The sequence below is a fragment of the Ascidiella aspersa genome, chromosome 8 (genome assembly GCF_963924565.1).
Source record: "Ascidiella aspersa chromosome 8, kaAscAspe10.2, whole genome shotgun sequence".
Classification (NCBI taxonomy): Eukaryota; Metazoa; Chordata; class Ascidiacea; order Phlebobranchia; family Ascidiidae; genus Ascidiella; species Ascidiella aspersa.
In genome coordinates, this window is record NC_139454.1 from 20,589,972 (window position 1) to 21,116,786 (window position 526,815).

At 37.6% G+C, this 526,815-nt stretch overlaps 24 protein-coding genes and 2 non-coding genes across 28 annotated transcripts; 10 read left to right on the forward strand and 16 right to left on the reverse strand.

The window, feature by feature from the left end:
* The first annotated feature begins 5,081 nt into the window (after window positions 1-5,081).
* Window positions 5,082-54,912, forward strand: LOC146136795 (F-BAR and double SH3 domains protein 2-like). Of its 2 annotated transcripts, none has more exons than XM_083396023.1 (17): window positions 5,082-5,340; window positions 31,054-31,151; window positions 31,625-31,670; window positions 31,799-31,875; window positions 32,658-32,802; window positions 32,984-33,120; window positions 33,499-33,562; window positions 36,405-36,533; window positions 40,578-40,700; window positions 42,235-42,395; window positions 43,630-43,723; window positions 45,804-45,977; window positions 47,482-47,802; window positions 49,096-49,429; window positions 51,218-51,453; window positions 52,291-52,494; window positions 53,605-54,912. In XM_083396023.1, the coding sequence occupies exons 1-17, from the start codon at window positions 5,233-5,235 to the stop codon at window positions 53,671-53,673; spliced, it is 2,520 nt and encodes an 839-aa protein (XP_083252149.1). In that variant the 5' UTR covers window positions 5,082-5,232; the 3' UTR covers window positions 53,674-54,912. The 2 variants fall into 2 exon arrangements, with proteins under 2 accessions (XP_083252149.1, XP_083252148.1); XM_083396022.1 differs by lacking the exon at window positions 5,082-5,340 and adding an exon at window positions 26,309-26,999.
* On the reverse strand, window positions 54,836-72,246 carry LOC146136796 (uncharacterized). 2 transcript variants are annotated; one of them, XM_083396024.1, is made up of 15 exons: window positions 72,146-72,246; window positions 71,526-71,562; window positions 71,041-71,123; window positions 70,525-70,652; window positions 68,798-68,904; window positions 67,872-67,937; window positions 66,943-67,017; window positions 66,338-66,450; window positions 65,819-65,917; window positions 64,822-64,933; window positions 64,370-64,471; window positions 62,198-62,360; window positions 60,935-61,125; window positions 58,087-58,200; window positions 54,836-55,597 (listed from the first exon to the last, which is right to left on the reverse strand). In XM_083396024.1, exons 1-15 carry the CDS (start codon window positions 72,175-72,177, stop codon window positions 55,523-55,525), a joined length of 1,497 nt encoding a protein of 498 aa, XP_083252150.1. In that variant the 5' UTR covers window positions 72,178-72,246; the 3' UTR covers window positions 54,836-55,522. The 2 variants fall into 2 exon arrangements, with proteins under 2 accessions (XP_083252150.1, XP_083252151.1); XM_083396025.1 differs by lacking the exon at window positions 66,943-67,017 and having other exon boundaries at window positions 54,838-55,597; window positions 72,146-72,245.
* Window positions 72,247-75,534: 3,288 nt separating this feature from the next.
* On the forward strand, window positions 75,535-95,245 carry LOC146136797 (uncharacterized). The gene is made up of 17 exons (XM_083395000.1): window positions 75,535-75,811; window positions 76,115-76,350; window positions 77,400-77,516; window positions 77,628-77,704; window positions 78,751-78,899; window positions 80,690-80,748; window positions 81,175-81,264; window positions 81,535-81,618; window positions 81,973-82,167; window positions 83,964-84,151; window positions 85,501-85,639; window positions 86,519-86,703; window positions 87,746-87,848; window positions 88,846-89,818; window positions 90,635-93,271; window positions 93,637-93,778; window positions 94,470-95,245. Exons 1-17 carry the CDS (start codon window positions 75,661-75,663, stop codon window positions 94,654-94,656), a joined length of 5,712 nt encoding a protein of 1,903 aa, XP_083251126.1. The 5' UTR covers window positions 75,535-75,660; the 3' UTR covers window positions 94,657-95,245.
* A 1,324-nt stretch (window positions 95,246-96,569) lies between these two features.
* LOC146136798 (zinc finger C3HC-type protein 1-like) lies at window positions 96,570-102,266 on the reverse strand. The gene is made up of 7 exons (XM_083394943.1): window positions 102,024-102,266; window positions 100,877-101,024; window positions 100,165-100,394; window positions 99,830-99,960; window positions 98,960-99,131; window positions 98,597-98,692; window positions 96,570-97,603 (listed from the first exon to the last, which is right to left on the reverse strand). Exons 1-7 carry the CDS (start codon window positions 102,264-102,266, stop codon window positions 97,367-97,369), a joined length of 1,257 nt encoding a protein of 418 aa, XP_083251069.1. The 3' UTR covers window positions 96,570-97,366.
* LOC146136799 (ragulator complex protein LAMTOR3-like) lies at window positions 102,256-103,445 on the reverse strand. The gene is made up of 3 exons (XM_083394945.1): window positions 103,248-103,445; window positions 102,855-103,006; window positions 102,256-102,393 (listed from the first exon to the last, which is right to left on the reverse strand). Exons 1-3 carry the CDS (start codon window positions 103,440-103,442, stop codon window positions 102,276-102,278), a joined length of 465 nt encoding a protein of 154 aa, XP_083251071.1. The 5' UTR covers window positions 103,443-103,445; the 3' UTR covers window positions 102,256-102,275.
* Window positions 103,396-105,312, reverse strand: LOC146136800 (osteopetrosis-associated transmembrane protein 1-like). The gene has a single exon (XM_083394944.1). It carries the CDS (start codon window positions 105,274-105,276, stop codon window positions 104,368-104,370), a length of 909 nt encoding a protein of 302 aa, XP_083251070.1. The 5' UTR covers window positions 105,277-105,312; the 3' UTR covers window positions 103,396-104,367.
* A 35,470-nt stretch (window positions 105,313-140,782) lies between these two features.
* LOC146136801 (b(0,+)-type amino acid transporter 1-like) lies at window positions 140,783-145,697 on the reverse strand. The gene is made up of 7 exons (XM_083396253.1): window positions 145,487-145,697; window positions 144,695-144,924; window positions 143,836-144,078; window positions 142,551-142,698; window positions 141,766-141,953; window positions 141,209-141,415; window positions 140,783-141,019 (listed from the first exon to the last, which is right to left on the reverse strand). Exons 1-7 carry the CDS (start codon window positions 145,671-145,673, stop codon window positions 140,783-140,785), a joined length of 1,440 nt encoding a protein of 479 aa, XP_083252379.1. The 5' UTR covers window positions 145,674-145,697.
* Window positions 145,698-151,496: 5,799 nt separating this feature from the next.
* LOC146136802 (b(0,+)-type amino acid transporter 1-like) lies at window positions 151,497-156,867 on the forward strand. The gene is made up of 6 exons (XM_083396254.1): window positions 151,497-151,854; window positions 152,314-152,609; window positions 153,374-153,557; window positions 154,302-154,489; window positions 155,573-155,779; window positions 156,607-156,867. Exons 1-6 carry the CDS (start codon window positions 151,497-151,499, stop codon window positions 156,865-156,867), a joined length of 1,494 nt encoding a protein of 497 aa, XP_083252380.1.
* A 1,233-nt stretch (window positions 156,868-158,100) lies between these two features.
* Window positions 158,101-253,002, forward strand: LOC146136803 (protocadherin-16-like). Its single transcript, XM_083396255.1, has 54 exons — window positions 158,101-158,517; window positions 158,782-159,513; window positions 160,015-160,124; window positions 160,707-160,820; window positions 161,271-161,386; window positions 162,268-162,400; window positions 167,494-167,692; window positions 201,929-202,123; window positions 202,812-203,055; window positions 204,156-204,392; window positions 205,216-205,349; window positions 205,877-206,065; window positions 208,576-208,673; window positions 209,220-209,372; window positions 209,986-210,145; window positions 211,369-211,525; window positions 211,998-212,108; window positions 213,941-214,132; window positions 214,993-215,135; window positions 215,539-215,619; window positions 215,740-215,846; window positions 216,743-216,914; window positions 217,320-217,463; window positions 218,940-219,122; window positions 219,828-220,110; window positions 220,529-220,635; window positions 221,025-221,160; window positions 222,666-222,800; window positions 223,300-223,536; window positions 224,153-224,393; window positions 225,070-225,320; window positions 226,448-226,592; window positions 228,492-228,667; window positions 229,169-229,263; window positions 229,731-229,876; window positions 231,057-231,216; window positions 232,100-232,228; window positions 233,523-233,791; window positions 234,164-234,332; window positions 234,808-234,955; window positions 235,964-236,085; window positions 237,153-237,301; window positions 239,054-239,221; window positions 239,701-239,833; window positions 241,307-241,435; window positions 243,572-243,727; window positions 244,293-244,489; window positions 245,649-245,853; window positions 246,619-246,826; window positions 247,715-247,835; window positions 248,571-248,730; window positions 249,554-249,659; window positions 250,362-250,573; window positions 251,280-253,002. The coding sequence occupies exons 1-54, from the start codon at window positions 158,167-158,169 to the stop codon at window positions 252,312-252,314; spliced, it is 10,383 nt and encodes a 3,460-aa protein (XP_083252381.1). The 5' UTR covers window positions 158,101-158,166; the 3' UTR covers window positions 252,315-253,002.
* Trnaa-ggc (transfer RNA alanine (anticodon GGC)) lies at window positions 240,062-240,136 on the forward strand. Its single transcript has one exon. It is a non-coding gene; the product is annotated as a tRNA-Ala (tRNA).
* Window positions 253,003-259,072: 6,070 nt separating the features above from the next.
* Window positions 259,073-272,973, forward strand: LOC146136805 (START domain-containing protein 10-like). Its single transcript, XM_083395308.1, has 7 exons — window positions 259,073-259,294; window positions 259,717-259,864; window positions 261,525-261,643; window positions 262,170-262,287; window positions 263,783-263,835; window positions 271,464-271,597; window positions 272,616-272,973. The coding sequence occupies exons 1-7, from the start codon at window positions 259,136-259,138 to the stop codon at window positions 272,713-272,715; spliced, it is 831 nt and encodes a 276-aa protein (XP_083251434.1). The 5' UTR covers window positions 259,073-259,135; the 3' UTR covers window positions 272,716-272,973.
* Window positions 272,974-275,037: 2,064 nt separating this feature from the next.
* On the reverse strand, window positions 275,038-283,224 carry LOC146136806 (regucalcin-like). The gene is made up of 6 exons (XM_083395307.1): window positions 283,059-283,224; window positions 281,146-281,328; window positions 279,797-279,966; window positions 276,577-276,757; window positions 275,998-276,155; window positions 275,038-275,358 (listed from the first exon to the last, which is right to left on the reverse strand). The coding sequence occupies exons 1-6, from the start codon at window positions 283,222-283,224 to the stop codon at window positions 275,308-275,310; spliced, it is 909 nt and encodes a 302-aa protein (XP_083251433.1). The 3' UTR covers window positions 275,038-275,307.
* Window positions 283,225-286,937: 3,713 nt separating this feature from the next.
* Window positions 286,938-292,249, reverse strand: LOC146136807 (regucalcin-like). Its single transcript, XM_083395880.1, has 6 exons — window positions 292,084-292,249; window positions 290,308-290,490; window positions 289,136-289,305; window positions 288,448-288,637; window positions 287,708-287,865; window positions 286,938-286,988 (listed from the first exon to the last, which is right to left on the reverse strand). Exons 1-6 carry the CDS (start codon window positions 292,247-292,249, stop codon window positions 286,938-286,940), a joined length of 918 nt encoding a protein of 305 aa, XP_083252006.1.
* A 2,990-nt stretch (window positions 292,250-295,239) lies between these two features.
* LOC146136808 (cation channel sperm-associated protein 4-like) lies at window positions 295,240-300,705 on the reverse strand. Its single transcript, XM_083396256.1, has 5 exons — window positions 300,565-300,705; window positions 299,967-300,143; window positions 298,716-298,905; window positions 297,589-297,690; window positions 295,240-295,493 (listed from the first exon to the last, which is right to left on the reverse strand). The coding sequence occupies exons 1-5, from the start codon at window positions 300,703-300,705 to the stop codon at window positions 295,240-295,242; spliced, it is 864 nt and encodes a 287-aa protein (XP_083252382.1).
* Window positions 300,666-353,498, forward strand: LOC146136809 (short transient receptor potential channel 7-like). The gene is made up of 22 exons (XM_083395874.1): window positions 300,666-300,764; window positions 308,122-308,282; window positions 315,280-315,321; window positions 322,454-322,671; window positions 330,561-330,737; window positions 333,055-333,230; window positions 335,199-335,361; window positions 335,873-336,006; window positions 337,030-337,105; window positions 338,577-338,741; window positions 339,674-339,771; window positions 340,433-340,548; window positions 341,337-341,476; window positions 342,625-342,778; window positions 344,202-344,343; window positions 345,076-345,204; window positions 346,633-346,828; window positions 349,063-349,211; window positions 349,744-349,867; window positions 351,041-351,112; window positions 351,194-351,272; window positions 352,669-353,498. Exons 2-22 carry the CDS (start codon window positions 308,144-308,146, stop codon window positions 352,884-352,886), a joined length of 2,907 nt encoding a protein of 968 aa, XP_083252000.1. The 5' UTR covers window positions 300,666-300,764; window positions 308,122-308,143; the 3' UTR covers window positions 352,887-353,498.
* A 3,135-nt stretch (window positions 353,499-356,633) lies between these two features.
* On the forward strand, window positions 356,634-356,705 carry Trnad-guc (transfer RNA aspartic acid (anticodon GUC)). Its single transcript has one exon. It is a non-coding gene; the product is annotated as a tRNA-Asp (tRNA).
* Window positions 356,706-371,196: 14,491 nt separating this feature from the next.
* On the reverse strand, window positions 371,197-383,192 carry LOC146136811 (ras-like protein family member 11B). Its single transcript, XM_083395517.1, has 6 exons — window positions 383,014-383,192; window positions 379,258-379,314; window positions 374,685-374,761; window positions 374,078-374,215; window positions 373,350-373,476; window positions 371,197-372,308 (listed from the first exon to the last, which is right to left on the reverse strand). Exons 1-6 carry the CDS (start codon window positions 383,117-383,119, stop codon window positions 371,776-371,778), a joined length of 1,038 nt encoding a protein of 345 aa, XP_083251643.1. The 5' UTR covers window positions 383,120-383,192; the 3' UTR covers window positions 371,197-371,775.
* Window positions 383,193-404,441: 21,249 nt separating this feature from the next.
* LOC146136812 (uncharacterized) lies at window positions 404,442-411,588 on the reverse strand. Its single transcript, XM_083396257.1, has 9 exons — window positions 411,335-411,588; window positions 409,000-409,076; window positions 408,371-408,464; window positions 407,719-407,920; window positions 407,440-407,509; window positions 406,287-406,441; window positions 405,359-405,500; window positions 404,945-405,067; window positions 404,442-404,631 (listed from the first exon to the last, which is right to left on the reverse strand). The coding sequence occupies exons 1-9, from the start codon at window positions 411,473-411,475 to the stop codon at window positions 404,442-404,444; spliced, it is 1,194 nt and encodes a 397-aa protein (XP_083252383.1). The 5' UTR covers window positions 411,476-411,588.
* A 17,384-nt stretch (window positions 411,589-428,972) lies between these two features.
* On the forward strand, window positions 428,973-447,935 carry LOC146136813 (potassium voltage-gated channel subfamily KQT member 1-like). Its single transcript, XM_083395448.1, has 16 exons — window positions 428,973-429,171; window positions 429,852-429,979; window positions 433,423-433,590; window positions 435,524-435,614; window positions 436,461-436,587; window positions 436,997-437,075; window positions 437,985-438,055; window positions 441,292-441,402; window positions 441,612-441,673; window positions 442,546-442,656; window positions 443,883-443,983; window positions 444,860-445,123; window positions 445,618-445,693; window positions 446,165-446,300; window positions 446,706-446,785; window positions 447,482-447,935. Exons 3-16 carry the CDS (start codon window positions 433,454-433,456, stop codon window positions 447,644-447,646), a joined length of 1,611 nt encoding a protein of 536 aa, XP_083251574.1. The 5' UTR covers window positions 428,973-429,171; window positions 429,852-429,979; window positions 433,423-433,453; the 3' UTR covers window positions 447,647-447,935.
* A 296-nt stretch (window positions 447,936-448,231) lies between these two features.
* Window positions 448,232-455,839, reverse strand: LOC146136814 (lactosylceramide 1,3-N-acetyl-beta-D-glucosaminyltransferase A-like). Its single transcript, XM_083396258.1, has 7 exons — window positions 455,829-455,839; window positions 454,237-454,368; window positions 453,783-453,914; window positions 451,292-451,618; window positions 451,232-451,234; window positions 449,403-449,846; window positions 448,232-448,280 (listed from the first exon to the last, which is right to left on the reverse strand). Exons 1-7 carry the CDS (start codon window positions 455,837-455,839, stop codon window positions 448,232-448,234), a joined length of 1,098 nt encoding a protein of 365 aa, XP_083252384.1.
* Window positions 455,840-465,814: 9,975 nt separating this feature from the next.
* Window positions 465,815-467,872, reverse strand: LOC146136815 (beta-1,3-galactosyltransferase 1-like). The gene is made up of 3 exons (XM_083396259.1): window positions 467,865-467,872; window positions 466,859-467,185; window positions 465,815-466,253 (listed from the first exon to the last, which is right to left on the reverse strand). The coding sequence occupies exons 1-3, from the start codon at window positions 467,870-467,872 to the stop codon at window positions 465,815-465,817; spliced, it is 774 nt and encodes a 257-aa protein (XP_083252385.1).
* Window positions 467,873-490,451: 22,579 nt separating this feature from the next.
* On the reverse strand, window positions 490,452-491,670 carry LOC146136816 (uncharacterized). Its single transcript, XM_083396260.1, has one exon. It carries the CDS (start codon window positions 491,668-491,670, stop codon window positions 491,137-491,139), a length of 534 nt encoding a protein of 177 aa, XP_083252386.1. The 3' UTR covers window positions 490,452-491,136.
* Window positions 491,671-492,979: 1,309 nt separating this feature from the next.
* On the reverse strand, window positions 492,980-496,437 carry LOC146136817 (acetylgalactosaminyl-O-glycosyl-glycoprotein beta-1,3-N-acetylglucosaminyltransferase-like). The gene is made up of 5 exons (XM_083396261.1): window positions 496,434-496,437; window positions 496,220-496,358; window positions 495,090-495,191; window positions 494,160-494,303; window positions 492,980-493,307 (listed from the first exon to the last, which is right to left on the reverse strand). Exons 1-5 carry the CDS (start codon window positions 496,435-496,437, stop codon window positions 492,980-492,982), a joined length of 717 nt encoding a protein of 238 aa, XP_083252387.1.
* Window positions 496,438-503,019: 6,582 nt separating this feature from the next.
* LOC146136818 (beta-1,3-galactosyltransferase 1-like) lies at window positions 503,020-510,855 on the forward strand. Its single transcript, XM_083395612.1, has 6 exons — window positions 503,020-503,343; window positions 504,520-504,615; window positions 505,793-505,933; window positions 506,384-506,516; window positions 508,245-508,429; window positions 509,095-510,855. The coding sequence occupies exons 1-6, from the start codon at window positions 503,117-503,119 to the stop codon at window positions 509,759-509,761; spliced, it is 1,449 nt and encodes a 482-aa protein (XP_083251738.1). The 5' UTR covers window positions 503,020-503,116; the 3' UTR covers window positions 509,762-510,855.
* A 161-nt stretch (window positions 510,856-511,016) lies between these two features.
* LOC146136819 (lysoplasmalogenase TMEM86B-like) lies at window positions 511,017-515,422 on the reverse strand. Its single transcript, XM_083396262.1, has 5 exons — window positions 515,285-515,422; window positions 513,995-514,148; window positions 512,980-513,091; window positions 512,771-512,901; window positions 511,017-511,180 (listed from the first exon to the last, which is right to left on the reverse strand). The coding sequence occupies exons 1-5, from the start codon at window positions 515,420-515,422 to the stop codon at window positions 511,017-511,019; spliced, it is 699 nt and encodes a 232-aa protein (XP_083252388.1).
* A 757-nt stretch (window positions 515,423-516,179) lies between these two features.
* LOC146136820 (lysoplasmalogenase TMEM86A-like) lies at window positions 516,180-519,610 on the reverse strand. Its single transcript, XM_083395955.1, has 5 exons — window positions 519,430-519,610; window positions 518,780-518,933; window positions 517,357-517,468; window positions 517,060-517,190; window positions 516,180-516,551 (listed from the first exon to the last, which is right to left on the reverse strand). Exons 1-5 carry the CDS (start codon window positions 519,568-519,570, stop codon window positions 516,370-516,372), a joined length of 720 nt encoding a protein of 239 aa, XP_083252081.1. The 5' UTR covers window positions 519,571-519,610; the 3' UTR covers window positions 516,180-516,369.
* Between the last annotated feature and the right edge of the window lie 7,205 nt (window positions 519,611-526,815).

The following is a 526,815-nucleotide window of genomic DNA, read 5'->3' on the forward strand; positions in this document are numbered from 1 at the left end:
CAAAATGCCCTATGCCCCAATCAAAATCAATCGTCGCCAATTGTTTAAGCTCAAATGATTTAAACTGGGAAATGTATTTGTTCGTTGGTCAAAGATACCTCATAAATTATATAATTGTTTTGCGTCTCAAACATTTGGAGATGCGCAATGTGCATATTTATCTGACTGGGCAAAAAGCGGGTAAAATGATACGAGAGTTTCGCGTTGGTAACTTGATCCAGCTTTTAGACAATTCCATTCCTATTGAATCGGACAAAGGTGGCAAATATAAAGCGATGCGCCGCTCTGAAAGGGAATCCTATCCAGAGAGTGTTCTAAGAGGAAATTGTTACATGGTCAAAATTAGCTATGTTCACTTCCCTGGTAGCCTATATGTTTTCTATGAAGTGTGAAGTATAGGTGAAAACAATTCTTGGTATAACATGATGAAGCCGAAACAAACCTAACCCTATATCGTTTTACAGCAGGGGTGGGCAACGTTTTTCTAGTCGCGGGCCAAAACCACATCCGGAAAAGTTGCTGTGGGCCTTAAATTTTAACTGTGTCGATTTTAAGCATCTCATTAAAACAACAGCAACGATTGTTAATCAGGGACAATCTAGGATATTTTGCAATTAAAAAGGGGCCTGTTACACTAATAGAGAAAACGTTGTTTTTATGTAGTTAAAATGGCCAGGAAATGGTCTCGTGCCGGAATGGGCTCGTGCCCAGTTTGTGGAATATGTCGCAGGCTGAATGATTTGCGCTGGTCGGTCAGATCTGGCCTGCTGGCCGTAGGTTGCCCACCCCTGTTTTACAGCCATCAATGCAAACAAAAGAGTTAGGTGAGTGAAAGTCACGCGAAATGCACCCATGGCTCGTTAAGATTGAAAAACTTGATAGAATTTACCATGTTCCTATAGCGTCTAGCATTTAAGTGTGTTATTTTAACCGTACCAATAACGAGCTTTGCCTTTTAACCGTGCTGTATGCTCTAAGCTCGCCTATGGCGGCTCGATTTTACGCGAATTTACCGCTGCCAAGTCAGCTTAGCGAGCAGGTTAGCGTCCAGAAATTTGTTTTCTGACAAAAGGCAAACATCTCAGTTGGGAATTGGACTGGCGGGCGTTCCAATGCGCAAACAATTCCCATTCCGTTCGAGCTCTAGTTAAACAACGACGCCGCTGAGACGTGTAGACGGTTTATCGAGTTCACCTTTGCAGAGCAGCTGAATATATCGTCAAAACATCCACAAAACCTACTTTTTTCAGCGTGTTTTTATTTTCCGAAAAAAAGTCACATTTAAAGCACAGTTTCGGACTGTGGGCCCGCTGCGTTAAGCCAAAGGTAACTTTTTGTGTCAACAAATATAAGTTTACTAATTGTTACTTTAGTCGCCGAGCCATTTGCGTGACATTTGCGACATCCTTGGTAACCACAAACGTAAAAAAACACCAACTTTTCGGTAATCAGAATAAAGTTTATGTTGTTTATGGAACTCGGAACAACAGTTACGATCACTTTACTTCTGGCAAATAATGTATTTGTTAGTTAGAAACACTTTTTCTTATCTCAGTTATAGATTTATCTCTAATTTTTTTTCTAAATGTAACTTTAACTTTTTTGTTCGAGATATATGTCCCTAAAATGTTTTACTTCAGCGTATACATGCTGGGGCTGAGTAATCTCAATATAGCATTGTGGTCTACCGACAAATTAAGTTAACAGAAGCTTGGTCAGTTTTTGAAGGTCGAAAAGCATTTTGCACTTTTTCCTCCCATTAAACTAAAGAAACAAAGGGCCATCGTTGATTGTCAGCGAAAGTATTGCGTTAGAATAGAATTAGAATTGTCAAAATGCGTTAATTTAACCTAACCGCATTTGCAATACAGCACTATATGGCAAAATGCACAAACGTCAACAATGTTGTTTTTTTCGGGCCCATGACTGCGCCAGATTGTTTTTCGCTGTCTGGGGGTGATGTGGGGTTAAAACGCTTGGCTGGCTAAACCCATAAGATTCCATGACCGGTGGTGTTTGGGTTTTTGCATGTGCTTACTTGCTACAGCAGTTACTATAAGTAAAGTTTAGCCGGAAGGGCGTTGTGTTAGTTTGTATTAAAGAACTGTAATAACCAGAAGGTCTATTGGATTTCGATACAGGCCAATTCGAACAGCTACTGTCAAATCAGTGTAATAGTTTTACTTCGGTGCGGTCGCATGTAGCCTAAAACGCATTAAGGTCGACTTACCTGTTAGAAGCGTTATTTTCATCTTGATCACCAATACAAATATATGGTGTGCAATTTCAAAATTCAGGAAGAAATGAATTAGCTGTAGAGTGCCAATTGCAATTCGGGGACGTTGTTTCAGGGGACCTAAATTATTTTTCTTGTCCTTTCTATCTATAGGACGAATTACTTGTTCTCTTTGAACCCCGCTTTGATTTTTTCACATCGTGATTTCGCTACAGTTTCCCACTTGGACCTTGTAAAATTTATTTGTAAAAAAGCAACGAAGGCCTTTAAATATATAAATATACGCTCACATTCAACCTGGATTTGAGGGCAATGGACAGGTCTGTTCCCTGAAACAGCTAAAATTGTGTCCTCGCATTTTATATTGTTTCACCCAAGAGATTACATGTAACCCCATAGGCTACAGGTTACAAACCTAATATAGATAGAGATGTTAAACAGTTCAGATGGTTGTCAATTTGTATCAAAATTATTTGCACCTTGCAAGCCACAATGAAAAAGTAAACCTTCTCTAAGACTGAGTAAAAAGTATATTTGGCCGTTAACAGTTCTTATCAATCCCGGAAAAACGATGGTGCGCCATAAGTCGCTCATCAGCGATAACAACAGATATCCTTATACGATGTAGTATGGGGTATTAGGTTTTAGGCGCTCGTAAAGACCTGAAGCGCCGGTATCCGATCACGTTCAATCTGCTGCAAGGTTTTAGCGAGCAATTACGATCAGCGACCCGAGTCTATCCAAGCGGAAAGCATTACTCGTTGTTATTTTTCCAGCACCTCCAAATCCGACAGGTTTAGTGATGTCAAGGTGGCGAGCTGTTCTAGCAGTTGACTTAGCAGCGGTTATAAGCAGGGTTACCATACCGTGCTTATTTCTGAGATTTGTACTGATTTTTGGGCGCAGTGTCTTTGAAAACGCAAATGTGCTTATTTTAAGAAACGTGCTTATTTTAGAGTTGTGTGCTTAGTTTGTCTTATTTTAGTTTCTAAAAGTGTTCTTTATCAATTTTTTATTTATATTTACCGAGTTATTTAACCCAAATTATAACAGTAATGCATTAAATAACATAATAACAATGGGTTGTGATTGTTTATTCTAAATCTAAAAAGTACATTGTAGTCTATAGAAGTGTGGTAAGTTGCTTTAGCAATCAAGTAAACTTTCGTCTTGGCGTGAGGACTGGCTTTTTTGTATCAGTACAGACAAAATGCTAAATCAGCCCAGAGGCTATGGAAAACACAATGTTACTACAAAAAAATTGCTAGATGCATTACAGTAAATCATTCAATGAATAATTTTATTACAAGCATAACTCCGCCAAGTGAACCAAACTTAACTACCAGGCAGGGTCAGAATTAGGCGTTTCATGCTGCCTTGCACCACGGTTTAAAAGGTGTATAACTGGTGCGCTCTGACGAGAAAAAATCGACAAAGCTTGCATTAAATAAGGGTGGTTAACTTGCCAATTTCAACCTAATAAACGCATTTTTTTGCGCTTCGCGCGATTAAGCTACGTTTTGCGCATGCAAAAATAGCTGTTTTTCAAGTTTTTATTTTATTTTATAACGTTATTTCTGAAACCTTGGATTTCACCCCCGAATCTGTCCCTGATCTTTAGTAGCGTGCTTATTTTTTTGGAGTAGCGTGCTTATTTTTTGGTCTGAGCAGATGGTAACCCTGGTTATAAGGTACAGATTGATTGTGCTTCGTGGAATTGTGAGAAGGGCGTAAGGACTAAAGAGATATTTTTCTTTAGTGCGCTTGATAGGATCGCTGTTGTCTTACACAAATCGAGTGGGAACAAGAGGTCAAACTGGTTTTGGTTGTTTTTAGGTAAACCTTTAGATACGTTGTGTACCAGCCGCAGTTTATGTGTAGAAGCTGAGACGAGGAGCGAATACATTTCAAGAGATAGGTTATTACCACAAAGAATTGCGAAAAAGTGCAGGGCACCCAGGTGCTAATTTAAAATCAAAGCCGTGTGCAAGAAACTTGGGCTTTTAATTCAAGTTAGGTGCTTTGTAATAAGGGCTCTCATGACTAACCTGTGTTGGAATCAGCAAAGTTGCCCAATTACCATCAGGAAACTTTTTAAGGTGACATACAACCGCCCCTATAAGAATAACGCAGTAATATGTAAGCACAATTAATAAAATTGACGTTACATATTTAGTCTCCAATGCTGCATTTTATGATTAGTTAGCTCACCATTGCTTACTTATTTATACCTGGACCTATACACTTGAACCAACCTAATAGACCGCACGTTTAAGAAAATTTTATTTGGTTTAAAAAAGTTGTGACAACAAAAAATGTGAGGACTAAGCGTTTTTTATCAGTTAACCACTATTTGGTTTATAACAGAGGTTCCAAGCCTGGGGGTCGCAAGAGGTTGTCTGGGGGGTCGCCGTGTACTATTTATTAAACGAAAAATTGACAAGAACAAAAAAACAAACACTGTAACTAAAAACCTACCGGTATACAAGTAGCAAGCAACATTTCCTTCAGGGAATCAGTCGTGTTTGTAACTATTGTTACCTCACAAAAGCAGAACACATGTTATTCTTTGGAATAAAGGTGGTTGTGACGTAATTAAACCTTCAACCGTAACTCCTTAGTTACAGTTGCAGGCTTCTGGGGTAAATCCTGACATTATTGCCAATTTGTGATACAGTTTTCATAGAAATGTGAGCATTTTGCCAAATTGTATATGATTTTAATCTGATTTTATGTGTTATTTACAAAGATTGAGTGCCGCGTTGGTTTACGAAAAATTGAATATGCGTTTTAAAGGTAAACTATCGATCGCTGACAACAAGTTTATCTCATAGGAGATCCACCGTTTAGAAAAGCCATCAATGTGTATCTGTTAACACCCCAGTAGGCCATATGTAACCTTTGCCGAGCTGCAAAGACTGTAAAGCGACGGAAAGGACTTTATAATCGAACCTCACGGATTTACTGCTCAAGTAAAGCAAGTAAAACCGGCGACCATGTCTCTGCGGAGGTCTACCTTGTCGTTTAGCGGAACAGGCAAGTCGAAGAGCATGTGGAATTTAGCATTCGAAGACCGAAGACTGAGTTCGTCAGGATTCGATCGGGTGAGTCACGATTTTCTTGTTTACTTTTGATTGCAAACGGTGAAAACGTCCCACTGTATACGGAATATGACCACTATTATTTTGTGTTTGGTTGACGCTTAAATACCGTAGCCAATTTGGCTACACACTGTCGTTTTTTTATTATTATTACAAAGTGAAAGGTAAATATTATTTGGCTTTGGTACGTTTTAGCAAATGCTTTTCAGGCTGTACCACTCACTTACGATTCATTCCGAGTTCCGACCACAGAGTATTAATTCAAATTTATTTGCCATGACTATAATACGACTGTAAAAATGCTGCTGGGTAAAGTAGCATTTTTTTGTTAAAACCCGAATAAGATTCATGTAGACAAGCAATTTTTGCCCGATTTTGCTCTATATGTTTAATTGTAAAATAGAGTTTTCTAGTTGTCCCAGTATGTACTAGGCTGCTAAAAGTAGCAGCGGGTAAAAAAATACAGCTTAAAACCTCGGTATGGCTGAGAAAACAGGAAATGCCATCGATTTATACATCCTTAAAAAGCAATCAAGACCGAAGGATTTTAACGGAGAAAGATTTATCTTGCGACGATCTGAGGCCTGAAAATTATCGAATTTTTATTCACAACAGCAGCTGAAAAAATTGCATTGGTTACCTTTAGCCTTTTCATCCGAGACTGCTCGAAAAAAATCTCTCACCAAACATCTACAATCTACATCAGGGGTCGGCAACCCCTGGCACGCGTGTCACTTTTGGCACGCGAGATGATTTTGCATGGCACGCCAATCGATTTAACGCGGCCGTTGTATCACCTTAAGAAAGCGCAACCATTACATCACTACCACATCATTAACATTACTATTACTAACACTAGCGCTAACTAAATGGTTGCACACATTTCCAGTTCGTGTCACAAAATCACAAATAAGTGTCTTTAATTAACTATTGTATGTAACATTTTTTTGTGAGCGCTACACTTGTTGTTAACGACTAACCGCTCGTATTACGTCACAATGCCCCAAAAGTGGCGTGAAGTTTACTGCGTTAAACTAAAGCAGGGCATGCAGGGCATTCTTCATCAGTGGTTCACAACTGCCGGTCCGCGTCAAATTTCCTGCCAGTACGCAATATATGTTCCAATCTTATATCTCAATTGCAAAATGCAAGATGTTGAAGGCTGCTTGTACATCAAATTTACAACTTCAGTTCCGTAATTTGCAGCATTGTTATGTAACATAGAGGTAATGGACTACTTTGGACTTTGTCGTACGCCACAATCCTGCAAGTGTTGTGCCCAACTGTTTAAAATTAGGCTACAACTCGTTAAGTCTTAAACTTTTAAGTCCAGACTTAAAAAACTTCAATAGAACCACGTATGATATCAAAAAGATACTTTTGTCGTAATTACATTTTGGGTTGATTTTAATTTTGGAAGGTCAACTGGTCCGCAAAATTTAATTTAAAGTTTTACCTATATTAAACGTAAGCACTGTTCTACATTAAAATTAAGCACGTGTGTTTTTGTGCGACTGAGAAACCAACTATAAAAGCGAAACTAATAGTTAACACTTCTAGCTATCGGCTGAAAACCATCGAAGTATATTCCAAAAAATATAGGTAAATTACTATAGAGGTCAGATCACAGTAGGGCTGTGGAGTCCGACTCCGGACTCGAGGCGGACGTGTGCGCCTACGCAGTACCAAAACTTTCAAGAAGGATATGTGTTTACTGTTCATTGCAGCCCTTTTGTGGAAAGCTTGACTTGGTTGTTTCTAGGGCTAGGCCAAGGGTCTCAAACACGCGGCCATTTTGTGCGGCCCGTGTCGAAATTTTGGATTTCCAAGTATTTAACGATATTTAAGAGCCACATATTTTTTTTTATCAGATTTGAAAGTTAAAATTCACTCTAAAATTGCTTCAAAAAAATGAAACTATATACTCACCAATTTCACTGTCATATCACTTTCAAACGCTACAATTTATGCGGTAAAAGATGTACTAGTACGTCAAATTGCCTATTCAACTCTGTACAGTTGTCACAATAACGCTGGAAAGTGCGTCAGTCAGGTGTTAGTGTAATTGGTCATCTCATAATGTATAAATTGATTGTCGAGTTGTAGGCTTTGATTGTTCTATCCTAGTATTGAAATAAATTTATATAGCTTAAAAAGCTAAATTACACTTGTCTTTTGCTTCATAAATGAGAAAAATCACAGACAAAAGAAAAGTTTTTCAAGATAAGTGGGAGGAGTTATATTTTGTCACCGCGGCCAAGGGTACTAGTTATTGCCTTATTTGCCGGCAGAAGGTCGCTGTTATGAAGAAGTATAACAAGGGTTTGCACTTCGAAACAATGCACCGCGATAAATAATATGCTTACCAGGGCAAAGTAAAAAAATAAAAAGTTAAACCAGCATTTTGCAAAAAAAGAAGTTTCTTTGCCAATATTAGGCAGTCCACATCTGCAAGCAGCTCTAAGATTTGTTTCTGCTGACAATTTGAAGCCCAATATCGAGATCCTTGTCCTTGAAAAACGCTGCCAGTAAAGTAGCCAGAACAAATAACTGTAGCCTAAATCAGCCTACATGTGTTTATATTTTATTGTGTTCTTATTTATTGTGAATTGCGGCCCTTGGGCATTTTAGACGTCCTCATTTGGCCCTCAGAGCAATTTGAGTTTGAGACCCTTGGGCTAGGCCCTGTGCTACCCAGAAAGTCTGTGTACAGTGTATATGGCTGCCCGCAATACGAGAAGGGTCACGTTAGCGGTGTTTTCCGAAAATTAGAAAAAGACACGGCACTGTTTGTCGCAGATCTGTTTAACATTACTTTCCGAAAATCAGACAATGTAAGTGTAGTACCATTTTCCATTAGATTTGAGAGTCCTTTACACAGTTTTATAAGAAAGCCAAAAGTTGAGTCTCTTCGTAATATCAAATTGAAAACTTTGATTGCCGTTATCGTTTGATCATAAAGACTTCAGAAGGTCAAGATCACGGTTGTTGTTGTTGTACACGTATGTCTATGTATCTTCCATTTATTCCAATGGTGTTGAATTGGCCAACTAAGCTACAACTGGGATATTTACATCATTAAAAAGTAAGCATGTTTCGGACACTTTGTCTTATATTTAAGTTGTTTGCGCAGAACAGGGCCTCTTGAATAGAGATCCGTGGCTATGTTTCGGACCTTTGAATTGGGTTGAGATAAAAGCAGTTAGTTGCGCTAAAAACAGTGTATGTAGTTTCCCTGAAAATTGTAAATTTTAAACTTTACTAAACATAGGTAGGCAGCCCTAACGGACGTTTTTAAAACGCTTGCCAGGTTGACTAAATTGTGGAATTTGATAACATATTGTGGAAAATACCCGCGCCTTACAAGTTATTTATTGGTCATTAATGTGGTAACTGATGCTATAAAGATCAAACAAAAAAATACGAATAAGTGCGTCATTGTTAAAACATTGGAAAAATTTTATTGAACATTAAACGTAACACAGCCTACGAATAGTGTAAGATACAAATTAACCTCCAAGTTACAAAATGCCGATTGCTTTCCATGCTAAACGTCACACGACCGTTTTTTACAAAGGGCGCAAGGTTTGTCAACAAGTGACCAACACTCCATTGAATATTATTTTTTTGTCGCTTTTCAATTACTGCTATTGAGCCCCAGTCGTGCACGGAGCGAGCAAGGGTGTGACCCAGTCGCAAGCAGCCTATCGCAGTCACTTTTCAGGCGCGGTGTATTGTAGACTCTTTGAACCTTTACGCGGCAGCGGTTTTCTCCCAAGGACAAAAGGTGCCGGATTAGCTGAATCGAGCAAAGGCGGTTTGACCTGACAAAAAATGTCAATGTCAATATTTTGCTGCTACCGTGCTTTCTGTTTATTAACTCAAAATACGTATTTGTTAGCCATTGATATCAGTTGACACCGGCCTAATGATGGGTAAAACATTTTATAATAATGCTTTATTAAAAAACTAACCATTTCAAAAAACTTAATTTTTAAGGAGTAATCGGAGTATGAAAATCTATACCTACTACTTTGTAACATTGCTGTTACTGTTCTTTCTGTTTATTAACTAAAAGTTTTTAGTTGTTGGCCATTGTGATAATTGATCACACTGATGGGTAAAACATTTTATAATAATGCTTTTTTTAAGTTAACCTCTTAAAAAAAAGATAATTTTTTAGGAGTAATCGGAGTATGAAAATGTATAGCTACTACTACTTTGTAACATTACATTAGGGTGCTATCGCGTAATTGCTAACTGAGAAAATACCTTATGTTTTGGCTGTTATTTAATTCGGGGATGTGTTGCTACTTTATCGAAATGCAGTTCCGGTAGATGTCGCTAGAGTGTCGATTAGCTAGTGAAAATCGCCGCTCGGTGTCGCTGTCCCTCAATATCTTGCCAGCTTGACGTAGCGCCCCTGATCTCAGCCTAGAGAACCCCGTTAGTCGATGTTTGCTTGCGGCATGGCTGAAACCTTTTACTACTCATCTAAGTGAGATTGGTTAATAGCTGCCAACGTGACCAAGTACAATAGCCTAAGTTTCCAGCCGGGACATTGCGCTTACAACATTTCTTTACGTTAAATTCACATTGTACTGTAACCTTTGCTCGCATTCATTTCCAGAAAATTACCAAAATGCCTCTACAGTGGCCATGTAAACAGATCTTGTGTCTACACTACAAGACAGGTCATTACTATGCGAAGTGTTTGCGGTAAATATGTACATCGACTTTGTCGTAAGGCATCTTTGCGGGCCGCATACATCATAAAAACGACAACCAAGCAACACGAAACCCACTGCACAAAAAATCCACTTTTATTGGATCCTGCTTAACATGTTAATCAACCCATTAATTTCAAAGAGCCTAATGTCAAACTACTCTCATCAATCACGATCAAACGTTGTTTTTTGGTAATTTTGACAATCGCGCTAGGTAAAAGATACCTCTTTATTCAACGCGAAACCCAACTGTCTCCTAATTGTTGGAGAAAAGCACTCGAAGGTGCAATTTGTCTAGATTTCGATTGCCCCGGTCAGGTATGAAACTGATCATGTCAGTTCACTTGATTAACCACTTGAAACCCTATAACTGCTTTGGTCAATCTCTTACTAGTTGTTGGGAGGGAAAAAGAAAATAACTTGGAAAAACGAAATTGGCTGCTAAAGCAGCTCGATTGTGGCCAATCCAGACAATCGAAACCGAAACTATACGGCCAAGTGCCGGTGCTCCCTCCTCTCTCCAATACGTCATTACGCGGTCTAGCGTGGCTCCGGCTTGAACATTTCATTGCTTCTGTTTTGCGAAAACATCCCTTGAGGCCACTTAGATACCCTCTATCTCATCTGGTTCTTAAACTTTTTTTAACGCGAATCCCTAGTTTTTTTGGTTCTAGGCATCAAATACCAGGGTTTGCATAAATAATATTTTAGAAATGATGTCATTGAACAATTAGACTAAAATAAACCTGCTGTATATGGCTACAAAGCATTTGTTTCAAATTAAACTATTTTCTTAAAATTTTCGAAAAATCACTTGTCATTTTTTAATATTACAATACGATTACAATTGTTTGTTCATGAACCCCCTAAAACTAGTCCACGAACCCCTTGGGGGTCCATGGACCCCAGTTTAAGAACCCCAGCTCTACCTAGTCAAATGTAACTAAAAAATGTACGGGGGCTTCGAAAACAACATGCCCGTTGCGTTTTTCCGCTTATAAAATTAATCGAAAGAGGCAACACTACAGTTTCTACAACCGGTTTCCTTAGGAGATAGAATTTCAAGAAAAGGTACGCACCAGCGAGAGCCAGTTAAAGTCCCAAAACTTTTATTTTACCCCTCCCGACGTGCACTGGGAATGTAAATACCCGTCCATCATCGCCTATGACGCGAACAAGGCATTCTGCAAACCTTCAAAGCATTCCAGACAACTAGAAAACATTTTGGTTTCGGTTTGTTTAAACTTTAATCACATCCGGAAAAATATCGCTTGTTGGTAGCTTTGGGGACTGAAACTGTATAATTATCTAAATTTGAAAGTAATAAATTATATTTATAAATGACTGACTATGGTTGAGACAAAAAAGTCTAAACACTATAAACAATATATTTTAACTTGTACGCACTGCCGTCATTTACCTTGTGAGGGCGAGGAAATTTCATCTCTTTTTACACATTCAGTTTGCAACTAAATTTAATAACATATAACAGGCATGATTGTTTGTTTGTTCTTTTAGATCAGGGGTTCTTAAACTGGGGTCCATGGACCCCTTGGGGGTACGTGCACTAGTTTTACGAGGTCCAAGAAGACCTAATTAAATAACTAGTGTATACTTAAGAAGTTTTTAATTTTTCAAAGAAAACACTTTAATTAAAAATTAAACGGTTTTGCACTGAATGTATAGTTAGACTCCATTTAACTTTCACATTTTTCGGACCGAAATAAACATAGTTATAAATCTATTTGTATTGTGACATCATTTTGGAGCATTTCTTGCCTGCCGGGTTCCATGCAAAGCAAAAAACAATTTTAGGGGTCCGCAGTAAAAAGGTTCAAGAACCCTTGTTTTAGATGGAGCTCCTGACTTATCTGTTTGTGTAGTGCCAGTTTTAAATAATATACCTGAAGCTTTATGAATCAAAACACATGAAATTGCTAAAAATAACTCTTTCCAGTAAAAGGTTCTTTCAACGCGGCAACTTCAGAAGGCTTTGTCCTTTCGAGTGTCTTTTGTCCCGGGATAAAAACACATTCCATTCAGTGTACGCCGCGCAATAATTAGGGAAAAAATGTCGCGACAATGTTGCACTAAAAGCCTCCGGGTGAGTATTTACAAATTGAAGGTGCGATGTCAAGTCCAAGTGGATTGTTTTTCAATTTTCGTTTTCATGCATACCAACTTATATATTTATATTTGGGATAGCGTTTGGCAAAATATATACATGTGTTTATAGAGTGTTTACACGCAAAGCAGTAAACTGAAAGTATTGGCATCAATACATCTCAATCAAAATTAAAAAAAAATTGGTGTTACACGAAACGCTTTACAAAAAAAGCACTTCACTTGAGACTTTTTCAACAATTGGTTAGTTATAAAAATAGAAAATTAAAATCTTCGCTATCAATATATGCATAATAGCTCTTAAACATCAAATGTTTTAAGTCTCCCAGACTATCAAGTTTGTATACACGACAAAATCACCCAACCGAAATATTTTTTTATGGCGGTGGCAGTTTCACAATCCTTAAATAAAAATTGTTATGCCACCCTCTGGTTTTTTCTAAATTTAGATCCTTGTGCGAATTGTTTTGTTCCCCTGTTAATTAAACAAATGTAAAGAATGCAAACAACGTTACTGCAGTTTCGTCCATAAAACAAGTTACTGTTAGAAACCTTACAATACCTATAGATTATTTTCTTCCATCAAACACACAATTTTTATTGCGGTCGTCCAACCCTTCTAGCAGCATTCCGAATATAATTGTCTGTCTGTCACGATTAGCAGCGTGTACTAGGGCATTGCTGGTGGGCTCCAAAGTTGCGGTGAAGAAAGTTAAACAACTTAAAGTGGATTGCCGTCTTCGAATCACAAAGAAGGGATTGAGCACCAGGTCTAAACCCTATTGAATTTTTGAGGTTAACAGCTTTGAACCGGTACATTAACTAGACTTACACGTGAACACGAGTGTTCAGCAGTGCGGAGACTACGTCAATTCACTTCGTATTTGCGCTACACAAATAAGAACGCTGTATTTATTGTGATAGTCTATTTTCTGAAGCTTGGAAAGTTAAACGTAATGCATTGCGACCGCTGTTCCTTTGACTGGGGTTTTCATATTGTGCCTAATCTTCTTTAAAACAACATTCGGAGTTGTTTTCTGGCGAGCACTATATGCCAGTGGGCGTGTTTATATAGTGAGAAATGGAAAATATTTCATTTAGCCCGTGAATCTGAATAAACGCCAAAGCACTGAACGCCAGAAGAAATACATCAAACCCGTCCGGCGAACCCACCAAAGTGGGATCGATTATATCCATTGTTGTTGCCTGAACGTCTTGTATGTCAACGTACGTATGAGGTCGGACAACCAGGGTGCATAGCGCGCTAACCCCCCACAGGTATTGAGTGGCGCTGATCATACAGGTCTGCGGCGAAACCGCGCCGTCAATTCGAATTACGATAGCACTGCCTTTTGTTTTCATTCGCCGAGGGTCACCAGCGAATCGATTTGAGCCGTGAGAATTTATAATCGCGCGGACTTCGCACTGAAGAGTGTGTGTGTTTATGTGTGAGTTGATTCCGGTTTAAAAAGCATTTTAATATATTTTCGGTTTGAAGTTGCTTATATCATCGGATTTGGGGATACAGTGGGGAAAGGTTTTAAGTAGCTTTAAAACACAATACACATAATTTAATTTTTTTATCAGCCTTTATTTTTGCAGCGTAAATGAAAGACAGTAGAGGCAGGCTACAAAGAAAAGTGTGTATAATGTTCCATGTTTTTACTGTGGCAGACATTAATATTTTTAGACAAAAAACTAAAAGGACGACAAGTGCGGTAGAATAAAGATACTCAATTTGTTCAAGCAGTTATATTTAAGCTTTAAGCTAGATTCGCTTTTGCTTCAGAATGGTCGAAACAAGTGTTAAAGGGATTCCAGTTGAGGCACCTTTCAACACTGAACTTTATATTGACGCAATAGAGTATCAAGCCGGGTTTTTTTTTTACTACTTTCTCGTTAAAACCGGTGGCATTTGCCAAAAAACATATGAAACAGATTGGCGTGAGAAGATGCCTTTACGTTTCAGAATATTGCCGATTTAATTTATGATTTTTAATGAAGTTCGTGCAAATATCTTAAAAGTTTCATGAGCATCAAACTCTCAACTTTGACTCTGCTATTTGGATAATTTTAGTGCGATATTTGTTGTTTAGGGCAGCGTTTACTTCCCAACTGTGGTATTGCACGAGTAGTATCTTCTCTAGGTTGTTTACAAGAAATTGTTTTACGCTTTAGCTTTTACTTATCGAAGTACACCTATATTGCGCGTGATTTTGCTATGATCAATATTAATTTAATTTACAGCAGAAAAACTGTTTCGGGAGATTGTTGTTTTTAAAGGTTAGAAACCAATGTATAATGGTTGAGTTTGGATACTAATAAGATCTTATTTGCATTGTCAGACAATGAATTCTGGATGTAAGATACTCACTTTAAAAAAAAAGTAATTTGTAACCGGGACGATGCTAGTACACGGGTCGGACTTACATGGCACACAAGTTAAACGTTTCGAAAAGCTTTAATAAAATTATTGCTTCATTTTATCCACATAGAAAGTCGCACGTTTCCTTTTGCCTGGCTACAACCTGTTTGCCCTTGAGCTCACCACGACCACGCTGGAGCCTTCTAACCCAGTCTGTGGTTTACGTTAAGTGCCTTACATCGACTGACTATTTGTTTGCAACCACGGCTGTTCACTGGTAGCGTTGTTTTACTTTTGGGCGAGTGCTTTGCGGCATAATTGAGTCTATAATCAAGTTCAGCAGTCCTAATTTTAATTGACTGTTTTGACTCTGTTTGATTGGCTTAAAGAAAATTGAATATTTTAAAGAAACATTTGAATAATTATTAATCGAATAATATTAATAAGCGGCAAGAATGTTGTCGGTTAAGTATGAAAACTTGCTTTGTATCCATTTTCCTTAGGGAGTTGATAGAAAAAGGTCTGTTGAGGTTCTTTAGGAGAAAAGCGGTCTTTCAAGTTTATTTACACAAGGTATTGATAAGAACTGGAATAACTGCACGTTTTAAATAGGTCTTTACCTTGTTTGATCTCGTTTGTGTCACGGCTGTACTTTATTACAAAATAAACAGCTTACAAAGATGCAATCAGTTTCTTAAAGGTATAAAGAAAAAAATCAGATTCTTATAGGCCTAGTTATAAATACTATACTTTGCTGGGCCATTTTTTGATGCGAACGCAAAAATTAGCGTAAAACGTGGAACAATAAGAATAACAATTCATGTAGATGTTTTTAGCAATAAGTTCAAATAGAAATGTCCGATTTTATTCGGATACAATGCCAAAAGTTTTGGAGAAAAAATTTCGCAACGAGATCTGATACCAAATGCAAAAGATGATTTAAACTTTAGAAGTAATTTTTTCAGGTTTTTCTTACTATAGGCTGAAATTATTTTTGGTGTCAGTCAATTTAAGTAACTACGCAGTTGGTTAACCTTGCCTTTTTCATTGCTGGGTCATTTTTTGATGCGAACGCAAAAATTAGCGTAAAACGTTGATCAAAAATTACAACTTGTAAAATGTTTTCAGCAATGAGTTAAAGTGGGGATGTCAAAAACTTTCAATTGTACTCGGATACCGATACCAAAAGTTTTGCAGAAAAAGTTCCGCAATTAGATTTGATATCAAATGACGTCATTACTATGCTTGACCGCGCAAAGAGATCATTAAAACTTTAAAAGGCGTTTATATAAGGTCATTCTTACTACGCTGAAATTATTTTTGGTGTTCGTCAATTTAATTAAATACAGTTGTTAACTTTGCCTTTCAGGATGGAATTGCTGTGTGTGATCGCAATTTATGGCTGGAATTTTATATTTATATGGTATAGGATCGGCAGCGATGCCACTCTAGTATCGGACAAGTACCGATACTCTCACTTGGCTTCGTGTATCGGCTGCGATCCGATATTATCGGACATCCCTTTTTAGAAGTGTTGGCCGCTTTTACACGATTTTGCCATCTGCGTTTGCGTTTACCATTTGCGGCTACCGTAATAATGATGACGTCTAAACTCTACTTACGCGGTTACAGAAACGCCAACGCGCAAAATCAATGGATTACAGCGCCGGGTTTCTAGTTACAAACCACTTTCCGTTGATTGCCGCCATAGCAGCGACATAATTGCCAACCCACGCCCGCGCGTCATTCAGGTTCAGCGTATCGACGTTTTTTGCGTGGCCGTATGTTTGTTCGCGATCGCTGTAACGGTAACAGTGCGCTGTTTGAAGAAATCGCTGCGACAGGTTTTTTTTGAGCAGATTGCGAAAGGACAGTGCCTTGCGCGTTCGTGTTCCTTTTAGACGTAGCCGATAACTATAGGCGGTTTGGGCTTTTGATATCCTCTCCTTGTAACAGCAGGGATGCCTTTAGAGTACACATTTATTTTAGTTAAAGGTATTCTTAAGTAATTATCATCTTAAGTAATTGTCAGTGGCATCACAGTTGAGGTTTGATGATAAATTATAGCTCCTGAATTTTAGAGTTGGTTTTTCGAAAAGGTTTTGCGGCATGCTTTCGTGGTTGAACTTAGGCAGATTATGAAAGGGCTTCATCCATTGTTGAAAGTTTAGAACGAAGCTCGTTTTCAAATATAATTTTATTTGGGACGAGATATTTTTTTTTTTCGGATTCTTCACTAGAACATAAGGATAATATTTCAGCCTATTTGTCAATTGAGTGGCAATTTAAAGGTGTGTGATACGTGGTAAATTAGAAATGCGTTGCTTTATCCCGGAAAGATATAATCGAATTAAAAATCGGCGTAAATTATTGTTAAACGGAGTTCGTGAGCGTCTGGTGTGCTTAGCAGAGACTTTGTTGTAATGCGCTATTGTTACTTGACAACATCGGCAAGATTGCCAGTTGTCAAACAAAGCGAACTACACACACAGCTATACAGGGTGTCCATAAAGTCTCTTTACAATTTAAAAAATATTATTAAAAAATGAGATGATGAGATATCACAATAAGGTTTGTTTTATGTTAATCAGTATTTCATAAAGTTTTTATTGACACTAAAATTTATTGTTTCAGACAAAATTTCCAAATTAACCGTTTAGTTGTGCTTCGTGCAACTAATGGTGCCCATATAGAAGTGTATTAAATGAAGTAATGATATTTTTAATTGAAAGTTGATTAAATGTTTAGAAGTGTATTTAATGTGTCAATAAAAACTTTATGAAATACTGATTAACATAAAACAAACCACATTGCGATATATAATCATTTCACTTTCTAATATTTTTTTAAATTGTAAAGAGATTTTATGGACACCCTGTATATCGCTACCAGTTGCAACAGTTCTATCCACGTGGCACTTTGTTCAGTTTGCAAATGAAGCACGAGCGCTTGCAAATTTGTTTCGGCCGCAAACAAAAAAGCCGAGCTCCACCACACTGCCGAAAATTTTGCTTCGCCTCACTTATTTTCGAAAGACGTGCCCGATTTGACTTTAGTTAAAAGGGTTCGGCGAGGTCAAGTTATGCCTGTACACTCAGGGGTCGGCTCGAATGTCGCACTGCCTTCTTGCCCGCGCTTTTAAAAGAACCCGGCTGACAAGCAAACGTAAACACGGCCAACAATGGCGCCCGATTTGACGGCCACCTGCCATCTTTTGTCAGCGCCGTACTTCTTGCCGCTTTATCCCGCACGCGCGTTATTGCCCGTGCGCCCTTTGTATTATTTGTCGCTAGGGCCGTCTCCTCACTGGTTGGCAAACGGGTCGGCCGCTTCAAACTGGACCTGGCCCACTTTTTCTGCCACGTTGGTTCATTTGTTTAACCCATGGCGGTAACGCAAAGCAGATGGTTCAACTTTGCAGTTTCCTGAAACGTTCAGGTGGAAAACGGCCTTTGAGGAGGGCGAAAAAACGAGCCGGCTACGTTTTAAAGCGGTCCACTAGGCCGGCCCGAATTTGAAACCGGCATTATTTGTTTCGGGTGCGGTGTTTACTCTGCTGGGTATGTCGGCTTAGGAAATGGCGGTTTTCAGCACGCGAGATCTATTGTTGCGGCAGCGATAATGGATAGGTATTCAGGATCGCGAAAATCCGCTATGTTTGTGAATATACGGCCGCCAATTGCTACATAGAGAAATGTGCCAGTGTATTATTTGGCCTTGCCCCGTGTGTGCCTTTATCGGTTGTCTTTAGTGGTTAGGCTTTCTACACGAAAACGTTTATGTTCGCAGCAACTGGTGATTTGTCAAGAATTATTTGGTTGAACTGTTTATTTCAGCTGTTGGATGACAGTGAGCACGAGCGATTATCACTTTAAAAAGGTAAATGCCACATTTTTGCCGGTTATTTAGAATTAAATAGCAATGTTTGACTTGGGCAATTTAAATACGCGTGTTTGATATGCCATCATTTCTAATCGACAGCCTTTGCGCAATTAATAATTACCATTTCGTCGGAAATCAAGAGTTGGATTGAATTATGCGGATTCGTTGAGTTACGTTTTGTTGAAATCAGATAACGGAGCCATGTTTTAAAAATATAACATTTTCTTTTATTCTTGACTTCAAAGAATAAAATCTATACCCTACATCGTAAGCAGATCAATATTGTTTGGTGGCACTTGGTCGGTATTTATCGCTATAACACCGAAAATGCAAAAAAAAAAACATTTTCTAAAAGCTTCAGCCTACGACCGACAAGTGACCCTAATAAATAGATCCAGACTGGCAAAGAATACTTTCTATACGATCGATTCACTTGCGTCATGTCGTTTGGTGCGCATGTCCTCAAGTGCGTCATCCAGAAAAGTGGGACACATTTTGAACAGGCTTTGTAGATTAACTCGCCTTGGTCGCTTGATTTTCGATAATCTCTAGAGCGGAATCCGCTATGTCTTGCAGGACCAGCTCCTATCGCCAGAGGTACAGGGGATTTTATCGAAGTGGGGCACTTCCGGACAGATTTGTGGGGTTCTGAAGAAAAGCAGAAAACGTTCAGTTGACAGTCGACAGTGCGCGCAAATTCAAATCAGAAATTTAGATATGTTTCAACCTTTATGTTAATATTGCGATAGAGGTGCGATACAACCTACTTCAGACAGGACGAGGGAAATTAAAATTGTTTGGAGTTTTGAAAAACGTTTTATTTGTTTTTTTAAAACGAATACCGTGTCCAAATAATAAGAATATCAAAGCCTATACGGAAGTAGGTATTACTTTGAACGTTTCGGATAGCGCTTTGTTCGTTTTCAACATAATCGTTTTGAGTTATTTGAAACGTTCGACGTGATACCTACTTCTATCTGCGCTTTAATATTCTTATTACGTTTTACTACAACCTCAAACCATTATGTTCTTAAGTGTACAACGTCTGTCATGTCAGCATTTGCCAAATCGCAGGTGGCAAATTCCAGTTTCGAAGTTAACTATGTGGCGGAAGGCATGTTTATCATTAATACTAGTCGCTAAACAAGTCAATACGCATTAAAATAAATGGTTTTATTGGTATCTTAATCTATTGGCATTGTAGCACATAGTTTCGCAACGCATCAGACGCTACACTTAACGCGTTATTTAGGCCTACAAACCCTAAAAGCACCTGCCGAGTCTTTCTAGCCAGAAAATTTGCGTTTTCCAACACTTGGTGGATTCAAGGATCTTTGACTTCATCAAAATTAGAAAAAAAATGACACGAGAAGGGCTAAAAGTAACAACTATCCCATCTAGAACATCGTTGACCGAGCAGTGACCTTGCGTTTGGTGACATCGTTTAAATTGTAAAACGAGACTTATATGAGCAAGGTAACGCCTATCGAGGCCTGCGCAGAAGGTGACGGCTTACTTAGGCGACGCGGCCGAAAACCCAGCTGCCGTCCAAACGCCAGACATCAAAGCCAGAAAAAAACGCGCACGCGCTAACTCGGCAAGAACGCAGTCCACCGCAAAGTAGGGTAATGCACGCCCCGGTGCCAAATGCTGTCGTCTGATGCGCGTATACAGCGCCGCTGAAACGAATGAAAGCGCTCGGGCGAATTAGGGCCGTAATGGGGCGGATGTAATAAGGGGACTCGAATCGGCGTTCTGTCTGCTGCGATTTTCGACGTGGCTGTTTCGGCGCCCCCTTTGCATTAGAGATTAGAGCCTTCGATACACGTTCGAGGTCGTGCCATCTGCGCTTTTGCCTCGGTATTATCTCGTCGTTGCCGCTTTAATTGTTTGCCTAATTGGTGTAGGGACAGTCAAAGGCTGTACGTTGACGAAATGTCATAGGCTACTGCACATGTGCAACGTTTGCCTGCATCGAAACTTGGAAAAACCCGACACTAAAGCATATATTACTGGTTGTGGAGGACTTTTAGGCTTTTAGGCTGGCTTTGACGATAGGCAAGGTTATTTGCTAGGATTGTGCGTCTCTTCGATATTTAACGTGTTTTAACGCCCATGAATACGTGTACCGAACAATTATAAATATTCTTTAGACTTTCCTGTCTGGGTCGAAGTCAGTCATTAACAAGTTTTAGTCATTTAAAAACAAATAAGGCATCATCAGTCTCTCAGTTCGAATGATTCAATATATTTCTATTTTAAATAACTAGAACTTAGAAATGACTGGCTTTGACCAAGACAGGACAGTCTGAAGAATATTTTCTCCCATTTAAAGTCATTGTCGCCATTTACGTCAAAGGGCGAGGAGATATCGTCATATTTCACTCATTCAGTGTGCCAACGAACAATTATATTATAGTTATAGTATTTTTGGCAAAAAACATGGTTTCAAATCCGGTTGCGCGTTCTGTTATAGCGCTGTGCGATTTACCACCGCGCAATTTGAGCTTTTAAAAATACTCGTTGTAAATTTGCAAGCAGAAGGGCCCACCCGCTGTCAAATTATGTCGCGGTCGCCCTAGAGTCAAGCCGCGCGAAAACACATTCCCGGGCCAAATGAGATGCGCCGCGCCTTGCGCTGTTTTTGTCGTGACCCCAAAGGGCGGGGTCAAAGGGCTATCGGGGTTCATTCGATTTTCAGATGCCATTCCTCAGGCGCCGGGGCTCGTCGCCTTCAGAGATCATTCTAATGCGTTTGCTGCTGACCAGAAAGATATGCTCCCCGCTAGGAAATTCGATTGCCCGAGATGCTTATTGACTCTGAGTGAGACAGATTATGCTGCAGCGATATTGACTTCTTGTTTGGTGGAATTTGGCGACCGTTGAATTTATGAGTAGTGCGAGCTTTGAGTAGATATGCGCACCTTTTTTTAATATCCCAGTATAGTTAATGATCAGCTTAGGATATGTGAAGTAAGTTGTTAACGTTACAAGATCAGTTGACAAAGAGAAGTGATTTTCAAATTATTGGCCGCGTTACACCCTAGTGTGTCTTGAGAGATTATAGTTTGCCACGACAAACATTTGTAATTTTTGGAAAAAAAGTTTGTAATTTTGGAATGAAACTAAATTGTGGTACTATTACGCAATCAGCCAAGCATGCGCGAATATATACAGTCGACAAGGCAAATTTTAAAGCGGTCGTGAAAGCATTTTTAGAGGGTGGATAAAACCAATAAGCACGTTTAAACAACGGGGCCAGCATTTTCGGGTCGGTGGTGCAAAAAGCCCATTGTAAGCCAACTGTCTCCGCCAATAGGCTATACAGCACGACGAAACTAACTTGCAAATTCTACATCGGCCGCGCCGACAAGTCTGATAACCCATCACAACGATCACTTACATTGGCAAGGCTTGTGGCCGCCCTTTGCTTGGAATTGTAAGCCTCGTTGGTTGACTGCTGACCCTACTGTTCTGCTGTTCTGACACAGGACGTAGTTGGGTATTGATAGTGGTAGATTGACAAAGCTGATACAGTATTGGTAGCGCTCCCACGACCATCAAAGGGACGATCAAATGGGGTAGAGGTAGAGCATCTTAATGTCGTTTTTTGGCCATTGGTATTCGGTTAAAAGTTTGCATATATAAAAAAAAACAGGCAATTAAAAAAAGTTTGTCTATATAAAAAACAGACGAAAACCCATGAGTGCAAACTGGTTGGTTTTCTAATCGGAATTGTTGATAGGCTAAGGCGCTATAGGTTTACAATATCAATAAACGTCTGCCTAAAAATCTAAACAAAAACTGCTCTAACTTAAAGTTAAAATTGAAAACCGAATTCGCGTTGAAAACCGAAAACGGGAAAAGGGAAAAACTTTATGAATCGGGTTTGGGTCAATTTTTTCCGAACCGTAACCGAACCTGAACCGATTTTTATAAGATTTTAAGGAGCCGAACCGGAACTGAACCGAATAATTTGAAAGTACCAAGTTACGCCATGTTCGAAATTTTATGAAAAAAATATGAATATTGAATAAAAAAAACGTTCATTTTTTATTTTTTAGATATTTCAATATTGAGTTGCTGTTTTTTTAATAATTCACGGAACTTGAATTAAATGACTTACAATTCAAAGATTATTCTCTACATTTATCGACCCACATTTAGAGATTTAACGCAAATTATATTGTATCTGAACCGGAACTTTATGAACCGGTTTGGAATAACGATGTTCGAACAAGAGCCGAACCGGAACTTTTAAATTACTCCGAACCGAAACCGAACCGGATTCCGAAAAAATCCTTGAACCCTAACCGAACCTGAACCGGAAAAGTCAAACGGTTCGACTCCCTGCTTTCTACAAACCAACTATTTTATAACTTGACAATTGCGCTTTATATATCGCAAATGGATAGGTTAACATCCCTGTAATATTAGTTTTGTTCTTCACAGTTTGACGTATTTGTAACACAAGTAGGTTATTTTCCAAAAAAAGTTGCGCGGCACATAGTTTGAGAATCACTGCTCTTACGCATTCAGATCAAACAGTCGTGGCTCTGTTTGTCAAAGCTTTTAATTGCAGGCAAACATCCGTGTATGCATTGCACTAAACCCGCAAAATAAAACTTCGCACCTAACTGCAAATTGCGTTTGTCTGTGGACACGGCCCCAGCAATAGAGCATTCGATATCGAGACTGACTGAAGTGTGTTATCGACGAAACAGATTGAAGACGTAATACGAATATACGTACGACAATTAGTGCGTTTTTTGTTATTTATGACGGACGGTCTTTAACATTAGCCTATACATTTTATTTGGGTTTTAGTCAGAAGGCTCGCGCCACTTTGACAGAGTTAAGTATCAAATATCATTTTTTTTTAAGATTTAAACTCTGATTAGACCACAGTATTGCTTATCATTTGCGATGCTTTTAATACATCCACTATTTAGTTTATAACGCACCTTTTTTGGAAGCATAAAAAGTCAATGAGTTTGTATTTCCGTCAAGTTTCGTTGTTGTAGATGAGCAATGTATGCCGGGCCTATAAGTCAAAGTAAAAGTGTTTTTAACCTTAATACCGACACCGGTACATCAAGTTTGCAACACCGGAATAGTAAGTTGATTTTTGTCCGTTATTGGCTAAACGTCGGCCCTAAATAAATCCCCTTTGGAAAACATCAAAAAATGTACCGCTGAAAATTTTTATCTTTTTATTAGACGCCTGTTATTTTAATTATATCTAAATTATTCAGTGCTTTCTTAAGCATTAGTTGAAATCTATAAAAATGCACAGAATAACTGCAAGTCGTTTAAGGTAATTTTTTGTCGGTTTGAAAGTGATAAGGTGCGAAAATAGAGCTGAAAAAATGGGCAATGGAGGCGCCGCCGTACAAGCTAGCAAGCAAGGTATAAAAAGGCGAAAAACGCGTGGTGGCAAAGAAAAGACTGGCGTTTATTAAACCGGCCTCTGGCCTCAGCGGCAATCAGTCAAGACAGAAAAAGAGAGGTTAGCAGGAGACAAGTAGCCATGGCCGCAAGGTCGAACGCCCTGACCGCACAAAACAAGTGGCCACGCTGGGTGCGTTGTTGTTCGCGTGAGACGAACCCACGCATCCGAGTCTCTCCATTTCGCCCTGGCCAGGATGCCACAATTGACGCGCGGCAATTTCGCCCTTCGAGCTGGTTCGGCCAAATAAGCGGCCGCGCAACAAAGTTGCAATTTCCGTAGCGAAGCAGCTCGTGCTGCGCTTGTTGGTTGACGTATACGGTTACTGTGTATTACGTGTGTTGTGCTGTTGGAAAGGATTGTAGTTCGCCAGGGCCACCGAGTGGAGATCGGTCGTTTAGATCAGTGTTTCTTAATCAGGTTAATGGTTCGCCCTAGGGTGAATAAAATTTTCGCAGGGTTGAACCAACCAAAAGGGGTGAATAAGGGTGAACCGTCAGAAATGGATGGTAGCTTGCGAAACAACCTAAGTCATTTTGTGCTGTTATATATAGACGAGATAGTTTCATCATATCATGAGACAATAAAGGGTGAATGAAATCTGGAGATAGATGCTAGGGGTGAACCAAACTAAAAAAAAATTAAGAAGCACTGGTTTAGATGCAGTGGGAAAGCCACCGTTCGAAACAGCTAAATATTAGCGGTCCTAATAATTTTTGAGTGTTTGGTAGCGTTTGACAGTCATTACCTCGTTGCAGATTTTTAGTGCAAGTTTAAGTATACGCTTTCTAGCAAAACTTGGCTTTTAGTAAAAAATATAACATAAACCGTTAAACGCCAATTTTTTTTTAAAATGCCCTTAAACCTTAGGATTATCAACATAGGCACCCTTTTGTGCAATGCACGCATTTGTGCCTGTATAAGTTATTTATGCGTCATATAAAGGAGAATTATATTTGACAAACCATGATAATAATCAGAAGAGAAAAATTTCCGCTTTGTACGTCAGGAATTTGCCGAATTTTAGAGAGGCGTACAAACGAGAAATGCTGCCTAAGTTTCTGTGTTACCGGCAAAATTATCCCTTTCTAAATCGTAAAACATGTGTTAAATTAAAAAATGTTATGCAAAAGTAATTGCGAAATGCGTCAGAAAAAAGTTTTACAAAGTCTAACAAACAATTAAGATTTTTGAACATATATATCTTTACAATATCTGGAAATCCTAATTGATTTTGAGTAATGGTATTTTGCAGTTTAACGCACTTTCATCGTGTCCATGTTAGGTTTTCAGTACATTACAGTACATAAAGACAATTGATCACGAACAGGGCTGTTATTGACGTTGTTAAAAGCGACACAGCCGAATTTTTTTTATTTGGTGTTATATAAGGGTCAGTTTTTGCACGTTTTTGATAAGACCGTGCTGTCGGCGAAATCAACGTATCTAAATCGCAATCTGATTTTTCTTTCTCCCTATGTCGGACCTATCTTCTGGTTTTTACAACATTTGCAAAAATATTTTTGCATATTTGACAACGTTCGATCGAAACAGTTAAACTAGAGCCTTCTTGGTGCAGCAGTTTAACTGTAGGGTCTATTTATAAATGGTACGTGACATGTTGCAAGTTTAACTTTTAGGGTCTGATGCGGACCAGATTTTCATTACGTAATTTCCTTTGATTTATTCTTATGCGACCACAATTCTTAGAGAAAGTTCAACGGGTTGTAGTTTGTGGGGAAAAGGGCGCACTTTGATTGAACCGAATCTTCTGCTTAGCTTAAAAAAAGGAATGTTGTACTGGTTAACCCGAGTATGATATTGGTACAGTGGAGAAAAAATCGTGCTATGTATTCAGGTGCGGCAAAAAAATAATATGTATTCAATTAATGCGTAATCCATTTCAAACAGGATCGGAATATAGTTATGTACAGTTAAGTATTTAAATAAGCAAATACTGTAGTTGTTTATGTAGTGTAACTTTATGCGACATTTGGATTAAACACACGAGCATTATTTCTACGTAGTCAATAGACTATCGATTATGGATTGGTTTGCCGTATTTATTGTAGGCTGAATGAAATCTGTTGGCGAAATTCGATTTAAAGTCGCCTAGATTTGAATTTAATGTGGGTGTCACGCATGCATCTGTAGAAGCTAAATCTTGCATATTATTGCACATAGTACATCGGTATGATAGGGAGAAACTGTCTTTGAAGGTTCACCTATACTCCAGAGTTTGGGTTATTTCTTTAAAAATTTTGCTGAGCGATCAGACATTTGCACTTGACTGCAATTACGTTCTCGCGTCTAAAGTCTTAATCGATCGTGGGGCAAATGTGTATTGACGTTTTCTCTCCAGGGACCCGGCAGATAAAAGGCTGTATAGGCTCTGTAAACTTTTGAAAAGTCGCTGGTCCGCGCAAATGCAACTTCGCGGTTAAAGTTCTAGGCCCGAGGCGGATCAGCAAAGCATTGGTCTTCCCGAAAAACAACTGGCTTGCCGGGGAAGCGAGCGAACGTGTGCGACGGCGCACCTACCTATACAACCAAAGCCATGGTCTACGACAGGGAAAGCATCGAGCTACCAAAAAAGGAGACGAAACGCCGGCAGCGCGTGCTGAGGAAACAATCCACTTTCAGTGCGCTGCCGAGCGCTTTCGTACAACGCAAGGCAGACAGGACAGCGTCAGCACCTTCCGCCAGCGGTTGCGCCCTTAGAACCAAGTCGTCGCCGGCCAACCTGGACAGCTGCCGAGTGGACTCAATCAGATCGGCGCCGCCCGCTACCTGCTTTGAATCGAGGGTGGAACAACAGCGCGTCCGCGATTCCCACCCCGACCTGTTACCGTTCTCCATCCTCGACGAAGACTTGGCCGACTTGCGGCAACACGACATGAACCATAACGAGCTGACACGACGCAAAATGGAGGGAAGGACTACTTACGGAAGAAAGAAGGAGCCAAATACAGGCTCTGAAAGACGAAAGAGCGCCGCGGTCGAGCGGAGACCGTCCACCACTCAGGACACGTCGACTGTCCGCGTGTTGCGCAGTGCGCGAACGCGCAGCGTTGCCAGGCGACGCTCGAGCCGTGACGTGCTAAACGCCAGTAAGGTAACGTTCAAAGTTGTTTGTTGTGGTTGTGGTTGGGGCAAGTGTTTCTATTCCGGTAGGGCCCCTGGTGAAGCATTAACGCCGTAAGAAATCTGAGCCGCTTTGACCGGAATACTTGAAGCTTAGCGTAAGGCGATATTTTGTTCGATCGAAGGTAGGAATATATATGCCTTTTACCCCATAAATGCCAGATTACCGAGCGTCAAATTTTGTCAAGTGTTTTGTTCCACAGGAAGCTATTGTATTAGTATTCAAAGCCAGGGAAAAATGTTGTTTATGCTGCTTATTTATGACTCGTCGTAATTCTGAGGGTCATTATCCATGTGGTTGAAAAACAAACGACATTTTTTCCCTGATTTTTTGTAATTATAAATGACGTACTTTTCCATAAACATTCCTAAAAAAACCTTCTCCTTTTACAGCGCTAAGAAAGTTTTGACATCATTGATTTGTAATCATGCTTCATGTGAGCATGACGACACCCTTTGTCTCTATGTGAAGTGGTTGGGTGTGCTATGGGTGTGATTGATGGTTAAATCTAATCCATTATTGTCATCATTGCGAACTAAAAATAGGCTTCGTCATTAACTGTAATGCAGTCTATGCGATAGCCACAGAGTTAATTTCTCTGTTGCTCATTTTAAAATCGGTTTTACAGAATTGAAATGAGAACTATTTTGATTTTGTATGAAACAGTTTACTTCTCTACCAGTTAAATATTAAACAAGTGTAATGTTAACAAGTCACTCAAATAAGTGTTGTTGACTTGTTGGTTATTAGGATTTGAGGCTTTGGTGATAAAAACCAGAACTATACTCATCTGCAGTTCAGCTACAGTAGATTTCAACATATATAACTCGGAAAACGTGTTTTTGTTCAAGCGTAAACCTTGACTATATTGATGATAAAAATCCCGCCAAACTTCTATATTTACCTTTTATTGTCGCCTAATCTTTTAAATCACATTTGATTTATGTCTGACACTAGAAAAGACATCACAATCGCATGTTTTACATTGCATGTTTGTTTGTGATCTGGAAGCCAATGAAAATAGCAACGTAACGGTTTGCCTTAGCATGCAGCCAGCGTAAATAGCCTATAGTCGTGCTGAATGCTGGGCAATATGCAGGACTATGCCCGATTGCGTCGTGTCAAATTAGGCCTGGCAAATTTCCGCGGTTTTCTCAAAGTGTGCAGCCGTTATTTTTGACTCGCGTGTTTTGAATGTTTTTTGTCGAGGAGATGCGCTTCAGCGGTAGTGCAGTGTTATTTGAAGATGTTACGGAATTATACAATCCCCATTTTGGTGTATTTGCTTAAAAAAGGTGTATTTCGCTTAAAAATGACAAGTGGAAAATCCTATTCAGTGTAATGCTGCTATGCTTCGCATTCTCTCCCATAGTGAAAGTACTGTATATGTGTTGTCAAGTACTTACTGGCCAATCACAGCATTGAACAAATTTGCTGTTATCGCTATGTATAATTTGGCTTGTGGCAGCTATAGTTAAGTAAGTACAACCTTGTCTGTAACAGCAACGAACTAACTCCGCTTTCACCTCGTTATTTTCGGTCTACGCGTGTGAAGATATACCCGGGAAAATCTAAATATATGTGATCAGCCTTATAGGAAATGACGTGGCGAAGATACAGCGGCAGTGAATAAACACTTGGCCGCCTTGCTGATGCCTCAAATCAAACAAATAACTGAGTCGCGCAGTTAATGGTTACCGCAGCAGACTTAAGCAGTGTTGTAATGACTAGTGTACTCAAATCACTGTTTTTAAATGACTTGATTTTTCTTTTACCCAACATGACTTGACTTGACTTAAGTCTTTGGGACAAATAACTTGAGTTGGACTTAAGTCATTGTGTCAAATATCTTGGGATTACATTAAATGTTTTTTATGAAAATTTGTTCCAAGTTTTGCAGTTTAAACAATTTGATTGCTCTATATTGCGTTTGTGTTATTTTTTAGTTGAATTGTTGCTTATAATCGGACGAGTTTATCAATTTTAATAGTTTAAAGTTTTATTTTATGTCAATGAGGTGACTTGAAGTTGACTTGCTCTCATAATGACTTGACGGGTGGACTTGACTTTGGCAACCGATGACTAGGGCTTGACTTGTTATATTTGCAAAACACTAGACTGGGACTAAAGCCATCTAGTCTTAGTGCAAGTAGAGGGCCCTAAAATAATACATACTTGGCCTGGAATCCTGGTATGCTGGTCGATATAAATGTGTATATTTAAAAAATGCTTTGTTACAACTAACTGCAATTTTGAGCTCTGGTGTGGAATCCTAACACGCGTTTAAAAAATTATTAGAGCAACGCGCATTATTTAGGTCATAGGGTGCTGGTTGGCGTTTGGGTTTGGGTTTGGGTGGGTTTTAGATGACTGGTTTCGGTAATGTACCTAAAACAAGTGGTAGGATCCGCACTATAAAACCAATTTTCAGTGCAAGTTAGTTAAGTTAAGTCTGGGAAAAATGCATTGGGCTTTAAGTAGTTGAATGCAACCAAGGCAGCGTGCTCTCTTATTTGCTGCATAACCAATAAATTGCATTTTAATTGCGCCTGAACTGCTCCTTTGAAACCCTTGCTACCAATATGCGCCTCGCCAAGGGGTTACCTCATCGCGGCAAAACGCAATTTTCAGCTTACCTATGCCGGCCTCCTAATAAGTGCGTCCGAATTACGTCAAACCCTTTGAAAGGAACAACAATCGCCCAGCGGCGGCGAATTGTTCGAAGCTGGGACCGCGAACGCGCGACCCCGCGACGGCGCATACCGCTCGCGAATACGTCATAATGAGAGCATCGATCGAGCGAGAGAGAGAGAGAGAAAAAATAAAAAGAGAAACAGAGAAAAACTGCCAAGGCTCAGCGTAGTTACTTGGTACCTAGCCTCCGTTACAGATGTTATGGAGCTAATTGAGATTTACGTACCTTCTGTTAAGAGCCGCGTTCGTAAGAAGTTTCAGAGCATGTGCTCGCTTGTTTACGCCGTTGTTTTTGCGAAGTATTGTCTGCTGTGAGTTAGGAATTCGCAGTCACGTGAAAAGAGGCGAACTTAGTTATGCGCTGTAGCACATTTTGCTGTTTTTTAGTACGAAAACTTTGTTGGGTAGTTATGTCGCACCATAGGCAAGAGTGTAGGTGCGGAATTTTTGTGATTATTTAAAGTAAAGAAAGTAGATAAATGTACACGGACACTCTTGCACATTTTTTTTACATTTCAAGTGAGCGATCCACGCTTGGGAGAACACACAGCACTTCACATTCCACCTGACATACAGAATTACACATGTATGCTGTTGAAGTTACGTCGTTAGATAGCATCAGCAGTGCTTTCTTCCAACGTTGATGTCAGTTCTATTTGTTATACCTGCTTACCTTAATAGTCATCGCCGTTGTAGATGTACCTGCTACGTAATGATCAGCGGTAGCACCAGTCATTTCCACTATCTATTCAATGTCGTTTTAGAGCACTGCTGTTTTTCTTACGTTCGTTCAATGCGCTCTTAACTGATCTGTTTGTTTGTTTAGATTTTTATAGCGCCCGCTTTTCTCGCAGTGCAGTATTATTTGTGTGGGAGATAGTATTTTTGAATTCTTACTTTGTGCGTGTGTTGTTCTTTGATTTAACATGAGGGAGCCGCCACCAAGAAAGGTATAATTTAATTGGTAAAGTTAGTAGTTGTGATATTTTGTTTTTTGTTAGTCGTTTTTTTTTGTTTTGGAGAAACACATAAGGTTGTTAAATTGTTTGAACATGAATCTATGCCTAAACCCAATATTAATAATGTCGACTAACACAGTATGTGCCATAAAATATGTGGTATTATTTGAAGAAATGTTAGGTAATAAACAGTTTTTGAAACAGTTTTTGAAACAGTGTTTGAAACAGAGTATTGGTGCGGTACACTGCTAAATATACATGAGTTTAACACATTATGATTCATACATTTATATAAGAAATGCAGAGATTATTGTTGCTTTAAATTTCCAGCAAAATTCCTTTGAATATTATATTCCAAATTTTTTTCTCAGACCAAGCTAACCCAACTTCTCAAGACAACTCAGCTGGAACAGCTTTCGAAGCTCCAAAGCAAGCATCAGCAAGAATGTGAATTGCTGGATGATATAAGGTCAGCCGGGCTTTACACATGCATGGGAAGATTTGAATAGCAAGTGTCTTGCGTAGGCCTACTCATACTGCCATATGATTGTAAACAAATTCGGAAGTTGATGTAACTTCCTGCTAAGTCAAGGCATGCTTTCTCTTTAAAGACCTTTTATGTGGTTGAAATGTTGTTGTAAAGTCATTCATGACAATTTCCCTTGGATCACTTAATGAAGTTTTAAATGTATCATAATCCATCTGCATAATGCAACACCTGATGTTTGGGCTGTACAGTACAGAGGCTGGTCTAAACATTACATTTCACTGTCAGCACATACTAATGCAACAGTAAGCATGCCTAAAATGATTTCTATAAAACACAATGTTACATATATTCCCTACTTAGCATACAAAACAAATTCCAAGGTCAATGCATTATGTAGGACCATTTGTTAAAATTCACAATAAACACCATAAAAATTTATTATCTTCATTTAGAAACTTTGGAAAACAGCGATCAAGTTTGGATAAAGAATATGGACAGGTAATAAATAAAATGTATTTAACATACCAGTACAGTGCCCATTTAGTAAAAGCCAAACATTTCTACATTGTTATTGCATGCCTCTGTAGACATTTATTCATAAAATATACATTTTCGACAACATACAGGCCTTACAAAGATTGGCTCAGCAATTTCAGCGAAAGGAGTTAACCAACACACAGGATGCAGATGATACAGACCAAAAGTAGGTTCATAAATATTGCATGTCCTGTTCGTGTCATAAATTGAAGTGTAGTGTGTTTTATAAGGTTTTCAAAAGTGCTAAAATGTTGAGTACTTGCTTATTGTTGATGGTTTGTAGGGCTTTGCTATGGTAAATTTGTTTGAATTAGTGCTGTAAAAATAATGAAGTATTTATTATTGAACGTTAGTTCTTTAATTTTAGTTAATAATGATTTGTTCAATGATTTATCGATGCAAAGTACAACTTTTAGTCTGAAAGAAGGTCATGTCACCTGCTTAAAGGATACATATTTAGATGTAATGTTGCCTGATATTTTTTTGGTAAAACCAAAGTAAACAATTTTGACTTTCAGCTGTTCTAAGCCTATTTTATCAGCTTTACCGTAAGTTTTGTGTGAAAACTAGTGCTCATAACACCAATATATATATTAAATATTAATTATTATCCACCAGTAGCACTGCACTCTAGCATCATTTATAATTTGTGCTCATTTGCTTTAAACTAATTTACCATGGCTAATAAGCTAGAGGTGATATTTTATCTTGGAATAAAAAAGTTTACTATTTTCTGTGTTCTGTAGCACTTTGTTGTAAGCAATGAACATGTTAATTAATCATATCATGTCCACTGCGCAGTATGGTTTCACAAAGCATGTTAGGCAAATGGTGTTATTAAAAAAAAATTGTAACCATTATTGGATTTAAGCAGTAAAGCTGTATATTTTGTGACAAATTTTCATTGTTTTTATGTGTTGTTGTTTTTAACTTACATCTGTCAAACAGAACCGTCATGTCCGTGTGGAAATCATTACTAGATGCTACAGAAAAAGCTGCCCAAGCCAGAATTGTAGCTTCTGAAAACTACAAAAACAACATTTGCGAAGTGGCAAAAAACTGCCGCAACCAAAAGGATATTCAATTGAAAAAGGTTCACAAAAATGTTTATGTTCAATATAATCAAATATGTGTTATTACCTTTCATATACTGAAGTTTTTTGGTAGATAAATAATTAAAGCTCCAACCAGTAGAATGTAATACTTGTAATCTTGGTAAAGCTTGATTTTTAAGCCAACTGGCAATAGATTAATATTCTTTAATGATTTCACAGTGTCAAGATCTTCTGAACACCCTCCAAAACGAAATTACAGAGACAGTAAAAGACTTGACAAAGGCCAAGAAGAAGTATTATGAGCTCGAGCAGCTTTCTGGTGGTGCTCGAGAAAAGTTTCAAGATGTTACTGAGAGGTCAGTTGTAGTTATATTTTATTGGCTTTTCGATCTTTATTTTAATTTCTAGCAGCTCAAAGTTGGCCTTGTAGAAGAAATTTAACAATTAAAAGAATGATTACCCTTGTAATAAGAATATCAAAGCCCATACAGAAGTAGGTATCATTTTGAACGTTTCGAATAACTCTTTATTCATTTTCAACAAAGAGTTATTCGAAACGTTCAAAATGATACCTACTTCTGTATGGGCTTTGATATTCTTATTACGTCTTACTACAATTACCCTTGTAGTTTGTTCTTTTAATCTTTTTAAATTCTGTTTATAATTTTTATTTTTTAAATTAAACACATAACGGCCGCTGTGCTTTTTAGTTCACATAAATCCTTTTTGTACAGGCTAAAGAAAAACAGAACTGGCATTTTCAAGAACAAATCAGGTCTGGAAAAGACAGTGCAAAAGGTGAGCGACAAGTGTAAATTTTTCATAATTAAAATTTCACCAAACGATCAAATGGTTTCCTGTGTGCCTTTCCCTGTCTTATCAACAACTACTTGTGAGTGCATTGCTATGGCGTAAATCTTCCACATGAATATTTAAAACACCGCATTCCGTTTAATATTCGTTTACGAGATCCGGGCTCCGCGTTAAACTTTAAGAATTGAACGAACTCGTTTAAGGTCCAAGGGCGCTTTCTAAATGTGGTGCATCAAATTTATAGTGTGTTGTAAAAGTGTGGCTTGATGTAGCAAGGTCACTGGTGTCGTTTATCGGTTAATAGCTTTGGCATTTAACTGGCATATGGCCGTGGCTTGGTTGGCATTTTCTTGCCGAAAGGGCTCAAAGGATTAATGTTCTTTTCGGAAAACTCCAGTCAAAATATAAAATGCGTTTGGCTTTCTGTTAATGATATATGCGAACCTATTTAAGCTAGATTTCTGACACGAATTGGCGTCGGAATTCAACTTTCCGCTTAATCATAGTCGTTCTATGAAAAAGACACTTTACACATAGATGGGGTGAGGCTTGCACTACGATCGAAGTATTGTGGGTAATCGTAAATTTTAGAATCAGTTTTAGGATTTGTTGAGCAATTTTATGCCGATTTCAAAGCCAAACCTTGTTAATATAAAACAACAGCACAGGCGTTGTACCTACGGTGGCTTTTCTTGTGAGCTACAACGCTTTATACCCAGGTTTAAATTGCATCTACAATAGTAAAACCTAAAAAAACTGATAATAAATTCATTCACTTTTGTATTCTTTTATTTGACCAAACTATATCCCAAATTAGCCAAAGTAGGTTATGACCTATATCTAAAAGTGCCGTCTAAATGTTTTCTGCTGTGTGCAAAAACTAAAAATATTGAAATTAAATTGGTTGATTTTTTTTAATAATCAAATCACATTCACGCCTAAAGTTCTAGCCTTTCCATATTAGCGCCAGGGCAAAAAAAAACTTTTCAGCGACGGGTTATGTTATCGCAATTTGTACGCTACCCAGCAAGATATAGACATGGAGTCGACCGCTTGTTATGACAAGAAAACTCTTGACGTATCCGTCCTTGAGCTGACAACTATAGATTAAGTGCACGTGCTACTGCTCTGGGCTCTGTTGTGTGTTTTGCGGCGAGAGCCCAAACGCCTAAGGCGAATTCCGTTTACCGCAGTAGCGCCGCTGGTATGTAACGAAGGGGCATTTGTTGCGATGAGGGTCTTTCCAAACGTTTTATATGGGCACCTAGTTATCCCGTTTTACGAGATACGCGATATTCGATTTGTAACAAAGCATTGGGCTTGTGAATAGTGCTTTTTACATTGTAGCAAGGTTTCTGTATATTATGCAGTTTCACTAGGCAAAGATTTTTAAGATTGAACGCCCTTTTTCTGCCAATATTCCGACTTGAACAATCCATTCCTGTCTGAATCCATATATTTTTTAATGAAAACCACAAGTAAAGCCACCTTGGCTACGTATGATTTTCGGCTCCTAATTTTCGTCCCGAATTTTTCATAAAACATTCCACTCAGACTTACGTAACAGTTTGTATCGATCTACCAGGGTTAATATATTGTGAGAAATTTTTAAAAGGATTCCGTATTCTAAACTGTATTTTCCCCAAAATTTTCTGTTTGAAATCCCCCGCATTTAGTTTTGTCACGAGACAAGCTTTAAAGAAATTCCTCTCGTAAAAAGGCACGCCGCTCAAGTTTCGATTAGATCGCTCGTTTCATGACGTCATTCTCAGCGCGATGATTTCACCCGCCTTTTAAAATATTTTCTGTCGTAATGCAACGAACACCATTATCAGCTGATTTCACGCTTTGCCCTTATTTCAATCGCGCACGAGTGTTCTCGTTAGATAGCTTATTTACCCGCGTTCAACAGATCGATAAAAATGTCAATCCCATTAGTGTAATTGATCACCAGTATAGTCGCCAGTGTAAAAGCGGTGCAATAAATGCTAAATACAACTACCAGAATACACACAACTGCTCATTATATGTGCAACATCCAGTTCGGTAGGATTTGTTTATTGTTCATATAATTCCTGCACAGTTCAAGCCCGTTTCACTATGATGATATAGCTAACGTGCGGTAATGTCAGTTTACATTGTCGCGCTGTTCAACCCGAATTTCTTGAGGAAGGCTGTCAAGGCCCCATTAGCCGTGCCACCATTATACTCATTTTTTGTTGTACAATTTGGGAACACAGCTCTACAGAATTTGACTGATGTTTTCAAACAAATTAGAATGTATTCAACGCCAAGGCGTAACAATTTTTCGACTTTTACAACAATAAAGGTAACAAATCGGGACATACAAGTAAAAAAAAAAATTCTCATCAATACAAAAACTGCCCATAATAGCTGCGTTAACAGACTCCAGCCAAAAGACCGAGAAAAGAACAACATCAACGTTGGAATAAATCACTATTTAGAATAAGACCAGATTTGGACTAATACCCAACAGTCGTAGAACCGTCTAAATCGGTCCTAAACAAAGTCGGAATAAGACCTAAATGTTCAAAATCAGGCTAAACAACACTTCACCTAACCCCAAACTCCGCACCTGGATATTGCTGCATATTTTACTTTATTACGTCGTTGGTCTTAGTCTAATATTTTGGTTTTATCGATTTTTCCGCTTAAGGTATTGTTGCTTTTTAGGTCTTATTTTGTGTTCCCGCGGTTACCTTACATTGAAAGCCCGCTTTTTTACTTTTTTTACGCCACAAAATTGTACACGAAAGCACGCACGCCAATTCTCTCTTATACGTAATGCACTTTTTCTTCCTCGCAGTTGGAGCAACGGTGCGAAGAGACCGGCCTCAACTCGACAGTAGCCAGAAACGAGTACATTCTGACCCTGAAATCGGCCAACGCTCACCAGCGGCGATATTACGAGGTCGACATGCCGGAAGCTATGAGGGTAAGAAAGATTCTTTTTTCAACCCGCGCGGATCCTTCTTTTCTTTTTGAATTACGACTGCCTTATTGTGACATCTTGCTGTTGGAAACGACTGCAAATGTGTTTAGAATATTCTAAGAAAATATAAAACGTTTGGTTGGTTATATATCAGGACTATAGGTTCTTTGTAGTCGTTATAACGCCTTCTTAAGCCAACAAACTGTGCTCTTGTTTAAACGTTGTTTTTGATGAAACGTTTGTTCGGCTCTTTAATTAAGCAAGCTTTAAAAGCAGCATTGTGTCAGTAAGTCCAAAAAAGGAACACAGTTTTCTTTTCGTTTTCCAAAATAAACGTTAATCAAGTGTGCATTACCAGACATAAGCAACAGATGACATTTGGTGGTCGTGGTGGCATTAGGACCAAACTATTAACCCACCCAGTTTCGTATCCCCAGATCCTTACACTTACACACACTAAATAGCCTTTAAGTCATTCCAGAACATGGGTAATAAAAATAAGGACAAAAATATTGCAGTGTTACAAAAAACGGCAAGTGGCAGCACAAAATATTTCTTTTCTTTTGCGCATTTCTCTTAACTGATTAGTAGTAAATGGTGTGGAAAATGAATGAAGAGATTCCAAACGTTCAAAATGATACCTACTTCTGTATGGGATTTGATATTCTTATTACGTCAACTAAAATCCCCAACCATGATGCCCCTAAAGATTATTGTCCGTTCTATCAAAATGTTCAGTACAATTATTCGCAATAGAATAGAGCAGGGGTGTCCAACTCAAACATGCCGACGTGCCAATTTTTTATCTTATAACTTCTTCCCGTGCCAAAGTTTAGCAAATATTTTTTTTCGTATATTAAAAGCGTTTTATACAAAAAATAAAAACAGTATAGTGTTATAATATCAGAAGTAATCGCTTGTTTTCGTTTTTGCTGGGATTGTTTTGTATTGTAAATAAACAATGACAATTGGCTGTATAACAAATTTAGCTTTTTTGACAATTGGCTGTATTTCTTGGGGGCTTGCGTGCCATTTTTTATTAGGTCGCGTGCCACATTTGGCAATTGTGCCTCATGTTGGACACCCCTTGAATAAAGCGTTTATGAAATTGCAGTTTAGTACAACAATCTCTATATGCAGTTCATCGCTTTTGTTGGCAAATGAGGCGCAATACAAAAAGCGTATAAATAGAGAATTGTTAAGAGCGTCCCTTTGAAACCACTTTCAATTCATTAAAGATGAATTGTGACCTTTTGGTGGTTTGCTGCTCTATACAAAACATCACTGTGCTTGAAACAAAACTGGTCACAGAGTCAGATATAGAACTACTATATTTGCAGAAGGAATTACCCGAAATAAAGAGACGGCTTTTATATTTCGAATTAGCCATGACACGCTTACTCTTGTGCTATTACTGCGCGCCACTTTGCGTTGGAAATGTCGATTTTAATGATTCGTCATCACATAGATGTGCCCGCCTGACTTTTGAACATATGTTTTGACAGGCAATAATCGCAATGACATTACGGCTAAAAAAGTCTGCCAGCACTGTGTCGAGCCTGCCAGTTACACTTTTTATTTTAGTTATAATTGTTAGTATATAAATGTCAGAATTTAGCGTGCGATTATCACAAAGTTTTTTAATATATGTAAAGCCTGTTTAAAGTAAAATAAAATATGATTTAAACGTCAGAATTTAGCGTGGGATTATCACAAAGTTTTTTAATATATGTAAAGCCTGTTTAAAGTAAAATAAAATATGATTTAAACGTCAGCATTTAGCATGCGATTATCACAAAGCTTTTAATCCTTTAATATTTGGTTGGCTAAATTACGGTTGGCCAGTAACGACATAAAACAGTGATTCATTCTCTCGAAAGACTTTCTGTTCTAAATTCGCCGCATTACCGTTTACCTAGCGGCAAGGGGTTACTCGATGTCGAAGCGGTTATCACGCACGTGAAACATTTATGACGTAACTATAGGTGCGATTAATGACGTATAAATGATGGTGTGTAATGTGGCTACTATGAATTGTAGGTTTGCCTGTCGAAACAAGTTGGTCCATATAACTGCGTTGGGTCGATGTGTCATCAAGCTTTCAAACGTATAACTGACATAGGGAAGAAAAATCAAAGTATATAATGAATAGGCGTTTAATTAAAATGTTGACACACACCTTATTCTATTTTTTATTTGACAACGTAGTACGAAACCAAAGTGCTCCTCAAATCTTTGATCTTGAACAGAGTTTATTGCGAAATTACATTGGTCAAATAATAACCGCTTATACGGTATAAAATTTTCGATTCGTTGGCCATGTTTAAGGTCTGCAGGGAGATTTAATTACTGGCGTCGTCTTGTACTTTTCCGCTGTTTAAAGAGAAACCAATTGGGAATTTTGACATTCAAATGCTGGGGAATTGCCAGATTCTGTTGCATAAGGTCGTTACTGAATAGTTTTCCCCCATATTTGTCATTTTTTTCAACAGTTTCCACTAATTTTTAACTGCCCGTTTTTTTCCAAATAGAAATGGGCTTGTCAATGTCTGAGGTTAAAAATAAAATTGACGTATTTCGATTTTTTTTTCTTCTAAATGGCGCCGTACCAATTCGTTCTTATCTTAGTGCATTTTGAAATACAATGTTTCAATGTAAACAGAAAACTTATCCTTTGTCGTTAAGGAAACTTGATTTTCACATTTATCTGTAATGTGTGTGAAATAAACAAAAACATGTCGGTCATACTTGTCTGTCAACGTGACTAGATATATTTGTACATTAAGTGAGTAACGAGCTTTAGCGCAAATGCTAGTCAAGTGCATTCGCGCTTTGATTTGTAAACAAAACCATCTTTCAACCAAACACATGAAAGTCGATTACAAGAGCCTACGCAAAATGTAAACATTTTACCAAAAGCTAAAAAAATGTAAAGTTTCGCGTTGACTGGTAAAAATTTAGGCCACAACTTTGTTTAATCATTAAGATTTGTTGCTTTATTTTGTTGTTCTCCTAACATACTACCGAAAGTAATACCCACGACTATTGTAGTTTACTTTCTTTGATTATAATTATTTTTTAATTGTAAAAAAAATTACTGCGTACATGTACTTTTGCGTTTGTGTACCATGTGTTTTGTGTGAAACTGCCTATTATCTATTAAATTTTACTAGAATATGTGATGTAATAAGAAGAGACTCGCAGTAAACAACCCTAAGCAAGAAGATACACTTTTTACCGTCGCCATAAACTTTGCATTTGAGCTGTAACTAGCTACGCAAAAGTACTTCCACTACGTAGGCAGATTCACAATATTAGCCGACAGGTGTTCCTCACTAAATGAGCGCTACAGTTACTGACACAAGCCAGACAGAATGACGTCATTGCAATTACAGAGAAAATGAGCGTCTGCCTTCCTATCTACCATATTCAAAGCTGTGCTGTTTGTCTTGTCCTTATTTGGCGGCGGCCCACGATTGATGTGCTATTGTCGTTTGTTTACAAATAAGCGCCCATTCTATGACAATGCGAGATTCAAATTAGGCCTCAGTGGATTACGTCGTATATTATGCTTTTGTTAAGGCTATGCTAAGCTGTCTTTCACATGGTGGCTCTTTAAATTTCCCAACCAATTGGAAATGATTGCTTTTTGAGTTGGGTGATTGGAGGAATAGTTGACTGAATTCAAAACAAACAATTGTTTCATAGACTTCAAAAGATGCACATATATTTCGTATAACTTTAGTTTCTGTTGCTCTACCGAGTACTATTTACCGGTAAATATATCTATTTAAGGTTTTTAACTTTTTTCATTTTAATTCAATTTTTAATATGCTAAAAATTGTAAAATCCCTTAAAAACGGACATCTTTTTTTATTCTAAATTTTTTTCTTCTTCTTTCACTTATGTTTTCTCGAGATATAAAAAAAACACACTTGGCATTTGGTGTGTAACTCCTGAATAGTTCATGGTAGACGGCTATCTAATTTCCAAACTCGTTCGTTCACTATAAGGCAGGCGACTTTAACTGGTTGTTTTTTCTTTCAGTTGCTCGACGGCGACCTGTACACCAAGTTTCAAGAGTATTTGGCGGCGCTCAGTCGAATAGAGTTAAATGCGGCCAATTCGTGCCAGGAGGCCTATGGACTCTCAGCGCACCACGCCACAAAGGTAAAAGCGACTTTCTCGAATATTTTCGTGTCCAACCCTAAACGTATGGCAAAACTTCGGCCCCAATATTACATTTTTGAAATAAGCTATTGCTGCCAGGCATAATGTATAACCGAGTGTTGCTTATCCAGCAGTTTTGTTATAAACAATCGACGTTTCGACGTCCTATACAAGACGCCTTCATCAGGATAGTGGCATATCACGCAAGACAGATTTCAAAAGAAATCGTCGAAACGTCGATTGTTTATAATAAAACTGCTGGATGAGCAACCCTCGGTTATTAAATCTTGGGTTTTAAACAGGTTCCAGATGGACCAATTAGCTATGTTTACTACCAACAACTTTAGGTACAGACCAAGTACAATTCAAGGTCAGTTTTTCATGTTGATACCCAGTGGTGGAAAGTTTATTTTTTACTTACAAGCTGATTCGTCACAGTTTTGATAAGCATTGATTATAAAGTCTGCCTGGCAGCCAATTGTCTCTTGTGCGCGTGCTAGTTTTGTATATGGTACCCCAATCGGGTTGCTACTATTGTATTTTGAGCTTTCTAAATCAATACAGAAAACTTTCAGTAGTATTTTTACGGACTTGTTCCATTTTTAGCGGCGTTTAACCATTTAAAGCCAACTTTAGTATAGCGTACGGTGTGACACAGCACGCAACCTATACTTACTACTCTACGTCGGATATGCCTCTTGGTACATTTTTGTAGTCGTAACGTTATTCACAACTCGCAGCTTCAATAATTTATATATGGCTTTAGTCTGACATTTTCTAACGTGGGGCTGTGGTGGCTCAGGCAAGCGATGCCATTGTTATTTCGAACAATACGGCGCGATGAAGCGGTTTTAGCTGGAGTCTGGCTGGAGTCTGTTACAGGTTTTACAATCGAATATGTAAATGGCTTAAACTTTAAGGTCTATTCCCCCTCACAGTAACTGATCTCCCTCCGCCTTGTATCACGTAGTATTGCGAATTCTCCATAGTTAAATAACGGATAGTGTAATTACAACGAACACTTCGCTAACTGAACAACACTATCAATAAGAGTCTATGGAAGGTATGCTGACTTGGGCGATGTTTGTTTTGGTACCCTCTCTATTCATTTAGGTCTATTTCTAGACACTAGACCGAAATTTCATAAAGTTTTTACAGAATTATGGTACTCACAGACAACTAAATATGTTTTTTTAGTTGTCCGTTGTCCCTAACATAGACTAACTGGTAGAATAATGCTGTGTCGCTCAAATTGATGTCAATACAAGCACTCAAAATAACGACACTGAAACTGGTAGCAATGGAATTTATATAAAATTCAGATTTACCTTTTTTATTCAAAAAATAAAATACATTTTACATGTTTTTTTTTTGTTTTTTTTCACGTAATACTAACGCGTTGATTGTATGTTAAACACGCAAGTAACAACACAAGTTTTCACGCGTCAATGCCAAATTTTGACAAGACTAAATCGGTCCCAGCCTTTAAATCGGCCAATAGCTGTTTTTTTCTAACGATCTTCCCAACTTTTAGATCACCCGCGAGTACAACATCCGATGTTTCCTGCGCGAGAACCAGGTTTTCGAGTGGGGACCCTGCTACGACTTCGAGCCTTGTGGCGACGACCCCAATGCTGGCAAACTGGAGTTCGAACGCCCCGAAGAGGATAATTCTCTCAACAGAGAGGCGCGAAAGTAAGTTGCCTAGATCAGTGGTTTTCAATCTTTTTAGCTTACGTACCGGTAAAATTTCAAAACAAGTTTAAAGGACCGGTGGACCTTGAAAAAATTAACCCAAAATGTAATTCCGACACAAGTGTGCAACTAAAAGTCCTATTAGCTTTCACATATAACTTGTCTTAAATTTTAAGACTTGGCTGTAGCCCGCTTTTGAACAGTTGGGCACAACACTTGCAGCATTGTGACGTATGATAAAGCCTAAATTAGACCATTGACCTTATGTTACGTCACAATACCGCAAATTACGGAACTGGCGAAGTTCTAAATTTGATAGCCACGCCTTCAAGATCTTGCATTTTGTTATTGAGATATAAATTTGTAATACATTTGGCGGACCGACAGGAAAGTTGACGCGGACCGGCCGTTTAGAACTACTGGCCTAGAGTCTCTTTGCGTTTCCATATTTCTGGCCGAAATTATACCTGAGTTTTTGTAATCACCCCTTTTACGCTAGATTTAAAAAAACGTAAAACGTTTTAAAATAATCCAAAACATCTTCATTTATAACTGTGTTTCTCAACTATTTTACGCGTCAATCCATTACTAAACGAAAGTAACAGCCAGCAAGCTTTGAAAACCAAATTCTATTCAAGGAACTTTTTATACATAAACAAAATATAAGACGAATGGCGTAAATAAATTTAAATTTAATAATATAAGTCTGGTATTCGTATTTTTCTGACAATTTGCTTGAATTAAAAAAAATCTTGCTCTGGAATCCAGAATATCCTAGTATATTTTTATTAAATCATTTAACCTCAATTTTTAAGGGTGATTGATTAATCCTTATATAAACCCTACAGGGCCCACAGTCACAGCAATAATTCGCAAAACAATTTGCTTTCATGTGTATATTGTGATAAAAATATAATCTCCCAAGTTTAACATTCCTAACAACTGTCATTGTAGAAGTTTGTAAACTGTAATACATGCCCAGGCTGTTGCCAAAACTCCATATTTTGCCAATATAGTGAGTAGCCTACAATGTAACACTACACAATGGCTCTTTTCAGCTCTTCAGCAATCTGCTCCTGTTTTTTTAAACATTGTAAACAAGTGCTATAAATGTAGCCCCTCGCGAATGTACAATTAGAATTAACCAATACGGTTCAAGTCCACTTTCCGGTCTCCAGTAAATCAAGCTTTAGCTGTAGTTGTAGATATTACCGATTTTTTTCTCGTTTTGAAGGTGGGCCAACTTCTCGGTGCGAGACAACATGAAACTGCAGCGAAATAGCAAGTTAAAACACGAGCTGGAAAAGTTGACGCAGAAATATGCCGAGGTACGTGTATCCAATCCTTTAAACACAATGAATTGTTACCATTTGTTGCTTTACGATTTAATGCGGTGTTGTAAAACGAAATTGATTTTGTCTAGGACCTTGGGGGCGTTTTTTCACACCTGGACAATTTCGCTCATCGCCTGGGCTAATTTCGATAGGCTTTGTTTGTTTGCGTATGTTAAACTTAGTAAAGCAGGGGTTCTTGAAACTTTTTTACCGCGGACCCCTAATTTTTTTTTGCCTTGCGTGGACCACGGTAGGCAAAACAAATCCCAAATGATATCATAAATTGTCGTCACAGTACAAATAAACTTCATAAATCTGCTGAGTTTGGTCCAAAAATGTGAAAGTGAAATGAAGTCTAAATAGGATTCGGTGCAAAACCGTTTTATTTTTAATCAAGCTGTTTTCTTTAAAAAAAAGATTACCTCTTTTATATACATTAATATTTCAAGTAGGCCTTCATGGACCCACTAAAACTAGTTCGCGGACCCCCAAGGGGTCCATGGGCCCCAGTTTAAGAACCCCGGTTGTAAAGCAATAATTTTGCAGTTACATCCCAGTGACTATAATTTGTTCTTTTTTTATTTCGCAATATTTTAACCTTTATTAGCAGTTTGCTAAAAATGCATAACATTACAAGAATCCTCAAAACGCTTTACAGACTTCCTTTATCTAAGTGCGTGCTTTGTTATGTTTGAAAAAATACCAGATTAAACTTTTGTTTGTCGAAGCGTTTAGCAAAGTGCCCATTCAAATCGGTTCACACGGGTTAAGACGCACTCAAGCACTTTAGTTCGCCTTTCTAAGTTCTCTTCGATTTTTGAAAGTAAGCATTTCACGCAAACGTACGGGGAAATATATCCTGGTAAGAACCTGATGAGTGTAACTTTCTAAACACAGCTCTTTGAACTTTTTGCAGTTTGGTAAATGACATATTCGCATAAGAAATTATAGCAAAACGTGGTGCTATTATAAACCTTTAAGCGATATAACAAATCTGTTTATTTTTGTGTTCACTTCGTAACACAAACTATATCGTGCTTTACCCTAACAAGAGAACCTAAAGATTTTACCGTATATTTTAGTATAGCTTCAGAAGCGCACTATAAAATATGCATTTCGTCAAGTAAATGGCATTGTTAATTTTACAACTTTTATAGTCCGCATTACGTTTTCTATTGGAAAACATACTAAGCTTATATTATAGTGATTTGCCATTTTTGACACTAATATAAACGTCCGCAGTTCTACCCTGAATAAAAGCTCACAATCTTAGTATAAAGTCTAATTAGGCAGTAATGACTTGTCAATAGTAACAAATCATGGCCAATATAACCATAAGTGGCCATAATGAAGCCTCCCCCGCTAACTTTAGCCCCGCTTTGTAGAATTTATCCATCGCAGTTTATTGTGTAGAGTGATTATAGCCGACTTCTACAAATCTTGAAGGATGATTTAATTTAGTTTATTTCGCCTTAGTAGCTGGCCAAAAATAACTACAGAAAGGTCACTGCGGGCCGCATTGAATTTGAACTGAGCATTATGTTATTAAAACGTGTAACTTTAGTACATCTTATTACTAGTAAAACTATATGAATCAGGCGGTCCTCTGATTGTTTTGTTTGTCCCAGTCAAGTCATAATTACAGCAAGTCAATTCTAAGTCAAGTGTTTGTCATAAAATCTAAATGTTAAACTATTCAATTGGTGAAGAACTCTTTCGATTATAAGCAATAACTCAACTAAAAAATAGCATAAAACGCAACGTATTGTAAGCAAATAGCTTTACTTGCAAAACTTAAGATAAACAATCCAATTAAAAAAGCGAAAACACTTCATTTTAACCAAAGTCATTTGTCCAAAAGACTTGAGTAAAGTAAAGTCATTTCAAAAAAACAAACTTGAGTGCACTTAAGTCAAGTCCCTTACTTAAGTCATTACAACACTAAATGCTACCATCTGGCATCACCTCTTCCGACCCTTTAATATCACACACAACTCCAGCTCTCGCCGCTGCAAAGTTCGCTCACAACCAACTCGCCTGTTTTTGAAAAATGCATTCTTGTGTGACGTCACAGAACCCCGACCTGGCGACGGAGGCGGCGGCGCAGGAGGCCGAGGTGCGACTGGAGAAGTGCAGGGAAGACGTGCGCAAGTACGAGACCTCACACTTGCAAGCCGAAGCTAGGCTCGAGGTCCTTCGAGAAGCGTCGGTGGACGTGGACACTTGGTTGGCAAGCGCCAAAGCCCAGGTTAGTTGCAGCGTTGCCGTGTTTTGGCTTTGTTGTAATGCGCGGACAATCCGGACATATTGGGTTTAAGGTTTTTTTTTATTGAATCAGGCGACCATTTTTTGTGATGTCGAGCATGGTGGTAAAAAAGGCTGGCTTGTTTTTTTCTTGACCAATGAATTTGTTCGCGTCAATAGTTATGTTCAACGTCTGGCTATATGTACGAATTTTCATACGGTTTGTAAAACGAGAAAGTTATTGTAGCAGGTCTATCAGGGCTTAATTCGTATTGTCGGTTTATTTTTATTTTTTTCGTAAATTTTGCGTAGTTTATCTTGAAACATAATTTAGATTTGTTCACGACCCCTACTGTAGATAATTTCGAATTTTGGAAAGGTTTTTGAAAATATATATTTATTGTAAAAAGTTTTCATTTTTTAATCTGCGAAACAAACCAACGCAATCCTAATAATTTTAATTGAAATGTTTCACTATGCCTTTTGCCTTTTTAGTTTTTATCTTTTTTCATTTTTTTAATCACGTAATTCGTCGCGGGAACTTATTTGTCTGACTCAACAATATAACCGAAATTGCATTACCATCAACGTCAGAATAAGACCTTAACCAAGTGGTTCTTGAACTGTGCGTGCGTCGCGACGCCCTGGCGCTATTTTCAAAGGCGTCGCCATAATTCCGTTTTGTATCTAAACTCAATTAGTGCCTACAGGTATTATTATCTCATGACAAAAGCATTTGGATCGACTGTTACGAGAAAAAGGCACAAATTGATTTATGCTTTTCTGGTATAACATATGAATACACAAATAAAATTAAATATAAATTCCTATCGCTGGGTGTGGCTTGAGTCCAACGAACTTTATCAAAGGCTTAACAAGAAAATATATAAGACCCCTTCGCAAGATGACGAAATCCACGGAATAATTTAATTAGCCTCGCCCCAATTTTACCGGAATTTTTTTAACAGTAAATAAGGGGCGCCCAAACGTGCAATATCCTGACGCTCCGGTTTTATATGTTATGTACGGTATTTCGAATTTAGTTTGGTGGATTTAAGACCCTTTTCGCTTATTTTGTCGTAGATTTTATTGCGCATTTTGTTTTACTATGACGTTAAAGTGTTAATACTATGATATTGGTTGTTTCTCGACTAGCTTCTTTTTTAAATGGTGTAGGTCAGTTGGTAGAGCGACGGTCCCGGCCTGACCGGAAGTCGTGAGTTCGAACCTCACTGCAGGCTAGTTGTTTTTCTAACCTGCTCTGCTTGCATAATTGATCGACAGATTTGGCGAGTCTGCGATTGCTTTTCGGTGTACTAATAATACGGAAACCGTATACGTTGGTCAAAAAGCAGTTTCATATGGGCTAGATCGCAGTTGTTAACTCACATATGTGTGTGCATGTTTCTTTACTATAATATCATCGAGAATCCGATGTGGCGTAGGCCTTGCTGTGTGCTCCCAATATAGTTTTTTGTTCAGCATTCGACTTATTTATTCCCTGTCAGGCCGCCAAGGACGCGTCGGTGTCGCACGCCAACATGGTCCGACGCCAGTCGATGCACAATCGCTCGCACAACAAGCAGCAGCAGCGACAGAACAGTCGCCCGAATAACTCGCCCAAAGCCAACGGCGACCACTCTATGTCCGCCCAACTAAACAACGACGACGAAGAAAATGAAGAGCACGATTTCTTCGACGACGAATTCTACGAGGACGAGACTTTCGACGAAGACGCTGGAGCCTTTGACCGTGACAACCTCTCCTTACCTTCCAGCGATCACAGTCGCGTCTATCCCCTCACCTGTACAGTTAGATACGCCTATGGGGTGAGTCGAACTCGTTTCGTTTCTTGAATCGGGTAGTTTTACGTAATCTTACTCGAATCCCGAGTCCGACTCCGCAGCCCTGGTGTTGACTACTATGGCATTTGTACTGTTTGGTTATCGAGTTATATTCAAATCACCGCCCTGTGATGAAATTTTAGGCTTATAAAAACCTGTGAAGTTTGTGCGTAAACTTGTTGGGAAAACTCGACAACTTTATATATTGGCCTTTTTCATTGCCGTGCTGTCGGTTTGTTCATAACTTTTCAAGTAAAACGTCACCAAATAATCTTTAACAATAACATTACACTGGTTTTGCAAATTTATGTCGAAGTTTCCACTGTAAAAATACTAATCTATTTCAATTTTTTTTGGTCACTATTACGGCTTTACTCCGCCTTTCAAATTTTGGGTCAAGTTTAAAGTAGGACTGTGGAGTCCGTTAGAAATAACCTACGGTCAAATGTGCGATTTTATCCAGCCCAAAGTCCGGCTCCAAATCTGCAGCCATTATTTCACCCATTTACGTAACTAAAACAGCGTTGATATTCAGCAATCCACTCAACCGGGTGTCATATAATTCATTCACCCACAGTACATGGTAGAAAATATTCCACCATATGCTATTCCTTTACCATTTACAGTTTGTGGCAATAGGAGTTTTGAAAGTTGGTACTGTGCGTTCCAAGTCCGACTCAGGCTCGGGTAGTCTTACTAAAAAATATTTTTATATTTGATATCCGGCAATAGAAGGTTATAGGTTTTAAAAAAGTTTAAAATATTATGGAAAAACATATGGATTATGGCATAAGGTCAAAAAACATGCCATGATGAGATTAAATTAGACTGAATATTAAAAAGTACCCTTAAAAACGCAAGTAGCACACCTCCGAGACTCTCGAGTCCGACTCCAGCAGATCCCAAAATCTGACTCGGCCTGTGCAGCCGTGGTTATGAACTTAAATTTGGAACGGAAACAGAGTAAAAAGAGATGAAAAACTTGATGGAATGAAATGTTGGCAGTGGTCCAGAATCGTACCACATTTTGGCCCGGACGTTCATATTGCTAACATTATTTGGGTTAGGGTACGCGTTAGCGTTTGGTTTTGGGTGGTGAAGTGTTAATGTTTATATTTATTTCCCCATATATATACTTTTTTTCAATTTTCAAAACTCGTTTGGTTACTGTAAAAAAGTGGTAGGCCTTCTAGACCAACGCCAAATTGCAGCCGTGCTTTAAAGTGGCCCCACAAAGCACCAACGCCACATAGTAAAACTTTTTCTCATGGTTGCCAGGCAACGCGCGAAGACGAGCTGACAATCGAGGTCGGTGACGTCATAGAGGCGGTGGAGGACGGCGATCTCGATCAGTGGGTAAAAGCCCGGAACAAGCGAGGCCATGTTGGATACGTGCCCGAAAACTACATCGAGTTCCCTGCCTCCGTGAGCACGACTCCTTCCCACCAATACGCTCTTCCTCCTACTGAAGAAGAGGTTTCCGCTCTCGAGTCCGTTTCCTCCAGTTCCTCGACCTCCGGAACGTCCTCCATGACTTCCGGGTCTTCCGGAAACGACCGCGAAGTCGTCCAGATTAACTCGGGACACCACGCAGCCGTCGCTAGGAGCGGAAGTAAGTAGACTCCTGTTTTTTTGCTTTGGTTCTTAAACTTTTTATGACACGTCCCCATATGTCAAATACGGTGTCAAGGGTATTTCATTGGGCTCATATATGAAAATACAAAGTAGCCCAAATCATTTTTTCGTGAACATTTGTTTCATTCTTAGATGTTTTTCTATAGTCGAACACTGTTTTTTTTTGTTCTTGGAACATTAGACTTTAATACCTGGTATGTGTTAGGCGTAAGTTTGATTAACTAGTTTGACGCCTGATATGTGTTAGTGTCAGATGCTAAGGTGGTATTCGTGCCATTCTGCCAATTGAAGGCAAAAAATTAGCGGTTAGAAAGCGATTTAAAGAATTTTGAAGACCTATGAACTGTGTTCACTAAGAATATGATTTCAACATTTTTCAAACTCAAAAATTTGTGCATTATTTTGTTTTTAATAATCATTGTTTATCAATCTGTTTTGACTGCAATGTTTATCGGAAATCTTTAACTTGGTAACTGATAAAATAATATAATTATTGATTTCGATTTAAAACATAATTGAAATTAGGACTTTTAAATCAGGATTGTGCTTTTTTGTAACATATAAATCGGTATTTTTACTGGATAGCGCTCGCCGATTTGAAGTTTAACTTTCTGTATGGTCATTTTAATGGTCCTGTGCTTTACCTAAAAAATATACCCATGTGCAGTTAGGTAACTAAACATGGCTCATTATTTTGCCATTAGCGAATTTTGAGGCTGCTAATGTTTGAAATTTTTTGGTGTATGGAGGGTAATTTTGACTAACTTTGTTTTTCTATTATTTACGACCAATATTGTTAGTTCAGAACAATCTGACACAGTTGATGGAGACCCACGTCGAATTATGGAGTTTGCGCGATTCGATAATGTTTTTGCAATATTGCTTTTGTGTTGTGGGTAACAATATTTTAAGCAGGATTAAATGTATACTTTTTCGATTCGTGTAAACATTTTACGTGGCTTCTATGCAGCTTTACGACTGAAAATTAAAATGCCCCCCAAAATAAATAAATCTCATTTTTTTGCGCGATTAAGACTCCGCTATGTTGCAAGGTAACCTTGTGACGTCATCTTTAAACTTTTCAATTGTCCGCCGAACGAAAATATCAGTACGACCCTGGTTGTGCACTCTAATAGTTAAAAAAATCTATTTGCTTTAAGAAGCATTGTCTCACTGATGAGTCGTCCAGAAAAACAGAATTAAATTGGATGAGATACTTGATAAATATTTGAGAGGGGGCGTGTTTTGAAAAAAGGTAAAACTCACTGAAATCCGTATTAATAGTTTGTGACTTTTTCAGTATTAAAAAACAATTTTTCTGATGAAACTTTTGGTGGAATAATTGTTATTTTTACAAAAATAATTTATTTGCTAACCTTTGAATGTAGTCTCGGTCAGCAAATTTCAATGCGCACAGAACGCAAAAAAAACAAGTTGCCTAGAAATCCTTTGGAACTAAACTGCTTGTTTAAAACGGCAACAAGTGTGCATTTTTGTTCTGCCATTCGGTTTATGTAAACATGAGAGCAACCAACAGTTTTTTATTAGTTTTTTTTTTCATTTTTTTGCTAAAAAACATTTTTTTTGCTGAAAAGATTACTTTTATTTGCCGCGTTTTAAAACGTCGCACCCGCTTGCGTTTAAACAAAAAATAACTTTTCAGCTTCTCGGCTCTATTAGGCAAAAAAAAACAAAAAAAAACAGCAGGTTGTTTTTCATAATACCAAAGTGCCTCCTCTTTCTATTAAAATCTACTTTCTTTCAGTTTGCCTTGCCAAGGCGATTTACGACTACGAGGGCTGCTCCAGTGACGAGTTATCCTTCCCTGAAAACGCAATCATCAACATCCTTTCCAAGGACCTACACGGCGTCGATGATGGGTTTTGGAAAGGCGAGCTAAACGGCCGGATCGGGGTTTTCCCCGGTATTGTGGTAGAAGAGATCACGGGTCCGACAACTGTCAATCAAAACTTGAAAGTCGAGTCGGGCCACAGTCCTTCGGTAAGTTGCAGAAGTTAATGAAAGTATTCCATGACAGTGTTGTAAACAAGTCAATTTGAAATGACTTAAGTCCAAGTCAAGTCATTTGAAAACTAACTTAAGTTCAAGTCAAGTCTTTTGTAAAAATAACAAGTTAGGGTCCCAGTCTGTCATCGATTGCCCAAGTCAAGTCATTATGAGAGCAAGTCAATTTTAAGTCACGTCCTTGACATAAAAGTAAACTGTTAAACTATTAAAATTAGTAAACTCGCTGGAATATGAGCAACAATTTAACTCAAAAAATAACACAAACGCAATATACAGCAATAAAAGTGTTTAATGGCAAAACTTGAGATAAATTATTTTAATCAAAAACACTTAATTTAATTCCAAGTTATTTGACAAAACGACTTAAGTTAAGTCAAGTAATTTGAAAACAGTGACTTTAAGTCAAGTCAATGACGTAAGTCATTTCAACACTGATTCCAAGACAGTTCTCTGTGAACTATAACCCTGAGACACAGTGCTACTACGTTGTTATCATCTACATTAGCTAGGGGTCATCGAACGTTCTTACGGCCTGTAACATATAACCCCAAAACGGTTAGTATAATAGTTCATCAACGGAGAATTTAAATTGTGATAATTTACAAAAAATTGTTAGGGGTCCGCGGCAAACAAGGAGTTCCCCTTGAACGAATATTTCAAACATAACTGCTTTTTAGCACAGGTATACATAATTTGTCAAAATTTACACATTAGGTCAAAATTTAAAAAAAAAAAATTTTTGGTCAAAATTTCCAATTTTTTAGGTAAAAAAATAACCGCCCTTCTAGCAAGCCTTTATGTGCTTTTCAGATCTCTCCCCTATTCGACCGACCCCCCAGCTTCCAGCCTCCCCCACCAAACGAATGCCCCCCTCCCCCGCCCGTAGGGGGCGACCGCAACCCCTCGCCCGATTCGGGGGTCATCCAAAACGAGCTGATGGTTCCTGAGGTCGGACACCCTCGTACCTGCTCGGCTCCACCGTCGCCAATCTACTCGCAAGTGCAACCAAAGCCGGTAGGTTGCTAAAACCAAAAAATTTTTACTAAAAATATCGAAGCCATAATATTCGATAAAATCAAATATTTCGCAATTTACAGACGTTTTAATCTTCACTTGATTTTTACACTGATGATAGCATGGCTCATTGCTGAAACGTCTGTAAATTGCGAAATGTCGATTTTTTCGAATATTATGGCTTCAATATTTTGATTGAAATTACTAAAAAAACGTGTAATGTGTTCCCAAATAATTTTAAATATATATTATGAATCAGATTGGGCTTCGCGCTGCAAATTTTTGTTCTGCTTTTAAAGGTCCTTAAAAATCGGTTTTAAAAGCTCTGGAAGGAAAATTATTTTTCTTTGTCATTTTCTTAAATCGGGAGGTATGGAAGTAATTTGTGTATTTAATAAATTGCCAACACTTTAGTTGTATAAACTGTGTTATGTTTTTGTGTGATCTATTCAAGTCGCCTTCAGGATTAATAACGTCGAACATTCCTCGTGGTACAATGTATTAAAGACTAAAGGATTTATTTTAAAAAATTGGTATTTTGGCCACAACCCAGTTAATGTCAAAGTTACGTGGATAGAAAATACATTACTTTTTCAGTACCAAAAGTTATGGTTAAAGTCGAACTTGTGGCGCATTAACCAGGGTAAGCGTACCCCAAAGGGGTACAATGAAAAGGGTCTCATACTGGTATTTTACTGTTTTAAGTTATTAATTTATTGTGTTTGAAAGATGAAGCCTTATCTAATGGAAGACAACTTCGGTGATTGGTATATAAAGTGGTGGGCCGCATGAAGTAGTTCACATGGTTAGATTAGTTCTAAAGTGGTCGTGAGGAATTTTTGTCAAAAAAATAGCAAATCTTGTTAGCAAGACGAAGACATGCTCATATTAACTTTACTAAAATCGTTTTTTTGGGTTTTGTTTACTTCGAAGCCTACAAAATTACAGGGAAATGAATTCGTCCCACAAATCATCGCTCTTATACTTACGTTTAGTATTTAGGTGGCCGCGAAAACAGTCGAGAAACACGGTTATAAAGGTCTAAAAGGCGCTGCCTTTGGTATTCTAAAAAGCATTTTTTCAATCCTTTATTGTTTTATCATTCCACAGAATCGTTCGGCACCGCCGCCCCCAAAGCGGCCTGCCTCTTTCCTTCGTGCCAACCGGGGAACTACGTGATGTTTGGCTTATCCACTGTACCCCCCTTATGCCTGATCCAAGTCAGAGCACAGAATAGGACTGTGCATGGACTTTTTGCGTCGAATCGGAGAATGAAAAGATCGACCTGGGAGAACAAAAAGAACCAGTTTTTTTGCAAAAATGTGTTACCGGTTGGCGGTTTTCTACTGAATTATATTCAACTGGTAGTCAAGGAAAAATGTCTTCTTTCCAGTTTTGTCTCAATACTTTTTTCAATGGATTTCATTTGCACCAAACCATTCAGCTGCATAGTACATTTTTGGTATTCCTGTTTCAGGAAATCAGTTGCGAGATTTATAGGAATTTCACTTTTGCACCGTTCTTCAACACCTTTTGACCAGCGTAGAACAAAACACTTTACAGATACACGAAAATTGTTATTCAAATATGTAATGATGAATGTTTTAATTTATTGTAAACGTTGTAGAATTTTAATCAGCCAGCCACTGACAAGAATTACATAAATTGTGAACTTGAAAAAGGTCTGTGATAGTTCTATTCATACCTCATGTTTGTCATTTAGAACACAGAAGAGAGATTAAGAAACAAGTTAGTTGAACTTGTTGTCTTAGGGTTTCAGGGTGAAGTGCTTTTGTACACAATATTTACCAAAACCAAAACAATTTTAAATATGTAGTGTGAATCATCTTTGTTCTGCAGTGCACACATTTTTGCTGTTTTTTATGCTTAGCATTTCTTTTCAGACTTTGTCATGCAGTAAATACACTGTTTATGTGTGTTGTTCATGTCAAAGTTTCTGCACACAAGTACACACTACCAGTAAAATTAAAACATTTTGTAATTAATTTTAAAAGTTAAGTTTGAATTGTTTATTTATGAGAGGTTTTTGCCATTGTCATACATTTTCAAAAGCTTTTTACTAATCTGATGTTAGTTTACCAAAATCATTTTAGTTCTTTATCTGACAAAATGCTTTTATTTAGACAAACTGCAAATTAGATTGAGCTGTTGTTGATAAGTCTTCTTGACTATTTTTACGTGGTGCCTATTTGCTTTAGAAAAACAACTCCTTCACAAAATGAATTGTTATAAATATTTAAACTGCACTTAATACAATGTTGGTTTTGCAGAATTAATTTCATTGTTACTACTAAATTATTTCTTTACGCAATTGATGAAATTATTTTAGTGCATTTTCTGTTTTCTAATTGTTGTGTACAAATCTTGCGAGAAATTATACCCTAAACATTGTCATGAGATGGCTTGTTATTTTTTAAGCTACAGCACAATTTTGACATAAGACAGCTACTGACAGACCAGTTTTCTAAAAGTTATTTATTCTTGTGTATTGGATCCATCACAATAAACCCAATTTGTTGATACATAGCACAACAATGATACAGCAAAATGCTTAAAATAACAACTTGGGTCAAGGTTTAGTGAAAAACAAACATTTATTAAAAAAACTACACATTGTTCAGGCATTTTTTGTTATATCTGCAAAATGTAAGGGACTACGCTTTTTATCTTGTTTTCAACGGAAAAACATAGTATGACTGCAGAAATTGCTACAAAAACTTCCATACCTAAAAATATATCCACGTTAAACTCAAGTTAAGCAAAACAGTATTATTTTTAATCAGTATTGAATGTACAAAATTAAAGCTCACATGATTATAAAAACACAATAAAAAAGATCTACAAATAGCTTTTTGGCCATCGTGCTTTGCTGCAGTACAGCTGAAAGCAAAAGCTTTATTGGCACACTTGCTTAACACGTTTCGAACAGACCTCCAGAATCTTCAATATGTGAAAAGGTCATTTGAGGTTGAGTACTATAGTTGAGTGCATTATTCCTCTTTTTTGGTTATACGTTTACAGCCCTGTATACACATGACATGTCACGATCCCCGAATCCAATTGCCTTTGTACGTTTGAACAGCTGAAAAAATGAAATTGAGGTCAAAAAAACTTGCAAATTGTTTGTAACTTGGTTTAGAAGATATTTTTGCACCAAAATTACTTCGGGATTAGCACAGTATTTATTTTATCACAAAGCACAAAGCACATACATCAGCGAACTACGGCACTATTTAGCAAAGGTTTAAATTTGACCTGGACTGTTTTTTTTAATAGGCTTGAACACATTGAAAATCAACATTTTTGTTGAATGTATCAACGTGCCCTAATGGCAAAGGAAGACCAGCATTAAAAAATAATAATGCGAAAAAAAGTAAAAAAGACACAAAAATGGTGTGCTACTATGCCTTCACAAACTCGCTATGTTTTACATTCACAACATACTACTATGCGTTCTCTGGCGTGGCAAAATTTGTTCACATGTCAATTTACTCTATGCGTCTTTTATTAACTAACTATTCAGTTTGTGCGACTGGACAGCTGAAAAGTTGGCCTACCATTGAATTGGTGCATCACAAATTAATATCTGCTTAAAGGCACCGAAATATCTCGGTATACCTATAAAATGATTTTCTCGATTTTTTATTATTTTCACCCAGAGTTACTTAATGCTCCCGACCCGACTTGGACAACTAGATAACTCTAGTTTTCTAACTCAATGAGCAAAATATGGCTAATTCTAATTTATGATTTGCTTAAAGTGTACTCTAATTGTAGTTTTAATCTAATTCAAATTTTACTAAAAATAGTACTTTGTCCAACAGCATTTTTCTTTTTTCAGTCATGACAAAGAATTTGAAATTAATGAAATAATACTCTTGAGTTGGAACGACTTGTTGGTGTATTTTACAGTCTGAAAAGCATATGCTATGATAAAACATATAAAATTAGCACATGATTAATTCACATTCTAATGAGAATAAATTGCGAAGTAAAGGAAATTGATTGTGAATCATTCAATGTAATTCTAGTTACAATTCTACTTTATCAGAATTCGGTAATTTTAAATATAATCTAATTTTAAAAACCTAAAATAAATCTAGTTGTGCAAGTCTGTCCACGACTCCCCACTATTTTGAGGGTTAACGGTTCATTAGATATTTCCAAAATGCTTATTTTTTAAGTTTAAACAGGCATATAGGTATTGTTTTTGATTGTTTTTGTACTATAAACATGTTTACCCGCCTTTTAAGGATTTGACCATGTTTAAAAATTTCCGTTTTTTTTTCAGGCACTTATTTTTGAGGACTTTTTGCTAAATATTTGTTGGTTGTTAACGTTCTGATGAAGAGACCGGCTTTCCATTAAGTCAGTACTATTAACCAGAAGAATTAAATGCAAATAAATCTATGACTTTAATTTAGATAGAGAATAAATAATGTGAAATTCTTGTTCCATAGTGGGCATTTAAAATAATTAGTGTATACAAAAATCTACTTTTATGGGCCCTGTGACTTCATTCATTTAATTGATTTTTTGTCATTTTCGGGAAATTGCTTACAATATATTGTCAATAATAAAGTATAACATGAGGGTTCATAAAAGTAGATTTTTCTTTTAAGAATTTTACGATATTTTTTTCATAATTATAAAACTTGACTTAAATCAGTTTTCTAAACAAATATGAAAATTATGCTGTATTTGGGAATCACACAAGGCAAACTAGGGTGCCCTGACAACATAGTTTGAATAGGACACAATTTTCTTTCCGAAACACAAAATCACACTGCGTAAATTTGAGGAAAGAAAAGTCAATTTTTTTTTATTAATAAAACCAATCACACACATTTTTTGCTTTCTTTCCTTGGTAACCACCTAAATAAAACACAGCACAAGAGCATGACAGTAAAATGAATTTTGGTTGGCCAGCCTTTTATCTAAGTATGCTTAGTAAAGAGATGTTTGATAAATTCGATAATATAGGGTGGTATTGGTGCAGACCCAATACAAAATTAACATAAAAATATCAGCCTATTCAGCATTTTTTATCCTGAAACCAAAATTTATGAAATAATATTAGGTTAGTAACTAGATGTAACCAACCTAATAACACAAAAGAAAATTTTTACATAAACAATTTAATTTCATCTTTTTTGCTTGTTTAATGTTTGAGCACATTAATGGATACTTTTTGTCCAAAATATTGGGTCTCGGTATTAGATTAAAATGTAAAGTTACAGACATCCCTACTTAATATTATAAAAAAACCTTACTTTTTTGGTAAACCCAAGTTTGCCATAATTAACTTGACAATTCATTTTTTTAATTTTGGAAAATTGTCTAAGATTGTTCAGTCTAAGCCATTTTTATGTAGTTTACTAATTACTTCTAGTTATTTTGCTAAAATAATGACAAACAAGTCCCTTATTCGATAAATGTGCTTGGTTTGGGAATAACACACAAAACATTTAAGGCAACTGAATACAATGTCAACTGGCAAAAAAGAGAACACCAGGTAGAGCACAAAGTTCTGGCTTATGGAACATATAATATATATATATATATATATACCTCATTGGCAGCCCCAGCAACATGTAATGGTTGTTCTAATTCCTCGCCCATCTGAAGAGCAAGTCGAAGATCCTTTTGCTGATGTTTCAAGGGAAAGTTTGCTGGAAAGTGACCCTTGAGAAAAAAATAGTGATTAAAACTGTGAAATACATTTCCGGTTCCCGTTTCTGAACATATTCTGGGTTTCATTGCACATTTCATTGTACTTGTACATGGTTTTATTAAATCTAGGTAAGAAATAACACTAGTGCAGTGTTTTGGCTTATACCAGTGGGTCCGTATTGTTTTCAGTGCAGCCAAAATTTGGGTTTTGTAAACATCTCATGACCAAAGACACCAACAACAAAAAATATAAAAGTTAGTTTTTAGCAAACAGTTCCAATTGGTTGAATGGTGTGCTACACATAGGAATGTTCCAGTAATGTGGCACCAAAATTTGACACATACAGTTTGTTTGTTGTGTGGTATATTTTCAACAATTTTTAGTTTTCAAGCCTGTTCTTTGCATTAAGGCAGTCCGGTTTTTGGAAAGCTTGGATAACATTTGGAGTCTTTTACAATTCACGCTTCCAAGATTTTTAGAAAATATGTTAGCTGCTTTCATATTTGTTAACATGTTTTATTTACGGTTCGCCTATATTAATACAGTTAAGTGCTTCCCAACCAGTGGGTTGCAGTAACAATTGGATGTGTTTTGTCGCATTACCAATTTCAGTACAAACGCCAGTAGTAAAAATGCAGGTTTCATGTAACTTTTAATCTTACTTCCACTAAAAATTAGATGTTAAAATTATTGCTAAACAATTTGGTCCTATCTCATTGTGGGTAGCGAACTGAAAAAGGTTGGGTAGCACTGGTTTAAAGACACCTCGTGTAGGGCTTGGCATCCAACATGGTCATTCAGTAGGGATCCCTAAAATTTTCGTGTTACATAACATCACCGAATATTTTCCCTAATGTTGACCTTGAGTAACACCTATTGAGATTATTGGCGGACCAGGACAACCGCTGACGCTGCAACACACAGCACATTTAAAGCAAGCACAGTAACAGGCCCTAATCCAAACTTGCCACTTGTTTGTAAAATTTAACGCAATCTTCGACGCTAAAATGATTAAATTACAATGGTTCCGTTCACCTGATATAAACAGCAAAATATAATCATTTCTAGTTATTGAAGTGAGTTTGAGTCAACTCATACACAAACAATGTGTATGAAAAGCAGTCTATTTGAGCAAAATGCAAAATAAATTTCGTTTATTGGGTTAAAATTTGCAAAACTTTCAATGTAAAAGAATACAGGATGTATTAAGCACATAAAAGAGATTCGGATATTGCCTAAAACAGAGGTGGTTAAACAACCAGTTTATGTACCTTTTATGTTTAGGTTGTACCAGTATTTAAGTTTTTAAAGATGCCAAATTGTCAATTGTGCGTAAAAGGGATCCATCCCTACTTAACAGACTTATAACTAGATAATTTTATGTGGCTTATTAAAAAAATGAAAGCAAAATTTGGTTAATTTTAAATCTAATTTAATTTGTTAATGGCCTGTGCGAGTGTGCGTTCTAATTCTATCTCTTATCTCATTTCAGTTGTACCATAAATGCTACTGTTGTGTTTAGTCTCTTAATTGTAACAAAAAATTGAATTATCACTCTTTGGTCGGCATGACTTGTAGATAATATTTAAGTCTGTGAAGCATAGGCTAGATCAGTGATTTCCAACCTTTTTGTTGGAGTGGAACCCTATGGAAACATTTCACTGGCTCGAGAAACCCCAGTGCAATATTTCCACTGGTTTGAGGAACCCCAGTGTAATAAACACACCTCAATTAGCTAAACAATTTAAAAATTGCAGAAACCCTAGTCTGTACTAGCGGAACCCTGGTTGAAAACCACTGGGCTAGATGCTAAAAATACAAACATTATCACAGACATAGTTGCCATCCACTTATTGAGAATAAATTGCGATTTAAACAAAATTGATTATGGATTAGTTAAATAAAATCCTCGATAATCTATACAGGAAATTTTCATCATGGCATTTAATTCTAATCTAATTTTGAATTTAAATGTCCTACTTTAATTCTACCCTAAATTGCAAAAAGTCAAATGATCTAATTTTAATTATAAACTTATTATAAAAAGCTAAAACAAATGGTCCAAGTCTGCTGCTCAGACCTCATATTCGTGAAAAAAAAATGGCACTGGAGTGGACATCCTTTTGTGGAATCAAGTCAACCGATTTTAGAAGCTTTTACAGCACAATGGCATTTAAGGTCTGCACTGGGAATAAAAATTCGCTAAACATAGTGTACGCGGTAATATAAATGTGAACCATTTATTTTAAATCTAGCTCAGGAAATCTATATTTGAGGAAGAAGTTAAGCGATATTCATTTTTCCCACGAGTATTGAGTAAGTTGTGGCTCTTTGCAATTACACAAGTAAGAAATGTGGCTCTTGGTCTTTCACTGATTGGCTACCTTGGCTTAAAACAACGGATTTTTGTCTAGTTTAACATAATTTACACTTTGCAAAGTTAATGCCCTTTAGGTTGAATAAATTCGCAAAAAAAATGTGTTTACAAGGTGAAAGCTGTAAAAAAATACTTTTGAGCGACTGTCCTGGTTCCTCTATGGAAAGATGGAACATGACTTTTGAAGGAATCAAACTGTCAAAATTTGGCAAATTAAATCGACCCAGTGAGTTCTTTTTTACCCTTAGCGACCCATCCTTAGGGAACTCTTGGCTGACATCCAAATCACAAAACAGTCTTATGGCAAAATTTTAGGGATTACTGTATTTATTTTTAAACAGGTATTATATAGTGATAAAAAATCTTACCTCTAAAATAGCAGACCCTTTCATCTGTACCAACGGACAAGAAATCATGCTGAGGTTGAGAACCTCAAGCAGTGTGTACTGGTCCAGACCAGCCTTTTCGGCTAGGGAAAGTCCCTCGGCTAATGAGGCCATGAAAGTTCCAGTTAACATGTTGACAATCAACTTAGTGTTGGCACCGCAGCCGAGTTCACCTAAAAAGAATATAACATTACTTAATAAGTTTTTACCCACCTTAAAAAATTATGATTCAACAGAAGGCAATTTGTTTTTTGGTCAATTACACATCAGTAAGAATATTGAAAAGCTTCTTATATAATTTGTTAAAGCAACAGGTTTAATCTTTTAGATGCACAACCAAGTGCAAACCTGGAGTTTTGGTTTGGAAATAATATAAATAGCTTCAAAGTATATTATCATGTTCAAACTTAAGTCTTCATTAACTGTACCAGATAGTTTTTGCATTTTCCTGGACGAAACATATTGGCCGTAAATGGTAAACAAAGTACTGGCAGCCTAAACACCTAAAAAACGACTGAACAGCAAGTTACAGTATAGGACCATTAAGATTACCATACAAAAAGTTGAATATTGTAGTTCAGCTTGTACCCCTCCTAAAAACTGATTGGCACCCAGATTAAGAACCTGCAAATTGCAGCAACAAATGTAACTATTGCAGCTCCGCAGATGTCAAGCAGACATTTTTGGCAACTGTTATTTTGCCGGGCAAGTTCTGATTGATAGAGACTTGCTAGAACTGACAAGTGCAAATTTTAATGCAATACCAAAGTTTAGTTAAGAAAAATTTAGCCACCAAGGCTTTTCTGTTATGCTTACGTTTTTTGGGCGGAAAACAAAAAAGTTTGAGAAACACTTACCTAGTCCTAGATGTTTAACTCTTACTTAATTTTTTACTTTAATTAACTTATCCTAGATACCAGTCCAGTGTTACTCAACATTTTCTTGGGGCCACCCAAAGAACAAAGCATTAGTACAACAGCACAGCTTTGGTGACGAAATTACTGATTTTTTTGTAAGCAAACAAAGATAAAGAAATTGGCAAACATGAGTGAAAATTTATGTGAGACATGCCTTTATATTACTTCCGAAATATTCTTGAAATTAAGAAACCTTTTTCAAAATCAATCTCAATAAACCATGTGAACCATTGCAATTGGTGACCCAGCGAAATCAAATGGCAAAATTGGGTCGCGGCCCATAGGTTTGGAAACACTGCAATAAGCAGTTCAGTGTTTATAAGCTTACCAAGGAAGAATGTCTTTTTGCCCATGGCTTCAAAACAAGAGTAGCCGTCCATGTAGAGAGACCGGTCACCTGCTGCCAGTAAAACCAACTTCCCAGATTCTGCGGACTTCTTGCTGCCCGAAACTGGTGCCTCAAGAAAACGGCCACCTCTCATAGTGATTGCCTGCCAAACATGGTATTAGCATAAAATAATCGACAACATCCAAAAATGCAGTATTATCTAATATGAGGACTTCTGACTCTTTTTTAGATTTATTTAGATTACCTTGTTTCTGTTATTTTTTTCAGTTAAGTTGTGATGAAACCATTTATATATACAAGTTTTTATATCCAATGCACAAAACAACTTTTATTTTTTTGGTATTAAACATAACATTTTACAATAGACTTAAACTTGTAAACCTTTTTTGTGAGTTTAACAGAAAACTTAAATTTTGTATAAATAATATAATCAGTTACATTACACTTCTAAGTTTTAAATGTCCATAAACATGGAGCCTAGATAAATTGTTAAGAGAAAATATGGTGCTTTGTCACAAAAGCTATTGGTTGGGATTTCAAGTGCCAATAGCTAATAAATTTTGAAGAACTTTTTAAATTTATAAAAGTTAAAAATAGCTCAAAATCATTAAAATGTGATGATAAATATAAATGATATAACATTTAGCTTGGGTAAGCTTTTCTGTTAACTTGTGTTATTTAAGAAATTATTCAAATAAGCGGTTCATTAAAAAAAGACTGCAAAACAATGACATTTTTAGATAAACAGTTAATTTACGAGATGTGTATGATTTACGATGTGTGTGAACAGCCCGCGTATGCTTATGTAGAATGAAGTTTCAGATTGCTTTACAAACTTTTGCCCAAGGTCAGAAGATTTAATGAAAAAAGTGTGAAACATTACATAATTTTGTCATTTGTGAAGGTGGTGTTTCTCGGAGAGTTAGTTTCAAGCTGTTATAATATAGCTTTCAGACGATTTAACTTGGTCCAAATGGTGTTTAAATGTTTTTTTTGTTGGTTTAATTTATTTTATTTTATCAATACAGCCTTTTTTGCCATCAGAAACAGTAGTTAACTCAGCCAAATTTTTGTTAGGTTAATAAAGTCAAATATTATAATTTTAAGCTTAATTTTTTTTTGGACTTGTGGGTCAATAAAAGCTTGTCCCATAAATTTGTGACTTAGCACTTAGTACCAGCATCTCTCATGTCGCATCTAGGCTAAGCGCCCCCAGTATGACATAACGTTGGCAACTTGGCGAATTTATAGGCTGATAATCAGCCACAAAATCAAAGAAATTGTAGCAAAATATGTATTTAAAAAAAAGTTGCTCCTAATTTTTTGTGCCATTTAGAAATACATAAGGGGCATGCTAAAGTACAATCTGGGTGTGCACATGTCTGCCTATCTTACTGTACCACTGTTACATAGATAGATGGGTAAACCTATGTGCAAACATGTAGTTCAAAACCAGAGTAGGGCCTAAAACGCATGAAAACATAATAAATTTGTTGAAAACATAATAAATTTGTTGAAGATTTTTTTAATAGCCTTGTTTTTCGCCTAAACATGGCAAGTTTGATACATTCATTAGGCGAACATAGCATTTCACTTTAAGGGTGCAACTAAAAAATAGAAGACTTTAGGGAAAATGCTTGTCACAAGAAGGCTGGTAAGATTCTGGCAGCCGATGCTTCCATTTTGTTTGTTGCCCCACCTTAAAATATTGCTGGCTGTGGCTTTTACATAAGGTAAAAACTTTGCAAATACTTTAAAAGTGTCAATTCGTTTAAAATTTATTTTATTTGCACTTAGAAAATCCAAACATCAGGAATTTTTTTTAGTGAAACACTAACCAACAGCAACTTATTGATAAAACTTATTTATTACCAAAATCAATAAATATTCCAAGGACTCATTTTTTTCGATTTGGTAAAACGTAATTCTAATCAAGTTGGAAAAACTCAAATGCTCTAATATTGATTCTAATCTAATTTTTTTTTTAATTTCACTACATACCCAAAAAATGAATATTAGGGAGTACTTGAAAAAGTGGCACACTAAAATAGAGTGGCCGGAATTTTATTGCTAAACATTAAACACCTGACTGGTTATGTCACAGGCCATTTTATTTATTTTTATTAGTTTATAAATAAAAATGATGAAGACCTCTGAAATTTCTTTTATCGTTGCTGTATCAACAGTTGACATTTCAACATATCCCTTGCCTGAGGTAATTCCTTGCAGAACTCCACTGTTACCGATCACAAGCTAAAAACACATTATTATAAACAAATAAAATGACTAAAAACTTAAATGTATCAAAAATGAGCAAAACTTACATAAACTGTTGTTCTAAGTTGGTTTTATAGAGTTTTATTTGCAGCATTTGGCATCATGCAAAGTACATATGCGAAATAAGAGCTTTTCGATTAAATAAGTACATAAGCCAATTATGTTACTGGGTTTTATTTTCAATAATTTAAAATATTACCATATCCATAGTAAATTAGAGATCAACATTCATTTAAAAAAATATATAAAAACGCAGGTATCTGTATCTAAAAAAGAAGAAAATATATATCGGTTGGACTCTACAGTAGACTGCTTTTGTTTCTTACATCTCGCACTGCATTGGAGTCCGACACACAACTAAATGTGATGTCACAATTCTGAACCACTTCAGATGGGGTTGCACCTTCTTTTGCACCAGCGCCAATAAGCTGCTTACATCTAACAAAAACAGATCACACGTCAAAAATAGTTTAGCGCTATCCTTTTGTCACCTGGGCATGACATACAGCTTTAAATTATTGAAATAAAAGTTATTGATATAAAAATACAAGTCATAACTTTAGAACTGTCAATGGAATAAAATGTCCTAAAGACAGTACAGTTTATTTTTGAAAGGGATGTTCCATTAAAATCAACTTTTCTGGAAAAAATTAACAGGAAAATAATATAGCTTCTTTAAGTGGACCCAGAGCAAATATAGTTTTTCAGTTTAGAAATCATTTTATTTGTTTGGTAAAAGTCTATTGCCGAGGATGCATTTACTACAAAAGTAAAAACATTTATTTCACATAATTTTGACCACACAATCAATCGTATTTACTTGCACATAACAACAATTCAATTTAATTTTTCTAATTTCTACAAAAATAATGTTGACAACTATAAACAAACACTTATTTGTTAAGGCAATCAAAAAACTAACATGGTTTATTTGAGCACAGCAGTCCAACCTGGTCCTTAAAAATTGTTAAAGCAATACCAATCAATCTTTAGTTATTTTAACTCAATTAATCATAAATTTAGGATTTTTTTGGTAAAATTATAAAAAAATAAAAATTCAAACACCCAGCTACCACATATGTACATTTACAAGTTTGACTGGAGCCGTTGTTCAAACAACTAGTTAAAAAATTCTTAAAGAAATCGGCTGTTTAAGTAAAATGTTTGCCTGCAAACAATTGGTTAAATTCAATACATATATGTTTGAACGACTGACAACGCAAGTAAAGCGTAAGTGTGAAACATTTAGGATTGCAACCTGCCAATAAAAAAAATTGATCAACCTGCAGAAAAAGAAGAAGTTTTTTTTAGATAAAAAGGTACCTGCTTGTGTTCCTGTTCCACACAGTAACATCATGTCCTGTTCTGACAAGATTCAGTGCCATTGGAATTCCCATTATGCCCAGGCCCAAAAATCCAATTCTAAAACATATTAGAATGAGCGTAACATTTTGTTTGAAACTGTACACTGATTCATAAAAAATAAGAACTTTTTATACACATGCGAATAAATGCGAACTAGCGCCACTGAAGTTTACTAAATAAGTCTGCAGTGAGGTTTGCACTAAAAACTTTGACCACAAGTGGACCATGGTTCTGCAGAAAGCTGTTTGGTTGAGATAGTCCATTACCAACCTAAACAACATAGCTTGCCAAGTTTGTTAGCGTGACCCATGATCAAGAGGTTTTTTTTCATCACAGCTAGATATTTTAAACATTGTCTTTGTATAGTATACCTTTGGTTAAATTATTTTTGTTATTTAATATAGCAGCATCTACATTCATTCAAATTATGAGAATACATAGTTTAGGCAAATATATTAAGAAAGGCTCTGTGGTTACTTTTTGTCTGTGGGAATGATATCCTTGGGCACCAAACTTGTTGTGCTATCCGCATCTGCAGTAGAATCTGGTGACACACATTCGGAAATCGGGAGGCGTTCAATATCTTTTGACTAAACAAATAAAAAAATAAAATTGGTTAGATTTAGTGTTTTTAAGCGAAAACAGAGCATTTGCGAAAAGTATGATAAAGTATTTCTTAGAGTGGTCCGGTTTCAACCTTATTTTTATTATTTACATTTGGTTGGGGAAAGCCCTTTTAAAATACTAAAACATGAAGACAATAGTATATATGATAAATATGGAGGCAGATTGATTAGTCATCATGCAATAAATACAAAACATAGATTGCAAAGTTAGCATCGATAATACATCAATTAAATTTAAACAGTATGTAATTATCGTAACATGTAAAATTTTTAGAGAACTACTTCCTTAAAGAAAGAATAATATAACTATAAAAGTGGCATCAGAGGACCACAAACCTCAAAATATTCCTCTACTCATTTTCAACATAACTAATTTGGAATCCGCAACATTCTAAAAACATTGCAGCATTCTAATAAAATAACCCACCCATGGTGAATGTGCAAGCTTCTACTTACAAGGGTGGTGGGTGAGGACAAAGTTGTGGTTTGGGTAAGAAGGAAGTGGGACATGTTCTGGTGCTTGAGCGTTAACTGCACATGACAGTATGCAAGTGTCAGTCCGGTGAGGTGGCACATTGGACTTTTAACTTTCAGTACATCATACCATTACTTATAGTCACAGGCGCCAAACGTGGGGGTTTTTAGACGCCCTGGATTTCTCATAGGGCATCAAAACGCCCTGCAATTCGACTAAGTTTTAAATAAATGTCCAAAATAATTCTTGTAGCACAGTCTTAATTTAGCAAAACTAAAACTGTTTAAAACTTTCCTGAATGACCATAAGCACAAGGCCATATTTTTTTTTCAAACTTTTTTAGCATAACTGTGTAAAAAAAAGGTTGGCTCAGTGATAACAGGCAATGGCTGTTATCTAAGAGTTCACTTTTTTATCTAATTAGGAAGAAATATGCACTGTCCAGAAATTAACGTCCTGGAACTTAAGTTCGGTGCCAATGCTTATAGTCATAAGGATCATTGTCCTAATGTCCTTAAGCAAAAACTATTTCCGGTTAAATTGTGCAGTTTAGAGCTAGAGCTTCATTTTATGATTTAAACTTGTAATGTGGTACACAAATTAAACTAATTAAACTTATGCTAAAAAAGTGACTTTACACTACTTATTTTAAAACTTGTCTACATTTTAAGCTAATAATGTGGCTGTTTTGCCTACATAGATAATGTTGATATTACATATTATGTACTGCAAATAAATTCAACTAGAATATGCCAATCTTATACATAGATTTAACTCCTATTTCACATGATTCAAAAATGCAGTTAACTAAAAAAATTGTAACTAAACGGAAGGTTCAGTTTTAAAACAAACATAAGATATATTTAATACTCTTATCACAAATTCATAAACAAGCACAAAATTTTTTTACCTCTTCTCTGGTTGGTAAGGCCTTTTTTTGTGATTTTCTGCGTTTCTTTGGTTGGTTTGATTGGGCCTAAAAATAAATGGGATTTGCATAATATTTAATGTAGTATTCCATTACTATGTTCGATAATATTGAGTCATAGCAAAGGGCCTATGCCATGTGGTAGTATTTAGGGTATTGGTGCTGATGTGATACCAAATTATTATATAAAAGTGTTTTTGGAGTGATTTGCTATCGCAGCGATTCTACCTTGGGATGTAAATATAAAAAAAATAGTAGGTAAACAACTGGAGGTACCAAAGCTTTTTAACACGAAAGCATATTTTCAGCCTAATAACACAATAAAAAATTACATAAATTTTTGTTTAATTTATTTTGCTTGTTTAGGCAGTAAATGACATTATTTCATATATGATCTGATCGTGATTTTTTGTCCAAAATATTTTATATTGGTATCAAATAAAATGTCAAGTATTGGACATCCCTGCCCATTACTTTGCCTAATGTTTAGCATCTTGACAAACTCTGCCTATGTGGTTCTTAACCTTTGGTAACCTGTCGAACCCCTGTGTTATTCTGCAAGCTTTCGTCGAACCCCAAATTTTCGTTCAGTATTCGTTTCTTCCTCCTAGCAACTGAAACTGGGCATATTCAAATTATCAACTTGACTTTATATAGGTTAAATTGGCCAAACTTTTAACTTATAATGTTCTGTGACACCTTGGCACATAAAAGAGATTCGAATTTAGCTCAAAATAACAACATTAAATATGTTTCAGAGGACGTTCTCGCCGAACCCTTGTAACGACTGCGTTGAACCCCAAGGGTTCGATCGAACACTGGTTAAGAACCACTGACCTATATGAAGGACAAAATTTATTGAGTCATAAATGGGCAGATGCTGTGGCACAAAATTGAACTCTACTCACAAGTGGTGATGCCTTCTCAATCTTTGCTTTTTTGACAAGAGGGGCATCATCATCGTCACTATCTTCTGAAACTTCTTCTTCTGATTCATCGCTTGTGTCCGCGAGGCCTTGAAAGAAATAAAGCACCCGATGGATTGTTCAATACTCAGCAGGAAACTTTGCACCCAGGCATAAATATCAAAAACGGAGAAAAAATAATGCATGTTAAAAATAAAATCGAGCAGCTGGTGTTTACTAGGTGTTTATCATAAGAAAAAAAAACAAAGCCGCTTCAAAACCATTCCATAACAAACCTCAGACGATGTGAGTTTATGTAGACACAATAAGAAATAAACATTACACAATTTGTAAACTAAATTAAGCTTTCTGTTTTGATTAATTCCAGTATTAGTTCACCAAAAGTGTTCAAAACTTTCCGGAATTGCCATGCATGCACGCGTCCGTAAAGCCCTCAAACTATGTTTTTAATTTTATGTAAATACCTTTTTTTGTTGAATGATAAATTTTGCCTATTTCAATATAATGTTTTTAGCCTAAAGGCGCTAAAAGAAAGTAACACTATGCTAAATGGTTTGTTTCAGTCATAATGTTGTTGAGTGTAACAACGAGCCTCATCAAGCAGATTCTCTTAAAAAAAGTGGTTGAACTTTGAATGAAGTGCATGTTACAGGGTCTTAACTATATGAAAGGAGAGTTACTGCAGATATTCTTCTCTACAAGCATATGTAATACCCGATATTAGTGTACAATTGACACATTTCTTTTTTTTAGCCTAAGCTCAGTTTTTAGCTGACTTGCCGCCCACCTGTGGTTGATATGTCGCTACAAACATGGCATAATAAAATCCAGGAAAAAATGTTTATTTTGTATTGCAGGTGGTGAATGGTGTGCTCATAATTTGACATGTAAAGGTTTCAAACTGAAGTGAATGACTGGGCGACTATGTTGGCCGAGAATCAGCCAGGAATTATTTTTTGTTGAAAGACCGATTTTAAAAAACAACAAGGTTGTTTTCCGATACATATCAAATCTAAAATATTATTTATTTTATGCACTCAATTTTGATCATGGAATTGTGGTGTTTGTAGGTTTAATTTGACTAGCAAATAGTCCACTCTCAGCTGGTGCCTGTGTTCGCATTGCGTCTATAGCAGGGGTTCTTAAACTTCTTTTACCGCGGACCCCTAAAAAATTTTTTTGGCCTCGCGTGGACCACAATAGGCAAAAATTTAAAAAAATGACGTCATGAATTTACAGCACAATACAAAAAGCATTCATAAGTCTGCTGATTTCGGTACAAAAATGTGAAAGTATAACGGAGTTTGATGCATTCGGTGCAATAGCGTTTTATTTTTAATTAAACTGTTGTGTTTGGTAAATTGATTACTTCTTAAATATACCCACTAATATTTCAATTAGGCCTTCATGGACCCCCTAAAACTAGGTGACGGACCCCTAAGGGGTCCATGGACCCCAGTTTAAGAACCCCTGGTCTATAGGCTTACTTTTGTTGGAAGTTAATCGGCTGTTTGTCATTACAGTATCTTCCTAGTTTATGACGTCATTAACGTCACTTGTTTATGCTGTCATAAAAGTCAATTGTAAAATGGGGTAATTTTGTAAGTTAGAAGCCTTTTTTTATTTTTCTGGATCTGCTCCTGGCTGGTTGGCTGGACCTTAAGTAAAAGTTCATGTATATATTGGTAAACACAATATGGATTACCAACCTTTTCTTCTCCTTTCAATTGCATGATCAGTTTGGCGCACAGCCTCTTGAAAACTCTTTTTAGAACCAACGTTATACTTGTCTTTATTTTCTTTGTATGAGTGGACAAGCTCTGTTTTAGTCCAAGCACTAAAAATAAAAAAATGTAGTTTGGGTCATGTAAATAGTACACATGTCAAATTACAAAAGATATGCAATATATGACATATGTATATTTTTAACTGAGGTTCAAAGATAAAATGGACTTAACATGCAAGCAAAAACATTGTAAATTTAACTGGTGTTCATCATATAAGTAAACATTCAAATGGTTTTGGTAAATTAAGCATAAAAAACAACTGAGATTAGTAAAGAATGCCAGATTATACCTTGAGTTGCATTATAAATTTGATTAGCAAATCTAACAAGATGCATGTAAAAGTGTGACTTTGGCACACTCCAAAACAAACTAGACTTCTTTTTTGCACCTTTTGACCTGAACATTGGCTATAATGAGGTATGAAAAACAATTACATACTAGTCTCCTGTTCCATAAAATCTGATGAAGAGCATTTCAATTTTTTTGCTTGGCTTCTTAATTCCCTTATCAGGTTCAGCTATCTACAAAAAAGTAACTTGTATTATCCAATCAAATTTTTTGAACTTTTTATATAGTCATTTGACAGTTTATGTCTTGGGCCAGGTTGGAAATTTAGATAAAATCGCAACAAAAATGCACACAGTCACAAAAAGTTGCTCAAACCGTTTTAGGTATAGTACTTTATTTCAGCCGCACAAATTTAAAAAATACCTTTATTAAAATTTAAATACCTTTAAACACAATTTTCAAAAAACGTTTTATAAAAGCCGCGCAGCTTTAACATGCAAACAAACCCAAATACTGTGTGTTGTAATAGGTTTCTAGACCAGTGCCAAAATTGCCTCTATAAATACTTTGCATCACTTCTTTCAATTTAAAAAAAAATCGTGAAAACAACTAAGCTATACAGAAGCATTACATACCTTTCCAGGCCAATAAGGGTAGCCAGTCATTTTGGCCCTGTAAAATATGTTAAAAAAATATGGATAAAACTGTCTTAGCGATGGAGGTAAAACTGCCTTAGCGACATCTTAGCGATGGAGGGTGTAGTTTCAAGCCGCTGATTTATAAGCTGTTTATAGTGAGACAGCATGTGGCTGATTTATAAATGCAAATTTAACTGTAAGCGCTTATTAGTATTCCAGTCTGGAAAGTATGGCAGATCTCAGCGAGATCTCGCGGGTGCACACCTGCAAAAAATTCGGGTGACCGGGTGCAACAAAGATAAAAAAGTGCACCTCGTTTCGAATTTTTTTCTTTCGAATTTCTGGGTTCACTTAATTACTTTGTTATGTATTCTACATTTTTGGGGTGCAGTTCAGGTTTTTATTGGGGTGCACTTTTAAATGGCTGAAAAAAAAAACTCGCAGGTGCACCTGCCATACTTTCCACAGCGGTTAGTATTGTTTCAAGATTATGTAAAGTTTAACTTGGGCTTAATTTTTCAAACACAAATTCAAGGTGAACTTTTTTTTTTTTGAACAATGCCAATCTGGGCGCAACACAACGCAAAATAGTTAAAAAAGTAAAGAAGAAATCTTACCAAACGAAATCGCCAACTTTTAATTCAGTCATTGTGCAAAAGAATCACTGTAAATAATCTAAACCAACAACCTAGTAAACCTATCAATACAATTTCATTAACAAGACAATTTGTGTGCCAAACAGCTAAAAAATATCACAAAATTCGCAGAAAACACGAGACTTTTCTGAAAAGCAACGTTCTGCACTTTCACCAAAGAAACTCTGAATCTCGCGCCACAACAAGAGAGAACCACAGCGACCTATAGCGGTTAAATAATTTTAAGCTTTCCTCCGTTAGAAAATGTCACAAGTTTTATACACCTACCGGTATTTACTTTAAAACTTAGAAATATTTAAAAAAATCAACTATAGGTAGATGTAATGCTAGGTCGGTCTAAAAAATATTGTACTTATCTAATTTTTTTTCAAACTCCACAATGACCTAAAAGATGCAAAAACTACGTTTTGCGAATATTAATGCACCTGCAAAATATTTCGCACTTTACTTTCAAGCAAGTTTTTTTCATTTCAAAACGATGTTTTGAGCAAAAAAGCGTTGTTCAGTGGACTTTCTAAGATAAACAATTTGCTTATTTGGGCTGACTGAGTTTTTTTTGCATCTCATCAAGTAAATAAGGTCAATATTTGAAAAACAAGCGAACTTAAAATAAACGAACTATAAATTACTGTTGGCTAATATCGCATTAATAAACGCCATAAGATCGTCCAATTTGCGCGGCCTTTTAGTGCGCGTTACGTCTCGCTTCTTTTTTAACTAAAAATTTTTCCAATGAAAACTAATAGCCTAAACCAGGGGTCGGCAACCTTTTTCTAGTCGCCGGCCAAAACCAAACTCAGAAAGGTCTTTGCGGGCCGCACAAAATGTTAACTAAGAATTGTGTTATTAAATATTAGAACAACTTTTAATCAGGCGAGCCTCGTATCTTTTTTTGCACTTAAAAACGTTTAAATTACATTTAAGAAGGCAGTAAAGTGTTAAAATTCGAGTTCACACGTCGCCATCCATACTACTAAAGAAAAGTGTAATAAAATTACTTTGTAAAAACGCGATAACTGTCATAGTTAATGTACGGTGTTTATTAACCTTTTTGTGTCCGGGCGCATCGGGCGAGCGAAGGGAGCGCGATTTTTTACGTTGCCGAAAATGGAAATAAAAAAATGTTGAAAAATATATGCCCAATATTTTTGAAAACATTTTCCGTTTATCCGCGACGTAATTGGCAGCCTTCCCCAGCGCAACGTTATAGAAGTGCTGATCTAGTTTTAAAGACAGCGCCAAAACGTAAACGACCCGGACGTCGAAAATTATACGCACAAAGCGCGAAAATTTTTCTCACCTATACGTAGTTAAAATAGTCAAAAAGTAGACCTATCTGTATAGTTTGTCAAAGAGGCGGCGGGCGGATGAATTACATTGGCGTGCCGGATCCGGCCCGCGGGCCTTAGGTTGCCGACCCCTGGCCTAAACCCTAAATGCGTTTTTTACTGAACGCTTTTAGCCGCTGTCTTTCCTATCTACATATACATACAATCTTGATTTTAGGTGAGCAATTTCGCCAAAGTTTAACAAAAAACAATAGTTTTTGTAATTTAGTTGTTTTATGGCGACGTTTATTAAGCTATAGGTCGAGAACGTAAATTGGGTCACCGACTGCAGCAGTTTACATCAGTGCTTCGGAACCTTTTTTGGTTTGCGGCACCCTACAGAAATTATAAATCGTTCGCGGCACCCTTGCTCGTATTTTTGCTGAGTGGTTAACTGTAACGATACAATAAACGAGATCGAAACAGCACATTAACTGTGCAACAAGGTTGATAAAACCGTTTTAATTATTACTTATTAGCACTTTGATCGTACACAAAAAAATTGTATCAGAAGCATAGAGCAAAAATTAAAATCCTTAATAATTTGAAATATCTCTCGGCACCCTGAGCGTTAAAAATGGCATCCTAGAGTGCCGCGGCACCCCGGTTAAGAACCACAGGTTTACATGGTTAAATTTATTGAAATTGGTTTCGAGCAAGTTTTTTTCGATAGTATCGAGAATTGCGAAAGCAATACTGAGACATAACTTATACTAATCAAATTTGAATTCGTGCTTATGTCGTAGGCCCTATATTTTGTTCGCTCACAAAAGATTCAGTGAAATGAATTGGTACGCCGAAGACTCGCTGTTTTTCTCATTTGGGTCGCCGCAACAAAAACATCTAAAAGAACTGTTAACGACATCTCGACTGACTCTTTGTTTGCATTTAACTTTCCATTATTATATTTTCCAAACCTGGCAGCAAATTAGGATTGCCATACGATCGGAATTTTCCGGACGTCTCCGAGATTTTTGTGATAAGCCTAAAGTCCCTACACTTTGCGTCAATGAGGGAATTTTCACCTTCACAGTTTAGCTGTAAAATGGAATGGAGCGCTTGGTGTTCCATAAATAATACCAATTGTCAGGAATGTGTCCGGGATTTAGCATTTCAAAAATGATAACCTTAAGCCGTAAAATAAAAACTTGCTTGTAAGCCAATGCAACCGAAAAATTCCTAAGCTATTAATTTTTCAACTTGAGTTCTTTAAATATTTGTTTGAAGATAATTCTAAAGTATCATATTCCTATAAACTTTCAATTTAATTTTTTACAAAACATTGTGAATATTATAAATAAAGGCCGTGATAGAAAAAGAAACAGACCTAATTTCCTTATAGTGGCAAACAAGTCGTTTAATTAATTCACCGGTATTTTTCACTTGTATTTATAATCTTTTATCCAATTGCGGGCTTAAAATGAACTTATATTGGTTTTAAATCTAGTTTTGCAACACTTTTCATTCAAAATTACCAAACTTTTCCGCTTGGCGCAAATTAGCGCGGGAGCGTCGGGTTAAAGGTCACCAAGTCACGTGCCAAAAAATATTACTCAGCCAAAACAAATAAGACTGGATGTTATGAGTTGGAGACTAATTTCTAGTAGAAGATCAATGAATATCTACTTATGGTTGCGGTAAAACCTATTTTTATATTATTTAAGAACCGAAAACTTTCACACAAACATACATAATCTACAGTTAAACATTTGTTTACCCAAAAATGTATAATATCATCATTTTCTTTAAACAGTTTATGACAAAAATAATTTTCAAACGTACAAGCTGTATTGCTGTATGACTATTTTATTTTTTGTAATCCTATTTAAAACTAAACGCGTGCAATAACTATTAAAAACCTATTAAAGAAGTCTATTATGACTTTGAGTACTGTTTTTTAGAATACTTGTGTTGATGCCCCTGTTTAAACCATTTTACACATATACGTTTTACAAGATTAGGTAATGGTTTCAATTAAGTGTAAATTGCTAATTGCTTCAAAATTGAACAAGTGAATGATTATGTGACAGTCAATACTGGGACATATTTTTCATTTTCAAATCGACTTTTATCCAAGTGTGAAGTTTTACGAAGCGTTTTTCGCTTTTGCAACTGGCCGACTCATTTGCGGACTAGGTAACATGGAATATGACTAGCACTTTGACAATGGCTTCTGGACGTCGACAGTCCAAGCTTCGTCTTCCGAGCATGACTGGTTGTGAAAACGATGTCTTTCAATTCTCTTCAGGCTGTTCCGGATCGCCATTAATTCAACCAAATGATGTAATCGATTTTAATGGTCAGTGGCAAAGTTTTACTATTTGTATTACGCTGTGCTAAGTATGGCAAGTGCACCCATTTTTTTAACGAACCCAAACTGAACCGAAAATTTCAAATATGCACGAATTTCCTAATCTCTACACTAGCGGGGTGAACTTTTTACCTTTGGTTCACGCTGTCACCCAAATTTTTAGCCGTGTATCCGCAAGTTTAGGTCGAGAGCTGCCATACTTTACATACTTTTCTATATTATGTGTTCAACATTTGTTTTTGTGAATGTTTATTAGTATTGTGCTCTTCAAGTTTTGAAATTAATTCACAGACTCAACTCTTATTGGAGATGACAACAACAACAGTCGCAATGCTTCAACGTTTTTATCAAAACTGATGGACAGCAAGGACCATTTCAATGACATTGACGGGTCACCCTCACCCACCTGCCCCGACTCAGACCCTTTCCTTCCATCCAAATCAGGCAGCCGACTTAACCTGCAAAAACTATCATCTTCACAAAGAAAACTTAACCGCCCTATCATTGCTAGGCACAAACCAGCAGAGGTATGTTTGATCTTTTTATAATATTTTTAATATGTTTATCATATATAGAAATGTAGCTGTCATACTCTGGAAAACTTTCTTAGCGTTCGCCACTAAGATAAGGAAAATTAATGATTTGTATTTCGTGTAACATCAATGTTCAAAGCACATATAGATTCAAATATAGGTTTATTCCAATGCTACTGATATATTGGTATCAGTAAATTTTAGCAGATACTTTTACCAATATTTTACCAGGAAATTATTAGGTAGCTTCTCTAAAATCAAACAAAAGTTTTTGTACTTCAGCTTTTGACAGGTGCTTTCATTTAGATGCCTGACTGATATTTTAACAAGTTTTTCAGTTACTGTGTTCAGCATAATGCAAAGTTAATATAAAAATAGGTGTGAGTGTAATTTGAATGATATGTTCCATTCACTTAATTTTACAATGCATATACAAATGCAAATCATAGTTTAACGTTATTGTATATAGGCTAGTTAAATAAAAAAATTATTATCCATATTATATTGGTCTGAAAAAATCTTTGGAATAGAATTCTTGCCCAAAACCATGCCTTTGGCATTGTTTGGCAAGAAATATCGCCGACCTAGTGAATTTTCCAAAAAAGACGTTTTGGACATATATATAAATTGTCTAAATTGACTGTAGCTTTTTAGCAGAAAACAATTTAAGCGTAAATCTTTGGCTGCCACAAATTATGGAATGTACTGAGGGCCCATGTAATGCATTTCATTTGTTGTTGACCCATGCTTTAGCAGCTGAAAATCCATGTTGACGGTATTCAACTGTATATATATATATATATATATATATAATGAAAATCCAACAACACAAAAGTCGAGAAATACTTTGTTTATCAGGTTTATAGAAAATAAAACTTTTTTGCAGCTGCATGCATTTGTGAGACTAGATGCAACCATAAAGGTTTAGCCAAAAATAGCTGAATTAAAAAAAACGCTACCAGGCCTGTGCTGCGACAATGGATGAACGGAAGTAGCTTATTCTTGCACTCTTTACTTCTTTGTTAATTATTCAATCAATTTAGGTGTTTCGCAAGGATTTGATAAGTGCAATGAAGATCCCTGATACCTCACAGCTTTTGAGCGAGGAGTATTGGGTTATGCAAGATTCTTGGCGGATAGAATGGGAAAAAGGAGTTCAGGTGCTCATTTTTGTAATAATAAAAATATATATCCAGTTATATATGTTATCATATTGCAGTTGGATGAATTTTCACATTTAAAAATCCATTATCATGCAACTTCTATTCCAGGTTCCGGTTAATCAGAAAAGCCTTCCTGTAACCAGCGTAAGAACTCTTCCAAAGGATATCCAAGGAGGATTTAGAATGTAAGTAGCTACCTGTACAGTTAGTGAAAGTGATAATAAAATATTTCAAATATATATATATTGTTTTTTTATGTTAAACCTTAATGTCCAGGAGACCTACAACCAATATTGCCAATCAGGGTCTAAAGTTACCCTGTCTGATTTATAAAACAAATCTTCATGTTGTGTACTTAATATCATCCATCCCAAAATTTAATATGTCAAACTGGCAAATTAGGCAAAAATACCAAGGCTTTATTTTATTTTGCTCCCATAAAAGAAACTAAATTTAGGAGCAACACTGCCAAATGTTCACTACAAACAAAATTCAAAACGACAGGCAGGTGATATGATTTAGTAGCCATACTGACCTTAAGGTAGAAGAATCATGCTGTTTTTTGGATTAGGTGCCTGTTTTATAATGTGCGGTGTGGTCGGGTGATGGTAGGGCATGCAGTAAACTGCAAACGACCATTTCACCTTCAAATTAAGTTTGACCTTAAATTGTTTCCTCCACCAGAGTTCTCACTATCACATTCTTTGCACTAAATTTAGTCGATTCACATACTACAGAGTACTGAGCGAACTGTTTATTTATTGTATGTTTTCTTGCTATCCAGGGTTTTTCATTTTTTTAACGCAAACCCCGGGGATTTTTTTGATTGGCATTCAAGAGTTTATTTGTGATAGTTTTAAAGGCATTTCTGACCAAATAATTTGCTCTTCAAAACCTTATCTCACATGGGTCTCTGAAGATTGATGACGATAAAGCTTTTTTTTATCTAAATCTTCAGTCGCTATTTAACTATGGATATTTTACGAACTATAAAAGTGAAAGGTTAAAACAATAACTGCTTTACAAATATTGGAACACACTTGCTGATTGCCGATAGATGCCCCAAAATATATGCAAACACGAAATATAGCCCAGATCAATATAGGCGTTGAAGGTTTATGAAGAGAGCATAGTGTACTTTTTACTGTTTAGCATAACATGAATGTCAATCAAGTTACATTTTGGGTTGTTTAACTGTTGCTATAGCGTCTCACACTAAAAATTGTTTAAGGCCTAGAAAAATGTTGAAGTCAAGTCCTGAGCCTGGCGACAAGGACATGGTGGATTTAAACGTTCTGGCAGATTCTGCTTGCCGCTACGACTTAGATGAAATGGATGTTGCCTGGCTGAATGAGGTTAACGAAGAAAGAAAGATGATGGGTAAGTTGGTTGGTTTTACATTTTTTGTCAAAATCAGTTTTCTAAGGGTAGTGTGAAATCTTTTTTAGAACTGTATTGCTTAAGTTTGTACTATATACTCCATGAGAAGAAAATGCACTTTATTTAAACTGTTTTTAAGTAGAATATATATCAGGGATGGCAAACCTATGTTATTGCGCTGGTCACAAACAAGACCTTTATTCTTAAAAATGCGAAAGTTTGTAACCTAATTTTTTTTAGTATCTGAAGAAAAAACGAAGTTTGAGCTGAACGTGAAGCTATAAGCCAGGCCTGTGTGGTGGTTAATTCTGCCGGCCCACATATGCTGTATATTACTTGAATGGAGATAAATACAATTAATATGTTGTTAGTTGTATTTCAAAGCTAAATTTTGGTAAAATTTCAAACTAAACGACAATTTCAAATAGCTCACTACAGTTTGTGTTAATTTGTAACAATCTTTGTGCATTTTGTAAATGATTTTACTTGAAATAATGTTGACCTAACGTGTAAATTTTGACAAAGTCGAAAACTAATCGCCCCACTAATAACAAAGATTTGTTAAAACATTTATTCAATACACAAAATTTTGATTATAATTTGCAATTGCTAAAGACCGAAGTGGGAAAAATTTGTGGTGGGCCACTTTGTGATCTGTTGGTCGTTGCTTCTTCACCCTGACATATACTAATAATAAGTTCTTCTGGCAAATATATACCAGAAGATCCTGTTTTTAGTATACCAGGCTCGCAGAATCTTGCCAGCCTTCTGGTGACAAGCATTTTTGGCGTAAATTCTTTGTTTTTTTGGTCGTGCCCCAAAACTTAAATGATGTGTTCGTCAAAAGATTGAATCAACGTTGCCATGTTTAGGCGATAAACAAGATTATTAAGAAGTAAATGAATCATCAAACAAAGGCGCAAAATTGTTTATGACACAAAGAAATACATATGGGGTATGCTGAATTACAGCCTGGGGGACTGGGGGTGCACATGTCTGTTTTTCAGACTAAAAAAGCGAGAATTTTTTTTTTGAACTGGGAGAAATTTTTCATAAAAACATAACGGTGTGTTATAATCCAAGTTAATAGAAATTGTTTGCCGAAATTATAGTCGAAAGTGGAACATGCCATAGTATGCATAATATCTGTTAGCTGTAGATCTGCTTCAGAGACACAATCATAGCCAAACGAGGCTGAACGCGCGAAAAATGGAATGTCATACCAGTCTATTTAACTGGAATGGCAACTATCATGATTGCTTTTTTAACTTAATAAAGAACTATAGTTTGCCAAATCAAGTAAAACTGCAAATACACAACAGCTCTATCAAAATTTAGTGCTTTTAAACTAATAAACAATCTATATGCCAAACACTGGCTTTTCCCTGCTAAACAACATGCTTTGTACTTTTTTCAGAATGGCCCCAAAAAAGTATTTTCTGCCAATTTTAGTGCAAAATGTTCCTACATATTCAGCATTTAAAAAAATATTGATTGAATATGTGTAGAACAAGCACACGTTTGTTTGGAAAGTCGATCTTTCAAAAAAAAAAATTAAAATTAACATTTTTTTTTTTGGGCCAATTTCTTCGGTTTTCTGTCTGATTCTTCGGCCGACATAGTCGCCAAGTCGCCAGCTTTCTGCCATACTGTAGTTTACTGTGCCTGTTAGCAACGACATATATATTCACCCTGATATATGTAAAATTGTGTAAATTGATAATTTGTTGATTGGGATTATTATTTAAGTCAGAAGCCATTGTACAGACAACAAGTAGTGTGTTTTGCAGGTTTGCCAGCGTTGGATGAATTTTCTATGGAACAGATAATGGAAGAGTTGGAAACGCAGGTGAGATATTCCAGATAGAAATATATAATGATATTGTTTATGTTAAAGTTCTACCGTATTTTATCTATTCACCTTGCAAAAGCCATGCCTGCATAAGTATCCTGGGCATGATTAGTGTCTGGCGGATGAACCTTACTGTCTTTCGTTGCACGCTGAAATTTCAAAACACATCAACTAATTTTGTTATGAACTTTCTATCATATTTGTTGTTCTTTAGAAGAGTTCCAATATAACCAAATCTATCCATTGAAATAAGCCTTATCCTGGTGTAGAAGTTATGTAACTTATCCTTGATAATGCTTTTGTCTCAATTTTGTTATTACTGTGTTATTATTTTGGAAGAAGCAGTAGTACTAACTTGTTCTTTATCCACAGTGGAAGACGTAGTTGTTATTTTTTAACTGTTTATATAAATCTTTTGTCTAGTGTCATGACAATATGCAAGTCGCAATACAAACTAAAGAAGGTCTGGGAATTGAATATGATGAAGATGTGGTGTGCGATGTTTGCAGAATGGTAAGTTTGGTGTAAACCTTTATCTGTATTTGCAATTGTATGTTGGTGTTAAAGTTTGCAAAACCGTTTTACTACAGGCATTATCACAATTTAAGTTTGTATAATACTTATAAAGTAGCGGCATGCGTCAGGTGATCACAATCAATTTTTACATCCTTGATTTTACCGATTTTTTAACCAGAAATTAAAACACTGTTTCTGTTTTTAGGATTACTTAAAACCATGACCATGTGTTTAAAATTACTCCATTATATTTGCTGCATATTTTAGCCGGACTGCGAAGAAGGAAACGAGATGGTGTTCTGTGACGGTTGTAATCTCTGCGTTCATCAAGCGTGTTATGGAATTCTCAAGGTATACCTTTAATTTTGTCTTAAGGGTCGTAAAATTGATAGGACACGGTTCCTCATCAATCCTGCGATAAAAATTATAAAATAGTGTAGATAGATGATAGGATTTTATTTGGAACATCAAAAAAATCGATAAAATCAAAATGCTTTGCAATATTTGACATGTCAGAAGACAGCAAAATACCTAATTTATAAAAGAAGAGTAAATAATAAAGGTGTTAGACTCCATAAAGCAATTTTGACAAAATTAAACTTGTTTAAAGCTGATCTGGTCTAACTGAACCTACTTTTTGTTGTAGCTTCCTTTTGCAATAGTATTCCTATTGTTAGTCAACTGCTATTGCTGTACACTGTACAGGTTCCGGAGGGCAACTGGTTGTGCCGACCCTGTTCGCTTGGAATCCGTGGTTCCGCTGTTTGCATCCTCTGCGATCGCAAAGGGGGTGCGTTGAAAAGCACCCGGTCGGGGAACAAGTGGGCCCATGTCAGCTGTGCCTTATGGATTCCTGAAATCTCCATTGCCGACCCACAAAGGATGGAGCCAATTACTAAGGTACGTTTTTAGAACTGTTTAACCCTAAAGTTTGTGCCTTGATTTATAAGAGTTATGAAGTAACTGCATGAATATTAATTCTAACTAGGGTTGTCTTAATATTGGAACCGAGCCCATACCAGATTCCAAGTCATAGTATCTGCTAGAGATCAACCGATATCCATTTTTTGGACCGATACCGATACCCGATTTTTTACAATTTTTCAACCGATATTCGATACCGATACCGATTTTTTTATATACCTGGGAAATGTTCAAAACTTGAATAAATTGAAAATTAAATCCTAATAATGTTTTAGTTTATACACCTTTATTAATTATTAAACTATTATTTTGCATTTCAATTTGGCATGATGCTAAAACCAAATTTTTTTTCATAAATAAATTTATAAGTTGTTTGTTGTACAGGAAAAACGATATCATATTTTGGTACTAAAATATTGGCAAAAGTATCGGCCCACATTTACCGATACCGATATAAGCCAAATATCGGCCGATATTATCGGTAAACCGATATATCGGTCTATCTCCAGTATCTGCACTCTTCTGCTACTATGCGGCTATTGGTACCGATCGGATACCAAATTAGTATAGATCAGCGGTTCCCAAACTGGGGTTCGCGGACCAATTGGGGTCCGTGCAGCTGTTCAGAGGGTCCGCAATGAGAATTGAATTAGTCTTTAAGTTTTTCAACATTAGTCTTCAGCGAATGTTTTTAAACATTAGTATTAGTCTATGTTTTAAACATTGTCTTTCACCAATCTTAGTCTTCGTTTATGCTTTATTATTCGATAATAAAGTGTGTTTTATTGTCTCTTGTGACATCATAAAGCATCTATTATGCTGTACTATATGCTATCAGCGAATCGTTCGCATTAGTTAGAAAATTGTGACTGCACTAGTGTACTACAAGAAACATGGCTCAACTGACCCTTGATTTTTGTAGGGCCGCGAAATATCAATATAATCGCAAAGGGTTCACGAGGCATTTTTTTTAGAAAAGTTTGGGAAACGCTGGTATAGAATCTGCAATCAAGTGCAGCGATTTTTACTTTAAAAGGTTATTTATTATTTAATTCTGAAGATATAGCCAAACTTCTGAATGCTTAAAAAACATTGGCCTAATAACCTGTAAAAAAATTATATGCAACACTTTAATTTTAATCTATTTTGCTTGTTTGAGTGTAGGAATGATGTCATTTGGTATCAGACTTTTTATTATAATGTCTATATATATATATATTATTGGGTATTGTAGGAATATAAGTCTAGTATCAGACATCCGTAGTTCTAACTAAAAATAAAGACAAGTACTCCTGTAATAACATTACAATATTTGTTAAATGGTATTTATATCAAAACCTTGCCACTCTATGATTTGTCCAATTTTGTTATTGTACCTTTAGTTGTTGGCAAATTTCTGGCATATTTTCTTAATGAAGATAAAGTAAAGTTGAAATTTTGTCTGATGTAATTCAAAACCAAATTTTGATGGAATTTTAAACTGTACCACAATTTTTAAAGCCTCACTACAGTTTTTATTGCCTAGGTTTTTCCATTTCCTTCTTTTTCGGATCAAGTTAGCAATAAAGTGTATATCTGGGCTGCAATTGTGATACCTAACTTATCCGGCCTGCGATGGTCAACCTTACAGTTATCCGGCCCGTGATTGTACATCCCAACAGTTATCCGGCCCAGAGTGGTCAGACCTCACAGTTCTCTGGCCCTGTATGAAAAAAGGTTTAGAATGAAACAATACATACAGTATTCTCCAAACCAACAACTCTTTGTCCCAGGTTTCACATGTACCGGCTTCTCGATGGGCTCTGTTGTGCAGCATTTGCAAGGAGCGAGTTGGGGCTTGCATTCAATGCAGTGTGAAGCATTGCGTAACAGCGTACCATGTCACCTGTGCTGTCGAAGAGAAACTCGACATGATTGCCGACTGCACCGACGACACTACTGAAGATGCTGTCATTTTTCGGTATGATTTGCTGAAAAAAAAAATTAGGCCAGGTCTTCACTGCTGAAGTCGGTGATTCTCAACCTTTTATGGCTTACAAAAATAATAAATAGATTTTCGGCACCCGACTGGAATTTTCGTTTTTTTTCGTTATTATTGTCACGTGTATAGAAAAATGTCATATTATATAATGGTCTCTAATCGTACACAAATAGTTGTATCAAAGCTTCCAATTGGGCAAAAATCTGATTCCTAAATAATCTCAAACACCTATCGGCACCCTTAAGCATTGGAAATGACACTAAGCATTGGAAATGGCACACCAGAGCACCACGGCAACCCTGTTAAGAACCAGTTGGCTTAAGTTGTGGTCATTCCTGAATTAAGGTATGACCACTTCTAAATAGCGCTCTCTCCAGAATATATTGTATTTTTTTATGTTTGCGGAAAATAACACAGCTTTGATCGTTCAACATAGAAAATATTCAGCGAATGAAAAAAAAATATCTTAAGCAGTTTATATTTAGACTAAGTTAGCACAAAAGTCTGTATTTTTTCTCATTGCGTTTTACACTCATAGGCCATGTAAAGACCGAAATAAAAGGAAGTGAATGTCATTTAAGTTGAGCGCCTGATTGTTCTAGGAGTGTGTGCTTAGGCCAACGAATTACATTGCTGCCCTTTTTCTCACTATTTATTGCGTGGACTTGTAGGGTCGTTAAAGGAAGTAGCATTATTCAAACATTTTTGAGCAATTTTGTTGATAATGACGCTTAATGCCACGTTACAGTACTAAAGTATTGGTTTGTTTATTTTTTTTAAGGTTTTATTACTACTCATGTATCAGCATGTATCAGGAGGTTGTATTAAATTCTTAAAATTATAAAACATCTTTAACCATTTTTAAATAATAGGCATACTTAAATGTTAAAGTGATTTTGTAGTCTTATTGGGATTTGGTTCCTAATTATTTTAGTGCCTGAGGCTTGTGGCAACAAGTTTTTATAGTCAACCATCCAGACTTGGACAACTAAATAATCCTACTTTTCTGATTCAATGAATTAGAGCAAAATTCGGGTAATTCTGATCTAATTTGTAAATTGCCCGTGTGCTCTAATTCCAGTTCTAATCTAATTCGAGTTTACCCAAAATTCTACTTTGTCCAACGGTATTTTTAGTTTCTCAGTCAATGCAAAGATTTTAATTTAAAACTCTTGGGTTGGAACGACTTGTATGTAATTTTTACAGTCTAAAAGCCTGAAGTGCTATAATTCTAATATAATTGAAAAAAGCCAAAATAAATCTAGTTCTCCACGTCTGATTACCTATCATAACATTTTGATTTTAACATTGTTTTTTGTGATTATCAGCTCGTATTGCAAGAAACACAGCAAGAATCGGAAGGAAAGCGTCGGAAGTCGCGAAAAAGACGAAGAGGTTCGCCGCAATCTTCGTCAGAAAAGGATAATGGAGCTGGAGGAAGAATTCTCATTCCTAGTCAAGGACGAAGTAAGTCTCGTTTAGATACGTGGAAAATAACGCAAAAAAAATACTAAATAAAATAGTACGGTCCGCAAAATCCCGCAACGCAGATCATTCGCGTTAGAGTGCGGGTTATAATATAATGCTTGGCCCAACCAAACGCTAACCGTAACCCAAATATTATGCGTAAAGTATAATTAGTAGACGGTACCTTTCTATTTTGTATTTTTTGCATTTTTTACTTACCAAATTGAAAGACCCCGTTTTTTTGTTCACTTTTGGGACTTTGCGCCTGACAGAAGTAGCGATGTCCGATCCTTGACATATTATTCCTAAACCGGTACCAGATATTTCAAACATAAAGTAGCGCGATCTGATCCGATACTAAATGACGTCATCACCATGCTCAAACAAGCAAACCAGGTAAAACTGAAACGTCCATTGTTTTTAGGCCAAAAATTGCCTTTGCGTTAGGAAGTTGAGTTGTTAACAGTTGTTAACCCACTGTTTTTGATAGATTCGACTTTTAGTAGAAATCGTTGCGTTTGAGCAAATCATGGCTGAAATTCCCATATTGATTTGGACTTGGGTATCGGATCGGCACCGACACCGCCCTAGTATCAAAAGAGATCACTTGACATCGAGTATCGACTCCGCTGATCCAATATATGCGATTTACATACATAAATGTTTTCGTTTTAAATCGCCGTCTTTGTTATTTAGAAAATAAAGGCCGGTTTGCGTATTGTTTCTAAACAAACTATAACTTTTTCAAGTTTAGTCTTTAAATCTGGAAAAAAACTCGCCGAGCTAGCTAGCAAATTAATAAAAATTGTAAAAACAATAACAACTAACCCATTTCCGGTATTCCAACATCTCAGTACAAGAATTTCCAACCTTTTTCAGGCGGTGGCAAATGCGCTGAGCATTGCCGTGCAAACGGTCCAGGAGATCATGCCCTACTGGAAACTAAAGCGTCGAGCCAACTTCGACCGTCCGCTCATCACGCCAAAACACGAGGAGGACACGGCGCTCGCTGAAGCCGCCGAAACCAACTTGCAACGGCGACTTCGCATGTTCACCCATCTGAGGTACTACATTGAAACTATCGCATTCGCTAACCCAGTGGTTCGCAACCTTGTATGGCTTGCGGCACCCTTCAGAAATATTACATAGATTGCGGCACCCTTAACAAGATATTTCCGTAACAACTATCGCATTCGCTAACCATTTTAAGCGGCGACTTCAAACTTTTCTGGCTTGCGGCAAACTAATAAATTTGACAAATAATACCTAAAACACAGCTAAGCGATAGTTAAATAGGACATTACACCGAAAAGCCATCGCAGACTCGCCGAATCTGTCGATCTATCTGACGCAAGCAGAGCAGAAAAACAACTAGCCTGCAGTGACCTCCGGTCATACCGGGAGTCGCTCTACCCACTGAGCTACACAGTCTCAGAGAGGAACGAGTCGATAAACAACCATACGCCAATGCTTGCTACATTTTGTTAGTACAAGCAACTTCACAATGAAGGGGATCAACAGTATTGTACCATTCAATGAAAGACACACACACACGCATATATGTGTTTTAATAACAACTGTGATCTAGCCCCTCGGAAGCTGTTTTTTGACAAACGATTACGGCTTCCGTATCAATAGTACACCGTAAAGCCATCGCAGACTCGCCGAATCTACCAATGAATTTACCGATGGTCATACCGATGACCGGAGGTCGTCATCACATAAATCGACAGATTCGGCGAGTCTGAATTCGCGCCATCCATTACAAAATTTCTACTATTTAAAACTTTCGCGTCGAGTGTAAAGTTACACTCTATTTTTGTTGTGTAAGAAGTGTGACGCGGATTATTTAGGATTTTTTTAGTGTGCCGCAAGCTAAAAAGGTTTTGAGAACCACTGGTTTAGAAGGTCGCACCCACCTGGTTTAAACAAGCGCATCCAAAACTTTTCAATGTGCGAACCATTTACCTTCTAAACGCATTTGTGATGTTCAATTTGACATTTCAAATGGAAAAAAAAAGTATGTAACTCTAAAGAAAAGCTGTGACTGGTAAGCCCTATCAACGCTCCGTTAAAACCTTTATACATCTTGCATTTGTTAAACAGGCAAGACTTGGAGCGTGTTCGCAACCTGTGCTACATGATCGGACGCCGCGAGAAAACCAAACGAGTGTCGGTCAAAAACATGGAGAGCGTGTTCTTGACGCAGGTGAGTAGTAGTTAAAATACCTTCAGGTGTTGCATTGCTATTGCCCTTTATTTAGATTTAGACCCTATCAGGCGCGATTGGATAATGATCAGCTTAATTTGTTTTCCATCATGGCCCTTTTATATGTAGTGTTACGTATTGAGTTCTTGATGTGCAGCGTTGGCACGATTTCATGGTGTCTTGTCTTTCACATTTTGTCACCCGATATTTGGGGTAAAAAATATCGCCTCCAGGTCCGATAATATCGGATTGGCACTGATATCAATCTTGTATCGAAAGTACTGATCCCACCACGTGGTATTTTTGTTATTATCGGACATCCTTAGTTTCTTTTTTGTTTTTGGTCTCTTCGGAGAAAAGCTTTCTTGTTCCCTTTGGTGAACCAACCCAGACTGTTTGGGTTATTGATGGTGCTCATAAAAAATATTTATACATGAAGTGGTTTGCCCAATTTTAAGTAAAATCTGTTTTGTAAACCTCATTTTTGTTGTCCCTCGCTTAAATCTACTCGAAAACTTAAAAAACGTTCTTATAAATAATTAGAGATAGACCGATATATCAGTTTACCGATAAAATTGGCCGATATTTGGCTTTTACCGATACAGCGGTATCGGTAAATGTAGGCCGATATTTTAGTACGAAAACATGATACAATTTTTCTTCTACAACGAACAACTTCCCATTTTTTGATAAAAAAAAATTGGATTTTAGCATCCAACCAAGGTATCATGCAAAATAATGCTTTAATAAATTAATAAAGAAACTAAAACGTTATTTGGATTTTATATTCAATTAATTCAAGTTTTAAAGATTTCCAAGGCATGCCAAAAAAAATCGGGTATCGGGTAACGGTTGACAAAATTGTAAAATATCGGGTATCGGTTGACAAAATTGTAAAAAATCGGGTATCGGGTATCGGTTGACAAAATTGTAAAAATCGGTATAGGTCAAAAAAGAGTGATATCGGTCGATCTCTATAAAACAATATATCTTCCAGATGAAGCTGCTTGAGCGTCGCATGTGCAACGATTCGAGCTTTAAGACGCACAAGCTGAGCGCCAACATGGGCAAGTTCGGTCAACCCGAGGTTTGCGCGCTTGCCAGGCGCGAGTCACTGGTCCTGGCCAAAAGCCCTGAGTGGATTCCGGCAGAGGACGCCGCCGCCAAGAAACAGCGCAAGAACGCCAAGCTGGACGACGGCGAGAAACCGACAAAATCCAAACCCGACCCTATCACTGTTCCTTCGCCTATCGCAGCTGCTGTTGACGAAAAAAGGCCCGCCGAAAGCAAAGTGCTCAACCCCAATCAAGTTTCACGGCATAAGAACGGACTTCACCGGAAGGCGTTCTTGTCGGCTTGTCAGCGTCATGAAGCGCTCAGTATCAAGCGAACACAACCTCCTCCGAAAACAGAAGCGCTTCCCCTGCCATCCACCCCCTCACCACCACCGCCGCCTCATCAGGTGGACGGCAAGATTTCGAAAAACACAATCGCAGGCGCTAGACGAAAACGCAGCATGCGGTCAAACTCGGGCTCGGAACGCGAAAACGAGGCCAAGGACTCGCTGCTGACGAAGCGAACCAAAATCTGGCCGTCGTGGCGAACCAAAGGCGCCGGAATATCGCCTTCTGCCTTCAACGTGAAAACCAGAGCTGCCGACGAAAGTCCGAACACAGAATCGGACACCAACAGGACGCCCCGGCTCAGGTCCACTCGGCAGGGTTCCAAGGGGGCCGACGACACCCTGGCCGCCCCCAAAGCGGAACCGGCCAGCCGGCAAACCCTGATAGCCGATACCGACGAATATACGGTTACTAAGAGCTCGCCGCGAAAGCCGGCCAAAGAACCGGAAAATCACCTCGTCATAAAGTGGGATTCGGACAAGGCTGACGAACCTGAGATAAGGACTAGGTCCAACAAGGAACTGAAACCGATCAATCCGGCACTCAGAAATGGAAAGACAAAAACCGGTATGTATTGGTTTTCTTATACTACACTGCATAAATTAAGCTACGTTTATCGCGTCACATAATCAAGCTAGTTTAGATCAGACCTGGGCAAACTACGACCCACGAAGCAATTTAAAGACGAAGCTCGGGTAATTTTCTATGAAACGTTTATAAGTAAAAATAGGCCTTTACGTTTATTTATTAAGTTTAGAAAATTTTATTGAATAAATCACTCTTGTAAGGCATACTCATTACTCACCTTATTCCTACTACTAAAGGCTTACCAAAACAAGGATATTCATAGCTTTCTTTTAAAAGGAATCACTTTATAAAAGTATATTTTAGATTTCTATTTTAAATCCGGTCCTACAATACATTTTCTATTTTTCATGTGTTTTCCCCCTATCAAAAAAATAATTGCCCACCCTGCTTTAGATCGTGTACTCTAAGTAGGTTTAACTTAATACCTGAACTAAACAAATTGTTAGTGATTTTTATCTCAGTGACGGATTTTTGTCTGAATTGGAGATTAATATAAACCTGTTAGACTACTAGAGAATGCAAAAGTTACTCTCTTTTGGTTAAGATATTTTATTGCATGAAACTACTCTATGGCAATGTCTTTTGTGGTGACTAAGGAATCTTATTTTTTGCAGAATATGGCAAGTTTATAAATAGTTGTGGTACGTTCTTTTTGTGTTACGTTCGTGCGATTACAGAAACTAAAAGTACCGATTAGAGCGAAACTTGTATATTTCGTAAGCACAATCATTGAGAAAAATCAAAACTGGCGTTGTAGTATAAATTACTTATCCTTAATCCCGAACTTTTACGCAGAACTTGACAACGGCAAAGACACAACCCCTCCACCCGCACCTGCCTCGCCCAAAAAGATTCAGCGTCTGAGTTCGTCCGAACAACATCAACAGCAACAATCTCCACCGCAGTCCAGGCTGGAACAGCTGCGAAAGAGCTACCGCAGTCTGCGGAAGCAGCCCCGGAGAGAAGCGGCGGTCCAGGCAAAAAACGTGCCCGGAGCTCTTGCGCGCTCATGTGACAGCGAAAACGCTCTGCAGGACGAGGACCGGGATTCGTCGCAGAGGCAAGAGCTCCGTAGTCAACCGCAACGCTTGTCCCGCGACCGTGAAGCCAAGTCCGACGCCGAAAACCTGTCGACCAAAACGCGTCGAAAGTTGGCGAAAAAGCCGGCGAAAAAAGGCGGCGAGAAAGTTGACGAAGAGGACGGCGGCTATAAAGGCGATATGGACGAGTCCGACGCCGAAGAGACGCTTTCCAAGCGCTACAAGCATGCGCACCCGCTTGGCAAGAGGACGCTTCACTTGCTGCAGCAGAAGCGCTCGTCGCTCGAATTCTCGGACACGGCCGACTCGAGCGACGGCTCGCTAAGGGATCAGGAGAAGAGCTCGCTGGCCAAACGCAGGCGCCTTCGCCCGCTGCACAACCGTCCAGAGACGGGAGAGGTGCGCTTCCGTGGCTACAAGGACGTGCTAGACGAGCGAAAGTCTCCGCCGCTTGATCCCAAAGCCGCCAACGACGAACAACCTGAAAAGACGACCGCAATAACAGAAGAAGAAGCGTTGCCAAAAAACGCCGAAGCCGCCGACGATGCCTCCGATAACTCGAGACTGGAGGGTGAGCGACCCCAGGTCGTCGGCGGCTCCGAAATCCCCGACCTTACCCCCGCTCACCCCACAGCCAGCTCCGAACAACGAGCCCCTGCCCCATTCGACCCCATGCCCGCCTACGATCACGGCCCGAAGGTGGACTTGGAAAATCCCTATTACCCCGGTATCTACCCCACTTACCCGTTCATGCAGCCGCCCCACCCCAACTTCTACTACTCGAGCGTATACTCGCGCCCCGGTTGGACACTCACCCCTAAGCAGGAGTCGATATACGCCCAGCAGTTTGCAGCCCCTTTACAGCGGCCCCAGTTCGCCATGACCCAAATGGTACCTTCAATAGCGGAGGTCGCGTCCCCACCGCCGCTTCCCGACTCAACGGTTTCGCCGGAAAGCAAAGTCGTTTTTCCCGCGGACGTTGCGGCGCCGCTTGATGTTACGCAGAAAGACGACAGCGCCGACGACGACGCATCACAGTCCTCCAAGAAGAAGAAAAAAAAGAAAAAGAAGCGCAAGAAGCACAAGAAGAAGAAGAAACGCCGACGGAGGAGCTCGGCCAGCTCGAGCGAGTCCCACAGCGCCACTTCCGACGAGTACTGCGTCGAATATTGCTCTACGCTCGATCCGCCTTTCATCGAATCAACGCCCAACGAACACGTTTCAACAAAGCGCGACAACAACGACCCCACAACGCCGGAGTTTAGCGTCGACAACGCGGTGCCCTCGCGCTTGGTGGAGCTATCACAGAGTGGCAACGACAACCTTGACACCAGCAGCACTTCGGCCAACGTGAGTGCAATGTCGCCCGCGCAGCAGCCAACTACGCCCGTAAACAAGTCGCCCGGCCTGCTGCTAAAAATCGACCGCAAGCGCCTGATGATGAGTCCCAGCTTCGCCACAAACGATTCCACGTCGTCTAACTCAGAGCCCGATGACGTTGGAAAAGCGTCTGCGCCGTTCGTGTCGCCGCTCAAACTCAAGCTGAGCTTCCAAAAAAGCGACCGCGCGTTAAGGAGCGGCCTCATGCCTTGCGTTTACACTATCCTGGACGGCGAACAGGACCCGGCTTCATCACAGGAGCCGTCGGAGGAAAGCACGCCTGCCGAGGACCTGGAGGCGAAACCGAACAGGGGCCAAGCAGCGCTGCGACGCTTGGGCCTTTTGTCGAGCGGGAAAGAGGAAAATATACGACCCGACGTTCCTGAGACGCGAAACGCGCCCGAACCCGTCTTACCGTCGCCGCCTCCGGTCAACAGCGAGACGGTTCCTCCAAAGCGAAAACGCGGTCGTCCTCGCAAGAAACCCATCGCGGTGCTACACACCTTCGACACGCCCCCTCCGGACGACAACCAACACCAACCCGCTGTTACTACGTCACACAGCGCCGCAGTAGCCATCCCCCCCACAACTGTTTCCCCGCCGCCAGGTAGAATACGTACTCTGAGTGACGTCACTAGCGCCGACCCTTCGTCACCGCCCGTGACGTCACCGCCGCCTGGCAGTTCGGCGATGCCACGTCACTGGAAGAAGCGAAAGGTCAAGGAGCACGAGACCTCGGTGACCTCTGACCTTAAGTCGGGCTCGGAGCAGATTCAACAACTCGAAGGCGCATCACTGGCCGGTTCCTTGTTGACGCAAGGCAAAATAGTCAGCCACGATTTGTCGAAATTGCCGCCAACCACTTCCCTACCCAGCAGTTCCATTCAGGTTCCGACGCAAGACAATCAACAAGTCCAAGCCGATTCTGTTGCTGGCAGCGAAGTTGATAAGCCCTCCTCTGTGCAAATTACTGCTGCGCGCCCAAAGAAGGAATCGCCCGCCCCAGCCATAGGTAAAAACCTAGTTCCGAAATTTAGTTTGTATTGCCGTTTTAGCTTAATAAGTGACCCTTACTTTGCAAGATATCAACCACATATGACTGTGTTTGCTACGAAAGCTTTAGCGATGCAATTTTTTTTAAGAATGTGCCGAGTAATGTTTGCCTTTCGAGTCAGTTAAGTTCGCTTAAGTCGATGGCAAAGCATTGATTTCAATAACTGTAAGTGAACTTAGACGTGGACCCCGTATGTTTAAGTGGCAAGTAAACAGTATTAACGTGAACGGGATTTTTAAGCGTGCGTTAATTAATCACCCAATTACGAAAATGCCCGCCAACAGCAGTTTGTATCGGTCGCTGACATCACTTTTTACTTACAGACGCCAGCAAGTCAACCGTTTCGCCCGCGCCAGCCAAACCTAAACGCAAGCCGCCCAACGACCAAACAGCGCCACGGAAAATCTCAGGGAAGAGCAACTCGAAGAAGATCGAAGACGGCCTGCCTCCTGTTGCGCCTTACAAGTGAGACTTGCGTTGTTTAATTCACGACAAGCGTCGTAAGATTTGTGTTTATGTCACTTAAAGTCAAGCTATTTGCCTAAATTACGTTTGTCCAAGGCAATTCAAGTCATCTGACTGAATAATTTGTGTTTAAGTCCAGTCATCTAAACATTTCAGTATGCGACCCCTTTAAATGTATTACAATTTTTCGCAACCCTCCAGGTTAAACATTTATTTTTAAACATAACATTTTTCTGTCTGCTTTCTTCTGCATTTCATGAAGGAATGTCTTTTTAAGAGTTTAGTTTTGCGTAAAGTTTTCCATTAGCGATCAAACGAAAAAATGCCATTTTATCGAACACTTTGTATAAAACTTATACGGACTTGCTCGCAACCCCTTAAACTCGGGGGGCGCGACAGCCAGTTTGGGAAGCCCTGACTTAAATGAACTTTAGTCATTGACCGAAATTCAATACAACATTGATTAAATACTGTTGTACGGAATTGGACGAATCCGTTGAAAATCCTGACCGCTGTGCGCGACCCAGATAGGCTGCGATGCGCATTTTAAAGAATTTGGCCGGCGTCAAGCCACACGGTGATTTTCATCTATAATAACAGTCCTGTAACAGCCGTTTTTTAATTCAGTCGCGTAACCGCGGACCTTCTTCGCTTATTTATATTTCACCTCGTGGTTTCGTGTCGGTTCCAGGTTTACAGTGAGTAACACCCACCAGCAAAACATGTGCAAGACCAACTCGGCCTCGACCGGCGCCAGGGACAAAACGTCCGCCATCAACAAGTTGCTGGCCCGCAAAAAGGCCACCAGGCCGCCCCAGCTCAAGGCTAAGGCCACTTCCAGAGATGACCCTTACGAGTTTGCCGACTTCGGCAGCTGATTGGGAGATTTTTGGATTGAAAATGGTTCCTTTTAAATTACATAGTTGCCGCTGCAGATAAACCCAACGCTTCGTATGTTCGACATTCGATTGTAATAATAATAGCTTTATATTAGTTCTATTTTAATAGCCAAAGATACCCTTTGTGCAGAGATTTTACAATGGTTAAACTATCAACGGTATAAAGACTATCACACATTTTAGTGCGAAATGCCTTTAACCTGAAGAAGAAACTGTGCGGCTTGTGCCTTTTCAAATGTACACTTATACTGTACTTAACGGTTAAAACTCCATCGACTTTGCTGTCTCATGGTCGGCTGGTGTGTCGCAGATTTTACACATTACACTTTCAGGGAAGGGAGGCGCTGCAAAGGGCCTTAGGGCGCGCATGTTTCTGCCACTCTGGTGCCTCTTTTTGTGTGTTTAAAAGCGGCAACTGTGATTCTGCCATTTTTCCAACATCACGCGAAAAAGTTTTTTGTGTGGTATACTGCCCCGCGTTTTTAGGCGATTTCTTTCGTAACTTCATTTCTTTTTTACGCCCAACGTTTTATCGAGAACAGGACTACTATTTTGCTTCTTTTTTCTTTCTTTCGGTCACCGCTTCAATTTTCTTTCACGGGCGTTTTACGCATGATGATTAGTATATCTTCGTCACGCGTCGCTATTAAATTTCTCTTTTTACTGAACGAATGCAGCAAACATTGTCCTCAATTTGTCTAGAATACATGACAAGGCAGAACAGTGTAGCTTCACAACTTAGTGCAATCACCCTTTTTTATACTTTTTATTTGAACTTTTCAAGTTATACTTGCAAGATTAGGCTGCTTATCTCGAAAAAGCGACGTTTATTTTTCTGCGAGATATTGATCTTGTCTTATCGTATAGAATAGCCTCTTAAAACCTACAAAGAAAGTGTAAGACTCTTTATCACCACCTCAGATTTAGTGAGTTGGCCTGTGTCGTTTTTAGTTTATGAAGTTAAGATTTATGCTACTAATTTTTTTGACGTGTGGGTTAAAAAGCCTGTTTATAATATCTAAAACATTGCACAAGATGAGTATATTCTGTGATCGAGCCTTACTGGAGTCGTACTGGCCAACCCATAACGGTACGTAAGTACAAACAGGATGCAGCAGGCAGCGGTGTTATGGTCGTTTCCCGGCCTGCGGTACTCGGTCGGTAGAGCGACAGTCCAGGTTTGTTCAAAGGTCGCTAGTTCGAACCTCACTGCAGGCTAGTTGTTTTTCTAGCCTGACCTTTCTTGCACGATAATCCTGATAAGGTCGACTGGATTCGGTGCGTCTTGCTGAGGTACATTTAAAGTATGTCGTAGTTGTTGTGGATCAAGTTCCGAACATAAGCCGTATCGCCGCACAAACTTACAAATAATAGCGTTTCTTGTGTCCAATGCACAATTCAAATGCAGAACCCATGATAAGCTGTGGATATCATTAAGCAGGGTGGTAAATAAGACACTTAAAACTAACTCAAGTCGAAATCAAGTTTAATTAATAAGTCTGAGACAAGCGTCATTTGCACACACATGATGTAAGTCCTGTGTAATGTCAAAGCTATTTGTCCATATGACTTTTATTATTCGAAACCCGATTTCATCGCGAAAATATCGTCCGTGTTGTCCGATAAGTTATTTGTTTTCAACTCCATAAACTAAAATTTGCTTTAGTTGTTAACAAACCTATATCTAGAAATACCAGTAATTGAAATGCCTGTTCATTTTAGCGTAGGATTTTTCCCATCACCAAATCCGAAGACCTCACGCCGGCACAACTGTTTTTCAATAGCGGACATTTTCAAAATTCTGCATCTGTCATGCAACCCTCAACGAATAATTGGGACTCGTTTTCGCTGCCCAAATTAATTTCTAGCAATAACTGTTTTGTACAAGAATATAGGTGCACAATTTTACCATTTTTATTACATTGTTTAAAGTGCGCGCTTACCTTTGCTATAAACCGAGTCGCCGAATTCAGCGTATAATTTAATATTTACAACGATACTTAAATGTATAACAATACAGTTTGCCAAATTTGCGCGAAATGTGGGCATGTCACAAACACAAGGGTTGACAGATTTCGTCACACGGGTTCCATACAAATAAAACATTGCAAAAACCAAACAGGAGATAGAATTAACCTCTTACGGCTTTTAAAACAAAAAAATCAAAAACATTAGGCTATTTATTCAGTGATGGAATGACAGAAAAATCAACGTTACGAAGGCCCGTCCCTTGCGAGCGGTAGGCCTATATATCAACAGGATCAGGGCCGGATAGCGACTGTTAGAACGGCGACGGTCAGTAGAGCAACCTCACGATAACGATTCATTTAAAAGAGCGACTGTTACGATAGCGACTTTACTGGCCGGTCAGAAAAAGATATGCTCAATTTTGGGTTAATCTTAGAGTTAAGTTAGTTAAGAGTTTCTTTTATTGGAAAATGTGCACACAATCTGAAACAAAAGTTGTGCACATGTTTGAAATGGATTTCAAAATGTCCGCACATTTTCGCGTACACATTTGTGCGCAAATTGTGCAAACTGTATAGTTTGCATTCGCATCTTTGCAAAAAATCCAACACATAGAAAAAGTATACTGATGTCCCTGTTTCAAAGGACTCTTAATAATAAGGTCGCTCTACTTAAATTCGCCTTTCTAACATAACAGTCGCTATTAGTATCCAGAGCCATATCAACGGGGCGACGACCATTCCTGCAACATCATTCTGGCCGCCTTTAGGGCAACTCTGGGCGGCGTTTTAACGCTCGTTTTGGTAGGAGAAGATTTCGAAACGTCCTTGGAAGCGACGCTTGCATCCAGGGACTCTCCGTCTTCGTTGGATCCCCGATCCAGGAGAACGGAGAGGACAGTTTTCCATCCTGGGTCCTCATCTGTGTCAATTGGATGACCAGCGCTCACGTCTTCCTGCTTTATAGAACGAATAACAGGATGTGCAAAACTCATTACATGGCGTAATTAGAATATCAAAGCCTATACAGAAGTAGGAGCATTTTGAACGTTTCGAATAACATTGAAACTGGATAAGGAGTTATTCGAAACGTTTAAAATGATACCTACTTCTGTATTCGCTTTGATATTCTTATTACGTCTTACTACAACCTCCAGCCATTATGCTCCAAAATTTATTGTCAGTCATTACATGGCGTTATTCATCGGCGAAGATTGCGGCCTACACGTCATGGCCTTATTTCGCACAAAAAGTGATTTTTTGTTAAAACGTCTGCTGAGGGCTGTAAAATTAAAGTGATGTGTATATTTTAAGCCTTTACCAACCATCAAGCCGAATAACGGTTCCGTGAAAACGAAGAATAGTCTGTCGAAGATTAGTGTCCACTTTTGCGGCAACAAACACATTAAAGAGATTTGAATATTGCTTGATATGATAGCCCTTTTTCAGATTTTGTGTTGAAATGGGCAAAAATATACGAACAAAAGAAAAAAATGCGCGCAAAGCCCAAATTGTACAATTAGCGTTCTTCACATTCAGATGTTCATAAATGTAATCTTCTGCTTGACCTTTCAAGAGAATTGTATCCGACCCAGTTTTGAAAAAATAAACACTTAGTGACGAAACGTAAATGAATCGAACAACAGGAATTGTTGCAACAACGACCATTATTTTTTTTTAAACATTATTCGATTTATACCAAAGGCATTTGTGCTACAACTTTATTACTCGGGCATACTTCATGACATTTAAAAATATAAAAAAAAGGCAAATATATAGTTCAATTACTTTATTGTTGATGATTGTGGCGTTAAACACACAAATCATAAGGCTGGCGTGTTCGCACATTATTGTTTCACGCTAAAAATGCGCTTTTGTTCCGCTTTGTTTGTATGTCGGCAACAAATAATCTATCTAAAGAAAAAACAATCGAGGAATATAAGGGAACTTACTTGTGACGTTTCGACGCTTAGAGGGCGGAGAGAGACGGTCCAGGGCGACCACACGTGGTGTTGGTTTGTGGGATGAAAAAAGCTCTTTGCAATCACCTGGTAAGTAAGACGAGACGCGTAAGGGTACTTGCGACTTTAACAAGAAAAACGTACTTGTCATAAGAGAAAAGTTTTAGAAAAACAGAGGAACTTTCTAAAACTAAAATCTCGAGTCTGTATTTTTCCTGCAAAAACAAACTCTGATGGTCAAGTGGCTAACCTAACAAGGCAATTAAAATAACTAAAATGCCTCATATGTGACTGGTGGCTGCAAAAGCCTTTGATTACGCGTTATTGTTAGCAATCTCAAAGATAATAACTCACAGTTGTGTGATCTGTCATTTTGCTCTTTTTGGCCGGCGCCTCATCACTTGCTCCGCTTTGATTTTCTCCTTCGATGCAATCGCGGTCAGCGACTGAATAGAAGTTCCACAAGCCCACTTTGCGCGAGGTTTCCTCACAGTAAATACTCGGGTTCAGAGTGCTTTCCTTACAACTAAAAAAAATAAAGCACATAGAACAGTGATCAGAATAAGACATTATGAAAGCTAGTGCAGCACTATTTTATCATATACTATGAAACTAAGTATAACATTTATAAATGTAATGCTCAAATGCTACAATGGAGAATAGGATTGCTAGGGTTGTTTCAGCAAAAATAAAACAGTTGTTTTTAAGCATTTAGAACAGGTAAGGACCATACCGAGAACCACAAGCCACAAATAATGTTCAAACTAGTTGATTTACTACCACCCGCTAGTTCACACAGTGTTCTTATATCAACTCTATTGCTGAAGAATCTTAAAAATATACATTAAAATTTAAGAATTCCACAACGTATAAAATTGCACAAATATAAAAAAGACTATTTTGTTTGGAACACTATATACGGATCTGTTCATAAGTTTAATGGTGAAAATAACGGCCCAAATAGACATAAAAAGCGACATGCTTTATTATTCAAACGTTTCGGCAAATGCTTATGCTATCATCAGTGATATGAAGGCCACATCAGTTACATCCGTTTATATTATACACTTTTTATGTCTATTTGGGCCATTATTTTCACCATTAAACTATTTTGTTTATTACGTAAAAATTGCACAAATACTATTCAGTCCCTAAAGCTGGGAATTTTTGCCCCTTGTCATACAAAATCAACACGCATATTTAAGTATTTAAAAAAGTACTCACTTGGTAGTCCAGCCACACAAAGCCAAAACCACACAAGACACTTGCATGGAATCCTTCTCATTATCTTCGACTTGGTCAATTGGTAGATTTGCTTTGATAGATAAGTCAGTGATCAATTCAGAAGACAAGTTCTGATGTGAAAAAAACATAAATTTATATTTGATTTTTGTTAATATCAAATGGCAATGATTAATAAAATAATGACAATTTAACCTTATTTTTCAAACAGTGGGTCTTCATAATGAAGGCATTTCCAATTAATTGAAACTCTACAGAAAATACCAAAACTACATCGCTGAAAAAATATCCTATGTATTCTTGTATACAAATATTACCATTTCTGACAAGATTTTGTCATTGATGAGTGGCAGTTTATTGTTGAGCAGCAAAAGAGAGTTCACTCTCAGGACAAAATCATCAACTAATTCCTTCCTTGATTGTTTGGTAAGGTATTTGGACTGAAAAGGATTGAGATATGAATCGCTGCATCCATTACTCGGCCAAGAACAAATCTTCATATGGCCTGAGATTATTTTCTGCGATGCCTTCTGGCATTGTTCATGATCTGGAAGTAACATATTTTGATCAACTGAAACAACACAAAAATAAATTACACAATGTTACAAATAAATTCTTAACCGAAGGCTTGGTTTAATACTGTTTAGACCAGTGGTTCCCAACCTTTTTGTTGTGCCACCCACTTGTCAGTTTGCAAAAACCTGCGTGACCCCTTTTGCTTTTTCATTGGTTGAAAATAAGGGTAGAGTTGACTCAAAAACAAGACTCATTCACTTAAGCAAATGTTGTTCATATAATTATTAGACTAGCACGTTCTTTTACTCTTTAAAATGCTAATTTGTTTGTATTGTTTCGTTTTTTGCCAATTTTATGTTCGTCAAATAGTGCACGGCGACCCCCCTGACAACCCCTTGCACCCCCAGGTTGGAAACCACTAAAAAATGTATTAAACAAACAAAAAAAATCACATTCTTAGTCATAACAAACTGCTACACGTTTTAGGACAAATAGCTTACACGTTTCACTTACAGTTTGAAGAGTTTGACCATGGCAACCTGACAGTAACTATAGCAGCGCATGTGCAACATTTTATTATGTCTTCACCGATACATTCCCAGCCATATTGAGCCAACAAGGGAGGGCACAAAGTTAGAGGCTTGCCACACCAGTACGACAGCTGAAAGGTTGAAAAGTTAAGGAAAACTTGAAACAAAAATGCTATGACTTGTAAATAAAAATAAGAGAAATTAGATGCAAATAACAAACAGTAATGGCAGAAAAAAAAGGTACAAACAGTATGGCAAAAAGCCGGTGACCATGTTGGCAGAAGAATCAGCCATAAAACTGAAAAACTTTGTGTGAAAAAAAGGATTTTATTTTTAAAAAAACTTTTACTTTTTTTAAGTGGTGTAGTACTAGGCCATGTTCCCATTTGATACAAATTTTAACTCTATTTTATCCGTTTTTTATTCTGTGTTAGCCAAATCTATTCAGCATAAAGGCACTATGCATACAATGGCATGTTGCGCTGTGTGACCTTGGCGAAGTTTAATTTCTAAAAAATAATGCCATAAATCCTGTGATTTCAAGCAATATGGGAATATGCCTAGCGCATTAGTTTTCTTTTTAATTGAAAATTTTACTAATGTAAGTAAATAAATGCATTTTTTGCAGTGCTTTGCACAGTTAATTTGGATTTTAGCTGCAATTAACGTAGGAGTTTACCTAGTGCAACTCTTAGACTATTTTCCCGGTAATTATTCAAACATCTTAGACGACTATTGCTTAAAGATTTCCTTAATCACCTAAACAAAGATTAAACTAAACTAAGTACAGAACATAGTAAACCGAAAATCAGTTTGTTTGGATGTTATAAAATGATTTTTCGGTTTACTAAGTTTACTGAGTTCTTTACTTAGTTTAATCTTTATCATTGATATGCAACCAGAATTGTTTGTTTTCACCATTCGGATTCAGGAAGATTTTGGTATTCAAAAGAAAACTTTGATCACCTAAACAAAGCAAGTTTTATATTTGTGCTAGGTGAACACTGCATTAACCTTTAGGGGTGCGAAAAAAAAAAAACTTTGGCCAATCATGCATGTCAACCAAAGTCTGGCAAGGTTCTGCCAGCCTGGCTACACAATTATCACAAATTTCAGTAGTTAAAGGATACAGTAAAAGTAGATAATCTTCTTTTGTATTCCTCTTTCGAGCGGTTGTTGCCCAAATTCGATCCAACAATTTCAGATGATACACCGTCACCTTCACCACTGTCACACTCGCCATTGCCATTTGCTATTTTCCTCAAAGTGCCACTGATTAAATCCAGCAGAGTGTTTTTAACCTGAACCACGATGGACATCGGTGTTCGATCTGCACTAGGTATAGTCGGAGAAGCAGCTGCTGCTTCACACATTGTGTATATTTAGTCTTTCACGATTTGCTTCAAACCGTCGAGGGACTTTTTCAGTTCAGTTCCGAGGTTAAGTATCTGTCCGGTGTTTGAGGTTGCACAAGCAATAAAACTGATGGTGAGGGGTTGTCTAAAAACAATAGAATAAAATGTTTAAGGTATCAATGTAGTTCCGCCTATCAAACCAAAATAGCTCTATGGGCGTAATGCAAAAGCATTACTCACAAAGGGCGACATGTGTACAACATCAAAACAACAAAGACAAAAAATAATTACCAGCTGTTTTGATTGGGTATATAATGATTTAAATATAAATTAGTGGAAAATTTAAAGCAGACAAAGGGTAAATAATGTTTTGTCTTTTTTATTACCTTACATTGTTTTGTTATTTAAGATAAAATTGCGCTGTACATTTATGAAGTAACAATGAGTGGATAAACCTAGCACAGCTAACAAACCAACAATAGGATTAGTTTACTAAGTCTGGTAACTTGTATCAAATGTCAAGCTTTCCCTGCGAATTGCTAGGTTTTTACAGAGGGGAAAACTAAATATTCTAAAAAAGATAAACACAACGGTTAAGTGTCTTACCTGTTAAAATGCACGATTGTATGATTGCTGTACGAACAAATAAAAAAGTCGTTCTTTCCGAAGCCAAGTTTTCCAGCCAAATCTGCCGCCAATGGAAAAGTACTTAAAAAGCCAGACCTCAATGCAAATTCTGGAGCCTTTTCGTTTGCAACCTGAATAAAACAAGGTTTAACCGGTTGCACATTGTTTTCAGTACATTGCAAATAAATTGTTTATGAATATTCTTTTTAATCGTTTCCAAAATCCATATATCTATATATTTTTCAAAATTGTTTTGGATTTGTTATTTAAGGAGGCAAACCAATTTCCTGTAAACCTTTTTCCAAGCATTTACAAAACCAGCCTGATCAAATTTTTTTTTAAATATAGTTTTTTTTTGAGTATATATTTTACCTTTAACACTGGTACTCCATCCCGATCGGAAACCACAATGGCATACAATCCTTTAATGCTACTCAGCTGGCGGTAGAGGTACTTTTTCAGGTCCTCAGACATTATAACATGGCCCCCTCTAGGAAGTTTATCATAGCCTGTGCTTAACCTAGCGAAAGCAAAACATAATGGAGCACATAACACAGTGAAAATCATAGAACGCAAAATGCGGCACAACTGTATAAACTAAATTGTTTTTTTAATATACACAACGATAATAACAATACAAATTTTACAGTTCGCTATTTATTAAGGTTTTACATTGTTTGTTTTAAAAAAAAACTAAGCAATATTTATTTTAACACATGAGAAACAGGTTTCTGGGTGGATTTGCAAATAAAGTACAAATTATTTGAGTCAGGTATGTTGAACCTGCTTTTTAATGACAGTTTCAATCATTAATAACATATCTGTAAAATCAGCATTTTAAACCCTAATAAAGTATATATAAGCAGAAACTAACAAAAAGCTTGTATCTATATATCCTGATTGTGTATTGATAAAGGACGGCTAATTTAGCAAAGCAAAAGAATGAAACAAAATTAACCTGACATTATGGACATGAATAGCAACAAACTAATGAAGAGTCTCAAAAATAAGGTCATACACACCTTATCTTGTTCAAAGGCATCCACGATCACACATATTCGCAAAAATTACAAAAAATGCTGGAGACTAGTCTGGAAAGTATGACAAATTTGTTTGAATATTTGGGTGTTCGGTCTGTTAAAAAATAACTACAGGGTACACAAGTTTACCATACTTTCCACAGTGGCTCGAATGCCAGTGCATTATTAGGTGGGTGCACACTCAAGATTAATTTGTTTTGTGTACACACATAATTTAGCAAATTGCATTTTTGTTTTGTGTGTCCTCGCAATTAACTAATTGCACAGTTAAATTTCTGGTATAAGGCTGGGTTTTGGTAGAATTGCAAACCTCAGGTATGGCATACAATTGCACACAAAATTTAGAGCCACACACCCAAGTGCCAGAAAATGCAGACTGGCTGACTCCTGTGAGACAGGAGGGTATACTTAACATAGCAACAGGTAATACAATACACACACTAACTAGCAGTCTACTCAGTGTTTGTGAGCCTCCTATGACCAAATGGATATCTGCACCCAAATATCAATTCCTGTTCGGCATGTACCCATAAACCAAGGTAGAAGAGGAGCGGCATGGCAAACATGAATGCCGCAATTTCCCAAATTTCGCCAGGGTCGCTCATTGCAAGGCTGCACTTGTAATGGTGGCCCCATTCCAGTCTAGTATAGTTCATGGAGTCAATTAGATCACTGCATAACTTTTTGTCACCTTCAACCTGCTCGTAATAGTCATTTGCATGACAATAAAGGTTATTGCAGGCTGTGCAGACACTTTGATTGGATGGCGATACGTCACCATCCAAATCTCGAAAGCAATCAAGAGTGTTTTCGATAAGCTTCAGCAGTTTTTTGGTACTCTCCGTTGGACGATAAACTTTCGCTTCACCGGTATCATTAACATCGAAGCAACGATCACACATCGACTTGTCCCAGATAGTTTGTATAAAGTTAAAGGTCACCAATACGACCTGAACATTATCGGCTCTCAGTATTTCTTTCTTGCAGTCAACCGAACTGTTCTTATTGTCCTCATCCAGCATTATTTTGTAGAGGTTGTTGACAGTCATGAATTCTCCAACACAGTTTTCACAGTAATGCAGGGGTCTCGCATTGGCAACCGTGCAGTTGATGAACTGAGAAGTTGCATTGCTAAACTGCTGCAGGTATTTCATGCATTCTTTGGAAACAGCCCCAGCTGGCGTTTGATCGTTTTTACCATTGTGCTGTGACCAACTTTCTTGCAGTAATGTGGTTGTTCTTCCATTACTGCCAACAAACAAGCTTTGTGTCCATCTTTCGGCAGAACTGAAGTTTCTGTCAAGAGACTGTGCTGTGCATCCCAATAGAAGAATTAAGTAAATGTATTTGGAACTATCCATAGAGATATTCCGAAACCTATGAAACCAAACACACCACAACAGTGTAAAAATATATGTATTTACAGAACCTTACATGCAATATCGGTGACATAGAATTTCATTAACCTAAAAATGCGAATGCAGTTTGCCTCAGCCTCTGGGCTTGTCTTGTAAGGACTACAGATCTCGAAGCAACACGGCCAAAAAAATGCGATGAGCGGGTGCACCCTTGCCTATTTAACATATGGAAAATTGTAGAGTGCATGTTCAATTTTTTTGGGGGCAGGTTTGATTTAAAAAAAAATGTGGGTGCACTTGTTATACTTTCCAAAGTGGCCTCTGGGCAACCAAAGGGAAAACGCTGTTCAAAAGAATAAAACAATCAACATTTTTTACACACTACTTATAGCAATCTAACTTAGCCAGGAATTTTATGAAAAAATGTTATTAAAATAATTATATTCATATTAAGGCAAGTACTGATTGATTACTGATTTAATGATGACCCACTTGCCCAACTGCAATTGCGCATAGCAAAAAGGCTGATGTCATAAGATATATTGCTGGACTCATTTTGTTGATCAGTGACAAATTATGTTAAGTTAAACGCTAAATAAAACTTCTGATTAGTGGACAACCGTCGGCCAAGCGAGTGTCAATTTTGGCGTTGTTCTAGAATCCTACCAGAGAGTTGAAACAATTATTAAAGCAACGCACGATATTACATGGTGTCGGATTGTCGGTTAGTGTTTGGATACACGAACCAAGTATTTTTTTATTATTTAACAATATTTCTAAATCTACCCAAACCCAAATAATGTTCATTGTGGGATGATTCTAGACCAGCGACCAAATTTTATTTATTATTAACCCTGTTATTTTTCTTGATACTGAATAATTTTGACAACCACTGCTTGTATTGCATGGTTATTGGGAGATTTGGCTAGACTGCAGTCACATGACAAACCATAGAATACTAATTACATGTAAGGCTCACCGCCTTATTTGCATACTGTTCCGCATGATTGACACTTACTTCGGTCGTGAATGTAAACAAGCTTTGGCATCAAAAATCGTTGTATTGTGTATTGGATTTTCATCACTGACGTTCAGAACTAATTTTATCTACTAATTAAGATCAAATTAGGCTTTTACCATCGTAAAGGCCTCTCCATACAACTACGATCGTATAAAATGTATACGTATAGTCGCGGTCACCTACACCTGTGCGGTAACGAAGCTGGGAACACACAATAAGACCTAAAAAGCAACAATACCTAAAGCAGACAAATCTATAAAAGCAAAGTATTAAGACCAACGACATAATAAAGCCAAATACGCAGTAATATCCAGTACAGCATAATATCAAAATCGTCTGAATAAGACCTAAATCTGTCGGAATAAGGCCTAAATTTATCAAAAGAATGTCTGAATTCATCGGAATAAGGAAAAATTCATCGAAAGAAGGCCTAATGGCCAAAATAACGCCCGAACCTGTGGGTAGAGGGCGTTTTGGTGACTACGTTTGGACGACCTAGTCTGACCGGCTCAGTCAGGGGGCCGGCGTTCTTAATGGGTGGAGTTAGAAAATGGGTTAGTGTTGAAATTATTAGGGGAGTTAGTGATGTACTTTGGGGGTTGGTTAAAGTGTTGTTTAAGCCTGATTATGAGCATTTAGGTCTTATTCCGACGGATGTCGGACTTATTCCGATTTAGACGGTACTAATAACATTAGGTATTAGTCCTATTTTGGCCTTATTTCGAATTGTGTTTTATTCTGACGTTGGTGTTGTTCTTATCTCGGTCTTATGGCTGGAGTCCAACGAATCTAATTTTGGTTTTGCGCAGTTATTTTTCTACAATTTAAAAATAATTTAAATAATAATATATATAATTTTTAAACAAAATTTTAATATACCAACTTTTTATATGGAATAATATTTACACATGGTTTGATATTGTAAATTGTGGAGTAAAGTGTCCAATAAAAGATGGGGCAGATGAAAAATTGGAATGGTTAGAAAATATTTTTATTTAAGAACTACCTTCTTGGAAGGTTGTTTATATTAATTTGCTTAAATCTATTGCAGGCACTAACAGCTATTTTTATTTAAAGGAAAATATAGAAAAACACTACAAAGGTGAAAACAAAAGACTTATGGCAAAGCCCGCATTGGAGGGATTAGTGTTCACCACTAATCAGAATAAAATAAATTTTATTCTGCTTAATAATCGTCTTTTAAAACAGCTGGATTATGTGTGCTTACACATAGAAGTATATCCACCACAAAGCAAATATCAAATTGTGTTTTATTTAGAGGCAACTTGGCTACCGGGCAAGAAATCCGGATATTCACCAGGTGTCATATGGTGTAAAGCATGTAATAGAAAGAAAAATAATAAAAAAAGCAAAGGCGGTAATACAACATATGAGATCAGAAATGTTTGGATAATACTCTGTGAAGATCCCTTCCCCCCCCAAAAAAAAATAGGCAAATTGAATAATAATTTGGTGTTCTGTTATTACTTGATGTACCGGTAACAAATAAAAAATGAATTGCTGTTAATGGACTGAAATTAAATAATTTAACTTTTATAATGATCCCTAATGGCCAACTAACAAATGCTAATAATACATCAACGATACTACAATCAAGACATATGTCATAAATAAATAAAATACAGGGGTTCAACTTTAAGTTGAGATAACATTTATGTGCAAATAAACTGTTATAATAAAGATTTAAATATATTGTTTTTTATTTATATTATTTTACATGCCTCTTTCTTATTTTGTTGGCATATCTCTTGCAAACTTGTAAAATTCTTATTAACCTAAATTTTAAAAACATTTTCAAAAAGCTTTTTACTAAAATTGTGTCCCAAAACCCTTGTAAACAGCATAACCATAAAAAAAGTCACCGTTTCGCTCTGTTCATAATCACATTTAGCCATTTTACTCAGAGTTTTATTGAACTTACTAAAACGAATGCTAGAAAGTATGTCAATTATTACCAGAGAGTCGAACCAGAACCGAACCGGTTTTGGGTCATTTTTTTCAAAACCGTAACCGAACCTGGACCGGGTTTTGAACGATTTTAAGGAGCCGAACCGGAACTGAACCGAATAATTTGAAAGAACATGAACCTTAACCGAACCCGAACCTGTTAACAAAGCGGTTCACTCCAGCATGACGTTACAAATTGTATTTTAAAAAGTCAAGTTATTCCATGTTGTATGAACAAATTTGAATATTGAATAAAAAAACATTGATTTTTTTATATATTTCAATAAAATTTGCCGTTTTTTTCAATATGTCACCTAACTTTGATTGAATGACTTACTATTCAAAGATTATTCTCTACATTTATTGATCTACATTTTTAGATTTAACGCAACTTATATTATATCCGAACCGGAACTTTATGAACCGGCTTTGAAATAACGATGGTCGAACCGAAGCTGAACCGGAACTTTTAAATTGCTCCGAACCGAAACTGAACCGGATTGCGAAAAAATCCTTGAACCCGAACCGAACCTGAACCGGAATGGAAAAGTCAAACGGTTCGACTCCCTGATTATTACTTCATTGAAATTAATTTGATCAGCTTTTTTGTTGCGTTCTTTGCTAAAAGTAAAATACATATAATCAAAAAATATGAGCACCACTCAGCAGGCATCTTTAGATGGCAATTTTCTTTTTCCAACCTGAAAAGAAAGGCAGAATTCGAGGTTCTTTCATTTTCAGGTGCACATAAAACTTATAATGCAAGTCTTTGTACTTTTTGGACACCTTGTGAATACAGTATCCAGCAACATATATATACTAACATTTTACTTTCAGCTTTATTTATAAAATAGGATTGTAAAGCTGTATCTTTTTCTTTGTTTTAGACAATTTCATTGAATAAATGTAAAAGTTGGTTTGCAGCTTCCAATTATGGTAAATTAAAAAATAACTTATCAGCATTACAGCAAAATTTCGGATATTGTGATATTATACAACCCGGTTGATATTATATATATATTTTTTTTTAAATAACTGCAACCAATCCGTAATTACTTCATAGGCTAGAAGGGAAGCTGAATCTCTCCCGGCAGGGACACTAAACTGATGGTTGCTTCTGCTGTTGGCTTGATTAGTGGTTGTAATTCCACTTCTTGGGGAACGTTAAGCAGTTCGGCTATTACCTCCCTTGTCAGACCAATACTTGACATGTTAAATTATATTAAAGTGACAAAATAAACATGGATATAATTAGAAAAGTTCGTGCATTAACTGAAACGCTGAATAAAATACGCGAAAACGCGAAAATAATACGCAGGTCAACAAACGACATGAATACTCTACCTATAATTGCCGCCGAAACCCGTGTTATTAACAAATCGTGTCAGTGTTACTCATGGGTGACGAGACTTCTATGTAATTAGTATTCTATGGTTAAACAACAAACAGCTGTGGTTTCAATAAAAACAAATTCTGTAAATCAGGTCGTACTAATATGCAATGATTTTTAAATTAATTAAATGGGTCTGTTTTAGCACATATCTTACTATAGGTTAAATGTTACCACTTGATTTTATTTAGTTTGCGCTGAATTTATTTTAAATGAAAAAACAAGATAAAATATGTTATTTCTATGAACTACATTGTAAATTTGTCGTCAAGTTACGATTGTTATCTAATAATGGACTGTTTTAGGATTGGGCAGAAACTGGGAAAAATTAAATCACATTTGCAACTGTTAACTAACAATTTATTGTTAGTTATTTATAGCAAATTTGGATGAATTTAAAAGTTATCTGATTTAACAAATAACCTTTGAGAATGTATCGATTCAAGGTGGGTTTAATATGAGATAATCCTTGTGATATATTGCACAATTTTAGCTTACTTTTCATAAAAATAAATTGACCTAAAGGCCCGTTTACACTACAGCAGCACTGAGCTGAGCAAAGCGTAATTTGCATTTAAATTCTATTGTGGCGAGCGTTTCACGCTTTGCTAAACTCAAGCCCAGTGCAGCTATAGAAACACGTTACGTTTGGGGCGATTTTTACGCCCAGCGCAGCTCAGTGCAGCTGTAGTGAAAACAATTTCACGCCCAGTGCAGCTCAGCTCCGCTCAGTGCAGCTGTAGTGTAAACGGGCCTTTAGGCTACAAAAGTTGCCTAATCGTTAAAAAACTGTAAATAAATATTTAGCAAAGATTGTAGAGATAGATAGACTTGGTTAGACAATACTAAACGTTGATATCTTAGATTGCGTCGAATGAGACCAGCATCGCAATAAGAAATCTGCCGGGAATGATTCCCCAGATTCAAGCCATTGCTATGCGAAATGCTCCCTGCAATTACCGGAAGGACATTGCAGGGGCTGGAATGTTTCCGTTACAAATTACTGACTTCACGAAGTTGCTGGTAAGTAGACTTGGTTTTAAATCACCAGCTTTTATAATGTGATAAGGTTAGATGTGAAATTTTATGAAGATATGTAAATTTTTATTTGAGTTTTGGAGTTTGGTGTTAAACATATGTCTGTAGTTAAACGTTTATTGCCGGTAGAAAGGAGAATAGTATCCTGTGAACAACGTCCACCAATGCAAACGCATTTATATAATAAGTTTTTATTCCGTTTAATAGAAACATCTGCCTTCTGAATATGTCAGCACCCTTTTCCCAATTGCGGTTCAAAAAGAAGAGGTAACTAATAAATGCCTAAAACGTTGGTTTCTGCGTTTACTAAAGACTTTTTGTGCAGAATGAGACTTCAGGACAACCAGAGTCCTTTACTGAGAGAGTTCAGATAAATGATCAAAGTGGCAATTCTAACAAGAACGCAACATCGCAAAAAAATGCAATAACTGTAAGTTTATTATTTGTTTTTTATTAAAAAACTATCAGAGTACATATTTTCTCTAAAATTTAACAATTAAATTCGATAGAATAAAAAATTAAATTACACTATGGTAAAGACTGGCCCATCAACTTAGTAGGATTTCAGACTGTCAGTGAAAACCAACGTAGACTATCGCTTTACAGATGGAAAAATTTCAAACAACCGCGGTTCAAAATGCAAATGGAGAATTTTCTTTAAATGTTACGCAACCGGAAATGGACAAAATGGGCAGCACTATAGCAATGTGGATAAAAGCCATATTTACTTTGGTAGGTCGGCATTTTGTTCCTGCTTCATTCAGTATTATTTATGTTAAGCATTTATCTTTCATATTTGATTTGCTACTTCTTAGGTGTCTTCAGAAGTGGTCTATGCGACAATAGTTGATTTAAGCTGGCTTCAAATACACTTTGGTGTAAGTGTTTTGCATCCGTATCGTGTTATTAAACAATTATACATGAACTTAGAAAGTATTCTTAAGGATAAATGTTTAAAAAATAAAAATAAGCTGGTTGAGTCTTGCTTTCCCAATTAGTAAGGATATCTCAATATATGATCACGGGGGTCCTTGTATTCACATAACTTTAAAAAATATTTTCCGTTTGTTTAAAAGTACTACAGAAGAAGTAATCAGCTAAAACGTTAACAACGATTTTTTTAGATTGGAAATCACCGTGGAATTAAGGTAAATAATAGTTTTATCAGTATCATTAAAATAAGTATTCAACTTATCGTAGTTTTTGTAATATTAATTCAGTTAGTTCATTTGTAGAAAAAGTGTCGAACCAGAGAAATAACCCGTCAGTTGGCTGTCACTCTACCACCTACCTTGGCTGGAAATCAAATTTTGCTTTACCAGCTATCGAAGAAAATTTTACGAACCAAGGTAAAACGATGTTCAAGTAGCAATAAAGCGTAAAAAAACCTGTTGGTTTGTTGTCCAATGTAAAATTTAATAAAGTAATTGTTGAATTTACAGTTTGAACCTTCCAGTTTAGTGCAATGCATCGTTTCTCATAAAAGGCTGAGGAAAAATTATAGACAGGTAAAAGGCAATAGTAAAAAAATGTAAAACGCTAAATTCAAGTTTTATATAAAAACATTTTGGTTAATATTTGTTTTTAAGCTATCTCAAAAACCGAAAAGTTGTAGCAACAATCCATATATGAATCACAAACAGGTTTGCCATTTTTATGTTTATCGGTAAAACTTTTTGTGTTTTTACATTAGTCATATATTTATTAAGGAAAAATCCGCAGCGAATATTGCCTCAGTTCAACATTTGCAAGGTTGTGTGGAGGATTCTAACAAGCGCAATGAGAAGGTTTGTAGTCGTTAAGGCTGCGAGTAAATACAATTTAGCAGGACATACTTATTTCTAAGTGTTATTTAGAAACAAGAAGGAGTGAACAACGACAACATTGACAAACTTCAACAACCGAAACGTCATGTCGATAGACCCGATGTAAATAAAAAGCAGGTTTGCAGTAACTTGTAACAAGATTAATAAAAATTATTAAAGAAACAAACACCCAGGCCATATGTACAACTTGATTGAAACATGCTGATTTGCTAGCATTTGCGGTCGATCCACCAAAAAATAAGGATATTTAACAAAAGTTACTCATTTTTCGGAAAATATGGACGAAATTCCACCTGTTAGAGTGATGGCAACTATATTATTAAAACAACTTTTCAAAGTATAATTGTAGTTTATTTTTTGTGTATGTTACAGAAAGGCACAATAAGACGTTTCGGAAGGTTCCTACGTAATACGATTTTCTGCTGTTTTCCACGAAGGCGATTGTAATGAAGGTAAATTTACTGTTAAAAGTATAATTTTATTTGCAAAATAAATCCGTTCTATATTTAAGTCTACAATCTTGTTTTGCAGAAAAATGAAGTCGACAAGTGATAATATTGTCACGTCACACATGAATAACGTGCAGATAAGTATCAGTAAAATTAGTATTCATCTCATGGTAGTTTTGTTAATATTAATTAAGTTATTTCATTTGTAGAAAAAGTGCCGCACCAGAAAAATATCCCGTCAATTGGCTGTCACTTTACCACCTACCTTGGCTTGAAAAAGGATTTGCTTTACCAGATATCGAAGAAAATTTTACGAACTAAGGTAAAACGATGGTAAAATAACAATAAAGAATGAAAAATATATATATATATAAGAATTGTTGAATTTACAGTTTGAACCTTCCAGTTTGGTACAATGCATCGTTTCGCACAAAAAGCTGAGGGAAAATTATAGACAGGTAATGAGCAATAGTAACAAAATGTAACATTCTAAATTCAGGTTTTATATAAAAAACAAAAGTTTTTGTAATTATTTTTTTAAGGTATCTCAAAAGCCAAAAAGTTGTACCAACAATCCATATATGAATCAAAATCAGGTTTGACATTTTTATGTTTATCGGGTAAACGTTTGTGTTTTAATATTATTTATCTATTTGTTATTAAGGAAAAATCCACAGCGAATGTTGCTTCAGTTCAACAGTTGCAAGGTTGTTTGGAGGGTTCTAACGACCGCAATAAGAAGGTTTGTAGTCATTAAGACTGAGAGTAAATACAATTTAGCAGGACATACTTATACGTATGTGTTATTTAGAAACAAGAATCAGTGAACAACGACAACATTGACAAACTTCAACAACCGAAACGTCATGTCGATAGACCCGATGTAAATAAAAAGCAGGTTTGCAGTAACTTGTAACAAGATTAATAAAAATTATTTAAGAAACAAACACCCAGGCCATATGTACAACGTGATTTAAACATGCTGATTTGCTAACATTTGCAGACGATCCACCAAAAAATAAGGATATTTAACAAAAGTTACTCATTTTTTGCAAAAATATGGACGAAATTCCACCTGTTAAAGTAAAGGCAACTGTTATTTTTACCAACTTTTCAAGGTATGGTAATGGTTTAATTTTTGTGTATGTTACAGAAAGGCGCAATAAGTCGTTTCAGAAGTTTCCTACGTAACACGATTTTCAGCTGGTTTCCTCGAAAGCGGTTTTAATGAAGGTAAGTTTACGTTTAAAACTATAATTTTATTTCCAAAAAACATCCCGTTGTATATATAATTCTACAATCTTTAACTATATTTTGCAGGAAAATGAAGTGGACAAGTGATGATATTGTCACGTCACACATGGATGTGCCACGTGCGGATCTGGAATTTATTTTAGTGTAATGCAGGGGTCGGGAACCTATATGGCTCTTTTGATGAACGAACCTTGCTTACAGAAAAATCTAAGCTAATGTTTCTGAGCATGATCTCAAATAAAACTTCACGCTGCACGACCGCTTTTTTCTTTAGTTTTCCTTTTTCAACTCACATAATGGCAAATTTTCTGCGATTTGTTTCGAGCCTGTTATACCCTTCAAAGAAGTCTCTTATTATCCAAAAGGCCCTATTCTTTCAACGGACCTCCGTAATGAAAGTTGCGCAAACTTAATTAATTTTTAGTGCATATTATGTTCTGTTCTTTAAACGAATAGACGCGTCCGTGTTTAATTTTGTATTTTGTTTCAACCTATACCTACGTTTGAAAGTGTTATATGGCTCTCATTGAAATACAACAAAGAATATTTGGCTTATATTGCTCCTTTAACTAAAAAGGTTCACCAACCCTGGTCTAATGTGTTTATATTTTTTTATATTTATATGACTTATTTATATTTTTGTAAAATAAAAACTTATTAGGAATATGAATACATGAAGGGTAGGTATATCATTGATAGATCAGTAGTAACAAAAAAACAAAATCATTCGTGCAAAATTGGGAATCAATAAGTGGTAAATTTTAAACTTTTAAACCGATTTTTGATATCCGTATTACTCTGAAGCCCATTACAATTTATTTCGCTTAAAATAAAACTAAAACAATGTGCTATGTTCGTTAAAAGTACGACATATTAAGCACAGAATACATACATTACATCGAATCTAAACTTTTCCAAAGAGATAGCGGAAAACTAAAACAGTGCGTATTATACCATTAAGTTAAAACCTCGGGTAAAATTAGAATAATTTTCTACTTTTACCCTAGAAATAATTGAACGCAAACAAAACTTTCACAGATGATGTCACCAATTCTTGTCCTAACGAGTCGTTTAAAATAGGCAAAACTTAGGAAACCTATGGTTATCGTTCCACATGGTACGCAAGTTTATGGTACACAAGGACACCGTCATTTTCAAGCTTAGTTTAACTATTTATAATATAATTTATAATCAGCTGCAACCGATGATACTGATTGTACTGACTGGCCCCATTTGATAGTTTTTACCGGAGCTGGAGCCGGAGCAGTGGTATCATTGAGCTCCGGAGCTGGAGCCAGTACAATTTAACATTTACGCCTGCTTCAATTAGCCCTGCTTTCAATATTATGTTTCAGCACAAGCTTTTTAACACAGACAATTGTCACACTGTTGAACCATAGAATACTAATTACATAGAAGGCTCACTGCCTTATTTGCATACTGTTCCGCATGAATGACACTTACTTCGGTCGCGAATGTAAACAAGCTTTGGCATCAAAAATCGTTGTATTGTGTATTGGATTTTCACCACTGACGTCCAGAACTAATTTTATCTACTAATTAAGATCAAATTAGGCTTTTACCATCGTAAAGGCCTCTCCATACAACTACGATCGTATAAAATGTATACGTATAGTCGCGGTCACCTACACCTGTGCGGTAACGAATCTGGGAACACACAATAAGACCTAAAAAGCAACAATACCTAAGCAGAAAAATCTATAAAACCATAGTATTAAGACCAATGACATAATAGGAGTTAGTGATGTACTTTGGGGGTTGGTTAAAGTGTTGTTTATGCCTGATTATGAGCATTTAGGTCTTATCCCGACGGATGTCGGACTTATTCCGATTTAGACGGTTCTAATAACATTAGGTATTAGTCCTATTTTGGCCTTATTCCGAATTGTGTTTTATTCTGACGTTGGTGTTGTTCTTATCTCGGTTTTATGGCTGGAGTCCAACGAATCTAATTTTGGTTTTGCGCAGTTATTTTTCTACAATAATAATTTAAATAATAATATATATATATATAACAATAATTTTTAAACAAAATTTTAATATACCAACTTTTTATATGGAATAATATTTACACATGGTTTGATATTGTAAATTGTGGAGTAAAGTGTCCAATAAAAGATGGGGCAGATGAAAAATTGGAATGGTTAGAAAATATTTTTATTCAAGAACTAGCTTCTTGGAAGGTTGTTTATATTAATTTGCTTAAATCTATTGCAGGCACTGACAGCTATTTTTATTTAAAGGAAAATATAGAAAAACACTACAAAGGTGAAAACAAAAGACTTATGGCAAAGCCCGCATTGGAAGGATTAGTGTTCACCACTAATCAGAATAAAATAAATTTTATTCTGCTTAATAATCGTCTTTTAAAACAGCTGGATTATGTGTGCTTACATATAGAAGTATATCCACCACAAAGCAAATATCAAATTGTGTTTTATTTAGAGGCAACTTGGCTACCGGGCAAGAAATCCTGATATACACCAGGTGTCATATGGTGTGAAGCATGTAATAGAAAGAAAAATAATAAAAAAGCAAAGGCGGTAATACAACATATGAGATCAGAAATGTTTGGATAATACTCTGTGAAGATCCCCCCCCCCCCCCCAAAAAAAATAGGCAAATTGAATAATAATTTGGTGTTCTGTTATTACTTGATGTACCGGTAACAAATAAAAAATGAATTGCTGTTAATGGACTGAAGTTAAATAATTTAACTTTTATAATGATCCCTAATGGCCAACTAACAAATGCTAGTAATGCATCAACGATACTACAATCAACACATATGTCATAAATAAATAAAATACAGGGGTTCAACTTCAAGTTGAGATAACATTTATGTGCAAATAAACTGTTATAATAAAGATTTAAATATATTGTTTTTTTATTTATATTATTTTACATGCCTCTTTCTTATTATGTTGGCATATCTCTTGTAAACCTGTAGAATTCTTATTAACCTAAATTTTCAAAACATTTTCAAAAAGCTTTTTACTAAAATTGTGTCCCAAAACCCTTGTAAACAGCATAACCATAAAAAAACAGTCAACGTTTCGCTCTGTTCATAATCACATTTAGCCATTTCACTCAGAGTTTCATTGAACTTACTAAAACGACTGCTAGAAAGTATGTCAATTATTATCAGGGAGTCGAACCAGAACCGAACCGGTTTTGGGTCATTTTTTTCAACACCGTAACCGAACCTGGACCGGGTTTTGAAAGATTTTAAGGAGCCGAACCGGAACTGAACCGAATAATTTGAAAGAACATGAACCTTAACCGAACCCAAACCTGTTAACAAAAGCGGTTCACTCCAGCATGACGTTACAAATTGTATTTTAAAAAGTCTAGTTATTCCATGTTGTATGAACAAATTTGAATATTGAATAAAAAAACATTGATTTTTTTAGATATTTCAATAAGATTTGCCGTTTTTTTAATACGTCACGTAACTTTGATTGAATGACTTACTATTCAAAGATTATTCTCTACATTTATTGATCTACATTTTTTGATTTAACACAACTTATATTATATCCGAACCGGAACTTTATGAACCGGTTTTGAAATAACGATGGTTGAACCGAAGCTGAACCGGAACTTTTAAATTGCTCCGAACCGAAACTGAACCAGATTACGAAAAAATCCTTGAACCCGAACCGAACCTGAACCGGAAAAGTCAAACGGTTCGACTCCCTGATTATTACTTCATTGAAATTAATTTTATCAGCTTTTTTGTTGCATTCTATGCTAAAAGTAAAATACATATAATCAAAAAATATGAGCACCACTCAGCAGGCATCTTTAGATGGCAATTTTCTTTTTCCAACCTGAAAAGAAAGGCAGAATTCGAGGTTCTTTCATTTTCAGGTGCACATAAAACTTATAATGCAAGTCTTTGTACTTTTTGGAGACCTTGTGAATACAGTATCCAGCAACATATATATACTAACATTTCACTTTCAGCTTTATTTATAAAATAAGATTGTAAAGCTGTATCTTTTTCTTTGTTTTAGACAATTTCATTGAATAAATGTAAAAGTTGCTTTGCAGCTTCCAATTATGGTAAATTAAAAAATAACTTATCAGCATTACAGCAAAATTTCGGATATTGTGATATTATACAACCCGGTTGATATTTTCCTAAAAATAACTGCAACCAATCCGTAATTACTTCATAGGCTAGAAGGGAAGCTGAATCTCTCCCGGCAGTGACACTAAACTGATGGTTGCTTCTGCTGTTGGCTTGATTAGTGGTTGTAATTCCACTTCTTGGGGAACGTTAAGCAGTTCGGCTATTACCTCACTTGTCAGACCAATACTTGACATGTTAAAATATATTAAAGTGACAAAATAAACATGGATATAATTAGAAAAGTTCGTGCATTAACTAAAACGCTGAATAAAATACGCGAAAACGCGAATATAATACGCAGGTCAACAAACGACATGAATACTATACCTATAATTGCCGCCGAAACCCGTGTTTTTAACAAATCGTGTCAGTGTTACTCATGCGTGACGAGACCCAGTACGCCTTCTATGTAATTAGTATTCTATGGTTTAACCATAGAGCACTAATACTAGAGAGGTAACTGATTGTTCACTCAAGCGTGAAATCAATCATAACTTTTCTTGTTTGGCAAAAAATATATATTTTTTAAAACAATAAGGTAATAAATAACTTTATTCTTTGGAATAAAGTTTTAGTTTTGCAAAAATTATACAAATAAAGAATCGCGACACCTTTTTATTCGACCAGCCTCTGCAGATTGGTCACGCTTGGATGAAGCGTTGCCACGTGACCATTTTTATTTGATTTTGCTGGTAATTGCATAGGACGTTTTAAAATTTTCTCAAAGTTTGCTCTAATAAATAAAAAGCAAAAAATGGCTAAAATGTAATGTAGATGTACCAGACGTATGTACTGATATCTGCAGATTGTATATCCAATCAACTATAGGGGAATTTGTACTTAACCCCAAACCAGAATTGCTGTACAAAAAATATGCGCATGTTTGCAAAAATGCATGCGACTTTCTAGGAATGCAACAAGTTGTTGCAGCTCAGTTCTTGATCAAAATCTTCGATGCCATTATTGTAAATCAAGAAGAAAAGGCAAAGCACGCGGTGGCAGGTGTTACTACATGTGAAACAGGTAAAGTTGTATGGTTTTTGCACATGTGTTATTATCTGTAGATGCTAAAATTGTACAAATTTATTTCAGAAATTTTGGAGTATGTTGGTGGATTCTTAATGCGAAAAGCTTTTGTTAAATATGGAAAAGCAGTCCCTGATCTTCTGAATGGATTTTGCCAAGATGCACCTCAGGGAGTGTTTTCCATGTCAATGCAAAAACCTGGATATATGTTACTCTACCCTTCTACCAGAATGTTAGGACCACTTTTGAGAGTCTACTACTTGCACAATTGAGAAATAGCTAATAAAGTGAAAGATATTAATTTTTTTAACATTTATAAACAACTGAACAGAGACCCATTTTGCAATCGATTTGTTGAAACACAAAGTACCAAATTCGACACTTGTCAAACATAAACAGAGGAAGTAGTAAGATATATAATGCATCTTTTTATTAAAGTCCTTGGACATAATTTTGCTAAACACTTACTTCAAAAGTACGTTTCCCCGAATTTTACTACATAAATACATGCTAAAAATATTTACAGAGTAAGAAGAACACAACAAATACTTTACCGTAAACATCACAGTTTGGAGATCTAATATCTGATGCCAAGTGGTTTTCTTCCCACCATTGAAGTACTTGTATAGATGTATTTTTTGTTGCCTGATTTACACCTTTGCATATGCTCATTTCTTCAAGCTTAACTGTACAAGTTGTAGCATTGTTGTTTGCAAATAAGTGTCATTTAAAACTTTAGTTAATTTAAGATCATACGCTGTTAAATGTTATGTATACCTACCCAGGAAAGAATTTAGGGTGGAATATTTAATGTCCAGCTTGGGAGAAACCAATCTCCACCCATGATATGCAATCCAATTTACTTCAATTGATGGTGATATACAGACACTGAACAAAATCATTAAAATAAATTAAGTATGCGGTGAAGTAATGCCCAGTTACAAATTCAGTGAACCTCACAAACCTAACACTGGGATGAATGTAAGTTTTTTCATGAAGTTCAATAAAAAAACATTCCTGTTGTGTTGTAAAAGACCATTTACCTAAAATAATACTGCAAATAAACTTATATATTGGGAGGTTTAAATTTACCTACCTCTAAATGCTTTTCCAATTTTTTTGCTTGCTAATTTTAAGTCATTTAAATTGGAGTGCCTAATCTTAGCTGAAGGAGCCTGTCTGTCTGTTGGTGGTTTTCTGGCTGACTAAGATTAATAAAAAAATAAAAGTTATAGACTACAATATTCAGATGCACTTACAAAGTATGTTTCCCCAGCTAACAATTTGACGTCGCAGCGACGTAGATTTTTGGTTTAAGTTTGGTCGATAAGACGTTGCAACCAACGTTATTTCTACGTAAAAGCGTCGACACTTTACGACCTAGATGCGACGTTGTGCAACTACGTTATTTATGCGTTTATCATAAACGTTATTTTTACGTAGAAGTGTCTACTCCAGATGACGTAGATTAGACGTTGCAAATTACGATGTTCAGCGACGTTATTTATACGTTTATCCTGAACGATATTTTCACGTAAAAGCGTCGACACCAAACGATGTAGATGCGACGTTGTGCAACTACGTTATTTAGACGTTCATCATGAACGTTATTTTCACGTAAAAGCGTCGACACTTTACGACCTAGATGCGACGTTGTGCAACTACGTTATTTATACGTTTATCATGAACGGTGTTTTTACGTAGAAGTGTCCATTCCAGACGACGTAGATTAGACGTTGCAAATTACGATGTTCAGCGACGTTATTTATAAGTTTATCACAGACGTTATTTTTACGTAAAAATGTGTGATTCCGGACAAAGTTCACGACGTTGGAAACTACGTTGTAAAACAAGGTTATTGAAAGCGTTCACATTGTTATGTTTGCGTAATAGTTTGGACTCCATGCCCTACAAATTACGTTGGAAATGAAGTTACAAATTACGTTCGCAACTACGGTATAATGCGCAAAAAAGAAACATAATAACGATGTTTTTGAATTTTTAAAACACTTATACTTGTTGTGACATATCTGACTGTAATTATTTACACTTGCAAATTCTTACTAAATCTTCTAAACAATTACCATCCAGGAAAATATAGAAATAATATAGTATTGAAGTAAAACAAACACGGCAGTATAAAAATGTTGACAATAAAGAACTGTAAAAAAGACAAGAAAACTGAGAAAATTGGTCTGTGGACCTGCAAAACACACAAATTTTATAGTGTTACTTAAATTGCTCTATTACACTAACACAGTCTAAAAGACAAAATTGAAAAAGTTTTGCATTTCACAGACTATGTGTAAAACAATGCACATTAAAACAGGAAAGTAACGTTAACAACAACAACAACGTATTGAAAAAATAAGAACAATAAAAATCCAGCGGTGTAAAACGAAAATCCAGCAGTTTAATCCGAATCTGAATGCATGTGTGATACATCGAGAGAGCTGTGGGCAAATAATATAAAAATTAGGGAATAGGGAAGTGACTGCTAGGGCTATAGGGTCGAACAGGGGAATATATACCTTATAAAAATGGCTCATGTGTTTGTCAAGCTAAGGAAAACCTCATCCAACTTTCATCTGTTTAAGCTGCATTAACTGGGAAATGTGATTAATAACTACAAACATAACTTTTAACTTCATTTACCTTATGTAACCAATTCGAAATGAGAAAAGCCAAAAAACTAATTGCAATGATGCACGTGCTTCTACATGGTTCAATAAATGCCCAATTGGTTGCCTTAAACAAAAAATTTAAAACAACCTGACAGTTATTTCATATTTTTGATTTTTTTAGTATGTCAGCAAAGTGTTTTATGAATGTGATTAATTGTTCTCACTATTGGTAATATTATGATCCAGACGTTTGGAATCCTAACACAATTCAACCATAGTTTCAAAATTTAGATGTGCCATTTACCAATTTAGCCAAGCACAGAAATTTTATATCACTGTTAATGTATTTTCTTGTGCAACCTGAATTTGTTCGGTAAAATGTAGTATCAAGAATTTTTATCTCTATTTTTGCCAATAATAACATTTAATAATGAATATTAGTATTTTTTACATTTTTTAAACTTTGTTTTTATATTAAAAAAATATAGACCATTCTTAGTACTAGTCTATGGTATAATTTTTTCCCAATAATTCTGTCATATTATGTTTATTTTGCCTTTACTTATTGTGTGATAGCGTTTTGTGCTGTGTAGCTTCTGGTCCACAGAATGCAGACTGGTCAGAAATATATAAAATTAAAATTCTGGTGACATTGTATAACTATCACTGGTAGGTTTTGAAAAAAATTGCTGCCCAAATAAAGAAATTTAAACGCAGCCAGGATACATTTTAAAGTCTTTGTTGTTAGCATCTAGGGCAATTGCAAGCATAAAACAAAACAGTATGAGTCAAATAAATATAATAATTAACAAAAATCTTGAAAATATTAATCACTAATTTACCTGTAAATATTGATGAGCAGCCAAGTTCATGAGGAATATCTTTAACGTGTACCCTTCTTTAAATCCCACCTTGAACTTTTAATCAAGCCTTTAGTCGAGATCTTCAGTAATCAATTTTCAAGTGTTCATTTGGGGTTTTATGCACACCCAAGGTATTTACGCTGGCATGATACAAAGATCAAGATTTGCATTAAAATTGTCTAAAAAGTTTGGGTGTTCACTCGCCGTAGAATGCAATTGGGCGCTGGTTTAGAATCCTACCACAATGATTAAATCAACGCAGAATATTTGGGTTAGGGTGCGAGTTAGCGTTTGGGTGAGGGTGGGCCAAGTATTATTATATCTATTATTTAATACTTGACCCACCCTAATCCAAAATGCTAACCCGCACCCTAACCCAAATATTGTGCACTGTGGTAGGATTCTAGACCAGCGCCTGCAATTGCCCACAGAGGTAATAGAGCTTGTTTTTCTATGTTAGATGAAAATTAGTGGAGGCTTTAAAGTCATTTATTCAGTAAATCAATTTTTTTCCTACTTAAAATAAAAGTTATAAATAAAACTACAAATACAGCTTAGACTATTTAACCTGAAAATATATTTGATAACAAAGCCTAATCGGCGCTGGTCTAGAATCCTACCACAATGAAACACCATTTGGGTTAGGGTACAGGTTAGCGTTTGGGTTAAGGTAAGTCAAGTATTATTATTAAACAAAGAATATAATAATACTTGACCCACCCACACCCAAACGCTAACCCGCACCCTAACTCAAATTTTGTGCGTTGATTTTAGAACTGTGGTAGGATTCTAGACCAGCGCCGCCTAATCTTTTTATGTAACCCTAATCTTCATGGTTTAAGGAAAACAACCTAAATATCTAACAAGCACTCTAGCGCTGAGCTGCCAAAACTTATTTTGAATTCCAATGTCCTGACAGCAAATGTTCAAACTGGACTGTGATGTCATCCGCATATTGGCCAATCACGAGTTTACGCGCCGTTCGAAAACCGCGAAAAAAAGCAGCAGGGAGCGACATTCTTGTCTATCCAGGAAACTGCGTCTATAGCGGTCGCTGCGCTAAGTACTTTTTTATGCGATTTGTTTCATGTAAAGACAATGTTACCCTTACTAAAATGCTATCTTAAGTTAAGTCACATCTCTATTTTATGTAAGCATAACTAAGTATACTTCTTTACATTTTCTAAAATAGTTAATCAAAACACATTACAGAAAAAAACAAATATTTTGTAAATAGGCTACATAATCCCGACGCATTCCTTAAAAGAAAGCATTTCTATTTAACGAAAATTAAAACTTGGAAAGTTAGTTTTGACGTCGGTAAACAACGTTTTTTATACGACACGTATGACATTTTGATTCGATTGTACTTCAGCTCAGTCGAAAAAACTGTGTATGACACGCAAATTCGTCTAAAATCAGTTACCTTCAACGTAAGTAGGCTAATTGATGTTGTTTCTACCTCACGTTTAACGTTTTAATAGGGTTCCTTTGACGTTTGTATCAACGCTAAACAATATTAATGAAATGTTTTAATTTATGTATAAAATAGTCTAAAACAAGTTGACCTCGATGACCTTGTTGTATACGTCACGTTTAACGTTTTAATCCGGTTGCATTGTGGTTTGCCGTAACCTTCGAAATGACTACGATCATTTAAGATGATGCAAATTTGGTCGCGTTTTAGTTTTTCGTAATGTCAAGAAATAAAGTTATTGGAACTTTTGAAAATAGCATTTAAAATGGTTTCAAATAAGTTATCTTCAGCGACAGTTATCATTGCTTTTTGCATATACGCCACGTATGATGTTTTGAATTGGTTATATTGAAGATTGTAATAAAGTTGAAAAATAACGTTATATTAACGTTAAAAATGACGTATAAAATAGTCTAATTCTAAACACAACTAAGCTTCGATGTCAGTATTTACCGTAGTTTTTACGTCACGTGAAGTTCTAATTAGATTGCTTTGTTGTTAGTTACAAACCAAAAAATAACGTTGTTAAAAAGCTTAAAATCATGTCCAAAATGCTGTCAAAGAAGTTAGCTTTGACCTTAGAATTCAACATCATTTATACCTCACGCGTGACGTTGTCAGTTAGTTGAATCTTAGTTTGTCGCAACGTTAAGAAATAACGTTATTAAAACGTTTAAAATTACATCCAAAACGGTCTTAAATAAGTTAGCTTTGACGTCAGAAATCACCGTTGATTGTACGTCACGTATGATTTCCTAAATTGGGTCCATTGTGGTTTCTCACGACAACGTATGAAATGAAATCAAGCTTACTTTGACGTGAGTAATTAACGTTGCATGTACGTCACCTGTGACGTTCTAAATTGGTTACATTAAGGTTTGTAATAAGGTTAAGAAATGACGTTATTAAAACGTTAGAAATGATGTATAAAATAGTCATAAAAAAATTATCCTTGTTACAAAAGGTAATGTTGTTGTTACGTCACGTTTCACGTTTTAATTATATAACATTGTAGTTAGTCAAAACGGTAAAATGACGTTATTATAACGCTTAAAATGGCGTCCTGGTCTCCAAGAAATTAGCTTTGATGTCAAAATTTAATGTTGATTGTACGTCACGTATCACGTTGTAAATTAGTAACATCAATGGTGGTCACAAAGTTTAAAAATAATGTTAGCAAAATGTTCGCTCTGACGTACAAAATAGCCTAAAACAAGTTATTAGCCTCGAAGTAATTAATTAACCTTGTTCGTACGTCACATTTGACGTTATAATCAGGTTACTTTGTGGTGCGCCACAATTTTTTTAGAAATACCATTAAATTGTAAAAACGTTTAAACGACGTCAAAAGTGGCTGAAAAGACGTTAGTTTTGACGTCAGTAAACAACGTTTTTTGTACGTGATTTATGACGTTTTAAAATAAGTTGCATTTGGTTTGTTTCAACGTTACGAAAGAACGTTAAACAAACGTTTGAAGTTACGTTAAAATTTGTCCATAACAAGTTAATTGTGACGTCAGAAATGAACGTGAATTCTACGTCACGTATGACGTTCTAAGCTGGTTGCGTTATAGTTTTACGGAACGTTAAATATACAGCGTTAATTAAACGTGTAAAAGACGTCTAAACCGGTCTAAAAATGTTAGATTTTACGTCAGTAATAAACGTTATTTGCATGTCACCTATGACGTTGTAAATTTGTTTCATTGTGGTTCGTCTCAACGTTAAAAAATAACGTTCAACAAACGTTCGAAGTGACGTCCAAAATGATGTAAAACATGTTAAGATCGACGTCTGTAATCAACGTTGTTTGTACGTTACAAATGACGTTGAAATTTGGTCGCATTGCGGTTTTTCTTAACGTTAATTTTGACGTTAATGCTACGTTTTACATTACGTTTTGATAACACGGCCTCGACGTATTTTCTTAACGTTCGTTTGGACACATTCCCACAACGTTTACTTAGTTTAAAAAAAAAATCCGAACGTCGAAAATACGTTGTGTGTTAGCTGGGTCGTTATAAAACTTACCTTTTCTTTATTGCAATGAGATTTTGTAGGCAGGAGCAATGTTGGAAGTGCCCCAGTCGCTAATCGTTTTCTTGTTGCATGTGCAATAATATTCTCTTTTTCAAAATGGGCTTCTAAAATCGCTGCCCTGAATATATTATCATTTTCTGAAAACGAGCACTTATATACAGAAAAACAGCAACCTATGTTTCCTTATGTAACATGTGTTTAATTTTGTCATTTTGGCAAGGATCTCTAAACTGCAAAATAAAATGACGCAAGCTTGTCCTGTGCGCTTTTTCCTCTTCATTTTTGGCCAAATCTGGTCTTTCTATGGCAAACAAAGACCTAACAAACTTTGATCGGTTTGTATAATTATACCCCGGAATGCAACAGTGTGTCATGTTCCCTTTTTTATCCACTGCTGTATCAAGCGACATTGGAAAACGTCGAATCTTACCCGGTTCATCCAAGCGTGACTGATCTGCCGATATTTACGAGTGTCGCCTCTAGTATTAGTGCTCTATGGTTTAACAACAAACAGCTGTGGTTTCAATAAAAACAAATTCAGTAAATCATGTCGTACTAATATGCAATGATTTTTAAATTATTTAAATGAGTCTGTTTTAGCACATATCTTACTATAGGTTAAATGTCACCACTTGATTTTATTTAGTTTGCGCTGAATTTATTTTAAATAAAAAAACAAGATAAAATATGTTATTTCTATGAACTACATTGTAAATTTGTCGTCAAGTTACGATTGTTATCTAATAATGGACTGTTTTAGGATTTGGCAGAAACTGGGAAAAATGAAATCACATTTGCAACGGTTAACTAACAATTCATTGTTAGTTATTTATAGCAAATTTGACTGAATTTGAAAGTTATCTGATTTATCAAATAACCTTTGAGAATGTATCGATTCAAGGTGGGTTTAATATGAGATAATCCTTGTGATATATTGCACAATTTTAGCTTACTTTTTATAAAAATAAATTAACCTTAGGCTACAAAAGTTGGCGCTGGTCTACAATCCTACCACAATGCAAATTATTTGGGTTACGGTGCGGGGTTAGCGTTTGTGTTAGGGTGAGTCAAGTATTATCATTAAATAATGAATATATTAATACTTGACCCACCCTCACCCAAACACTAACCGACACCCTAACTCAAATATTGTGCGTTGTTTTAATAATGTGGTAGGATTCTAGACCAGCGCCCAAAAGTTGCCTAATCGTTAAAAAACTGTAAATAAATATTTAGCAAAAATTGTAGAGATAGATAGACTTGGTTAGACAATACTAAACGTTTATATCTTAGATTGCGTCGAATGAGACCAGCATCGCAATAAGAAATCTGCCGGGAATGATTCCCCAGATTCAAGCCATTGCTATGCGAAATGCTCCCTGCAATCACCGGAAGGACATTGCAGGGGCTGGAATGTTTCCGTTTCAAATTACTGACTTCACGAAGTTGCTGGTAAGTAAATCACCAGCTTTTATAATGTGATAAGGTTAGATGTGAAATTTTATGAAGATATGTAAATTTTTATTTGAGTTTTGGAGTTTGGTGTTAAACATATGTCTATGTTAAACGTTTATTGCCGGTAGAAAGGAGAATAGTATCCTGTGAACAACGTCCACCAATGCAAACGCATTTATATAATAAGTTTTTATTCCGTTTAATAGAAACATCTGCCTTCTGAATATGTCAGCACCCTTTTCCCAATTGCGGTTCAAAAAGAAGAGGTAACTAATAAATGCCTAAAACGTTGGTTTCTGCGTTTACTAAAGACTTTTTGTGCAGAATGAGACTTCAGGACAACCAGAGTCCTTTACTGAGAGAGTTCAGATAAATGATCAAAGTGGCAATTCTAACAAGAACGCAACATCGCAAAAAAATTCAATAACTGTAAGTTTATTATTTGTTTTTTATTAAAAAACTATCAGAGTACATATTTTCTATAAAATTTAACAATTAAATTCGATAGAATAAAAAATTAAATTACACTATGTTAAAGACTGGCCCATCAACTTAGTAGGATTCCAGATTGTCAGTGAAAACCAACGTAGACTATCGCTTTACAGATGCAAAACTTTCAAACAACCGCGGTTCAAAATGCAAATGGAGAATTTTCGCTAAATGTTACGCAACCGGAAATGGACAAAATGGGCAGCACTATAGCAATGTGGATAAAAGCCATATTTACTTTGGTAGGTCGGCATTTTGTTCCTGCTTCATTCAGTATTATTTATGTTAAGCATTTATCTTTCATATTTGATTTGCTACTTCTTAGGTGTCTTCAGAAGTGGTCTATGCGACAATAGTTGATTTGAGCTGGCTTCAAATACACTTTGGTGTAAGTGTTTTGCATCCGTATCGTGTTGTTAAACAATTATACATGAACTTAGAAAGTATTCTTAAGGATAAATGTTTAAAAAATAAAAATAAGCTGGTTGAGTCTTGCTTTCCCAATTAGTAAGGATATCTCAATATATGATCACGGGGGTCCTTGTATTCACATAACTTTAAAAAACATTTTTCGTTTCTTTAAAAGTACTACAGAAGAAGTAATCAGCTAAAACGTTAACAACGATTTTTTTAGATTGGAAATCACCGTGGAATTAAGGTAAATAATAGTTTTATCAGTATCATTAAAATAAGTATTCAACTTATCGTAGTTTTTGTAATATTTATTCAGTTAGTTCATTTTTAGAAAAAGTGTCGAACCAGAGAAATAACCCGTCAGTTGGCTGTCACTCTACCACCTTCCTTGGCTGGAAATCAAATTTTGCTTTACCAGCTATCGAAGAAAATTTTACGAACCAAGGTAAAACGATGTTCAAATAGCAATAAAGCGTAAAAAACCTGTTGGTTTGTTGTCCAAAGTAAAATTTAATAAAAGAATTGTTGAATTTACAGTTTGAACCTTCCAGTTTGGTGCAATGCATCGTTTCTCATAAAAGGCTGAGGAAAAATTATAGACAGGTAAAAGGCAATAGTAAAAAAATGTAAAACGCTAAATTCAAGTTTTATATAAAAACATTTTGGTTATTATTTGTTTTTAAGGTATCTCAAAAGCCGAAAAGTTGTAGCAACAATCCATTTATGAATCACAAACAGGTTTGCCATTTTTATGTTTATCGGTAAAACTTTTTGTGTTTTTACATTAGTTATATATTTATTAAGGAAAAATCCGCAGCGAATATTGCTCCAGTTCAACATTTGCAAGGTTGTGTGGAGGATTCTAACAAGCGCAATGAGAAGGTTTGTAGTCGTTAAGGCTGCGAGTAAATACAATTTAGCAGGACATACTTATACTTGTGTGGTATTTAGAAACAAGAAGGAGTGAACGACGACAACATTGACAAACTTCAACAACCGAAACGTCATGTCGATAGACCCGATGTAAATAAAAAGCAGGTTTGCAGTAACTTGTAACAAGATTAGTAAAAATTATTAAAGAAACAAACACCCAGGCCATATGTACAACTTGATTGAAACATGCTGATTTGCTAGCATTTGCGGTCGATCCACCAAAAAATAAGGATATTTAACAAAAATACTCATTTTTTGGAAAATATGGACGAAATTCCACCTGTTAAAGTGATGGCAACTATATTATTAAAACAACTTTTCAAAGTATAATTGTAGTTTATTTTTTGTGTGTGTTACAGAAAGGCACAATAAGACGTTTCGGAAGGTTCCTACGTAATACGATATTCTGCTGTTTTCCACGAAGGCAATTGTAATGAAGGTAAATTTACTGTTAAAAGTATAGTTTTATTTGCAAAATAAATCCGTTCTATATTTAAGTCTACAATCTTGTTTTGCAGAAAAATGAAGTCGACAAGTGATAATATTGTCACATAACAAAAAAATAACGTGCATATAAGTATCTGTGAAATTAGTATTCACCTCATGGTAGTTTTGTTAATATTAATTAAGTTATTTTATTTGTAGAAAAAGTGCCGCACCAGAAAAATATCCCGTCAATTGGCTGTCACTTTACCACCTATATACCTTGGCTTGAAAAAGGATTTTGCTTTGCCAGATATCGAAGAAAATTTTACGAACTAAGGTAAAACGATGGTAAAATAACAATAAAGAATGAAAAATATATATATATAAAAATTGTTGAATTTACAGTTTGAACCTTCCAGTTTGGTACAATGCATCGTTTCGCATAAAAAGCTGAGGGAAAATTATAGACAGGTAATGAGCAATAGTAACAAAATGTAACATTCTAAATTCAGGTTTTATATAAAAAACAAAAATTTTGTAATTATTTGTTTAAGGTATCTCAAAAGCCGAAAAGTTGTACCAACAATCCATATATGAATCAAAATCAGGTTTGACATTTTTATGTTTATCGGGTAAACGTTTGTGTTTTAATATTATTTTTCTGTTTGTTATTAAGGAAAAATCCGCAGCAAATGTTGCTTCAGTTCAACAGTTGCAAGGTTATTTGGAGGGTTCTAACGACCGCAATAAGAAGGTTTTTAGTCATTAAGACTGCGAGTAAATACAATTTAGCAGGACATACTTATTTTTATGTGTTATTTAGAAACAAGAAGCAGTGAACGACGACAACATTGACAAACTTCAACAACCGAAACGTCATGTCGATAGACCCGATGTCAACAAAAAGCAGGTTTGCAGTAACTTGTAACAAGATTAATCAAACTTATTTAAGAAACAAACACCCAGGCCATATGTACAACGTGATTTAAACATGCTGATTTGCTAACATTTGCGGACGATCCACCAAAAAATAAGGATATTTAACAAAAGTTACTCATTTTTCCGAAAATATGGACGAAATTCCACCTGTTAAAGTAAAGGCAACTGTTATTTTTACCAACTTTTCAAGGTGTGATAATGGTTTAATTTTTGTGTATGTTACAGAAAGGCGCAATAAGACGTTTCAGAAGTTTCCTACGTAACACGATTTTCTGCTGGTTTCCTCGAAAGCGGTTTTAATGAAGGTAAGTTTACGTTTAAAACTATAATTTTATTTCCAAAAAACATCCCGTTGTATATATAATTCCACAATCTTTAACTATATTTTGCAGGAAAATGAAGTCGACAAGTGATGATATTGTCACGTCACACATGGATGTGCCACGTGCGGTTCTGGAATTTATTTTAGTGTAATGCAGGGGTCGGGAACCTATATGGCTCTTTTGATGAACGAATCTTGCTTACAAAAAAATCTAAGCTAATGTTTCTGAGCATGATCTCAAATAAAACTTCACGCTGCATGACCGCCTTTTTCTTTAGTTTTCCTTTTTCAACTCACATAATGGCAAATTTTCTGCGATTTGTTTCGAGCCTGTTATACCCTTCAAAGAAGTCTTCTCATATTTATATGACTGATTTATATTTTTGTAAAATAAAAACTTATTTGGAATATGAATACATGAAGCGTAGGTATATCATTGATAGCTCAGTAGTAACAAAATCATTCGTGCAAAATTGGAAATCAATTAGTGGTAAATTTTAAGCCTTTTAAACCGATTTTTGATATCCGTATTACTGTGAAGCCCATTACAATTTATTTCGCTTAAAATAAAACTAAAACAATGTGCTATGTTCGTTAAAAGTACGACATACTAAGCACAGAATACATACATTATATCGAATCTAAACTTTTCCAAAGAGATAGCGGAAAACTAAAACAGTGCGTATTATACCATTAAGTTAAAACCTAGGGTAAATTTAGAATAATTTTTTAGTTTTACCCTAGAAATAATTGAACGCAAAAAAAACTTTCACAGATGATGTCACCAATCCTTGTCCTAACGAGTCGTTTAAAATAGGCAAAACTTAGGAAACCTATGGTTATCGTTCCACGTGGTACACAAGGACACCGTCATTTTCAAGCTTAGTTTAACTGTTTATAATAGGCTTTTTTTCTAACTAACCACGTTGCTGGGGGATTTGTCAGCAGACTGAGCATAACAGTCAGCTGCAACCGATGATACTGATTGTACTGACTGGCCCCATTTGATAGTTTTTACCGGAGCTGGAGCCGGAGCAGTGGTATCATTAAGCTCCGGAGCTGGAGCCAGTACAATTTAACATTTACGCCTGCTTCAATTAGCCCTGCTTTCAATATTATGTTTCAGCACAAGCTTTTTAACACAGACAATTGTCACACTGTTGAACCATAGAATACTAATTACATAGAAGGCTCACTGCCTTATTTGCATACTGCTCCGCATGAATGACACTTACTTCGGTCGTGAATGTAAACAAGCTTTGGCATCAAAAATCGTTGTATCGTGTATTGGATTTTCATCACTGACGTTCAGAACTAATTTTATCTACTAATTAAGATCAAATTAGGCTTTTACCATCGTAAAGGCCTCTCCATACAACTACGATCGTATAAAATGTATACGTATAGTCGCGGTCACCTACACCTGTGCGGTAACGAATCTGGGAACACAAAATAAGACCTAAAAAGCAACAATACCTAAAGCAGAAAAATCTATAAAACCATAGTATTAAGACCAACGACATACTAAAGCCAAATACGCAGTAATATCCAGTACAGCATAATATCAAAATCGTCTGAATAAGACCTAAATCTGTCGGAATAAGGCCTAAATTTATCAAAAGAAGGTCTGAATTCATCGGAATAAGGGAAAATTCATCAAAAGAAGGCCTAATGGCCAAAATAACGCCCGAACCTGTGGGTAGAGGGCGTTTTGGTGATTACGTTTGGACGACCTAGTCTGACCGGCTCAGTCAGGGGGCCGGTGTTCTTAATGGGTGGAGTTAGGAAATGGGTTAGTGTTGAAATTATTAGGGGAGTTAGTGATGTACTTTGGGGGTTGGTTAAAGTGTTATTTAAGCCTGATTATGAGCATTTAGGTCTTATTCCGACGGATGTCGGGCTTATTCCGATTTAGACGGTACTAATAACATTAGGTATTAGTCCTATTTTGGCCTTATTCCGAATTGTGTTTTATTCTGACGTTGGTGTTGTTCTTATCTCGGTCTTATGGCTGGAGTCCAACGAATCTAATTTTGGTTTTGCGCAGTTATTTTTCTACAATTTAAAAATAATTTAAATAATAATATATAACAATAATTTTTATACAAAATTTTAATATACCAACTTTTTATATGGAATAATATTTACACATGGTTGGATATTGTAAATTGTGGAGTAAAGTGTCCAATAAAAGATGGGGCAGATTAAAAATTGGAATGGTTAGAAAATATTTTTATTCAAGAACTAGATTCTTGGAAGGTTGTTTATATTAATTTGCTTAAATCTATAGCAGGCACTAACAGCTATTTTTAATTAAAGGAAAATATAGAAAAACACTACAAAGATGAAAACAAAAGACTTTATGGCAAAGCCCGCATTGGAAGGATTAGTGTTCACAACTAATCAGAACAAAATAAATTTTATTCTGCTTAATAATCTTCTTTTAAAACAGCTGGATTATGTGTGCTTACACATAGAAGTATATCCACCACAAAGCAAATATCAAATTGTGTTTTATTTAGAGGCAACTTGGCTACCGGGCAAGAAATCCGGATATTCACCAGGTGTCATATGGTGTGAAGCATGTAATAGAAAGAAAAATAATAAAAATAGCAAAGGCGGTAATACAACATATGAGATCAGAAATGTTTGGATAATACTCTGTGAAGATCTCTTCTCCCCCCAAAAAATAGGCAAATTGAATAACAATTTGGTGTTCTGTTATTACTTGATGTACCGGTAACAAATAAAAAATGAATTGCTGTTAATGGACTGAAATTAAATAATTTAACTTTTATAATGATCCCTAATGGCCAACTAACAAATGCTAATAATGCATCAACGATAAAACTACAATCAAGACATATGTCATAAATAAATAAAATACAGGGGTTCAACTTCAAGTTGTGATAATATTTATGTACAAATAAACTGTTTTAATAAAGATTTAAATATATTGTTTTTTTATTTATATTATTTTACATGCCTCTTTCTTATTTTGTTGGCATATCTCTTGTAAACCTGTAGAATTTTTATTAACCTAAATTTTAAAAACATTTCAAAAAGCTTTTTACCAAAATTGTGTCCCACAACCCTTGTAAACAGCATAACCATAAAAAAACAGTCACCGTTTCGCTCTGTTCATAATCACATTTAGCCATTTCACTCAGAGTTTCTTACTAAAACGACTGCTAGAGAGTATGTCAATTATTACCAGGGAGTCGAACCAGAACCGAACCGGTTTTGGGTCATTTTTTTCAAAACCGTAACCGAACCTGGACCGGGTTTTGAACGATTTTAAGGAGCCGAACCGGAACTGAACCGAATAATTTGAAAGAACATGAACCTTAACCGAACCCAAACCTGTTAACAAAAGCGGTTCACTCCAGCATGACGTTACAAATTGTATTTTAAAAAGTCAAGTTATTCCATGTTGTATGAACAAATTTGAATATTGAATAAAAAAATATTGATTTTTTTAGATATTTCAATAAGATTTGCCGTTTTTTTAATATGTCACGTAACTTTGATTGAATGACTTACTATTCAAAGATTATTCTCTACATTTATTGATCTACATTTTTAGAATTAACGCAACTTATATTATATCCGAACCGGAACTTTATGAACCGGTTTTGAAATAACGATGGTCGAACCGAAGCTGAACCGGATTACGAAAAAATCCTTGAACCCGAACCGAACCTGAAAAGTCAAACGGTTCGACTCCCTGATTATTACTTCATTGAAATTAATTTTATCAGCTTTTTTGTTGCATTCTATGCTAAAAGTAAAATACATATAATCAAAAAATATGAGCACCACTCAGCAGGCATCTTTAGATGGCAATTTTATTTTTCCAACCTGAAAAGAAAGGCAGAATTCGAGGTTCTTTCATTTTCAGGTGCACATAAAACTTATAATGCAAGTCTTTGTACTTTTTGGAGACCTTGTGAATACAGTATCCAGCAACATATAAATACTAACATTTCACTTTCAGCTTTATTTATAAAATAGGATTGTAAAGCTGTATCTTTTTCTTTGTTTTAGACAATTTCATTGAATAAATGTAAAAGTTCCTTTGCATCTTCCAATTATGGTAAATTAAAAAAGAACTTATCAGCATTACAGCAAAATTTCGGATTTGTGATATTATACAACCCGGTTAATATTTTCCTAAAAATAACTGCAACCAATCCGTAATTACTTCATAGGCTAGAAGGGAAGCTGAATCTCTCCCGGCAGGGACACTAAACTGATGGTTGCTTCTGCTGTTGGCTTGATTAGTGGTTGTAATTCCACTTCTTGGGGAACGTTAAGCAGTTCGGATATTACCTCACTTGTCAGACCAATACTTGACATGTTAAATTATATTAAAGTGACAAAATAAACATGGATATAATTAGAAAAGTTCGTGCATTTACTGAAACGCTGAATAAAATACGCGAAAACGCGAAAATAATACGCAGGTCAACAAACGACATGAATACTCTACCTATAATTGCCGCCGAAACCCGTGTTTTTAACAAATCGTGTCAGTGTTACTCTTGCGTGACGAGACCCAGTGAACCTTCTATGTAATTAGTATTCTATGGTTGAACAACAAACCATTGTCGTTTTGGGGAAATACTTTTTTTTAAGATTTTGGAATCGGTTTACCACAAGTGTTATTTAAATCCAAGAATTTTCCTAAAGTTAGTATGGTTTAATGACTTAAGAATAACGTGCAGTTAAATTACTGCTTTCAATTTAATGAGCTTGGCTCTTTAAAGAAATAGGTTCACTTATACCTAATTTGTTCTTTAAACAGCTGATATTAAGTGTTTTCGTTTAATTTTTTTTTCATAAAATTGGATTTATATTAAGTTTTGCACATAAAATAATTTTCTTGTTATATGTTGCGTTTTGTGCTCTTTTTTAACTGAGCTATTGCTCATTGTCAGACCATACTCTATGCATGGTCAGAAAAAAGTTTGCCATTTTGAATAATTTAATTTTTATAAAAATTAAAAAAAATTTACTTTGAATTGACTTGTTCTAATTATTACCTGACTTCGACTTGTTGTTTATTAAAAAATACATGGATTTGATTGTTGTTTGACAATTGAGTCAAATTAAATTTTAAAATAACTGTTTTACAACACTGATATTTATAAGACTTGTTATTTTAAAGATCGATTAAAATAAATAAACATAGATATTTGTGGCAAACAGTTTTAAAACAATTTCACACAGCGCACTTCAATTTCAATACATGTATTAAAAGCTACATAGGAAACAAAAAACAAAGTAATAATTAAGCGTCCAATCTGCACCGAGCCGTTGTAATCCGTTTGACCATATATTGTCTTTATAGAGAGATAGCTCAAGATTACTCAAAACAAGAGTGGATTGACTTCCAACTGGTTGGGGATCTCGCAAGTGTGCAGCCAAGCTTCCACCTCCTGTTCCTCTGGGTCAGTCATTCTGTATAGTTTCGGGGCGATGCTCAGGGTCATCCTGGATCCTGAACAACTTGTCCCTTGTATAAGCTTCAAGCATGTTTGTCATCCAATATTCCCCTTTCATCTTCCTTCGTCGGGGATTGGCGTACCCTCTCTTTCTTTGGCAGTTGGTTGATAGATTTCATAATGTCGTCAACATCAGGAAATGTCATTTTGTTCGATGTGGCCCCTAGATGTGAAGGGAAGGAAGATTTGTCGCGTGTTAAATTTTGTCAACCTGCCTTCTGCGACAGTCGTTGTGCTTTCTCTTTTGCCTGCTCGGCCAGCTCCTCTTTGTAGTAGCGATCCAAATCTTCTTCAATAGGGTGTATCTTTATAGAATCCCAAACCATCGGCGGCAGGGGTTAGCCAGTCGATCACTGCTCCTCTGACACGTATATTATGCAACTTGGCGAAATATATTTTCCTTTTAAACAAAACATCTGATCCTGTTTTTACTCATGTTTTTAACTGTGAGCTTTACTTCTTCAACAGGAGTTTGTCTGACGAATTTTTACTTCGGTAGTTTGTTAATTGCTTTTAGGATATCATCATTGCTAAATTTTGGAATTTTGGCAAAAGGATGCTTCCTTTCAGGCCATTTCTGAAGCCAGTATTCATGTTCAGGGACAAGTGTTCCTCCTAGTTCATCCGATCCTGAATAGCTAGCGATGACAACATGGGACTTGTTTAGTCCTCGGCGCACTCTTTTTGCCACTTTGGAAGATTCGTCAGCTTGCTTGACCTTCTCTAAAGTGCTTCGACCAGACCTTACTGGAAGAGTAGTGGTTTGTGTGCCTTTGTTAAACTTCGACCTTGGTTTTAGCGCTGGCAACATTCGAACCATGCCAAAAATGGCTTGGTTAAACATTTAAGAAACTAGAGTACCGGTAATCCACGTCTTCAAGCCTTCGTTGGGTAGAACATTCGTTGCTAGAAAGTAGAACGTTCATTGCTAGAAAGGATACAAAGTTACAAACCTAAATAAAAATAAAACTTTAACACGCAGTGTTCGAAATCTAGGTTATTTACATCGAAACAAAAACATACGAAGATCTATCTATACCATTCTTTAATTCGGAATATATTTAGCCTACCTTTGTACGAGAACACATTCAGCCTCGAAGAATGCGATGAATATCATCACACTGACCAACCGCATAACGATGTTAAAAGCAACGTTGATCTTCAGTTCTTTCATTCAATCAGGGTTTTTTGATAGAAACATTTCAGCAAAGCCCTGAAATCATTCGCAGGCTGCTTTGCAGTGGCGTAGCCAGCCGAAAATTTTGGAGGGGGCCAAAAAGTTGGAATGTTTTGTTTAGCTCTTAGCATTGTATCAACTGCCGTAACGAACACAAGTAACAATGCCAGCAAACCGTTTCGAGCAGCAACTGACTGAGTGTTAACGCAATACTCAAAAAACAGTCAATGAGCAAAAACTGTCTAAAGGAAGTAAAAGTACATTAATGTATAGTAAATGTTATAATAACTACATCGTTTGTGACGTAACAATGTATGACAATTGAAGGTGTGGCATGCCTGTGATCAAATGTTGTGGTACTGCTTATAAATGCTACAAAACAAATTATTAAGGGTAAAATATTATAAATTTTGCCTCAGCCCCCCCCCCCCCCCTGGCTACGCCTATGCTGCTTTGGTACGAAAGTAATGCCGAAAAACCCATTGAAGGACGCAAACAGTTTCTAGGCGATTCGAAAAAAAACATAGTTATCGCTAATCCCACAAACTTCTGTCGTTCCCGACAAAAGACATTGAACGAATGTGTAAAAAACGCCAAAAAACCTTGCCCTGGCAAAATGCCATTGTTTTAAGTCACTTAATTTTGTCACATAACAGAATCTGTGAGAAAAGACTAAATTTAGCAAACGTTTAGAAAACTAGAAAATTTTTCAACCGATAACCGTATAATAACTAATAAGTTCTATTCACACAACCATTAACTTAAATAAATTACATCGTATATTTACCGTTTTTTTGTGTTTTTTTTTTTGGTAATTGTGCATTAAAAACTGAAAATTAAGCGCACATTAAAAGCGTTGTATTTAAATACTGACACAATGTATTTACAGTATACTGGCATACTTGTTTGCTGACAGATTGCAGGATTTCCATTTATCAATTCGCTGTAAGGAGAGAATTTGGAAATTATTTCATAGCGTAGCCTATGTAGTTTTGGTTCTTTTTCTTGTCCTTGCTGACTTTTTGGTGTGTTATTTTTAGTTTAGTATTTACATATCAATGGTTGGTAACAAAACAATCACCACCCCACCCTGGATATCACCCTGACCCTAATTGACGTACACGTATAGACGAGTGTGAGTTTAAAAAGACGAATTTTCTCTATTTTCAAGGCTTTTGAGTAACGCTAATAAGCTTTTTAAGTACAATATTTTGAGAATATTAAACTATAATTAGTAAGTTTATTAAAAGCACGTCGTCACATGTGTATAGTTTTCGGCAAAGCAAAACCACTTGTTACATATATACAAGATAAAGACCAAAAGTTAGCCAACACAAATTTAGGCATCTAACCCAGTGGTCGGCAAACGTTTTTCGTCGCGGCCCAAAATACCCTTTTCGGAGCTATTCAAGGCTCACTATGTAAAACCACTATGAAAGCAGTGTCAGGATATTTGTTTTGAAGTGAAGGCCTTAGTAGAATGACTTTACAAACTTAGAAATACTTGTTTTACTCGAACGAACTCTTTAAATCCAGTTTAATTGCAAGTATAAAATGGGTTGATTCGTTTCAAATTGGAAAAACGTCAATTGAAAGGATACGTGACGCATAATATGGCCCATAAAGGACCAAAAAAGGTCTATTTTGGTTTACGCACCTATTAGACGTGTACTGAATGCATAAAAGATTAACACTTTGGTTTTTAGCCACAATGAAAGTATATTTATTGCATATAAACAAACTGGAAACGGTTAAACAGTACTTCGCAGGTACTTACGATATACGCACAATAAATTACCTCCGTAACGTATGCAATCTGACTCCACGATGAACAGTATTTGAGCAACTGCTGTTTTGGCATAAATGCAAATCATTTAAATAACATATTTCAGCTGGCGGTAACTAAATTTCGTGACAACCTGATACAAAAATACAGTAAATTCTAAACAATTAACGAAGCACGAGTATAGCAATATGTTGACAGTTTGAAGAATACGCACAGCAGGCTGGCGTGGCGACGACAAATCCACCAGACTGTTTCGATTGAATGGCTGGGAATTCAACCCAGTAACAATCTGGAGCAAGATGCTACAACATTATATCATCTCCACAGCTGAATGGCGGCACCCCTAATCACTTAAAACCTTCGCACGAAAAAAAAGGAATCCATTACGTTAATCCTGTTTTAAAATGGTGGATCAATGTCAACAATGATACAATGGCCATATTGCAAAGTTATTTTGTTAGAAAATTGCATTTTGCAGGAAGTTTAAGTTCAAACAGCTTTGGGCTGTTGACACCAAGAAAAGATAAATTTTACACGGCGCCCTTGCTATAATGTAAAGCATACCATAAAATGAAAAATATACGCGCGAAGCGCAAAAAAATTGTGATTTTGGTATAGTTAAAATTGGCAAAATGTAGTTTGACAGGCACTCTCAAGCGGGCCTGAACCACGCTGAGACAACATAAACATTCTTAGCAATACCAAATTTTTAAATACATTGAAATCAATGTATACGGCTAACACGCGGCCAACAACTACGTGACAACACTTAAGCTATTCAAAAGTAACTCGCGGCCCACTAAAAATGGCTATGCGGCCCACAGTTTGCCGACCACTGATCTAACCATCAAAATATGTGAAACTTATTGAAATATGTACGCTTGTTGCTAGTGTAACTCAATTCAAACAGATAAAGCAGTCAATGCTCAAATAAGGTCTTTCCAATCTGTCGGTGCCACATCAAAAAGTTTTTGCAGAAACAAGGTCATCCTGTCCAAACCAGGAATTGTAAATTTCTTGTAGACGAAAATGAAGTAGACTCCCGGTGCAACGACAATAAAAATCGCTGCATACAGGAATATGATGTCTGGACTGTCCACCAGTGGAGCTATTACGAGGTACGTTGCTATAATCACCATAATAATAGGAAATATGATCGGGACCTATGGAAGATAAATGTATTTTTGTGTTAAACAAGTTTTACAAAATGAGGTTTAGAAAACTAACTCAGTTTGCCATTTACGATTTAAATTGTTAGGCTTACTAAATCAACCCTAGCTCCGATGGCACGAAACAGACAGTTAGTTATTTTTATTGATAATAAATAGACTATTTTAAAATAAACCGCCTACCTTAAATGGCCTTGGCAGTTCTGGCCGTGTTATCCTCAGGACAATAACACTTGCAAAAACTGACCCGTAAAAGAGCCAGGCCGTGAAACTGAAGGCGTTAATAAGACTGTCGAAGTCGTTGGGAATGAGGAAGGCCAATGTTAATACAGCAGTAAAAATAAGAGCTGGACCAGGTGTGTAGTACTCCACGTGTGCCATGGCAAGAATCTGTTGTAAAGGCAAAACGTGGTTGATATTTTCATTATGGTCTAAAAAATATGGCTGTTAATCTGTGTTGTTGTCTAAACATCAAAGTATGTTAACCATTTAAGTACGCCAAACATGTAAAAATGTAAAAAAATGCCGATTAAGTTTTCTCTATATATAGAAGTAACTGTAATGCTAAACATAACTAAATAATCATGTTATATTTGTAACCTCAGTTAAAATTTTTTTGACAAAAACGGACACACATCATTTAAGAATCCCTTGTTTCTAGTTTATCTCCGATTGGGGCTTTTTAGCGTAATTGGGTTACCATATACTTTTATATACTCAAACTACGCTATCCAGCTCACATCAGGTAAATGTCCCCTTCTCGCAGCAACATAGGGAAGTCTTCCACCAGTCAAATACGATCCGTTTGAAGAGCCGATAGTTGAGAGACAAACCGACAGGGGCATAATCCACCCAGCCGCCCCAAGCACCCGGTAACCCCAAGTAACCGCCACCGCGTTCGAAGTTAGCATTTCTGCAGGCGTCAGTACTACAAATGTACAATCTCAAGTTTACATTTTGTTTATTGTCAGTATCAGGCAATAGCGCAAATGTAAAGTGTTATAATGCGTTAAGTTAATGACTTGACTTAAGTGCACGTAAGACACTGTTTTTAAATGACTTGACTTCACTGAATAATTTTGGTTAAAATGATTTGCCTTAGACTTAAGTCATCTACTAAACAAAAACAAATTCTAAGGTGCTTAACTAAACACATAAAACCCTTTTGATAAAATTGGGTTTTTACCATATTTGTTAAATCTAATGGATGTTAACTTGATATTTGTTTCGTCTTTCGTGTTTGCTTAGCAAAATATTTGGTCAGGTCAGAAAGTTTGCTTAGCAAAAAATATTGGTTTAGAAGTTTAACATTAGTTTTTAATGTCAATGCTGTGACTTGAAATAATGAGGGATTTACGTGAAATCATACATGAAATTAGCGCTATGTTTAATTTAAATGCCGCTAACCTGCTTTTGTTGTTTCATTGCAAGCATTTTAAAACTTGATTTCCATATACACGAGTTGAAAAACGTGTTAACAACTTTTCAAAAGAACTTTTTTGTTACTGTATAGTGTATATATTACCTGCAAAGTATGAAATATTGACCAGCAGGTAAAATATGGTGACGACGGGAACGGCGATCAGAATGGCACGGGGTAGTGTCTTTTGTGAGTTTTTGACTTCCTCCGTAATGTAGTTCAAATTATTCCAACCGTCAAACGACCAAAGGCCCTGTAATATTCAATTCATCTTGGTCAGTCTAAGACAGTGGTTCTCAACCTTTTGTCTTTCGTGGCCCATTTACGTTGCAAAAAAATTCTGTGGCCCGAAAGTTTCATGAAAGAAAAAAACGTTAAATAGGTTTAAAACAAAACACAGCAGAATATATTTCAAAACAGATTATTTATGCAACTGTGCATTAGTGAGATGCTTGCGGCTGAACAATAAATTTACATTCCTTTTTAATTCCTAAACCAAGCAATTATTCATGTAAAATTAAATATAGTTACACAATTTAAACTAAATCTAGCTAAAATTGGTCTGTGGCCCACCTCAAATGTTCTTATGGCCCGCCAGTGAGCCATGACCCACTGGTTCAGAACCTCTGGTCTAAGACGATATATTAGGTCAAATAATCTGAAGAAAATCTTTACAGCTCTCGTGTTGATATAACACCAATTATAACTTCAAACTTAAATTACGATCGTCGAAAAATCATGGTTCTAAACAAGTCATTTTAAAATGACAATTCCAAGTGAAGTCATTTGCAAAATGACTTAAGTCCAGGTCAACTCATGTTCAACAAATAGTAAGTCCAGGTCAACTCATTTTCAACAAATAGTAAGTCCCAGTTCAAGTCATTAGTTACGAAATCAATTTCAAGTCATATTATTGGCATCAAAATTAAAATTAAGCATTGAAAAATGGTAAACACGTTACATTCTGGCCGATATTTCCCAAAACAAACGAACACACACAAAAAAAAAATAAGAAGTTAACATTTATACCGATTTATAATATACTTGAATAACCCAATTTCGTTCAAAAGTATTCAATTAAATCACCTTAACATACATCAATTTATTTGTTTAAGTGACTTTAGGTTCAAGACGAGTTATTTGCCTGGATGACTTAAGTTAAGAATGGCCATTTAGTTAAGGTTAAGGCATTTTAAATTATCTTACGTCAAGTCGTTACAACTTTGCGAAAATACATTAGGAAAGTAACATTACCTATAAATGAACATTATAATAGGCTACTGAACATATATTATCTTATATCCAAACAAAAGTGAAAATCCCAAAGCAAAAGTTAAATGTTTAAAAACTGGCCTTTTATGGCAAAAGTAAGGTATAGTTGTCACGTCACCTGATAAAAGGCAAGACCAATTTGCGAAAAACCAAGGCCTGCCAGATCTTCAGGTTTAAATGCGTTTGAAAGGTTTTCCAAACCGATCGGGTCACCCTGAGCAAGACGGACCATTCCACCAACTATTATAATAGCCATGGCAATAAACTTGGCTACTGCGAGGAAGCCTTGAAGCTTGGTTGAAGCCTTCACGCTGAGGTAGTTAACGCTTGTGAGGGTTATGACCATAGCTGCTGCTGCACACTGTAACACAAATGCGGGAAAATGTTTTATTTTGTCAACAGGGTAAGTGCGGGTCAACCGGGTCGTTCATTGCCGACGTTTACCTGCAAACATTTTAAAGAGTTAGATAACGCATTAGGGTTGAAATTGTATCCTATACCAAAGCATATCAGACAAATTTAGTGCTTTAAATTTACTTTTCGACCCCCTTTCTAACATGTAAAAAAAACGGTCGCAAAGTTATAAGGCTTTACAACAATCATAAAACAACAGAAAAGAGCCATCTGTCTAGATCAGTGGTTCTTAAACTTGTTTAGCTTGCGGCACAACAAAGAAATCAATCGAGTAAATTTACAATCGCCCTTTACACACGACAAAATATATTTAAATGTCTCAATATGATTAAATTGGAATGGGTAGTGCGTATTTAAGTCTAAAATGCTTGCGTGTATATGCCTATTGGTAATACAAATAGCTTATTATCAAAAATTACAAAAAAGTTTCCTGGCACACTTAACAATCTCTCAGTCTCGAGGCACACTATAAGTGTTCCGCGGCACATAGGTTGGGAATCACTGATCTAGATACAGCAGGCGTAAATAAAAAATCCGGACCATTGAAAAGCGAAGAGCTGTACCTTTACGACGATGTCGGGCGGCTGACAACCTCCGGGGTAGAAGGGCTCGATTGCGTAACTTCCAAACGTGACGGCGGTGGCGGCGTTGCCCGACGTCCTTGCAACAAGGCACGAGCACCAGGCGAACGTGAAGGCAGCTATGGGCCCGTAACCCTTCCGCATGTAAGCGTACTCACCGCCCGACTCACCGATGCACGCACCGAGCTCACAGTAGCAGATAGCGCCCATTCCTGCGATCGTTTATGTATGTGTTCGACTGCGTGTGTGTGGTTAGTAATAAAGTACGGTTTGGTGCAAATCAGTTGACTGTGGTAAAACAGTAGTAGTGTACAGAGAGGTTCGCGCAAAGTCCTTCTTTAAATTGGACTAAAATTGTACATTTTCGTACAACTTCAAACGTAATAGGTTAGCAGTTTCCGTTTTTCCCCAATAAAACCCCTTGCTTCACGACACCTTCATATAACACAATTTCAGCAAAAATGTCTATCGTTCGGTCATTTCTTTTTATTACAGCATTTTTACGCATGTTTGCACATCTGTGCATTTCAAGTCAATATTGCTTTACCCATTGTCGCCAAAATTAGATTTTTAGTGACAGCTATAGACTATTACCGAAATTTTATTTCGCAGTCGCTCTGCTATAGCAATTTTTAATATATACTCTCTCTTGAACTGTTTTCACGCTGGACAAAAATAAAAGCAATCAGAATCTGGTCATATTTTGTTCGACAACAAACATTTGAACTGTGGCATTCCCTCGTCAATTTATGCCCCCCAAAACATGCTTTTCACCTGCGATTATGCCGCATCCAGCCCACATCAACAGACTAACTCCAACGCTGCCGTTGGTGCCGGCCAAAACTCCGACCGGCGACGCGAAAATGCCCGAGCCCACCATGGTACCGGCCACCACAGAAACACTTCCCAACAGGCCGATTTTTCGCTTCAGGTTGAACTTTTCCTCTTCTGCATTCGTCATTTGTGGCCTTGAAACATCTTTGACTTTGTTATTTTGCTCATCGTTGCCGCGATTGTTCTCGGTTTCTGACGAAGCTCTGCTCGCCGCAGCAAAACTGGCCATGTCCAACTTCAAATGGATGTCGCACTTTCTTTGGAATACAACGATGAGCGACGGTTCTTTGTTAGCTGGTGAGTTCTTTAACCGCTTGCTGTGCACCGTTTTACTAACTTATCGTTGTGTCAATGATCTTTCCCAAAACTCATTTTATCATAATCCTTGAAAACGATTGATTCTATCGATTCAAAAGTAATTGATTCCTAGTAAAATTTCAGGATGTAAACCCTAAAGGCCTAAACTGACCAAACCCAAACTTGTTTACTGTAAAAAGCTAAAACATTTTTCCTTATTAAAAATACACAATTCTATTCTATTTGCCGACAGGATTATTTAGGCTGAGCCTATTGAAAAGAGCGACTTGGCCATTCGACATTTAACATTACAACTTTTGTATATTGCACAGTCAAAAACTCTTTTGCCTGCCAGAGTCAAGCGTCACCGTTCAGTGCCGCATTCGCTAAACAAAAGCACGTATGCAGTATTGCCTGCACCAAGGTTCCAGTATGCCAATATTTAACAGGTTTGCGTTTGCCCAGCAAATACGCCTTTATTACGACGAGAAAGCTGTGGTACAGCTTTTAACCTTGCAAAACCTACAGTTAAAAAAATATCGCGTTTGTTCCTTCTTTGCCAATGTATACCATTAACTTGCAAAAAAGTCGCATCGTTTGTTACGCCGTTTTAGTAAAATCCATGTAGAAATGTCACTGAACTGTGGTTACCTGATTGGCCAGACATGATAGACGTCACAAAGTTACATATAACCAAACCGTGACGTTGCAAAAAATTTTGTTCGTAGTTTTTTCGTAGTTGTGTTTTTTTTGCATTTACTTAGTTAAAAAAGCCAAAATACAGTTTGGGGGCATTGACCATATAGATCTCTATCAAGTACACCAGATTGTTCTGACTAAACGTAGACCAAATCGCTCATAAAAGTTACAAATATAAAGAAATTGAGCTAAAATACCGAAACACTAACCAAAAAAGTAGATTAAAATCTTACAAATCGCAAAATCACTAACCATGTTTTGCAGTTATTTTACTACACCTGATTAATTTTTATACGGAGTGTAATTGTCGCGTAGTCATATATGCACAATCACTTAATTAGGCGCGGTAGTTCGCGCCTTCCTCGTAAAAAATGCAATTAGCTTCTAGCCTTTGGAGCAATTAGTTGCTATATAAGTATGTAAAGTTCTTGTTTTTCGGTGAATGGTACAGTGGCAGTCAGCGTCAGCACCAATACGAAGACACTATACACGCCAGACATCAAACTTTATGGTATGTTTTTATTTTTCGCAACCGTTCATTGTTAAATGACGTATTATTCGCTAAATCTCAATTTTCGTCTTCAGAAAACCTGCACCGTTTCTACACTGTTTTTGCTTCTTAGCGCGAAAACTGTGCGATCTCTATCGTCATTGAACGTGTAAGCAATACAATAGAAACCAGTGAAGTATTGCAAAGCTTGATATATACACAATACGTATTTTGCTAATTTTATCACTAAACCATGCAATTAAAAGGGCATTTACATTTCATGTGCAGGTCTTCGGCTGTTTGCTTTTATATCTGCCAATATACTTTGTCCTATAACAATTTGGGATATTTTGTTTCTCGTGTTTGGTTTTCCAGTAGAAAAACCAAACATTTTTCAAAACTAAGCAAGTCCTTGAACCAAAACTGATGTCCATTTTATCATTAATTTAAAACCACATAACATGGCGTTTCTGTATTTTCATGACGTCACTTAAACAGCAGATCTTTCCAATTAAACGATAAAGAAATTTTTTTTTGTTTATTGTTGAAAAACACTAGCGTTTCAATGCGACCGACGGTTTGCCTTCGCAAACGACGCTGCTTCGCAATATTCTATGTTTCTTATTACGCTTAACTTTCTGCTATTCATTTGGTCGTTGCTTATAAGCTATTAATATATGTAAAAAGTTACAAAAACGGCTAATGCCAGGAACCAACAACCTGAATTCAATCTACAGAAACGTGTTTCTTGTTTGCTTTTTACTGGCTTCTGTTGCTGGAACCCAATGTGTGTTCTTTGTTGCTTTGCTTTTTCTGTTTTTCCACTTAAATGCAGTTTACATTAAGTGCTAGAATTTTGCTTCCCATTAACAGTGCTTTGCAACCATTGCTTTACTCGAATATATATATAGACGTTGTATTTAATTGAGCAGTTTTGTATCAATTATCCTCCGACATAATAACGTTGTTAACATTGCCGCGCAGTAAGAAAATTACCGAATTGTAAAATGCCAGTGATTTATGGTAATGAACAATGGTTTTTCGAGTTAAATTTTTTTTTAATATTGGATAATTAAGCTGACAAAAAAGATGTAGAATTCCTTTATAGTGACACGGAAAAAAGTGACCCCTTAAACTCAAAGGTATAGGACACATGTGATACACGAATGATTTTCAAACAATAAACGTCCATTAAAATAAACGTAATATAGCAGTGGCAATTTGTGAATAGCGAGTGTGTTTAATAAAGCGAATACCCAATTACAAAAACAATTAAATTTTTAAAATTTCTATTAGAATAAATGGGCTATATGATTTTTACATTCATTATATTGTGGCTCGATAAAGACAATGCGGCAAGAAAACCATTCTCAAGAAGAGAATCGGAATTTCGGATTTCTGATTGCTTGTCAATCTTGAGAATACCGCTTCACAAACATATAGTGTGCAAAAGGGGGAAGAGTTATGAACAGCTACAGCTAATTTAGAAATGGTTAGGTATTTATTTCTTGACATTACCCTCGAAACGATTAAACTATAAGCGCTACTAAGAGGCTGCGTTTTATGTGCGCCAACAGTTTCTTCATCTTTAGTGTGAATTAAGGGTTTTATAAGCATATACCGCACGTACAGTAGCAGCTCTGCCACGTTGATACAACTGTTGTTTTGTCGAGCTGGGATTTTTAATACATCTGTTGTTTTGTCGAGCTGCGAATTTGCTAACTTTTTTTCTTATCCGTCATATTTTTTGCCATACGAGCTATACATCGAGTGGGATTCAGCCGGTTCGTACCGGTTAAATAGAATCGTCTCATGAAATTTTATGAGATCAGTGAGCCGGTTAGAATTACTAGTTATTTTCAAAGTATTTTTGCATCTTATCTGCTATACACCGATTTTTAAGATCCAAATATAGCTTACGTTTTTTTTTAAATGTGCAATGGCCAAGTACGCACGTACCAGCAGTTATACATTGTGTTAATTTTTACAATTGTACCGGTAGTAATTTTTTTGTGATTGTTTGTCTGAAAGTTGAATTGTTGCGTCATAAGGACAAATCATGAGACGTTTTAGTACAGAACCGGCTGAAAAATATCACTTTTCTTCGTGATAGAACCGGCTGACAAAAATTTCAATCCCATTATCCCACCACTGCATATATAATTATATACTATGCTAGGCCTATTCTTCAGGTTCTAAGATCTTGGTGGGCGTTTTAACATGCCAATTGGCGTGTAGTACGACATGGTTTTCGTGGGGTTATATTGATTCCAAGGAGATTTAACATTGCTTGGGCATGTATTGCGGCATGTTAAATTTTTCCTGGAGAATTATTAATAGGCAAATCGGCGCCTCGTCCAATGCTTTGGAATTTTAGTGCAGTCCAACTTGGCCTTGCAACAGACTGCGCACCGTATCTTGATACGTTAAAAAGGTATAGGCTTATATACAAGATCAGAAAGAAAACAGTCGCTGAATTGGTCAAGTTTTACGTTTTACGGTAGTCGATATGTTGCAGTAAAACATTGAACCTTAAAATGCTTCAGAATTTTTTTGAGTTTAAATTAAAACTATTTGCTTATACTATTATTTCAATGATTTTTGAATGTTTCGACAAACAAAAAATTATAAGAAGAAACTTAAAAATAATAAACGCATTTTTATGCGCCTTGCGTGGCTTCTTGTGTAATAATGAGACTGATTATTTGTCTTTACCAGGTTAAGTGGGACACCAGCAATAAACCTAAATTTTAAAAACAATCAGGGTCGGAATAAAACACGGATCGAAATAAGACCAAAAAAAGACGAATCTAAACATATATAAATAAGCCGCATTTACATATATTTAGATTCGACTTTTTTAGTTGTCCGCCGTATTGTTGCTTGCTGAAGTGCTGACAATAACGATATTATTCGCAGTAGGCTAGAACCAACTGGGTTTTCCGTTAGCCGGCAAAGAGACTGACCCCAAAATCGCTTGGTAATGTCATATTCTATATTGTTACTTACTCAAGATAAAACGAGAGAAGTTTTACAGCTAAATGTTACGCCAGTCGATTGAGGATTAATTCTAAAGTTCGGTCAAACCCTTTTTTATCATTAACTAATAATAAGTCGAACTCATTCTTTTACCCGTTTTCAGTTTTACTGTTATAATTGTATTTCGCAACGACCAAAGGCTATTGTTATAATACCAAAAAAGATGTTATATTTAAAACAACCCGGCTTAACGGTTTTTTATACTTCATAGTCGAGTTTTTCGTAGCTGCAATGTAAGGCCGATCGCTGTTTTTATCAAGTACTGTGAAACTTGACAGTTCTGTTTGTCATCAATTTAGATAGCGGAAGCTATCTTTTTATAATTGCAGTATTTGTTAAATGTGGCAAAATTAGGAATACTAAGCTCACTGTGCAGCTTTCTGTTAATTTGCGAGACAGTTTAGTAGGCGTGCTTGATTTGTTATAACTAAGGTATCTCTTGTAGGTCTTTAACTGAAGACAGTTTTGTTTGTCAATTCTGCATCAGTTTTATGCAGTGGTGGCTAAACTAGGGGTTTTAGATTGTTGTACAGTTTAAACACTGCGAAAGAACAGACATGAATGTGTGTCAATTTGTTGATCAATAAAGTTAGTAGAGGTTAATTGTAGAAAATGTTTAAATCAAAGGACAAGGTCATTGAGCACAAACAAAGTAGGTTTCGACGAAATAATTTATTATTGGGCTTCAAAACGGGTGAAAGCTACTGTTTGTAATAACGAGAAATCCATTATTAGTACAACGACCCGTGTTTATAACAGGAATTACGGCTGATCGCTGTTTCGTTGAGTACTGTGAACTTACAGACAAAACAATTGTATATTAATTCCACGTTTACACTGCTTTAACAAAACGCAAAATTTTATGAGAATTTTAGGTTGCGACAATTCTATTTTTTACTGATATTTGCGAAATTTTATACCACACCAGCGTCGATTCAATGCCGCTTCCACACAGGCCATATCCAATACGAGGTATCCAAATTTAAAGCGTTCTTATTCTAAACTAAGAAACGCATTTTTTCTCGCTTTGCACGACTTCCTGTGTAACAATGACACTGTTTTCCAACTATATTAAAATCCTAGGTACGACCCTGATTTAAATTTATAATAAAAAAAGCTCACAAGCCACATGTAACAAATTTGCTTTTGGAAATTTATTACGTCCCGGCAAAAAAATTCTTTGGTTTACCTCCCCTTTTATCATACCAATGAAAACAAACCAATCTTTATTTCATTTGGATTCTCGACAGGTTTCTTACAACCGTCCTTGATCAGGAACCAGCACGGTTGTGCGATATCTTGTCGGGAGTTCAATACAATTTGTCTTTATACAGTGCCACCTGATTCCACTATAGTCTTTTTAGAATTCGACAAATACGGACATATACAAAGATTTATTGCTCTTGCCTCTGTCAACACTAAACCATGAGAAAATCGTCCGAAGCCGCCGACGCTACGGGCGACTCTGACTCGACGTCCGAAGCTTTCGAGATGCGCAAACGAATCGGACTCTGGGGCGGTGTTGCCTTGACGACGGGCGCCATCGTTGGAACCGGTATCTTCGTGTCACCAGTGGGCGTGCTTAGGGCAGTGGACGGCAGCGTTGGCCTGAGCCTCTTAATCTGGGTGGCTTGCGGCCTGATTGCAATGATGTCGGCCCTCTGTTACTGCGAGTTGGCTACAGCGTTCGGCGCCTCAGGCAGCGATTACAACAATTTCAAGCTCGCCTATGGACCTGTCGTGTCGTTCGTGTACGCCTGGACCAACTTCATGGAACTGCTTGGTAATTTATAACGAAGCGGCTGATTACACGTGAAGTGTGTATATAAGCAGTTCGACTTAATTCACTGCATAAAGTTTTAAAATGGTGCATAAAAATAGTTCGTGTAAAACTCTACCGTACAATGTTAAATAGGTTTCATATAAATAAAACACTTGAATTTTAAATAAACCTCCGGCCATTTCCGTTGGCGAAACTTGTAAAGGAAAATTTAATTACAAGTTTGCCGCTTTTTATGTTCAAACTTTTAGTTTACGCTTCATTGCATAAATAAACATGGCTTAATAATTAATTGTATAGCGTCATGGTCGGCATTCAGGCCATCGGCGTTTCTTTAGCACAAAAACATTTCCGAATGCTTTTTCAGCACAAGTGCTAAATGCAAGCAGCGACTTGCAACTGTGGGTTATTCATTTAAACTTCACTCGCAATCTGCACACATTTAAACATAGCATCGTTTAGGTAACGCGGCCAGTTGTCAGATCTTCTCAAGGTATCTCCTGGTACCGTTCTTCGCACTCAACTGCCATCCTCCCGAAAGCGCCATCAAGATTTTCGCCATTCTGCTCCTTTCCGTACTTACCTACCTCAACTGCAAGAGCGTCGACGTTTCGGTCGGGGCCGAGATCGTTTTCGCGGTTGCAAAGTTCCTGGCAATGCTCCTGATCGGATTCGGGGGTGTCGTCATGCTGGCCCGCGGCTGCCAAGTCGGATTGTACAACTTTAATCACGCCTTTGCGCCCGACGACCTATCACAGGTAAATGCCAGCGCACAGCACATGTTTTTTTGTCAAATATAGGTGCCTTTTTACTATTTACTTGATGGTTGCTAAAGATGAAAGAGTGCTCGAGTTGAGGATTTATTTAGAAAATCATTACTTACATTTAACAGCTGTAATACCCAGTGTTGTGATGATTTAAGTTAACGAAGTGCACCAAGATAACTGGTTTTTAATTATTTGACTTGACGTAAGTCGTTTTGGGGAAAATGACTTGATTTGACTTCATTTGGACTAACGACTTGACTTGGACTTCTGTCAATAAATCAAAATACTTGGATGAAAACTAAGGGTTTTTTCATTTAACATTTTATCATAGAATTGAGCTCTTAATTTCAAGTTTTGCACGTGACAAACAATTAAATTGCTACATGCTGTTTTTAAATTGACCTTTGGCTCATATCGGATGAGATTACCAGTTTTAATAGCTTGTAGTTTTCGTTTGATATGGGCGATTCGATTTTAGATGACTTGCTCTGATTAAGACTTGACTGAGGCTCGACTTGTGCAACTGATGACTGCATGTCCAATTTTGTCATATTGTCTGTTTTAGTTTGGTTATTTTAGGGAATATCGTCCATTTCTTCCATTTCTTACGTCACCCAGGCAGTACAAATGTTTAAAATCATTCAACGTGAAATGTTCGAAATTTGTTCTGAAAACAGCCATCCTTTAAGGTAACTCTTTTCGGTTGATGAAAAATCTGCAGTTCATGTGATTTCTAAACAGTGCGTTAAATTCAGATTGGTGTGCCCAACATAGCCCAGGCCTTCTATCAGGGCTTGTTCCCCTACAACGGCTGGGCGATCCTCACTATCGTTACAGAGGAGATCAGGGACATGAAGAGAAACCTGCCGCGAGCTTGCGTTTTGTCGGTTTTCTCTGTCATCTGCATTTACATGTTCGTCAACGTCGGATACTTTTCCGGTAAATGTTTGTCAGACTGGTTGCGTTGTATTGGGGTTTGTAAACCGGGGTCCTCGAGCCCTTTTGGGGGCTTGTAAACTAGTTTTAAGGCTTCGTGAAAGCCTATTTAAAATATTAGTAAATTATTTGAAAAGTGAGGTTGTGTAAAATTCTTAAGCGACCAAGCATTGTTCGACTCAATATAACGCAGGTGTTTTAAAACTGTTTTAACCGCGAACCTAAAAAAAAAAAATAAAAAAATTGTGATCGATTGGACCAAGTTCGACATGATTTTTTTAACAAATCATTTGAAAACGTTTTTTGCATTTTTCTATATTAGTTGAAGCATTTGGTTGACAGGGTATAATATGCCACGTATATTCATAATAAAACTCACTGATTTAAATACTTTTTTAAACAGCCAAACATTGGGGAGTTTTATTTACGACTTGAATATTAATATTGTTCGTTTGCATATTAAAAATTATACGTGTATATATTTTATAAGTTCAACATTATTTTTTTTGTTTACATAAACTTGAACAAAACGTATTTAAACGATAATTATTGCAAACTAATATGTGTTTCTAATAATATAATTTAACGAAAGAATGTTACTAATTAAATATGGGGTGAATATTTGTGCTAATTTGACAGAAATGCACTTGAAAATCCTACACCTTCTTATATTATTATTATCTTCTTGTCTCATGCAACAATTTTTTACTTATCTTTTTCGTGTTGCCGTTCGGTCTCTTCTGGCAGTTTTATCGGTGGACGAAATCCTGTCAACCAAAGCGGTAGGCGTTGTGTTCGCAAACAAGGTTATGGGCCCGTTCGCTTGGTTCATTCCGTTGGCTGTGTGCTTGTCCTCGATTGGGAATCAAAACGGCTCGATATTCACCAAGGGCAGATATCCGTTCGTTGCGGCAAGGGCTGGGCATATGCCGAAGGTAAGTAATCCAAAAGTGCTAATTATTTTGGAAACAAAAAAACAAAGTGACCTACAAAGCAACAATATCTAAAGCAGAATAATCTATAATAGGCTACCATAGAATTAAGACCAACGTGATTATAAAGCCAAATATACAGTAATATCCACTACAGAATAATATCTAAATCCTTTTCGGAATATGTCCTAAATTCACCGGAATAAATGGACAAAACATCCCCTGCCTGGCCCAAACAACGCCTGAATCAGGCCTATACAACATTTTACCTAATCCCAAACCCCCAACCCCCAAACCAGCGAGTGAGTGTTTCAATAACTCTCCTTTTTAACCCTAACTCAATTTCTAACCTTTCTAATTACCCTCCACTAACCCTAAACAGGGGAAACCGAAAACAGCGGCGCCCTAACGGCAATTCTGTCGTGAATATCATTGCGAATTTGGTGTTGGTTTTAATAGAATGGTATAGCCAACACGTCGATCGCGATCATTAAAATGACCAATTGTTGTCTGGAAAATCCTAATAAAGCGTTCTTCGACGTAACAAATTAACCTTCATAGCTGGCTTGGAATGCAATAAAGTGTTCCTGTTACTTTTTTACCGAACCAGTCGATCGAGAGTCTCTAAATAAAATATTCCAGTCGATCGTAATCAAACATAAGTAGGCTAAACCTGGATAATAGATTGCTCAGATTTAGATAGTGTTTAATAATAAATTTCAAAGCCAAAAAGGTCGAGTAGATCGACAGCATCTTGATTAAGACGTTTCGATACGTTTTCCGCTCTATTCAACATCTCAAGGCTCCAACTGTAAAAACTCTGATGATAACAATTGCGTCCTGCCTTTTATAAGTGAAGCTTTGATTTGCTTTTCAGTCACACTAACTGAAGATGATACAAGTTCGTATCGAAACGTCTTAATCAAGATGCTGTCGATCTACTCGACCTTTTTGGCTTTGAAACTTATTATTAAGCTACATTACAGATCCGTGCATAGTGTACCCTAGATAGTGTTGTTTGTGGGTCTTATGGTGTGCTCCCTTTAAAACTAACTTTACATAACGGCAAACGAAATACCCAAACAGATTCTAGCGATGATTCACGTGCATCACTACACACCGGTACCAGGTCTTCTGGCCAACTGTCTAGTAGCGATCGTGTACGTGCTTATCGGGGACTTTGACACCCTTATATACGCCTTCGGCTTCACGTCGTGGGTATTCTACGGGCTGAGCGCCGCCAGTGTGCTCGTACTGCGTCGCACCATGCCGCGGATAGCGCGACCTTACAAGGTACGTAAAGCTATTTTTGGCTGAGCAGTGGTTGGCTTCAATATCTATCGTCCAATGGTCGTTGGCGTTGTTCCCTTGAAGACATATTTTTAATAATGAGCAAAAGTTCGTTTTACCGAAGTTAATTACAAAACTTTTGAATAAGCATAATTAGTTTGAAAAAATAACAAAAGTAGGCTTTTAATTTATATAACTTGTTCCTGTTTTTCCAGAGTTCAAACAATTCGTCTAGGTTTTGCTCCAATTTGATTAACATTTTCGGTATGAGCAGAGTATAGCACCAAAAACAATCCATTGAAATACAATAAAACGGGCTACCATCTCAAGATGCCTTGTTCGTTTTTTTTGTGTGTTTCCTGATGTCTGTGAACTTTTATCTTATCAAATGCAAAAACAAAAGATTGGCAATATTAATACTTTTTTTGTGTGTTTCCTGATGTCTGTGAACTTTTATCTTATCAAATGCAAAAACAAAAGATTGGCAATATTAATACTTGATTCCAAACACAACTTTAATATTTTAGTAAATATTTACGCCAGGAAGCTAAACTGTTGCGAAAAATGTGACTAGTTGATAATATTTTTTTCTAACTATGAAACGACACTTGAAATGTTCAGTTTTATCGGTGTCCTTACTTTTTATTATAATTATTAAACGACAGACATAGTGTTTTATCTTGCAACAGCAAATTAATAAACAATTAGGCATAACCAATAGGCTACGGTTGATAGATTTTGTATTTATGTCATTTTTTAACTCGGAAACAAAAAAAGTTTATTTTTGTTATTGCAAAGGTCTCATTGATAAAGCGACTACGATTTTTCAGGTTCCCTGGCCAATTCCAGTAGCGGTGTCGGTCATATCGACGGGCTTCGTCGCTGCGCCTTTCATCCAAAGGCCAGATGCTGTATTCGCCTGGCCGCTGGCATACTACGCAATCGTTCTGTTGGGGTACTTCGCCTTCATCCGCAATAAGTGGACGGTGCCAGGCTTTGGCGCCGCCACCAGGTTCTTGCAGAAAATCTTGAAGGTCGCCGAAACCGACTGGCAAGGCTTCGCCTACAAAACCAGCCGAGCAAAAGAGTGAAGCACATGTTTCGGCATGTTCAAATTCTGGCCAATTGTCTTTCTTTGTTAAGATGAATAAAGTTCCCACGTTGGTATTATTAATTGCGCGTTACCTGAACGCGTTAAGGTTGGTTCACGCTAGACGCGTCTGGCGTTAATGCCTAGATGGTAAAAAAAACGCTTTCGGTTGCGGAAAGTTGAAATATTTCAACTTTAACGCTTTCGGTTAGAAGCGACGAAATTGGCCGTTAACGCTGACAACGCTTCAAGTGTGGACTAGACGACGCTAGCGTTTATTGCCAGACGCTAACGCCATAAGCAAAACGAGTCTAGTGTGAACCAACCTTTACACTTAAAAAAATAATTTTCTTGGACTTTTTTAAATCTACGGTATTAACAAATATATTTTCTATAGTGTGTAATCTAATTTTTCTACTTATCGTTCTTGAATTTTATTAAACAGTTTACCGTTTTATCAACCGTAGTGCCAATTTTACCTGTCACCAGCAGTGCTTTCTTTGGAACACTCACGCGTCAGTGTTTATTTAAAACAGAATCCGCGAGACGACGCTCCAGAGAAACCTTGCGCGGTCGTCAGAGACGCCAAGCGACTTGCCTTCTTCGCGAAAGCACGTTTGAATGCGTGCCTCGAAAGTTTTGTTTGTAGTAGCGGCCAAGAGGCAAGGCGAGCGAAAGCTGTAGGCGTCAAGTCAGCTGATTAAAACAATAAAGTGACTTGCTAGCAAAATATTGATCTAATTTTGGCGCTTGCAAGTTTATCTCATTCAGTTTTATGTGCTAACGACTGCTGGACTAAAGCTGAGGTATAATCTCAGGTTTGTTTAGTAAGGAATAGTTTGAACTGTTGGTATTTAACAGCTTAAAGTAGTTTGAAGTAGGTGAACCAGCAAAATAAAAAAAATAGCTGGCTTTGCTTAAATTTTGCAATTGTAATAGTTGTTCTTCTTGGGTTATATTAGCTAGATAATTACATTCAATGCAGATTAGCTCTGAGGTAACTTTGTGTGACAACGTTCATGATTTTTGTTATTTTGTTGACCAATTTTGGTGAAGATTTACATTTAATTGGTTATGATTGCTTTGCATTTTTTATACAACTTTCCAATTTTGTTTATTGCAATTGTTCATATCAAGTGTTAAATTGTTTTTTTTGCTATTTACATGTGTTCCAATACAAATTTGTCAGTGCAACGTTAGTGTATTTTCTTTGTCTCCAGATCACTAATACACAATGACTTTATAAAACCACCAAAATTTATCTTCAAATATCAGGGAATTATCCAACAACGATGAAAGAATGCTGTTTCACAACTACCTCATTGCTCCCACCAAGTGGACAGGAATAACTCGTAGGAAAATCTGCTTAATCTTTATAGCGACACTTTTGCAAAATTTTGACCCGGCTAAAGGGGAATTAACATTTCGTGTCAGCGAAAACGCAACAATAGGTACAGAAGTTGCATCTTTGACAAACTCTTCGGAAAGCTTTTTTCTTTTAAGTCCTGAGGACTCACCATTTCGAGACTTTTTTGATGTTAGCCTTCTTGAAGCTAGCGGTGTTATAGTGACAACAGATAAATTGGACCATGAAGTCAATCCAACTTATTTTGCATCACTCCTTAATGCAGTGACCAGCGCTCATATACAGGTAAATCATTTATAATATGCCATGTAGCCCTGTTTTTTTTTAATGCTTTTATATTTATCATGCACCCGATTTAAAATTAAACTAATACTAAGTGTTTATATTTTTGCAATGCAATTAAATAAAATGAATATTTTCACTGTAAGGTTTTTTTATGTTTTTTAAACTTATTGTTAAACAAAATATTTCAGTTTTGTTTTTTATAGAAATATGTGCTATTTATATATGGTTATGAAATGCTAAAAGAAGAATGTTCTTGTTTTTAAGGTGGAGGTTGTTGTTACTGACATTAATGACAACACACCAACATTCACTGCTGATATAATTCCTCTCAACATTACCGAGGCTACTGCTATTGGATCAAAATATCACTTGGGGTCGGCAACAGACGCCGATTCCAAGCCTTTTAATGTCCAGGGATACCGAATTATTAGTGGAAACATCAATGATGCTTTTTTCGTCAAGAACCGAACAGTCAATGAGCAAGTCTTTGCCGATTTGGTTGTGAATCGCAATTTAAACCGGGAAGTTACTCCATCCTATTCGCTCACAGTGGAAGCATACGACGGCGATACTCCACCCAAGAGTGGAACTGTGCTCGTTCGTATTCTAATTCTCGACGCCAATGATAACCCTCCAACATTTAACCTCACCCGCTACTCAGTAGAGCTTCCTGAAGATTACACTGTGGGAGAAGATGTCATCACTATTACAGCTTCAGATAAAGACTCTGGTCAAAACAGTAATATTACCTATAGGATTGACCGATCGCAAAGTGATCCTGACTCAGTTTTTATGGTCGATGCCCTGACAGGCAGGATATATTTGAACAAGGGACTGGATTACGAAGATAATATGCAGCACAAAATTGTGCTTCAGGCAATAGATGGGGGTGCAGAACCCCAGATAGGCTCCACAGTCGTTATTGTGGATGTGCGGGATATAAATGACAATAAACCAACGATTGAAGTCATATTTTTGGATTCTGATGGAGCAAAGGTAATTTTTTGAGTGTGATTTATTTCTATTTGTTTTTATTTTTCAAAATATTTATCCCTTTTTTTAAGCTGGTGTTAATTGTATGTAAAAAACAATTTGTTGGTCAAAAATATTCCATCCAAGAACGCAGAATGTCAGACGAAAATTTGGTAGGATTCTAGACCAGCGCCGAAATGAAAATATATATGGGGAATAAATATAATAATAATAATTGAACTACCCCAACCGAAACTTTAGCAATATAAACGCCCGTGGTAGGATTTTCGATCAGCGCCAGTCAGAAGTCATTTGATAAAATGGGCGGCTTGGTTTACAGTTAACATAACAAGTTGTCAAAATTGAAACTTTAGGAAGAAATAAATATAAATACTTGACCTACCCAAAACCCCAACTCAAATATTGTTAGCAATATAAACGCCCCAACGAAAACGTGGCAGGATTCTCGATCAGCGCCAGTCAGAAGACGTCTGATTAAATGCCCGGCTTGGTTTTTGCACGCAGGTGTCTGAAGCGGCGGAAATCGGCGATTACATTGCCCGCGTATCCGTGTCTGATCCTGATCTTGGGGAACTACCGCACTTTAACGTGACGTTGCAAGGCGGAGACGGAAAGTATGGGTCATATTTGTACGATGTGTAATACGAAAAAAAATTATTTTTTAACAAAAATAAAGTTTTGAAGCACAATGGTTGGAGATTGTAGTAAGACGTATAAAGAATATCAAAGCCCATACAGAAGTAAATATCATTTTGAACGTTTTCAATAACTCTTTATGTATTTTCAACATAGTCATATAGTAACATTAAAATTCAAATAAAAATTTACGATACAGATAGCTGTTGCTCGATTTTATGTGTCCTTTTTTTTTTTCTTTTTAGGACAAAAACAGTTTTCCGCACCAAAGTTCTAAATATCGTTTTGCCTGTAGTTTGTGCCAGTTTATTTTATACGTTTCCAGGGTAGTCTGTAAACTCCAGGCCGTTGACCAGAGGCGCCTAAACGCATTTTTTGAACTGAAATAGAAAAGTTAAACACCATTTTGAAAAATAATGCTTTCATTTAGTAAATTTTTTTGATATGCGACACATGTAGCCTATACAAAAAAACAGGCTAAAATCATGTTTTTTAAGATTCTTGTAATACATTCTTTAAGTGTCGTTGGTGTTTACTAATGGACACTTTTTCACTTTCAGGTTCGACGTCCAGACGGAAAACGACGTTGTGTATCTTGTATGTGCAAGCAACGATTTGGACCGTGAGACCCAATCCTCCTATCACATCACACTAAACGCCACCGACTTTGGCAGGTATAAGACAGAGAAGCCTATTCACGATATTTTTTTTTAAGTCAGATATAATATTTTTTGTCGAATTTTATTAACTTGATTCTTTAAAAGAAGGAAATATAAGAAATCATGCAATAAAAACTGTCTTGAAGAATAATAATTTCTAAAATAGCCAAACTAAGCACACAACTCAAAAATAAGCACGTTTATTACAAATAAGCACATCACTATTGTCCAAGACACTGCAACCGAAATAAAGACAAATCTTACAAAAAAAAACGGTATACGGTAACCGTGTTTATACCACAAGTTAAAAGTTCGTTGTCGTTTTCTATGAACAGCCAGAAATAAAAAAAAATGACAAAATAAGTGCACAACCCAAAAATAAGTACAAATCTAAATAAACACGGTACATATGGTAACCCTGTTTATACCACAACTTAACAGTTCGTTGTCGTTTTCAATGAACAGCCCACCGCAAACCGCTTCCAAATCCCTGACTCTCACCATCACCGACGTCAACGACAATCCTCCGGAGTTTGAAGACGACAGATACGAAGTGGAGTTGCCTGAGGACACTTTTCCGGGTTAGTCGTTATCTTGACTCGGCACACTCGTTCTAATTAATCAATTACCCGTTTCAGGCAACATTTGTGTCATGCGCTTTTATAGGCGAGCTAATTTGCGGTGGTCCTACTATTAAAGATGTGCATTATCCTAAGCAAACCCGGGCAAAAAATGTCCCGCTGTTCATCTTTAGATTTATTTTCAAGCACAAATAGCTCTTTACGTTTTTTATCTTGATTTTAGTGTGCATTTATTTAATAAACTTATTACATGGCGTACTAACTTAATACTATTCTAACCTGCTTGCAAATAATAATGCTATTTGCAACTTTCTCGGAAATTTAAACCGCTTTATAATACGTGTATTTTGGATTCCTTTTCAACCAGGCCCACCAAAAATAGTCTTATTCTTATGCGGCCCCTTTTAAAATAATTGCCAATCCCTGATCAAAGGCATAAAACCTAAATAGAATGCAGGATCACTCAAAGGTAAAATACACACCCCTTTGATCACTTGTTTATTTGTAATTAACGTCAGATTTTAACGCATAGCGCGCCATAGCCGCTTGTGTGGTTTCGGTGAGATTCGCACTCACGCCCGCGGGTGTAAGCGGACACAACGAAGAGTAATTAGCCCTACAATCATCTCCCAACAGAGCATCTGCGACATCATTAAAAAAATATTAAAGTAAAATTTGTCGTCTTTGGTCGCTTGTTTTTTTAATCGACGCCTTTTAGGAATAACGCGGGATAGCCGCTTGGCTGGTTTTAGTAAGATTCGAACTTACGCCCTTGGGTTTCGCAGCTTGGTAGAATAATAATTAATCCGACTATCATCTCCCAGCCGAGCATCCTGCCATATCACTCAACGAATGTTAAAATAAAGCGCTTTTGGTGGCAGGTACCTTTGTGATGCAATTGGAAGCGAAAGACCCTGACGAAGGTTTGAACTCCGAGGTGACTTATCGTTTGCAAGTCGGACCACAAAGCTCCTGGTTTGATGTGAATGAGGATTCGGGAGTCATCACAACCGAGTAAGTTTCCGTATTTGTTGAAATGGTCAAGTTTAGAGATTTAATCCCGCTTCCTCAAATAAAATCTTTTTAGCGCTTAGACTGTGTTTCATGGGTTAAAAACGCCATACAAATCGTGATGAACAACTTAGTATTACCTTTTAATTGATTGTTCCTTGTCAAAAAATGAATTATCAACCAACGCTTGTAAAACTGATTAAGCCATTTTATTGCCAACTGGACTAAAAGCTAATATATATACATATATATATATATGTATACTGCATATATATGACTTTTACTTTACTTTAAGTTGTACTACACAACCCGCTTAAGCCGGGTGATTTTAATTGCGCACTTCTGCTAATTAAACGATTGATTTATTTCTTGTGAGTGGAAAACAATAGGGCAGCAGTTCAGTTGGACGGTTCATTTTACGCAGGCTTACTTTCGTGCTGACAGTATTTACAATAGGCGGTTGCTTTCCAGTCAATCGTTTGACAATTTCGAATTGAATTGCAAGTGTGCGCCGGGGAGTTCTCGGTAAAAGGAGTTCTTGTAAAATCGATTGGTTCTTCGTATGGGAGTGTAGTTTCAGATCAACAAAGCCATACATCAACGTTAGTAGCGCTTGTAATTGCGAATACAAAACTGTGTGTCTGCCCTCCATCCGTATTCATTAGTTGCCGTTCAAATCGGGGCAAGGCGCTGTTTTGTATTTAGTCGTACAATGGCCAATGCCTTGAAATCAATCGACTTTCGATCTTTCAATGCGCATTCAAAGCCTGATTATTATTTGTAAATCTATATTGTCAAAACACGCCATATTTACGACTTCGAATCAGAACGCGAAGGAAATACATCCATTTGTAAAGCGTATTCATTTAATTTCAATTTTCTGCCAATTAGACGACGAAACGCTACCAAGAAGGCCAATAAATCCGCCCTTCGCGTAATATCATCCATCAGACCTAAATGGCGATTCGCTTTAAACGGATTAAGTTAGGGTTACACCTGTGTGATGCGCGGAAGTCTCAGCAATTGCTCAATAAAGTTGGGCGCTGTTTCAGATCATGACGTAACGGCAGCTTTTGTGAAAATCGTCGTGCGCGATTTTTTGACGTTAGATGAATGTAGGTTTGAACGCCCATTTTAACTTTCTCTAAATTAACTTTTATTAGTAGTTTAAATTAAAACGGTGGGTATACTTTATACTGAACGATCCACATTTAGAAAATTGCGAAATTTATTTGTCACATTGGCGAACTTGCAAGATTTTTTCTATGCAGTTTCAAAATAATTTTTTACGCTATCTAATGCAACAGATTTTAAAAACATATCGGTTTGATTTTTGTGGAAAAAATTAATTAGGAGCTATCCAAGGCGTACACGAAAATGTTGCCCCATCTAAGCGGACTCTGATATTCCTACTACGTCAACAGATTTCGTTTGGTAAAATTCACCCGAATTCGTTTTTCTTTCATAAGCGAATTAGAACGATTATCCTGAGCGTAAAGTTGCCGGTGCAGCTTTCTGCGAACTTTGTTGTCACGCTACACTCCCGCGCAGATGCTTAGAAGCGCTTTATGCACTGTACCCCAGCGCCTGATACTTTGCCTGTCAACGCTCGCATTCTCGGTTGAACTCGTGGGGTTAATTAGTTCCGGTACCCCGCGGGTAAGGCGACTCCCCAACTCAGTGCTTCGCAACCTTTTTGGGCTTGCTGCACCCTACAGAAATTATAAATAGTTCGCGGCACCCTTGCTTACGTTTTTGGATTGGATTAACTGGAACGTTACAATAATCGAGATTAAAAAAAAGAAGCTTACCAATAGAGCAAAAAATGGAATCCTAAATAATTTAAAGTATCTCTCGGCACCGTTCAACGTCAATAATGGCACTTAGAGTGTACACGGGCTGCTGTGTTGTTTTCACCTCAAAACTGTTTTTTTTATGTAGTATTTATCACTTCGATAGTTATACATATACGAAATTAAAAATAAACGTTGTTTTAGTTTTTCATTCACACTGGAGATTAAATAGAAAATCACTTTGAATCGCACGACTCCTTATAGGGTACAATATATCCGCAAAGAACAAGATAAAATGTTAAAAACGCCTGAAAGGCCGGTTTAGAGCCGATAAACCAGTACACTTTGAAAAACAAAGCACAAACGATCCCCCCAACAATTTCCCCACAAAACAGTCGCTTAAATACCGTGGTTTTGTGCGCAATTTCGACCAAGCCAGAATATAAGCAGTGGCAGCGCTATGCGACTCGAAAGGTAACACGTTTTGGGCGCCCGTTCGAAAAGCGATACCAGGCCGGGGCTACGGCGTTCCGACCGCGATTTGTGCTGTCAGGCCGGTTAAAGTTTTTTTTTGTCAATGGGCCGAGCTTTGAAAAGCGACACCCCTGCCTTGTTTTGACACTTGCGCTTTGGTATGCGCGAAATGTGTGGAGTCTGTAAACACGCCTATCAACGTTTGTGGCTCTAACCCACGGCTGATCAATAGGGGAGATTTTCATTTTTTCCAAGGGAAATATATTGCGATGTACAGTATAATAGCAACAGCACATCTCTATTGACATGTTGCGCAGTTGTCATTAAGTTATATTATACATTTTTAATAATTTTGCCTAATTTGCGTTTATTATCGTGTGTCTGTTATTTGAAATTTCTGAGAAAAAACATACTTTATGAGTGACACAACAAAGTAAAGGGAAAACCTTAACCAAGTTTTTTTTTTACTCCAAAAGCGGTAGAGCGCAAAACTGCCTTGGGTATTTTTCCTTAATCTGCACAACAGCGCTGCTAACCTTCATAAAAAAAAACATTTCATCCAGCAAAACCGAAAACTGCCGACGAATTAGCTTCGGCTAATGTTCGCGCGTGGACGTTTCAAGATCCCGGCCTTTGTCGGTTCGCAACGCGACAAAAGACTTATCATTCAATTACCCGCCTTTGTAGGACTTTACGTGCTAAGGGGCTCGCCCTTTGCGTTCTAATAACTGCCTGAAGCAACTACGCGACTCAAAACGCCGCTAATTCGATTACCCACCCGTGTGAGAGGAGTGGTCGATTGAAGTCGACTGATTGTACAGTTAATACGCGCGTTTCAGTTTCGCTGTTATGCTGTTAACTAAATTTCATGATATTAAAGTAAGGGAACATACCAGTTTTTAATAAAAAGGCAATAATATGGATGTAAATTGTATAGGTATACTGTCAGCTGTAGTTCTGACATGTATGACGGCACCTGTAAGCTTTATTATTGCGTAGCATTACCTTGTGCCCCATAATGTTTTTATATTTGTAACCCAATTTTAAAATAATGAATACTCTTATCAAATACAGCGGAAGTACTCGTCATAAAGACTTCAGACTTTTCTTGGGAGAATTTTCGTATAACCCTGCGAAATAAAGGTTACGACGCTCAATTGACTGGGGTTAGGAGTTCCGTTAAGCAAATTATATCGCTTTGTATCACAGCCACGAATTTGCCTTTGTTTTTCATGCCAAGGCCAATACACAAAGACTTTTTTGTTTGTCAAAAGATCGGCGATGGTCGTTCTAAAGCGCGGACAATGTCACGTGCAGTTTAAGACAAGTCTGGTTTTCGACGTTCCAAAACATAAATTGTGTGCCTTTAACACAGGGGTTCTTAAACTGGGGTCCATGGACCCCTTGCGGGTCCGTGAACTGATATTAGGGGGTCCATGAAGGCCTAATTAAAGAACTAGTTTATACTTAAAGTAATTAACTTTTAAAAGAAAACACTTTAATTCAAAATTAAACGGTTTTGCACTGAATGTATAGTTAGACTTCATTTAACTTTCACATTTTTTGGACCGAAATAATAGAGTCATGAAGTCTATTTGTATTGTGACGTCAATTTATGACGTCATTTTGGAGCATTTCTTGTCTACCGGGGTCCATGCAAAGCAAAAAAAAATTTTAGGGGTCCGCGGTAAAAAAAGTTTAAGAACCCCCGCTTTAACATATTGTTTTTTTTAAAACAATATCGAATCAATATTTTTCGAATGGTTACTATTTGCGTGTAAGTTATAGTAACTGAAGCAAACTTATAAAACATCGCAAATATGTATTGGAATAAAAGTTATACCTAACGAGGAACTGCAGATACATTATTTACCAATACGAGTTGTTTGAAGTAAACCCTACATCGGTTCTGGTGATCAAAGGCGTTTGGTATTTGCCTACACTGATTGCCATTTCAATCGCTTTTTTAATGTTGGTACAAAAAATAATATTTGCCAAACGTTTTACCTAAAATCTATACATAAACCGTCCCTGGGGTGTTATACTTCAGTAGCGTAGCTTATTGCGCTCACACCTTTCAGCAGAATAACTAATTCTCCTTAACATGCGGATTAAGCCGCGCGAGGGGGAAAGCGAAATGTCGAACGGGCGAAGGTGGCAATATTGTTGCGCTTCGCTTATAAATATTTTAAAGCATAAAAAGTTAATATGACGCGAGCTGTCGAAAGCCGATTGTTTTCGAACGGGTTCGCACCATACGAAATATCGAATTTGTGACGGGCGGCTGTAAATTGCTTAACGTCTTTATTTGGGTTTTGCTTTTAACCCCCTGTATACTTGTTTCCTGTGCTGGACGAATTGTTCAATTCAGGGCTGCGGAGTCGGAGTCGGACTCGGGACTTAAGTAAGACTACTTATAAAACTACCCGAGTCCGATGTGCGCATGCGCAGTACCAAATTTCGACACTGATAAGGCCGCAAACTGAAAATTGTATAGGTGGAATAGCATATGGTTGGATATTTTCCATCCACGTAAACTCGGGACTCGACGAAATATACGGGAGTCGGACTAAGCTTTTTTAAGCGACTCTACAGCCCTGGTTTAATCACATTTGGAACTTTAAACGAGATTACACTTTTGAAATTCAGCTAGCAATGTTAAAGTATTGTTTGGGCGAGTTTTAAGTGGTTTTCTCAAGCTTGCTTTTTTCTTTTTTTTTTTAAATCCAACATTTTGTCTCGACTTTTGTATGTGGCTCGAACACTTTTCCGCTAAAATAAATTTGATAAGAACGCATTTAAAACGCCAACCTCGTTTTGTTCCAACAGCGACGAACTGGATTACGACCAAGCCACCGAAGTCCGGCTGACCTTGATCGCTACGGATAAGGGAAATCCCCCGAAATCGTCCAACACTACCCTAGTGGTGAGCATCGTGGAATCGTCCGCCTCGGCTCCGCACTTTGAGAAGTCCGCCTACTCGACTACAGTTGCTGAGGACGCACGCAACGGAACTTGCTTTCTTCAGGTTGGTGGGAATATAATTTGCCTTATTGCTTATTGAGGTCATAACTGTAGTTGTTGAATTCAAGTTACCTCCTAAAAGATGTTATGGTTCATTGGTACATTAGTTTCTTATTTGAAGTTAGGTTGGTTGGGAATATAATTTACCTTATTGCTTATTGGGATTGTAACTGTGGTTGATCAATTCAAGTTGCCTCCTTCAAGTTGTTAATGCGCAAAGGGTTATTGGAACAGTGGTCTCTTATTTGAAGTTAGCCGAAAAACAATTGCTTTTTATAAGTTTAAATTGTTTCCAGGACACAGGTTGTAGGAAATGAAGGAAATCAACTTGCTTCCTAAACAGGTTGTATAGGCGATAAGTTGTTTCCCACAGGTTATTACGAATCATGTTGCTTCCTACAAGTTGTTCTAGCGATAAGTTACTTCTCACAGACATGAAGTACTTTATTTACGTTAGTTGGCGGCGCAATAGTTTATTTATTTAGGTCGGTGGGCCAAATCTTGCGTTCTGTGGATTAACTTGAGTTTAAGTCATACAAGTTTATAGAAGAATTGACACGTTAGTTACTTCAATAAGATATAGGTGGTTCTATCAGTGGCTTTTGCCACGTTCGTTGGCGTTGTGTTATTTCCTTAAGGTTATCGGTGGCATAATCCATTGACTTGGCATAGTATCGGCACCGATACCACCCTAGTATCGGACGAGTTCCGATAGTACATTCGGCATCGGGTATCGGATCCGGTCCGATAATGTCGGAAACACATACCTGGTATATAGGGTACATTTAAGAGTGACAAAATAGCCTTAACTTGTGCACACTCAAAGCCAATACTTTTCGGCTGACGTCATCGCTCGAGTTGAACGCTGATTGGTTGTTGTGCGTGACGCAATGCTCGGGGTCCCATGGGTTGTGGCATGTATCCCTTGGTAGATACAGGTTGATAGGCGATAAGTTATTTCCCATAGATTTTTAAAACATAAATTGTTTTATATAAAAGGGCGTAGCTTTATGGAATTCAAAACCATTGGCAGCAGGTTTCTGCTTGTTGATCACTGTTTTTTTGCTGACGCGTATATAAACAAATAAAACTCAAAGTTTAAAAACCTGAGTAAAACCAGGATCAGACATTTTGTAAAACGAATATAATACATTTCGCCTATACTGGCATCGTCACTTCCTTAATTCGTATGAATTCATAGGCGAAAATTTATATTCCTTTAACAAAGTGTGTGATCTTGGTTTTATTTGTTTCATATAGGTTGGTGAGGAAATACAGCGTTTCCTTAAGTTAGTAAAGTGCTTATCCAATTAGTTCAGGTTGAACCGACAATATGTGGCTTCAAAAAGGCTGGAGTGCGATTTTTTCCAAGACAACCTCGACCTGCGCTTTGGGGTGTAGAATTCCGAGTTGTCGATAGCTTTTTGATCTGTGTCTCGTAACGCGTCACATTGCAATCGGCTCTTCTAATGTCGCGCTAAATCCAAACAAATCCCTCCAGTTTACCAAAGGCTGTCGCAGCCCAATTGTTTTGTCACCGGATCGTTCTCTCGGTCCAGCAGTGATGTCGAGGATTAATTGACCCTCGGGTGCCGCGACTTAACTTAATCTCGATATGGGGGAGATCGATTTTTCCCGAATCGCTTCAAGCCACCGCTAATCGTGATTGGATTGCGTCCGAATCCAATATGGCGCCGTTATTGATCTGTTTGCGTTTTGGTCACGAGCGCTCGCTATAAAGTGCACTTCAATTGGCTTGAGCATCCCAAAGCTCTTCTACAGCATTGGCGGACCCAGGGGTACACCGGGCCATGACTTGTTTCGGGCCAAATTTTACTTTAATTTTTTCTCGATTTATGCGAACTTCTATCCGCTTTTGCTAGGGTGTTTGCCAGTTTAAAGTAATCCTTTAGTCCCAAAACGCTATGCCTATGGCATGTTGGGCCTTAACACCTCTATATAGTGCAATTATTGTCAAATTAGACTATAAATGCCGTTATTTCGAGCAATATGCGAATCTCCTTTACGTGTTAAGACTTCAAATGCCCTTTTTATTGAATGTTTTTGAAATATAAACCAAACGCAATACCTCGCGCGATTAAAAATGCTTTTATTGCTACGAACTTCCCCAAGTTCGCTTGAAAAATCAGGTGTTTTTTAAATGAATTGTGTGGTGAAGTAGCCTTGTAACATTATCCCTCAAAATTTGTCAATCCTGTATCCGACTCTGCTAAACAACACTTGTTATTCTTTTAAAGCCGATTGTTAGGTTAACTTAATAAAATGCATTCAAGGTCAAACGTGCACTCTATTTTTGGAAAGGAAATATGCCGCGGTAATCTGTCTCCTTCGAGTAACGGGTTGAACCCTCAAGTACACTCACCTTTAACCCCGACGTCACCGGGTTGTTTCTTGGAAATGACAACTTACACCGTTAACTGGGTTTGTGTGAGATTTACCTGCAAGGAATTTCACCATTCGCTTGATGTCTTACGTAATTTTGTTTTTTTGGGGGCGACGGAATATAGTGAAGTGAACTGGAGTGCAGGTTAAAAGAGACAGGTTTAAACGTAGTGTAATATCAGTGTTTCTCAACCAATAGGTCGCGACCCCAAATTGAAGTCTGTTAAACTTGGTAGTGTCGTCAACTGCATTGGTAGACATTTGAATTTTTATTGAGATTCGTTCTGGGCTGTTATTTACTTACGCTTAGTATTTGTGTGTTAAGAAGTACTGTGCTCTTTAATTGCTTTGTTTGAACGGTCAAATGGCCATATGTGAAACACGAAAAACTGTGCTGATCAAATCAATATATCACATGGCCTTCAGCGAGTGCGCTGAAAACCTGAATGGCCCTTATTTCTAAAAAGCTGTTCACTTTGCTGGTCGCAAACGCAAACGGGAAGTGGCTTGTTTAAGGTAAACCGTCGCCTGTCAAAATTCTCACCCCGGGGTCGCCAGCGAAATTTTCCTTTTTTCGCCGCTCTTCGTTTTCTTTCTCGTTTTCGTTTACGCAAAGCGACTGAAGGGTCGCGCTTATATAGCCTAAAGTGAACGCCACGGTAAGACATAGCATTTAATGCTGCGGGTACATACGGTAATCTACGGAGCACTGGACCCAATAAGGGTTCAGTTGCATATCTGAGTATAATATTTAAAAGGTTCTCTTTCAAAATAAAAATAAAAAAATACGGTTTTTGGATTTTTTTTACGACCAGTGGCGGAACTTATAGGTTGCTTGCATCTACCCAGAGAAATCTTTAGTTTAAAGAGCAACCGGTTTTGTTTATATATATTTCGGACATGAGTGGTAAAAATAAGTTTGAATTGTCAATTCTGGCGCATCGTTAAGAAATGTTTTCGCATTGACACGTACTCTAAAACCAAGCTTTTTAAATATGCTTTACAACCACTTGGGCTAGATAAATTGCGACGTGAGTTGCCACCTATTTCCACAAATGTTTGCTTGTTAAAAACATGCCTCGACTCTTTTCGAAGCATCCAAGAACAAGCAAAACGAATGGCCAAAAAAGAGAGCCCGGGGCATTTTAATGCGCACTGTGACTTTCTGAAGTCGCCTCTTGACCAACGATAACAGCTTACGTAAATCACACACTCTGAAATCAGGCCTTTTAAATATGCTTGACAGCCCCGTGGCTAGATAACTTGTATAGATGAAGTTGCACCCTATTTTCACGACTGTTTCTTTTGCGTCACTTAAAAAAGAGCCCCGATTATTATTATTATTGGTACGGGAAAAAACGGTCTAAGATGCATGGGTATAAAGAGAACCCAGAGCATTTCATAGCGGGCTATTATTTCCGGTCGTGAAATAAATACCGAACAACTTACACACGAAGCAATAAGGTTAAAGTCGGTGTTGGCCGTAAAGCTTGGCTCAAACAGGACGAAAAAGCCTCGTGCAAAGAAAAATATGTCTCCGCGCGCAGCGAGAGCGTTTCCTATATACCCTGACTAAAAGTCAACCGCATTCGAGCACCTTGCTGCATCCAGTTTCAAACGAAAATGTCACGTCGCGGAATCCGATCTGCGTTACGCGGCATTGTGTGCAGCCCGCACTAAACTGCCGCCCGCATCGCAACCCAACGTACGTCCGGGCCTGGTTGTGCCAACGGCGCTGTACAGTTTAGGATAATGGCAGACATCAATTTTCCTGAAAAATTAGTTCTTCAGTCTATTGTCGGAATGTTTTAATAGTTAATTTTCGGAATGTTTAGTAAGTATGTAATTTTCATTTCCCCGTCGGCGCTGGAAATAAAATACACAAAGTATAGGCTATGAAAAAACACACTTATTAGTGTTTGCTTCTTTTAAAACTGCAGCTTTTTTTTTCATTTATTTTTATGTAAATAATAATGTACTCTCTCAGGTAACGTAGGATGTAGATCATTTTGATGTACGCGATTTAGCTTTTTTGTTTTTTTTCTGTTATTTGTCTTCGTTTCCATAAAAAAGAAGTATGTTAAAAGCAAAACTGCAACCCAAAGAGGTCCCTGCCATTTATATTGACTATACAGTCACTTATTCGTTTATTCCTTTTCATAAGTGAAACCATTCTTAACGAACCCAAACGGCCAATTATTTTGTTGTTCCGTCTTTCGAGGTGGCGGAAACTTGATTCGTCGGCGACGTTCCACTGATTTATGGACGTGGCCCAATTGAACCTGTCGAGCGTGTCCATCTGACAACGGTTAGTCGTCAGGTGGATTACTTTGAACTTTGAAAGCGTTTTAAGTTCGCAAATCGACTCACTTCGACTGGGTCGACCTAGTTAGCGAAAGGGCACCTCTCCGTTTGCAAACGACTTCGATTTAAGTGTCCGAATTGCTGTGCGGATTAGCTGCGTTGTGGGCTGTTGCTTGATTGTGTGCGAAGTTGCGTCAATACCCGATATGCCGTTTTTCTGTAATTTGCTAAAGGCTGTTACTACCCACACCAGGGGTTCTCATCCGGGGTGCCGCGGTACCTTAGGGTGCCATTTCTAATGTCCAAGGGTGCCTAGAGATGATTAATAATCTTTAAGAATATGTTTTTTCTTTAACTCTTACAACTTTTTGTGTAAGATTAGAGTGGAATAAATCCAATTAAAACTTTCTACGTTGTGCAGAATTGATGTGTGTTGTTCCAGTTCCGTTTATTGTGACATTTTAGTGATTTACCTACGGAAAAATCTTGTGGGGGCCGCAATTTATTTAATAATTCTGATGGTTGTCGCAAGCCGCAAAAGGTTGAAAACCACTGACCTACACTTTCAATTCCACGAAAAACGCTCAACAATTATAAGGCCAAATCCGATGGTCGCATGCGCGCTACGATGCTATTTGCTCACGCTGTGTGCCGTAAGCAGAGCTGGGTACATAGGCCTAACTGGCTTGTGGGTAAACAACCCAGGGCGCACGGGGCAGTTAAGAGTGTATAGTACCCTCCAGCCTTGCTAAAGCCCGGTGCTGTCAAGATGCTTTTAGTGTTCTTTCGGGTGGACGATACATGGCACCGACATCATGATTCCCATGCTTTGCTTGTGTGCGTTTCCCAACACTTACATAGTTACCGAGGTCTGTTGACTGTTTCGCGAAAGGGGTTGTAAAATCGAACAAGGGTTTCCTCGGTTTAGAGATCATTACGTCACGTCTCGTCTGACGTATTTGTCCCAAGATGCCTGGCGTCCAGCTATTAGATGTTACAATGGCTACTTTGCAGTTGGTGTAAATACACTGATGAACTCGACTAATAGCAACAAATCACCCAAAGGTTTACCACGAAAGGATTTTACCCTATCACCGAGCAGTATAGAAATTGTAAGAGCCTCAATAGGCCAACCTACAATGTTCGAACCTTGTTAGGTCAGTGGTTCTTAAATAGGAGTCCTCGGGGAGTAGTAAATAAGTCCAGGAAGGCTAAAGATCGAGCAGCACTGGCTAAGGCACACTCAATCTGTGATTTGACCACTTAGGCTCCGTGGTCTCTTGGAAATCTTTCGCGTTATTACCGGGCAATGCGAGCCCGGCCTGTAATTTTTATTACAGGAAACCAACCAAGAACGTATATATATCACTGAATGGTAAAATAGATTAAGAAGCGCGCTTCGACGCATTGGAGTTCGCTGTGTGCTCTGCGTTAGCACGCTTACAGGCCGAAGCCCGTGTAAATAGGCGATTAGCGCTTGGTAGAAGTGGGCAAGCGAAGCGCCTTGGGTGAATACCACGTCCGCGAGGCCACATTCCGAAGTGAGGCCTTCTCTCTGCAGACGGTGTATCTCTGCGCTGGCAAAGGACAAGCGCGTCAAGGCGATTTATCTTGCCGGCAAACGAAATCGAACGCCTTTCACCGGCGAAGCGTCATATTTTTTTCATATTTTTTCAGGTTTTTGTATTAAAAGACGCCCTTCGAGATGGCTGATGTTTTTAAAGGCATATATATACAGATATAGTCGCATGTTGTTGTTTTCGCCAATTGAAAGTGTTCGAAATACGGTGAATTACATATTTGATGTAGCATTGGGCAAGATGTGGCGTTTATAGCTTAAGTTACGATGGTGAGTTCTGTTGGCAATCACTACAACTAAAGCGTATTTTCCACGTTAGTTGGACTTGGCACTTTTCCTTCGTTTTTCTCGCGCAATTGGACATCTGCATGCTTTAATGACTTTTCGCTTGCTTTAATGACTTTTCCCCTCATTTTTCTGTTTAGCAAAAAGTAAACGCAACGTCTTACATGTCAAAATATGTGTTAACTTTTATTTTTATACATATTTTTTTATTCCTTATCTAGGCAATAAACTCAGACTAAAAACTAGTATTGACCATAAGAGCCATTAAAAAAACACCCATAATTTTGTATCCCTTTTATTATGTTTTTGCGAACTCCAACCACAGACAACCTGTGTCCAACTGTGAGAGCAGGTGCTATAATATGGGTATTTGAGGCGTCTCAAACTGGGTGTTTCAGGGTAACTGGATATTTTGGGGAAAACTTGGTCTTTGGGGTTTCTCCAATGTGTGTTATTTTCGTGTCAACTTCTCAAAACGAACTTGCCTCCAAGTGTTTAATGTGGCGAGCCGTACACCTCTCGTTCCCATAAAACACGTGTTTCGCCAAAGCCTCCCTCTTCGGTCGTTTATTTTCTTTGTCGCCGTGACAATAAGATGTTTATTTATTTTTCTTGGACCGCTCTGTCGCGGTATTGTGTAAGCGCGTGTGAAAGAACGCCTCATTTGGGAAACGAGGCGAACGTGCTCGTATTAGAGGCATTGGGAGTTATAGCGCCGGCGCCGCACCAACGTATCGAATGGCAGACAATACATCACGCCCGATATCGTAAACGTTCTACGAGTTTGCGTAACTCAGGGGTTCTTAAACTTTTTTTACCGCGGACCCTAACAATTTTTTGGACGTCGCGTGGACCACCATAGGCAATTTAAAAAAAAATGACGTCATAAATTGACGTCACAATACAAATAAACTTCATAAATCTGTTGATTTTGGTCTAAAAAATGTAAAAGTGAATTGAAGACTAAATGCAGTCAGTGCACAACCGTTTTGCTTTTAATTAAACTGCTTTCTTTGAAAAAATGATTACTTTTTAAATATACACTAATATTTCGATTAGGCCTTTATGGACCCCTAAATCTAACTCACGGACCCCAAAGGGGTCCATGGACCCCAGTTTAAGAACCCCTGCCGTAACTAAAATATGCTTGCCATTCATCTTTAATTGTTTATTAAAAAAAGTAAACCAAGTAAGTTAAATCCCATACAAACTACTAGCTTATTGTTGAAATATTCGTACGGTAGCCTGTGTTTGTCTTTGCTCTCACTGAATATGAAATAACTATCGATTTTTTGAAGAATTAGTAAAGTAAATTGACTGACTAAGTGACAATGATAACTTCGCAACAAACGTTTTTATGAATTGTTTGGCTTTAATGAGCTTTAAAACAATTGGATATCTTTCGCTTAAAATAAGTGAAGATTGTCGCTCCGTCGCTGCCTTTAACACTTATTTCCATTTGTGATCGTTTCTAGTCGTGAATTTCAAATCAGCAGTTTTGGCATGAAATCAAAAAAAGTTCTTTAAAACCTTTAAAAGAAAATTATTCACTTTAAAATTAAGCGTCATTTGCGATAAATAGTGCTGGTTTATGATGTTCTCACCCTGAATGTTGAAAACTTGACGTATTTCGCCTTTCGCAGGCGTTACTTGCGCACTTCATATGGCGTTAAAAACCTATATTTGCACAATTACAAGATGGTCCCGTTGATCGATCGTCGAACGGTGTTTGCCAGCGATAGTAAAATCCATTCAGTGATCACGTTTCTACGGGCGCGAAGCCACTTTTCCTGCCTCGCTATGTTTGATAATTGCTCTCCCAGTGTTGGTTTAGGTCAGAAACCCAACAGAAAATTGACAACTCAGAATGTGCAGATGTGCTTGCTGGCGAAAGAATGGGAAACCGATCTTAGGAAAAAAACACTTTTTTTTGGCCTTGAAACACTATTTGAAAAGAACAATTTAAAAGCGCTTTTAAGAGCTTATGCGGCCTGCAATTGAAAGCTACATAAAGGCCTGTGAATTGGTTGAATTTTTGGAGCGGAATAACATTTTTACCATAAATCGCTTCTTGGAAATCGCTAAGTCGGCCGCTTTTACCTGCCATACAACAACCTGTGTTTAAGGGCGTTCTAGAATCTAGACATCCGTTTGAAAGCCGCGAGACCCTTTGAAATCGTTGAACTTTGGGAGCCTAATTACCTTCTTACCATCCTTCGTTCGGTGCCAACTTACGCCGTTTCGCTCGCAACGTTAAAAGCTTAACCTTGTCGGAAATCAGCAAAATACACGGTCGCGCCAGAAATCGCTTAACCACATCAGAAGCCGTTTTTTAGCACGCCTGTCTGTCGGGCTTTCGTAATTCGTGCCTTGCGAGCGGATAATATCGGGGCGCCACGTAAACCATAACCAGGCTTTTTCTCCAACGTTTGGGTATGCAACTTGTGTTGTTTAAGAATACTGCTGGACTTGCAATAATAGCTTTGTGCAAAGATCAGCCAGCTTGGCCGTACGTTCACTAAATGGCGAGATGCTATCGCAAACTTACGCAACAGACTTTCGTTTGCTGATTTTTCCAGTGTACCGGAGCGCATATTAGATATATCCAGTGACGTCACTTTTTACTGTTGTCTGATCGTAAATTTACTATAAAATTGTAAACCGGTAAATTTAAAAAGAAACTTGGAAAAAAACAATACGATACACGGTATCAACGTAAGTTAATCTCTTGTCACTTAAAACGTTTAAAGTAAGTTAATTTCTAACATAACAGAATATGCACATCCGACTTTTCGACTGCAATATCCACTTATTGCTAGCGAAGCTGGCGTATTGTGGGATTTCTCTGTCCTCCTTATTGTGTCTTCAAAATGACGCCCTAACCCGTTTAGTAGTGCGTACCAATATCGAGCCACATCGTTTAGAACGGATTTCGCTGCATTGTCGATAAAAGTTCGACTTTGAAGTCCACAAAGGCGCTTTGCTGTCTGTCAATTCTACAAGAATATTCGATATTTTCGATCGAAACCTCAAGGAACTGGCATTAGAAAGATATTTGTTTATTCCACTTGGAGAGTGTTTCGATTTTTTGTTTAACTTCGTTTTTAAACTTAGTGGGCGCCGTTCTATGTTCTTTAAATATAATCGCTGTGTTTTTGTGTTTCGTTTTGGTCTTCGGAAAGATAATATAAATTATTCGTAAAACACAGACTCTAACTAAGTCAATTACCATCACGGCCGCGGCACCATCTATAAAAATGCATAAAGCGAGAGATTTCCGATCGTTTCAAATGCAGTTAGAGCTGAGCGCGATCTATATATCGGCGCCTCCTGGTCAGCCGATTTCCACTTAAAACCCCTTGGACATCTCTATCTCGGTTTGAAGAGTCGACGCCATTGCTTTGGGAGGTTTAGTTGCGACCGTTGTCCGAACCTTTAACGAACAAACACGGGCGTGGCAACTAAAATTTAGTCCATTCGTATAGCATAGGGTTTTTAAAACTTTTTTTGCCGCGGACCCTTAAATTTTATTTTAGCCTCCCGTCGAACACGGTAGACAAAAAAAAATCTTCAATGATGTCATAAATTGACGTCACAATCAAATAGACGGTCCGAAAATGTGAAAGTAAAATCGAGTTGAAAAATACATTCAGTGCAAAACCGTTTTACTTTAAATTAAACTATTTTTCTTTGACAAATTGATTACTTCTTAAATACACACTAACATTTCAATAAGGCCTTCATGAACCCCCTGAAACTAGTTCACGGCCTCCAAATGGGTCCATGGACCCCATTTTAAGAACCCCTGGTAAGCAGTATAGGCGCCCGGCGCATCTTCAAACGATAAAAGCTCGGCGAATGTAATTGAGCGCTAAACGAATTGCGGGCCCCAACCACACGACATGGAGCCGATGCCCAGTCGCCACTCCGTCCCTTGGGACGAATTGGATTGTTCTTTCATCTCTGTAGTTCTAAAGCCTTTCGCCAAATCACACTGCTGCTGCTTGTAGTCCGTTTATGGTGTCGTCACTTTGTTGAAAATGAAAATAACAGCCACGTTTAAGGCAATCTTCAGCTTGCACAAAAAACACGAAAATACATTTGAAATTGTAGTATTGCACAGTCCTGTATTGTCAACCCGCAGCAAAATGTCTGAAAGAGCAAGTGAAAAACGTTTTGCTATTTGACAGGAACTACATCGTTCAAGCCACTCCTGGAAAAAAAGATTGTCAAAAAGTGCTTTTGCGACATTAGTTGTAGTGTTGGGTAAACAAAACAGTTTTTTTATGACATTCGATTAGAGCAGGGGTTCTTAAACTTTTTTTACCGCGGACCCCTAATATGATTTTTTTGCTTCGCGTGGACCCCCGTTGGCATGACATTTTCAGAGATGACGTCATAAATATACAATCACAAAACAAATAGACTACAGAAACCCGCTGATTCGATCGAAAAAAGTGAAAGTGAAATGGAGTATAAATACAATCAGTGAAAAACCGTTTTATTTTTAATTACACTCTTTTCTTTGAAAAATTGATTACTTCTCAAATATACGCAGTTTCAATGAAGTCCTCATGGAGCCCCCAAAACTTGTTCACGGACCCCCAAGGGGAGTCTCGGACAGGGGTTCTTATTTTTTTTAAGTCGAAACCCCTCAAAAAGTTTTTGGTTTGCACAGGCCAGGGTCGGCATTGAGATTTTCGGGATGACGTCATAGTCCGTTGTCCAAAACGAGTAGCCTTAGGAAACCTGCTATTTTTTGTCCATCAAGTGCGAAAGTCTAAATACATTTAAGGAGGCCCCAAAGCGTTTATATCCAATAAACCTTTCTTTAAAAAAAAAAAAAAAAAATGAATCCACTTTTAAACATTCTCTACCTAAATTTTGATTCGGCCTTTATTTCGCCTTCGATTGCAAATTATGCGATGGAATGTGCGTTCAACCTGCGATGAAATCCAAACTGGATGTTGCATCAAATGGAACTGAATAAACCTTATCGCAAGTTCAATCCGATTAATCTGCATAAGCCTTTAATTTTATTGGTGCACTGAAAAAAGAAATTGATTTAGTTTTTATTGAATTTGCTTATTAAGGTGAGTTATAATGGCTGCACTTCACCCTAATAAATTAATTATTGGTCGGTCTTTGCACGAGGCATCGTTTTCCCTTATTTTATATTGGCAGTACCGGATGTTGGGTTAGAAATGAAATGAAGAAATACCTATACGTTAGTTATCATTTAGTCAGACAGCTGTAATTAACTAATTGCCCAAGTCGGACCGACACATCGTTTTTTTAAATCGTCTTATTTATGGTTGGCCGGTATGACGTAAATATATCGGATGCCAGTTACAAAGATATCCTTCTTTACAGTTGTAACTATAGTTTAAGATTTTTTGCAGTATCTACCCATAAAAGAACTGTAAAATATGGGATCCCAGCTACAAAGATATACTTTACAATTGTAACTATAGTTTAAGATTTTTTGCAGTATCTACCCATAAAAGAACTGTAAAATATGGGATCCCAGTTACAAAGATATACTTTACAATTGTAACTACAGTTCAACATTTTTTTGCTGTATCTACCCATAAAAGAACTGTAAAATATGGGATCCCAGCTACAAAGATATACTTCTTTGCAATTGTAAGTACAGTTCGAGAATTTTTTTGCGGTATACCGGTAGATGTATCTACCCATGAAAAAAATATTAAAATTACACGCAGCGGGTTTGATTTTCCAAAATTGTAAACCCTTGCTTTTTTTTCTAACTGTTCATCACATGAAACATTCAAGCCCCGATATTCGGGCGCCTCATTTTGAGAGAACGCGCCATCTCGGCGACAGAGCCGATTACGACTCTTCGTTGGCAACACACGTGCAGAATTGTCGCGCATTTACCGGCAAAGTTTACTCTCGAGATTTTAATCACCTATATAATTGAAGTCGTTAATGCGGTTTATCGTCTGTGCTGTTTTCCCCACAAACACATAAAACTTGTGCGAAAAATTCGGTTTGCCCAACACTTGTTCGCCCGTCTCTCCACTGCAAAGCCGCTAGTACAGTAGTCGTAACCAAAACTGTATGAATAGATGTATTGTATATCGACCAGAGAACATAACAAAACAAGGATCCTTTCAACATACAAAACAATTTTACCAATATCGTTTTATGAAGAGGATAACTAGGATAATGCATAAAATGTTTTAAAAACCTGCACTTGTAGATTCCTATACTGTGCCTTTGCTGACGAAATATATATGTCTTTTAAGATCTTTTTAATAGTGTCTAACCTGAATTGCTAGTTTTGCTAGATTATTGTGCTATGGACCTGCGCTTGGACATGAATTGTTGTGATGCATGTGGCTACACCGCGGCACACGATTCGTTATGCTGCTCGTGCTTTAAATCAGTGCGAATTTCTCAGATGTATGTCTGTAACCAGTCTTAGCAAACACTTCTGTATAGAAAAATAAACTGATACAGAAAGGTAAATCTTCCTGGGAGGATTTAAATCAGTGTTTTTTTAATTTATGGATTGCGAAGCAAAATTGGTTCTGTTGGGGTCGCTGACTGCAGTGTTTCACATGGTTCGATCTATTGAGATTAAATTTTTGAACGATTTTTTCCTCCATCATTTTAGAAAACTGTAGGACAAATACGAAGACATGTGCCTCATGATAATTAAATTCGAATTTATATTTATGCTAACGGCTCATTGTTCACTTATAAAAGGTTCAGTGAATAAATTGTGTCGTCGAAACCTCGCTGTCATACCTACGCTTAACACTTGGGTCGCCACGAATAAAATAAACGTTGACAAACACTGATTTAAATGAATTAAATTGTTTTCTGACAAACTGAACCTTAACGTTTTCCACCCCCTAAAAAGCCGAAACGATAACCAAAAAAGATCGGCCCTAATTGTGTTGAGTTTCCTAGCGGGCAAGTAACTGAGTGTCATCTCGAAAGAGTTAAACGCCGTCGGCATTCCGCAAAAATCCTTTTGGCCGCGCAAAAGCTTAAATCTGTCGTCGGCCTGTATCGGATGCTCCTGGCCTTATGCAAACAAGCCTGGTTAGCGCTATAGTGTAAGCCATCTCGTGGGAATGCATCCCACCGTCTGTTTTAACCGCTAACAGAAAAATTGAAAGCGTTTTGTTAGGGTCGCCTACAATGACGGTATATATTGTTCGAGGCTGGTTTATGCGATTACTACAACAGTCATTTTAATACTGTGTCTTTTTAACGTAAAAAATATCAAACCCCATGCAGAGTTAGGTAGACGTTTCGAATATCTGTTTATTCATTTACAAAGTGTTTTTTGTGCTTTTTCAAAAATTGGCTGTTTTTTACGACCGCGTTAGAATCTTTTAGTTCCTCATATTTTTGGCGATTTTAAAGTGCCTTTTTTGCACTGCTGATCGGAGAAAAAAGGTCGCCTATAAACTGGCCCAGTATTTCGGCCTATTGTGTCCGGAGATTCAGCTCAAGCACGGCAAGTTTAACATTTTTAAGAAGAAAAAGTCCGCCATTTTAACATTCTCTGGTAAATGCCGTGTTGACATTACGCTAAATGGCCGCCGTTCACAATTAGCGTTGGTCGCATTCCTCTGCCGGTATATAGGTTGACCATTTGTGTCCGCACTTGGCTTGTCCGTCGCCGCGCGGCATCTCGGCAAAACGCATTTCGATCATTCGCAAATGAGTTCTTGAATTTGCCAGCCTCGCCGCATTAATCCTATCCACCAGCGCCGAATTAATCCCGCCTGACAGACACTCGTCTTTTGCAAATGGCCTAAAAGTAAGGTTGACCGTTGAGCGACTGATTAGTTCTGTTATTCGGATACCCGGCTGCCCCCTTCGACATTTTTTGCTTGTTGCCTTTGGCTTTTCCTTCAGTTGACATAGAGCTGTCATCGACTTATCTTCAGCGGGGTATACAGCGGCTTTTTGTGCCATTGACTCGAAACCGTCTGTTTTTGTAGTTATCCAAACAAGGGCGACCTTTTGAGATATTCTTCCTGGAAACGAAAACGGAAATAAATTGACTTTTTACCGTGAAGTAATATAAAGCAAGAAAACTAGAAATGTTAAAAAAATGAAAAACCAAGCTTACTGAGTTGGTTTCAACGTTCTGAAGGTTGTTTTGCGCATTTATATCCTTTTTTGTGTCATTTTACGCGTCTTGTTGGCCGTGTGTGTCATTCCCTGATAAAGGCTTTCTGAATAGTTAGCCGAAACGTTGGACGAACCAATATATACCACAAGAACCTATTTTTAGTAGTTTTAGGTAGACCTTTTAAACCCAACTTTCTTAACGTAAACATAATGCGGCGCCCAATAGCGATCGAAAATTTGCTGCTCGCCCCGAACACCGAAGCTGTTGTTTTAAGGGGGAGACCTTTTCCGCATCAAAATCAACAGCGTCGCCGTTTCGCGAGACGATTCGTCAAAAAAAGGAGCCCAAATTCCGACGCAACTGTTGCCACAACTGGCATCACGCCGCTCGAGTTTGTTGCCTTTGTGCGATTTCAGGGTTTATTCTGCGCGCCGCTTTACTAAACAACGCGAGTCGCCATTGTTTAGCAGTTGGCGCGCGCATCTCTCGACTTGACCTTGGCCGAATTTTCAAGGTCGAATAGTGGCCGAGGTGTTCCACTTGTATTTAAACTGAAATATGGCTTGCATAACGAAATGCTGGTGTAAAATCGCTAAACCAAACCAGCAGAGTTTTGTTGTGACTTCGATAAAAAAGCTTTGTTCACATGAAGCGTTAAAACATTATATCATCGAAATATTTAAGTCGCATATGCTACATTCAAAAGGCATCTGCAAACTATAATATAAAAGTAAACAAACAGGTGTTTATCTCCAAGCGTTCTAATCCGCCCCTAAAAATACATTTTAATGTTTTGGCACCGGATTGTTTGCCCTTGTTTGGGGCTAGGGGCGAGTTATGGGTGGGTTAGCAATTAGGTTAGGGTAGAAATTGTTAGGGGAGTTGGTGATAAAGTTAGGATTTAGGTTCGGGATTAGGTAAAAGGTTAATAGGCCTTATTCTGGCCATTTAGGTTTTATTCCGACGGGTTTAGGTCTTATTCTGATCTAGACGTTATTAACTATTGGGTATTAGGCCTTATTCCGAATAACTGTTATTTATTCCGACATTGATGTTGTTCATACTTAGGGCTGGGGCCTGTCGTAAGGCATGCGTGTAGCAACTTGCAACAGTTAACGCAGCATCGGCAACCGTCGTGAGTTTGTGGAGGCAGCCTACGCGCCCGTCACGGCCAATTGACGTAATGGAAAGCAGAACCTTTTCCATGTTTCCACCCCAAACACTGCGACGGGCGCGTTTTTTCCACACTGCAGGCCCTGATTTTGCCGTAGATTCCATTTTCGCTTTTCCAAAGAAAGTGACTGAACGAACACAAGTAACACTTTATAAACAAATGACGTCTTGATAATGAATGGCGAAGCCAAAAGGGTCGAGTAGATCGACATCTTTTCGATACGAGCTTGTATCATATTCAGTTAATGTCTTCAGTTAATGTTGGTGTATCTATTTTCTAAATTGCCGCAAAAAAGAACGTATAGATCAGCAAACTTCAAGTTAAACCATTTTCAAGGCAACATGTACTTTTGACCTATATACGAAACAATTTAAATTGCGCCTAAAGGTGCCGAAGTTGGCTTTTTTTTATGAAATGTTGGTCGAAGCGGCAGCCGCCCTTTCTGCTACTACACAGTCATGCGCCGCTAATGGGATGATTGTGTTTCACAGCCCAACCAATGCCAAACCGCCATATGCACGACGCGAGGTTTTTCAGCTCAAGTCGAATCTATCAAACCCCATTTGACTTCTGCCGGTAAAGTGGCCCTTGACACCTCTAATGGAAATATTAGATTTCAACCTCCAAACTTTTTGTGATTTTAGACGCGAAAACCGTGCAAAAATGCGGGGCAAACTGCTGACTTTCACACTGCAGTTTTTCGGCATTTCTTGGCACGGCTTTGTTTTGTGCTTTGCCAATTTCGCTCCATCCATCCAAATTTAAGTTCGAGCTGGCGAACTTGACGTCACGACCGACTGTAAATGAGCTAATTGCCGCCGATCGCTTGAGCAGATGCCGTCTAACCACACAATAGCGTCAGTTACCCAAGGAACCTGACCCCAAGGCTCTATGACGTCATTTGGTCTTTTGACTGTCTCCCCTCCCCCACACCAGATAGACTCGTCATCATGGCATTTTTCAGTTTTCAACATGTTGATATAACTGTTCATATCTATTGGTTTTATATCAAAGGCAGATTTACAGATAGACTGGTCATTTTCCGTTTTTAGGCATTATTATATCACGGCGTATTTCAGTATCCAGAATTTTGAGAATTTAATATAATTGTTCATTTCTATATGCTTTATAAGCAGATTTACAGATTTACATTACATTTATTACTAAAATTAATATCCCCGCTGCTTACAATTGGTTAAAATGTCTGGCAATGCTCTTGTTACGAAATACGTTTTTGTTTATTGAAAGTGGTAATCCAAGAAAACGACCGAAACAGCGCTGACGTATACTTTAAAGCCTTTCAATCGCAATCACTCATTTTTTTCAGCTTCAAGGACGATTTTCGGTAACCCTGGCTTGTACCGATGCCACTTTGTTCGCCGACCATCAATCGTTCGCTCGTTTTTGACAACGAGCTTTGTTTACGAAATCGACTCTCTGTTCGTTCACTGCAACAAGAAAAATCCGCAAAAAACGCAGAGTTAGAGGGCGCTAGTTTAGGTGTGTTGTGGGCTCAGGTTGCCCTTGTATCGCGTTTTAGAAGTCGTGTTTTAACGCTTTTCGGTAAACGTCAAACTGCTTGACAAGTCGTCACTCTGAAATGGTCCTCACAAAAATGGCGAATTTGAAGCATTTCTGCGCCAAAGTGGTTTCTATTTAATATACAAAGTTCACGCGATGCCTTTTTTCTTTTTAAATCGAAAAATCCGACAAAACTTGCTTCGAGCATTTTCCGATTTCGCTATTAGCTTTTTTAAACATATTGTAGTTGCTTGCGATTTAGCTTTATGTTCACTTGAAATGATTTGCCATAATCTGTTTGCTCTTGACCAATATAGCAAAGGAAAATTTTCTCTTCTTGCGACCCGCATTGCCTCTTTCCGGACGTGTAATCTGCGGCGGCGAAAAGCAAAATCCCGCCACAGCGCAAGGAGCATTTGGCGCAGCTAAACTCCTCGTACTAACAATTACGCCTATAGAAACGGTGCAATTAGCACTCATACATACCGCAGTCGACTCTATAGCTCACGACGACGACTTGACTTGTGCCAATTAATTGCCCAACGTGGGCCCAATTGGCATTGTGAGTTCAGGATGTGGCGTTTAAAGGCTTAATTTTGTCCGCATGTAGTACGTATAGTTTTACCTATGGTGTAAATGGGCTGATTAACGCTTGAATTGACGTGGTCACAACTTTGTTTCTCCACCCATTTAAGCCTGAAAGTCCCAGAATTCGTGTTCTCCACAAGGTTGCGACCAAATTTTATCATGACGTCACATGTTTTGCTTGTATTTGGAAACTATCACAAAGTAAATGTAAAAATTGCAATTCAAACACTCCATGATGAAAATCGACAAAACGACTGTAATGTCAAAAAATGCTATGTGATTGCCGTTGTGTGCTGTTTTAATACTTTTTTGAGGGTTAAAGTTTTCTGACCCTCGCACCCTTGCAACTGACCGAGTTCCCACGTAATTTGTAAGCCGTCCGTTTCAGATCTTATCTGTGGTGTGGATCGCAATTTAGACCACTTGAAAACTAATTGTACTTCGTTTTGTAAACCAAAACTTGAAGATTTAAGTTAGGAGTAACTCTACTTTTAAAAACCCCACACGATACAATTCAACGGGTTGAGAACAAGAACCTATTAAATCAGGGACAAACGTGCTTTCAAAATACGCCAAAGGCTCAAGTAATTTTCTTGTTTACACAGTGGCTCTGATTTAATAAATACAAAAGATAGTTTTGGAGCATAATGGTTGGAGGACCTTGCGGTTGTAGTAAGACTTATCAGAATATCAAAGCCCATACAGAAGTAGGTATCATTTTGGACGTTTCGAATAAATCTTTATTCATTTTCAACATATGAATAAAGAAAATGAATAAAGGTATGTTGAAAATGAATAAAGAGTTATTCGAAACTTTCAAAATAATACCTACTTCTGTATGGGCTTTGATATTCTTATTACGTCTTACTACAACCTCCAACCATTATGCTCCAAAAGTTAGTTTGTTTAAAAAAAATTTCTACTTCTAACAACAGTTTTAGTAATTCCATGGCGCCACAAACAAATCTGTGCGCATGTCTTCCAAGGCCCGCGGTTTTTTGCGCCGTTTGTAGCCCACCGCCCCGTGCCAATTTGTTTTCGGGGCGCTTTTAAATTGCAGAGCAACTTGTTTTGGCGTAAATATTGCGCCGATGTTCAAGAGATGTAGCGTTTCGTTTCACCTTCACGAAAATACCTCAAGAGTGTGATGGGTTGCGTTGTGAGCAATCGTGGGCTTTGTTCTTGCCCAATGCACTTATCTAAAGGATCTCGCTCACACTTGGTTGGCTGTCTACTTCTTTTGAACAATCTCCTGTGTTTATGTGGAAGGAACGTTTGTCATTGGCTTTAAGTCGTTAAGGCGGTCATACATTTCGCGGAATAATGCTCGATTGATAGTGAATATACAATATCGATTATAATTGCCATTTATCCTTTAATAAGTGTATGTAACGTTGTTCTTTAACTTATTATTAGAAGTGCCCCGAAAGCATTTATAATTCCCCAGTGTTTAAAACAATTCACGTTGAAATGAATGAAGTCCCTTTCAAGTCATTTGCGAAATCAATGAAGTCCAAGACAAGTCATTTGCAAAATATACCAAGTCCAGTCCCAGTTAAGTCATTGTTAGAGCAAGTAAATCCAAAGTCAAGTTATTGACATAAAACTAAAACAATCGATTAAAACTGGTAACCTCGTCCAATAATGAGAAGTACACCAATTAACAAATAACAAAAGATAACATATATATAGCAAACAAATTGTTTTACGTGCAAACATTTAGATATATGAATCAATTTTATTAAAAAATATTACGTAAAACACTTAGTTTTAACCCAAATCGTTTGATGCTATGACTCGAGTCCAAATCAAGTCATTTGTCCAAAAGACTTAAGTCAAGTCAAGTAATTTTGGCCAAAATACTTAACCCAAATCATTTGATACTTGGACTCGAATACTAGTCAAGACATTTATCCAAAATACTTGAGTAAAGTCAATTAATGTTTGTCAAAGAACTTAAGTCAAGTCATTTAATACCATGTATCGAATCCAGGTCAAGTCATTTATCCAAAATACTTAAGTAAAGTCAAGCAATTTTTGAGTGCACTGGTGTCAAGTCACAACACCGGAATGCCCCCCCAAAAAAAACGCCCTAAACAAACCAGCGTGTCGTCTTACATGACAGGCGAACATGACGATTATTGCGGATTGCATTGGCCGCCTTGTAATCGTGACCTCGCCAGCTATTACCGCCCTTAGTCACAAAGGACGGTCGGCGCTCCGACTAAGTACCTTGGGGACACAAAAGTTGTTACTCAATACACTAAGGACGGGATCAGGCGCCGTCAGCGCTGGGATTTAAGTCCACTTGTGCCACACAAAGGCATGTGTCACTATTATCCGGAACTGTTTCCTGACAAATAACCTGGCTTTTCACACAAGGGCACTTCGGAGTTTAATAAAGTCGGGAAGTTTTTTTTTCAATTAAATGATTGTCTGATAAATATTGGAGCGTAATTGTTGAAGGATGTAGTAACACCCAGTAAGAATATCAAAGCCTATACAGATTTAGGTATTATTTTGAATTTTTGATTTTTTTTCGAATAACTCTTTATTCATTTTCAACCTGAAAAAAATGAATAAAGAGTTATTCGAAACATTCAATATGATACCTACTTCTGTATGGAATTTAAAATTCAAACTTGAAATTCTGTCTAATAATTGCAAGTTACATTACGATACCTCAGCAGAAAATTTGCGTTAAAGTTGTAGCAGACTTATAAAGCGAATTCACTTTAGATTTTCAGCATTTTTGTTAATAATATTTATCTTTTCCCGTTCATGTTTCCAATCGCGTTTCATTTTTTTTTTAAATTTTTTTCGAAAAACGAATTTTGTGTAAGTTTACCTGATGAAATGTCGCTACAAAAGTTTGCCATAGTTCCTGCCCGTGCTTATTTGTTCTACACTTTGGGTCAATTTAAGAAATCCAAAGCCCAAACACTCTTGCGCGTACTTTCAACGGCTTAATCCGACACTCCACCGGCGACCGCAGAAAGTTTCAATACATTGTAGCAAAGTCAACGAGTTGTAGACATTTAAGGCGTCGGGCCCATTTTTACGGGGTTTGTAGTCGTGTTATTTGTTTTTTTGAAAGGTGAACAAACGTATTTGACTTGCCCAATTAAAAACATTTTTTTAACTTATTATCTTTCTTTTGTACTTTTTTTTGAAATTTTTCTAAAATTATAAAATCGACTGTATTTTCCATGTAACAAATACATTTTGTCCTAGAGTTTTTCTCTTTTCAGGAAAAAAAATAACTATATATGTTTTTCTATGGAGGAAGTACAAAAAATAATGTTTTTAAATTTTACGTATGTTCAAAGAATCCTCAAAACTTATTGATTTGTTAATAAATTGCTAATCCGAAAAGGCCAAGTAAATCGACATCGTCTTGATTAAGACGTTTCGATACAAGCTTGTATCTTTGTATTTTTAGTCATTTATTTGTCATTCACCCCAAAAGCAGTTAACGTTATTTTTTCGACAAACCTAGCGCTTTAAATCGAACGAAGAAAAAGACGCACTGCGTGACAAAGCTACGGGAACTTGCCTGTAGGGGTTTATGGGCACTCGGAGCAAAGCTGCCACTTCAATGTAGCAAGTGAGACGACGATTGCGTCAGGGTCACACACGAGTTTTGTGACCGGGGCCCGCTTAAACGGTTTGTTTTGGTCTGTTGCGCCATTTGCTAATTGATTGCCCTTGGTTCCAACGACCCCGTTTCGTTTCCCTGTGAATTTACACATGCACGTGCTTTTTACACCATATGTTATGTTCTACTCCAGAGTAATGGTAAATCGGCGTGAACAAAACGCGCTATATGTGTTCAGGTAAGCAAATTTTTTTTGTTTGTGGCGCGTGTGCCCGATTTTTTGACAGCCTGTCGTTCACAAGGTGAAGTGTAAGATTTTGTTTAACGTGCATAGGGCTTTTCATCAACACCTCTGGCGATCAGTTAAACTCGAAGTTACATTTCGTTCGCTTAAATCGCTTTATAGCTTCGATTATCAAAACACTTTCACCATTCGAAGTATCACTAGCATTATAGTGGTCTTTAAAGGGTCCAAATCTAATACAGTGGTTCCCCAACCTTTTTTGCCTTGCGGCACCCTACAGAAATTATAAATAGTTCGCAGCACCCTTGCTCGTATTTTTGCTGGGTATAGTTTACTATATGGTTATATTAAACGAGATTGATTTAGCACATTAACTGTGCAACAAGATTGAAAAAAAATTGGCACGTTTATCGTACGCAAAACTTTGTAACAAGAAGCTTATCAATAAAGCAAAAAATGGAATCCTAAATATTTCGAAATATCTCTCGGCACCCTTGAGCGTTAAAAATGGCACCCCAGAGCGCAGCAGCACCTCGCTTGAGAACCACTGGTCTCATTGTATCACAGTGGTCCAGCAACACCCAGTAAAGCATCACAATGTTTGAGCGGTCCCCACATGTGTACGGGCGCCGCGTGTTGTGCTTGCTAGCATGCCTTTAACTGTATTTACCACAAGCCGCCACATTTTGCTCATATCTGTGCCACCCTCTAACCCCATGGGCAGTTTATCACCAAGACGTTCTCCGACCTATTTAGCAGATGCTATAGAAGGGGCGCTTTTATCAGCGGCGTTATATACTTGTGGTCACCAATAACAGTCGGTGTCGCGTTTCTTGCCGCGCGGCGATACAACGCGAGTGAAACCGCGCCCCCCCCCCCGTCAAAAGTGAACGCCGGTAACTTTACCACGCCGCTGTGTGTTATGTGTTTGTATGTGTGTTGAGACGAGCTCGCTGGCATCTGGCGTTGTAGTAGTCGATTGTGTTGCGATGACTAACGTACAGTCTTTCGGTTTTTCGCCATGTTTGATGTCGCCCCTTGTCGCCATTGTCCGGCTCCAGTTTGGCGTGTGTTCCGGCGATACATCGCATAGGCGCCGCGCCGGAGGAATTCAGGCTTCCCGTGTTTATGTCCAGCACACACCGGGCTTGTGTTTCGAAAATGTCTATCGGACTTGCGCAACTGTGACGCCGTTTGGGGTTTGTGGTGGGTATTGGGTGGGGATAGAAATTCGGTTAGGGCTGAAACTGTAACGGGTGTTAGTGATGTACTTAGGGGTGGGGTTAGGTAAAAGGTTGTATAGGCCCGATCCTAGCCATTTAGGTCTTATTCCGACAGATTTAGGACATCCTCCGATTTATACGTTATTACAACTATTACGTATTAATCCTACTTTGGTCTTATTCTGAACTGTATTTTATTCCGACGTTGATATTATTTTCTTATGGCTGGAGTCCGATCGCAAATCTATTTCCACATTGTCAAATCCTACACAGTGTAGTTCTTATTAATGGTGAAAACATATAGATTTGATTGTTAAAAAAATCTTTCCCAAAAAGTAATGCTTTTGACAGTAGCTATGTTTCAATAATGCTTATATGATGAATACATCAAGCAAGGCATTGGATAGCACAGAAGTTCGGTGTAGAAAACAATTAAAAACAATAAAACTACAGTAGAATTATTCTTTGTGGGATATGCAATATTGTTGTCCGATTTTTGTTATAGTTTAAATCGCAACTGTCAGCAACCAACTCAAAAAAGGCGCGCCTATTTTAGAAAACAGTCCGTATAGTAGCTGTTGAGGGCTCCAGGGGCTAAGTGTGGAAGCAATAGGCCACGCAAGGCTAGTAATATGCGACTGAAGTGCACTTGGGCAACGACTCTTCAAGCTTCGACTTGAGGGCCATACAGCTCGACTGTGAACGCTCCAACATTATTTTGTTCGATTCTGTCTCGATTCCTCGTCGCCGCACAGCCGGGCGACGCGGGCGATTGAAGCGATGGGGGCGTCGGCGCCGATAAGGGGGCATGAACCTGTGGGATTGAAGAATTTCGGTCGTGGCAGCATACAATTGTATGTTAGGCTTTTTTGGAAAATTTGTTTTTTTTATACAGTGAAAAATGTTGGTAAAGAATTTGTTATAGATAAAAAATAAATAATAATAGCGTGTTTTGAAATGGAATTACACATGTTGGTACTTTTTTTGCTTTCAATGTTTTTGCCTCAAATCAGATAAACTTTTTTGATTCATGATGGTTATTCTATATTAAATTTATGCTTGCGAAAAACAATAATCTTTTAATAATGAAATTAAAAATCAGCCTAAAATACTTCCCAATAGTATTTTTCGCGCATTCACTTCGAGTACTTTAGTATTGAACTTTTCGCTTGTGTGGAAAATCTTAGCCACTCAAACGGGCGCTCACAGCCGAAGTGGATAACAAACACCTGGAATCCAGAGCCCAACTTTCGTGTCGAAGGCGCTCTTTTCATAACGAGACATTTATGATATTCTCAAGTGGAATTTCAAGCACTCTAAACTTTTTGTGCCGCGACTGAAACGCACTCTTTCCTGCACACTTGGGAAATCTGCCGACCTAGGTTAATGGCGACTTCAAAGGCCTTGCTTGGCCGATATCTCTTAGCCTTCCAAAACTCGCTTCGAATTGACCTGAGAATGGCTTTTAGTGTTCGCATTAATTCACTTTCCTGGGTCTTCAAAAGGTTGAAATACGACATCGCAACGTTCGGTTAATAGCACGAGGTTATACTTGGTACAATTTGTGAGAACAAAATGTTAATTTGCGCTTCGCGTTATGCGACAACTACACTTTGATTCGTTATAGGTTTAAAGTGATTTTGTGAAACACTCAAGATGTACTGCTTTGACTAAAACATATATTTATATCGTTTTCCTTTTGATTGAATTTATATTATTGAAATAGATTGTTTGTCAGAATTTTAATCACTCAAATCGATTTCCCATTTTTACCTTGTCGAAAAAGTTTTCTATTATTGAAATATAGAAAGTCCAAACAGCAATGAGGTGCCAAAACTATAAGGTAAATCAAATTTTCGACGATTGCATCAAGCTGTTTGTTAAACATTTACAAATAAACAAAGCTTGAGTTTTAATCGGCTAATTTTGAATAACAACTTTTATAAACTCCCCATTGTGTCGTCACAGCGGCTTGGGTGCTTGTTTTTCTTAACTATGCACTATCCAGCTGTTATGTTCGGTGCAGAACTTAAAGATTGCCGTGACATGCCCTTGGGCGCGGAAAGTTGGGAAAATGAGAGCGCCATGGTGGCCAGTCTACAAGGCCGCTTTAAAAGATCTAAACATGCTTTTGTATTTTGTTTAATGTCATTTTACCTACCACAAACAGCTTATATGGACTCCATGTAGTAGATTTCTAGATTTTGCACCTTGTTCGAAGCAATGTCCCATTTGGCTGTTTACGTATTGGCTTTATAAATCGGTAAATGGTTTTGGCCTTTTTGGCGCTAAACGTTTGCCCTCTCATCTTTAAGGTAATTGCCTTACTGAACATAGGCCTAGTGAAAGTGCTGGGCAAAGTGTATTTATATATCACTGGGAATTTCCGCGTTTGAGTTTGCACTTTGAATGAAATTATAATGCGATTTTTATTGGGGTGCCTTTTACCTTACAAAGGTGCATCACTGGGAATTTTCGCGTTTGAGTTTGCACTTTGAATGAAATGGTAATGCGAATCGTTTTGGGATATCTTTTACCTTACAAAGGTGTGTATATTTATTGCAATTTTAAAGCTGCAATTTTCCCTTATATCTTACTTCCTGGAACGGTAATATAAGCCAATTGTATAAAACGATATATTGAATATGGTAATATAATGAAATGCCTAACTTTATTAGAACTCTTGGTACTGGTTTGTGTATTTTACTGCACATGAATTCAGTGATGTAAACAAGTCATTTTTAAATGAAGTGTTTTAAAACAGTGACTTTGGTGTATTTTGGTTAAATCATGGATTAAAGTATTTACAACACTTCATTTATTAGACTAAAATCTTCAATCAAGGTAGGCTTCTTTTAAAATCAAAAAAGTTGTTCTGAGCTATATCTATTCGTATCGTTTAAATTGCGTCGTAAACCTGCCATAAAAGTGTCGCACGATCTGTCAGCATTTGTTGTCTAAATAACAACATTGACGTCACAATACCTCAACAATAGGGACGCCGTCGTATTCTATGAGGACATGACTACGGTAGACAACAATTTGGCAAAATAAACATTATGAGGATTTGCCTAAAATTTATGGCAACAAATCTATTTGAACTGAGACGTTTTAACATCCACCATATAAGGAACCTTTTGTTCTTTGACTGAAATTGAAACGACCGCCTTAGGATGTTAGTCATTATAAAGGTACTCGTCTAAGTTTAAAATTATTCCAAATCACTTTTAACCCATTTTGTAGAGGTATTTTTTGCTTAGGAAAAGTATTCACAGGCCAGTTGAAAAATTCAAATGCTGGTTACAAAACGAGAATTGATAATAATCAAGTGGCAAAAATGAAAAATGTCCGACATGTTAGATAAAGTCGGCATCAGCCAGGCCTGTCTCATTTCTGTATATTTTATTTTTTCCGTTGTGGCAATGATTTCTTAGAAAAAACAATTAGGCGTCAGCAGGATTTTTTTGTTGACCACTTCAAACGCAGCCGACTCTCAATTTCGCCATCTTCTTTCTTATTGTGCCACGTGCACTGTCCCACTGGACAATGGAGATTAAGATATAATCCAAATAGCGACATCGCCGTCTCGCCTTTGTTTGCTCTTCTCTCCTCATTGATTTGTTTTCGCACTCCAAAAATGCAAAAGACCGCGTTTTTGACATCACTGTGGTGTTTCGAAGTGCTTTGTCGTAAAAACCAATAAAATTCGAAATCAAATTTTCGAAATAACATATTTTAGCGTTAATTAAGGATTGTACCAGTATTGCAATCACTTAAGTCATTGACTTGACTTGAGTTAAGTCGTTTTAGTAAAATGACTTGACTTGGCTTTAGTCTTTTTGTCTGGGTCAACAAGTGACTTCGAGTAATTTCATTTGAAATTTTATTATAAAATTAAGCTAATTATCTCAATTTTTACTTGTAAAACTATTCGATTGTTATATGTTTTGGGTTTTGTTATTTGTAAGTTGGCATATTTTTCTTAATCGGGTGAGTTTACCGTTTTTAATTAGTCATTGTTTTATTTTTATATCAGTCATTTGACTTTGAGTTAACTTCCCCTAATAATGACTTCAATGGAACTTGACCTCGGCAACTGATGACTTGTACTGGGACTTAACTTTGACTTGTTTCACAAAATGAATTGACTGGAACTTTTTTAATGACTTGTTTGCAACACTGGATTGCACCATGATTATTTGTTTCAAAACAATTCAAGATTATTTGTTTGTCAAACAAAACCTTGGGGTTGTTTTGGAAATGCTACCGACTGTTGGGTTTCGAAAAAACTCATTGCAGGGATTTCTTTGACGAAACTGCATTGCCAAACTTATCGGCGTTATTGCACTTTGCAGCAAACCCAGGAAAGATATAATACATGGTTCAGAAGTCAGAACTAGCTCACCTGTCAAACTACGGTCTTAAAATTGATCCGATAGCTTTCTTTTAAACCACCTCAAGCTTACGATGGGGATATGGCTCTTTAAAAATCGAATTTAGACCTGAATTGCCGTAAAGAGACTTGCAGTCGAACGTTTAGCATTTTGAGCGGCCGTAGGGGCGTCTTGCTTATTGTTAACGCGGTTTTAGGATACGCTTATTACGCGGTCAGGCCTAGTTTTAACGTTTTCTTTAGTTAGGCGTGTAGTGAAATTTAAAGTAGGAAGTTTGTATGTCATCGAAGCATGCTAACAAATACAGTTGCTTTGTAGGGATTAACGACCACTTTCCCATGACGTTGATGTCGACATACTGTTCAGTTCGAAGTTTTTTCTTTGCCATATTTTGTTGGAGATAATAGAAATGTATAATACATATGAGAATTATCCTCAGTACTCCGAGTGCCGATACAGTTATAACTGGTCTCTATGTGATTAGGAGTTTGATTATTGTTTCATGTGTTCTTGTGGTTAATTCGTCGGGCGCTATTCATCAACAGTTTGGAGACTTTACCATGGTTATTACGGCTTTTTTAAGCGCCTGTTCTCGTATGACAATTGACCGTTTCGTACGCCGTAAAACGCCCAGAATTGTAAAGTTAAAACGTATTTCGCCACAAAAATCTGAAATTGTACCTAAATTTCACCTAAAGAAAAGTTTTTCTGGGGATGATAATCTTGTTTGAATATATGCATCGTCAAATAACAAAGCACAGTGGTGTTCGAAAAAACAAATGAAACCAGATGAACTTTTTTACAGTATTTATTAATGGTAAACATGTGATAATTGCTAAACTCCACCTTGGAAAGAAATACGCACAGCGATAACACGGGTGTCCTTTTCTTACGGTTTCAATAACACGCCCCGCTTATTTATTAGTCAGTATTTGTTTAACTGGGCAATAAAGCAATAAAGCAAGGTCGGCAAACGTGACGCCGGATTCGAGCATTGCGCAAACACCAGCTTCGGACGACTAATAATACTAAAGCTTGCCAGCGGCTGCAACAAGACTCTGTCGTCAATTTAAGCCAGTGGTTCTCAACCGAAGTGCCGCGGCAACCTGGGCTGTCATTTGTAATGCTTGAGGGTGCCGGGAGATATTTAAGAATCTTCAAGAATCTGATTTTTGCTCAACTCGTACAACTATAACTATTTTTGTAAATATTGGAGTGGAATAGTTCCGATTACAACTTCCTACGTTGTGTAGAGTTGATGTGTGTTGCTCCTGTTCTTTTTATTGTGACATTCTAGTGAATTACCTTCGGAAAAATCTTGTCGGGGTGTCGCAATCTATTTCTTATTTCTGATGGGTGCCGCTAGCCGTAAAAGGTTAAGAACCGCTGATTTAAGCCAAGGCGCTGCTGGATGTGCTGGCATGTGCCTCGAGTCGAGAAGACTTGTACCTCTGACAATCTCTCTTGCGGGGTCACGACCCCGAATTCACGACCCCTGACCCGCGAGCCTTTGTTTGCCGCGTCGTTATCGCGTCGAGCGATCGCAGGCCGGACAGAGAGGTCACGTTTTTCTCCTTTTTTTACTCGCCTCAGAACCGGCGCCCGGGCCACGCTCGGACTTTCCTGGCCCGCGGGCCGCGATTTAGCTGGAACCGCGATGCCATTTTGGATTTGCGGTAAACAGCTCTGACTCTCTCGCGCACTTGGCGTCGCGAAATCGGGTTAAAATCGCGCTGCGGATTAACGGCGCGGCGACTTTTCTATTAACCTTTTTAGTGTCCCAGCAAATCAGTGACGTCATACCGTTAAAAATGCCGGAAAAAAGTCGCCGTTGACCATTTCTTGCCCAAACGTGTTTCGTTGCAGTTTTATTTAAACGAGCGCTTATTTAATTTGACCAGAGCTGTACAACGGAGAAAGTGAAAACCTGCGAAGGCGAACACGTGTTGAATATAGGTGATGAATATGGATGCTTGATAACATAGAATCCAAGCCGACAATTGATGACAAACGGTCCCCCAAATTTCTCCAGCGGTTTCCCAAATTTTTGGACAACTTTTTGGTATTTAAATGAAACACTTGCGGTCTCTTAAAACTACTTAGCGGTCACCCAAACCAAACCTTAAAAAAAAAACCTGAATGCAAGTATAGGTAACAATCCGACACAAGTGTGTCGAAACCTATTTTAAAAAGTTGGTGCCGAATCCTATGTCTAAAAAATTGTGCCTCAGCGCTATGGTTTGCGATTTAATTTTTTAACCTAAAAACATAATAAGTTGCATAAAGTCAATGGTGAAAAGGTTTCCCAGCGCGACGTCACGTTTTCCTATATAACAAACTGAAAAACTTTTTCACTGCTTGATTCTTCCAATATTGCTCATTTTACCATCACGCCATTTTGTATCACGTCGGACTGCCGTATACTTTATACCAAAAATGTAGGTTATGGAAACAAATTACGAAGGATTTCACATCCCTGTAGTGGCAACGTCATGTTTTTTATAACCTGACACTTCCCCAACAGTCTCAAGCCGGGCCGGTGTCTGCTTTGAAACAAACCTTGTTCGTGGCACGATTTGTTCAATAATAATTGGGTTTCCGTTGTGAGTATATGAAGGTTTGCCATTCGTTCGTGGCAGGTGCACGCTCAAAACGTAATCCGCCCCCTGTTCGCTGTTCGATCGTCAACGCATTTCGTTTCGCGTAGTTTCCCGTAGTTTCCCGTTTCGCGCAATTTTGCGCCGTAATAATTCAGCGGAGGTCACAAATTGGCCGATGCCGGGGCGAGCGCGGTTTTCATCCTTGCCTTGCCACGGAGCTGCTGTATAAGGCTGGTCGTCGGCTATGATAACATCTGCGACCGGCAGCCGTCGAGCCGAATTACTGGCTCGGTCGTGCCAATCGTGGCCCGTGCAACAATAGCGGCGTCGGCGAGTTATTTTCGAGTCCCATTGTCTTTACCTCGGCCAAATTGCCTCCTCAAAAGACCCCCTTTCTGCTGATAAAATCTGTGGCCGTATACAGACTTCAAAATGCATTACTGCTGCGTTTTTTCGCTGGCAGAGATCCGTCGCCCTTTAGGGTACATGCGCCTGTTTATTATTCCAGGCTTGGACAAATCGCCAATGATTGTAGTTGTCATAACCTCGACATTGTTTGTCTTCGCGTGTACCTCAAGCGAATCAACCCTTTCACTTTTTAACACCTAAACTGTGTTAAATTGGCCCGTGATCGGCTGTCTCCAGTCTACTATAGAGGAACTGGCATTAATATGACAGTACAAATAAAGTATATCGAAATTTCACTCAGTAAAAACATTCAACGTTTTAGTTTATTTTAAAACAGTTTTTGTTTTAATGAGTTTTTTTTCAATAGTTGGCCTAAGTTTGACTGATGCCATTGTTTTGCCTTTCTCTTTATTTTATAGAACCACCTCTCCAGTCGGTTAAGTTTCGATTTCAAATTTACAGTTTTTGTTGAATTGCCGTCAAACAGTTGCTGACAAGTTCCAATTTTAACTGCTTCTAAAAATAAAATCGCGAGCGCTGAGAGGTTTGTTGTTTATCCTAGATTGCGTTTCAAAGCCCCGCGATTTCAAAGCGTTCGCGGCAACAGCCACTTTCGGTCGACGCAAAAAAAAATAACGCCACCGGACTCTTTCCTAGCGCTCCTGGGTTCCTGCGCGAAACCGCATGAGGTCAAGGTATACTTCCGTGCGTCCCAAAACGCTTGTAACTTGATATGAATCGCTCGCGAAATCGATCATCCACGTTATACAGAGCGGGCCAAAAGTAGGCTCACAGTTATAAAAAGTAGAGTTTGAGTCTAAAAGTAAATTTATTGTTTTGGGGTTCTTCTCATCATACACCTTGTTCTTTACAACACCCCCCTGAAAAGACATCCATTGGTGTCAGGTCAGGTGAGCGTGGTGGCCATTCAATGCTACCTAAAAACAGTTTAATAACTGTAAGCCTACTTTTGGCCCACCCTGTATGTTGTCTTCAAGTGTAGCGAAACATTTTCTGGTTGGGCGATTTTTTTGCTGCTACTTTTTAAGGCCCGTCGCGTGTGGACTGATTTAAAAGAGTGCCGAATAAAAAACAAATCCGTGAATTGGATTTGGTAGGTTTACGAATTTGCTTCTGGAACATAGTATAGCCGAAATGAAAAATTCGCGCACAAATGTTCATTGTTCATACAAAGTTGTACAGCCAAGTGGCGCCATTTTTACAGTTGTGTTTTATTCGTGGTAAATTTGCTATTTTTATGTGGTCGAGCCTTTCGTGTTGGTCTATTGCACGAATTGCAATTCGAATAGCTCGCCATTTAGATTCGCAAATCGCAAAAGAATGTCAAATTTACTTTATACACCTTCGGCATTTCTTTCGTATATACAGTCAAGCACCACATGGCACTTCCGTATAAATAAGCGTCGAATTAAGAATCGCTTACACATGACGAAAGGCCACCGCCTCGATAATGCGAGGTATTTACATTTTATTATCGCATCATTATTGGAAGGTCCCCGCCGCGTTCCAATCATTGTGACGTCACAGCGAAATGTCGCTAAACCGCCTTTTTACCTGTGTCATTTTTGAGCGGCTTTGTCATTTTCGGGTTTTTGTCCGTTTGTCTCGCTCGTAAATTCTTCGCATTTTTTGAAAAATCAACTCTTTGTGACGTAATATGTGGTTGAGTTAATTCCATTCTCTAATAAGCTGATTTAACGGTCACCAAATTTTGGCCCGCGTGGTATTTTGTTTTGTGCTAAAACAGGATTTTTATGCATTATTAACTGAAATGATTGTCGCGTGCAAATATAAACTGCATATTTCAAACAATTTCCAACTAGCGACTATTTTTTAACTATGTGTTTTTCGTTGTTTAATATAAAAGTCATTAAAATTGGAACTAATTTATTTTTTTTGAAGACAAAGAGGGTTAACAAAACTTTTGTTTGCGATGGACCCCAGTTAAATTTTTGCTTTTTAAATATATTTCAGGTAAAATGCTTTCCCATGTTGCCTGCTCGCGAATATTAATTTATGAACTCTCGTAGTATAATTGAGTCCAGTGCTCTTTAAGGGTTTTTTTTCCGTGTTACACATATAGCATCCTGTTAATAACCTTATATACCTCGCACTGTAAAAAAAAAATCTTACTTTTTATTTAGTTGTATGGTAAAACTATTATAATGGCCTTATACCTTGTCTGTGAAATGCGGGCGATTGGGCAAATTCAGAATTCCGGACCCCATATATAGCTTAAAACAAGTCTGTATACCTTTCTATACCTTTTGTCAGTTGTATGCCTTAGCTTTGTTTCTGTATACACTATACCCGATTGAATAAGCGCACTGATTTATAGCGAATAGGAGGAAAGTGATGCAAAACATGCCCAAAAATTTCTCACATTAAAAAGTGGCCAGGCAGAGCTCCGTCGCCAAAAGGGCTTTTCGCCTAGGGTTGAACTTGTTTTAATGGCGCGAATTTCGGCCAATTTCAGTCCGGATTTTTTTCGACAAATATTTATTTCTCGCGCACGTGTCGGGATTCCCCTCGACTGTTTCCGATCATGATTCAGTCCATTGTTCGCGCGCCGTGCCGTCAGCTAACTTCGCGTGACTGTACAATATCAACCCCGACGATTATGGCCTTGGGGATCCAGGTGTAGCATTGCCAATGTTCAATACGGTGATTCTCAAATTGTGAGCCTCTAGAGATTATTAAGTGTGCCGCCGATTTTTTTTTATTTTTTGTTGAAAATAACCTTATTTGATTTATTTTATTTTCTTACTGTACGACAAGCTAAAAAAGATTGAAAACCGCTTGTTTAAAAGAATGCCAAATGTGCTTTTCCATTGACTTGTCCAGAAGAAAAAAAACTAAAAATGATTTACACTTCCCTGCTGAACAACATCGTGATGTTTTTTTTTTTTATTTATTATCGGTTCTAATAGTAATTATTTATTTTTAAATGCTCGTGCCATTTGAATGCGTAGAGTGAGTTTCTGTTCTGTTAATTCACATCATATTCGGCGTCACCTAAAAAGATTTACTCCTCTGTTTAATCTCGAAAAATGAGAGTGCGTCCGAGCAACCATACAAAATTCGTAATTGAACTTACACAAAAACAGCCAGAAAGATAGCAGCTGTTTAAAGGTAAAAAACTGGTACTTTTGCCGTTCAACGTGACAGCTATTTGAAAGGTTCGCAAAAAAGCTTTAGAAAAACATTTTTCAGTATTTGCCGTTTAACGCGTAAACACCCAAACAGCGCCAATCAAAGCTATAATAACTTGGCATCCTTTGTGTGCAAAATCTTGCCGCGCGCCAAGGGAGATTAGGCCTTATCGAATCTAACTCGAAACGATTTGACGCAAAATCGTGCCCTGTTCGCGTGCCAAAAATACCAACGGTCGTGACCTTGGCAAATTTACAGCAATTGTTTGCAGGAGGAAGATTTAGTCCGGGCGCACTGAGGAGACTTTTTTGGCTTGGCCGAGTTTACGGCAGACCGCTCTTTTTTCTTCCATTTTATTTGAACTAACAGTAAAATCGAAGTTTTTGAAAAAGCAGATGTTTTTAAAACGGCATACAAATGCGGTTAATTGGAATTTGCCAACAAAACTTGATAAGGGCCATTTTTTGGCAGTTTCCTAGAGGCTGGTATTGTATTACTTGATTTACTTTTATTTAAATAAATTCAATTCCCATAATCTACTGCCTTAAAATATATATAGTTTTAAACGGATTACTTGGTATAAGTGCGTTAAACTAAACTCAAAATTTCCTTCTCTTATTCAGGTCCAAGCAAAGAACTCTGATGGATCAAGCGCTGACGCCGAGGCTCTCTCCTACTCGTTCGTGATTGGCTCGTTTGAATCCCCGATCTCCCGCCTTTTCTCGGTCGCAGAAGCGAGCGGTTGGATTTGCGTGGAATCGACCCTGGATCGAGAGAAGAACGAATCGTTTGATCTCGAAATCCAGGCCACTGACAAGGTAAGCGTTGAGCCTCAACCCAAAGAACCTGACAAATTTAGAAGAGTTTTAGTTATAGCTGTATCTGAAAAAAGACGCAGCAAATTGCATAAGACATGACTTGCAGCAAGTTGCATAAGACATACACCTGACCGTTGGGTATCATTAAAATGGTCGCAGTACAATTAAACAAGTCATATAATCACAAAAAAACGATTATTTAGATTTCCATCATTTTCTCACAATTTACACCTGCGCCAATGCTCTGAATGTTTTGGCCTGTTTAATCTCCACTGAATACCCTGAGCAGATGCACGGTGGCCTAAAAATGAATTTTGCCTAAAAATGTGTTGGTATAGTCAGCTTGCAAAACAGTTATTTTACTGTAGCCAAACTTAATTTTTTACTGTAGCAAAAGGCATAGCAATGCGCCTCGGTAAACTTTAACTAATCAACTGTTATTAAATGGTTTGATCTAACGTAAGTGATTTGCACTTACATATTTTTGCTCGATTCAATTTTGTTTAAAGTTGCTTTTTTGCCTAATAGGCTTCGAAAGGCAGAAAAAAATAACGTGAAAAGGTATTGTCCGTTATCTCATTTGGATGGCCAGTGACGTTAATTTGGCCATACCTTTTTTAAAAATATCTTGTTTGCAAAATAACACAATTCAAAACCTGCAAAATTTAACTCTAAACCTTTTCGACAGAACGGCCAATTCGACCGGACGCGTGTACACGTAACGATTAGTGACGTCAACGACAACTCGCCGGTATTCCACTCCTTGACGTACGAGGTCAATGTGGACCGGGGTCAAGCGGACGTTGGGTTCCCCGTCACCCAGGTTACGGCCACTGACAGGGACGACCCCTTTGGGGCCGGGTACGGAAGGGTGACCTACAGCTTCATGGAAGGCAACGAAGATGGACTCTTCGGACTACACGCCCTGTCAGGTCCGTATATTAAACAAGTTAAAAATTTAAATCATATGGTTGAACGTATAAAATTGACTATGTTGAAAATGACTATGTTTAAAAATGGCTATGTTGACTATGTTGAAAATGACTATTATTAGCCTACAACCATTATGCTTCAACTATACGCCCTGTCAGGTCCGTAGATTAAACAAATTAAAAAGTTAAATAGTTAGGGGTGATAAAAATATCAAAGCCCATACAGAGGTAGGTATCATTTCGAACGTTTCGAATAACTCTTTATTCATTTTTCAACTTAGTTAAAAAAAAACCTCCAACTATTAAAGTATATGGTTAAAGTTGAGAACTTTTTAATTGTGAACAAATTTTAAAGCACAGACTTGGTGACTTTTTGAAAGTATCAACACAAATTTGAATCTGATATCACTATTTGATGCGAAATCTAGTTCGTTTAAAATATTTTGCTACATGTTTGACTTCGTTCTTTTTTCCAGTTTTGTATCGTTTCAACGTAATTTCTTATTTACCATTTTAAAAATGTACTGAGACTTGCCAAACGTCTACGCAGTGCTACATATTTTAATGCAGTCGTATTTTTGAATAAGTTTACAGTCCCAAATTTGGCAGAAAAGCACTCTTTAAATATTTAAAACAAAAAGCGGCCATCAAAACAATCTTACGCTTTATATATACACTTAAAAAGCATTTTCAGATTTACATAAATGTTGTTGAAAAGAAGACCCTTAAAACAATAGACGCAGTGCTTCGCAAACTTCTTTGACTACCCTACAACATTATAAATAGTTCGCGGCACCCTTGCTGGTATTTTGGCTGAGTGGTTAACTATAACCTTACAATAAACTAGATTAAAACAGCACATTAACTGTGCAACAAGGTTGAAAAAACCTTTTTAATTTTTTAACACTTTCATCGTACTCAAAACAAATTGGAATTGGAATCCTAAATAATTTGAAGTCTCTTTCGTCAAAAAATGGCACCCTAGAGTGCCGCGGCACCCCGGATGAGAACCACCGCAGTAGAGTTTCTTCAAACGTTCAATTTCGAAATAATCCCTTTTTGTTTTTCTGTGATAAAATAAGTTGTTTTTACCACCCCAGGCCTCATCACTGTGGCCAAACCCCTTCACGAGGTTGCCGTCGGCTCGCTTCACCAGCTAACCGTCGGCGCCGTCGACGGCGGCAACGCCGGCGCCGCTCTCAACGCCACGGTCGACATCAGCGTCGTGGATGGGGGATCTACCGGCGGTCCGACCTTCAAGTCGTCACTTTACAAGTTCGTGATAATCGAAGGATCGTCTGATGAATTTGTTGGAAACGTCTCCGCTCTATCTCCAGGTAAACTAACCGGAGATAACCTTTTTTGTATGTTTTAACTTTTTAACAAACATGAATATCAGATTTGATAATAAATTGCAAAGCCAAAAAGGTCGAGTAGATCGACGTCATCTTACTGAAGACGATACAAACTCGTGTCGAAATGTCTTAATCAATATGATGTCGATCTACTCGACCTTTTTGGCTTTGCAATTTATTATCAAGCTACATTACAGATCCGTGCATAGTGTACCCAAGTATCAGATTTATTTATTCAAAAACGAAAGTAACAAATTACATCAGTTATATTTAGTGCGACGACTGCCGAGTTGTTTAATGTATTTTAATGTAGTACATAATGCACAACGAATAGCGGATTTAACATGTTAAGTCGGTTTCGTGCTTTATATTTGATAGTACGCAATGGAGAGAAGCCGCTTCGCATAGCTTAGTTAAAAAAGGGTAAATTTACCCCAGGTTAACTATATCTGACTTAGACAGTTAAATAATTATATTTTATTTTTTGACATTTTTTTTATTTTAGGGATTTTTACTTCTCAATATGGCTTTTGTTTACACTCATTGAATATTATTTTTTTTATTTTGGTAATATATTTATGACCTATATGAAGAGATTGGCTCTTACAGCCTACAATACAAATTAAACGTTTTTGGTAAACGGGTTAAAAAAATGAGCTTTATTTATTCGAGCTGGCTGGACCGTTTTAATCTGCTTTGACAATTCCTTCATTTTAAAAATACTGTTAATTTTGTCGAGGAAAACAGCTTTCTGCCGATAAACGTTAACAACCAAATTACTAACCGAAACGAAATACACTTTCAGATGGAGATTTGGTGACTTACTCCATTCGTAAGGACCCCCCACATACCAGTTGGTTTGCAATCGATCCCATAACAGGGCTAATTAACGCCACAAATGCTGTGGACCGGGAAATAATGTCGTCCACGTCTTTTCAGGTAAGACAAAATTAACTTATCTTGTATGAAAAATATAAAATAAAACTGCTGGATTAGCAATACACGGTTATGCATTATGCCTGGCAGCAATAGCTGTTTTAATCTTGTAGGAAGGTTTACTGACGTAATTTTGATAATGAATTGCAAAGCAGCCAAAAAGGTCGAGTAGATCGACATCATCTTGATTATAAAGAAGTTTCTATAGGAGCTTCAATCGCCTTCAGTTAATGTGACTGAGAAGTAATTCAAGCCTTTTTTGGCTTTGCAATTCATTATCAAACTCCATTACAGATCCGAGCATAGTGTACCTTAAGTAATTTTGTTTTAGTATTTCCAACCCCATGCACGTTATGCGATATAGTCGTTTAATTAACCTTTTATATTTAAATTAATACTGAGACACTTCTAAACACTATATATTTATTCACAAATAAGAGAAAACACTTCTTCCAGGTTTGTGAAACCCGTGTAAAACGAATTTGCCTTAGAACGATTTTTTCTTAAAAAAAAACTTTTTTAAACGCTAGGTTGTCGCAACTTCGGGAAGTCCCCCCGTCTACGGCTTCACAACGGTTCAGGTCGCCATTTTGGATACGAACGACAACGCCCCCCAGTTTGAGGAGTTTAGCCCCCTGATTGCCCCCTACAACATCGCGGTGGGGTCAACTGTGACGTCAGTTAAGGCGGTGGATCGCGACAATGGACTCAATGGAACGGTAAATAAGTCACTCATTGTAAAAACTTCAACATGTTTTTTTTTTTTTTTTTGTTTTTTTTTTAAGTGGTATATATGTTGTTTACTTTTAAAAGTGACAGCAGTTAATAACACACACAACATTTTTTAGACCCATTTTAGACCCAAAAATGCAGTATTTTAAATTTATTAAGGTCTGCAGTAAATTTTTGTAACTTAAGTGAGAGAACATTTTTAAACCTTTTAAAATAAAGTATATGTCCGAGATATCTCATTACACTAACAAGCGTTTTCGTTGCGTCTTACTCCATTAGAAGTGTCTTTAATTGTCTAAAAAGTGTCTTCAATTTGTCTGAAAATATCTTATAAAACATTCCAAAAAAATCTTTTCAAAACGAAATACAGTCCCAAGTTATATGTGTCGCGTTGGCAGGTTTTGCGTTGGCGTGTATGTATTATCGCAAAGTGCTTCGGCAAACAGCCCGACTCCGAAAACTCAATTGTTCTTAGCGTTTTCAAGCGAACTATTTGTGCTTGTTATTCGACTGTGATTGGCTGTTTGCCCAAGGCGCAGCCCTTTCACCTGTCCGACGGAGGACGGTCGGTGTGACGTAACACGCTACGTCACGCGACGTGAGCAAATATCTCCGTCGCAAAGCCAATGCGGTATACTCGCTTGCTTTTGCAAAGAGAAAACTGTGGCTGAGATTATTGACATCGACAACTTAACAATTTCATGTTTCAATCGCGTCATACCCTGGAAAAATATGTTAGTTTTTACCTTAAATTCGCGGCATACCCTGGAAAAATATGTTAGTTTTTACCTTAAATTTAAATTGACTTTGGAAAGCTTTTAAAATCACTAAAATATTAAAGTAACTGGAGACCTGGATACAAAGAGCACATTAGTGTCGAAAATATACAGTGTTTGGTGAGATTTGAGCCCAAGACACCTAGATTTCGCGTCCTCCGCTTTTTCGAAAGAAATATTTTTTCATAAAATGTCCCCCATGTTGATTGTCTGATCACTTATATAACGTATATCACAAGTTAAATATACGGAAATTTTCAAGTATATCTGTGAAACAACACATCTGGTTGCTACACAGCAGTTCATAAAAAAGTAGTTCATAAAAGATCGCTGAATGAAAAAAGATTCTTAAAGGTTATAGAATCTGTGGCGTGGTAAAGTTACATGTTTGCCAAGAGCTAAACATTTTTGTTTGGAAGACAATTCAATCGGTCGTTGATCTTCTCTTTGGGCTTAACGTTGCGCCCGTGCCGCTTTACTATTCCATTTTTGGTAAATTTGCCGACCATAAAGTGGAGTGCTTGTCCAGGTTTACGAACGTGCACAATCCAAACGAGAGGCGCGACACTTCTGATAACAGAGAACGGCAAACGGCAATTCGGCCTGACAGTTTTTTTAATGACCGCCATAAAGGGTTGTTTGCCTCCGTTCTATTGCCCCCTTGTGTCAACGAACGGCTGCTGTCTGGTTTTACTTGAAAAGGACCGAACATTTTTTTAGCTCTTCTATTTGGCCCGCTTAGCGCCAGACCGGTAATTGCCTCTCGATGCTGGTTAATGTTTAATCGGCCAACTACCAGACCGCCTCGTTCGCGTTTTAGGCCGAGTTTTAACTCAAGCTATATATATATATATATATTATGTGTGTGTGTGTGGATAGTATACAAATAACGGAAGTCAATACAACACCTTTGAAAACTTGCGTCAACAAACCGATTTTCCGTTCTTGTTTTGCAGGTCCGTGTTTTTTGATAAGGTTATGTTTGGATCCCAAAACCTCTTTTAGCTATACATTATGTTTTAAGTTTTTAAAATCTCATGACAAGTCTCGTCCTCTTGCGTTAGTTGTTTAGTCCTTTGTAGCCACGTCAATAGTTATATTGATCATTTTTTATTAGACATGTTTCATAAAAAAAAACATAACATGATGATATGGTGTACAGGACAATAGCCATATATCAACTGTTATCATTGGAATATATACAATAGAGACGCTTTAAAACAGCCTTTCTTAACCTGGGGTAAATTTACCCCAGGTGGTAAATTCCTTCGTGGGGGTAAATCCAAGAAAATGTATTCAAGCTGTGAATATTCTGGTTCCGTTTTCTTCAACTAAACTATGCGAAGTGGCTTCTTTGCATTGTTAACTATTAAATCTAAAGCACGAAACCGACTTAACATGTTGAATCCGCTTTTCGTTGTGCATTATCTATACATTAAAACTTTAAATATTGGGGGTAAATTTGGTATTCATTTTTGTTAAGAGGGTAAAACATACAAAAAAGGTTAAGAACCCCTGCTTTAAAAGATGTGAAAAACATCAGTAGGTTTTGCTTGTTGCACCACAAAGTTATTATGATTTTTTCAGTCTGTGTACAAAAACAACATATATTACTCCATTTTCGCTAAAACATTTAGGTGTCACGTTTTGAACAATGGACAAAATGCAAGATTATTAGTTCAAAAGTACCTTTTTTTGACACTGCATTGCTTTCGCCGCAGATCCGCTACAACTTGGCTTCGGAGTTTTTCGGTGTTGATTCTGTCAGCGGCCGCGTGTTCGTGAAACTGGGACTTCCCCAAGCAGCCCGTGCTTATACGTGAGTGTGTGACTGCCATAGTGGATTTCCACAGATTAAGGTTTTTCTCTCTTAAATTGATCTTGCAAGTTTTATGATTGCAAATATCTGCTACTAAATACGGCAATTCTGGAATGGAAATGCAAAATACCAAATTCAAACAACTATAAACATAACTTATTTATTTGATTTATTTGACAATAATACAGAATATAATTTCAAAGATATAGTAGCATTTTGACCGTTTCCAATATCTCTTTATTCATGAATTACTACTGTACGTCTTACTCCAACCTCCAACCATGATGCTTCAAAATACAGATTATGTAAATTTCGCTGCGAAAATTATTTTTTATTCAAAAGATATATAATCACGCTGCATTATACTGTGTAAAGCGGTTGTGCCTCCTGATGTTACTAGATATTTCGCTTTCGTATAGACAAAGGTAACAATTGCAGTGTCATTAGTATAGTTAAAGGTATGTCACTAAACTTCTGGACACCACGCTTAGTTTAATGGCAGCCTTTTGTATTTTGTCTTTTTAACGTTCAATTTTTATGTTACAGGCTATTCATCGAAGCTCGTGACCTTGGCGTGCCCCCCAAAAGTTCCACAGCTCCACTCGTGGTGGAAGTACGGGCCCCAGACCCCAACTGTCCCGTTTTTATGACGTCACAATACAACTTGAATATCAACGAGGATCACAAACCGTTCGTAATGTAAGGCACAATATATACTGCTTATGAATTCATCATCGCGATCATAAAAGCTATGCTTTATAACACAGCAGATAAAGATACTTAGGTACACTATGCACGGATTTGTAAAGCACCTGAAAGAATGAATCTCAAAGCGAAAAAAGGTCGGGTAAATCGACATGATAAGAATCGCGTTCCATGTTTTATAAGTGAGGTTGGATACATTTTACTTAGTGATGATACAAGTAGGTATCTAAATGTCTTTATCAAGATGATGTCGATGTACTCGACCATTTTGGCATTTTTGGCTCGACCATTTTGACAGATACTCGAGCATTTTGGCATTGAGATTTATTATCTAAATGGAGAAGAAAAAAGCTAACTTAAAAATCGTGGTATATTTGTTTGAAAGACATTAAAAAGGTTTTGTGTTCCATACGTATAGACGACTTTACGTTCAGCAAAAAAATTGTTCCTCTATTAATTTTGTCTAAATTTGCGCCTTGTTTTTACTAAAAACATTCTATTGTCGTTTAGTGATAACAAAGCAAAAAAAGAAAGTTTAAAGTAATCCTCGGCCACGTACTTCAATCTATGGATTTCAAACCCAGAAAAAAAATGTTTTTTTTAACAGCATCGATACCCTAAAGGCGGTTACCACGAACAGTTCGGCCCGTGTCGCTTATAGTTTGGGGGACTCCCCGGACTCCCACCCCTTCGCCATTTATCCCAACGGATCCCTGTATCTCCGGCAGAAGTTGGACTTTGAAGTGAAGCAGACGCACACCTTTGTGGTAAGCGGAAGTTTAATTTCTAAAAAAATAAACAAAAGTCTGCGACGCGGTAAACAGTTTTTGATTAATGTCGTCATTAGATTTTACAAAATTGTTTTGAATTAAAGCGTTCTCCTTTAAAGTTCTTTTATGTAAAAAAAGATTTTGGAGCATAATGGTTGGAGCTTGAAGTAAGACGTAATAAAAATCTTAAAGCCCATACAGAAGTAGGTATCATTTTTAAAATTATAGGAGTTTCGTTTTACTACAAACACTAAAAGAAACAAAAACTTTATTGAAGGTGATAGCGTTACAATAAATGGAAAAAAAGTTTATCGGTTTCCACGCGATTGTAACATTTGTATTTGTAAGCTCAAGAACCCCATAAATTCCCGTCGAGTGTTCATTGTCCGCGTACAGTTTGCGTAAGCGTGGGAAAGGTGAACTGGCACGTCAAACGACCCGGATTCATTGTGCCCCGGTGTGCCGGATTAAGACGCACGTGTGACGAGCCGAATGTGAACGATTCCGGGAAACGAAGCGATTAAAGCTTTTTAAGCACGTTTTTTTCCTACAATGATATAAGGCAACACATAATCTCCACAAACCCCGCCAAGTCCTTTCTGTTGGCTCACGGTGATTTTTTTCGTCGTAACAAGTGGTTATTTTCTTGAGATTTAAGGTTTCAAGTAAAAAATGCTAATTTTTAAACCAATCGCTGTTAACGCCACCCAACCCTACCACAAACATTAAAACTTACTATTTTAAACTTTAGTTTATCTTTGAATTTAACCCTATACATTTACTTAAAATTTGGCAAGTTTGCCAAAACCATAACAAATCTTTATAGATTGGCGTGTTTCTGTTGAAAGGGTAGCCGTAGATTGGTGTTGAACCTACTTTATGGGTTCTGATGAATTCATTAAATATGATTTCGTTATCTAACGGAATTTAACCAATATTTTTACTACCTTATTGCTACCTTTCAAACTGAAACGTCTACCCGACCAACATGCAAGCTAAATCAACATGTTTTATCCCTTCCAAACCTAATTTACGGACTTCGATCATTTTTTTAATCGGTATTGCAGGGGACTATAAGTTTAAATAATTACGTTAGTTATCAAAGATTTTATTGATTATATTAAATACATAAGATTCTACAAATCTAACAAATCTAACATTTTACCCAATTCAGTATTTAAAAAATGTATAATTTTTCTTTTTTTTTATTTCTTTCGTAGGTCCGTGCAAAGGGTTTTCCCCTTCCGCCCATGCATACATCGCCTTTCTGCGTGACGTCATCAAACCTCACTGTTACGTTGAATGACGTCAACGACAACGCCCCCATTTTCGTTCAATCGGAGTACACCTTCCACGCGGCCGAAAACTGGACAAGAGGTTGGAACTTTTTTCATATTTTCGGCGTTTTTTTTTGTCTGGTTCACTCGGATCTTAAATTTTTTTAAAATCAAAATTCTTGAAAACGAATAGTTAAAAAATTAGAAAAGTTGAATCTAAACCAGTGGTTATCAACTGTGGTGCCGCGGCACCCTGGTGTGCCATTTCTAATAGCTTCTTGATACAACTATATTGTGTAAGATTGAATACCATTATATCAAATGACATTTTCCTCGATGTTTTAAATTGATTGTTTTATTCCAGTTCCGTTTAGAGTTACATTTCAGTAAAATACTCAACGAAAATACCAGTCGGGGTGCCGAAAATCTGTTTATTATTTTTGAGGGGTGCCGTAAGCCATAACAGGGTGAGAATCACTGGTCTAAACAAACTATCAAGATCGGAACAGACCTTCACCTATGTCAATTATATGCTATACCGTTTTAACTGTGATTTCCTTTTCAAATTACAGACAGTTGGATCGGCAACGTGCACGCAAATGACCTTGACAGCGGTCACAGGGGTCGGGTGGACTACTCAATTCAAATCCCGAACACCAAGTTCTACATCAACGCAGAGTCAGGTGAGATGACTTCAAGTTCTTGTTTTGGCGATTGTATGAGGAGATATTTGATGACGTAGTTTCGCTGGCAGATGTGGCACACTTATAGGTTGCTAACAACTAAAGTATAAAATTTCTCCCTGAAATTGTCACTCAAAACGTCTGTTAAGGTTGTTTGTTTTAACCCCAGGAAAAATATGAAGGCAGCCAAAGATACAAATTAAGTAACCAGAATGCCGGGCTTGAACCCTCTTTTCGGCCATTTTTTAAACTCCTTTTAACTCTATGAGCCACTCTTTTAAAACTCTTTTCAAATCTTCGATTCAAATTGGCCGCGGACACAAAGTTGCTTTGTAGAAAAAAAAATGGTTTGTGTGTATCAATCATTCTTGTTTGGGTTTACGAACGCTCACGTATAAGCCGTTGACGGAAAGCACAAAAGCTGCGCTGACGAAAAGTCCAAATTCACATAATAGCTGGCCTGCCCACGCGAAACACAAGGGTTATGTTTACGTGTTAATCAAACGTCATGTTAGGCACTTGATTCAGTTGTTATTAACCGCAAAAATCACAATCGCAGTCCGCAATTTGGCCGCCGCCCTCCTTTAAACGCGACGGGCTCGCCTTTTCCGGTTTTTTGTCTTGAGCGCCTTGACATAAGCTTATTTCGAATCTGTGCGCGGTTTTAATCACAGCCCTCCTTCAATTGGCCGCGTTTTTTTTCACGGATTTGTGGCGATGGCTTCACTCTTGAGTGTGTTTTTACGTGATTCGAGTGTGAATTTTCCCAATTGTCATTAAATCTAGGCAATCTGGGTAACTGAGTAAAACGGTATAAAAAACGTGTGCGGAGGCGCTTTCCAAACGTATTTTGTAAATCAAACGCCCAAGGGTCGCGTGTTGTTTGTTTTACTGTTAACACCGCAAATTAGGCAACGCAGAAGAAGCCAAATTAAGTAGGCTACTTAAGAGTTATTTTCTCTTCAACCAACATCAACAATTTTGGTTTACTTATGTTCTATAATAATCAACTGAACAATGCACTGTTATAGCGTTATGTTAAACCAAATACACACAATACACACAGAGATAGCGGGCCAGACAACTCTAATCTAGAAGCCGTTTCGCGTCTAAAATTTCTAAAATTTGAAATCATTTTTTTAAAATAAACTTAAAATATTTGTTACGCAACCTGACTAAAAATATTTTTTTATTTCATTTGTTTTGTTATATTTTAAGAGCAATGTTTAGCAAAGTCAGTATATAACCTATATTTGCAAACTATGCATTGGTTTGAATGACCGGCTTTCCAGTGTTGTAACGACTTAAGTCATGCACTTAAGTCACTGTTTTCAAATGATTTGACTTGACTTGAATCATTTGACCAAAATGACTTGACTTGACTAGACTTGACTTAAGTCTTTTGCACAAATGACTTGACTTGGACTTAAGTCATTTTGTCAAATTACTTTGGATTAAACTAAGTGTTTTTTATTAACATTTATCTCAAGTTTTGCCCATTAAACAGTTTTATTGCTGTATATTGCGTTTGTGTTATTTTTTGTTTTGTTTAATTGTTGCTTATAATCGGATGAGTTTACCAATTTTAATAGTTAAACAGTTTAGTTTTATGTCAATAATATGACTTGAAATTGACTTGTTCTCATAATGACTTGACTGATACTTGACTTGTTATTTTTGCAAAAGACTTAGATTTAAGTTAATACTTGACTGGGACTTAAGTCACGGTAAAATGACTTGTTTACAATACTGCAGCTTTCACAATAATTAAAACAAATTCTAAACAGGAAGAAAGTTTTTATTTAAAATTGATGTATTTCGTTTTACCTCAGGCGACATTTACATCGCTTCCCCGTTAAACCACGAGGTGGCGCCACGGTACACGTTCGGCGTCGAAGCAAGCGACGGACAATTCATCGCCCTCGCCGCTGTCTACGTCATAGTTGATGACGTCAACGACAACTCGCCCCAGTTCGTCATTCCGGGCGAAAGGCTGGCCGTTGTGACGCAACAATCGACCGGCGGTGAGTTCTAAAGGCCACAAGTCGTTTTGTATGACGTCATGTCTGTATCACGAATGTGTGGTTTTAGGTTTGATGGAGAGTTTTGACTTTTTGCTTGACTGAACACTAGAATAGTTAAACGAAAACCGCAAGCAGATAATTGTATATTGGATGAATCATAATGTAAAGTTGGACAAAATCATAACCTATTTTATGTGAAAATAACGAAATAATGTTTATGGAAGGACATTTCGAATCGGTCAGCAATCGCCAGTAAAATACCCTAATTTATTTTATCTTCGTTATTAAAAACAAAATAATAATGCTTACTATGAACAAATGCATGCAAGATCTTCGGTCACATAAATCAATTTACAGTCGTTTATCGAAGATTCTTCGCAACTTTACCCACAGAACGATAACATAAAATTGCGTTTTTTTCGTAAATATTGTTAAAGCGTTTTTTAAAAGTTTGAAAACCAAAATCAAAACTGAAGAATCAGAAGCCTGAAACAAATCCTAACTCTTATTTGAACAACCTTTTAAACTTCGGCTAAGCAAGCACGTAAAGTGATTCTGTTATACGACATCCTTCCCGAAATATACATTTATTCTGGCTGGTTTTGATAAACGCTAATCATGAGGTCATCAAAATCGTTGTCGTCTTTTTTCGAGATCAAATTAAAAAACAAAGCCGCGGGCCAGATTTAGTTGTTTGGCGGGCCATATTTTGCCCAGATGTGCTGCAACAGGTCGACTTAACATAAACAGTTTTACAAAAAAGCACACAATATAAAATACATAAAAAATTGCTGTATTTTAACAAAATTGTACCATAGTCGATTTAGCATATATTATAGTTTTGAAATAATTTTCCGCAGGCGAGTGGGTTGCTGATTTGCGGACCACGGACGCTGATGGACCTGATAACAACCGAATTACGTATTCTTTCGTCAGTGGTCCGACCTCGTTGTTTGAAATCGACGATTCCGGAACGGTCACGGTTAAAAACGCACTGTCGCAGGTCAGTTGACATGCACCTGAGTTACAAACATCTTCTAGAATCTTGTTTTAGAATAACAAATATGATTTAAAGGTAATTATGCTTTTTTTATTTTCGGTATAGGAGAGTGCTTTTTACATAAATTACTACTGTTTATTGTAAAGCTTTAAACGACCACACTTAACCTTTAAGGAACTAAGGCGTTAAACATTTCTATAGTTTATTTGGCTGAAAAATCCCATAGATCAAAACTAGCTTGTTCGGTAAATGCCTAGGCCGCTTTTCTACAATTCGCATCATGCAGACGTGATAGGCAGTTCCTAGTTATTCATGCCGAGAAACTCATTTTGTAAAAACAATGCAATTTAAGTTTTTAACGTGTGACAGCTTTTTTTATTTATTTTTAAACACATTTCTTTTTCAGACCAACGTCGGCATCAAAACCTTACAAGTGAAAGCAGAAGACAACGGCAGCCCGAAACGGTCAAGTGTAGCCACATTAAAGGTATTGTTACGTCAAATTTGACTTCTCCACTGTATTGTGATTTTATTTCTGGATAGGCTTCGCTTCGCCGGTAGAACGGCCACTTGGATAACTCGAATACCATTTTTTTTGCCTTTTTAGGTCAACGTTCGAAGTGCGTCACCTACTGAAAACCCTCATCAGTTTGATGCCAGCACTTTTGTTTTTCAACCACTGGAGGGCACTGTGCCCGGTACATTGCTGGGAAGGTAAAACTTTGATATGACATTTGTTGTTTAACTATCCGCATTGGTTAGAGTCCTATACCAATTGTTACACCCCTAATTTGAGAATCTTATACAGATTTATTATATAATCCTTTGCTTAAAGCCAAATTTATCAAATGCGATTATATAACAGTTTTCAAAATCATTTACTCTGCATTGTTATTTTTCGCAAATAAAGTGGTTTAATGGTGAATTTCTCAATGGACAAAACCATTGTTTTTTTATTTTTGTGCTGTTGCTTGACTTTAATAGATGACCTCCCTAAAAAACTCAAAGTTAAAAAAACCCGAGTAAAAATGCAGGATAATACATCAGTATATGGAAAAGGATTAATTCGCCTTATGGCAGGGTTCTTAAACTGAGGTCTACGGACCCCTTGGGGGTACATGAACTAGTTTAAGGGGGTCCATGAGAGCCTAATCGAAATATTAGTGTATATTGAAGAAGTAATTAAATTTTCAAAGAAAAAGTTTAATAAAAATAAAACATGTATTCAGACCCCATTTCACTTTCACATTTTTTGGACCGAAAACAGCAGATTTACTAAGTTCATTTGTATTGCGATGCGAATTAATGACGTCATTTCTAAAAACTTCTCCCCTAGCGTGGTCTATGAAAGCGAAAAAATGATTTAGTGGTCCGCGGTAAAATAAGTTTAAGAACCGCTGCCTTATGTTACTCAAAACGCGTCCAAGGCAAGGCACTAGCAACAAAAATATAAACAATAAAAAAATAACTACCTTGTTAAGTAAAAGATCCTATGGTGTTATGATGTCTTACAAGTATACGCTGTCCATCACCTTTCATACAATCTAAAACATTGTAAGAAAATCACCAAAGATACATTTTTCGTCGAAACCGCCATATTTTATTTCCAGTTTTGTCTCTGACGTCACAAACGGTCGTAAACGTCGTTCGGTGAGCTCCAACGTGACGTACCGGGTAACCGGAGGCAACCAGGACGGAGCGTTTTACGTCAACGAAACGAACGGTGACGTCACGCTTCAGACCGAGCTCAATTTCGAGTCGAGGGCGCAGTACATTTTGCAGGTAAAACTTTTTACACAGTTTGAAAAAAAAAGTTTTTGAAAAAAAAAACTGAAAAATAAATAATTAAAGAAAAGAAACCCTTGCGAGTTTGGGAGTCTTTGTTATTTTTGCCAAGCCTTGGTAGGAAAGCTTGTTGGATCTTCCTAATTTATGCTATTATTTGTAGGTTCAGGCACAATAAAATTATATACAACATGTTTTCCGTTGCAGAATTAGTGTTTTTTATTTTTATCTTTAAAAACTTACAGGGGAAGCTTATAAAGCAATAAAAAATATCTGTTTCAAACAATATTGGTTCATGCGACTAAATTTATACTGAATTGCTATCAGAAGTAGTACGCTGTTTGTCTCCTAACTTTCACTCGAAAACGCCAACAATCACCAATTCCATCCGTGTCCGTACAGGTTGAAAGAACCGCGCCCGACGGCTCCGGATCGACCATTCTCTCGGGACACATTAACGTACGAGACACAAACGACCACAGTCCCAAGTTTGCAAGCGGACGATTTGTGCTGAGTGTTGCCGAAGACGCCCCACTCGGATTCCTGGTAAGTTTCACAACTCTTTTGCAGTCTTAGGGCGGATCCATTTACTATTTCTCGTTGTCGGTTATACAAACGCAAAATTCCTGTCATTTTATCTCGTTTTATTTGCCTTTGCGAGGCGAAAATGATACGGATTGAAAACAGGAAGGTTTTGAAGTCTTCAAAGCCATCTGGCCTTAATGATTACTTATTAGTCATTCCAGATATTTTTGCTGTCATTTTTTGAAAGCAAAGTCAGCTGCCTTTTCCGAACTTTCCAAGTTGTTCATTTTTCACTAGAACACGCTTACAATTACCTAACTTGAAACTAACCCGAACCAACCACTGCAAGTGTATTTAATTGGCCTTTAGGAGCAATAGCAATATCCCGACTTAAGTTTTGTGTGCGTCAGATCCTTTTCGGTATTTATTTAGCTTTATGCCTAAAAGTTGACTAACAGATTTGATGGGTTTAACCTTGTTTGGTCAAAAATGGATTTAGCCACGTTTCGTGAAACTTATACACGTTGATGAACGGCTGGTGTCTGCCTGCCAAGCGATTAATTGTCACCTTGTCGTCATTTGCGCCACTCCCTGATTGGCGGCTGCCTCGCAACGACACAAACGCTATTATGACGTTTTAAGTGCCTTGTTTTGTCAGAATGCGCGCTTGGATGTTAAGTTCGGGTTCAGTCTTCGTACTGGAATGGGTGCAGCTCTGGCATTTTGCCTAAATAAAGTTCTATTGCGCCTTTTAATCTTCATTTGGCAATTTGATTTGCCTTCTACGCCTTGGATGGCTCATGGAAGATCACAATTATTTCAATGTTAGAAATACCCTTTTTCCGCAAATTTTAATTCATTGAACGCACGTTTGATCTGGTAAAATCCCCATACACTGATAAAAGGTGACGTCATATGTGATATGTACAGGCAAAAACAATATTGGCCAATTAAAACGGCTAAACTATCTTTAGACATTTGCGATAGACTTGTATTATTGCGTTAGACTAAAACTCTACGAAGACCGCAATTCGGATATTAAAGCTGGTGTCCCTTAAACCCAAGAGTTACCATACAATGGCCCGCGGCCAGATCCAACCCGCTGGTTTAGTTAATCCGATCCTCGACATATTTTCTTAATGTTAACAGATGCGATTTGCAACTAAATTTTGATGAAAATGTAAACTGTGCGACATTTTATGGACTCGCTACAGTTTTTATTGTGCAGCTATTTTTTATATTTCATATGTTCAAAAAAAAAAAAATGCTTAGTAATGGTGACGTCAGACGCCACAACTGTATTGAGTTCCAAATATTGAATACCGAAAAAAACTAACTGAGGGCCGAATTTTTCCAGGGCCTAAGGCTATAGCCTTAATAGTAAATCCAGCCCTGCCTGCAAGCCATAGTTAGGTGAGGGCACATGCCATTTATAACATCTCACGAACATTAAAATATTTTTTTTATAATTGTCAACCTGATATACATATTTTCCAGGTCCGTAGATTTAGCGCCGTCGACTCCGATTCGGGCGCCAACGGTCACGTGACCTACAGCCTGGTCAGTGAGAGTCCACTCGGTCATAAGCCGGCCTTCGAGATTGACAGCTTGACCGGCGAGTTGACCGTTGCGAGTAGACTCGACCGAGAAACAACGTGGGAATACGTCGTTGTTGTCAACGTAAGATGACCAATATGCACTTGGAAAAAATAACGATTTTTTTTAGTAGTGGTAAACATAATTTATTTAGTTCTGTTTAATCTGGCAGTATGCTTAAATTAAACAACTTACCAGATATGTTACAATCTAAATCTTATAAAAGCAAACTCAAAAGATTATTTATAAGGGAAAGTAGTTTAGGTGATGATTTTTTTTGTTTAGGTATTGTGTTTGATCTGGCTGTAAGCCAACAAGTTGCCAATTATGTTACTGTGTATATTGTCTAATATTTGTTCAAAATAATCTAAATATCATAATACAGACTAAAAATATGTCGACCTTAATTCCCGATTAGTAACAGAGGAATACTCTAGCAATTCAGGGCAGACACAATTATAAAGATCTTAAAATATATTATAATATTTTTATTTCGCCAACAAAAGGCGGAATATATTTGTTGGCGATGTACATATATATATATATATCTTTTCAAATGTTTTAATTTTGATTGACCTGAATTGCTAGCTTTGTTAGAGTATTCAGCTGGTCCTTAAATTTCAAGTTTATATTTTACTCGCTATGACTAGTCACTCGTTCAAGTGACGTCATATCTGTTACAATTACCAAAAAGTTGTTATTCACACAAAATCTTGTGTTAATTGAGCAACACGCCGCAGTTGTGACGCATTGACGAGAATTAAACGCTTTCCTTGTGACGTCATACAGGCGAGCGACGGTGGCATACCCCCGCGCTTCTCCACGTCATCAGCGATCGTACTGGTTCGTGACGTCAACGATAACTCGCCGCTGTTCGGCAGCAGAGAGCAGGCTTATGTTATGGAAGACGAACCGGCCGGCTTTCCCGTGATGTGCCTGGTGGCCTCGGACCCAGATTTGGGCCCTAACGGCCGGGTCCGATTCCGCCTGGTCTCAGTGGCCCCTGGCGCCGGTGGAACCGGGATATCCCCTAGCTCAGAAGAGGAATTGTTCCACGTTGATTCCAGTACCGGTAAGTCGGGGATGTTTAAACGCCCGAAAACTCTTAAAAAGTGCGACGTCAAATTGCTATTTTATCGCCAGGTTTCAGGGTGAAACAACTATTAATTCCAATTAGATGAAAACAAATGTGAATCTTCTTAAACTCAATTTTTTTGTTTCTGGCCGAATTTTGTTGTCCGCTCGTTTATAAAATCCCAGGCTACGTGTAAGCATTTGTATCAAAAGAAAACTGTTAATTCTAAAAAATAACGTTTTGGTGCACAACCGAAAAACGAGATTTTCATGGCTTTTAGCTGAAAAATGTGTTCCAAAACTCATTTTTACGTTTCTAACCGATTTTTGTTGTCCTTGATTTATTACCTTTTCGGTTTTTAAATGCATTTTTATCCAAATGTATACTATGCGATCTAAACAATGCGATTCCGCAGGCGTGGTTTCGCTAGCTGGCAAGCTGGATTACGAGAAGTCGACTTATTTTCTGCTCAACGTTTCCGCCACTGACCTTTCTGCAAGCCAACAGCGCACAACATACCAGGTTCGTCGTTTGAATTATACCTTTAAATTATTATCCATGATAACTTAAACCTTCTGAAAGCAGTAAAAACCCTATACAAGCTCGGTTAAAACATTGCTCGCAAAAAGTGTTTTTTTTCACATTTAATTTCGGTAGTTGGTTATTTGTCCTACATCTATGTTTTTGAATATTATCTGCAGTAGAAGTCGATGTTGGTTTTATTTTTTCACAATACAGAAAAACCTTTGTAATAGCTTAACAACTATTATGACTATGCATTTAGTGGTTTAATTTAGGATAATATATATTTATATTCTACACAATTTGCAGCTGTAACTGAAAATACATATGTTACGTTATGCAAAACAACTTTTTTCTTAAACCAGTTTCGTGTTATATTTTTTATCCAGACCGTCGAAATCCACGTCATCGACGTGAATGACGTCACACCCCAGTTTTTGCTTTCCACTTACGAAGCGGAAGTGACGGAAGAACAAGATGGCGGCGTCGTGGTTACCAGGGTAACAGCGATCGACGGGGATTCAGGTGAGTTTGTGAAGGTTTTACAAACTTTGTTTCGAAGTATAGGTTTTGAAATTGTTTCATAACTTTACGAATTTTCAACTTTCACAAAACAAAACTTTCGATTGAACTTAAAAACAGTAGAAACTTACTTTACTCTAAAATGTAATAAGCGAGTTAATATTCTTGTAAAAACTTGGTTTCGAAGTATTTACAACTTTCACAAAACAAACCCCTAAAATGTAATAAGTGAGTTAATATCCTTACACGTATTGTTTCTTGATTTTACTTAAGCTGTTCTGTTCTGGTCCACAGAAACCTAGAGATCCTTTATTTCAAGTTTAAATTTTACCCGCCATGAATAGTTCACCCGTTCAATTGACGTCATATCTGTTACAATTACCAAAAAGTTGTTGTTCACATAAAACCTTGTGTTAACTATAGGCAACACGCCGCACACGCGAAAAACCTAATAATTTAAACACATAAAAAGACAACAATTTAAACATTCTGTATAAAAATATTGACTCGTACAACGCGGTATTCTGGCTATTAAAAACCGAAAAAACAAAAGACTGCAAACCACACAGAACCAGCACCGAGCCAATACATAAGTGTGTCAAATAACTTCCCCGGTTTACATGTACATTAATTTATATTTGGTTTCAATGCGAAGCCAAACGACATCATTGTAGTGATTGAGAAAATTCAATTAATATAACTTAAACATACCAGTTTTTTATGCTACAGTATATAAGGCGAAAATTTGATTGAACCGTAATCAACTCAATTACATGCGATTTTTTGTTTTTTCTGAGTAGGTTTTAAGTGAGAAACCTTCGGATAACACAACATAGGTTAACTGACTATATTACTTCGTACGGTAACTGATCGCACTATGCTATCGTAACTAATATCACTATACTATCGTACCAACAGTAATGCTACCACTTGCGATATAATATTGGCTGCACCCCTGTGTGGACATAATTCGAACTGCGAAATAACCTTTGTTCTAATTCTTAACCAACATTTCCTCAACCTATATGCAAATCGATTTGCATAGGCTGCCAAAATGTTGGTTAAGAATTACAATTACCAGAGGAGCTGTATTTTGGATTATTATTACTTATTATTACTTATTATTACTATGCCTGGTAGAAACGGTTTATATCAGGGTTTTTTTAACTTTTTACAGCGGACTTCTTATTTTTTTGGCTCGCGTGGACCACGGTATGCAAAAGAAATGCCCTCATAAATTTACGTCACAATACAAATAGACCTAATAAATCTGCAGATTGCGGTCCAAAAATGTGATAGCGGGATGGAGTATTTAATACATTCAGTGTAAAACCGTTTTATTTTTAATTAACCTGTTTCCGTTGATAAATTGATTACCTTTCAAACATACACTAATATTTTAATTAGGCGTTCATGGACCCCCTAAAACTAGTTCAATGGACCCCAAGGGGTTCATGAACCCCAGTTTGATAACCCATGGTTTATATGATCTTTGTTCATCTGCGCAGGCGAGAACGGCCGACTTACGTACCACTTGCAAGCCAACACGGAGAGCGAGGCGTTCGCCATTGACCAAGAAACTGGGGTTATCACCACGACTCGGCCCTTGGACAGAGAGAAGGCCGACTCGCACAGACTCACTGGTATGAGCTTCCAAGAGTTGTGGGCTGGGTTGCAATGACTTAAGTCAACGACTTGACTTGACTTATGGGCACTTAAGTCACTGTTTTCAAATGACTTATCTTTACTTAAGTCTTTTGGACAAATAACTCGAGTTTAAAAGAAGTGTTTTCATTAAGCATTTTTCTATAAAATTGCAAAAAAATTGAAAGTTTTGCAAATAAAACAATCTACTTGCTATAAATGTTGCGTTTTATGTTATGCTTTTAAAATATTTTATTTAATAAATGACACTTGAAAGTCGTGCTCATCTATTACTAGTCTTACCAGCTTGTCTAAACAACTATACTTACGACATTTTTTTCAAAAAGAATGAATGACACTTTATATTATGTGTGTTTTCAGATCCTAGTGTAGCCCGCTGTTACAACAATGACTAATAATTACCCACCCCTGATCTAGGACAATAATCCCGCGTCTTTTTGTCACAAATGGGATTAAAAATATATATATTCCTTCTAGTTTACGTCCAAGACGGTGCCTTTCCCGCCCTTTACGATTGGTGCGAGGTCTTGGTGACTGTGCTCGACATCAACGACAACCCACCGATCCTGCTGCCGCTAGACGGCGCCACCGATCCGCCCCTGATTGTCAGCCTCGAGGTTCCCGAGTTCTCGGAAGGTCCGATGCTGATTCACCACGTGGTCGCATCTGACCTTGACGCCGGCGACAACGGAAAGGTCGAATACTTCATTGTCGGTGAGTTGAAATAGCTGTTTCTGTTTTATACGAACGGAAGGTAAATTTGGAATTCGGGTCGCACTGTTCAAAGAGTCATTCTTTATTCGAAGCTTACAATGATTTTTCATTTAACAGTCCCGCCTTATTTCCAGATTTAGAATTAAACACGTGCGGCTGTTAAAACACAGATGTTCGAAAGACAGTTTACCTAACAAAAACAGCCATCCAAGAATTGATGTAAAATGTATAGGGGAAATAACCGAAGGTTCTTTTTCAAAAGCGTCCTTAGTTACCCTGTGAAGATATTGTTAATTAGCAGATAAAGTCATACAGCGCGAAAACTATGCCGCCAAGGAAAGTTTAATGTTGAACGACAAATGGATATATTTTCCTTCTACTAGTAAAAAAAACTCCAAACAGACATTTTTGAAAGTTCGTTTTAAACTGATTTTAATTTCGCGTAAGCTAAAAAAGCTACCCTTTACCCAAACCTTCAAGCACCTGGCGCAACTTTTCAGCTCCTAAAACACAACAAAGAAGACGAAAGTGGCTCAAATAAAACAACACTAGAATACTGCCTTGAAACTCAATAACACCAAAACAGTAAGTTAAACTTGTAATCTTCCCTTTACAGAGGGCGATCCATTGAACGACTTTTTCGTCAATTCGACTTCTGGGGAGCTTTGGACCACCAGGAGGCTAGATCGAGAGACAACTGCCTCGTACAGCCTCAAGCTGGTCGCAACCGACCTGGGCAGGCCCATTGTTCGCCAGACAGTGGGCATTGTCGACGTCAGTGTTCTAGATTGGAACGACAATGACCCGCAGTTTGTAGAGGAGGCCTACGTCGCTGATGTGACTGAAGAACAGACGAAGTGAGTTTAGTTACTTGAATTTAGGTGTTATTCTGACGATTTCGATGATATTCTGTCGTGGATATTACTGCGTATTTGGCTTTATTATGTCGTTGGTCTAATAAGTACTATGGTTTTATAGATTTTTCCTCTTTAGGTTATGTTGCGGTTTAGGTCTTATTGTGTGTTCCCGAAGTAAGTTTATATAGTTACTTGTCTTTCACTCGATTTAGAAATAAATTTTAAGTCCACGTAAATTTAAATTATATTATTATTAAATTGATATATTACCATTACTTTTTGACAAACTAGTTTGAAAAAGCTTTAATCAAGTTTAGTATCACTGGACAATTTTTTCAAAAAATAGTATTAGTCGTCACAGCAATTAAACAAAGACTCAACGAGGCAGTGAGGAAAAATGACACAAAATCTTCAGGAACTGAATTTTTTATGAAAGACATTTCAAGGAAAACTAGACCTAAATTTGAATAAGCAGACGTGCTTTTAATATAGATTAAACACAAACCAGTATCAATGCCTTGGTCAACACAAAAAATAGTTTAGCAATGGTTTTACCACGGCGGACATGCAATTAAAGTTGCATAATATTTAAACTCAAAGACTTTTGGAAAAACATTGACGTTTTCAAATACTTCTAACACTGAAAGTAATAATATAATTTTTTAATTTCCCCCAGGGGTCAGTACGTCACCACTGTGCGGGCCACCGACAAGGACCAAGGACTCAATGCGGCGATAACCTACTCGCTGGACACCAACGGGAACCGAAACTTGTCGGGCCTGTTCACCATTGACGGCGCTACCGGCGTCATCACCACCCTGGCGCCGCTGGACGCGGAGAGGGCGCGGCGCCATACGTTCCGGGCGGTGGCGGTCGACTCGGCGCCATACGGGCCAAGGCAGAGCTCCGTCACCGTTACTGTAAATGGTAAGTGTTAAAAATGAAAAAAAATTAAAAAAGGTTAAAAAAACACCGAATTTTGGTCCTCAACCTTTCGCCGCCTTGTAACATTCTTTCTGGACGATTTATATTAAATTTCGATTTTCTACACCCAGAACCAAAATTTATTTTTTTTGCCGCATAAGTGTGAAACATGTTCTGACATTTTAACCAAACATTCTAGTTAAAGAAAGTCTTATGATAATACTTTTAAAGTTTTAAACTTCCATCATGTGTCAAAATACGATTGTAGCTAAAACAAATATTTAGCCAGTGCATATTAACGTGGTTATAGTTTTAACATTTTTTATCTGGTCACCTAGACTAAACCTATAATTTGATTAAATGCTCGTATCGTGTGCAGGCCTCTGTATGACCTTTTCATTATTTAAACATTATTGTTTTCATAGCGAGTATGAAATGGAGAATTCCATTTTTTTCTTTGTAGAATCATAAAATGTCTGATTTTATCCGAATACGGCAAACTTAAAAGCACTGCTTTTGACTAAAAAAACAAAATTTTAATACAATTTAAAAAAAAAACCTTTGTTGTTAGAAGAACAATATTTCCATTGCTAGCTTTCGCTTCAGTGTTTGGGTGAAAATTTCGGTTGCCTGGGTGAAATATGAAACTCAGCGATGAGAACTTACTAAAAAAGGAAAACGCTCTGTTTTCATGACGTCATATTCCTAAATCGAATTATTCTTTTTACGATTGTATCTAAAACAAATAATTAGGTATTCCATATTCAAGCAATTTTGGTTTTATTTGTAAACCTCAACAATAGGCTTGCATATATGTATGTCGCTATTGAAAGTTTTTACTATTTGAACTTTGTTTAAAAGCATTTCAATTTGCTTTCTACTCTAATAAAATGTTTATTTATGGAAATAAGGCAATCTTATAGATATAGGGGTACTGCTTTGGAGTGAAAACACAAAATTTTAGTACAATTCTTAGACCCCTTCCTGTTGGAAGTAAATATTTCCATTGCTGTAGCTTTCGCTTCAGTCGCATTGGTGAAATACGACCCTCAAGGACGAAAACTCACTAAAAAAAGAAAAACGCTCTATTTACATGATGTCTTGTTCCTAAATCGAATCACTCTTTTCAGTGCTGGACATCAACGACAACTTTCCAGTCTTCGGTCCAAGCCTTGTGCTAGTCAACGTAACGAGGGCTTCGACAACCGGCATGCAAGTCGCCTCGGTCCAGGCTCTAGATGCCGACAGCGGAGCGAACGGGGCTGTGACGTACAGGTATACGTCACTTACAGAACAGTCGGCGACCCAACAAAATCAAACGCGAAAATATTGGAACAAAGCTCGTTGCCGACATTGTTAGATTTGTCGAGATTGGTTTTAGTAAGATTGCTCCAAAGTTTGAGACCACCGTGGGAAAAATACGAAAACGGTGCTCATAATAATTAAACTTGGATTTTTTTTTATGTTATTTTGTGATTTATTCAGTTGCAAAAACGTCTTGAAGACAGTTTAGTGGCCAAAGCTGTAGTACTTGGATCGCCGTAAAAAAAGGCTGAGAAGTACCGTTTGTTGTCTTACGCTATCGAGTTTTATAGTTGAAAGAATTAGACTTAGGCCTACTCACATTTTCACAAGCAAACCTATACTCAAAAGTACTAAAAATGGATTTTTAAACATTGCTTTTTGTTTTTTCAACTTTCATTTCGATTTAAAGTTTTTTGTTTACATAATTCAAGCAATGTTTCCACCATAATTTATTAAACCTAAAAAAGCTGGGTAACATGGAGATTTTAAATGACAACCATATAGTTTCTTGTGTTGTCACAAGTTCAAACCAACTTAAAGACGAACCGCATGCCGTATAGGTAAAAATTAATTTCTCCTGAAGTCAGATGGCCACCTTTCGTGTCGCAGCCACTTTGAAAGAGAGGGCATTATAATTATTCCGTCGCTGTTAAAAAAACAACAGGAAAAAAACAACTCGACAAAATGCCATTCACATGCGTTCGCCACTCCGCGCGGAGCAAGTTATTAATTTGGCAAGCTGCAATTAACTTCCGTGCGAGAGTTATCTACCGGTCGTAAGGTCAAGTGCCCGATAAACAACAACCCTGGTGATAGACTTAAGAACAAGTCACGTAACTTTGCCAAAGATAATTTCATGTTTTGAAAGTTAAACGCTTAAAGCTTGGCGAACGACAATGCCCGGCGTTTTTGTAAATTGACATAAAACGCTTCTTTGTTTTTGGTCGACAAAAGCAATGCTATATTTACGGTAAACTAAAGTGGTAAAGAACCTCAAAAACATAACAATTTTAAAACAAATTTATACAAATATTTAAAATTTTTAGGCACAAAATATTTCAATTGAAGTCTCCAGATTTTATAATGTTTAAATCAGTGTTTTTTGCGCCGACCTAAAAACTAAGCGTAAACATAACAGCAAATCTTTGGTGAGCAACAGCAAAGCTTTGGTGACAATGCTCACGATTAAAGGGAACAAACCTTAAGAAGGTGTCAATATTAATTAAGAGTTAAATTGAAATCGCCGATGTCATCGTATTATAGTCCTGCAATTATTTTTAACTTTAGAAAATCTTTCTCATAACCAAGCTCAATAAATCCCATAATTTGAAAACTATCCTTCGGCGATCCACGAATTGAGAAACGATGATTTGTAGGTGATGAGCATTCATACCCGTTTATGGGCGGAACATAGTAAAACAATGGAGCATATTGGTTGGAGGTTGTAGTAAGACGTAATAAGAATATCAAACTCATACAGAAGTAGGTATCATTTTGAACATTTCGAATAACTCTATCCATTTTCAACATTTTATTCGAAACGTTCAAAATGTTACCTAATCCTGTATGGGCTTTCATATTCTTATTACGTCATAGTAAAACAAGAAATGCTAAAACCAATACATGAGATCACAATTTTATTTAATTTTCGGAAATCTTGCTCACAACCAAGCGCAATAAATCCCATATTATAAAAACTATGCCTTCGTCGGCGATCCACTTGTTTAGAAACGCTGATTTGGAGCATTAATGTCCTTTAATGGGCGGAACATGGTAAAACAAGAAATGCTTAAACCAGTACAACACGAGATCATATTTTCCCAAAATAAACGTTCCGAAAAACCTCACCAACCCATTTTTTTCTTTCAGTTTTGCGACCGGCTCGAACCCGGATGACGTGTTCTCAATAGCACCGTCTAGCGGCCTGATAACGACGGCTCGATCCTTCCCGGCCAGCTACCCACATAAGCAAGCGCTCATCGTGGTCGCTTCTGACCAGGGCGAAGTGTCCAAGCAGGCGCAGGCGGTCGTCCAAGTGACCCTCGGTAAGTTTGGCGAAAAGAAAGTCGACCTTGTTTTGTGGATATTTTTCTCGGGCGAGGTTTCGATAGTAGTGAAAGACCCTACGAATTATTTATTTTGAAAATTTGGCCCTGAAGTCGGAAAAGAAGCGATTAGAAGTAAATTTGAAACAGTCAGTTAAGCCTTCGTTTTGTTATATAAACCAGTGTGTTTTTAGCGAAAAATAAGCATCGATGAAACCATTGTTGAAACGTTTACCTTTGCACAAAATTTGGTCGATTGTTTTCATTGCCTTCACATTTTTACTCCCATCATTTTAAACAAAACTTTTGTTATTTCTTTGGAACATCTTCCGGGAAAATTATTATACATATACAATGTTTGTAAACCAATTTTAAATTATAATGTGCGGCTTTATACAATATTTTTTGCCAGGCCACTCTTTCAAATAAATCACAATTAAAGAACCCCTCCTGTGTGCAACGACGAAGTCATGGGAATAATTTAAAACAAATATTTTTTAGTCGGAGCCACTGGCGGCAAATCACTGCGCTTCCAACATCACAACTATTTCATCACAATGCCAGAAGTGGTACAAGATGACCACCTTGTTCGACAGGTGAGATATCGTCATAACACTACCATTACTAACTATATGGGACGAATTTTGTTTTGGTACATATCTTGTTTTTGCTGTTATTAGTTTTTGGTCTGCTATGCTTTTCTATGGTCTGCTATGGTTTGCTATGGTTTGCTATGGTTTGCTATGGTTTGCTATGGTTTGCTATAGTTTGCTATGGTTTGCTATGGTTTGCTATGGTTTGCTATAGTCTGCTATGGTTTGCTATGGTCTGCTATGGTCTGCTATGGTTTGCTATGGTATGCTATGGTTTGCTATGGTTTGCTATGATTTGCTATGGTCTGCTATGGTCTGCTATGGTTTGCTATGGTTTGCTTTGGTCTTCTATGGTTTGCTATGGTTTGTTATAGTCTGCTATGGTCTGCTATGGTATGCTATGGTTTGCTATGGTTTGCTATGATTTGCTATGGTGGTTGACTGCTCTAACGTATGTCGATTTTTGCCAGGTCACTGCCCTGCTCAACGGCGCCCCGTCGTCTGATATTACGTACGGCCTGCAGGCAGGAAACGAGGTGGGTGCGTTCCGCATCACTAACGATGGAAGGATCCTTGTGGCACAACCGAAGTTTCTCGATTACGAAACCGAACCCAAGTAAGCTAGGGGCTGCATTCTCATTGCTAAAGATATGTTTTGTATATAGATTCGAATGAATACATTAGTATGTGAGCCCATTGCTTGAACTTGGTGTGATTGTTTTCGGGATTGATAAAACAAGCTTTCTTGCGAGTTTAACCCTAGGGGTACTCTCGATTTTTGCGTTTGCGTCTTACGAGCTCCAAGAGCCGTGCGCAAAAGGAGACTTTAGGTTTTTTAGGTTATTTTGCAGGGGTGGTTTATTTTTTTCCATTTCGTAAGCTGCTCGTGACCAAAATATTTCGATAATTTATTAAAATTGACCAATTCGACGATCAGAAAATATCTTCTCGGGTCATTCTATTTGTTCTCGAGGCATGCATCCTATATGCAAGTGAAATTCGACGACCGATGACCGATGCAAATCAAAACGTTGGAAAACAAATACAATTTCCTGGTAGCCTGGTGGCAACTTAAAACTAATGGATCCAATCCGATACTGAAGTCTTTATCAGTGTACAGGGGTTCTTAAACTGGGGTCCATGAACCCCTTGGGGGTCCGTGAACTAGTTTTAGGGGGTCCGTGAAGGCCTAAGCCTAAGTAAAATATTAGTGTATATTTTAAAAGTTACCATTTTCTCGAAGAAAACAGTTTAATTAATAATAATGAAACGGTTTTGCACTGTATATATTTAGACTCCGTTTCACTTTCACATTTTTGGACAAAATCAGCAGATTTATAAAGTTTATTTGTATTGTGACGCCTATTTACGACGTCATTTTTGATTTTTTTCCCCTATCGTGGTCCACGCAAGGCCCCAAAAAGTTTTAGGGGTCCGCGGTAAAAAAAGTTCAAGAACCCCTGGTGTACAGGAACTAATTAATAACACAAATACTTACACAAGTGGATTCATATCTTATTCAAATAGAATACAAAACAATGTTATTGAAAACTACAATGTCAAGGTACCATGTGCTCAGTAACCTTTGACCGTTTGACCGCGAGTAAAATCAATTAAATAGGTCGTAAAACACTTACATTAATTTTTAGCAAACTCACTGTTAATCATAACAGCAACATTTACTAAATTGAAAAATATTGTTTAACTCTGCTAGCATGCGAAAAAATCGGCCGAGTCTTAAGTTACAGCGATCAAGTTTTCCTGGTAAAGCTAACACATCCCTTCTGCCTTTTTAGCATCCGCCTGATAGCCTTTGCCACAGTGGAGGGTTTAAGCGCATACGCAATCATCAGCATAAACCTGGTGGACGACAACGACAACGCTCCCGTATTTACTCAGGACCGGAAGCGCACCAGCGTCTGGGAGGAAAAGAAACCGGGCCTCTACGTCACCGACGTGAGTCTTACGTAACGCGCAGTGACGTCAGTTTCGTGGTGTGACGTGGCGCGTTTTTTTCGCAAAGCGGCTTGACCTTTAATTTTGCTCGAAAAGTTTGTCGATGGAAATAGACTTTGTAATTTGTAATGCAAACACCTTTACGAGTAAATATTGGCCTTCTGATAATTTAAAGCGTGCCACTGTAAAACATTTCTGTTTGAAATTGTTTGCCTTGTCGGACGAAAATTCGGCTTTTCGTAAAGCTTTATTACTACCACATACGAAACACTTGCTTTTACCCAATGTTAAATTTTACATCGCAGGCACCATAATGTCGCCATTGCCCATATTGCTTCAAAATGCTCCACAATCGAAAGACATTGGTGCATGGCAGGGATTAAAACACCTTTTCGACTTGTTGAGACAAAACAGTTCGAGCTTTGCTCGCCGACATTTGGTAGAATCTAGTTTTTTCTCAGCAAGCGAAGAAAAATTGCAAAGGCGCTTGTGTACCATTAATGTTACTTTAATCCAGCCTAAAGTAAAAACAAAACATATTAAGAGGCGTCTTTATTTTACATATAGTGCTATACTTTGGTGTTTGCTTGTTGAGTTTAGAAAATCGGCTCTTTTAAAATGCCGAAAATTGTCCAATTCTGTGAACGGATTAACAAAAAAATATGCGAAACCTAATGGAGTAAATATGCATTATTTTAGCAAAAACATGTATGCTTAATGGTGCACATTGAAACAAATCTGCGTATACATATTTGGCTTTTTTCGAAAGGTTTCACAGTATCGAAACACGAAATCCCAAACGAAGATCAATCTTGCGAACGTTTACCCCCATTTGAACCTTCGTGACGTCACGAATTTAACCCCCCCTTTCTCGTGCGCTCAGGTGGCGGCGTACGACCCGGACTCTGGCGACAACGGAGATGTGGAGTACGTAATGGAAACCCCCGGGGTCCCGTTCAAGATCAACGCCGAGTCGGGGGTGATCAGCACCACCCTCAAACTCGACAGAGAGGTGAGTCACTGGTTTTCTAATAATTGAGGATTTTTAGCTAGACTTGGACAACTAGATTTATTTTGGCTTTCTAAAATTAGATTAGAATCAAAAATAGATCATTTCAGTTTTTCCAAATTAGATTAGAATTATGGAATTAGATCATCTTAAGTTTTCTCAAATTACATTAGAATTAGAATTAGACGCATTTTGCTCTAATTTATTAAACTAGAAAACTAGAATTATCTAGTTGTCCAAGTCTGCTTTGAGCACTAGATTGTAAAACGGCTTAATTATACCTAAGGTTGCTTGTCTATGCTCTGTTGTGGCGAATCCCTAAGGGGCCTTTACCGCCAATAGAGTGTGTTTTATAGAGTGATCAGCACCACACTGAAACTCGACAGAGAGGCAAGTCACTGGTTTTCTCATAATTAAGTGTTTTTAGCACTAGATTGTAAACGGCTTAATTATACTTGGGTTTCTTGTGTATGTCATGTTGTGGCGAAATATCAAACCACCTTTTTCGCCAAAACGGGGTGTTTTGAAAGGGAGGACGGTTCCATGAGCTTCCTGCATCGTAATTTTCGGACGTTTTTTTTTAAATCCTGGCAATTTCAAATGTGCGAAACACGCTAACTTTGTATTTCACTTACGTCTAATCTTAAATAAAATCAAATAAAATGTGTGTTTTTAGTTTAAATGTGTATAAGGTAACTATACATTTTGTTGATAATTTTTTTCTTAATGTGACTTGTTGGCATTTCATTGTATTGACAATGCCATCGCCGGATATGACGTTTGGTTAGAAAACACGGCAAGAAAAACAATCACATGTTTAACTCAGAGGTTCTCAACCTTTTGTGGCTTGCGGCACCCCTCAGAAATAATAAATAGATTGCGGCACCCCTACAAGATTTTTTCCATAGGTAGTTCACTAGAATGTCGCAATAAACGGAACGCGAACAACACACATCAACTCCACACTACGTAGGAAGATATACTTGGATTTATCCCACTCTAATTTTACAAAAAGTTGTAGGAGTTAAGTAAAAATTAGATTGTTAAAGATTGTGAAATTTCTCTCACCCTTGAGCATTAAAAATGCCCCCAAGGGTGCGGCGGAACCCAGGTTGAGAACCACTGATTTAACTGTTTGGTTTTCTTTATTATCAATACGAAAAAACGAACGCCTGTTTAAATGCATTTTTTACAGCAATTAAACAACAACACGCCTTGAACAAAATGGCCGCCTGGCTAAAAAAGAGACAATCGCTTTTTCCATTCATCCCTTTTAACATCGCGAACTTGTTCACAGGCGAAAGAGAGCTACACGTTCACCATCCTAGCGCACGACAAGGGCGCCCAAAGACAAACGGGCAGTTGTCGCGTCACAGTGACCGTGGTGGACGACAATGACCTGCCCCCCGTGCTGACCGTACCCCGGGACCAACTGGAACTGAGCGAAGGGGCAGCGGTCGGGACCCACCTGACCACAGTGACGGCCAACGACCGGGACAGCAACTCGGTGATCAAGTTTAGCTTCGCGCCCGAATCCAATCCGGGCGGTCTTTTCGCCATTGACAAGTAGGTGGAGTTTTAAGCTTCTTTCAACTTTAAACCTAGACATCAAACTGTAATTATTTACGCTGTTAAAAGTTCTATCGAAATATTGATAAATAATAAGTTTGTAACATGGAAAATAAACAACACTTTTGCCAATATTTATTAAAAAAAGCATCGCAAAAATGCTCTGCTAAAATGTTGTTTTTAATAAAGTTTTTACAAATATTATAATGAAAAAGGGTCGGTTTTTATATCTCAATAAATTAATAAAAGTAAGCACACATTCCTACATTTTAGGCATAGTTTTGTCGCATAAACGGTGCCTTGTGATTTAACTACAGGAAAGTCCTAAAGTTTGTAAGTGAAAATTATGTAACTTTGGTATCGTTTTAGAAATAGCGGAGAAATCTATCTGATCAAGGCGCTGGATTACGAAGACCGGACTCACATCTCTCTGCGTGTTATCGGCAACGATTCGATCCACGTTGGAAAAGGCTGGGTAAACGTCACTGTGCTCGACGAAAATGACAACAAACCCGAATTTGTGCAACAGTCCTACCAGGTAAGAATGTTTTTATTTTTTTGTTAATAATTACTATTGCCCATATGATTTTTTCTTTTTCTTGTTTTTTTAATTTTCTTCCTATTTTTTTTCTTAGTTTTTATAGTGTTGTGTATAAAGCAAAGTTTAATATTACTTTTAATAATTATTGTGTTTGATAATACTTTGTTGCTATATTTTTACTAAAAGAAAACGTTAGTCGCCTTATGTATGTTTTATCCTCTGCTCTTTAAAACAAATCTTTAACACGTAATAAGAATATCAAAGCCCATACAGAAGTAGGTTTCATTTTGAACGTTTCGAATAACTCTTTCTTCATTTTTCACATGATGTCGATTGTTCAAAATGAAAAAGAGTTATTCGAAACGTTCAAAATAATGCCTATACTTATGTATGGGCTTTGATATTCTTATTACGTCTTACTACAACCTCCAACCATTATGCTCCGAAATATTTAACAAAAACATGTTTTCAGGCTCACATTCGCGAGTTATCACCGCGCGGCACTAATGTTACTCGTGTACTCGCCTACGACCGCGACTCGAACGAGTACGGACGAGTGTCATATCGACTCGGAACCGTGGTCCCCGAAACTCAAATGTTTGTCGTCGATTCTAAAACAGGTAAAAAGCCGAAATACGAGTTATACCTAAAGCCAGTGATTCCCAACCTAAACCCAGTGCTTAAATAGTTCGCGGCACACTCTTAACAGAACTAGAGTAATGTAACAATCGCCATTAACACACGACAAACTATATGTACTGTAGTATATCTCAATATTACTAATTGGTAGAGGACAGTGTGTCTTTAGGTCTAAAATGCTTATGTGTTTGTCTTTTGGTAATACAAATAACTTATTTTTCCGAAATTACAAAAAATTCGCTGCACACTTGACAATCTCTCGAGGCACATTAGTGTGCCACTGCATACAGTTTGGGAATCACTGCCTAAAGCAGTTGTGCCTAAAATTAAATTTGATTCTTGTCAAATAATTTAAAGAGGGCTATATAATCTTTCATTAAACAGTTTTGCCAGGTGTTTGTTTTTTATCGGATTCATTTTACGTGTTCTAAACAAATCATTTTGTGTAGATAGCACTGGAGTTGTTAGGTTCTTATCAAGTATAGTTTCGTGTTGAAACAATACTGATCATATTGTGACACATCGTAGTATGTTTTTTTCGTTTTAAAGAGCGTTCCTCTCAAGTTGTTTAATTACAAATCAAATTGTGTTGAAACAAAACAGATTGTGTTCTTACACATCCTAGTATATTGTTACATTTTTAAGAGTATTTCTCTCAAATGGTTTTATTAAAAATCATGTCATGTTGAAGGAAAGCATATCGTGTTGGTTTAAATGCAGTTGTGCTTTTACAGACATAAACCGAGGTACTATACAAATTGTGTCGTGTTGTTATAAATTAAATCTCCTTAAACAGAATCGAGTCGTGTTGCAGCAAAATAGCTTGTGTTGGTATTAGGTTGACATTTTTTTCACCCTAAGGCCTGATCAAGTTTAACTTTTCTATACTAGGAACCCGAAATTATCAAACTGATGGCCACTGGCGAACGGTCAGTTGGCAAGCTATTTGGCGTTTTTTTTTTTGATATAAAGTTGAAAATGTTTTTAAGGCTTGATAACGGTCAACTCGAGCGAACCGTTCAACCCACAGTCGTCGGGCTTCCACGTCGAGATACAAGCTTACGATCACGGAGTTCCATCACTAAATCAATCAGTGTCCGTCAGAATCCAGGTGCGTATCCGGTCACTAGTATCATCTGCAATTCGCATGGCAGGTTTATTTTGCATTTCCTGCAGTTATAGAAAACTAAGCCTTATGGGTCGCACATTAATGCTGTAGAGTGCATTTATACACATGTGTGTACAACTGCTGGAACCTGGCCCCACAGAAGTCGTACTGACTAATGGTATCGCCACCTATTTCATATTACACCTGTTGCCTTAAAATGGCCTAAGCGAAATCAGTTGATCAAACTCTAGACTACAACAATGTTCAAGCTCGACAGAATTTGCTAGCTTGGTCTTGCTTGAATGACAACCCTTGACTGATCAACTGATTTTGGTAAGCCCGTCTTACCGCTGTAATTATGCTTGGATACGAATGCATTTTCAGTGCAAATTTCAAACGTTGTTTATTTCGCTTTATATAAAGCCTAGCCATTTTTTAAAAATTGACTGAAAAAAAATTGTTAGAAATGTACAGAGACAACATAAATCAGCAAACTGATAAATGGATATTTGTGGAAATTTACCACCATAAAGTCATTATTAACCCATAAAATAAAAGTCCGTCTACCGTTTAAGTCCCTGCAATGTGTTCTTTAAAATAAAGGAATATTTTTCTTTGGTTTACAATTAGGTAATAAGGATGTCAGATACTTGACATTTAACCCCGATAACCGATATTTTAAAACAAAAAGTATCGCGATCCGATCCAATAACAAATGACGTCATTGGTATGCTGAAACAAGCAAAAAACGATGAAATTAAGTCGTTTAAGTTTCATGTTTTCCAGGTTAATATGTCAAAATTTTCTTTAGCGGTATTAGGTTAGCTTCCTGTAGTTGTCAACCGAATATTATTGGATAATTTTGTGTTTCAAGATAAAAATGGTCGGATCGAAAATCTAGGCTGATATTCCTTTTTAATTTGGTATCGGATCGGCACCGATACAACCCTAGTATCGGCATCGGCTATCGGCTCCTATCCGATATTATCGGCATCCCTGTTTCCGATCAATAACATTCAGTCGTTCAAACCGCATTAAGTCACGTCCTTTGGGTTTTATTTCGTTCATAGGTGGACGACGTGAACGACAACGGACCGATGTTCAGCCAGAAGGTGTACAAGACGACAGTCAGCGAATCGGCCGTACTCGGTCTCTCCATCACCAACGTTACAGCAACTGACAGCGATTTCACACCTGAGAACAAAAACGTGCACTACAAGTGAGTGCCTATCTAGTCCGTCCGTCTATGTCCGCGTTTTTTAACCTATGGATCATAAAGCAAAAATTGCGTCAACCAACGATCTGGTTAGGCCGCCGACTGCGGTAGTTTGATATGGTTACATTTGTTGAGAGTAGTTTTAAGCAAGATTTTGTAAAATGAAAAAAATTGCTGAAAAAACATGAAGACTCATATCATATAAATTTGAACTTAATAATGGTAATTGCTTACTTTTGGTTCCCATACAAAATGTTGTTTAGTAAGAAAAGGAGTTTGAAATAAAGGTTTTCATGCAACTCGACACATTCGCAGAAACAGAAACTTATTAATAGGAAAAGTGGCACCAAAGAAGTGTTAAAAATATTGCTTGTTTTATGTAAAACAAACAACATGCTTTTTCAAAAGTTACAAAAAATAAATTTTAAGCCACTTTGCACTGTAGTAAGTATATTTACTAAAATTTTCAAGGTAATATTTAAAAAATACCCTTTAAAATCTTTTTTTTTCTTATACAAAACAAATAATGTTATACTTACCCTTAACATTTGGGTCGCCGCAAAAAAGGTTGAGAAACACTGGACCTACGTCACATTTGCTACCCTATAGTGTTTCGCAACCTTTTTCGCGGAGACCCAACTATACTAACGGGTAGCAGCGAAGCTTTGGCTACCCAATTCTTTTCACTAAACTTCAGTGGAATATTGTTTTTTTGCAACTGGCGCACTATATCCCACAAATAACACGAAAAAGTCATGCCTACTTGTAAAAATATTTAAAAAAAGTTCTAGACAAAGGTACAGCAGGAATTCGGACCACTTTTAGCTGAAAATGAGTTTTACTGGCATTAACTCTCATCTATAAAAAGCAATAGGTGTTAATGTGGCGCATCTGGAACTTTGTGTGGCGCATCTGAATGGGAAAAGAAAAACCTGGGTGCATGGAAACAAAAGGGTGGCCACCCTGGTTTAAAGGCAAACTGTTTCAAGTAATTGATGAAATAATACTAATGTTATTACTATTTTTGTTAATTTTGGGATCTAAGCCTGCTCCAACATTGCTAGTTGTTGATCTCTTCTCCATATTGTAAGATTCAAGCAAAACCACAAAGGTTGTAAAAGAGATCCAAAAACAACTTTATTCAACAAAAGCAGAATACTATAGTTACGCAAAAAGCATCGTCAGTTCTGCTAATATACTACAAACACAACGAAACACCAAAATTATAAAAATGAAACTAGTTTAAAAAGCCAATAACAGAATTACAATACAGTTCAGTAGAGCTGTAAACCAATACTGACGTTAAAATGGCAAAATAAAGAGCTACTATAATAAAAGGAATCACAATGCCTGAAGCAAAACACCGCCGAGAAAACGCAAAGAAATTCTGAGATCGCGCAAAAGTAGGTCAAGTAAAAGAGAAAAAAACGTAAGGTACAAGGATTATTTAATAGTGGGTGTTATGATATGCTGAATATTGATGGTAACTCCTATTTTATTTAACCAAATATCCTCATCCAGCTGGACCATTTCGGGTTGTGCAACAAATGTTACATTGTAACACTCGTGTATTGGGGGTTTTCTTTCTAGTTCATTACTGTGATGTGTGGCGTAGTGTCGTAGGAGGGCAGATTGGTCATTATATGTTTCAAGTAACTTTGCTCTTAAGAGAAGAATAAATAAAGCCACCATTAAGAACCGGTTCGGTTTAGACTTTCTGTGTATAGAGCTAAATTTTCAATTTTTCTTTCCCAGGATCGTGGCCGGAAATGTGGGTGGCGCCTTCAAGGTCCGGACCATCGGTGACCCGGGCGGCCAGACGATTGGCGAGGTGTTCGTTGCTAGGCAATTGGATCGCGAAAACGTCTCGCTCTACACTCTGACCGTGGAAGCCTCCGATAAGGGAGATCCCCCGCAGAGCAGGTACGCTGCTGTTTTGTGCTTTTGAACAAGATTTTTGCTCCCATGAACTTCCAATCGTGTAACAGCACTATTTTTTGAAATATTTGTTTTATTTTATTTAGTTAGCACGCTGTTATTTTTTACGTTGAGCTACCTAAGCCTCAATAAACGCATTTTTCTTTAACAAAATCTTTAGCAAACACTAACTAAGTAAAACCTGAAGAGCACCCAAGTCATGTTGCTGAATTCAAATTCAAAGTATTTTATTTTGCCATACGTATTTTTTTCATATATAATATTGATCAAAGTATGCGAGAAATTGAACATGTGCTTTGACAAGGTGACACCGAATAACCCGTGAGGGTTTACGAAGCTCATGCCGCCTTGATATGAAATAAGTACCGGTGAATTACAAAAGAATATTATTTAGACTATTTATTCAGATTGAATTACAGATAAATTTACAGCATTCCAAAAATAATTGTTTTGTTTGTTTCCAGCAACTCAACGGTGGTCGTCCACATTCTGGAGGTAAACGACAACTCGCCCTACTTTACCGAGTCTCATTACTACGGCGAGGTTATGGAGAACGACGGATCCGCTTCCACGCGTTCGCCCAGAAACGTTCTCAAAGTGAGTTTGTTTTCGTGAAGGTTTGTTGATTTGACGGGTGCTTTGTCCACGACATTATTGACTGTATAAAACAACCTAACTATCAGTTGTTAACACTCATATGCGTGTACATATGTTTCATTGAATAAATGATAAGGTACTGTGAATCCCCTTCAATATGAAGTTGCTTGTACTAACAGATTGAGCAAGCATTGGCGTATCGTCGTTTCTCGACTCGCTCCTCTCTGAGCCTGCATAGCTCAGTTGGTAGAGCGACGGTCCTGGCTTGACCGGAGGTCGTGAGTTCGAACCTCACTGCAGGCTAGTTGTTTTTCTAGCCTGCTCTGCTTGTATCATTGATCGACAGATTCGGTGAAGAGTCTGCAATGCCTTTCAGTGTACTATAATATGTAAGCCGTAATCGTTGGTCAAAAAGCAGCTTCAGAAAGGCTAGACTCCAGTTGTTAACACACAACATGTTTCATTGAATATCATATGAAAAAAGAACGGTGTCGCGAAAGAATTTTAACCGATTAAAAGTTTAGCCCACAAAACCCCATTTAGTTGAACTCAGACTAGCTTACGCTTAAAGTGTTTAGTATAGTAGTTCAATTTTTGTCGTGCAAATTTTCCAAACAAAGAGATTACAGCAATCAAATTTTAAGCTGTATAAATATCTTCCCTGTACAACATACAAAAATTTCCAATCTGGACACACGTCATGAAGGCCATGTCGAAATGACTCGTTATCACTATATGAAAAAACGGAATGATTTTAATACGCTTTTTATGTAAATTCGTGTAAATTAGCACTGTTGCTAGCTGGGCGAACTAATTTTAGCATCGAAATTTTTGGGATGTTACAGTAGTTTAGCTTTCAAACAACCGGAACAGGATATTCACTTTACTGTAAGTGCTTTAAGACTAATTTAATAAATTAATGCAAACAGTAACTGGCCTTACTTCTGTTTGTATTAGTATACCTTGGATTTTAGGAGCTCAGATTGTTAGTATAGAGCAATACTTAATGTTTCTTTTTATACTGATTCGGTTATTTTAACTTATTTCATTACTGTCTTTAATTAAATAAGCTACGAATCCACTTCATTAGCACATTCCCTCAAACTTATACAGTAACATTATATATGGTCATTGCTTAGACCTCGGCCCGCAAAGGTCGTCCGTTATTGTTCTACGTATAGTTTAGTAAATCACTTTCTTTTATAATTTTCCCCACCGGAACGGCTTTCCGGTATATATTTCCCTTTATCACAGCATAACAGGTCATAGAATGGGTATAGCTGGCACATAAGATATTTTGAAGAGTAAGGTAAGGCATTGTAGATCTCATGTGGCTGAAATAATTCTCCTAACTAGCCTGGATTCCTCTATTAACAAACAAAGTATCAGCAAAAAATCGTACGATAACGTAGTTTGGTTGGTTAAAATCCCTCTTGTAAATTTGTCAAAAACCTTAACTGTCTTGCATTTAAGCTTCTGGCCAACGACGCCGACAGCAATTCGGATTTCAAGTTCAAGATCATTTCCGGCGACGACCTTGGAGCCTTCGAACTCCGCGAATGCGATCCGCCAGTAGGAAGCTGTACCATGCTTGTCGCCAAGGTAACGCGTCCAAATAAATGGTTTCTTAATAAGAATATCAAAACCCATACCGAAGTAGGTGTCAATTTAAACGTTTCGAATAACTCTTTATTCATTTTCAAAATGTTGCTGAATCGAAGCGTTCAAAATGACACCTACTTCTGTATGGGCTTTGATATTCTCATTAATTTTTACTATAACCTCCAGCCATTATGTTAAGATCTATTTGAAACGTTCAAAATGATAACTACTTCTGTATGGGCTTTGATATTCTCATTAATTTTTACTATAACCTCCAGCCATTATCTTAAGATCTATTTGAAACGTTCAAAATGATAACTACTTCTGTATGGACTTTGATATTCTCATTAATTTTTACTATAACCTCCAGCCATTATTTTAGATCTATTTGAAACGTTCAAAATGATAACTACTTCTGTATGGGCTTTGATATTCTCATTAATTTTTACTATAACCTCCAGCCATTATCTTAAGATCTATTTGAAACGTTCAAAATGATAACTACTTCTGTATGGACTTTGATATTCTCATTAATTTTTACTATAACCTCCAGCCATTATCTTAAGATCTATTTGAAACGTTCAAAATGATAACTACTTCTGTATGGACTTTGATATTCTCATTAATTTTTACTATAACCTCCAGCCATTATTTTAGATCTATTTGAAACGTTCAAAATGATAACTACTTCTGTATGGGCTTTGATATTCTTATTACGTTCTACTAAAACCTCCAGCCATTATTTTAGATCTATTTGAAACGTTCAAAATGATAACTACTTCTGTATGGGCTTTGATATTCTCATTAATTTTTACTATAACCTCCAGCCATTATCTTAAGATCTATTTGAAACGTTCAAAATGATAACTACTTCTGTATGGACTTTGATATTCTCATTAATTTTTACTATAACCTCCAGCCATTATCTTAAGATCTATTTGAAACGTTCAAAATGATAACTACTTCTGTATGGACTTTGATATTCTCATTAATTTTTACTATAACCTCCAGCCATTATTTTAGATCTATTTGAAACGTTCAAAATGATAACTACTTCTGTATGGGCTTTGATATTCTTTTTACGTCTTACTACAAGCTCCAACCTTTTTTTTAAACGACTCTTTTTTGGAGTCATCCGGTTCGCGTACTGATTATATATATTTTTCGTTTCTTTGTTCAGTCTAGACTTTTGTAGTATGTTAAAAAAGGGCTGGTGGTTTGGGCGTTAAAATATTTTTTTAATAGTCCTCTATTTAGTTTTTGGTAATTCAAAACCTTCTTTCGGAAACCGTTTACCCTAAATGTGCAGAATACAGATGTCGTCACAAAAAGTGCCTAAACATCTAAAAATGTTTTGCTTTGCCCCGCGCATTGGGAAGTATTTCAGTAACGTATATATAAAAACGAAGAAAAAAAGTTTTTCGTTTTCGCGTCAAAAAAAAAACGAGAAAGGGGCGTGTAATGCCCAATGGGAAGTAATACCGCCAGAACGTCCGATAGCGGTGCCCGATATTTTGGACAAAAAGTATCGCCATCCGAAACCTAATGACGTCATTGATATGCACAAACAAGAAAAATAGATGAAATTATGTCGTCTAAAATTTCATCTTTTTCAGGTTAATATGTCAAATTTTTCTTTAGTGTTATTAGGTCAGTTACCCTCTAGCGGTTATCAACCAGTGGGCCATGGCTCATTAGTGGGCCATGGCTCGTTAGTGGGCCATGGCTCGTTAGTGGGCCATAAGAACCTTTGAGGTGGGCCACAGACCAATTTAAAAAAGCTAGATTTAGTTTCATTTGTGTCACTTTATTTAGTTTTACAGGAATAATGGCTTGGGGAGGAATTAAAAGGATTGTAAATTTATTGTTCAGCCGCAAGTATCTCACTAATGCACGGTTGAATAAATATTCTGTTTTGAAATATGTTCTTCTGTGTTTTGTTCTAAATATATTTTACATGTTTTTCTTTCATAAAAATTTATTGGGCCACAGAATATTTTTGCAACGTAAATGGGCCACGAAAGAAAAAAGGTTGAGAATCACTGCTCTAGTTGTTTGCCTAATGTTATTTGATGAATTGGTGTTTTAAGATAAAAAAAATCCCTGGTCAACCACGCGTGCTTATCTTCTCTTTAGTTTGTGGACTACGAGGTGCAGTCTCACTATGAGTTGACTGTCCAAGTGTCCGACGCCCGTAACTCGATCATCGCTCGTACGGCCACAGCAGGGGTCAGTGTCGACGTGCTGGACGTGAACGAATTCAAGCCCAAGTTCACCCGACAGTTCTACATGGTGGGTGTGGATTGCGACGTCGAAATATAGACTTTTTTAAGTGTTTATTTTTAGCAGCATTATTTTGTTTTTTTCATATATATTTATTTTTTTGTGACAGTCGTTTTTCTTCTAACGACGAATTGGATTTACGTTTTGCGTGATTTGTTAGTTTAGATATTTTGCTGTTGATTTTACACATGTAGTAACAAAAATACAAACCGGTTAATAAGTGTTTGTTTTTTAAAACAGAAACTAAAGATGCCTATTTTTATACGCCGAATTATATATTTCAGTAACTGCATGTATGAAACGGTTTTATGCTTTTATACCTGTTTTACTAGCAGTCCAAATATCGTCTGTTTCAAAAGTAGGGAGCTCTCTTTCACATTTTATTGTCTTCGATATATTTCAACGCCATTTTATTAAAACCCCATAGCTTAAATAAATGCAGTTCTTATTTTTATACGCTATTTTTATCGATATCGTCTAGAAATAGAGTTTATACCTTCATAGGAAAATGCCAATTTGAAAATATTAAAAAACCTTAGATCTAGATTTGTACCTGACTCTTCATCTTTCACAGATCAAAGTCGAAGAGTCGACCAAAGCGAACGTCCCCCTGATTCGGGTCACCGCCACTGACAGGGACGGGGGGAGGTTTGGTGACGTCATCTATTCCGTTTTGGGGGGAAGCCAGGAGACGCTGGGCCCCTCTTGCGTGCCTTCTTATGAGATGTTCAGCATCGACCAGAAAACCGGCGTGATTTCGGCAAGGAGGGAGTAAGTTGCAGCTATAGTGCTTTCCACCCCTGTTATAGTGTTTTCCACTCCTGTTATAGTGTTTTCTACCCCTGTTATAGTGTTTTCCACCCCTGTTATAGTGCTTTCCACCCCTGGTCTAGTGTTCTCAACCCCTGTTATTGTGTTTTCCACCCTGTTATAGTGTTTCCACCCCTGTTATAGTGTTTTTCACCCTGTTATAGTGTTTTCCACCCCTGTTATAGTGTTGTTCACCCCTGTTATAGTGTTTTCCACCCCTGTTTTCCACTCATGTTATAGTGTTGTTCACCCCTGTTATAGTGTTTTCCACCCCTGTTTTCCACTCATGTTATAGTGTTTTCCACTCCGTATTTTGGTTTTGGTCGGTCGCCTTCGTGCTTTTTACTATTTACAAGCAGGGCAGGCTAGAAAAATGGCTTTTCGGTGTCCGCATGAAAGAATGTTAAATGAATTTTTTCACTACTAGGTTAAAGTGTCTCAATTGTTGAAAACATTTTTAGAAATAAAGTAACAAAAGACAATCAGTGAACGCAACTCGAAATTTAGCCCAAATTTCAGAAAACGCCCAGATTTTTAACCCTGACCTTAGGACAAAGACTTCCAAATAGTGAACTTATTTCAACATTTTTTCAAATGAAGGATTCGGCCCGCCAAGCAATTTAATCCGGGCCTCGGCTCATTTTTAACAAAATGTTTTTAGGCAAAAACAGGCCTTATTGTTTTCATTTTTTTTATTTTAGATTATTATTTTGTACTAAAGCGGAGGATCTTAAACTGGGGTCCATGTACCCCTTTGGGGTACGTGAACTAATTTTAGGGGGTCCATGAAAGCTTAATTGAAATTTTGTGTATATTTAAGAAGTAAATCAATTTTTTAAGAAAACTGTTCAACTCAAAATAAAATTGTTTTTCACTAACTGTATTAAGACTCCATTTCACAAAAACTCGCCTACCGTGGTTCACGCGAAGCAAAAGAAAGTAGGAGTCCGCGGTGAAAAAGTTTAAGAACCCCCGCACTATAGTATCGTTACGGAAAGATTAAACTTTCCCTCCTTTCGCCGAAAGAAAACCTGCCGAACCCACGAACACAAACTAACCCCGAAAAAATTTTCACCCAGAAAAAAAAATAATAATTAATTTTTTACTTTTTTTCACCCAGGCTCGACTACGAAGAGTGCCACGTCTACCGGCTTTACATTGAGGCCGCCGACGCGTCAGGCCTGGCGCGCAGCGTCGAGGTCTCGATCGGGGTGCTTCCCCTTGACGAGTACCCGCCGCACTTCGAGACCGACTACGTGGAGGGGAATCCCCGATACGTCTTTACGGTGCCCTATGGCTCTCCAGCTGGTTACGTGGTCGGACAGGTAAGGCTGCCTTGTTGCGTAATGATGGATTAGGCTAGGGGCAGCTCTTCTGCAGTCGGTGGGCTAAATATGGGAAAATGAACTATTTGGCGGGCCGAATTCCTGAATCAATACATTAATCGTGTAATTATCCATCTATACAAGGAATATATCGTATTTAATGTAAACTTTAAGTTTATAGATCATAAACAGTATTTAATGAATTGATTAACGTAATCTACTTTATTAGCTGCTGAAGTAGAGGGGGATTGCGGCAGACTGTGGACGCGGGCCACATTATCATGTAAGACCACAAACTGTCTGCGGGCCGCTCAAAATCCCGTCGGAGCGTATATTGCCCGCCCCTGGTTTAAGCGATTCGGTAATTGCAGGGGGGATTTTTTGAGGACTTATGAACTCCATAATAATAGGCGTATGGCGACGTTTTGTCCGACTTAAGGAGAGTTTTCCACTGACTACAATTTTATTTTCAGCAGCAATAGGGTCAATCAGGAGAAAGCAACATTTCTTTATCGTATTAACTACAATTTTTTACAAAAAAAACTTTTTAAAACATATATTGCAACATTTAACTATAATATTTTGGAAATGCATGAAAAAAAATTGACCAAATATGTTCTTGAGGGTTGTTAAACCAACAATTTATCTTTTGGACTTAATTTAACAATCCTTGAACTTCAAATTTAAACTTCAAATCTTAATTAGCAATTAAAGTTCGACAACTTGCGCAACCGCTATTCACTCTTTGCTTTTGTGACGTCACAGGTGAACGCGAGCGACGCGGACGCGGGACCGGACGGCGTGGTACACTTCCGACTTGATGAGTCGTCTTCCGGATACTTTGTGGTCAACGCGTCCACCGGGGTCATCAAGATGGCCAGGGCAGTGGACAGTGGTAACGCCAGAATTCTTCTTCTAACGGCAGAGTCTTCCAAGCTGAGCAGCGTGACCCACATCAAAGTAGAGATCACAGGTATTGTAGAGTCAGAAATAGGTTGACCTAAAGGCTAAAGGTTGGTTCACACTAGACGCGTTTTGCTTTTCTGGCATTAAACGTTGGAGTCGTTTAACGTTGGAGTCACATAACGCGTTGCCAGCGTTAACGGTAAATTTCCTCGCTTCTAAGCAAAAGCGTCAAAATTGAAATATTTCAACTTTCCGCAACCAAAAGCGTTTTTAAAAATAAAACGTTTTACGTTATCGCCAGACGTGTCTAGTGTGAACCAATATTTTGTCTCGCAAAGGGATTTGTCACGTTGAAACGCGCACCTTGCCCCAATGTTGTAAACAAGTCATTTTGAACTGACTTAAGTCCCAGTCAAGTCACTTGTAACATACCTTTCAGTCCAAGAAGTCATAATTCAAGCAAGTCAACATATGTGTTTATGATTGATACGGACTGATGATCCCCCAATGTGAAGTTGCTTGTACTAACAGAATGTTCAAGTATTGGCGTATGGTTGTTTCTCGACTCGCTCCTCTCTAAGCCTGCATAGCTTTGGTAGAGCGACGGTCCCGGCTTGACCGGAGGTCATGAGTTCGAACCTCACTGCAGGCCAGTTGTTTTTCTGGCTTGCTCTACTTGCATCGGCGAGTCTGCGATGGCTTTTCGGTGTACTGTTCAAGCAAGTCAATTACAAGTCAAGTCCGTTTCATAAAAGTTACTCGTTCAGCTATTAAAATTGTGTAAACTTGTCCGATTATGAGCAATACCTTGACTAAAAAATACCAAACGAAAAGTCATGTTGTAAAGACGCTATATATTGTGTTGTGGATCAGCCATTCTATTCTAAACAGATTCAAACCCATAAGAGATTCCGCTTCGTTGTGAGCCTTTATTAAGGGCCTGTTTTCCATTTAGGTACTCCACCTATCGCAGTGGAAGCTCAAATCCTCTCGATAGTGTTCGGAATCATCGCCTTCGTCGCCTGTCTTATTGTGGCCGCTCTGTGCCTCAAGCATTGTCGAAACAAGAAAGCAAGGTAACAGCATGCTTGTGTCGTTGTGTGGGCCTTATGCCGATATATAGGGCTATGGAGTGAAGTTGGACCACAATTAAAACGTTAGTTGCTAATCAGATGGCACATTTTGAAGACAAATTCTAATCAACCCAGTTTCACTGAAACATACCTTCGGAAAGGCTTACCGAATTCAATCAACCAGATCAGGATTATAACTCTTTCAGTTGCAAAAATACGAGCTGTTGATCCTCTTCAATTGATGTTTATGTACCCCAGAGGTTGTGAGTTCGAACCTCACCACAGGCTAGTGGTTTCTAGCCTGATCTTCTTGCACTATAATCCTGATCAGGCTGACTGATTTTGGTAAGCCTTTCCAAAGGCATATTGTGCCATCCAACTTTTACTAAACTTTAAGGCACGAATCATGATAAAGTTTTCAATCATAATACTAATTTCGATCACTAAGAGCACTGATTTTTTCGAAATGTGACTTTTTTGTTTTTTGATTGGGTATAGTTATGTAGTTCACTTTATTGGAAATTCACCAAACACAAGTAACATCTCTAGCTTAGCCTGACCTTGCACTATAATCTGGCCAGGTTGACTGATTTCGATAAGCCTTTACAAAGGCATATTGTGCAACCCAGGTTTAATTAGAATTTTTACTATAATTGGGTATAGTTCGATTTTATTGGAAATTAAACCAACACAAAGCAACTTTGCGAGCAAACTTGTAACACTGGCTACCTTTGACAGAGCTTCGGCCGAATCCGCAAAGGATGAGGATAATAAGAAGACTTCTTCGAACCGCCGGATGCTGCCCGACGGGAGCCCGGACCAGACTCCTTTCCACGAGAACCACCACCAGGCGGCGCAACACGCCAACGCAGCCAAGTCGGGCGGGGATTTCCCAAAGGTGAGAGGCGATTTTGGGTGTTAGGTGAATTAAAAATATAACGATTGTTGATTTTGTATTGCAAAACCTAATCTACTTCACTGTGATACTTTAAGTGCTGTCTCATACATTTCCGTACGGCACTTTCGACAATACTATCTTTCACTTATAAAATTAAAGTTGCTATTTTTTTCTTTTTGAGGCAAATGTCGCCAGATATTTATTTTGTTTTGGTTCGGTATCATCATAACAACTATGGCTCTTCCGCTAATGGCCGATGTATTTAAATGTTCGATAATTTCAACACCAAATTGTGATAAGAACATACCTTTCGTTATTATTTTTTTTTTTGGTATTGGTTTGTTACTAAATTACAAGTGACCATTTTTTGGCATGGTGTTGTAAACTCGCTTAAAATCGAAACTAAAGAGATTTAAAAGTTTTAAATAAATTTTTAATAGTTGTATCATTCGGTTTGGATTATAGCAGCTGTTATGAGGAAGTTTTTCGTTTTTAAATTTACGGTAGGAAAATCACATTATTACAAAACTATTTTAAAAGGTTTCGCCGAATCAGTTCAACTACTTTAAATTATTTCTATTTTATTTTAAATTAACAAATAATTGCTTTGATTTTGAGTAACAAAAAATGGGCCATATTAGACGGAAGCCTCTCATTAAACGTATTACAAAATTTAAATTACCGAAAAAAAATTATATATTTGTTTTTTAAAGCAAAACAATATTAAACTTTTTTCAATAAAATATTCCAAGAATAAATCATATTTTCTTCATGCAAAAGACCCGTTTAAATCTTACTTTTCGTTTTATTTTCCATATTATAGAATCGGAAATACGCGTCTTCCAATATGAGCGGAGGAAACGGTGTGACATTGGCCAATGGTAGAAAGAGCAAGCAGCACCCGAACAAACTGTCGCCGGATCATCAATGTAAGACTAATTAGATAAAGTTTTTTTTTTAATTTGCCTCTTGTGACCGCTGGGCGCATTTTAAAACAACGGAAAACGATTTTTTTATTTTTTTTAAATACCCCCCAAAAAATAAAAATATTTTTTCAAAAATAAAAGTTAAAATAGTTTTATTGGAATATTCTTTGTATTTTTTTTTGTCTTAATCAAAGTCAGTCATTTTATAAGATATAAATAGAAATACATTGCGCCAAAAAGGATCTTGAGTCTCTCGAAAAGGACGAAAATAATGCAAACATAAAAACCTGTATTTGTTTCTAACTGAATCATTATCGTCGTTTACTTGCAAGGGCATGACTTGCAAGGGCTTTTTTCATAGAATTTAGTTTGAAATAAAATATCTATTGAAGAACTATATATTTCTTAAGAAATTTCATTTTCGGGCGTCACATAGCTTTTTATTAAGTCATTTGTGGAGGGCTAGAGATACGTGTAAAACTTAAAAAACACAAAGTAACACCGAAAAAACGGAAAAATACAAAGAAAAATACTAACTTACAATTAAGTTTTTTACCATTTTATGAAGATTTTTTAATGAATTTAAATTCAATTCAAAACTTGGATATTTCTGTAAACATCATATGTTTTTTGAAATTAAAAAAAATAAAATAAATAACTACTATTTCTGTTAAAATTAAACAAACAAACATTTTTTCTCGTCAGTGAACCTTTCGGGAAGCGCAAACAGCATCGACCTTAAGCGGATATTACGTCATCGGATCATGAGGTCACACGACACCGGAAATGACGGATCGGCCGAGGACGATGAAGTGCACCGCATCACGATGACGTCATCGTCTTCGGGACGCCAATCATCGTCGACGTCATTAATATCGGACAAGAAAACGCGGGTCGCCGATTCGGGCATTCAGCAAGTGAGTAAATGTCGACATTTGTTGAAAAACGGATATTTTGAAAAAAAAATATCTTTTTTTTTTTTTATGAAAGTTTTAGTAATTTTTTTATCTTTGAAATTTTTATAATTTTTTTATTTTTGAAATTTTTATAATTTTCTTATGTTTTTAAATTTTTGTATAATTTTTCTTATTTGTGAAGTTTTTTATTATTTTTTTGATTTTAGCTACCCTGAAAGGGAATTGGTTTGACGTCAACGATACAATTATTAGTTTAAGTACAAAAGTATTTCAATGGAAGCAGTAGTTTCTCAGTTAAATAACATATTGTATATGGAGAGAAAATTAAATTCATTATTTCCAAACCAAATTTAGGTAGTCTTATACCAAGTAATGAACAAACTTTGAAAAAAAGAACTCTTTTTAAAATTAGATTATGATTTAAAAGCAAACACTTAATTAAGATTACGATTTTTGCGAAACAAATGCCATTGAAAATAATAATAAAAGTTTCAAACTAATTATAATTACCCACATCTTTAATATTTGAACTGTGAAAAACCCCCCCCATAGCCGCACCTTGCCTGTGTATATCGACACAGAAAAAAGTTGGCCTGGCAACGTAAAGAGATTCCAAGAATGTAGAACGTGGTAAAAAAATTTAGGAAAAAAACGTAATCCTCATAAAAACTCGCCAACCTCAAATAAACACCCTATACCTGGATAGGACATGGACCGACTTTCATTGGACGCAATCTGCCTTACGAACACCTCGTCATCGCAACAGGACAGCAGTGGGAGCATCCACGAGTTCGGCGCCGAGGAACTCCCCGCCCACACCCCCCCTGACCCCCACCATGATGTCACCACTGCCTATCCACAGCACGTCATCGAAATGACGCAAGGCGGCGGCGAAGAAATGGCGCCGGCGCCGGAGCCTCGTATCCACCCGGCGCCAGTACACCTGCAGACGGCCGCTCTGGGCGCCCTGGATGACGGCCAGGGGGGTCAGGTTCCGGGGGAGCAGTTACAGGATTGGACCCCCGAGTTCCAACCCCTGTCCAGCGTCTTTTCCGAGATTGCGCGCCTTCGCGAGGAATCGGCCGCTATTCGTCAAGCGGCCGCCAAAAACCAGCAGCAGCACGCCTTGACTCTAGCAGCAGCTGCGAGTAGCGGACAGCAAGCGAGTAACGCCGCGAGTCGGGCGAGTAACTCGTCCTCGGTGGTATCGGTGAACCCCGGCCGCCCCCCGCCCCTACTCACCGCCGTACCCCAACACAGCGGTACGATCGCCGCCCCCGTTCCCATAGCGACGCGCGGGGGCTCGGACTCGCATATTGACCTGGGCCACGTGCCCCTTAAGGGGCTTTACCCGCGCCCCAACCCCCAGTATCCGGGAGTTCACCCTCTTCGAAACCACCCCGCCGGCGTGCCCCCGCCCTACTCTTACGTCATGTCGGCGCGTCCCAATGCGAAATCGTCATCTTCGTCTAAAGGCTCGAAATCGGGGTCATCTGGGGTCAGTACGCCCCCATATGGGTCAGTTGGTGTTCCCACATCAGTGGAGTCTCTACCCAGGACCCCGAACAGCCACGAATCGAGCTTCACTTCCCCTGCGATGTCGCCGAGTCTTTCGCCTTCTTTGAGTCCATTGGCTGAGCAACTCGACTACCCGATATCCACTTCGAGCAACGTGCATCGCAGTAGATCCGATGACACGAACATGGCCAGCGAGCAACCCGAACGCATGGTTCACGTGTAGTTTTGTCCTTTATTATTATATTTTAGTTTTTCGCACATGATTTGCTGGATTAAATAATATGCTCTTTGTTTTGAGTTATATATATCGCCTCTTATTTTTTTTGGTGCATTTATACTGCTCTATTTTATGAATCTAAGTTTGTTGTTATTTTTTCACTGCTATCTACAGAGGTACGATACATTTAAGACTTTGCGATTTTTGTGATATGCTGTTCATGTTAGTTTTTTTTTTTAATGAAATATAGTAGACCTGCTAGACCCTATATTTTTCACTTTGATGAAGCGATTTTATTTAAGACTCACTTAGCTCGTTGCAGTTGCAAAAACAAATTCGCGATTTACAATGCGAGAATTTTGTTACGAGTTTTATGACCATGACGGTTTCCCTGCAAAACTCTATTGTATTGTCTCTTGCCTTTGAATATTTTTTCGCTTTCTTGTTCTGAAAACATGTTCCAGTCATCCTATTGGCTACCTAATTTGACCAAGTGTCGAGACGCTCATTACGACAGAGGTTAAATGTGTTTCTTTCTTGTTTAAAGTCGTTTTTACAGCAGTTTGCGGGGTTTGGAATTTCTTTAAGAAGCCTATTTTACTTTTCTTCGGGGTCTTCAACGTATCTCTCTGTTTCGCTCTGTACTGTGAAATGCGCTCTACCCTCTATTGGCTGGCACTTTTCCATGCTCACAAACCTGTTACTATTTTTTTTTTCGATTTCAGTAATACACATTTATTATTATTATTAAACCTGATGTCCTGATTTGTTATTAGAATTTGAAGGTCAATGCCATCGCGGTAGTTGACAGTAATTTTTGAGTCAAATCTAATACACCTAAAAAAATCCTCAACAAATCCTGACAGTTATTTTTAGAGACTCGAACGTTTGTCTTTTTTAGTTTAATTCTTGTTTCAGTTTAAGGTTTTTTTAATAAGGTTCAGTTTTTTTTATATAAGCAATTTAAAAAATTAAGTTGGGCCTTCATTCGACCAAAGTTTGTGAAAACTGGTTCTAAAAGTTCCGACGTGGATCTAATACAGGGGTTCTTAAACTTTTTTTACCGCGGACCCCTAAATTTTTTTTTTGCCTCACGTGGACCACGGTAGGTAAAAGATTTTCCAAAATGACGTCAGAAATTAACGTCACAATGCAAATATACGTTATAAATCTGCTGATTTCAGTTTAAAAAGTGTGAAAGTGAAATGGAGTCTAAATACAGTTAGCGTCTTTTTTGAATAAATTATTACTTTTTAGAAATACACTAACATTCTAATTACGACCTCATGGACCGATGGACGGACCCCCAAGAGGGTCCATGGACCCCTGGTCTAATATATAGTCTTCGTTACACGTTAATGTGTGAGTTAAAAATGTAAGAAAAAAAGTATTCTAACCCAGTGGTTCTCAACCGCCGGTCCGCAAATGTATTAAAATTTAATATCTCAATTGCAAAATTCAAGATGTTGAAGGCCTATCCATCATATTTAGAACTTCGTCAGCTCCGTAATTTGCAGCATTGTGACGTAATAGAGTTAATGATATTCTTTGGACTTCATTGTACGTCACAATGCTGCAACTGTTTAAAAGTAGGCTACAACTCGTATGTAAAAGCGAAAAAGTGTTTTAGTTGTATACTATTGCGTAATTAAATTTTGGGTTGATTTTGGTTCTTAAAGGTCCACCGGTCCGCAAACTTTATTTTAAAATTTGACCGGTCCGCAAGCTAAAAAGATTGAGAACCACTGTTCTAACCCGTAACTAATTTACTACCTAAACAGTATGACCAAAAAATACAAGTAGCTGATTATTTTAACTATAGCGTGGTACAACTGCAGGCCTAGGAGACAAATGTGACCCGTACACTCATACCCATTTGTTATTGTTTTACGACGTAACTTTGTGACGCCACTTTTAGTTTTTATTGAACCCAACCTAAACGAAACTCCTGGATCTGCCCTATATTGTCGTAATTGTTTAAAGTAGTGGGCCTTATAATAGCTATTGACAGGGTATTTTGTGCCGCGACAAAAAAGTTTGCAAACGTTTTTAAAACTAATACTGAAATGGACGCAATTTTTCCGTGCTTCGAGAGTTTATTTTGCCTTCGATTGTGTAATTGCAAGTCAATCCCTTCGCGAACACCACGATTTGTAAAATTAATTGAATACGATGTCATTGGTAAAATTTTGATTCCCTTTCAAAAAACTGCCGCCCCTGCAACATTGCCCGTCATGTGAAACAAATTGTTTCTGATGACAGGCGACAAAGCATAGCTAGACTTCCCTGCCTTAAAACAGTAGAAATGTATGTAGAGATTTTTCACCATTTTCGTTGTATTGCGGCGTAAATTAGTTTTTTATCCATGTGTCACAAAACATTTTTTTTTAATATTTTATTAACGGAGCCAAAGTAAAAAAAGCTATGAGTTGACTTTTGCAATATAAGTGAAGTCATGCTACAAATGGCTGCGGAGTCAGTTGAAAATAACCCGAGTCCGACTCGGGACAAATGTGCGATTTCGTCGAATCCCGAGTCCGGCTATGACTCGACAGGCTGTTTTCCGCCAAATTACGTACGGTGGATTTTCAGCAATACGCGTATAGGCAGGGACCATCTGCTCAGACCAAAAATTAAGCGCGCTACTCCAAAAACATAAGCACGTTACTAAAGACCAGGGGCAGATCCAGGATTTCGGGGTAGAAATCTAAGCTTTCAGGAATAACGTCATAAAATAAAATGAAAACTTTTAAACACCTATTTTTGTATGCGCAAAACGTGGTTTAATCGTGCGAAGCGCAAAAAAATGCGTTTATTTGCTTGAAATTGGCAAGTTAATCACGCTTATTGAATGCAACCTTGTCAACTTTTTTGCGTCAGAGCGCACCTGTGCAGTGTAGGCCTACACCTTTTAAACCAGGGGTCGGCAACCTTTTTTTTAGTCTCGGGCCAAACCAAACTCAGTAAGTCCTCGACGGGCCTTAATAGATTTCCTTTATCATAAAATACAGAATGCATCAGCGAAAACTGGATTAAGTTGAATAAACTTTAATTTTATAGAGTTTCATGCTAAAATGATTTCCATTTCGATATAGCTACCATTCACATGCTGCCTTTGGTCTGAGAAGCCCTCTAAAGAACAAAAATATATATAAGGGCAAAGTAAATACGACTCGCGCGAAGCGCGAAAATTTTTTGCATTTTTCTATTTAACGTACCGGTAAGTAAAAATATGAGGCATGGCCGATTGGTCGTGTCCACTGTCCAGCTTGTGGAACAGGTGGCTGGCCGGATGATTTTTTTTTATATTGCGATGGATTTTGTTGTTTAAAATAATCACGGCTGCAGTCGAGAATTAATATTCACAAAACTTAGCAAGGGTACAAACCATTTGTCGCTAGAACAATGGAGTTAAAGGGGATTTACATTTCATGTGCATATGTTTGGCTGTTTGCATTTTTATTTTCCCTTTTGCCTTCGTTTGATTACAGTTCAGGTTATTTTGTTTCTCATGTTTGGTTTTCAAGTAAATTTTTCAAAACTAATCATGTCCTTAAAGAACAGATGGTTGTTTTAGCCAATAAAAGAACACCACATAACATGGCGGCACTTCATTGGCATGACGTCACTGAGCTAATGAGCCAAACCTTCCCCAATCAACCGATAAAGGGAATTTTTGGTTATTATGGTGAAGCTAGTGTTTGTATGCCCAGACTGATCGCCTCTACAAATGACGCCTCTTGGCAATCTTCTGTATTTCTTATCACATTCAACTTCTCGATGTTTATTTTCATGCCTGTGGCTTGCATACTCATTTACATACGGAGTCACAAAATGGCTAAATCTAGAAACAAGCAACCCAACGGCGAAATGCAAAAACGTACTTCTCGCCTGCTGATTGACTTCTGTTGCTGGAATGTGTGTGTGCTGACTTACTTGGCTGTTTGTGCGCAATGTGTGTGTTGGCTTACTTGACTGTTTGTGGTGTTTCCAATGATGTTTATCTTATTAGTGCCGGTTTTTACTTCCTATGAAAAGTTCATTGAACCCCTGGATTCACTCCACATTGATAGGAAAAGGTGCGCTGTTTGGATGGACAAACTTAAAAAACGAAACATTCCCGCCTTAAACAGAAATGCCGAAGGAAATGTCATAGCAGAAAGTCAATATTAAGAAGTCCAGAAATGCAACAGATATAGTCATTACCCCTCACATATTTTTAATACTGAAAAATTACATGTGAATTTGTGACAGGTAGCCTATAGGTATATTCACCAACGCTTCACGTTTTTCTTTATCAGTTCGCTTGCTTTGAATATTATTCGTTCTATTTAGGTCATATTCCGAACTGTGTTTTATTTTGACGTTTATGTTGTTTTTATTTAAATCTGTTCGCTTGATGGTTTATTCACGTATTAACAATGTAATAATCCTTATTGATGTTAAGCTTATTGGGCATCATGCTATTACTATGCAAATAACAAACACTTTTATCATGACAAAATTTAAACCACGAATTTTGATGTATATACGGTTTAGCTGACTTTCTGGTCTTATTTTAGACAATATAATGTCCCTCCGCTCGTGCTAGGGCAATGATTTCCTCAACTGTGGGCCGTGGCCCACTACTGACCATTTTCAGTGGACCATGCTATTTTTGACAATATTGCAACTATATAATTTGATGCCTACCCTACAACTACCAATTAAAACGTTTCGCCAACTCACAATTACGCGTTTCAAAAAAGTATTTTTTTACGAAATACGTTCGAATCGATCAGTGGGTAGGTAGCCTTACTGATGTTTTTTTTTTGTTACGCTATTAACACGGCAGTGCACTTTAGAAGTTCAGTCTGTTAAAAAAGATATATATTAGCCAGGGCGATAAGTCTTATTTGGAAATTGACCATATTTCGTACAAGAAAAGGTTCACGCCACATGGTGAGCCGCGAACAGTTTTATGAACCAAATTTGGGCCACGGAATGAAAAAGTTCGCGAACCACTGTGCTAGGGCAACAAATCCTAGCGACAACGCAACATTCGCTTTACGTTGTACCTCTCCCCTTATTTTGTGTAATTGGACGTGCCATAATTATGGTTGCGTCTCGATAGAAAATAGGTACTCTTTGTTTCTGAAGTTTTTCTGCAGTTCTCTGTTGTTGTTTTTTTGGTTGCTTTTCGATTTATTTATTTATTTTTTCTTTGCAGTATACAGTCTATCGTGTTTTAAGGGGTGGCTGACATGATGACCTTGAGGTCTTGCGTCACCCTGCACCTCAATTTTTTTTTTTTTTAATTTCTTGTCGTATTTTCTGAAAAAATATTACGAACGTGCTAAATAGATATCTATCTAACCATCAGCTAACAAAAATGAAAACCATACACAAACCGTTTGTTCATACCGCTTTTTTACAGTTTTTAAAAAATAAAGCGGTTGCATTTTTATAACGAAATTACCCCGTAACATTTAAATTTCAGTGATACCGTTCGGTCATGGTTTGCTGACCTCGCGCCATGCTCCAGTCGTTTTTCTTAGATCACGTTACTATGTAAACAACAGCAGGCCATTTGTACGTCATAATGTTCCACGTAGCTTTGCTCAAAGTTGAAATAGGTTTGACGCCATTAATGCGTATGAGATATTAATAAGTGTCGTGTGATAGACCAAAATGTCAGTTCTAATTAAGGTTGGGAGCAAAGCGTAAGATTGAACAAAGCGCTCCTGCTTTGTTTTTAAGATTGCTGCGATTTTTTATTTGAGGCAGATCTGAAAAAAACTTGCTCGTTTGATTATTTAAAACGGTCTATATTGATTGATAAAGTGCTGTACCAAAATATGGATTATTTTGTTTAGGGCCTAGGATAAACAAACACTGCTATGTAACTTGAAAAGTTTCTTTAATTTTTTTTTTTTAAGTTTTGTTTAACTCAAACCCAAATGTTATATTTCAAAACTCAGAATGCAACACAAACGCTAACTCATACCCTCATATGTGCCGAACGTGTGTGTGCAGGGCGTTTTTAGATGTCCTAAATTTCTGACAAGGCATCGATGCCCTGGAATTTGACGAAGTTAGCAATAAAAGTGCAAAATTGATTCCTATAGCACAGTTTTATTTCACCAAAATTGTTTAAACTTACCATATAGGCATGAGGCCATAGAACCCCCGAAGCATGTTCTTAAATTATACGTAAAATTTTGTTGCCCATTTTAATGGCAACTTTTTAGCCCAAAGGTGCTATTCGAAAATTATAAAGTAGAAATGGTTTGTTTTAGTGATAGCACGCAACATCACAAAAGCTGTTATCTAAGAGCTCACATTTTGTATTTAAAAAGCAGTTTTGCACTTAGTTGAAAACAGCGCCCCGGAATTTCAAAGTTGGGCAGCCTATGCTTTCCCTACCCCAACTATTGTTAGCAATATAAACCCCCCTGACGAAAATGTGGTAGAATCTAGACCACCAATTTTTTTTTTTTAATTTTATTGATCTCTCCCATAAATGTGCGGTTTCACAGCTTACAAGGTGGCATCGGGAAATACATATTGCATGGTTTATTAAAATTCCCATAAAGTATCAGGGTAGTTGTAAAGTAGTTATATCAGTTATATATTTGCTGGTAACTTTGTGATGTTTAACAGATCGTATTACGCAAAGTATTTACTTTTTTACTTCTGGTTTTGCTGTATTTGTTATAAGAGTACAATAGTGCAAATTTGCAAATTTACAAAATTTTATAAAATGCCTTTGTTATTTAGTTGTATTTTGCCATAGTTGCAAACTTTTAGTTTTGGGAATACCAAATTAGAATTTTTTTACCTTCATAATGAGTTCGGACGACGTGGTTCTGCCAGCAGATGACGAATCGTTCTCAAGTTTTAAAGCAATGTGTGAAAGCAGCGAAGGCTGGACAACTTGTTATAGCAAAAAGAATATAAATGTCGCAACCAAAAATCAAGAAAACTCAAATGTCAAGCTATTAAGGGTAAGGATAAAGTTTTCGCTATTCTAAAAGCATTGAGTTTTTAATTTATAGATTAGCTTTTAACAATTTTTAGGATAATTTTACGATATACCTTGAACTATGCACATGCAACTAACATTAATTTTGCAATTAAAAAAAGCTTCCTTGCACACATGTTACTAAATATATAAGTATGAACATTTGGTCATTAATTATTCTAAATTATTTATATATAAACATAATTTTCTAACAGGGTTTGAACTAATACTATAAATTAAACTTTATATTATAAATTTTGATATCAGACTACTTTTGTTCTCATTGTCAATAATTTGGCTGCAATTTTTTACATAAATATTATTTTGTATTTTTAAAGATTACGAGGCTGACTTTTACAGATTTAAAGCCCATTTTAAAGTTTCCTGTATAATTTTATTTTCCAGGCAATGTCTTCATTTAGCGACATTTCTGCCGCAACGATATTTGATGTTATCCACGACACAGAGTACCGCCAAAAATGGGATCATGATATGATTAAAATGAAAGAAATTTGCAAGTTGTGCGTAAACAACACTGTTTCCTACTATGCCGGTATGAAAATTTTGCTCAACTTTTCCCTATGTTCATTCTTTAAAAACAAATACCAGGATTTGGTATCTTGAAATATTCCAATATTTATATATATATTATAAACAAACATAAAGTAACACTCAACTAGCATGATTAAAATAACTTTTTGGCTGTTCTTTAGTGCAATCTTGAATTCCTAGGTGTCGAATGTTGTTGTGCAGAGCATTTTTAGACGCCCTGAAATTCTAAAGTTATTAATCAATATGCAACATTAATTCCTGTAGGCTGTGGCACAGTTTTAGTTTACCAAAAGTGTTTAATTACAAACTAGACTGGAAACCATAACCCACCAAGTATGTTTTTAAAGTATACGGTAGTTTAATTTTTTTTCTTCATTTTAATGGAAACTTTTCTAGCCTTATTGGCCAAAAGTCTAAAAGGTGAAATGGTTTGTTTCAGTAATAACATGCAACAGTTCAAAAAGCTTTTATCTAAGAACTCACATTTTTTGTGTAATTGAAAAGGGATTTAGAAGTGGTTAGAAAATAATGCCCTGGAATTTAAAAATTCTGGCACCTATACTGGAATGTTATGACATTACATCATTAATTTTTTATGAAGCTTTGGAACCGGGGATTAGGTAGAACTGTTGATCACAACTTTTTCGGAAGTTAACGCCTGGCCTATAGCTACTTGCTTTATTATAGATACTTTTACTGAAGGTTAGGAAAATTTTAACAAGCATTTTTAAGGTTAGATAAATTTTCATGGTTACTACTTTATACAACCCTCATGGAAATATTTTTTCTTAGATATACTCATAGTGGCAATTTTTTCACTCTGATTTTTCACCACCAATTGTATAATATATTGCGACTACTGGTAACACAATGAACTAAATTTATCACATATATATAGGTTTATGCTTTTATTAACCTTAAACAATACAACGTTTGTGATTAATTAGTGTTTATTACATATAGGTTTATGCGTTTATTAACGTTAAACAATACAACGTTTGTGATTAATTAGTGTTTTGGATAAACGTTCCACAACTTTAATAATATGTATTTTTAAGACAACTACTTACAAACCTAATAGCCTCTATTTATAAACCGAATTGAGCTGAAATAGGTAAGTGTTACCTATATGACAATATTAAAGCAATATTTAACCCCATGTTTCCAGCACAGTTAATAAAGATGCACAAATAATTACTTAACAAATCTCTTAATCACCAAGATATCTCTTGTTATTTGTTTATAATGACATAATCTGCTTTGTTGTGTTATTTCAGCCTAATGGGATTTGCCTTTATATAACCTTTATGCCAACCAGTGTTAGTCACAACAATTACTCTAATGGCTTTAATGGATATATATAGCAATACCTTGTAAATACAATAATATTAATAAATGTAATTTACACACCCCAGGGCTTAGCTAGAACAGGGTATGACTATATAGTTCACAAACTTACATGTGTTTTCTGTTTTTTAAAGCCATTTGGGTTAAGGACTATTGTCAAAGATATATGCGAATTTGCAGATTTAATGGTTTAAAAAAAAAATTTAGAGTTAAATTATTTTATTAGGTATGCCTACTCTAGTACGTTCGGTTTTTGATTCACATGTTTGTATTTTGCTTTTATTACCTTAAAACTTATTTTGAATTTTTTTTAGTCAAATGTCCAACACCCGTAAAGCCAAGAGACATCCTTTTTCTTTGCTCTTGGATTGCATATCCCAATATGAGAGAACCAAAGGAGTACATCATGATCAACAAGTCAGTCTCACACACAGTAAGTTTGAAACACCATGAAGTAGGCCCTACAGTTTGTTGTTTACTTTGTGACAAACTTCGTAGGTGTTGAGTTAGTGACGCTTGAATATCGATTTTGAAATCTTTAATGGCAGTGAGTTCTAATTCAATAACTGGTCATTCGAAATTGTTTTAAAGGGTGGAGTGCTCTTTTGACAAGTGCCTTTCCCTTTCACCTGTCCTAGTGCATAAATTATATTTTAATAACACGCATAAAAGATTGATAATATACAAGGGCGTATTGTTATGGAATCGAAAACCATTGGCATAAGGTTTAGTGCATGTTGATCACTGTTCTGCTCACACGTATATATTAACGATTATTGTGAATGGTTTGAATTAGGAACTCACGATGCCAGCAAAGGCAATATATATATATTCCTATAAAAAATGTCTTATTCTGGTTTTACTTGGGTTTTTAAACTTTGAGTTTTATTGTTAAAAGTTTTATTATAACGTAAGTTAATGGTATAAAAAACTCAATTAACTACCTTGTCGTTTTACAGGACTACCCTCCAAAAAGCAGCATGGTGAGAGCCATATCGCTTGTGACCGGTTACCACATTCGGCCAACTGGGCCAAACTCGGTCGACTTTACATATTTAACACATTTTGATCCAAGGGGTAAGAAAGCTGTTTTAATATATTTTTGCTAAAATTTTTTTTATTTTACTATGATTTTTTATCACCAACTGTTTAATATGTTTTTATTACAGTTTTAACATTTTAGGTGACACAAAGTGCTAAATTCTAAGTGATCATGCTGCCAAATTAGAATGTTTTGTATGGAAAATTCCACAGTACACTGAAACGTAAAGATTAAATTAAGTACAGAACTTAGTAAGAACCAAAAATAAGTTTGTACTAAGTTCTGTACTTAGTTTGATCTTCATCATTGATGTGCAACCAGAATCGTTTGATTTCGCCATTAAGATTCAGACAGATTCTGTTATTCCAAAGAAAACAATTCTGATTATTACACTGAAACGTATCAAATAAAAAATTATAAAAACACAACAATCATAAAAACACAACACCTTATTTACACTGATGATTGCATGAGTTATTGCTGAAACGTTCGTAAATTGCGAAATGTCGATTTTATTGAATATTATGGGCTTATTTTTATTAAAACCACAGTTTGAATTTGCGCAAAGTATTGAGTTTTTTAAATTGTGGCGATTGGAGACTGAAACTTCGGTTTTACCGTGCCTGAACTTCAGTCGATTTGTTGAACAGCCTATACCTAAAATTTACACAACAGTGTTTGGCCATGCGTGGCCCAGTTAAAGGACATTTAGCTGACGCTCGGTTTTACTACAGGCTTGCCTTTGTAATAGGGGCAGTGAGGCAGCGCAGGAAAAATGTTTCGGTTTCGACGGGAAATGGCAAATCACTCACGTCTGGTTGCTTGTCAGAGATTTTAGCGGGCGTTAAAACAGGCAGAAACACTCGCCAAATCTCGCTTAGTCGCAGCGATATGTCCATCGATGTAATTCCCACTCGGACGTTTTGACAGGCTTAGTGATGAAGCGATGTTGCGATTAACGCTTTACAGCAGTGTAATACATTTGCACGCCGTTCTTGCTGTACGACCAGCGCAGTGACATTGACAATGCCAAAGCACGTATGGTTTGACTTGGATTCCAAGCATTTTGAATCAGATTACGATCAATATGAGAGCTTTTCGGTTTGATTAAGTCCGATTTAAATTTAGAATTACCGAATGCGCGAAAAAATGAAATAATCGCATATAGTTTTCATTGAAATATGAATGGGTAAAATTAGGACACCAAAAATTATCACTTTTTCTGCGTGACTAAAATTTTTGTTCTGTGTGCGAAACTTATGAATTCCACTGGTCAAAGTTGCACGTTCGTCACAAACACAATATTGGTTTAGAACTAGAACTATGGCACAAAGGTAATTCATCCATTTGATTAGAATGAGAATTAGAAGCACACCTCGCTAAATAGAAAACTATAATTATCTAATTGTCGCATCAAGTCTGTATAGTATATTATAGCCAGTCCATGATGCAGTAATTGTGTCAGTTGGCAGCGTTTTTCAACTTGCATTTCCGCTATCGCCGAATTAACATTGGCTTTTCTTGTTACAGGCGCCCTTCCAAAGTGGGTAGTGAACAAGGTGGCACAATATTTTACGCCGAACGTAAGTTAAAACTAGTTCTTGACGTCGTTTTTATTTCATAAATTAAGTCTTTTAAGGTGAACAAATTATAAAAGCCTTTTAAGGTGAACAAATTATAATGCTACTATTCGTGTTGTTTATATTCGGATCTAGATTTGCAACACTACCAGTTGTTCACTGCCATTTGTATTTTTGTCCTTGTCATAATATCCAAAAGAACCACAAAGGTTTGAAAATATCTAAAACGACATTTTAAAGGACAGAATATTGCAGTTACGTCCAAAACGACATCCTCAGTTTTTGCTTGGCAGCATGATACCGTTTTTTGGCGAAACTGCAGTATTAATGAAGTGCGGTTTCAGATTTTTTCAAACCTTTTTGGTTCTTGTGGATCTTAAGACTTATAAATAGCAAAAGAAACGTTGTTAAAGCCTTTTCACCTATTGTTACTTTGTCGCCTGTAGTGAAACCAACGCTAATACAGGCTGTGTTTCTTGTACGCTTGTTTTCTTGTAAAATAGTTCGGACGGCTTTACGAACGGGTGATAAATAGTTTATAACCACTATGTTGAAAACAAACGTTCAAAATGCTACCTACTTATTTAGAGGCTTTATATTCTTACTACATATTTTTACAGCTTTTAACCATTATGCTCTAAATAGTTTACAATTTATCAACTCTGGATAGGTTGCAGGATATTTAAACTTTTTAGGTTTAAAAAAAGTCCTATTATTAAGGGACCCGTCAAGTCATTCGTTTAGCTTTTTGCGTTATGCAAAGTTTGCTACGTTTAGAGCGGTGCAAATGGCGCCCAATGCATACAAACACGCTAGGTTATACATAGGTTAGTTTCCCATAACGAGGTTACCGAAAGTCACACCCTGCCGACGCCCGAATTCACTATTCGTAAAATGTAGCTGATAGTGATAACAATTGCGGCTGTATTGGCATTAACAAAATACGACATTTTTTAAGTTGTTTTAATTTTAGCGTGCATTTATTTTAGGCTCTCACGTAGAAACGTGCTAGCCATATGTTTTCTTTGGGGCGTGGTTACTTGTTTGTTTGCTGGCTGATTAGCTTATCTGTGAAATAATGCTTGGGTGAGAAATCGAACTCAAACTACACAGGTTACTTGTTTGTTTGCTGGCTGTTTAGCTTATCTGTGAAATAATTCTTGGGTGATAAATCGAACTCAAACTACACAGTATTTCTGAAATCACTTTGTTTCATCAAAATATTAATCATAGGTTGCTAAAAATAGACAATGACAGACATCAGGACGTAGGTGGTATGTAAACAGGACTGACATACCGTCCATATTAAAAATAGTTGTCCTATTTTTAAATCTGCATCTTAGAAAATTATAGACCTTATTTCTAAGAAATACTGACAGAATTTGTACGATTTTTCGTAAAGCACATGTAAACGCAAAGCCTTTTAAAATTCGCATGTAATGTGCCAACTGCATTTTTGCCTTTAATTTTACTCTTAGTTCATTTCCAGCGTCGCGCGAAATTGGGTTACAATTTGCAAAGTTGTGAGCCGCGCATGAATATTGCAGGCGCTTTGACCGTGAACGCGCCGCTGAGGTCTGCACATATGTCTGCCCGCCCCACACACTGTTAAAGCAGATAAGCGCAGCGTCTGATCAAACTGTACTTGTGGGCATATTTGTAGCTTGTGGTACGAAGATCTCTATACCCGTCACAGTTTATTCAAAAGGTTTATTTTACGATTCTATGGTCTAGGTGTAATTATAGTATTCTGCTCTTTTAAATAAAGATGTTTTGGGTTTTTTTGATACCCTTGGTGTCTCTGTTTGGACAAGGTATAAGAGTTCTAGTTTTTATAATAATTTCAAATTTCCTTTCGCGCATCGATTTTGTTAGCCACCTCGGAAAAAAGAAAAATTAATCTCCACGACACAAACCTAATGTGGCGTGAAGCTCCAACATATAACGGTTCCAGCATACTGAACAACAAACGTGGTGTCGGTAGCAACACTTCACAATCTATTGATCTGTGGCTTCCATTCGATATTTGGACGACAAAAAAACTAGCAAATTAAGTGGTTCTTGTTCCATAAAACAGCTGTTTCGGATATTTCAGTCAAGTAGCGTTCTAACGACATCTTATGCCTTCCGGGGAAATCTTGCCATCGTTCTTGTAACAAAGATATTTAAAACTCGATTCTGGCATTTTCTTGTGGTTTGTTGCCAAAAGTGAGTGTGAATGGTTGCAAAAAAACGAGTAATTTGTTGCCAAACGTGTGTACACCGGGGAGAATTCTATAACCTCTCGGCTGACAAATGAACGCCCTGAATAATTTAGCGGTTCAGAAAATGGTGTATAATCACTGGTACGATTACCTTTTATGCGTAACACAAACAAAGCGCGAGCGGTTCGACCTTTTCGAAACCCTCAGCACTTTGGAAGAACTCAGCTCTATATTAGTGATTTGGCCCTGCAGTCTAAAACGCTGGATTCAATCGGTTAAAAACGTTTTCGGGAAAAAAATATTTATTTTTGTATAAAAAAAGGCGGCCACCCATTCTGGTGCACACAAAAAATGTCTAGAAAATACATTGGTTTGTGTTTAACATTGGTTTGCAATATTCCCCCACAACCCAACATATGTACACCGAAAGTCATTGCAGACTGACCGAATCTGTCGATAAATGATGCTAGCAGGGTAGGCTGTACAGAATGTAGCAAGCATCGGCGTATGGTTGTTTCTCGACTCGTTCCCTGCTGAGCCTGTGTTGCTCAGCTGATAGAGCGACGGTCCCGGTATGACCTGAGGTTGTGAGCCCGAACCTCACTGCAGGCTAGTTGTTTTTCTAGCCTGTCCTGCTTGCATCTTTGATCGACAGATTAGATGAGTCTGCAATGAGTTTCGGTATACTAATGATACGTAAGCCGTAATCGTTGGTCAAAAAGCAGCTTCAGAAGGCCAAATCACAGTTGTTAAACCACATATGTGTGTGTGCATATTTATTTAAGCCAAAATATGTTTATGTTATCTTTCGCATTGGTTTTGTACGTAAGTTCGTTTCGTGCAACTTAACGTCAATGGGTTGCACGAAATGTTACTCAAACTGCTGTTTCTTCCCCGGCAAAATTAACGCTCGGAACCAAAAGGCTGTTCGCTATCTGTAAATTCGAAATCGAATGCCACGCGCGTGTTGGTAAATCGTGTGGGATTAATCGAGTCTTGTTGTACCCAGCCACTAACCAGTTCGCTAATTCGTCTTTTAACAGACGTATTTAAAAATGAAAGGTACGACAAACACATCTGTCTCGAGGGTCAGATTTAATATTTAACAGACAGTCGGTCAATACACTCTTTGCAGCTTCCACTTTTTATGATTTAGTGAGCATTGAAAACTGAGTTGCTTCAAATTATAGCAAAACAGCGCCTTACAAAAAAATCCTAGCTTTTTGCATTTGCCATTAAATTGTTTGAATAATATTTACTCAATCGCAAAGGTCGCGGCGTTCTCTGTGCCTTGTGGTTTCGCCGAATTGGTGAACGTCAAGGAAACACGACCCTGCGCATTTCCTCTATCCTGTATTGTGGCGACAGTACACGGGCTCCCCGAACTAAACAGGGGAAGATAACTTCGTTATGAACGATTCGATGCGGGATTCGTGAAGGCTGCTATCCGTCATCAGTATAAAGACGCGCCATTGCGTTAACGCGTTGACCTTTATTCGTCCAAGCCGCGGCGAAGTGTTTTCAAATATTCATAAGTTTAATTGCTTGGCGCGGACGGCGCACTCGAAACGGCTGACTCGGCAAAGTGTAGTCTGGTAACGAGGTTTCTCTTGCGTCATACTGGCCACACGAAATACTACTTCGCTTGCATTAATGTTACGGTTCAATACACTAATGCTACAGCGCAATTGGCTAATAAATCTTGGCAAAAAAGGCATAAATCCAATTGCAATAAGACGTTTATTTGCTGATTCATTACGAACCAAGTGCCAAAAACTCCTCTGAAAAAAAACCCGAAAAGAAATCAAGTCTGAAAAGTCATAGCGACGCCATCCGTATTCCTTATGTTCTACAAAATACAAAATGCTAATTGAAACTTGACGTTAGCCTTATGTACGGAATGTAACAAAAACTATGTTGAATTGAACCGATTGGTCTAAGTGAGTGGTTCTCAACCTTTTTTCTTTCGTGGTCCATTTGCGTTGCAAAAAAGATCTTTGGCCCATTAGTTTTATGAAAGAAAAAACTGTAAAATAGGTTTAGAACAAAATACCGCAGAACAAATTTCAAAACAGATTATTTATTCAACCGTGCATTAGTGAGACACTTGCGGCTGAACAATAAATTTACATTCCTTTTAATTCCTCCCCAAGCCATTATTACTGTAAAATTGAATATAGTGGCACAAATGAAACTAAATCTAGCTTTTTTAAATTAGTTTGTGACCCACCTCAAATGTTTTTATGGCCCACGGGTTGAGAACCGCTGGTCTAAGTAAAGACTTTATAGGCGCCAGGTACAACAATATGTGTTTTTGAAGCTCGTTGGCCTGTCAGCCGTATTGTGCGTTCTTAAAAATTCCTGGACTTGATCCAACACTGCGTGGTATTTTATCCGTGTGACAACTTCCTTTATGAGGTAAAATGCCATATGTTTTAGTGTGGATTAACACACGCTATTTATATAAACTTGCAGCGGCAATGCTCGAACAGCTCCATAATTTTTAACCTTTTTTCGCGGCGGCGCAAATATTAGGCAGAAGTACAACAGCAAAGCTTTTGCGACGCAATTTAGCTCTCGCGACCCAAGAGTTGAGAAACACTGCTATAGCCTATTTTTTTATTTTGGAGAATAATTTCATATATTTAATATCAAAGTCATAAGATGGTTTTTAAATTAAATTTTATTCCATATTTTAAAAGCACTATTGTGTGCCAGTTTTATAACCTATCACAGTTAATTTGGCCAGAGTTTTGTAAACAAAGGAAGTAGCCTTGGGCACATGCAGCCGATAAAACTTGTTTTGTAAAGTGTGCTACAAGTTTTCTTGACATATTGATTTTAATGCAAAAATAAATTGAAAATCGTATTTCTTGATGGTCCCGCAATAAACTTACCTGGTAATTGACACGTATTTTCGTGTGGTATAAGACACATCTTTCACCATATGATTATGTTTTTTTTACAGTGTTATACACATATGTATCCATCTCGGTGTAAGCACAGCGCATCGCACCGGACATTAAAAACGGATGTACCAGTAACCACCGAAAATTGATATTGTGTTATGTTGAAAAACAGTTTTATGTAGTTTCATCAAATTTTTGGTAAAGTTTTGTTTCATAAAGTCCCTTATGAATATGAGGCTTTTCTTGATTGTTCTGGTGATGAGACAGCTACCCAGAGAAGATATGCTACATTTAAAAATCTATCTTTTTAAGAGATATGCTACATTAAAAATCTATCTTTTCCGACAAACCTCCGACAAACTTTCCATTGATAAAAACAGGTTATTAATCGATTATTAAGATAATTAAGCAAACTTTTTCTGTGGGCAATAGGTATCCAACTGACCAGCAGGATCTGACCCGAGGGTCGTAGTTTGGTGACCTCTAGCCTACATCACAGAATATACGCGATGTGTTTCTAGAAATTTCTATGATTATGCGAGCCTGCCTCTGGGATTTGTCAGCAGACCTTTCGCTTCAATACATCTGTCAATTCCATTAGCAGCGACGACGCGTGATAATTGGCGGCTCATCTCTTCGCATTGTACTTACACGTGTTCTGTCGCACATTTTAACGACCGCATTAATTTTTAATGGCCATTAACCTGCTGCTACGTACGGACTGGTAAAAGTCACACCTGTCTTGCGTTATCTACAAGTGACATGGCGGTGTTCGTCTGTTGATTAATAACAAAGTATAAGTTTTCTTATGGTTAATTAATGCGCACTGTCTGTGGTATATTACTGAACCACTCATAACAGTAAGGAAAATGTATTTCTCAGCCTACAAGCTATTTTTTTCACCTTGCATCATATCCGCAACACGTGTTTGTGATGTTAGTGCCAGTTACAATTTCACGCTTGAGGACAAAATGTCTGTCAGATGGTCAATGACAAAATTTGGTTTTTCTATTGTTAATTAATGCGTGCTGTCTGTAATATAGCACTGAACCACTCATACTTATATTTTAAATGATCGAAAGTGCTTTGAAAGTTACCCAAACGGTCTTGCCTGTACTTTTGCTACTACCGGTATATAGAATGTCTCATAAAATTACGCATTGATTATGTTACTTTTTACCAATTTAGTATTTTTCCCACTTAAACTGTTTGTTCGAATCTTATCACAGTCTGGATTTTTGTCTTTCATATCTAAAAATCCTTTTTTTTCGATGGCAGCGACCTAATGTACTAACTTTACAGTTTTTACAAATATTTAAGCCCTTAAAAATGAAAAGAAAATGTGAAATCGCATTTCCGTAACGGTTTAAAAGACATAAATTTATGAGTGTTTGTTTAAATTTAAAGTTACAAGTGTTACAACCTAGAAAGAATACTTATTTTTTTTGTGAAAAAAGGCTTCTAATCGATTAGGCGGCAGCCTAGCAGGTTTATGGCAAACTAAGCAATTTTCGTTTCAGTTAACTTTTTTGTGAGATTTGCGTTACAGAGCAACAAAGTTATATTTGTCCCATCGAATCTGGTTAGCTATGGCTTTGTGACTCAGAGCAATCAGAACCTTATTGAACGTACTTTGTCCTCTTTGCGATAATGCCTTTGGAAATCGGGCCCGGAACCGTTTCCATTGAACATCAGTCAAGCGATAATACAGCGGTATATAGTTACAGCTTGAAGTGCTTAGCATATTTTTGGCTCCTTCAACCTTTAAATTCTAACGTCACTGGGCTGCTTGTTAACGATTCTTTTGCGGAGAGGTAACATACAAATACTCTACGCTTAACTTTTTTCAAGTTCCTTCCACGGTTTGTTGAAAAATATATTGTGTGTATCCAGGTTACTTTATGGACCCGGTCCCCTATACCAGTGTTTTTAACCTATGGGTGGCGACCGGAAATTGGGTCGTCATTTGACATGGTTGGTTCGACGAATGAAGTAGTTTACATGCTTAGATATATTGAGATTGGTTATTTTATTAAGATAATAAAGGAAGCAATACGTACAGCACATTAACTGAAGATGATACAAGCTCGTATCAAAACGTCTTATCCAAGATTATGTCGATCTACTCGACCTTTTTGGCTTTGCAATTCATTATCAAGCTACACTACAGATCCGTGCATAGTGTACCCAAAACGTATTATATTAATGAACAAAAAAATATGCTGGTGTCCTATGTTTTGTTCGCTTGCAAGAAGCGCAGCGAAGAAAATAGAGTCGCCAAAGCTTTGTTGGTATACTTAGAAAAGAGGGTTGACAAACACTGCTGAGTTTAAACCATTTTCTGTTTTTACGCGGCCCCTGTAACACCCCCGCTTAGGACTTTACACCTGTGTGCATACGAATCACGATGGCTAAATGGCGTAATTGTATAACCACGAAATCAATTCAAGATTGGGTCAGGCGACGTTGTCTACTGGATGCCGCTTTTAAATTATCTCTATACCGCCCTCTTGTGCAGGTGATTCATCGCATCCACAAGGCGGCGCGCAAGTACGACGCTTGGAAGAACAAGAACGATCCTAAATTCAAGCCCTGGCTTCGACCTGAGCAATGCAGGCTCCCCATGGCCAAAGAAGGGCAGCTTTCGGCGCGGTTAGTTTCTTTACTAATAATCTAAATGCTTGGTTTTGTGTGATACGGATCTCCGATACACTTCGTTTTTAAAATTTGAGACTTTGGGATAAAAGTGCGAGCCCAAACCGATACCCCTTGACGCACCTGAAACCATAGGCGCCGAGCGTGGGTATGCAGGGCGTTTTTAAAGTTTCGGTTCGGAGCAATTCAAAAGTTCCGGTTTTGTTCCAGTTCTACTAAATTTAGTTTCAAACCCGGTTTATAAAGTTCCGGTTCGGATACAATACGAGTTGCGTTAAACCTAAACACGTGGCTAAATTACTGTAGTGAATAATTATTGAATTGCAACTCGTATTTAATTTAGGTTTTGTGACGTAATATAAAACGAGCAGCTCATTATTTAAATATCTGAAAAATACAAAAGCAACGTTTTAAATGATGAATATTAATTTTTTCATAAAATTTCGAACGTGGCATTGCTGGACTCTGTTAAATACAATTTATGACGTCATGCTGGAGTTTTTCGTCTGCCTGGTAAATAGTTATATTTCAACATATCGCATCACCAACGATGCGGGTACCAATATTTGTCTGATGACGTCGGCACTCCTAAGTTGTAATTTGTTTTCTTTAGATTAAATGGTTTATAACCCGTTTGTTTGCAGAACATGTTCGATGTCTTAGTGTCACGTCGTGTAATGTGCTGTTAAGATTATTACACATAGAGCTTGATAGGACATAGGGCCAACGAGCTGAGTTTTTGCTTTTGTTTGTTTATGTGTTTAGATAGGTAGTGTATTTGTGTTATGTAACTATGGTGTAATTTTGCGTCTTGTTACCCTAAGACTTAAGTAATGTACATAATTTTTTATGTTTAACTTAAAACCTAAATTAAAATGCGTTTTAACTAAACTACAATAATAGAAATCAAAAAAAAAACTTTTGAGGCGTTCCTTCACAGACGATTTTAAAAAGATTATATTAAGGTAGTGTTGACAGCTGACGTAAAAACAGTAAATATTCGCATATTTCTCAGGATCGACAAAGGTGATATCGTCGACGAAACCGGGTTAAAAGAAGAAAACGGTCACAACGGGGACTCCCAGCATGACCCAATCAGCGGCGACGAAGCGTAAAATGTGACCTCTTGACCTTTCGCACTTGACCCTTTCTGTCTTCTAGTCCCTTTAGACTCGAAGCAGGCACAGCCGTAGCTGTAAAATTCCACACGGTTTTAAGCGTATCCATCACTTTTCGCTTGACTGCTTTATGTTGTTGTTGTTGTTAAAAAATTTTTTTTGGATTCTGAAGCAGGTTAAGGCGGTCGTCGATGAATACTAGAAACGTTTCCTGCTGTTTTGGCAAAGGAAATCCAATTTGATGCTTTTTAATAACAAATTTGATGCTTTTTAATGAAATATTCGATGCTTATAATTCCAAATTCGATGCTTTTAATCTGCTATCAATTCGCTGTTTGTTAATCAAGCCGTCATAAAATGAGGAGTAAAACATCTAATTATCCGCCGACTTTCTTTTTTTTGTTAGAAAAAATGTTATCTGCATTTAAGTAACTACTAAAAACGGGTGTTTAAAAATTTATACTCTTTCTATACCTAAGGCTAGCGCACACTTCCAAAGGATAGGCTGTAAACGGTGTCTGGTTGCACCGGAGCCGGATTACATGTCAGCGTTTTATCCGCTTTATTGCCGTGGCTTAGTACCTTGTTTCGGCCCAATGCAGTTGGCAAAGTCAACATCGTTGCTTTTTTTTTGCTCGCTTGGAGTGCTGTCGACGTTTTCCTCCATCCTGCTGTACTGCCATCGGCCATTGCTGTTGCTATCGTGTTTTACGTAGATCATGTTTACGTAAAACCTGCTGCTTCTGGTGTGCGAATGCTCAGTTTCTATTTCATATCGGCAGATTGATGTCGACCCTTTTTTATCCACTTTTGGCTTTCGATTCGTCTTGCTTTATTCTCTGTTTCAAACTTTTTATGCTGTCTTTCCTGGGTGTATGTCAATCTTCAGACTGCAACACGAAAAAGGTTGTTTTCTGGAAGTAGCTTTAGGATAAAATAAAGCAAATAATATGAGCATAAAGCTTTAATTGAGCAATCTTTGTTTCACCCAAAACGCTTCAAGCTTTCGTAAGACGCTTTAAATTGTCTGTAAAACGTATGAACTTCTTCTGTCGCAAAAAGGTGCATTGTTTGTGTCCGTTGTAAAACGTCAAACATCTATTTTTTGCTGTTCGTAACACCTTTTCGACATGCTGGTACGACTTTCCTATTTTGTTATTTCCGAAAATTTCTTTTTTTGCTAATCCGTCTATTTTTCGCGACTCATTTATTTATCTCTACGTCAAACGTCAATTACTTCATTGTGCTTTTGCCCGTGCTTTGGCGGTTTCTCGCAGGCCTATTTGTAATTAGCGCCGAATTCCCCCTTTTTCAGATATTTTCCTATGTCTGAATTATACGCTTGGTTGTTAATTTGAAGAAAACCCTCAAGAAAGCCGTAAATCGTTATTTTGTCTTACCGACTGCGAATACCTTGGGCTTTTCGACGTTTTGCATTTTAAACTGGCCTATAGATCTCTCTTCAAAAAGAGTGCACTTATTTTTATCCAAAGAGACAACTTATTTTTTCCGAGAGGAGAAAATAGTCAACGACCCAATCCACCCTCAACATGGAACATCGCAAGCTTTTGAGTCTTTAAGTTTATGATAATAAAAACAAAGCCCTTGCACCTGTTAAGCATTGTACAATATTTTCTGCAACAAACAGGCATTGTAATTTCACCTCGCTTACTAATCGCTTGATCTTGGTTGGTTTTCGCGTTTTAATGCTGAATTGTTGTTAATTCTCAACGTCCGAATTGCAAGTTTCACTGCTATGCACAATGCGCTTTGTTTTTCGTTTTTGTTTTGTATAGCATACAATAGACACTTACTACTTTGCACTCCTGAAAATATCAATTCGAAAATATGGAAACCATGTTGCACCTCAACAAAACACAACAGTTTTTTTCTGCCGCATGCTGCCAAAATGCACGCAGTTCCCATAGTAACCTTTTTGACATTTTTAACTTATTGTATACCGCTATCTTTCGTTTTGATGGAACCAATTGAAATCGTACATGTACTGCAATCATGTCATGGTCATGCAATGCAAATCTATTTTCAATTTGTTGTTTTTCGTGTTTGCGTCTGCTTTTATGGACTTTGTACCAGGTCCAAATCAGTGGCATTCTGTACTGTTCCAAATTTCCGGCATTTACAATCGGCAAGCAGATAATTGCGTTTCTATACTGTTTGTGTATATTTGTTTTTGTGTTCAAAATTGCAATATACATATTAACATATATATAGCTTTGTAGAAATAGATCCTTCTGTTCTTTTTTTCCCCGAAAACGAAACACTTCTTAATTTCTGTTTAATTTTCTGTTAGATTTGTAATAAACCAATTAACAACAAATTTCGAGGTTTTATTTGCTGAGCAAAAAGCAAGAATAAATATTGCGCATAGAATCACTAATATACTAATCAATTGCTTTAACTTTGTTAAAATTATTGATTAAGAAGAATCAAGTGCAATTGTAAACAAAAAAGTAATTGAAAGTTGGTAAATTGAACAAATAATTTTATAAAAGCACGATCGAGCTTTTTAAGGATTATTACTCAACAAAAATAATTTGGCAGGAATAGGTAGATGTTTATCGTTCGTGGTTATCCTTCATAGACATTGGCATGCAGACCTTTAACGCCCAAGTTTGTAATCTGTAAAACGTAGAATATAATTATAAAGGTTTTCATCTGTTTTTTTAAATTAAACTTTTATTTGCGCCACCATGCGCCATTAAACAAAAGCTGGGGATGCTGGCGATAAAAAGCGCGAAATTTTGACTAAACGTTTAAATGTTTTCTGTTGTTAAGTGAATACCGATTGTTGCTTGTATTGTAATGAAGTTGACCAGCAAAAATTTATCATGTAATGCAGTCTGGCTGTCTGGGTGTCTTTTCATTTATCATTTGGAACATGGCTGATGTTAATGTAAGTGACAGTTTGACCTACTAGTACTATATTGTTAATTTGTTCTAGACTAAGCGTTTAATTGAAATAGAAATTAACTTATTTTAAAACAAATGTGCTTAATGTTCCACTTATCTTCTAGTATTGCAATTTGCAACTTTTATAAAAATCATGATTGCATATTTATAGCGTCAAAATTAAAATTTTTGGAGTTAAATTTACACCGTAAAATCCTAGTTGCACGCCTGCCAGCACCGTAACCAGGCCTACAATTGTTCTACAGTTTATAATTATATATATATATATGCATACTTTACCCTGTAGGCATTTCCCTAAAACTGATCATTATGTCCTATTTTTTTGAAAATGTTTGATATGCCTCCCACCTTAAAAAGTCCTCCTGAGATATCTCCTCCCTCCACTTCTTGAAGAGGTTTGTTTCTGGCACTGGTAACATACATCTCATCCATGTTTTTGCCACCAAAACAAACTGAAGTTATTCTTGGTGCGCTGTCATGTACTTTAACATTCTGCACATGCTGGCCTAAATTAGTAAATGTTTATTTAATAAATCATTTTTTAAACCTAAAAAACAATATATCCTTATTATATTATAAATGTTGTGTAATGATAGACACTTTCTAGTGTGTCTTATATATAAAATAGGGGTATTACTGTATACACACAAATTTTTCAAAAGCATATTTATTACTTGCACACAAATTTTTCAAAAGCATATATCTATTTAATCATTTTGTTTTTTACACAGGAATTAAGAATTCAAATTTGGCAACTAATCAAATTATTACTTCAAAAATTATCAATTATCTTTATCAATATTTTTTATTTGTGATTTAATGCTAACCTTAAAACACATGTCCTATTTGTTATTTACCAGGTTTATTTATTTGTTTATTTTGCAGTCAATATAACCTGTTTTGGTGTCAACTTTCATTAAACATTACCTGTTTTTGTGTCAACTTTGATTATTTGGCCTCCATAGAACATTGCAACCCAAAGATTACCCTCACTGTCAATACACTGACCATCAGGTATGCCATGTGTTTTATGATCAAACTTTGAAAGCACCCTTTGGTTGCTGATGTCTCCAGTTGTTATGTTGTAATCATATGCTTCCACACAATACTAGAAAAGTGAAATGTTTTCTTAGTTTGTCACAGTGCAGAATGTTAAGCATAAAACTGATTGCATGCAATATCAAAGATAGTTATTGAATGTTAATATAATAGTTTTTCATATAAAAAATTAGCACATCTTTGTTGACATAAACCAAAAACATGATTTGTTCTAGTAATTGATTAATATGTGTACAACTGTGCATATTTATATTTATATCCCATATAATAATCCTATTTGTGTATTCTTCTTATTTTGTTGTGTCAACAAAACAGTTTGTATTTATAATACATTTAAATAGCCTCTTCAAAATGTTTTTCAATTATTTTTGTAAAAGGCAGTTTTGCCATTTAGGGTATTATTTGGCTTTTCTGGTGCGTTTATTGTCCACCGTTTGGCTGTCAGTTATACAAATTAAAGTATAGACCTACATTAAAGTTTATTGTCTAATTGCAGTAGTTTTGTTTTTATAAATCTTAATTCATTATGATGGCAGTACAGTGTTAATATTTTAACATTGATTATATCGTTTTGTGTTCGTTTTTGTCCGTGTTTAACTAACCGCTTTTTTTTTAATTTATTTATTTTTTTGCTAACTAAAAGAAAGCAAAGAAAGTAAAAGCAAAATAAATGGTAAATGGGTAGTGGCTTCTTCTTCTTTTTTAAAATAAGGCCGGGAATGTCTGAAATGTCAGTAATGGTTCAGGCCCTCCTCCGGACAATCATTCCCAAAGGGAGATGGTGCCGCCACAGGGAGGTGGGCCTGAGTTATAACTGCGCATCGGCAGAAGGTCAACTTTGCGTCTCTTGTTTGGTCGACCATAAAGGCAGATATTTTTTTTCGTCTTTCGTTATTCGTTCAGGTTGGCTGATTAGCACGGGTGTATTCGACAATTGTAAACGCTAAAAAAGTCCAGCCTTCTTCCTGTTTTTCTAGCTAAAAAGCGCCCAGTTACGAATGTTTACTGCTGTTGCCGTCTGCGCAAATATCCGATGTTAGTGTAACAACGGCATTTTTTTAAAGGACTAATTGTGACTGTTCAAAGTCTCCGCTTTATCTAATGATAGTTACTGAAAAATGATTCGCTATGAGCACGGCCTAAGGACCGCGTGTTTAGTGTGCAATTGACACAACTTATTTTCCCTTATCCGCAGCTTGTATTTTAGCAGACTTGGCACACTTCTCGGCGCAGATATTGCGCTTATCGTTTACACGGGAAAAACGATTTTCGCTTAGTATTGCAGATGGCGAAAGGCGTTCTTGTAATTTAGCGTAGTCCCGTATATGAAACTTAGGAAACTGAGCTGCTTAGAGTTCAAACATGATCTACCAAAATCAATTACTTAAGATGTAAACTATTTTATTACGTCATTATTCTTTACCGTCAGACGAAAAAGGGGGACTTCCCTAAGTTAAAATTTCGGGACTTCCTTTTTTGATTTTCTGCATACGCCCCTGAATCTAATGGTCTAAGAATAAACATAGATGAAACTTTTTAGACAATAAAATAGTCTCACACACTAGTGGTATAAGATACTTTAAATTCACACACTGTCATAATGCAATTGAAGTTAAAAATAAACCTCGATTTTAACTTTAAATAAATATACGAACGTTTTGGCCCAAGTGCAATGATTTGTTAAACAGAATAAATTATTTTTTGACTATCAATAAGATCACAACTTTTGTCACTCTGAATTTTCTAAATCAGCGTGGTCCATCTTTTCATCGCGGGCCAAAAATCATTTTCTCTTTATCTTGCGGGCAATGTTTTTAATAGCGATTTGTAGGCTTATTGCTTTATACATAGCCTGTGCTTATGGCATATATGCTAACTTTATGAAATTTACACCTTTGTTCAGCTACAGTCATCAACACAATTGAAGTTAACGCAATACGATAAATGTTTCATTACATGTGATATTATATACTTTTGCTTAGTGGTGCTACAAATCACAAAGGATCATTCACAAAGTTTATTTTGTCAATTACAATAACAAAAATTGAAGTAATATTGCTAGAGGGAAGCAAAGCTGACTATCAGTTCGCGGGCCAAAAAAGCGTAACTCGCGGGCCAAGGGCCTGCAGTTGGACCACACTGTTCTAAATCATCACCAGGGTCCATGGGAGATAAGGCATTTGGTTCTTCTAAATTTCTAAGTATCCTCAGATTGTGGTATACCCCAACTAGTATTTTATTTTATGACAAACGCGATTCATCATATAGGTGCATTTATTCTAAATAAATAAATCGACTTTGCTATTACAAACACTTTGTTATTACCACAGAACATGTGCATCAGCTAAACCCTACCATTTCATATTTGAATTGTTTAAAAAAGTTACAACCAAGATTATTAAAAACTCAAATTTACAACTTTGAATCTAATATATGAGTATTTGACCGGTTAAATAAAGTGCGGTCAATTGACCGGTCAATTGTATTTCAATTGTATTTGACCGGTCAATTGACAGGCTTGCCAACCCTACTTTAGATTTACATTTTTTTTTCACAAAGATTTCAGTGGGTACATATATTAGGACTTACCAGGGACTGCAGTACCATTCGTCCCGGCCTTAATCCGGCCCTACAATTTACGCATCATATGGAATGTGTACGCAGTCACCTAACGTAAACACAACGTTTTATCTTTTAGATCAGAGGTGGGCAAACTACGGCCCCCTGGCTACGCCGATGCGTGTGCTGTGTAGATTCGTTCACTATACGTTTGGTTAGGTAAAACTCACCCATCTAATGAACTGCTCAAAACAATATTAAAAGCGAAAATGTGGCTTATATTCAAATAAATTAATAAGACAAACTTTGTATATCTTCTATGTAATATATAAAATCTCCGTTTTTTTCGCCACTTTGAAATAATAAAAAGCCCGTGTTTTTACTATAGATTTCATGTTTTGGTGCATCCCTCGAACAATTTCTGATTCTGAATGCGGCTCTCGAGCCAAAAAGTTTGCCCACCCCTGTTTTAGATCACGCATATGGTCGCATGCGGTCCCGATTGCTCGATATAACTTCTCTCACTTACTTTCAAAGAATCGATGTAGTACATGACGGTGTTGTCGGGCGACCACGCTAGGCCGTTCGAAATCGTAACCGGAGTAATTTGCTTGGTCACCTCTCGGTCAACGTCCAGTCGAAAGACCGAGCCGAGGTCAGCCGGCAAGACTCCAGGTGCGGTTTCAAACCCCATAGTACCTGAAATACGAGGTTTCCATAGGATTTTAAAAGTGTACGGCCTCGTTTGTGAAGGGCTATTGCACAAATGTGCTTGCATCGTTATATTCGTGATTGGATATCCAAACTTAATGTGTTAGGGGCGGTTTGGCATTAGGGAAAAAAATGTACAAAAATACGTTTGTAAAACAAAGGTTTAAAACTTTTAGCAAAATGGTCCTGGACTGTTGTATTACGTACAAAAGCGAAGACATAATGTTTTCAATGTATAAACACTGTAAACGTTTCGAATTCGTCCACATGCATTGCATGCTAAAATCAAACAATAAAAAACCCTAAAAAAATTATCTGCCTAAAAACGCCATGTTCCTTCATTACAGGAAGCAGTTTATTTGTCTTTATATAAGTTTAGATAAAACGTTAAAACTCCAGTCCAGGGTGTAATTGCTTAAGAATAACCGGAAGCAAGCAAAGTTGCCACGCCCGATAATAACGTACAACAATATTGGACGTTTTGCAATTGCACTGGTAAATTTCTGAGTATATATTACATTAAAAATCTAAGATAAGAAAGCCACTTAGGTCTAAAAATCATTAACATTGCTCTTATCAATTTGATAATTTTGCCTATTTGACAATAGTAATAGTAATGCAGTCATTTGAGAATTGATCGCGGTAATTTTCCCCAAAGTATTTAGTGTCGATATCTTAATAAATTGGCCTTATGCACGCCCGTGGCCAAACTCACTGTTAACCATTTTTTTTTTAATTTTGAAGTGACTCAAGTCCAAGTCAAGTCGTTTGTAAAATAAAAAAAAGTCCAGTATTTTTGAATAAATAACAAGTCAAGTCCTAGTTCAAGTCATCAGTTGCGCAAGTCATTATGAGAGCAAGTCAACTTTAAGTCACTTTCTAGTCATAAAAATAAAGCGTTAAACTATTAGAATTTTTAAGCTCGTACGATTTCGCACAATAGCTGAACTAAAAAAGTAAGAAAAACGCAACATATGGCAATAAAATTGTTTTATGTGCAATAATTTGGATGAATAGCTCACTTTTATTAAATAAAACACTTCATTTCAACCCAAGTCATATGTCCAAAAGACTCAAGTCAAGTCATTTGCCCAAATGACTTGAGTCAAGTCAAGTCAAGGCATTTGAGAACAGTGACTTAAGTGCTCAACACAACGATGTTGTTACCTGCCCAGAACCTGCCGGCCGGGTCGCACTTGCCGTCGTTGAACCTGCTCTTGGGAATTTCGAGCTGAACTTGGGCGATCGTCTCGGTTTTGCTCGTCTCCTCGTCAAGGAGAGCGAACCTGTGGTCGGCCGCGATCACCAGGCCGCCTCCCTTGCGCGGAACAACCGCTCCCACCGTCGGGTCTGTCGAAAAAGGTAAACCCAGAAAGGTTCAGATCGCTTGTAGGTCTGTGACGTAATAATAACTCGTATTTTGTGACGTAATAATGTCCAATCCTTAATTATTATTAACCGGTTTATTTCTAACATATAAAATAAATGTATGCGTGTGACGAAATAGCTTTTTTTACCTAACGTTGTGTGAATGTTAGGTTTAAAAAAATAAATCGGCATATTTTTGTTAAAACAAACAATTTGGTTCCATATACCTATATAAATTCTGAATCAAGGTATTGGTTAATAATATGTAAATGACCATATTGGCAGTTAATTTTAGTGATATAAGATATATAAAAGGGCGTATCTTTATGGAATCCAAAACCATTGGCAGCAGGTTTGTGCTTGTTGATCGCTGTTTCGCTGACGCGTATATTAACCATAAAAACTTACGAGTAAAATCAGGATCAGACTGTTTTTCAAAAGGATATATATTTTGCCTATCCTGGCGTCCTCAGTTCCTTAATTGGAATAAATTTATTCGAATTAAGGCACTACGTTTTATTATTCAATTTTAGTATGGTATACTATTAATGTGTTATGTATGCACAACACTGAATATTTTTTATTTATGGCCGATATATGGGAACTGTCGTCCATTACGTCTTTAGCGGGGTAAAACAAACAGGTTAAACTGAAGCGCTTAAATAGCATGTTAATCATATTATTGCGTTAAGGCTTAACGGTTATTATCGTATCGGAATTGTAACCGATCCTAAGAGCTGGAATCGGTACTCGCCCGTTTTTTAAGTTGTACCGGCGCCGATTGGATACCAAATTGATATAGGTATATCGGGGCATCATTTGCGTTCCAACGAAGCGATTTCTACTTGTAAACGAAACTATAAAGCAATAATAAAACGACAACCTAAAATAGCTAAGTTTGCTAACGCTAAGGCAAGTTAGTTTTTGTCTCAAAGCGTGGAAAATTACATTTAAACGTTGCAGTTTTATTTACCTTTCTTGTTTGATCAAAGAAATGACGTCAGTCGGTATCGGTAAATCGATCGCTATGTGAATAAAATTTTAGTATCGAACACCTCCAATTGAGCTAATGTGTTTTTCAAAAATCCCTTTTTAGCAAATTTAAACGTTTTTATTGCCAGACACATTAACCTTCCCAAGTAAACGGCGAAACGTTGGGTCGCCAAAATGACTAACATGCTACACCTGATTTGTAGCCCATCATATCGAATTGAAAACCACCTCAGCCACAGTCGACTACGCTACGACTAGTATCAATTACCAGCCAAACTCTACGATTTTAGGCATTACACATTACAGCTAACGTTCACGCAAGCCTTTACAAAGGCAAAGTAGTCAGGCGTTTCGGACCAAGTGAGTGCAGTGTTGTCTTTTACAACCTTTGGTGTGCTCAACTTAGTTATACGTCATTCACAAACTTAAAACCCTGCATTTGTACGTTAGTCGAAAAGAACTACAGTAAGACTGAACGATTCGTATGTGTTTTAATGACACCAGCATGTCAGCGCAACAAATGACATCCGGCCTATTTGTATTGCTTTGCATTGCATATTATAATTTTATATTTGATATTATTTGACATATATATATATTTGACATTAGAGTTACTTGGCAAGCAAGTAGTAAAATTAAAAGACATACAATAAAATCTGAAACAAAGGAAATACGCCCTTTGGTGAAATACACAATGTAAAATAAAACACAAATCTTACCAGGGCAGTATATTGTTTTCATTTGTTTGATCTCCGGGTTCCATCTGTGCACTGCCGACTTGTTGATATCGATGAAAAGAAAGGTCTGACTTTCGTGGTCCCAGTGCGGCCCCTCGCCAATATCACAATCAAAGTTTTTAACCACTTCAACTATAGGGGTCGACATTTTGTTGTGCAAGCTCTTAACAAATAAATGCCTCAAATGAGATACACTGGAAGTCCATTTTTGATAAAGCTAAACACTTTCTAAACTGTGCAACTTTACAAAACGTCGTTTTGAATAGGCATTTTGAGTCTTGTATAAACTCTAGTTTAGACCATGATAAAATAAAGGACGTTAACTACCGCTATCGGTTGTTTTGTATAATTTTGAAGTGGTCACAGGCTTGGCATTTCTTTTTCTTAACTGACTGCTTTATAACTGCGTCATTGCGTTTTAAACTAGCGGCAACAGATAATACACAAAAAAGACTACGGCTTCGTGTTAAGTAAAGCGCAAATGTGAACTCATTGCCGAGGCCTGTACATCTATGTGCAAAAGTCACTTTACCACCTGCTCTCAAATGCACTCAGCAATTATTAAACGCTGCAGTCAGCAGTTGTTGCAAGTAAAAGCTGTCACGCTGCGTAGATCGACAGACTCCTTGGTGGTGGTTAATCATTGCCGAGCTAAGTATCAGGCACCTCAGCTGTATGCAGCGACCTGGCCTTACAATTTCAGCTAGGCCTCACAAGTTAATTCTTCATACCCAACCGACCAGACTTGACGCAAATACTATACGCACCGCATTCAGACATATAACATAAACGGACTTTTCGTGGTTTTGTCGTCTCTGAAAAAAAAATGTGCGCGCAATTACGAAAATAATTAGTCACACTTCCTAAAGAACGCATTATTTTTAACCAAAAAGAATCATTTAAATCATATAATCTGGTTTCTGTAACATCAAAAGCAGACTTTTTGCAACACCAACGAAACGGCGACCAGTTCTTTCATTCTGCAGCCCGCCATGAAAATCAAAACAATTATTCGTACTGGCGAAACTTCATATATTGACAAACGCGAGATTCAAATATAATGTCGTAACGCCAGTTATGACGGAAGTTGACGCAAGCAAATGATTACCGCAACTTTGAAAAGCGCAGGGTTATTTGAGCTGTAAGTGCTAAGGTGAAGTAAGTTTCAGCTTGTGTGCAGCTGTTATTTATTAGCGATTACTTTGGTAGCTTAGCCAACAAGTTTGCATAGCTTCAAGCCAGATTACAATCTTTCCTTCTTTCCTTTTGGCCGAGCGGTAGACTTCTATGTACTGCAATGCTGCTTTAGAGAAGTTTACGGACGGACAATTTCACTGGTATGAAACTCAAGTTATACTAAATAATTTTAGTTATATCAGAGCACAAGTTTTAGCGTATGGCTGCTTAGAGGGTTAGGTTTTAAATAGTCCATACGCTCACAACCAATATAAGGTGCAAAATCAACAGTGGTTATATAAACTCTAGTTTCCCCAAAAAGTTAGTTCACATTTTTCTTTTAAACCCTTGCTCCGATTTGCCAATTGTTAAACGGTCATTGCTGATTCATTTTTTCATTTTACTTGTTTAAAAGTTATCTACCACACGTCGGTGTGGGTGCTTGTGTAAATGTCAAGCGTTGGCATGCTGGAACAATCAATCGCAGAGTTTCGTTGACGCTGTTTGTACCATTAGCAAATTTACTGCAACCAGAAGAGAAGCTCTAATTGCGATAAAGTAATTTCGAAAACATTACCATTTTACTTTATAAAATTTGCTTATTTGATCATAGTAATGACGTCATTTGATATATCTGATCGGATGGACGTTTTTTTTTTTTTTTTATTTTTTATTAAAATATGCAGTATTGGTATCATAATAAACACCAAGGATTCTGATACAAAGTGATGCATTTTTTTGTGTTTAGCCCTAATTTTCATCTCTATTTTACGTCACTTTTATAAGTTCTCTATAACCTAATTTTGTGCCGTCACACTTGAAAAAAAAACTGTTAATTCACTTATGCTGAACCAGTTAATTTCCCTTTTGTCCCTGACCTATGTGCAAACCAAGCGTACTCAACTGGCAGAGTGCTGTATAAACAAGCTTTATATACACGTACAGCGCGTAAGTCAACATCAATTGAACTCAACTAACCCGTCAAAACTCGACGGGAACTGTTCGGGGATTTACCCTCAGCGCGATGAAGCAGATGTAGAAAGATTAAAGACAAAAACCTTTTTACACAAAATTGTGCGCCGTTAGTGTGAAAGCAGTTGCCAGACATCTGTATACCAGCTTATTCCCTGCAAATCGCATTCAGTCCAGTTGTTACTATTTTATAGAGAAAACTAGTAATTTGCACATATTCGAGCGCCGGCTGATCGTGACATAGACCCGAGCGAAATGCACACTTGCATTCTACACAATCTTGACTGAATTTTTTTGCGCTGTTCTTTTTTTCTCAAATCACTTTTGCTCTACAGTAAGTTGCCTCACCTTTCGTGGAAATGTTTTCTTCTGTGTCTACAATTCGTCTTGACACCTAAATTGAGTTTTTGCCCTGGCACTTTTAACGTCTGTGTTCGAAGAATATCAAAAAGCAGATTTCAGTTATACGGAACTTTTTTAATACCACAAAAAACCGTTGCTTTGTGTTTTTGGAGGCATTCGTTCGAGCGCTCAACATCGCCGCGGGGTCAATATGGTGCTCGGCGTCATAATTAGCACGACGAAACCGTTTTATAAGTTTTTCTTGTTATGTGAAAAATCAGGCTGTCAAGGGTTTGGACCATTTGATTTTTTACTAGAATTTTTTCGTTTTTGCGACGGCATTTAAAAGTCTGCGTAAAACTGCCTTTCAAATTCGGTTTCTTTGCTAATGATAGGAGACCCGAAATATTTTCAACCACGTGACCCATGTCAGCGTCCTTGACAACGCCTGCCGAAATCTCCTCAGATCGTTGAGCGCAGCACAAAGGTAAACATAATTATTTATTTTTAAAAAGCCGAGCAAGCTGACTCCAAATACGCCCGAAAAAGGCAAAATGACATTTGTAGCATAGAAGTATACTTACAACGATGTTAGTGTCTTCTAAATTCTACGTATAATTTTTTTTATAAACGAAACTCAAGTTTCCATGTCCTGGTAGAAGTAAAACAGTTTACCTGCTTTATGTTTAGGTTTTTGCGTTTGAGTTGTTAGTTTATCTCAGAATAGAAGGAATTTATAAATATCAAGAGCTTAGCTTTGACTTTACTTGCTATGGCAATGATTGGGACTGGAACTTGACTTGCAATTTGTAAAAAACGGCTTGACTTGGACGTACGTTCGTTTTTAATTGACTTAACATTGACTACAAGGACTTAAATCTACAAGGACTTAAATGAATTTTTTTATAGCACTGAATTTTTTGCTTCGTAGAAAAAATCTTCACTGGCAGAACAAGTACAAACATCATAATATCTATTTCATGTTATTACTTATTACTATCAATAAATCATATCATAGACATGATGTTTTTATTCCCATGATATTAGGTACAATAAAATGTTTTACGTTATTGCCAGTGACTGATGGGGGTCCGCAGCTTTTAATCAAACCGTCAATAGGTCACCACACTAAAAGGTGGTGAAACACCGCAAATCAATTGAATGCGAGATAGACAATGCAAGTTTGAATACCTTAACAGTAAATTGAACACCATTGGAAAAGGCCTGAAACTCCTAAATCTTGTTATTCGTTTGTTTTTCTGCTTCACATTACTTTCTTGGTTGAACCGCTAAAAGTGTCAGCAGACGTAAATTTGTTCTTTTATTTTGCCTATAGATTGGCGAAACACGTCGATTTCAGAAGTTTAAAGTTCAACCACCATACACGTTTGCTTTTACACCTTTCACACCCAAGTTGGTGACCTGAAAAGCACAATTACTTCCGTTACAATCATAAAAATTGGAAACAACTGCGAATATTGCAAGAATAAAAGTTGGCCAATACACAAGATAATGTATACATTTTACCTGTTTTCAAGAATGGTATAGAGTAGACGTTTGACCGACGACACAAGCGAACACAGCTATTCGTTTTTAATTTAATGTATAGGCCACAGTTAACTTTTCTTGGGTGTAGGCAAATATATGGAGTAACTAGCATCAGAGGCGTAGACGGTATTTTGCGCCAGGGGCAAAATATAAAATTGGCACTCCTCCTCCATATTTAATCACATTTTCTATTACATGAACATATTGTACCTTACATTGTAGAAAAAACAATTCAAATGTTGATAGAACGTTGTATTTAAAGAAGAAGCAGTCTCATTTTGGCAATTGAAAGCCTCATTTTGGCGCCCGGGGACTTATGTACCCCACCGCCCCCCCATAGCTACGCCTCTGACTAGCATAAGCGCTTTGTAGCCTATATCTAATTGGTTGCTTATTTAGTTCAGTGGTTGTCAAACTGCTTCTGATTATTCACCGCATATAGCTATTTTACTTTTGCTGCGTACCACCTGAGCCTTTAACGAAAAATAACATGTTTTGTAAACACGGAACGAACAATAACTCCACACGCACATATTGGTGTATAATACAGTGCGAACTACTGATTTATTTGGGAACTTCTAGTCGAAACTAACCTTGAAAAGTGCCCCTGAGATATCGCCACCGGCCACGCTTTTAAGGGGTTCGTTTCTGGCACTCGTGACGTACATCTCATCCATGTTTTTTCCACCAAAGCACACCGAGGTTGTCTTGACCGCGCAGTCGCTCACCCTGACAATCTGTACGTGTTGGCCTGCGTGCAATAAACTTTATAATGACACACGCAAGTCACCACTTAAGGTGTACAAGTTGTAAGATAAACTTTTTTCTTGGCTAACATATGATGCGCGCAACCCTTGGAGGTTTTGTTTGCCGTGGCCTATTATTATATTGCCATTTTTGCTTGTAGCCCATGATTTTAGGTAGTTTGTAATATTTGGATAATAATGTATAGGTAGAATCATGTTTTACGCCAGGTATTTATTGTGTAGATTATACTGCAAGGGTAGGTAAACTGCAAGTCGCGAGGCACATGACAAATGTTAGGTTGTTGCAATGACCACAAGTAAAACTACTGAAGTTCTCCACAAGTAAGCTACTGAATTTGAAATGCGACTGACAAGCTAGAAAATTGCCCGATCCTGATATTATTTATTAATTGTTAACCATTAAGGTATAACACTTACCCGTGATTTTGTTATTACACGTCATCTTTAGAGAAACTATCATTGGATTTTCTAGAAGTTGTAAAAAACTACAATTCGCTTTGCTTGTGCTTATTTAAATGTTTCCTACATTCTTATCACTTTTATGTTGTTGCAAACAGAGAACGAACCTGTTTTCGGATCGACTTTAATGATTTGGCCAGCGTAGAAAATGGACACCCAAAGATTCCCGTCAGCGTCAATACAATGGCCATCAGGTATGACGTTTACACCTTCGATTGTGGGGCTAAATTTGGTCACGACCCTGGGGTTGTCTATTGTCCCAGTTGTTACGTTATAGTCGTAGGCATCGATGCAGTACTTCGAAACGACAAAAAGAGAAGTTCCGATGTGAAATGACAAACTGAATGTCTTATTTCGAAAGATACGGAATGCCCTAATTTGTGTCGAAATATATTTCTCTTTTAAATAACTAGAACTTTTTAATGAAAAAAGACAGGAAAGTCTAAAGAATATTTACAAAGAAAAAGGTACTATTACGGATTACATAACAAAAAATCTGTATCTTGTCGTCAGCTATTTGCTAACTAGAACTGTGAGTTATACGACACCCGTATAAGTAGATTGCACAATAATCTACATTCACCCTATAGTTACGATGGGTGTAAAATAGGGCGAAATGTTGATTCCTGAGTACGACTCTTTGAGTTTCTGAGTACTCTTTGAGTCGGACGCCGGAGTTAGACTCGAGATGTGTTTCTCAACCCATGCGTCTCAGATGTTACACTGCTCCCACCCACCCCGCATTTAACTGAGCGTTTTGTTCGATTCGTGAAGAAGTAACATAAGGCACCTTACTCGAAAGGAATCCGTGTAGTACATGACGCTGTTGTCAGCCGACCAAGATAGTCCATTCGAAAGGTCGACGTTTGACAACTTGGTGCTCACATTTCCTTCCGTGTCCAAACAATGCAAACGCCCTCGCTTTTTGCCGACTACTCCTGGCACCTCGTCCACTCCCATCGTTCCTTTAAAATACCAAAAACCTAGGTAAAGGGGGTTTTGTAAGGGCAGGTGTACAAACTGGATAAAAGAGTCATTTTTCGCATAGTGCTTATAAAAGTTAGGTCCGCGACCCTTTGGGATCCATGATTTAGTCCGCTGCCAAAGGAAAGAAATATTCCTACCAAACTCAAAGTAAAAATAGGTTAAGTGATCAAAGCAAAACACACGCATTCATCTGAATCAACTGCGCTATGCCTTTGCCCATTTATACCAATACGGGCCGGTGAATTATTATAAAATTGCAAGGAGTTTAAAAAAAATAAATTTTAGCGAATAGTTTTTATTCAATTTAATTTTGCAAGTTTACTGTTACAGACGTTTTTGAAAACGCAGCTTTGTTTCGATTTGTCACTTTTACTCTTCGATGAAGTGCCCCATTAAAAGGTTTAGCTTTTAATTTCTTGTAGACACGAAGGTCGGACGCCATATCATCGTATATTTTCTAAGCAAACTCAGGCCAGTTATGACGCAACTTTGTGACGTCATCTCAAAAATTTGAATTTCCGCCCTCCCGAAACTAACCCTGGCGTCAAGGAAATCTTTAGTAGGCCACTTGGTTTCGGTTTGTCCTTGTCGGTTTAATATTGCTTAGGGCAGTGCTCATTAAACTTTTTTAGTTTTGTTCAACCCTAGCATCTATCTACAGATTTCAGTCACCCTTGTCTCATGATATGATAAAACTATCTCGTCTATATATAACAGAACAAAATGACTTAGAGCTAAGATTTACCATTGCAAACCTACAATTTCTCGAGTCCAGAGATTTAAGCTACAAAAGCACAAAAAACACAGAATATCCGCCCTGCTCGCAAGCTATCATCTATTTCTGGCGGTTCTCCCTTATTCACCCCTTTTGGTTGGTTCACACCTGCAACAATTTTATTCACCCTGGGGTGAACCATTCACCTGATTAAGAAACAATGGCTTAGGGTGCCTTATTATTAGACTGGGGCCGAAAAACCGACCTGCCCAGAACCTGCCGACCGGGTCGCACTTGCCGTCGTTGAACCTGCTCTTGGGAACTTCGAGCTGAACTTGGGCGATCGTCTCGGTTTTGCTCGCCTGCTCGTCAAGGAAAGCGAACCTGTGGTCGGCCGCGATCACCAGGCCGCCTCCCTTGCGCGGAACAACCGCTCCCACCGTCGGGTCTGTTCGGGTTAATAATAATAATTTTCGAAAGCTGGCCGCTTGACAAACAGAAAATGTTTTGCCGGGCCGTGTAAAAACGGGGAATTTCGAATTCACATATTACATCGTGTGGTTTCTTTGAAAATAATCCTTAAATATCCTTGCTTTGACAAGCTGGTAAGTTTAGGAATAGGTTAGGATGCCATGCAAGAGTAATGTTTTCAATAAAATATTCAGAAATCAAAATAAAAATGTTAAGGATTATTTTTGTCTGAGAAAGTTTTATTGAAAATGTGATTACATTGGCGGGCCGGCCGTGGTTCGTCCAGGTCTGGCTTAATAGGCAGACAGATATCTTTGTTTATTTAAAACCGCACACCAATGCAAGACAACAAAGTTCACAACAAGCTAGTAAAGCTGTTTTGAAGTTGCAGCGCGCAGCAAACGACCGTGGTGTGCATAATCAGCTGCAACCTGACATCAGCAGACGTTTTTTCATTAGGAGCGCGAAGGCAAGCTAAATTTGGTTCTATTGGTATTAAAAAATCATATTTTGTGTGTACTTTCGAATGATACTTTATTAGTGGTAAAAACATGCAATTAATGTGTAACACGAAAAGAAATCATAACGGCCGAACTAATCTTTCTGTAGAGATCAATCGCAATCGATGACTTTGGAATCGTAGTTCTTAGCCTGCGGTCCCTGGTCTCTTTGGGGGTACGTGGACTGGTTTTAGGGGGTTCATGTATAGGCCTTATTTTAAACATCTGTGTATAATTTTAAAAAATGACGCCTTCGCCGTGAATGTATTGGACTTCATTTGACTTTTACACATGTTGGACTGAAAACAACAAGGCTACAGCTTTGAAAAAATTGAAATGCGTTGCTCTTCATTCAGAAATGTTCATGTAATTTTCTGAAGAATTGTCTACTTTATTTACCATACGAGGTATTTATCACCAGTTTCGCAAGGATTCTTTCAAAAGAAAAACCGATCATGGTCTTTGTTATTGAGTAAAGCACAGGAGAGCCGTTGCTCCAGATATTTTATCAGAGCCGTTACATAAACCTTAAATAAGCCTAATTTAAATTAAGTTTCGTTATTTGTTTAAGATTTTTGTTCGGAAGGCGTTCGTCAAAACCGAACAGTTATCTATTCTTTTCCACTGGAAGCTAGAAAACCTCGAAAACTGTTAAAAGAAAACTAAAAGCAAAAAAGGCCGCATTTAAATTAGGGCTGTGGAGTCGGTTAAAAACAACTCGAGTCCCACTTCGGCCAAATGTAAAATTTGGTCGAGTACCCGAATCCCGATTCAGGCTCTGACTCTACAGCCTATATGTCACTCATTTGCGTAGCCTGAATAAGGTGGATAATAATCAATCCACTTAAAGAGGTGTCATATATGTCATCCACTCACAATAGATCGTTGGAAAATATTAAACCTTATATGCTATTACACCTTTACAACAGTTTTCGGCATTATCAGTTTCGAAATTTGGTACTGCGCATGCGCACGGACTGGGACTCGGGTAATTTTGCGTAGTCTTACTGAGTCCCGAATCCCGAGACCAACTCTGAGTCCGCAGCCCTGCTTTAAACATTCAAAAATACCTGGGCAGTAGACCGTTTTTAATTGTCGTTGTTCGGGGTTCCATCTGTGTACAGCCGACTGGTCGATATCAACGAAGAGCAATGTTTGGTTCGTTTCGTCCCAATGTGGACCCTCGCCCAGAGAACAGTCGAAGTTTTTCACCAGCTTGACTTGTGGGCCTGACATCTTAACAGATCGATTATAACCCAGGCCAGATAAACTGTGTGTGTAAGCAGCTGTCACTTCACTATCCTTACTCTGTTAGTGTCTCTAAACCAGTGGTTCTCAACCTTTTTGTACCCGTGGCCCCTTTTTGATGCTTTTAAATGGTCACGGTCCCCTTACATTTTTCTGGTGGAATATCTGCGTTTATAGTTCTTTTTAATAATTCAGTATATCTGACTATAGTGTACCTTATGTTGAATAAATTAACAGACAACACCAAATTACTTTATAACACGTTTATTTTAATGTGATTTCTGATGCTGCATCTCCGAGGCAGTCTTTAAATGCGTGGATAATGCTAGAACAGATAAACGCATGTCATCTTTTCCAAATCCAGTACATGGAAACTGTAATAATCCTGCCATTCATTTAACAATCTATTTGTGTTACATTACAATAGAAGTGTTATCTCACTCTCTGCGATTTGTTACGTTACAAAGCGATTTACAACATTTACAGTGTGATTTTATCACTTACTAAAATTGTTTACTGAAGGTATACTTAGAAGTTTTTGCGGACCCCCTGAATACGTTTTACCGACCCCCAGGGGTCCACGGACCCCCGGTTGAGAACCACTGCTCAAAACGAATGCACGATTTTACACTCTGAAAAGGTAGTACATTGGACAAAGAATAATAATATTACAATGGACAACAACTAAACCTCCATACGCTAGACAAAATACGAGTTAATAACCGTGTTTTAAACAAGTCATTCGTAAAACAACTGACGTCTAAGTCAAGTCTTTTTGATCAAATAGCAGGTCAAGTCATAACAGTTAAACGTTAAACTTTTACTATTGCTAAACTCGTCCGATTGTGAGCAATAAATCGACTTAAGGTAAGTCAAATCATTTAAAAACAGTGACTTAAGTCATCACAACACTTGTTAGTTCACCTTGGCAATGAGCCAATAAAGCAGTTGTTGTTTTGTTATTAGGTCAAACTGTCGTACGTTATTTCCACCCGAACCGACAGAAATTATTACAGGTCTAAGCAAAAAGGTCTACGACAATTAGGGCAATTTGTGCGACCTCAAAGTCCAAAAGTCTGACTTTTTGATCCTTTGGATGCACTAATTGTCTTATACCTTTTTGCTTAGAACTGCACTAATTTCTGACGGATCGGGTGTTATTTCAGTATGTCGGGAATCAGACTATGCTGTGAAGATTTTAAACCTGCTTTGTTTTGTCAATTCAATTATTTCGTTTACTAAGCTTTAGTTTAGAACAAACCTTTGGACACACCTGCTTTACGGCATCGCTGTAAGTTAGGCTCCTGTTAAGCACTAATTTCGTTCTTGAATGCGTGGTTTTTATATTATATCGGTTATCTAAAAGTGCTACGAATAAGCTAATAATCGAAATTTTATAGGCTTTGCTGCACGCTTAATAGTTTCAGAATCACTGGCCTGAGTTGTCGTAATAAAACATCTCCCGATCGAACTAATCCCACAAGCAGCGCGCTAAAACTTATTCAAGCTGATTAAGGAGCACAACAAAGTGTGCAGCGTTTAGTTGTTAGCTCACATGGCTTGCCATTAACTGGGTCATATTGTAAATAAAGTCGCACACAGGAAAAGAAGTCTCAAGCACGATTGTCTCAATGCAAACAAATAGTGGTAGGCCTATATAACAATGGTTGATCTTTTAAGCATGTCCATAGCTGAAATATGCAGGTTTCACTTGCTTGCATAGCACGGTGCAGTTCACATTTCTCGTGCTGTATATCAAAGTCCCTGCATATATATTGTACCACAGGTAACAAGAATACAAGTTGTTTTACCATTGTTTATTTTTTCGTATTTTGCTTGAAGAAAAGTGAACATTTTAGATTAGAAGCTACGTTTGCCAGATTATTAATGCCATGTCTTTCGTCAAAGGCAAACGCTGCTTGCAGCATAACATAACAATAATGTTGTGATATAAACTGCAAATATAAATCGTTGTATCGCATCTTTATAGGCATCCAGAAATGATATTATTATACAGTAGGCTAACTATAATATAAGTAATGTAAACTCGGAACATAGCCAAATTTTGGTACAAAAAATGTTTAGCAGAGCATATTTGTGGCGTGCAGCAAATCTAGCACTTTGATTTAGCGTAGCCTATTTACTGGTGTTCTTTCCTTACAAAAATCTCCTAAAACAAACACATCAGACACTCTAACAGCATAATGGTACGTGAACCATTTCACAACTATTCTTTTTTATAATCACGCTTTGTAGCTCATAAATGTGTGGGAGATAACACCACACTACTTTTTCAGCTGTATTTTATACCTGAATTTACGTTAGTAGCGTATTTTGCATTGTTTTTTAGTGTCGATTATTGGCAATATTAGCCCAGCGTTTTTCGTTGTCCCGATAAGTCCGCTTCGCCAACCCCTATATGACCACGAACCCCAGGTTGGGAAACATTGGTCTAGAGTAGACTCGTATAAGAAAAGTAAGTATCGGCACACCGGTGGCGGAGCACTGCTCTAGCCCCGAGTACGACTCCGTCGATTCCAGAGTACTACATCGTCGATTCCTGAGTACGACTCTACGACTCTGTCAAGTCCAGAGTACGACTCCGGCGAGTCCCCAGTACGACTCTGTTGAGTCCAGAGTACGACTCCGGCGAGTCCCCAGTACGACTCTGTTGAGTCCCGAGTACAACTCCGTCGAGTCCAGATTAGAACTCCGTCGAGTCCCGAGTACTACGTCGAGTCCAGAGTACGACTCTACTACTCTGTTGAGTCCAGAGTTCTACGTCAAGTCCTGAGTACGACTCCGTCAAGTCCCGAGTACAACTCCGTCGAGTCCATCGAGTCCAGGGTACGACACTGTAGAGTCATGATTACGACTCTGTCGAGCCCCGAGTAGGAATAAGACTCGTATGTCGCAGCCCTGGTAACCCCCACACCTTACAATTACCAAAAAAACAGACAGATTTCTCGTGTTTGGGTCTAATTCTCCTGATCGTTGCTCTTTTCCTTGTCTTCGTCTTTGTTCCTTAGGAGCGGCGAGTCGCTGCGATCCATCAGGCCTCCGAAGCTGGTGGAGGAAATGTCGAAGATGCTCATGGACTTCTTCTGTCCGATAAGGAGCTTGGCTGCCTCCACGTCTCCTCCCGCATTCTCGTTGAGTCCTCTCACGGTCTTCACGATGCCTGCCACCACCTCGCGCAACCTCTTGTGCTCCTTCAGGTTTTCGTCCAGAGCTAGACACAGAAGCGGACACTGTAAGCTAAGGTCAAAAACTAATGGAAACCTCAAACGTCTTAACAAAACGAGTTTAAAGTCTTAAACGTTTTTTTTTAATCTCTTATGGGAGGAAAATTTGTCGAATAAATCAATTGCATTAGTTTTAAGGGTTTTTTCGTATCGCAATAACTAGTGATCACGGGCGTATCCAGAACTACAATTTTTTTTCACATTAGTCGAGTAAATCAATTGCATTACACTGTAAGGCAGGGGTTCTTAAACTGGGGTCCATGGACCCCTTGGGAGCTTGTGAACTAGTTTTAGTGGTTCCACGAAGGCATACTTGAAATATTAGTGTATATTTATGAAATAATCAATATTTTAAAGAAAACAGTTTAATTAAAAGTAAAACGGTTTTGCACTGAATGTATTGTTGGACTCCATTTCACTTTTACATATTTTGGACCGAAATTTAACAGATTTATGAAGTCTATTTGTATTGTGACGTCAATATATGACGTAATTTTTTGAGCACTTCTTGCCTACCGTGATAAAAAATACTTTAGGGGTCCGTGAAAAAATGTTTAAGAACCCTTGCTGTAAGGTAAAAAAAAAGTCTTAACACAACTAGTTAAAATACTTCCACGTTTTTTTAATCTCCTATGGGATGTATATTAGTCGAGAAGATCAATTAAATTGCTACAAGGTCTGCCTTCCTAACGTGTGGTGTTTTTCTATGGACGTAGCGGAGCAGAATTTATTTAAATTTTAAAATCTACACTTGAACTAAATAAAAAAATACCGTAACTAGTAAAACGGTTTCGATATTTGTTTACAACTCTTGGAGAAATTATTTGCCAAGTGTGGCCTGTCCTTTTAAACCAGGGGTTCTAAAACTGGGGTCAATGGACCCCTTGGGGGTCCGTGAATTAGTTTTAGTGGGTCCATGAAGGCCAAATTTAAATATTAGTGTATATTTAAAAAGTAATCATTTTTTCAAAGAAAGAAGTTTAAGTATTAAATCTAAACGGTTTTGCACTGACTGTATTGAAACTTTATTTCACTTTCACAGTTTTTAGAACGAAATGAACAGATTTATGAAGTTTATTTGTAATGTGACGTCAATTTATGACGTCATTTTTTGAAAATTTTTGCCTATCGTGGTGCACGCCAAAAAAAATTTTTAGGGGTCCGCGGTAAAATAAGTTTAAGAACCCCTGTTTTAAACTGTAAAACTTGAAAAAGTCAAAAAATTGGATCAAATATTTTACCGTAGTTTTTCCAGCTGGAGGTTAGACCTTTTAAAGCAGGGTTGGGCAACGAGGCCCGCGGGCCGCATTCGGCCCTTATCGATTTTTTGTACGACCCATCTTCTTCCAGCTATTTTTCCCTAAATAAGGCTGTGAGTGTGCACCATGTTGAGACTTTTGCTCTCAGTTTCCTGTTTGAAGTGCGATGTAACCCATTGTCTACACCGCTACACTAATACAGATGAACTCGAATGAGAAGCATCTTTTACAAAACAATCTTCATTCATAAAGTTTTATGTGTGTCGTTGTTATGATAAAGAATTGTTTTGTAACAATTACACAAGGTGTAACAGACTTTTGCCACGCATGTTGACTGAGATGTTATGTTAAACAGTTCGTTTTGTAAAAGCTAAAAAAATATGAATTAGTGTTTATTTGATGTGCGGCCCTCCTATAAGCATTACATTTCCTAACTGGTCCTTGTATTTAAAAGGTTGCCCATCCCTGTTTTAAAGTTTAACTTGTTGTTAGCGTATAGTCGCCAGATATTCGTTTAGTGCAGGACAGAATCTGTGAATACACGCCGACAATATGGACCGACTGATTAAAGCGTTTCAATCGTTTTGTAGAAGATGTATATTGTGACCTTTTTCTGCAAAACGCGTATAGCCAAAAGTAATTGTTGCGACGAAAGACTACAAAATAGTCTGCACACTTGTTACTGAACGTAATCGCCTTACCATCAAACTTATATTAACGATTTTGGTTTGTAACTGTATGGTTTCCAAATCATATACACCCCATTCTATGCGCACAATTCTCGTGATAGCATTTACACTGCGTCGCCCAATTAAATCTTTACCAATGAGTAGCAGGAAATAGTCTTCCAACTTCTCTGTTGTGATGTGGGAAAGATCGCACTTGAACAGTGGCCTCTGCTGCTTTATTACCTCTCCATTGTGACCTGAACGCAAGCAAAAGAAAAGTGTTCATTGTATGGGCCAGACTGCATATAGTAAGAAAATCGCGGTTATCAACAGGCGACGATAGAGTCAAACATGATCTGCGTTGAATTTAAGCGGGCAACCGTGTGTTTCGTTTGGAACGTTTTGTGTCAGTTTATAACCAAAATTCAAAGCTTGAAGACACGTTTGGGTCCTCGCCATTCGTATGGTGCAGGTTTCAGGTTAGTCTGCATTAGTATTTCGTTCGGCCGCTTTGTTATACGAACTGTTAATTTTAATCACCAAAAAGTAAAAACACAGCTGCTATGTTTTAACGGACAAGAGACGGTCAAAACCACATAGGACTTAAATATTGACACAATGAAAGTAACATTTATAATATAATTATATATAAATAATGTAAAGCCGTAATTGTGGTTTCCCTTTTGCTACAATAAATCGATCAACGATATCCGAAATCTGCAGTTGTAGTCATGAAAGCTAGTTTTAAAATCCAAACTTTTTTTCAAAAAGCATTACTATATTTTAGCCAAATTTTGCAGGTTTTACCCAGCCAGAAAATGTTAAGAACCGCTGTTTTTAGAGAATAACAAGAGCATACTACGAACGTAAACTTGTCAAATCACAGCAAAAAGCAAAGCTCTCAGTTTTTAAATATTATTTAGTTTAGACTTTTCTGTCTTGGTCGAATTAAGTCAGTCATTTATTTACAAGAAAATATATATAGAGATTCATTCGAATTAAGAGACTGATGGTACATTTTTTTGTGGCGAAATTTTTTTGTTTATATGTATCGACTTATATTGCATCAAAATTAAAAGTTTTATTTAAAAACAAACGTATATGAAATAAAAACTGAAAAAAAAAAACGGTGAGCCTAATTGTACAGTGTACACTAATAATGGCGTACTCTATACAGCAACGGATTGCCAACGGATCACCCTATCAGTTTGCGCGAACTGCTTCAGTAATTCGAAACAACTCCTCCCACCGCGATAGAAACAAAGACATCACGCCGTCGTACTTGGATTAACGGAGTCGAGCACCTCCTCCAGATGGACGACCGGCACCTCCAGGACTTCTTCCTCCCCTTCTCCAGGCTTTGCCGTCGCGTTTTCTCTCCCCGCTTCCGGCCCCGGCTTCTTGCCAGCGCCGCTCCCCCCGTCTTCCGGTTTCGTGTAGCCCAGTCCCTGCCGGTTGGCCCGCTGCTCTTCCTGGTGACGTAAGTGACAAATGGTGACATCATAGAGTGAGGTTTTTTTGCTTTTGTTTTTTTACCAGTAAAATTACTGGCATATCGAGCAAAAAAAATTAAACATGTTTTTTAATTTATGAGGTGTAGCAAATAATACTAAGACCTTTACTATACATTGAAGCCCTTAATGCGGTTTCGCACTATTGCGCCATGGAAGGCCAGATGGGCCGCCAGCAAAATGCAAAAAAAAAATATACTTTTTACTTTCCTATTAAGCTTAGATTATATTGATTCCACAGTATATTCAAGCAGAATCCACAATAAGACCTACAAAGCAACAATATCAAAGTCAGAACAACCTCTAATGGCATACTAAGACCACCGACATAATAAAGCCAAATTCGCAGGAATAACCGAGACAGAATAAGATCTAAAATCGTCTAGATAAGACCTAATTGTTTCAAAATATGTCCTAAATTAATAGGAATAAAACCTAAATTGACAAAACTACGCCCAAAACTGTAGGGAGTGGGTATGTGACGATTGGGGCCATCGGTCTGGCATCGGCTGTTTTGCTGTCGACGTTTGAGCGCCGCTTTTTTGCCCACTGTCGGGGTTTGAGGGCGAGTATTAGGGGAGGTATTGATAGTTATGGGCAGGCTTGAGGTTAGATTAAAGGTTGCATAGTCCTTATTTTGGCCATTTAGGTCTTATTTGGATTGTGTCACTATTACGGCTATTATATATTAGTCCTAGTTATGCCTTATTGCGAACTGTCGTTCAAGATATGCACTATGATGCCTGTGTAATAAAAGATTGCAAGCAATTTAAGAAGACTGTTGGTATAAAGGCGCAAGTTCCCACGATTTGGCCCTGTATATTATAACTGTTCCAAAATGCTAGCTAATTGTTTTTCTAGCCCCTAGTCTGCTCTGCTTGCATCACTGTTTGACAGATTCGGTGAGTCTGCGATGGCTTTTCGGTGCAGCTTCAGAAGGGCTATATCACAGTTGTAAACACACATATACCTCGACATATTTGCGACTTTCACCCCCCGGTCGACCGCCCACCACATTTTACCTTCATTTCCTTCATGGCGCGGTCCAGGTTGGTGGTTACCACGGCAACGATGAGGTTGGCGATGATGAAGGCGGCCGTAAGGATCGTGAGTAGGAAGAAGAAGCAGGCAGACACGTAGGTGAAGGTGTCGTCCTCTGCGTAACGCTCGAAGTTGCGAAAGATCTGCATCCAGCCGTCCTGAGGGGAACACACAATATGATCTAAAAGCAACAATACCTAAAGCAGAAAAATCGGTAAAAAATAGCATTAAGATAAACGATATAATAAAGATATATATGCAGTAATATGTACAGTATAAAATCGAAATCTTCTGAATAAGACCTAAATCTGCCTGAATACGTCCTAAATTTATCGGAATAAGACCTTGATAGCCAAAATAACGCCTGAAGTTGTAGGTAGAGGGTATGTGACGATCGAGGGCAGTCGGTCGGGCATCGGCCGTTTTGGTGACTAAGTTTGGACGCCCTTGTTGCATTTTTGACCAGCGCCGTGAGGGCGCGGCTGTTTTGGCCATTGATTTTTGACTGTTTGGGTTATCGGTGGGTAATGGGTGTGGTTAGAAAATGCGGTGTTTACCGGTGCGTTTGTTTAGCCTAACCTGCGTGAAGCAGACGAAGATGGAGAACATGCACTTGACCGGATCTCCGAAGTACTGGGGGACGAACTTGGCGAACAACTTGACGCCGACCACGCTCAGTACGACCATGAATATGAGCAGCAGAACCATGATGTTGGCCATGTCCGGGATCGACTGAAAAACAAAGTTCAAACTGGATTGGAGTCAGTTTTCCATCTAAGGTGCGCAAATACTACGCAAATGCGAAGAAAACTAAAAGGTAACGAAACATTCGCTTTCTTCTATTAAATGCAAGTCGTAAAACCCAGCAACAAACCCTAAAATGTATAAAAGATAAAAATGCATGGAAAATAGGTTGGGTAAGGTGAATACCCTTTTTGGTGGGTTTGGTGTGAATATCTCTTGAGATTGTTTTGCAATTTAAAACATACATACTTCAGTTACATACTTTTCTTTCTGACTTAGGCAGAAATAAAAAAGAGTATTGGTTTATGGTCTTTATTTGATTTATTTGTTAGAAGTGCGTAAAGTTAATTTAAAAAAAAAAAAAACGGCTACCAAATGATTTTGATGAGGAAAGAGGCGTGACATTTTACGACAGTACTGCAGTTCTTACGACGCACATAGGGCGGCTTTGCCTTATTCTGGTAAAAATAGACGAAAACGTCAAAGTTGTGTTTCATCGATGCTGTTCAATTCAAACATGACAGCTAATATACGTATATAATTCGTATATGTGAAACACAAATTTCTCCAAGAGTAGACATAGGCGAACCGTACTACCCGCGGGACCCGTCCGGACCGCTTCACCGCAAATATAACATCTTAAACATTTGCCTTTTTAAATTGACCTTTTGCTGACCTTATCAAAACGTTTGAAGCTGCAGTTAAAACTATTTTAGGAAGTAAATCACACTTTTCTGCTTTAAGTTTTAAGTTAAACCAAATTTAAAGCAAAAGCTTGGTTAAAAATTAGACAATTTCCGGATTTGTGGTGCATTAAATTACTTTATTTTCAAAATAAGTGAAGTTTAATATATTAAAGTCACAGCATTGTTATTTTTCCGCCAAACTTTAGAAAAGTTTCATTTCCCATTTTTTTTCCAAAGTACAAACGATCATATAATTGTTTTTCTACAAAATATTATAATATAAACTTTGGCAAGGGATTTCTGTTATATCTGACTAACCGCAGGTCAACACATTTCGTGCATATAGAACGTGTAAAAAATACAGACGAATACCTATTATAATTGATATTTTATAAACGGTACAGTTAACTGCATGCAATTTGTATACTTAAAAAAAAAGTTGCCCCTGATCCATGATCGAAAATGGGCGAAGCCAAATCCCGACAAACATATAGCTTTTTAGTATTTCAGCATTCTTTCCGTCTATTGATTTATTTTACTGCAACCTATAAGCACTCTGCTTTGGTCAAATCAGAACGAGATAGTACAGCGCGCATATATGCCAATCACATTTCGAGCATATTGTTTTACCCCGCTCGAAGAAAGTGGGAATAAAGGACCAGAAGCTGTACGATCGATTTCAAGTGGAATTAAAGGTGCATGTTGGCGTGTTGAAACTGCTATAGACCACTGTGTAGTGCATAGGGCTTTCCAACAGTCGATTTTCTGAGCCTCACAGAAAAAGTCTCGATTTGTGCGAAAATTAGAAAAATGCTCCTCCAGTTAGTAAAGATAAATCTTGATTTTTTGTAATAAGCTTGATTTGCGTGAACAAAATATCTATTAAGTCTCTTCTTCTTTTTAACTAACTGAAAAATCGCTTACTTTGTCGAATATTTACAAACTTTTTGCAGATGTTCTCACGGAATATCTACTTATATAAAAATGTAGAAAAATAGACTTCCTACTATAAACATGTTGAGTATCCGTTTTGTAGGATAGTCAGAATATTAACCCTATCTTATTGGCAATGTTGAAATTTGTTTGTTTTTTAGGCTGGAGTTTATTTTGTTCTAATAGCACCAAAATGGATTTGTTTTAGATTTTTGTTTGCATTTATCTTATACCTGACCTGAAACGAATATACGAGAATTAGGGTATAAATTGTAGAATACTATAGCCGAGTCGATAGCTATAGATGTTCACTTAGTATTAATGTTATAAGTTGCAATGCATATAGCAAAATAGAGTAAAATAAACACCCTTCATTTACGCTTTAAATATAGATTAACATAGCCAGAGCGTAAATAAACGATTTAAACAGGTTAAACAAAAACTTAATTTACGCTCCAAAACTTCCTGCAAGGCGAATTGACACGCTCCGCTAGAAAGCGATTGCTTTTTAATTAAGTTCATCAACTTGGCGGTAGGAGAGTTTCGTTCGTAGCTTGTCTCACTGGCGTGGTGCAATTTGTTAGAATCGCTGTCGTGGTTCAAGTCGCCAATTACAGCGCTTAGAGTTAGGAAGGTCGTTTAACTAAACGGACAACCTTCTCCCGGTGAAAGAGGGGGGCGACATATGAGAGAGGGGGGCGACATGTTTGCAGTAATTGTCAAAAAAGAAATCAAAACACCTCTGCATAGATTACTGTTTGAGAAACGTGTTCTAATACTTTACTTTATTGTTTTGAATGGAAGGATTGATGTCCGAAACCTTCGTTCGATCGTGTAGCAAATAATTGGAAGTCGTGAAACGCATGTTTTGCTGTTCGCCAGTCGCCCATGTTGTTGACAGGAGAGATAAAATTCCGACCGAATATCTGCTTTATCAGGAAAGTTATGTTATTTCGAGGAATGTTTAGCAGCGCAGTGCAATCGTGGTTAGTTCAGAGATGATTTTATCGAGTCTTTTAAACCCTTATCAGAAAAACATAAAGAGAACACTGATTTAGATATATTTTTCTCTTAGTTTACTGTTGTACTCACAACCGACGTATTCATAGATTTGTTACATTGTTTAGAGTTTCTGCTTCTGTTATACTAGGACAGACCAATGGTTACGTCGATTAAATGTGTTTGGGTAACGTCAGGATTTATTTCATGTACAAGTCGTAATTGCCTTTTTTATATCATATTACACAATAAGGAAGATTACTATTTTGTTCCAAAAGAGTTGATTAGACTTTCAATTTGTAACAAGTGCAATTAATCAATGTCTATAGTTGATATCCAGCCAAGCACGCATAAAAAAATACAAAAATCATTGCATCTCGTCTTAATACTTACAGTACATTGTGTGGCGGTCTGGTTAGACATCAATCTATTTAATTTACCTTTTTGCACCCCATCCTAGTCACCCCATCCTAGTTTTAATTTCAACAAAGAGTTAGACGTTTATTTGTTAACTTGTACGTTTAGAAACAAAAATCATTTTGTGAAGGTTTCGGAAAATTCGTAATTTCTTTTCAACATTACAGTACACCGAAAAGCCATCGCAGACTCGCCGAATCTGTCGATCTATGATGCAAGCAGAGCAAGCCAGAAAAACAACTGGCCTGCAGTGAGGTTCGAACTCACGACCTCCGGTCAAGCCGGGACCGTCGCTCTACCAACTGAGCTATGCAGGCTCAGAGAGGAGCGAGTCGAGAAACAACCATGCGCCAATACTTGCACATTTTGTTAGTACAAGCAACTTCACACTGGGGGATCATCAGTCCGTATCAATCTATGAAAGACACACACAAACATGTGTTTAATAACATCTGTGATCTAGCCCCTCGGAAGTTGCTTTATGACCAACGATTACGGCTTCCGTATCAATAGTACACCGAAAAGCCATCGCAGACTCGCCGAATCTGTCGATCTATGATGCAAGCAGAGCAAGCCAGAAAAACAACTGGCCTGCAGTGAGGTTCGAACTCACGACCTCCGGTCAAGCCGGGACCGTCGCTCTACCAACTGATCTATGCAGGCTCAGAGAGGAGCGAGTCGAGAAACAACCATGCGCCAATACTTGCACATTTTGTTAGTACAAGCAACTTCACACTGGGGGATCATCAGTCCGTATCAATCTATGAAAGACACACACAAACATGTGTTTAATAACATCTGTGATCTAGCCCCTCGGAAGTTGCTTTATGACCAACGATTACGGCTTCCGTATCAATAGTACACCGAAAAGCCATCGCAGACTCGCCGAATCTGTCGATCTATGATGCAAGCAGAGCAAGCCAGAAAAACAACTGGCCTGCAGTGAGGTTCGAACTCACGACCTCCGGTCAAGCCGGGACCGTCGCTCTACCAACTGAGCTATGCAGGCTCAGAGAGGAGCGAGTCGAGAAACAACCATGCGCCAATACTTGCACATTTTGTTAGTACAAGCAACTTCACACTGGGGGATCATCAGTCCGTATCAATCTATGAAAGACACACACAAACATGTGTTTAATAACATCTGTGATCTAGCCCCTCGGAAGTTGCTTTATGACCAACGATTACGGCTTCCGTATCAATAGTACACCGAAAAGCCATCGCAGACTCGCCGAATCTGTCGATCTATGATGCAAGCAGAGCAAGCCAGAAAAACAACTGGCCTGCAGTGAGGTTCGAACTCACGACCTCCGGTCAAGCCGGGACCGTCGCTCTACCAACTGAGCTATGCAGGCTCAGAGAGGAGCGAGTCGAGAAACAACCATGCGCCAATACTTGCACATTTTGTTAGTACAAGCAACTTCACACTGGGGGATCATCAGTCCGTATCAATCTATGAAAGACACACACAAACATGTGTTTAATAACATCTGTGATCTAGCCCCTCGGAAGTTGCTTTATGACCAACGATTACGGCTTCCGTATCAATAGTACACCGAAAAGCCATCGCAGACTCGCCGAATCTGTCGATCTATGATGCAAGCAGAGCAAGCCAGAAAAACAACTGGCCTGCAGTGAGGTTCGAACTCACGACCTCCGGTCAAGCCGGGACCGTCGCTCTACCAACTGAGCTATGCAGGCTCAGAGAGGAGCGAGTCGAGAAACAACCATGCGCCAATACTTGCACATTTTGTTAGTACAAGCAACTTCACACTGGGGGATCATCAGTCCGTATCAATCTATGAAAGACACACACAAACATGTGTTTAATAACATCTGTGATCTAGCCCCTCGGAAGTTGCTTTATGACCAACGATTACGGCTTCCGTATCAATAGTACACCGAAAAGCCATCGCAGACTCGCCGAATCTGTCGATCTATGATGCAAGCAGAGCAAGCCAGAAAAACAACTGGCCTGCAGTGAGGTTCGAACTCACGACCTCCGGTCAAGCCGGGACCGTCGCTCTACCAACTGAGCTATGCAGGCTCAGAGAGGAGCGAGTCGAGAAACAACCATGCGCCAATACTTGCACATTTTGTTAGTTCTTTTCAACATAATAGAGAATTTTTACGCGACCCTATATTTAGGTATTCTAGTTCAAACTACCATCGTCAACCATTGCTCCAGAAATTAATTGCTGCTCAGCTTCGGCCTATACTGCTTTTCCGGTCAGCGCTACGGAAAAAACTTACTGTGACTTTGTCGTTTTGCATTTGACCAAGGATTGAGGCGCCCTGATAAATCGCTGTTCTGGACGCATTTCAACTTAACGATTTTTCACAACCGCAGCTGGAAAAATCTGCGACGCCGTTGTGAAATGCGACACGTGTTTATTGGCCTTTGGCGCCGAATTATATGAAACCGATACAGTAAACTGTACTAAGAGAATTACAGCCTGGAGCAGCGAATGGTCACAAAGACCTTCGAGTCAGTTGTCCCGTGAAGGAATAATACGGTTAAGGCAAACGTTTTAGTCGGTAACAATGTATATAAAAGAAATAATTTTTTTGTATTTTCACAAAGCAAGACAAAAAATTAAAGTTAAGTATAAGATATGGTATTTGTCCTGACCAAAAGACGTATAGCCTACACCGATCAAAAGGTAAAATTTGGACCAGCATTACCACACCATACTTTTTCTTAGGGCGGTTTGCTAACACCTAAGGCGCGAAGGCTTTTATAGCCCTACCCTGCATTTATGCTTGATTTTCGTTCGATTTGTGCGCGTGAAATTTTATTGCTAAACGTTTTTACCATGCTCCTCGAACAAAATTGCGAGATCCACGCCTCTGATTCTATTCCCCCTTTGTGAAACGTCAACAGATTTTAGATACTTTACAGGCGGTATGATGCCATTCATTCGAAAAGTCCTGCGTGGCTAAAAGTCGCTTAAATGCAGCCTTATATATATACGCAATATTTGCTGAACAAAGGTAGCATAAACGTGCAAGTAAGGAAGGTACAGAGTGATATTCATTTTGGCCATGTGTAGATGAGGCTTTTTGCGGTTAACAGAGTAAGGAATGTGGCTCTTGACTTCTGACTTGTTGCTGGCCACCTCTGACCAATATGTTTTAGGACAGCTTGGTTTATTTTTCAGTGCGCGCCATAAGGTAAGCCCCTACACTTTAGCCAGGAAATCTAAAATTAACACGGTTGATCAATAAAAACCTGTGCCAGATAAGGTTTAGCGGCAAACATCCACTGCCACAGTTGTTTTAAGATCTAAAAATTTTAATTGAGAATTTTCCAACTTTTATGTGGCCTGGACAGAAAAATAGAAGCACTAGTTAATAATGCTGTTGTCAGGTGTGTTATTTATAGTTTTCAACGTTTATACATAACCTGCAGAAAAAGGGTGTTTCCCAATTAAAATAAGTTTAGGAAAGCCACTAAGTTTTAAGTTGAACTGGTTACCAGTATAAAGTTTTGCCTTCTCCCAGATCTTTGACTAAAATTTATTGGTGATATTTAAGGCCCGTTTACACTATACAGCTGCACTGAGCGGAGCTGAGCTGCACTGGGCGTGAAGTTGTTTTCACTACAGCTGCAGTGAGCTGCGCTGGGCGTAAAAATCGCCCCAAAACGTAACGTGTTTCAATAGCTGCACTGCGGGCTTGAGTTTAGCAAAGCGTGAAAATCGCTCCAAAGCGTAACTTTAAGCTATCTGCAGCTGCTGCACGAGGCTTGAGTTTAGCAAAGCGTGAAACGCTCGCTACAATAGAATTTAAATGCAAATTACGCTTTGCTCAGCTCAGTGCAGCTGTAGTGTAAACGGGCCTTTAAAGATAACGTGGCCAATAGCCGATACCAAGTTAAAGTATCGGTACTCGCCGATATTTGGAATAGTATCGGTTCCCATCCGATAGCAAACTATTTGTGCATTCGTTTTTAAATTTTACGTTAAAGATCGAGAATAAAAAGGCAAAATTACAATTTGCGGCCTATCAACCTCCAAAATGTTACCATCGTTCTTTTTAATTTAATCATTTTATTTTGACCATTGCAATGTAGTCATTCGGTATCGGGCCGCGCAGCATTTTTTCTGCCAAAATTATTGAGTGAATCTAAACAAAATACCAAGTATTGGACATCGTTAAACTTGATTGTTGTATGCCTTGGAATTGTAAATACCCCCCGGCCTTGGAAAACGTCTGCCAACGTGTCGACCGACAAATTGATTGCAATGTAAAGTTTACAATTGGAAAAATGCCTGACAGCAACAGCATATTCAACAATAACTTATTTCAAATCATACGAATGCCATTGAACAGTATTTTTCCGATCATTCTTCAGGCTGCGCGAGTATAGATATTAGATGGATATGGAAAACGAAGCTGTCCAGCCTGTCACTCTGAACATTCCTGGCGGAAGATTGAGCGGCGAGTGGACGTTAAGTTTGTCGCCACCTGGCGGAAGCTCACGCGCGTGGACTTCGCCGAGCTCCAACGGAGTTGGTAAGCTCATTTTTATTAAATTAACGCGATTATTTTTACATCGTAAGTGTTAATGGATCCGCAAATTCATTCTTCGTCAGCAGACTAGTAACGCATAACATCACACTCTGTCATTTTGTTAAATTAGTCTCAGTAAAAACCATTAGTTTGATGCTACCTTGGACGGAGTGAGTTAAAAATAATTCCGAACCCGACTTCCGAGTCAGAGTCACGAGTCCGACTCTGTTAAATTTGCTGAACCCGACACCGACTCTACAGCCTGTATTGTGCCAATTTACGTAACCAAAGCAGAGTGAACATACAGCAACTCATGGGGGTGTCATATAATTTATCACCCCGCAATAAGTGGTTGGAAAATATTCCACTATATGCTATTTCTTCTTTACAACTAACAGTTTGCTGGCAATATTCTGGAGGTAGTTTTACGTATAGTGTTACTCGAGTCCCAAGTCCGATTTCAGCAAAATAATCCGAGTCCGGAGTTCGACTCGGATTCCGCAGCTCTAATGCAAATGTAATAAAGTGCTCGTGACAACTATTGTGAGCATATTATGTGACAACAGAGCAATACAATTGCAATCAACATTATAGGTTTGAAAAACGCTTCATGACGATATGTCTGATCCGTAAGGATTGCTACCAACATTCTTCTGGCGGACTTCCGCACTTGTTTAGTGCGGTGAAAGTGTAGTCTTACCTGATATCCCAACACTATAGAATGCGAAATCCGGGTTAAAAGCACAGGAATTACACGACATCCCTCTCAACAGAATAGACCGCGTACATTCTAATCTACTTTTTATGTCGCATTATCGACCAGTTTTCCTCAGAACCCTAACAAGAGCCGGGCGAACACAACCGCAGCACCTGCTTTGTGTAAGCGTTCTCCAGGAAGCGAAAGGTCGTAGTTTCTGTTTGGTTTCTGACGTGACAGTGATTCGTGCTACTATTGGTAATAATTATTGACGTTTCATATGTATACGAAACATTTAAAAGTTTTAAATGCATTTTTAGTTGTTGCACTGAATATGTGAATAATGGAAATCACCTCGACCATTGCAAGATAAATGTCGACCTTAATTCCTAATCAGTAACAGCAAAATACTCTAGCAAAGCTAGCAATCGAATATTTTTTTTATTATTTTAGTTATTTTACTTTGTTTTATTTAATTTTTAATGTTTCCGACTTATTCTTATACTGTTGCGTTTGTTTTTATTCAGATATACTGACGATGCCTTGATTGGCGAAATATATAGATATCTTTTAAGATCTGTTTATTGTGTCTGACCTGAATTGCTAGCTTTGCTTAGAGTATTTTGCTGCATTTTCAGTTGATAACAATTTTTAAAAAAACTTAAAACTTAAAAAAACCCTTTGTATATACGACTCGCGCTATATGGCTTGATCTGTCAAGTAAAAGTATTAAATATATACAAGCAAAAATAAATTCTGTAAACATGACAAAAAAATCATCACACAGTATTTAAAACTAAGAAGCAAAACAAAAGTTGATTTCAACGTTCTGTTTGAGCTGTTTGCTTTTCCAATCTTGTGTTTTACCACGAGAACGCGCACACTTACCTGAAGAATGGTTTCCACCACGAGGGAAAGTCCCGTCAGTGACGTCACGGTCTTGAGGCTTCGAAACGCGCGAATAACTCTCAGAATCCGTAGCAGCCTGGTATTGCTGAAGAACTTCAGCCATGGGCCAAGCTGAATGGGGCACGTAGAACACAGTTTAACTGAATAAATTTCGGTGTAGAACAAAATAAGAATTTACATAGCAGAGTTGGCGAAAAATACAGATTTTTCGGGGGCATGGCAAGGTGCCCCCTGGATCCGCCCCTGCTAACAGTCACAATGCTCTTAGCCGAATCTCATGACCAGCAATTGAATACTGATGTCTGCCTGGACCATAACATAAAAACCCTGCTTAATTTTAGACCTGTTTTAAAATTCCAATTTGCGGATTAAGTGGGTACAAGTTTGTATTAAACACGTGCACGGCCGCAGGCTGTGTACACCTGGTGTAGAATGTTAAGTTGTTTATAAGATTATATTCATTAGCTTTGATAAGGTGATGCGACCAGCTTTGAATAGCCTAAAATTGTTTTCGTTTGTTTAGCGCTGTTGATAAACATATGTGTGCAAATTTGTTAAATTTAGCTGCAATACGCAATTTGCAACGCGAAAAACATCAACCTGTGTTTATATTTTCGTTCCTCGTTCGTCCGTCTAAAAAACACATGCAGGTTTAGAATTAAAAATTTTAAGCATTGTGAGGTTTCTCAGACATTTATTGTCATATATAAAGTGTATTAGGACGCCATAAAGCAGAAAAAACAATCTCCAGACTCGCGATCTCAATTGCAGCAACCATTCACACGCACACACGGAAACACACACACACATTTGCGCACACGCACGCACGCACACCAACGTACAAAGTACGTACACACGTACACACCAACGTACGTACGCACGCACAAAAAAAAACACATCCACAAGCACACATGCAAACACACACACACACATTTACGCACACGCACGCACGCACATCAACATACAACGTACGTACATATGCACACATCAACGTACGCACGCAAACGCACACGCACACCAACGCACACATTTACGCACGCTCATAACTATATTGAGCGTCGCTTACGTGCAGCACGAAAATGATGACAAAGTCGAGAATGTTCCAGTAGTCCTTCCAGAAGATAATAAAGCCGCTGTACCACTTGAGCACAATCTCGCAAATGAAGATGCCCATGATGAGGTTGTCGATGAAGGAGAAAACGGCCGAGTAGGGGATCGCGATGCTGTTCACGGTCTGTAGAGCGATGTGCACTGCGTTGATTGCGATCACCACGAATATCATGCCTGTATAAGCGCAAAAAACACAAAAAAATATTAAAGAACGCTCATCACTAAGGAAATAGGCCAGCATTTTGTTGGCCAACCGTAACCAAACACGAAATTTAACCAACTTATGGGAGGTTAGATTAAATAAGGTTGGCAATGCCTTAATTATAAATTAAAAAAATGCGTGATATATGTGTAGATCTATAGCTTCAGATTAATGCTTCTTAATTTATTGAACCAGAACCTGAACTTTGTGAACCGATTCCAGGATAACATTAGCAGAACAGGAACTGAACCGGATTCTATAGAAATATACTTGTGCGCAAAAATAATTATTGATTTGTCGAAGGAATAAGTAACTTTACGTTTGGGGAGAAACTATGATTTATGACCCCAAAAGTGTGGATAGTGACGAACAGTGTTTTTTAAGGTGTTTTGGGGGATCGAAACGGTCCCCCAAATTTCTCCAGCGGTTTCCCAAAAAATAATAAATAATTCGTTTAAGCAAATATGGCTATTTTTTGGTATTTAAATAAAACACTTGCGGTTTCTTAGAACTACTTAGCGGTCACCCAAACCAAACCTTAAAAAAACCCTGGTGACGAGTACTTCGAACCACAACAAGACATCATTTCTGTAAAACCAGAAGTGAGCGAAAGTAACCTTTTCTATGAATCTTGCTATTTGAAATAAAGAAGTTTCTAGCAAAAAAAGTTGGTCAAGAAATCTTTCAGAAACGTACTGCAAATTACAAATCAAGCGATTTTTACCCTTAGACGCAAAAACACAACAAATAAAAAATGACCGAGTGTGGCGAGCTGTGATATCGATCAGCTACTCCAGGAAAACGAAATCCCACGACCGGCCACCTATAACACCTTCTAAATATTAATGAGTCTCTCCGTTCGCGTGACTTGGTCAATGCGAACGGCGACAGGCAATGAAATACGATCGACTAAGCCCAAGTAGGAATCAATATAAGTAATAACTTTGGTTTTAAATTCACGTCAAACTATGCTTTGTTATTAAATGAACAAATGCTGACCGAAACTATTTTTGGTAAACATTGTTAGCCGTCGCGATAGTTGCGACCGAGTGTTGTCTTTAATCAGTGGTTTCCAACGTTTTGTTTTCGCGACCCCAATTTTTGGTTTTCGGAAACCTATGCGACCCCCATTTATGCTACATGTAAAACCATATTATAATCGTATAAAATTTGCAAAAATGTTCACATTTCTTGACAGATTGTTTCAAAATGAAGCAAGAATTTCTAAATTTAACAAAGTAGAAATTTAACAAAGTAGAGCACTTGTTACGTAACAATGGAAAACTTACATCTAGAAAACGCAAAATTCGGAAAGAAACTTGTATTATTAGACACCTAAATCGTTTCCCCACCACTGCTCTATTACCTGACTAGTGGTGGCCATAACAAGTGTCATTTGAATTGTTAAAAATTTCTCTTAATACGCCCAAAAGTATAGCTGCACAATGTTGACAGTTTTTTACGTTTTTTACGTGTGCAGTGGTTTTCAAACTATTTTTTTTTAATTTAACAAATATTCGTAGCCAGGGTTTTTTTAAGGTTTGGTTTGGGTGACGGCTAAGTAGTTTTAAGAGACCGTAAGTGTTTCATTTAAATACCAAAAAATAGCCATATTTGCTTAAACGAATTATTTATTATTTTTTGGGAAACCGCTGGAGAAATTTGGGGGACCGTTTCGGACAGGTACTTTTCATAATCACATCAGGGATGGATTAAGGGTACAGTCGGCATAAGGCTGTTTACTAGAAAAGAGACTAATTTTGCAAACCAAGCTTCAAAAAGTAATCCAAACATAAAACATTAAAGTTATTTACTGCAAAATAACATAAACAAAACATAAAAACATGTCAAGTTTGTAGAGATCTTCTAGCAAATGTATTTTTTTTTAAATTACAAACTTGATATTATGTCTGGCAACAATAGCTTATATAAAAACATGTGTTAAATATAACTAAGTGTCATAGATTCATAGTGTATTACCAGGTATATTTAAAATACACTTTCCTAGCCTAAGCCAAAATTTTACTGGTACTGGATCTGTGTCCTTATCAGCCTTACAAAAATTTAACCTTAAAGAAAATTGAGAGCTGACATTTTCCAGGGCCTAAGGCAGTTTTTCTCAGCCTTTTATGGCTAGTGGCACCCCTATCAGAAAATAAAAAGGGGATAAAAAGCAGACCTCAGAAATAAAAAAATAGATTGCGGCTCCCCTTTAAGAGCTTTACGTAGGCTATTCACTAGAATGTCACCATAAACGGAACTGTTTATCAACTCTACACTACGTAGGAAGTAGAAAGTTCCAATTGGATTTATTCCACTCTGGTCTTACCCAAAAGAAGAGTTGAACAAAAATCAGATTCTTAAAGACTCCCAAATGTGTCGCGGCACCCTTGAGGATTAGAAATGTCACCCCAGGGTGCCGCGGCACCCCGGTTGAGAACCACCGGCTTAAAGCCCTAGTAACCTAATGGTTAATCCGACACTGGATACCTTTGAAGTACACTGAGTTGAGCACGTGGGCAACCATTGTCGAAACCATGTCGGAAATATCGTCGTCATCTTTCTCCGCGACGTCGTTTATATCAATTTCGACTTCTGCCAGCTGGTTGTACAGTCCTTGCTGCAATTAGAACGATACAAGGAGCATTGTTACTCAGACCAACAACAGTTATGAAAATATGCGAACACACATGTGTGCTAACAACTGTGATCAAGCCCTTCTGAAGCTACTTTTTGACGATTTAAAATGTATCAAGCATTGGCGTAATTGTTTCGCGACTCGCTCCTTATTGAGCCGCACAGCTCTTGGTAGAGCGACCGTTCCGGCTTGACCGGAGGTCGTGAGTTCGAACCTTACTGCAGGCTAGTTGTTTTTCTAGCCTGCACTGCTTGTATCAAAGATCGACAGATTCGGTGAGTCTGCGATGGCTTTTCGGTAAAGTTAACAAAGATTGGAATAAACGGAAAAGTTAATCGTTGTTCAAAAAACTGCTTTCCTTAGCCGAAGATAAGCTGAATAAATAAGTTGCAAAACGTACAACGATTCGAATGTTTTTTAGTTTGGTTTCACAACAGTAAAGACTTGCACAAAATACCTAATATTGGATTACACCACCTGAAACCAGGGCTGCGGAGTCGGAGTCGGAATTGGGACAAGACGGAGTCGGTTTGTTTTGCCGGAGTCGGAATCGAGACTCGAGTAAGACCGCGTAAAACTACCCGAGTCCCGAGTCCGATGTGGGCATGCGCAGTAACAAATTTTGACTCGGGACGAAATCTCACATTTTTGACGGAGTTGGACTCGGGTTTATTTTTTTACCCGGAGTAGGACTCGGGTTATTTTTAACAAACTCCGCAGCCCTGCCTGAAAAATTCTTAGACATAACTAAAGAATTTACCGGAGAGGGCTGATAAATTTGACAATTTCCCGTTTCTTTGCCAATTCATACACTGTTCGGGGTAATTGACCTTTATAAGCTGTAGTACAAAGACAAACCAAAATAACTAACACAGTGGTTCTCAAACTGGGGTCCGCGGTCCATTTCGGGTCCGCGAGACAATTTTCTGGGACCGCGAAGCACCTACTAAAAATCAACTAGACCTGAAGGAGAACATTTTAATTTCATCGTGTTTGCGCTCGTCATCTAAAGCTACGATTAGTTGTTCATTCACGTGACTGCATGCTTTGAGCTGAATTGTGCATTGTAACGTCATACTGATGCGTTGTGCTAAGAATTACGTTTCTACAGCTTGCTGTGCTGCCATTGTGGGTTGTACGGTCGCGGTTTTAAAACTTATTGTGATTGCTTCACTCAAATAAAGTGATTTTGTTAGCGTTACAATACTAAATGCGGCACCAACAAGCCTATCTAAGACTGTAAGTGCACCCGTCCCATCCAAACGTGTTATTTTATGTTTATTTGTGTGCATTTTGAAGGGGACCGCGAGCAATTGAAAAAATTGCTAGGGGACCTTTGCGTAATTTTTTAGAAAAAGTTTGAGAACCACTGAACTAACAGCTGCTAAACAGAACATTTGTTTAAACAGATATTTACCGCGTTTTTATTATTTTGTTGTTTCAGACCCGCCTTCGTTTTTCATGCCTCAAGATAGCCCCAAGTTCGGTAAGTATGATTTCTCATTTTTTTTATTTATACTTGTTTTTTTTTCGCGTTTTTGTTGCGTCACGTTGTGTTAGTACAACCACTTCTTGACGGATGTACGTGATTAACATCAGATATTTTACCTTGTGGCAGCTTTCATCTAGCAATTCCTAAAGAATTTAAATCGTTTATACTACTATCTTGACACTATGGAAAATGCGCCATCTAGCGGCTGTATATAATTTAAACTTTGTGCCGCGTGGTGGCGTTGCGCAACCAGCGTGTGTGGTCTCTTATTTTATTCGAGTGTAAGGGGTAATTTATTTTTATTCGAGTGAAAGGGGTAATTTATTTTTATTCGAGTGTAGGGGGTGTTTTACCTCTCATTTGTCCCCCAAAAAAGGTGAGCAAAAAACCGAGTCTCATTTCGCCTATATGCCCTCTCAAAAGGTGTGTGGTCTCTTTCCCATTTTTTTCTTCTAATTTCCCGAAAAACACGCGTTGCGCAATCTCGTGGCACCTTTTAGTCGTCCACACCTTTTTGTTTCTCCTGACCCTTTTCTCTTCCGGCGACTCAAAGCTGAATCTTCTGAGGACATCCGGACTCGCGATTACTTCCACATCCTCTTCTTCTTCCACTGGCTGTGTTGGAACTTTGAGGAGGTTTCCAACCTAAAAAGTAGCTCAAAAATGTGAAAAACGCACAGATCCTGTTTAATTAAACTGTTTTTAGTCGCCGCGAAACAACCCATGTGTATAGTAAAAAGGAATTCTTCCGGTACTTATTTATTTTCTTCAACGTTTCGGCCACAGTAATTAAAGATATGCGTCTGTACATCCCCTTCAATGTGAATTCGCTTGTAATAACAGAATGCAGCAATACCAAACTTGGCCTATGGTTGTTTCTTGACTCGCTCCTCTCTGATCCTGTGTTGGACTACAGCCATAAGACCCAAATAAGAACAGCATCAACGTCTGAATAATACACACTTTGGAAGAAGACTAAAATAGCACTAATACTCTTATAGCCGTAATACAAAATAATCGGATTAAGACCTAAACCCGTCGGAATAACACCTAAACGGCCAGAATCCGCCCTATACAACATTTTAGCTAGTCTCCTAAGTACACCACTAACTCCCTTAATAATTTCAACCCCAACACGTTTTGTAATCCCACCCATTACCCACCAATAACCCCAAACAACCCAAAAAATATGGTTGCAAAACAGCGGCGCCCTAATGGCGCCATTCAAACTAGGGCGCCCAAACGTCGACACCATAACGGCCGATGCCAGATCCAGAGGCCCTAATCGTCCCAATACCCTCTCCCTACAGTTTGAGGCGTTATTTTGGCCTATTCTGAAGAATTAAAACTTATTCCGACAGGTTTATGTCTTATTTAGACGATTAAGTTCTTCTGTTGCAGATATTACGATTAAGTTCTTCTGTTGCAGATATTACGGCGTATTTGGCTTTATTATGTCGTCGGTTTTAATACTGTGGTTTTATAGATTTTTTCTGCTTAGGTTTTATTGCTTTTTACGTCATATTGTGTGTTCCCCTTGTGTTCAAACCGCAGCAGTTGTCCTGAAGTTATTAGTCAGTTTTTGCTAATGTTGTAAACAAGTCGTTTTGAAACAGGCAGTCGAAACGGACCTTTATGAAAAAGTTTTTGTGCTACTTTTACCCGAACCGTTCTTTGCCAGATTTCAAGGAGCCCAACTGGAACTGAACCGAATATTTGAAAGAACCTGAACCTTAACCGAACCCGAACCTGTCAATAAAGCGGTTCACTTCAGCATGACGTAACAAGTTGTATTGTATTGAATCAAGTTAGGCCATGTTCGAAATTTTATGAAAAATTTATCATATAAAACGTTGCAACCTTTAAAAAGCGCGTATTCTAACAGTAGGCGCACAGATTCAATAAAGTTTTTTTTAATGGTAACAAAAACAACGTTTTTGATTTTTTCTTGTCATATTAACGTTTTGCCATCATTTAAATTTGTCTCAAATTCAAAAATGTTCTGGTATAAAATTTAAAAAGTATTAAGTCTAGGACATTTAGGTACCATGTGGGTTGAGAATGAGTTGGAAAGCTTAAATCCGACTTTTATGGTAACCTAGACAACATTATTTGATTCCAGCAACCACTGTTATCTATCTATTACATTTTGAAAATAAAATCTATAAGAATTAAATCAGCCTTTTTTAGTTGCATATCTTTTTGTTACAATTTGAACATTGTTTAAAGACTGTGTTATGCAACAACTTTATTTTAGTGACTTAATTCCTGTAAAGAACAGTTTGTAAAACTACCAACCCACCTGCTGCACTTTTATCATAGTTCCCACTTTCGATTTCCATTTTCCAGACATTGCAAAGTAAGTTTTTTTGGTAAGGTTTTATTATATTATTACGACAGGCTTTATTTATCTTACCTAAAAGCTATGCGTTTTTGTAGTTTTGCTAAAATACTTTGCGAATATGTCGAAACAATGCTAATTGTTCGTACAGTTCAAAGAACTTACAATGTTGTTCAATTTACTTTAAAATGTTTAAAAAAGGCCATTCAACCATAGAGCATTACTATTAGTGCTCTATGATTCAACCTGTCTTTGCAAAAATTATATTCCTGTGATGGTAACATTGTTCGTTTGAAATTAAAAATGTTAAAAAATGGCCATTTAGCTGTCTTTGCCAAATATTATATTCCTGTAATAGTAATGGTAATATTGATATCATACCATTATTTAAACTGTCGTGGTTTGTTGTAACGTGCTATTACACCTTTTTCGGTGAATAAACATCGCAGTAAGAAAAGATTTTTCATCTCTCGCGCCAAAAAATGCGAGTAAAGTCGCTAACCCGAAATAAATTGAATAAAATTGGCCCAAATTCAGAAAAACAATCGAACGACACACGAGGCTCGATTCGATAACAGAACGAATTTCGCTCCACGCCAAATCGATTGCTTTTTATTGGAGTTAAAATGACGGCAGCGCGTTTTCCATCAGTCTTGCTGGGTTAGAGTTTCACAGGTGCTTGTGAAGTGTGAATTGTTTATTGCAATGCTGATGGATGACTGCAGCCCTTTAGCGAGTTCCGGACCAGCTAGCGCCGGCGACGATATTACCAGAAATGACTTTAACCGTTTTGCTGGTAAGACTGACTTTAAGACTTTTAGAGTGTTTGTTGGCAAATGCGTGCTGTTCGGTAACCTACCCTATTACCTCGCAAGAGATAAAATGCGAGCTTTTATTGTTACAAATCGTACAGCAGAAAGTTGAGTGTTTGAATTTATATGAATATTATACGTGAAATTCCTGTGATATTTCTTACGCGCTAATTTTATAGATGCCCTTCCTAAAAAACTAAATGTTGAGCTTATATAATTAAGATGTTCATAGAACTTAAGATTTAGAACATCGTTTAAATTGGCGCTGTATTTAGGAGGTGCAACCTATTTATGTAGAAATTGATAATTGTCGTTATAATTGACCCCACAGTGAGTAAAATGATTAAAAAGTTCTAAAAGAGAATAGTTTCGCTTTTTAACCGTTAGCCGCATTTACTTAATTATTAGGTGAGATTCATGTTAATTTGCTTTAAACACATGTGTCCCCATTGGATACCTTCGATATATCTCGTTTTTTAGTCTCAGAATCGTCATTATAGACAGTGGTTCTTAAACTGGTGAATGGTTTACCACAGGGTAAACGAAATTTTTACGAGGGTAAATCGAGAGCGATCTGAAAAGGCAGGTGAAATCATTTATTTTATGTCGATGATTGTACGCATTGCTAGTCGAAAAAAGAAAGCTAAAATCAGTAAGTTAATCTTGCATCAACGCTACTAACCCCTCAAATACATTTTGCTCATGCCAAACGTACAAGTATTATTACGTTTGTGAAATATTTGCAATTTCCTGAATGAAATGCACAGTTTTGTCGTAGAGGTAAAAAACGAACGCTTAAGAAGCAGTAGTCAGGGACCTTTTGGGTGGTCGTATAAAGCGGACGACCCTACAAAATAACGTTTGGCGGAATTGCCTTGGGACGTTAACGAAATTCAGCGAAACCGTAAAACATTAACGAGAATTTAAACAGTCTTATGTTTCCTTTTTGTCGCTTTATGCAAACATTTTTCGGTAAATTTGGAGAGAAATATTAGCTTCAGGTCGTATTTTGCCTATGCAGTAAAAGTGTTTTAAATCCATAATATACCGAAATTAATGGATAGATAGATTAAACCAAGGGCTAAAATTTCCCCTATAGTATGATAATTTTTTGACTTATGTCTCGTAAATATATGTTCTTGTACTCGAATTATCACCAACAGATTTTAACCCGAGACGTCCAAACTGTGTGATTCGCAAAAGTATTATTCTCCATAAACCGTCTTTAGGCATAATCAATGTTGATTTTCAAATTAAAATATGGTGATAAGCGTTGTTTACTTAAGTGGAAAAAATTAAATTTAGCCATATATAAATGCGTTTAACTAGTGAAATTTGCGGGGGATTCTTTGCCAGAGCTTAGATTGTGTAAGTAGGGGACTTTTGGGGCCCACAACGCTTTACATTTTCACACAATTGCCACAAATAAAAATCGGCTGATAAGTACAACGTTGGGGAGATTTTAATGCTAATCCTCACACAGTGCCAATTAGATTATCGGCAAAGAAATTAATCGAATTTATCCTCCCCTGTTTAAGCCAATGCCCCTTCCCTTGGCTTTTCTCGAGAAAGAAAACTGTTTTTACATTGAAATCTGTGTTTTTCTAAACCGATTTTTATTTAAATAGCGAAATGTAGGGACCATGTTTTATGCGAATGTTCAATTCCTGGGCCAAGTAAATCGCACAATTCTTTTATTCTAATACAAACATCACCTGGCAAAGGTTGCAAAAGCACATTTCGAATTTCCGTATTTTATGTCGAAGCCTACTTGAAATGCACCTGAAGAAGCTTTAAGCCAGCAATTTAACATGGTTGGCAGTAAGCGTCTCTACCCTATAGCTCAGGGGTTCTTAAATTGGGGTCCATGAACCCTTGTGGTCCGTAAAATAGTTTTTTGGGTCCATGAAAGCCCAATTGAAATGTTAGAAGCAATCAATTTATCAAAGAAAAGAGGATAATGAAAAATAAAACGGTTTTGCACTGAATGTACATAGACTCCATTTCATTTTCACATTTTTTGGACCGAAATCAGCAGACTTCCGAAGCCAATTTGTCTTGTGACGTCAATTGATGACGTCATCTTTAAAATTTTTTGCCTACCATGGTCCGCGCGAAGCAAAAATAATTTGGCTGGTACACGGTAAAAAAAGTTTAAGAACCCCTGCCATAGCTGGTCTCGATTGGGAAAGCGTTGGGGTGCTTTTTTGCCTTATCAAATATTAATCGCATTTCTGCGCGTGAGTGTTGCGGGCAATGCTTTGTCGTCTTTGTCGCAGTTTTCCGCCGAAAAGAACGATCGATTTAATTCAATTGTACGCCGTGCCGGCATACTTAAAGTGTTTGATGTAAATGTCAAAAGCAATAAAACCTTCTCACATATCAAGTTTGCCATTTCGACGTTTGTATTCCTTATTTTCATTAGTTCTAAAAAAATAGTTTTTTAGTGAAAAACAAATGTCAGGACATTTTGGTCAAAGGACTTCAGTCAAGCCAATTCAAGTTATTTGCAAATATGACAGCGACGAATCTTTGACCACTTAATTCTATTCACGTTTCATAAGTGATCAAAATACAAGACAAATAGCATAAAACTGTAACATGTAAATTTTATCAATATGAGCCATACATTCGTAGGTTAATTTAAAAAAAACCAACTATGTGGACAACTGTAGTCGGCGACCCACTTTTGCGTCGCGACCAATAGGTTGAGAAATACCAATTTAATGTTTTAGCTATATAACAGCCAGTTAAATTGGCCCATAAACTGTTAAGTAAAAGATAGTTAATGGTAAAAAACACTGTTTTATTACTGTATTAGACTCGAATCGTTAAATCATTTGACCAATATTAACAGCATTTTCAGCTTTCCTGAATTATGCCTTGCATAACGTAATGAATACGCATTACGCTGTGTTTCTAATGCACAACCATTAAGTTGGATGGGCACATAAGTTCGCACAAACTGCAAATGTTCAAGCTGCGAACTTAACTGGAATATTACTGTATGTATGGTTTACTTAGAACAGGACCTGGGTTACAATTGAATCTGTTCATTGCTGAACTCTTTATTACTTGAACAAGAAAGTAACATGATTTCCATTTAAGTTGCTTGTGATTTATCTAAAAGAGTCTCATGTTTGGCAAATCAGGACACTCCTATACGTCGTCTAAAATGATATTTTCATTAACGTAAAATAAAACGTCGATCTGATAGCGTTTCGCAAAAGAAATAAAAATGAACATCTTTGCTAAACGAATGCTAAACAAAACTTTGAATATTGTGTTGTAAGCTTAAACAAATAATATGTGTAAGGGACACTAAAAAGGCCTCATCGAAATGTACACGTTATATATATATAAGCTGCGGGAAAACTCGAACCTCACCTCTGTAGACTAGTTTGTAGCCTGGTCTGCTTGTTTTTTTAGCCTGGTCTGCTTGCACAATTGATCGACAGATTCGGTTAGTCTGCGATGGCTTTTGGTGTACTAATGATACGCAAGCCGTAGTCGTTGGTCAAAGACAGCTTCAGAAGGGCTAGATCACAGTTGTAAACACACATATGATGTGCATGTGCGTGTATCCTTCATTGAATAATGAGATATGCTACTGTAGATCCCTTTAAGTGTGAAGTTGCTTGTATTAAAGAATGCAGAAAGCTTTGTCGTATGGTTATTTATCCACTCGCTTCTCTCTGAGACTGTGTTAATCACTAGCTAGAGTGGCGGTCCCGGTATTGCCGGAGCTCGTGAGTTTAAACCTCACGTCAGCCTTATTTTTTTTCTGGCCTGTCTACCTTACCTTACATCATTGATCGACAGATTCGGTGTAATAAAGATACGTAAGCCGTGATAATTGTTCAAAAAGCAGATTTAGAAGGGCTAGATCTCAGTTGTAAACACACATATCTACGTGCATCTTAAATTGAATCCCCATAGACCTAAGCGTATTTTGTTATTTGCTCAAATTTAGCTCGACGCACGAACGGCCGCAGCAACAAAGGTTCGTCCATATTCGGCTCGGCTTTCAAGCCAACCAACGAGGAGCTGACTTACCTGGAGGCGGCCGAGTACGGCGACATTCCGACCGTCAAGCGGATGGTTGAGGGATCCCGGACTCTCAACGTCAACTGCGTCGACTACATGGGTCAGAATGCGCTGCAACTGGCTTGCGGTAACGAGCACTTGGAGGTAGGGATTTCCCATATTTGGTTGAGATCGACCGATATCACTTTTTTAAATTGATATCGATACTCGTTTGTTTACAATTTTATCAACCGATACCCGATACCGATTTTTTTTTATATACCTGGAAAATGTTCACAACTTGAATTAATTGAAAATAAAATCCAAATAACGTTTAGTTTGTATATCTTTAGTAATTATTAAACTATTCTTTGCATATTAACTTGGTGTGGAGCTAAAACCCAAATTTTTTCAATTAAAAAATTGGTAAGTTGTTTGTTGTACAGGAAAAATTATATCATTTTTTCATACTAAAATATCGGCCAAGGTATCGGCTTACATTTACCGATACCGATACAAACATCGGCCAATATTATCGGTAAACCGATATATCTTTCTATCTCTAATATTTGGCATTTCATTTCGATACCGATATACCATAAAAGTATGGCGATCCGATCCGAAACCAAATTACGTCATTCCTATGTTCACATGATCAAAATAGATAAATCGAATTGTTTAACGTTTTTTTTAAACTTATTAGGCCAATATTTTATTTCAAGGTAAAGTCACCGCTTTAGATCGCAAATCAATACCTATATTTTGGAGCATAATAGTTGGAGGTTGTAGTAAGACGTAATAAGAATATCAAAGCCCATACAGAAGTGGTTGTTGAAAATAAATAAAGAGTTATTCAGAACGTTATTCGATACGTTCAAAATATACCTACTTCTGTATGGGCTTTGATATTCTTATTAAGTCCCATATTATTTAGGAATCGGATTGGCACCGATACCAGCCTAATATCGGACAAGTACCGATACTATCCCTTAGCCTCGGGTATCGGCTCCGATCCAATAATTTCGGACATCTCTAATTTCGAGGTATGCGTTATAGTGCGGTGTTTCTCGACCATTTTCGCGCCGACCCAAATATTATATCGTAGCGAAGCGTTGGCGACCCAATTTTCATCTTTGTTTTTTTGCAAGCTTAAATAAAAGCTTAATAAACAAAATCCAAAGAGGACAATAGTAATAATAATGCATTTAAATTATATGTAGAGTATAATAATATAAGCTATTGGTTTTCGTAGTGCTTCATGTATGTTTTCAAATTCTGGAGAAATCGTTTTGAACTAATTGCAATAAATCTAACCATTGGTCTAGTGCAGTTGGCGACCCAACCAAATTAAATTGTGCCCAAGAAAACACTGCGTTATAGTTCCTCTGTGTGTCTTTTATAGCCAGTGGTGTTTCCTGATGTTGTGTGACGGAAAAGTCCAGAATTAAACTAACTTTAGCAATTAGACCAGTGGTTCTCAACCTGTGGTACCAACAGTGATACGCAAAGGCTTTAAGGGGTTCTGCAGAGTTTAGTAAAAAATAAAGTATCTGGTAATGTTGCGGTTGGCGTAAGTTATATTCTTTCTTGCCATATTAGGTTGATCTATAATTAATCTAAAACTAGCACGAGAGAAATGTTTCGTAATCGAATGTTTGCTTTAATAAACAGTGAATAAAGTAATTTAAACTAAATCGAAGTCGAACCACACTTATTGTCCACCTCTAACCCAAAAGTACAAACAGACTGGTGGCAAACCAGCGGCGCCCCAACAACCTTTTTAGGTGTTTATAAGGGCATTTGGGTCTAATTTCGAATTTGAAGACATATTTTAAACGGATAAAATTTTATTCTGACGAATTAAGGCCTTATTCTGTCATGTTAGTACTGCACATTTTGCTTTATTGTCTCGTTGGTCTTAAAACTACATACTATCACAATATATGCCGCTTTATATATTGATGCCTAAAAATAGGTCTTATTTTCTGTTCTCCTTTAAACAGAGTGATTTTCTGAACGCAGGTTGTCGGCTACGTTCTCCTGGATTTGAAAGCTTGTGCATGATGCAATTTAATAGTTGTTGCTATCGGCAATTGCCGATGTGACTTTTTTGATGCTACCCTGTTTGTTAATGAACCATGTAAACATTTCCGATTTGCCCGCACCCCGTCACGGTGTAGTGAAATTTTAATAAATCGATTCTGCAAACTTTAAAAAAAAAGTTCCACCCGAAAGTTATCCCGATATGAAATGCAAATAATTAATTCCTATTGAAATTCAGTAAAGTAGAGCACGCAGGATTCCTAAAACAAGACAAGAAAAACTGTAACCGAATGAATTTCCAACCAACGGGAAACGTAAAAATGTTTAGTGCAATAAAAGTTTGCTTTCAACAAAACTGACGCGTTTAGAAAGATATAATCGAATGTTCTGATCGAAATGCAGACGCGCCCACTATAGTATCCGTTTAAAACGTTTTAAATCTGCAAACATTCTTATTGAAGTAACCGATTTAACAGGCAAGATTTGTCAGGTACAGGTTGTCAGCGTTGTTTTATGGAAATCGATAGCTTTCTTGCTGATTTTTATGGCTTTCTGGTTTTTAACCGGCGCTTTATCTTTTCGCCTTAATCGAGTGGGATAGTCGAGAGGACTAACAGATGTCGAGTGTTTATTTGTTATTTCCCGATGACGTCACCTCTTGTGTTTACTGATGGTAATTTTTTTTCGCTTGAATGACTTAATTTCGTAGTACCACAGCAGGTAACGTTGTGACGTCATGTATATATTTGGCATGTCTTTTTAACAGTCTGTATTTTTCCAATGACAAAGTTTGTAGAGGTATGTCAATTCTGATTTATTTTAAACTAAGTTTTATTACCTGCTAACGCTATTAGAGGGCAATATTTTATTTCGCTTAGTATATAATGTAGCGTGGAGAGTTCCTGGGGAGGTGTAAGAGGGCTGCTGGCTCTGTAGACGAGAGCCGACGGCTGCCTAAGTCACTTACAAGTTCTTAATCCGATTCCAAAGGAGCAGGCCGCTAGAATACCTGTCCTTAACTTCTTATACTCTGGGCAAAGACAATCCACTCAGTAGATAATTTCTCTTTGAGTATATTCACAAATCTCAGAAACACAGCGATAAACAGAGCCGCTAATCAGTAAGACGTTTTCAATATCAAGCGTATAGTAGAATCTATCGTGAAACGCGGAAAAGCAATTCGCTAGGCGTTGCGGTCACACATCAGTGGACAAGGGTCACGTGTTTAGTGAAGTAGGCTAACTGCTACAATAAACGTTAGTATTTTTGCATTTTTATGGTTAGGAAAGTAAGTCGACTCGTTATAAAATGAAATAGTTAATACGCCCATATAGAGACTAAAGGCCAATGTGGAGAAACCAATAAAGCCATATCTACAGAGGAATTATCAATAATACTTAGGATTAAGACCAACGAATAATAAACCCTAATACGCAATAAAACCTACGACTAAATAAGGCCGAAAACCGTCAGAATAAATCCTATACCAATCGGAATTGTTTCTAAATCGCCTAGATAAAATATAGATCAGGTGGCACTATTTAAAGACAAATTGTATTAAATTCTCGACAAGCTTTCGCACAAGCGTGCTTCACCAGTCCAAAGTACAAATACGGTCATTTACAAAGATTAGATAAAATATGAAACTGTATAGCGATACTATAGTATTGGGCGATAGCGTGTAAGTGCAGCCATTTTGGCGCCGCCGTTCCGGCATTGCCATTTAGGACTGTTTGCCTTTAATTAGGCTTCGGGGTGGGGTTCAAAGTTAGATTAGGGATTTGGATATTGGGGATCTTAATTTAGTTCGAGTGGGGTTTGAAAACAAAAATAGACTGAGGTTTGTTATTTGCATATACAAGCTACTTCGCGTAGCATTTTTCCACAATAAGGGAACCAAAGGAAAAATGAAATATAAGTTGCAGCAAATAAATAAATAGAAATTATATTCGATTTGAAACCCTGTGAACAAACCACAGTAAAATCCTGCTGACGTAACGTTTGCGTCCTAATACGCTGTTGTATCAATTACGGGCTCATGCGAAATCGTTTTGCGACTGGGCCTACTGCGAAAACGTTATAATATTTATTTATCTTTGATTCATCGATTACTTCGTCAGGCGAAATCCTCGCTGATTAAAATCTTAATGAAGATCTTGCTTGATGGAAAACCTGGACAGAGCGTGTGCCTGATCAATACTGTCGTCAATTCTTCAATTTGCCGGGACTTTTCTGTTCAAACACAATGAACGGTTGACAGAGAACCCGTGACACCTATGGGCGTTAAATGCACGCCGCCTAAAATTGCTGTTTTAATTGTGCAAGAATATGTTAAACCCTGGGTCAGTTGGTCACATAAAACAATGCTTCATATCTTAATTGGGCATTAGCAGTGTTTCTTAACTGCGGCTCTTAACCGTCCGTCTTTCTGGAGGCTCCAATTAGGGTTAAACAGTTGAAGTTATATTATACTTAAATCTATTTCCCTTTAAACGACTTGGTCCGAACGGCTATGCTCTCATGTGCGGTCAAAGTGCAGTTTACTAACATATTGCCAAGAACGAATTCAGATGATAAAGATGTTTTATCGCAATACCTATTTAGCTAAAGTATAGTATGTTGTACATTACACAAATATCTTGACGTATCAGGAACATACCAATTGGGGACACGAGGCCCCCCAAAATATTTAAATATATTTATTATTTTACTTAAAAAAACAAACATTTTCTCGCTTCGCAGAAATCATATATCCTTGTGCAGATTTATGTTTAAATTAGTGCAGATTTATGTTTAAATTAGTGCAGATTTATGTTTAGTGCAGATTTATGTTTAAATTAGGGGTAAATGCAATAAAGAATTTCACGGTAAGGGTGAACTAAACTGACACAATTAAAGAAATACTGCACCAATTCATGCTTTTAAACTTCGTTTATTGCGACATGTTTCGCTACTTAACTATCCCAATAGCGAAATACATTTTGGTTATTCCAATTTTTTCCTGATCAGCGCAGTTTTTAGCAGATTCGATCTGCGACTTAAACTTGACAGCACTTATGCCAGTGCGATATGAGTGCTTATAATTGGCGCTTAACCGTCATAATCTTATTTCTACTATAGTTTTTTATTTGACGTCCCAGGTGCCCTCTTATGAAGTTGCAAGCGCTGGAAAGAGAAGCCGAACAATTCAAGCGGCGTTTTGTGAAGCACTAGTTTAATGAGAGCCCTGGAAAACTAAATTAGTGTTCCATTATCAGCGTAGTCCCGAGTTGCGGCAGAAGTAGAAAATGCAAACGGAGCGACGTCATTTCTCCCTGTAAAAAAACGTCCGTTCCCATTTCAACCCTGCGTCGCGTAAATAGCATGCAAAAACAACACATAAAAGTAAAAGGAGCTGAATTATTGATATCCACCTTGGCAGGCGACCGTAAATGTTGCTCTTTAAGTTTCGCCAACTCCTTATTAAACCTTCTGCCATTTGATGCCCGCGACACTCTACCCTATTTTTACACTAGACATTTTCTCCACTGCCTATCAGCATTGGTGAAAGCAGCGCCGTGAAATATCAGCGACGCCGTAATGCGTTTCAAATTTCCCGACCATCTTGAGGCTATAAGGTTATTTTTATGTGAAAATTGGCCTTTCCTGTCCGCGTATATATATCCGGCCATTAACTGTTTCCGCAATTAAGCCCGAACAAGTCATTTTCTTGTCTGTCATCTTTAAAATGCGAAAACGTAAATCGAAATAAACCAACATCGATTCCGGGTGACCTCAGACTAAATAAAACATTATTTGCTCTTTACATTTAATCCATGTTACTAATGAAAGTGGAACTTTGTGTCTCGTCAAGAAGTATTTGTAATGGATTTGCAACGCAATCATTAAAAATGTTACTTGTGATAAATCGCGTTTCACACAATAAACGATTTAATTGAAAACAGTTTATTAATGAATAGTAATAAACGTGGATATCACCGAACCATTCATTAAAACTGTTATACTCAACACCAATAACGGCATACATAGTTCAAAACTCAACGAAATGTTGCAATATAGTTGTAAAATGACAATATCTTTTAAAACTTTTTTTTTAAATATGTTTTTGTAAAAATAAAATATACAATAGTTTCACACTATTATTAGGCGTGATGTATTTACTTATAGTTTACTTTTTGTTTCTTATGGTGGCGTTTAAAAGGTCGAATGTTTTGAATTACCATCTTCCTGAAAAAAACATCAGCTATTCAACTTCTACGTTTATGCTACTTAAATCATATGGTAAAAAAGTCATTATATGGCGATATTTCGATGTTCATGTTATGGTCCAAACGAACAAAAATCCCAGATTTTCCAGATTACCCCCTCACCCACCAGACTACCCCTCCCCCCAGCTTGACCCCTCCCTCCCAGACTGCAGGTTTACATAAAGCTCGGCCAAAGTAACACGACATTTGATCGCGCGCGCAATGTTTCACGCGACCCGCGATTTTAAGGAGGCGCGCATGAATATTTCACGACGACGGCACGCGAAGATTGATGGGCGTCGCGTGTTTTGACACCATGTCCATTGTGACGTAAGCGTCTGGAAGGTTGTCGTGCCTGTAGCGAAGGACGAGGGGCGACCATTCGATATGGCCGCATCCCTAATTATAAAATTATGGAAATTGATTGAACTTAATTCTTCAAAAGGGGATTCAACTTTTTTTCAAATAAATGAGTTTCCGTTGATGGGGAATTTTGGTTTCAGCATTAGAAAAATGTTTTAAAAAATGTTTCCGTATCAGTTAGTTCAATTATCTACTCTTATAGAAAAAGGAATTGGTTGTTTTAAATTCTTTCAATTTAAAATTTAGTTTATACAGTCAGAAAAATCTCGACAATTCTTTGCCGGACTACTCGTTTTGGATCGTTCGTCCTACAGAAAAATACCGACGAGGCATCTGATTGCTGGTAAATTTTTTCTCGGTTTCAACGCGCCACAGGAATTATAAGTTTCTTCTTTTTCCAAGTCAAAATTATGGATAACTAATTCCCATAACTATAGTATTTTTTAATATTTGACTTCTTTCCTTAAACATAGCGTTACACGAAACGGTAGTTAAACACAACTTATAGTCTTCAACAGACAAAGATCAACCTGCGTACAACATAAATCATCAATAAAACAGCGAAACTTAAAATTGGACTTCTAGCATGCATATTGCCTGTTGTCAACCCACGACTCGACACATGTGCCTTTTTATCCGGTGCTGTCCGGCTCTTACGTTCATATTGTATTTTGCTTTTAGGGTGAATAGCTTTGTTTTCGTTGGTTCACTATGAATCAAAATATGTTTTGAATCCAAAATTATATCACCTCTGTGAAATCAAGACACATTTCAATAAAAATAATAAATCCATAATAATTCGATAAAATCGGGGAAAAAATAAAAAAGGAACAGGGAAAGAAGGCGATGTATACTTCAGTTAGTACCACTAGGTGTTGAAAAGGTACAAAGGTGTCGAGGTGGTATCGATGTTAAGCTCTGATGGCTTACGTTGTTGACTCATCAGAGAATCCTGTTTTCTTTTCTGTGTTTTATCTCTTTTTTTACTTGAATATTTACACTGATGATCGCGTGAGATATTGCCGATCGTTTGTAAACCACGAAATCTAAATCTTAACGAATATCAAGCCACATTTATTTAACAACTCCCGGTGAAAAACAGCTTGAGTTGTTGGGTCGTTTCAGGATTATTATTAATGTCACGGTTTAATTGAAGCTAGCCGAACAAACGAATGTGTGTTATTAAGTAAAGTTATAATATATTAATTTATGCATATTCAAAAGGGATGCTTTTCGGCTAACAAAAGGCTCTGTGTCTCAGACAGCTTGGCCACCACTGGCGGTAGCAATCGTGATGTATAAGTCGACCATTTGCGGTTAACTATCTAAGAAAATAAGCTCTTGGTCTATGACTGTTTGGCAACCGCTGTAGTGACTATAACGACGCTCGCTTATCTTCAGGTGGTAGAAATCCTGATCAAGCAACCGGCCATGGCCCGCATCGGCGACGCTCTTCTCCTGGCCATTAGCAGGGGATACCTACGGATCGTCGAGATCATCCTTAATCATCCGGCTTTTGAGGAGCAGGACCGGCTTATGTGCAGTCCTTGCGAGCAGCGAAAGCACAGCGTGTCCGAGGTTAGTTTCCCAATTGCCAGTGTTGTAAACAAGTCGTTTTGAATTGACTTAAGCAGTGGTGGGATTCAGCCGGTTCGCACCGGTTCTATAGAACCTTCTCGCGGAATTTTATGAGATCAGCGAACCGGTTAGCATTAGTGGTTAATGTCACTGGATTTTTGCATCTTATTCCATACATTGATTTTTGAGATCCAAGTAGCTCACGTGTTTTGTTTTTTTCAAAATGTACAATGGTCAAGGTCACACCTAACAGCTATCCATTGTGTTAATTTTTATAATTTTAGTAGTTTTATTTTGTGATTGTTTGTGTAAATATTCAATTGATGCGTCATAAGTACAAGTCATAAGGCGACTGCTGCTTTTTAGTGCGGCTGTTGGCACTTAGCAGTGATGAGATTCAGCCGGTTTGCAGTTCGCAAGATTTGCTGGAACATGGGGTTTCATCCTGTTCTTGCAATGACTTTAATTATTTTCCGGAAAATATGACTTTTTGTAACAGAACCGGCTAAAATATATGACTTTTGTGATAGAATCGGCTGACAAAAATTTGAATCCCACCATTGCTTATGTCCCAATTAAGTCATTTGTAAAATAACTTAAGTCTAACGAAAGCTATCTGTGTAAAAGTCAAGTTATATGAAAAATAACATAAGTCCAAGTCAAGTCTTTTGGAATAAATAACAAGTTCAGTCCCAGTCAAGTTATAACTCAATTCCATGTCAAGTCCTTGTCATAAAAACTACACGTTCACCTTTAAAAATTAGTTAAACTCGTCCGATTATGAGAAATACCTTAACTAAAAGAATACCAAAAAGGCAAGAAAGGCCAGCAAATTGTTTTATGTGCAAAAATTACAATAAATAACCCAACTTTAGGAAAAATACTTTTTGAAAACACTTAATTTCAATCAAAGTAATTTGTCTAAAATACTTAAGTCCAGTGAAGTCATTTGAAAACAGCGACTTAAGTACACAATTGCCAATTGCCTGGTGAGTTAAAATTTCGATTGTGATCCTCTCTGTTCGGGTCTTTATCAGAGCGACCGTTGCCCGCATACACTGATTGATCACCACAATTCACTTGGTGAAACGTGGATGCATTAAAACCGCTAGCTCTGTGGTAACCCACACGTAGGTCATTGAACTTTTGGTCCGACAATCCGCACCTAGTTTAACGAGGTTTAAAATCAAACATACTCTTCGCGTATTCAAACCAATTCAATTTAGCGTTTTCAGGATCGATAAAAATCATTTATCACCTGAGGTTCCGCCATTTTATTTTACAGGATTCACGAAATTCAAGTAGTTACCATATTTTGTTCCAAGATTCAGACCAACCATTTACTGATTTTGTTTTCTGACTTGTTTATCTTTGTAGGTCTACCTTAATGTTTTCCCACGATCCTAATCAACCTTTCGTTGTAATTGCACATTCCAATGTTCTATATACACCATTTGTTCCCCCACTTTTTGTAATTTTCCGTGAGCAAAATACATTTTTGATTTTTAGATTTGGTTTCAACCATATGTTTTTAAAAATTCTACAATTTTCTTTCTTCTCAATCATTAGGGGTTTACTAAATATTGGTACTGTTTTATCAGATTATTATAGACTTTACGGTAAGGATTTCTTTTAACATGCCAAATCAAACATTTCTTCTTCCAGTTTCCGTCAATTTTAACGCATCGATTAAAATCCGCCTTTTGTATTTCTCGGTTTAAAATAAATATTTGGCTCTGACAAATTCCTTCTTAGGGATTGCCAGGATCCAATTAAACATTTACACTTCCAAAGGAGGCTATTTTGTCTTAGGTAATCTCAACTCAATAAAAAAAAATAGTTTTCCAGGACCCGTAACTTTATTTTACAGGGTCAACACCAACCCTTTGTCCGTTTTGCAATTTGCAAATTCCAGTGTTGTAATGACTTAAGTCAATGACTTGACTTAAGTGCACTTAAATGACTTGACTTAAGTCTTTTTGGCAAAATGTCTTGACTAAAGTATTTTAGACAAATGACTTGGGTTGAATTTAAGTGTTTTTATAAATCATTGGTTTTTAAAATTGGGTTATTTATTCAAATTTTTGTTCATTGCTTGCTTGATATTGTGATTTTGGTATTTTTTTTAAGGTATTGCTCATAGTTGGACTAGTTTACACAATTTTAATTGACAACGACTTGACTTGTAATTGATTTTCTCTAATTATGAATTGATTTGAACTTAGGTTATTTTACATATGACTTAACTTAAACTTAAGTTATTTTCCAAATGACTTGACTGGAACACTGAAAAAACCCTCCGTTTGTCCAATTGCAGGACCACGACTTCTACGCGTACGACGACGACGGTACTCGCTTTTCTCCCGACATAACGCCCGTTATCCTGGCTGCGCAGTGCCAGGAGTTTGACATCGTTCATGACCTGCTAAGGAGGGGCGCGCGCATCACACAGCCCCACCACTACCGATGCCTTTGCAGGGAGTGCTCTTTCAGGTGAGCCGCGGGGTCAGTGCGTTGGGGGAGTTTTGTTAGGGGAAGCCATTCGAAGAGTAAAAACAAAATGACTAAAAAGTAAAACTACATTAATAAGTATAGCAAACGTAATAATAACTACATCGTTTATGACGTAACAGTGCATGACAATTGAAAGTGTGGCATGGCTGTTATCGACTGTTGTAGTACTGCTCATAAATGCCACAAAACAAATTATTAAGAGGACAATGTTTATAATTTTTTTGGGGCACGACCCATGTGCCTCCCTGGCTACGCCTATGGAAGGGTACCAGTTGTTTTGAAGTTCGGACACAGTTGAGCGGCTTGCAATGCTAGCCCAGGTATAGTGTAAAGGGGTTTAACCAATATTTTTACTTTCTTATTAAGTAGATTGACAGTAAATTGGTGGATTTGAAGGTAGGGATTTTCGACAATATGGATCGGGGCCTATACGCGATGTCAAGTGGTGGTATCAGCACTAAGGATGTCCGATACTTTATATTTTATCCCGATCCCGATATTTTGGGCAGAAAGCACCGCGATCCAAACCGTTACCAAATGACGTCATTGCTTCGTCAAACAAGGAAAACAGATGTGAATAAAACAATTAAAGGCATTTTTCATCAGTTTGTTAGACCTAAGTTTGCTTTTGCGTTCAGATGTTGAAATACCTTTGATTGTGAACCGACTATTCTTTATAAGTAAAGCTTTCGAGATAGAGAGGATGCGTTGGATAACGAAACATGCCCGAATTTCCTATACCCGGATCGCGCCGATACCACCCTAGTATCGGACAAGTACTGTTCATTTTATATGGTATCGAGTATCGGCTGCGATCCGATAATTTCTAACAACCTGAATCAGTAGTCGTTCGATACTGGGGTGGTATCAGCGACGATATATTACGAAATTAATATCGGAATTTCAGCCCTGGTTTTCGACCTGAAACAGCGATTTCACCTTAAAACTGTAAAAACACATATATTAGAGCACAATAGGTTAATCACTCGTGGTAACTAAACTTCTTAACTTTCTTTAAACTTCTTTATTTTAACGCTAAAACGAATTGTGACCTAACAACCTAAATATATCGCTGATTGATTCTATTCTATCAATTTAGCTTGTTTATTCAGAGTAAGCTAATGACGTCATTTGGTATCGGATCGGATCTGGGTGTTTTTTGCCAAAATATCGGGTATAGGTATCGGAATAAAATGCCAAGTATTGGATATTCTTGTAGCTCCTGGGTAACTTTAACAAGTTTATAGAACAACGTTCTAAAGCTGGTGCGGTTTAGTAAACTAATTTAGTGTCTTTTTTAAAATAAAAGTAACGCAAAGTTTTTCCCACAAAACAAATTTTGTTCGCCGGTCTTTCCTTTTCTGTCTGAGCAAGAATTCGAAGCAATATAAACTGTGTAACAAACATTATTATCCATTTAAAATAATTATTTGGTCAATGCCCTATTTTTTTTGACGAACTCCGAACACACAATAGCCAGTTCGCAGTGCTTATTAACAGTGTTGCAATGACTTAAGTCACTGTTTTTAAATGACTTGGCCTGACTTAAGTCGTTTTGTCAAATATCTTGGGATTAAATTTAGTGTTTTTCATTAAAATTTATTTCAAGTTTTGTAGATTAAACAATTCGTTTGCTGCATATTGCGTTTGTGTTATTTGTAGCTTAACACTAACCGATGACTTGGACTAGGACTTGACTAAGTTGACTAGGTATTTTTACAAAAGACTAGACTTGGACTAAAGTCATTCCAAAATGATTTGTTTACAACACTGCTATTTAATTTAAAATAGGCCAAAACAAGTATTGTGTAACCTTTGTATTTCGCCGGACCGGAGGCTTGTCGGCCGTATGTTCTCAAAGCAGTTGCACGCCCCAGCAAAACATACATTGCTTCTGTGGCCATTCAAAAATAAACAAACACCATTTTTTACTTTGTTACGTCACAGGCGAAACCACGACTCGCTGAGCCACTGCCTGTCACGCTTGAACGCGTTCAAGGGTCTGGCCAGTCCCGCCTACCTTTCCCTGGCCAACCCAGACCCTGTCCTGGCCGCACTCAAGCTCAGCCACTCACTCACCACCCTCGCCAACGTCGAGAAGGAATTTAAGGTTGCGTAATTGTGTGACGTCATAGAGGGTAAAGTATATGTTTTCTTTCAAAATCTAAATTCATCGGAATAAGGCCTAAATAGCCAAAATGACAAATAGCTCTTATTCCGATTATATGTATTACGACCATTAGGCATTAGTCCTATTTTGGTCTTATTACGAACTGTGTTTGTTTCGATGTTAATGTTGTTCTTTTTTGGTCTTATAGCTGAAGTCCCTAAAGACCGATCTGAGTATTTCAAGCTGATCGACTCGATCGAGTAATTTACTCGACTCGGTTGATACACTTAGCTCCAGAACTATTTACTGCTCGACTCGGCAAAAAACCTTTAGTTATTCTTTTCGACTCAGTACTTTAAGAACTCCATCTCTTTTCTGCACTCGCCGAGCGATAACACATTATACAAACTGAAAATAGCAAGAAAATGATATTTCGACGGTGGTTACCAAAGCCGAATAATTTTTTAAAAAGTCAATGGCAGTCCACTTTTACTTTATTGTTACGTCACAGAATGACTATCTAAAGTTGGCGACGCAGTGCAACGACTTTGTGGAGAAACTGTTGGATTTGTGCCGCGACACAGAGGAGGTGGACGCCATCTTGGATGGAAACACAATTCGACCTGGAAGGTCCCAGCTGCCCAAGTACAAGGCCAACAAAAGGTTGGAGAACTGCGTTGTCTACGCTGTTGTACACCCACCTGTCACGCTCGGACGCCATTTTAGGTCTAATCGACGATCTGATAACATATAAAACAAAATCTTCGGTGAAACATTATGTGTATTAACAATTCAAAGAGGACTATATGATTCTTTTAAAGCTGAACAGCAAACTGTAGTATAAACCACTCGACTGTTTAATTTTTTTAATGCTTATTCAAATGTAAATCTTCCGTTGTTCTATTTGTTTGTCCATTAATCAATTGCAGGCTATAACTTATTCCTGACAGCAAAAATCACGAACTATTGTATGAAGGGAGAAAATGTTTGAACAGGTTTGTTTTCAATCTCGTGTTAAATCACTCGTTTATCAACTATTTCAGTTTTTTAAGGGCAGACTAATTTGGGCATTAAATAGAAATTGCAACGGTCGTAAAACAGGCGGTATGTGATTAGGAAATAGATCAGATTAGGCATAACCTTTACCACTAATGAGCACAAAAGGGCAATTACGAAAACAGTTGCCCAATCGAACTTTGTTCAAAGCGCTTTAAAGATAGTTTTTTTTAATAATCAAGATGATGTCGACCTACTCGACCTTTTTGGCTTTGCAATTCATTATCAAGCTACATTACAGATCCGTGCATAGTGTACCCTGAACCATTTAATTTAATAAAATCCTCTGCTGCTTACCAAAGCAATATTTAACTTTTAAACTAACCTGCCAATATTCCAATAATCCATGGTAGACCGAGGACAGGCATCAGGCAAGCTACCGCTTTTACAGAGGCCTTTTTTTTAAAGTTTTTGTTATCAGAACATATGGTTTCAGCCATTATTCAATTTTCTGTAATGAAACCTTTTTTAAAACTGTAGGTTTTAAAATTTCATTTAGAATCGTTTTTGTCCAGCATCACAATTCACGAGTCTAACAAAAAGGATTTTCTGCAACATCGTGTATTTGGCGTATTTTTTTTTGCTTATTTTTAGTATTTTTGTTGTTGGCAGCGACTGCACTGGAGACACTGAGAGTAATCCGAAGCTTTGCCAACTGAAGCTTGCCATGAAGTACAAAGTCAAAAAGGTGCGTGCGGGTTGACTTTTATTGTATAGAAGGTTCGAGAAATTAATAAATCAGAGTTTATAAACGTGAATGTATACTCAGATGAGTGATAATACATGTAATATTATTTTTGTGTTGACGTTTTTTCAATCGAACACGTTCTTTTTTGGTGATAGAATTTTTTAAATCGATTTTTGTTTTAATTTTTTTTAAATGTTTCCGCAATTTTATTATGCCTGGTATTTAAAAAGTTTAAACCTTGCACTTGCGCGCAAATTGTAAATTTACTAACCGCAAATTGTAAATTTACTAACCTTAAAGCTGTGGGAAAATTCGGGTACTCTTTTGTTAAATATTTTAAACAACAACTGTTTATGTATCTCCAAAAGTGACGTATTTTTTCATTACTGTGAAACTAATACTGCTGTATTTAAAATTAAAAAACTTTGTTTCGCTATACATGCTTGTTAAATACATGTTCAATAAAGCGAAATAATGCTCTACATATTTTATGCACCAAGTGACGAAACACTGGTTCTGCATTTAAGAAACCTAACATGAAAGTAATTACAAATTTGCACGCTTAAAAAATCGGAAAATTTGTATTTTACGAAAGGTCATACTATATTTTCAAAACGAATTAATAGTCAAATTTAGCCTATACTGATGAAGCAAAATTCAGTCGAAATATATTTTCTTCTTTTGAGGGCTCAGAAGCCTCGGGGTTGTGCCAATGAGACACCTACCGGGGTGAGGGGAGCATCATTGCCCTTTTATAATTTTGTTATTTTATGTCGTATACGTTGCGAAAAAACAAAGCATTACGTCAAAAAGGGGAGTATTGTACGCAAACATACGAGAACAACATTGCTTACGTTTACAGAATAGGACGCAACGTGACGAAACTATGAATAAAGTGCTTAGCAGAAATGACGCTTTTTACATTATGGGTGGTTGGTTGGCGCGTGGTTTGATGATTCAGAGTTGGATGTGGGGGTTATTAGATGGCTGTTTTTCTCTTGCCTTTTCAATTGCATATCGGATTCGTGTGGGTAATTTTTGTAATAATGAGCGACAGTGGCGTAGGCAGCAAAAATTTTGAAAGGCGCCAAAAAAACTAAACTTTTTTGTTTGGCTTTTGCCATTGTATGAACTGCCGAATCGAAAACAAATAACTAAGCCAGCAAACCGTTTCGAGCAGCAACTGACTGAGTTTTAATGCAATAGTCAAGAACATTTAATGAGAAAACAACGTAATAATAACCACACTTAGTTTGTGACGTAACAGTGCACTGCTGTGGTAATGCTCATAAATGCAACAAAACGAAAGAGTACAATTTTTTTGTGGGGGGGGGGAGGGGTATGGCCACTGTGACCTGGCTACGCCTATGATGAGCGGCCCTGTCCTTGTACTCCTGTCCGACATTCTTGGACGGTTTTGTCCCGTCTTTTCGTCTAACCTCAAACGATGTTCTGTAATACTTGTCTTCAGTTTGTGGCGCACCCGAACTGCCAGCAGAAGTTGATGGGAATTTGGAACAAGGAGGTCAGTTGGATGCGGCAGCTCTCCATTTTCTACAAGACTCTGCTTGCATTGGGCGCAAGCCTGCTGATGCCAGTGCTATCCCTCATCTATATATTCGTACCTTACAGCAAGGTAGGCCACTGGTGTTGCGCAGCAGTTTCACGCTACGCATACCTGCATTCAACATGCGGCATTCAACATGCGGCATATAAAGACAGTAACAAATCATGCGCAACCGACATTGAAATGTTTACCGGTCGCTATAGTTTTACTGAGTCAGGTATTAGACTATTATGCCAAATAAAGTCGATTATTATGAAACTGTATAGCTTTGACAGAATTTTAGGTGTTCCGCGTAATTTTTCGTAAGTATCGAAAATAACCATCAAGCTAAAAAAGTTTTTCAACAACTGACTTAAGTTCTAACTTCGTTTTTTAAACTACCCCTATTAGTCATCTTATAAACTTACCGTCGTGTTGTCCCAAATCAACCCAAAATGGGTTAATGGAGCGAAGCTTAAAAACAAGATGCATATCAAAACGTTTTACTATTATACCATTTTTGCAAAATTTGTAAATAAGTACGAAAACTACTTAACAAATGATGTCGATACATTTCATTTCGATTCCGATAGACGATATTTTGGCGAAAATTATCGTGATCCAATCCAATACCAAATGACGTCCATTTTCAAGTAAATTTTTTTCAGGTCATTAGCCCAAAATTTGCTTTAGTGTATATAAGTGTATTTACATTTAGTTGATAACCTACTATTTTTTAAAAGTTATCAATTAAAGTCCAAATCGCTGCTCCAAACAGCAAATCATGGCTGAAATTCTATATATTAATTCGGTATCGGACGAGTAGCGATACATCCACTTAACATCGAGCATAGGTTTTAATGTGATATTATAGCATAGGCTTTAATGTGATATTATAGCACAGCCTTTAATGTGATATTATAGCATAGGCTTTAATGTGATATTATAGCATAGCTTTAATGTGATATTATAAGGAATCGCTAGCCTGGATAAACTAACTGCTCAACCAACTTGTCGCTCAGGTCGGTCGTATCCTGCAATCACCCATCTGCAAGTTTGCGCTGCAGGCAATTGCTTACGTACAGTTCGTTACTCTGCTCATGATCAACTGCCTTGACAGGTAAACACCCAAACCTCCGATGCAAGATACTTCGTTTTATTACTCCCATACCGATGGGAGACGTTTTAGGTAAAAAAATACGGCTGTACTTTTTGACCACAAATTATTATCAATTATAAAATTGTTCTTCCGGCACATATATTTTTTTATGAATTGTAGCAACGTTTCGATAACCTAAACGGGAAATCTTTATTGCGACAATGAACTTGTCACGGGTCGAAGAATATATAGGATAGCAGCCACACAATAAACAAAAAAATACAATGGATTAAGGTTGACAACAATATTATAGTAAAATTTGTCAAATAAATTGAACTCAAAACGGGCAAATACCATGTTAAAGTTATCACTGACTCGGTTTCATTCCGTTGATATTTCACTTATTTCTGCCACTTTACAAACTTCTCGAAAATTCCCATAAAATATGTTTATCGGATCTGCACCGACACTACCCTAAATGTCGAACAAGTTTGGGGGGCTACTACCTAAAAACGGGTATCAACTTTAACCAAATAGCTTTGGACATCCTATACTGGAAACTAAATTATAACCCATATAAATACATCTTCAAAAGACCATATTTAATTCACTTAGCTTTCGCTTAAAAAAATCTGCCTATGCCTAGCTTCAATTACCTGGCTTATAATACCCTTTTTGTCAGGATGGAAAGCTTCCGTGGACTCAGCGTTCTCTCATTCTTACATCACCAGCACGAGCCCACTGGAAGACATACCAAGTTCAACTGGTGCGAGATTATAATCATGATCTACATATTGGGTGAGCCACGTCTTAGAATCATGGTTTTTGTGAATTTGTCGATTCAGTATGACGTGTTTTGTTGTCGATCAAATAACAATTAATTGTTAAATCTATGGCTTACCATATCTTGATTGATTGGGATTAGCAATTTAAGTTGTTTTGGTTTACGTATCGCAAGTAACAAGCGAAGACTATGTATATGAAAAACCAAACGACCATCATAAATAAGTGAGTCGTCCTCATATATGACGATAACCAAATCTTGGTTGATTGGCTTTAACAATTTAAGCTACTCTATTTTCCGTATCGCAATCAAAAAGCAAAGATTATATACAAAAACCAAACGACCATCATAAGTAAGTCGTGCGTCATTTTAAAGCAGGGGTCGGGAACCACTTTAGCTAAGGGAGCCATAAAACATTCGATGTTGTATTTCTATGAGAGCAATATAATACGAAAAATGGCAATTTGAACAGGCTCTTTACGGAGCCCCGTCGAAAGAGCAGGGCCTTGATATAAAGAGATTCCATAAAACGGGATAACAGTCCCGAAAATACTAATAGAAATCGCCCAAAAAATGATTACTATGCGTTAAAAAAGGAAAAAAAAAAGTTAGTAAAGCGACCTTGACCGTGTGACGTTTTATTCAAATCATGCTAAAATGATAGCTTAGATTTATTTTCAAACAAGATTCTTTCATCAAAAGATCCATATGGCATCAAAAAAGAGCCATAGGTTCCCTACCCATGTTTTAAACCGACTGTAAAAAACGCAGTGGCGAACCTTGCTCCAAATTATGGCTCTAGGTCTCCTCTGGAACGAGTTGAAGGAACTGTGGCAACTGGGACCCCGTGCCTACATCTGCCAGCTGTGGAACATCATCGACTTCTTTATGCTGCTTATTCTCATCACGTCCTTCACCAGCAGAGCGATCGCCTACATGAAGGTGTGTGTAAAAGGTTCATAGAGCGGAAGAGTTTAGGCTTGCTAGCAAGTTAGCTAAGCGGTTTACTGTAGAAGTGCTTCTCAACCGGGGTATGTCGCTGCACTTTATGGTGCCATTTTAACGCACAAGGGTGCCGGAGGAAAGGCTATTTTAATTATTTAGGATTCTAATTTTTGATCTATTAGTACGCTTCTTTTTTTAATCTCGTTTATTGTAACGTTCCAGTTAATCCACTCAGAAAAAAATACGACCAATGGTGCCGCGGACTTTTTATAATTTCTGTAGGGTGCATCAAGCCTAAAGAGGTTGCGAAACACTGCTGTAATGCAAAGATAAAATATAACAAATAGCGCCCAAAAACGGTTTTCAATGTAGAAAAATATTCAGTGATTTATTGCGTTGTAAATGCAGATGGGCAATTGATAAATAACCTTGCCAGTAAAGTAAAACAATTAAATTAACATATATCTTGGTGTTTTTTGAACATTACAAACTGCATATTGGTTGGGAATCACTGGTTTATGAGAATGCTGTTAAATTCTGGGCCCAAACGTTTTTGTGTAGTCCTGGCACGAGCATTGTCATATGGCCGTACTCTTCCTCTATAAACCAGTAAAAGGTTTGAATTACACTGGATTAATATTTCTCAAAGATTAGTAACAGTTAGCCACGAGTCCGTTTTATTGTTCCAATTACTTTGCAGTAGAAAACTAGTTGAGTAAACGTGAAAACTATATAGAACAAAATCTCATTCGGGTCATAGGTATTTCGTGAAATTTCACCAGGTTATCTGACGCGCAAAATATCCAGAATATAAACGAACGTTCTCCCCAACGCTTCAATATGGGGCTCTGCAATTACCGGCACACAAACTAAACAAATGAGCCACAATGCCGTTCACATCAACATTTAAAAATATAATCAGTAAAAAAGTCAAAAAGTAAACAGAATCATTGGAGCATAATGTTTGGAGGTTGTAGTAAGACGTAATGAGAATATCAAAGCCCATACAGAAGTTGGTATCGATGTTGAAAATGAATAAAGAGTTATTCGAAACGTTCAAAATGATACCTACATCTGTATGGGCTTTGATATTCTTGAACAGAATCAGCTTTATGTATTTATACTACAAGTTATTTTACTTCCAGGCGTCAGTGGGCCAGCGTTGGTGGACAGACCGCTTTGGCGACAACGCAACAATCATGCATTATAACGTCACCAGCGATGTAGTGACGTTGCACGGACACCCGGTGGCGCAAGGAGTACCCACGTGGGCCGGATATTACGCGTTCACCAGGAAAGGTGAAAATACACGAGCGGTTCGAGTTCAAGTTACTAAGGTTACGCCACAAATATCAGATGTCTACTTCACGGCCGTCGTATCAGTGTTGTGTGTAATATAGGACGATACAGGCGAACTGGCATATATAAGACATAAAGCAATATAAAAGCGAAAAAATCGGTCAGTGACTAAAATCGGGCATAAACGAATAAAAAAAGCGGTCAGCGACTGAAATCGGGCGTAAACGAATAAACAAAAGCGGTCAGCGACTGAAATCGGGCATAAACGAATAAAAAAAAGCGGTCAGCGACTAAAATCGGGCCTAAACGAATAAAAAAAAGCGGTCGCGACTGAAATCGGGTGTAAACGAATAAAAAAAAGCGGTCAGCGACTGAAATCGGGTGTAAACGAAGACGGTCTCAACTAGTCCTAATCCCAGCTTTTCCCAGCCTGACCGTCGACAATTACTAAGCCTTCCAAAAACTGCAGGCCATGAGAAAAAGTTCAAGGGCTACGAAGTAATCAATAATAAATATGTGCTAACAGCAAAAGTGATTATAGATAAGGTATAAACAGGTGAAAGGCGAGGTGCGGAAGTGAAGAGAACGCAACAGTGAAAATAACGATCGGTAAAATATTCTGTGCAACACTAATTATTTTGGTAACAAATCGCACGATTTTAAAACAAATAAAAAATACATAGTTTAAGTACGTAAGCGTGCTTATAGCAACCCTGTGAAATGGCAGTAACCTATAGTGCAACGGTTAGTCGATTATATAAAATGATATTCCATAATGCTAATATGAGTTCTGAGATTTGTCACGAGTAAGGTTCTTAGAAATAACTTCTTGTTACCCAAGTAGTCAAAGTCAATTTATTGTTTAAACGTGTTATTGTGTTGTTGTAGAGTTCGTGTTTTCGAACACTGTTTGCGAGTTTAGAAGTACAAAACAACTGTGTCGCACCGATCGTTATTTGTTAGATATGTTATTGGAAAGTTGCTTCTTTAATAAAAAAACGTCTTTTAGGAGCGAAAACTGATAATACAAACTCATTAAATTGGTTTTGTGCAGCAATTATTTCACCAGACGTAATGTTAGGTTAGTCGGTTCATGCTAATCCTGGTAATCCGCTTTAAAACAAATTCAAATTCAGTGACAATCTTATTACAATTAATGAATATTGCCGTTTTGGCTTAATAAGTGACCCTACTTTTCTAGATATCATCCAAATATATGTCTTTGTTTTCTACGAAAGCTTTAGCGATGCTATTTTTTGTTAGAGTGCGCCGAATATAATTAATTAATGAAGTTTTGCTAATTCTGGTAATCCGCTTTTAAAACAAATTCAAATTCAGCGACAATCTTATAACAATTAATATATAGCACGAGATTGCGATGATTTACAGCACTTTGCCATCACTTAATACTGAAACATTGCAGATCGCTCCAATTGGCATTCGAGCGACCCAGAACTGGTTGCGGAGGCTTTCTACTCGTACGGACTCGTACTCAGTTTCTCAAGGATTTGCTACATCCTCGAAGTAAACGAAAAGTTCGGGCCATTGCAGATTTCGCTGGCGAGGTATATTACATATGTATTGAGCAGGGCTGCGTAGTCGGACTCGGGACTCGACGGGGTTGGTTTATTTCTGGTTTATTTCGCTGCAGTCGGACTCGGTACTCGCGTAAGACTGCGACTGTCCTAGTTCCAACTTGTTGGTGCGCAGAACCAAAGACTATCCCAGTCCGACGAAGAACCAATTTTGAAACCAATAAGGCCGCAAAATGTAAATCGTAAGGGGGGAATTGCCAATGGTGAAATATTTCTACAGTTGTATACACTAATAAGAGTGGACTGCTTTATTTCTACGCTATTTGAGGTACATAAATTGGTGAAATACAGGCTGTAGAGTCGGACTTGGATTAGGGACCCCACATAACCAGCTAACCTGGGTGTAGTCGGACTTGAGTTGATTTTATTCAACCCGAGTAAGACTCCGTTGTTTTCAACCAACTCCCCAGTCCTGGTACTTAGAGACTCTCTTTAAGATTACGTTTTTTTCTGGACTATACTTTGGTGGTGTTAATTCGCAGTACAGGTGCCACTTGTTGTGTATTTTTTGATTTATTTTAGCCGTTGCTTGCTCTTTCAGGTAACAGCAAAAAGTAAAAAAAGAACAACTCACAATTGCAGCTAATATACTATCGCTGAGATTTCGAACCTAAAAACAAACCACTATATTCAAATATACGTTTGTTTTTTGTTGCCACCGTTTTTGCCATTTCTTATTTTGAGCGTTTTTTTAACCTGCAGGACGGTGACCGACATCATAAAGTGGTGCGGTATCTTCTTCATTATATTTGGATCATTCATGCTCGGGCTCTACAACCTTTACTCCAGCTACGCGGCTCCAGGCGCCAAAAAGAACAAATCCTTTACTACGTGAGTTCTCATTTGATTGAGATACTCGACTCGATCGAGTAACCATATTGCCGTGCAGTTACTCTTCATCGGCCATTACATATATAATAGTGTCACTTTTCGACCTATTGTAATGGAACATGTTATTTTTTGAAGCAGTGGTTGTCAAACTGTGTGCCTCGATTGTGTGTCGTAAAACTTTTGTTGTTGAGCACGCAAGTACGATTTGAATAAACACTATTATTTAATAACTAATTAGATTACGGTATCATCTATATCTGACGTGTAGTTAGGGTGATTGTTAAGTTATAAGTGCATGATTTTCCAAAAAGTGTGATGTGAAATTGCTTTGATTGTTTTAGTGTGCCGCATACTAAACAAGTTTGAGAACCACTTCTCTACCCAGAGAGACTTTTTTTAAACAATTTAAAATTCAAATGTGAAATACTTGCGATTGTCATAAATTATTTTGTAATTTTAAACGCCTAATGATGAAAAATGTAGTTTTCAACAACTCATGTTTTATATATGATTAATCGCGAAAATATTGTTTAGTATTGCTACAATACATTTAATTTCGCTAGAACACGTTAGTTACAATCGCACAATTTACGCATTTATTTCACTCGACCTACAATCTTATGGTTATGCGGTTGTAACATAATCTTGTTACTTGTTGAGTCCATAAAAATCTATGACAAGATTGTCAATCATCGCTTAATTCAGTGGTTCTTAACGGAGGGTGCCGCGGCATCCTGGGGTGCCATTTTTAATCCTCAAGGGCCGCGAATTATTTGGGAATATCTAAAAATCTCTATTTTGCTCAACTCTTACAACTTTTTGTGTAAGATTAGAGTGAAATAAATTCAATTATAACTGCCTACGTTGTGTAGAAAAACTGCTACTTTGTCCAAAGGTATCTCAGTTCAGTGTTGTAAACATTTTGAAATGACTCAAGTCCCAGTCAAGTTATTTGCAAAATAACTTAAGTCCAATAAGTCAAGTCTTTTTGAATAAATAACAAGTCAAGTCCCAGTCTAAGTCATCGGTTGCGCAAGTCAAGTCCCAGTCAAGTCATAATTAGAGCAAGTCAACTTCAAGTCACGTCCTTGTCGTAAAAATAAAACGTTGAACTATTGGAATTTTTAAACTCGTACGATTATGAACAATAAATGAACTAAAAATGAGAAAAACGCAACTTATAGCAAGCAAATTGTTTTATGTGCAAACATTTGGATAACTAGCTCAACTTTATTAAAAAAATACTTACGGAAAGCACTTCAATTCAACCTAAGTAATTTGCCCAAAAGACTTAAGTCAAGTCAAGTCATTTGAAAACAGTGACTTAAGTCATTACAACACTGTCTGAGTTTGAACTAGTGCTAGATGATTTTTACAGTCTTGATCCGAAAAATATCGAATAATCGTCCTATTAACCTGGTTCGGCAGGATCGAAGAGACCTTCATTACTCTCTTCTGGTCGATGTTCGGCCTGGCCGACTACCGCGGTGTCGAGGTCAACTACGACCACGAGCTTACACGAATCGTCGGCTACCAGCTCTACGGCGCCTACAACATCGTCACCGTGGTCGTGATGCTCAACATGCTCATCGCCATGATCAACAGCTCCTACGCCGAGGTCGAGGTAAGGATATCTTAAAGGCGTGACGTCACACTCTTCTAGCGGGGTAAGGGAGGTTCCTATTAGGGATGTTCTATCTATAAGATTGGATTGGAGCTGATACCGAGTGTTTGTAAACAAGTCATTTTGAAATGACTGAGGTCCCAGTCAAGTCATTTGTATAATAAACTAAGTTCAATGCATGTATTTTTGAAAAAATGACAAGTCAAGTCCAAACCATTAGTCACCCAATTCAAGGCCCAGTCAAGTCATTACAGCAAGTCATATGCAAGTCAAATCATCGATTAATTTTTAAAACGATAAACCATTAAAATAACTTGTCCAAATATAAGCAATAATTAACAAAGTATAACGTAAAAACAATCTGTAGCAACGTATTCGTACTCGCAATGACTTAAGTCCGAGTCAAGTCATTAGTCCAAAAGATTTAGGTCAATTCAAGTTATTTCAAAAGAGTGACTCAAGCGCATATTTAAGTCATTGACTTGCCGATCTGATACCAAATAAATTTAGGTATTTCAGCCATTATTTGTGGTCAAAAGAAGTGTTTTCTATAAATAACAGTTTAATTTCCTAATTTTATCAGAACAAACAATCGAGAGAAAACCATGATACTACAGCTACACCAATTTATGGCTTAATAACCTAGAAAGCATTGCCCTAAGACACTTTAATGCCTGTAATTTCGCCTATAAGATTATTGGAGGGGACCATTTCGCATCCTATCGCATCGCGATACTTTTTAGTTCAAAATATCCCCGATTGGTATCGGAATACAATAAGCACCAGACATCCCTGTTGCTTTTTCGTGAAGCCAAAACAGTCGCTTTAAGACTACAGGCTGTAGAGTCTGAGCCGGGCCCGGAACGTACTTTGGCCGGAATCAGACTCGGAACTTAGGATTCGGACTCGGGTTAAACATCAGCACTATATATACATCCATTATTCACTAAAAAATCTCTTGAAAGTTGGATAGGTGTTATTCACGATACATGGACACTTTGCAAAGCTGTATGGAAAATTGTATTACTTAAAAAAATGGCAGTCATTGCCGGCTGTTGACACAAAGAAGTAGTGGCACTATAACCTTGGCCCCTTAAACCCGAAAACATTGGCTGCCGTAATGCATAAATAGTTTAACTTTGAAAGAATGTGCAAAGCGCAAAAAATGTTGCGTTTACATGGTTAAAGTTGGCAAAAAAATAAGTTTAAGGTCACCTAAAACAGCGAAATAAAGAGAGCAAAGCCGTAATATGTTGCAGAGCCACTTATGCGGAAAAAATGCTTTTCGCAATTGTATAATTTTTGACAAATCGAATCATTGCTTAAATGTTTTAATCTCATTTCTAAACCAATTGCCGGTTATAGCGAAATTGCTTTGCGAACGGCTATATTCAATCTAATCAAGATTTTAACCATGCAGGTGGAATTTAATAAAGCGAGATAAACGCCAATCTTGGCAAACTAATAGTTGGACCACGCTGACCTAATGTATAGGCTATACACCAATGGTCTCTTTTGTATTAACCGACCCCAAACTATACAATAAACTCAGTATTTATATGCGACCCCATTTTTTGTTCCAATGGGTAAATAATCAAACTTATTATTACTCGAGCGACTAAATATTACGCTTAAGATATACAATTAAAAAAATGTGGCTACACATGTCTACCGAAATAAGAAGTTTAAATTAATACATGGATTTGAAAGTAACACAAGCAATACGACTCTTACATTTTTACTGTACTTATTACGCTCGTTGAAACTACAAGCGCAATGTAATTACTAAAACTGCATGAAAAGTGATGACGACCCCAGAATAGGTTTAGGCGACCACAAGGGGTCGCGACCCATAGATTGGAGACGACTGCTTTTTTCCTTTTTTTTCTTTTTTTATTCCTCATTTAGGCCAAAAACATCAGAATAAAATCGTTTGGCTATTAAAAAAGAACCAAAAGTTATACCCATATTTTTAATCTATTTTTTGTTTTTTTTAAGCCCGCACTCACAGACAACATGTCTCCATTAGGAAGCAGGTATCAAGAAAGGAGGGAAGGCTCTGCGGTTTTGGGTATATAGGGCCCCATCATTTGTTGCCTTTTCGGCCGAGTGCCGGTGTTTTATGGGCTACGCTACACTACTGTAAATATACAACCTTAACCGCGAACTCACTGACATTCAAAACAGCAGCGAAGCTAGCTTTTCGTGGATTTACTCAATTTCCTCTTTTCCAGCACGACTCGGACGTTGAGTGGAAGTTTGCGCGAGCCGAGCTCATGCTTTCTTACTTCGAGCGAGGCCAGACGCTGCCAGTTCCCTATAACCTCATCCCTGTACCAAGGGCCTTCACTGGAGCACTGTCGTGCGCATTTCAATGCTTCGGGTAGGACGTTAGTTCATTTTGTGCAAGAAAAAACAATTCAAAAACGGTATTTGCGCTGTGATTTACAACTAGACTTAGACAACTATAGATGGTTTTAGTTTTCTTTTTCAATGAATGAGTGCAAATGTATTTGAATTAAATTTTTTTTATTGGAACGACTAGTAAGTGATATTTACAGTCTGAAAAGCATATGCTATGCTAAAGGCATTAAATTTGACACAGAAATATAGGCCATTTACATTCTAATTGGAATCATTCGGGATTTAAATGAAATTAATGGTGAATAAAATCAAAGGTAATTATAGTTAAAATTCATTTTTTTAAGAATTCGGTAATTCTAAATCTCATTTGAAAAGCTCAAAATGATCTATAATTCTAATTTTACTCGAATTTGGAAAAACTCAAAATGATCTATAATTATAATTCTAATCTAGTTTGGAAAAAACTGAAATGCTCTAATTTTAAAAAGCTAAAATAAATCTAGTTGTCCAAGTCTGGTTTTTGGTGACGTAACAAGTAATTTCCTTTTCAGCAAGCACTCCTTCAAGAGGAGCTCGCTCTCAGGAGGAATTGGAGCAAGAGGGAGAAACGAGAGGCGCGTCGCAAGAGCAATGCTGGGCGGTGATCACGCGACTGGAAGCGATGGCGAACGTCAGGTACGGTTGTAAAGCTTTGTTGCCAAAATAGGGAAAAATTAATGCATGGAGTATCGCGTAATACAGTGTTTCTCATCCTTTTTGCCCGGCGACCCAATTATTAAGTGTAATAAGTAAAACGGAAAAGCGTTGGCTAACTAATTCTCAAACTTTTGTAAGCGAAAAACATAGGACATTGTCATTAACAAGTTCAAATTTTGTGAATATTGGCCATGCCTTCGGATTGTTTCCACTTTTTTCGAATTACGAACAAATCTTGCTCAGAACTAATTGTAGTAAATCCAACCATGTGGACTGCTGCAGTCGGCGACCTAACCAAATCAAACGAAAAATGTTCCCAAATTTTGGGTCGCGACCAATTTGCTGAGGGACCACTGGCCTAATACAGTTTACATTTCTTTTCGACTTTAGAACTTAAGCATTCATGAAGGGCATGAAAAAGCTGCTATAGGCAGAGGTCAGCATTGGACACCTTTATTTATTTTTCAATTTTACCTAGACAGTTAAATCACTGAACTTGCTAAAGTTATAAATTAAAGTAAAATCCTCATTAAAATGTATTCGTTTAAATATAACAAAAGTTTTATTTACAATCTATCTATATTTCTTTAGTAATGTAATTAGCACAATTTTTAAAACTGTATAGAGTTTTAGCCTGTATTACGCCTAGGGATGTCTGATATTTGGCATTTTTTCCGATACTGATAGCCGATATTTTAAGCAAACGTATAACGATCTAAACCGATAACTAATGACGTCATTCCTATTGACAAATAAGCCTAAATTATAAAAATAAAATATGCAACTGTTATATTATTTATTGTATTAGGCCGAAATTTACTTAAATGAAATTAACATGTTTAGGTAGGTTTGAATCGCAAAACCTGTGCTGTATGCAGCCTAGTATCGAACGTGTACCAATACCAGCCCTTGGAGCGGGTACCGGGCATCCTTAAATACAACATACAACATGACTAAAATTGTTTTAAAACAATATTTTGCTCTTATTGATATGGAAATGTCAAATTTGTTTAGACTGGCGGAAACCAAAAGAATCACTTAAACTATAAATGATCTACTCGCAGTCTTGTTTTTCTTCGTTGAGCAAAACATCTGTATCTGAATAAAGTTTTCATTTTAACGAAATAATTTTGAATAGTTTCATTTTTTCAGCAAGATTCCTTCATGACGCGTTTCTCGTTCAAAGTCCAGCAAAAAACGAGCTGTACTCTCAGCCCTTACGAGGTAACTGTGGATATTTTGTTATCTATCGTAAAAATTACCAGAAGAACCTAACACAAAGACGGTTTGTTCTTTGTTCAACAGACGCTGATTTGCGGAATCGTGAAAAGGTTCGTTTTAAAGGATCAAGTTGAAAATACACGAAATGCCGAAATCACTGAAGGTAAGAAACGACCTCTGGTTAAAACCGACATAACAACAATTTCCGGTTGCATCTGTGTTCGTTTAACAGTTGTTGTTACACGCTTTTAAAAAGTCTTTTCTTCCATGAAATAGTGAAGAATCCTAATATAAATTTGAAATTTATACCAAACAATAGAATACACCGTAAAATTTCACTGTAAAAATAAATTTAGTACTCAACTCTTCTTGCGCCCAAGACAAATTTAAATAATAATTACTCAAAGCTTAATATACCGGATATATCACGATTTTTTTGTTTTAACTTAATACCAAACTGACTGAAGAAGTAAATTGCTCATGCTCATGTTCTTGTGTTTTATGGTTTGTTATCCGTTCGGGCGAGTCAATTAATGTTTCACCATTAATGCGCGATTCAATATTTTTAACTGTTCTGTATGTCCAATGTCCACATTTTCTATCCAAAAAATACTGTTTTCTATACAGGTTTGCAATGTGAACATTGTGTCGTGAGTAACGGCTATCCAAATTTTAAAGCACGAAAAATACACTGTAGGCTTTTGCGCAAACTTTTTACATGATGTTAAGGTAGGCCGCCAGGTTTGGGAATATGATAGTGCTCATTTTTTACCTGCTTAAGCATTCAGTGTAGGTGAACATTTTTAAATAGCAAATCGACGCATTTTTTTCGCACTTCATGCGACTAACTTAGTTGCGTAGTTGCACACCAAATTTTCGAGATCAGTACGTTTCTTATTATTACTTGAATCATGGCGTCACGTTAAGAAATAAATGATGACGTCATACTTAATACGTAAGATATTTATGCCCCCAACCAGTCGCGGATCTAGCATTATTGTTTGGGGGGCCATGATTTTTTTTTGTTGAAAGGACGTTACGTTATACAGTGACGTCACAAACGTGCGTCAAAACGTGACGTTCGTTATTCTAAACGTAATGTCATAAAAAAAGTAATCGTAAGAACACTAACACAGTTCGTTCGTTTGTTAAAGTTTTAGATTTGAGAGGTGTTACGTATACAAAAGCTATATTACAAAGATGTTATTGATTCACGCAAATCGAAGTTTATGCATTTACGTAGCTGAAATCGGCAAAAAAACAGTTTTTGAATGCCATGGCCATGTGCAGGGCCAGATCAAGGGTACTGTAGGCATAGGCCTGTTTACTGGAAAATGGCCTAATTTTGCAAACCAAGCTATAAAATGTAATAAAAATACATACAAAAATTTAACCTTAAAAGAATTGAGGGCGGAATTTTTCCAGGGCCTGAGGCTATAGCCTTAGTAGCGTAATGGGTAATCTGGCACCGGCCATGTACCTCTGCTGGATCCGCCTCTACCTCCAACATGGTTCGCCAGTGGAAACCAACTTGTAATTATGTATGTTTTCCACTTCAGCCGAACTACAGGAAATCAAACACGACATCAGCAGCCTGCGTTTTGAACTGCTGGGTACGACGGCAAGATACGAGGAGAAGATCAACACCCTCATTCGGATGCTCGAGGATAAAGGGAAGATTCCGAGGTCCCTGTCGGAGCAAGTTTCTTACTCCACGTGCATCAAAGGTCAAAGGGCCGTCCCGCCAAATAATTTGAAGGTCACAGGGGCAAACTGAATGCGTCGCCTTGAACTTTAAACAGCCGCTGATTGCAAGTTTTGTTTTGAAAGAAGACGCTTCAAAATGCAAGTGTTTTTTGTATTCAGACCGGGACCACAGTGGAAGTTAGAGCTGCCCTTACAATTTGTTAATTTATCGCAGACAATCTGTGCCCAATATAGGAATTCAGTCCAAATCCGCAAAGAGCAGTTAGCCACTTCACTGCGTTATCGTGCTGAAACGGATACCAATACCAACCGCAGTGACCGAATAAAACATGCAGTTGGTTTGATGTTTAATTATGATGCAGGTTCAAAATAAACCAGGTTCATTGTACATCAACACTGCAGAACTATTTATTTGCTCTAAAAGTCAAGTTCAACCTGTCAATATTCATTGTCGATGTTACCTTTTTTTTATTAATTTACCTGTAAAATTAGGTTTATAGTGTGTAGCGACAAAAGCGAAACAAAACGGTCAACTGACAGTTTTTGTTAGTCGCTGTCGAGTTTTAAACCTCATTTCGGTTCAAATACATTTGTTTTTTGTTTTTGTTTTTCGTACGGTACTGAGATATTTGTTTGAAAGCAAGAAAAAATTTGCGTCACGAAAACTGGAAAATATTGTTCGAGGAGTCGGTTTGTTTTGCTGGAGTCAGACCAGGGACTCGAGTAAGACCATTTAAAACTACCCGAGTCCCGAGTCCCGAGTCCGACATGCGCATGCGCAGTACCAAAATTTAAAACAGATATGGCCGCCAACTGGTAATTATAAAGGTTGAATAGCATATGGTGGAATGTTTTCCAACCATGTATTATGAGTGAATGAATTATACGACACCCCTATGAAAGGGGTGGATTGCTGAATATCCACCTTATTTTAGTTACGTAAATTGGTGAAATACAGGCTGTAGAGTCAGGGCCGGACTCGGGACTCGACGAAGTCGCACATTTCACCGGAGTCGGACTCAGGTTAGTTTTAACCGACTCCGCAGCCCTGGTCAAAAGTTAACACTTTGGTTGCGGACATTTGAAGTTATTTGATGCTTTTCGTCATCAACCCGTGGCAGAGCTTTTCAGGATAAAGGCTGTTTTTTTAATTTGATTCAACTTTATTTTTTACTGTGTTTATTTTGTAAAATACAACAAGAAATGTTACTTTGTCTTGTTATTAATGGGAATTATCTTGGATCAGTATTAATCTTTTTTTTTGGTCTAAGTAACTGATGCACGAGGACTCAAAATCACGGAACGGGTATAAAACTCAGTGTTAAACTATGTTGACTTGACTTAACCTATATCTTGAATATATATAGTCACTCATTAAACGAAGGAATTATAATCAAATCTTTAACCAAACGTAATGATTTATGGTTTTGTTGATTTAGCAAAATTCATTATATATTTGAGGACTCCAGCCATAAAACCGAGATAAGTGCAACTTTAACGTCAGAATAAAACACAATATATGGAATAGGGCCAAAATACGACTAATACCTAATGGTATTAGTACCGTCGAAATTGAAATAAGTCCTAAATCCGTCGGAATAAGACCTTAAAGGTCAAAATCAGGCCTAAACAACACTCTAACTAAACCCACCCCACCCATTGCCCGCCAATAACCCCAAATAGGATGAAAAATCCGGTGCCAAAACAGCGGCGCTCTGACGGCGCCAGTCTGACTAAAGCGTCCAAACGTGGTCACCAAAACGGGCGAAACCAGACCGATGGCCCCCGATCTTCTTATACCCTCTACCGAAAGGTTCAAGCGTTATTTTGGCCATTTAAGCCTTCTTCCGATGAATTTAGGCTTCATTCAGATGAATTTAGGACTTATTCCGATGAATTTAGGCCTTATTCTGATGAATTTATTCCTTATTCCGATGAATTTAGGACTAATTCCGATGAATTTAGGCCTTATTCCGGTGAATTTAGGACTTATTCCGATGAATTTAGGCCTTATTCTGATGAATTTATTCCTTATCTCGATGAATTTAGGACTAATTCCGATGAATTTAGGCTTTGTTTCGATGAAATTAGACCTTTTTACGACAGATTAAGGTCTTATTCAGGCGATTTTGATATTATTCTGTCGTGAATATTACTGCGTATCTGGCTGTACTATATCGTTGGTCTTAATATTATGGATTTATACATTTTTCTGCATTAGGTATTGTTGCTTTTTAGGGCTTATTGTGTGTTCCCATATTAAAATCCGATAAGCATTTCCGTTGATGAACTATATTCCAATGTTTTGGAAATTGTGCCGAGGGCCGAACAAAGATGTATTTATTTACCTTATATACACTATAATACACTTTTTAATTGTTTTTCTTGATGGTCACAAATAATAATTAATTTAACTTTGATATTGTAGTTAACTAAAGAAACGTACTGGTAATCGCATTTAAAATATTGACAGGTCCAAACAATAAAAAGGCTTGCTTGAAATCAGATAGACTAAATGCTTGCTATAGCAGTCGGGATTGGTCAGCGTCAACACCAAGCCGCGAGCATTGTAAAAGTGCTCCTTGGGCTGCAGCAGCATTTAGCTGCCCACCCGGTTCACTAGCGTTGTGCGCGTTGTCTCGGCTGCCAATCGAACCAGGTGCTAAAGTTGGCTGCTTTCGAATTTTCCTGTTGTAATGGAACTGTAACCTCAAAGTTTACAGTTGTGATGTCATTATGACGTCATATGCTCGTCTAATCGTTTTTATTTTACTTTTTTGTTTGTTTGAACTTCACTTTTAATATGAGGCTAATCTCAAGTTGTTTGGACTATTATGAAATTTCAGCCTATATTGACATGCGTATGGTTTTGACGTCATTATGACGTGTTAAACACTACATTTTTCCGGGGCTTTTTTGGGAGTTCCGGGGACCTTTCCGGATATGATTTAGCAAAAAAACCTTCTGTTGCAATTAGTCCTAGGTTTGAGCCTTTTTTCACCTAGATTTTCTGGCCTAAACTATATATTATAAATTGTTAATGGATTTGGAGCGCGTTGAATCAAACATATAGTATGATAGTACTAAACTAAAATGTTTATGTTAGTTATTTAAATGTTATAGTATTTGGAGCTGAGATTTCGCACCTATACTTGGTTCTTAAATTTTGACATAATTTTCTGGACAAGATGTGGCTGACCAAACAGTGACCAACATTCGCATGTGGTACTTTGTTGACTGCAAAGAGTCACACCTTGCATTCCAAGTAACGACATTTTTATTGTTTAAGTCAGTGTTTCTTGACCCATAAGTCGCGACCCCAACAAATTGGGTTTTCGTTTATAATTAGGTGGGTTGTCAACTGCGGAGCTTTTATATCGTTAGATTCATTGAGGTTGGTTAATAATTTAAAAAATACTTAAATTTGTTTGTTTGCAAAATGTTGGTGAAGACAACTGCGTCGCCAGTTATAGTTGGTCTACTTACGCTTAACATTTGAGTCGCCGCGAGGAATAGTTGAAAAACACTGGTTAAAGTTAATAAATAGGCTAAGTTTTAACAAATTAGGCTACTTAGGCTAAATAACTTACGTGATTTTGGTAAATCTTATTCCAGTCTAACAATATGGAACTAATTTAATTAATAATTATAATAAAATAACACATGAGCAAATAGTTATTTCTGTTTAAAATAACTTAAAACACATTTTGTCAATCATCATAAACAACCAAGCTGTCGTATGACGTTTAAGGAATGTAAGGCAAGAGAGCAATCGGTGGGATTGGTATATAAACCTATTTCGCGCCACTTAGAATTGTCCTCGTTAGTATAGTGGTGAGTATCCCCGCCTGTCACGCGGGAGACCGGGGTTCGATTCCCCGACGGGGAGCACCTTTTATTTAAAATTGTGCATTGTTTTTTTAATGTACAAGATATTTAGGTTTGTTTTTACTTTTGATAAGGTTACCCGTTTTATGTCTTCAAATATTGACTATTATTTGACCCCTGTAGATTTTATTTAAATTTGTTAAAACAAAATTGTATGTTCAAACAATATTTTACGTCGGGTGTTAAATGTAACTTTGTTGAGTCCAGTTTTGACTAATACCTATACCAGGGGTCGGCAACCTTTTTCTAGTTGCGGGCCAAAACCAAACTCAGAAAGATCTCTGCGGGCCGCACAAAATGATAACTAAGAATTGTGATATTTTCATGTTAGAACAACTGTGAATCAGTCCGGCCTCGGGTCGTTTTTGCACTTGAAAACGTGGTTAATTACGTTTAAGGAGGCAGTAAAGTGTTGGCCTAAAGCACAAAAAAGGCGTTTGTTTGGTTTAAAATTCGAGTTTACACGTCGTCATCCATACTGCTAATGAAAAGTGTAATAAATCTACTTCGAGGAAACGCGATAACATTTGAAGGTAATGTAGCTCAGTGTTTGTTAAAGTTTTAAGTCAAGGCACAGGTGGTGAACGAAGCGATCGCCATTTTTTTGGGTATACCGGCATTTTTAAATATCTTGCAGGTTTTATTACATTGCCGAAAATAAAAAATGTTAAAATATATATCTAATACTTTTTAATACTTTTTCCTGTTTTGCGCTACGCACTTGGCAGCCTTCCACAGCGCAACGGCAAAGAAGCGCTGATCTAGGTGAAAACACAGCATCAAAACGTAAACAAACCGGACGAAAAATACACAAACAGGTCTTTAATTACCGGTACATGTTAATAATAATGCTAAGCTTGCTGCTACATCCTCTCTACAAATATGGTTATCCTTGATGACAATCAATAAATTTGTTGGTTTAATTTCAGTTACGAAAAAGACAAGTTGAGACTCGGGTGAATATTAAGAAACAATAAAGTTAATTAAGCTACTGCAAATATTTACATTAAGAAAAGTTCATAAACGTACAACTGGATTATTGTATTATGGTAAAAATGCCTGCCTTAATGAGATGTAAATTTTTTGTGTTTATTCTACTGATAAAAGTAAACTGAAAAATGCAAGTAAAACACCAGAAACGTCGAGAACCGCCCTCAGTGAATCAGTAAAACAGAATAAACTTTTTACGAAATTACGAACAAAGTAAATATTTTTTTAAATATCTTTGCTCTCAGGTGTACAGGGTTAAGTTAAGGGGGTTATTGTTCATCAATTCGCTGGGATATCTTGAAAGAACACTATACCCGCTTAGTGCAGTAGCGGGCACTAAACAAGCAGTTTATGAGGTGTGACCCAATATTCGTTTAATGCAGCGAACAAATTGCAGAATATGCATCTCTTTGGCCAAACCACTCGATCAGCTGGCCGTTTGCACACAAAAACTGGCTGCCGCGAAATTATTTTGTAATGCTGGAAAATAATATATTCCTATTGCTAATCGCATGTGAAACACGCGAGGCTTAGATGTACGCTATCATCTATCATCAAATCAGCAGTCATAATTTTTTTCATATCAGCCAGATAACTTTAATTTGAACCTTTTTTGTTTGTGCATAAACTGCCGCATCGAACACAAATAAATATCCTAGCAAACCGTGAGCAACAACTGACTTAGTGTTATAACGCAATACTCAAAAACCATTTAAAGTGCAAAAACAAATTGACTAAAAAGTAGTAAAACTACATTAATAGGTATAGCAACGTAACATCTGAATCGTTTGTGACGTAACAATTGAAGGCGTTGCATGCCTGTAATCGACTGTACTTTACTGGGCGTCACACAAATTTTACCAAAAAATTATTAAGAGTTCAATATTTATAAATTTTTGGGGAGGCAATGCCCCTATGACCCCCCCCCCTGCCTACGCCTATTCTTTCTTGATTCGATAAATAAAAAAGGTAGTATTGTCGTGGCCCAAAGTACTCTTTTCAGAGCTATTGAAGGCCCACTACGTAAAGCCACTATGAAAACAGTGGCGGATTAAGCATATTTGATTTTAAGCTGAAATGTTACACGGCAGCTTGATACCCATAACACAGCCATGGCATAATGCAAAACATACTATAAAACAAAGAATATGCGCGCGAAGTGCGAAAAAAATTCGTTTACATATAGTTGGCGAAACATAAAATTCGACAGGCTCTCAGGACGACATATGGTAGGATGGGCCTTTCTAAGAGCCAATTTAAAATTTCTATGCCACACCAACTACAAAAATGCAATAAATGTACGTCTGTCACGCGGCCCACAACTACATGATAACACTAAGCCAAATAAAAATGGTTCTGCGGCCCACATTTGGGCCGCGGCCCAGATACACAGTTTTGCCGACCACTGGATTATTCTTTCTTTGCATGTTTTTTCGCCAGCTAAAGGAAACATGGGAATTTAACAACAAGACCTGATTACTGCTACAAATGGAAGTAGCACCAACGTTTGGCTAAGTCTGTACCAGTATCGGTGACACCGAAGCGATGCTCTTCCAGTGTACTAACGGATTTAACCTTCGAGCGCCATCGTGGAAACTGAGAACTATGGAGGCAAGGGAAAGAATCGACGCGGCGTTGGTCAGCACAAAGCCAATAGAATCGGGGGAAGTTTGGTCGAAGATGTCTCTGAAGTAGGCGATGATGAAAATCATGGTTGTGTGATTGACGAAGCAGAACAAAGAGCTGAGTACAACGCGGGTAAAGACCCTTCGCACTTTGGCGTTGATGGGCTGCTCCGTGCTGCAGAAGTGGTTCACGAAGGGCAAAAGCGCCATGACGAGCAAAACGCCGAGGCAAAACGTGCCGAGGGACATGAGCAGCACGTCAACGCTGTTGTTGTGCGACGCCGGGTAGTAGCAGCCGGTCAGGCGCGGTATAATCGGGTGGTTATTCATAAAGGCGGCGCCCACCACCGGGATGAGGCACATGACAGTGACGGCGACGAGACTGACTATGTTGGCCACCACTTTGGTCGTAGTCCAGGTAACGATGGGCATCGCGAAGAGCTTGATTTGGCGCAACCAGAGCACGACACCCACTAGGGCTCGTCCGGTTCGCGACAGAACGGCGTTGCCGATAAAAATCGTGTTGCACATGAAAGAAGTGTAGTGGAGCGTCATAACCTCTACCAGCATGAGGCTGCTGCCCAGAAAGAGGATTGAGGATGCGACGGCGATAAGCAAGTTTGTCCACTTGAGCTTCTTGTCGATGGTCCTGGCGTGGTAAAGGATCGAGGCGGCAGCCAGGAAAGCGGCCACGGGCGTTTGTAGGCTAATAGACCATTGCTGGAAACACTTCAGCTCGTACTCGCTGGTGATGTCACCTGTGACGTTTCTGGTGACGTTGCTTCGATACGTCGTGGCTTTTTCTTCGGCATGTTCCATGATACCAACGTGAAGCCGATAGGAGTTTAAGTTGGGAAAAATGCAGGGCTATACTGCAGTGGTCTCTCAAACTTTTTATTATCCGACTCCAATTTAATTAAACTGAAATCAGCATTTACATGCAACCCCGGTTTGTTTTCAGATAAGTAAAGCTTGAACTAAATAACACAAGCGATTGGTTACTCTTAATTTATACACAACTTCAGATACTCTTTAATTTGTTTTAACATTTTAATATACTCAGTGCACTCGTTAAACCACGAGCGCAATGAAATCACTAAAACTGCAGGAATTGGAGAGTGACGGCGACCCAATAAAAAATTTGGACGACCTCATATGGGGTCGCCACCCATAAGTTGAAGACCACTGGGCTATAAGATAGACTTTTTACGGTTTTGAAGTTGACAAATATTATGTGTTGCAATACTTAAATACTCACCTTTTTTTGTTAACCTTTAGAGTTAAGCAGAAGTAATCGGGCATATGTATTTATTCCTTTCAATCCTGGTAACATCAATATATTTGCTTTTATAAATACATTTTTCCACTTATAAACTTATAAAAACCCTAACAATCTAACATGGCTAACTCTGACATATTCAATATACACAAAGGCTATTCAAGTTAGGTGCATTGACTTCATATGCTGGAAATAATGATCAATAATGATCAGATGTTGAAAATGAATAAAGAGTTATTCGAAACGTTCAAAATGATACCCACTTCTGTATGGGCTTTGATATTCTTATTACGTCTTACTATAACCTTCAACCATTATGTTCCAATGATCATTCTGTTTAAGCGATTTAGACGCTAATGCGGCACAACAGCTCTGATATGGAATTTAGAACAAAAGTACAATGATAGTCAAACCTTAGACAATTCTTATATCAGGAGCCACGGAAGTGTCACCCGAACAACACCTTATGCTGGCTCACAAGAGTGGGACTAAAAGCTAACATGACACGTTTGCGGCTTCCATTATTTTGCTTGTGATTTTCGGGCGGCCGCTCGGTCAGAAATCCGAGTTTTTGCGCAACATTCCTTTTTTTGCTTTTAGTGATTTAGTGTTGACTTATTTATAATTCATAAACGACCTTTCACCAGGCCGGCTTAAACACCTGGAACGTCAAGCGGTAAATATATATTTGGTTTGCCACTTATATATTAAATTACTTTTTAAAAAATCCTATTTTATTGAAAATGATGATTCGCTTCTACTGTGCTTGCAACTTAATTGGCAATAACACATGTACTGCGACTGAACAGGTTTGTCATCATTTGAAATGTTTTTAACTATATTTGCTACAATGCATAATTGATTTGCAACATTGATTTCAAACCTGTTCTCGGTAATTGGAGAAGTGTCAACAACGAAGCATAAAATGTCAATGCAAACCCATTTGACTCCGTTTAAGCGGCTTATTCCTTCGTTTTCGTTTATTGATAGCAGCACTTAACGAAACAAACAGCTGTACACGAGAAGAGAAACGACAAAGTCGAAGTAAATGTTTTTGCGGCATGACACATTTAATTCGTTGAGAAAACGCAGAAATGGCGAAAATTCAGTGTTTTGTCCGGAGGCTGCAAACGCAAATCAGTTTTGGTCAAAGCTGTTCAAAAATGGCACAATTAAGCAAAACAAGCTGCTCAATTTAAATGATTTTCTTGTTTTAAAACTTAGACATAAAATAAAATTTTCACAATTTGTTGCCTTTAGTATAGGATGCTTCTATTAGGTTTAATAAAAAATCAAGCACCTTTAAATAAAGTATGGCGTGTTTCACAAGCCAGCTCTTTTTAGTTCTTTTCACCCATTCTTTCTGACTGTTCGAAAAACAGTGGAAAAAATACATAAACTTCGTCTTCTTATGCGGATTTGCAAAAAAAACAAGAAAACATAGTACACGGCTCACTTTTACAACGAACTTACAAAAATGTGGTCTGAATTGAAAAGAACTGCAGGCGAACTAAGAATGCGTTTAGAAAAAAACAGTTTTCCCGATAAAAGTGAAATCCATAACTCTGTGATAAACTTTAGTCTTTGTTTTTGTAATGGATTTTAGGCCTGGCGGTGTTAAGAGTGACTTGACGCCTTCCGGGACAAAATACTACATTTCCCGCGCTTACACAAGCGAACAACGAAAGCAACTCATTCGTCAGCACATTTTATCCGGCTTTCAATGTTCCTCGAACAAAAAGAACCGTCAATGTTTCAGAACTATCGTTTTTCGCATGAACTCTTCGGCGGCCTTTTTCGGGTCAACAGCAGTCGGAGTGTCCGTTTCCGAGCTGTCCAGCTCCTCCTCAGCGCCACTGCTCGAGAAACTCTCTTCTGTCGCCAAGTGGCGCTGCGAGCTGATCTGCGCGTCCGCCAGCTGTCGCTCGAGCGCCGGCCTGGCGGTGCGATCACACAAAAACTGGGTGCCGCGAAATTATTTTGTAATGTTGGAGAATAATATATTCCTATTGCTAATCGCATGTGAAACACGCGAGGCTTAGATGTACGCTATCATCTATCATCAGATGAGCAGTCATAATTTTTTCATATGAGCCAGATAACTTTAGGGCTTGACGACCGCGGGTTTAACTTGATTACTTCAAAAAGTTTAGTGCTCCCTTGCAGTGGCGTTGCCAGCCGATATATATTTAGGTGGGGGAAAGTTTGAACTTGTTTTGTTTGTGTATAAACTGCCGTATGGAACACAAATAAATATGCTAGCAAACCGTTTTGAGCAGCAACTGACTGAGTGTTTTAACGCAATACTAAAAAAACAGTCAAAGCGCAAAAAACAAATTGACTAAAAAGTTGTAAAACTGTATTAATAAGTCTAGCAACTTAATATCTAAATCGTTTGTGGCGTAACAATTGAAGGTGTTGCATGCATCTAATCGACTGGTGTCGTACACTCGCACAGCACTACTGGGCGTCACAGAAATTTTTACAAAAGAGTACAATATTTATAAATGTTTGGGGGGCCATGGCCCCTGTGCCCACCCCTGGCTACGCTTGTCCCATCTTGCATTCGATAACTCAAAAAAGGTAGTGTTGTCGCAGCCGAAGTACTCTTTCCAGAGCTATTGAAGACCCACTACGTAAAGCCACTATGAAAACAGTGGCGGATTCAGCATATTTGATTTTAAGCTGAAATGTTACACGGCAGCTTGATACCCATAACACAGCCATGGCATAATGCAAAACATACTACAAAACAAAGAATATGCGCGCGAAGTGCGAAAAAAATTCGTTTACATATAGTTGGCGAAACATAAAATTCGACAGGCTCTCAGGACGACATATGGTAGGATGGGCCTTTCTAAGAGCCAATTTAAAATTTCTATGCCACACCAACTAAAAAAATGCAATAAATGTACGTCTATCACGCGACCAACAACTACATGATAACACTAAGATACAATAAGCTATTCAAAAGTAACTCGCGGCCAAATAAAAATGGTTCTGCGGTCCACATTTGGCCCGCGGCCAACAAACACAGTTTTGCCGACCACCGAATTTACCTTTGTTTACATGGTTTTTCGCCAGCTAAAGGAAAAATGGGAATTTAACAACAAGACCTGATTACTGCTACAAATGGAAGTAGCACCAACGTTTGGCTAAGTCTGTACCAGTATCGGTGACACCGAAGAGATTCTCTTCCAGTGTACTAACGGATTTAACCTTCGAGCGCCATCGTGGAAACTGAGAACTATGGAGGCAAGGGAAAGAATCGACGCGGCGTTGGTCAGCACAAAGCCAATAGAATCGGGGGAAGTTTGGTCGAAGATGTCTTTGAAGTAGGCGATGATGAAAACCATGGTTATGTGATTGACGAAGCAGAACAGAGAGCTGAGTACAACGCGGGTAAAGACCTTTCGCACTTTTGCGTTGATGGGCTGCTCCGTGCTGCAGAAGTGGTTCACGAAGGGCAAAAGCGCCATGACGAGCAAAACGCCGAGGCAAAACGTGCCGAGGGACATGAGCAGCACGTCAACGCTGTTGTTGTGCGACGCCGGGTAGTAGCAGCCGGTCAGGCGCGGAATAATCGGATTGTTAATCATGAAGGCGGCGTCCAGCACCGGGATGAGGCACATGACAGTGACGGCGACGAGACTGACTATGTTTGCCACCACTTTGGTCGTAGTCCAGGTAACGATGGGCATCGCGAAGAGCTTGATTTGGCGCAACCAGAGCACGACACCCACTAGGGCTCGTCCGGTTCGCGACAGAACGGCGTTGCCGATAAAAATCGTGTTGCACATGAAAGAAGTGTAGTGGAGCGTCATAACCTCTACCAGCATGAGGCTGCTGCCCAGAAAGAGGATTGAGGATGCGACGGCGATAAGCAAGTTTGTCCACTTGAGCTTCTTGTCGATGGTCCTGGCGTGGTAAAGGATCGAGGCGGCAGCCAGGAAAGCGGCCACGGGCGTTTGTAAGCTAATAGACCATTGCTGGAAACACTTCAGCTCGTACTCGCTGGTGATGTCACCTGTGACGTTTCTGGTGACGTTGCTTCGATACGTCGTGGCTTTTTCTTCGGCATGTTCCATGATACCAACGTGAAGCCGATAGGAGTTTAAGTTGGGAAAAATGCAGGGCTATACTGCAGTGGTCTATCAACCTTTTTATTATCCGACTCCAATTTAATTAAACTGAAATCAGCATTTACATGCAACCCCGGTTTGTTTTCAGATAAGTAAAGCTTGAACTAAATAACACAAGCGATTGGTTACTCTTAATTTATACACAACTTCAGATACTTTTTTAATTTGTTTTAACATTTTAATATACTCAGTGCACTCGTTAAACCACGAGCGCAATGAAATCACTTAAACTGCAGGAATTGGAGAGTGACGGCGACCCAATAAAAAATTTGGACGACCTCATATGGGGTCGCCACCCATAAGTTGAAGACCACTGGGCTATAAGATAGACTTTTTACGGTTTTAAACTGACGAAAATGATGTGTTGCAATACTTAAATACTCACGTTTTTGTTAACCTTTAGAGTTAAGCAGAAGTAATCGGGTATATGTATTTATTCCTTTCAATCCTGGTAACATCAATATATTTGCTTTTATAAATACATTTTTCCAGTTACAAACTTATAAAAACCCTAACAATCTAACATGGCTATACCCTGACATATCTAATATACACAAAGGCCATTCAAGTTAGGTGCATTGACTTCATATGCTGGAAATAATGATCATTCTGTTAAAGCGATTTAGACGCTAATGCGGCACAACAGCTCTAATATGGAATTTAGAACAAAAGTACAATGAGTCAAACCTTAGACAATTCTTATATCAGGAGCCACGGAAATGTCACCCGAACAACACCTTATGCTGGCTCACAAGAGTGGGACTAAAAGCTAACATGACATGTTTGCGACTTGCATTATTTTGCTTGTGATTTTCGGGCGGCCACTCGGTGAGAAATCCGAGTTTTTGCGCAACATTCCTTTTTTTGCTTTTAGTGATTTAGTGTTGACTTATTTATAATTCATAAACGACCTTTCACCAGGCCGGCTTAAACACCAGGAACGTCAAGCGGTAAATATATATTTGGTTTGCCACTTATATATTAAATTACTTTTTAAAAAATCCTATTTTATTGAAAATGATGATTCGCTTCTACTGTGCTTGCAACTTAATTGGCAATAACACATGTACTGCGACTGAACAGGTTTGTCATCATTTGAAATGTTTTTAACTATATTTGCTACAATGCATAATTGATTTGCAACATTGATTTCAAACCTGTTCTCGGTAATTGGAGAAGTGTCAACAACGAAGCATAAAATGTCAATGCAAACCCATTTGACTCCGTTTAAGCGGCTTGTTCCTTCGTTTTCGTTTATTGATAGCAGCACTTAACGAAACAAACAGCTGTACACGAGAAGAGAAACGACAAAGTCGAAGTAAATGTTTTTGCGGCATGACACATTTAATTCGTTGAGAAAACGCAGAAATGGCGAAAATTCAGTGTTTTGTCCGGAGGCTGCAAACGCAAATCAGTTTTGGTCAAAACTGTTCAAAAATGGCACAATTAAGCAAAACAAGCTGCTTAATTTAAATGATTTTCTTGTTTTAAAACTTAGACATAAAATAAAATTTTCACAATTTGTTGCCTTTAGTATAGGATGCTTCTATTAGGTTTAATAAAAAATCAAGCACCTTTAAATAAAGTATGGCGTGTTTCACAAGCCAGCTCTTTTTAGTTCTTTTCACCCATTCTTTCTGACTGTTCGAAAAACAGTGGAAAAAATACATAAACTTCGTCTTCTTATGCGGATTTGCAAAAAAACAAGAAAACATAGTACACGGCTCACTTTTACAACGAACTTACAAAAATGTGGTCTGAATTGAAAAGAACTGCAGGCGAACTAAGAATGCGTTTAGAAAAAAACAGTTTTCCCGATAAAAGTGAAATCCATAACTCTGTGATAAACTTTAGTCTTTGTTTTTGTAATGGATTTTAGGCCTGGCGGTGTTAAGAGTGACTTGACGCCTTCCGGGACAAAATACTACATTTCCCGCGCTTACACAAGCGAACAACGAAAGCAACTCATTCGTCAGCACATTTTATCCGGCTTTCAATGTTCCTCGAACAAAAATAACCGTCAATGTTTCAGAACTATCGTTTTTCGCATGAACTCTTCGGCGGCCTTTTTCGGGTCAACAGCGGTCGGAGTGTCCGTTTCCGAGCTGTCCAGCTCCTCCTCAGCGCCACTGCTCGAGAAACTCTCTTCTGTCGCCAAGTGGCGCTGCGAGCTGATCTGCGCGTCCGCCAGCTGTCGCTCGAGCGCCGGCCTGGCGGTGCGATCACACAAAAACTGGGTGCCGCGAAATTATTTTGTAATGTTGGAGAATAATATATTCCTATTGCTAATCGCATGTGAAACACGCGAGGCTTAGATGTACGCTATCATCTATCATCAGATGAGCAGTCATAATTTTTTCATATGAGCCAGATAACTTTAGGGCTTGACGACCGCGGGTTTAACTTGATTACTTCAAAAAGTTTAGTGCTCCCTTGCAGTGGCGTTGCCAGCCGATATATATTTAGGTGGGGGAAAGTTTGAACTTGTTTTGTTTGTGTATAAACTGCCGTATGGAACACAAATAAATATGCTAGCAAACCGTTTTGAGCAGCAACTGACTGAGTGTTTTAACGCAATACTAAAAAAACAGTCAAAGCGCAAAAAACAAATTGACTAAAAAGTTGTAAAACTGTATTAATAAGTCTAGCAACTTAATATCTAAATCGTTTGTGGCGTAACAATTGAAGGTGTTGCATGCATCTAATCGACTGGTGTCGTACACTCGCACAGCACTACTGGGCGTCACAGAAATTTTTACAAAAGAGTACAATATTTATAAATGTTTGGGGTGCCATGGCCCCTGTGCCCACCCCTGGCTACGCTTGTCCCATCTTGCATTCGATAACTCAAAAAAGGTAGTGTTGTCGCAGCCGAAGTACTCTTTCCAGAGCTATTGAAGACCCACTACGTAAAGCCACTATGAAAACAGTGGCGGATTCAGCATATTTGATTTTAAGCTGAAATGTTACACGGCAGCTTGATACCCATAACACAGCCATGGCATAATGCAAAACATACTACAAAACAAAGAATATGCGCGCGAAGTGCGAAAAAAATTCGTTTACATATAGTTGGCGAAACATAAAATTCGACAGGCTCTCAGGACGACATATGGTAGGATGGGCCTTTCTAAGAGCCAATTTAAAATTTCTATGCCACACCAACTAAAAAAATGCAATAAATGTACGTCTATCACGCGACCAACAACTACATGATAACACTAAGATACAATATTCAAAAGTAACTCGCGGCCAAATAAAAATGGTTCTGCGGTCCACATTTGGCCCGCGGCCCACAAACACAGTTTTGCCGACCACCGAATTTACCTTTGTTTACATGGTTTTTCGCCAGCTAAAGGAAAAATGGGAATTTAACAACAAGACCTGATTACTGCTACAAATGGAAGTAGCACCAACGTTTGGCTAAGTCTGTACCAGTATCGGTGACACCGAAGCGATGCTCTTCCAGTGTACTAAGGGATTTAACCTTCGAGCGCCGTCGTGGAAACTGAGAACTATGGAGGCAAGGGAAAGAATCGACGCGGCGTTGGTCAGCACAAAGCCAATAGAATCGGGGGAAGTTTGGTCGAAGATGTCTCTGAAGTAGGCGATGATGAAAACCATGGTTATGTCGTTGACAAAGCAAAACAAAGAGCTGAGGGCAACGCGAGTAAAGACTTTTCGCACTTTCGCGTTAATGGGCTGTTTCGTTCTGCAGAAGTGGTTCACAAAGGGCACCATGGACAGCACAAGCAAAACGCTGAGGCAAAACGTGCCGAGGGACATGAGCAGCACGTGAACGCTGTTGTTGTACGACACCGGGAAATAACAGCCGGTCAGTCGCGGAATAATCGGATTGTTAATCATGAAGGCGGCGTCCAGCACTGGGATGAGGCAAATGACAGTGACGGCGACGAGACTGACTATGTTGGCCACCACTTTGGTCGTAGTCCAGGTGAAGATGGGCATCGCGAAGAGCTTGATTTGGCGCAACCAGAGCACGACACACACCAGGGCCCGTCCGGTCAGCGACAGAACGGCGTTGCCGATAAAAATCGTGTTGCACATGAAAGAAGTGTAGTGGAGCGTCATAACCTCCACCAGCATGAGGCTGCTGCCCAGAAAGAGGATTGAGGATGCGACGGCGATAAGCAAGTTTGTCCACTTGAGCTTCTTGTCGATGGTCCTGGCGTGGTAAAGGACAGAAGCGGCAGCCAGGAAAGCGGCCACGGGCGTTTGTAGGCTAATAGACCATTGCTGGAAACACTTCAGCTCGTACTCGCTGGTGATGTCACCTGTGACGTTTCTGGTGACGTTGCTTCGATACGTCGTGGCTTTTTCTTCGGCATGTTCCATGATACCAACGTGAAGCCGATAGGAGTTTAAGTTGGGAAAAATGCAGGGCTATACTGCAGTGGCCTCTCAACCTTTTTATTATCCGACCCCAATTTAATTAAACTGAAATCAGCATTTACATGCAACCCCGGTTTGTTTTCAGATAAGTAAAGCTTGAACTAAATAACACAAGCGATTGGTTACTCTTAATTTATACACAACTTCAGATACTCTTTAATTTGTTTTAACATTTTAATATACTCAGTGCACTCGTTAAACCACGAGCGCAATGAAATCACTTAAACTGCAGGAATTGGAGAGTGACGGCGACCCAATAAAAAATTTGGACGACCTCATATGGGGTCGCCACCCATAAGTTGAAGACCACTGGGCTATAAGATAGACTTTTTACGGTTTTGAAGTTGACAAATATTATGTGTTGCAATACTTAAATACTCACTTTTTTTTGTTAACCTTTAGAGTTAAGCAGAAGTAATCGGGCATATGTATTTATTCCTTTCAATCCTAATAACATCAATATATTTGCTTTTATAAATACATTTTTCCAGTTACAAACTTATAAAAATCCTAACAATCTAACATGGCTATACCCTGACATATCTAATATACACAAAGGCCATTCAAGTTAGGTGCATTGACTTCATATGCTGGAAATAATGATCATTCTGTTAAAGCGATTTAGGCGCTAATGCGGCACAACAGCTCTAATATGGTGGTTAGAACAACAGTACAATGATAGTCAAAGCTTAGATAATTCTGATATCAGCAGACAAACAAATATCACCCGAACAACACCTTCACTTAAGAGAGGAACTTGACCTGAACACTTATGGTGCTTGCATTATTTTGCTTGTGACTTTCGGGCGGCCGTTAGGTCAGATATCCGAGTTTTTGCGTAACATTCCTTTTTTGCTTTAGTGATTTGGTGTTGGCTTTGCGTATTTATAATTCATAAACAACCTTTCACCCAGCTGGATTAAACACCTGGGACGTCAAGCGGTAAATATCTATTTGGTTTGCCACTTATATATTAAATCACTTTTTTTTAAACATTTTTATTAAAAAAAAATGGTGATTCGCTTCTACTGTGCTTGCAACTTAATGGCAATAACTGGGGCCCGCAAAAGTCAATAAAGTTAATTTTTTCAAGGAGCTCGCATGTCCACGAATTAAAGAAAAAAGTTCTTTTGAGCACCTATAGGGGACTGTTTCTAAGAAGTTTATAGATTAAAATAAAGTTAAAATTTTTTAATAAAGTCAAAGTTTGTCAAATTATGACTTTTGACAAAGTTTTTGTGTTTCTTGAGAGTAGTGTTTGTAAAACTCGTCGTGGAAGCATTGTAAGTCAGGAACCGCGACACAATTAAACCATATTAACCCATAAAACCAGGAAATATGTCACAAAGCCCACTTGGTTCAGCAGTAACTTTTATCGCAAATTGTCCATTTTCTTATTCATAGTTACGCATTTAAATAATTCTTATAAAACACTTCCTCTTCATGTTAAACGTGAAATTTTCATAAACGTGGTCTTTTCAAAGATCAACAGTTTGGATCTTAGGAATAGCCTATACTGACATTCTGTAATACAAAAAGGCCTAAGCAAGCTAAATCTAACGCCAGAAAGCACGACGCACTTTTTAAATCCAAAAAACATCATGACTTTTTCGACGAAATATTACGTTTGGGTCTGAAAGTGACAAAATATTATGTTTGGGTAACTGGCATCAATTCAAAAAAGAACTGTAGCGCCTACAAATAAGCAATTTCGTTAGGTTAAAATAAAGGTAAAATTTGATAAAAATAAAGTCAAAAAAAATTTTTTTTAGGTAAAATAAAAATGGCCCTAGCAATAACACATGCTCTGCGACTGAACAGATTTGTCATCATTTGAAATGTTTTTACCGTATTTGCTACGATGCATAATTGATGTGCAACATTGATTTCAAACCTGTTTTAGGTAATTTGAGAAGTGTCAACAACGGAGCATAAAATGTCAGTACAAACCCATTTGACTTCGTTTAAGCGGCTTATTCATTTGTTTTCGTTTATTGATAGAAGCACTGAACGAAACAAACAGCTGTACACGAGAAGAGAAATGGCAAAAATTCAGTGTTTTGTCCGGAGGCTGCAAACGCAAATTATAGTTTTGCTCGAAACTGTTTTAAAATGGCATAATTGAACAAAACAAGCTGCTCAATTTGACCGATTTTCTTATTTTAAAACTTATACGTAAAATAAAATTTTTACAATTTGTTGCCTTTAGTATGGGATGCTTCTATTAGGTTTAATAAAAAATCAAGCACCTTTAATTAATAAAGTATGGCGTGTTTCACAAGCCAGCTCTTTTTAGTTCTTTTCACCCATTCTTTCTGACTGTTCGAAAAACAGTGGAAAAAATACATAAACTTCATCTTCTTATGCGAATTTGCAAAAAAAGCAAGAAAACATAGTACACGGCTCACTTTTACAACGAACTCACAAAAATGTGGTCTGAATTGAAAAGAACTTTAGTCTTTGTTTTTGTAATGGATTTTAGGCCTGGCGGTGTTAAGAGTGATTTGACGCTTTCCGGGACAAAATACTACATTTCTGCGCTTACACAAGCGAACAACGAAAGCAACTCATTCGTCAGCACATTTTATCCGGCTTTCAATGTTCCTCGAACAAAAAGAACCGTCAATGTTTCAGAACTATCGTTTTTCGCATGAACTCTTCGGCGGCCTTTTTCGGGTCAACAGCGGTCGGAGTGTCCGTTTCCGAGCTGTCCAGCTCCTCCTCAGCGCCACTGCTCGAGAAACTCTCTTCTGTCGCCAAGTGGCGCTGCGAGCTGATCTGCGCGTCCGCCAGCTGTCGCTCGAGCGCCGGCCTGGCGGTGCGATCCAGCGCGTTCGAGTATGTGACTTCTTTGTAGTTAAACCGCTCGCCGGAGCCAAAACGCCGCTCCGGGGTGGCGGTCGGCGACACGACAGGCGATCCGAGTAGGCGTGGTATCTTGTCGACGTGCTTGTAGGACTTCTTACGGCGCACAGGAAGCGGTGAGAAGTGGTGCGGGATTATGGGCATTTCGACCCCGCCTCCGCCGACGCGTGATCCCTTGTTCTTCTGGTGGTGATGTCCGCCACCCGTCGGTGGTTGCAGACGCAGACCGAGCCAGTGCTCACGGAAGAGCTTCTCGTAGACGGCCGATACCTCTTCGAACGAGTCGCGCACTGCACAACGGAAACATGTGGGGGTTAGTTTCTGCTTTTGTTGTTGCATTTCTAGAATTGAGGAAATTGAAAAGGGGAATATTGATGGTGCGTTTCCGCGAAAAGATTAAACGCGCAATCAAGGCTCTGTCACTAGTATATTTTCATTGTCTCTTTCGCACTTAAAGCTGACACGTTCTAACAGCAACTCTCACTGCTTTGTACAACCGATTTATCTTCAGAGATCGATATTTTGCAGAAGGCAGATACAGCAAACACGTCACAGCACATGTCCTTCCAATACACGCGCAGGTGCAGTGTGATTTGCGGAGCTATAAGTGTACAGTCGAATATATACCGAGGCTGAACGATTTTTAAATCCCCTAGACATCTAAATTTAGGTGGCTTGTTTTAAAGCTGCAACTGCTTAATCCGGTGCTTAAATGTGTTCAAGCAACGGTTGGGTGTTGTGAGCACATGCACAAAATCACTTACGTCCGGTTACATCAGAGGTGTCCAACTCAAATAGGCAGGAGTGCCAATTTTTATCATATAACTTCTTTCCGTGCCAAAGTTTCGTAACTAATTCTTTTTAATCTTGAAAGCGTTTTTTTTTTGCAAAAAAATAAAAACGTTTATTTACACATGAAAAACATTTCTTTATTTAATCAAGCAAACCGTTTACAATCAACCAAACTTATTTAAGAATAAAAAAGTTAAAAAACCTGAGTAAAAACAGGATCGCATATTTTTAAAGGAATACATATTTCGCCTATACTGGATTCGTCAGGTCCTTAATTCGAAATATTCGTTTTGTTTTTAAGGAATAGATAAAGAATAAACGTTTCACATTTCAACGAATCAATGACAACATCGCCCCTGTGTTAAAAACGCATATATTGAGTGACCAGAACCATTAGCTAAGGGTCACTGCCCTGAGGATCAAGGTCAGAATAAATTTCGCACCGCTACCTCACATATCGATATTATCGGCAACACCAAAACGTAATTCAGGCTAAACTTTGAAGAAAAAAAAATCACAACCAGTGTTCGGTCGCTCACCCGAGACTTCGTGAAAAGAGCACTTGAGACTTGAGGCCAGGATGTCGCCTTCCGATCTGCTAACCATCCGCTTTCGGTCCATGTCGCTCTTATTTCCAACGATGAATATCACTGGGTCAAAGTTGGGCTGCGGGTAAAATGCGGATCGCGGTCAAAACACGGATATTGTAAAATGCGGAATGCACAGTCGAACCGGATGGTGGACTCAAATGAGTCGGTTTGTTTGGCAAAACCTTTGTGTTTTGTTTTAATGTGTTTCAAGTGCACTTAAGTCACTGTTTTTAAATGACTTAACTTGACTTAAGTCTTTTGGATATCATTACTAGACTTGAATTAAGTCTTTTATAACAAATGACTTTAAGTGTTTTTGTTATGCATTTTGTTTTATAAAATTCATCCTCAGTTTTGCACATAAAACAATGTCCTTGCTAAATGCTTAATTTCTGTTACTTTTTAGTTGTGTTATTGTTCATATTCGGACGAGCTTACCAATTTCACTTAACGTCTAACTTTTTATCACAAGGACGTGACTTGAAGTTGACTTGCGCTAATTATGATTGACAGGGACTTGAATTGCTATTTATTCAAAAAGACTTGACGTAAGTTTTTTTTTTACCAAAGACTAGACTAAAACATAAGTCATTTCAAAATGACTTATTTACAACACTGGAAAACACGTAATTAGTCGAAAGACAAACAAGGACAAAATTGAAGTAAATAGCGGTTACCTTTTTATTACTCGTGTGAGATATCCGGAATTTGAGCCGGGCGATCTCGTCGAAGCTGACTCGGTCCGTGACCGAATAAAGCAGGATGAAAGCGTCGGCCCAAAGAATCTTCTCTGTCAGAATGTCGTCGTTTTCCTCCTGTGCGCGTAATGGTCATTTTAATTCCATTTACACTATTAATTGACATGTAAATGTGGTTGCTTAATCAATTCGAAATCAAATCAAGGTTTCAGTGAATAAAGGTGAGTGACTTCAGCGTTGTATACATTTCGAAAATGACTCAAGATCCACTCAAGTCGTTCCTAAAATGACTTAAGTCCAAGTCAAGTGTTTGGTGAATTACCTTAAGTCCAAGTCCTTGAAAAAAAACGTTAAATATTAAAATTGGTAAACTCGTTCGATCACGAACAATAACTTAACTTAAAAACAACAAAATCGCAGCATATAGCAAGCAAATTGTTTTCTGTGCAAAAATTAAGATGTAACCCTATTTCATACAAATCGACCAAATAGTACAACACTGTTGGTTTGACAGTGCGAAATTTGTCGGTGTTGCAGGTGCGCGTCGGAAGCCACTTAGACCAATCGCAAGTGAAAAAAGACGTACCTGTCCGGCAGAGTCCATAATCTCGTAGAAGACAGGCATACAGGGGGACACAACGCACGCCCGCTGGTAGATCCTATCTGTCAAAACAAAACAACAAGACCACTCATCATCGGATGCTGCAAGCATTTCGCTCGAATTGCCACACACGATGCCGGCGTTGCTGGATAACGAACAGTAAGAGAAATGAGCGGGCATTGGCAGGCGGAAATTCAAGGCCGTTTATAGAGGTCCCTGGACCAAAATAAAAAACGGCCGTGGCTCGACTTTTGTCACTATATTGGGTAAGAGGAATTTGCGAAAAGCACATGTGTAATTGTGGAATGTAAGACTCTGACAACCACTACCTTCATTTGTTGTTTCCCTTAATTGGTGTTTGATAACTTAATGTTACCGACAGTGCTTTTCTGTAGTCAATTTCTAAATACATTCAAGGGGGCAAGAAGTTTGAATTTTTGAGTTTAGCAGCTTTACGTTGTTATAATTGAAATAGAAAAAATCTTAATTTATAGTAAACGTGACATTTCAATATATTTTAAGATTTGTTTCAAGCACAAAAAATTGTACATTGATACAATGAGTTTAACTTGTTTGATCTCAAGTCGAAGAAAATTTTATTACCATACAAAAGATTCACTAGATTTTTGCCGAGCAAAAATACATTAACTGGATTTCATTAGCAGAATGTGCCCGCGCATACGCGACCAGCGTTTAAAGAGCGTGAGTTGAGCGCTGCGCTTTTGTTCAATGCGTTATGCTAAATAAAACATCGGAAATTGGCCACTTACAGGCGTGAGCTGCCGAGTGCTTAATCCGCACTAATCGGACAATAAAAACAAACACGATACAGTCTGTGCTTTTGCTACGTCTGGGCCCACTTAACTGAAACCACACAGTGCCTGTAGTGCCGTGCATTACGCGACCAACGTGCTTACTTTGGCGTGGCGATTTGGCCTAAATTTACAAGAAGCAGGAACTAAAGAGCCAGCCAATAAAATAACCACGGGTTCAACGGGGTCGTGCGCACTACATTGGTTGAAAATTTCGCGCAAATTAAAAATCACACACTAATGGAAATGACATTTTAAAATAACCTAGGGCGAATTCAGGTACTGTTTGTATAAAGTGTTTGTAAACTGATCGATTTACCGAAAACGTTTTTTAAGGTACAGAAATTCTCTCATAAATCACTTTAAAATATTGTTCGGCGAACGACATTAAATGTCGTTTAATTAGTCAAGATTGTATTTTTTTATTATTTTTTTATCGTTTAACAAAGCCAAACATTCAATCAACCTCATTCAAAGCAAAAAAGTTTTAAAAACTCAACATGTTTCTAAATTGGTTGCGGCCACTCGAAAATTTCACATTTTCAAAATCTTAAAACAACAATGTTTTTACTGTTGGAAAACAACCATTTGCGCGCTGTGGTTACCGAGATGTTCAATAAAAAATGCAACATACCGAAAAAAGCAAGGCCTTGTAACATATCACGGTAACGGCACAACGATCTTTTATTTGGCCTTTACCATGCAACGCCCTTAAAAAGCGATTCAGGATTGGGCAATAAAACCGCATTAAATGCCAATGCTGGTTGCTCTGCTCCTAAACGGTGACAGGTCCCGTCATCATAAAGTCGCTACTGTGACGTGACAATGACAGACGGCGTCGAATGGCACGTGACACCCGAAAGAGGTCACTCGTCGTCCGCCCAGATTGCGGGGTTAAACGGTATCAATGTCTATCCTGACGCTGCTACGCTTATCCCTGGCCTTGCCCGTATGACACGCGCTGTGGATTACAGATGAGCTTGTATAGGGCAACAGCAGGTGGTTCATTTGCCCGGTTATTGCCTCATATAGATTGTGATTGGACGTGATTGAAGACTATTGCCTTGTTGATTTTGCAGCGGTGCGGACGGGGTTGTATGTCGGACTATGGCTTTCACGCTCGGCTGGCGATTGTTACGATAAGGCCCTATTGTTGACAGTCATTTCCGACGCTTTTTAGAAGGATAGGAATTTTTCATGTGACGAAAGAAAGAAGCTGTTGACAACAGGAAAATATTGCCAATTTTTTTTTCCGGTAGTTATTTTTCACTTAGAGTTATTTTTGGTTGTAAAAAGTATCTCAAATGTGCTCCGAATTTAAATGTTTAAACTTTCGTTTTAGTTTTGCTTTTCGTTAAGTACGTCAAAACTCGACACTGAAAAGCTCAAAATAGTGTGGACAACAAACCAACTAATTTTCGGAAAATGTCGTTTTGCTCTTTTTGCATCTACGCGAATGTTTAAGACAATGAACCCCTTAAGTTTTCACAAAACTTACTAAGCACGGTGTACTACGAAGAGTAAAACGAAATCACCCACACATGTTTATTGATACAACACAATTCTACTGACCCTTTAGAGGTTTTGCAAGAGTAAGAACCAACTGTAAGCCGCAGTGTCAATTTTCCGGTCGATGAAATAAAAACTAAGGACGCTGACCAATTCATTAAACGTTTACAATGAGGACCGATGAACAACTGCTTTAGTTCCTAAAATAATTAAAGTTTTGTACTATATTAACCTACCGACAGGCATCCTCTATTATTACTAAACCCGCCAAGAACCCAGAAAGTGAGTCATTTTGGAGGCACTTGATAAAAAAAATCGACCGTGCCTTGAACTGGAAATGGCGAAAGCCCATTTAAACCAGCTTTTGAAGTTATCTTGCTTTTGAAGTTAGCTTATGCGCCTTTTCTAAGCAGTGTTTGCTGCTCTTAACGCCAAATGCTACAAATTTTTCGGTGAAAGATCACTAGAGAAATACGGATTGATTTGATGGGAAACCCAACGCCGCTAAGTAAGTCCTGATGCCAGGTTCCGCCAACGTTGAAACTCGCAAATTTACGATAGAAAAACAAACGAACATTTTTTAAATAATTGAAAAGCACTCACGAGTTAGTTGTAGCCGCAGATGATTATAGCAGTTCTAAAAACTGCTTTGTCGGCTACGGTACGTTACATTCTAATGGTAATACAGGTTTTGCTTTTTTTTGTTTTGTTTGTTTAAAATAACAAGGTAAAGGTGGAGTTGGAATTAAATTGGTTATTCTTGGAAATATGTACAGCTAAGTGGCTGCAATATTCATCGTAATTGGTTGGCCAACGCTTGTGTTTGGTTTTCCAGCGCCACAGTAAATTGCCACTAAACGAATGACAACAACACACTCCAAGAAGATAATATAACGTTCCCCGCCTTACAATAGGTTTTGACTCGTAAACTTTGCTCAGCCAAAAACAAATTGATTTTTAGTTTTTCCAACTTCCGTTCTAAGGAATAGTTTACAAACATTATAACCACTCGTTTCAAAACAAGGCGTTTCCAATCATGTTACGGCGAAACGCCGCATCCCCATATTGTTTAAAAAAATGTATTAATAGAAATCTTACTCGGTCTAGTCCTTTTTTAATAACATGTGCTTTACATCCAAATAATTTGTTTTATTGCACATAACTCAGTTATTACTGTTAATGACGTTAAGTTAACCGTAATTCTTTATATTTTAGCTAGAAACTAAAATCAATATTAAACAATTAAATTGTTAACACGCGGGGAAGTTTCACTAAAGCCACAAGTATTCGTTGAGTGTTGTCTCTTGTTTCTTACCGCCAGTGTTATACTTTCTGTAACCGTTTCTATTTTCTTTTTAGAAAACGCATGCATGATCGCATGTATGAACGTCCAATGTACCTTTTGTACCTGTGACTCCAAGTGCTGATTTGAATATATTACCTTGATGAAGCATACATGTTGTTGTCGATACTTAGATAGCAATTGACTAGTTTTTGCCGCAAAGACAGTCAAATCCTGTCACCCTCTATGTAACTGCTGAGAAGCTAATTACGGCAGCCACACTGTAGGCTCATTTTTTGTTTTGTTTTCTTAAAAGAACAAGTTCGAAGTGGAGTTGGAATTAAGTTGGTTATTTGGGGGAATATATCGAGCTAAGTGGCTGTAATATTCATCGTAATTGGTTGGCCAACGCTTGTGTTTGGTTTTCCAGCGCCACAGTAAATTGCCACTAAACGAATGACAACAACACACTCCAAGAAGATAATACAACGCTCCCTGCCTTAAAATAGATTTTGACTCGTAAACGTTGCTCAGCCAAAAGCAAATTGATTTTTCGTTGTTCCACGGGACTTCCGTTCTAAGGACTGGTTTACAAACATTCCAACCACGCGTTTCTAAACAAGGTGTTTCCAAGTAATTTGTCAGAGTGCCAGGAGCACAAATTTTCAACAACATTTAAGGGAAGCTGGGCCTAAACAAAACATAGAAATAGAGAAAAGGAATTTTGTTGTCCCCTTGAGTCTTCGGTTACCAGCATTTTTATTCTTCCACGTTCTATAACTTTTTATGTTAGTATATATATATATTATATATAATAGTATATATTATATATATTTTAGTCGTAATATCTAATATTAAAATAACTTAATAGACTCCTTCGCAAAACCATAACAACGATTAACGGCAATTGGGGATCCTGTTATTAAAAGCGCTTCTAGGTGGTTTGTAATCTCACCTTGTGTTTGGTCGTATTCTCCAATGTAGCGCTTTGTCACAAATCGAACAGTGAAAGCTGCAAAACAAATGGTTTAGGATTTATTAGCTTTAGTTGACAGACGACGATGCGAGTTTAGGCCACAATACAGTTTTAGGTCGAACTATACCATTAGTACGTATAGTCGTAATTTTTTAAGCCGCGTATAGCACAATACCAACACTGTATACAGCAGTGCGGATTCTTGAGGCACGTTAATAAATTTAAAAATAAATAGCGGCACACCTTCTACAGAACAAAAACATCATAACTTTACAATCGCGGTTTATATAATCATTTAATTTATATCATAACTTTACAATCGCGGTTTATATAATCATTTAATTTATATCATAACTTTACAATCGCGGTTTATATAATCATAGTCTGTCATAGTTTGCCTCCATGCTTAATCAGAGTGGATTATTGTTGTCCACAATTACAGTCTTGCGTAATACTTTTTTTTTACATTTTAAATATTTAGGTAAACAGGCCTTCTGTTCGTTTTTTGCCTAGCTTTAGCATATCTCAAAGCAGAACCCTGTACAATAAAGATAAATACACAAATGAAACATGTATTATAACAATAACGAAACGCTATCTACATACATTGGATGAAACGTATTTACTCGGCTAATAAAACAACTCGATGGATTAAGAACATTAATAAAGGAATAAAACGTAAACTAATAGATTCAATCCTTTACCACCGGAGTTTTGGGGCCATGATGGTATTTTTGCACCACTGTATTTCGAACACTTTGTCGACATTTAGGAGTGTCGTAAAGGTAAAAAAAATAGTAAAGTTCTTGAAACCTATGTGTTCCTTCTGTTCTGCCTGTGGTGCTTTGTGATGGGGTCATTTTGAATTAAACTGTATCATAATAAGGCATACATTCAGTGGTGGGATTAAAATATTATGGCAGCCGGTTCTATCACAAAACTCTTTTTGGTTCAGCCAATTCTGTTACAAAGAGTCACATTTTTCGACAATAATGGTAGTTGCAATAACAGGATGAAGGTTCCAGCGTAAGGTTGGAACCGGCTGAATCTCATGACTGCTAGCAGCCTCACTAAAAAGCAGCAGTGGCTCTTGACTTGTACTTATGACGCAACAATGCAGTTTTCAGGCAAACTACCACATAGGAAAATTATAACAATTATAAAAAATCAACACTATTTTACGTGCGAAGTTGGGACAATAACCAGTAATGCTAACCGGCTCGCTGGTCTCATAAAATTTCGTGAGACAGTTCAGAACCGGTGCTAACCGGCTGAATTCCACCACTGAATACGTTGAATCAATGTGGTCTTGGTTTGACTCTGGCTTTATTTTATAGCCAGCATATACATCAGGGGTTCTTAAACTGGGGTCCATGGACCCCTTGGGGGTACGTGAACCAGTTCTAGGGGTCCATGAAGGCCTAATTGAACTATTAGTGTATATTCAAGCAATCTATTTTTCAAAGTAAAGAGAATGCTGTAGTTAAAAATAATACGTTTTTGCACTGAATTGCTTAGACTTTATTTAATTTCACATTTTTTGGACCGAAAACAGCAAATTTCTGAAGTCTGTTTGTATTATGACGTCATCACTAAAAATTTCTTGCCTTTGCTGGTCCGTGCGAAGCAAAAAAGTTATTTAGGGTTCCGCGGTAAAAAAAAGTTTAAGAACCCCTGTTATACATGCCTGTTGTGACATTTTGTCGGGTTCAATAATTTACATTGTGTGAAAAAGGTTTCACATCAGGTGAATCAGGCCAACATGAACTTTCACAATATTTTTCAGGTTTTGACTTCTATTAATTTTATCATTACTTTGCTATGTATATGTATTTTACTTTACTTAATGAAACTGTTGACGCCAGTATAGGCGAAATATATGTTACTTAAAAGTGTCTGATCCATTTTTACTCGGGTTTTTAAACTTTGAGTTTTATTGTGCACAACTTTAGCAGACGAGTTGGCGCAGGGCGCTTAGAGGTGTCAGTTCGTGCCTTATCGGTAAAGAGTCCATAACCTTATTCCGCTGGAGTAAACGCCCACAGGCAAACGCCGAAGAAAGACGATATCTTAAAGTCCCCCTAACCTTCATGCGGAATTCTTATCTACAATTTATTCCAGGCTTCAACTGCGCCGTGATGTTTTCAATATAACTGTCAGGGGAGATGTGGTTTATTTCGCCATTGGTCTTTAACGTAAGATGATGTCATATATGTATGACTTCATTTAACTGCTTACATAACTATTGAGGTTTGTCATAGCACCTTCTGAAACATATGCGACATGTTTTAGAACGCTCTATGCTTTGACTAAATAAACTCATGTAGTCTCTGAAATTTTTTTTTTACCATCCATCCATTTTCGTCTCCGCTTTTTCATTTCAGTGCGACTAATGGTATTCCTGTGTTATAAGATATAGCACCAAGGCGCCCTACCACGTTGATTTAAGTCGCCATAAACAAACATATAGTCATTGCATAGACGTTCACTGTCCGGCGTGGCACTAGTTTAACGAACCTGAACATCGTCAAAATATTATGCCGTGGCTTATAAAAAGCTCCAGTAAGTGCACTTTCTCCATTTATCACCACGTTAGAGCATACGATGGTTCGAAGTTCGGGGCTTTAAATGAGCCGTGAAGTGAGGTGTCATGCTCCGTGTTTCCAATAATCTTTCGGCTCGCCTTACACAGAAACTCAATCAGAGCTCTCTATAGTGGTGTTATGCAAACAACGCTTGGCCGTTGTGTTTTTCGACTCGGGGTTTTTAACTCGCCAATATTATAACGGACATATACGCGATTTACGCCATTTTTATTGTACGCCAGTTTTCACAGAAATATTTTTGAAATGTCTCTAAAAATGAGTGTTCATTTTACATAGCCTTGAAAGGCGTTATTTTCTTTTTTCTTTTTAAGCGTGCTCAGTGCGATTAAAATCTCCTAAGGGTGCATAATTTTTTTAGAAAAATGCTACAATTTTTTTATCACAGGGCGTTTGTAAATCAGGACTGTTGTTTTTCGTAGCGCCCTGTTGGCTAAAATATACTTTCTACAATTTATAATTTCTACAACAGAGTGCATTTAAAGTCCCACATCGCATTAACAATTGTCAGGTAATATATTATAGAATCATATTAACCATAGGGACAGGTCCAAAAATTTTGTTTTAAAGGGGGCCGTGAATTTTTTTGGAGTTGACCTAACAAACAAAGTTACATCTTAATAGGACGGAATAAAACAGTTAATCTTGAAGCCAACTGTTGTTCTTAATCAAACTCGTTACTAAAAGTTCAGCTGAAATCCAGTCTCATTGCACCAAGTGCCATAAAAGTTGCGTTTATTTAGTTTAAATTGGCAAAACCTTCAATTCAAAAGAAAACAGAATGTCAGAAAGGACAAAAGCATATAGTAAACACGGCTAGTATGTTAAAACGGAGAGCACAAAATTTTTAACATTTAGTAAAATATGGTGAAAAATCTGGCCGGTTGCCCCCTGGATCCGCCCTTGACCTATAGCAAAGTTAAAGCACTACCAAGAAAGTTAAAGCACTAGTTTTAAAATTGTATTAAACTAAACTTAAAATATGTATGAAACGTCTTTTCAAAATTCATCTTCTTATACAAAACAATTTAAACTAATGGATGGAGCAATCGACGAATAGCTGCACAATATTAGTTACTCGGTCAATATAGTCGAGCCAATAGTGGTTTAGACGTAGCTTAATTTTCCTAACCTGTTTTGCCGACGCCTGATTGGCCAAAGACCGCCACCCTGAACATATGCGAGTCTTCCATGCTGCTGGTCTGCTTCCGAAGTCTTCTGAACACCGGACTTGACATTTTGCCGTCCGCTGAGCTTTTCTCACTTCAGTCGTTGAATAACGCCAGATCAAAAGCTTTAATTTAGGTTTCTTTAAACAAAATTTAGAATTTAGATTTAGAGTCTAAACGCCTTAAAATAAATCGTCATTTATTATCCATAAAAATTTGAATTGAACACAAATACCAATAAGAAAGTATATTTTTGCGTGAAGAACAATTGTATCATTGAAATACCAATAAGGTCGTTTCAATATTATTGTGAAATGCCTTAACCTCCCTGAAAGGTTTCCCTTTAAATTCTAGAGAATAAAACCTTTTTAGAGTCTAAACACCTTTAAAGAAATCGTCATTTATTACCCATAAAAATCTGAATTAAAGACAATTACCAATAAGGTCGTTTCAATATTATTGTAAAATGACCTAAACTCGTTGAAAGGTCCACGTATAAATCCTACAGAATAATTTTTTATTTAAAGTCTAAACTCCTCTAAAGTAAGTGCAATACCAGTCAACTTCGGCGACAATCGGAAACGATCGAATAACCAAAGATACGATTAGTTTTATTTTCAACAGCGAGGTGTTTTATCCGACCTAGCCACAGTCGCTTTCAAACTCCTTTCTCTTGAGCTAATTAGCGAAATCTGATCGTAAAGGTGGCGTGCCTTTGTGGATGATAGCGCATCGAGATAGCTCTTGTCTGAATCGTGCTTTGCAAATTGCCCCTAATGCATTACACAGCACATGACGTCAAGGGTTTGGAAATTGCGCCGGACTGTATATTATGCCATTAATAGGGTTGTTTAGTAAACAATGCGTTTGATATGTCTCACGGTCGATGGTACAAAGTGAGTAAAGCCGTATACGGTTAATCAGCACATGTAATGCGCACAGTGCTCTAGATTTGTCAAGATAGCTGTATTGAGGGAGGGCTACGTTGACGCAGTTTGAGACAAAACACATTTAAAGTAACGCACAGAGTTGCTATCTTTCGTTTGCTGCACGATTTTTAAACATAATTGATGTAATCAATCAAAAAATGACGTATACACACCGACCTTTAAAACTGCCAACTTTCATTTAGTTAAAGATGCGAAAAAAAGATAAATCAATATTGGGTATTGTATCATACTGGTTCGTTATATTTAATTGTGGCTGATGTTGTTGTGAAGATCCTCTCTGAAATAATTTGCCATTTGGGGTTTAACAGCACAACTATACAGTACAGTAGTTTACTGATATAAATTGGGGCTCCTAAATAAAAAATGTGAAGTTAATGTTACTATTGAATTTTCAAATTGGAAGGACTAAGATGTGTGGGTTTCAGCCAAATATTTTGCAAAAAATAGCAAGTTAAGTCTCAGTAAAAGTCATCAATTAACCAAGTCAAGTCCTATTCAGATCATTATTAGAGCAACCCAACTTAAGTCAAGTCATTGACATGATAAGACAACGTCAAACTATTAGAATAGTTTAACTCGTCTGTGTATAGGAAAATTAGTAGGTATAGATTAGAAAAGTCCTCGGTATATTTCTTATATAATCAGCATCGTATATATATTAGTGTTTTAAAAAAGCTATAGTGAAAAGTGTCGTCATGAAGTACTCCATCCGTGCTCACACGGAAAAAGGGAAATCAGTTTACTGTAAATTGCATTAAAACCCACCCTCGATTTAAGCTCTTGGAATACCTCCGTTTAAAACAGTTAATAAGTGCTGAAAAGCTCGTCCTTCAATAAAGATTATCGCCGCGATTTTCAAACATACAAAAACAAACAAAAGGTCGACTACACCTCAAGCGAAAGGTTCGTAAGCTGATTATGTCTTCACCTGAAACAAATGAAATCTCTCAGCTGGTACAGTTTCATAAAAATGATCGAACCAAACCTTTATAACGAACACGTCATTACTTGCTGTGAGTTCGCTGGTTTAATTCTTCTAGGTCGACACAATGTTTTTCCAAAGTACGATTTAATTATAAACACTTTGTTAACGGAAATGTTCCAAAGCTAAGCTGAATTTTGATTCTTATCGAGCTAACTGTATATTGTAAATATTTTTTTAGATTTATTTTATTTATAGTTATGTCAAATAAAGGTCAACACGATATTATAAATCGGCCTGTGATATTTAATCTTTAAAGTTAATCGGCCCTATATATTACAACGTTTAGTGATATTTCACGGCTATTAAAGTAAGTCTTATGTGATTTCTCGTCTGTAACGATATGCCGCTTTTGGCGGGATTTTTAAACTCACTGAAATTGACAAGAGTCACGTTGGATTTGTTTCGTTACGATGCCTTTGGCCTGATTTATTTATTATGTGGGCACATAGGTCTCTCGCAAGTCTTTGATCCAGTTTTTAAACGAAGGTTTTTCCAATAACCAAACATCTAAATGAGTGGTCGGCAAACTGTGGGCCGCGGCCCTAATTTGGGCCGCAGGGCCATTTTTAATGGGCCGCGAGCTACTTTTCAGCACTTTAGTTTTATCATGTATTCCTGGGATGCGTGATAGTCGTAGGCTACACGCGTACATTTATTGCCAGGTATTAAAAGTTGGAATTTTTATATTGTCTCAGCGTGGTTCAAGCCAGCGTGTCAAATGTGGCCCTAAGAGTGCCTGTCAAACTTTATTTTTGCAAGCTTTAACTATGTAAACGCAATTTTTTTCGCTTCGTTGTATGGTATGTTATACAATATGGCGTTTTCGGCATCATAGCCCCAGTATTATTTCACCATTGCTTGGTGTCAAAAGCCTAACGCTGTGTGGACTTAGACTCCCTGCAAAATGCAATTTCTATCAAAATATATCTTGTTAATGTAATTTTCTAAAAACAAACAATGTTTTATGACGCAACTTTGTGACGCCATTCTAATGCCTTCAACTCTAAACAAATATCCTGGGGCCACACCCGTTTTACGTATAGTGGGCCGTCAATACCTCTGAAAAACATAGTTTGGGCCGCGATGAAAAACTTTGTCGACCACTGATCTAAGTAGACGTACGCCAAATACTTAAAATAAAAACAAGTAAAGCGCATGTCACGCCACAATTCTTTTCCTGAACTCAAAACTTGTCCTCACAAATTTCCGCATGTTTCCTTTTTCATTTAGCCGAGTGTTTAAAATTACAGTTTGATGTCTAACTGATGAATTTACCTTTTCTGCCTCAACCAGTTAACATCAACCCTCAAAGCACAACGAATCCTGGCGTAAACAGAGAATACTTTATTATGAGCGAAGGTGCGCAAAAATCAATTAGCTGTAAAGCGGTTGCAGGCGTCTCACTGCAGGCTATGGCGTGTCTTTTTAGCTCTTGGCGCTCGCCCCTGCTTGCACGCTGGCAATTATAACTGTCGGCCTTTGTCAAGCACTACATAGAATCAGATAAGGGCCGAGCCTTGTAATCCACCGTGACAGCCCATCTGCATACATGAAATAAAGCGGCGAGAAATCGAAGAGTTTTTCCGGGACTTTCTTTACGCGGACCGCAGAGAAATAATTGCCGCTAAGACCGGAACAAACTTTTCAATTGTTTTCGAATTTAAGATTACATAACACGATCGGAATATTTTCATCTGTTGTTTCGAGATTATTGTACAACTTTAAAATGTAGCCTTCAGTTTGTTGAAATTGTTGTACGCATGATATTCATTAATTTGTCCCACAAATTTTTAAAATTAAAACTTCATTAAGCTTTTACGTTTTGTCTTCAGCATTATTTGATTCTCAATTAAGCAAATCGCCCGTTAGTTTTTACTCGTAATTCAAACGCGATACCTTTCAGTTCATACTTGTCTTTATAAAAATGTTCTGAATTTTGATTTTCTGTTGGCTGACCTCCATTCAAGTCAGTCACACCGTACAAATTGAGTTTAATTTTTGTTGTTCTCGAGGATAAGTAAAGCTTCAGTGTATTCTTAATAACCGCCCAAACGAATCAATCTGCCTTTGACAGGTTTTAACTTTGATCTATTCATAGCGCCTAAAGACCGACAACACCACCCTCAATTAACATTTTTTCCGAATTCGTGTTCGATATTTTCTAAAAAACTTATATGTAAATAAAAGCTCCATTTTTTACTTTAGCAACCATACAGTTTGTCTGCCACTTATACCTAGAAAAACTTTGATTCTTTCGTAGTATCTTTAAGCAAACTAGGTTGAAGCTTAGCGAATAAACCTGCGCCAAAGCGAAAAGTAAGAAATTTAAGTTACTAACAGTAGGGACCGGGTGTAAATTTTAAAACACAACACTAGCAATGTGATTAAGTATGCTCGACCCTCAAAAGCAAAACCGCACTTTTAACTGCTCTAACAGGATTTCTCCAATCGGTAAAACGCAACTTTCAACGTCATATACTTCGTTCAGCTTTTTGCAGTTTCCCTGTCACAATTGGAAACGACAAAACCCTTCATAATCGTTCAAACACTGGAGCCGCTATGTAGCTTCAAAACACATCGCGTTAACGAAAGGGCGGAAGCGTCGCGTTGTTTTACCATAGTTCTAACCGGAACACTGCAGTCAGCACCTTCACAGTACACACACGAATCAAGTTCTGCACAACGTTCAACACTCTAATATACAAGACGCCAATCGACAATATGTGAGGCTCATGTTTTCGAAGGCACCACGCACCGTCAACGATGAAAGCGTCGCGACTAGTAGACGCGACTCGCCCCAAATCGCGGCCTTTCCCGTGACGTCACAGTGCTTTTATTATGTTGTGGAAAGAACGGACGCCGATGTAGCGGCGATATGGTTTGCACCGCCGAGAAAAACTGCGGAGAAATGCGTTTGGAAATCGGTTCAATTTCAACGACGATGCGATGTTACTCTATAAAGATTTGACGTAAAGAAAACTAGGCAAATGCGTAATTAACTCTAAACATCTTAACAAACCAGTTTCAACATTACAGATTTGTGTGTAAAGATGCGGCGACCTTCCCTAAACAGCTGCTCCAGCCCTGCGCAGTGTCATTTATTGTGATTCTAGATCGACCTTGCAACACGAACCCGTAACCCCATGACATCACTTACCCCCAAGCAACCGCAACATTGTCATAATTACATTTGCGCGACGGGTGGAGTGTCACGCCACTGGATACACACAACAAACTCAAATCGAGGCAAAATTGTTTGACCGTGTGAGAAACTCAAATCCAGGTTAGATTGCAAAAAATCTTAATTTTCGGACTCGAAAAACCTAAATACTTCAGTAAATTTTAGCTTAAATTTAAATGTAAATAAACTTTATTAAGAAATAGACTTGACTTTGTCTGACCTTTATTTTACGATAAAATTGTTTTTACCAAAACCTTTTGAAATGTCAAAACGGTACCATAAGCATTTTAAACAGCAACGTTCAAACTAAATTTTGCTCCAGATTAAACGAACTCTTTTACTTAATTGTTGCCCGCCAGCACTTTACTCACACTACTGCAATGTGATGAATACAAACCTTCTTGCTTCTATTTATACCAATAATTAGGAATTCTGATTGTGCTACGCCAACACAAGCGAAATCGAGTTGCGATTCTTGCTCTCTCAACGTGTGACGTTATAGAAGTTTGCAGACAAAGCTATAGTTCTAACCACAGAGACTGCGCTGAAATAGTGCTGATTGTGCGCGTGCCACTTTTGTTTGCAATAGCGCCGGCTATCGTATCATTCAAATGGCCGAATTCCCGCTCTCGCCTATTCCAAGTATTCGTTCTGTAATCACAATTCGATTAAGGAACTCATTTACAATCTGTTCGCTGAAATACGCATCTTCATTTATCACGTTGGATTAAAATGATCTCAACCAATAAGCAGGATTCCTGCTTTATTTATTCTGAGCTATCCATTTGGATATTCAACAAAATCATTTCGAAACAACTAAAGTTTAATTTTTGTTGTTGTTAAGCATTCCAGTTGCTAAAATCGGCAAACTTATTGTTTTTAAAGCATAAATGTTATTAAAATGTAAAAGGAAACATACAGTAAAGCACACTGCTTTTCATGTACACAAAAGGGCAAAATGTTGTCTTGAAGGGTCAGTCGAGCCTAAAAATTTTTCGCAAACAGTTGTGATATTTGCACCAAAGTGAAATTCTGACTTGTCCAAGTTGATTAAATGAAGTCAGCATGTTTTACCAACCGACCTAAACGATTAATATCGAAACTAAAAAAACATAATGGTGAAAATAACGGCCAAATAGACATAAAAAGCGACATGCTTTATTGTTCAAACGTTTCGGCAAATGCTCATGCCATTATCAGTGATATCATTTTCACCATTAAACTTATGAACAGATCCGTATATAGTGAGAAAACTTAGTGTTGCGTTTTCAAAGCCGTAACACTGCGCCGCGTTAAACACCGATCGCTGAACATGCCAAGCCGCAATTGCAACAAAAAACATCAATCGAGGCGCAGAATTGCTGTTGTTGACACAGTTAAGCGTAAGCGCAAAGTATGCGGCGGTACGATGAAAGCCTATGGTGGCCGTTTCTGCAACGAGCATCCGATTGTTGGCATTGCCTCATCGCCAAGGCTACCCGAGCGTTCGAGGCTTTTAAGCCGTTTGGCAAACGGCTTGGACCGGGACTCGACAGGAAGTGATGGGCCCTGACTTAAGGTGACGTTGGCACATTTTTAAACAGGCCTTTTTTAAACTTTTTTTTTAATTTTAAACTCAGCGTCCCAAGTGGCGGTTTGTTTATATTATTGTGAAAAGCAGAAACGGCATAATGGGCAAACTTTAAAAATCAAATCGTATGAAATAACGTTTGACAACTGCAATCTCTGCAATTTTGAGGTATTTGGTACCGGCAGCTATTGTAATGTTTGGCTTTTAAGTAACTAAACTTAAAAAAAAAGTAAAATTTTTGTGCTTTCGTCTGGTAATGCGTTTTGTTTTAAAGACGTTAAAACGCCGATAGTTGATAGTATTTTAATGTGTTTGCGGCTCTTTTGATTTCATATCTCCGTGTTGAATGACGGGATAAGTGCATTGTAATATCCGAAAGCTCTCTTTGTATTTCGCCAGCTTTAGGTATAGCAAGACTTCCACAAAGTTTATCAGAAATCGGGCAGCGAAGCTAATTGCGTTGACGTACATGCAGATTTACCAGGAATACGCAATTGAAGTACGGCGTTAAAACACATTACGAAGAAAAACTAAGGTAAATATGGAATATTTTAAACAAAACAATTTGTTTTTGCGTTTTTTCCTCAGTTCCTGTATCTTGATGGTGCGCCATGAATAAATGTAAACGAAATTTCATCAATCAATAAACGTTGTCGCTGAAAATCCAGCAACAACATTATTTACACATTTGTTTTATCAGTTTTTATTCGTGTCATAAAATACTGTTTTTACAGAAAGAATTCGATGAACACAAAATGTCTCAAACCTAACGAAAAACAACTGAGAATAGTGGCCTTTGATCAAACAACAAATGCTAAGTGGGAGAAATGTGCGTGCAACCGCTGTACAACCCCAGTTCATCTTAAGAAACAATAACAGAAACGCTAATTGAGGCCCATCAACAAAAACCTGAGACCATAAACAATATCCTAGCGTTTACTTAAGCCCCTTTTCAAAAACACTTACTCTTTTTTGTTGCGGCTTACAAATGGAATACTTCAAAGTAAAATCGAAAGCTTAAAAAATGGCCGTGCAAAAACAGGAAAAGTCCATTTTTGCGATGACAGATGGACTTTCGGCTGAAACACCTGTCGACAAAGCCTTTTCAGAAAAAAAGGCTTGATACTCTGTTTTCAACGTCAATTCGGGAGGGAGTTCCTGCGCCAAATGCCAACTTGCCGGTTATTGATAGCACCCTAATTCCTCGGCCCAATACGTCAGCCCCCAGTTTAGGTTGATCTGAATCGCTGAAAACAACTTTCGACTAAATTCGCCAAAAACTTTTTGTAAGCCAGTCTGATTGGAAAAAAAAGTTCTTGATAGTTCTCTTGACCTGGTTACCTTCTAAACCAGTTGTTCCCAAACTTTTTTGGCTAGCGGCACACTAAAAAATTCTTAACTATATCGCGTCACACTTTTAACAGAACAACAATAGAGTTTAATAATAAATTTCAAAGCCAAAAAGGTCGAGTAGATCGACAGCATCTTGATTAAGACGTTTATTATTAAGCTACATTACAGATCCGTGCATAGTGTACCCAACAATAGAGTTATTTTACAAGCGCCCTTAACGCACGACAAACTATATGTAAATGTCTTAAAATTGTTAATGCGCAATGAATAGTGCGTATTTATGTCTAAAATACTTGCGTGTATGTCTATTGGTAATAGAAATACTCTCTTTTCCGACCTTACAAAAATTTTTGCGGCACACTTGACAATTTTTCGAGGCACACTATAGTTGCCGCGGCACACATCAGTTTGGGAATCACTGGTCTATCAATGGTTTAATTTTTTTGGCTTTCAGCATACTACAGAAAAAATAATCAAGATACACTGTCCACAAAAATCATAACTTTGCCCTTAAAGTCAGGACAACAGGTATATACAATAAGTACGATAATAATTTAACGAGTTGTATCCTACAAGGAATGGCGTACAATCAGTTTAGCCCTCTTACCTGTATATGAGCCTAACTGTAACATTTTCTCACAAATTAAAAAAAAAACATATTCTCTCTTAAATTACAAAAGTTTCGAGGCACACTTAAGCATCTCTTACGATACGAGAAAAGTTTAAGAATAACTGATCAATACCCTTCGAAGTATGTCGTTAAATAACTGGTCAATACCCTTTCGAAGTATAAATTGGTATAATAAGAGGACAAATAAACAACTCGTCCTCTAAGAGAGGTTTTTCCAAAATTACAAAAAAGTTACGAGGTAAAATCTTTTGAGGAACGAGTGAGATAACTGGCTTCAAATTATGCCGTTGTGGACAAGAGGCAAAATTAACAACTCGCCCTCTAAGAGAGGTTTGCCGTTTGACAAGGTCGACTTTTCACGTTTTTTTTTCGCCCAATTTTTGTGTAAATGGTTTATAGGGATTCTGTTGTTTGCTGTAACCTTGATTCGGCAAGATTACCGATTTACGTAGTGACTTTTGCTCCATATATATACGACAGGGTGCTGTGAAATCAGCCTCGAAAGGTTAATATCACAACCACCACTTCTATACGCAGCCGTGACGCACTTCGGCCTTACAACGATCACTAGTCAAAACCACGCAAGAAGCCAACGTTGGTTTAAGCCAGGGACGTAGAACAAAGGGGTTAACCGTAGTGGAATAACTTTAATAGTCGTTTGACGAATTGGTGGATGTTACGCGAAATTTCAACTACGAATGATCCCCTCGCAAAGAACGCTATACGACAGTGGTTCTCAACCGGGTGCCACGGCACTCTATGATGCCATTTTTAACGCTAAAGGGTGCCGAGAGATATTTCCAATTCTTTAGCATTCCAATTTTTGCGCTTTTGGTAAGCAATTTTAAAACAATTTTTTGTGTACGATGAAAGTTACAAAAATTAAGAAAGATTTTTCAACCTTGTTGTACAGTTAATGTACTGTTTATTTCTTGCTGATTGTAACGTTACAGTTAACCACTCAGCAAAAGGGTGTCGCGAACAACTTATAGTTTCTGTATAGGGTGCCGCAAGCCAAAGAAGGTTGCGAAACTTTGCTATACGGGATAAAGGATATATCTACTGATGAAACCTGTAGGCGAAACGGCAATTGGTGCAGTGGGTCGGACTCGAACAGAGTGAATGAGCCAGGCAGCTGGCAATGGTCTGTTCTGGCACATTTGTATGCTACCGCCCAAACACCACACGATTTCAGCTCTGTGAGGCCATCGTAATGAGGTGACAATATACCCGCTTAGTTTGCCAATCCGCTAGTACCAATCCAAACAACCGTTAATTTGTTAGCAACTGCTGTACGCATTGCCAAACCACAAACTTTTAAGTACATATTTGTATTTACGACCTAAAATTTTTATTGTTTTGTAATCAATTTTCCGCATTTTTCTGCAATCGTTATAATGTAGGGATGGTGTAGCGCACGGCTATTTACCGACTAAGAGATTTTGTGTTTATTGTGCAATTTACGCTGTAACGGCTTATGCCCCAGATTTATTGTCTACTCGCACCAAAGTGTAAATGCTAAATGTGCTGTTCCGCGATTATCTCGGCCGTCAGCATTCGATTGTCTGTGGCTAGTTAAGGCCGCTATCCGCTTGTAAACAACAACTCTTGTCAGTTAACGTGTTGTGCTGTTCACAGCGCTGTTTGTTAACAGTGTTGATTGTCCGCCTTCTATAGTTTCAACTGGGTGTTTCGCTTATCAGATAATACAATTAATTATCACCAGAGGTATTGTGGTTGGCTAACGAGTTATACGCACGCAACCTTCAAGCAACCTTAAAACGAGAGTCAGAAGCTTCAACTAAACAAATTAAATCTCGTGCCCCACAATGGCACTGACATTTTTTTAAATTTCACAGTTCGGGTAAGGGTTATCATTTCGCAAGTGCTGTAAAATTCATAAATTCATAATGCCGTAAATTGGTGAAAAAATACTATGGGCTAACGTGACAAGTGGCTTGACTTCCCTCTGAGAAAGCAAAATCTAAACCACCCAAGTCCAGGTGTGAAAATGTAGCAGGCGCAGGTTCCTAAGAGATTCGTTACGGAGCTTTAGAACCCGGGCCAACCCTTGCACCTGGCATGCAAACCTGTGTTTAAATGGCGCCGGTCTGACGAAATTGTTACATTCGTTGAGCTATCAGCGGATAAGAATGCGGCTTGAAATAAGATTGCTTAAAAACCGTTTTTCTCCCTGCGTAAACATATACAAGCTATAGCCATACATTTGCTCAGAGCTTTAATAATCGAAATTGGCATATTGTTTAAGAGAAAGTGTTTTTATGCATATAGCGATAATAAATAAGATGACAAACATGTATTTCTGTTGGAAATAACATCCCTTACCGGACCAAAGTGCATTATACCTTGAAATGCATTTAGACTAATTTCAGCACGATATCGAACGACAAACACAGGTTTCTTCAAAGTTACTTGCTGTATTGTGCTATCATCTCTAAAAAATTTTATACTTTCCGGTGAGAAAATTTTCTATCTTCACTCCTGGTTAAAACCGCAACCAATTGAACTGTGGCATTGTGTGATAACCCATTTGATCAGCCTTTCGTTGATTGGTCAAAGGCAAAAATAGTACAGCTATGGTGCTTTTTGGTTGGCAATGGCGGGCATTTGACAGGTCATTGTAAACGTTGAAATAGTTCACGTCATTAAAATCACCGTGACGTCACTAGGGCCGTAGTTTTAGTCGGATAGGCATTATAGGATGCATACAAATCAAACGACACTTTTACGATCTAAAAGCGCTAGAACATACATTTTATTATTCTGTCCGAAACATACAATTGAGAATGATGATGTTTTTAAACCTTAACCTTGACTGACTTGCCAGTATTAGACTTTAAGCGATGAACTTGAAGGACCACATAAAAGATTAGCACAGCCAGTCAACACTAAACGCCCTGTTCTGCTTTACTGTTAGAGGTTGCAATACACTACAGGTCGCAAAAAATTTCGGGCCACAAGTTGCGCTAAACTCGACAAATGTGGGCTCACCAATTGTCTCTTTTTTGAAAGCAATCAGTGCTACTATATAATTATAATCGATTTTCTAAAATGCCTGAAGTGTTTTGAACCGAAAAGCGAACTTGTTGATTCAGCTGTGTCTTAAAGAGTTCCTTTTCTTGATCTTTTTAATCTTTCTTGCGTTCTCTCAAAAAATCGTTTAAATAAAGACGACCTTCTCCGTTTTACGGCCAACGTTGCAAGAAATTATTGGTTAAGCTACCGTAAAGCGTCGTCCAGCTTGTCTAAACTCGCTTCTTAACCCTAGGTGAGTCGCATAAATAACGCTTGGCAAAATTCTTCGTACGACTTTGGCGTAGTTGATAGTATAGAAGGCTGGTAATTTGGCATTAGTAACTAAGCCCTTGTCGCCTTCGTGAGTGGCCCGATTTTGACGCAGTAACGCTGAACGTTACATCCTGAATTTTGACAATCTCAATCATTACAGGTAATAGAATCCCAACTTGATTTTACTCAGCAAAATACTATAATGAAATAGGCACTTTATTGTGGTAAACTGCGTCTTCTGTGCGGTAAATACTGCGATTAGCAAAATGTAGATAAAAAGCATACGGATCCTTATCCTTACCCTTTAAAATGTTACGGCCCCAACGTTTTTCCCTCGATTTTACCCGTTACGGCACTTCAAAGCAAAATTGATCCCATTGTTAAGCAACAACAGCTTATAGTATTATCCCTACGAAAACTGCAACCACCCTGTGTACCCTTTCTCATTTCATCCAAGCCACTAACTTTTCTTCTTGATCCAATAATCTGTTTTTCTAATTTTTCTAACCTTTACCCTAATACCATTGTCTTACTGGATAAAGTTGGGGGAACCTTTTCAACCGACCACTTCTTATTTGGTAACAAGAAGCCATTAAAAAAGTTACACTTTTTATGATTAAAGCTACTAACTTCATAAAAGCTTAAAGCTTTAAAGCTTAATGTAATGCAAAATTTGAATATATTGTACATGGCTATTCTCTGGAAAGCATCACTACAAACCAATTTTCCCTGCTGATGGTTGTGTTCCTTGGCTTTTAAAACAATTTCTGTCCAAAACATCGCACGAAGTCTATTTTTATTTGGGTTGAAGCTAAACGATCGATTGTCCAGTAAAAAGGTTTCGACCAAAAACAACGAAACAAAAAAACAGTCGCGCAATAAAATCAGCTTTCACTTAAGTGATTTCGGTGAATTCTGGCCATGAGTTCTTCCATGCATTAGGGAAACCAATTTAGAAAACATTTTACGAATTTACTCCTAAACTTAAAACTATACAGGTGGTGCATTGGCGTTTCGATTTGCAAGACAATTAAAACTCCTCGAAACAAACGTGAAAAGTCAATAATAAACGAAAACCATATTGAAAGATGATACAAGCTCGTATCGTAAGGTCTTAGTCAAGATAATGTCGATCTACTTGACCTTTTTGGCTTTGCAATTCAATAATTATGATTCAATAACAAACGTTGCAGGAGATTTTGCATTTTCGGCTCAATCTTCTCAGATCTTTGCGTTTTTGAATCACTTGAAAAAAAAAACAACCAAAACTATAAAATTTTCGGACGGCCATTTTTTGAAATCGTTAGTATTCTTTACTTTTAAAGGGGTTTTTATTTCACAAAAAAATTCTCTCTAATATGCAAAATCTTGCAAATTTTACTAAAACGCTTAATAATGCCCGAAGGGTCGAAAATACCACCAATTCAAAAACTTAGTTTTCCAGCTTTTTTAGGCCAAGTTGTCAGATATTTCAAACAATTCTTCGGGGCCAATCCCCTTGATTGTTTTTTTATCACTGATGTCGGCCATCGACATAACGCCTTAACGCGTTCCATCATCGCGTTATCATGTAAAACGGCTTCGCTTCGCCGCTGAGCGATTAGAATTACAGGCGATACGTTTAAGTATACCGGAGGTGCCGCGTCACAAAACGTCGCCAAAGCAGCGCGGAAAGTCAATAAATTTCAACGGCGCTTCTTGATTTTCTTTTCCGAGCATCGATCGATGACACTTGGCGGTGTTCCGAGCCCCGAGTGAGATAAATTAATTTCGAGGGGCTTGGCGCAAATTGACTTACATCCCCATAGTTAACGTGCAGAGAGAGGCGCGGAAAATCGTTGCGCTGGCATCTCGCCGCGAAAATGAAATCCAGTATCGGGAAAAGCAGTCGACGTTTCCTGCCTAATTGCCAAGCTGTTAAAAGGAGTACAACGATCAGTCGCTTTTTGGTGCTTCACTGGGTTTAATGCGGATGAGATTAAATGTTAACGAAACGTCAGATGGTAGGGCTCAAACGGAAGTAATTACGCGTAAGTGCGTCCAACGTTTGCGAAACAGACTAAAACCATTGAATAATTGTCTCAAATGCTGGTAGCGTTTTTTTATTAAACTTGAAATAATGAAATTTTAAAAGCCCATGCGAAACTTTGAACGTTTCGAATAACTCTGAATAAAGAGTACTTACTTCTGTATGGGCTTTAATATTCTTATTACATCTTACTAAAACCTCAAACCAGTATGTTCCAAAATAAAATTTATAGTTTGTGCGTTATGGTGCAAATTGTATGCGTTAACCTATACAGATTTGATCAGTAGTGGTGAATCAAATTTTATTGGAAAGTATACGAAATGCGTGATAAAACTTTTAAAATCTCTAATTTTTTTCTTCGTCAATTTAAACCAAGGGAGATGATAAAACGGTGAACCTTGATTGAAACAGGTCCCTATACAAAACGCTGTTACGCGCCAACCTTCGGATATCTACCTGAGAACTAGAACGCAGAAAATCTTATCGAGAAAGACCAGCGCGTCGAATCGATTCCAAGCAAATGCTTGCGGAAGAATTTAAAAACTCGCCATTTTACGCTCGACGTTTAATTTTCTCCTGTTTACCGATAGCGCGAGAACTGGACGCGAATTGGCAATAAGCCTTATTTTTGCCGAATTAAACCCTTACTCCCAACAAATTTATGGCAAGCGAGGCATCATTGGAAAGGTTTACTCCTGCGCTACTTAAAAAAATTAGTTTTAACCTGGGATAAAATTTTTAATTTGATATTTATGGCGAATATTAACATTGAATATGAATATTTTTTTTCAAAATTAAAAAAATATAGACCAGTCCTAAGACGGTGGTAATATTTTTTTGGAAAAAATTATACGTAAATGAGTTTATTTCGGCGTTGAAATAATCTGCCAGAAATTTATGCTGACTAGCTTTTGGCCAATAAACCGGCTTTCTGTTGTGGACTGCTGCTGCTGCTGGTTGCATCACGCTCAAATGCCGCGCTTCCTTGGGCGTCTTACGCCATTAGCTAATTAGATAATGTGATAGTTAACCGCGCGAGTGCGCTTAACGTTGCTGCAACAAGCCTGACATTTGGTAATCCGTTTACCGAAGGGCACTGGCGGTTATGCTAAAAGCGTTGCCTATCTAGCCTTAACATCAGTCGTATGCCACAGTAACGGCAAAGATCCACTTTTCCGCAATCTTTACCTGTTGCTGTGTCGCCGTTAGGCTGGACTGTATGAAGCACGCAATGGACATTTCGTGGACATATAATCGACATACGGTATATACCGCAGTAGTTATTGTACATTTAGATGATATTTACTGGACATACGATATATACTGCAGTTGATATTGAACATTCAGCGGATATTTACTGGATATAGGGAATATACTGCAGTATATATTATACATTTGGCGGGTATTAACTGGATATACGGAATATACCGCAGTAGATATTGTACATTTAGATGATATTTACTGGACATACGATATATACTGCAGTTGATATTGTACATTCAGCGGATATTTACTGGATATAGGGAATATACTGCAGTATATATTATACATTTAGCGGGTATTTACAGCATATACGGAATATACTGTAGTTAATATTGTACATTCAGCGGGTATTTACTAGACATACGGTATGCACAATATAGGTTGGCCTAAATAAAGTATTCAGTGTGCTTACAGTGGACATAAGTATGGCGAAAATATCGACTTTCGAAGTTGTTTTCTTCGAAGATCCACATTAAACAAAATCGTATTTTGAAATGATTTACAAACAAACACTTAACAAAACGCCTTACTGCTGTAAGTATATGAGATAGCGCCTCAGAAGCAAGACGTTTTATCTTTTAAACCCTTAAATCAGTCATCTTTCTTATGCACGCTAATAAGGGTGGGTATGGGTCATTATGATGGCTAGCAGGGATACTCAACTGGGGGCATTTAAAGTGCTGGATTTGCGTTTCAAAAAACAACAACGCCGTTCAAACGCGTTATTAGAAAACCTTTCGCAACTTGCACTTTTTACCGCTTCAACCTAAAGAACCAGCTTTTAACAATACAATAGTCGGTTAGCCTGTTATGTATGTTAGGCTACTGGGGAAGTTTCTCAAACGCTTGACTCGCTCTAGAAACGAGTGTCCTGTAGTTACTCGCCAGGTACTCGCTCAACAGTCATGGTGTCCTTATATTGACTTGCTTCCTACATGGAAGATGACACAATACAAGTTAAGATGACAAATATCAAGTTAACATTCGTCATCAGCTATAATGAAAGAGCCATTTTTGAATACTATCTCCGTGTATTTTAAATTTTTCTGGATTTTGACACTCAATCTTGCATTTTTTATCTGGCTATTTTTGAGGAAAAAGTTGCACAGCAAACAGTAAGACACTCAGGCACAATTGCCACAATATTCGTATGGACAAAATATTTCGGTTCCTGATTCATTTGTTAACCTTTTCCCTACATATAATCTCAAGGGCTATAGATGCTAGAGTTATTTACGTTACGGCTCTGAACCTTATGTCGCCACTGACAGTCCCACATGTTGAACTATGGTGTGTTTAGCGCTAGTGCTATACGTGCATAGGACTGCGGGCGAACTTGAAAATGCAGAAAATCTCCGGTATAATGTCGTAAGTTATGCGATTACAAAGCCGCCGGTAAGTCTGATCCTCGATAAATCACTTGAATTTTGCTCTGTACGGCCGAAATTCGCGAAAAGCGGACGAAACGGTACAAACGCCACGCAAAAATTATCTTCCTGCGATAGTTTTCTAAATCAGTTTATGTTGCAGCTGAAAGTTTATGTATAGTTTTGCGGTGCCACACACTTATGTCTACAATGACTACAAATGGTTATAATTTATTAGGAAGTAGAAGTCTTTATTTTCTATTAGAATAATTTGGACTGATGAGAAATTAATATTCTGTAGTATATTGTTCAATAAATTGCTGGGCATAAATTTTGGAATCAATTGCCCACAGCGCTGTAATATACTAATTTCGAAACCAATATCAAGATTTTGCCAATTTAAGCTCATAAACTTATCACCATAAATTCGAACAGGCTTGCGCCATTTTCCTTTAAATGCCAGACATCCAATCCAACTCACGTTACGGGGTGAGAGGAGGCACTTGTGGTCTTTAGTCCCTGCAACAACAGAATAAAAACACCTCCCGTGGCCATTTAAGGCGCGTTCATTTTCACATGTGACGGAGTTCATTTCGGATCCCCAGGTTTCTAGGTGGTCCTTACTTAAGAGGCCAATGTCACGCTGTTTTGACATTGTAAAAGGCTGTAAACGAGCCTATAAGCAACTCGGATGTCCTCCACGCGATGGTGTCGGAGCTGTAAAGCCTTTAAAACTTGTAAAAACAGGACCTTCGTGCACCAATACCAAAACTTGGTACGCCTTCGTTCGGCTCTTACCCTTGCGCTATAGTACTCTTGACAAAGGTAAATTCACTCTCTCACAAAACTGAAAATCGCATTTAAATTCCTCTATAAATTCTAATTTCGTATTAAACGGCTGATGTACACCTGTCTGCTTCACCGATTGATATTCGAGGTCTTAAAATGCAACTGTAACGAAATCGAGAAAATCGCTCCGCGCAGTGAAGCGTAACCAAACACGTGACCATTTGACAAGGTATGTTAACGTTAAGCAATTGGAAAGAGGTCTGCGTTTGTGGCCAGATTAATTTCCGGCACTCAATACGCAGACTAGACCTTATAACACACAGCTATTATTCCTACCTGACATGATCTTCTTACATTCCGTTGTGCTGTTAACACAATCGGCTTAGATTTACAGAATTTAGCCGAAATTTAAAATGCAAATCTTATTTAATTGCTTATATGTTGAATGGTTGTTTGCCGCAAAAAATGCGTTTTCTGAGCATTTCCGCCGAATTGAAATGCCAAATAAGCTGCCTGGATCCTGAAAACTATAATATATGCTTCTGTTATGCAGCCTCGGCCACACAGACAAGAGTAGGTGACTTGGCATATAGTTCTAGAAAGGTAAAAATCGAAAATGAAATGAGTTTCGGCAAACGAACAACGTCAAAAAATAGCAATCAATTGATTTTCGGATTTATTTTTTACGCAACGAAATGTAATTATTTAAAGAACAAGTTGAATTTGTTGGGAAGAGTATTTATTTATACCACGAAGCGCAGTACTGTTTAGTTATGGGCCTTATATTTATTTGTCAAACATTTCTCTCGAAGCAAAATGCCATACTGACCATGATTTATTAGATAAACCAGCCAAGTGTTTCTGTACTCTCGAGCGGTAAAACCACAAGTATATTTTGCAATGCTGTATACCGGATATTTGCATTTTTGGACAACAAACACTAAATATGCCTAATAAATGTTCAATTCACAACGCATTTTCTCTCCATTGTAGTCACAATATAAATTTATAGGCCTGTACAATTTGTTGTTTAGGATGAGCACAAAACGTGCTCTGTGAATGTGCTTTTTGTGAGATGGTTTAGGAGTGTGGTGCGTCAACGATAGTATAAATTACATCGTGTCATGCTCTTGTATTATTAGGCACCACTCAGGCAATTGCGCCGAACCAATGGTTTTCTGTGTAAACATACATATGTGCGTTAGAAATAGGGGCGATGTATACTTACTAATTTTGAAAAACAATTATACGTTTTATACTTTGTGATATATCTGCAGCAAAGTGGCTACTATATAGGTGCTTTCTGCGAACGATGTGCAACTCAGGCCGATTTTCACTTTAATGCAGCCTGTAATGGTTTTGCCAACTGAATGTTATCGCAAAATTGGCGCCTACAAACCGCAGTTGGGTTGGCCGCGAGTCTCAGAAGCCGGCATTTACGTAGAATCTTTTTTGGATACTGGCCCCGTTCAAAGTTGAATAATCGCAAGCGAGCTTGTGCTCGATTGTTACTGCTTTAAACCAAGGGTTATTAAACTTTTTTACCGCGGACCCCTAATGTTTTAGCTTCGCGTGGACCACGGTAGACAAGAAATTTTCAGAGATGATCATAAGTAGATGTAAAATACGAATAAACTTTAGAAATCTGCTGACTTCGGTTCAAAACTGTGTAAGTGAAATGAAGTCGAGTGATAAACGTTTTATTTTTAATTAAACTTAAAAAAAATGAATACTTTTTAAATACACACTAACATATCAATTAGACCTTCAATGACCCCCTAAACTAGTTCACGGACCCCCAATTGATCCATGGACCCCAGTTCATCGAAGCCCATGCTTTCTCAGTTAACCATTAAGCTACGCAAAAGCGACAATACGAGCAGACCGCCATAGGTTAAGTTTGCGAAGCCTAAACATCTTGAAATTGGAGCCATAACGCGCGAAAATGCAGCTTTTTGTTTGTTGTTTTCAAGCGCCTGACTCAGTGAGGCCTTTTTTACGGTCATCGATTTGCCGAAAAAAATACCAAAAAACTCTATCAATGTAAACATTTTTCTATGATTACTCAGAAACACACCCTGATCACATGGACGAGTAAATAACCACATAATTTGCTACCAGAGAAAGCAAAAATAAGTCGGAGCATTTCGGTCGAGGACAGCAGATCTCAGCTTGTGCGCAGCAAGAATCCAGTAAATGGTCACGGGTCGTTGCGCAAAGCTGCAGGGGATTAATTGCTACTTGAACCTGACTTCTGCCAGGAAAGTAATCCAATTTGTTTCGCCGCAGAAACTCGGCTGATTTAAACGCTCTTCATGTTTGCTGAGCAGTACAGAATGTCGTGTTAAACATAGTAAGGTCACGGAAATGAGGCAGTTATGGATTGCCATTTAACTTGAGGCATCAAAACTGGGCTTCATCACACTCAAAGGTGATATCGAATCGCATTATTAACGACATAAAAAGTGTAAACCAGTTAAAATGCAAGCCCTAATTAGTTGAAAGTTGTTTCAACAAATCCGTGGGAACCATAGCACGAAAAATCTGTTGATTATTGTAGCTTTACGGCCGCAAAAAAGCGTCCACATATTTAAAGGCTTTACAGGATCGAAAACTTTAAATTAACGGGAATTTTTGAATACATCCTATAATTGGCATTGTTTGAGATAAAACGTTTGAGAATTATAATATTTGGCGTGTTCTTTTTTCGGTGGTGTTTGCAATTCTACCATTTCCTATTTCGATAATATGCTAAATTGCTAGATCAGTGTTTTATTTTTGCCATTATTTTAACCTTGTATATTAACTAAACTGTTTACTAAAAAAACAAAATATTTTTTTCTTTCAGATTTCTATAGTTGTTTATATTTTTCATATGCCTAAAATATCAAAGTAAGTTTTGCATAAACTCGAAAAAATAACTGATTTGTGTTACACCGATTTATTGTCAGTACAACATGAAAATGAAGCGACGCTAAGACACTTAAATAAAGTACCTTAAAGTTTAAGGTAAGACCTAAACAATAAAGCGCTTTTAAATCAATGTATTTCTAAGAGGTCAAGTTTAAAACAAAATAGGTTTGGGTGAAAAGTCTACAAAATTGTAATTTTATAGGTCAATTTTTTTCATTTTTCGGGTAAAAATATAATCGCGTTACCAATCAATAATATATTTAGGTATTTGCGTTTTGAGAAAAACTGTAAAACACCCCTTTTTTAACCAAACTATATTCTTAATATACCACTGCATGTGGTACGTTTTAATCTGATATACTTTGCCAAGATAGCAACACTTGTATAGAATATTCCTTCTATAAGATGCACATTTATTTTGACTATATGAGGACTAAGTTTTTTTGCGTTAAATTGTGTGTGTCACATAAAAAAGTTTGATTTGAGTGGGTCTGAATAAAATGTTGAGCTTTATGCGCTTGTTATGGAACTGCACATGAGCCAGCTTCGACACCTAACGGATAGATAAATACTGAATTATTATTTGCCTTCAGATTTAGTGCTACAATGTACGTCATATCTACGGTGGTGCTTATTTTTCATACTACACGTTAATAAAATTTTGTTTACTTCGATCCAAATATCTCAAATATTGCACTGTGAATCCTTATTTCAAGTTCCTATCTCCGTAAGCTTAGACATAACTGCTGCGACTGCCGACCATAATGCTGTGTTATCGCATCTACAACAGCCACAATGTCAAATTTACGTTTTAATCTAAGCAACTGCCGTACTGCAAGTTGAACAGTTTACCTCCAGGCCATTTAAAAAAAACACCCAGAAAGTGATTTGTGCCTCTAATTTTTTTCTCCAGTATTATTAGGAAATTAAATCAATTTTCTTAACAGCTGGTTCGCTCTTTTCGGTGCAACTTCAGCTAACCTATGTTTTAGCAAATTAATTTACAAACAGCTTTATTTTCGGATGGAAAAGTGAGCGATTTAGCAAAGAATCACACTTTAATGTTGTCTTGTTGTGTGTTGTCTGTTTGTGTGTTGTCGTTTTGTGTGTTGTCTTGTTGTGTGTTGTCTGTTTCTGCGTTGTCTTGTTGTGTGTTGTCTTGTTGTGTGTTGTCTGTTTCTGCGTTGTCTTGTTGTGTGTTGTCTTGTTGTGTGTTGTCCTTTTTGTGTGTTGTCTGTTGTCTTGTTGTGTGTTGTCACTTTTTGTGTGCTGTCTTTTTGTGTGTTGTCGTTTTGTGTGTTGTCTGTTTGTGTGTTGTCTGTTTGTGTGTTGTTTTGTTGTGTGTTGTCTGTTTGTGTGTTGTCTTGCTGTGTGTTGTCTGTTTGTGTGTTGTCTGTTTGTGCGTTGTCGTTTTGTGTGTTGTCTTTTTGTGTGTTGTTACTTTCTGTGTGTTGTCACTTTTTGTGTGTTGTCAGTTTTTGTGTGTTGTCTGTTTGTGCGTTGTCGTTTTGTGTGTTGTCTTTTTGTGTGTTGTTACTTTCTGTGTGTTGTCACTTTTTGTGTGTTGTCAGTTTTTGTGTGTTGTCTTCTTGTGTGTTGTCTTCTTGTGTGTTGTCTCCTTGTGTGTTGTCTTCTTGTGTGTTGTCTCCTTGTGTGTTGTCACTTTTTGTGTGTTGTCTGTTTGTGCGTTGTCGTTTTGTGTGTTGTCTGTTTGTGTGTTGTCTTGTTGTGTGTTGTCTGTTTGCGTGTTGTCGTTGTGTGTGTTGTCGTTTTGTGGGTTGTCTACATTTGGTCAGTCCTCCAATCCCTTTTACCATTCGCCGTCTCAGTCCTTCACGATAGTCCTACCGACCGCAAGTCCATTCGTCAAGTCGTCCGCCCACTATAGTGTCCTTATGTCCAGTCGTGTCCAAGCGCACTTGCGCCCTACTTTTGATCGCTGTTTTGACGAAGGCGGTCGACTGTCACTTGAGCTTCAGCATCATGACAGTCACGACCGCCGCGATTAGAATTACGACGAATATAGAGAGCACAGCGACGGCGATGATGAGGTGTCGGTGGCGATGTGACTTGGGGGTCTTCATCTGTTCCACGTTGCGCGACAAGGTGCCTAAAACCAACACAAAATGTTGCAGGGCGCAAGCATTGCTGCTATACCGATACCTATAATAAAAGGTAAACCCTAAGTCCAGGATTCGTCTATAATTAGTCAGCTGCGTCCATGTGCCATTTTTTGGGCTATTTCTTGTCAAAGATTTAAAGTTGCATAACAACCAATTGGATTTTAAATCTTAAAGGCTAATAGTAAAACGACCGTCATTTTAAAGTTAAACCTAATGACGTTTTATTGTTTTAAATCATGGTTAGTCACTATTATAAAAGAATACGCAAATTTAACGACTGTTTTGGGACTACCTGCTTAGTGTCCAATCGTATGGATAGCCTAATAGACATTTTACATCCATTTTTACATCAAGCCCCCCACTTGTAAAAAAAGTACCACAATAAGGTGTGACGTCAACATATTTTACACAAATGAAAGTGTAATTTACTTAACATTCTACACCAATAGGATCTTTAATAATAATGGTGATTTTCTAAAGCGAAAGTATGGTCAAAAAATTGATACATCTAAAATCACTCCAAATAAATTGCGGAGTCGATCAGGTGATGCTTTTTGATTTATTAAACGAAATTAAAATAAATGTACATTGGGCAAAACAGCTTTCAGAAAGCTCTGTTCTATAGTATGTTTTTTACCCAAAAGTCATATGATTCTCCTAGTAAAAACAACCTAGAACGCAGCTGTTTTAATGCTGAAACAAGTAACGACCTAACCTTCCATTTTCGTTCAAACCGAAAATAGCATTTCGCCTTTATGACGTCACAAACCTACCTGCAAGGCTCACAGCGGCATAGGCTTCGCTGTCCTCCTCGTCGGAAATGAGGTCGATGGCCGAATCGCGCAGCGTTGCTCTTGTGGTTTGCTGCACGTTCAGTCGGGCACTGGACGACCGGTCAGTTAACGGCCGCAACTGGACGTTTACATGGCTGAAATGTAGGGCACGGGTTCTTAACCTATTTTGTATGTTTTATCCTTTTAACAAAGGTGATATGCAGAGATGCCGCTTCGCATAGGTTAGTTGAAAAAAACGAAACCAGAATATTCAGAACTTGAATACCCATCCTTGGATTACCCCCTAAGCGAGAAATTTTACCCCTGGGGTAAATTAACCCCATGTGAAGAAAGGCTGATGTAGGGTCATTGTGTGGTATAGGCTGGGGGACGGTATATGCTGTATTCCTGAAAAACACCCGAGGTTGCCATATACATTCAGATTTCCTGGCAAATCGCTTTTTAATTTTCTATTATTGTATTTCTTTTTTTGTAGTTTAGCGCCAAGGGTATAAAAATGCTCGTTGAATTTATGAGGACTTACTAGTTTTAGAATTTCCTCGAGCGTGCAGAGTTTTTCGTGCCTTAAAAATTGCCGATATATATTGTCAAATGCAGAATGGGCTCTTCTGGCACATAATTATTTTGAAGTTTTAAATAGAGTTTTGCACTTAATTATTGGTACCGGTAACCCAATATTGATCATTAGATTTCGATAAACACATTGAATGAACGCTGATCAGAGCCTTCACAACTGCACTGTGCGAAGCGACTACTTTTTTGTTCTAATAAAGATACTGTAGACAAGGGGTTCTTAAAAAAACGCGAACGCCTAAAATTTGTTTTTGCTTAGCATGGTCCACGGTTGGCAAGAGTTTTTGAGATGACGTCATAATTGCCGCAATATTTTCCAAATGACTTCAGAAATCTGCTGATTTCGGTCCAAAATAATGAAAGTTTAATCGAGTCTACATTCAGTGCGAAACCGTTTTATTTTTAATTAAACAGTTTTCTTTAAAAAAATGATTAGTACTTAATGTACTAATATTTCCCATAGGCCTTTATGGACCCCCGTAAGACTAGTTCACGTACCCCCAAGGGGCTATCGACCCTAGTTTAAGAACCCCTGCTGTAGACCATTAAAAGAACTTACTTTGTGCCAGTTACCCGGTGACGATCTGTTTCGTTGAAAGTTTTTGACCTTCCGACGACCGCTCCTCGGTCTGTCGGCAGAAAAATGCGAATCGTTCGCATTAGTTAGAAAGTTGTTAATTTAAAAAGAATCGTGACCGCACTAGCATACTAGAAGAAACTTGGGTCAACTGACCCTTGAATTTCTTTAGGGCGGCGAAATACCAAATAACTGCAAACGGTTCGCAATTTTTTTGAAAAGTTTTGGAACAGCCGCTATACACTATATTCTTGAACTTACGTGCTGTCGGTTTGACGAACGAGGGATACTTGGGCTGCTCCGGTTTCTTCACGTTCACGACATACGCCATCGAGTTCATGGAAGTCGCTCGGTTTAGGTTATCCCCCCTCGCCACGCTCACTTCGACGTCGGGATACGGCGGGGAATTCCCCAGAGGTGAGACGGGTTCATCCCAGCGGCTCGGCTGGCGCAAGACAGAGTTCTGTGAAATGTTTTTTTTGTTGTCGCTTGGAAATAAAACAGGTGAAATTTTTTTTCTTAGTAACGTAATCTATCTAACTGATTATGAATATTATCGCCGTGACGTAGACTTAGTCGTTGCGTCTTTTTCCAGTTCTCGTTGCGCAGTAATGTTTCGCCTGAGTACGGTCACGCTCTGATGAACGCGCTCGGTTGCCATGCCTCCGAGTCACGTGGTTAAGCCAAGAAGATTTTTGATTGGATGAGCGATGAGCCATTCAGGAACCTTTGGTTGAATTGATATGAGCTTGGGTTTAAGAGGACACGCGCGCTCTCAAAAAGTGTAATTGGGCAAAAGTACAACAGTATTACGTCGATGACCACCGCTACACCCAACATTCTCCATAGCACTCAATCAGTGTAAAAGAAACGCGTGTGGCAAATACAGGAAGTGATGTTAGAGAATGTTTACCGTCTGACTTGATGCGAAAGACACCGCCCTTCGAAGATTAGCGGAACCATTCAAATGGTGTTGGTCGGGTGCTGTAAGTCGCCGCTTCTCAAGTCTGAAAACACGCAGCACGAAATAATAAGAAAAAATCAAACCAGTATGGTAAACAAGTCATTTTCAAATGACTTAAGTCATGTCATTTGTAAATTAAACGTCCAAATCAAGTTAGTTTTGAAATAAAGTTATTTTTAAAATAAAATTCAAGTCAGGTCTTTTTCAACAAATTCCAAGTTAAGTGAAAAAACAAATGATAGCCTACTGTTGCAAGTCTGAAATTAAGTTTTTCAAGAGTTGTTTCATGGGGTTGATAACTTAGTAATTCAAAACAATCTTTGTTGTTCGACGACGGCACATTTTTTGTGCGTTTGCCCCACAATTGAAAGCCTATAAGCGGGCATACCCTTTAGCTCTAAAACTGCATTTACAATTCTACATACCACCCAACGTCAAACCAAAGTGTGTTAGTTTGAGCTATATTTTTGTGTGTTTTTTTCCTTGACTTGTTTAGGTGAGCAAAAGCAGAGACACTTTCCCGCTTTTGCCTCTACACAAAGCTAGATAGGAATTATAATTTCACGCCAACAGGTTACCTTGAGTTGGAAGCTGCCCTCGATGAAACTGGGACGAAGATGGTGGCGCTCTTGCTGTCAAACTTAACCGGCATTGTCTGAATACAAAACACAGCTTGTTACATAGATTGTTAGTAGTATTATTATTTCCTTTATTGTTTAGATGCGGAGCTGAGCGTGTTTTACACTGACAGTTGTTGTATCTTTTATCCATATAGTAAGATCCAATAATAACCAAAAAGGTTAATGTAAAACAAATTTATTTAAACACAGAATACTATACTATATTATAGTTGCGCCAAAATGGCATCTTCAGTTTTGCTTAAAAATTACAAACACAAATAGGAAAATTATTTTGTAAATCTATTTTTTATTTTCTTTGTGTTTGCAGTCTTACCGTACGGTTTTTAGTAATAATACTTGTTTTCGTTATTGGGAGGAAATCCTTTACACAATAAAATGGGCAACAAGCAAAAAAAATATAAAAACAACCGGCAGAAAAAATGTTAAAGAAGTATTTCTAGTCCAAGGTTAAGCGCTTGTCTTTGACGAAACGATTGTCACCCCCTACTGGGTAATAGACAGAACCGCTTTTTACTGAGCAATTTGTATAAATTGTACTGCATGGCTTCGGGCATTTCACTTCAACTATTTCCCATAATATTATTTCATCCAGGCACCAAACGAAATTCACCTCTATTTGTAATAAGTTAAATTTGTAAATGTTTCTAACCAAGAAAAGGTTTTGCGAAGATCTATTGAAGTTTCCAAATAAACGGAATCTTCCCCAAAACGATTTGGTTATATTTTGTAATTACAACGTTTGCAATACACACAAAACAATTAGCTTTTCTTTCTTTGGGGTTCTGCGCCTATTTTGTGATGCAACGCCGTGATAACATAAATTATTCAACTTGAATATACAAAGTGTGATTAAGTGTCTAGTTCGGAGATTTTATTAATTTATTCGCTTGTTCTATTTAATCTGTGCAACTAAACGGAGTTGGTCGCTATTTGCGATATGTTAAATAGAAATATTTCCAAGTAAGATTAGGTTTTTTGATTAACTGTCTAGTTCAAGGAGTTTTTGATTTATTACTTTAGTCGCTTGTTTCAGTCAATCTGTGCAACACAATTTCCTTGGTCGTGATAGCAGCGGCTTGACAATCATTTGTCCAAGAATTTCGGCCGACATTTGTGCTACCGTTTTCCAATTGAACTTGTTTGCAACACAATTTTCAGGCAGTGTCAATTGTTTGCTTGCACAACGGTTACTCCATAGTGTTGGGGTTTAATGTAAGCCCTGTAGGCCTACTGTTTTCGGCTGATTGCATATGTGTTTACAGTTTACAGGGTTATACGCAAGACACGAAGTTGATGTCGAAAACCCTTTCCAGTGTAGCGCACACTGCTCTAGCACGTGAGCCGTGATCGCAGTCACGCGCAGTTTCGCAACGATTTAAAATCGCGTCTTTAAAGTATGCCGGAACTTTTTGCGGGCGAAGTCCACAAAAGACTTAAGGCCACAAGTAAACAACACTCTCTACCTGTTTGGCCTGTTGCATTTAGGACGAGGTTCTGTAACATGGAGCCCTTTGGGACTAGTTTTAGGGTGTCTATGAAAAAACAATTAAAACCTAGTGCATTATTTAAAGAATGGGATAAGTTTTTCAAAATAAATTAAGAGCTTAATTGATAGAACATGAATGTTCTTTATCAGGACCAAAACCGCGGGCTTTTCAAGTCTCTTTGTTTTATGAGTCAAATTATCGCGTTTGCTGTAAAATGTCATGCCCCATGCTGCCATTTTAGAGGTCCACGTCAGGCATTTTTTTTAAATTGGTCCTCATAAAAAAAAACGTTTATGCAGGTGTAGGGCATTAGCTTACAAGTTTAGCTAATTGTCCAATTCATTAGTATAGGCCATTGTTGCTTTGTCAGCTAATATGCAATAAATATATGATAAGCCAGATGGAAACAAGTAAATTAACTTGCCGAAAATACATTTTCTGTTTCGCCAAGAGTAAGTCCAAGGGACATGATTTCCCAGATGAAATTATTACCCACATATACCAAGATAGTACCCTACACCACCTAATTTTTAATGTCGATGAAGCGTTTCTCTATATTCGAATTTTGAATTTAAATCTGTGGCATTCTAAGTGTATCATGCTTGTTTTTAACCCTGTAAAAATCCTAAATCTGCGCGTAATTGTTAACATAAACTTAATTCTAGATTCTAGCGTACAACAAAAATACAATTCTTGCGTTAATGGTTTCAATGTGTCGGTGAAAGACGTTACTTCGCCATCCTGTCAATAAAAGTAGTTGCATGTGTAAACAATAGACATCTTACGTCAGGAAGAGGTGGCCTTATTCGTTTAACATCCATAAAATCCGAGTCGGAGGAGTTTTCTTCTTCTTCGTTATTTTTCTTTATTCTTTCAGCTTGTGTTCCTGGCTGATACGGAATTGGAACTTCATAATCGTTATCCATATTTTATCGACGTGCAAATCTTATAGAAACATTAAGGCTGCTTGTGGTACAAAAGCCCGTCTTATCAAAATGCTCTATGTGCTATATGTTTGGTAACGAATTACGCTTCTTCAGAACTGAATTATTGATTTCACTAAACCTTGTTTTACAAACAAAACATCATTTATTTTTAATTGATTGACCATATAGTTAATGTAAGGCTTCATCTTTCATATAATTTAAAAATATTTTAAACACTTGTTTTAACGTACAACACTATTAGTCCAAAGGTCCAAACATTCTTGAAATGTTTAAATCAGGGTGAACACTATCCTCCTTTTTTCAGGAGGTTTGTTTTGTTTGTGAACATGGGTAATTTGGTATACTGTAGATTTGTTCTTTGGCGAAAGTGGCCTATCAAAAACAAGAACTGCTTAATTCGTGAAGTTTATATTCGTACCTTTAGCCGCTTTCTAAGAAATTTTTGAACACAACTAAACAAAATGTCTAAATATCCATCGGACTCGCAAGCTACTAAAAGAAACATACCTGCACTTGACTCTGCCATTGCGATAGGCGGGTCTGCCTGCATGTTTTGAACTGTTGGGCGTTCTGTGTAGTCACAATGCGTGCTAATTATTTGACGAATATAGAACGTCAGCACTAGCAGTCGATGATTCTATTATTTATGATCAATTGTCGTAATACGAGCCCGTTTAACTCAACACATATCACGCTGCACGTTTGTGTGCGTATGTCGGAGCGACAATTAGACGTCAACACAAGTTGAGTTCAGTAAAACTTCTGAAAAGTTTCTGTTTGTGTTTCTCACGCAGTATAACACTTTTTCACACGGTTTTTCGCACAAAATACGATTGGTACGTTTAAAAGAAACGGATACAGCCGAAGTACTCCCACATACACGGCAAGTTTATATCCGTTTTTGTTTTACTTGGTTGCTATCTAAGGACATAATCATAAAAACAAAATTTATAATTTGTCAAAACCCCGCAAAGTTGTGGCTACAGGAAATACTCTCATTAATTAATTAATTATCAGCGCACCGACAAAGTTGACCCAAACCTACAGCACATAAACATTTTCCCATTAGCTCTTATCTATAAGTAATTCTCATTTAGCCTACAAGCAATATTAATTATTGCTGGTGCAAATTTAAATAAAATAAGGTATCAACCATTTTATGTAATGTTACAGATATTGTCATATTAGCAATAATTATAATGTTGTAAAATGCCGTATGCGCTCTTTATCCATGGCAATATACAAAGTAGTTTAAATGAACAAGACAATTGCTCCAATAGTCACAATAACAGAACAATATCAGTCTGACGCTTATTTTAGTATATTAGTTTACTAGTGAAAAATGACTAAACTGCAACATATTTTTGAACTAATTAAGATGGTTTCTAAACCCCAACAGTTAAATAAAGGCATTTGTTTGTTGAAAAAGAATAAACTGGAAAATTCTAGATAATCTTGCCCTGGTTAACCTTACACCAAATAACAATGACCCAAAGATACAGGCATACATATAGCTATGTTGTACCTTACATTCGTTTGAGATGCCTTAAACTCTTTGCACCCTAGGAACGAATAACTTGCTTACCGGGGACAAACCAGCAATATACTTTCAGAAGCTGCTCTAATTGTCCAAACTTTGTAGGACACATACACCTAAACGTATATGCCCGTAAAGCACTAACCGCGTTGTCTAGGTGCATCGGAACGTTGTAATTTGCGCCAATCTGTTCGTTCACGTCTATATAAATCCTCTAAGCGGTTACGGAAGTGACGCGACAATACGCACGACGTCACGACCCTTGGTGCATGTTGCGATACGAGGAAGCGGCGGTAGTCGGGCTGCCAGGCGCGATGTAGCTCAGAGTGGCACCTGTGAGGTTCGAAGAAGCTTTTCAAAACGATGTATTTGTTTCATGCCGTTCCACCATTGCCAAAACTATATATCGTTTTGACTGGAAAATGCATGCGCACTCAAACGACGTAATACTCTCTTAGTTGCGTTTGTTTCATCCCTTTCATGTGTGTGGCAGACAGGGCTCCTATTACTTATAATAAAACCAAAGTAGGTATAATTTTGGTCTTTACTGATCACTGCTTGTTAGTATCTTGCCTTTTTTCCCTAGCTAAAACACCGGGTTTTTGCTGGACAATGAATATTGAAATTACATTGACATTTGTATGACACTCTTAGCGGTACTTACATCTTACACCATAAACTAATTATTTGCACAGTACCCTTTATTTTTCATTAAGTGGCTAGTTGGTGGAAGGCTTCCGGTTTTGTATCATTCACAAAAAATATTAAACATTATGTTTTACCGTTAAACACTTTTCGTGCGAACGGTTCAAACATTATTAAAAAGTTTAAATAAGGAGGCGGGATAGTATTTTACTTTTAAAGAAGGTTTGGTAATGAACACGGGGCTAATGTAGATTTGTTCTATGTTGAAAGTGTCCCATGCTATCAACAATAAGAACTCGTCAGTTAGGAACGTTTATTGTATACTGCGCAAAGTATGCTGTCATTTTTTTGAGGGCAGTCAATACTAAAATTACATTGACTTTTGTATCGACACTATAACTTACACCATAAAGAAAAAGGGCAAAAATGTTAACCTTTTTACCAATGCTCAGTTCAACTCTGGCTTTACCTCCAAGTGGCGGCACCAGCTCCTTTAATGGAGACTGGTTCTCCGAGGACTGGGGTCTGAACATATGCTGACACTTCATAAAAAAATCCCTAGCCTATCTTCTTTTTTTCTTTTTTTTTATTGATTGTCCAATAGGAAGAATACAGCACATTCACCCCTACTTTACATTTTAGTTTATTTCAGTTGGTAAAGTAAAAAAAAATTATATCCAACATAATTTTTTTCGATTGCTGCAAACAGAGCAGACCTACAACTTTTTGTCCGCCGTGTATTAAATTAAAAATCTTGTGGTTTTAAAGATATAAATCGCCTTTCAGCGATTTGTCAATAATAAAAAAATAAAATAAAAGAACAATTACTATATTTGTGTAAAATGTCAAAAAATATTTTTGGGACGTTTACACAAGGGAAACAGTATCTTAATTTTGTAAACGTTTTCTTTGCGCACCCAATATGATTTATGTCTCCAATATGATTTATGTCTTATTGGCGATGGTTCCAATGGAAACCAAACTGCTGTCAAACAGTCTTTTAACATCATAAGCTACTTTTTTAGTAGCCTTATCATTATTTTATGCACGTTGTAATTAATTGAAAATTCCTGTAATTTTATTTGAACGGTTTCTTATTATAAAAAGGCTGAAACTTTTTAGGTTTGCCTTAGTCTATATCAGCCGTGCAAAACCTCTTGGCAATTGAGAGCTGCATTAACAGTCTTTATTTTTTGGCCGCTAGCAAAGACCTTCGAAAAAATAGGTGTGGAATTGTTCAATAAAAAGGTTGGGAACTACTAAACTATAAAACTATACAACATGATCCTAACACGAAAGGAGAAATTAAATGACATTCCTGCTAACTAAGAATTCTGCAAAGTGCCGCAGCAAGTTTAAACGGCCGCGGACCAGGGAGGCCGGAGCGATTTCAGGGCAAAGGGGGCGACGTTTTTGGCAAGGGCAACATAGACCGCAGGCGAGCGTAGCGAGCCGAAATATTGGGGGGTCCGGGGTTACTCCCCCGGAAAAAATTTGCGGCCACGCCCTCTAGATTGGCCTAAAGTGGTACCAAAAATGTTTTAACAAATGTCAAACATGTCATTTTACGAATTTTTTTCCCTTTTTCCGTAGCTCAAGCCCTACTCCTGTCGGTCCTGTGGACTAGTAAAAGTTACTTGAATTTTTTAGATTTTTGAGTTAACCAAGAGATCAAGCGAATCCATTGTAATTTACCCTAAATTCTAGTGGTATAGCGGTTTCTTATGCATACAAAGGCTTGAGCAAAGTTTCTTATAAAAAAAATTCGTGTACAACACTGCCTTATGATTTCCTTTGCATATTATTTAACGTTGTGAAAGCAATATATCATTTTTCGTGAAAAGGGCACTATTGCCCCCCTTGCCCCCCTTAGCAAAGGGCAGGAGGGGCGCTCTCCGGCCCTCTCCCGCGTCCCTGCCGCGGACCTTCTCTTATTCTTATTCCCACGCTTGTATATCAATTACCTTATATCACGGTTGGGATATAGATTAGCATAAAATCTCTGTGAGTATCATTGCATGTTTTTTCGAAGATATAACGTTCATCGAAAATATAACGGCCCTATTCAATTTACAGTTTGGCTAACTTATAGATAAACGATAAAAGTTATGCCCTTTTCAACTATTTTATATATGATAAAGGGCTAGAAACACAAAGGCACGAACTTTTTTTTTGCTAGTTCAACCAAATAAACTGAAAAAGTTTCGGTCAACGATACACTATTTCCCATGTTGTCTCACTAATATGTAGGCCTATAATTAAAAAAAATACCGAATTGCTTTTCGTAGGGGGGCGCGAAGCGCAGGATAATTACCAAAGCGGGGAGCGGTTCAATAAAGGCTTGAGTATCGTGAACCGATTCGATACCAATTACGTCATAACTATGCTCAGGAATAGTTTAAATTAAAACTTTAAAAGACAATTCATTTTCTCAGGTTGTTGCGACAAACTTTGCTGTAGTTTTTAGAAGTCTAATTACCATCAAAGCATATATCCTTTGAGGTAGAAATTGGTGCGCCGGATGGCAAATCCTGACTAAAATACATATACTAATTTAGTATCGGACCAGCACCGATACCTCCCTAATATCGGGTGCCGATACTTCCGCTTGGCCGATATTATCGTAACATCCATACAATCATTCATCTAAAGTCGATTAGATATTCTTATAAATTACCGGCCAAAGATCATATTATTTACAGAGAAGATGCAGAAGTAGTTTCGAACTATTATGAGTGTTTAGAAGTGAAGCATGTCCCACTTGCCATTTTTGTGGGTTAAGGTCTCGTTTGTGAACCAAGATATTACAATACACTAAAATGAACTGAACACAATTTTTAATTTCGATTCACACTCAATGGTTGTGATAGATGTTTTGCATGATCCGGAGTGATAGTTTGGCGTATAACATAGTTGCCAACATATTGCATGGCGGGTATAACCTACATGAGAATAGCAATAGGTAATCCCTTTTTTTTTGTAATAAATTGAACTTTGGAAAATCTAATCTCTGCTTGACGCGAGGAAAATCGCTTTGCGCAATTTAAGGGCCTTCTTGGACGAAGAGAAAATCCTGTTTTTGTGCGGATGTTGGTCATCTACATGCGCCACAAATTGTTTAAAATAAACAAATTCTGGCCATCTTTTGTGACAGCAGCTGTTAACCTTCGTTATACAACTGGGGTCTACGTAGGCCCATTCAGTTTGTCAGCAAAGGGATAAGCTTAGTTGGCAGACATGCACCTGCGTTACACAGAATTTACAAGCTCATTACACAGCAATGCTGGCAGCGCTGCAGTTACGAGCGGCGAACAGATCGAATTAGGAGCATTGTGTCGTCTTCATTATAAGGTGGCTGGAAAATAAGAGTTTAAAATGTTTTATACAAAGGAGGCAAATAATGCCAGATTTAATCGTAACATTCTTATGGTTTTGGGTTGTTATAAAAGTTCTAGATTTTAAAGAAAAAATAATGCGAATTCAGTAAATTTGCAATGTACTCCGAACAGAAACATTGATCTCTTTACTTTTTTCATTTCTTTTAAATAATTAAACATTTAAAACAATCTGAACCTTTCTTATAATTACCCTGAACCACAAAAATCACAAATAAGTAAGTCGAAAAAAAATTTTCTTTTTTAGTTTGAGGTATTTTGCACAACTATAATTGCGAAAGACGATAACGCAAACGACACAAGAAATAATGCCGCACACGCGTTTTTACACAAAGGAATGGAAAAATAATTGGTAATTATAGCTAACCTATATAAGCACAAAAAACCGTCGCCAAATTATTTTCTGTCAGTCCATTGCAAAGGTGGTTGAAAGAAGGTTTTAGAAATATTAAAAATGTGATTTTGTGTATAAAACAAAATTTTGCACTTTTACGGAATATGAGTCGACTTAACGTTGTTATAGAAACGTTTAGTAGATTTTTCGCTAAGTATAGTAGGCCTACGTGTTTGTTGAGACTGATTTGCCCACAGTGATTTTATATATTGCTTTAGTAAAGATGTAATAAATTTTATGAGCTAATTTAGGTATAACTTAAAAATGCTACTGTGTCTATTTTATTGTGTCATTGAACAATTTGCGCTATTTATTAAGGTCTTAGTACACCGAAAGCCATCGCAGACTCACCGAATCTGTTGATCTATGATGCAAGCAGAGGTTCGAACCTCACTGCAGGCTATAGTTGTTTTTCTAGTCTGCTCTGCTTGCATCATAGATCAACACATTCGGTGAGTCTGCGATGGCTTTCGGTGTACTAATTATACGTAAGCCGTAATCGTTGGTCAAAAAGCAGCTTCGAAGGGCTAGATCTCAGTTATTAACACACATACGTGTGAATGTTTTGTCTTATATCGATTTTCTTTCAATTTTTTTAATTTTTCGAGTTTCACCTCAAATTTACACAGTCTACGTATAGCTGTTTTGAAAAGGTGGTAATTGGATAAATGTATCGAATAAACCAAAAAAAACAACAATTATATGCACTGTAAAGGTGTGCCAATTACAAACAAATTTAAAACAGGTTTTATAAAAATGCATTTCTCACTTTCACTATTTTCCTGCCAACTGATTTCAGTACCATTATTTGCGAAGTTAGTCGGTGTACGAGTTTTAAGTGATACACACATTTGCGAAAAATTAAATTGTTTTCGTTTCTTTTCCTTATTGTTTGCTGTTAAAGTATTGTTAGGCCTTATAAGGTTTACGCACTGTTTGATTTGTCTGTACAATATTTCTTGTTTTTGATAAACATATAGCTTTCATTAAACAAAAATAAAACTATTAATTCTCGCCGCCGATCATATAAATCGACGAAAATGAACGAAACCGTCAACGCAACCGCACAATTGGAATCCCGCATCGCCGAAAAGATCATGGTGCCGCCCCTGGTCGTTGTAACCACATACTTGCTGATTTGCTCAGTCGCTTACCATCTAAAGAAGATTTCATCGGGCCAGAACACACCTGACTGCTTAAGATGGAGCGATCGTTTAATTACGCTTCTTACTATGTCACTGGCGATTCTTGTCTGTCTTCTCTCGGTTGATATCTACGCCACCCGCCATACAAAAGCCCTATGCAGTGTATTTTTTCCGACCGTTGTCATTCTATGCGAACTAAACCAAACTTCTGTCTGCGCGGTGTTCTGGTGTCGCCAGAAGAAGCTCTTTGCCAATCCGTCGCTCCGATTGACCTCGCGAATCTTGCGAGGTGTCGCGGTCGTGCGCACAGCAGTAGCAGTGCTGGTGCTGGTCCAACCCTTCATCAGTACAGGCTTCGTAGTGTTCTACTTTGAAACGCTTGCTTCGGCCAACGGCTGCGAACTCTTGCACCCGAGAATGAACTTAATTTTGATTTTTTGTTATTCCGCCAAAGTGTTGCGCACTTTACTTTTAATTAGTCTTACCTTAATTCCTCTCTTTAAACTCATGGCGAAGGCCAAGCCTCGCACGTAAAAACAAATCTCATCTACTGTCACACGGAGTTTAGTTTGTATGTTAACATCTACGCTTGGCGATAGTATTTGTATTTCAATTTCCGTTGGCAGCTTTGCAATTTTGCCATGGCCAACTTTCGCATTTCTTCTGTTGCTGAGGAGTTGTTCACTTTCCGTCAACACTGTTACTTTGCTGCTTACGTTTAAAAACGCCAAGGCCCGTCTCCTTCCGTGCCTTGCTTATGACGACGATCGAAGTCTGGATTTTAGCCTACTTCCCACAGAAAACGCGACGGCTGTTTAGCTAGATGTGTTTTTTATACTTTTTTCCGCCATTTTTTATGCCACCTTTATTTAAAACCCGCAGGTTTTTTAAATTTATTTATTTGCACGTTGCAAAACGCGCGACTAAGTGCATCTTGTTCGAAAGCATTGCATCGTGTAGGGCAGGAGTTCTTAAACTTGTTTTACCGCGGACCCCCCTACTTTTTTGTGCTTCGCGTGGACCATGCACGTTAGGCAAGAAATTTTTATAAATGATGTCATAAATTGACGCCACAATGCAAATACACTTAAAAAAAATGTGTAAGGGAAATTTAGTCTAACTATATTCGGGGCAAACCGTTTTGTTTTACATTAAACTCTTTTCTTTGAAAATTCATTACTTTAGTAATATTTCCAACAGTAATATTTAAATTTGGCCTTCATAGACTCCCTAAAAGTAGTTTGAAACCTCCAAGGGTTGCAATGGTGCATGGACCCCAGTTTAAGAACCCCTGGTGTAGGGCCAGTGTTCATAGTATTAATAAAGAGTGACAAGCAGATGAATAAGGCTAATAGGAAAGAGTGAAATTTGAGAAATTTTGATTTCATTCAGTTTAAACTATATTAAAAACGACCGTACAACCAACAGGACTAAACAAACTGTAATATTAAATGACCTGCAGACACCGGATAGGATATATTTAAATAAGGCATGTTCTTAAAATATTCCTTTTTTTGGATCACAGCAATGTTTGGAGATGTGTGTAGAGCTGTGATCTCACAAATATAGGCATGCTCGATACTTAGCAACTTATTTCGACACCTATACCCGATATTTGGGATAAAAAGAATCGCGTTCCGACACGAAATGACGTCATTACTGTGCACAAACATCCAAGATTAAATCTTTTTGTAAAAACATTTGCCTTAGGGTTTTTTAGAGGTTTACTTACCTCCAGTTGTTATTTAAATATTCTTTCAATAAATTTTCCTTTAAAGATAGAAAACATTACGTTAAATCCAGGCCATAAATTTTTTTATCATTGGTTAAACTTGTAGTTTTCGACTAACCGATCTTAATGTTTTACAATTAGGGATGTCAGATAAATGGGATCGCTGCGAATACCCGATGCCAAGTTGTAGTAGCGGTACTGGTTCGATACGAATGAGGTATCGATGCTGATCAGATACCAATGTATTATCGGTATTATAGCCATGATTTGCCATCCTATGCAGTAACTTCTACCTTGAAAGGTCCGTTTATCAACATAAAACAGTATAGGTTAACAATTGATGGTAATTCTCAAATTCTCAAACATTGAAAAAAAATAATAATAATAAATTCTCAACACTAAAATGCAAATTTTGGCTAAACACCCTTGGAAAATTTATCTCTGAATGTTTTAGTTGATCTGCTTTGTTTGTACGAAAATACGAATGACGTCATTGGTATCGCATACTTTTTGTTTAAAATATCGGGTATCGGCATTGGATTTTAATGGTAGGTATTCGACATCCCTGTAGCCCCAATGCTCAAAATGTGGTGCAATGTCTGCTGTTGCCTTTAAGCGACTATTCTACATTAAAAGTTGTAAGGCAGACACGAGTTTTTGGTGTGCAAAAAATAAAGTTTAAAGCAAAACTTATTCATTTAAAACTTGTGGTCAGGGTTGCCCGCGCTATGTTTTTACACCAAATATATGTTTTTTGAAATTCACTAAGGTTTCTATATTTTCAAATTAAAAACATTTAAGAAAAGGATTATTTTTGCTAGCCTAAATTAATTTCGCGATACGACTGAAAAACGTTTAGATAAATAACTGTTATAATATATAAACAAATCATATAAAGATGGATGTTTAGGAGCTCGAAAATTTAAATTTGAACAACGGCTAAGAAGTTTTACTGTAATAAAAACGATTGCTGTGTAATAAATTTTATTCTCGTTTTTTTATATTTTTTCTCTACAAACTCTGCTTCGGGCCGCGACCCATTTGTGTGTCGCGAAGCTATTTGAGGTGGGTCGCGAATCATTTCTAAATGCTGTAGTTTTCTACTAGATCGGGAAAACATTGTATTATCATTACGTGACATTTATGCAACAATGTAACAAATACGCAACAGTTAGAAGTGTTGTTTTGCATCTATTTCAGTACGTACGCCAGTAGTAAAGGTGCACGTTTAATGTAACTGTTAATGTTATTCCCAATTAGTTGCATTTTAAATTATTGCTAAACAAGGGTTAAAATATCCAAGCTCAAGTTCGCATTAACTGTAAATTGCATATGTACAATTGTTTATTTTCTCATTCATTTGTTTTTGCTTTCGTTAGGTCATATCTCATTGTGGGTCGCACAATAAAACTTGCATAAAGTGATTCGCGAACTGAAAGAGGTCGGAAAGCACTGGTATAGTTAATGCAGCGGTTCTCAATCTTTTTTTTTAAATTACGGAACGGCCCCTAGCATGTTTTAATTTGCTCGCGGTCCCCTTACAATATACACAAGTATGCTCAAAATAACACGTTGTTTTTAATTGGTATCAATGGGACGGGTGCAAGCTGCGTCACATGCTGCCTCTGCTTTCAAGGTATACGACGGGCCGGGGTCGAAATTTCCACGTAAAATGTGAAACCTCTAACCCAGGGATGTCCAACCTTTTAGCAAAATGGCCGCATTTCCACTTAAAAAATTTCGATGGGCCGCAAATCCCATTAAATGATAGGGGTGACGTCATAAGTTACGTCATTGCGTGACGTCCTTAAACAACTTTACTTATAAACACCCGCTATTCCAGATAGAACTTGTGCGCAAATACGCAAGAATTAACCCCGGGAAAGCGAAGTTCTAATTGCACGAAACGCGAAAGATTGAGTTAACATGCCGTACCATGCCATGGTACGACACCATTTATTTCCTTAAAACGGTCCGCAAAAACACACATTAAAAAAACACACACATGTTGCTTAACAATGATGCGTGCTCAAGTGTTCGATAGATGTTGAAATGCGACATTACACTCGATTATAGTCTCAGAAATCATCTTAAATTAGGTCTACATCAAATATAGCGCTTTTTGCACATTTTAGTGATAGTATAAACAATTGTTTTAAATAAAGGCTACTGAAATTGAGAATAAGTGGTGGGCCGCACGTAAACATCAGGCGGGCCGCAGGTTGAACATCCCTGCTCTAACCAATCACTTAATTTAATTTAAGCAATCATGATCAGTTTTAAAACCGTGACCGTACAGCCCACAGTGGTAGCGCAGCAAGCTATATAAACGTAATTACCATTAGCGTAATGCAAGACCACAACATCAAAAATGCACAAGCCAAAGCATGCAATCACGTGGATAAACAACTAATAGCGTATAGGCCAAACCTGAATTTGGCTTTCTTTCCTTAATTACCCGAATTTTGGCTTTCTTAGAATTAAGATTTTACTGCACAAATAATTTTCTTCTTCAGGAGCTTTGTGTTGATTTTTTGTTAGGTGCTTCGCGGTTCCCAGTTTGAGAACCACTGAGTTAATGCATAAAGCTTTGCAACATGGCCGTTGTATATATTTTTATCCAATTTGGCTTAAAAAAAGGATAACAAGTTCACATGTGGAGTTTTAATTTTAAAGAATTTTATTCATTCTCTTGAAGCAATGGATCTCCAAGCTATGTTTTTTCAACTTTTACTACTTACTGCACAAATGGATTTTTTCCTCTTTCATGTTACAAAAGTTTTTTTTACTTGGTGTCGCAAGTGCGCAGACATGTCCATGGCAGTCGCAAGAGAAAAAGTTTGAGAATCACTGACCAAAATAACACGAGGCGAATTGATTTTAACAGGAATATTTGGTGTTTTCCTTAAATAGTTTGAACTCAATTGATAAGAAAAATGATGATTTTTAGAACTCTCATTTAGACCTCAATATATATGCAGAGGAAAAATAATTTCACTTAACCAGGTCTTATGCCAAAAAGTCACATAAAATAATATGCAAAACTGGTAAAAAAAACAAGGACCTTTCGTTCAACCATCTTCCTGTTCGGCTTGTGTCAACACGACCGAAATGTAATTTACATTAATTTCTAGTAAGTTTAAATTGCATTTTGGATCGCTGTCGTGCGAGTTATCATTTAGTGATACCGTAGTATGCAGACCTGAATGTCCAAAAGAAACTTGCCGTTTGCCTAAGATTAGGAGGGAAATTTCGGAATACCGTTTGTTCAAAACTCGCTTCACGTTTTGCTCAGGATTTTTGAGCTCAAAGATTTTATAGATCAAAAATTTTTTTGAACCAATTTAGTTGACTATATAGGACAGACCTGGGCAACATACGGATCCGGCCCGCCAAGCAATTTAATCCGGCCCGCGGCTTATTTTCCTTAAAAGAAGATAGGCTGAGCGAAAACTAATGGAAGTTTCTACATGTTTGGTTGTGTCGTAAACACTTTTTGCAGGGACGGGTCTATAGTCATGACCACGCCAAATTCTATTTTTAGCCTCTTTTAAATACTAACACGGAAATTGTTTTCGCGCTTCGCGCGAATCTTTTTTGTCTCTCTCGTAAGTTCCACGCGAGCTTTATAGACCAATCCTTTGCAATGTTGCAGTTTCTCTAACAAAGTTTAACTAAGCCTAATATTTATATTTTTGCGCTTCGGTCGAAAGTAGTCTGTCTTTAAAATATGCACGAAATACTGTCCGTATATTCTTATCTCTGAAACATACCGATTCACATATTGTTAACCTAATTTAGGTAATGCCATGCTATGTGTTTCTCCGGCTTTATATCCTTTTTGCAATATGTCAGTTTTACCGCAATTAACACATCGGTAACTTAAAGCATCCAAATGCCAAAAAACACTGTTTTTTGTGCGAATTTTTCACTTATTTTAAACTTAACTTTTGTGTCAGCGCGCTCAACAAATTAATAAATGCCAACTAGCAATGCACATTTTTTTATCTGTAGGTAATGCATCACGCCCCCCTCTAAATCTAAATTAAAGTTTGCATGTTATAAAAATATAGAGGACTTTTTTTTTTGCGCTTCGCTCGAAGTCTTGTGGCCTTCTTTAAATTTGACTTAAATTGCACATTTTCGCTTTGCACAACTTCAAACGTAATAACAACAAGTTTCGCTTATTTGTTTTATACCGCCAGAGTATGACGTCGTATTGCGTGTATTTCAGATCCTATTTTTGACACGGCCCGACACAACATTCAAAGTTTTTAATGCGGCCCGCGGTTAAAAATAATTGCCCACCCCTGGTATAGGGGTTATTTCGGCATGGCACTGGGATTTTAAAAGTTATATTTTTCCGCTAAAAAAAACAGAAAATGTATTGCTGCAGGTCTGCGAAATAAACGGGATTAAAGAGAATTTATCAGAAATTGCCAGCATTTGTAGTATATGACTTTTAAACTTTTCAGTGCCCAATATAAAAGTGATAAAGAAAACTTTTCTCGTTATGTGCTGTTTTACGCATTTAAAAAAAAAGTGCGACCTATTTGGGGATTAGGTATGCATAAGTTTCTCACATTTACATTACATGTCAGGCAACAAACTTTTTATATCTTCAAACCACGTCCTGCAGAAACGAGTTGATTTAGTGGCGATCCCGAAATTACGCCTCGCACTTTCTGTCAGGTTTACTAGCCCTCCTTTGCGAGGATCCAAAGTACTTAACAGTTGCGCCAGCATGCTTAAAGTCAGAGTGGCTATGGCGGTCGCGCCAATAGACGCAGTTCGTACTCAGGGGAGGTGCAGCCTTTACTTGCCAAACCTCGATAGCAGCGGCTCTTTAATCGCGCAGACACACGAACCGCAACACCGACCTGGCTTTTGTCACACTGTCTGCCTGTCATCACAGTAAAAGTTGGGTACTTTGCAAAATGACTTGCAACATATACCAGAAGTCAAGACGTTTTCAAATCAACTTCAACAATAAACTCTTACACATTTACCAAGTTTGGAAAAAACAGGCAAGATTTTAGTAAAGCTATTTACAGCGAGGGTAGGGATGTCCGATTGTCCGATACTTAATACTTTCGTTCCGATACTCGGCAAGAGTATCGCGATCCTATACCTAACGACGTTATTATAATGCCAGACAGGTAAACTTTATCAAACTGTTGAGGGTAATAAAATGAGTTTGGGGTATTAGGCCACGAATTTGCTTAGCATTACAGGAATGGCCAACGTCATTAATTGACTTAATTTGGCTTACTCAGCATATTAATAATTTGTTAATAATGCCAGTGGTGCACATTGTCATTTCTAAAGTCGTCTCTATTCTTTTGCTAATAGTCGGATTTTTTTCGTCAAAAATTTGATGGTGTATTACGTTGTAACGTCTCGTGTGCCGCAAAGAACACCCCAGTTTCTCTTGGAGAACGTCAACAGGCGTGCTACAGGCCAAATGCACTCCGTCGTAAACACTCCTTCACCACAGCGTTCCCCTGTCGCGGCTTAGGCGAGTCTAGAACCAGTGCATGGGCATTTATGTAAGCGGGTGATATATTTAAGGCTACAAACATGAAGGAACTAAACCTCGAGACCGAACAATAGTCTTCGTGTAGCCATTTTTTCATACGATAAACTCAACGTGTTTTCGTCTGTCGTTGTCCTAAAGAATTTGTAAGTTTGAGGTGTAAGATATCGCTTGAACAGTTTAGAGTGAATACGTTTTGTGTCGCACAGTGAGTTGTAATTCGATTTTTTTACTTGGAATAGCTGCTTAATTCTTTTGCAATTTAAACAGTTGAAAACAGACAATAAAGACATGTTATACGGTTTAGTTATTGTTAGACGACGATACTTTACTGTTGTAAAATGTGCTTGATTTGGAAGATCATTGGTGGGTTGCTTTCGCGTTGTGTTAATTTTTTGCCCACTTTATTTTACGTGTTGGACATCCCGATAGCGGTTATTTCCAACGTTTTCATACTTACCGTGGGACAAATTAAAACATATATATATTTGTCAAACTGCATGGTTACATTAACAGCATTTATAACAACTCAGCCGTTTTGCATTACTTTAGCAATAGTGTATATGAAGTTAAGATGAAACATCATAGCATATACAGTTGTTATGTTTGTTGCTGGTAAAATGACATTCGTAATAAGATTTTAATTTAACAAATCAATGGCATTTTTAGCTTTTTTCTGCCTGCTTCTAGTAGGGCAACTGTTAGTTATACTCGTGTTAAAAAGTGCTAAACCTATGGGAACACACAACGAGACCTAAGCTACAAGGCAACAATATCTAAAGCAGAATAATCTAGTGTTAAGACCAACGACATAACAAAAAAGTCAAATACATAGTGATATCCACGGCTGAATGAGATATATGGTCCGAATAAGACCTAAACCTGTCGGAATACGTCCTAAATTCATCGTAATAAGGCCTAAATGGAGAAATAAAAAAGTAAGGATATGGGACGATCGGGATTTAAAAAAATCCTCTAATTGGAATAGAAATGGTGTAACTTTGCAACGGGTTGTCGCCTGTAAAATTGCGTACCTCTGCAAAAACTCCAGATTCTTATTTTTGGTGAGCCATACACTCCGTTGTTAAATTGTTGCACATGCTAAATAGAAGATTGTTGTTAAAGTTTGGATTTTAATTTTGCAAGTTGCCCATTTAATGAATGCTAATGTTTTGATTTGCTCGTCGCAGCCTTGTGATAAAATCACGCCATAAAGATAACAGAATTACCCAATCAAAGTGCAGCTGCTGCCAAAACCACCCATTTCCTTATTTCCACTGCATGCAGGATAGAGAATGCTATTTCACAGTGTAAAACACATCCATCCGTATGATTAGTATAATTATTTTTGAAATGAAATCGATAAATTCATGGATGGAAGACTTACGTATAGGCAATGCAAAATAAAAGATTGACAAACAAAATGAATTAACCAAAAATCTAAGCTTTAATAAACAACTTGAGAAGCGCACCGCTTCGAACAACAATCTGTCCGCAAGGTGTAAAATTTTTAATATAAATAAGCATTTCGCCGTATAATTGAATGGCATCATCAGTTATCTGCACAAACAAAAAATATTAAACCGATGATGCCATTGATTTATATGGCTAAATGCATATTTTTGTTAAAAGTTTTAGACCCTGCCGGCTTATTGTTGTTCGAAGCGGTGCGCTTTTCAAGGTAATTAAAAATTAATCGTCGGCATTATGTGTTCTGTTGGAGGGCAAGATTATGTTGTGGTAACAAGTAATATTAAGCTTTTAAGAAACAACCGCGCAATAAACGAGATTACGGCATTGCAGGCTTCCTTTGATAACTGACGAACGCTGATCAATAACAAGCAATCGATAATTGAAAGGTATCACGTCAACAGCGATATTACCTGTCGAACCTCGACAGCGCCGTGTTGAAACCGCCGGTGTCGTAATCACGCGTCGTCATCGTTAACCTGTTGGGCTCAGCGCCTGGCACGATCCCCCTTTTATCGATTCACTAGTTAGAAGCTATATCGGCAGAAGTGTGCCCACCACAGGCTTTGTATGATGATCCGCGGCGATCAGACGGCTTTTTCGGAGCGGGAAGATAAAAAAAAGGATATTATAGTTGGAGAGCGACGAGGTGGTTTGGAAAAAATGTAGTATTTCGCATAGGTCTAAATACATCTCAAATGCAAAGAATAGGTTTTCTATTTGAAAAAAGTTGAACCGCAAACTTTAAATCAGCTTTACATCGTTTTTAAATATTAATTAATCGTATATGCCATAGCTGTGGAAAATGAACTTTTGCGATTGTTGTAAGCATTTAAGGAACTGAAATGAAACTGACCTCATGTTAGTTTTCCGTGAAGTCAACCGGTTGGCCCAATGCTTTTATTACTGAACCTTTCACGCCTGTATAAGTTGAACTATTTCGGTTTCTTATTATTTGGTCATGCTTTTGATTGACACTTTACTTAAAGCAGGAATTCTTAAACTGTGGTCCATGAACCCCTTGGAGGTACGTGAACTAGAACTAGAAAAGGGGGTTCATAAAGGCCTACTTGAAATATTAGTGTATATTTAAGAAGTAATTAATTTTTTTAAGAAATCAGTTTAATTAAAAATAAAACGGTTTTGCACTGAATGTATTTAGACTGCATTTCGCTTACACGTTGTTTGGACCAAATCAACAGATTTATGAAGTTGTTTTGTATTGCGACGTCAATTTATGACGTCATCTCTGAAAAACTTGCCTACAGTGGTCCACGTGAAGCAAAATAATAAAAAACAAGGGCCAGCGGTGATTAAGACTTTAAGTCTTTAAAATCCCTGACTTTAAGTGACAGTGAATTTGTGCGCACGTAACCCTGACCATGTGCGTGTGTGTTCAATTTTTTTTTGTGTGTGGACGTTAGTGTGTGTGTGTGTCGCTAACTTATTCCGACTTCAAAACTAAACTGATGCTGTTTAAAGGAACTAAACAGGCGTTGTTCACCTGCTTTGTAAATCGAGCGGAACAATAAAATGGACCCGATATTAGAAGGCAACAAAATGTTCGAACACAAACCAGCGCTTTCATCTCTTTCATTTGCTCCGCTTGGTTCCGAAACAAACCTGAGCAGCAGCACGCTGGAAGGCTCACAACTACTGGCAAGCAGTCGCCTCTCCTCGAGAAACTCGCCCGAAAGCTTGAACGTGGACTGCGTGACGTCATCAGCAAGGAATAACGTCATCGGTGGTCGTCACTCGCGGATCGGCAGCGGCTGCAGTGACGTCACGTTTCCGTCAAGAGTAACCCCGAGACATTTATTGGTGAGGGAAGTTTTTGTGCAAATTATTTTTGGTTGGGTTTGTTTTCGTTTTTTTTTTATTGTTGCTCTTATAAAATTATTTACGTATTTTCCGCAAGTAAAGAGGCAAGATACATAAAATCTATGTAATATATAAAATTATCAGCTATATTAAACGTAATATTGTTATTTCGTAAAACTGTTGTTTTGGAATCTTTCCAGAACGTTTCCTAACTGTATTTAGGTTGTCTGAAGATTTATGACAAATCATAACAGTTAACGAAAATTTTGCTTGGAAGGGTTTTCTGGTGGTGCTTTCAACATATTTTATTCTCCCAAAGTATAGTGCGTTTAGGGCCCTTTAGTGAAAACGCGGTTACCACACATATAAGGCGATCAATCTTGTTTACCCGAATATGACAAATCACCAATATCATCCGTTCGCGAATTGTTAATTACAGCCCCTTTATTACTTGGTCCACGCGTTGGTTTGCGTTACGCCAAACCGGCATGTGTTTTAATGCAATATTAATGGCTCCCGACTAAAGGCGATATAACCTCTGCCTTCATAGTGGATGTAGTTATTGGACTGTCGTAAATCGACATTCGGCGGTTTAAAATAACCGATATAAGCAGAAAAAGCTCGTTTATGAAGTTCATTTTAAGAGGAGAATTTGTGAAAATTTTGGCTAATTTTTTCAGAGCAGAAAGTACGTAAGCAAGTCGTCGAGGCACCAACATTCACGTTCGTCCTTCAGGGAAAGAACCAGAACTACGTCGACCAATTCTGGGCAAACCGCTGATGAAGCAAAGAAACATCTTAGTCGCAAGTAAGTATATACGTAATATATAAAGTATTTTCAATCGATCTCATTGATATGTGCGTGAATATGACAACATATTATATTTTACGTTCGCAGTTCGCTTTTGTACGAGCAACTTTGCTGACGAATTGTTTATTTTCAATGTAAAAAAACGTTACATAGCGGTCAATGCAATCGCTTCATACAGAAACGTTTTTAATATGTTCTCAATATCACTAGCTTTTTTAGCGTTTTGTTAGTTTTCGTAATGCCTTTACATAATAATTGATTGCTGTATTACCAGTTTAAAGCACCATATTTAGTTGCAAGACGGCGCTAACAGAAACGTACATATAATTTTACTAAGTCCATTTAAGTATTGAAATTGACAATCGACAAACCAACAGCATTTATAATTCCCGGGAGATCGAAACCATTATTCGACATATATATCCTTGGTTGTAATACTAAAGACTTTATAATGGCTATAGGATCAATACACACAAAGATTTATAACTCCTGAATGATTTCAGTTGAAATGACAACACACAATAATATCTAAAAAGCAACAATACCTAAAGCAGAAAAATCTATAAAACCATAGTAATTATTAACATAAAGCAGCCAAATACGCAGTAATAGCCAGTCAAGATTAAAATCGAAATTGTCTGAATAAGACCTAAATCTGTCGGAGTAATACCTAAGTTTTTCGAAATAGGGGCTCGATAGCCAAAATAACGCATGAAACTGTATGTACAGGACATAGAACGATCAGGGGCCGTCGGTATAACATCGGTCGTTTTGGTGACTACCTTTGGATGCCCTAGTTTGACCGGCGCCGTTCGCTGTTTTGGCACAGGATTTTTCTCCTGTTTGAGGTTATTGGTGGGTAGAAAATGGGTTAGGGTTGAAATTATTAGGAGAGTTGGTGAAACTACGCAATGCTTTTGGTTTAGTTTAAGTGTTGTTTAAGCCTGATTCTGACCATATAGGTCTGATTTCGACGAATTTAGGACTTATTCCTAATTATACAGTACTATGTACGACCTTTAGGTATTAGTCCTATTTTGGTCTTATGCCAAACTGTGTTTTATTCTGACGTTGATGTCGTTCTCATCTCGGTCCTATGGCTGGGGTCCGTTGAAATGTTATATAGGCCTACTCACCCAAATTTCTCCTTAGACATGACATTTTATACAATAGTATTTTTTGGTGGGACTATATCGTGCTGTTTGGAAATACTGTGTTAAACTGCCGTGAAAATATTCAATACTATGTGTTTTCTGTACTGATTTAAGTGCAAATTAAACTTTTCTAGCATTAACTAATTTTTGTTCGATGAAATACCTTACTTGAAGGGGTATTTTTTAATGCTTGTAGATGGAACTCTAATGTACTGTACCATTAGCGAATGTTCAGCAAATTAGTGTAATTTTTGATTTTCCAATATGACATAATAGTTAGCTCTCTTGTTTAGCTAGTAGTGCTGCTTTTCTTCTATGAATATTCTTTAAGAAGACGGAAAACCGGCTAATGCAGTACGTTTGATTTTAAAAGCCTAGCTGTAAATCACACACCTGCTGTAGTCTGTTAATCCATATGTTTGCTGACATCATCATTGATAAAATGCTTCATATAATTCTTCTACACTAAAAGGGTATTTTTCTTTCGAATAATTTGGCTGTGAATTGTTGAATACCAAATTAGCAATGAATCATTGCTGTTTTAATAAAAAGTTTTAAGATGTCAATTAATCGCTTTTTAAGTATTTCTAAATACAAGTACGAAAATTGTACGTCGTATTGACGCGAAAGCTTCCTAAACGTGGTTTACGCCCTCATGGAAATATGCATAATGCGCCGCATGTGTGACAAAAAGTATGTCAATGCGCAATGCATAATTCATGATTTTTAATGCTTATTGAATTTGTCAAACTAAATTTAATCCGCAGCCAACGGGAGCAGTGTCGGACTCATGTTAAAGCTTCATTAAAAGTGATATTTAAAGTTCTGTAGGGCAGACCGAGTCTTCACTACTGAGCGAGCATACTTGGATTCAAATACTTTGCCTATTAGTATAACGACAACGCTTCGGCGATCCAAGTATTTTAACTAACCTTTTGTAAGCGCACAGAACGTGACAATAACGTTGCTATAGGTTCAAAGTTAATTTACATGGGCCATGTGTTCGTCCGCATTTTCATCATGTATTGAACCAATTTTGTTAATAACCAATCTCCATAAATCTAACTATGCGAGCTACTGTAGTCGGCGACCAAACCAAATCAAACGACACCCAATTAATTCTTGACTGCGACCCAAAGGTTAAGAAACACTGGTTTATAACTATAGTGTCAAGTGACGAACCTAACCAAAAGAAAACCTATGCAAAACTTCCAGCGAAAATTGATTTACAAGTTTGTAGATGGGCGTGTTTTGCACCGAAACAAACGTTAACCTGCTCTGGTACGTCTTTTGTCGCTTGAATCTTTAAACAACCGTCCCCATGTGAGGTGCCTCTTGGGAATATGAATTACCGCGAAACGCTTCAAGAAATATGACTTGTGTGTCTGGTTGGTTGGGGCTATTCATTTTACAAGCAAAAGACTTTGACTACTTTGCTAATTACGCCAAAGTTTTTTAATTGAGAAACGGTAAGAGGTAAACCCTATAAGTTTTAAAATAAATCCCACCATATAAAATCCATGGTGGTATGGCTTTTTTTAAATTCTTAATCCAATTGCCCTGACAAACTAAGAGATATAATTTATTATGAATTTGTGCAACGAAGCAGCCAAAAAATTGAAAAAAACTACACACAAGGTCATGATTCATATTTTTACTTATTTTAACCATAATAAAATGCAAAAAAATCGCAAAACCCTGTTTTCACTTTAAGTACATTTTCGTTCTGAGGAAAGTTTCTTAGACTATCTTGGTAAAACGATTTAAGTAACATTTATTCGTAGCAAGTGAAATTTGCTCCAACCTAATCTATGTTCTCTCATGTATTCCGTGTTTTATAATAAACGTATAACAACAAGAGTATAAGAAATATTTTATTTTGTTTGTGCGCAATGCATCACGTCTTCTAAAAAATATCCAAGACTTCTAACTTTGAAAGCGTTAGATGTTTACGTCTGGAAGTTTAGTTTGCTCAAACGTATAACCTGTATAGGTATTGTGTTTATATCTATGTACAAATGCCTGCATTGGTGTATATTAGTTAAATAACTGTAACTGTAAAGAAACAATAGACTTAGAATATGAGCCAAGTAGACTCTTAACAATACCAATAATAATTAAAGCTAATTAGCAATTTATTGCATATAAACGATTAAATAACTTCTTTGTTATCAATTTTTCCTTCCCAAGTCCTTCTAACAAATTTCGTTCCCAAATTTAAAAATTCCTCCCTTTAAGAACCACTGGCATGGATAAAACAAAAACTTTAGAACTACTTTTTACCAGGAACATCAGTCGACAGTCGACGCTGTCCGCCATGATCGGAGGTGATGTGAAAGCGTTGCGCGACTCCCGTCAACGCAAATGCTTCGATCGCACCAGATTCCAGCAGAAGGCCTACAACTTTCTCGAGCGGCCCACCGGTGTCAAGTGCTTCGTCTATCACGTCATAGTGTGAGTGCGCCGCCGACTGTGACGTAACAGCAAGGCACACTATCTGAAAAGTGTCGCACAATATGTTCTTAGAGCGCTATTCTAATCTCAATTTCCAATTTCGAATTTTTTTAAACTAAAAGTAGGGCGCTGGTCTCGAATTCTATCACATTTTCTTCGGGGGCTTATATTGCTAACGATATTTGGGTTAGGGTGAGAGTTAGCGTTTGGGTTTGGGTGGGTGAATTATTACTATTATAGTTATCCTTACATATTTATGCCTTCCATGCAATTCAACTTTGACAACTCGTTTCGTTAGTGTTAAAATAGATGTGGTAGGATTCTAGACCGGCGCCAAAAACTGTTATCCGCTATCTTTTTTGGAACAGGTTGTTTATGTTTTGAAAATTGGTACCTAAAACCTAAACTATTGCACAGTGTTTTGTTGTGCCTGCTTTGTTTAAAATTCTGCTAACTTGGAAAAGTACATTTTCAAACCGCTGTCTTTGGAGCATTTAGTCTTGTACAATGTCTGTAGGCCAATCGGAACGTGCAGAGAGCCCTAATAAAAATAACAGAACTAGCTTACAACAAGCACTAATGATCAACAAGTAACATAAATACGTTTTTCACACAGATAATTCCCCCCTTTAAAACTTCGAATTAATTACATAGATTAAAAATGTACCCCGATTGAAAACATCTTAAGTATATAGCAACAAATTGGGGTGTCAGCTTTAATCGTATTTCGCAAGTTTGACATGTCCATAATAAGTTTTTCGAGGGTAGAATTGTGTTTATTGAAAAAAAAACGTTTTGCAAGAAACATATCAATGATATGTCATAAGCCAGAGGGTAGCAAACTTTTATCTATGAGCCGCATATTAAGTATATATTTTAATGAGTGTCGCATGATAGATGAACGTGTCGCGACTATATGTGTGCTCTATTGCAAGTGCCACAACACAGTTAGGTTTGAGAAATACGTCATATTTCGTTTTCCTTTAAAAGTGTAACACCAATTTTATCCTATAGTGTAACATTGTTCTCTCATTGTAGCACCCTGCTGTATTGCTCTATGTAACGAGTAATGTGTACGACCTGTGGCGTACACTCAATGTCTATATACGTCCTTTTTTGTAAAGCTTTTTTGGAAAATTTCTGTATAAAGCTTGGGGGCCGTACCTCGACATATGTGTGACCTGCAATTACGCCCTGTACAAATACACGGCCTTTCGTTTAGTAAACACAGCGTGGTCTACATGTTGCTGTTCCGCAGTAAACCCATCTGGGTCAATTCTAGTGCTATAATTTATAGAAGACACATTGGATGGAATTACATATTTAAATAAGTTGCTCGAAGTTGATTTTCCATGTTTTAGCGCATACTTTAATTTTTGCAATAGATCACAAGTAACGGTTAAGCAAAGAAGTAAAAGCCATTAAAAAAATCACAACCCCGTTTAAGACAATCATTCAATATTGTGCACCAACAACAACGAATGTCTATCAAACAAACGTTTTTCCTACACCCGCGTTTCACTTTCAGCATCTTAGTCTGACTGTAACTATAGCTTAACTCAGTGGTTCTCAATCGGTGTGCCATTTTTAATGCCCAAAGGTGCCGAGAGATATTTTAGAATCTTTAAGAATCTGAATTTTGCTTAAATCCCAACTTTTTGTGTAAGATTAGAGTGGAATAAATCCAATTAAAACTTCCTACGTTGTGCATGTGTGTTATTCCAGTTCCGTTTATTGTGACATTCTAGTGATTTACCTGCGGAAAAATCTTGTGGAGGTGCGGCAATCTATTTATTCGACAAAAGGTTAAGAACCACTGCCTTAACTTATTCACTATTATATTAGTTAAACTAGAAAATAACGCGTTTGAGGAAGTTAAAGTGGCCTTGGTCTGGTTTGTTCAACTTGCCTGACTGTTATATCCACCTTTTAGGTTTATGCTGGTGCTGGTGTGCCTCATATTTAGCGTCCTGTCGACCATCGAAGGTCAAGAAAACGACAACCTGCAAGCCCTGCTCATAATGGTGAGTGGAGATTGACTCCGACAAACGCGCTGACGCCATTTATCGTTTACACACTCACTTTTTGGCCCAAAATGACGGAAATGCAATTTGAATTTTAACCGTTTGGGGGCAATCTGTTTTTAGTTCTCCAAATTCAATCAAGCGCGCCTCGAAAAAACGTTTTGGAAGTTTGGAAGTTTTAAATTGACCTGGTACAAAAGAATAAATAATATTAAACAAATTTATTGTACGATTGACTTTTCGGTGTCAACGAAAAAAAAACTGCAAACAGTTGTTTTTAAAGATCCGGCCAGCAAAACTATCCTCATTTACTTTTTGTGTTTAAAACAGGTTCCGGTTGTATTACTTCAAAACCCTCACTTAAACAAAAAGGTTAACTTTTGTATCTGGTTCTCCGCTAAAACCGGTTCAATTCTGTTTTAACCAGACAATGTCCATTTTTCACCGGATTATCCAACCATCTCCTTGCATTTAAACTAAGATTTTGGTTGCATATTTGTGCACAGCATCGAAAGGTATAACCTCAGGTTTCCTTAAGTTACTTGTTTCAGAGGCCTGTTGTTACGTAACTTCGTGACGTCATCTTAAAAAAAAGTGATACGTTCGGGTAGGAAAATATTTTACTTTTACCCCTGGATAAAGTGATATCAAAACACAAGCAAAAAACGTAAAAAAACTGGCTCAAGTGTTGACGTCTTTAGTTCGCAGGCTTAATCGATATCTCTGGTTTTCGGATTACTCCATTGAGACACTTTGGCTTTCTGCTATGAACTTAATTTTCCGCAAATTTTTCTTGCTGGATTGTTCTGCTGCATTCGCAATAACTCGGCCTTTCGGTTTTGTCAGGAGGCCATCTTGGTGGTGGTTTTCAGCGTCGAATACGTGGTGCGTCTTTGGTCAGCCGGCAGCATCGGAAAATACAAAGGTTGCAGGGGCAGGCTACGGTTTGCCAGGAAGCCAATATGCATCATAGGTGCGTTGGCTTGGGTCTTCAACATTAAATTAAACGCATTACGTATAATTTTTGTAATAGGTAAAGTTTTTCTATTAGTAATATTGTCCTTTGACTTGGCATGTCGTCTCAAATAGCTCTATGTTTTTCATTTATTTTTTCTGAAGTAACGTCTCTTGTTTACTTTGCTGCGGAAAGCATCGTCATGCCTTTCTCGCCCGTTTATATCTGTTTAAAACCATTTTTCGCTTGCAACGATTAACCATTGGGTAACGCTAAAAATGGGAAAATAGTAATTGACAACGTTTGCACCCTGACCGTGAGTTTTTACTTGCCAATAGAGAAAATAGAAATAACTTGTTGAATTTGCACGTCCCGTTAGAAATGCTGTATCGCTTAACCCTTGCTTGCTTCTTTTCTAACTTTTCAGATCTTTCGGTTGTATGTGCGTCCGCCATTATCCTACTAGTGGGAAGAAACGGTAATGTTTTCGCCGCTTCGGCAATCAGGTGAGCATATCTCAGCAACTGTAACAAAATACGCACGAGTTTAATGTCGTAGAAACTACATAAATCTACTATAAAATGCATAAGAATAAAACATCAACACCAAGTAAAAAGTTTATCTGGCATAGTTTTGATAGACTACAATTAACTTATAGGAGAGGCAATATGTTTGGAACATAAATACCCAATAAGACTGTAAAATACAGAAATACTCCAGTAATACTAGATATAAACACTCAGACATTTTACGTGTGGGTTAAAATATTTATATGTATATATTGCGACCAAAAGACATCAACAAACTGACTGGATAGCCATTTTGTGGATCTTCGTTGCTCCTTTGCAACTTTGTTTTGCAGCAACAAATAAACATTTGTTGTTCGCCAATGGTAAACGGGCTACTGAGGGAAAGCAAATTGTGAAAGTAATGTATTAAAGGTAAGGGTTGATGCTGGGTTATTTCCATTGGCCTAGAAGGAGGCCGGGCATTTCTGAATCACTCAGGGTCCGAGCCCTCTGACAAACTGCCTCCACTAGAAAGCAGGTGCTGCCACGGAGCTAGATAAACATTTATCTTATCTTATTCATTTCGTCGACGCGACCACATTTGCACCAGTGCGGTCTCGAGGTTGTGACCTATTAAAAACTATACGTACAACAAAAACGTTCCTACGTAGTAAAGGCTTTGGAAAGTTAAAATAAAAAATAAAGATGTAAAATAGGTTCTCATGCACTACACCTCTGTTTCATTGCGCAAAAATGCGGCCTTGCCTATATGTTGGCTAAAAATGCGATACTAGAAGTAGCGCGGGCCATCTCAGGTAAATGCGAGAAGTCACGTTTTTAGCGAATTTTGGGAGTGAATTATTGTTCGTGTTGTTGAACTCTTTTTTTATCACTCTTCAACATCAGGGGCATCCGGTTTCTGCAAATCCTGCGGATGTTGCACGTGGACCGTCAAGGAGGCACATGGAGGTTGCTAGGTAACGGACTATAGTTCATAAATCGACTTTGTGCAGAGTGTGATTCTCCATTTTAAACTTCGCTTAACATTTTACACAGCGTCAAATGCCACACGACAAACGTTTTCGCGTTTTTAATATATGAGTATATAGTTTGAAATGTTGCAATATACAGGAGCAGGAAATGTTACATAGTAGGGTTTTGGTTAAACGCAAACAAGCTATAGTTTTGCGGTGAGTAAGCTTTAAAGGGTTGGGTAACAACTTTAAAATGACTTAAGTCGCACATCATTTGCGAAACAATTTTAGTCAAAGTCAAGTTTTTTCAAAAACTATCAAGTCAAGTACCAAGTTAACACCAAGTGAAATGACTGATATAAAACGTAAAACGATAAACTAGTTCGATTATGAGCAATAACTGAAATAAAAAAGCAAAAAAAGCATACCAAGAAAATTGTTTTAGGTGTAAAATTAAAAGAAAATAGCCCAATTTTATAATAAAATGTTGAATAAAACACTTAATTTCAAAGTTATTTGACTTAAACACTTGGGTCGAAGACAAGTGGTTGTTGCAAAAGACTCAAGTCAAGTCATTTGAAAACAGTAAACAAAGTGTACTTAAGTCAAGTCATTACAAAACTGGCACTTTTGCATTTTGTCGCCCAATTCGAACCCTGCTCTTTTACTATTGATCGCAGAATTCGAGCCCTGCACTTTTACCATTGATCGCACAATTCGAGCCCTGCACTTTTACCATTGATCGCACTATTCGAGCCCTGCAATTTTACCATTGATCGCGCAATTCGAGCTTGCGCTTTTACCATTGATCGTGCAATTCGAGCCTTGCGCTTTTACCATTGGTCGCGCAATTCGAGCCTTGCGCTTTTACCATTGATCGCGCAATTCGAGCCTTGCGCTTTTACCATTGGTCGCGCAATTCGAGCTCTGCGCTGTGACCTGTTTTCCACGAAACAAAGAAGTTTGCGTGATCAACCTCAACTGGTGTTTTTCAGCGTGTTTTGGTTTCCCCTTGCCATTAATTATTCATCAGGTGAGTCGCGCCCCTCTATGACGAACGACGAAGCAAATTGCATACAGTCTCCGCTTTTGGAATCCTTGGGGGGGGGGGGGGGGGACACACGGGAGCCGACTGGCCAATCGATGAAACGCCCTAATCGGCCAGCGCATCGGAGGCCCGCTCTATATTTATTCACCGGGATTTGGGATGATTTAAAACTGGTGTGTTAAACAAATACATTGCAGCTACCAGTGATACAATTAAATTATTTCGAACTCCGTTATGTCGCAGTCCACAGTGTTGTAATGACTTAAGTCAATGACTTGACTTAAGTGCACTTAAGTCACTGTTTTTAAATGACTTGACTTGACTTAAGTCTTTTGGGCAAAAAGACTTGCCTTGACTTAAGTCTTTTGGGCAAATGACTTGACTTGATTCATTTGGACAAATGACTGGGTTAAATTAAATTGTTTTAATTAAGCAATTAATTATAAAATAGCGTTATTTATCCTAATCTTTGCACATAAAAGAATTTGCTTGTTATATGCTGATTTTGTGTTATTTTGACTTGAGTTGCTCATAATAATCGGAGGAGTTTGCCGGTTTTCATAATTTAAAGTTTTATTTTTTTGGGTTGGGCTGGACTTGAAGTTGACTTGCTCTAATTATGTCTTGGACTGGGACTTGACTTGTTATTTATTCAAAAAGACTTGACTTGTACTTAAGTTATTTTACGAATGACTTGACTGGGACTTAAGTCATTACAAAATGACTTGTTTACAACACTGGCAGTCCAACTCTTTGTCCACGCAATTTATGTCGAAGTCAAGACATTGCCATTTATAAATAGTTGTTATAAGCTATTAAAATCGATAACCGCATTCTATTAAATCAATATACCACATTGCAACCATTAAAAACTAAACAAAATAGCAAAGAGATTGTTTTACGTATATATATGATTATAGACAGTCACATTTTTTTAAATTAAAACACTTAATGTTACCCAAAGTCGTTGTTCAAATAACAATATAACCGCATTTCTTTAAAAGCAAATTTGTAACATTGCACGCTTTAAAAAATTAAAAATAGCAATAATATGTTTTATGCGTATATATTTAGTACATATATACCCCATACTCAACCATCATTGCATTAAGGGAAAACACTTGATCTCACTCCAAGTCGTTTGTCCAAATAACTGTAGTCAAGTAATTTAAAAGGCTCAAGTCAAATTAGTATTTTAAATAGCGAGTTAACTGGTTCATTTACATTGCCTTAACAACACCAGCCTTTACCCATTTAAATTGTGCCGAAAAAAAAAAGACATAATCGCGAGCGAAAAAGGGAAACCAGTTTGCTTGGAGGCGATCTCTTAACTGACGGCCTAACCACCCCTGGATATAATGAAAAGTTGATTTTTGACGTGCTACGGTCTATCGATTTTCGCGGAACGCGGATTCTGGCTAACCGCTGGCAGTTAAATCGATTTTTCTCAGATCGGTCCAAGATTTTTATAGTGAGATGTGCGAGTTAAAGACTTTGGCGGCGTCGCGCATCTTTTGTACCTTGTTGACGTTTATAATAGGATGCAATGAAAAGGAGACCATACACATGTCGTTTGCATCTACTTGCCGGGACTCTATCGAAACCTGACAAAATCACTTACCATTAGACGGTTTCACTCTAATTTGAAAAACCAAATACTCTTTGAATCACAGTTGCTTCTAAATATCGGCCGGCGCTTAAAAACAAATCTATACCGGATGATGGCTTACCAAACTGATTTAAACTATAGAAAAAAAATGACAAGACCTGTTTTTATAACACCACCACCACCACCGAATATCTTAAAAGAGTTTTTTTTTATAAAATCATAGAAATACCAGGAAATACCAGGTAAGAAGTCTTGCGAAAATACCCGAACCATTTAGTTAAGAAGAACGAAAATCTTCTCCTCAGCTTTAAATTACAATTTTGCGCAAAAGATTTATCAAATAACGTATATTAATATTTTGCTTTTAAAGCCATGTTAAGTTATTCGTGTTGATTTAACTGCCTATTTTGGAAAACAATTTGAAAACTAAAGCGAAAGCTATAAAAATGCCTTCATACACCATATGGTTTTTATAATATTGCCACATGCCAATCGACAGAGTAGCATACAATGGTTAACGACACGTTGCTGATCGATGGTAAATGAAACTAATGTTTACTCACTGCTTATTGCTTCCCGCAGGAAGCGTCGTATACATTCACCGCCAGGAACTGATTACCACCCTCTACATCGGATTCTTGGCTCTCATATTTTCATCGTACTTTGTTTTTCTGGCTGAAAAACCATCTAACGGTAAATAACTGCCAGTATATGTCGGCCATTCCTATTGAAACATAAGCCTTCGATTAGAGTTTCTTCTTATCCTAAATAGTTCACGAATCTGTTTATCCGTTGAGGATCTTTAAAAAGTTCTAATTCAGATATTTTTTTGACAAAAAAATGTTTAAAATAGCTATTTTTATGTTTAGCTTATTTTGTTATACGTGATTTTTTTCGAACAGATCACCCAACCGACGAAAAGGGAAAATTCCAAAGTTACGCCGACGCCTTATGGTGGGGGGTGGTAAGTTGGAAAGAGTCTTGCATGAACTGCCAAACAACTTTAATGATATGTAAAAGACCTTTTACTAAAGTTTGTGAGGAAAAATTATTCAGTTATGCATGGACTGCTGTATACAGAAGGGGCCAAAACTAGGCTTACAATTATACAAAGTACGATTTCATTCTAAAAGTAAACTTATTGTTTTGGGGTTCTTCTCATACACCTTGTTCTTTACAACACCCCCCAAAAATAAATCCATTGTTATCAGGTAAGGTAAGCGTGGTGGCCATTCAATGCTACTTCTTCTTCCAAGCCAACGCTGTATGGAATAACTGTAAGCCTATACTTTTGGCCCACCCTGTATAAACTATTGCTACCAGGCATAGTAATATTAATTTGAAAACAGCTCTTCTGATAATTGTAATTCTTTACAACATTTCGGTAATCTATGCAAGTCGCCTGTCTTCATCAAGGTGAATGACGCCGAACGCTCGTACAATACATACAGAATACACACGAAGGATAAAATGCAAGAAAAAACGCGAGCAACGAAACGATAAGAAAACAATTAGAGATAACTTTTGTCCTTTTTTGATTAATATAGACTGCTTTGTAACGATTGCCAGGTGATAGTCATAACGATCGGATACGGCTGTGTAAAAAAACTTAAAGGCTATATACAAAGACATGTTTTATTAAAATTTGTGAGGAAATATTATTTAGTTATATATAGACTGCCGTGTCGCCCTTTACACACATGCGTATGATTTTTATTTGTTATTTGCACCCGAGGTGCCATTTATTTGTTATTTGCACCCGAGGTGAGAAATATAATTGTCAGAAGACTTGTTGTTTAATAAAACTATGCCTGCCTCAGCTATTATGATTTCCAGGTGACAGTCACAACGATTGGCTACGGCGACCACGTGCCAGTCACGTGGTTAGGAAAGGTGATCGCCTCGTGTTTTTCCATCTTCGCCATTTCCTTCTTCGCGCTTCCAGCGGTAGGTTTTAATGCGTATACAAGTTTCCTTAAGGAATAGTTCAGCAAAATGTTGGTGCAATTTGGTTAACATGCCGCACAACAGTGTTGTTTTGACTCAGATAAATGATTTTGCTTAGGTGCACTTAAGTAAATGATTTGACTTGACTTAAGTTTTTTTGGCAAAATGACTTGACTTGGACTTCATCTATTGTTTTTTTTATTAAATAAACTGTACAAAATTTTTAGTTTTTACCACGATTTCTGCTTCTAAACAGTTTTCTCTCAATATGTTATGTTTTTTTGTTTTACAGCATACAAAACTGTTAAGATGCGAATTTACCAACTTGAAAAGTTTAAAAGTTTATTTCGATGAAAATAAATATTTCGACCTGTTTTGGCATGACAATAACTTGGGCTGAGACTTGACCTTTTTTCTAAATGACTTGAACTTAGGTCTTCACAAAATGGCTTGTTTGCAACACTGCGGTTCGCAGCATATTAGTGTATTGGTGTTCGTTTGTTTTCTTATTTGCTAACGCTCTTCCATTTGTCATTCTGTGGGACTTTTTAATTGTTTTAGTGACGTTTTTCCATAATCTTCAAGGACATACGGCGAGCCTTGGTTCTTTGTTTTCTATTAACCGGTAAATGGCGCATGTTTCAGTGAAATAATATCTTCCTCACTACGTCGTTTAAGTGTTGACTAAGATCAGTGGTCGGCAAACTGTGGGCCGCAGAGCCATTTTCAGTGGGCCGCGAGTTACTGATAGCCGTACATTCATTGCACTTTGTTTTAAAAATACATGTTGTTTCAAAATTGTTATATTGTCTTAGCGTGGTTCAGACCCACGTGACAAATGTGATCCTGAATAGCCTACCTGTCGAACTATGTTTTTTGCCACATTTAATTATATGTAAACGTTAAATATTTCGCGCTTCGCGCGTATGTTATTCCTTTTATAGTATGTTTTACATTATGGCGTGGCAGTGTTCGGCCATCAAGGCGCTGTGTAATACCTCACCTTAAAAACAAATATCCTGAATCCGCCACTGTTTTCCTTGGTTTTACGTAGTGGGCGTTTAATAGCTCCGAAAAGAATACTTTGGGCCGCGACAAAAAAGTTTGCCGACCACTGACTAAGATGGTAGTACACTTTGATTAAACCGACGAAAATGAATACGAGGAAGCATTATTCATTAGAAGTGAACAAAACCCATTCAATTTAAGATGACTATTCTTTTCAGGGAATTCTCGGCTCCGGATTCGCGCTCAAGGTTCAGCAGAAACAGAGACAGAAGCAGTTCAACCGACAGATCCCCGCTGCAGCCACACTCATTCAAACCACGTAAGTAGGTTTTTATCTTCGCCACCAAACCTAAATAAAAACCTTATATTGTTGAGCGTAACCTACGGCATCTTTAAATTATTTCTTATATAACACGAATGTCATTTTAGTTTTAAATTTGTGCCATTATCTATAAGTTAGTTTTTAATTAAAACCGATGTGCACCAAAACGATATTCCGCTTCGATACCGGCTCAGTACTCTACAAAGACAATGCTAAGTTAGCGTTAGGGCTGAACTTAGTTGACCCACAAGGATTGAATTGCACGCAAACATATGGCCGCCACAAAAGCGGGCTGTGAGATCATGACTTTGACAATTTTGCGGCTGTCGCTCTATGGACTGAGTTCAATGGGGGAAAGATTCACTGGGGGAAAGTGTATTTTTTCTTTTTTGAATTAAATCCTTGTTTAACAATATGCACATGTGGATATTACTTTCAAGTTGATTGATTCGGGACTGTTGATCTCCTTGATGAGTTGTTGTAGTAGGTGACAAGATGCAGCTATCTTGAATGTTTCTCACAATGCTCTCCTCTGAGCCTACGTTGCTCATTTGGCAGTGCGACGGTCCCGTAATAGTCAAGATCGTGAGTTTAAATCCCACCACAGCGTTATTAACAACCAATACATTGCAAGCAATTGAAAAAAAACTTTTCAACCAAATAATCGCGAGACTTACGATAACTTGGCAGCTCGTTGTTTTAAAATAATGTGATGTGGAATCAAATTGTTTTTTTACTTAATTTTAAATACACGTGAAAATGTAATAGAGTTCAAGCTGTTTAAACCGTCTGTGAATCGCGAACTAAAACGTTTTTCACCGTGTAACTTTTGGTAATCTTTTATATGTGTTACTTCTATATTTTTACCATTAGGTGGAGATGTTACGCAACCATGAAGGAAACTGATTGCAGCGGCACCTGGCGAATTTATAAGCTGAAGCAACGAGACCTTCCCAGCGTCAGTGGAAGCTATAGGGACGACGGGGTCACTGAAGCTAGAGTTAAAATGGGAAGGGTTGATCGACCCCGTTTCACCCTGGGTTCCTTATCTCGTGGTGATGAGTCAAAATTGGGTCGAATTAAGCGTCTCTACTCGTGGACGTTCGAAATCAACATGGAAGAGAATCCTGCAAACGAGTCAGTATTAACCAGTCCAATTAATTTTTTTAGCTAATATCTTGTTTGCGTTTTGTTCAAGGTAACGTTGCACGCTTTGCTTATTAGTCGAACTCCGAATTCGAGAAGATATTCCTTCAAATTTTGTTGTGAATGTCGGAACTGAAGTGTGCTGTGTGTTTTGTTAATTATCATGCGGGTTTTCATTTATTATAGCTTACTATGCATAGACGAAACATTAGTACAGTAAGAACAGTAAATCTCGTTTTCCTGTTTGTTTGTCCATATTAAAAATATTGTTCATTTTCAGAATTCGAGAAGATTTTTCTTCCAATCTTATTGTGAATGTCGGATTTAAATTGTGCTATGTGATTTGTTAATCATCATTCGGGTTTTCATTTATTGTAGCTTAAGTCTGTATAGACAAAACATTAATAATTTAGTAAGAACAATCAACGTCATTTTCCGTTTCGTTTATCTATCTACATTAAAAATATTGTCTATTTTTTCACCAGGATGCCGGAATCATATAAAAACGTCGTCCGTGCGTCTAGACTTCTACTGTACTTTCTTGCCAAAAAGCGTTTTCAGGTATTTTCTTTGAAACCTCCAAGATATAACAAATTTAATAAACTAAATCTCGCGTAACGAAAATTACTTTAACTTAACAACATGTGAAGAACGTTGCTAAACACACTAAACCCGCAATTGTTCCACTGGTCACGTTGCTGTAAAACTTACTTATGAGAGTACTTTTAAGGTAGGCCAGGATACGTACTATACAAGGTTACGTATTGTTCTGATGCTCAGTTTCCAGTAATACCACAGAGGTATATGCGTTGCTGATTCAAGGCGCTGATTGACATATTATATCGGCCTTAGGGAACAATATTTTTAATGAAACAGGAAAAATAACACTACATCAACTGTTTCAAATAACCTACAGCGTTTATCATTTAATACCGTCCAAGAAAGCCCATTCCGTCTTTACTTTGACAAATGCTAACATTTCAGCAACATAAATCGAAAAAGCATTCAATATTTATCTGGTGTATTTTTAAGATATCACGAAAGCCTTATGACGTTCGTGACGTGGTCGAGCAGTATTCCCAAGGTCATGCCAATGTCATGATGAGGATCAAAGAGCTGCAACGGCGATTGGACCAAACTCTAGGAAAACCTTCCTCTTTTAACGACGGTCTGAAACGAAAACTGAAACTTCCTTCTCCCCTTTTGTGATACATACGATTTAAATCACGTTTTTTTTTAAGCAAACGCATGTGTCAAATTGGTCTTGGTCCAGTCTTCAGCATTTAAAATGTATCCACAAATAAACGTCTAAAAAATATATAATCAAACATTGAGCCAAATCAATTAAGATGTAAAAGCTGTAAATTAAATATTCTTCTATATTTGTTGTGGTTTTAACAACGTACACACAACACAGGAGTACAAAAACAGGAATAGACCCAACACTAAGTCCAGGCCGGTCACCTAAATAATCCTATGTTTAGTTGAAAGAGCTAGTTATGCTTAGTCTTTCGGGTGGTATTTCGTATGTATACTAAATGTTGACATTATGTGTATCAATTGCTTTCTTCAGGAGAGTTCATTTCGTTCTCGCCGAACATTGACCGACAGCGCTTCACCGCCGGTGGTCGCTTGTTAAGGTTGGAACGCTGGGTAAGTAGTTCGGCAAACACCCTTGTTTCGCTAACTATTGCAACTGCTGGCCTTTCTTGGCAAAAAAATTATTTAATCATGCTAAAAATTTTGCTAAAAAAATTACCTAAGTTTTGTGGATTTCAAATTTTGCACGTAACTTAAGATTTAGGTAAAACATCAATGGCTTCGGGGAACTAATGAACAAAAAGAAACATTTACTTATATTTTTATTTATTAAGTTCAAATTGTCCTACTTGCAGATGAACCAAACGTTTCATATCGTTCAAAAAAATCGTTTATGAATATGTCATTGCTTTGTTCAAAGCAGGGTTTCCTCAACTAGGGTTCATGGACCCATTAGTGGTCCGTAAATTAGTTTAGGGGGGTCCATGAAGGCCTAATCTAAATGTTAGTATGAAGTAATCAATTTTTAAAAACCAAAGTTTAGTTAAATAAAAAAACGTTTTATTACGAAATGTATTTTGACTGTATTTTTGGACCGAAGTCAGTAGATTTCTGAAGTTTTGTATTTTTACGTCAATTTATGACGTCATCTTTAAAAATGTATTGCTTATCGTGGTCCACGCGAAGAAAAAAAAATGATTAGGGGTCCGCTGTTAAAAAGTTTAACAACTTCTGGTTTAAAGCATAAACCAGACACAAAAACTGCAAGCGGTGTTCAACTTTATGATTTTTCCATTATTTTGTTTTTAGACGGAGTCCGTGGATTCCAAAATGAACGCAATCATGGCGGTGCTAACTAAGCTTGAAAACGGCCAGCAACAACACGAACAACCAAGGCAGCAGCAAGAACATAATCACGAAACAGAACAACAACATAATCAAAACGCGAGTCTTGTAATACCTGATAGCACTTGATATCTGTTTTTTTTTTATAGTAATGACGCTTTGTTTCCGAAACGCGGTGTGATTTTCAATATGTTGCAAATCTTGTCAGCTAAAATTGTTGGTTGGCCAGTGCCCAAGGCTTTTAAAAGTATGAGAGGAGTTTCAAAAATGTGGCTGCAAAAATCTAGTTTTTACAATTGTGCTTTTATCACAGAGACACGCCTTTTAAAATCCGCAGCTTAAAGTTGTTTCTGCGATTTACTTAGCTATCAGGTTTTTGGTTTATTAGAAATGAAATTTACATCGAATCATGAAACAATCACAACCCGCAACACTTTTTTCTACTTGTATATTTCTAACATTAAGAACCAAACGAAAATTCCTTATAAGTTTATACCATAAAATATAAGGTTTTACTCTTTTTTGTTGGTATATTTGAGAGTATAGTCTCAATAAAGCACTATAATTATTTACAATTTTATTGTGTATTGGCAGTTTCATAGTTTTAAGTACACATAATTAAGTACACGTGTCTCAGACTAGAAAGTTTTCGATTTCCTGACAAGATAAGCAATTTGTAATCGGCGGTCAGCTATGATGATTCAGTTTTGTTTTTCAGGATAGTGGTCTGCGTAGAACCTGGGGAACACCCATTCTATAAGTTCTGTGGAAATATAACCAAGATTGATTTTTATTTATTAGCTAAAAGCACTACTGAGTTGGTTGTCGGTGCCGCAATCCCCTTCGCATACCACTGGTTGCTTAATGTACGTTAACAAAGTGTTGCTCATCCAGCAGTTTTATTATAATCAATCGACGTTTCGACGTCCTATACATGACACCTTCACCAGGATAATGGCTTATCCTGTAAGACAGATCTTTTATTACATGACATGCCATTATCCTGATTAATAGCTTGTTTCAATTGTATGTTAACAAGTTTAAGAGGATGGTGTATATCAGCAAAACTGAAGTACAGCAACAGTTGGGTTGTGTGGGATGGTCAAGTTGTTGTGATAAAGGTTTGTGGTTGTCGAAATCGTTCTAAGTTGTCCTTGCTGACAGGTTCATGACTTTCTGTGGTTGCTGGTTAACAAGAGATGTCGTGGTGTGAAGTTGCAAATTTCTGCAGTTTTTTTTTAATTGTAGGTTTTTTTTTAATTGTAAGCCAAAAGCTTCTCTAGTCATTTATCGTAGTATTCTAAAGTAGGGCAAATCCAACTTTAAAACTCGTTTTAGTTTTGCAGGGAACTAATTCGCTTATAATTATAGACGTTACGAAATTCAGTTGTATTTAACTTTATTAAACAAAATGTGTTCAAAGAGCGTTCGAACTTGACTAAAATAAATTTACAAATACTGCTAAGATAACGTTTTTGAGCTCCTAACACGAAGCAAAAACACACAAGGCTGAAGCAACGTCTATTACAAGCATATGACGAATTGTACCGTAATATGCACAAGCGAATAATTTATATCGAAGTAATAAGTCGAAGAGATGAAACGGGATTTGGTCTACTTTACTAATCTTTTAAAAGTGTGGTCTACTAATCTTTTTTTAACATGAGATTAAATGGTTTAAAATTTCTTCAATTACTTTCAACAACATTTAAGCTAATCATGATTGGAAAACAGTTTCTTGTTGTCAGGTATGCTTGTACCATACATTTGAAATACACTTAGAACAGATGGCAAAAACCTTAGCAATAATGCCTTCATCAATTATGTCAATTATACCTGATGCGTTTTAACTGTTCGAAAAGACGCGAAATAGTTGCGAAAATACCGGTTAATTTCCTTGGACAACGGTACTTCGGCGTGTTTGTCGGCCACAGCCCGGAGCGATTTGGCGCTGGGCCAGTAGCCTTTGTGTAGGACGCCGTCTGACGTCATGACATCCATCAGATTAAAAACGATCTTCCAAACAAACGGAAACATTCTGGTTCTCGAAGGAAGATGCCAGGAGAAAATCCCCGTGTAGAAGTCAAACATCCGCTTCGAACCGGGGCCTGATATCTCCTGGACGTTCTTGTGCCCTCTTCCCAGCTTCTCCCGGAGCACCCCGGTGATGTAGACGTCCTCCAGGTGGAGTCCGGAGCGGTTCGTGACCTCTGACACCAGGTAGATGTCACTGACTATGGCACGTGGCAGCACCGACATGCCACCGTGGCAAAACGGCGGATATGTGCTGGAAGGCCACAGTTCAGACGAAACGCCATATTTGCCTGTGCTGAAAGTTTTCATGCACGATATAATTCTTGTTAGGTGGTAAACTGCGTTACACTTACAAAACACAACAAAAAGGCAACTAGAGTTCCGTCTTAAATTATTACTGTATGTAACAAATATGTTCTAACATTCCAGATACAGCTTCCGACGTACAATTAAAGCCTCAATACAAAGAAAAGACTAAAATCGTTGGTTAAATATACATGTTTTTAAATAGTAAAATATAGGTTAATATTTTTTAAATGCTTGAGAAGTCACTGCCAAGGAGTATTGTAAACGTCTTTAAGAAATCGACACATCAATTATGTTAATTTTCTTGTTAGGCCATTTTTTGCGGTTGTTTTGTGTTCATTTTTAGGCTGTTCTATTTGGTCTTTGTTACTTGGGTGATCGTTTTTATTTTTGTGACCACATTAAAGCGAGTCTTTCGAGCTATGTGTAGGCTATACTTAAGTTCATGCAACTTGTCGAAAACCTTACATTATATTTAATTTTAAGGGTAAAACTGATACCTGTGCTGTGATTTTCGAACTCTGCGCCGCGGCACATTAGAGTGCCTCGCGACCTTCTCAAGTGTGCCGCGAAACTTTTTGTATTTTTTGAAAATAAGTCTATTTATTGTACCATAGGTATACACGCAAGCATTTAAGACTTAAATGCCCACTATAGTCATTAAAAATCAATACGTTGAGACATTTACATATAGCCTACCTAGTTTGTTGTGTTGAGGGCGATTGTAAAATTACTCTATTGTTAGTCCGTTTTTTAGTGTGCCACAACTGCCACAAGCTAAAAAAGTTTGTGTACCACCGCTCTAGTCTCATGGTCAAAACGCAAAAGCGAAAAAAATGTGAGTGGCAAATATTTATGCTGTAGTGTAATTTTTCAAATCTTACAATAAATTCCAAATTCCTTTTTAAATAAAAAGAAAAAATGAAGGTAAAGTAATACGTTTCTTGGGGTGTGTATTATTTGATAAGCAGGAGAGTTTAAACATATATTACGTCGGTACGCCATAAAACGTGTAAAACAAGTTTCTTGTCCAAAGTTAGGTGGACAAATTATTTGTTAAAATATTTGTAGTAAAGATTTATTTATATTTTTACTTTTTGAAATCAGCGGTTGAAAGTAACAATTTAAATCAAATACAAAATGGTAATAATAGCACAGTTTGTGTGTTCGAAGAGCTGTAAATAAGCTTTAATGGCCAGTTGCTTACGATTAGAAGAACGCTGTCGGAATATTTTAATGATTTTCGTGGTGTTTGAAGTGACAGTTTATTGGAGTTTCTCTACTGCATCTGGCAACTGTACAGCAAGTAACCTAAAACATTTAGCAGAAAAGCTGTCATCGATGCTTTAGCTTAGCGATTAACATCACGAAGACCCTCTTTGCGTGTAAGGCGACGCGACTCGATTTTGGTGCAATTTATTGAAGGATTCCTACCGTTTAGGGAACGCGACTGAGCCCATGATGAAGCCGCAGTAGATGATTCCGCTCTTGGTGAAATTCTCGTGATTGCTCACGAAATAATCGTACGTTGACGCCAGGTTGATCATGCAGTCGTCATCCGTGAAGCCGTAGAAGTCGGCCTTGTCTTTCGCGTGGTAGTGAATCCACTGATAACCGGACAAAACCTTGTCAGGTAGACTTCGGTATTCATCTGGTATGTCCCCGCCCTGAAGCAGGTCTCCATGGACCCCGTTTTCCTTGACCAGGGCGCCCTGGTCTGCTGCGTTCCCGGCCTGGCCCAAGAGGAACACGACTCCGAAACTGTTTTTAAAACGTAATTATTTTATTTTTTGTGGTATTTCCTTTCTGCAAGTGGAGATTCCAATATATAAAGCATTATGTTTTTAACGGCAGGTTTTATACTGACTGGGTGTATATGATCATTTTTTTATAATTTGTCGCGAATTTAAAAAAAACTAATAAAATAAATAAATTCTGATAATGAATGAATGAACCTGACTCGTGTTTTTGGGCAGAACACTTATTACTAAAACATTCACTCACACAACTTTTATAAAATACTTGTGAAAACACACATTCGTCTTTAATCACAATCCACAGAATAGGAATAGCTAAAGATCATAACATTTCCTTACGATATTGCCGATTCAAGTATCGCATGATGGCCTGCATGTCATCTTGAAAGAGGTCTATATACTGACAAGTAACGGCAGCGCTTCTCAACCGGTGCGCCATGAAAGGCTGCCAGGTGCGCCGCGAGCAAATGGAAAAATTAATTTAATATATAAAACATGTATTTTTACTTTTCTTTTAAGCTTATCTCATTGATTTCGCAGTACTTTTAAGTAGAAAACACAATAAGACCTACAAAGCAACAACATCTAAATCAGATAATCTATAGCCTAATACCATAGTACTAAGACCACCGACAGAATAAGATCTAAAATAGTCTAGATAAGACCTAAACATGTCGAATTAAGCCCAAAATTAATCCGAGTAAGACTTAAATAGACAAAATCACGCTTCCACTGTAGGGAAGGGGTATGGGGACACCTGTTTGGCATTGGCAGTTTGCTTTCGACATTTGGTCGCCGCTGTTTTGGCCCCAGATTTTTTGCACGCGTTTGGGGCTTATGGGCGGGTAGTTGGTGGTGCTAGGAATTGGGTTAGGGTTGAAAATATTCGGGGAGTTAGTGATAGTTATGGATGGTGTTTGGGGTTAGGTAAAAGGTTATATAGGCCTTATTTTGGCCATTTAGGTCTGATTCCGATTTCGTCATGATTACGACTATTCTAGGTATTAGTCCTATTTACGCCTTATTCCTAACTGTCTTTCATTCCGAAATTGCTGTTGTTCTTATTTTAGTCTCAAGGCTGGAGTCTCTTTAAAGATATCCAACTATAAAGCCTATATAATAAAAAATTGCAAGCAATTTAAGAGAAATAGAGGTACAGCTCAAAAATTTCGCGGTCGCTTCGCTCGCAAAGTGCGCCGCCTTGTTTTGAAATGTCTCTAGGTGCGCCACCAAGTAAAAAAGGTTAAGAAACACTGGGTTACGGTATTAAACAAATTTATAAATTACCTCCGCGGCACACTTAAGAACCTCCTAAAGGCCAGGGCTACTGAATCGGAGTCGGGACTCAGTGCTCGACCGAGTCGGTTTGTTTGTGATAAAATCGGACTCGTGACTCGAGCAAGACTACATTAGACTATACCCTAGTCCGGAGTCTGACGTGCTCATACCGAGTACCAAATTTTGAAAAAGGTGAAATAGCATGAAAATAAATTGCAAAGCCAAAAAGGTCAAGTAGATCGACAGCATCTTGATTAAGAAGTTTCGATACGAGCTTGTATCATCTTCAGTTGATGTGACTGAGAAGCACATCAAGCATCATTTTTAAGAGATGGGACGCAATTGTTATCGCCAGTCTGAGTTTCGAAAGTTGGGCCATTATTTATCACCTTCAGGTGTTAAACAGGTACAGCGGTGTTGATAATGTGTCAACGTTCAGTTCGGGGCTGCAGGCTTGGATAGATAGCGACTCGAGTAGCCGCAATCTAAAAACGTCTCAAGCCCAACCGAGAACTGTGCTTCTCAGTCACATCAACTGAAGATGATACAAGTTCGTATCGAAACGTCCTAATCAAGATGCTGTCGATCTACTTGACCTTTTCGGCTTTGAAATAGCATGTTGTGGAAAATTTGTCAACCATATATTGTGTTTGGGTGAGAGTTGTAAGATGCCCCTAAATTAGTGGATTCCTGTATATCCACCTTCTTTTAGTTGCATAAATGGGTGAAGTACAGGCTGAAGTACAGGAGCCTGGCTCTGGACGCAACAAAATCGTACATTTGGCCGCAGTTGGACTAGGGACTTGGGAGTCGTACTCGGGTTATTTTTAACCGACTCTGCAGCCTTGATCGAGCCACGCAAGTGTACCACGGAACATGGTTTAGCTTACAGCCTTCCATTAATTTCCTTGATAGATCCCCACGTTCTTCGCACGTTGTCCCTTTGCTCCTTTCGTCCGCAGGCTGACTTTACTAGGAAAATCATCAGGTGCTGGCGATTCGAGTTTTCTACTGCATGGGGTCTGTATGAAATGCGTGGCAAAACGTCAAATTGAGTGGCTATATATAGAGATGGTTGTTGGCGCCGTCAAATGATCACAATGCCGCCTACCGCCCGTTTATACTGATTCGGGCCATTATTGTTTGTTACTAACATTCGTATAATATTAACTAATTAATAGTATAACGTCGATAATTTTGATTCCAAAGAAAAAGTTTAATAATTTTATAAAGCTAAAAAAATACTATTTGAAAACTATAGTTTTTCGAAACTTACTATGTATATTTATATTAAAGTAACTTTTTTCATTTTACAAGTTCGCATCGTTTTGCTTAATCACCTACCTTAACGTGAATCCTTCAGTGATCGGTTTTCGCTCGTGGTTCTTTAAGAAGGTAGCCGGAAGTTCAGGGTAACCTTCGCGTTCTCGTTTTTCGATGACACTTGCTTTATTCTTGAGGTTTTCTTCGTAGGCCCTAAGTACGATGAAAAACGCCAAGAAGTTTTAAGCAGCGCCCAGTTTGTAAAACAACGTAAGCGAAAATGCTAATGCCGGTTTCAACCTTACGAGTTTGGGTCTATTTTATATTTGTCCTGTATAAGCGATTTCACCGGGGACTTTCAGAAAACGAGATAGCTGAAGGTAATCAAGTCACTATACTGTAATAGAGTGACCGTTGTATACAAGTTAAACAACAGGTTTAGAATTTGGTTAACAACTTTAGGGGGGGGGGGGGCAGCTTATTTCTGTGTTGTTTTTATTGTGTATTGCCGGCTACTAGTTCTGCATTTAGCTTGTTTAGTCTATAATACAGAAGTTCACATAGTAGAAGAGAAGCAAGAAGTCAGAAAAGGTGGTTCCTTGGCGAGACACAGATCGGTTTTCGACCTACAGTCAGTACTGCTCTACAATGCAACTGACTTCATAAAGCCTTAAATTTTTGCACATCAAACTGTACTCAACATAGTCTCACCCTATGCTTAAGAAAACAATCAGCAAGTGCTTTTGATGTCTTTCATACTTTTTAATTAAACTGAGCTGAAATACAATTATTTCCTGACTGGCTTAGTTCCCTGACACCCAGCATGGCAAAACAGGTGATTTGTTTATTAAACCAGCCACTGGTGGACCATGGAAACATTTGAGTTGGGCCATAGACTATTATGAACAAGCTAGATTTATTTAAGAATTTAGTTCCATTTGTGCCTGTCACAAACTATTTTCTAACAGTTGTATTAAACATTCTTCCTTTATGCGTTAAACTTTTTTATGTTTCCAACTAACTGTTCGTGTCTCGTCACAATCAGTGCTCTCACTTTTAGGGATTTAGTTCCAAATTGGAACTTTTAGCCCCTTTTAGGGACAAATCTGGGGATTTTGATGATCTAGGGATTTTGGGGGGATTTTTCGCCATTTTTTGCAAATCGTATTGTATGATTTGTTAACTAGTAAATGTTAACCGAATTGCAATTTTGAAAAAAAAATAGGTTCAGAATATGCTAATTTTTTTTGTTCATTTGGAAGTTTATTTAAAATTTTAATTAAAGGATAACTAAAACTGCTTAGCCTATTTAAAACGTGGCATGAATTTGTTGTTTTTTTCGTTATTGTACATTATGCATAAATTTGTATGTGTTAGACCGGTTTGAGAGAAGCCGCAGTGCGTCTTATATGAAACTTTCAAAAATGGCTGTTTTGCGAACTTGAGTTATAACCGTCAAAAAAACATGAGTTAACCGTAAGAAATGGCCGATAGCTTGCGAGCGGGGCGAATATTCCGGGTGCTGTTATATATAGACAAGATAGTTTTATCATATCATGAGACAAGGGTGAAAGAAATCTGGAGATAGATGCTAGGGGTGAACAAAATTAAGAAGCAATAATCTAAATTTAAAGTTTTGTCAAATTAGCAAACTTTTTGCGCTTTGCGCGCACCATTTTTCCATTCTTATAACACTCGATTTCATTTGCGCATAAGATCGACGATAGCGGCAAGTTTCTGGAGCTTATGTATGTGACGATGCTTTGTGACGTCATTCTAAACATTTCGTGCCCCGACCAAACGTAAATCCTCGATCCTCTTCTGGTACGCATATAGTCTACGTTATGTGGCCCGTAGATATATGCAAGAAATATCGTGACCCGCAATGCTGTCAACCTTGGACCACCCTGAGCTACACAATGCTGTTATTTTTTTAAAAATATGGGAATATCTAAAATTCACTTTTAGCATGTAAACAAGGTTAATTGGTTTGTCATTTGTGTATATATATATTTGTACCCCGACTATCGTTTAGCTAATGTGATATTATAATAGTGTAACGCGCTAATTTATGGTTTAGGAATTTTTCATGCCATCTAGGGATTTTGACATAGCTTTAGGGTATTTCTGGTTTTCATTTGTGAGAGCCCTGGTCAAAATGCCTAAAAAGAGGCGTGATGTTTACTGCGTTAAAGAAGAGCATTCGAGAATGGAGATAAAACGTGGCAAGGTAAACACGAGTGGTTTATGTGCGATTGAAAAACTAAGCGAAAGCGAAACTAGTAGGCTAGTTAACACTTCTGAATATACAGGCTGAAAAGCGTCAAACTATATCCAAAGAAACGGGCATATTATTGTGTTCGTGACAGTTTCACTTACACATAGTGTTAACATTTCATGTATAAATGAATAAATTTCCAAAATAGCTTCTACTGGGATGCAAATTATGCGTTGTGCACTCTCTTCAACCCCTCCAAAAATTGATGAAATGATCGATAAAGTTCAGCAGCAAAAATCTCACTAGTGCACGGTTAAATAAATCTCAGTCTTGAAATGTGCCCTGCTTCTGTTTGTGCAAACTATATTAACCTATATTTTATATCCTTTTTCTTTCGTAAAAATTGACTGAGCCACAGAATTATTGTAAAATAAAAATGAGCCATGAAGTAAAAAAGGTTGAGAACCACTGGATTAAACCCTTTATTATCTCCTGTCGAGTAAAGGGCCACTTCGGCAATGTCATTTCGTGAAAGAAGAGTTGCAGATATTTTTCTGTAGCACTTGCCTATATGTTTTGTCTGGTGCAAAGTGTTGTGCTAAACCATATCTTCGGTTGGTTTCGTGATTACGACAGAAACTCTCGTCACAACGACTTTAGAAGCAGATTAACAGGCGTTTTCGTAGCAATACGTTTCTGGACTATAATTATAAGTTTTTTTCACGTTTTATTCGCGCCGCAGTGCAAATTGTAGAGCAAAACCATGCGCTTTGGTACCCAAAACCTTTTTTTTTTTCAGGGGTGGATCAATTTTAGGTCAGTGGTTTCTAACCGTTTCGGCTTGCCCAAAACAACATAAATTATAAATAATAAGCGGTATACCCTAGTTCACATTTTCGCTGTATAGCGCAGCCTTCTTCGAAATGGAACAACACATATTAACTGTTTATAACATAGGAACGTACCCAAAACTGTGTCAATCAGCTTGATAGGGAGAAACAATTAGGGTAGAGCAAAAGCCAGTAGCGTATAGAGCAGGGATACTTTAACGTTTTTCACCGCATACCCTAAAAAAATTATTTGCTACTTTTGTGGGCCAGGGCAGGCAAGAAATGTTTAGAGATGGTGTCACAATACAAACAAACTTCATAAATCTGCTGGGTCCGATTTCAAAAAAGTTTAGAAGCAACAGCCAACCAATCCGTCGACTTTATGCTTCTGTGCATTCTACTTAAATGTTTTATAAAAATAAAAAGCTGCAAATTAACATCTAGTGCTCGTAATACGAAATATGTGGCTTAATCAGTCTTTTCAAACGCGGTCTTTAAAGTTCGCATGGAGTGAAATCAAATTTGGTTCATTATGTGCAACTATGTATAAGTAAACACAACAACAGGCCGATATCGGCTATAACACAATGATTTTAAAAGACAAATAGTATAATATAATAGATTGTGTGTTCAAGCCTTACTTGCAACAGCGGACAATATTTATAATGTTTAATAATTAAAAGCGGTAATGTTTCGTCACATTGGTTAAACTAGTTAAAGAGAGGTATAGTCTAGAGCAGAGTGGTCCAAGGTTGAGTGTATCGCGGGCCACAATACTTCTTGCATATTCTTTGCGGGCCACATAAAGTAGGCTACATGCGTACCAGGAGCGGATCAACGGTTTTCGTTTGGTCGGGTCATAAAATGTTTAAAGATAACATAACATCGAAAGACATATAAGCTCCAGAAACTTGCTTCTGAATAAAATGGAATGTTATGAGACTAGGTAAAATGGTGTGCACGAAGCGCTAAAAATTTGCGCGTTTGGCAAAATTTTTAATCTAGAAGACTTTTAAACTTGCGTACTACACAATCGCTAAATTACAAAGACGTTATAATTTCGCAAAATAAGGTTTTATTAACCAGATCAATTTGACTGAAATTGCATCTTCAGGGCGTTTAGCCTCACAGCGGAAACCTGAAGAACAATACTTTCTAGCAGCGCGATATATTTTTTCGTACATTTGGTTGAAAACGCAAATAAAACTTATAAGCGGGCTTTTATCAAACCGGCCTAACACATCCCAAAAATTAGGCTTTCTTGCCACACCCTGGATCCGAATTTGTTGAGCGATAGGAAACTGGTTTATTTCATGGTAAAACCGAAAAAAGGTGTGATCATAACCAAACAGTTGCAGTATGCTTATTATTTGTTGGTCACTTAGATTTCTTTAAATAAACACTCAGAGATACGCATTGCAATAATTCAACAGTACTTCGCGGGCCAAAAACAATGATGTCGGCCTGGGTTTGGACCACCCTGGTATAGAGCAATCACTCTCATGCCAACCATCAATTATGATATTACTCTTTAGCTTTATTAAGGGCAATTCCGCCATAAAGGAATTTGAACCACTTGTGTCATATACCGTAATCACTTTTTACAGGAAGTCAAACCGTTTAACTTTACCGGTTCAGGTTCCAGTTCAAAGATTTTTTCGGAATCCGATTCAGTTCCGGTCTCCGGTTCGACCATCGTTATTTCAAAACCGGTTCATAAAGTTCCGGTTTGGATACAATATAGGTTGCGTTAAATCTAAAAATGTGGGTCACTAAATGTAGAGAATAATCTTTGAATCATTTAATCTAAGTTTCGTGACGTATTAAAAAAACAGCCCTCGATAGTGAAATATGTAAAAAATAAAAATCAACGTTTATTTAATCACTATTCATATTTTTTTCATCAAATTTCGAGCATGACTCTGTAAAATACCAGTTATTACGTCATGCTGGAGTGAACAGCTTTTGTTTACAGGTTCGGGTTCAGTTAGGGTTCACGTTCTTTCAAATTATTCGGTTCAGTTCCGGTTCAGCTCCTTAAAATCATACAAAAATCGGTTCGGGTTCGGTTAAGGTTCGGAAAAAATTGACCCAAAACCGGTTCATAAAGTTCCGGCTCGGTTCCGGTTCGACTCCCTGCCTTTTTAAGGTTGCACGATGCCGATAGCAGTTAAGTGAACAAGACCGGCATGGTTTGAAATTTTCCTAAACCAAAAATACCAAGTCAGATGCCTAAATACGTGATCACGGTTATTTCGTTATAACGGTGGTCACGCTCTTTTCACTAGGAAAAAACAGGAATACATCGTTTGAAAGACCAGCACTTATCAACTTTGTAAAACGTTGTGGTAATTGTACCTGATAAGAGATCTCAGTGGAGCCAAGTCAACCTTGATTTTCACTTGTTCCGTCGTCGATGCCCTCCTACAAAACAAGACGTTTCTTGGTTATATTTCTGTGGTGTTAAATACAAGCCGCCAACTAAAACGAGGTACCTCAAATCACTTATATACTTGAACAACAAGCGAATTTGTGAACCGTTTGGTTGAGAAGCTACTATGTAACCTCGTTGTATTTTGCTGTTTACAACATGTCGTTGGACTAGGAATTTGAAAATAAATCTTTAGAATTGCTTGCTATAATGATGACTTTACCAGTTCGCGATTGCCTACCCAAGAAAGACTTGAAGCAAACAATTACATCCCTAAGTGGGCTCAGTTAAACTTGAGTAACCCACTGAATCCGATCACTAACTAGACAGTGGCATACAGCAATTTAAAATCTAAACACCAATGCAGGGAATGGAAATATACTTGTAGTAAAACGCAGTATAATTTAAAGCAGTGGTCGGCAAACTGTGGGCCGCAGAGCCAATTTTAGTGGGCCGCGAGTTACTTTTGAATAGTTTAGTGTTATCATGTATAGTTGTGGGCCGCGTGATAGCCGTACAATCATTGCACTTCATTTTAAAAGTTGGTGTGACATGGAATTTTTAAATTTATTTAGCTTGAAAAGGCCTACGTGCTAAAAGTGGTCCTTAAAGAGCCTGTCGAACTATATTTTTTTCAACTTTATGTAAGTGAAAAAATTTTCGAGCTTCGCGCATTATGTACTTTTTTGTAGTATGTTTTACATATAGCATGTCAGTGTTTTTTTGGCAATCAAAGCGCTGTGTAATATTTCACCTTAAAATCAAATATCCTGAATCCGCCACTGTTTTCGTAGTGGTTTTACGTAGTGGTCCTTTAATAGCTCTAAAAAGAGTACTTTGGGCCGCGAAAAAAAAGTTTGCTGACCCTGATTTAAAGTATATTGTAACCTTTAGACAAGCGCTAAGTGTGTTCTAATTATTATTGAGTTGTTAGGTACACATTTGTTATAAAGTCACAGAAAAGTTAATGTTTGATTTTTTTCTTCGCACCGCCCTTCACCTTCAGCACACGAGTTTGTCAGAAGAATACATAAACGTCAGACCCTCAACAACCTGCTTGTTTAAAAATACATAAACTTCTTACGTTGGTTGGGTGTTTATCGGGGTTACGGAAGTGCTCGATGTAAAAGACTTGCCCATCGCAGCTCCCACAGATATTCTGCAATACGACAACGTTATACTTCGATTCGTGTATTTCCCCTTTTTCAAGTCAAACTGGCAGTGGCTTAATGACGTAAGTCTAAGGCTCGACTCAAGAGCGTTTGTCACTGTTTCAAATGACTTGACTTAACTTAAGGGGTTGAATTGAAGAGTCTACAACAAACATCCCTTGGGCGTGCCATTTTTCATTACATTTGGCACACGTGCCGCTTGTTGGACACCCCTGATCTATAGAGTACCCTGTTTGTGTTTCGTTGGCTAAGAATAACACAGGCAAGTTTTAAAATTACAGTTTTCTTCCTTAAGTTCCCGGAATTGTTGTTCAGGCTTGTTAAAAAGAACAAACATACGGACCAAAAAGTTGTGTTGTGTTATGTAACCCAACACAGAAAATATGACTTTTTAACTTTTTAAAAGGGTCTTATAACAATGCAGTTCTTTAATTTTTATCAAAGTTAAATATTTTTTGCAAGGTTACATCAAATTTTAGTGCTTACCTTGGAATGGTGATTATGGCTGATTCTCCGTGATTGTTCAGTTCTCCTTTGCTTAATGACTTAAAACTAAAAAAACGTCTTTGTCGTAAAACAGTGGTTAACAAACTTCCTAAATAACTTTAAGAACCCCTTGCAATTGCTTTAATGGTTTACCGACGAAAATAAAAAAAAGTCCGCTGTAATTAAAAAGAAAGACCTAATGAAAATAACTTATATATGGCAAAATTTATTTAAATTGGTCTTTTTCTTTGCTCCGTGCATTCTCCTATATTTAATTGGGATTAAGACTAAACACATTCAATTTGCGGACAACTTAATCCGTCTCGTTGTTTTTTAGCGAGTCCACGGGCGCCAGTTTGGGAACTGCTGGTAAGAAATAAAAAAAAAAAACAGGCGAAAATCAGGAAAAAAACAAAGCAAACTGAAGGAGACCTGGCGTTCTACCTTGTTTTCACGTGCACCAGGGAATTGGTGAAAACGAGAAGGCTGCCAGTCGTCAGGACGGATCCGACAAGCAACACCAGCAGAATTTTCGGGATGCTCTTAACGTTCGTCAAAATTTCGCGCCACGTCGGACGATTTTGCACAGTCGCATTCATTTTCGGCGGCCTTTGGTTTTTACAACGGCACCTCAGCAATCTTGATTATGAAACGCACGTTTTAGCAACTCGGTAAACTGTAGCTCTCCAGGCTCTGCAAAAACAATATTACCGTTATTGTTTGTATTTCAAGTAAGCTTTTTTTAAATGGCTCTAGAACACGAATGTATTTGTCTAACGTTCCGCTGTTCCTGCCTAAAAAGCTTATACCTTTATTCGCAATATTTTTAGAGAGTGTTTAAGGACATTAACATGGCGTTTTTTACCTGCTCTCCTGAAACCCTTAAAGCGGTACACAGGGTGTATTTAAATTCTCTGTTACTAAATTACATAATTTGAGAAGGGTAAACTAAAAATCTCAAGAAGGCACGAGAAGAAAACTTACTAGGCAAATCTGTCATGGCATAGTCATAGTGCAAAACTATGAGTTGCGTTATCAAGCCGTCATCAAATCGCGAAGGATAAGTGTTGAAAGCTGATAAAAGGGGGTGGCAGTCTGAAAAAGAGTCCAGAACCACTGGTCTGGAGTTTTGGAAACCGTATAAAAACTAAAGGTTTTTTGCTTTAAAGATAGATTTTGTTAAGCCGCAATAGAAACAGTTGAGCTCAACAATAAAGGCAACATGACGTAAACACAATTAGGCCGTTAATTGTAGCAACAAATTCAATTTTTAAGTACAGAATGTCTTGTTTTCGGAGAACTGAAATATCAACGTTGAACTACAGTAAGATAATTTAAAACGCTAATGGTCGTTTTCATAAAATCTGTTCGGGATTTCGGATTGCCAATCCCTCCGCCATTGGTATTCAGAAATGTGGATTATTACTGTGATCGCGGATCACCGATCAGTTACGGTGATCGGTGGAATCTATTTTTTTTTTTTTTTTTAAGTATCTAGGGTCCTAACAAATTTTGACCTCTGTTTTCTGTGTTTCCTGTCAGTTTAAGGTCATTCTGCGCAAAATTTATTTTGCGCAACTATTTCGTAACCAACGTCAATAAACTATGTTAAGGTTTGAAATCAGCAGAAGGGTTTTAAAAATTCTTTTTTTTATAGTTTTGGCCGACCTCATAAGAACAGACGTCTTTACCGGTATTTTTTTTAATTTCCTTCAGTTTATACTGTTTTCATGATTAATTTATTACAGCTAAAAAGTCACATAAGATGTTTGTATCTAAATTGAGTCTCTCTGTGTCAAAGAAAAAGGAAACATTTTTGGAACTGCCAAAGAGCTCATCCTATCTCAATGTTATAGAATGCTAAATGGCATATAACAGCAACATTGAATGAAGGTATATTGGGCTCGAGTTGGTTGAGTTTAACTTAAAATAGTTGATTTAATAGAAGGGCGTTCTAATTGACGCTTTCTTTTACACTCCAAACTCGTTTGAGTGACTAACTTGCGGGCCAACAGCAATAAGCGAAGGTGGTAGAATTGTATTATTAGATGAACGAACAACCAGTTTTCAACTATACAGATTAGCGGAGCAAGTTAGCTTAAAGCAGATACCACTTACAAATGCAGTATATCAGCGCAGTTTACAAAACGCAAATCGATAACTAAGAAGGTTAGTTTTTAAGCGGATTGCTTATCTTAAATAAACAATCTCAACTGATGAAAATAAGAATATGACCACAATAAAAACGCTGATTAACGTGTAACACTATAGGGACTAGGGTGAGATTAACATTGCTTCGACACAAAATGCGAATAACAAATAAATCTGCCACAGCACTTAACCTGCAAAATAATACAGACGTCATAGCACGTAAGTACGAATGCAATTTGACACACTTATTCACTCTAAAAGTTTCTAGTATGTCTTGTGTTGACAAAACATATTTTTTGGTTCACTTTTATAAAGACTTATTCTACATTGTCAGTCTGTTTTTTTGCTATATAATAGTTATATTTTTGGTAGATATAAATTAGCAAAATATCTCTCAGTCACTTGATTTCTAAAAACATTTTCAGCTATACTGTATGTTTCAACAACAACTGCTGTAACTACTCCTGAGCAATTTATCCATCAAGGATATCATTGTGCCTAATTGCAAAATTATGGAGACAGATTGCTCCCAAATAATTAACAAAGATGTTTCTAACTTAATTCCTTAAGGTATGCCTAAACACCAAAACCTCTGTTTAAGAACACCAAAGCTTATTTCTATAATTCCCCTAGTTTAAATTTGTGATTTGCTGTATCGTTTTTCAGGCAGGTTTGATGGTTTCCTTTAGAGCTGTAAGGAGATAATACCTGCATCCCAAAAACGATTACCATTTGCAGCACCAACAAAATTTAGAAAGAATGAGACTATTGTCAAAGATTCGTGCATTATGTATTGATCCTGGCTACCAAGCAACTACACATCATTTATTGACATTCCAGCATCACAAATAGACTGTGCATTTAATAATAAATAACGTTTTCGATTCCGAATAACTTCTGCTTGGTCGCCACCTGGCGATATATTGGGCATGTGGTAGCAATCGATAGCACCTGCCTAGAAATCCTGTAATTTCTGCAAACTTTATTATTGTTCGAATTGTTTCTGATATACATACGGCCAACTTTATAAACAATTTTCCAACTGCAATCTTGCTTGTTAGTTTCACTATTTTACTCACACTTGGCTGACGGCAATCTAAAATATCTTTATCACTCATTTGCTGCTGCACAGTTGCTAAAAATCTGAGTGTAACTAGCAGTTGAGTTGCAGAAGGAATAACATGCTGCTGTATTGTAATAATCGAACCAAATTGTGACGTAGGGCGCAGTAAAACAATGTTTATCTGGCTCCAATTCAAGCTGGTTAAAGTGTACTTTACGGTTAAAGCGTGGTTAAACATTGTATGAAATGTTCAAGGCCACAAGTCAAGTGCAGGCTATAAAATAAAGAGTAAACGTTGGTAATATGACTAAAGCTTAATGTAATTTCGCCGTGTTTATTAGCCGCAGTTTGCCCACCCCTGCACTAAATTCATAGTTTTGGTGACAAATTAATAAAGGCAAACACCTATACTTGGATAATGACAACCTTCCACATTTCTAGATGGTGATAAATTTGTCTTATTGTTCCTTATTCTAAGACAATAAATGACATCGTGCATACCAAACGAATTTCATTTTCAATATTTTCATATATTTAAGCAAATTGACCTGACTTCAAAAACAAAATTGTGGCTTTATTTACACATCTTTTGTGTAATTTCGTTCGACAGCATGCTGCGCATTGTACATGTGATTGTTAACTTAAGTAACCGGCATTAATCTCTAATTTGCAGGCTAACTTTGAACATTGACCACCCTTAATTGTCAATTACAACCAAGTGGCTGTTAAGTCTATTTGGAGTGTTTTACCTAAACAAAGTCGAACGTAAGGTCTGTTTGATGTGTAAAAACTTAACAATCAAACATACATATATAGCTCTTGCTTACAACGATTGAATGTTATTTTTATTTTTTGATAAAACGACCTATTTTATCGGATTAAGTGACGTGTATAGTTGTCCTTGCTGACAGGTTCATGACTTTCTGTGGTTGCTGGTTAACAAGAGCTGTCGTGGTGTGAAGTTGCAAATTTCTGCCGGTTTTGTTTTGATTGTAGTTTTTTTAATTGTAAGCCAAAAGCTTCTCTATATTTAACTTTAGGATATCCACTTAGCTCAATTTTAAAGTCATTTTATCGTAGTAAAAAGTCATTTATCGTAGTATTCTAAAGTTGGGCAATTCCAACTTTAAAACTCGTTTTAGTTTTGCAGGGAACTAATTCGCTTATGATTATAGACGTTACGAAATTCAGTTATATATGTTTAAAGAGCGTTCGAACTTGACTAAAATAAATTTACAAATACTGCTAAGATAACGTTTTTGTGCTCCTAACACGAAGCAAAAACACACAAGGCTGAAGCAACGTCTATTACAAGCATATGACGAATTGTACCGTAATATAGGCAAGCGAATAATTTAGCAATTTGGCGCTGGGCCAGTAGCCTTTGTGTAGGACGCCGTCTGACGTCATGACATCCATCAGATTGAAAACGATCTTCCAAACAAACGGGAACATTCTGGTTCTCGAAGGAAGATGCCAGGAGAAAACCCCCGTGTAGAAGTCAAACATCCGCTTCGAACCGGGGCCTGATATCTCCTGGACGTTCTTGTGCCCTCTTCCCAGCTTCTCCCGAAGCACCCCGGTGATGTAGACGTCCTCCAGGTGGAGTCCGGAGCGGTTCGTGACCTCTGACACCAGGTAGATGTCACTGACTATGGCACGTGGCAGCACCGACATGCCACCGTGGCAAAACGGCGGATACGTGCTGGAAGGCCACAGTTCAGACGAAACGGCGTATTTGCCTTTGCTGAAAGTTGTTGTTGTAAATTATTATAACAATTTTTTTCTAACACTCCAGATTTAGCACCCAACGTCGATATACAGCCTAAATGCAAAGAGAAGACAAAATTTACAGCCAAGGGAGTTTTGCAAAAGTTCAGCCCCGGAACTTGAGGAAATCGTACATTCGTTTGGAGTCGGACTCGGAACTCGGAAGTCGGACTCGAGTTTGTTTTATTGGCCGCAGTCGCACTCTGAAACTACACTCGGGTTACTTTTAACCGACTCCGCAGTCCTGCGTTTTAAGCTATGTATATAAGTTATTGCAACTTGTCAAAAACCTTCAATTATTTTTAATCTTAAGGGTAAAACTTACCACGTTTAGTAGTCTAGTATCATGATTGAGTCGGCACACAGAAGCGAAAAAAATATGAGTGGTATATGTTTATGCTGTAGTGTAGTTTTCAATACTAACAATAAATTCCAATTCCTTTTTAAATAGGAAAAATTTGGTTTGAAAAGTAATACGTTTCTTGGGGTGCGTATTATTTTCTAAGCAGGATTAACATCATGAGGCCCTCTTTGTGCTTAGAGTGACGCGACTCTTGGTGCAATTTATTGAAGGATTCCTACCGTTGAGGGAAGGCGACTGAATCCATGACGGAGCCGCAGTAGATGATGCCGCTCTTGCTGAAATTCTCGTGATTGCTCACGAAATAATCGTACGTTGACGCCAGGTTGATCATGCAGTCGTCATCCGTGAAGCCGTAGAAGTCGGCCTTGTCTTTCGCGTGGTAGTGAATCCACTGATAACCGGACAAAACCTTGTCAGGTAGACTTCGGTATCCATCTGGTATGTCCCCGCCCTGAAGCAGGTCTCCATGGACCACGTTTTCCTTGACCAGGGCGCCCTGGTCGGTTGCGTTCCTGGTCCGGCCCACGAGGAACACGACGCCGAAACTGGTTTTAAAACGTAACTATTTTACTTTCATGATATCTCCTTACTGTAAGTGGAGAGAAAATGGATTCCTAAGGTTTAAAGCATAATGTTTTGGAACGGCATGTCGAGTTCTATACTGACTGGCTGTATACCTTCATTTTTGTATAATTAAGCGCTAATTCTTTAAGTTATTAAAAAATAAATCGAACAAAAATTAAATTCTGATAATGACTGAACGAACCTGACTCGTGTTTTTTGAAGGAAGACTTATTACTAAAACATTCACACACACATTTTTTATAACATACTTGAGTACACACACTCGTCTTTAATAATTTTGCATAACAATCCAATAAAATTGTAAATTACCTGCGTTACACGGAAGAGGAAGAGCTAAAGATCGTAATAATTTCGATTTTCTTACGATATTGCCGTTTAAATTTTTGCATGTTAGCCTGTATGTCATCTTGAAAAGGGTCTCAAATTTGTAAAATACTTTAGCGGCAAACTTATTAACGCTTCGAGGCCAGTGCTGCGGAGTCGGAGTCGGGAATCGACGGAGTCGGTTTGTTTTGCTGGAGCCGGACTCGGGAATCGTGCATCGTGCAAAACTACGTTAAATTAATCAGACTTGCGCATGCGCCCGAATCAGACTTGCGCATGCGCAGTAACAAATTTTAAAACTTATAAGGGCGCAACCTGTACATTATAAAGGTGGAAGAGCATATTGTGGAAATTTTTCCAACATGTATTATTGTGTTTGGGTGAGTTATAAGACGCCCCTATAAGCGTGAATTGCTGAATTATCCACCTTATTTTTGTTACGTAAAAGGGTGAAGTACAGGGTGTAGTACTGGAGCCGGACCCGGCACTCAACAAAATCGTACATTTGGTCGGAGTCAGTCTCGGAACTTGGAAGTCGTACTCTGGTTATTTTAAGCGGCTTTGTGGCCTTGCTAGAGGCACGCAAGCGTACCGCGGTACGTGGTTTAAGAATCATTTGATTACAGCCTTCCGTTAATTTCCTTGATAGATCCCCACGTTCTTCGCACTTTGTCCCTTTGCTCCTTTTTTCCGCAGGCCGATTTTACTAGAAAAAGCTTCAGGTGAGTTTTCTACTGCATGGGGTCTGTATGAAATGTGTGGCAAAACGTAAAAGTTAGTGGCTATATAGACTTGGTTGTTGGTGCCGTCAAAGCATCACAATGCCGCCTATCCTTTATAGTCTTTCGGCCAATTAATGTTTGTTATTAACATTCGTATAATCTTAAAAAAATTAATAACATAACGTCTATAAATTTTGATTCCAAAAAAAATTGACAATTTTAAAAAGCTAAGAAAAAATATTATGTTAAAAATGCAGTTTTTTGAAATTTTCTATTTATTTTTATATTACAGTATTTTAGTTTTACATTTTACATGTTTGCACTGTTTTGCCAAATCATCTACCTCAACGTGTATATCCTTCAGTGATCGGTTTTCGCTCGTGGTTCGTTAAGACGGTAGCCTGAAGTTCAGGGTAACCTTCGTGTTCTCGTTGTTCGATGACACTTGCTTCGTTCGTGAGGTTTCTTTCGTAGACACTAAAGAACGACGTAAAACGCCAAGAAGTTTCAAATAGCACTCAGTTCGTAAAACACCTAAACTACACGCAAATTCTAATGCTGGTTTTTACCTTCCGTGTTAGGGTCCATTTTTCGTGATGTAACCTACTTTAACGGAGGATATTTAGAATACGAGATAGCTGAAGGCAATCAAGTCACTCTACTGATACGTGCTAGAGTGAACGTTGTACACAAGTTAAACAACAGGAGAAAATGGTTATTAACCTAAGACGCTTTAGACGGAGTGCCAGATTATTCATTTTTTTATTGTATATCGCCGGCTCCTAATTTGTTGATATACTAATACAGTTCGTAGGGTAGAATAGAAAGTAAGGAGACCAGCGAAGGTATTCTGGTCCGACGAAAGACAGAGAAACGGTGATTTTATCAAATCGGTAGTCACGCTGTTTTCACCAGGAGCCGAAAAAGCCAGGAAAAATTTGGTTGAAAGACCAGAACACATCAAACTGTGCAAAACGGTACGGCAATAATACCTGATAGAAGATCTCATTGGAGCCAAGTCAACCTTGATTTTCACTGCGGGTTCTGTCCCCAATGCCCCCCCTAAAACACGGTTTCATATTTTTGTACTAACAAAAAATATGACTTTAGTGACATTTACAGGTTTTAATGATTAGCCTACCTTGCAATGTTGTTTCTGGTTGATTCTCCATCGTTGTTCAGTTCTCCTTCGCTTAATGATTTTAAACTAAAAAAAATCATCTTTTGCGTAAAACAGTGGTTGATAAACTTCTTAAATAATCTTTTGTCAAGGACCCCTTACAATTGTTTTAATGGTTTACCGACGAAAAAACACAAGTCCGTTGTAATTTGAAAAAAAAAGAAACTAATGCAAATAACTTACCGTATATATGGCAAAATTTATTTCAATTAGTCCTTTTCTTCGCTCCTTGCATTTACCTATATTCAATTGGGATTAAGACTAAACGCATTTAATTTGCGGACAACAAAAACCAACTAAAGGAGAGCCGGCGTTCTACCTTATTTTCAAGTGCACCAGGGAATTAGTGAACACGAGAAGGCTGCCAGTCATCAGGACGGATCCGACCAGCAACACCAGCAGAATGTTCGGAATGGTTTTATCGTTCGTCCAATTTTCGCGCCAAGTCCGACGATTTTTCACAAGCGCCTTCATTTTCGGCGGTCTTCGGTTTTTACAACGGCACCTCAGCAATTAAAAACGCACGTTTTCGCCACTGGGTAAACTGTAGCGCTTCACTCAGTGGTAGGTGACCGCAGTTACGCTTTTAAGCTGCCGTATTTTTCCCAGGATTTTACTCAGGCGTTTAAAATAAACTCCACGTTTCAGGTCTGAAAAAAAAAATTACTGTTATTGTTTGTAGGGCCTATTTCAAGTGAGCATAGTTGTTTTGGGTAAATCTTTAAAAAAATGTTTAGGAACAAAACATAAACATTTTTTTCGCAATAGTATTAGAGAGTGTTTAAAGACATATACAAGGCATATATTACCTGCTCTCATAAAGCGGTGTACTTAAAAACCCTATTAGGAAACTAAATACGTTGGGAAGGGTAAACCGAAAACCTCAAGAAGTTACATGCAGAAAACCTTAATCTATCATGATACAGTGTAAAACAATGTGTCGCGTTATCAGTCGTCATCAAAACGGGAAGGATAAGTATTGAAAGCTTATAAAAGTGGACCACAGTGTGAAAAAAAGTTAAGAACCACGGTTCTGGGGTCTTGAAAACTGTAGAGCTAAACAATAAAACAAATCAGCAATAAAGATAACATGACGTCAACTTTGTTAGCAAGAAATTTACTTTCCAAAGACTGAATGTCTTGTTTTCGGCTACTTGAAACATCAACGCGAAACTAAGATAATTGTGGATTATGTAATCCATGTCATGCGATCGTGAATCACCTATCAGTTATGGTGATCGGTGGATTCTATCGATAGATTTTTAACGAAAAATGGATTTTAACGAAAATATCGAGCGTCATAACAAATTGTCTAACGTGTGTTGATCCTAGCCACCGAGAAACTACAGTTATTGGCATTCCAGCATCACAAATACATTGTAGGCTACATTTATTGAAAAATAAACTTTTCGATTCGAAAAACGTTTATCGCCACCTGGCAATATATTGGGTATGTGGGTGCAATCTGCACCAACTATACCTTGGAATCCTGCAATTCCAGCAAACTCTCTTTTTATTTGAATTGTATCTTATATTGATTCAGGAAGCTTTATAAACATTTTTGTACTAGCAATTATGCCTGCTATTATCTTTACTATTCTACTAACACTTGGTTGACTGCAATTTAATAGATCCCTATCACTCATTCGCGAATACCCAGTTTCTAAAAATCTGAGTGTAGCTAGAAATTTAGTTGCAGAACACATAACATGCTGCTGTATTTCAATAATTCAAAAGAATTGTAAGTCGTAGGGCGCAGTATAACACAAAAAACACTGTTCATCTGGCTGCAGTTTGAGAGAGTAAAAGCGCACGTCAAAGCGTGCTTTGAATATTGTATGGAAATAGGGCCACCAGTGCAGGCTATAAATTAGAGGGGAAACGTTGGTAATATGACTAAAGTATATCTATGACAATTTGTCATAATTATTGTCAGGCAAATACGCAAGGCATAGGAAAATTACCAGGGGCGTGACTCAAAAAAGGTTCACACCCACTGCTTTAAACGAAAGTGATTTCTCGTGTAGCGTTGCGTTAATGCTTTGCCGTCACCCACAGCTTATATATCGTTTCAAGTGGAAGGCAAAATATTTGTCAGCATAAGTTTCGTGCAAGTGTGCTGAATCAAGCCGACCCTTTAAACAAAAAAAATTAACGTAAAAAAATGGAGGTCCGCGCGAACGCCTTCCCTCCTTTTTTCTTTAAAATTTGACCGAAAAGGGCAAGTTCTTAAACTTACTTGTTTTATGGCGTCACATTTTGTCGTAAATTTGTGATTTCATCTTCTTTTTTTTTTGCTTTTGTGCATGTTGATTTGTGAGGTATACGAATTTACACCGTAAGCTATCGCAAACTAACCACCGAATCTGTCGATCATCATGCCGGCAAGGCAGGCTAGAAAAAAAAAACTTAAGCCTGCAGTGAGTAGGAACACAACCTCCGGCCATACCGGGACGGTCGCTCTACCAACTGAGCTGCACATCAGGCGAGAAACAATCCTTCAATGTGAAGTTGCTTGTACTAACAGAATATACCAGGTATTAGCGTCGTGATTGTGTCTCGACTCGCTCCCCTCTGACCATATGTAGCTCAGTCGGTAGAGAGGCGGTCCAGGTATTGACCGAGGTCAAAAATAAAGTACCGTCATAATATGGAAAGCTTTCTCCAAAGATGAGTTTGTTGGAGGGGGAGGGGGCGGTAAAATAATAAACAATAACACACAGCCTTAATCATTATTTCTAACCATCATAATAAACTTTAACTTTTGTTTTCCTTGAGTTTAGTCGAGCATTGTTGGACAACACGCCTGGATGGATTAATCGTGACCAGTTATGGATCAATTGTAATTTTTAATTGCAATTGATGTCACTATTTACAGGTTTTAATGTAATTGTAATGTAACTGAGGCATTTTCATTCTGTTTAATTCTAATTGTTATTGTAGTTTACTAAAATTTTGGCTCAATACTTTGATATTAAGAAAATTGAAGTTGCAATGGCGAAAATTGTAATTGATGCAATTAAGTAATTGTATAATTGTAATGTAATTGAAACGTTAATGTAATTGATCCAACTCAGATCGTGGCCAGATCATTTTGGAAGAGGTCTTAAGACAGCGCATATGTTCCAGAAAGGCAGATATTTAGACCTGGTGCAAGTCGAATACTTTCACAAAAGTTGTGAATCGGCAAATCAGGGTTTCCGTGAGCTATTCGATTCATGATCACTTTCATAGCCTCTCTTCAGATCGAGATCTTGCATTATGGCAACCGATGGGTCACTTCTAGGTTTGATTTGGATTGATGTTTCGTTAAACTTATTTAAAAATTGTTTAACAAGGGTTACGTTCTGTGGACGCCGAGTTTTATCCGACAATGCCGAAACTGAATTTATAAGGCCTCATTAGAAACGTGTATTTAACAAGCCCTCACTAAAACCTATACACGTTGTTTAATGTGATAAAATAGGTCGTTTGCATTTTATCAAAACATAAATATCAAGTTCAATTGTTGTAAGCAAGAGCTATATATGTATGTTTGATAGTTAAGTTTTTACCTCTTATACAGACCTTACGTTCGACTTTGTTTATGTACAACACTCCAAATAAACTTAACAGCCACTTGATTGTAATTGACAATCAAAAGTGGGCAATGTTTAAACTTAGCCTGCAAATTAGAGATTAATGCCGGTTACTTAAGTTAACAATCACATCTACAATGCGCAGAATGATGCTTGAACGAAATTACAAAGAAGATGTATAAATATAGCCCACAACAAAATACTCTGGCAAAGCTAGCAATTCAGGTCAGACACAATAAACAGATCTTAAAAGATATATATATATTTTTTTTGCCAACTAAGGCATCGTCAGTAGATCTTATTTAAATAGAATATTCTATCGTCAGTATATCTTATTCAAATAGAATATCTATTTGAATAAGATATACTGACGATGCCTAGGTTTGCGAAGTATATAGATGTCTTTTAAGATCTGTTTATTGTGTCTGACCTGAATTGCTAGCTTTGCTAGAGTATTTTGCTGTTACTGATCAGGAATTAAGGTCGACATTTATCTTGCAAGGGTCAAGGTGATTTCTATTTTTCACATATTCAGTGCAACATATGGCCTACAATATTGTTTTTGAAGTCAGGTCAATTCACGTGAATATTTGAACATATTGAGAATGAAATTTGTTTGGTAAACATGATGTCTTTTATTGTCTTAGAATAAGGAATAACAAGACAAATTTACCACCAGATGCAAAGGTCGAAGGCTGTCATGCCAAATATCAAAGCTATGAGTTTAGTGCAGGGGTGGGCAAACAGCGGCTCAAAATCGCGACAAAATGTCATTAAGCTTTAGTCATATTACCAACGTTAACTATCTAATTTATAGGCTGCACTTGCGGCCCTATTTTCGTACATTGTTCAGCCACGCTTTAACTGTAAAGTACACTTTGACCGGCTCGAACTGCAGCCAGATAAACACTGTTTTTCGCTTTGCGCTGCGCCCTACGACTTGCAATTCCGGTCAATTAATAAAATACAGCAGTATGTTATTCCTCCTGCAACTAAATTCTAATTACAGTCAGATTTTTAGCAACTGCATGGGTATTAGCAAATGAGTGACGGGGACAGGGGCGCCCGCAGAAAATTTTCCAGGGGGGGGGCAATCAGGGGCGTAATCAGAAAATCAAAAAGGCCGTCCTGAATTTTGAACTTAGGGAATTCCCCTATTTTTCGTCTGACGTTAATGAATAATGACGTCATAAAACAGTGACAGTATGACGTCATAGAATGCTGATTGCAAGACGTAATAAAAAACTAATCAGAAACAGCCAAAAACGTCCAGCAAAAGCGACCACGTGCGTCGTCGACAATCCTGTCAGGCGCCAGCTGCGAAATCACGGTGTGCAATCGTTAACTTCAGGCAAAAAAAAAACCAAGACCGTTAAATATGTGTGATTAATTGTGGTAGAATCACACATAATTCGACTTTCAGCAGCGCAGTTTTCAAGTTCCATGAACGGAACGAGCGCTAAATCACAAGCACGTCTTTCACCACCTGCAATACTAAATGAAGATCGTTTCTTCCGGGTGTTATTATGCCACGATTAGCGCAACTTCGCGCCGAGCTGTGTGCCAAGTCAGCTAAATTACAAGCTGAGGTTGAGGGGAAATAAGTAGTGTCCATTGCACACTTAGCACGTGGTCTTAATCTTAGAGTATGCTTAAATAGCATAATTTTGGGTTAACCATCATTACTTAAAAATGGAGACTTTGAAACGCGCACGACATTCACCATTATAGATACCTCCTTTTAAGAATCTGCTTCAGTTAAACAAATATCGATGTTACACTAACATCGGATATTAGCGCAGAGACCGAACAGCGAGGAACATACTGCGTATAACTCGACGTTTTTAGCGAGAAAAAAAGAAAGAAGGTTTGACTTAGCGTTGTCAATTGTCGAATACACACTTGCTCATCAGTCAACCTAAACAAATAACGAAAGAGAAAAACTTCCAGCGTTTACGATCGACCAAACAAAAGACGAAAAACGGCGTTTTGCACTCGATTTTGGTTTCGCATTAGATTTAAGACGCGTGACCCAATTACTTAAAAATCACGCCGCTTCAAACAGTTAGTTAAACCATGACAAAAACGATAATATCACTTACAAAAAGGGGTAAGAACTCCCGCCCCCCTGGATACGCCACTGGGGGCAATGTATAATATTTTGAACATTCCTAAGTAATACATATTACACTTATAAATAATACGAATAGTCGCATTTTGAAATTCAAGGGGGGGGGGCAATCCTTGCCCCCGTGCGGGCGCCTATGGATGGGGATCTATTAAATTGCAGTCAGCCAAGTGTAGAATAGTAAAGAAATAAAAGCATAATTGCAGGTAAAAATTGTTTATAAAGTTTGTCGAATCTATATCAGAAATATTTCAAACAATAATAAATTTGCAGAAATTGCAGGATTCCCAGGCATAGTAGGTGCTATTGATTGCTACCACATACCCATTATATCGCCAGGTGGCGAACAAGCAGAAGTTTTTCGAAATATAAAACGTTATTTATTAATAAATGCACAGTCTATTTGCAATGCTGGAATGTCAATAACTGATGTATAGTTGCTTAGTAGCCAGGATGAGCAGTGAACACACATTGCACGGATCTTTGACAATAGTCTAATTCGTTCTAATTTTAAAGTTGGTGCTGCAAATGATTATCTGTTGGGAGATGCAGGTCTTATCTCCCAACAGCACCAAGGAACCCATCAAACCTACATGAAAGAAGATACAACAAATCACAAATTAAAACTAGGGTAAATATAGAAAGAAGATTTGGTGTTCTTAAACAGAGGTTTAGGCATACCTAGTTAGGAACATGTTTGTCAGTTAGTTTGGAGCATCTGTCGCCATAATTTGGGAATTAAACACAATGATATTCTTGATAAAAAAGTTGTTCAGGACCAAGTTACAACAGTTGTTGTTGAAAAATACAGGAAAGCTGGAAATGTTTTTAGAAATTAAGTAATTATAGCGATATTTTCCTAATCGATATTTACCTAAAAAGTAAATATTACTTAGCAAAAAGCAGATTGGCAGTGTAGAACAAGTCTTTATTAAGGTGAACCAAAAAATATTTTAATCATGACAGCAGACTAGAAACTCTAAAACAAAACATTCTGTACTTGGAAATAGATTTTTATCTATAAATAACGACCTAACAATGCTGTCGTCATGTTGCCTTTTTTGTTCATTTGCTTTATTATTTTGCTATACGGTCTTCAAAACTCTCGCACAGTGGTTCTAAACGCTTTTTCAGACTGTGGCCCCTTTCGTAACCTTTTAACACTTATCGTTTCCGATTTGATGACGCTTTAAAAACGTGACACATTGTTTTACAGTATATCATGACAAATTAAGGTTTTCTGAATGTGACTGCTTGAGATTTGCAGATAGATCATGGGTACCGCTTTACGGGTTCCAGGAGACCAGGTAAGATAAGCCATGTATATGTCCTTTAACACTCTCTAAAATTATTGGGAATAAAGCTATATAATATTGTTTAAAGACAAAAAAACAATATTAGGATAAGTTGGAGGTTTAAATATTAAAGCCAATACAGAAGCATTTTAAACGTTTCGAATAAGATAATGGCTGGAGGTTGTAGTAAGACATATAGTAAGAATATCACAGCCCTAGAAGTAGTAAGCATTTTGACTTCGAATAAATAGATATTCTATATGGGCTCTCATATTCTTGCTACGTCAATTGATGGCATCATACGCGACATGTTAGACCAGCGCTTCTCAACCGGTGCGCCGTGGAAGGCTACAAGGTGCGCCGCGAGCAAAAAAAGAAAAATTAAATATAACATATATATATATATTACTTTCCCATTAAGCTTAGATCATCGATTTCACAGTACTTCCAAGTAGAAAACGTAATAAGTCCTACAAAGTAGCAATATCTTAATTAGATAATCTATAATATCATACTATTAAGACCACCGACATGATAACGCCAAATTCGCAGTAATCACGACAGAATAAGATGTAAAATAGTCTAGATAAGGCCTAAACAATTCAAAATAAGTTCCAAATTAATCTGAATAAGACTTTGATAGACAAAATAACGTTAAAACTGTAGGGAAAGGGTATGGAATGTCTGGCATTTGTCTGGCATTGGCCGTTTGTTGTTGCCATTTGGGCGCCGCTATTTTGGCCTCGGATTTTTCGCCCCTGTTTTGGCTTCAATTGGGTTAGGGTTGAAATTATCAGGGAAGTTAGTGATAGTTATGGGTGGGGTTTAGGGTTAGATAAAAGGTGGTATAGGCCTTATTTTTGCCATTTAGGTCGGATTCCGATTTCGTCATTATTACGACTATTAGGTATTAGTCCTATTTACGCCTTATTCCTAACTGTATTTTGTTCCGAAGTTGATGTTGTTCCAATTTTCCTCAAGGCTGAAGATCCTTTTAAGATTTGCAATTATAAAGACTATATAATGAAAATTGACACCAATTTAAAACAAATACCGGCAAACCTCAAAAATTTCGCGCCCGCTTCGCTCGTAACGTGTGCCGCCAGGTTTTCATATATCTCTAGGTGGGCCCCCAAGTAAAAAAGGTTGAGAAACACTGCGTAAGACAAATACATTGTTGTCCTAAAGCCATTTAAAAAACGTTTACCAAAAAAACTATGCTCACTTAAAATACAAACAATAACGGTAATTTTGTTTCTTGCAGAGCCATAACGTGCAGTTTTTTTTAAATGCCTTGGTAAATCCTTGGAAATATAAAGCAGCTTAAAAGCACAACTGCGGTCACCTACTGAGTGCAGTGTTATAGTTTACGTATTAGCGAAAACGTGTGTTTCCAATGCACGGTTGCTGAGGTGCCGCTGTAAAAATCGAAGACCGCCGAAAATGAAGGCGCCTGTGCAAAATCGTCGGACCTGGCGCGAAAAAAATTGGACGAACGTTAAAATCATCCCGAACATTCTGCTGGTGTTGCTGGTCGGATCCGTCCTGATGACTGGCAGCCTTCTCGTGTTCACTAATTCCCTGGTGCACTTGAAAATAAGGTAGAAGGCCATCCTAATTACATATTTTGCTTGTATTTATGTGTTTTTTTGTAAACTTAATTTTTGCTAATACAAATTAATCAATTTCGCGATTTTGGGGTATTTACAATATTGTTTCATTTCAACCCCTTTAGTTAAATTAAGTAATTTTAAAACAGTGTCAAAAGCACATGAGTCAATTGATTTACGCCATTAAAACACTGTCAGTTTGACTTGAATAAAATACACGAAACCGAAGAATAACATTGTCGTATTGCAGAGCTTCTGTTGGAGCTGCGATGAGCAAGTCTTTTACATCGAGCGCTTACGCAACCCCGAAAACCTACCAACCCACGTAAGACGTTTATGTATTCTTCTCAAATATTCGCGTGCTGAAGGTCAAGCGCTGTGCAAAGAAAAAAAAAACAAACATTAACTCTCCTGTGTCTTTATAAAAAGTGTTTACCTAACAACACAATACTTTTTAGAACACACTTAGCGCTTGTGTATACAGACTACAATAGACTTTAAATTATACTTCGTTTTACTACAAGTGTATTTCCATTACCTGTATCGGTGGTAAGATTTTAAATTGCTGTATTACACTGTCTGTCGACAAATATAACCAATGATCGGATTCAGTCGGTTAGCGAAATTTGAACGAGCATGTCATTGGGGTACATTTTTTTGGTTAAAGTCTTTCTTAGGGAGGAAACTGCGAACTGGTCAGGTCATAATTTAAGTAATCTATCCTAAAGATTTCTTTTTAAATCCATAATCCAATGACCGGCATAGCTAAATAGCAAAATACAACGACATTGTACCGCAGATTTGGTAAAGTCATCATTAAAGAAGAAGCAATTCTATAGATTTCTTATTTTTTAATTTCAAAGTCTTAGTTTAGCGCCATGTTACCAATAGCAAAATACAACGACGTTGCATAGTCGATTATCAACCAAACGGTTCACGAATTCGCTTGTTGTTCATAAGTACATAAGTCGGCTTGTATTTAACACCACAGAAACCAAGAAACGTCTTGTTTTGTAGGAGGGCATCGACGACCGAACAAGTGAAAATCGAGGTTGACTTGGCTCCACTGAGATCTCTTATCAGGTACAATTACTACAACGTTTTGCCAAGTTGATGTGTGATGGTCTTTCAAAGGATTTAGTGCTATTTTTTCCTATTGAAAACATCGTGACCACAGAAATGACGAAATCACCATGTTCACGTATTTAGGCATCTGACTAAGCATTTTGGGCTTAAGAAAATTTCAAACGTAATTTCAAATTCCGGTATATGGCACAAGTGGTTAAAATTGAATTATAGCTGAATTTAACCTTATTAAAGCTAAAGAGTAATGTCCCAGTTGATAACGAGTTGACATGACTTTCTTGTCACAAATAGTGTTTGTTCTATACATCTCTTTAACAAGTTTAACCAATGTGACGAAACATTGTGGTATGACCGCTTTTAAAAACTAAATGACAGAAATGCTGTCCGCTGTTGCAATTAAGGCTTCAAAGAACACACCCTAAATCAATGTGTTATAACTAGGGCGATTGTTTTTTGACTTGTCAAAAAAAGTCAAAATTTTGTCAAAATTGACATGTTAGGTCAAAATTTGTCAAAATTATTTCAAGTAAAAATCGAATAAAAATGCGCATAATTGGTTTTCAAATTAAAAAAAAACACTTATAGTCAGCTTTTTAAAATTGTCGTTCAGTTTTCTCAATTTTATCAAAAAATTAGTTTTGATTTATGTACAACGACATTTTAACTGTATTATATCTTGAATAGAGCAACATACGGTTTACGCGAGCTGGTATAATTAACCACCCAGGCCTCTCTGAATTGGACAAATGAACTTTTTTCAAACATTTTGTCAAAATAATTTATTTTAAGGTCAAAAGTTGTCAAAAAATAGATTTATTAGGTCAAAATTTCCTATTTTTTAGGTCGAAAAATAATCGCCCTATTTATTACCTTTATCGGCCCGTTGTTTTGTATACTTGGCCGTATTTGCACATAATGAACCAAAATGGATTCCACTCCGTGCGACCTTTAAAATACCTCGCTGAAAAGGCTGATTGTACCACTTATTTTATATTACGGGCACTATATGTTAACATGCATTTTTTTTATTTTTTATGAAACATTTAAGTAGAGTGCACATAGACATTAAGTCGACGGATTGGTTGACTGTTGATTCTAAACTTGGCAAATGGTGACTGATACATGCCCTCGGCGCTCTGCAAAACGAACTTGGATTAATTAATTATTAATAATTGTTAAGAGTATGTTTGCGGGGACATACGCGTTTTACGTAGTTGATAGTTTGAGGTAAATGTTTGGCGGCCTACCACAAAAAAATTCTTGCGATATCTAAGGCTAGGTTTCCAACCAGGGTGTCTCGCCTTAAATCGATCTATATACGCTACGGGCTTTTGCTCTACTCGAATTGTTTCTCCATATCAAGCTGCTCGATAAGTTTTGGGTACGGCCGAAGTGCATCACTTCAAAAACGCATTCCTATGTTAAAAACCAGGGGCCGGCAAACTTTTCCTTATCGCGGGCCGTACAAAATGTTAACTCAATGTTTGTTGACTGTTTCAAGTCAAGGCGCACCTGGCGAACGAAGCGAGCGTGATTTTTTTTGGTATACCGGTATTTCTTTTAAATTTTTTGCAAGTTTTTATTACATTGCCGAAAATAGAAAAATGCTAAAGATTATATATACCATATTTTTTAATGCTTTTTCCCATTTTGCCAAACGCACTTGCTTGGCAGCCTTCCACGGCGCAACGGTAAAGAATCGCTGATCTAGTTGAAAAGGTACCATCAATATGTAAACAAACCGGACGTAGAATGAACATTCGGGCGAAGCGCGAAATTTTTTCGCAATTACGTAGTTAAAATAGTCAAAAAGTATGTCAAATAGACTAGTGTCTAATTTGTCAAAGAGGCGGTGGGCAGGATAAATTACATCCCACGGGCCGTAGGTTGCCGACCGCTGTTATAAACAGTTAATGTGCGCTGTGCCATTTCGAAGGACTCTGCACTATACAGCGAAAATGTGGGTACCGCTTATTAGTTATAGTTTGTTTTGGGTTGGGCAAGCAGAAAAGGTTGGAAACCACGGTCCTAAGATTTATCCACCCCTGAAAAAATAAGGTTTTAGGAACAAATATGCATGGTTTTGCTCTACAATTTGCAATATGACGCGAATAAAAGTTAAGATTGTAATCCACAACCGTATTACCACGGAAACGCGTGACAATAGCGCTTTTATAGCTTTTGCCGTTAAGTAATTGTGACAGGAGTTTGTGTACGGAACAAACCGAATAACTGGTTTAGCACGACACTTTGCACTAGTCAAAACATATATGATAGGCAAGTCTGAGTGAAAAAATGGGCAACTCCTTTTTCTTGAAATGAGCATCGCGGTAGAGGCCCTTTACCTCGATTTCAGATAATAAAGGATTTAAATCAGTGTTTCCCAACCTTTTTGACACTAGTGCCCCATTGGGCTAAATATTATTTCATATCGCCCCTCTCATCTTGCTTTACATTAAAGTATTATATTAATCATTGCCTAACATCATATTGACTTCACATTCGTTTCGATAAGCTGTCAGTCTTATTTTAGGTTGTCTAACATTCACTATAGGAATTTATGGATACATTAATTCACCAGGTTATGTCATTACCAGGAAATATTCAACTTTCTGCACCAATACTTAAAATCAGGCGTCGGCAACCTTTTCTTGTCACGGGCACCAATCAAACTCAGGAAGGTCTCTGTGGGCCGCACAAAATGTTAACTAAGAATTGTGTTATTGGAATGTTAGAACAACTGTGAATCAGGCGGACCTCTTATTTTTTTCATCCATACTACTAATAAAAAGTGTAATAAAGCCAGTTTGAGGAAATGCGATAACCTTAGTGTTTATAGATAGTGTAATTGAGTGTTTGTTAAGCTCTTCAAGTCCTGGCGCACCTGGCGAGCGAAGCGAGCGCAATATTTTTTGGGTATACCAACATTTCTTTTAAATTTTGTGCTAGTATTTATTACATTGCCGAAAAAAATCAAAAAGTGTTTTTGCCCGTACTAAGGTAAAATAGTCAAAAAGCATTTAAAATGGACTCGTGTCTAGTTGTCAAAGAGGTGGCGGGCCGTAAGTTGGCGACCCTGCTTTAAATATACAAACATTTTGCCGCGTATAAAACTGTGAAACACAACAACAACCAACAACTTTACATAAGAAAGTCAATTATTACGTAACAATGGTCGGAAAACTACTACAAGTTCGCAGTACAAAAGTTGCCATTTAAGGTTAAAAGTTACCTACAGTCCTGTTCGTTACTATTTTTATGTGAATTTTTTATAAAATTTAGCCCATAAGTACTTATATGTAACGACCCCTTAAGTGCATTCAGCGCCCCCCAAATTAGAAACGGACCCAAAACGCCCCCTTGTAACTCGCCAACGCCCACAAGGGGGCGGTACCGCCCACGTTGTAAACCTCTGGTTTAAATGATCAAATCACTTGTTTTGCCATGTTGAGTGTCAGGGAACTGAGCCGTTCAGGAAATAATTATTCTTCAGCTCAGTTTAAGGAAAAAATTATGAAAGACAAGAAAACCGTGGAAGCTGGCCGGCATTAGACTACGTTTACGTGTTTTACAAACCGGGCGCTATTTGAAACTTCGTTCTTAGGGCTTTCGAAGTAAAACTCACGAAAGAAGCGAGTGTCATCGAAAAACGAGAACACGAAGGTTACCCTGAACTTCCGGCTGCCTTCTTAAAGAACCACGAGCGAAAACCGATCACTGAAGGCTACACGTTAAGGTAGATGATTTCTTGTAACAGTGCAAACATGTAAAATGTAACAAAAATGCTTTAATACAAATATACATAGAAAGTTTCGAAAAACTATAGTTCTAAAATAATAATTTTTCAAAATTTTTAAAGGATTACTTGTTAATCAAAACTTATCGACGATATGTTATTAATTTATTAATATTATACGAGTGTTAGTAACAAGTATTAATTGCCCGAATGACTATAAACTGTCGGTAGGCGGCATTGTGATAATTCGACGGCGCCAACAACCATCTCTATCTACTTTATATATAGCCACTCAATTTGACGTTTTGCCACGCATTTCATACAGACCCCACGCAGTAGAAAACTCGACTCGCCAGCACCTGATGATTTTCCTAGTAAAGTCAGCCTGCGGACGAAAGGAGCAAAGGGACAACGTGCGAAGAACGTGGGGATCTATCAAGGAAATTAACGGAAGGCTGTAAGCCAAACCATGTTCCGCGGTACACTTGCGTGGCTCGATCAAGGCTGCAGAGTCGGTTAAAAATAACCAGAGTACGACTCCCAAGTTCCTAGTCCAACTGCGGCCAAATGTACGATTTGTTGAGTACCTAGTCCGGCTCCGGCACTACAGCATGCATATTTCACCCATTTACGTAACTAAAATAAGGTGCATATTCAGCAATTCACCCATATAGGGGCCTCACTTTTACTTACCCAATCACAATACATGGTTGGAAAATTTTCCACATTATGCTATTCCACCTTTTTGAAAACTTGGTACTGGGCATGCGCACGTCGGACTTCAAACTCGGAGTCTAATGTAGTCTTGCTCAAGTCCCGAGTCCGATTTTAGCAAAAACAAACCGACTCCGTCAAATCCCGAGTCCCGAATCCCGACTCCGACTTAGTAGCCCTGGCCTTGGTTCTTAAGTGTGCCGCGGAAGTATTTTATAAATTTGTTTAATAACCTGTCAGTATATAGACCTTTTTCAAGATGACATACAGGCCAATATGCGAAAATTTAAACGGCAATATCGTAAGAAAATCGCAATTATTATGATATTTAGCTCTTCCTCTTCCGTGTAACGTAGGTAATTTACAATTTTATTGGATTGTTATGCAACATTATGAAAGACGAGTGTATGTACTCAAGTATGTTATAACAAAATGTGTGTGTGAATGTTTCAGTAATAAGTGTTCTGTCAAAAAACACGAGTCAGGTTCATTCAGTCCTTATCAAATATTAACTTTCATATATTGCTGTTCAACAATTCTACCAAATTCGCGCCTAATTTTACAAAAATGAAGGTATACACCAAAGGTGTCCAACAAGCGGCATGCGTACCAAATGTGGCACGCGACCAAATAAAAAATGGCACGCAAGCCCCCCTAAATTACTTAATTTGTAACATCATATTGTGGTGAAGGCTAGCATTCACATAACTATAAAGTTTGGTGTGAAGAAACAAAAAGTCAGCTCACCGACGGACATTTAGATGCAGTAATGCGCACTGTCAACTACACGTTTTTATTATTTGTAAAAAAACGCTTTTATTATTAGAAAGAATTATATTACTAAACAACTTTGGCACGGGAAGAAGTTATAGGATAAAAGTTGGCACGTCGGCATGTTTGAGTTGGGCACCCCTGGGCCCTGGTATACATCCAGTAGGTGTAGAACTAGACATGATGTTCAAAAACATATTGCTTTAAACTTGGTAAATCCATTTTCTCTCCAATTGTAGAATAGCGGGAAAACGTAAAAACGTTTTTTTAAACAGTTTCAGCGTCGTGTTTCTCTTGGGCCGGGCCGGTAACGTAGCAGACCAGGGCGCCTTGGTCAAGGAAAACGTGGTCCATGGAGACCTGCTTCAGGGCGGGGACATACCAGATGGATACCGAAGTCTTCCTGACAAGGTTTTGTCCGGTTATCAGTGGATTCACTACCACGCGAAAGACAAGGCCGACTTCTACGGTTTCACGGATGACGACTGCATGATCAACCTGGCGTCAACGTACGATTATTTCGTGAGCAATCACGAGCAGTTCACCAAGAGCGGCATCATCTACTGCGGCTTCATCATGGGCTCAGTCGCGTTCCCTCAACGGTAGGAATTTATTAATAAATAGCACCAAAATCGAGTCGCGTCGCCTTACACGCAAAGAGGGTCTCGTGATGTTAATCGCTAAGCTAAAGCATCAATGACAGTTCATTTTAGTTTGCTTTCCTACTAACTTTAAGTGTTTTAGATTAGGTGTCGCAGAGTTGTTAGATGAATTAGACAAACTCAAATAAACCGTCGCTTTAAAAAAACAATATTTCGACAGTGTTCTTTGAATTGTAAGAAACTCTTACGGGCATTAACAGGCTAATGCAGCGAGCCACGTAAATCAATTTAATTTTATGCCGATTGTAACACGTAGATTGGCATCAACCGCACATGATTGTTAATGTTTAATACTAAAGATTATTACCACCACTCGCGTAACCCATCTGGCTATCAAAGCATATTTCAGCTCTTTAAACTCGCAAATCGTAAAATTATTACTGTTTTGTATTTAGGTTAAATTGATATTTTCAACCGCTTTATTTCAAACAGTAAAAATATAAATAAATCATTACTTCAAAAATAATAATCACCACAAGAAACGTTTTAAACTCTCATTATTTCGTATTTAATAAAAAAAGGGGGATTCTGGATTTTATTGTCAGTATTAAAAAACTACGCTATAGCATAAACATCTGCCACTCATATTTTTTTCCCTTCTGTGCACCGACCCAATTATGACTAAACTACTAAAGGTGGTAAGTTTTACCCTTACGATTAAGAATACTTTTTTTGACAAATTGTATAAACTTATGCACACAGCTTGAAAGCAGAGCTGCGGAGTCGGTTAAAAATTACCCGAGTCCAATTCCCGATTCCGACTCCGGCCAATAAAACAAACCCGAGCTCGGCTCGCGAATCCCTAGTCCGACTCCGACCAAATGTGCAATTTCCCGGGGCTTAAATTTTGCAATACTTTCTTGGCAGTGAATTTTGTCTTTCCTCTGCTTTTAAGCTATATATCGACGTCGGATGCTCAATCTGGAATGTTAGAAAATATTTGTCACATAGTAATTTAAAACGACAACTTTCAGCAAAGGCAAATACGGCGTTTCGTCTGAGCTGTGGCCTTCCAGCACGTATCCGCCGTTTTGCCACGGTGGCATGTCGGTGCTGCCACGTGCCATGGTCAGTGACATCTACCTGGTGTCAGAGGTCACGAACCGCTCCGGACTCCACCTGGAGGACGTGTACATCACCGGGGTGCTCCGGGAGAAGCTGGGAAGAGGACACAAGAACGTCCAGGAGATATCAGGCCCCGGTTCGAAGCGGATGTTTGACTTCTACATGGGAGTTTTCTCCTGGCATCTTCCTTCAAGAACCAGAATGTTCCCGTTTGTTTGGAAGATCGTTTTCAATCTGATGGATGTCATGACGTCAAACGGCGTCCTACACAAAGGCTACTGGCCCAGCGCCAAATCGCTCCGGGCTGTGGCCGACAAACACGCCGAAGTACCGTCGTCCAAGGAAATTAGCCGGTATTTTCGCAACTATTTTGCGTCCTTCCGAACAGTTAAAAACGACACAGATAAAGGTGATGGTTAAGAAGGCATGGTTGCTAAGGTTTTTGCCATCAGTTCCCAGCGCAGTTTAAATATACAGTACAAATATAGCTGCCATCCAGAAACAGTTTGTAAATCATAAACGGCTTGAATATTGTTGAAAGTAATTGATGTAGTTTTAAAACGGTTTAGTATTTTCGCACATAAACCATTTCATTTCATGTTGAAAAAAAAAATGTTAGTAGACCACACTGTGGCATGATCGCGGATCGGTTGCTTCATTGTATTCTCTTTTGACGACTGACAAGATATCTATAGTATTTCGGTTTCTTTAAAACTGTTGCGCCATATTTTATGCATCCCCTCGATTTTGATAAATTCATGTTGTTGTTTTTTCAAGATTTCTATACATTGTTTTTTGTATCATGTTTTCGTAAATCCCGTTTCATCCTTCCGATTTATTTCTTTGATTTAAATTATTCGTTTGCCTATATTGCGGTGCAATTCATTATATGTTTCTAACAGACGTTGCTTCAGCCTGTTTGCTCTGTGTTTTTGGTTGATTTTAGGAGCACAAAAATGTTAGCTGAGCAGTATTTGTGAATTTATTTTAGTTAAGTTCGAACGCTCTTTAAACATATTTTGTTTAATAAAGTTACAGCAACTGAATTTCGGAACGTCTACAGCAGGGGTCGGCAACCTACGGCCCGCAGGCCGGATCCGGTCCGCCGATGTAATTCATCCGGCCCGCCGCCTTTTGATAAATTAGAAACGAGTCCATTTCACATACTTTTTGACTATTTTAACTACGTAAGTGCGAAAAATTTTCGCGTTTCGCGCGAATGACCATTCTGCGTCCGGTTTGTTTACGTTTTGATGCTGACTTTTGAACTAGATTACCTCTTTATAACCGTTGCGCCGTGAAAGGTTGCCAAGTGCGTCGCGGAAAATCAAAAAACATACTTATTCTAAAATATTGTACATATACTTTTTAACATTTTATTTAGTTTTCATTTTCAGCAATGTAATAAAAACTTGCCAGAAATTTAAAAGAAATGCCCGTATACAAAAATACAAAAAAAAATCGCTCTCGCTTCGCTCGCCAGGTGTAACTTTACTTTAAAGGGTTAACAAACAATCAGCTATAGATTACTTTAAATTTTTATCGCGTTCCATCGAAGTAGTTTTATCACACTTTTCATTCGTTGCACGGTTGACGAAGTGTGAACTCTAATTTTAAACCAAACAAACGCTTTTTGTCGCCTTGCGTCAACACTTTACTGCCTCCTCAAATGTAATTCAACAAGTTTTTAAGTGCAAAAACGATCCGAGGCCCGCCTGATTCACTTTTCTAACATGTTAATAACACAACTATTAGTTTTTGTGCGGCCCGCAGAGACCTTTCTGAGTTTGGTTTTGGCCCGCGACTAGAAAAAGGTTGCCGACCCCTGATCTACAGTCATAAGCGAATTGTTTCACCAGCAAAACCAAAGCGAGTTTTAAAATTAGAATTGCACTAATTTAGAATAGGCCTACTCCGAAAAATGACTTCAAAAGTAGAGCTAAATAAATAATAGCCTAAAATCAAATATAAGCACGCTTTTTGCTTACAATTAAAGAAAAAAAAACTAACAGAAATTTGCAACTTTACACCACGGCAGCTCTTGTTAACCAGCAACCACAGAAAGTCATGAACATGCGCCAGCAAGGACAACCTAGAACGATTTCGACAACCACAAACCTTCATCCCAAGTACTTAAACATCACACACAACTTAACTATTGCTGTAAGTTACTTTAGTTTAGCTGGTATAGTAGGCTACAGCAGTGCTTCTTAAAGTTTTTTTAGTTTTGTTCACCCCTAGCATTTATCTCCAGATTTCATTCACCCTTGTCTCATGATATGATAAAACTATCCCGTCTATATATAACAGCACAAAATTACTTAGGTTGTTTTGCAAACCATCATCTATTTCTGACGGTTCACCCTTTTTCACCCCTTTTCGTTGGTTCACCCCTGTAAATTTTTATTTACTCTGGGGTGAACCATTAACCAGTTTAAGAAACACTGGGCTACAGCTACACCATAGTCTGAAACTTGTTAACAGACATTTAGCAACCAGTGACATGCGAAGAGCATTGACTGTACAGTTTTAAGGCTGTGATGTCGAGAGAAAAAATTAAACATTGCGTTAAGGTGTTTTAAAGGATGTGACGACACACAATACAACGGGAATATTACAAAAACATTACAGATTCGCGCAAAAAAGTTGAAGCCCCAGTTGCTAGCCTGTTATCAGATGGCGAACCACTGACCCGCGGTTCACAAAGTGACCCACCAAAGATTTTTAAGTACCCACCTCTCTAGAAATATATGCCTCTCTAGAAATACTGAAATATTGTCAATTATTTTCATAAATGTAAAATAAATGTAAAAATTCGTTGAAAAGCACTATACTGTTTAAATCAGGGCTACCCAATCTGTGGGTCGTGCAAAATAGTTGATTAACTGTACTTCAACTAATGCGTGCAGAAATACAGACAACTAAAAGCATTTTGTTTATCGCTGTATGGGTGCCTCTTCGTCTAGCCCAGGGGTTCTTAAACTTTTTTTACAGCGTAATCCTAATTTTTTTTTGTCGCGCGTGGTCCACGGTAGGCAAAACATTAAAATGACGTCATAAATTTACGTCACAATACAATAGACTTCATAAATCAGCTGATTTCGGTCCATAAATGTGAAAGTGAAGACAGTGCCAAACCTTTTTGATTATTTTTCTTTGATAAATTGTATACTTCTTAAATATACACTAATATTTCAATTGGGCTTTCATGGACCCCCTAAAACTAGTTCACGGACCCCTAAGGGTTCCATTGACCCCAGTGAGCCACTGGTCTAGCCTAATAAGGTGACGTTGGTGTTTTTTCGGGCGACCAATTACTTGCCGATAACCTTCGCCTAATTACTTCGAATCCATCAAATGCTGTTTGGCGAGAAACTAACGTGTAATGCAGAGATTTCGCACTTTTGGGTGTTAAGTTGCAAAACAAAACAATCGTAAAACGTGCAAATTGCGCTACGAGGTTTCTCAAAAGGTCAACTTAGGCCAATATTCAGCGTCGTGGCAGTACAAACCTTTATTATTATCGACTGCATGCCCAGAATAGAATCAAGGATCGGGGTAAAAACGTCAGAGGTTATAAAACACAGACGAATCACAGAGGCTCGTTAAGTTTAAAAAAGCAATTGCTGCCAAATCTTTCTCCTAACCACTGCAATGAAAGCTGGCATTTGATAACAAAAATGGTGGATCCAGTATTGGGTATCTATCCGAGGTTCGAACCCACTGTAGCATTTCACTGCAATATTACTCGATAGTGCCTAATTCTACGACACTATACACGTGACCGTTGTTCACTGACGCGTGACCTAACGCCGAATCGTGCGCTTTCAACGTTTCGCATTCATTCTATTATATACGTCTTACTAATTGCGGCTTGAATCACCGCTCCGTTTATCGCTGTGTTTCTGAGATTTGTGAATATACTCACTAGAGTTCAAGAAGTTAAGGGCAGGTATTTTAGCCTGTTCCTTTGGAGTCGGATTAAGAACTAGCAAATTTAGGCAGCCGTCGTCTCTCGTCAACAGAGCTAGCGCCCCTTACCCCTAACTACACACCTCTCTACGCTACACCCACTACTCAGCAAGAAAGTCGTTGTAATGTGCGTTTAATTCGCGACTATAACTATATCTTTGCGAAGCTGCACTCTCTGATCTTGCGTGCAATAAACCGAAATCCAGAAATCGTCGTGGTGTATCTATAATGACATTAAACAGAGACGTATAAAATTACCTTGGCGAAGTTTAAAAACAAGCTTTGCAAAGCCAAAGACTGTATTTGTTATTAACGATTAAACACAATGCTAGTTTATTTATGGCGGGAGAGAGATTGAACACGAGAGTTGACCACGAGAGTTGAAAGCCAATCAAATGGGGCCACGGAGCATGGAAGGTTGAGAACCACTGGGCTAATGCTTTTGTTGCTAGCCTAATTATTTGGTGTGGTATAAAATTAAAGAATTTCGACTATATGCATCAATAGTCGCACGTCATTCAGCGTATCCCACAGTTTTAGCACGCATGATTTAGGTCATGTATAATACAATTCACAAGTGTTGCTTTTTATTTTAAGTACATGGATCTCCAATTTGTAACCTTATCCCATTATGTCTTTTAACGGAAGATGCTTTAAAGTTTAAACTGACGACGAAACACTAGAATATTTAACGATGCACAAAAATATTCCGCAAAACTTTGCACAATACATGTTCTTCAAAAATACGTCACCTTGTTCAAACAGGACAAAGCCGATCACTATTTGTCTGTTTTAATGGCGAAGATGAAAATGGCAAGATAACTTTAGTAAACTATTTTAGGTCGAGCGGTTTGTTGGATAGTCGCGAAGCACAATGTGGTATATAAGCACAAAACGAAAAAACATGTCCATAAAGAAAGCAATATTTTGTATTACTAAGCCTATGGCCGCGACGTAACGTTGCAGTATTACTTTAACCTGCTATCACAATGTTTCCCAATGTTTACTCTGTAGTCGCAGACGACTGTACCTGAGCCTCAGAAATTCCTTGATAGTTAAAGAAGCGCTTCAAACGAAGTCGTCCTCGCCGTTGTACTCTTTCTGGTCGAGGTCATACAGTGGAAGCGGGGTCAGCGGTTTTCCCAGAGTTCTCTCAAGCAAAGGCAAGGCCCTGGCATTAAGCGTAAAGCGAGTGGGGTAGTTTAGGCGCGGATTAGCCTTCCAAACTTGATCGCCGACCCTGCACTGTACAGTCCTCAGCAGAGCGCTCCAAACCAGACCTGTGGCCTTTTCTTGTAGGCTGGGATCCTGGAAATGCCAGACAAGCTGGGCCGTACCTTTACCACGCGATTGGATCGGCATTATGCCGCCTCTCTGGGTACGGAGCATCTTGTGTCGGAGGATACCGGTGATGTACACGTCCTCCAGATGGAAGTCGCCCCTGTCCGTCACCATGGAGGTGGCGTAGATTCGATCCAGCAAAGGTCGCGCAAGAGCCACCATCCCGCCGTGGCAAAAATTCGGGTAGTATAGCTCCGGGAAGGTTTCGTTGCTTACTGTGTACTTTACACTCGTTGCAATCGCTTCCTCTGCCCTGCGCATAGCGAATTCAGCTGTAGTTATAGTTAGAATGACTCTTTAATTCAGTGATTCTCATTCGGGGGCCGCGGCACCCTGGGGTGCCATTTCCTAATGCCCAAGTGTGTCAAGAGATATTTAAGAATTTAATTTTTGCTCAACTCTTACTCTTTTTTGTAAAATTATAGTGGAATAAATTCAATTAAAACTTCCTACGTTGCTCAGAGTCGATGTGTGTTGTTACAGTTCCATTGATTGTGACATTCTAGATTTTACCTACTGAAAAATCTTGTAGGGGTGCCGCAATATAATAATTATTTCTGAGGGGTGACGCAAGCCATAAAAGGTTGAGAACCACTGCTTTAAATTTTTGGCAAAAAAGAAAAGTAGAACGAACGTATAGAACAAAAGCCTCAAAATATATAAAATGCCTATACACTTTACAGAATAAACAATTTTAAAATAAAATATTTATACATTTTAGATCTTTCCACATATTTATTTATAGTAAAATACCTATACCAATTAAACCGAATGTACAAACAGAAATCCAAAAAAAGACATTTTTGTTCTAAATATATTTTCGACGGTTTTCTTTCAATTTTGGAGAAACCGACGCAAACCTAATTTCTGTCCACTTCGTTCTGCAACAAATAACCCTGAAATACCAACTAAAATATGTGTGATGCATGGAGTAAATAAAAGTGATTCGAACATTGCTCGAAATATCGGCGTTCATAGTCAAATTTAACATAAATTGGACTGTAGAGGTAATAAGTCACACGATGCACAATGCCCTGCATTGCATATCGCCCATGTAAAAAGACTTGGGTAAAAAAAATATTTTTTTTTCATAGTTACACATGGGCTAGTTTAGAGGGGCATGGCCTGGAAGCCCTGTGATTTGCATCAATGGGCCGAGACGAAAACTCTGAGCCACACTAACTTTTATAATACAGTACAATGAGTGTACGGCTATCATACGAACCGAACTACATGACAAAACTAAAATAAATAAAAGAGCTCGCGGCCCACAGTTTGCCAACCATTGCTTTACTTAGCTGTTTCTTTAAAAAGCGCCAAAAATACATTTTTTTGGTTAAAATACATTTGAAATAAATTAAAAATGGGGCATGCAATCATACTTACCTTCTTAAACTACTATTTGATTTCAATTATAAAGAGGGGTCTTCCGACAAATATTTATTCTTTAATTATTCGGAAGAACCCTCTTTATAATTGATATTATGCCTGGCAGCAACAGTATACTATTTGATTTGTTAAAAAAATGTAAAGTTACAAGCTCTATTCGCCTTTAGTTTGTGCCTGTGGCTTACCTAATCGGGGAACCTCCGACCGCCATTTTCATCCCGCAGTGAAAGCTGTTTTTTCCGGCGAGCGTTTTTCTTCCCGGGTAGAAGTACTGCACCACGGCTGCCACGTTCAGCATGAGATCGTCGTCGGCGAACACATAGAAATCGCACGCGTCCTGCGCGAGCTCTTGCGCCACCCACTGGTAGCCGCTGAGCACTTTGTCCGGGAGATTGCGATAATCGTCGGGGATATCGGCCTGAAGGATGTCTCCAAATTGGGATGCCTCCTCTTTGGTTTGGTCCTGGCAAGAAGGGTCTCCCTTGCCGACCAGGAACACAACTGCCAATCTGTGCAAGAAGGCTTGATGTTTAGTTTCACAACAATTACCGTTTAAGTGCTTTGACTGATCCCAGGCATTGTTGGGTTTCATTTTCTCTGTAAATTTCAGGGAGGACACAACGCCATATCACCTATATATAGTTCGGTAATAATTCTCGTCTGGCAGTTTTATAATCCTTTGATTAGCAAGCAACCCATTTATGAAATAGAATGTACGTTTTTTACTTTAATCTAGCCATGCTGAAGTAGTGTTGGCAAACGGTTACGGCATACTTTATAATAATTGCCCAGTGCCCAAGGAAAGCCCATTACCGAAGTTAGTTTTATTACGATTACTGTGCAGGCAAGGCAAGGCTTTATTACGGTTACCCTTTATCACGATTTCGGTGCAGGCAAATCGCAAAAAATCCTAGCCTGTGGTGAGGTTCGACAACCTATAGCGCCTATAGTATAGAATATAACGTGTTGTCCAGACTTCCAAACGTAGTCCAGTGCTCCTCGACGGTCCTGGTCTGGCGGAGGTTGTTTGAACTTTACCACAGACTATATAGGTTTTTAATCTTGCGTGCACAGCAATCCTGAAAAGGCTTTATTCAAGTGTGTAAGATTTGTATAGCATGTTTCGTTAAAAATAGAAACAAGCGATATACTTTCCCTATTTCGAAATTCCTAAAGAGGCAGTGCAAGAGTAGAATTGGCGCCAAAATGAGGTCAGTGCAAGCGATGTAACACTTGATGAGTAAACGTGCCTGTATATCATTACTGTAAAAAGTCCTAAAAACATACCAAATAACTCTTGGAAGAATGGTACGCAGTACGGTTTGTACAGAAAACAGTCAATTCAATTTTCCCCCGCGTACCTCTTTTCGTTGATCTGCTCCACAGCGCCCCACGTGGTGCGAACAGAGTCCCGTCGTTTTCGCAGATGGCACGCAGATTTGACAACGATGAGCAAAAATACGTGACCCCGACTTCCAGCCAAAACCTCTTCTATCGTTCTCGGCCTAAAAACACGGTAAGTCCTTTTCTGAAGTTTCAAGTTTAATAATTGTTACTCCACTATTCGCAAACAGCTCAACTTCCTGCACCCTGTTAGTAGGGGCAGGGCTGCGGAGTCGGACTCGGCATGCGCAGTACCAAATTTTTAAACTGATATGGCCGCCAACTGCAAATTGTAAAGGTGGAATAGCATGTTGTGTAAAATTTTCAAAGATTTATTGTGAGTGGATGAGTATATCAAAACCCTTATGAGTGTATTGCTGAATATCCATATTTTTTTAGTTACTAATGGTTGTCAGTACTCGCGAGCCTCGCGTTATGATTAAGCGGTTCCGCACCCCCTAATAGGAGTTCGCGCCACATATAGTTGAACTTTTAAAAAAATTCATAATATATCATAAAAATCAAAAAACACAAAAATAAACGCTAAGGGTTGAAATGCTGCATATCTATATATCTAGCGTTTGTATTATCGATTTTATAAACTTAAAATCGCACAATTGCATCGGGTTTGACAAACATTAACGAAAATGTTGCAATAGCACTGAAGTATGATAAAACATGTAGCAAGTATGAAAAAAAGGGGGACTTTAGACATAAACTAATCTTTTACCGCAAGTTTGCATGAGAAATTGCACAAGGTTGAAAGAATCACATTAAATTCAAACATGCGATTAAGGGTTATTCCGCCAACGTCAATAACGTTTATTTTCTGCCAGGTTTGAAACCTTGATGTGATTTCAAATATTACTCGACTATATGCCTTCCTAATAAAATAGTGTAGCTCTTACCTTAGCAAAAACCTTTCAGTGGCGTTGTGTGCCGCGACGTTCTGCAGAAAATTAAGCGGCAAAATGACTTCATCATCGGGAGAGTTCAATCCTGCTGTCACTCTGTCAACAAACGCAATTGTTAGCTGAATAGCGATTTATCGATTGCCAATTAGGGATTTAAGTGGCAGAGGTTTTTCGGAGTGGTGTCCTTAAGGCTCACAAGGAAATCTGTCTGAATTACTTTATGATTGAAACATGTTATAAGTCACTATAAGAACCGTATATATAGTGAAAGACTTTAAACATGAGACTGTTGTTTAGTTAGTGTTTCAAAATGCCAAACCGAATATTGCGAACTTTTGATTTGCTAATTTTGTTTACTGTCAGACACATGGGTGTGTCGTTTTATTGCCGCAAAGGAGGTTACCCTCAAGGCATTCCAAAGACTAAAATGCTTATGAAGAACTAACAAGGCGGACATTGAAACTAGTTGGAAAATCTAAAAGCATAGAGTTTAATGTGGGCCGGAGAAGTATTACGTAATAACTATCGCTGTCAATTTGAAACTATTTTTAATCGAAATGCGATCTTGGTCTGTTTATTGCGACCAGACTCACGCGTACTATTTGCTGCTGACTGTTTTCTGAACAGTGGTTCAGATAGCTTTAACTCTTATACTTCACAATGTGTATACCTATTACGTTGCCGGTAATTTTAACTTGGGATGCCGCGTATTTTATTCCGATAATGATTCCTGATATTTTTAGACAAAAATTCTCGAATCCTAACCGATATAAAAAGACACCATGGCTATTGGCAAATGCAAAAATTGGTCAATTTGGTCGAATTAAAAATTTAAAACGCAATATTTTCTGGTTTAATAAGGAAAACTACTTTAGCGCTAGAATTGTGCTATCTTATTAAAATAAACACTTTTTAGGCAGAAAACGGATCAGCGCCTAACCCTATACCTCGGTCATACAAGAGCAACTCGTTTACTTAAAAGTGAATTTTGGCTACAAACAGAGATTGTCGGACGACACTGGCGCTTCACCTAACAATCAAAACAAATCTGGTGATTTGTTAACTAAGGATGAAAAATGAAATTTGAACCGAAAATGAATTATGTCCATAAGATAGTGCCTTACGACAATGCATCAGTTATCTTGGTTGCTTTGCCTCCTGGTGCTTTTTCCTCTTGAGTGAACAGCACAAGACGATTTACTGAGTTGGATTCGTTTTTGTGCTCGCTTGATTGATTTGTAACACAGCAATTGATTTTTGACGCTACGAAAAAAACATTGAGACAAAAGCTAATTGCACCCACAAACACAATGGCGTATACCAGGGTGCTTCGTTTACCCATTTTGGGTCGAAACCTACAAAAGCAACGTGCAAACTGAGAACGCTAAGAATAAAACTTTCGCTTGAGGCTCTAGCGTTGCAAAATTCTTCGCCAGCAAAGACAGTTTATGTAGATTAACAAAAAACACCTTAGCAATATCAATATTCAGTAACCAAGACTACCTTAAAAATATTTCTCATTGGCGGCAACAAATTAATCCTAGTTAAAATAAGGAGTTTTAACAATTTGTGTGTGAAACAATTTTTTTTTGTTTTTTGCAATTATTATTAAACTTAAAAAGTGCGTAAATTCGCTGGTTGTTAAAGCTGGAATAATTTACAGGTTATTTCCATGACATACAACCAATTTTTAAGGAAATATATGACCCGCGCCCAATCAAAGTTACGCAGTCCTAAGTCAACCCCGCCTGGGGTAAAATGACTAATTTATGCAACCAACCGTATTCCGTTTTTAAATGTCTTAAAAATAGTTCAAACCGCCAAGCTGAAAATACATATATTACTAATAAACAAAACCTGGAGACGAAACTTAACAACTGACACTAATGTGGTATTTTAGTCACATTCTATTGTTGGAAGCGACTCCTAAAGCTGGAGTTCTATCTACTCAGTTCGAAAATGTGGGCTGCAAAAGTCCCGTGCGCATAATTGCTAGCAACTTCACGGCGTCGAACTATAGACAAAAAAATGAGCAAAATATTAAAGTCGACAACTGGTCAAAACGCCGCGAGGTATTATAAAAGCTGGCGCTAGACCATGCCCCCAAGCCACAGTATCTATTGCACTGGGATTGAACGAAAGTTGACACCTTTGCACGAGGCAAATAAAACGTGCTCAAAGCCGCCGTTGATTGCAAGCCATGACAGTATCTACCGTTGTACTTAGTAACCCGACATAGAACTCTCCAGGCCGAGTCTGCTGCTGTCCATCTTTTTACTAAGGGCGTTTTGAAACTAAACGAAGTGCGAATGTGTCGTAATGCATGTTAAGGGGGGTATTGTCCAAATATCGATAAACGTAATCTTTGAATTTGATAGTGGTGGTCTTTCTAAAAAAATAGTTTTTTGTCTAACACACAATGTACACGCAAAACCCCGCGGTTTTGCGTAGTTGGTGACTTTTGCTTTGTGACATACTCCCCCGAATGCAGTAAGTTTACTAAATTTTACAGTTTTTATTTTAAAATGTTTCCAACTTTGGCTTAATATGGCAAAAATTTAAATTTTATACCTTGCCTTCAATTAACTTTGTATCAAAACGATTTGACTTCGAATAAAGATATTTCTAAACAACTTTAGATAAGCATGAAGATAAAGGTTAATTTACTTCTTGTAAATATTTCACGTAGCCTGCATTGCTAACGGCAAGGCGATCGTTTTTATCGAACCGTTGACAGACTTTGTCCAATAAATGACAGCCAACTGACAGCCCTAGTTATTATGGTCGCGTTGGATTTTGTGTATTTGCAGTTGTCATAAACTTATACTGGTCGAATTGGTAAACAATGCGTCTTATCAGCAATCATTTACTGCAGCTACTGTATGTAATGAACTTAAGTTAGTTGTTTGTTAACTAAAATTGTACAACTGCACGAATAGTATAATATTGTGATACTTCTTTGCAGCCATTTACTGCAGATACATTTTGGTGTTAATGTATTATGAGATAAGACAAGTGGATTTGTGACTTGAAAAAAATAAAAATAAAAAAAAAAGTGAAAAATTTCTACCTAACTGAGCTTTTTTATTCTTTAAAGGATTTCTTTTTAAATTTCATGAAGATTCTTCGCAATAATTAACTATAAGTTTCTCAAAGGTGAGGAAGTTTTAATTTTTGTTTATTTAGTCTTAGTAATGACCTTATTTAGTATAGGAAGTAGATCGGTATAGTCAATAACTTAAACACTAAAATAAGTATCGAACATCCATATTTCTCAGTATAAAGCTGTTTTAAACTGTACAGCTCACTCGATGTACCTTTCGCTACATCCTGGAACAAACAACTGTAATTTTTTTTTGAAACTTTGTACTGCGTTCTAGTTGGTGCGGTTCAAAAAAAATTAAAACTTATCTAAATCTATCTTAAATTTAAAGCTAATGTGTCGACAAATAACATTACATGCATCGAAAAGGGTATATCGATTTACAAATTTGTCGTATAGTGTTTTACTATACAGTACTAAAATAGAAATTGGTTTCTATGCGAAGACAGCTTTCGAAAGAAGACAAACAGCGTTTTAACAAGTGTTGCTATCGGTGCTATAGGATCGATACGATAGGGTAGCTTCGGTACCGGTCGAGTGACAATTGAATTCGTTAATTTTCGCCGGTTTAAAAACAACGCAACGTTTTTTTTACGCTGAGAGAAAAGTTTGTTCTTGTTAGGTAGGCTAAGGCGTCCCAGAGTTGTACTAGAAATGTAAGGTATTAGTAAAATAAAAAGTGTAACGGGGTGCGTATCAGCCCATGGCGCTAAAAACTATATTTTATTTTAAAAAGTTGTTTTATGTAAATGTTTTATGTCAAAAGTTTTTCATGCTCTGTACGAACTTTGAAAATTTAACCAATTTAAACCAAAAAAACGCTAATTGTAGATTACAACGGATTTAAGCTTCGTTTTGTGCACTATAGTGTTTTATAGATCATTTGTTTTGTCACAGCATTGGCATTAAAAATAAATATTGAATTTCAAAAAATGGTAAACACGTTTTGTTCTGACCAATGTTTTGCAATGCAAACACAAAAACGAAAAAAAATAGCGTGTTAACATTTATTACATTTAATATTTGACTAAAATAGCGTAATTTCCATAAAACATATTCAAGTTAAACACTTTGACAAATTTAAGTCATAAGTCATTGTTGTAAATGACTCAAGTCTAAGTGATGTCGTTTGTCTAACTCTAAATGACTCAAGTCAAATTAAGTCAGTTGAAAGCAGTTGCTTAAATGGACTTAAGTCAACTTCTAACTCAACGTGTTAACTGAGATAAATCAATCCAGTCAAATGATAACGGGTGATTGATCTTGTACCGTCATGAGGCTTAAATGAAACGCTATGTTCAGAAAACACACCAGCTTTTGAAACCCACGGTTCGGCCATTAGCTGAAATATGTATAGCACTATGATTACAAGGTTTACCGTTATATCGGTTTACAACCGGGTTCAACATAGTTACATGTTTGTTTGTATGTTTGTTTGTTTGTTTTAGTGCTGATCGAGTGTATTTACAAAGCGTCATTTACTACGTACACTAATAACCCAAGTCAAAAAGCGTCCCGTGTACGCCTGATGTTTTATCTTGGTAAGGTATAGAAATAACGTTACTATAGGCAATTAAGCAAGAATCCAAAAAATGATAGCAGTTCCGACTGATTAGACAAATAAATAACCAAGATTTTACAATAAATAAACAAATTTATGAAGGCATATAACTATACAAAAATAAAAATACCATTATACATGACTGTTTAGAACAGGGGTCGGCAATCTTTTTGTAGTCGCGGGCCCAAACCAACCTCAGAAAGGTCTCTGCGGGCCGCACAAAATGTTAACTAAGAATTATGTTATTAAACTGTTAAAACTACCGTAAATCAGGTGGACCTCGGACCTTTTTTGCGCCTAAAACCGGGTTTAATTACATTTAAGGAGGCAGTAATAAAGTATTGGCGCAAAGCGCGAATAAAATGCGTTTGTTTGGATAAAATCCGAGTCCACACATCGTCATCCATACTACTAATGAAAAGTGTAATAAAACTACTTGGAAAACGCTGTAACATTAGTTAATCTAGCTGAGTGTTTGTCGACCTTTTAAAGTCCGGGCACACCTGGCGAGCGAAGCGAGCGCGATTTTATTTTGGTATAACGCCATTTCTTGCGAGTTTTCATTAGCCTACATTGCCGACAATAAAAAATAAACAAAATGCTAAAAAATATATGTCCAATATTTGTGAATACGTTTTCTGTTTGTCCGCGAGGCACTTGGCAGCCTTCCACGGCACAACGGTAAAGTAGCGCCGATCTATGTTTCAAAAGGCAGCGTCAAAACGTAAACAAACCGAATGGAGAAGGATCACTCGCGCGAAGCGCGAAAAGTTTTCGCCTTTACGTAGTTAAAATAATTAAAAAGTATTTGAAATGGAATCGTGCCTAGTTTGTCAAATAGGCCGCGGGCCGGATGAATTTCATCCCGCGGGCCGTAGGTTGCCGACCGCTGGTTTAGAACGTACAGCGCAATCCTGATTATGCCGACTGCTTTTTTTCCGAAACCATTATATATGTGTACGTCGCAAAGAAGTAAGCGTTTTGATAAATAATTTTAAAAGCTCGTGGAAACGGTGAATATATTATATTCTAATTTGTGTTATTTATCCCGAAAAACACTAATATATGTGATTTTACCACGCCCTGTTTGACCTTGTCAAAGCACGGATTCGGTCTTGTTTCTCACAGGCAACAAATCCTGTGGTATTAGCCCTTGACATTTCAAGGTTAAATCAGCGGTTCTTAATATTTTTAGCCTTGCAATCTCTGAGAAAAACCGAATGGCTTTAAAACGCCCTCTTTTGGATAATATTGTTGGGTTATGATTTGCAATCAAGAAAGTAGTACTCAATAATAAAACAACCATACAGTTTGAATTAAAATTTAAACTAAAAATATTGATAATACCTTTTTCGCTTTTCAGCTATCAAAGATGTCATTTCATATCTTCGCGAAATGACCCCGCATAAATTTGCCAAATTACCCCTTTGTGGTAATTACCCTAAAGTTAGGATCCATGTTAATCTGGTTCTGTTGACAAACTTGTGGTTTGAAACGCTTTACCGGGATTTCGTTTTGTTCGGCGTTTCCTCCCTCCCTCTTGAATTACGCGAGTAAACGCCCAACAGCCCAGCCGTGTCAGCCACAATCTAATAATGGTGCATTTCGGTCGTGTACGTGGCTGCTGTAGCACAGGGCGGCATTTGATGGCATTTTACGGCGCTCACCAGTCGTCCGACAAATTTGTTGGCGTTATTTCACGCCGCACGTCGATCGCAATTACGGCAAATGGTCGTTCAAACAGGTTTGTTTGCCAAAGCCAGCTTTTTCTCTCGTAGAGCGTCTGAACACTCCGTGCTTTTTAAATCACCTCGGGGCTTGGACGCGCCGCTGAAAGCCGCCTTTCGTGATTGCTGCCCACGAAAACGTCCAGCAATACAAATAAATACGTTGCTGTCTCGGTAATGCGCGTTTTGCAGTTCTAATGGATAATATAAGCAGTAGAACAAAGCAGGTGTGTTGTGTAATAATGGTAGGTTGGGCAGTTATAGAGACATCTCTTTGAAAAAAGTTAAGCGCCATTACATTGACATTTAGAAAACAGCGTCAGGTATAGAAATGGCTAGGCTAAAAACGTTTTTTTGCATCAGATAACATTGTGTGGAAAAATCGCGATATAGCTGTGTTGTGCCAAATGTACCTTGAAATGAGATGCCAGACTTTGCCTTTAAAAACGTAACGAATTCGTCATGGCGTTTAACTTTACTATACGCGGTTTGTATAAACACCTGCGTTCGGTGGCTGTGACTGAAATTAGAGTCGGCCAGCGGCTCAGTCCGTATAGAACTAATGACAGTAATACAATGGCGGAAGTTACGTTGGTCCTTAGAACGGCAACGGACCGTTTAGTTCACCGATTTATTAATTGTATTTAAGAGGCCGCTTCGAAGTCACTTCAGACTACTTTCAAGTCGATGCAAGGCAGTTAAGGCCTGGTTACTTGCGCTTCTAGCCTATTACAAGGAGTTAACTGGCCTGATGCCTGGTTACTACTTATAGTTTATTGAACATGTTGATTTCTGTGAACTTTTTGCAGTTTTTTAAGGCGCAAAGCTGTCGGAAAGCAGCAGAGTGTGTTTCTCTAGCAGCTTGTTGACAGAACCCTCTGCTTGCTATTGCTGTAAACTTTACTGTCTTATACCAGGGTTGACCTATGTTCAACCTTTTTATGCGTTGGGCCAACACACTGTCTTGCTGGCAGATCTTGCGTCTTCGCGCTGTTTGGTTGAAAACGTGGGTTAAGTCAACGCCGACAGGAAGGCATTGGCTCATCAAAATTGTCAAGATGACGAGCCACAATGAAACTGTTACTGGTCGTTCTTAAAGGAAATCCATGCTCGACCGACTGCATTACGTCGAGATTGAGTCAGCATAAGGTTCGCAGTTCAATTTAAGACAAGCACTATTGAATGAAATAATCGATTCCTAATGCAACCTGAAACGTGGCATATACATCATTTGAAAGTAACTGCTGTCAACTCAAGTCATACCGTTTAAGTGCACAATTATAGGTAAAACAGGAAATAATAGGTCAACACATGTGTTGCTTGAATAGGCCGAAATGTCTTTTCTGTACTATCAGTAGCATAGAAAAGAAGGATAAGTTCTAAAAAGGAATAGAATTACAAATTCTAATACGACACAGAAATGACTAAAAGTTAAACACGTAGTTTTAACCTTAATTGTTCATCGTGTAACCGTAAACCTGTTTTTTAGCCACAGGCCCAGTTTTTTTTATGTGGGTTCATTGGCGGCCACCACTAGTCGCTGACTGCTTTTGTACAACACAGCCTTATTTTCCTTGCAGTGCGTGGTGTAGGGTTGCGTTATGTTATTTGCGCAGACAATAGCAGCAAAATGGGAGAGCGTTTTCGCTATCTGCGTACCGCCCATAGCGTACAGCACACTTCAAGCAGGAAAGGCTTGTTATTGTTGTCAGCAAGCACAAGGAGATCACTGCTGACGATTTGCCTCGTTTTCGCGCTCGGAATCACGGTCGGATTCAACGCGAGAGATGTGATGATCCGGACCTGCTGGGGCAAATATGCCGGCATAAAAGCGATGTCTTTGCAAACGATGTCCCCGTAAGTTGTTGCTTGCGAGGTCGATATTATTTTTATACCACTGAGATTACATTCCTAACATTCGGACCAGTAATTTTCAACTTTTTTATCTCAATCTCATTAACCAATATTCAAATTCAACTCACCCTATGGCAAACAGCACCTGTAAATATAACTATAAATACGTTAATGCAAAATAGAGTATAACCTCCTTAAGAGTGCAAGCTTTAGGCAGCTATATTAGTGCCAAATTATTAGTAGGCTTTATCTAACACTTCAGTCTTAAGTTTTGCCTCGCTGGTTACAAAGACTTCTACTATTTATATTATGAAGTGGGCTCTATTCATACTTTTTCCAAAACGCATATTCACCCGAATTTACTCCCAACTAGAATGTACTTTGTTCGGTTTGAATTGATACTATCACGCATGCCTTGTGTTTACATTTTTGCAACATTAATTAGCCTACTACCTGTGAAATGAACAGCAAAAAAAAATAAGTTCCGGTTACACTGTATGGCTTCGGCTCATTTTCGGTTTACTGAATCAGCAGATTACACGACCTATTGGCAAAACTCATTAGCCCGTTGCTTCTAATTGCACCAATTACACAACCACTGAAGAAAAACACACGAATTATTACACAAATTCCGAACTCCCCCCTAGAAACTTTAAAATACCACCCTAGGGGTAGTTTTCCCGGCTGAGAAGGTCTGTTTTAGACCATTGATTCTTAAGGTGTTCCCCGCGGAACAGTAGTATTCCTCGAAAGATAAGATAACTCACAATGTTAGTATCTACCTATTACCTTGCCGTATATAAAGGATGAATATTATTATTGTTTTGTAATAAATGTGCCGCGATGTTTTTATTTTCTGATGTTCCGCAACCTGAAAATGCCTAAAGAACCAATGATTTAGAGTTTGACCACAGGTCGGCAACTTACGGCCCGCTCAAAGCAATACAGGACAAGAAACCGTTCTCTATGCTTTTTGTCTTTTCTAACAACGTAAACGTAAATACTTTTCGCACTTGGCACGAATCCTAATTATACATCTAGTATGTTTGCGTTTTGGCTTATTTAACACACATTTTCCTCGTTTTGAATCAGTAAAAGCTGGCATTTGTAACAAAAAATAGCTTGATTATAGGCAATGGCAAAATACATATCGAAAGGTTGAACTTTTATTTTCTGCAGGAAACCAACTGGTCCACCACCGAAGTTCACGAAGCTTCCAGAAAGCTTCTTAAAAAACATCACTCCTCGCAACATAACTTTAAATTATCCGCTTACGTGAGTATAAAGAGCATACATTACACTACAGCAGGGGTTCTTAAACTGGGGACCATGGACCCCTCCGTGAAAATATTTTAGGGGGTCCATGAAGGCCAAATTGAAATATTAGTGTATATTAAGAAGTCAGCAATTTTTCAAACAGAAAAAGTTTAATTAAAATAAAAAGTCTATTAAAATTGTGACGTCAATTTATGACGTTTTTAAAATGTCTTGCATACCGTGCACGCGAAGCCAAAAAAAATTTAGGGGTGCGCGAAAAAAAAGAACCCCTGCAGTACAGCCTTATATTTCTCGTGTGGTAGTTGGATGCTTATTTTGCACTAGGCACTAAATTATGTTTTGCCCTGGAGGGAAATATCTCTACAAAGCAGTTTTGGAAACACGTTTCTCAGTTTTCAAGGGATGTTTAAACCTCGAAAGGGAAAATATACATTAGAACCTATATATTGGGACAAAGACAGCCGATTACTTGTATAGGCTTTGTACGAAATGATGTTGTTTCATTACATTTTAATTTGTTCTCTAATTATTTTCTTTGTCGTATACCCGTACATGTATTCGGATGATATTACGATCAGGGAGCGAATGACTTTGATGACCTAACAGCAGTGTTGCAATGACTTGACTTAAGTGCACTTAAGTCACTGTTTTTAAATGACTTGACTTGACTTGACTTAAGTCATTTGGACAAATGACTTGGGTTAAAATAAATTGTTTTTAATTAAAAAGCAATTATTTTTAAAATTGCGTATTTATCCCAATCTTTGTGCATAAAACCTTTTGCTTGTAATATGTTGTTTTTATGTTATTTTTTACTTAAGTTGCTCATAATAATCGGAGGAGTTTGCCGGTTTTCATAAATTAAAGTTTTATAAGGGCTGAACTTGAAGTTGACTTGCTCTAACTATGACTTGACTGGGACTTGACTTGGGCAACCGATGACTTGGACTGGGACTTAAGTTATTTTACGAATGACTTGACTGGGAATTAGGTCATTTCAAAATGACTTGTTTACAACACTGCCTAACGGTCTTTCGCTGCTCCATGGAAATCTGCTTCCAAAACAATAAACATATCATAATATATCTACACTTCCTGTTTCGTGGTTAATAACACAGCAAGTGGAAAACTATTCCTGCGATAGCAGCACCTGATTTTTTTCCATATTCCTAAGGCCACACAAATACACGCAAAGGTTGGAAGACGGGAATCGCTACTTCATGACGTTTCTCATAAAGGCCACCACTTTTCTGGTCGAAAGACGATTCTTGATCAGACAAACCTGGGGTTCACTACGAAGCATTAACGGCCACAGGTACACTTGCCAGTTAAAAACATTAGACGTCTCAGCCTTTGTTATTTAATTGACAAATAGCAGATTGGGTCAAAAAGGGCCCTTAAACTATAATTTTTATCGATTTCACTTTCGTAAATGCATCCACGCCATACCATGAATAGATTGGTGTAAAATAGTAATGAAATATTAAGAGTTAAACACATTAACACGTTATTAAAATTATGACCTACTTGTGTTTTTAAGTGATAGATACACAACACATATGTATACAGTGCGTGGCTATGTTGGTTATAAAATAAAGCAAAAAGTGCATCGCACAACTGGCCAACGAATTATTTTAGTTAAACGTGTGCCGCCTGTCAAAAAAGGTTCAGCAGCACTGATTTAAATTACGACCCACTTATATACACAGTATATATGCATATGCGGCTGTATAATATTGTAACACGCCGCAAAAATTGTCCACAGCTTCGGCGTGATTTTCGTCGTTGGAAACGTCAGCAACCAAGTAGAGCAGAACTTGTTGGAAAAGGAAAACGAACTGTACGGTGACCTGCTGCAGACTGAAGTGCCGGACAATTACGTCAATCTGCCCTCCAAGGCGAGTTGCTTCCGTTAATAGAAATATCAAACGTTGTCAGCTCGCGTTGCGTTTGTATTATAGGGGTTATTGAGTTTCGTTCCCTTTGCTTTTCGAGCCCTTTCGAACTTTATTCAGTTTACCAGTGTCATAAATAAGTCATTTCAAGTCCCAGACAAGTCATTTAAAATATAGGTCTAGTCCAAGTCAATTCTTTTGCAAAAATAACAAGTAAAGTCCCAGTCAAGTCATTGTGAGAGCAGGTCAATTTAAAGTCATGTCATTAACATAAAAGTAAAACGTTAAACTATTAAAATTGGTAAACTCGTCCGATTATAAGCAACAACTCAACTAAAGAAATAAGACAAATGCAATATACAGAACTAAAATTGTTTAATGTGCAAAATTGTGATACATTTTAATGAAAAACACCTAATTTAATCCTAAGTTATTTGACAAAATGACTTAAGTACAAGCCAAGTCATTTGTTCAAAAGACTGAAGTCGAGTCAAGTCAAACAGTGACTTAAAAACAGTGGCTTAAGTCATTGCAACACAGCAGTTTACACATTGAAGACTGCACAAAGAAATGCACTGTGCTATTGTATTCTCCAAGACACAGAATTTACTTTTTAGAACAGCAACATATACGCTTTACAACATCGAAGCCTTGCATTTGCATCGGCTTTGTTGTGGAGAAGCACTTTCCCACTTTGTTGGAAGGACATTTTGTAAACCACAAAGCAGTCTTCCTAGACGAGATCAATAAAAGGTTACAGTGGCAACACGAACTAAACCATGTTTTTTTTTCTAGCAGCTTGGTATCGCCTCCTTTAAGCCATTTATTGTAAAATAGTGTTTTGAAACGAACGATAAGTTCAGTCCGTAGGCTAAGAAGTTCAGTTTCGTGCTAGCCAACAAGGCTTCGCAGACCACAAGGTTGTTAGCGCTCAATTACGTCACCAAAGGTCTATAAAACATCACAAAGCATACTTCAACAGTTTCGCAGAGCATATTTAACGCTAAACAATGAGGTCAACACTTCATCGCCTGTTGGATGCCTGAACTAGAGGTATCCTAAAAAATGTATTCAGAAGGGCGGGTACACACAAAAGCCGCAATGCGCGCCAGCGACTGAAATTGGATATCTTCGAAACCTTGATAATGTAGGGTTGTAGACCCTGGTGAATTGCCAACCCTGTTGTACAATCGTTACAACCAGCGGTAAAAAATGATCGTGTGAAAAGTAATTAAGGTAAAAAGGGCCAAAATAAAAATGTTGAAATGTATGAAATAACAACTATAAGTGAACATTGAGGTGCTAGAAGTGATAACTAGTGACAATGACAGAAAAAATACGAACACCACACAACACTAATACTGATGAAATCAATCAGTGCAATACAAACACGAAAACAATTTCGACGTTAGTTATGCTTCTTTGTGCTAGCTATGAATAACTGTTGGATATTAAGGAGAAATCGTTTTAATAGCTCGGCCTTGTTAAAGTTGTGCGAATTGTTGAGCTAAAAATAAAAAAAAATTAAACGTTCCAGTGAAAATCCGCCACCTTAAATATCTAAATTTATAATATTTTGAAAATTCTTATAGAAAAGTTTTGCTAACTTAAAATTAACACTGTCTCGAACTGCAAAATATCACTTTATCGGGCAAGTTATTATCTTAGTTACTTAGTACTTCTACTAGTTAAATAACTAAATTTTGTACGTAACGTTTTATCTCGTTTCAGGTGCTAAGCTCAATGCAATGGGTCAGTTACGAGCTTGGCGACCAAAGCGACTATTACGTCACAACGGACGACGATTGTTTCGTGAACGTACGCGTGGTTTATGACTATTTCGTCACAAACACATCAGCGAAACTTAAAAGTCTGCATTGCGCCTTTGTCTACGATCGTGACGCAAGACCAATAAGGTAAAGCAAATGTAAACTCGCAAATTGAAAACCTCGCCGCAAGTTAGATTTTTTTGCCTTTTGCTTTCTATACAATCCTGATTAGGCAAACTGATTTCGGTTATAGCACTTACAAATTCACCCGGTATATTATTGTGATTATTCCGTAATCGTTCGTCGGTCATACTACTTTAGCAGGGCTAGACACACCATAGGCGTAGCCAGGGGGTTTGCACAGGGCCCATGGCTCCCCCCAAGATTTCTAAATATTGTACTCTTAATAATTTGTTTTGTACCATTTATGAGCACTACAACAGTCGATCACAGGCGCGACACCTTAAATTGTCATGGACTGTTACGTCACAAACGATTTATTTATTATTATTATTATTACGTTTGCTATACTTTTTAGTGTTTCACCACTTTTAGTCATTTTGTTTTTGATCTTTTAATGGTTTTTGAGTATTGCGTTAAAACTCGGTCAGTTGCTGCTCGAAACGGTTTGCTAGCATATTATTTTTGTTCGATAGGGCAGTTCATACAAGGACAAAACCTAAATAAAAAAAGCTCAGGCTTTTTGCCCCCCTAGAAGTGTAAACTAGTGAGGAAAATGACAGAGAAAGGCATTGTTTTAGCGTTTTATTCATTCCCCCCAAAAGTAACAGTGTGTGTTCGAACGCTTACAGGGGCAAGTCAAAGTACCACGTGTCGTTGGAGACCTACCCTGAGCCAGCCTACCCCAACTTCTGCCACGGCGGCATGTCGGTCATGCCGTTCGACATGTTGCACCGGATCTACCAGACCGCTACCGTCACAGACTTGGGCGCCTTTCATCTGGAAGACGTGCTCATCACGGGCATCCTGCGCCAGAAGACCTACAACCACACGGAAAACATAGAAGCGGTGCGATTCAGTGATATAACAGTCTTCAACGGCAAGCCAGAGCGCATGGTTTGGCACTTAGGCGGTGCCAGGCGGCTGCAAATCGCCTTCGCTGTACGCTGGCGAAAAATACGCGCCGGACTGAACATCAGCGGTGTAGACGATGCACCAGGCGGTGGGAGTAAAGAACTCAGCGCTCGGTACTTTACAGCATTGCGGAGCGGCCTGCCTACGCTTCCAGGGACGCATCTGAATCAAACCATGGGCTATTTTTCCACCACTTGGCGCAAGCTTAAGCGAAGGACGGCCAAAACCTTGCAGCTGCGGTCGATTCTGCCAGCGGTGCCGGCCGACCCGCGACGCATGCGTGACGTAATGAAGCGAAACGGTCGGCCGCTGGGTGGCGGGCCAGAGCGCCGCGACGAAACCCAATCGACTCGAGTTGTTTTTGTAAAGCTGAAGAACACCTAGCAGTTAGCCGATTTTTCGGCGGACGTGAAAGTTTCAGCTGGCGTTGAAAAACGAATGTTGAGATTCTCGACATTGTGAAGTGCCGTGTTTCTTGCACTTAACCCGCTATTCTCGGGTGCTTGGTTTCATACGTGTTCAAAAAGTAAACAAAATGTAACGTGATGCAAAGAGCTCTGTTGTTGCCGGACAACTTTATTGGCTTTTTATCCCGGTTCAGACAAAACTTTAATTTCAGTTCTTAGGACCAGTAATTTTAAAAGTGAGAAAAATATTTCGGATTTAAGACACTACGATTAAAATGCACTTTTCACCATTTTTGCGTCGTTATTGAGTTTCGGTGTTACACAATACATTTTTGAACGCTACACTTCATAGATACAACCAAATGTTATATTCTTATGGCATGTGGTAGTTCTGTTGTGGCCTGATATTGTTTTTGAAAGGGGCCTGGTTTAATAAAGGTTGAGAATCACTGGTATATATAGACTATTAACAAGAAAATGTTAAATCAACGCCTGTATTATGCCGGGTGAAATGTGCTTACCACCTAAAAGTGATCTTAGAATTGCGCTTATGCTCAAAAGTTTTGTGGTGTGAAGAAAGTACTTCCAACAGGATTTTTTAATATATTTATTGTCATACATCAGTGTTTTCATTAAGTTTTTGTGCCATATTTTTGAACTTATTTTTTATTTTTTTGAACACTTATTCCGCTCGTCAAAGCAGTAAGCTACCGAATGTCACAAGAATAGAATACTCTAACAGTGGCAACATCACACCGACAAACAACAGTGCTTATATATGTGGAGATGAAATAGTTAAACTGCAAGAATGGTCTAATAATAAATTGGGGAATTTAAACATTTCTGTTTGTCAATTTTTCGTTTAGACAACGACTTGCCAAGTTTTCCGACTCCTTGTTGTTGTTGTTTTCCTTTTTTTGGATAAAAAAAATCTTAGCTCTTTTATTAAAGTGTTAATTTACGTCGAAAAGTGTCGAACGATTTTATTGCATTACCTTTATTTCATTGCTACCTCGGTGTCTGATTTTACAGCGGAGTGGACCGTAAAATATTTTATCGTTACATTTCTACAAGTTGTGATATTTTTAATCCGTACAATCGACAGAGGAAATATCATTAATAATTTAAGAGTACAACGCGACTTTTATATTTTACTGTAATGGTGTGCTTTCGAAATTGACGAAAATTGAAAATCTCAGTTTGACATTGATTTGAAGTTCATCAGCCTCATTTCAACGGCCCACGGACAGGGCAATGAACATTTGTCCAGCGAAGTAAGTCGACATGTTGAAAACTCGCGTCGCAGGTATGTGAAAGCAGAACTTCTCGACGGCCAGAATTATGTCGGAGATTGTGAACAGCGTCGCCCCAATTGCCGCTAGCGTGGCTTTGTCACCTATAGGCGTACGGCAAGGTTAAGGCTAAAAAAGCAAAATGTTAATAAATACAGGGTGTCCCCAAAATATGTATACACAATTAAAATAATTTTAAAGCAATGTTTGATTAAATTTTTTTTATTATAAAAGTGCAAAATCTGCAAGCAATTTTTTTAGTTTTTTCACTGCTTGTTCTCAAATTGGCGTCCACTTCGATCCAGGCACTGCTGACATCGCCAAGCAATAGAATCGCACATACACATTATGAAACATTTTACTTGGTATTTGGCTACAAATACACCTAAAGGTAATTTATTAGCTGTTTACAGTTATTTAAAATAATATAGTCCAAATGATCGAAAAAAACAAAAAAAAAATATAGTTGCAAATATCCTTGCGATTTTATAATAAAAATATTTGACCAAGCACTACGTTTTCAATTACTTTTATTGTGTATACATTTTTTTGGGAGGCACCATGTATATTTAGGCTTGTCCCGACCCTAGATATTGCCGATATTCTGGCGACAACTATAGACTACAGCACCTGTTCAAAATTCAAAATTGGCGAAAGCCAAAAAGAAAGTTAATTTATGGATTATAATGTATAGTTAGTTATACACTACAGCAAGCCGTAATGTTGTTAATTTTTTTCCAGGGTCCTTTTTCGCCTTCTTAACCGCTTTTAGTTTAATGTGGGTTTCTTCCTGTCGTTTTGTTCGGTAACCTGACCCAAATCGTTTTTCCGGTAACATAAATATTAGTTCTAATGTGGTAATGGGCCATTCGATTAATTTTTGCAAATGCTTTAACCCAAAAATATCCCAATGTGTTCGTTAAGGAATTTCTGAAACGTATTGTGGTCGTCTCCAATAACGCTTTACCATTTAAAATGTAACAGACACTGTTGCGGTCCCGCTTCGTGTACTTTCCTTAAGGCAGTAATCGCGTACGCGCATTTCACAGTCACGTGTTTCGTTAATTGTACCGCATTTCTTTACTGTTTTGCCTGTGGTGATTACTATTCGCCTGTGTTATGTAAATTGCCAATTATCCAAGCTATAAAGGCTTGTTCATTTATTCGTTACGTCCCTTCTATTTTATTCTTCGAACGAAAAAATAAATAAATTAAAGAACCCTGAGGTACCTGAGCCCTCTATAGCAGGGGTCGGCAACCTTTTTTGCACTGCGGACCGGTTTAAAACTAAAATTTTGTCGCGGACCGGCCTTAAAACAACAACAAATGTTCAGGAAAGGAAATTTATTACAACTTTCAATGCGAACTTTATGCTTGTTTTGCCGCAAAGAGATGCTCCCATCTAAGAATTATTGAACTTAGTGAAACCAGCGGGTGGCATCCGGCCAGCCAAACAATTTAGTTTAACCCGCAGCCCGCGGCTCATTTCAATAAAACTTTTAGGCATTCACGTTTTTTTCTTAAATTACACTGGTTTAACATAATTACCAATTCCCATTCTTACCAGCTTCTCAAAATAAGGATATTTAAGTTCGTTTTTCAACAAAATTTTAATCTTACAACCCTGCTACGGACCGGCGTTTGCCGACCACGGCTCTATAGCACAATAAAAAAAAGAAGTACAACTTGATTACCTCCGGCGAGATCAAATTGTTTTACCCGGGCCCAAGCCCTCCACATCATCACATATAAAGCCAAGCCGTAAACAACGCAGCTGATCTGCATAACGAGTGCATCATCGCCCAGCTTGTGCCGAAACAAATATCTAAAAAAATATTAAAAAAACAGCTGATGGTAGGAAAAAGTTAGGTTACTACTTCGTTTACGAACAACTTACACTTACAGAAAAACAGGAACGCCTTGCAAGAGACAGGGAAAAAAAATTTCCGGTCGAAACTGATCGTACCCCATCGCAGCGATGTAGAACAAGTGGGCAACAAGAAACGCAGCAAGGCCTGCGGTTATAGTTTTGTTTGTTAAGGTTGGACGCGTTCCGTCCGCATACTTTGCATTTAAGAAATTGAGAATTACAACCAGATATCAACCCAATTGAGAAGCAGAAAAGGGTTGAGTCGTGAAAGTTGTAATTGAAGAAAAAAAAAAAAAAAAGTTTTCCTATTCACTGACCAAAACCAGACCGATCAAAGTCTTGGAGGGCTGCATAAAATTTGTGTCCAACAAAAAGGATTTTTGATCCATTGACATTTACCCGTTTTTTACTCTGCCAAAGGTTTTTAAACTATTGGTCATTTTAAGTTTCCAAGGGTGTCTATTTATAATTTCGTTTCGTATCTACCGCGAATAGATAACGATTTTCTTCAACAAACAAATCAATCAATTTGCTTTCGTTTACGAATTCGCCTTTGGAAAATTAAAAGTTTGTTAAACATTATTAGGCAAAAGGCAAGGTAGCATTGTATACTGCATGTTAATCCGCTTTGGCAAAAATTTATTAAGTTATCGATGACCGATAATATATCGGTTTGTAGTCGATACCCGATACCAAGTCTAAATATCGGTATTCACGTAGTTTTAGGTATTTCAAAGTATAAAATTACCTAAATCTCTAACAATAGTTTAAAGGCAACTTTAGATGAAGCAGGTCAAAATTTCAATGTCATTTTAATGCTGATAAATAACCCAATAAAAAATCGGTAAAATCGGACAGCTGAGTAAGTAAGGCATTAGATTGGCAATAACCCTCCGTTTCTTTCGTTTACGAATTTCAAAAATATAGCAAAATTCCTTTTGCTGAGTGGTCGTGAAAGCGGGACAAGTCATCGTATGAACAAAAGTTCATGAACCACTGCCGTATACTCGGTGCAAAATCGCTGAGCAACCGAACGTTGCCATCTCACCAAGTAGAAAGGCGACTTCGTACTTGGCGGCGTAGACCAGCAGCCCGTCACCAATGAGGGAAAGGCGTAACCCCAGAAGCACCCCTGTCGTGTAGGGAACCTCGCGCGAACCCCGCTGACGAACCATCTCGATCAGCTGCTTCATTGGAAAGCACTGAAACGTGTGGTCGGACCAAGTTTACTGGCTATACGTTCTATTCCTGCCCACTTGATGTTGTGTTTTTTTGCGCGAAACATCTGCTGGGATTAGCTTTCGACTATCGAGAAACATATATAGGCCTACAATAGAAGCAATAAACCATCGAAAACGGACAATACCACAGTATTAAGACCAACGACCTAATAAAGCGAAATAAGCAAAAAAAAAATTTGCATAGATTAAGATCCCATCGGCATAGGCGAAGCCAGGGGGGGCACAGGGGCCATGCCCACCTCAAATTTATAAATATTTTACTCTTAAAAATTTGTTTTGTAGCATTTATGAGCAGTATCACCACATTCGATCACAAGCATGCTACACCTTTAATTGTCATGCACTGTTAACTCACAAACGATATAGTTTATAGTACGTTTGCTATACCCTACATTAATGTATTTTTTTTTACTACTATCGGTCAGTTTTTGCTCTTTGACTGTGTTTTCAAGTTTTGCGTTAACATTCAGTCAGTTGCTGCGAAACGGTTTGCTAGCATTGTTACTTGTGTTCGTAACGGCAGTTATTACAATGGTAAACGCGACTGCCCACCGGTGGGAATCTGTATTAAACTTAATAAAACAAGACCTAAATAACCTAAATAACAGCTAAAACATTAAAGGTTTAGAATGCTTGGGCTCCCTAGTGTTTGCACTACACTGTTTATATTTGTTTGAGGTTGGGCAATAGGTGGGGTTAGAATGCAGGTTAGGGTTCAAAATAATAAGAAAACAAAGTAAAAAAAATTGAAGTGCGGTTAGGCTAGGTAAAACGTTGTTAGACATTTGGTATCCAGTAAGGTGTTATTCCGAACTGTGCTTTATTCGAACGAATATGTTATTCTAATTTTTGTCTTATCTCTGAATGCTAACTTTTATGACAGGGGACATTATTTTAAACAAGCATTTCGAACGAGCTTTGAATAATGGAAGCACAAGCAAAAAGTCCAAATGTTTAAAATTTACTAAAGTAGTATATGTTTCGCACAACTACGGATATCGTACCGGTGCCGTAAACAAACACATTGATACAAGCCGTTTAACACAATGCTAATCATTAACGTTTCTGTGCTGTACGCTTTGTTGAGATTTACTTACCTTTATAACAAGACTTGCCAAAAACGCCATCTGCTCAGGTAAAAACGAAAACAAAACAGCGGTGTGCTCAACTGCGATAAAAAATACTGCCGAGACAGCGAACAATTGCAGCCTTGTATTGCTCATTGCAGAAGACATTTCTAAATTCTATGTGTAACAACAAAACGTCATTCGTCTAAACCTGGCTGTTAAAGAAACTAGTTCATCTTTTTTATTTCCTTGTAATTAGAGATTTTTAGCTAACATTTTTCTTCCACTAACACAGAGATTTTTGTATTTTAAATGACCAGGCGTAACGTTATTGCTGGATCTTGGCGTACACTTACAACAAGCCGCAATACAAACTGTTTGGCCTTTTGAACCCCTGGTTACTCAAGCGTGTCGCAAACTAAAGCCCTTTGGAAAAATGATTTGTCGCTTGGCGCGAATAAATATTGGTGTCTCAGGCAAAGGTACACGGTTAAAAACAGCGCTTAAAAGTGTCACGTTAAGATGCATGAAGCTCACAAAACAGTAAAACAGAACTGTGCCCCAAACCCTCTGTCATGTGCTACACAAAGCTCCTTGATTAGGCCTGTATCAATTATTTAAAATTAAACTTGGGTCTGACATTTTTTTATAAGACTCTTTTGGCGCCCCATGAATAATGATCAAAGTATCTACCTTAATATAAAGTTTTTCATAATACTTGACCAACTTATCACATTTCGTGAATTTTTATGTCAGTCTGTACACTGGGCCAAAAACAACTGTTCCCCTAGGGCCTAGGCAAATCTAACGTATCTCAGTCTTTTACCTGTTCAATGAACTTGGGTAAGAAAGTACATCTACTCGATGCAAAAGTAATTAATATGTATTATGCAACTTATAGCATAACAACTCGTGTGTGTTTTCTTCATCGAATATATATTTAAATAGGAAAAAGTTTAACGACCACAAATAACGTGTCGATCGACGCTGAAACGCGATACAAAAAAACAGGTAAACCAGCAATTACTCAAAAGCTTGCCAAAATCACTGTCGCAAGCTTTTCAGAAAAGAGTTATAATTGTGCCTAAAATCAATATTAATAATTTCGTCACAGTTCATTGCATCTTGCCTCTTGGTTGTACGGACAAGGCGAAACAGTACTGGGCGGCGTAGTAGGTTGTCATAATTAAAAATCCACTGTAGGGAACCGGGTAGCAAAACTTATTTACTATGAGCGTCGTATCGGAAATTATAAATAGAGTTGCACCCATTGCCACGATTGAAGCTGAACGGTTACCTGTGAACGTAATAAAGGTGTAAAAGAGATTTCTTAGTTATATAGAGTGTAATTTACTAACGCGTCTGTTCTTTTAAGCATATATACTTCTATTTATCCTAGTGTATTTTAGGCCTAGCATTACGGGGTCCAATATCTTTTACAAAACAGGATATTTATGGGCTGTTACAGTTTTCAAACTGTGGCACATATATCACGTAACAATAGTAACATATACCTTCACAACCGCTTCTAATATACGGTAAGACAATGTGTAAAATACATAAAATTGTAAGTTTTCTAATTCTAATAAACACTCTGTATTCTAGTCTTGCATGCAATTTTTTTTTTTAATTACAAAAGTTCTGCTGCACACTGGAGAGTCTCTTGAGACACACTTGTGTTTCGCGGCATACAGTTTGAGAAACACTGCCTTACAATTGAATATCGACCACAAACTACAAAGTTTTGTCTGAGTTTGTCGCAAGTTTTTACAGGCTTGTACAACTTAAATTTGAAGAAGACGTACCTCCTGACAGATCAAAGGTTTTTACACCAGCCCACGCTCTCCACTGCATCCCGAAAAGTGCTAATCCATAGAAAGCACTGCTTGTTCGTATGAGGAGCGAGTCTTGTCCAAGTTTGTGCAGATACGAATAACTAAAACATATAAGCTGATGTAAAAAAGACATAACTATGAAGGTTCGTGCTAAAAACACTTTGTTTTTCTTTCAAGCGTCTGAGTTAGTAGACTCGATAATAGCAGGAAATGTTTAGCATGACATAAAAATGTGAGATTATTTTTAGAAGAAAGAATAATACTTACGAATAAAGTAGAAAGAACTGTAACGTGCATATGAAGAAGGCTTTCGGCCCGAAATGCTTAAAGCCCATCGAGACAATGTAAAAGACATGAGCCAAAAGAAACATTACCAGCCCTTAAAAGGAAAAGCGCTGTTAGTTTACCGAGCACAGAAGAATGGTTCACAAGTTATCATAATCACACCTGAAGTGACCATAAAAATACCGTGTATTGAGTTCGATAAGCATAACTTTGCATTTAGATGAAAACACGACCTATTAGCAATACAAAAATCATAAACTTGGCTACACTATGCACGGGTCTGTAATGTAGCTTGATAATGAATTGCAAAGCCAAAAAGGTCGAGTAGATCGACAGCATATTGAATAAGACATTTCGACACGAGCTTGTATCATCTTCAGTTAATGTTAAAAGCTTGTATCATCTTCAGTTAATGTTAAAAGCTTGTATGATCTTCAGTTAATGTTAACTGAAGATGATACAAGCTCGTATCGAAACGTCTTAATTAAGATGACGTCGATCTACTCGACCTTTTTGGCTTTGCAATTTATTATCAAGCTACATTAAAAATCATAAAGTTTTACAAAATTTACCCGCGTTTATCTCGTTAAAATAAAAGTAATGCAATTAGTTCCGGGAAGGTGTTTCGAAACGTTTTAAATAATTTACATGGCAGACCACTTGGAATTTCTAAATTGTTTCGCGGTTTCCGAAATGAAAAAAAAAACCTCAATACATGTCAATATAAAAGGAAACCTAAAAGTAACTAATAAAAAGTTTATTGAGGCTTGTTGGGCTTCATTAAATTTTCCTATTTTGGGTTGATCCAGGTCTTTAGAAGTTAAAAACATTTTATTCGTGGAAATCCTAAACCTGTTTAACTCCAATTGATTTGCGCACCTTCCTTTAGGAACCGCCGGTTTACGATTATGAATTTATTCGCCATATTGCAACAGTAAAAAGATCGCTTTATGTAGTAAACAGTTGGCAAAAATGTTCATGCGGCTATTGTTGCTCTGTCGATTAAAGTGATATGATTTTTGTTTTTAGTACAATATTATATATTATAAGCATATTATGTGGTGTCGTGAATTCCCGGCTTTAGCCATAAAAATGAACTGGAAATAAATTTTTCGAAGCGGAACAAAACATGCACACAAGAATGTATATTGGAGTAACCTACAGTTACTGTTGGCAGTAACATAAGGAAACATGTTTATGTGTGAATGCAGTTTATATAGTGCCCGAAATTTGCGTCGTTATTTTTAATTAAAAGAGAAAAAAATTACGTAATATATTTTCTGTTTCAGATTTAGCGTCCACCCACCCACTATGAACAGTTCTCGCACCCCTGGGTAAGAAAACTTGCCTTAAGAGTATTAATAAACGAAACCCAAAGAAGCTACTGTATTTAGATTATACTTACCAACGAGAAACGTAATTGGGTATTCGTCAGCAAACACCAACGATGCATCTCCAACGACTGAAGCGAACAAGGCCAGCAATATGAGTCCAGAAACGGTATCGGCTTTACGTCGCTTCGTTCGTACAAAGTTAATTAGTATCACCATCGGGAAACACTAAAAAGTACAAAGGTTTGATTTACAAATTGTTTACGTTGATTAAATTGTATACGTTGATGAAATTGTATACGTTGATGACAAGGACAGATCCAGTATTCTCAGTATTATTCTTTAGTGAGTTCATGAAAAATATTTTGGACATGATGCCAGATGTTACGTCATAACGTGACGTCATAATTTACTTAAACTACAGAAGGGTGCTGTTCTCGAAGGCACTGGCCTGCAGATGTGCACCTGAAGTTGTATTAATCGCAGATAGCGCTAAAAAACTTGTGTTTATTTGGATTTAGTTATAAGAAAACTTAGCAAATTGGGAAAACGTAAAGATTAGCAATGTTGGTTCAACAGCTTAATGGCTGCATCGTCCTAACGCAAAAATTCACACAAAGAACATTAAAGCGTTTACGATAGGTGTTGCCCGCGATACAATGGCCGTAGCCTGTATTGAAAAGACGTTACACAGCAAAATCTTGCGCGCGCTACGTTGGCTCACCTTTAAAACGACATTGGCAAGAACGGCAAGTTGTTCAGGTAAGAGGAGAGGACCTATATTGAAACAACTGGAGCCGACGTAAAGTACCGAAGACCAGACGAAAAGTTGAATGCTTGGATCGTTGTACAGCAATGAGTCCATCTCGTCTTTAAAATACTATTGACACAAATTTCGATCCTTTCAGAACTATGTCTGTGTGACGGCAACAGTTTTATTTAACGATTTATACATCCTGACGTCTAAACGAATTTGGTTGCCCGGTCCGTAGGCCTATGCCTTTTAACAGTAGCCACGTCTGTTTGTTTTAATAACCCGCCCGGTCTGACCAGTCAACAGACAAAACCGAACAGGCAAAACTAATAGCAACATTTAGATTGCTGTGTCTGCAGTGTTTGAGGGATGTTTAACTGTTTGACTGGCGTATGTACGAGGCAAACCGGGTAAAAGCTGCAGGCTAAAACCCTTGTAAAGATATATATTTACGCTATTCGCCACTCTCACTCTTCCCGTGTTTAGTATAACCTTTGTTAATGCAAGTTCTTCGTTTAACCTCCTTAACTTCGCCTTTTTAGGTTCTTGCTGTACGTTTTTCTTCAAGCTTTTTTTCATACCCCGTTGCCCTGCGTATTAACTGAGTGTCCTCAACACAACACTTTTAAAGGTCAACTTCGAGTCAAGCTTCAGTTACAAAATGACACTTGTTCCTAAACTTATTCCTAACTTAATAGGGGCGATGGACCATCACCAGTAACGCCTCAATTTTTCTATCACCTTGACTTGATGATCCTGTTGCTAAACTTTCGGGTTATCGAACCCTAAATCTACTCTAACCGCCTTAAAAGCGAAAGTGTCTAAATATTTTTTATGACTGTGAATCGACCGACCAGCAGCTTAATGAGAACTGTTACGCAAATCCCGTTTTGGCTATCACAATAGATGTTCCACGCCTTCTTCAAATCGACTGTTTGTTATTATTTTACGTTATTGCACCTATTTTGGGGACAGCGACGTCTCCTTTTTAGAAGTTACGTGCCCCTAAAGCATTTCTTGTTGAAAATCGAGCACGAAAACAGTATAAAAAGGGAACTCTCTGTTCTTAATGTTGCCAGGCAAGCTAGCCAAGCAATGGCGAATAATGAAACAGAACAAATGTTGATTCAGTCGGTCGTATCATATCAAACAGCGAACGTCGCATATTACGCTTTAGGATCGAAACGCTGTGCATTGTACAGTGAATTCAAGATATATAAAAAATATTTCCTGCTGTCAGCCGATATGGCGACAAAGCAACGGCGCGACTCGCAGCGTACTCGATTCGCCCCAGTGATCACATGTCATCCCACACAACCGCTCGTAAAAATTCCCCCGATTGGAGAGCTTCAAGTGCAAGTTGGCGCGACGAGAATGCGTAAGCTTTATTGAAGGGCTTTCATTTCTATACATAACTGTTTTGATTACTTTGCAGATACAATATATACGTAGGCTTTATCATGCTTATAGAACGACTAGGGTTCTCTATAACAGTGCTTTTCAACAAGGTGTTTTGTACAACCCAGGGTGTACGACTTCGATGGGGTGTATTGGGATGTACAAGATAACCCAATACAATAAGCCTATCATCAAGTATCATAATAACCCGCCAGATAGGAGTGTAGTGTACATTGCATGGCACAACATGTATTAAAGCGTGCGTATAGCTTGTAAGATACAATATTCTATTTTTTACATCATAGCCAAATATTTCTCGTGGTAATCGTTATTGTGAGGTGCTATAGTTGTTCATACGATTAATAATTATTTTTTCAGTACAACAGGTTTATATGTTTCTATAAGTTCAGTACATTGCGTCAACTGTGGTGTACAAGTTCTTTAGTAACGTAAAAGTGTGTACTGTTCCCAAAAAGGTTGACAAAAACTGCTCTATATGAAATATTACATAGTTTCATGATGACTTTATACTTCAGTGGCTTTATTTATATCTTAGTGACCTTTTTTTAATTCCACATTAATAACAATGCCTTATTGTTAAAGAGGTTAATAGTTTATGGACCTCCATTTAATTAAGCCATGATGCTAGACTATATAGAGACTATACATGAATGATAATAAAGGTATATCATTAAGGACAATATTAATGCCCCAAACATACGTTAGTATTCAGCCTTGAAGACTAAAAAGTACAATTTACAACTTAATGGTAATTCAAATGTACACCCAGCACATTGGGCTTTATGTGAGAAGGAGAAAGTTTAATGTATGTTGGCAAAACGTAAAAACTGCAAGTCACAATGAAGTAGTTACCGTACATTAAGTCTACGAAGTTGGTGAGTCAGAACTGGCTCTTAAATTTTTATGGCTTGCAACTTTATTGGAAATTTTATTGAAACCCGTTGTCCTCAAATGAAGTACCTAAAACCGGTTAATGCTTTTCCAAATTAAGTGATTTGTTGAATAGTATACAGTAATACGAATAAAGCAAAAACAAGCAATAACTATTACAATAATTAGGAAAACAACTTGGCTAGGAATCGGCTAAAATATATATATATATTTTTTTATTCCTTAACCACGCTGTACAATAAAAGTATATACATGCTGCAAATGTACAAACGTTCCGTTCGCCTTTTAAGCATATCGACGGCGACATACGTGAGCGTAATTAGCGCTTGTCCGTTTACAAACTGTATTTTTTATTATTGGAGAGCAGGAGACCAGTCATAATTTAAAAATGTACGACAGCTACCGTTGCCCTGTGACAATTTAACGCCCATGCCCTTAACAGCAATGCTTTCATGTTGCGAAGAGGAATATGCTCATCAAGCATTCTATACCATAACACATATAAAAAGTATTTTTTAACACCACAGGCAAGGCTTAGGTGACATGGACAAATGCTCTGTGGTTGACTGCTATAAGAGATAAAACTATGAGCGCCAGAAAGAAACTATGAGCGCCAGAAGGCTTTTTTTGTAAGGTAACATTAAACAAAACTAAACAAAAATACTGTTTGGTGTTAAACACGTTAGATGTTATAACGAAGGAAGTTTGCTATGTAAAGGATCAACAATTTAGATAGATAAAATCATGGGAGTACGATATAAACGGACTTGTGCTTTTATTGTGGTAAATATAGCTGAACACATAGCAAAACGATACCACTAAGCGACATATCGCGCAGCATAGGTTTATTAATTGCGTACGAACATGAACTATACGTGGTGAACAGAATCGCAAAAAAAGTAATTCCATTGCCTTACATGCAGCTCATCCATAGAACCCGAACGTGTTATATTAGTTTGACACCGATGTCCGATATAGCTTAGCGAAAGAATTTATGCATATGCATTATCTTGTATTGCTGGTGCTATCATCAACATGACTATAAGACGTTTTACAATGTTGCTTTGTTACGCCACCGACAAGGCCAGGAATGCCTGGGCGATGTAGTAAGTTGTCATGATCAGAAATCCACCGAAAGGTACTGGGTAGCCAAACCGACTTACTGCCAATACCGCATCGGAAAACGCGAAGAACGTTGCCCCCACAGCAACAAGCGAGGCTCTACCGCCACCTGTAAAAGTTGTATAATGATTTAGTGGTTTGTAAATACGGTCGTAAAATGTTCAATGGAACGGGAGGAAATTGAACGTATATTTGCGCCATATTAATGCATCGGCTTAAAACTACACAGTCGTCTGGACACTAGGAACAATTATTCTGATGATTAAAATCCTTTAAGTGAATTGGCTATGTAACCAAGGCTGCATGTCGGTCAAACATTCGTATCACAGTTTCGAAACGTTGAATGTAGACCTTGAAAGCGTTCTGTTGTTGACTACATTTGCAGTGTTGCAAAGACTTGTCACTGTTTTCAAGTGACGTGACTAGACTTATGTCTGTCGGGAAAAATGACTTGACTTGAATTTAGTCTTGTGGACAAATGACTTGGGTTGCAGAGAATTTTTTTTATAAAATTTTTTTTTTTTCAATTTTTGCACTTTAACGTTATTGCTCATAATCTGGCGAGTTTACAGGTTTTAAAAGTTAAACGTTTTTATTATTTTTTTTAGGCCTGACTTAAAATTGACTTGCTTAAATTATGACTTGACGGCAAGTTTTATACTTGGCATCTCATATATTATGGCCAAGCGATGTGCTCAAGTGGATTTGCAAATAGCCGAAGTAATGGAACTGAATTGGACAACTGGCTCAACTCACTCAACTAGCATAATGTAACAGACAGAAGGCGCTTTGGCAAACGAACAAAAAGAAGTAAATTAATTTAGAATTACTTAGACTAGACAATAATCGTGATAGATCGCAGTACACGCAATCACACGTTTGAATAAATGTTTCAGTGAGTTTTATAAAGAAGACACGCATACCTCCTGTCATACGAGGCGATATTACGCCGGTCCAAGCCCTCCATTGCATTGCGAAAATTGCCATTCCGTAGAAAGCACAGCTTATCCGTGTAAAAAGTGATTCTTGGCCAAGTTTATACTGATACAAGTAACTAAAACGCATTTTGTATGAATAAAAACAATGCAGCATTTATCTTGAAAATACAAAGTATATATAGTAATAGTATTTCAGTATATCTAAAAAGTAATTTATTGAATTTAATTGGTAAAAAACGTTGTTTTATTTAACTTTTGATTAGAGACATAATGGGTTATAAACCATGGATTTAGGCAATGTGTATCTTATTTAACTCTTTTTTTATTTATGACCTGTTATCAAATAATTTTTTTCGTTTCTTAATTTTTCGTTTTCTTAAATTTCACTTCTGCAGCTGAGTTTCTTTTTTGCAATAAAACATTAACCTATCTCCCCCAGGAATCCCTCACCCCTATCAGACTTGTAAACAACCGAAAACTAGAGATGTAAAAACTATGCTACAAATTATTATTATTCGATGTAATAAAACAACTCACTTTTCGACAAGTAAAAGAATACTCACGTATAAAACAAAGCAAATATAAACGTAAATACGAAGAAAGTGTTTCGTCCGAATTTTTTGAAGCCCATTGAGACAATGTAGAACATGTGTGCAAAATAGAACATGATCAACCCTTCAAACGCAACAGCGGATTTAGTAATTCAACTTGCAAACTAAGTATTGTTAAACTTGCAAATAAATACCAAAGTGTCGCTCGCATAACTATTGCAAAAGTAGATAGTTAATCAGCACTGTTAATCTAATAACTAGAATATATTATCTGTTTAATTCTATTGATATAAGTGTTCAAGAACGTATTGTTTTTATTACCTTGGTTTTGTGTTTATCATTAAAAAACGGAGCAACAGAGCTATTAAAACACTACTTACCAACCAAAAACATATTTGGATGCTCTTGGGCATACACTAGCGCTGCATCTCCAACAACTGAAGCGCACAAGGCCAGTAATGTGAGTCCAGAATCGGAACCGTCTTTGCGTCGTTTCGTTCGGACAAAGTTAATCAGGATAATCATCGGAAAACACTAACGGGGGAAAATACTTTAGTCCATATTCGAAAATTTTTTTTCAATAAAGAAATTATTTAGTCAGCTATGCTGCCGAGAATTAGACTCTAAAGAAATCAGTGTTTTCATTTAGTTCATATTTATATGTCGAGTCAAAAGTATATTGGTGTTGTAGGCGGGAAATAGGGGCTCTAGTAAGACCACGTATAACTACAGGAGTTCCGAGTACGACGTCTGCATGTGTAGTACCATATTTTGAAACCAATATGGCCGCCAACTGTAAATTGTAATGGCGGGATAGCATATGGTGGATATTTTTGAACCATGTGTTGTGAGCGGATTTTTTTTCTTGTTTCCAAGTGTGTACCAAAGTTTTTGTATGTGAACGACTCTTTAAAATATTTGGTGGTAGAAAGTATCATTAGTCTGCATTGAACCGTTCTTGCAACTTCTATTACCGTGAAACTAGCATACATCTATTAAGTCAAAACCATTAAAATTTTTCAGGTATTATTTTGTTTTGGAAAAATAGCGGTAACTTTTTACCAAAACAAAAGTTCAAAGAAAAAAACTATATTGAAAAATACCAATTTGTGAATTCAGGACTTCATTTGATGTACACACAACATACATATGATCTACAACATGCTTAAACACAAACTGTACAATTACCAATTATACAATAAAGCAAAACATAAACTATACTATTACCTTGAAGAAAACTGTGACAGGGGATATCATTTGTTTGGGTAAACGAAGAAGAAGCGATTTGGAGCTACTGACTCCGACAAACAGAATGGATGAAGCAATGAAGAGCGTTGAATGAATGAAATTGCTATAAAGATGTGGATCCATCTTGGCTTTATTAGCTCAACTCAGATAATGCATACACTCAGGTTAACAATAAGATATATTCTTTTTTACTGTGGTGGACGGCTAAAAAGTATTAACAAGCTTTAACTTATTTACACTTCAACTTTCTTACATTGCTAACTGTTGGTTTATTTATCACTTTTATCGCTTTTATTTTAAACTTTACGTTCATCTGTGTTCTGTTTCTCATGCTTTCCGGTATTCTGTCGTCAAAAAACGCTCAATAAATAATTAGTTTTATTCGTAACCCTCTGTTATTTCTTCTACAAACGCAAAATTGGGGGGAATATAAAAATATTATCGAAATGCTTTATGCAATACTTCCTATTTCAAATACCCAGCATATTTTAATAATAAAGCGTCATTTCCTCTAGGACTAGACATTTCCTGCTATAAACCATTTTCGCCAAGGGGTACATATAAATCGCATTTGTGGTGTGTATTTTGACAGAAACAATAATACGCCTTTAAAATTAAAAAAACACAAAGTAACAATAAATAAATGCATGAATGGGACGACTGGGCCACACGCCAATAAGCTGGAATAGGTGACACACATTGCAAAGTAGAAAAACAAGAAACCATGCTTTTCAGCAAATAATCAATTTATTATTACCAAATTGCATAAGTAAATCTCCCTGCGGCCAAACTTAACTTGTTACCTGCGTCACGCCATTACAACGTCGCAAAATGATTTAGGCACACAAGGGGTGAAAAGATTTCTGATTAGGGGCATACAAATTAATCAGATAAATCGCCAATTGTTTCGTCATAACGTGACGTCATAGTTCAAGTAATCTCGAGAGGCGTGCTGTACTCGAACGAACTGGTGTGCAAATATGGAGGTGAAGTGGTTGTATGGTTAAAATTTGAAAAACTTTTTCCTAGGAGGTAGTCGTGGTGAATTAGGCACATAAAAATATTACTCTAGTTATATGCATACTTGTTCCATTTGCACAACAGCTACCCCTTCCTTTCCCCTAGCTGTTTTGGTTCGCAAATGCTTGTAAATAACTTGCGCCAGAATATATGTTAATACGGATGAT

Coding starts and splice junctions, on each gene's coding strand:
- LOC146136795 (XM_083396022.1), top strand. CDS start 26,442: ATGGTCTACGACAGGGAAAGCATCGAGCTACCAAAAAAGGAGACGAAA. Junction 33,563..36,404: donor TGGAAAAGACAGTGCAAAAG/GTGAGCGACAAG, acceptor TCTTCCTCGCAG/TTGGAGCAACGGTGCGAAGA. Junction 43,724..45,803: donor TGACGCAGAAATATGCCGAG/GTACGTGTATCC, acceptor GTGACGTCACAG/AACCCCGACCTGGCGACGGA.
- LOC146136796 (XM_083396024.1), bottom strand. CDS start 72,177: ATGACTGAATTAAAAGTTGGCGATTTCGTTTG. Junction 71,563..72,145: donor AAAGTTGGCGATTTCGTTTG/GTAAGATTTCTT, acceptor CATATTTTACAG/GGCCAAAATGACTGGCTACC. Junction 64,934..65,818: donor TGGAACAGGAACACAAGCAG/GTACCTTTTTAT, acceptor TGTTTTTGTTAG/ATGTAAGCAGCTTATTGGCG.
- LOC146136797 (XM_083395000.1), top strand. CDS start 75,661: ATGACTAGCACTTTGACAATGGCTTCTGGACGTCGACAGTCCAAGCTT. Junction 75,812..76,114: donor TGATGTAATCGATTTTAATG/GTCAGTGGCAAA, acceptor ATTAATTCACAG/ACTCAACTCTTATTGGAGAT. Junction 77,517..77,627: donor AATGGGAAAAAGGAGTTCAG/GTGCTCATTTTT, acceptor CTTCTATTCCAG/GTTCCGGTTAATCAGAAAAG.
- LOC146136798 (XM_083394943.1), bottom strand. CDS start 102,266: ATGTGTGAAGCAGCAGCTGCTTCTCCGACTATACCTAGTGCAGATCGA. Junction 99,132..99,829: donor TTGTGTGGCTGGACTACCAA/GTGAGTACTTTT, acceptor TATTTTTTTTAG/TTGTAAGGAAAGCACTCTGA. Junction 98,693..98,959: donor AAATGACAGATCACACAACT/GTGAGTTATTAT, acceptor CTTACTTACCAG/GTGATTGCAAAGAGCTTTTT.
- LOC146136799 (XM_083394945.1), bottom strand. CDS start 103,442: ATGATTTTCACTGTGTTATGTGCTCCATTATGTTTTGCTTTCGCTAGG. Junction 103,007..103,247: donor ATGGAGTACCAGTGTTAAAG/GTAAAATATATA, acceptor TGTTTTATTCAG/GTTGCAAACGAAAAGGCTCC. Junction 102,394..102,854: donor ACAATCGTGCATTTTAACAG/GTAAGACACTTA, acceptor TATTGTTTTTAG/ACAACCCCTCACCATCAGTT.
- LOC146136800 (XM_083394944.1), bottom strand. CDS start 105,276: ATGGATAGTTCCAAATACATTTACTTAATTCTTCTATTGGGATGCACA.
- LOC146136801 (XM_083396253.1), bottom strand. CDS start 145,673: ATGACGAATGCAGAAGAGGAAAAGTTCAACCTGAAGCGAAAAATCGGC. Junction 141,416..141,765: donor GAAGGGGACATTTACCTGAT/GTGAGCTGGATA, acceptor CCTTTACAACAG/ATTCTTGCCATGGCACACGT. Junction 141,020..141,208: donor AACTGCCAAGGCCATTTAAG/GTAGGCGGTTTA, acceptor TATCTTCCATAG/GTCCCGATCATATTTCCTAT.
- LOC146136802 (XM_083396254.1), top strand. CDS start 151,497: ATGAGAAAATCGTCCGAAGCCGCCGACGCTACGGGCGACTCTGACTCG. Junction 152,610..153,373: donor CGCCCGACGACCTATCACAG/GTAAATGCCAGC, acceptor CGTTAAATTCAG/ATTGGTGTGCCCAACATAGC. Junction 153,558..154,301: donor CAACGTCGGATACTTTTCCG/GTAAATGTTTGT, acceptor CTCTTCTGGCAG/TTTTATCGGTGGACGAAATC.
- LOC146136803 (XM_083396255.1), top strand. CDS start 158,167: ATGCTGTTTCACAACTACCTCATTGCTCCCACCAAGTGGACAGGAATA. Junction 231,217..232,099: donor CGGGCCTCTACGTCACCGAC/GTGAGTCTTACG, acceptor TCGTGCGCTCAG/GTGGCGGCGTACGACCCGGA. Junction 245,854..246,618: donor CTGGTTACGTGGTCGGACAG/GTAAGGCTGCCT, acceptor GTGACGTCACAG/GTGAACGCGAGCGACGCGGA.
- LOC146136805 (XM_083395308.1), top strand. CDS start 259,136: ATGAGTTCGGACGACGTGGTTCTGCCAGCAGATGACGAATCGTTCTCA. Junction 259,865..261,524: donor CACTGTTTCCTACTATGCCG/GTATGAAAATTT, acceptor AATTTTTTTTAG/TCAAATGTCCAACACCCGTA. Junction 261,644..262,169: donor ACAAGTCAGTCTCACACACA/GTAAGTTTGAAA, acceptor GTCGTTTTACAG/GACTACCCTCCAAAAAGCAG.
- LOC146136806 (XM_083395307.1), bottom strand. CDS start 283,224: ATGTCGACCCCTATAGTTGAAGTGGTTAAAAACTTTGATTGTGATATT. Junction 279,967..281,145: donor GGCCGGCAGGTTCTGGGCAG/GTAACAACATCG, acceptor CTCGTATTTCAG/GTACTATGGGGTTTGAAACC. Junction 276,758..279,796: donor ACTACATCGATTCTTTGAAA/GTAAGTGAGAGA, acceptor TCACTTTTCTAG/TATTGTGTGGAAGCATATGA.
- LOC146136807 (XM_083395880.1), bottom strand. CDS start 292,249: ATGTCAGGCCCACAAGTCAAGCTGGTGAAAAACTTCGACTGTTCTCTG. Junction 290,491..292,083: donor AAAAACGGTCTACTGCCCAG/GTATTTTTGAAT, acceptor TAACCCGAACAG/ACCCGACGGTGGGAGCGGTT. Junction 288,638..289,135: donor ACTACACGGATTCCTTTCGA/GTAAGGTGCCTT, acceptor GTCGTTTCGAAG/TACTGCATCGATGCCTACGA.
- LOC146136808 (XM_083396256.1), bottom strand. CDS start 300,705: ATGGCCAACATCATGGTTCTGCTGCTCATATTCATGGTCGTACTGAGC. Junction 298,906..299,966: donor GCGCCATGAAGGAAATGAAG/GTAAAATGTGGT, acceptor TTACGTCACCAG/GAAGAGCAGCGGGCCAACCG. Junction 297,691..298,715: donor GCTCGACTCCGTTAATCCAA/GTACGACGGCGT, acceptor GCTTGCGTTCAG/GTCACAATGGAGAGGTAATA.
- LOC146136809 (XM_083395874.1), top strand. CDS start 308,144: ATGGATATGGAAAACGAAGCTGTCCAGCCTGTCACTCTGAACATTCCT. Junction 340,549..341,336: donor AATCATGATCTACATATTGG/GTGAGCCACGTC, acceptor TTATGGCTCTAG/GTCTCCTCTGGAACGAGTTG. Junction 341,477..342,624: donor GAGCGATCGCCTACATGAAG/GTGTGTGTAAAA, acceptor TTTTACTTCCAG/GCGTCAGTGGGCCAGCGTTG.
- LOC146136811 (XM_083395517.1), bottom strand. CDS start 383,119: ATGTCAAGTCCGGTGTTCAGAAGACTTCGGAAGCAGACCAGCAGCATG. Junction 374,216..374,684: donor TTATGGACTCTGCCGGACAG/GTACGTCTTTTT, acceptor TTACGCGCACAG/GAGGAAAACGACGACATTCT. Junction 373,477..374,077: donor CTCACACGAGTAATAAAAAG/GTAACCGCTATT, acceptor TTTTACCCGCAG/CCCAACTTTGACCCAGTGAT.
- LOC146136812 (XM_083396257.1), bottom strand. CDS start 411,475: ATGGATAACGATTATGAAGTTCCAATTCCGTATCAGCCAGGAACACAA. Junction 407,510..407,718: donor GTTCGTCAAACCGACAGCAC/GTAAGTTCAAGA, acceptor TTCTGCCGACAG/ACCGAGGAGCGGTCGTCGGA. Junction 406,442..407,439: donor CACCGGGTAACTGGCACAAA/GTAAGTTCTTTT, acceptor CCTACATTTCAG/CCATGTAAACGTCCAGTTGC.
- LOC146136813 (XM_083395448.1), top strand. CDS start 433,454: ATGATCGGAGGTGATGTGAAAGCGTTGCGCGACTCCCGTCAACGCAAA. Junction 436,588..436,996: donor GAAGCCAATATGCATCATAG/GTGCGTTGGCTT, acceptor CTAACTTTTCAG/ATCTTTCGGTTGTATGTGCG. Junction 441,674..442,545: donor ACGCCTTATGGTGGGGGGTG/GTAAGTTGGAAA, acceptor TATGATTTCCAG/GTGACAGTCACAACGATTGG.
- LOC146136814 (XM_083396258.1), bottom strand. Junction 453,915..454,236: donor ACTGAAGGATTCACGTTAAG/GTAGGTGATTAA, acceptor CATTTCATACAG/ACCCCATGCAGTAGAAAACT. Junction 448,281..449,402: donor TTGTCCAAGGAAATTAACCG/GTATTTTCGCAA, acceptor ATATTTCCACAG/AACTTATAGAATGGGTGTTC.
- LOC146136815 (XM_083396259.1), bottom strand. Junction 466,254..466,858: donor TCAGTCGCCTTCCCTCAACG/GTAGGAATCCTT, acceptor AACAACTTTCAG/CAAAGGCAAATACGCCGTTT.
- LOC146136816 (XM_083396260.1), bottom strand. CDS start 491,670: ATGCGCAGGGCAGAGGAAGCGATTGCAACGAGTGTAAAGTACACAGTA.
- LOC146136817 (XM_083396261.1), bottom strand. Junction 495,192..496,219: donor AAGATAACTGATGCATTGTC/GTAAGGCACTAT, acceptor GTTTGTTGACAG/AGTGACAGCAGGATTGAACT. Junction 493,308..494,159: donor GAGCAGATCAACGAAAAGAG/GTACGCGGGGGA, acceptor CTTCTTGCACAG/ATTGGCAGTTGTGTTCCTGG.
- LOC146136818 (XM_083395612.1), top strand. CDS start 503,117: ATGGGAGAGCGTTTTCGCTATCTGCGTACCGCCCATAGCGTACAGCAC. Junction 506,517..508,244: donor ACGTCAATCTGCCCTCCAAG/GCGAGTTGCTTC, acceptor ATCTCGTTTCAG/GTGCTAAGCTCAATGCAATG. Junction 508,430..509,094: donor CGTGACGCAAGACCAATAAG/GTAAAGCAAATG, acceptor GAACGCTTACAG/GGGCAAGTCAAAGTACCACG.
- LOC146136819 (XM_083396262.1), bottom strand. CDS start 515,422: ATGTCTTCTGCAATGAGCAATACAAGGCTGCAATTGTTCGCTGTCTCG. Junction 513,092..513,994: donor CGAAGTCGCCTTTCTACTTG/GTGAGATGGCAA, acceptor CTATAACCGCAG/GCCTTGCTGCGTTTCTTGTT. Junction 511,181..512,770: donor ACAATTTGATCTCGCCGGAG/GTAATCAAGTTG, acceptor GTACGCCTATAG/GTGACAAAGCCACGCTAGCG.
- LOC146136820 (XM_083395955.1), bottom strand. CDS start 519,570: ATGGACTCATTGCTGTACAACGATCCAAGCATTCAACTTTTCGTCTGG. Junction 518,934..519,429: donor TTGCCAATGTCGTTTTAAAG/GTGAGCCAACGT, acceptor TGTACTTTTTAG/TGTTTCCCGATGGTGATACT. Junction 517,469..518,779: donor CCCAATTACGTTTCTCGTTG/GTAAGTATAATC, acceptor TTTCCTTTTAAG/GGCTGGTAATGTTTCTTTTG.